The sequence below is a fragment of the Apodemus sylvaticus genome, chromosome 1 (genome assembly GCF_947179515.1).
Source record: "Apodemus sylvaticus chromosome 1, mApoSyl1.1, whole genome shotgun sequence".
In the NCBI taxonomy this organism is placed as follows: domain Eukaryota; kingdom Metazoa; phylum Chordata; class Mammalia; order Rodentia; family Muridae; genus Apodemus; species Apodemus sylvaticus.
The window spans coordinates 132,522,972-133,021,896 of record NC_067472.1 but is presented as its reverse complement, the minus strand read 5'-3'; the positions used below and the strand labels follow the sequence as shown (position 1 = coordinate 133,021,896).

General features: G+C 42.9%; 3 protein-coding genes across 12 annotated transcripts; 2 read left to right on the top strand and 1 right to left on the bottom strand.

Annotated features, from left to right (window-relative positions):
• Window positions 1-19,990: 19,990 nt before the first annotated feature.
• Window positions 19,991-303,829, top strand: Akap13 (A-kinase anchoring protein 13). 9 transcript variants are annotated; one of them, XM_052160528.1, is made up of 38 exons: window positions 19,991-20,181; window positions 97,460-97,503; window positions 127,159-127,306; window positions 136,604-136,900; window positions 146,417-146,600; window positions 163,795-163,987; window positions 169,044-172,086; window positions 175,643-175,773; window positions 217,075-217,150; window positions 220,405-220,541; window positions 229,146-229,516; window positions 231,888-231,941; window positions 235,046-235,111; window positions 236,953-237,145; window positions 239,127-239,235; window positions 247,000-247,042; window positions 248,817-248,949; window positions 255,826-256,000; window positions 268,530-268,597; window positions 270,694-270,760; window positions 273,293-273,428; window positions 274,861-274,973; window positions 275,545-275,691; window positions 276,492-276,742; window positions 278,470-278,595; window positions 278,708-278,825; window positions 279,937-280,185; window positions 285,388-285,464; window positions 285,989-286,170; window positions 286,317-286,399; window positions 288,857-289,051; window positions 292,413-292,574; window positions 293,208-293,278; window positions 293,718-293,762; window positions 295,182-295,229; window positions 296,203-296,652; window positions 298,218-298,551; window positions 299,674-303,829. In XM_052160528.1, the coding sequence occupies exons 2-38, from the start codon at window positions 97,471-97,473 to the stop codon at window positions 299,721-299,723; spliced, it is 8,358 nt and encodes a 2,785-aa protein (XP_052016488.1). In that variant the 5' UTR covers window positions 19,991-20,181; window positions 97,460-97,470; the 3' UTR covers window positions 299,724-303,829. The 9 variants fall into 9 exon arrangements, with proteins under 9 accessions (XP_052016488.1, XP_052016481.1, XP_052016471.1 ...); XM_052160521.1 differs by having other exon boundaries at window positions 275,542-275,691; XM_052160511.1 differs by having other exon boundaries at window positions 275,539-275,691.
• A 16,495-nt stretch (window positions 303,830-320,324) lies between these two features.
• On the bottom strand, window positions 320,325-328,755 carry LOC127667479 (protein transport protein SEC24-like). The gene is made up of 2 exons (XM_052160499.1): window positions 328,673-328,755; window positions 320,325-327,354 (listed from the first exon to the last, which is right to left on the bottom strand). Exon 2 carries the CDS (start codon window positions 326,975-326,977, stop codon window positions 325,511-325,513), a length of 1,467 nt encoding a protein of 488 aa, XP_052016459.1. The 5' UTR covers window positions 326,978-327,354; window positions 328,673-328,755; the 3' UTR covers window positions 320,325-325,510.
• A 55,959-nt stretch (window positions 328,756-384,714) lies between these two features.
• On the top strand, window positions 384,715-410,361 carry Klhl25 (kelch like family member 25). Of its 2 annotated transcripts, none has more exons than XM_052160476.1 (3): window positions 384,715-384,884; window positions 402,419-404,222; window positions 408,994-410,361. In XM_052160476.1, exon 2 carries the CDS (start codon window positions 402,429-402,431, stop codon window positions 404,196-404,198), a length of 1,770 nt encoding a protein of 589 aa, XP_052016436.1. In that variant the 5' UTR covers window positions 384,715-384,884; window positions 402,419-402,428; the 3' UTR covers window positions 404,199-404,222; window positions 408,994-410,361. The 2 variants fall into 2 exon arrangements, with proteins under 2 accessions (XP_052016436.1, XP_052016446.1); XM_052160486.1 differs by having other exon boundaries at window positions 384,715-384,895.
• The last annotated feature ends 88,564 nt before the right edge of the window (window positions 410,362-498,925 follow it).

Genomic DNA, 498,925 nt, shown 5'->3' with positions numbered 1-498,925 from the left:
AATAAAATGGATTTCAAGAACAGAGGCTGGAGAGATGGCTCAGTGGTTCAGAGCATTTGATAATCTTCCAGAGGACCCTGGCCTCCTATGGAACCCAGCATATACATGCACAAACACATAGAAAGATACACACATACACATGTACATTTTAAAGGTTAAAAAGGAAAAAAGGATAAATAAGAAAGTAGAGGAATTGGTAGGTTAAAGTGTATGCTGATGGCAAAAAAAGATGGGACAATGTCCCAACAATGTATCTAGGTCAGTAATTGTATTTGGTTTATTGCTTAGGATAAGAGGCATGAGTAAGTTTGATGTGGATAAGAGCTAACAACATGAAGCAGAGAGTTTGTATTATAACGTGAAATTCTGGAAAGAAGGAAATAAACGATGCAATAAGCATGAAGGTTAGATGCTGGAAGTCTTCAAGGATGCAAAGGTTATTTGCACTATAGCAGAATGACTCAATAAAACAGTCTGTTTACATACCCCCAATTAGGCACTCTTTGGGTTTAGACAGATGAGTTTAACTTTGTACACATTTACACTGGAAGTCACTTAATTCTGAGTTCTTTGTTAAGGCATTTAGTTTTATGCTATAAGCAACCATGAACTGTTGAAGTCTTTGGAACTGCAAAACAAACAGCCAGAGATGAGAGGGGCATCTCAATGGGTAAAGTCCCTACTGGGCAAACATGGGAACCCGAGTTCAGATCCTCAGCACCCCTGTAAAACGACTAGTGCCCTGGCGCTTGTCTGGAAAACTAGTACCAGGTGGGACAAAGACAGACTGACTCCTAGAGCCCATTGTTCAGGGAATCTAGCCAACCGATGACCTAAGAAACTGTAAGACAGAGAGAGAGGGCAGGACATCTGAGAGGGTGACAGAACTTGCTACCAAGCCTGAGTCCAATCCCCATAAACTACAAGGTAGAAAACTCACTCCCCACAGCTGACCTCTGATCTGCAGGCATACTCACTCCAGTTCCCCACAGGAAAATCAAAGGGACAGAGTCATCACAGGGTGTCAGCCTCTGGCCTCCACATGCACATATGTGCCCCCAGCTCACGCACATACACAAAATCATCCCTTTAACGCATGCGAATGTGCACACATACACATGCACAGACAGAAACACAAATAGGCAGACAGACAGGCATGTGCACACACACACACACACACACACAGAGAGAGAGAGAGAGAGAGAGAGAGAGAGAGAGAGAGAGAGAGAGAGAGAGAGAGAGAACAAGGAAACAAGGAAGCCTGTTTGCACATCACATTCAGGCCAAAGCTGGAGAATAACCCAAGGGAAGCAGGAAAGGTGAAGTTGGCATTCCTTTGGGGGAGAATGAGAAGGCAGGGTGCTAGCGATGTCTAGCTGAAATTGAGGAAGAAAGCAGGAAGTAGATCAGATGAAGGAGGGAAGAGCTTATTTGGAACTGTATGTGTTCAGTGGTGAAGAGTTAGGATGGAAGTAGCTAAGAATGCAGACTGACATTTCCCGAGAGTGGTCTGACTGGGCTGAAGGTAGGATTTAGGAAGCATCTACTTTCCTTTCTTTAAGGAATCAAGATCCTTTGAAAGGGATGGCACTGCATGTGCCTCAGCCAAGCTCGTGCCAGCAGAGGAGAGAAGGCATTACATTCCCTGCAGTGGTGGAATGACAGATGGTTGCGAGCCACCATTGGATGCTGGGAATCAGACTCAGGTCCTCTGTAAGAACAAGCACTCTTCACCTCTGAGCCACCTTTCTAGCCCCCTTAACATGCAAATTTTGAGTGGGCAAATGAAAAATGATGTTGCATAATCAGAAACACCCATCTTGAAAATGAGGACAGATTCAGTGTTCTCAGAATACGCCCTTAGTACAATTGACAAATTAATGGATTTCCCCAAAACAATTGATTTAAAGTTTAAAGTTTAAATGGCTTTGAGACATATAAGACTAAATCAATCTAAAATTTTGCTTTTGTGTAAAACCTCTCAAAACTCTAATTGGTGGTACTACGATGAATCATTAAGTAGCGAGGGATACAGAATAAAGCTTCTGATGCCTTCTTTAATCAACATGTTTTTATTCTTTCTCTCTCTTCCTCCCTCTCTCTCTTCCTCTTCCTCTCTCTCTCTCTCTCTCTCTCTCTCTCTCTCTCTCTCTCTCTCTCTCTCTCTCTCTCTTTCTCTCCCTCCCTCCCTCTCCCTCTCTCAGCAGCTCTCATAGGATCAGATCAGAGAACAACTTGAAGAAGTCAATTCTCTCCTTCCATGTGGGGCCTGGAGTTTGAGCTCAGAGAGTCAGGCTTGGTGGCAATGGTTTTAACCCATTAAACTCCCATAATGCATTTTCTAAGGAATAGCTCCAGGAACTAATGTTTTAAGTATTTTGAGAAAAACTGGCTTGAGGTGGGGAGATGGTTCAGTGGTTAAGCACTTACCATGCAAGTAAGAGTACTGGAGTTTGAATAGCCAGAACCCATTTAAATACCATCAGGGCTGGCTAGGTAAGGTGATCAACTTGTGACCAGTTCTGTTCGAGCCTCTCAAATCAAAGGCATCTGACTAGGGAGACTAGCCTCTCATTGATCATACCTTCAGGCTTTGGGGCTGATTGAGAGATCCTGTCTCACTGAAAAAGGTAGAAAACTGATTGAGGATGGTTCCTAACACCAACCTGACCCCATCCCCCCACACACATGTGCACTCATATACACACGTCCATCTATACGTGTCCCTATATACATGCATAACATGCATATGTACACACGCACTACACACACATTCATGGCAAATAGAAAATGAAAATAAAAATAAGAAGTTGGCTTAAGCTGTGCAGAAACTGTTAATATTTTCACAGTTGGGTATACATGACTTTTACTTTTTCTTTCAAAACTTATTGCATCAATTGTGTGTGTGCACATGCTGATGCCACAGCATGTGTGGAGGTCAGAAGGCAACTCTCTGCACTCCATTTTTTCTTTCCACCATGATGAGTCTGAGGATGAAATTCAGGCCATTTGACAGCAGGTACCTTAATCTTCCAAGCCAGCTAGCCAGACCTAACTTCTCTCCTTTATTTAATTATGTGTCTACTTATTTTCGTATTTATGTATTTAAGTTTTCTTTTAATCTTTTTTGAACAGCCTTAAGGATAGACCAGGCTGGCCCTAAACGTGTGATGATCCTTTTACAATGCCTTGAACTCCCAAGTGCTAGGGTTACAGGCGTGCATCACCATGTCCATCTCAATGTCTCTGCCTTAATTGTTCAACCTCTGTAAAGTGTCAGAAAAATAAGACAGTCAGGATGAAAGCAGATCTGAAGAAGAAAATTCCCCAAGAAAACCCAGGCTTAAGCTTCACGTGAGTTGTTGGGAGTCCATTTCCACTAAGTGATGTTTAAGGCTTAAAAAACATGGTGTTTCTCTTAACTCCAGCTTCAGAAACCTACCATTATAAATAATTGGGGATAATTATGAGAGCAGCTGAATAAACTGGAAAAGGCTGGGTATAAAGAGAAAAGCAATAGGAGGAAATGTGTAACACGGAGCCTGCCCATAAATCTCCCTGGAGTCAGAGGGACAACCCTCGTCTTCTCCACACTGGATCCTGTCTGGAGTAAATCCCAAACCAAGCCTAACACCACCACCCCCAAAAAAAGTTCTTCCCCCAAAGTGGCTTTTTGCCTTTGCAGTTACTAGAAATGTGTAGAGACTCTTTGGACCTTTTTCTACACTGACAACAAAATGCCCCTGCCTCCAGACGGAAAAATTGAGCGATAACATTGAGATCAGGGTGGTCCCTTAATCCTTCAGTGGGCCAGCAGCCTCTGATCCTCTACCACCGACAATATAATGATGGTAGAATGGTAATGGGGTCCCAGGGGCAGCTTTTAAGCAAACCTGTGTCTGGGAAGGTTGTTACAGAAAAAAGCAAGGCTTTCAAAAATTAAATAAATTGTTCTGTCAATAAGTGGTACATCTGGTGTATATTAATCAAAAGCTGGCATGCCTCTGAGAGCAGGAGTCTGGGTGGCTGTCACATCTACGGGGGAGGTTAATACAAGGTAAGAAAGACTTTTGGTTGGAGGTTGTCTATTATAATTGTGACAGAGTCCATATTCCTGGCATTGTGTGTGTGTGTGTGTTGTACATGTACAAATATGGGTGTGGAGATCAGAGGGCAACCTCTATCGTCATTTTTCCAATACCTTCCCACTTATTGTTTGAGATAAGGTATCTCATTGGCCTGCAGCTTTACCAGGCAGGCTGGGCTTGTTGACTGGGAGGTTTACGGATCTGCCTTTTCCTCTTCCCTGTCCCACCATTACTGGGATTGCAGATGTATGTAACCACACCTGCTTTTTACATGGGTTCAGGGGAGCTGAACTCAGGACCACAACATCATGAGACAATTGATTTAGTGACTAAGCCATCTCCCCAGCCCTGCATTTTTCCAATATTACTTTTCTTACAAATCAATTTGACTCCAATATATTGTCTCTTAACAGGAAAATCAAAGGAGTTGAAGTGAGCAGAGTATTTGCTCTGTGCCCGACAGCATGCGAAGGGTCATTTCCAGGCTTTTCGGTCATCATAGTAAGGCTGGCAACTTGGAGTGATGCCTCCACAGAGGAAGAATTTGAGAGTCCGAGACTCATAAGCTCTAATTGCATCTAAACCCTTTGATTTAATTGCTTCTTTCTGTTTCCTTTTATTTATTTGTTTGTTTATTTATTTATCTTTGTTTGTTTGTTTGTTTGTTTGTTTGTTTGGTTTTTTCGAGACAGGGTTTCTCTGTGTAGCCCTGGCTGTCCTGGAACTCTGTAGATCAGGCTGGCCTCAAACTCAGAAATCCGCCTGCCTCTGCCTCCTAGAGTGCTGGGATTACACGCATGCGCCACCACCACCCAGCTTCTTTCTGTTTCCTACGAGAAGAACTGAAGGCAGAGCCGTTAGACACTTGATGCCTGACAAGAAGGGATGGAAAGCACAAATCGGCACAGCCACCCTGGAGGATTACGTGCAATATATGTACACCAAAGGATTATAAACATAATACTATTGTCAAACCTGAAGATAATAACAATAATGCAATTCAGTGCACAATTACTGGTAAAACAGCACATAATCCTAGCCATTTATTTAGTTTGTATGTGTAAAATTACTGAAATGCATTATAGAAATGTATTCTGATCCTGGCTCTGTTGATTTATCAGCTTTTACAGAACATCCACTCTGCAGACAAGATCAACACTCAGAGTCTCAAGTGGAGGAACAGGGGAGGCGAAGACTGAAGAAGGGAGGGAGGAAGGGAGGGAAGAAGGGAGGGAGGGAGGAAGGGAGGAAGGGAGGAAGGAAGGGAGGAAAGCAGGCCTACACCTGAAGGAAGACTCACACCCAGGCTACTATAGATTCAGAAGCCTGATGTTACAGAGCATGCCTTTGGTTCCAGTACTTGGTAGTCACAGCCAGGCAGATCTCTGTGAGTTTGAGGCTAGCCTGGTCTTCAGAGGGAGTTCCAGGACAGCCAGGGCTACATAATAGAGACACCCTGTCTCAAAAAAAAAAAGTTTGGTAACTTTCCTCTAGTCGTCAATTCTTGGAAGGTAAACTGTGCAAACTGACTTTGGTGGGACTCAGAGCAAACCTTTCACTTCCCTAAACCTTCATCACTTATAAGATGACCCGCCTTTTTCAGGGAACTGGCACAAGGGTTATTGTGAAGAAAGGGTAGGATAAAAATGCAAGTGAAAGAGAGGCAGGGCGGGCCTTGTGGCCTTAAGCACGCGTTTAGGTTTGAAAGGAAGTCCGAGTTAGAGGAAGCCATCAGCAAGAGACTGGGGAATGCATGTCACAAGAGGCTCTGGATTTGGTCCCTCGGACCTAAACAAACAAACAAGCAACAACAAAAAAATCTATGTCTCCAGCTGGTTGGGCAATCAGTAAGTTTAATTATACAGTACTAATCTCACCAATGGGTCAATCCACTGATCAGTTAGTATGAATGAAATCGTAGGCAAAGCATGACTGGAAGAAGCAGATGACTGCTTAGTCCTTTGGAGGGATTATTTCCTCCCCAGCACCTTTCCTGTGAATTTTTTTCTACTTCTGGCTATTATCAACTACGTTGTTCTGCTATGCTGCTCTGCCTCACCGTGTGATAATGCACACAGCGAAACATGGAATGGAGCATCTGAAATGCTGAGTCAGCCCAAATCTTTTCTCCTTCAAAGCTCACTCTGTAGCCCAGGCTGGCCTTGAACTGACAATCTTCCGGCCTTGTCCTCTCAAGTTCTGGGGTTACAGGTGTAGGCCACCACATTCTGCCCTTTGTTTTTATCTGGTGTTTTGTCAGAGCAATGAACAGCTGAACAATACAGAATCAGTCTCTCCTATTTTTGCTCAATAATCTAGTAGCTTTCAGCAGTTTGAGCACTTAAAATATGACTACCGGGGGCTGGAGAGATGGCTCAGCGGTTAAGAGCACTGACTGTTCTTCTGAAGGTCCTGAGTTCAAATCCCAGCAACCACATGGTGGCTCACAACCATCCATAATAAGATCTGACGCCCTCTTCTGGTGTGTCTGAAGATAGCTACAGGGTATTTACATAAATACATCTTAAAAAAAAAAATATGACTACCGGGCAGTGGTGGTGCATGCCTTTAATCCCAGCACGTGGGAGGCAGAGGCAGGCGGATTTCTGATTTCAAGACCAACCTGGTGTACAGAGTGAGTTCCAGGACAGCCAGGGTTATACAGAGAAACCCTGTCTCGAAAAACAAACAAACAAACAAAATTATATATGTATGACTACTCTGAATTGAGATGTACTCTAACACTCAATTAATTATTTTGGAGACTTGATTTATCAAAAATGAACACGAAGTACATAATTAATGGACTTTATATGGATTCCATGTTGAAGTTACAATAATCTAGACTACATTTAGCTAAATAAAATAGGATTAATAGTAATTATATCCTGCTTCATTGGTTTTGTTTTAATGTGAATACTAGAAATAATTAAGTAATATTTGACTTATATACATTGGACCTTATTGGGCTTGACACAAAAGGAAGTTTCTTCTACTCACAAGAATAAAAAATTCAGCTCTCACAGCAAAATATCCTACCCTCCTCTTGGAGAACCTCTTGTCCCCGCACCTGTTCTCATCACCTCTCAAGTCCTGGGTCAGTACGTGTGGTAGTAAGCTGTGTCTTGTAAAGTGAGAATCTTTTCTGATCAGTGTTACCTTACTTACAGTCCTCTGAAGGTTCCTCCTGGCTTTCTAGATCAAAGGCCAGTGTCCTCTGGACATAGCATATTAGGCAATACACAGCATGGCTTCTGCTGCGCTCCTTCAAATTCACTTCCGTCTTTTATTATCCAGACATATTCGTCCTACCCTCCTGAGATATACTTCACCTGGTTAACTGTTCTACGACAATCTGTGTGTCTCATTCACTCTGATGCTGCTATAGTTTGTATCTGGGAGAGTCCCGCAAAGGCCCATGGGTTGAAGGTTACTGAAACCTCAAAACCTCTAAGCTGAAAACAACGTCTCTTTATTTTCTTGATTTTTTTGATTGGTTGGTTTTTGAAGTGGGGTAGTAGGATGTAGCCTGGGCTGGCCTTGAACTTGCAGCAGTTATCTGGTCTCTGCCTCCTGAGTGCTGGTGTGAGTCACCACACAGCAACCTTCCTCCTGGTAAGTTGAACACCTCAGGTGTTTTGTTGAAATAATGGGAAGCTGAAAAATACAAAGTCCTTCTCTAAACTTCACCCTCCAGCTTGAAGGACTATTCTCTGTGCCTCTTCCTAATCTCTGTATTTGCTTTAAAATATTTGTTTTTCCTGTGGTTGTTGGTTTTTAGCTTTATTTCATTTTATATGTATAAATTTGTTTGTTTGTTGTTTTGGCCTAGATGTGCGTATATGCAGGGTATGTGTTTGGGGGCGGGGGGCGTGTACCTGATACCTGCAGAAGTCAGAAGACATCATTGAATGCACTGGAACTAGAGTTATGGGTTGTAAGGAATCATGTGGGTATCTGAATCAAATTTAGATCCTTTGGAAGAGCCACAAACAATCTTAACCATTGAGGCATCTCTCCAGGTCTGCATTTGCTTTTGTAAAGACACTTGCACATTTTTCCTTTGTTTTACCTCCTGATTCCCCTTGCTTGGCTGTAAGTTAGTTGAGGATAAGACTCTTATTCTTTTCCTATAACCCCAAGTCAAACACAGCAGACACACAGTAAACTCTCAACAGTTAATTGTTAGCGTGGGACAAAACTGACCAGGCATCACCAGCTCATCAGGGTGATGATGTATCAATTAATCCTAGTGAGTGTGGAACAATGGAAACCTCCACACTGATTTTATAGGCGTATGCAATTAACACCCCACCATTGTTCCCACCTTGGGTTTATTGAATTTACATTTTTATTATGGTAGGGGTTCTAAGTACTCTTTCCTCATGGCTACAAAATTCTGACAAGCACATTCTCCGACAAATGTCAAAGATTTCCAAGAAAGGCCCTGCGAGTTCAAATTGTGGTGTGTGTGTGTGTGTGTGTGTGTGTGTGTGTGTGTGTGTGTGTATGTGTAAAACTTAGTTCTCTTGTCCCTGATTGGAATGTCTTGTGGTCTGTGTCCAATTCTGACTCAGTCACTGATGATAAAAAAAGGTATATCTTTTGCTGGGGATGGGTTGAATTCTAACAGCAGGGGGAATTGGGGATGTGGCACACTTAGCTTCACACTAAACAAATGACCAAAAGGAGAAGTAGAAAACGCAACATCAAGATTCTATTTCTACCACAAAAGCAAGAAAATGTTGAGCTCTGGGATGGCTTTGTTCCGGTATTATCTTTTACAAGAGTAGGCATTTCAGGAACCATGGGTCTCAAGAGCAATACATTCTTCTAACTGTGTTGACTTATTTTTTTATTCTTTGCTTTAATATTGCCAGAGACTGTAAAATAGGGCTTATTTTTGTTATGTTTTTAGGTATAATAGCCTTATAAATCAATTTGAAAGATACAAGTCAGCTGGAGAGTTACAAAGGCCCAGAGTTACCATCTGATAAGGCCCTGACATCTTTCCTGACTTAAAATTTATTCAGGGAAAGCTAGGATGATTAAACCCGAAACCACATTCTGTGAAAGTGAACACTCTCTGTAGAGCCATGAGGTGCATTCTGAAGACCAAACTTTTAGTATCGGGCACATTTAGCTTGAAGGTGCACCACAGTAGCTCTTTGTTTATAAAGTCACTCATACAACTTTTATTGAGTCCTTACTGTGTGCCAGGTACTGTTACGGGTACAGGAGCAGGGGAGCAAAGGAAGCTGTTGCCAGGTAGATAACATCACAGAGAAGGAGATGGCCAAGAGATACACTGCATAAATACCCTCAGGTTGGAATATTTGCCATGATAAAAAAAGAAAGAGTAATGTGAAGGAAAGGACTGAGTGAGGAAGAGATTCTTCTTCTATTATATATTATATATACTTTATATTCTCCTCTTTTTCTAAACATCAAAATACTGTGCTTTAAAAAAGAGACTTATATGTGTATGTGAGAGAAACTGCATATATGTGTATACACTGAGCATATGTGCCTAGTGCCCAAAAAGACCAGAAGAGGGCATTAGATCCCCTTGGAACTGTAGTTGCAGGTTGCTGTAAGCTGCTGTATTGGGTGCTAGGAACTGAGCCCAGGTCTTCTGCAAGAGTAGCAGATACTCTTAAACACTGAGCCACCATTCCTGCTCTACAACTGTCTTTTGAGTTTATATGCATATGAATGCACAATTAACAAATAATTGTACATATCTGTGGTAAAGTGTCATCATTTCTTTAAAGGTTGCAATATGTGTGTAGGGGGTGTTATATGTGTGCACATGTGCATGTGTTTCTATACACATTCGAGGACAGAGGTTGATGCTGGGTGTTTTCTTCAGTTGCTCCTCACCTTATTTCTTGAGAATCTTTGACTAATTTGGCTAGGGTGGTTGACCAGTAAGCTCCAGGAATCTGCCTATCACTACCTCCTGTGAGCTGGGATCACATATGCATGAGTAGTGTCAAGCTTTTTACATAGGTGCTGGGGATCTGAACTCAGGTCCTTATGCTTGTGTAACAATCACATTATTAACTGGGCCATCTCTCCAGCCTTTAAATGTGATCATTTCAGCTCATGTATACAATGTGTGGTGCATGTCTACAATCTGATGCATGGTAGCAACCATTTCATATCCTTACCATTTTTGTGTAACTGGTAAGGATATGAAATATTTTTATGCTTTATTCTCCCTCTTCTAATTCTTATCAAATATTAACAACTTCCTTTAGTACAGCTTCCCTCTACACCTCTTACCCAACCCATTCACTACCACTGTTATGAATCATAATGTAACTATTTGATATGTAGGATATCTGATATGTGACCCTTATGAGGGGGTCATTCCACCCCCAAAACAGTCTCAATGCACAGTTTGAGAACAACTGCTTTACCTGATGAGCCATCTTGCTGGCCTCCAACAAGGGGTCTTGTTTTTATTTATTTCATATTTGTTTGGTGTGTATATATAGATATCTATGTCAACAATGCATGTGCAATGTTAACAATGCAACATATTTTAATGAAAATTGTCTCCACCCATGCTGTTGCTTGCTTAGTGTACCAGGTTATCATGATACTGAGTAGATGCCTTTTTTAAAAAAGGAGCTATTATGGTGGTGTGGTGGCATATACCTGTAATTCCAGCTCTAGGGATGTAGGGGCAGGAGAATCAGGAATGCAAGGCCATCAAGCAAGTCTTAGGCCAGCTTGGGCTACTTAAAAACCTGTCTTCAAAAACAAACAAACAAAAACCCAAATATCCCCCAAATGAGCTGTGTTCAAGTTAGTGTATTCTGAGATCATCTTGGCAAACTTTCTAAACAGTGAATTTCTTCAGGGTGGTGCCAGACTGAAAGTTATTTACAGTCTGCTTGGGTGGATAAGCCATTTGTCTTCAGAAATTTTGTGTACTTGAAGCAACCCAAGTGAAGTCAGAGAACTGGTTATGGAAGTAATTACTAGGCTGGGGACATAGGTCAGAGGTGTACTTTCTATGCATATACAAAGCCCTGAGTTTTGATTCCAAGAAATGGCAAATAATAATAATAATAATTGGTACACTGAATTCAAATTGAATAATGATATCAGATAAAATTACCTGGGAGAACAAAGCCTGTAAACCACCCATTTCTCATGTAAATCAATATATAGTCTATTGTTCTTGGGTGAAAGACTGAGTGGCTGGGAAGTTTCTCTGAGGTAGGACATTTTTTGGTTGAATCTGAATAACAAGAGAAACCACCATTTAGGACTTCCTAAAGTGGGCCTACCTGTCTGGAGGATGTAGAGTAGACCCTTGCCTCTCGAAGTGGATTTTCTAAAACAACAACCAGAAATTTGTTCAGAAATGTAGACTCCCAGAACCTCAGATTTATTGTATTGTAATCTACATTGAACAAAGTCTTCTAGGTGATTCACAAACACAGTGCTGGGCTGTTAGTACTTAGTACCTTCTGAGGTCCCTTAAAAATCCCAGAGAGGTGGGGTTGTGGAATGGTGTTCTCTCTTATCACTGGAACGGTAACACAGGAACATCACTGCTGTCTTTATAGCAAATAAGCCAGGTTCTAAGAGAAGGTCATTCATTAGTAGATATCCAAGCACTAGGACACAAATGAGTTCTTAGTCAGGATCCTTGATTTAAGGTCCCTTAAGGAGTGACCAACTAACTGCCCATGGTGGGATACTTTGTGATAGAGTCAGGACTAAAAGCAAGGCTCTCATCCCCTCTCCTTGGGCCAGATTTTCACTTTTTATTTTCCCTCATGTAGCCAAGGCTGATTTTGACTCTGCTACATAGCTGAAGCTGCCTTTGAACTGCTGACCTTTGGGCCTTCATCTACCAAGTGCTGACATTACAGGAACGGGTCAGTTTTTAATACTGACAAAGAGACATTAGAGTGAGTGTGGGAAAGGGTGGTCAGTCACAAGAAAGAGAGGACCTGAAAGAAAATTGCCTCATAAAGATGAACTCAGAAGCTGGGCAGTGGTGGTGCATGCCTTTAATCCCAGCACTTGGGAGGCAGAGGCAGGTAGATCTCAGAGTTCGAGGCCAGCCTGGTCTATAGAGTGAGTTCTAGGACAGTCAAAGCTGCACAGAGAAACCCTGTCTTGGAAACAGCAACAACAACATCAACAAAGGATAAACTAAGAAAATATATGTGAGAACCAGGTCTACTCAAAAAGCAGCACGTTTCAGCTAATGCTAGGAGCATTTCTAATAGAAAATGCTGAATGCTTCAGCCTTCCTTTCTAAACCATTTCCATTCCTTTGTGTTAGCCACTTTCCATCTGGTACCCTCCTCCTGCCCTAGCCCTTGTCACAAGTAGCACCAGGATGGCATTCAGGATGTCTATTTATCCTTGCCACTCTTCATTATGATCTCCCCAGTCTCATCTCAGCCTTGCAGCACTCTGTTCTCAGATACCCCTTCCTCACCCAACCTCAAGATTCGCTAGAGACTCTACCTCTTCATACTGATCCAGCATCCCCTTAACCCTTTTTTACCCTGTCTCTCCAGACATATTCTTAGTACTACTACAAGGTACAGCATTTGTGAAAAATGCTGTCTTTCCTCTGGTGTGTATTATACATTCAACAAAATCTCCATTCAAAGTCTAACAATTTTTCCACTGATCTGTGAGCATAGGAGATGGTTCAATCTTCTGGTGTCCTCTTCAATTTCTTATTTCAAAGCCTTAAAGTTGTTGTTTTTTTTATTATACAGGTATTTTACTTTCATGAAGAGAGTTATTCCAAGATCTTCTCTCTATATATTTTAGTTAATTTGGCTAAGGTTTAATCAATCTTACTGATTTTCTCTAAGTTCTAAGAACCAACTCTTTGTTGCATTGATTCTTTATATTACTTTGTTTCTAGTTGAGTTATATAATCCTTGGGTTTGATTCTTTCTTTTCACCTATTCTCTTTAGGGTATTTCTTGTTCTTGTTCTTCTTGTTCCTCTTGTTCTTCTTTTTCTTCTTGTTTTTCTTGTTCTTGTTCTTCTTCTTGTTCTTCTTGTTCTTCTTCTTCTTGTTCTTCTTCTTGTTCTTCTTCTTCTTGTTCTTCTTCTTGTTCTTCTTCTTCTTCATCTCCTCCTCCTCCTGCTCCTCCTCCTCCTTCTTTTCTCATCCTTCTCCTTCTCCTCCCTCTAGATATTTCAGATGTGTTGCTAAGTTATAAATATGAGAACTCTCTAGCTTTTTTTTAAGTAGGCATTTAGTACAGTGAACTTGCATCTTAAAACTGCCTTCATTGTGTCACATATATTTGGGTATGTTGTGTTTTCATTTTCAAATGAAAAGTAATTTTCATTAATTCAAAAATTACTTGAAGTTTCCAACTAGATTTCGGTTTTAATCCATTTTTCATTCTGTAGTGAGTTCGATTTCTATGACTTCGCATAATTTCTGCTCTTTCTGTTGTTGTTGTTGTTGTTGTTGTTGTTGTTGTTGATATCCAGCTTTAATCCATGATGGTCAAATAGATGCAGAGTGTTATTTCAATTTTAAATATATTTGTTAAGGCTTACAATGTTTCCTAGCATGTTATCGATTTTTGAGAAAGTCCCATGAGCTCCAGAGAAAAAAAGTATAATCATTAGGGTTTGAGTGAAATATTCTGTAGATGTCTGCTAGGTCCATTTGATTTGTGACATTATGTAACTCCAACATTTCTCTGTTTAGTTTTTGTCTGGATGACCTGTTTATTGGCAAATGTAGAGTACTGAAGTCATCCACTATCACTGTGTGAGGTTAATATCTGGTTTCAGCTGTAGTAATGCTTGTTTTTTGAATTTGGGTATATTACTTTGCTTTATAACCCAAGAATTATATAACTCAACTAGAAACAAACAAAATAATATATCCAAATTCAAGTGTTTGGTGCATAAATGATTAGGATTGCAATATCATCTGGGTGGATCGTTCCTTAAATGAATTTATAGTTTCTTTCTATATCTCTTCGGTTTAGCTTTGCTTTGGAAACTATTTTATAAGATATTAAAAGGCTATGCCTACTTGGTTCTTAGATCCATTTTCTTTGAGTACCTTTTTCCATTCTTTTACCCAGAGATATTTATTCTTAATGGTGCGTTATGTTTCTTGGATGTAGACATAGAGCTGGATCCTTTTTTTTTTTAAATCCTGTTTGATAGTGTCTTTTTATTGGGAAATTGAAACCATCTATATTAAAGGTTATCAAACAATTTTTATTGATTCCTGGTTTTGGTTTTGTTGTTAATGGTGGTTTATTTGTTTGCTTGCTTTTTGTTTTGATTTGTTGAAGGAAGAGTTGGTTTTTTGGCTTTTGCTTTTTGTTTCCTGATTTTTGGAAACTGGTTTTCTCTGTGTAGCCCTGGCTGTTCTGGAACTCACTTTGCAAAGCAGCCTGGCCTCAAACTCAGAGATCTGCCTGCCTCTGACTCTGGAATGCTAGGATTAGCACCACCACCACTTATTATAACCACCAGCTGCTTGTTATTTTGTTTTTATGGTGCACGTTTTCATCTCTCTTTTGACTTACTGTTTTTTAGATTATGTTTTGTGTCTTCTTGGGAGTGGTTAACTTCTTCAGGCTGAAACTTTTTTCTGGTGCCTTCTGTAGTTCTGGATTGATAGATATAAAAAAACTGCTTTAATTTGGTTTTTGTCATAAAATATTTTTTTCTTCCATCTATTTTGGTTGATAGTTCTGCTGGGTATAGTTATCTGGGCAGGCATCACTGGTGTCTTAGATTTTTGTAGAACATCTGTTCAGGCCTTTCTGGCTTTCAGAGTCTCCATTGAAAAGCTGCTTATTATTCTGATGGCATTGCCTCTATAGGTGATTTTTTGGCATTACAGCTCTCATTGTTATGTAAGTTTAGTGTTTTGATTATCATGTGTCATGAGTCACTTATTTATTTTTTTTTCAGAACTGTCTATCTGGTGTTCTGTATGCTTGTACCTTGAAAACCTCATTCTTTAGATCTGGGACATTTTCTTCTATTATTTTGTTAAAAAAATATTTTGTGTGCCTTTCATTTGGGTTTCTTCTTCTTCTATCTCTATCCTTTATAGGTTTTGTCTTTTAACAGTATCCAAGATTTCCTGGATGTTTTGTGCCTAGGTTTTATTTTATTTTAAATTTTACATTTTCTTTGACTGGACTATCCATTTCTTCTACCTTGTCTTCAAGACCTGAAGTCCTCTCTTCATGCTTTTTAATCTGTTGGGTTTTTTGGGTTTGGGTTTTTTTTTTTTTTTATCTTAAGCTTTTCAATTCAGTTTGGGTTTTCCTTAGTGTTTCTGTTTCTACATTCATCTCTTGAAATGTTTTCAATATTCTATTCAACTGTGTTTTCACAAGTCTTCATTAAGGCATTTATTCATATTTGTTCAAATATGCCTAAACATAGTCACATTGGTATTTTAAAGTTCTTGTACTTCAGCTAAACTACATCTCTTAGGGTCTATTAGGATACAACTAATGGCTTCTGGAGGAGGCATATTGTCTCAGCTGTTCCTGTTTATGTTTTCGTTATCTTGACTTATGCTGGCTGAAGTATTTCTTACTGGAGATATCTGGTCTAATCTTTGTTGACTGGGTGTTCCATTCTTTGGTTGCCATTGTCTACTTGGGGTCCTAGGCAAGTGTAGTGGTTGTGGGGTTCCTTATAGAGGGCACATCTGTATCTGTGGGTCGTGACACAAAGGAATGGAGGTAGGCTAGGAGGAAAGGCTGAGAGGGTCTGTGGGAAAGAACCAGGAAGATTCTGTCTACACCAAAGGCTAGGTCTCTGGATGTTTGGTGTGTGGCGGGAGGTGAGGTTCAAATGGCAGTAGTCAAATTGAATGTCTGCATGTAGAAGAATGAATCTAGATCCTTAAATATCACTCTGAAGAAAGGTCTAGATGGATCAAGGACATCAACATAGGATCAGCTATCCCAAAACTGATAGGAGAGACAGCAGGGCAATAGTCTTGAACAATCGGCACAGAGGCGGCGTTTCTGAATGGGGCACTAGTAGCATGGGCAGTAAGACTAATTATTAATAAATGGGACCTGATGGAGCTGAAAACTTGTATATAGTCAAGGACCGTATATTTTCCATAATTTTGGCAAAGCAGCAGCCTATAGAATGGGAGAAGATCTTTGTCAAGACTATCAAATTATACATCCAGTAGAGGGTTAGTATCTAAAATATATGAAGAAAAAAATGAACATCAAGAAAACAAATAATCCAACCCAAAAGTGCAGTACAGAACTAAGCAGAGAGCTTAGATGAAATGCAAAAGATGAAATGCAATGGCTAAAAAACCCTTAAAGGCATGTTCAACATTCTTAGCCATCTGGGAAATGCAAATTAAAAGTACTTTGAGATTTCATTTTACAGGGGTCAGAATGGCCAAGATCAAGAAAAGAATATGCACATGTCGCTAAGGATGCAGGGAAAGGAGAGCACTTATTTATTGCTGGTGGGAATGCAAACTTGTCTAGCCACTATGTAAATCAGTGTTGTGTTTTCTTAGGAAGCTGGAAGTCAACCTACCTTGAGATCCACCTATATCATTTTTGGATATATACCCAAAGGGTTCTACATCTTATTACAGAGATCCTTGCTCATCCATGTTCACGGATGCTCTATTCGTAACAGCCAGAAACTGGAAACAGCCTAGATATATACCAACTGAAGAATGGATAATGAAAATATGATAGATTTATACAATGGAAAATTTTCTGCTATTACGAAAATCATGGAATTCACAGATAAATGGATAGGAAAAAACTTCCTGAGTGCAGTAGCATAGATTCCCAAAGACAAATATTTTATGTTTTGTCTTATATGTAGGGGCAATAGAATATATTGCTATGGGAAGATAACAGGGAAACTAGGAGGATTAAATTGAAATGAGAATAGGAGAGAAGGTTAAGAAAGAGATTATGGGGAGGGACAAGTACAACTAAAGGACTTTTGAAAAGCCAATGTGGAAACCTACTGTGGAAGCTTCCTAAAATGCATGAACCTACGAAAGAAATCTCAAAGGAATCACTAAATAATAGGGGAGACAACTAACCATTATATGTCACTCCGTAAAACCTCTAGTACCAGGAATGGGTGATATTTTGTTTTGTTGTTGGCCAAAGGGGCCCTAATGGAAACCTTCATGTATCGCAGGCTATTTCTACTCTCCACAACCTGATGGTAAGGCCCTATTGCTGAAGAAAACACCTACTTGTGTCATCAAACATGGAAGAGTTGAGCTGGTACCTAACTAGAAGCTTCAAGTTTACTGACTTGCTGTTATGCTGCTGGAAGCTACTCTGTAAGATAGCCAAGTAGAAAAGTAATCATTGATGCTATCCAGCAACAAAACCTGCGACTTAGAACAATGACCTGAAGACATAACATATTAGTTGAATAGCGGCACACAGGTTATGGGAGCAATCAATCACTTTGTGATTCCATGAAATGGAACCCAAACCTACACTGCTAAAATGGCTAAGAACTTGAAACTAGATAGGTGACAGGTCTTGGGGGAAACTATTATTATTATTCTGCTAAAGGAACATAGCAATACAATGACTCCTAATGTCGTATGGTTATACTCATAAATGCCTTGCTCAATCCACATCAGAGAAGTTTCTTGTAGTAGATGGGAATTAACACAGAGACCAACATGTGCACAATGTATAGAGCATGACAAACATTGGAGCATTAGTCTTAGATGGGATGTTTTAACCAAACCTCTCCCTTCAAGACTCAGGGAGGAATGAGGAAGAGGAGGCAGACAGATTGTAAGAGACAGGTGATGATTACAGGCAAACAGTGACTTCCAGACATAATAAGACTGATATGCATATAAACTCATGCAGACAGTGGTGGCGCACACAAGATTTGCAAAGGTTCAAGCCAGGAGCCTCAGCATCCAGAGGCAGAGAGTGGTCATGGACTCCGAGCCTCTAAGCAAGAAGATATATGCAATCAATATGCCTGGGTAAAGAAACAATCAGTTTTTTTCCAATGCATTTTCACTGGGTTTATCAATCACATTCCAGGACAGGCCTCACGCTCTGGAATTATTGGCCAACACGAAATGAACTCAGTGGCATCTTTGTGAACTTTTTGTTTCATTTTGCTTGGTTTTGGCTTTCTTTTTCTTTTTGGATTTGATTCTGGATTTGATTGTTTGATTTCCATTTTTTTTTTTTTTTTTTTTTTTTTTTTTTGTGTACGAAGGAAGAAGAGAAAAACCATGAAGTTGGATGAGAAGGGAGGTGGGGAGGATTTGAGAGGAATTGGAGAGTGGAAAAACACATGAACAAAACATGTTATATGAAACATCTTTTCAATTAAAGTAATTTTAAAAAGGGAAAATGACATTTAACAACAGAAATGCCTGGTACAATCATCAGGCACTCGTGATATTTTCTGTTAGATATGCTGGTGATGGTAATGACCTTGCCTGGATTAAAACTTCCCAAATGACAGTGACTTCCCAGCAACCACATGATGGCTCACAACCATTCTGTAATGGGATCTGATGTACGCTTCTGGTGTGTGTCTGAAGACAGCTATAGTGTACTCGTGTAAATAATAAATAATTAATTATAAATAAATATTATAAAAAACAACAACAAAAAAACCCTTATCCATTGTGTTCAACTTGTACTGTCTATATATACATGTGTAATCTGGAGCATGGTTGACCAGAATGGGGCCAATACTTAAAAGAAACTGACTCTCCCTTTCCTAGTGACAATCAATTGTCAATAGCTCCTTTTAAGACCTGACCCCACCACCACCTGCTCCCCCACAGTGGTGGCACACGCTTTTAATCCCAGCACTTGGGAAGCAGAGGCAGGAGGATTTCTGAGAAGGAGGCCAGCCTGATCTACAGAGTGAGTTCCAGGACAACCAGGACTACACAGAGAAACCCTGTCTCGAAAACAAGACCTGACCCCCAATGAGATATTTATCTTAGGGGTTCAGCCACATGATATTTTCATATTCATAGGTTTTTATCACCAAAATAAAACTGCAAAGCCAGTACTGCTGGGATTCTATTCTGTTCCTTCCCAGTCAATATCCTTCTCCTCCTAGGAAATCACCTTTCTTACTTCAACCACTATAAATACTGAGCTGCACAGAAAACCTCACATTTCTTGCTTAATAGTCATAATCCCTGGTTTCTTTTCAACTTTCTATTGACTGAAGAAATAATATGTCAAAATAGTTTGGCATCATAGGCATATTTTCTCTTAATAACACATTAGAATATGTAACTATCAAAAAGAAGTTTCTTCTTGTATTAATTAATGTTATCTCTCAGTCACCATTGGCACATGTCCATACTTTGTTTCTCCGAAGCCACTAGATTATTTCTGAAGTCCATGGCAATTCAAAGGCAATGATTTTGTGGTGATCAAATAGCTCAAAGAAACAGGATACTCTGCGACAGTCTGCATCCGTCAGCGTACCATTCACCATGGGTATCCAACACACTTTGAGTACATTGTGTCGCTCCACCTGGACTCTAGGAAGACTCCATTAGAGTCAACGTGTGCTAAGTGCTCCTACTTAGGTAAGCACCAGGCGCACAGAAGAAGGGTGGCTTCCGGAGATGGGGCGGATAGGAGAAGGTGGGTGGGCATTTCCCCAGCAGCTGCTGCCAGCCACCCGACTTTGATCACTTTGCCGCCTGGCAGCAGTGGTGGTCAACCTCATCGTTCCTTAGCAACCGGAGCCAACTGCCGAGACGCACTTCCTATTGGTTGTACAGAATGTGATGGGCAGTCTAACTGTCCAATAGAAACTTTTAGGCTTGTCTTGTTGCCCCACCTACCCCCGGGCCTGCAGGCGGCGCATGCGCGGGTGGGCAGGGCTGTGTGCAGGGCGGTCGCGGAGCGGGAGCTGCTGCTGCTAAGCGCTTGGGCTCGGTCGAGACTGCGGTGCTTGCTCCTTGCTCCAGCCGTCACCACCGCCGCCGAGGGAGCGGCCGCCTATTGTCCTTCTCCGCAGCCAAGGCGCGGAGCTGCTCCGGCTCGGCCCGCGGGGGAGCCCGGGGAGCCGCACGGTGAGAGCACAACTTAGTTGAGGGACTTGAGGGAAGTTTGGGCGTCTGAGGAGGGGGCGCGCGCGCAGCCGCCCCTCCCCCTCGGCTGCTCTCGGCCGCGCGCGCAAGCTGCGGGCCGCGGGGGCGCGCAGGCGCGACGCGGGTGGCGGACCCTTCTTAGTCTCCGCAGCCCTGGGTGGATAGCGCGGCCGCCGATCCCGGCCTCTTCGGACCCAGGTTCCCCTGCTGCCTGCTTCTGTAGCGCCTGCTGCGGCTCTCCTCTGAGGGACGGCTGCTCGGTGGGGCGCGCCGCTCCAACTGAGTGTGCAGCCACGGGAACGAGCAGCTCCCCGGGGCAGTCGAGCAGGGTAAACACTGCGCGCCCCGGCCACCTTTGGGGGCTTTTCCGCGCTTTCTCCTGGGGAAGGGGGGGGGGCGCGGTCGTCGCCCCTGGAACGGTGGCGCATTCGGCTCTTCTGCCACCGAGCCCTAGTGCCAGCACTTTGAGAACTAGCGAATCGCTGCTTTTCTTAAATAGGCTCCTTGACACTTAACTGGGGTGCGAGACGCACCCTCAGTTTATTTCTCGCTAAGAAAGTGTCTTTCGGCTGAAATATTGGGTCACTTTAAGTATCTAGATCCTACTGTGAACTCAGGAGTTCACAATGAAAATAAATTGGGCAATCTTTGAGTGTTTCAGTCTTTGCTTTTCCACTTCATAATGAAGTTATTTTGAGAGTTCATTGCCTTGGGCAGATTTACAAAGTGGTGTGCCTTTTTGTCTGTCTGCTTGTTTTGCTGCTACCCTCACGATTTCCAGAAGTCACTTACTCATTTTCCCCCCTTAAACCTTTGAATTGCCCGGGTCAGGAGAAGCGCTCTAGTTCTTGAAATGGCATATAGTCGAGATGTCTCTGAGATAAACCAGTGTCACTTTTGTACACTTTCGTCTCTTGGGGACTTAAAAACTGCTTTAAGCACTTGCTCTCTCAACTTTTCAGTGGAATCATTCCACTGCATCTCTTGACTAGACTTGCGCTATGAGGGTAATTCAGTTTTAGTTCCCTAGAGGAACGTGCTTAAGTATCATTCATCCTGAAACACAATGGCCCCCGTCACTTTGTGTTAATTTCAGTTGTATTTCTTTGACATCTGTTAAACTTTACAATTTTCTTTGAAGGCTACCGCAAATGGCATTTTGCTTTGTTTTCTATGTGAATAACATGGAGAAGTGGTGTTTGGGTTTTCTGTTCTGTTTTTGCCTTTTCTTTATATGAGACCCAGCTTCGTTTACCTGATGAAAAAGAGGGAAAATATTTTGAAGGCACGGGGATTTGGTACTCAGAATCTTGGTGCTTAATTTTCCTTTCCGGGGTGGGTGTGGTGAGCAAAGGAGGTGGACAGAAGTTGGAAGTTGTTGGCTAGTTACATAATGTAAACGAATACTGCCTGCAGAACCGGGTGACCAGGACACCAGTTGCTTTCCTTCTCTGGACTGTGATAACATGTTACACATACTTTTATTCTAGGGTTCCTTAGAATGTATTTGCTTCACTAGATGGGAACTATATGTAGTATAAATGGCCTTTTCTAGTCCATTTACTTCTAAAGGACTGTGATGGGCAGTATTTTGCCATGCTGTTTTTTTTCTAGAAAAGTCCACGCAGTTGGTGTTTAGCTTTTGTTTGATTTGGGTGAAGTGATTTTCACTGGCTACTGATAAGTGTACACAGGAGAGACCCATTAGTTCTGGGGCCTTGTACAAAATGGATAATTAGTTTGCACATCTGTGGTGAAATTTAGTTTAGGAGACTTTAAGTCTTCTCTCTTGAAATAGGGTCTCACTACAGAGCTCAGGCTGGTCTTAAACTTACGGAGATCTACCTGCCTGCATGCTGGAATTAAGTGCCTAGCACTCCCCCTCCCCCAACTCCCCTTGTGTGTGTGTATGTGTGTGTGTGTGGGTGCCTTGTAGTGTATGCTGGCTCAAGGCTTCCTTGCCTTGGTTTCCTTAGGGCTAGATAACATGTATGTATGTATCACTTTCCCCAGCTTTAATTTGCTGATTTGTTCTAGAAAATAACTGGGCTTTAAAGAGTACACTGTGGATTTCAAAAAAAAAAAAAAAAAGATTGCAGGTTTGAAATCCATCCCTCATACTCTCCCTTGCTGAGACTCTTAAACTGCTGAAGAGATTCATTCATTCCTGGCTCTTTTCATTCCTTCACTGTGACATTGGGAGGGAGCATAGTTGAGAAGAAATTCACTGTTTGGAGTTATGTGAATTTGAGTTCAGGTCCTCCCCTTTCTTTGGACCTTATGCGTTGCACTTAGCTCTGCTGCTTGTTTCTTTCCTCATAAGGGGTAGTGATATTCCACGTCCTTAGGAATGCATGAAGTGGTCTCAGATACTTAGTACACTGTCCAATATTATATTCTGCTTCCTGGTGGCCAAACAGATAATTTTGATACAGTTTTACATGGGTTTTAAAAAGTGTTTTTAAAGCGACATTTCTGGACAGAAGATGGTTAAGTGGGTAAAGGCACTTGCCACCAAGCCTGATGACCCAAGTTTGGGTCCCACACCCCCAAGTAGTAGAGGGAGAGAACCGGCTCCTGAAAGTTGTCCTCATTCCACATTTACACTGTGGCACTTAACTTCAACCCTAAAGGCACAAATAAATGTAAAAGATGTCATCTGAACACAAGGATGAGAGAAACTATGCCATGTCCTCACTGGTTAGCCTTCCTTTGAGCGGGATTCCATGCCTTGGTAGGAATGAAATCTGTACAGCTGTATAGTGTGAGAAATGACAAGAGAAATTGTTTTCAGTACTAGCAAGAGTTTGACTTAGTGATTGAGACACTATGAAAATGATAGCCCTTGTAAAGGAAAGCATTTAATTGGGGCTGTTTAGAGTTTCAGAGATTGAGTCCATTGTCATCGTGGGAGGGAACATGGTAGCATGTAGGCAGAAATGGTGCTAGAGAGATGGCTGAAAAGTTTTACATCTGGATCCTCAGGCAACAGAGATAGAGACAGAGACATAGAGAGCTTCTAGGTCTCGCTTGTGCTTCTGAAACCTCAGAGCCTACCCCTGACATAATTCCACCAATAAGACCATACCTTTCCACAACAAAGCCACACCCCCTGACCATCCATATAGCCCCATTGGCTAATAAGGCCACACCTCCTAACTTTTCAAAGTGTGCCATTGCCTGATGAGCAAGCGGTCAACTCTGTGAACCTATGGGGGCACTCTCATTCAGACCACCATAATGTCTAAGTTATAGTCAGTTTAACTTTTCCTTTGTTTTACTTCGGTCCTGAAAACAATATGTGTGGCTTTATGACATTGTTCAGGGTTGCTCAAGATAGAAGTGAATGGAATGTTAGCAGAATACATAGTTTAGAGACTTAAGGACACCACTCACTTGCTTTCTCAAGTGCCACTTTTACAGAAGGAAGCAGTGGTCAAAGTCACTTAGTACCAAGTGTGCCAACTTAGTACAGAATGTTTAAAGTGCCAGACAGAGTGGATAAGTTTTAGAACTGCTTACCTGATCAAACTTAGAGATGGTATAAACATCCCTGACCAAGCATGATGCTTGCTTGTCTTAAAGTTAGTCCTGAGTTAATACTAATAAGGACGAATATCCACATGGAAGTGATTGTCCTTGTGTTGTGTGGCCTGCCTAGCTTACTGTTTGTGGGAAGAGAGAAAGAAGGTAGCTGTTTGTAGGAAGAAGTTTATTTCATGCACATGTTGCAAATTTACAGTGTTCTAGTCCATCTTTGTATTGATAGGGTCATCATAACTAAATCAAACCCATTTTCATCAATCCTTGCTGAGAAGTTGGACCTGCAGATCTGGTACTGAAATACTGTGCTTGTCTGAATTCTGTGTAGAGTAACCAGGTGCTTTTTTTTTCTTTCTTTTCAGAACTGTATCTTGGTATGTTTGCATGGTGTGGATAGTGAGTGAGTGAAAGAAAGGGGGAAGGGGTGAGGTGTTTGCTCTTTATGCCATGGTGTAGGCTTCTTGTAAGAATTTTTATTTTCTCATCAGAAGCCTACTCTTGATCACAGAATTAGCCACCACCACCCAAAATAATGAATTATTCTTGAAAGGTTAATTACTTGTAGTATGCTTTTGGTCTTTTTAACTTGAGATACCAATGCAGGGAAAAACCCGTAGAGTTAAAGATTTAGTTTTGCAGAACCCAAGGGTGGTTCTTTCATGTTGATCTCTACTAAAAGCACATGGTATGTTGACAGCAGCATCCACACACTGCCACTTACCGGCAGTCTGATCTTGAGCAAGCCATTTTATCTTTCTCAGACTTAGTATCCTTGCTTATTACAGCCCCATCCCCCCAGTATTATCCTGTCAGCTAAATGCTACTGTTGTGAGAAACACAGGCCAGAAAGCACCATGTTGTGTGGTGCTACACTTTCAGTGATTGTCTCCTGGTATGGATAAAATATAAATCCCAGTCCCCAAGGGGAAACCTGCTACTAGCTTCTCTGTTATTCCCCCAGGGAAGCCAGCTAAAATATTGTAAGATGTCTACCCTCCTCCTTGACTGGGAAAGCTGACTTGTTTTCATTTTCTATCTGGCTCTTCTCACATTTTCTTTTACCAAATATTTATGAGGAAATATTAGTTAAATTAGCTTTTAGTTCAGCCTGCTTGTTGTTAGATGCAAGTTACTGTCTACTCAGCAACTGACCTGGGCCTCCAGGGTTTGATGTCAGGTGAGACCACAGTGAACCAAGACTGTCAGAATGTAGGAATCAGATCACAAAGAAGGTCAGTGTAGCTGCTGTTGTTTACCATCATTTTCATACTTAAAATTTAATATTTGTTTACTTAGTTTTCTGTTCTACATGCACTTTATTTTCCATTCATTCATTACATTTCTCAACAGCCCCCTCAGGGAAAACACGCAAACAAGAAATCTTGAGAATGAAATTATTAACCCATTCTTAGGATAAGAAAAGGTTTCTAAAGTTACTTGACAGTGACCATGTAGCTAGCCAGTAGGACTTTATGCTGTTATTATTGATCAGTTACTATGATTATTGATTACTATGGCACAGAAGTCAGACTTTTCGATATCATTGATATTGTCATATGAAACTTGAAGTCCATTTAAAAACAAATCAAGTTTGTCCAGGTTATTATAGAATGCAATAAAGCACACCATTTTAAGGACTGGGTTTAGTGAGTTTATGACAAAGTATCCTTGCCTACAACTCAGCACAGTCAAAACAGAACATTGTACTACCATTTTCAGGGTAGATATGTCTGCCACCTTTTTGGCCAGACTCTTCAGTGCTCATCTCCTGTCCCCTTTACCATAGGCAACCCCTAGGGTTCTATGTTTTTGGCACTATAGTGTCTTCTTAGCTAGCCTGCTGCCTGTTTTTGTAAATAAGGTTTTCATGAGGTGCAACCACACTCATCTTGTCTCTGGCTGCTTTGGAGCTCTGGTTGCAGCTTAGAGTGGTTAACGCAGAGACTTCCACACAGGTGGCCTTGATACTACCTAACATCCAGTTATTCACATCTAATTTAAACAATACTATATCTTTCAACATATATTTTATTTCAACTAGCATTCATTTGAAAAAAATTATTGAGAGCTGGGTAATGGCACCTTGGTAAAGTGCTTAATGTGGTAAGCTTGAGTACCAGGTGTGACATTATGTGTCTGTAATCCGAAGGCTGGGAGGTGGAGGATCCCCAAGGCTCCCTAGCCAGCTAGTCTAGCCAGTCTGAGTTCCAGGTTCACCAAGTGACTCCACCTCAAGAATAAGGCCAAGAGTGATAGGTGGAAGACTGTGCACATCCACCTGCCCTCCATATGTACTTGTGCCAGCATGAGGGTCTGTGTATAGATGTGCACACCATTCACAGATTCAAGCTAGGGAAAAGCAAGCTTCACTCCATACATTGTTACTATGCCTTTAGTCTCCCTTAGGTTTCATTCATACATTTATTCAAATTCACTGACTTTAGTGTATAATGCCTTCTAAATTTTGACAAATGTGTATTTTCATCTAACCACTGCTTGAATTAGAATAGTACTTTCGTCCTCCCAGATTCTCAAATCCTTTTGTAGGTAATTTGGTTTTCACTCCTTAATTTTCAGAATCCATTAATCTGTTTTCTGTCTTCATGAGTTTTGTTTGCTTGTTTGTTTTGTGGTTGATGATCCCTTTAAAGATCGTTTAGGACTAGGAAGATAGGTCAATTGTTGTGTGTCTAGGATGTACAAAAACCTAGGTTTGATCCCTAGTAACAAATAACTTGGAATATGGTGGTGAATGCCTATAATCCCTGTACTTGGAGTGGGATGCGGGTGGAGGCAAGAAGATCACAAATTTGAGGTCATCTCTTTCTACATAGGGAGTTCAAGGCCAGCCTGGACTATATGAGAACTGCCTCAAGCCACGGTGTGGGGTGTGTGTGTGTGTGTGTGTGTGTGTGTGTGTTGGGGGCTGTCATAAAAGTGGAGTTATATAGAATGTAACCTTTTTGTATGCTTAATAATGCTGTCTTTTCAAGTGATTTTTCTCCATTCTTCAGTGATATATCTGTTTAGAATCTGCCCATTCTAAAAATTGAGTTTTTTTGTATGTAGTAGTTTGGCCTAGAACTCTGTAGCTGAGGATAGCTTTGAGCTTCTGTTCTTCCTGCCTCTACCTCCTGAGTGCTGAGAATATAGCTCTGTGTCACTTCATTGGCTTTATGTGATGCTGAAGATTGAACCGGAGCTGTCCTGTATTCTACCACCTGAGCTATATTACTTTACATTTTTTAAATGAAAGACCAAACCTCAGACCAGAACACTTAGGGAAGCACTCTACCTACCATTGAGCTATGTGCTTCAGGATCTGCAGTTTTGTTTTTTGAAGCAATGGGATCCACCCCAGGGCCTTTTGCATGGTAGACAAGGGTTCTGCCTGGAGCTATCTATATAGCTCTACTCAGCAGCTATTATACATTTTCTGGGTTGACATTGGATTGAGTCTGTAAGTACTTAGGAGGTAACAGCAATCTTTGTAATATTGAGCCTCAAACATGACACATCTGCTTATCTAGGTCTTTGGTTTATTATTGGTGGTGTACTTTTCAGCATTCAAATCCTGTGCGTTTTGTAAGCTTTATTTATACAGCAAATGGTTTCCATATATGTGGTTTCAGGATCCATGATTACAGTTGCTCATCTCAGTAAGCAAGATGAGTATTACAGTAAGACATTTTGAGAGGGAGAAAAAAATGTGTGCTGTTTAGTTGGTTTTTTTTGTTTGTTTGTTTGTCTTTGTTTTGTTTTGTTTTTAGTTTGTCAGTTTGATACAAACTAGAAGAGGTGAAATCATCTCTGAAGTATTAGGAGGCTGTGGTCCAGAGTGGCCAAGCTTTCTCTCAAGCTTGGTAATATGTAAGAGTTTCCCAAGTAGGACTGGTTTTAGCAGCATGGAAGCTGCAGTATTTAGAAGGCCATGTACCATGGAGCAGATCAGAGTTGAGGAAGAGGCCTGGAGAGGTTGTTGGTGAAGACGCAGTCTTAGCTAGAGTGAAGACCCCCAAAGACAGTGACAGACATAGAGTGGAGCTGGTCTGAGCTTCTGAGACAAAATGTGTTTCCGATGGCAGAACCCAAGAAGTAGTAGAGCTGCCTGAGCCACTGGAGCCCAGATCAGGGTCCTGGGCGTTAGACACTGAGCTAGTTACACTGTTGGAATTTGGTGTTGTTAAGCATGAGAAATGTGTCCTGGTTCTTCCATCTTGGAGCAAGAAAGTATTTAACTTAGTTTTTACTTTACAGGAGTCCACAGTTGAGAGAATTTTGAATTGTAAGAAGACTGTGGAACTTAGGTACTTAACTGTTTTATATTGTAAAATTAATGGAAACTTGAGATGAGCTATTGGATTGTTTTAGAATCCAAAATATATCAATCTTAACTTTGGTTTTTAGAAGTATCGATTTTTGTTCTAGCTGATGGCCATGCAAAAGGTGGTGGACATTTGAGAGACTTTTGTAAATCTGACATTTTCTGTTACCTATGGATCACTTAGAAAAGCTCAGAATGACTTGGACGTTATGTGTATATGCACATCTCCTTGGCCTAGCCATTCAATCTTGTTTAAAGTAGGTGGTTTTCTGAAGTGGATTGTTGTTATGCAAAGCTTCCATGGAAGTGATTTGTTACTTCTGACAAACTGAAGAAGATTTTAAAAATTCTCCTTAACGTCCCTCAACAGAACATCTAGACTCTGAATACAGAGAAACTCCCCTCTTTGAGGGACTTAGGAAAACACTGTAGCCACAAGAGTTGAGAAATAGTGTAAACGTTTATTTGGTCACATGAGTGTAAATATTTATTTGATCACATGAAGCTTTGGACCTGGCAAAGGTACTTTCTCTTTTTGAAGATTAAAGGAATGCATAGGTCAGTGGATAGGAATGGCCAAAACTTGTCCAGGCCTTCCTTCCAAAATGGCTCTGCATATATGCATACTTAGAGCATAGGTCAATCTGGAGTGATCTTTTGAGGACATTTCCCAGTGTTTTTTAAATAGGTCAGTAAAGGGAAGAAGTTGTATGTCTCTTTATGTGTTCATTTACTTAATTTGCAATCCTCTTGATTATACTATATAAGGTAGATATCCACCCCCCTTTCAAAGATTTGGTTTTCTTCTCCTGAGTAAATAAACTATGCCTTTTATCTAGGGTTTTTGATATATTCTAGTTTTATTGTATATGTTATAAGCCGTGTTTTTTTCCTTTCTTACCCTGATATAATTATATCCAAAGTAGTCAGCTTAAAATTCCAACTTGTTCTCGTTATAAGAAATCTTTGTGGTCTGCTCTTAAAAGTTTTCCTGGAATTCTTAAAAAACATGCTAGGCTTTCATGTTTGTGCCTGGAAAGTAGCAAGAACTTGCCAGTAGTTTTTTTCTCATATGCAGTGACCGTTGTGGATGGGAGCCAATAATTAACGTTCACACGCTTGTTCACATCTTCAAAGTGTTTTACAAACATTTAATTAGTTCATGCTTAACTTATGTACTAGAAGTTGGAAAACCAGTTTTTAAGGTTCATTTTAGCAGTGAACCTTAAAAGTTTTAGAAGTTTTTAAGGTTCATTTTAGAAGTGTTGGGGTGCAAAGGAGAAAAATACAGGTGGACAAGCTTCCCTTGATACCCTAGCCTTTGGCTCAACATGACTTTGAGGGTTGTATAACTTTGGGTTAATGCAAGAGTGGACTGGGGAAAAGAACATTGGGTAGAATGTTTGGGGAGAGACATGGATAATTCACTTTCAACTCAACTTTTCCTTTATGTGGGCCTATATGTGAGGATTGTCCTAATTCATTTCTATGAGCATTCTGAAGAATAGGTTTTGACTGGAGGAGACTCTGGAAAATTAGAATACATGCTAATACATGCTAATTTGTGGAGGGATCATCTTTGCCAGTTTCCTCACTGTGCTTTTGATTTTCTTCTCCCACCCCAGTATTGAGCCAGGTTGTCCAGTGGAAGGAGACACTGGTCTCAATTATGCTGTGTTTCTTTCACATTAGCTGTGTGACTTGGCCTGGCCAGAGCAAAAGTTTCTGCTCTTTGTTACTGTTCTGTAACTTTGTTCAGTGACATTACTTATTTGATTTAGTTTAATGATTTTGAGACAAGCTTTCACTTTGTAGCTTGCCTGGATCTCATTTATATAAATCTGCCCTGGAACTCCATGTAGTCCTCTTCAGCTTTAAGAGTACTGAATTGGAATTGTTTTTTAGGTGTAAGTCACCACACCCAGTTGTGAAATTGTATTTGTCAATGACTCAGGTTTTAATAGTGAAAAAACCTTATTGTTTTCCTGTGTAAGACTGACTATATCAGATTGTATTTCCTTAGTTGGCAAGTGAGACACAGAATAACACTTCCCTGTGATTCTCTGGAGAATCTATGTCATTCACCTGTCTTTTGAAGGACTCAGCTTCTTAGAAGTTCTGTGTTCATGAGGATACTAAGGTATGCTTAGGAGTAAAGAACGTTTTGCTAAGTTCTGTAGTAAAGTGTAGTTTGTTCTTGTTCAAGGTGTTCACTTGTTTTCTTCTAATTTTATTTGTAGCACTTGACTGTATGTTTGCTCATGGCTAAGAGGTTCTGTGGAGGGCTTGATGTGTGTTCATATGGAGTACTGTTAGATGCCAGGGCTCTGCTTTGTAGTCATGATCAACTGGATAGACAAATACGGTAGACTTAGGACAAACACAAGGTAAAGCTTTATTTTGGTTAGAAATAAATACAAAAGGATAGTTCTGTCCATCTATTTTACTACTGCAGCTGCCATGGTGTATCAGGATTTTATCTTGTAATAGGAAAAAAAAAAAAAACGTTTCAAAGAGAAATTGCCTCTGAAATTTACTTCTAGGCACATGATTCTCTTTTGCAAGTGCACCATCCTACTTTTGTGACTTACTTTTTGTTTTAGTCCTAAAGAGGTGGCCAGAGGAAAATATAGAACATAGGTTCTTGGAGAAGAAATGTACAAAGAATAATTTATACTGTTGAGGATTAGTTTAAGTTTTGGTGACTTCCTACCTTGTTTGGAATAGATAACTTTAACTGTTATTATTATACTTTAAGACATTTTCTTTTTCTCATATAGTGCATAAATACTGTATCGAATTTTCTAAGGCAGAACATCCTGTTCATCATTGTTTATAGCCTCAGCTTTCATAGGAACCTGAATATTTGTATAGATAATCTTGGCAGGGAAACTTTAGTACCTGACTGCAGAAAGAAGAAAAATTCTGAGAGCTTGGCATGTATATTTAATTAAATTTTATCATGACTATGGATCTGGTCTTCATGGTACTAGATAAGGGTGGCCCCAGGGCCAAGAAGATACCTCAGCTGGTAAAAGTGCATGTTGTGCAGATTTCTTTTGAGGCCAGATTCCTGGAACATATTTTATAGCTCAGTATATAGCTCTAGGTACCTGTAATCTTAGTGATTTACTCTACAGGCAGATGGGAGAGCCTCCTCCCCACCACCTATGTGCCAGCTGATCAGGATAGGTGGTAGGTACAGTTTGAGACCTCACCTCAAACAAGTTTTCTGTCAGTTACTACTTTTTAAGTTTATGTTCTATTTTCTTTGTGTAATATGTGAGCACTCATGCGTATATGTGTGCCACAGAGTGTGTGTGTGTCAGAGGATAAATTGTTGGAGTCTTGTTTTCTCTACCATATGGGCCCCAGGGATTAAGGTTTTATGGTAAATACCCCAACATGCTGAATGACATGGCTAACCTTAATTCTTAATAATTATTTTTATTTTTTATTTAATCTTCTGTCTGTCTGTCTATCTACCAAGTCTGTTATCTAACAAGGTCAAGACAACTTGAGAGATTCAGTTTTCTTTCCTAGGTATACTGTACAAAACTCAGGTTGTCAGATTTGGTGGCAATCACTTTTACCTGCTGAACCTCCTTGCAAGCCCAAATTGTATTATTTTTTAATTTTATTTGAACATTTTAGAAGATTTTATTTTGTGTGCATGAGTGTTTTGCCTGCATGCATATATGCACTCCGTGTATGTATAAATGCCTAGTGGCCACTCAGAAGAAAGCATCAGATTCACTGGATCTGAAGTTACAGATGATTATGAGCTACCATATAGGTGCAGGGGACTGAACCCTGGGCCTCTGCAAGAGCAGTGAGTACTCTTTACCCTTGAGCCAATCTCTCCACCCCCAAAATAACAAAGTGGAGCTTTGTAACTAGGCTTGTTTGGTCCTCTGTTATGAGTCAGTGATTCACAGAATAGTCTTAACTGACCTGGAACTGACTGTGTAGCCCATGTTGGCTACAGCCAAGAGATTTGAGTGCCCCTGTCTCCTAGGTGCTGTGATTAAAGCATGCACTCCTATACTTGGCAGTTTTTAAAATTTACTTATTTGCTAATTTATTTTGAGACAGGGCCTTACTAAATAGCCCTTCCTGGCCTGGAACTCACTATATAGACCAGACTGGCTTCCCACTTAAAGAGATCCACCTGCCTCTGCCTACTCATTGCTGAGATTAAAGGCATGGGCCACTACTACCCAGCAATTTTTAATAGTGAATGTTAAATGGTATCTCATATCAATACGTAATACTGTACACCCTGAAATATCTTTAAAAACATGACATGATCTGTTTCTGGGACACTAATCAGACAGCTACTTTGTAAAGCAGATGAGAGCCAGTAGCCTGTTTTCCCTTCAACTGAACAGTGACAGACCATGAGCCTTATGAGCACCCTGGTATGAAATCAGAGGTGTCTATCAAGTCAGATGTGAAAAACTTAAGCTGTACACCTTACTGATCTGAGAAGTTTTTAGGTTCTCCCTTATGTCAGACTTTTTTCTCCCTCAGTTGGCTGTTTCTCTTAAATACTAGCACAAGAATGTTTGATTTATATAAAATTATTTTCTGTTTTATGTCAGCCTTTTTTTGTTTTTAGTTACCTCTCCACATAAGATTTAGTTATCTTTTTTCTTTTGGGGAATTATTTTTCTTCATGCAATGCATTCCCACTTTGATTTTTGTGAGGAAGATATCTTTATTTTATTCGTTTTTTTTTAAGGTAAACAAATACTTTAAGTTTGTTGCTCATAATTCATGAGTGTAAAAATGTTGATTTTTTTTTCATGCTTTTAAATTCACATCATCGTCTTAAGAGCTTTTACCTAAAGCCCCCAAAACAACTGCTAATTCATGACCTCTGTTGTATGCATAGCATCCTCCCCTGTGAATTCTGTGAAATACCGTGGTTCCCTGCCCTGACCATGATAAAGTATGATTTCGTGGCTTTGCCCAAACTGCTGAGGCAGTGTAAAGTTTAACACTTCACCTGTTAACTCCCTAGGACACATACTCTTAAATGGAGACATTTCCTTCATGAATCCAAATAAAAGTAATCACTCTTCTGTGAGATGTCTCAGAACTGGAAGAAAAATGGTATATTCTTCTCTCAGCTTGATGCCTGTTGAAATGGCCAGGGGCAAGTTCACTAAAGTAGCAGCTGCATGCTTTTGATTCTTCATTGCTATGTAGACAATTAACATAGTGATGTCCTAAGCTTAATGCACGTACTCTGCACTGTAAGAGGCAGTCTGTGGTAGGCAGTCTCTGCTTATCATATTTTATGGATAAGAAGTCTGAGGCTCAGAGAGGCTAGATAGCTTGCTCAGCATTGGGGTGTAAAATACTGAGGATCTGACTGGACTCTAGAGCCCAAACTCTTGTATATGCTATAGTCTAAGAGGAATTGAAATAGTTATGTGAAAAGGCTATGGTTTTGGCAGAGCCTTATGTAACACTGATTTTGCCAGTAGACTTTTATAGGTATTTTTCTATGTTATAGTTTCTTAAGATAGGGCCTCATGAAAGATGCTAGCTTTCTTCTATCACTCCAGGAATGTATAGTCCATCTAGAAATTCAAGATTTGGATATAATACAGAAAGTAACACTTAGAAATAAATGACATTATCTATAAATGACATTATTTAGTGTCATTTATTGTTTCTGTTTCCAAACTTGAACATTGGTAGAGGGTGCTTGCATATGTATACCTACATACCTGTATGCAAGCTATATGTGACATAATGTACTTGGAACCAACAGATTATAAAACATTTTGGGAGCGTGGGTTTATATACTATTAATTATGTGACATAACTAACTTATTGGCTACATGATATTTCATTATGTGAACTTAGATTTTTTCCTTAAGTCACTAATTATGTTATTTGAATGTTAATACTGTATCTCTCTGTCCTTCCTTTCTGCTACTTAGAGACACTGCTGTGGTGAAGCCTTACAGACATCTGCTCATTCTTGTTTAGGTCTTCTCACAGAAACAGAATTGCTAGGACAAAGAGGTTCCCATGTCAGCAGCTGTCAGTGCTGATAGTGCCAAGTTGTCTGTAGAAAGCAGCACACAGCTTTAATCCCTACACCACATTTACTGGTAGTCATGAATACCTATTTCCCATATTTTCATAACTTCTAGAAAGCGAGTTTGCATTTTTACTTTTTGCTTTCAGAGTCTTGCTGTTTATCTTAGGCTGATCTTAAACTGAATGGCCTTAGACTCCCCAGTGCTAGGTTTACAAGTGTGTGCCACCATGCCCATCTCTAAATAGAAAAATGTTAATGTTTTAAATGTCATAGAATTGCCATATTATTAGATCTTATATTTTTGTCTTTTTAAAATTTCACATTTAGTTCCTCTATGATTTTTAGATTTTATCTATTCTACATGTATTTCTAAAATTGGAAATGAAAAACATGTAAAATATATGAAGCCCAAGAATGGGGCTGGGAAGGTCCTGGGACTATATGTGTTTATGACTTGCAGAGGACCTGGTTTTGGTTCCTCAGCCCTCATATGATGGCTTACAACCATCTTTAACTCCAGTTCTAGGAAATCAGTGGCCTCCACAGGTACTAGGCATGCATATGGTATGCACACAGTTGTCCAGGCAAAACATTCATATTCACAAATGTTCAACTTTTTAAAATGGCATTTTTTATTCATCTTGAATGTGTTTGTGAGGGCATTCTGCCTGCCTCTGCCAGAATACTGGGATTAAAGTTGCGTGCCACTGTGCCTGGCTTCCTTTGCCTCCGGAAGTGTAGGGACCATGACTGAAATCACTGTGGCATCATGTACTTTTATGATTGTATGTCTTGTTGTTTTGCACCTCCTCCGTGGCCTTGGGCTGGATCCTTGTTTTTGAGCTCCAGCTTCCTTGGTGTAAAGTGGGAAAAGCGACACCCACTCTATACACAGTACTGGTTGCTGGGCACAGAGTATGTGCCTAGTAAGCATTTCATCTGCAGCTTTGGGGAAGATTTAGTGTAGATAATGGTGTAGTGGGTTGGAAGGTATGAAAGATGGCACTGTGTGGCAAGTGCAGACCACTGCAGTTCCCATTTCTATTAAACAAGTTCAGTACCCACATCTGTATTTTTATTTTGGTAGATAGGAAATATCTAATAACTTGTTTCCAACTTTGCTTCTTAATTTTGTAAATGTCATTAAACTGCATATTATTTTCTGTAAGCAGATAGATGTTTTGTAGGAAAAATAGGCTAGAATGAAGCTAATTAAGTTTTATGTAAATTTAAATGCAAGTTAGGTAACCATATTGTAGAACATGTCTGAACAGAATGAGTATGTGCCAGGACACTAGAAATGTTTTGGGTATACCAATAGTGATAGGAAGTTGTGGTTTGACGGTGATCTGGGCCTGACTTTGTGGGTCTGAATTCTGAGGCACACTGGTAATGGATGAGGGATTGTGCTGGAGTGGCAGCATGACTAGAATTTTGTTAGGCATGAGTTGGCAAGAGAAAGAAAGTTCATGAAGCTGTGCAGTGTGAACAAAGAGCAAACATCAGAAAACTTGGTGTGTTCCAAGCGAGCAGTGAGGTGTACTTGTGTTATTTAGTTTGATTAGGACACAGAATTAGGCCAACAAGTCAAGTGGAGTGAGTGTAAGCATCTTAGATATTGTGTTAGAGACTTTAGTCTGTCCTTCTGAACAAAAGAGAAGGCAGCTCTCTTGGGGAAGATTGTGGGTAGTGACAGCTGTAGAAAATGAAGCACTTGCCTCTGAGGGACATTTAGATCCCATTGTATTAGTTTAGGACAGGGATTAGGACTGCCAGAATGCAGGGACTTGGTGAAAGAGAATCAACACCCCCACCCCCCACCCCCCACCCCACCCCGGGGCATTTAGAGTGAAGCGAGGAAACCTGGTGAGGAGATGTGAAATAGCATTGTTGTCCACAGTGACTGGGAGCTTCTAACATCAGTTTCTGGCGAACTGGAGTATACTGGCTGGGATTTTACAAAAATACAGCTAAGTTGGAAGAAATTTAGTTGTGGCAAAACGCATACAGTACAAAACCTACTATTTAAACTATTTTTTCCTTTTTTAAAAAAGACCTCTAAAGTTATTTATGTGTGTGTCTGTGTGTGTAAGTGATGGGTAGGTATCTGTGGAGGCTAGAAAAGGACCTGAGTGCCGCTGGAGTCAGAGTTAAGGTGACTGAGCTTGCCTGACGTGGGTGCTGGGGACTGACCTTTGGTACCAAGGAGTACCAAGTACTCCTTAACAGCAAGTAAGTACCATCTCTCCAGCCCCCATCTTTACCATTTTTAAGTGTGGAGTTTAGTAACATTAGTTATTTTTATGTTGTTGTATAATGGTAACTACTGACTATAAGTTTTCATCCTGTAGACCCAAAACTACCTTTTAAACTGTAAATGTCTGTTATTATCCCCCAGCCACTGGCAAATAGCGGTCCTTTTTTTCTGTCTCTATGAATTTTGCTACTCTAGCTTGTAGAATTTGTCTTCTTGTAACTGGCTAAATTCCCTTGTGTGATGTCTTTAAGATTCATTTATGTTGTTTGCATATGTCAGAATTCACTGCTTTTCTAAGGCATTCTATGTGCATTGTATATATACACTAGGGTCGCTTCTACCCATTGGCCACTGTAAGTAAGCAGTATGAGCATGGGTGAGCACAATCTCTTTAAGCCTCTGCTTTCAACTCTTTGGTGAATATGCTTACAATACTTCCCTTGTCATGGGGTTCATTACAGTTATGTACTGGGGGGCGGGGTGGGGATAATGCTAGATAACACTAGTGCCTCTTTAGAAAATGTTCATTTTAAATTACATGTGTCTGTGTGTGTCTGTGTGCATGTATGAGTATGGGTACCTGTGGCATTCAGAAGAGGGCATTAGATCCTGTGGGCCTGAAATTATTTATGGGCAGTTTTGAGGGACTGGATGTGTGGATGCTGAGAACTTCAATAAAAACAGTTTGTCCGTATAACAGCTGAGCTATCTCTTTAGCCCCACTAACATCCGTGGTAAAAGAGTGGAGATTAATTTGTTAAATCTCAGCTTTAAAGCACATATTTTAGAAATGTGACCAAAAGGGAGTTGTGCTTAAGACTCTGAAAATATTTTGGTTGTGTTATGGAAAAGCTATTGTATGATTTTCTGTCTGGACGATCCTCTTTTCTGTTACCTACTCTTTAATGGAATTCCATTTTGACTTGAAAGGCAAACTGATAGACAGTTGTTATTCAGAAGGTAGTTATTTGGCATATACTTTCCCAGGCACTTTTTCTGATTTTTTACTTCGTTTTTGGTGGGATTAGAGATTAATTTCCAGGTCTCATGTATGCTAGACAGTAGAAATGGAAGAGTAGCTATCTTGGCCTTTGAAAGGAGGAGAGTAGATAAATTTTCTTTTTTAAACTTTATTATTATTCTTTTAGTCTGGCTTAATTCAACCTTTGTTCCTAGATATTTTTTTTTCTATAATTCACACTGTGACCTGAAGCCACAGTCAGAGCTGCTGTGGCCAATGCGATGCGTAATTGGTACTTGCCATTGTATTATGTAAATAAGCTTTGACTGGAGCAAATTTAAACTGTTGTAAACATTGCCTATTCATTCCTACAACTGTATTTTGTGGTAGAATTGAATTACTAATTAGGTGAAGGTGTTTTTTTTTAAATTGGGGACAAAAATGGGAGTGCTTAGGAGTAGTAAAGTTATTGAAAGGAATATGATTGCTATGTTTTACTTTTTCTTCTGTAAAGCTTGCAATAGCTTTTTCTTAACAGCAGTGCCTTCAGAATTGTCTCTGTGCACATAGAAATGAATTTAGTAAGTGGAGATGATGATGTATTAAATGACAGTGGAGAAAATCCTGTTACTATAAATGGACAGTACTGGTCCGTCTCTCCTTCCGTCCTTCCTTCCTTCCTCCTTCCTTTCCCCCTCCCCTTCCCTTTCCCCCTCCCCTTCCCTTTCCCCCTCCCCTTCCCTTCCTTCTTTTTATATAACCTAGAGTTAGGGAGTTGGCAGACTGCATATTTTATTAACTGTTATGTAGAAATTGTCTTGATGTGAATACATGTCTAAGATGAATATTTAATTTGTTCTTTGCTTTTACAAAGTCTCTTTGAACAAATGTTCAGATGATTCCCTAAGTCTGAAGAAAAAACTTATGGCATATGCCCAAGGCGTTTTTGTTCGCTTAGCCTTGCCACTATATGTGACTGAAATGGTCTACTGGAGGACAATTGGCTTTCTGTCTTCAAAAGTTGATTATGGGCCTTTTATGGAGAGTGGGGAGAGGGCTGGCGGGATGGGGTGATGGTGTTAGAGCCCCAAAGCACTTAGGCATGCACCTCTACCACTGAACCCCTACTGTACCCTCCTTTTGATTAAAGTAGGATCTTTAGTATCCCACACTGGCTATCAATTCACCCTCGAACTTTTGATCCTCCAATCTCTACCTCCTGAGTGCTAAAGTCCTGCTCCTTTGCACCTGGTTTATGTGGTTGGTCTTAGGTATTTGGAATTGAACCCAGGTCTTGTACATGCTAGCCAAGCTTAGTTACCCAGCCCTGGTCTTGAACTCATTATCCTTCTTCCTCTGTGTCTTCATTACTGCTGGCAATAGACACACCACCATGGGTTTCTTACCACAGTTTGATGCATTATAATGTGGGAGGAAGACTTCAGTGTACCCCAGAGCTGCACTTGTTTTGTGAGCTAGTTTGGGTATTTTCAAGAGTTAAAATGATTTTTTTTTTAAAAATTGAACTCAGATTTGGGCTAGTAGACTAATTCTAGAAATGATTTTTTTTTTCTCTTTAGTCTGAGGAATTATAGAGAGAAATGGTCTTTTCTCCTGTGACTATGTTGTTCATTAGCTTTTTTGGACAGGAGATTTACGACAGATCTAATGAACTCACAAGCCTGTAGTTCAGCAGGGGAAATTATTTTCTGGAACTTTATAGATCAAACAAATTTAGAATTAAATCTACTTTGTGTTGTAAATGTCACTGGGAAGACTTGAATAGTGACATGTGAATGTAGGACAGCAGCTGTAACTTCTTTGAGGGTTTGGAGAGAAGAAGAGAGGACCATTCTGGGTTTGTGTGTGTGTGTGTGTGTGTGTGTGTGTGTTTTGTTTTGTTTTGTTTTGTTTTGTTTTGTTTTAAAGACTCATGGTGTGGTAAGCCTGTAACTCACTACCTCTCAAGTGTGCACCTCCATGTTTAGCCTGAAAAGGGTCATTCTAAAAAACTTTGAGCATTAACAATAGTGTGGAGTTGTCTTACAAGCTCAAATTTCACCCTGTGTATTTGTGTAAGTGGACACTTAGTAATTAGTCTGGGACTGGAAAGATGGCTCAGTGGTTACAAGTGTTAGCTGCTCTAGCAGAGGGCCAGAGCCCACATGGTGGCTTACAACCATCTATAATTCCAGTTCTGGCATCAGAGAGCTTCTGTAGCCGCCAGGCATGCAGAGGGAACACACACACATGCAGGCAAAACATCCATACATGTGAAATAAGTAAAAAAAAAAAAAAAAATCCTAAATGTGCATACACAAAAAATTAGTCTAAACAATTCTTTTCATTGTATAATTTATAGTTGACCTCTTATTCCTCTTGCCTCTCTTCATCTCTCTTACTCCTCTTGCCCCTCTTGGGCTCCCCTCCCCCACGTGGTCATGGCCGGCCTCTACTTCTCTACTCTCTCTGCCTTTCTCTACCTTCACTGCCCCATTAACTCCCATCCTCTGCTCTAAATAAACTCTACTCTATCCAAAAAAAAAAGACACTATGTGCTAGGATTTTAAGGAAGGGGTTAAAAAATTAATATATATCTAGATATATTGATTAATGTTTTCATTCATTCTGGTTATTTACTGTTTCTTCCCTGGAGCTAAGCCACTTTGGAAGGCTCTCCCCAGCCCCCATTCATTAATGTAAAATCACACCTTATACCTTTCTCCAGTAATAGCCTCGGACTTGATTGGTAACCAAAGTAGTTTTGGAGTCTCCGGTGGTTAATGAGTGTGTAATCGGTACTTAAGTTTTTCCATGACTGACTAGGTTTTAGTGGGGAAAGGAAGTTAATTTGCTGCTAACTTTCTGAACATGTAAGGTATTGAATCACATCTGTGATGATTATAGGAAGTTTGGCGTATGAGAGCCAGGGTTTCAGGGTCATGCTCTGGAGAGTGACCGGCTGGAGAGCAGTGTGCTCATTCTGCTAGACCCTAAACTAGACTGGGGCGTGTCCTCAGATTCTGCTAGACCCTAAGCTAGGCTGGGGCGTGTCCTCAGATTCTGCTAGACCCTAAACTAGGCTGGGGCGTGTCCTCAGATTTTGCTATACCCTAAGCTAGGCTGGTCCTCAGGTTCTGCTAGACCCTAAGCTAGGCTGGAGTGTGTCCTCAGGTTCTGCTATACCCTAAGCTAGGCTGGTCCTCAGGTTCTGCTAGACCCTAAGCTAGGCTGGAGTGTGTCCTCAGATTCTGCTAGACCCTAAACTAGGCTGGGGCGTGTCCTCAGGCTTTATTCCACTTCCTCCCTTCCCACGGAACAGTCCTCTTTTTATGAAGAGTTTCAAAAGTAAGATTTCAGACTTCTTACACATACATTCTCTTTAAAATTATACTGTATCTTAAATGGTGCCTGCAGAAGCTTGGGATTAGCGTTTTAGATGGTTGTAAGCTGTGATGTGGGTGCTGGGAACAAAACCAGGTCCTCTGTAAGCACTCTGAGATGCCGAGGCATCTTTCTAGTTCCTATTCTAATTGTTAAGTGTCCACTTACACAAATACAGAGTCAAAGTGTTCTCTACATAAAAGGGTAATATACAAAGAATGTTGTGTCTTCAAAATTAGTTCTTTCCTATGGATGACAGAACAGCACAGTTCAAAGAAGCTGCATTTGAAGTGCTCAGCAACCTCATGAGTCCGGTGGCCATTTCATGGGATCTTCTGGTCCTAGTGCTGATGCAGTGGCCACAACTCCATCTGGGTTTTTTTAAAAGTGTAAGTTAGGAGCCAGTACTTGTCTAAGTGTTCATTTTTTTTTTTTGATTCTTTATGCTTATAGCATGCTGTTATCACTGCCTTAACTAGTAAAATCATTCATTTGGAACTGACAGTACTTTGTGGAAATGTATATATTTGGTTATTTTTCAGTACTTACAAATTCAACTCATCAGCAGGTTTAAACAAAATAAACCAATAGTATTTTAAAAGTAAGATAATTGTGCTTAGGCTACATATTTTTTAATTAATTAACTGTTATGCATATTGATGTTTTGCCTGTATGTATGTCTGTATGAGGATGTCAGTTTGGAGATACAGTTATAAGCTGCCATGTGGATGCTGGGAATTATACCAGGGTCCTCTGGAAGAACAGTCAGTGTTCTTGACCACTGAGCCTTCGGTCCCTAGGTTACATATTTTAAGAAATTCATAATTACCAATAGTAATGGAAAGACATGGCTAAGACTGATTTTAGACAGAGAGGTAATAATGAGACTCTGATCAGGAGTGTTAAATAACTGATTTCGTCCAACATCTCACCTTTAGTTCTTATTATGTGCCAGGCATTGTTCCTTTGTTTAAGCTAAGATGCGGACCTGGTACTAGTCAAGGTCCTCACCCATAAGAGTTAATTAGAATAAATCACATAGTAGTTTTTAAAAGTCTGAATAGAATTGAGAAGAAAATTTTGGAAATAATGAGAAGAGTCAAAGTATACACTTTTTGTTATTATGAAGACTATTTTGCTTTAGGTCTTAGTCCTGTAGTGTCATAGGATATGAGAAATTTTCAAATGTATTTGTGCATTTTAAAATGTATTTCGTAGCTGGGCTGGGAGATCATCAAGCAGTTAAGAGTACTTAACTGTTCTTCCAGAGGACCTGGATTTGGTTCCTAGCACCTAAATCCTGCAGTTCATAATGGCCTTGAACTCCAACCCCAAGGGGATTCAGTACCCTCATCTGGACTTCATGGGCACCACTCTCATGTGCACACCCGACATTAATTACATAATTAAAAAGTAAACTCTTAAAAATAGATGGCGAATTGTGTGGTGCTGACAGGCTAGAACTATGACAGCCCTAGGGCTGTCTCATAGTGTTGTCTGTGACATTGTGTGACTTGTTCTCGTGCTACCAAATGATATTCATGACAGAGACACATTGGTTACATTGATGAACTGTACTTACATTTCTGGCCAAGCCCCCTTCCCCCTCTTTCATTCTTTTTTTGAGATAGGTCTCACTATGTAGCCCTGATTGCTACAACTCTCTGTAGATGAGGCTGTCCTGGAAGGTCAGCCTCAAGGTCTGCCTACCTCTGCCTCCAAAGTGCTGAGATTAAAGGCATGGTTACTGTGTTGAGCTAGACCAAACACATCAGTCTGGGATTCATCCTATATGTGCCAGCGTTCTAACCCTTGTGCCACCCCCACCTCTATTCCCCCCAGAACAAGCTATTGTCCCTTCACTTTCATGGTAAGTCTACCTGGTGACTATGGTATGATATATGATGTGATGAATGGCTCCCTCAGCTCCAACTCTTCTTTGTATGTCTTCCTGATAAAGAGTGGATACTGAGAATGATGTTATGCATCTACTCATCTTTCAATCCATTGTAAAGACCATTGCTAAGTTACTTGGAATAATGAGTCGACTCTAACTTGAGATAGAAAAGAAAATATAAGCTGGTATTCAAAACTCTTCCCTAGTTGATGGGCTGGATGGCCTACTCATGGCCCTAGCACTAGAATGAGGAAGGCCGATGATTCTGAGGTCCCTTCTGGCCTGGCCTACATGTTCCCTGTCTCAAAAATCAAAATCAAATGAAAAAAACACCCAGACTGCTTACCTTTAGTGAGATCCCCCTTTACACCAGAAAACAGAGGTTTTCATAAAGTTATAAAATGTAGGTACTTGTAAGTATTAGAAATGCATTTTGAAGGGAATCAAGAGCTAGCTACTTTATGGGAGAAAAATTATCTAAATAACAAACTATAGAAAAAGATGCTGAAATAGGAAATGTGGAGTTTCTCTTTTGGTTGTTTTCTTGCAATGTGGGATATTAACTTTCTTATTAAAAAATTAAAGAACCATATTAAAAATTAGAATATTGCTTTGAAAGAGTTACAGCTCATTTCTAATTTTATAATTTGTGAGACCTGATTTGTGTGGAACCCTGAGAGCTGTTTCCAGAGTATAGGGTTGTATTAAGGATATAGATGGAATAATAACTTAATTCAGGCAGTTTTTTATGTTTGATGTTTCAAGTTTGAAGGATTGATGTCTGGGCACATTTTTAATCCCAGTACTTGGAAGGCGTGGTCTATATAGTGAGTTCTAGGACATCCAGGGCTATACTAAGCCCCTTTAAAAGATGTCTGCTTTAGGGAAAATGACTATTCGTGAACTATGCAAATGATAAACAGTCCAAAGGTACATTTAATTTGAATAAATTAAGGAGAATATAATTTTACATTGCATTTTAGATCTTGTAGTATACTAGTGATTTTTTGTTTGTTTATTTGAGACAAGGACTCTTATTATGTAGCTCTGGCTGTCCTGGAACTTAAAATATAGACAAGCTTGGCCTTGAACTCTCAGAGATCCACTTGCGTCTGCATTCCAAGTGCTGTGGCCAAAGGCATATATGTATGCCTCCACATCCGGCTAAACTAGTGATTCTTAGAGCTAAATCTGAAAATAGATGTGCTTGTCTGTACATGTGATGCTGTGGAACAGCTGGAGTAGGATCAGCTCTCTTAGCCGTCCTAGTTGAACAGGTTTTCCTTTTCATTATCCATATGACTGGGATGTGTTCACTTTTGAGGAGCTTATGAAAGTAGCTAAGATTATCATAGAAACTAGAATGAATGACAGAATAGTTGATGATTTCTGATGTCAAAATAGAAATAACTGAGTTGGGAAAGTGAAAGATGTTGCAAATGCTTTGATGGAGGTCTGCTAGTGTGCTCGTGCACGTCTTATGGAACTTTTTGTCCTTTGCTCTCTTCTCCCCATTGTGGTTTTAACACACATCTAGATGTCTGTAAAGCAATGAAGAGGTAAAGGCTCTTTTATGATTTTGAGTTTTAGGTCACAAAAGGATGGCAAGGAGGGCTTTTACTTCATAGGCCTATTCCCATTTTCAGTTTTTTTTTTAAGTTATCTTGTCTGTTTATCCATCCATTCATCTGTCTAAACATCCACCCACCAGTCTCTCCATCCATCCACCCACCCATCCATCCACCAGTCCACCCACCCATCCATCCACCAGTCCACCCACCCATCCATCCACCAGTCCACCCATACATCCATCCACCAGTCCACCCACACATCCATCCACCAGTCCACCCACCCATCCACCAGTCCACCCACCCATCCATCCACCAATCTACCATCCATCCATCCATCCATCCATCCATCCATCCATCCATTGGATTTATCTGTGTGTATTGTGTGTGAGTTTGTTTTGTGTGTGTCTTAGGCACATGTGGAGTCTAAAAGACAGCCTGTGAGAGCTGGCCTTCTTCCACCATGTGGGACCTGGAAATCGAGCTCAAGTGGTAGGCTTGGTGGCAAGCACCCCAACAAATCATCTGAGTAGAAGTTGATTTTCCAGTTTGTATATATTGTTAAACATTTGGTATAGCGATGTCACCTTCCTCTGTTCCATGAGGGAGGTCTCTGCCTACTTCCCATATCTCCACATCCCTAGAGCACTGAGCTAATTGGTCCTCTATCTAACATAGGACTTCTTAAGCTTTTCCCATTTGTAACCACTCGTGGTGCATGCCACAGTGAGCATGTTGAGGACAGAGTACAAGTTCATGCTCTGTCTCTCTTTCCATCCTGGTGTGTGTTCAGTGACTGAACTCAAGTCACTGTGCTTTCCAGGCAAGTGGCCTTTACCTGCTGAGGCATCTCTGGCTGTTTATGTTTCTTTATGAACAGAAAGCATTGCATGAAAACACAAAGGATCAAAACAGATAATAATCTCTAATCTGAGCTGAGGTTTCAGGCAGCCATTGGTTGATGTTACATGTGCAGTGCAGTGTAGTCATAATGAAGGCTGCAGTGAGGTATGATGCAACGTGAATAAGTGTTCCCAGAAACACCCCAGCTTGCTTCATTATGCATTTGAGTTTTTAAAGTTTTGTTGTTGCATGTTCAGAAGCTTTAGAGTCCTGCCAAATTTTTATTTTTTTTCAAAATCCTTCCTCCTCAATTTAGTATCATGACCCCGTGTGGAGTCTCAACCCACAGTTTTAAGAAGCTGGACCTGGGGACCTGGAGGTTGGCTTATCGGTTTAGAGCAGCTGGAGTTCTTGCAAAGGACTCAAGTTTATTTCCCAGCATCTGCTTGTCAGCTCATAGCCACCTGTTAACTCCAGTTCCAGTGAATCTGTTGCCACCTTCTGAGCTCCATGGATTTTGCATGCATATACACAAACATGTATACACATAAACAATTTTAAAAAGAAAGATCTTAAAGTAGGCACAACTTAATGATCCTCATTCCTTCTCTTATAAATCAAGGTAACACTTTTGAGAGAACTGGTATCAGATGGTCGAGGAGATAAGTTTTCTTGTAGGTGATATATAAAATTCTGTATATATCACAAAAGATATTTAAATTAAGTGGTTAAAACTGATCATCACGTTAAAAAATAGTGACACAAATAGAAAATGAAAAGGGACATATCTGCAAAGGAATGACTTGATCATGTTATTTGAAGGTCTTTGAAAAAGAAGTTCTGAAGCTATTTGGAAGGATGACAGCCTTAGGGGGATAAGTGTTCACTCACTTAAGAGGATCTTGGATAAGCTAAATGTTTCATTACAAAATTTCCAATCTATTTGCTTTTCCATTGCTGTGATAAAACACTGACCAAAAAGCACTCTGGGAGGAAAGATTTTATTTCACCTTACACTGTTCAGTCAGTTGTTAAGGCAGAACTGAAGCGTGGCTGTGGAGGAGTGCTGCTTACTGGCTTGCCTTCCTTGACTTGCTCAGCTACTTGCTTATACAACCCAGGACTACCACCCAAGGGTGGCTCTGCCCACAGCCAACTAGACCTTTCCAGGTCAAGCATTAATGAACTGGCCACAAAGGGCCCATAGGCCAATGTGATGGGGCAGTTTCTTAGTTGTACTCTCTTCCCAGGTGAATCTAACTTGTGTCAAGTTGACAAAAACTAACCAGCATAGCTCTTAAGTGCCTTACAACTCTGTACATCATCAACATGTCTAAAAAGATTTTGTGTCATTTTAATCACCACTAACAGGTTTTCCTTTTAATTGGTGTAAATGTGAAGTGTCACTGTAGCATGCATGAGTCAGTTGAATTATTACCCCACATGCCAGTAGGCAATGGAAGGGCAGAAATAGTGCTTGTTCTGGGGGCAGGGGGATAGCAGCGCCTTAGTCATTTCCTATAAATGTATGATTGAGCCTTTCTATCAAAGATCATGTAAAAGAAAATAGGTAAAAAAATCCAAGTGTGTGAATGCAGAATCTCTTAAATATTGAAGGTAGCATAGCTTATGGGTATTTTTTTTAAGTGGATTTTTTGGGTGTAGAGGAGTATGTTAACTTTCTTCAGAGCAAAACACCTTACAGCCTATAATGGATTGACAACGGAGTTTTGGCATATTATAAACCAAACATGCTTACATTGCAGAAAGGAAAAGGGCAGAGGAAGAGATTGAGTCTCAATCTCTTTCAGGGGCAAGCCCCTGTGGTGTAAGAACCTTAGTGTAGGCTCCACTTCCTCCCTATAGTGCCAAGCCCTTTGACATGTAGGCCTTTGGGAGACAGTGCACACACGGACTTACTGGCCCAGTTCTACCTGTTTTAGATGCATTTTCACGTGTGATCTTAGACAAAGGAAGTGGGGATATTGGAAATGCAGAAGAAACTCCTAGTAGTTCTCAGTGCCATTCAGAGAAACCTGGTGGAAGATGGTGTGTGATGGTTGTTTAGAGACACAGCTTCTCTTCACTTATTTCATTCTTTATAATCCTAAGTATAGAGAGGCTGTTTCCAACAAGTGGCCTTTAAATCATGCTGCACTGTGACCGATGTTTCAGATTGGATCATCTCCTCCATAAAAAAATCTCTGAATTTTATCCCCTTTTGAAAGCGTGAGAATATTTCTAGAGGGGTTTAAGTAAGACAGAGTTTGAGTAGGGAAGACCCAGTCTAATGGTCTGTTATCCCATCAACTTGGGTCTTGGTCTGAAGAAAAGGAGAAACACTACTGTTTTCTCCCAAGTCCTGATAGTCAACACACATGACCAGCTGCCTCCTGCTCCTGTCCCATGCTTTCCTTGAATGCTGACCTGCACCCTGCATGGCTTGAACTAATTACCCATCTCCCAACTTTTTGTTTGCTTTGAAGAAGGTCTCATTGTGTAGCCCAGCTGGCTTGCAACTGAGAGATCTGTCTTCCTTTGCCTCCAGAATGTTAGTATTAAAGATGTGGACTACCATTGGCCCTTTCCCCTCCTAGCCTGCTTGTTGACAGGAGACTTGATTGCAGCAGCGAGGAAGCTAAGAACTGCATCTGAACCCTGATTTTGGTATGTAGAAATAAGACTAGTTTCCTTTGTCCTCTGTACTCTGCTTTCATTAGCATGTGAACAATAGTTACTGGAATTGTGGTGTTTTGAGAAGCTTACTGTATTTCAGCTGGAAGTTTGGTAGAGAACCAGGGGTTGTGGTGCACATCTTTGATCCCAGTGTTCCCACAGGCAGAGGCAAGCAGATCTGAGTTGGAGGTTGTCTTATTTAGGGATTAACTGCTGTGAACAAACACCATGACCAAGGCAACTCATGTAAGGACAACATTTAAATTGGGGCTGACTTACAGGTTCTGAGGTTCAGTCATCTAGGTGGGAACATAGCAGCATCCAGACAGGCATGGTGCAGGAGGAACTGAGAGATTCTACATCGGCTGCTAACAGAATACTAGCTCCCAGGCAAATAGGATGAGGGTCTTAAAGCCCATACCCACAGTGACACACCTACTCCAACAAGGCCAAACCTACTCCAACAGGGCCAGGCATATACAAACCGTCACAGAGGCCATTCTGGTCTACCTAGAGTCCCGGGTCAGCCAGGGTTGCAAAGTGAGACCCTGTCTCAAAAGAACCCCACCCCTACCCACCCACCCCCACAAAACCTTGACAGAGTGGTTTTATAACAGAGGTCTGAGTAACATGCAAACATTATCCTTTATAGCAGGTCTGTAGCAGAGGAAGGGAGGATCTTGAGTGTGAGGCAGTCTGAGCAATGTATTGAGAACCTATTAAAAATGAAGCAACAACAAAAAATAAAACAAGCCTGGTGGAACCATTTAAGTTATCTCGTCATATCCGTTAATTTACTGATGAAGGAACCTGTGGGTCAAAGAGCTAAGACTGGTCAGAGTAAGTACAGTATAGTCAGTCCTGCTGTAACTGGATGTCCCAGGATGGGGCGGTACCCAAGGGGAGCGAGCGTCCCTTCTCTGAGGGTTTGTAGGATAGGACTGTGAAGAGAGGAGGGAGAGAGGCGGTGGTTGGGATGTAAAGTGAATAAATACATAATTAAAAAAAAAAAACCTTGGTAGAAGCAATTGTGAAGAGCTGTATTTGGACCCAGATAACCAGTTATGCAAGTATAAAGAAAGTATAGGTTTTAAGTAAGGTACTAGTTGACCATAATCTTGTTTTAATCGTGAGCGTCATGGCTGACACAATTGCTGAATTAATCTTGAATTATAGTAATAAAGTATCATGTCTAAAGAACCAGACACTTATGGTTAATAAGAAGCCCACACTAGAAGCTTTGGTGTATTTATGTTCTTAGCTCTGGATCTATTTTCAGAGGAATATTGACCTGGTTATAGCTTACTTTCTCATTTCCACTCCTAAGGATTGGTGTTTTCACTCATTGCAACTGTTGATCATGACTACCAACAATCTTAAATCTGGTGTTTTGTTTGTTTTCCTTAATGTACGAGGTTTTTTTTCCTTCTTATCAAATTAAGATGTCGATTACACCCTTTACTTTCCTACAGTACCAGTTAAGTCGTGGGAACTCTTATCTAAAGCTGGGAATGCTGAAAGGTACTTGTCACAGTATCTGAAAGTCAGGCTTCTGAACTTTATAAAAATGTTAGGGTATGCTCCATTCTGACCAAAGAGTTTAGAGAGTTTAAGCTATGGTAGGTTTCTACCCAATGGCTATTAGTCACTTTTAGGTTTGCTGTGATCTTGGATGTCAGAAGTAGTAGTTCTGGAAATGCCTAAGAGGTCATACATACCTGCTAGAAAAACAAAAGCAAACAACCCCCTCCACTCCCACCACTGCCAGTCCATGGTCTCTTGATGCAGCCAAGAGGGGTTAGAAGAAGAACCTTCCTTGCCCTCTCCATCAGCAGTTGTCTGTCGTCAGCTCCATTTGAGGAAAGGGACTGTTGTTTACTGAACGTGTATTTACCTTATGACTGTGTTCTTACTGAGTGCTAAATCACTGACCTGTGAGTGAACAGTCTCATAACTGAGGGGTGGCCGTTTAAATTTAAGAGCTTAAACCAGATGATTTTGTAGAACATTTAACTTATGACGGTAGAAGACATATTTCTTTTGCTTATATTGCACCAAACCCAAAATAACAAAGGAGAAAAGGAAAAAAGAAACCCAACTATCATTTCTGCCTAATTGTTTACCTCTCTTACGCCCCTGTTTTCCCTCTATCTATCCCAGCAGGATCTATTAATAGATCCAACTTCCTTTTTCTTCAGAGTGCAGGGATTAAAACATTTGCTACCACGCCCTACTTAGGTTTCTTTTTTTGATTTGGTTTTTTTCTTCCAAACATAAAACACCTCAAAAATCTCTTCAAAAAATATTTTGAGACTTATTTTTATTTTACATGTATAGTTATTTTACCTTGATGTATGTCTGTGTACCATGCGCATACAATGTGCTCTTGCAGGCCAGAAGAAGGTATCAAATCTCCTAGGAACTAGAGTTAGAGATGATTGCTAGCCACTATGTAAGTGTTGGGAGTGGAACCCCACGTCCTCTGGAAGACCTGCCACTGTTCTTAACTGCTCAGTCAACTTTCTCCAGCCCTAGAATTTTTTTTTGTTAATTTCCTTGAGTTTTTTTTTTCCCCCTAGTAGTTTCTCCAGATTCACAGCTTATCCAGGAACTATTTTCTGGGATAGAGAGGCCTGACTCCTTCTATGCAGCATAGTAGGCAGATAATTTTCCAAGTGATTTCTTTTTCCCAATATACAATTTTGCTTCTGTCTGAAAATGATAAAATTACATGTGTGATAAACAGTTATTGGAAATTAAAAAACAGTGATTATCATTAGTAAATATTTGATTTGCATGTCAAGTTTATATACCTGTTTGCCTGGGACCATGAACCAATGTCTCAGGTGATCTTTGAGTAAGAGTGAGGAAGGTTTAAGAAGTCATATTCTCAACCTGTGGGTTATAATCCCCACGCGGGCAACATATCAGATATTCTGCATATCTCTACGATTCATATTAGTAGCAGAATTACAGGTATGAAATAGCAATGAAATAATTTTATGGTTAGAGGGATCACAACAACATGGAGTATCCAGTGGTGACCCCCAGCCATAAAATATTTTGTTAAAAGTTAAAGCATTAGGAAGGTTGAGAGACACTGTTCTAGACCAACTCTAAATGGGTAACATTTTTGTTAGATGAATTTCCTTTATGTGTTCAACATTTGCCATAAAGATATTCTTTGCTAACATGATTTGGTGCTAGCTTCTCTCAGGAACTTGGTTTCTAGTTGGTGAGCGGAAGTATACACAAAATTGAGAGAGCGAGAAGTGCCTCAAGGCCAGAGAGCCATACAATGGACCAACCCACCATCCTGGACTAAAACAAGCTACTGTCTGTTCCCGGGATGGGAACGCAAATCTGCATAGATATTATCTGGAGGCTCTGGTTCCCATCCTGGCTTTGGGTCTTAATATCCTGGGGGAGGTTTTAACTCTGTCAGTTTAGGGTGGGACAGGAAGCTAGTTTCTAATCTGCACTGTGGTTTATAACATCAAAGAGAATCTTATATTTTCTTACTTCCAAGAAACAAGTTTGCTCTTTAGTTCTGCATATTCTGTTACATTTAGATAGCCTTTATTAAGCATTAGCATTAAGCAAAAGGTGTACATATTCATAGGGTTATATAGTGTTGCAATGCATGTATACAGTGTATACATTCAAATCAGAGTAAACATTTTTCTCACAGAGTACCTTTTGTGGTGAAGCCATTTAAATTTTTTCATCTAACTTTTTTGAAACCTAACCTTACACAGTTGTGATCTATATCCACTTGATATATAAGAGAACCCAGAGCTTCTCTTAGCTAACTGTAACTTAGTGTCCATTCATGATCCATCTCAATCTTTCTCTCCTTCCAATCTTTCCCCAGCTTCTGGTTACAGCCGGTCGTCTGCTCTTGGCTTCTGTGTGAACACCAGATTGCACATGTGGTTTAGGGAGCTCGTGTGCTCTTTGTCTCCCTGCTCCTCTTTCCCCACGCTGGGCTCTGAAATGGAGGTTATTGAATGTGTGTGTGTGTGTATGTGTGTGTGTGTGTGTGTGTTTTCTCATTCTCCTTCATACAACTGTTAAAGTAACCTGTGACTAAATTGGCAAACTTTCCAGAAGTCAGGTCAGTCTTCACTGCAGTTAATTGTAGAAGCTAGTGAAATAGGCTTCACTTATAATTGCATGATTCGGACTAAATTTTTTACATTTAATAGCAAGGCTCCATCATATTCCATAAAGTCTCATTAACTTGAAACCTGTAATGTAAATTTGTCGTTTATATTTGGAAGCATGCTGTCATACAGTTTAATGTGTAATAAAGTTGCCATTGTTTGTTTCAATGTGCTAATTATATGTTTTAATAGTTATAGCAGGACAGACTTCACTTTGGGCATTGTTTTACTGGCTCCTAGTTTTAAGTTAATACCTTCATTAAACTAGTAAATGTTTACATTGAAAAGCTTGTTACTAAATGGTTTTTCTCAAGCAGTTAGAGATTAGTTGAAGTTGTAAACTGTAATTGCTGTGGTGAAATGAGCTGATATTTTCTCTTGAATTATAGCAAGAAAATCTTTTTCATGGGAGGATTGTGAGTGAAAAGAGCCTCAGTGGCTTGGGTGGGTTTATTTCTTAAAAGGGGTTTGCTGGGTGCCTTCAAGTGTAGTTAGTCACTCTGCTCTTGTGCTTGAAGGGATCCTGTGTTGTGTGTCATTGTAGCGTATCTGCTTTTGCTCCAGCTACTACTTCACCCTCATGTCTACCTTAATTGTTATGTAGAACAGCCTGAGTTTGATCACCGACTTCCAGGCACCATGTTTCGATGGCCTTATATCTATTAGGTTAATATCTATAATACCTGCACTAGAAATACTGTTTTAGCGGTAAAGAACTGGGTGTTTTGAGGGACCACATATGTGGCTCTAGCTCATAGAGCTAGCCCAGTTAAGATTCAAATTGTGTCTGCCTTTGGAACCCATGTTCTTAACTTTGCTGTACCATGACCATGGAGAGCCTCCCCCCCAGTTTCCTCTTTATTGAGTTGATACACTCTTTCCCTTTAAGTGAGGTCTTCTGCCGCAGAGGATAGCCTGCCTGCCTGCCTTCCTTCCTTCCTTCCTTCCTTCCTTCCTTCCTTCCTTCCTTCCTTCCTTCCTTCTTTCCCTCCCTTCGTCCCTCCTTCTTTCCCTCCCTCCTTCCCTCCCTCCCTCCCTCCCTCCCTCCCTCCCTCCTTCCTTCCTTCCTTCCTTCCTTCCTTCCTTCCTTCCTTCCTTCCTTTTTTCCCCTTCCTCCCTTTCTTCTCTTCCCAACCCCCAGGCACCCTTCCTCACCCTCCTCCTTCCTACCCTCCACTACTGCTGTTATAGTTTTTGTTTTGGTTTGTTTATTTAACATTATGTATTCCTGGATAACCTGGAACTTGCTGTGACAAAGCTGCCCTTGAACTCACAGAGATTCACCTGCCTGTTTCTGCCTGTCTCCCTAGTGCTGGTATTAGAGGTACACGCTAGCATGACATCTGTTTGTTTTTTTTTTTTTTGTTTGTTGTTTTAGTTTTTAATTTAAAAATTTTTTTATATTTCTATAATATTTCAGTTTAATTGTGCATTAGTGCAGAGCTTGCAGAAGCCACTGGGTTAGAGGCTTCAGACTCTTCTGGAACTAGAGTTAAAAGTGGTTGTGAGTCACCTGACAGGTGCTGGAAACTGAACTCAGTTCCCGTAGGAGAACAGAAAATGCTTTTACCCACTGAGCCATCTTTGCAGCTCCCTTTAAAGAAATAAAAGATTTATTTTATAAAGTTCTACTCTTTTGCCGGTATGTTTGTATGTGTACCATGTGACTTGGTGCCTGCACAGGTCACAACAGGGCATCACAGCCTCTGGAACTGAGTTGCAGATATCGTGAACCACCTTGTGGGTCCTCTGCAAGAACAGCAAGCACTGTTACCTGCCGAGCCATCTGTCCAGCCATCACCCTTTAAGATATATTTTGAGACAAATCTCAGAGTAACTAAGACTGGTCTTGAATTCTTGGTAATTCTCCTGGCTCAGCCTTCTAGGTCCTGTGATTAAGGTTCAAGCCACTATTCATGGCTAGGATTGTGATTCTTGAGAGCATAATTACTATAAACATTTGCCAGGCATTCACGCTGATGGTATGGAGAGACTCATGCTTAATCCAAGGCAGTTAACATTGTTCAGGTTTATGATTTATTATAAATGAAAGAACCTTGTATACCTAGAAAAATGGTAAAAACAAAATATACCCATTTGGTCATTCGAATACAATGATTAGCAATTCAGGCTGAGAGTTGTTCTCTTCGTGTCTGCCAGTTCCATAAGTCCAAGACAAATTCTCTAATCTCCTTAAATGTTTCCTCATCTTTAAACATAGCACTAGTACTGTCTTCAAAGAAGATGAAACTAGATTTCATGAAGTACTTAGCAGAATGTTCTGCTCATAGTAAGCTTCAGATGTTGTCTTAAAGCCCTTGGTAAATCATGAATTGGAGCCTAGCCTGGACAACATGGAAGACCCTCCCCCTTTAGAACCAAATAAACAAACAAACTCAAACTAAAACCAAAAAGAAAACCTCACACAAAACAAAAATGGTCAGATATTGCCTTATTAACATGAGCTAATAGAACCACTGTGGTACTGTTAAGTTCAGAACACACAAAAGTTTTGAAGTAGGACAGTTACAGTCTTTAGGTAATTACTTCAGGATGCCAATAAAACATCTAAATTCTGAGTTACTAGATACAATTTTAAATGGGTTATGTTTTAAATACTCTGTAGTGAGAAAACTAAGTAAATTGATAAAATTGTGTTAGCTGGCCAAGTTGTATCTGGAAAGATAGAACTGTGTGTGTGTTTTGTTTGCAAGGACTCTGAGGAAGAGATGCCATTTTCTTGTGCGACAGAGAAAAATTGGCATTATAGATCTGTCATGTGTTGTATGAAAAACAATGGCTGAATTTCTTTGGACGTTTAGATTTAGGAGAGAGGTTATTTCCCACACTTGGATTTTATTTTATTTTTAATTTGTGGTTCTCACAAGCCTTGTGTGTGTTAGATAGTAAGCACTCTACTTTTAGACTGAATTCTTGAGATGGATTTAGTGTTTTGTTTGTTTTGGGTTTAGGGGTTTTTGGGGGGAGTATTGAATATTACATACCAGATTAGTTCTCCTTTCTTATTTTCATGAATGTTCACTTTAGCCCAAGTACAATAGAAAACAGCCTTCTCTTTCAGTTACCCAAACTCATGCTAAACCTCATTCTTAACAGCCTAAGTTTATGGATAATTTTGGCTACAACAACACTGCCCACTTTTTATCTTTTATAAAAACGTATTTTTCCTTCAATGGGGGGGAAAATGTAAGGTATTATAAGGTTTATTCTGGATTATATTTTCTATTATTTGCAGAACCCTTTGAGGTCTGTTCATACCTTCACCAGTCTTAAAGAAATGCTGAGTTTGAGGATAGCGTGTGTGTGTGTGTGTGTGTGTGTGTGTGTGTGTGTGTGTGTGTGTGTTGCTCTTCATTAGGAAGAGGTTGTCAGCTGGGTGGTGGTGGAGCACAGCTTTAATCCCAGCGCTTGGGAGGCAGAGGCAGGAGGATCTCTGTGAGTTGGAGGCCAACCTCGTCTAGTTGTGAGTTCTAGAACAGCCAGGGCTACACAGAGAAATCCCGTCTCTGGGCTAGGGGCATGGGTACCAAGAGGTGTGTGTATGTGTGTTTTCTGTTCTTGTCCTTAATGTATTTAATAATCACAGTAGCTGAACCAGTTTGCACCCAGAGGAACCAGTCAGGATGTCTGTGCCCTTCCTTCCATTATCAAGCAAACAGCCTCCCTGTCTCCTCGTTTTGACACTAGTAGGTTGCCAGCTGTGATGGCTAGTGTTTAATGGCCAGTCTGGCAGAACCTAGAATCATCTGGGAGAAGGGCCTTTCGTCATGCCTAATGGGGATTATCTTGATTATACTAGTTGATGAGGAAAAATCTGTTTTAAGCTTATCAGTAGGCCCTGTGATTCCCTAAACTGGACCATGGGTTCTCTAAAGGGCAAAGTGTGCTAAATATTAGCTTGCCTGCCTTCATTGTCCCCAGTTTTGTGACTAATAATATTATGTGACCAGTTACTTTTGAGTTCCTGCCGACTTGACTTCCCCACCCATAATGGAATCTTGCCACAAGGGACCTGATCTTGATTCTGAAGAGCTGATGTAAAAATCATGTCAGTCCTGACCTGTCCCCACACCCCGTAACTTCCTCCCACTTTTGAATCTTGATATTACCATACTGCCTAGGTTGGTCTCTTGAACTCAGAGGTGTAAGCTATTCTGTATTGTGTCTATCCAGGAAGATCTGTCTGTATGATTGTCTTACTACACCTGGCTCTGATGAAGAACCTCATAGTTAAAGAGCTTTCTTTTCATCAGTAGAATGTGGTCTATTTAGCTTTCACGGGCAAATCATCTTGTGAATTTGCCCCTCTCCCTATCCCTCCCCCCGCTTTTAAGACCAGGGTCTTGCTATGTAGGTCTAGCTGGCCTGGGAATTGTAATTCTGTTTTAGCACCAGAATATTAGGACTATATTTAGGGCAGTCTTTACTTGAGATCAGTCAGGGAGAGAATAGAGTCTAAACAGTTCGAAAAGCTGTCAACAGGGTAGTGCAATTATCAAGTGGTTGGAAGTTCAGGTCAGTATTTAAAGCATCCAGAGGACCTGTGGCAGGCCACAACTGTGCATAAAGTCAGTTCTAGGGGACCTGATGCTCTCTTCTGGCCTCCACAGGTACAAGTCACTCACACACATGGTGCACAGACACTTATGCAAGCTAAACACACACCCAGAAAAACAAACAAACAAACACATAAAAATTATGAGGCGATTTAAATCATGCAAATGGATTTCCCCAAAAGACCTGCTATATCAACAGTTTGATAAGAAAACCTATATTTTCACTATGAGTTACATGAGCATTCTGTTTTCCCACGTTTTTTACCTGTTTCATTATAGCCATGCTTATTGGTATGAGTTGGTAATGACTAAGGGTATTAAACATTTTTCTGTGTTCTTTTGTCATTTTTTTCCTCAAGTAAAGTGTCTTCAAATTTTGCTTACAAATTTTATTTTTGTTTGAGTTATAAAAAGTTTTTATATAGTCTGAGTGAGCCTGGGAGATAGCTCCTTGGATAAAGATGGTTTGCTGCCAAGCCTGACAACTTGAGTTCAAGACCCACCTGATGGAAACTGAGAACCAATTATCCCAAATTATCCTGTGACTTCAATACAAGGCTCATGCCATAATTATGCCTACATATACACAAAATGATTTTTAAAAATGTAATAAGTAATTCTTACTGTGTTGAGGACGTGTATTTTATATGATTTGAAATATTTCTTTTAGTTTATGGTTTGTTTTTATTTTCTTAAAAAAAGAGCCAGTTTTATGTGTATGAGTATTTTGACTATGTGTATGTACCACATGTGTGCCTGGTGCCCAAGGAGCCTAAGGACAGCATGAGAGCCTCTGGAACTGGAGTTACAGATGGTCATGAGCTGCTAGCTGAGTTCTGGGAACCAAAACCAGGTTATTTGGAAGAGGGATGATGTATTTGGTGTTTAGATCTGAATTTCTTCCATGTTTCCTCTGAAAGTAATTTTTATGCTTATGCCTGTGTTCTGTATTTGGTTTAATTTTTATCAGTTAAAGCTAAATTTAGCTGGTGTAGGCATGGGCCTCCACTCCAGACCTTGTGCATACTCAGCAAGTACACTGAGCTATATCCCAGACATTCAGTTCCTCTCTTCCTAAAAATGGGTATCTGCTTGTTCTGGTGCCATTTGTTAAAAACCTCTCTCCTTTTTAAATCTCATATATTTTGTTATTGTTGTTTTTTGCCCCCCCTTTTTTTTTGTATTTTGTATTTTGTATTTTGAGACAGGGTTTCTCTGGTTATCCTGGATTTGCTTAATAGACTAGGCTGGCCTTGAGATCAGAGATTCTCCTGCTTCTGCCTCCCTAGTGCTGGAATAAAAGATGCATGTCGCCACACCCAACTTTGATCCTGTTTTATTAATTCTCAGTTTTATATATGCTGATGGTCAGAAGGCTTCATTACCTCACTGAATTGGGGAAGGAAGATGAGAGCCGGTTTGTGATGGTCTCATTTCAGGGAGCCCTTGTCATAGTTCTCTCTGCTATGATGCCTTGCCTTTTCATAAGGGACCCACAGAGTCTTGCAAACAAGGAGTCCAAACTTGGCTTTGTAAGAAGTTGCTCTGTTTAAAAAAAAAAAGAAGTTGCTCTGTTCCCCTCTCCCCTGAAGGTGATTATGAAATCTTATTTTTACACACAAGGGTGGGTAAGCCTCAGGCAGTGGAAGCAGTCTTTCTGAACATTAATGGCTCCAGTATGAGAATGGTGAAATCCATCAAACATTTTTGTCCCGGCAGTAATTTTTAGCTATGTAAAAGTAAAACAACCTTATTGTGGAAATTCTTGGAAATTACCCAAATATAAAGAAAAGGTCCTTCTTCCCCCATTATCACTGTTTCATTCTGGCTCAGCAGTACTTTTAAAGTTTATGTCCTTGATAATACAGTCAATATACTTTTGTGAAACAGTGTGTGGGATTTTGATGGATTTGGGTCTGTTTTCTTTCATTCTTAGAGGTAGTGGTATTAACCTTTAATCCCAGCACCCAGGAGGCAGATTGTGAGTTTGAAACCAGCCTCATCTATGTAAGGTATTTAAGACCAGCCAGGACTACATAGCGAGACCCTGTCTAAACAAAACATAAAATGTGGATATTAGCTATTTGGAGACGACTATTTTCTTTCATTCTTAGAAGGGAGTGACTGGGAGCTAGTACAGCTAGGTGACAGGCACCTATTGTGGTACCCGGCCCCGTACTCAACAAAGCTCTGGGAAGTATTACAATCACATTACAAAAGTATTAAAATTATTTCCAGTTCTGTGCTTATTATCTTCTTCCTTTTACAGGTGTGAGTTAAATAATTTGCCTAGTGTCTTTAAGCCAGTGTGGGACAGTCTTTAAAACTTGAACTTTTTCAGTTTTTCTTTTCATGTTTGAAAGGCTGTAAAAGAATAAAGGGTGAAGCAGTTCTCTTTCTGTGGGTCCCAGGTCATCTTTGTATTCCCTACAAGAGCTAGAAGCCTCCTGAGTGCCCGGATTTTGACCAGATTAAAGCTTGTTTCTCTTCTTTCTGTATTGTGCTTTGGCTTGGAGACCCTTCCTTGCTGTTAGCTTTGGTGAGTACCATTAGCTGAATAGGAAGAAAAGAAGCCAGGATAGATTTTCTAGTAAGGAACATCTAAACATTTCTAATTGAAAATAAAGTTATTTTCATGTAATATATTCATGCCCCCCCCCATCTTCTCCCAGATCCTCTCCACTTCCCTAACATTCCTTCTATCCTTTATGCCTTCCTCCATGCCTTCTAGCTCTTAGAAAACAGACAGGCAAATAATAAAGACAGATGAACAGTAATAAAAGAAAATGAACAGACAGACTATAAAAATAAAGCACAAGAAGCACCAACACATGTGCGCACGCACACACATACATACACACACACACATAAAAATACAAAATCAGAAATCGTAATATATAAGCAAAAGCTCAGTAAGGTTTTAAAAGGGGGGGCGGGGCAAGAGGAATCTCTGGAAAAGAAAAACCAAGCAGTGGGATCCTTTTGTGTTGGCTATCTACTGCTGAGCACACAGTCTGCTGTCTGCCCTTAAGTGTGATTTGTGTGCCCACCAAGACTCCCTTGGAGAAACTAATCTTTCCTTTGAGAATAGTTGTTAATTGGAGACAGCTTCTTGGTTGGGGATGGGAGCCCTTGTCTACTTCCCATCTTAGTGCTGAGACGTGCATGTTGTCACAGTCTCTGTTCTTTAGGGAAGATGCTGTCTTCATTGGCTCCCTTCATTCCTTCTGGCTGTTAGAATCTTTCCTCTGTCTCCTCATTGTTCCCTGAGCCCTAGGTAAACCGGGTTAGGAATAGCAGCTGACGTTCACTTCCCCTTTCAGCACTGGGACCCCCTCTGGCTTAGAGCTGTACAGGCCCTGTGCATGATGTCACAATCCATCCGTGAATCCATCCGTGTGTGGGTCCCATTATGTCTGGAAGGCCTGTTTCCTTGCTTTTTTCCATCTCTACTGGCTCTGACAATGTTTCCACCTTCTCCTCCCTGAAATCCCTGAGCCCTAACGGAGGGACTAGATGAAGACATCCCATTTAGCACATACTCTTTACACGTTGTCCAGCAGTGGGTCTCTGTATTAGTCACCATCCACTACAGGAGAAAGCATCTCTGATGGTGGCTGAGTGGGTATAGCAGAATGTGGCTAGGAGTCATTCCTTAGCAGACAGTATTTGGCGTTCCTCTAAGTCTGTGGCCCATCTAGTCTCAGATGCTTGGTCCCTGGAGCCAAGCAGTGGTTCCATTTCATGGAGGGCGTCTTAAACCCAATCAGATTGTGGTTGGTTACTGTTAGAACTTTTGTGCCAGTGTTGCACCAGTGTTCCATGCAGGCAGGACAGCACCGTAGATCAGAGGGTTTGGTGTTTGCCTTTCTCCTGTGGTAGCATACAGAGTACTTCCCTGTACCATAAACACCAGTTAGTAGGAGAGAAGGCTTTAGTTAGGCTCCAGATTGTCTTCTCTGTGTTCACTTAGATATTTAGGTGTTCTCTTCAGCAGTAGGGCCTTACCATCAGTTTGTGGAGAGCGACCAATAGCCTTGGCAATAGCCTGAATGGTTTGGGATATTCCATGGGCCTCTTTGCCCAATGTCTCAGTTTGATGTGACCCCTTCCTGTCACTGAGGTTTCACTTGGTGTCGAGAGATACCTCTGTCTTCCTCATTAGTTGATGTCCATTTGGATTTCCTTCATATGTGTTTTTTATTTTAAGGAGCTTCTGTAAGACTGCTCACATGGCTCTAGTGTTAGCAGTTTCTCCCCTATTCCCTCCCTTATTCTCTTCCCTTCTCCTCATTTAATCCTCCTGTCCCAGTCTCCTCCCCTGTTTCATCTATCTATATGTTGTTTCCCCTTCCTGGGGAGATCCTTTCCTCCCACTAAGTTTAGGAAGGAACACTGTTTTGGGTTGGGCTGATTTCATCAGCATTCTTGATTTATTAAGCATTAACTGTAAATTTACGAGTCCTGCCTATTTAACAAAGATCCTTTCCTAGTGTTGACACACTGAGACACAGATTCACTATTGTTGATGTTGGAACCAGAAATAAAGTTTGGTGCTATGTCAGAGAACCTGCTGTGGAGACAAGTACTTAAAGAACTTCCACGCTGTCTTAGTGTCCCTGTGGCTCAGATCCCCAAACTGTTAGAAGGAGATGGGAGAGACACTCGGGATAGGTAGGTGGAGATGGCTATGATTCTGTGGCTTCATTTCCCTCCACTGATCCAGTATTTATGATGCCAGGGCCTGCTCCACAGCCAGAACTTGCCATGGACCTGTCAGCTTATCAAATAGCACAGCTTATTATATGTTTGTTTACTTTGTTGTCATAGTATCCATCTGGGAAACAGAAGGTGGTTGTGTTTGTGTAGGAATCCAGGGTTTCCCCTCAGTTGACATTTGCTGGTAGAAATCTTTCAGTGATTCAGGCTAAGGCTTGAGGCTGTGAGCACAAAGGGAGAGGGTATGTTTGGACTCTGGACAGTTATAGAGTTCTTAATATTAACCTACTCTGTTAATCACTAAACTGTTTTGTGTGGTGATTAGCTCTTTCTACTTAAGCTAGTTACTTGTTATAGGAATTGTATTTATTCCAGGCAGGTGTTCTTAGACTGAACATTAGGGTTTGCTCTCCAAAGGAGGGCTTCACTGGGACAGCAGGCCTATGCAAACAGAGACAGAACAAAGCAAAAAAACAAATGAACAAACAAAAACCTTATAACACTGGCTGTGCTACATTTAGCAAAGATAGTTTATGAAATGCAAAAATGAAAACAAAGAAACTAAAAAAGTGGGCTGGGCAGTGGTGGGGCACGCCTTTAATCCCAGCACTTGGGAGGCAGAGGCAGGCGGATTTCTGAGTTCGAGGCCAGCCTGGTCTACAGAGTGAGTTCCAGGACAGCCAGGGCTACACAGAGAAACCCTGTCTCGAAAAAACAACAACAACAACAACAAAAAACCCACAAAAAACAAAGCAAAAACTAAAAAGTGATGAATTTTTTTGGTCTTTTATTCTGTTGCTAGTGAGTCTTGACTTATTTGCAGAAAGAACCTCACAAGGGTAAATTTACTACTTTGTATTGTTTTTCTTTTTCATGGATAAAGAAAGGTAATGAAGAAAACATCTGCAGGTTTGGTGAAATGTCAGCATATAAAATACATCGTTTTCCGAATGTGTGAGGGAACCACGGTTTTAAGACAGTTGAGTTAGACTTGAGTGAGGTCAGCGCCAGGCATCCAGCTCCGTCCCGGGAGTGGTGCTGCCTTTTCCAGGGTTCCGCTTTGCTTTTTGGACGGTTTACCTCCTGGACTGAGTCTTTGCAGTCCCTTTGCCCTCAGGTACTCAACTTACGGCGGAAGTTCTCTTCTTTATCACAGCTGATGTAACTCTCCTTTACAGCTGAGGAAATTAAGAGTGGTTTCATGGGTCTTGTGTTGTCTTTCCATTAAGTACCTGTTTTCTCAGAATGTGTCCCCCTTCTTCCCCACCCCCATCCAACATGTGCTTACTCAGTCAGAAAGCCCCCACCTCTGGTCTGTGATAAGCAAGGGGAGGTTATCTGAGCAAAGCCAATTCTTTGGAATGAACCTCTTTAGGGTTGTCTAAAATCTCAAAAGATGCTGGGTTGCTCTAATGACTACTGACTTACTGCAGTTTGTGGGAGTTGTATTTGAAGCCACGTCAGTATCCAGGAAAACAGTTTGCTCCGAACGACTGGCAGTCTTCATCTCTGCACACAGTACATCTTCATCACTGTACACAGTGAACTCAAGGCTGTGGTGGCGCTCTTGAGAACCAGCACTGAGAAAACTGCCTGACATATTCTAATTTTAGAGACTTTGAAAAAGTAAACTAATATAGCTTGACATTTTTAATAATCATTGATTCCGAGGTAGTTTAACAAGGAAATTTGGTTATTTGGAATAGTCCATTTCCTGAAATTTGGCTTAATTTTATTTTTTCTTACCTGCCTGTCATATTATGGAAGTGGTTTATGTGGTATTGTGCTCTTGATGAGTGTGCATTTAACCACATTCCCCCTGGACTTGCAGTGCTGTTGCTTAGGCCTTATTATACCAGTTATTTAGAAATTGACCTGGAAGAGGAGGAGATACCAACTGGGATGGAGAGAACCAGAGGCTACTCACTTTTGTCTTACTGTGGTGAGATAGCTCCTCCTTCTTTTGCTTCACTTGGTGAATGGGCTTGTAGTGGCTGCAGTAACCTAAGATCCAGATAGTCATGTGAAGTAGACTTAGTGAGCAGAAAACACTGGGTCCTTGGAAGGTTTTGATGAGGAATTGCTGTTCATACTTAAATTGTGGATTTGAACCTTATGATAAGGCAGAGGGGTAGATGGTATTTGGAGACAGGGAGAATAGCAGGAAGCTGTGGTCCAGTGGGGCAGCCTGAAGACCTGGACGGTGTGGTTAGGTAAACAGCCTGAGCTAAGCACTCTGACAGTCCCAGCTGCTTCTTCAGCCCAAGCGTGATCAGCACACACAGATACTTTGCCAAAATATTGAATGACTGGATAGCTCTGATTGCAGCTTTTGGCACTGTCCTCATTCCTAGTGAACCAGGCTTCTACTGTCTGCATTTCTCTATGTGTTTTTATTTTCCAGGTTCTCACAAGCACAGCACCCAATGGCTTTTCCAGCCCAAAGTTCCAAGCTCTTTCACACAATAGTCCAAAGAGCCACATGGTCAGGATTGTCACAGCACTGACTCTACATCCTTGTATCAGTTTCTGTTGTGTAATTTCTGATATAGTGACCAAAATACCTGAAGAAAGCAACTTGGGGGGAAAAAGTATTACTCAGCCTATAATTCCCAGTTTCAGTCTGTTATTCAGAGGAAGTCAGTGTGATAGGAACCTGGAGTTCCAGGTTTCGTCATATCTACAGCCAAGATCAGAGAGCAAATGAATGCATACATGCCTAGTGCTCAGCTTGATTTCTCTATTCTTACACAGTCCAGGGCCCAGACCAAGGAATTGCGTACCTATGGTGGCCTGTGTCTTCCCGTATCAAGTAATAATCAAGAATGTTCCCCAGAGACATGTACAAAGGCCTGATCTAGACTGTCCTTCATTGGGGCTCTCATCCCAGGTGGATTCTAGGCTGTGTCATATGTAGACACAATCATGTGCTAACTATCACAGAGTTAAACTGGATAGAACGGCCATACTTGTAAACCAAAGACTGAGAGGTAGAACAGAGAATTGTGTAGACTGATAATATTAGGTCAGCTGGTCTTCAAAGAATACTCTTTTATAGACCAAAGGCAGTTGTCATACCTTGAAATACCAACCAGGGAAATGAGGTGCCCCTCTGCCCCCCTTTTAATAAAGGTTGTGTCAAACAAATGCATGAGCAGACTTGAACCATAAGGTTCTATGATTTCCTTGAGTTTTGATGTGCTATTTTACAAGTTCATGGTCGTTGTCATGTGTTTCCCCATCCTTGCTCAGTTTTCTTTTTATTTCATTCTTGAAATAGGATTCCTCAGTGTAGCCTTACTAGCTTTGAACTCATGGTCTTCCTTCCTTTGCCTCTCAAGTGCTCAGATTACAGCATGCACCACCAAGCCTGGCTATACAAAGGGTGATGTAATTAGAAAATAACAGAACCTCTTTATTTACTCTATTTTTTAAATTGACTTAATGGTTTATTTAATTTTCAGACAGGGTCTTACTGTGTAGCCCTGATGGTCCTGGAACAGGCTGGCCTTGAGCTCACAGAGATCCAAATGGCTCTGTCTCCCAATTGATGATGTTAAAGATGTATGTCACTACTCCTGGCTTTAAAAATTTGTTATTGTTACTAATAACAACTTATTAATATATTATTAATATTAACTATTGATATTAGAGGCAGTCTTTATACATAGCCTTGGCTGTCTTGGAATTCACTATGTAGATCAGGCATACTTGAATTCAGAGATCTGCCTGTCTCTGTCTCCTTAGTGCTGAGATTAAAAATGCTTGCACCACCATGCCCAGCTGCTTGCTTGCTTGCTTTCTTTCTTTCTTTCTTTCTTTCTTTCTTTCTTTCTTTCTTTCTTTCTTTCTTTCTTTCTTTCTTTCTTTCTTTCTTTCTTTCTTTCTTTCTTTGTTGTTTGTTTTTGATACATAGTGTCATTGTAAGGCCTCAAACTTTTGCCCTTCTACCTCGTGAGTACTGGGATTACAGTTGTATATCACTATGCCTGGCTTTTCTTGTTATTTATTTATTTATTTATTTATTTATTTATTTATTTATTTATTTATTTATTTATTTATTGAGACAGGGTTTCTCTGTGTAGCCCTGGCTGTCCTGGAACTCACTCTGTAGATCAGGCTGGCCTCAAACTCAGAAATCCGCTGGGATTAAAGGCGTGTGCCACCACTGCCTGACTTATAATATTTTCATTAGTTGGTTCTTTGTGTGTATGTGTATATGTGTGTGTGTTTGAGTGTGTGGGTGTGTGCACACTGGAGTGCCAGTGCTTGCATCTATGGAGGCTAAAGGTCAGTGTTAAATGTTGTCTATCATTTTTCACTTTAATCTATTTTTAAAAGATTTATTTTAATGTTAATCATACGTATATGTGTGGATAAGTGTAAGTGAGAATGAAGGTGCCTGTGGAGGTCAGAGATGTCAGATCTCCTGGACAGATCTCCTGGGAGCTAAAACCACCCAATGTAGGGTGGGTTCTGTAAGCAAGAACTCAGGTTCTCTGGGAGAGCTGCAAGAACTCTTAACCATTAAGCCATCTCTCCACCGCCACCTTATGGTTTGGGGGACAAGAGTCTTTTTACGGAATCTGAAGCTCACTGGTTTAGCTAGATTTTCACCAGCAAGATCCCTGGATCTGCTGCTCTCTCCCTCCCCTAGTACTGAATTACAGGTTATGCTGCCATTCTCAGGTTTTATGTTGGGGCTGGGGAATCTGGGGCCATGTCAGCTGGCTGTGAGTCCAGCTCCCTGGAGATCCAGCGCCTCTAAACACTGAGGGCATGTGCCCCAACTAATTATTAAAATTAATAGCAGCAAAGCTTTTTTAAATACAGCTTTAAGGTAGAATTCACATTCATATACTGTATTCATTAAGGTTCTCTAGAGGAACCAAACTGATAGAATGGATACCAGGGAGATTTATTAGAATGATTTACAGGCTTCTGCTAGTCTATCGATGACTGTCTACCAATAGAAGGTCTTAGGAATCCAGTAGTTGCTCAGTCCAGGAAGCTGGATGTTTCAGATACACTGGAATCCCAAAGAAGCAGGCTGTAATGCCAATGAAGGAAAGGACTTGCCAGCGAGATAGAGATAAGCAGGAAGGGAGAGCAAGCTGCCTTCTTCCGAGACCTTTATATAGGCTGCCAGCCAGCCAGTGTGGCCCAGATTAAAGGTGGGTCTTTCCCACCTCAAACAGATTCAGAGTGGGTCTTCCCACTTCAAATGATTTAATTAAGAAAACAGCCCTCGCCGGGCAGTGGTGGCGCACGCCTTTAATCCCAGCACTTGGGAGGCAGAGGCAGGCAGATTTCTGAGTTCAAGGCCAGTCTGGTCTACAGAGTGAGTTCCAGGACAGCCAGGGATATACAGAGAAACCCTGTCTTGAAAAACCAAGAAAGAAAGGAGAAGGTGAAGAAGAAGAAGAGGAGGAGGAGAAAGAAAGAAAGAAGAAGAAGGAGAAAGAAAGAAAGAAAGAAAGAAAGAAAGAAAGAAAGAAAGAAAGAAAGAAAGAAAGAAAGAAAGAAAGAAAGAAAGAAAGAAAGAAAGAAAGAAAGAAAGAAAGAAAGAAAGAAAGAAAGAAAGAAAGAAAGAAAGAAAGAAGAAAACAGCCCTCAGGTGTGCCCAAGCCATTTGGGTTTTAGTTACTTCCAGATGTAACCAAGTTGACAACCAAGAATAGCCATCACATATGCCATATGTGTAATAGCACGTACGATAGCTAATTCTTAAAGTTCACTGTTTCACAATCCCATAACTTTTTAATGTACACAGTTGAGCAGTCATCATCATGGCCAATTTTGGAATATTTTCATCATCCCCAGAAGAAGAATTGTATTGCTTAGCTATCATTCTGCTAATGCTTAATAACTTTTGCCTGAGTGACTCATTTCATCTCTCTGCTGAGTTCATTCAACTGTCAAAGGTTTTCTGTCTTTTTTGTTTGGGTTTTGTTTTGAGACAGGGTCTCATGTATCAGGTTGGCCTTGAACTTGCTATTTCCTGGAAACTTGAGCTCAGACTGACACCTCTGCTTTCCTGGGTAAGTGCTGGTGTTGTCATTGTGTATCGATACTTGTGGTTTATTTGGGAATTAAACTTAGGCCTTGTACATGCCTGGCGAGTTCTCTACCAACTGAGCTATATACTCAGCCCTTGATTCCTTCCTTTTTTTGTTTTATTTTAATATTTATGCGTATGGGTACTTTGTCTGCATGTCTGCACCACTTACATGCTCCTTGCCCATGGAGGTCAGGAGACGGTGTTGGATTCTCTTGACCTGGAATTACTTATGTTTATGAGCTGTCATGTGGGTGATAGGTATTGAACCTGGGTCCTCTGAAAAAAGCAGACAGTGCTTGTTACAGACCAAAGCTTAATTGCTAAGCCATGTTTCCAGCTCCTTGTTTCGTTTCAATTCTTAACAGCCAGCACAAAATTGAATCAGATTATCTCACTTCCTTGATTTGATAACGTGTGAAAAGGACATTGTTCATCAGCAAACTATGGCTAATGAGTGTGCTCTCTCTCTCCCTCCCTCTCTCCCTCCCTCCCTCCCTTCCCCTGCCCCCTCCCCACTTCCTGTCTCCCTCTCTTCCCCCCTCCCCAGTCTGTCTGTCTGTCTGTCTCTCTCTCCCCCCTTCATGCCCTCTCCCTCTTCCCTGTCTCTGTCTGTCTCTCTGTCTCTCTGTCTCTGTCTCTCTCTCTCTCTCTCTCTCTCTCTCTCTCTCTCTCTCTCTCTCTCTCTCTGTCTCTGGGTTTGTATTTGTATACATACTTTAAGATTTCTGTCATTTGCATGTTTTGTCAGCACAGGATCATGTTTATCCACATTGAATATCAACTTGGTATATATTGTGGCTTCTCATGTATGTCTTGGTTCACATCCATTTCATATCCATTTAGACTTTTCTGTGTTTCTGGATCTTTCAGCATTTTGTCTTTTACTTCCTTAAAAAAAAAAAAAAATCCAGGCCTTTGGGTATGATAGGCAAGGGCTCTACTACTGAATTATCTTTTGAAGATAGTAGTATTGTCGTCAGATAACTGCACGTAGTTTCCTCCTTTTGTTTTACTGACTGCCCTAGTTTCTTCTGTTCCTGTGATAAAATACAATGACTGCAGAGGCGGGTTTATTTGATTCACAGTCCATCGCGGCAGACAGGAAGCAGAGGGATGGATGCCTACTGCTGCTCAGTTTCTTTTCTCTCACAGTCCAGGGTCCTAGCCAGGGAATTGTGTCAGCCGTGGTGGGGACTCTATCTGAAGAGTGTCTCCACCCCCCCCCCCCACCACCACCACCAGGGAATTGTACATTTTGTCAAGTTGACAACACTAGTTACATTTTATTTTCTTTCGGTTGAGAGGATCCTGCTCATGAGGGCCCTCCCTGCACATGGTAAGGTAAGCAAGTGCTGCCCACAGAGCGTCATCACAGCAATGGTCATTCTGCCATTACATTTCTCAAGTCAGTGTTCAGTATGTTCCTTCTAAGAAGTGGGCAGAGGCTGGGTGGAGTGGTGCACACAGTTAATCCCAGCACTGACAGACGCAGGGGCATCTCTGTGAGAGCCAGAACAGACTGACTCTTCAGAGAGGTCTGCAGGCCACTGAACTTAGACACAGCTGTTGCTTCAGACCCTTTGCACACATCTGTTGTGTGGTAACAAACCACATGATTTGCTTTTAATTTAGCTGTTGGTGTGCTATGGCCGTTTCCTTTTATAGAACTGCATCCCTTGGTGGAGGATCAGTTGGAGTTTGACTACATTATTTAATTGTAACAAGTGCTTTGTTTAAAGTTTCTAAGCCAAAGCTCCATGAAAAGAGATAGGAGTAGGAACATTTGTCTTGTTTAGAAGTTAAGACCCTTTAAGGGGTGAGGCATGTAATTGCCTTAAGCAGTTTTAAGGAAACAAACATCTCTTTAACAAATATATCACTTGTTGATGTGTGTGTGTGTGTGTGTGTGTGTGTGTTGGCACAGGATGGTGATGGGGAGTATGGTGGAGAGTTGTGAATGAGTGAGTACTTGTGCCTGCTGAAGCCAAAAGAGGGCATCAGATCCCCTCCGTCTGGAGCTATGGCTGTGAGCTGCCTGGTGTGGGTCCTCTAGAAGAGCGGAAAGTGCTCTTAACTACTGAGCCATCTCTCCAGCCCTCATTCATCTTGATTTTTAGTAATAAATGCTTACTTGGAGCATTTATGAAGAATTATATTATGAAGAATTTAACTCACGGAAGCTTCATGATGTGAAATGGAAAAATAAAATTACCTGTAATTGTATCTTGAGTCATGGAGTGTAGTCTTTCTCTTTTCTTTTCTTCCTTACCTTGTAGCATGGAGGGTGATACATGCCTATACTAGACTTCTGATTATTTAAGTGTAATTAATATTGCCGTTTCCATACTAAAGCAACCTTAGGCATTCTCCAAGTGTAATACAGATCAGTGTCTTTTTAATATTTTGAACACCATTTTTACAATTCCTACTTTGGAATATCTTATATGTACTAACTAGAATTATATTACCTTGAATATTTTGAATAGTTGGTCACTTTCAGAACTGACAGACTTTTTTCACCAAATTGTTATATTTAAGTATTTTGTATAATCCCCACCTCCCTTCTTTCTCTTTCTTTTTCCTTTCTTTCCTTTCTCTCTTTCAGACACGGTCCCTCACTATGTATCTCTGTCTGTCCTGGAACTCACTATGTAGACCAGGCTTGTCTTTGAATTCGCAAAGATCCAATCGCCTCTGCCTCCCCAGTGCTGGGATTAAAGGTGTGCCCCACTATGCCTAGCTTTAGATTTTTTTTCTTAAAATCTTTTGCATATTATCTAACAGTTTAAATCTTATGTCATCATTGGGAACCATATTTTTGTTGTATTGCTAGAATGCTTTAATGTGTTATATTATGATCAATCTTGTTCCTCCAACCTTCCTGCCTTCTTTTTAAATAATTTTTGTCACAGGGTCTAGCGGCTCATGCCCTTAATCAAAACATTCAGGAAACTGAGTCAGGACAGGAACATGGCTTATAAACCAGAGCCATCCTGAATTGCATAGAGAGTTCTGGGCTTTTCTGGGCTATAGAGTGATATGATAGTATAAATGATATGATTACTGGTGTGTTAGTGATGTAGGAATCTGTGTTCTTAAGCACCTCCTGTGAGCTTCAGATCCGTGTGTCCATTTCTCTCTTGTTCACTTTCAAGAACTGTTACTCTTGACCATAATGAAGACACTCAAAAGTGGCAAACCTAGAATCAGCTCTGCATTCATCTCAAATTATTATTGGCTCAATGTTTTCTTCTTTTTAGTGCTGTCAGTAATTTAAACCAAGATGAGACTCTTGGTAAATGCCTCGATTTCACATTTGAAGCTGCAAGCACTAGCTCTGGTCCTTGTCAAAGCCTTTTCAGATTTATCCTCCCCTTCGTCCCAGTTTTCACTGGCCATATTTAGGCATAGTCTTTTATAGTTTACTGAGATAGTTTCAGTAATACCTCCCAGCTTCCTAGTCACAAGCTTGTCCTTTCAGTTCCATTACCATATATCACGGGCAGAAATCGTTCTCTTGGACATATGTGTCATGGCTGCTGTTGTTGATGTCTGCCTAGTGTACCTCTAGCGACGCTTAGACTCCTCCCCGGTGTACTGTCACTCTTTCACCTTTCTGGTCCTGTCTGTCCCTCATACTCACCAGTCTTGTGCTACCAAACTCCTAGCAGTGCTTCTGAGATTTTCTATGGGGCTTTATGTACATAAGCGTTGGCACATGCTGTCTTTCTGTCTGCAGAGTACAGTATCTCCCACATAGCATGCCCACCATGTTGTCGGTCATGTGCCCTGTTACCCATATGCTGGTATACTTTATTTACTTCATTGTGCATTTTATTATACTTTATATAACAGAACACCCACACTCCCTCCCTTGCCACATATCAATGTCCATGCTCTTATACTTAGAACCTTTGACTATTTTACCTAACATGGTCCAAGGGAGGGTGCAGATAAAGGTGACAGTTAAGGGCCTTGAGATGGGGAGGTTATTTTGGATTATCCAGGGGTTGGATCTGGTCCTGGGTTCGATAAGGAGAGTATAGTTGAAGAAGTTAGAGAAATTAGATTTTGCTGGCCTCGACGGTTAAAGGGGCTACAGCCAAGAAATGCAGGTGCTGTACAGAAGCTAGGAGAAGTAGGCAGACAGGAAGAGGCAAACAAATACTTTGTGATAGATCCTCCAGAAAGGAGAGAAGCCCTCTGATAGCCTGGGGTTATGATCCAGTTAGGCCACCTTCCATTTCAGATCTATAGAGCTGTAAGAGGACTTTTGTTGTTTTAAACCACTGCTTGTTGTACTTCGTCACCATGACAGCTGACAGTGAGTATTCTCCACTCCGGCTTAATTATCGTGCTGTCCTCTATATGAATTGTTCTTGCTGCTGTGTTGATGCTCGCTCCCTCTTCCTCTCTCCCCTCTCTCTTTCCTTCTCTCTCCCCCTCCCCCTTCCTCCCTTTCCTCTCCTCCTTTTCTGTCCCTCTTGGTTTTAAGTTCTTCAGGGGCAGGGACTGTATACTTTCATCTGCCTTTAATACCTAGCATAGTGCCATAGTGTATGAATTAATGGTTTATATAATATTTCTGCCTTGTAAATGTTTTTGACAGTCTTTGCTGTCTGTCAAATTGTTTAATTTTCTCTTTGAGTTACTGTTTCATTTTAAAAATCGCTCGTGGGGATGAGCAAGTGCATGTGGATGTGTGAGTGGTTATGTGTTTTCGTGTCTCCTTTCTGTTACTAACTTCCTTTTTATCTATTTGTGTTTTCCTTAAACTTTAATCATTATTTTTGATCTAATCAAATCCTGCTAATGATTTGTTGTGTCAGATATATCTTTTGCACATGACAATTTCAACTTCCTTTGGAGAATAATTTGTGAAGTAAAAAAAAAAATGCAGTCAAAAGGACGCCACGAGCTTAGATTTCTTTAGAGCTTCTTTATAGATATGCACTTTTCTTTTACTATAAAGCAATCTGAACACAGTTTAGAATTTGGTAATTTCCAATAAGTGAAGTACTTACATATTGTTATTATTGTTAAACTGAGACATTCCAATAAATTTAGTATGATTGCCAGACTTACTCACTGTGTCTCAGTTTACTGCTGCTAACATACTCTTCCTGTTCTGTTACTCACTTTTACCCCCTTTCTTTACTACTGTTCTCGTGTCACCCCTTTCTTGAAAGTTCCCTTCTTCTGTGGTCTCTTTTTTGTTTCTCCGTGTCCTCTATGAGCATTCCAAATGAAACACCAAAAGAGGCAAAGCTAACATCTACAGAGAACATGGGGCATCCATCTTTCTGGATTACCTCAGAATGGATTTTTCTAGCTTCGTCCATTTACTTGCAAATTTAATAATTTGATTTTTTAACAGCTGAATAATATTACAGTATGTAAATGCTCCACGTTTTTATTATCCATTCATCAACTGGTAAGTATCTGGGCTGATTCCTTTTCCAGGCTCTTCGGAATAGTGCATGGATAGAGCATGGATGGGCAGGTATCACTGGAGAAGATGTAGTCCTTTAGGAATATGTCCAAGGGTGGTGGAACTGGATCTTGTGGTAGATTCCTGAGGAGCCTACACTCTGAATTCCATAGTGGTTGCATGAGGTCTCTGTCCCACTAGCGATGAAGAACACATTCCCCTTCCCCACATCCATGCAGATGTGTTGCTTTTTTACAAAAAGAGCTTGGCCATTCAGACTAGGAGATGAAATCTCAGAAGTAGTCTTAGTTTCCCTTTTCCTGGTGCTTGAAGCTGATGTACAGTTTTTAAAAGTTCCTCATCCATTTGTATTTTCTTCTTTTGAGAACTCTGTTTAATTCTGTGTTCCATTTTTTTTTTATTAAATTTGCTTTTTTAATGCTTAATTTTTTGAGTTTATGTATTCTAGGTACTGTCTGGTACCTAGAATATGTACCTGGTAAATATTTTCCCCCATTTCTACTCTGCTTCTTTACTTCAGTGATTTTGTTTTTGTTTTTGTTTTTTTGTTCTTTATTTTTCTGTGCAGAAACTTTAGTTACATGTAGTCCCGTTTGTCAGTTGTTGGTCTTTCTCCTCTACTGAGGTTCTCTTTACTAAGTCATTTCCTGTGTCCACTCCCTACCCTTTCCTCTATCAGGTCTTATATCAAAGACCTTGTTATAATTGGAGTTGAGTTTTGTGCAGGTTTGCTATTATAATCTAGTTTTATTTATCTACATAGCTTTCCAGTCTAATCAGCGCTGTTTGTTGAAGAGGTTGTCTTTCCCGTTTGTATGTTTGACTCCTTGTCAAAAATCAGGAGACTGCAGATGTGTGACTTATATCTAGATTCTCATTCTTCTCCATTGGTCAGTGTGGCTGTTTCTATTTCTGTAGCTCCACAGTATAACTTAAAACCAGGAATGGTGATACCTCCAATAGTTCTTTTATTGTTCACGATGGTTTTGGCTACTCTTATTTTTTGTGTTCCCAGAAGTAATTTAAGATCCCTCCACCCCATTTCTGTGAAGAACTGTGTCGGGATTGTGATCGCAATGGCTTTAAATGTATAAATCTCTTTTGATAGGACTGCTATCCTATCACAACATTAATTCTACCAATGCTTGACTGTGGTAAGTCTTTCTATCTTTTGACATTTTCTTCATTTCTTTCTTTAGTGGTTAAAGTTGTATATAACAGAACTCTTTTACTTTCCTTAGGTTACATTTATTCCAAGAGATCCAGTTTGAGGGTTGGGGAGGCTATTCTGAATGTGATTATTTCCTGATTTCTTTTTGGTATACTTGTTTGTTTATAGGAAGGCTACCGATTTTTTGTTAATTTGTATTCTGCTACTCAACTGAATGTCTTTATTAGCTAGATTAAATTTTCTGGTGGATTCCTTAGTATCTTTTATGTATAGAATCTTATCATCTACAATTAAGGAAACGTAGACTTCGTTTTCTATATGTAATCTCTTTTTTTCTTTACTTGTTGCTTTAGCTAAGACTTAAGTCATTACATAGTGTAGGAATGGAGAGTGGACATCCCTGGGTTTTTTTTGTTTTTTTTTTTTCTTTTTAGTGGAAATGTTTTAAGTTTTTCTGCTTAGGATGATGTGGTCTTGCTATGTATTTTGGCTTTATTGTGTTGAGGTATGTGTGAGAATTCTCCAGGACTTTTGTCAGGAAGAGATGTAGGATTTTGTCAAAGTCCATTTGTTCCTCTAATGAAATGATTGAGTACTCCCTGACATTGAATCTGTTCATGAGGTAGATTACAGTTACAATTTTACGTTTGTTGAAACATTCATACTCTAGGATGAAGCTGACTTGATCATGGTGTTTAATCTTTTTGATGCATTCTTGAATTTGATTTGCAGGTATTTTATTGAGAATTTTTCCTCTGATCATTAGATCATTAGAAAGATTATCCATTAATTTCTTTCTTTTCCTCTTGGATCATTGTCTGGTTTTGGTATTTGGTAACTGGCTTCATAAAAACAATTTGCAAGTGTTCCTTACTTTTGCAGAATAATCTGAGGAATGTTTGTACTGTTTTGAAGGTCTGGTAGAATTCTGCATTGTATCCATTTGCTCCTTGGATCTTTGTTTGTTTGTTTTGTTTTATTTTTTAAGCTGGGAGAGTCTAAATTACTCTTTTATTGGTTATTATGGCCATATTTATGTTATTGACTTAATTTTCTGCTTGTTTCCTTATAAAATACTTATAACAGTTTATAAAGAAATAGACTATATATAGACAGATAGTATTTCTAGAAATTGATACATATCTAGTACAACCTTTTCAGTTCAGTGGAATTTAGATTGTTTTGTTTTTATTTGAGACAGGGTCTCATAAAATAAGCTCTGATTGACCTGAACTCTTGTGTAAATTAGGATGGCCTCAAATCTACAGAACTCTGCCTGCCTCTATCTTCTGAGTGCTGGATTAAAGGCATGTGCCACAGTGCCCCATAGAATATAGATTTTTTTTTAAAGGATGTCTATTTAATTCTCTGAATTTCCTCAGTGTTTTTGTAATGTTTCTTTTCTCTTCTCTGATTTTATTAATTTGGCTAAAGGTTGTTCATCTTGTTAATGTTTTTTAAAGAGTCAACTCTTCATTTTAATTGATATTTGTGGGTTTGTTGTTCCTGTTTTATTAATTTTAGCCCTGACTTATTATCCCTTGGCATCTATTGTTTTAAAAAACTTTATCAATTCTTTGTGAATTTCCTATCATGTACTCAAATTCTGTTCATCTCCCTGACCCTCCACACCACCCCTTTGCCCTTACCATCTCCCCTCCCCACAAAAGAAAATAAAAATAAAAATAAAAGACAACACAAAACGAAAACACATTGTGCCACAGAGTATATGCTTTTGTCCACACATCTTCACTTGCAAATGTTCACTGCAAAGTCATTGGTCTGGTTCAACACCTCTGACTTCTGCTACATTCAATACTGGATCCTCACTGGGACTCCTAGGATATCCTGTTGTTGCCCTGCGTTGTCAAGACCAGCCCCTTCATGCACTCCAACAGTTCATAGTGGGATACAAGTTGGGTGGGCCAACTCACAGCCCTGGACCTGGACCTGGACCTGGGTGGGATCTCAGTTGGTCAGCCCGCCAGCTCTCCTACACCCATACCGCCAAGGCGAGGTCTCCAGCACTGCCCTTACTAGCTCACCAGCTGCAGCTGGCAAGGGGCAAGGCTAGCTCTCCCACTCTCATGCCCACGGGGCCAGCTCACCCGCACCCACTCCACCAGGGCCAGCTCTACAGTGCTGCCCAGCCCAGGTGCAGGGCCAGCTCTCCAGAGTGCTGCAGCTGGTGAGGGGGCTGGACCTTCACCTGCCTGTCTCAGGTCAGGAGGGGAGGTGAGGGGAGGGAAGGCATGTCTTGCCCATGGTGAGGCAGGTTACTTCAGGCTGTTCTCCACTCTGGAGCCTCCAGTTCCTCCTCTCTTGGTAATACTCAACTGTTCCACTTCTCTTTCTCTCCCATCTCTCTACCACATACTTACATATTATAGTGGTTGGGCCTCTGGGTGTCTTCTCCCCGCCTGTACCATGTGTCATCTACTTTTTAAAAGTATGTCTGTTCTTGTTTTCCCAAGGTTTCAGGGGAACATTATCATGAAATTGTTCCATGTTTTTATGTAGGCCAGTGGTTTTCAACCTTCCTAATGTTGCCATCCTTTAATACAGTTCCTCAGGTTGTGGCGACCCCCATCCATAAAATTACCTTGTTGCTACTTCATAACTAATTTTGCTACTGTTATGAATTGCAAATATCTGATAGGGTGGTCCTGACCCACAGGTTGGAAACCGCCCTTTGTTATGAATGTTCCTATTAGGACCACCATCACTGAGATTGCAGTGTGTTGTATTTTATTTTCATTCAATTCTAGGAATTTTTAAATTTTCTTGATTTCTCTCCTTGACCCAGTTTCGGTCCAGTAGTGTGGCAGTTTTCATGAGTTTGTGTAGTTTCTGCTACCTCTTGTTGATATTCAGCCTTATTTATTTGTAGCCCGATAACATGCAGGATGTAATTTCAGTGAGACTTGCTTTGTATCTAGATAGTGGTCGATTTTGGAGGACGTTAAGTGGGCAGCTGAGCAGAGAATGGTGGTGGTTGTTGTTGTTTGTTTTTGTTTTTCTCTTTTAGTTTGTGTGGCATGCTCTTTAAATCGCTCTTATAACTATTTGGTTTATGTTCACTTACTTTCTCTAAAAGTAAAAAATAAACAATTTTTAAAAGGTTTACTATAATACACATAATCGGAGCCACAGGAAGAGTAGAATGAAAATGTAAATGAATAAAAGATAAGTGTTTCCTAAATTAAATTTAAGTCAGTGGAAATACGCTCACAAATGGGAAGAAACAGATGGTTCTTTTCCCAGTGAGCCCAAGAAGAATTGTTGATTGACCACCCGGTATGTCTCCAAAAGTGTGGTTCCGAGAAGGCTGCTGATTGCAGTTCCTGTTGTGATGTACCTGTCTGTGTCTTTTAAATCCAGTGTTGTCAGATAAGTAGAATAAATTGTATTCAAGACTAATTGCATTAAATCCCATAATATGGCAATCCTCCCTTCTTCCTTTCCCCCTAAACCGTTTGCAGGTGTCTAATGAACACTGTCAGTTTGGCTGAAGGCAAGCTCAGGGAGGCATTTGTCAGGCTGTCTTATTACCCTGGTGAGTTTGCTGCTGTTGGTGCTGAGTCATGTGGTAATGTTAAGGAATCTTGTTTGAAATATGGAGGCCTGATTCTAAATCTTTTTAGAAATGCATGCCTGTATAATTCATGCCCAGCTTTTGTGTACTCATGAGGCAACAGTGACTGCTAACATTTCAAAATACTGCCCCCAGCTCCTGGCCCTGCTCTTTTCCCTGTTCCCATGGACCTCTTCGGAGATTGGTTGTTCCTGTCTTCCCATGTTGCTTAATGATGCAGCAGGGGTCAGGCCTGAGCTGGAGAGAACACCCATATGTTTTGCTCATTTAATACTGATTTTTCTCTTGATAGCTATTAAAATGTCTCCTTTGCGCCTGTGAATTTCACGTATGGTCAGCAGTAACTGAGTATTAGAAGCCAAGTTACTGATTCAGGGAAATTATTTTACATTGTAAGATTCCAGTCTGCCACTTTTGAGCAGAGTGTCAATAACCAAGGACTTTGAGCATTGGTTTCCATTTTCTTATAGAATAAGAGCTGTAGCTAAGTTGTCATCGTCGTCGTCGTCGTCGTCTTCTTCTTCTTCTTCTTCTTCTTCTTCTTCTTCTTCTTCTTTTTCTTTCTTCTTTCTTCTTCTTTCTTCTTTCTCCTTTCTTTCTTCTTGTTCCTCCTCTTCCTCCTCTCCCTCCTCCTCCTCTTCCTCCTCCTCCTTTCTTCCTTCTTCTTTCTTAATATTGTGTGTGTGGGTGTTTTGCATGCATGAGAAGAGGGCGTTGAAGCCTCAGGGACTAGAGTTATAGATGATTGTGTGCCACCATGCTGATGATGGGAATCAAATCCAGGCTTTCTGGAAGAAGCAGCCTATGCTGCAAACTACTGAGCCAACTCTCCAACCCTATATGTACTTAAGGGTTTTAAAGTTTAAAAACAATCTAACATAAGCTTTCCATGCGAATATAGATTCCTCTGATTTTTTTTTTTTATGGTCAAATAGTACAGGTCACTTACACAATTATAGTGTAGTTTTTTTGTGTGTAATTTTTGGGGGGTTTAAAGATTAACTTTAAAGGAGGTCAAACTGGTTTTTTTTTTACTTGTCCTCTCAGGTACAGAGTTATAATTGGGTTGATTGAGATTGGAACGAGAGAACTGTCTTAGTTCCAAATGAGACAAGCATTTGCCAGACAAAATACAAGGACCAGAGTTTGAATCTTAAGAACCCATGTAAAAGACAGACTTGGTAACCTACATCTGTAACCATAGTGCTCCTGCTAGGAGGTGGGAGGCAGTCAGTAGGATATCTGAAAGTCATGTCATCTAACCTAGCATGCACAACGACCTTCTTTAAAAACAAGGTACAAAGTGAGAATGTCCTCTGACCTCTACCTGTCCTCCAGAATGTGGAGCATCCTCACACCTCACACAAACGTATAAGGGCATGGGTGTGCACACACAGAAATTGTACAGCAAGGGAGGCTACGCAGGTGGTAGCTAGAATGCAGGATTCCCCTCAGTGACACTCCCAACCTCTGACCCTACCTCCCAGCCCCACCTAGGAGGTCAGTTTTAAATACTTTAAAAAAGAGAACATTCCTGGATATTATTGGAGACATTTTAGAGGCTTTCTGTCTGCCTTTGTGAAGGTATTTTCCTACTCTTTTTCATAATGTCCATCTCTAGCCTTGTCTTCATGATTGAGTACTACTGCCAATACTTGTTGACTATTTTTTGGGTTTTTCTTTCGTTTTCTCTGTATAGCCCTGACTGTCCTGGAACTCACTCTGTAGATCAGGCTGGCCTCAAACTCAGAAATCCTCCTGCCTCTGCCTCCCAAGTGTCTGTAGTAGTAGAAATGGAGATTCTTGCACCTTGTCCTGATTACCTGCCACCTTGCTGCTATCACTCATTTGTCATAGGTTTGTCTCTGCCAGTTCTTGAGCTGTTTGCGCACCTTTCATTGTCTTTCTTTCCTTTCCTCTGCACTCATTAGCTAGCATTGCCATCGTGGGAACCCAGAGTCTCTTCAAGTTTCCTATCTCAGAGTCAGCATTGAAACTTTCTCTTTGTCTTATTTCAAATGTCGGATTTTTTTTCCTTTTTTAAGTTCAAAAAGTCTCTGTCTTGGTGTGCTGAGGGTTATTAAAGAGGTGGTCATTGCCTTTCAAATGCCTTTTTAGTATTTAATGAGATATGTGTACATGTGTTTTTGTTTGTCTTTTAATATTTGTAGCCAAGAATGGTGGAAAATGCCTTTAATACTGGGACTTGGGAGGCAGAAACAGGCAGCTCTCTGAATTCCAGGCCAGCTTGGTCTACAAAGCAATTTTAGACTAGCTAGGGTTGCACAGTGAGCCCTTGTCTCAAAAAAGAAGTGCCATTGTGCTGTGTATGCTGTGTTTTATAGGTACATGCATGCTGTGGTGCACATGTGGTCTGTGGACAGTGCTGAGCAGTCAGCTCTCGGCTACTCTAACGTGGGTTCTGATTGAAGGCAAGGTACTAGGCTCGTGTTGAGTTGTTTCTTGTTCTTTTCACATGGTGAATTCCATTAACTTTTTCAGTAGTTTACACTCCTAGATAAACTCCACTTGATCATTGTATATTACTCTTAAAAATAAAACTTCTTAGTGATTGGAGAGATGGCTCAGCAGTTAAGTACACATAATAAACATATACATAGGTAAATAAATATTGTTGGAGACATTTTTAAAAGGTTTCTTTTGATCTTTGTGATGAGTTTGCTTTGCCCCTTTCCATAATGTCCTTCTTTTGTCTAGTTCTGGTGTCAAGCAAACTTGGCTTTAAGAATCAAGTGGAACCTCTCTCATCCAGTGCCAATATTTTTTAGCATGTAAAGGTTCTATCATGTCTTTTCTTTTAGTGTTTGGTTTGTACTTGTCATCTGGGCCTATAGATTGTTAGAAAATTGGAATTGCATGTTTGATGCAGATAAAGGTGAATAGAGGCATTTTATAAACCCAGTGATGTTGGGCATCATTTATGTGCCTGCTAGCCATCGATGTCTTCTGGATCTGTCCGTCTGTCCATCCGTCCATCCACCCATCTTACTCTGAGAATTTTCTACATGTACACAATGCATTTTTGTCATAGCCATTCCCTGTCTCCCTCCAGCTTGCACTAGAACTCTCCCATCCCCCTTTCAATTTCATGACTTTCAACTTCCTCCTCCTCCTTTTGCTCCTTCTCCTCCTCTTCAAATTAACACAGTGATTGCATCTAGTGCTGCCCTAATATAAATAGGTGTGGGCATCCACTGGATCATGGGATAATGGCCACATGCCCAAAGGAAAAATGATTTCTCCCTCCCCAGCAGCCATTACCTGTCAATAGCTCCTCAGCTGGGGGTGGGGACTTCTCAGCCTCTCCTCTGCCCATGCTAGAACATTGACAAGCTTGCTCTTATGCAGGTGACCACAGCTGCTGGGGGGGGGGGGGGGCGGCGGTTTGTAAGTCCAGTAACCAAGTCATATGCAGAAGACAGCATTTTACAGAGCTCCTGTGACTGCTACATTCTTTCTTCCTTTTCTGTGATGTTCTCTGGGCTGTTGGCAGAGGTGGAGTGAGGGGTAGCCTGGTAGTGTGGTGCTCCATTTAAGTGCAGTCACTCAGGCAGTCGGTCTGAGCACTTAGACCAGTTGTGAATCTCCTCATTAACTTCTGCCCACTACAAAAAAAAAGGAGCTTCTCCCTCCGAGGTTGGGAACGACACTGATCCGTAAATATAAATGTAAACATTTAGAAGGCAGTTGGTCTGTTTAGCAACACAACAGTAGTAGGTTATCCTCTAGGGCCAAGGACTTCACGAACCAGACACTTTGGGCCAGTTTCATGGAATTTAGCATGGATTGCCTCTTGTGGAGCAGGACTCAGAGCCAGTCACAAAGTAGTTGATTATCCCCAAACCTTCATGTCAGCCATTGTACCGCTGGGCACATCTTGCCCTGAGCATTGGAATTGTAGTTTGTAGGGATCAGTTATTACATTTCTTCTCCCACAGTGGCCTGTAGGGAACAAATTTTCAGGTCAGTTCCAGCCTGACTCCTCTCTGTTCTGCAACCAAAGTTGGCAAATGGGTTTTACCACCTAGTTTTGGTGAACAATCAAGATTAGTGGCAATAGCTGTTGTTGATGCTTCTCCTTGACCAATAATTCATAGTGAGATACCCCATCCCTAGCCCTGGAATTTTTATTTAATAGCCTATAATTTCTGGGAGCAGTATTTGCAACCTACTCACATTTCTGTTCAAATTCATTTGTAAAACATTTGTGCTAATTGTTGTTGGTGTCCTCCTCCTCTTCCTCTTCCTTTTCCTTTTTTTTTTTTTTTTTAACCTCTTCCTCCTGCTCCTCCTCTCCTTCTCCTCCTCCTCCCTATTTTCTTCTCTCTTCTTCTTCCCCTGCACTATTTAGCCTTTGCTGGTCTGGAACTCACTGTGTAGACCCGGCTGGCCTTGAACTCACAGAGAGCCTCCTACCTCTGCTTGTCAAGTGTTAGGTAGGATTCAAGGTATATGCTATGGCACTGGGCACAGTGCTTGTATATTTAACTTAGTTAAGAAAGTAGCAGGTTTCTGTAAAGCATTTTCATATATCCTACATTTTGGAACCCACCCTCCATCCTTGATAAAATCTTTAAGCCTCAGTATCCTCCAACCCCACATCTTTCATAGCACTTGTGTTTTTTCTTCCCTTAAAGCATCTTTTCTCCTCTACTGCCCTGTGGGCTCTTCATTCTTCTTGAGCTTCCAGTACTCCAAGTTAACATACATCTTCATTACTGGCATGATTTACTCAAATAATTTGTTTTTAGTGAGATGTCTTGTTAAGTTGGAAGAGTTTCTGTTATATCCTAGATATAAGTACTTTATGCGATTTAAAATATACAGATGTGTCTGTAGCTCAATGAAAATAAAATTAGAAATCATATGCAAGCATAAGTGAACATATATTTTGGATTTTATCTAACCCAGTTACTATAGAGGGATTTGGTAAAATTTTTAAATAAATTCCACATACCTAGTACTCTGTAATGCGTGCTACACCTCGGTGGTATTTTTTTTTTTAGGGCCCATCATGTTCTTTTATCTTCCGAACGTTAGTGTTTGTTCTTTCTGGGGCATACATTTTAGTCTAATCTCTATGCCTTGGCTTTGTGCTAGAAGCCTTGGACTCTCTTCACTACCAGTTCGATTTAGTCTAGCGAGGGCTTGGAGTTTATATGTAGACTTCTAAGGCTGCAGCTTTCTGTGTGAGCTCTAGCTGCTCTACCATGCGGTCTGGGAAGTACCTGTTCCTGCAAAGTGAAAGGAAAAAAGAGGATCTCAGCGACATTCTCAGCCCTCTGCGTTTACTCCCTCGCTGCTTTCAGAAGGTTGTTTTCTATATTTTGTGCAAAATGTATAATAATCTCAGTCTTCTTACACATTTACTGACTTATTCAAAAGCTCTCTTCCAAGTCTCATTCACTACTTATCCATTCTATTGATTTTAGCATTGGAATTTTTTTTTTTTTTTTTGGAATTGTTATTTTGCTCCAGTGTTTGTAAGCCATCCTGTCCCTCTTGGAAATACATATTAGAGAATGTGCCCCAGGCCTTTGAGCTTGTCTGTTATCACCTCTGGTTCTCCTGCTGTAGAATATTTCTTAGGAATCGTGACAGTTTCACGAGTTGGAAAGGAGCAGGTTAATTTGTCTGGCAAGATTCTTTTTATTGCTTAATTAGTTCTAAGTGCCTTACATTAGAACATAAGGGTTAGTTATGTCCAGTTCGTTCTCAGCCAGAGTGGAATGTTTTGCTCTATTAAGGCTGTTAACAAATTGTAGCGTCTTGGAGAGTCCATGGGTGAGTTTTAAGTCCCTCCAAGTCTGTGGTATTTCTTTTGCCTTCTGAGAGACTGACTGGGAGGCATTCCTTGCATGGGTGGCTGCCTTCTGTTTTTGTTTCTTACTCTGGCCTGGCTTAGCAGCTCGGGTTTACAATGGCACGCCACGGTGTATGTGGCTTTGCTTTGTCCATTGTACTAGGCCAGTTGTCTGCTCAGCTTAATAGCAGATTCCAGGCCTTGTGATTGCTGCGTTGAAAAGCTGGTGTGCTCTTCAGTATGGGCTGTGCAGTGGTAGGATGCACGGTCTTTATTACTACTTAAGGTTGGTTAACTTAACAGCAGAGCTAACAGAATCATCACACATTTGTTTCTCTAGAATTTTGAACCATAGGCTCTCTTTTCATCCTTACAGCTTGAGTATTGGTTCTGACCCCTTCCCCCATATTTTGTAGAATTTGGAATAAAACATTCTTAGGAAAAAAAACTTTAAGCCTCAGTATCCTCTCACTCCACATCTTTCATAGCACTTGTGTTTTTTCTTCCGTTAAAGCATCTTTTCTAAAGTTGTCAGCAAAAGTTTCTGTTTGCCTATGGGTTGGCCTGTTGATTGCTTATTGACTGTTTTGGAAAAGCAGAAGGTGTCATATATACATTGGTTTACAAATGAAAACCAACAACAAATGCTACCGTTGTTTTCTCTTCATTTCAGTGATTTAATTAGTAAAATTTTACACCCTCTGCCAAGAATCTTCTACTTAGTGAAATTCTTCTAAGAATTTCTCTATTCATTTTTTTCTGCATTAATGTACAGTATACAAAACCATCCCCGTTCCTTATTCTTGGTCATATCCCTACGGTACTCTCAATGTTTCTGTATGTGGAAAAAGTATAAACATGACTTTAGAGTCAGCTCTGGGTTCAAATTCTAGTGACCTGTGTGAATACTAGTAGTATACTGTTACATTTTTCCCTGATCTTTTTTTTTTGTTTGTTTGTTTCAAATTTTATTTTATTTTGTGTAGATGGGTGTTTTGCCTGCATGTATGTCAGTTCACCATGTGCATGCAATAGCCACATAGGCCAGAAGAGGGCGTCAGGAGCCCATGAAACTAGAGTTAAAGGCAGCTGTTAGCCATTATGTGGGTGGTGGCTTTTGAACCCAGATTCTCGAGAACAACAGGTATATGGCAGGTCACAACCACTTCTGACTGCCAGTGGTTACAACACACTCTTAAAGCATGGTGGTGGCCTTTAATCCTGGCAGAGGCAGCTGGATTATCTGTGTTCCAGGCCGATGAAGGCTGCATAGTGGGATTCTGTCATAAAATTGCACAAAGCAAAAGCCCATGGTTGAGTTTTAGAAATAGTTTTCAGGTGCGAGGAAAGAAACTTTTACAATAACAGCAAAGGTGAGATGGGTTGGCGTATTGGATCTAATTGATCGTCCTTACTCACTTGTCTGAATATTACAGGCTTCCTAGTTGTGTGCAGAACTCAGTTTGAAAATATCTAGTGCCTTCCACAGACATTCATTGTGGAGGAGGAGGAGGAGGAGGAGGAGGTGAGGAGAGTGGAGATTGGGCTGAGGGTCCTCTGCCTTCTGCTTTGGTTCCATCCCTGCTGGGCTAGAGACTGAGGCAGTTTGTCTTAAAATGTTATTTGTAATTGGGCTATGTTAGTGTTTGGGGACTTGAGAGGAAACAGCATACCTTAAATATTCTCCACATATTAAATTTTTTTTTTTAAATTCTTTTAGTTTTTTTTTAAGATTTATTTATTTATTATATGTAAGTACAACGTAGCTGTCTTCAGACACACCAGAAGAGGGCATCAGATCTCATTATGGATGGTTGTGAGCCACCATGTGGTTGCTGGGATTTGAACTCAGGACCTTCGGGAGAGCAGTCAGTGTTCTTAACCGCTGAGCCATCTCACCAGCCCCACATATTAAATATTAAGTTTTAAATGTACAGTAATATGGCCTGTTTGTATTTATGATAAAGTACAATTTATTTTACTTTTCTAGATTTTATGCCATTTCTTTCTACACAGCTAGAAATGCTAAATGTTTTTTTTTAAGTATCCAGTTCTTTTTGTTTGTTTGCTTTTATTTTTTTGGCTGTGTGTATTTGTGTGTTTCTCTGTGTGGGTATACATGTGTTGGGAGGTGCCTGAGGAAGCCAGAAGCTTTAAATCTGGAGCAGGTTCTAGGTATTTATGAGCTGCCTCACCTGGGTGCCTTGAATGGAACTCAGGTTCTCTTGCAAGGGCACTATGTGCAGTGGTTGCATTGAGCCATCTCTCCAGCCCCCAAATCTGTCTTTTGTTTGAAACAGGGTCTCACTGTGGCTGGCATGGAACTTGCTATGTAGATGAGGCTGGTCTCCAACTCAGAGATCTCCCTGCCTCTGCTTCCTGAGTGCTGGGATTAAAGGTGTGTTTCACCATCTGTCAGGTCTGTATTTTTTATGACAAACTTTAAATGTTATTTAAGAAAGGAAATTTTCATGTATGTGTTGTGTAATGTTAACATATGCAGAGTTTCTTAATAATACTTAAAAAAAAAAGATATTTAGTAACACTTAATACTTTTCTTTTATCATGTCACCCAAGATTGCAGACTCAGTTTGGTTAGAACTGCCTGACATGTTAGAGATGAGTGAGGAATATCTTACTTCATGTGTTATGAAAGGTTTCAAAACATTTCTGTTATTTCAGAACAATGTCTGTCTGCCTGCCTGCCTGCCTGCCTGTCTGTCTGTCTGTCTGTGTGAAATTTTCTACTAACAGGTTGATGGTATTCCACCCAGGTTCTGTGTTGGATAGCTTACTTGCTATGTAGAGGACTCGGGCTCATTCCACACACCCGAATCGTGGCTCCCTACTGCTTCCGTAACTCTAGTTCCATGGAATGTAATGCCCTCTTCTGGGCTTCTCTTACTTCTGCATGCATGTGATGTAAAAACTCTTTGCAGGCATGCATGCAGGCACAACCTTTAAAAACAACAGCAAAACACTGTTTTGTGTTATGTTATAAAGCAGAGGAGTTCTCAAGGGATTCTTCAGATCAGAAATATCTTGTGGTTAAAAGTCCCCTTGGAGGGGCTGGAGAAATGGCTCTGGTTTAGAACACCAATTGCTCTTATAAAGGTCCTAAGTTCAATTCCTAGCAACCACATGGTGGCTCACAACCATCTGTAACAGAATCCGACTCCCTCTTCTGGTGTGTGTGAAGACAGCGACAGTGTACTCCCTTAAGTCTGGTGGCAGTGGCACACACCTTTAGTCCCAGGACTCAGGAGGCAGAAACAGGTGGATCTCTATGAATTTGAGGCTACCCTGGTCTACAGAGCAAGTTTCAGGACAGCGAGAGCTACATAGAGAAACCTATCTCAAAGCCAACCAACCAAATAAACAACAACAACACCCAAATAGGAAATTGATGAAAGTATTAGAATTGTTTCTGTAGCATTTTCACTTCATTAAGACACTTGCAGATATTTTAAGTCTTAGTAAACACAGGTCCTTCTAACTTTGAGATTATTTTGTAAGTTGCCATCTCTCCTGATTTTCAGTGTCATTGTTCCCCAAATATTATTGTGGAATCATAATATTATAATATTATAATATCATAATATTATGTAATATTTAGCCACAGGAGACTTTTTTTCTTGGTTTAAAAGCTAACGTTCTCTGCTTTCAGCTTGTTCACGACTTCTTTAGCCTTCTATTCTACTTGTGTAATTCAGTTGATGGTGCTTTTGTTATGTGTCCAAGCTGGTTGGCCCCGTGGCTCTGTTATGTCAGGCCCAGAAAGATAGCTACAAATAGGACCTGGGATTTGTCCTGGTCAGGGCTGTTTAGGCTGCCCAGGTCGCTGATAACTTGGCCCATTAGGCTGCTTATTTTTGAGATAGAAAGGAGGGGGTGTGGAGGAAGTATAAAGGCATGAGTTTGGCAGTCTCTGGGCCGGATATCTATTTTAACCCCTGTAGAAGTCAGTTTACATGTTTCACAGCTGAGTATGAATTTTCTAAATTTGAAGTTTGTTCTTACTACTGTAGGGATAAATGGCAGCACTTAACTGAATTTGTGGGTTTCCCTCCCTTGTCTGGATGCATAGAGTACTTAATAGGTTCCTTTCCTTTCGATGGCAGGATATAGCTGGCGCCTAAATTCTCACCTGTGGAATGACTTTTGGGAGTTTCCTTCTCCACTGAGATATTTGCAAAGCAACAAAAACCACAATTGTGGGAAATCATAGGCTTTGTAAATATCAAAAGCTAATTGAAGTGGTGATCTTGTGTATTCATCTCCCCAGAGGTTACATCTGTCATGTGGAAACCTAATACAGGGTGAGAGAACACCCAGCCTTCTCTTTAGCTCCAATAGTGTGTGCTAGAAGAGCCTTCCAGTCTCCCAGTCTATTCCTGTCATGTCTCAATGTCTCTAGAGGAGACGTGACAGGCACAGAAATTCAGATTCATTTGTTTTTGAAGTTAATGCCAGATTTTTTCTTTCTTTTTAAAAAAGACTATCTTTTACTCTTTAGCAGTTTTATCCATGTATATATCTTGATCATACTTATCCCTCCATTTCCCCCCAGAAGTCATTAAACACCTGCACTTTATACCTTCATGCTTTTTCTTTTCTTTTCTTTTCTGTTCTTTTCTTTTCTTTTCTTTTCTTACCACATAGTCTAATTAGTGCCGCCCGCTACAATATCAACTAATGTTCTTGGCTTAACCTCATGCATGTAACCATAGCAGCGATGCAGAGTTCATGAGTGCAGTGGCCATGTCATGTCTGTGACAGCTTTCAGTGGCACTCCTCTTTATCCTCTGTCTGTCACATAATGTAATAAGAAATCATTTCCGTCCCCTCTTCAAAGAAATTTCCCAAGCCCGAATGGTAGAAAGGGGTTACATGTGATCACTCAGTGGTCAGTTATTCTAAAGCCTTTGACCAGTTGTGAGCACACAAGGTTCAGCACTGGATGGGACATTGCTGTCTTCCCTCTGACGGCTGCCTGCACAGCATCATCCAGCACTATGAAAACTAGCCATGAAGGAATGAAGTCTTTAAGTCACTTTTAGATTTTTTTTCTGTCTGTTTTGCAATTAAAGTGTGTTCTGGTTTTGGCAAAAGGATTTTATCATTTTGTTTTGGAGGAAAACCAGAAACAATGGCAGTAACTTGCATTGCCCTCTCTGACCAGTAACTTGTAGAACTATATCCCATCTGGCACTGAGATTCTTGTTTAAGAACCCATTTCTTCTGGAAGGAGCATTGTCCACTCACACAGGGTATCTATATTCAAACGCCCTTAAAAAGTTTTAGAAATGAACTTACAGAATATTATGTCTCTGTGAGCACATCTCATAGCCCTTGGCTTTGGTTTCTCCTCTCCCACTCTTCCTCTCCCTGTATCTCCGCCTCCACTTTTAACCCCAGTCTTCCCATTCCTATAACTTGTGCCACTTGTACACTACCATCTCTTCACCTCTTAAGACCTCTTCCTACTCAGTTTCATGGATCTTTTGTCAAGTTTCCTTGTTTCTTATTTGTATTGTTGTTGTTTTAAAAGCTCTTATTCGTGTGCTCAGCACTGTGGGATGACATGGTACATGTGTGGTAGTGGTGAGAAGGGCACTACAGAGCAAATACCTTTGTGATGTGGTAAGTTATCAAAGTAAGGGCAGAAGTCAAGTGCAGAAACGAGAAAATATTATACAGTATTCAGCTTATCCTGCCGATGGTGGGGTTGGATTACAAGCAAGAATCCTTTAATAATAGCCAGGGTTGAGGGTACTAGCTAGAGCAAAGGCCTACACTGGGCTGAGGTATGTAAAGGGACAGGAAACCAGGAGTACCTAAGGTTGCATAGATAATGTTCAAGGAGACCTTGAACACTGCTCAGGCGTTAGATAGCAAGGACAGTGTAAATGACATCCGAAACTTCCCTAGGGACAAATAGCATTTTTAATAGAGTCCTGTTTCTATTTACTCAACAATTTCCTGAGCATTACCCTGTGCTTATGATTATAGATTAATTAGTATTAGATATTAGAATGTAGAAATTGATTATAATGTAAGATTAGCCATGAAATGGTTGTCAACATCATTTATACCAGGTATTAGGGACAAGAACTTATTATTTCCTTATTGCCTACCACAGTGTTAAAATTTTTACACACCTTTGTATTTATCTCTATTTTACAGATAGAAAGGTAAAATATGGTAGAGCCTTTCCCACATGAGATTCTCAGGCCTAAACACTGCATTCGTATATTCACTAGGCCACAACAGTTAGTAAGTTATATGTATTTTACACCAACTGTGTATAAGCTACTTCATGGGGAGAAATGCTCTAAAGTACAGTGAGTCACATGCATCCCCTAAACGAAGCATATAGTGTTATCCTTGAGTCTTGGCATGTTACTCTTAGTGTTGTGCCCTAGAAACATGTAAGAAAAGGGATTGATACCTCAGAAGTCCTTTAAAGGCTGCTTATTCCAGTGTATGAGAGAATTACAGAATGAAAATAGTGTTTTAGGAAGGTGGAGTCAGAGAGTGAGTGGAGTCTGGAGAGATTTTCTCAGGATGATAAGGCCCTGGCATTCAGTCTACAAGCAGAGACAGGCAAGTTGGCAGTGATTCCTCCCAGGGAAGGAGCCTGATCTGTTCTGCTGCTGAGACCCTTTACATTACAAAGGGTCTAGTGGGATCAGGCTAGGGGTCGGATCGCAGCAAAGAGCACAGTGCTGGTGCAGAACAACCAGGATAGGACGCCAGACTGTGCTGGCTTTGGGGAGGGCATGGCGAGAATCTGCCTTGTCTCAGTGGTTGTGATCTACAGCAGCTTCTCCACTTTGTCTGGGTGGGTTTCAGTTGGGGCCTTGTGACTGCAAACGGCTTGCATTCTACTCTTACGAGTCTTTGGGCATCTAGTTGTGAATAACAAAAATATGAGCCAACCTTTAAAAATAACACATTTCATGTGGTCATGTTTGCATGGCTATGGTTTCTTTAGAATGTAGACACAACATAGTTTGTTCATGTGTTCTCTCCTCTTTCCTGTCCTGGCTTTCTAAGGCCAGGCAATCTGGGGGGCATTCAGATGTCCATGATGTCCACGAGGTTTTCCTCCTAGCTCCTCTCCCCTCCTTTTTCTGCTTGTACTTCATGTTTGTCGTGGTCAGCAGCCCATTGTGCACTCACGGCTTCTAACTGCTGCGCTGTGTCCTTTGCGCTTTCTCCATGGCCATGTGGGGAGACTTGCCTCTTGGTTTGCCTCCTCCAGTAATGGCTGCCTGGGATCCCCTTTCTAGAGAGTTCATTGCTCCATCCTGACCATTGTAACTTTGTTACTGTTCTCATTGTACTGTAATTTAATTAACTGTGTGTGTGTGTGTGTGTGTGTGTGTGTGTGTGTGTGTGTATTCCTTAATAAATTGGTAGGATGAGACATACATATTTCTAAGGCTTAGTAATTAGGTTTGGTCATGAAATGCTGTAGGAGCTCAGAAAAGTGAAAGGATTTTCTTTGCTCTTTTTATATCATTGAGTTGTATGAATGTAATAAAAAGGGAGGGTCTGGGATGCTCTTATGAATTCTAAAATAATCTCTTAAGATGAATATAAAAAGATGTTCTAATTTTTTTTTATTTTCTCACAATACTGAAAATTGAACCCAAGGCACAACTAGGGTTCAAGCATGCTAGGCAAGTACTCTGTGACTAAGCTTCGTGTTCAGACCAAAGTTGTGATTCTTTAAATTGGTTTAGTTTCCTCATTTACAGTTTTTATTTTTATTTATTTCTGAGGTTAAAATGCTCATTATTACTTTGATTTGTGCATAAGTATATTTGCCCTAAATTTGCGGTGATTCTGCCAGCTGGACAACCCAGCATTGGCCAGAAACAAGTAGGTAAGTGAATGTGTCCGTGGGGTGTTTGCTTGTTTGTGTCCTTAATTAATGTGGATGTTTGTTTCTCTGTTGAGTCTGAGTCTGCTTCAGAGTCTTCACTGTTCTCTCCTTCCCACCTTCTGCGGCTTATGGAGGATTCTTGCTCATTTGGATGAGGCTGTTTCCCCCTTCCTTGATGATTAATAAATAAGAACTGTGTCATGTGACAGAGCAAGGCTAACTGCCAAGTTAGCAGAGAATCAGATCCGTGCTGATGAGTTTCCTCATTTCCCAAAGTGTGTTGGCCCTGATTGCAGAGCAGAGACAGCCCCAGATGTGGTTCTTGATTTTGACTCTAGATAGAGTGAAAGACTATGTTACTTAACAGAACTTTGAACCTCTGCCTTGAGATACGGCACAAGGACCACTGCAGATAGCTGGCCACTCAGTAGTTAACGCAGTTGTAAACAGAGGCAAGCACACCCCGTGTGTGTGTGTGTGTGTGTGTGTGTGTGTGTGTGTGTGTGAGAGAGAGAGAGAGAGAGAGAGAGAGAGAGAGAGAGAGAGAAGCAGGCAATCATTTGGTTTTCTTAACAGGAAAACCCCATTGATGCTGCAAACTCTTTATCTTTTTCTTTTGACTTAGAATCCTGTGTTCTAGCCTCCTCAACTTCCCAGTCAGTACACACTTAGATCAACCAGCCTGTGTTCCTAGGAATGTAAGAAAGATTCATTGGATTATGTTGTTTTCTTTGAGCAAGAACTGAACATTTTTTCTTTTACCAGAATCCTTAGCGTGTTTGCACTGTCATTTTATGTTTACTCCCACCATACATGCTTTGGGTTCTAGGACTTGATGATACTTAGTGCTTAGTAGAGTCTCTGGCCAAGAGACATTATCTGAAGCATATTCTATAATGTAGGAGCTCTGACAGTAGAAATCCTCTGTGTATACTTGTATGAGTTCTTAATCACTCTCCTTCCCTTCTAGGACTTGGGGAGATGTCAAGGATATTTATTTTTTAATTTATTTATTGATTATATGTAAGTGCACTGTAGCTGCCTTCAGACACCCCAGAATAGGGCATCAGATCTCATTACAGCTGGTTGTCGGCCACCATGTGGTTGCTAGGATTTGAACTCAGGACCTTTGGAAGAGCAATCAGTGCTCTTAACTGCTGAGCCACCTCCAGTCTGATATTTTGTTTTTAAAACCACTTTAAATAAAGTTACAGATTTTGTTAGACCTAGACAGGTAGTCTCTAGTAAGTGAATGGAGATCACCAAGTTTATAAATGAAATTACCCAATAATCGTGTCCGGCCTGCGAAATGCCTATCCCCAGTTTCCGGAATGCTTCATTGTAGGCTTAGAGTAATTTATTTATGTTAACTATATCTATAGGTACACATTCTGTAAAAACCATTAGTAAAGATTTTAGTTGTTTGTTTTGCTTTTCCTTCAGTTTCGCACATTTAGCAAACTGTCTTTTACATGTTTGCAATTCAGATATGTGTTGGAAAACTACAAAATTAATCTTCAGATTTTATTTGACTAGTTAAAGGTGAGACAACGTGGAAAGGAAAATTTCCTATAATCCCCAAGGCCATATACTCCTACTGTGCTTCACTCTGATGTCTACTTTTTGTCCAGCTTGAATCATCTGGGATGACATGTCTCTATGTGTGTCTTTGAGGATGTTTCCAGAGATGTTTAACAGAGGGAGGGAAAACTCACTGTAAGTATGGGCAGTACATCTCCCAGATTCAGGACCATGTCTGACCTTATAGAGGGGTACTGCGGGGAGCAGGAAGCCACTGGAAACCAGCATCCATCTCCCTGCTGCCTCCGGACTGCACATGCAGTCTGATCAGCCATCTCTCTGATGCAGCTTCTGCTATGCCGTCCTGCCATGGTAGACTGTACCCCCAGATTGACCCCAAACAGACCTTTCCTCCCTGCAGTTTCTTCTTGTCAGGTATTTGGTTACATGGAGAAATATAACCAGTAGACTTACCAACTCTTAGTATTTGTCACAAATTTTTTCCTTATGGTTTCTGTATTATTTTAGAATATAATTTACATACCAGTCCATTTTAAGATGTTATCAGAAGGCTATCTCTGGGTACTTGAAAGTTTTCATTTAATATTTCATGGTTTTCTGTGAGACCAAGAAACTACAAGAAGATGAAGCAATGGTTTTTGGTCTCTCTGGTAAAGTTCTTGGTTCTGTATCTGATTCTGTACCTGGTTTCTGTATTTTAATTCTTCCACCAATCCTGTAGTACATGCAATAATTATATGCCCTTTCTGTAACTAAGGAGCCTGGGATTCAGAAAAGCAGTTTGCTTTAGGAGGAGTAATATGTTGAGGACTGGAGATTTTGTTGAGAATACTGTGTCACCTCCTTTTGCCATTCCCATATTAGCACTTGTTTTTAGCTGATAGCATTTTGAGGCACATGAAACCTCAGGTGGGTACACGCTGCTACTTACGCTACAGGCGTCACACTGGCTTTTAACTAAAGGTTGTTACTGGAAATGGCTTGCTGGATGATTCTGCTGTTTCTTTCTATAAATAAAGCTCCCTTAATTGCAGATGTATTTGTTAATTTTACATACTGTATTAGAAACATGAGCCATAAAACTTCAACTCTTTGCAACCTGGTCTTTAAACTGTGTTTGTGGACACTATAGTTATTTATAATTTTCTTGTGGTCTTTAAGATTTCTCACTCAGATTTATACAACCACATTGCTTCCTGTCCTCTCTTTCCCTCAGGTCAGCCTTATAGCCATAGAATTCCATGCCTTCGTTTCTGTGATATCTTGTATAGTGATTAAATTTCTACACATCATTTTTGGCCGTACCACCCCAAACATGCCCAATCTCATGTTCTACATACCCCTTTATAGTCAATAATTAAGAAAATTCCAAAATGTTTTTTTTTTTTTTTGTAAACACTGCACACTTAACTGTAGCAGTTTAATCATAGTGTCTGCACTGTACCCTATGAAGAAAAGACTGAGAGTTGTTCAAAGTATAGGAGAATGTTAGTTTATTTGATTGTGACAGTTGGATTAAAATTTGAAATAAAGTGAATATGCCGCTTTTATACAACAGTAAAATAGGAAATTTGTGTTCCCTCCACATTATAAAATAAAGTGAGAAGGACAGAAGCACCTGGTTACTGTCAATAGCTTATTTCACACGCATCAGGTTTAGGACCCATTTTAACTCCTAGCTAGTTTTACAGAGTTGTAGATTTGTGACCATACTTCATAGCATCATATTGTTTAAATCTGAATTTTGGTATTTCTTTTTAGTTCAAATGTTAGACAGCTTTCACTGTATTTCTCTGTATTGTTGTTAGCTGAAAACAATTCATTTGAATTTGTGATTTGCTTTAGGTTACATTGTAAAGCTTTCTATCTTAAATTAATGAGATTATTGGATGTTATTAATAAGGCCAAAGACTCCTAGTTGGTGACATGGGGGGAAAAGTCTGCATGTTCAGATTTTGGCTCTTTCCTCTTTTGTCCTTAGTGTTAAGTAATTATTCTTTGAATCGATGAAAGGGGGCGGATAGTGTGCTCTGCAGAGAAGGAATGAAACATCAAATATAAAGTGCTGTGACAGTTAATTCTCTTCTTGTGTGTCAGCATTTAAGGAGCCTAAAAGTCACCCAGTTCCCCAGCCATCCCTGGAGCCTTCTGATCGTTGCTTTGATTCTTTTTGACAGATGGATTCTCTCTGGTGCCCTGTGTTGCCAGTATAACAGTGATCTGACTCTTTGAAAAGTGTGGGCTGGCAGACACTCTGTCATTCCTCTTTAATCCTTGCGTTGGAGCTCTGTGTATGGGACTGGTTTTGTTGCTCGTCTAGATGAGTTTACAATTCTCCACTATTGAGACGGCATCAGCTCGCCTTCCCTCATGTGATTCTCACTAGTACGGTCACAGTCCTTAGAGAAACCACTTGAAATCAGCATTTTATTTCTTTTTTTTTTTTTAGCAAATCATGAACATTTTATAAGATGGCTAGTGAGTCAAACTGCTTCTCACCACAGATGCTGCCAGTCCTTAGTCCTAATGGATTTCTGGAGTATTAATTTCTATGTCTGTGTAACTAATATTATTTTGCAGTGTATAATGGCAGAACCATTTCATAAATTAGTCAAGGCACATTGACTCATAAACTTATATTTTCTTCTAGTTCTGCATTCCAGGCAAGTCTGAATGGGATCTGAAAAACCAATTAAGATGTTAGCAACCTAAAATTAAGTAGATGTTTAATGCACTGAAAAAACTATTCAAGCTCATCAACACCTTTTTTTAATGATTACTTTTATTTATTTTTTTAACTTTGTGTAGATTTATGCTCACTTGAGTGTAGTTTCTCAAAGAGGCCACACGAGAGGATTGAATCCCCTGAGGCTGGAGTTACAGGCAGCTGCAGTAGCTATGAGTGCTGAGAACTGAACTCTGGCCCTTTGGAAGAGCAACAAGTGTTCTCAGCTGCTGAACCACCTCTCCAGCCCCTAGCCTTTGTTTTTAATCTGTCTGTGTTTTCTCTTTGAGTATAATGGCCTGAAATATACTTAGCTTTTCTGTTAAAAAGAGCTGATACATTTCTGATCTTGGTTTTCAGTGATTTTAGTACCTCTTAGTTCAAAGTCCTTAAATGAATACAAGCAAGGAGAAAGGAGCACTGCGGGTCTGAGAACAGACTAGAGAGGTGAGCCAGGGAGGCTGTAGAGATGCCTCATCAAACATGGGAGAGCCTGCCTGTGGCACGGCACTAGAACGGGTTGGAAATGATTTACTACTAGAATAATGGAACCCCCCACCACCAATGTATGTTAGTTGCTTTGGGGGTGAGTCTCTCTCTCTCTCTCTCTCTCTCTCTCTCTGTCACACACACACACACACACACAGCTTGATATGTGGTAGTTCTATGAGGAAGCTTATTTTGAGAAGTGTGTTTAGATTATTTATGATCATGAAAACTTGACTATTGAAAACCTCTAACTTTATGCTGTTTAGATTCCGGTTTTATTGTTGGACTTCTGAAATCTGGAGTTCACCTACTGTTTTGCACTAAGTGATGTTTCTATACTGCTGGGGTTGCCAGTTAGTATGTGCCTTAACTTATCTATTATGAATAAAATTTCAGATGAAGTTTTAATCAATTCACTTTGGTTTCCTCTTACTTAGGTGAGGTCAGATCAGTTTATATTCAAGGGCAAAGGACCCACTGTTCTGTTGTCCTAATAAAATTACCAAGCCAAACATTTAAGAGTATGCTATTCGTTTTTCTTTTTTTTGGGAGGGGGGTAATTTTCTAATTTTTAATTTTTTAATATGTTTAATTTTTTATGTTTATGTTTGATGTTATATCATTTCTCCCTTCCCCCCTTTTTTTCCAATACCTCCCATGTACCCTTCTTTCTATTTAATTATTGTTGTCTGTGTATATTTCTAAATATATCAATATAACTTGCTCAGTTCGTATAATGTTAGGTGTATGAATGTGTTTTCAGGGCTGACCATTTGGTGTTGGACAATCACTTGGTGTGCCCTTCCCTGGGAAAGATGATTTCTCCTGCTCTTGGTATTGCTTACTTACAGTTTTTTGTCTATGGTTGAGGCCTTGTGAGCTTTACCCCTTCTATCTCAGAATATTTATTGATTTGTTGTGTGTGTGTGGTGGGGGGGTAGTGAGAATTCAGTTGCAGAAATTTGACTATTGGTTTTAGCTGTTAAAGGCAAACTATAGCCTTCCTTTTCTGAGGGAAAGGCAGAAATGGAGAGCACCTTAGTGGTCTTCTGTTACTAGTTATACCACAAACTTAGTGGTCTTCTGTTACTAGTTCTACCACAAACTTCCAGTGGGGTTCTGGGGTCATGGGCTGGTAAGCAGTAGCTGATGAGCTTAGGATGTCATGTGAAAGCGCAACTGAGGATGTTTGCTGGGAAGCTGTTGACCTTGAATTTTCAATCTGGAAACTCATCCTCTTCCGAAAAGACTAGAACCTAAGCCTTCTGTAGCCTTTGAACTTCCGTCTTCTCAAATCTCTAAGGAGAGATGAGTGTACACCACTGAGACTTGGGGTTATACTCACAGAGCCACAGGTGACATCTACAACTGTTGTTAGGTGACATCTACAACTGTTGTTAGGTGATGTCTACAACTTTTATACTCAAAGAGCCACCAGTGACATCTATAACTGTTAGCTGGTATATTTTTTTATATTTTGGTTGACAAATTTTGGTTTTAGTCTCATCTATTTCTTCCTTTTTTGTTTCAGTGTCCTGGGTCATGAAACTTAGTCCACAACAAGCTCCATTATATGTAAGTAAATAATGTGGTTTATTTGGATTTTATACTTACCCATGCTTGTTTACTTACTATGACTAACCTGAACTCTCATGTAGACATTAGGAATATTTTTACATGATTACACTTTAATTGGTATAATGATACATTTATGAAATTAGTTTTGATTTAGAAGTCCTAAATGACTAATATGTGCATGGAGGTGAACTGAGAGCAATAGTATTTTACTATTTGAGTAATCTAGTCAGTGTGGTAGGATGCTCATATGAAACAGCATGCCCTGTAGGTAGGACTAAGGTGTATTTCTTTCTGTAAAAATGGAATGGAGATACTCTGCCTTACAACTTTGCGATGCCATGCTGTTGGCTAAAATACTACTTATCTCAGGACTCTGGCTAAAACTGGCATATCACTTCCCTAAAATGAGGGGCATTGTAAGGTGATGTGGCTAAATGAACAAACCCAAGTTGAATAAGGTAAATTCTAGATAGCCTTTTCCTTATTGCTGTAGAAATGAATTGATTCCATTGAAGTGGGAAAGGGTGTCTGGGGGTGAGGAGTCAGCCAGAACTGTGAGAAGCCCTTGGGCCTTGTACTGCAGTGGTTCGAGATTGGGAGAAGCTCATCTAATGAGATTTGAGTCACCTTGAAAACAAGGGCCCCATTAGTTGTTTCAGAAGTCTCTGCAGTTTGTATAGGACAAAGGACAGATGTTGGAATAGTGGGAGGCACTGAGCAGATGTTGGCTGAGTGACTGTGTACCTATGTGAAATATCTGTTCAGACCCTTTGCCATCTAAAAACTGGGTTATTCATGTCAGTGAGTTGTAAACAGATTATTTATATGTTTAGAGACAAATTCCTTGTCAGGCTTAGGATATGCAGAAGATGCTGTTCTGTTCCTTGCCATTTTGCTTTTTAAAAAGATTTTACTTCTGTGTGTCTGAATGTTTGCTTACATGTATGTATGTGTGCCACATGTGTGCCTCGAGCCTTTGGAGACTAGAAGAGGGTGTTGGATGTGAATCCCCAGGAACTGCAGTTAATGGTAGTTGTGAGTTGCTATGTCGGTGCTGGGAATGGCAGTCTCTGAGTTTAAAGCCATCGTGGTTTACACAGGGAGCTTTAGGCCAGCCGAGACTACATAGTGATACTGTGCCCCATTCAGTGTGTGTGTGTGCGTGTGTGTGTGTGTGTGTGTGTGTGTGTGTGTGTGTGTGTGTGTGTGTGTGTGTAGAATTTTCTTTGTGGTTTTCTGAATGATAATTGTAATAGAAAATAGTGGCAAAGAGATGAGGTAAAAGCCCTTCTAATCTTACTATCGTGGGCTCTACCAGATATGAATATTTATAGAGTAAATAATCACTTAGGAATGATCTGCTTTACCCATTTTTATCTTAGACATAAGAAGATGAGGTCTGAACATGTGATAAAGTGGCAAAGCCATAATTGGAGGCTGTTTTCTGGATGAGTCAGAAAGAACTATAAACATCTTAAATTTTAAAAAGCTTCATTCTGGGGGTGGGAGAGATGGCTCAATAGGTAAAGTATGGGGACCTGAGTTCAGATCCCAGACCAGATAAAAAGCCAGATGTGGCAGGAAAGTGGAGAGAGGAAGATGATAGGAAAATCTTGGGAGCTTTCAGTGCAGCTGTTCTCACCAATCAGAAAACTCCAGATGAGAGAGACTATCTCAAAGGGGAAAATGTTCATAGTGATAGGGACAAGACCAGGCTTTGATTTCTGGCCTCATATATATGTTCATGTACACACACACACACACACACACACACACACACAGAGAGAGACAGAGACAGAGACAGAGAATAGCAACAATAGTAAACAAAAAGCACAATTTTAGAGAGGCAAGAATCATCTTTAAGGATTCTTATTAAAACAAGCACACTATATCTGACTATATGTATAAAGGAATCAACAGGTTCTGCAGAAGAAATCTTAAGCTTACCTTTCAAATGTATGTCAGCAGTCATAATCAATGGCAAAGTTTTGTTGTGTCTTTTTGAAAAGAATAACAATATATTCCACTGTGTATGGACTAAATTAAGAAAAGCAGGTTCAGTGTAGCAGTGTATTAGCCAGATCTCTGTGCCTAGAAAACAAAGTAGTGAGCAAAAGATCAAAGACTATGTTGAAGTTCTCTTTTTAAATTACATATTTGAGGTCTCCTGGGGTGTAAGGAGCAGAGGAGAGAATCTCCTTCAAAAGAAGGAAGACAATCCTGAGACCTTTCATCTCTAAGTTAAGAAAAGCAGACTGAACTCCAAATAATTACTCAGTCACTGAGTAGAGTTTCATACAAAACAATTCGCAATAGTTAAAAAGTGCATGCCAGGCATAGTGCCACAGACCTGTAGTCCTAGCAGTCATGAGGTTGGAAGTAGAAGGATCACCATGTGTTGAAGCCAACCTAGTTACAGAGTGAGACCCTGCCTCAAAATAAGAGGTATGCACTAGGCAGATGCTTGTATTGTGAAATAGTTTAGGTGAGGCTGCCTTAACGCATAGTTATTTCTTGGAGGAAATGTTCTTGGTGGATGTGGAGTCGCTGGGTTGTAAATTAGGCCAGTCGTTCAGTGTAAGTATATTCTCTTCTCCTTACATGTTAGTTCTTGTGTGCGGACAGCCTTCATATTAGGTACGTGAATTAGATCTGCAGAGGATGTACTCTGCACCTCCACCAAAGTATTGATTGTTGCTAGGATGGTGTAGGTTCTGTCGAGTGGGGGGTGATTAAAATGGTGAAAATTCATGGTAATATGCTTTTCCATGTGTTGATCTTGATAGTATAGTGAGAGTAAAAATGGAAGGCAGTGGTAGATGCAGACAGTGTTATAAAAGAACAAGAGAGCCAAATGCTTTATTTAAAATGAGAAGTGAAAGTGTGAGGAATGATTGATGGGACTGAGAAGTGGCTGATGCCACTGTAAGTGATAGGGTGGGCAGAAGGAAATACACTTGTTCTTTAAATACATACGGCACATAGCTTTCCTGTGAGATGCTGAGCTTGGAACTCTAGGGTGAAGTGGAGATAGTCTGTATCATTTGACTGTGAGGATAGATGAGCTTTAGGAGAAGATAAAGGTGTTAAGAGTAGAGGACAGTCGAGGAAGAAGACAAAGGTGAATCAGAAGAATTCCAGAAAGCTTTCAGGAATATTCAGCAAGAGAGCCATTGTCCCACTGGACAGCAACAAGTAGATCCAGATGTTCCTACCTGCTGGAGAGCTGTCGAGTCCCAGCATATCAATGGTTGCCTCCCAACACAAAAATCAGGAACCTGAAAAATTTGATCGCTTGATTTCTCAGTCATGAACTGTGTAGGTGTTCAATGTTATGTAACAGTGTCAAAGTTTGGACAGACCTACAAATTAATATTTCAGCTTTTAGCATTTTATTCCTGGAATAATGTCAGTCACATATCAGCATTAGACTTGAAAATTAGGATGGAGATCAGTTCTTTAATTCAGGTGTCTTGTTTGACCCACACTTGTTCCTGATGCTGGAGTTTGATCCATGAACCAAACAGAAGCCTTCTTGGCACTTGCACTACAATAAGGAGAGGAAAATAACTGATGCAGAAGACATTTTAAAGAAGGAAAGTGTTGTATGAACTACATAAACCCAGGGGATATGATGGTGCCTGCCTAGGGGTTCTTTGGGTTTGGGTGGCAGAGAAGGCTTCAGAGGGTCTTGTTACTGAAGCAGAGTCCTGGGTGGCCTGGGGAAGTACACATCCTCACGGGAACTGCTGCAGAAGCTTCCTATGAAACTGGCAGGTGCCATGGAGAGCAGCAGACAGTGCTTGGGCATAGTGAGCATGTGGCTGGGAAGTCTGGCCTCCTGTGGATGAGGTTAGAGACTTAGGGAATAAGGGGAAGCTAGATTTTGTAGGCTATCAGAGACCCTTCGGTAATCTCCTTAGACCTGCCATCCCACACAGGGAGGTACAGTATTTGTCTTCACATGCTCTAAAAGCAAACCCTACAACAGCTCGGAGTCTCTTTGGATGCTGAGATTTATCCTAATGAGCGTGTGCTGGCCTGGGGAAGCTTGGAGTTTTAGGTAGTTTGAGCATATCTATTTTGGACTACACATTTGAGATCAGTGTATAGTTGTAAATAGATTATTTTGAACTGAGGATTGATAGTTTAGCCAAGAAGCTAACTTAGAACAGTGCTGTCGAGATTCTGCTTTTGGAAAAGTTCTTTCATATCTGAATTACTTTGTGAGGGTATGATGGTAAATCTCTCTGTCTCTATCTGTCTGTCTGTCTCTCTCAGATTAATAAAATTACATTTCTCCTGTCTTGTTCTTCTCTTTAAACCCTCCAATATACTCCTCCCTGCTCTCCCTGCATATATATTTCTAAATATAACCCTTTCAGCCATATAATGTTACTTGTATGCGTGTTTTCAGGGCTGCCCATTTGACATGGGGCTAAGCAGTTGGTCTACTCTTCCCTGGGGAGGACCACTTCTCCCACTCCAGTTTTCTTCAGTTGCCTCAAAGTTGTTACGGAGGTTAATCTTGATTGTCGATTTGACAGGATTTAGGAGACAAGCCTCGACAAGCCTGTAGATGTGGCTATTAGATGTTTAACTGAGGAGGAAGGGCCCACCATGAGTATGGACTGTATGATCCCTGTGGGTTGGTCCTAGGATCAGTAAAAAGGAAAAAGCATGACTAACATTCATTTCTCTCTGCTTCCTTAATAGAAGAAATTGCCCAGCCTCTACAGTCTTGCTATCATTCTGGATTGTATTTCCTCTTAAGCCATGAGCTGAAATAAATCTTTTAAGTTTCTTTAGTTATGCATTTTTTTATCAGAGCAACAGAAAAGTTAATAACTGAAACAAAAAGGAAAAACATTATTAGTCCATTTGTGAACCTAAGAGGTGGTTGATACAATTTTATTATAATCATTTTACTATCTTCTCTCTTTGAAGGCCATTGGTAACATATATTCATTTGTGCCACTGGTAACATTTTTAGATAACACCTTAAAAAAAAAAAAAAGCTTATTCAGGCAGTACCCAGCTGTTAAAGGCATGGCATACCTATGACATTTAGATCTCACAGCAATTGTGACGCTGGATAAACATGAGTTCAAGATGTCTCCTTAGTGAGTGGGCAGGACAGTGCATTTTCTTTGTTCTGTATACCAAGTGACAAGGAAGCCCCACAGCTGTTCCTTTAACTGTAAAAAACCTCACACCATTTGCATAAATAAAATTCTTTTGTCTTTTAACTAAAATTTAATCTGTTTCATTTTAACATTTTTAATTATTTCATTTGAAATAAGTTAGGCTTACAAATAAGTGACATACCCTCTATTTGTCACTTTTAGTGTCATCTCCCTATCATTTACATTGTGTTTGTATTTTGAAACATTTGAAAATTGAATTATCCCATTCTTATATGTTTCTGCATTTATTTCCTGATAACTAGGATAGTTTCCTTCTTAACCTAGTACAGCAAACAAAAATAGGAATTACAACATTAATGCAGTGATCTTAGATAATCTAAGTCTATATCCAATTTTTTTTTGGGGGGGGGGGGACTATCTCAAACGTTTTGTAGCCCTCTCCTCCTAGCTCAGGATTTCATATAGCATTAGAATGTGGTTATATCTCATTAGTCTCTTAAAAAGAAAAAGTACTTTTTTCATACTGAGATTTAGGAAAAACACAAGCCATTTATTTTTGTAGCCATTTGGCTTTTTGTGTCCTTTTCCTCTGATTTTGTAGGATTACTAAGCAATCAGTATCCTTCTTTTGTTAACTTTATTTCTTTCTTATTGTTGTCTTGAGGTAGGGTCTTAATGTATAGGTGTAGCTGACCTGAACTTGCTATGTAGACCAGGGTGGCCTGAGACTCAGAGATATCTGTTTGCCTTTGCCTCCCCTGTACTGGGACTAAAGGTATGTGCTGTCACTTCCAGCTGGCATCATTCATTCATTCATTCATTCATTCCTAAGTATTAGAGAATTAACTTTTTGGTTTCTTGGTTAAGCTAGTAAAAGAAGTTTCATAAGATGGTATGATAAATTTCTCATTTTTTCTAATGTTGTCTCTGGTTTGGAACCACCTTCTCTGTGCCCTTTGGTCAGTCTGGCTAAGGGTTTATCTATCTTGTTGATTTTCTCAAAGAACCAGCTCCTGGTTTTGTTGATTTTTTTTGTATGGTTCTCTTTGTTTCTACTTGATTGATTTCAGCCCTGAGTTTGATGATTTCCTGCCTTCTACTCCTCCTGGGCGAAATAGCTTCTTTTTGTTCTAGGGCTTTCAGGTGTGTCATTAAGCTGGTAATGTATGCTCTCTCCATTTTCTTTTTGGAGGCACTGAGGGCTATGAGTTTTCCTCTTAGCACTGCTTTCATTGTGTCCCATAGATTTGGGTATGTTGTGTTTTCATTTTCATTGTGTTCTAAAAAGTCTTTAATTTCTTTCTTTATTTCTTCCTTGACCAAGGTATCATTGAGTAGAGTATTGTTCAGTTTCCACGTGTATGTGGGTTTTCTGTTGTTTCTGTTGCTATTGAAGACCACTTTTACTCCATAGTGATCAGATAGGAGGCATGGGATTAGTTCTTTCTTCTTATATTTGTTGAGGTCTGTCTTGTGACCAATTATATGGTCGATTTTGGAGAAGGTACCATGAGGTGCTGAGAAAAAGGTATATTCTTTTGTTTTAGGATAGAATGTTCTATATATATCTGTTAAATCTAATTGGTCCAAAGCTTCAATTAGTTTCATTGTGTCCCTGTTTAGTTTCTGTTTTCCTGATCGGTCCATTGAGGAAAGTGCAGTGTTGAAGTCACCCACAATTATTGTGTTAGGTGCAATGTGTGCTTTTAGTTTTAATAAAGTTTCTTTTACGAAAGAGGGTGCCCTTGCATTTGGGGCATAGATGTTCAGGATTGACAGTTCTTCTTTTTGTATTTTTCCTTTGACCAGCAAGAAGTGTCCCTCAGGGTCTCTTTTGATGACTTTGGGTTGAAAGTCAATTTTATCTGATATTAAAATGGCTACTCCAGCTTGTTTCCTGAGACCATTTGCTTGTAAAATTGTCTTCCAGCCTTTTACTCTAAGGTAGTGTTTGTCTTTGACCCTGAGGTGTGTTTCCTGTAAGCAGCAAAATGTAGGGTCCTGTTTACGTATCCATTCAGTTAGTCTGTGTCTTTTTATTGGGGCATTAAGCCCATTGATGTTAAGAGATATTAAGGAATAGTGATTTTTTTATTTCCTATCATTTTTGACGTTATTTTTTAAATTTGAATGCTTAACTTCTTTTGGGTTTGATGAAAGGTTACTATCTTGCTTTTTCCAGGGTGAAGTTTCCCTCCTTGTATTGGTGTTGTCCTCCTATTATCCTTTTTAGGGCCGGGTTTGTGGATAGATATTGGGTAAACTTGGTTTTGTCACCTTTTGCATATTGTATTTTCCCGAAATGGGGCACCCTTATTCTCTGTATATCTCTAAGTATGGCTTTATTCTGGTTTTGAATGGCAAGTATCTGCCACAGGTTCCTGTGTTTGAGCGTATGATCCCAGGTGGTGGTCTGTTTTGAGAAACTCTGAAATTTTCTAGGGTGAGCTGAGCTGGAGGAAATGGGTCATTGAAGTGCAGGCCTTACGGATGGTAGTCCAGCCTCTCAAGGCTCCACGGCATGGCTGCTGAGACGGGCCATATTTCCCATGTGCCCACTACTGTGGAGTTGCTGCTGCCATGCCTTCCTGCTCACAGTGGGTTTTGTCTCCTTACATCTGGAGCTGAAGTGAATCTTTCCACTCTTTAGTTGCTTCTTCTGGGGTGTTTGGGCACAACAATAAGAAAGACAGCTAATATTAGTGTCAGTAGGGAGCTCATTATAAATAACACATTACTTGAGGTTTGAACAAAACTTCATCCTTACTAGCTTCTTTTTTTCTTAATTTTTATGCGTTTTGCCCTTATGTATGGTTGTGCAGGACTTGAGTATCTGGTGCTCATAGAGGCCAAGAAGGTGTCATATTTCTTTAAACTAGAGTCACAGATAGTTTCGAGTCACCATGTGGGTACTGGGAACCAAACCTATCCTCTGGAAGAACAGCATCTGGTCTTAACTGCTGAACTATCTAGCGTCTTGCATCTAGTTTTTAACAAATGTCCTTCCCAACTGAGCTATAACAACCATACCTAATATGGATGCAGTAGGTAGGTAATATGGATGCAGTAGGTAGGTAATATGGATGTAGTAGGTGTAGAGCAAGTGAAGAAACAGTTCAGATAAGCATATAAAATTTTTGAGAGGTGTGTGTGTGTGTGTGTGTGTGTGTTTATGTATAGTCCCAGCTGGCCTAGAACTCCCTTTCTATACCAGGCCTTGTATATATATATATATATGGCCTTTATATATATGGCCTTGAATTTAGAGATTCCCCTGACACTGTCTCCCAAATGCTGGGATTAAAGGTGTGCTGCCACCACACCCAGCGCTTGCCAATATTTTATGAGCACCTGCATGTGCACTTTGGTCTTCTTGCCATGAAGAGTAAAAGTATGGCCTTCCCAAAAGGCAGAGAGTGAGGATGTAGTCAAAGGAAGCCAAGGGCATAAAGGAAAGGCTGGTGTTTACAAAACAGCTAGGCCCTATGATCTGCTCTACCACTTAATACTGCTTGATATAACAAGTGGGCACCAGTAACAGTAAATACATCCTCCTAGATGAACAGCTCAAAATGAAGCCAGATTTTTAGATGTTAAGAGGAGGAAAACGATCTTTGTTGCCTCTTAGGCCTAAGGTAAAAAGAAACAGTAGGTATAGGGGTGGGTCAAGACTTAGGAGACTTGGAATGAATTTCTTAGTTTATATTTGAGATTATGGTGGAGAATGAATATGAATATATCTTTAGTACTTTATACCAAGTAAATTTTTTATAGTTAATGCTGTATGTGGAATGGGCTTTGTGTGAAAGTCTAGGCCTGGGGAATAATTTGGTCAGCCATAAGAATGACTATATTTTAGGAACTGTTGAGTTGTGTCTTCTAGAAGAGGAAACAAACAGAGCAAACAGAGAGAGTGAAGGAATTTCCTGTAGTTTTGTAGTGGCCAGATCTGATCAGGTCGCAAAATCTTCAGATTATTATCTTATTTATTGTGAGGGGGACAGGACTTGGGTTAATTTGATTTTAAGACAGCATGCAAAGAGAAGTTGCAGGATAAGAATTAGAATAAACGGACTAAGAGAAATGTAGCAATCGGAAGGCTGGGGGAAAGGAAGTCTTTGATTAGAACCTTGAATGTTCTTTGGAACAAACAGGTACTGGTTAGGACATCTTCATAAACTCTAGAAAGGTAGAATAGCTTGCCATCTTTATTTGAAATAGGTGGGAGAAATAGTCCTGTAGTCGAGTAGCTGTCTCGGGAAGTAATTAGCCAGGCTTCATCATGCTTAGAGCGTCTTTAAGGGTGATGAGTCTTAGCCCTGAGCTGGTGAGGTGACAGCACTGCGACATCAACGCATTTCCAGAACGCATCTTCTGCATTTCCAGGTGCTTTTTCTGTATTAGAACAATATTCTTTACTGGTTTCTGAAGTGTTCTAGTGGGCTTTGAGTCTTCTGTGGTTAACACTATTTTTAGCTGTAACTCTAGCGGAGACTACTGTGCCAAACGCTCTCCCAGATGGTTTATATTGGATGCTGGCAATTTGATAAAATGACCAGAACACATTTGAGGAGGAGGAGGAGGAAGTAGGGTGTATTTCTCATATTCCTCTCTTGCAAATTGCCTTTTTATGCTGCTAAGGCTGCCTGTTTACTTTCAGATGTGGGGCCGTAGGAAGAGAGTGTTTCTATCAAATGCATCTACTGTTTAGGGAAACACAAAGCACCCCACCCAACCCTGGCAGAGTAAATACCTTTATAAGTACCAGTCACACATGAGAAACACTTTTCCAAGACAGGTCCCAAGGCAACTCATGGGTTAATAATCATTATCTACCATATGTTTGGGATAAGGCTCCTATTTATTAGATTTTCAAGGGGAAGAGCCATTTCAGTTGAAAAACAGATTCCCAGAACCCCAACAAATATGTTTTATTATGTTACCCTCTCTCTTCTTTTTTCCCCTGGTACCAATATTTTTTGGTATGACTAGCTTCTTAGATGAGACAGAAAACATCCTGATAATTGACAAGTATCATATAAAAAGAATAACCAGCACTAGATGCCCTTTCTCATTTAAGTTGTGCAAAACAAAACTGTATCTAGTGATTTTAGCTGTTTCTATTAGACTAGTCCACAAGCTACTAGTGTCTGCTTTTTAAAAACAAAGAAGAAAGGAAGGAAGAAAGGAAGGGAGGGAGGGAGGGAGGGAGGGAGGGAGAGAGAGAGAGAGAGAGAGAGAGAGAGAGAGAAGGAAAAGAAAAGCTCTTTCAAATGACATTTTCAGTAGGGGAAGGTATTTAATGTGCATTGTCTGATGTTCTCATCACAATAAGCATATAGGATTTGGCTAATGTTTTGACTTTACATCCTGGCAAGTATGAATTCAAAAGGGTCTGCCAACCACCCCAGTGGACTTGTATTCAGATTTTAGATAAGCTCAGAAGTCATATGCAGAAGGGAAATCAAAAGACCAGGCCCATTTGATCTGTATCTGGGTGTGGAGATAGAATGACTTAGGGCTACAGCATTGGATTTTTTTCCATTTTGGATTTGTTTCTAGCCTCCTAACAATGTATACTTTCTGCATTGGATTGATGTGCTTGTTCATGATAATTAGAACAGATTTCAGTCTAAATGCTATTAGAATCTTCATCTGGTAGCACCTATGCAGGTACTGTGTTCAGAGAGAGGAACCACTCTCTGTGGTTTTGTTTTGGTTTGGTTTGGTTTTTGGTTTTTTTTTGTTTGTTTGTTTTAAAGAGGAGCCACTTAAAAAATATTCCAAAATGCAGGTTGTGTAAGACAAAATTGGGAAGAACCACAGAACTTAGGGTACCTGTACTTAAATGTTCTCAGTGGCCTCAGTAGGCAAGAGGACCAATTTGTTAGTGATTCCCCCTCCCACTCCTATTCCTGGGAAACTTGTTTCCAAACAGGAACTGAAATAATCTATGACTCACTTTATAGTTAGGTTATGTTCTGTTTCTACCCTGAACCTTATTAGCATTTTGACCTCTTCAGTGGACTCTGTTTTAACAGTATATTTCTGATAGGTCTTGCTTCAGTGTTTCACTGGCTTGTGCACTATCCAGCTAGATCTGAGAATTATATTTAAATAACAGTTCTTTGTGAGTAGGAAATCAACTGTTGCTCCCTGGTATAGTTTTATAAAGGCAAATATTGTTTCCATTCCATCTGTTGGACTAATCAGTTTCCAGTGGTTTAAGCTTTACATTTTATTTTCTTGACATTCTTAGAACTAACAAAGGTGCTTTTTGGTGACTGTTCAATGGATACATTTTCCATTTAGCATTTGAAGAGGAGTCTTGCTGGGCACTGAAAATTAAAATATAATGTTCTGTATGCCTAATTTACTTAAAATAGGTATTATGAAGTACTTGTTACATGAGGGGGAGCTTTGGTCTTAGAAGACTGAATTCTTTGATTGGGAGACAGAAGGTCAAATGCGTGACTATCAGCAGTAGATTGTTCAAGGACCAGATGCATTGCACTCATAGTGAAGTTCAGACAGATAGGCAGCAGGAGGAGATACTGCAGAACTGATGGCAACCCCCAGGAAGGATAGCCTCTAGAACACCCCATTTCAGGCATGTAGAATGCTGGGCTTGGGACCAGAAATCCAGAATCCTGTAATCATGGTCCCTACTAAAATCTAGTTATGAACCAATTGAACAATAAGGTTAGTTTTAAAAGTCCTTGATGAATGAAATCAGAGCAGTTTGGGTTGGTTAATATCTTCCAACATATCTGATAAAGCAACCCATCAAATATAAACATAAAATGGTTATGTAGATTTTTATTTCAAAAGGACAAGTGCCTAACTTCTCTTTAAGGCCAGTTTTCTGAGTAAATTGTTAATAGATTTTTGAAGTCACTGTTAAGGTACATACTATTGAATGTAGCATCGTATCACTGGTAATGGTGATTTTCAGAGAACTACTTCGTTATTGGACCTAGCGGCTCACATTTTATTTCACAATAATTGTTTTAATGTCGTTTTGAATTTTTCACAAGTTCCTGTGTGGATGTAGATAATGAAAAACACGTCTGCTTTTTTTTTTTTTTAAACTTTTCCTGTGTTTATTCTCTTTTGGCATTAGAATGGGGTGGGGGAGAGAGAAAGAGAGAGAGAGAGAGAGAGAGAGAGAGAGAGAGAGAGAGAGAGAGAGAGAGAGAGAGAGAGAGAGGAGAGAGAGAGAGACAGAGACATCTGCTTTGTAGTGGAAGCAATATGGACTATGATGCAAATAGGCCTGATTCCCATGGGTTGTTGTTTTTTTGTTTTGTTTTGTTTTTTAATTTGCCTGTAGACTGCCTATAGAAACTATAGAGCATAAATGCAAACAGTATTTGACATTAACATTTGGGAGTTTAAAGATCCCTACTATGAATGGTGCTATGTTGAGTTGGTGGAATGCTAGGTAATAAATCAGTTCCACATATACTGTTTGCTGCTTGCTTTGAAACACCATCACCTCCTCTTTCCCCCAAACACACACACTCCCACCACCAAACCATTTAACCTTCAGGATTAATTTCCTGCCATTTGTCTCTGGTGCTCAGCCTTATGCATCACCCTTTTGTGGACTCTGTCATGCCTGTCTTGTCTCAGCTGTGCTGCAGAGAACACTGTGCACACTTGAGATGCATTTTTGTGTATGTATTTACTCTGTTGGACACTTTGTGAGGGTTGAGGACAGCACTTAGAAAGTTTTTATTGCTTCCATTCTTATTTGTGCTTTATCTCAGAGCCTTGCACAAAATATGCATGTGAGTTTTAGTTAAATGTTCTCTAATGGAATTCCAAGTTATCCTCAGAAAAGAGCCTTACCCCCATATGTGAACGGTTAGACATATTTGATTATCCCAAGAAGACATTAAGATTTATGTCCTCACAGGGAAGATCAGTTAAGAGATGAAACTACACAGGAGAACTTCGTGATCTGGAACAAGTGACAGAGTGTTCCTTTGTTCTGACCCCTGGGTTGGGCCTATAGTGAGACTGAGCATAAATGTGAGTTTTAGCCAAGCTGCTGTCCTGTATCTGTTATTTACGTGTAACTTTGTGCGTGCTTTCTTAGTAATCGTGTTCCACTGCTCTGACGAAGCAGTGAATTAGGATTGTTTTCTCATTTTATGGAGGGAGAAATTGGGGTAGGATTTATATTTAAAGTTAGCAGTGCATTTGCTTGAGGATGGAAATTTTCCATTGCTTCTTTGAGATGTGCTTTGTCATTTGAAAATGAGACCAACAATTTTTTTTTTTTAATTAAGACATTTATGTGTTTTCGTGACGGTGTCAGCTGAGTGCAGGTGCCTGAAAAAGCCACAGGGGGCATCTGATCCTTTGGCCAGCATGGGTACTGAACTCAGGTTGACTGTGAGAAGAGTCCTCTGAATCATCTCTCCAGCTTCCTTGTTCACTTTCTTAAAAATTATTTATTTATGCATTCATTCATTCATTCATTCATTCATTATTTATTTAATTTGTGTGTAAGGAGGCACACAAGTGGCACAGCATGCCCATGGATGTCAGAGGCCAACTTACAGGAGTTAATTCTCTTTTTTAATGTGTGGGCCAGTGGGATCCAGCACAGGTCCTCAGGCTTGGGTGAAAACACCCTTACTTGCTAACCTATCTTCCTGGCTCTGTTTACTCCTTTTTAAACCAAGAAAGAGCCGTTGGCTCTTGTATATCCTTGGAGCCCTTCACAAAACTCTGTTTGGATTAACTGCTGACCCCATGTGATATACAGAGCATCTGGCAGCTGGGGTGGAATTCTCAGCTGTCTCTCTTTGTTTTGTCCTCAGAAGGAAATGTGAGTTTTATCTTACTGCTTGGGCAATGGCACATTCCTTTTTTGGTTCATGAGACCCACCAGTCTGGGTGTAGGCTCATTTCCAACCATTTTTGTTATCTTGCATTTGTTTAAAGATCAGGAATGGACGTAACTTACTCTTAATGAACATAGAATTGTGAGGCATCTCTGGTGTACCAAAATTCTATTTTGAGGTTTAGCTGACGTTGTCTAGTTCATCCTTGTGTTAAGGAAATCCACGGAGCAAACCCTAAGAAGCTAGGTCTGTAAAGTCTGTACAAACTGTTTTCTAGATCTCAGTGACATTCCTTATTCTTGCGGCATCTATGGGCATGATTAAACATTGTATCTTACTCAGAATTAACTGTTTTTATGTCTTGACTAGAAGAGGGAGACAGATGCTTGAAGACATACTATACTGAGACTGAAAACCATAGTTTTTCTGAATAGTATAGTTGAGAATACTGCTTTTTTTTCAGTTGTGATATATTTTGTGTGTGTGCGAATTTTCATGCACACTAGTGCATACACACATGCAGAAGGGAGTGACAAAATTATATTATAGTTGTAATTGTATATACCTTTGATTATTTGACACCTGGTAGTTCTTACACAGTATACTGTGTTAGTTTCCTTATGTAATCCTAATAGCCTCATGAAATGACTACTCCATTAAAGAGGCGGAGACAGTGTCAGAGCACCTGTGTCACTTGGTGGATCATGCAACTAGTAAGGGACAGAGTTAGAATCAAACCAAGTCTCTGTTAGCCCCTACAAAGTTAGCAATAAGTATCTATTCTGACATCATTAGGTGCCTGATCAGACTTTTGGCGAGTCTTCCATGCCTTCTAGTATGTGGAGTGGTAACTTAGAAGCTGGCTGAACTGGCTTCATTGATAACTTTGGAGAAGGAAGAGAAAGAAAGATAATCCACAACCAGGTAGACAGCTGAGAGCTGGATGCGTTCAGTACTCAGGCCAGGCTGCCCCCTTCTATCAGCAGCAGACTAGGAAGAGCACAGCTTAAGTAGCTTGTTCCCACAGAGTGGAAGAGGAGAGGAGTGGAGAGTCAAGGAAGGCTGATGTTACCTACCAGCTGTGAGCTTTGCTAAATGAACAATAATAAACATCAACAACAAAAACTTTGTTTTCTGTGCTTTAAGCAAATATTTGATCCTGTTTAAGAAGGGGGAATAGACTGTCTCTTTACATGTTGACCTAATTATTGTAGCAGTTCCACATAGTTATGAAACAGTCCTAAGAGAGGGAGATGCTGCTTTAAAAAAAAGAAAGATAGGTCTGATAAAGGTGGAGGAAGAGGTGGCCGGAGAATGGAGGTCCTCCTACGGATAGCAGACTGCTCAGGGCAGCTGGGGGTGCCTAGCAGACTCAGCAAGGAAGGGGATATGGATGGGGGAAGGTGATCTAACCTGTGTGGTTCAGGATTTACAGTCCTGATAAAGGTGTGTGGAGAGGTACCAGGAGAATGGAGGTCTGCAGGCATAACAGACTGCTCAGGGTAGCATGGGGTGCCTCAGAGATCTAAATCCAACGCAGGAACAAACTAAAGTGAGCTGTGTACAGCAGCAGAAAGAATTGGAAGATTAGAACTTTAGGAATGCTGGTCTCTTAGGGGACACTTACATACATTAAATGTTTTCAAAATGCCTTGTATTTTATTTCCATTTCATCTTAAGTCTCAAAATTCTTGTTTGGGAGAAAGAAACAGGTTTGTTGGGCGCCATCTGCTGGTTTTGTCTAATAGACCAAAGAAGTGAAGCCTGCAAATGGTTAAGAATTTGCTTCTATATTATATTGGTGATGCAGAATTATGAAGCTGGAACTTCATTATTAGTAGTACTGTGCAAGCTAAGTTCTGTTTACATTGAGGAGAGGGATACTTTTAACTAGAATATATGTGAACATGTTAAAAGAAGATTGCTAAGGATTTAATTGGCCATTGTCATTATCTGGCAAAATAGAAACATCAAAGAAACTTCATAATATTTTCTACCAGTGAAATCAATCCAAGCCTGTACTTACAATAACCTAGTTGGTAATAAAATCAGTGAATTTCTCAGTTGACTTAGGTGCTTTTAAGTAAAGCTGATGACTTTGCTTACGATTTGGGAGTGGGATTTACCCAAGGCTTTTGGAATGTGTCTGAGCATTTTCTCTCAAAAAGAGTTGGTACTAAGGACAGGACTGGTCCTATTATGTTTTCTTATCAGGAGTGTTTCCAAGTCTTAGTTCTTTTTAACTGTCATTTTATGGGCATGGGCTGAAATATTTTCATCCTCAGAGCATTATATTTTAGACCTTTTGATTTTTCAGCCAGTATCTCACCTACGATAAATTGGAGGGAGAGATTTGCAGAGTAGAGTTAGGTATTCATTTATCCAGTCAACAACATTGAGCACTTACAATAACTTGACACACTCTTAGGCACTGATACTGCATTGAGTGAATAAAACAAGTATGCCCTTAACTCAGATAAATATGCTGTCTAAAAGTTCTGTACATCAATATACTGAATATGTGCTAAACTTATGAGACATATAATAGATAGGGGTTACAGGAGACAGTAGGGCAGAGCAAGGCAGGCAAGAGGTAGAGTGGGAGAGCTCTTGCTCACCCACACAATCTTGAAGGACAGCAATCATTAGAGTCTATGATGAGCATATGGGACCTTTTCCAGCCATGTGTAGACTTGCATGGGACAGATGATGGAGCCCTTCCATGGCTGCCCTTGGCTAGTGTACAACAGGCTGGGAACTGTGGTCCAGTAGAATGCATTTCTGATCCTCAAGCCATGACATATTGCTCCATGACAGCGCCATTTTAGTTACTTTGTGGCTTTGCATACATCCTTTCAAGTCCTCCAAATGAATTTATCCTTTGCCTATTCAGTTCTTGCTTGTGCCCCCCTATTTAAAGATTCATGCTGTTTTCCTTTTTTTTAATAATCTTTCTTTTCTTTGGCTGGCTTATTTATTTCCTTTTCTTTCTACTTTGCTCAGGTTATAGCTTCTGTTTTGGTTACTTTTCTATTTGCCTGAGTGCCTCCTGCACTGTCAGGAATTAATTCTTCATGTATTTCGGATTGCCTTTAGCCACGGGCAAGGCAGTATGAATATCACTAAAATAGATGCAGACCTTTTTGGTCTATCCGTTCTGAAGAACACATAGCATGTTTCATCTAAGTGAGCCAATGCAGGAGTTTGACTGGGACAGTGGAGTTCTGACCCAGCCTGTGCTTCAGCACTGACCATAGCATGTCCCCCCACAAAAGGTTTTTAGACCAGGAGTTTACAGTCGCATACCCTGCAATCACTGCCTACTGTCTATTTTCTGAAACAAAATTTCATTGAAACAGGGTTGTATCTTTTTAATTTTATTAATTTATTTGAGGGGGATTATGAGTGTGGACGCTAGAGGACAGTGTGGGAGTAGGTTATCTTCTTCTAACCTGTGCGTTCTGTGGATCCGGTAAAGGTCTGTGTAGACTGGAAGGTTTAAGGGGCTGGGTTCCCACAAGTACTAGGTTTACCACATAAGCCATTTGCCAGCCTATCCTTGTTTCAAAAAGAGAATTAAGTAATTGTGAGAGTGCTCAGATATGTTCCACAAAGCTGAAAGGTTTTACCAACTAACTAGTCCACAGGAAACATTTTCTTACCCCTATATTAGAGATCAACCACGCATGGTAGAGACTCTGTTCTGACCTTTTTCATAGCCTTGGTCTTCTCAGAGAAAGGCTGTTCATCTTAGTACCTGGACATTAGCATTAAAACAGAAACTTGTTTTATGGTGTTGTATTATACAAAAAGAAAGGTAAGGTAAGGGGAAGGAGGTGATATTGTGACTTACAGTGCAAATTTATGTGACAGGTCCCAGCCTGCTCTGGGGAGCAGATGTCCACCCATACATACAGCAACAAGTGGCTGGTGTGGTGGCAGTGGCGCCTGCTTTCCCTGCCCTCCACCCCTGCTCCCTGTATCAGACTTCACTGCTTCTGAGGACAGTTGGCATTGGCTTTGGCACAGTCCTTTTAAGACTTGCCCAAGAAGGAAGACCAAAGTATGGATATTTTGGTCCTTAGAAGGGGGAACAAAATACCCATGGGAAGAGATACAGAGACAAAGTGTGGAGCAGAGATTGAAGGAAAGACCATCCAGAGAGTGCCCCACCTGGGGATCCATCCCATATATAGTCACCAAATCCAGGCAATATTGTAGATGTCAACAAGTGCTTGCTGACAGGAGTCTGATTTAGCTATCTTCTGAGAGGCCCTGCCAGTACCTGACCAATACAGAGGTGGATACTCTCAACCAACCATTGGACTGAGCACAAGGTTCCCAATGGAGGAGCTAGAGAAAGGACCAAAGGAGCTGAAGGGGCTTGCAGCCCCATAGGAGGAGCAACAATATCAACGAACCAACCAATCCCCCCCCTCCCCCAGAGTTCCCAGGGACCAAGAGTACACATGGAGGGACCCATGGCTTCAGCTGCATATGTAGCAGAGGGTAGCCTTGTTGGACATCAAAGGGAGGAGAGGCCCTTGGTCCTGAGAAGGCTCGATGCCTCAGTATAGGGGAATGCCAGGACAGGGAAGCGGGATTGGGTGGGTTGGTGAGCAGGGGGAGGGGAGATGAGATAGGGTGTTTTGAAGGGGAATCCAGGAGAGGGGATAACATTTGAAATGTAAATAAAGAATATACCTAATTTAAAAAAAAAAAAAAGACGCCCAAGAAGCAGTAAGTAGCAGGACAGTGGGCCACAGTTTGTTTCTAGGAGGAGAGATTGGCCCATCTGTCTGACTGGAGGCTCCTCCCTCTGTGGCTTGTTGCTTTTTCACTTAGTATTTCACGGGTGGACTGGAACAGGTTACACACAGAGCATGCCAAGTAGGAATGAGCTGGAGGAGGAGAGAACTGCCTCTCTCCTCCTCCGTACTTGGATCAGGTCCTTTTTAAAGATAGGAAGGAGGTGTGTGTGCCTGGGGGTGGGAATCCACAGCCTCCCACGTGACCTTCCTCTTTCTGTAATTTCTATCCAGTAGTATTTCCCTCACATAGGAACTGCAGTTCTTTTAAAATGTGAATCCAGAGTGGTGTTGTCTCTCATCAGTGTGTACACGTTTGTGTCTCCTGAGCGAATGTTGTTCCCTGTTGATGCTGCTTGTGCTTGCCCTCCGCTTGCCACGTTCTTTTGCATGACCTGATGCCATCAAGAATCGGTACAGATGTGACTTTTCAGAGGAGTGTTCTATTACTGTTCTTGGCACACTTTGTATGAAAATGTTTCTCACCTCTGCTTCATGCACACTTCAGCCTTCTTTTCTTAAAAAAAAAAAAAAAAATCCCCCCCAAGGGAATTTTCCCTTTAAGGTTACATTTTATGATCTGATTGCATTTGGCTGCCTTAAGCTCCTGCTACGCAAATAGTAAGCAGTTCATAGTGTAACATGAGCGGTTGGCAATCATTAAGTAAAGAGGTGATTTTGTTGGCAAAGTCAATTTCAAGTATCTGTACTTGTCTTACTCAGGAGTCAGCATTTCTTACTTGAGCATCCTGTGTAGTGGCAAATGCCCTGCTCCTGCGGAGCGCCTGGCATTTTACGACACAGCACTGTGGAGTGGAAGGCTTTGTGTGCGGGCACATATGTATTCCCTCTCTCCCATAATTTGGGTCCCATAATTAAATTTTGTGGTATTATTTTTGGGAATAACTTTCAGTATAAGGACTAGCTCATGAAGATGCAAAGTTTATTTATTTCAGGCTTCTTGTTGTTACACAGCGTGGTAAAGTTCGGTCATAGCCAGTGTTTACAATGTCTCAGATTTCACAGCTGTTTCCTGCACAACTGGATTCCGGCTGTACTTTCTTTCACCTCCTCCCTTGTCACCTTTGACAATTCATTGTTTGGGAAGAAATCTGAAGTCAAGCAACAGAATTTGTCTTTGGGCCCCTTAGTGACCTGTTTGAGATAACTATGGGAGTTATCTCAAACAACTCTCAAAAAAGTTCTATCTACTTTGCTCAGTCATGTCAAGATCGCCTTTAATTCCTGGCCCTGATCCTGCTTTTCCTGCAGTGCTTCTTATTCAGCTGTAGCTACATACAGCTTTACGGATCTTCTCTCTGAAGGAAGAGACTGTGAGCCCGCAAGGAGCAAGAATTGTCTTGTCTTTATAGCCTCAGGTGCATTCACCCACATGCTCTCCGATGTCTGTTATGAGAATGAAGGATAAGACTTGTGTACTTATGTGCAACATTTTAAGGTTCCTTTTTAAAATATGAAATATTTCGGGTTCAGCGCAACAGCCATTGAGGACTGACTTCCTATAGGCCAGCCGCGTTGAAGAGCTGTTGAGTGCAATGCAAACTAGTGCTTTCTGTTACTCAGCTGTGTTGTAATGACATCTTCTGGTTTTGTGTGTCTGCCTTAAATGATCTGCCTTGAGTCTGGGGCATCATTGGTCATAGGAATTTCTACAGAAGCTCTCCTAGTCACAGTCCTCTTCTATATAGCATGTGAGCATTCATCTCTATATGTAGAAAGTTTGTGTATGTTACTTACTGAGACACATTTCTGACACTATTCCCGGAGTGCAGGAGCCAGGTACTAAGTAACATCATGATTTTTGTATTGCTCAGTAGCAGAGTTGTGTGTGTGTGTGTGTGTTGTATGTATAATGTACAAATATATAGACTCAATCTTCAGTAATTAAGTATTGTTTATGAAGAATGAATGAGGATTGTGGTAATAGAGGGTAGGCAAAATGCCCTATTAGGTAAAGCCCCTACCACCAAGCCTGATGACCTGAGTTTGATCCCACAACCCGACATGGTAGACTGAAGGAAAGAATGTCTCCACATGCACCATAGTGAGTGTATGTTCCCTTACTCTATATAGCACAGTAAATAATTAATGTAGTAGAAAATCATTAAGATTGTAGTAATGAGAACAGAATGAAGAGGAAAGTAATGAACACGTTTGTGTCAGATTACAAAATAAACTTTTACTAGTTAACTTACTAGGTCCACCTAGACTGAGAATTTGTACTAGCAGCAAATATTTGAAATTTTTAAATTCAGATATTTAAAGTAAGATACGCCAAAAGAAATGTTTCGGGAACAGATTTTAATAAAATCGTTTAATTATTTGTTCTTGTGTGGGAGTATATATGCATATGAGTTCAGCTGTCCTGGAAGTCAGCAATGAATGGCAGATCCCCCTGGGTCTGGAATTACAGGCAGTTGCAAGCTGCTGGACAGGGATGCTGGGAACTGAACTTGAGTCCTTGGAAGAGCAGTATGTACCTCACTGAGTACTGTAATTAAAGGGGTCGGCCACAACAACTGGCAAGACTCTTAACTTTATATAAACTAGCTTTAACTAATTAGTAAGACTAACAGTTATATCTTGTCTAGATTATATTGTCTTCAAAAGACTTTCATTCTTGCCAACTACTAGTATTATTAATAACAGATTGTTAAAGAGAAACAGGAAATATTTTAAGTGAACCTCTGTTCATTTTAAACATCTCTTTTGGTGTTTTCCAAAGGTTTGCTATTTCATTTGTATTTCTTCTATTGATAATTAATACCCATTTACACACACCACTTTTCCTTCCATCTGTGTTTTTGGCCTTTACTTCAGGATTAAAATAGTGGGAAAAAAAAAAAAGGTTTGGGAATTGTGCTTGAATTTTGACCCATTCTAATTATTTTTCTCAGACAAGACATTGAAGTAAGCATTCTCTGGGCCTCAGCACTGGAGGGATGATTCAGCGGTTAAGAGTGCTTTATTGCTCTCACAGAGGACCTAGGTTTGGTTTGTAGCACCACTTGATGGCTCAGAGCTACCTGTAACTCTATTTTCAGAGGATCTGAAGACCTTTCAGACTTCTTCAGACTCCTACATACATATGGCCTACATAGATGCACTTAGACACACACACGTAAAATAAGTAAGTAAATACTTTTCTCATCACTAAACTGGGAATAAGAATACCCAGTAGTATCACATTGCACGTTGTTCAGTGCCAACGTGTAGAAAGTGACAATAGTAGGTGCTAGGTCATCTTCCACATACTCAAATAACTGTTCAAGAAACAAATTTGGTGCTGAAGATGTTGTGCTATATTATTTACTTATCTGTGTACCCAGGTGAGGGACAGTTGTGTGAAAGTAGGGACAAGCTACACGGTCCAAGCTCAGGGCCCAGCTGTAAGTGGACCTCACAGAGTTAGCCGTTAGTGATGGAGCGCTGTCTGTATACATCTACGTTAGCAGAGCATTCTGCCTCCTCCATCCTTTATTTCCTTAGAGTCTTTTGGGTATTACAGTGTGTTTAATCCTTTCATTTAGAAATAATTTTTAAAGTAATCAAATTAATACTACTATTAATAAAAACTCCCAAACCAGTGTGATAGGTTTACTTAGTATGGTACTTATTTTTAAAAATTATTTATAACTTATTTGTTTTTTGAAATAGTCCCAAATTTGTCTAGAAGGAGCCACTATGGTCTGGTGCTTAAAAAAGCAAGCTTTTCAAACATTCTGACTTCCACTCCATCTCTCTCCCTATTTTCTATCAAGAGAGTGTTCTAGGTTCATCTAGTGGACACTGTTGTGAGGAGCCTTTGATTCTTTCACTGGAGAACAGTACTTCTCATGACTGCAGTCTCCTCTGGCTTTGTTGCTCTTACAGGGTACTTCTTTATTGTGAAAGCTTTTAATGACATTGAACACTGATTGAATTGAGTTTATAAGGAAAAAGGCTTTGCATTGTTGCTTATCAGGAAGTTGTATCAGGCCATCGAGTTTTGCTTGCTTTAGGAAACGATTTGCAAAATGATAACAATTGTATTTTTAAAGCAGAGAAGCAAACATAGTTGTGTACTCAAGTTGTATAAACAAGGTGGATGTGTCTCGTCCCTTCTCTTCCATCACACAGAAAGACAAGACTTTGGAGAGGTGCTCAGGTTTACTTGGTATTACCAGCTGTCCTTACCTTGGTTTCACTTGTACTGTGGTGGGCTTAAACCTCATTTTGGGCAGTTGATTTTTAAAAATCTCATATACCTTAAATTCAAGTTCATTCTTGATATCTTGACATAATAATACTCTCACCATATACTTTTTTTTAAGTTTTATTTTAAAAGTATGTGTTTGTGTGTCTGTATGTCTGTGGGTATGGTCATGTGAGTGTAGGTGCCTGCAGAGAGCAGAGGTCTAAGATGACCCCTGCAGCTGGAGTTAGGAATCCCTGTGGGCTGCTGACATAAGTACTGGGGATGGAGCTGAAGGCCTCTGCCAGCACAGCGCAGGGTCTTCACCTCTCAGCCGTCTCTGTAGCCCGCTCACTGTATTTTTCTGAAACATTTATAGATACATTATAGTCATTATGTTCTTTTAACTTTTATGTATTCGCTAAAGGCAAGGAACAAGAATACTGTCGTATAATCACAGCATAATTAGACAAAACCAGGAATTTGAACACTGATACAGAATTAACTGTGTAAATCTTATTCAAGTTTTGCTTGTTGTCCTAATAATGTAATAACAATTACAAAACATTATTCAGTCCAGGATCATGCATTGCATGTGTATAGCTGGGAAGTCTTTTAAAAATATCTTTATTCATTCTTTGAGGATTTCATATAACATATTTTGATCATACTTACTCTCCTCCCAACTTCTCCCTGATTTATCCCCACCCACTATCCACTCAACTTGTTTTCTCTCTATTTTTGTTAATTATGTTTTTTTTTCCCCTTCTGGGCAGTGGTGGCATGTGCCTTTAATTTCAGCACTTGAGAGGCAAAGGCAGGTGGATCTCTGAGTTCAAGACCAGTGTGATCTGCAGAATGAATTCTAGGATAGTCAGGGCCACGTAAAGAAACCCTGTCTCAATATGTTTCCCATACAATATATTTTGATGGTGTTTTTCTATTCCTCAGATCCTTCCTACCCACTTCCTTACTCACTCAACTTTATGTTTTCTCTTTCAACCACCACTAAAAAAATACAAGGAAAAAAAATACAAGAAATGAAAACCCTCACAAAAATGAAAATAAAAACAAGCAAAAAAAAAATCAGTAAGACAAAAAAATGTTAAAACAGTAAACAAAAGGACCACTGAGTTCATTTTCTGTTAACGAACTACTCCTCAGGTAGAGCAACCCCGTAGTGTGGGTGATATACCCAGTGAGAACGTGTTGGAGAACAGTTGGAACGTGTTGGATTGTTCTCTTTGCCAGTGGGTGTCAGTTGCAGGCAACTTCTTGATTAGGGTTGGGACTCAAAGTCCACTTCTCCCTTTCAGTGCAGGCACCTTGTCCGGCTTGAGCCTGTGCAGACCTCACGGTGCTGCCACGGTCTTCCTGAGCTCATATGTGCATCAGTCCTGCTGTGTCTGGAGCGTGCTGTTTCCTTGGAGTCATCCACCACCTCTTAGACTCTGTCTGCCTTCTCTTCCACTTAGATCCTTGAACCCGGAGAGGAGGGGCTTGATGAAGACATCATATTGAGGACTGAGTGTCCTCACTGTCCCGTTGTGAGGCAACATTGTGGGTCTGTGGTAATTAGCATCTACCACAAGGAAACGCTTCTCAAATGTGGACTGAGCAAAGCACTGATCAGTGGGTACAGCAACATGTACTTAGAAGTCAGTTTACTGCTGTGTTCCTAAGCAGAATAATAGTAGTAGGTTTTGAAAATGTTTTTCTTAAGATTTTTGCAAGGCTTAGGGAGATGAGAGAAGAACAAAATCAAATAGTGTGTGAACATGTGGTAATGAATCCTGTTAACCTTGCATGGCAATTAAAAAAGGCGAACAGCCACAACAGACTCCATGTTGTCTTGTCGAAAAGTGGAAAGATGAGCTAGGGAGATGGCTCGATGAATAAAGTGTGCCATCTGAGTGTGAGGGTTGGAGTTTGGATCCCTAGGACACAGACGAAAGCTTGGATCGGAATGTCAGCCTGCCTGTAATCCTAGCGTTTAGAGCCAGCGACAGAGGCTTCCTGCTGCAAACGGCTAGCTAAACTAGCCAAATGGATGAGCTCTGGGTTCAGTGATAGATCCTGCCTCAGTGACTATAGTTGCTTCTGTATGCATGGACCCACACATATAAACAGGTATGTTTGGGCATGTAAGCCCATTTTTGTATGCCCCCAAATTCAAAAACAAGAAAAGCTCATTAAATTGCCTTATTACTCTCTAGGAATAACTGTTCTCAAGTTTTGGTGGCTTTTCCCAATATGTACATATTGCTAGACACTAGGTACTTTATAATTGTATTGTAGATGAAAATTATATCACTGAATAAAAGGATTTGATAGAGTTTACATTCTGCTATATAATATTGATTGTCTCACAAGTACTTCAGAAGTTTTTAGAACTTGAATTTATTTGCAAAGAAGAGATTTGATTTGTTAAACATCCCATATATAAAAGTTTGAAACCTGAAATGCTCCCACATACCAAGCTTTTTGGTCTTTTGTTGTTTGTTTGCTTGTTTGTTTTTTGAGACAGGGTTTCTCTGTGTAACTCTGGCTGTCCTAGATATTATGTCCTGTCTCAATTTATAGACCAGGCTGGCCTCAAAATCAATAGAGAGCCACCTGCCTCTCCTTCCTGAATGCTGGGATTAAAGGTGTGCACCACCACCATCTTCCAAACACTTTGAGTGACTGTATTAGCTACTTTTCCTCCATCAAGGTCAGACTTCCCAAGCTTCCTCAGACAGTACCACAAACTGGAAGCCAAGCTTTCAGTATCTGAGACTGTGGAGGACATGTCATTCACACCACCACAGTGACAGAGTGATGAACCAAAATGTTTTCTTTGTTTTGGGAGCCTTTCAGATTTCTTGACTAGGTAAGGCCCCATGTGTAATGCTGGTGCAGTTGAAAGTGACTGTGGCCAATGCAGTTGCCACAGGTGCCTTTTTATTATTTCCTTTTTAATCAGCCATTTGATTCCTTCAGTAATCTCAGAAGATAAGCAAAATCACTGTCTTCCTTTATGGCTCAGGGTATTTAAGAAACACACTTCCAAGTTAAAACAGGTAAAAGTGTTGTGCCTTAACTGGGCCTGCTGTGAAAATTATTCACCTTCCTGCCTTTTGCTAACCAGTTGGAAGCATTTTGTTGCTTCTAAAGGGGAATAAAAAGCTCTCATAATGGTTACTGTTCATTGTCAACTTGATAGAATTTAGAATCACTTGGGAGATGAGCCTCTAGTTTTACCCTTGGAGATTATCTTGATCCATGAATTAAGCTGGCAAGACCAGCCCACTGTGGGTGGCGCCATTCCCTAACTTAAAAGAAGAAAGTGAACTGAGCAGTAGGCTTAGATATTCATTTGCTTTTGTTTGATGGAATGTAACCTGCTGCTTCAAGCTCCCGCCTCTGTGACTTCTCTCCCATGATGGATTGTAACCTGGAACTGAGCTAAATAAGCCCTCCCTCCCTTGAGTTACTTTAATCAGAATATTTTATCACAGCAACAGGAAAAGACATCCTTGATTTTGTAGGATTTGACAATTTTAGTAACATAATTTCTCCCCTAAGGATTGATTTTAAACCATCCATACCTTTTTCTGTGTCTGAATTAGCAAGCAATGAATCTGGGAAAATATGCTAATAGTACGCTATTATGTAGATTTTCTTCCATATATACACCATAATACAAATCTCAAGATAATATAGTATGATATAGACTTATTAATACAGGACTTTTAGGTATTATATTTGCTTTTAGTCTATCTCAGTTATTTGTAAGATTAATTTCTAATAATGACAGTACTTAACAGTTAGCTTGTAGAATTCCCAGAACAGCTGGCTCTCATGAATTTATACAATTTGGCCCAAGCCTTCCCCCAAATTATTCCTGTGTGTTGAAGAAAGGTCCTAGGTGACTAGTATCATGTAGAATAGAGTCTCTGCCAAGGTCTTGTAGAGAGGAAATCTTTGGTCTGGAAAAAGAACACATATTCTTAGAGTTCTGATGGAGAAGTCAGAGTTAAAACAATTTTTATCTCAATCATAAGGTAATTTTTGCAGTGCTACTATATAGTAGCTATCCTATAGTATAAGTATCCTATAAATATAAAATATGGACAACTGAGACTACCCACCATTTCCAGTCCTTCATTTTTTTTAATCCTTATATTAAAAACCCTTTTTTATGGATGATTAGGCAATTACTCTGGTTAACATTTTTAATCACTTTACATTTCTTTTTGAGAGGTCATCAATGCTTATAAGATAACACTTAATATAGGCTGCTTTCTCATTGGTTACTGTGAAATTATGACCCTAAAAATGATTAAGCTCAAGGATACACTTCTCATAAATGAGGAGAGGGAAATTTTCACCTTTGTAAGGGCAGCACTGTGTTTCTTAGGCTTACGTTGCCAGAGACTGATGACAGATGCAATCTTTTCTTGTCATTTGGTCTGACTAAAATAATAGTTGAGAACATCTTGACCATTATTTTTGTTCCTCAGCTCATCTGTGTAGTTAGTAGTGTGGCAGACTTATTAGCTGTGCATCCAGACTCTAATCTGTGCATTCTCAGAGTTGGGTCTACTTTTGAACAACAGCATAATCAATCAGAGCTTCTCTCACAATAAGTAGGGATCAAGCAACCAGTCACCTGGATAAAAGTTCTTACGGAGATCTGAGACTCTTCTCCTCCTACAACCCCACTTGCTTAATCTCTCCAGTAACACTAGGTAACTCGTGAACCACCATAAACTAGTTCTTTGCACCTGTGAAATGTGGAGTGTTTGCTCTCTCTTAGAGGGAATCAACTATGTTTAGTTCCAAGTGCTTTGGAATTTAGCTTTTGAGTTACCTTGAAGCGAATAAAGCGTTGTTCTCTTCTCTTGGGTATAAGGTTATGTGACTTAGCTTTAAGAAGAAAAGTTAAAGGTATGATATGAAAGCAATTCAGAACCTAGTTATTTTGGATTAAAGCTTTGTTACAAGGATGTCAACCATCTCTTGCTCTTGTTGAAAAGACGCTCCGTATGAACAAGTATGGGCACAGACAGTAACTCAGCAAGAAGAGTCTCCTCACCAAGAAATTCTTGGTTCCGAAAAGGATTCATTCTTAGAATTCCAGTTTAGAAATCTAAGGGAACACATTTCAGTTAGAAATTTGAGTAGACTTCCTCTCATGTAAAGGTGTAGGTGGTGAGTAAAAGTGACAGAGTGTAAGCGTGAATGAGTGGGCGCAACTGTGGCGTGGGGTGACTTAACAAAACAAGCTAGAGGCAGGGGTGTGGGCTGTGGGTCTTAGTTTCCAACATGAAGGAAAGGGTGGAACTTTTTGTTTTTATTTGTGGTATACTGAGGGTCTTCAGTACCTACAGAAAATGGGCTGTTCTCACCGTGCCTCAGACATTTAAGCTGATTGCATCATACTAGGGATGGCATTTCACTGCTTTAAGCCTTTTAAAATCATTTCCAGAGAAAGGAGTGTTTATAAGACCAAACACAGTTTGGAGTAGTGATCAAAACTAATGATAATTCATTTCTGACCATGATATCTCTGTGTTAGGGTGCTTTGGAGTGCTTCAGTTATTGCCAAATAAGTTATGACTTATTTATTTGGAGTTATGGTTCATTCTGACATATGTGTAGCATGTGGTGGACTTGAACACTGGGTATAAAACAAAAGCAGCATTTACACTCCAGGAAATACTTTGAACTCAGTCTATAAAGTCAATGTGGTCTTAATATTTATTAAACTTAATCTTAGGTTTGATGACATAATTTTAAGTTTTCGCCATATAGCAAAATGCTGCCTTCTGCTTTACTGATTCTAATTTAATAATGTGGCCACAGGGTGGCATGATTCCCTTACATACCTTGTTGATTAAAATGAAAAAGACAAAGATATATAAATTAAATGATAATTCTTTCTCCAATTTTATGTTAAAATGTTCGTTTTTTTTAACTAAATGGATGTTTCTATACTTCATTATTAAGATTTGAAGAATATTAAATCTCAGTACACTAAACTTTGATGTGTTAAAGGTTTTTTTTTTCCTTATGGTTGTCATTATCTATGGTTATAACACAAATTATGTTTATAATTGAGAAGAATGGTAATTAGGGCTGTACATCACAGAGTATATAACTACAAGCTTTAGCTTTTTTAAAAAAAAATCCAACTTACAAAAACTCAAAGTATTTGAAATTGACAGACAAAGATGTTTTTCATCATAAATCGTTGCAAAGGTGTTTGTTTGCATAGTTACTGGCATGACACTTACCTCGCTTTAAAGGCTTCCTGGAAGGCGGAGTAAAGAAGAACAGGAATGTCAGATAGTCGAGAGGCACGGGCTCTTCAAAAGTGACCCTTTATGCTATATGAAACTCTGTTCATGAGTTTCATATAGCAACTCGAAAAGCAGAAGGGTTGCTTCCATTAATACAAGCCAAGGAAAGTTAAGTTTGATGGATCTAAATAAATCTGTGTAGATGGAATTTGAATGCACATTACCATTTCATGGCAGATCTGTGTACCCTCACCTTTGGTGGGAAGTGGATAGACTTAATAGTAATGAATGAGATATAGACTGTAGCAGGCTTCCAGCAGGAACCTTACTAATGCAGACTTGTGAACTCTTCTCCAGGGCGATTGTGTTGTTACAGTACTGCTTGCTGAAGAGGACAAAGTTGAAGATGATGCTATTTTTTACTTGATATTTTCTGGCTCTACCCTCTATCACTGCACAAGTACTCGGAAAGTCAGTTCTGATACATTGGAGACAATTGCTCCTGGTAAGTATCTGAATGGTGTCTTTTCTAGCCTTCATTAGTTATTTGTTATTTTGCTTTTTATTTTGAGGCAATGTTTTGAGGCAAATAGCCAAGCATAGGCGTGAAACTCTGTTTCTTGCCTCAGCCTCTTGAGTGCTGGGATTGCTGGTCTATAGTAATATGCTGGGCTTCTTTATTCTTCGTGGACTACCTCCCCCCCATACACACACATATACATTTGGTTAGTATAGAGTAATAGAAGGAGCAGGGTGCTCACCTAACTGCTGTTGTTAGATCTTTAAGTATATTGATAATGCTTTTGTTTGTTCCTCATATATCTGAACCTAACTAGAGATAAAGTGATATTATAAATGGAAGGATATCAGGATCAGCAAAACAAAGACCAACCAGACAAAACCCACTAATTAATTGGAGGTTGAAAGTTGGAGAAAATTGAAAGATACATGGGAGATATACATTCTTATGTGATTATTATCATGATGATGCTTCACATTTTATTCTGAGTTTCATAGTGACAAAACCAAAACAGAAAACCTAATTAGTAATACATGCCTCATGTCTGGGGTACACGGTGTCTTCATTAATCCTGAGATTTGAAAGAGAAAGACCAATTCTACCACTATTCTTTACAGAGAAAAAACCGAAGCTGTCAACATTATTTGGAGCATTCCTCCAAATTTTGAAGCAAGCTTTATTAAATATTAAATACTGGCTAGGTGAACTCTGACCAGGTCTACTCCCTGGAATTCCCAGCTGAGTGGCCCAAGACATTGTATGTCTTTTTATGGACATGAATAGTTTTATTCAGCCATTATATTTTCCTGTGGCGTTGTTGTTATTTTCTAAGAGCTACTGCTCCTGGCATAGAAAAGTTGCCTTCCTTGGATAGGTGGGGCTTACGGGTTCATTTGGGTCTTATATCTTTATCATAAAGGCAATGTCTTGGATTTACAAGTCACAGAGCTCTCTCAGAAAGCAGGGATACTTGCCACTGCATTTATAAATGTAGACACATAAAACATCAGTTACAAGTCATCAAGGGACTACTACTGGAAGATAAAGCCACTGGATGATATCTCTTGGCCTGTCCAACATCTGAAAATGAGCTGATTTGTATTTTGGGCTGAGTTTTTTCCTTAGTCTGTCTTCCTTTACAGTTAATAGGTGGGCCAGTTTCCCCCAGAATTCAGAAGAGCACACTTTGATGCATGATCCAAATAATATCAATAGCTTTGTTATTTCTCATTAAAGAATAAAATTGATGTGGCTCACGTGCCAGCATGCTCTAGTGGTCCCTTTGTTGGTAGAGAAGCACTTTGAGTGTTGGATCTTACTGTGGTAAATAAGTCTGCCAGTTTTTTATTCTTGTGCAGTTTCTTATAAATTGAATTAATGTACAGTGCTATGAAATTACAAAAATTATGCCATGCAGAGAACTGAGATTTTAGTAGTTTGCTATATTTTTACCTACTTTTGAGATTTATTAAGATTCTAGACAGTTATTAGAAATGTATCTCCCAAATATAAAAAAATATGGCTATGTTAGGGATGGTGAGTTCTTTTCTAAAGAATATTAGATATTCTCTTTTATAACTCAAGCCTCCAACCATCTTATTTTCTGTGAATGCATATCATATTAGAAACACTGATCTGGAACTTGGGGTCTGTTCTCTAGCAGGTACCATTCAATATTACCATTGTTAACTCATTACCTGTTGGAAAGGGAGAAGGGTTCTCTAGCTAGGAATCAGTCTCTGAGTAGACTCCCACCAGGAAGTGAAGTGAGATGAGGCGTATGGATTCATTTCTTCTTAATTAGAAAGAATTTGTGATTAAAATAACCCCCTCTCTCTTTCTCTTTCCCTCTCTTCTTCCCTCCCCCCCTCTCTCTCCCCTATCTCTCTCTCCTCCTTCCTCCTTCCCTCCTCCCTTCTCCCTTCCTTCTCTCTCTTTCTCTATCTCTCCTGCCCCCCCCCCCCGTGTGTGTGTGTGTGTGTGTGTGTGTGTGTGTGTGTGTGTTTTCCAGGAACGCCCTAGCCACACCCCTGTGGGTGTCTATTTGTGTTTCTTGACTCTGGGTACTGGTGCCCTAGAGATCTAATCCGACTAGAGTCAGCATTGCACTCTGATTCTGTTTTTGTCATTCTTGACCCATCCATTCACTTGTGGCTCAGAACACTTGATTTCTCTTCTCTTTTCTATTTATTAGCTTTTCCCTTACCCAAGTCTTCCTGTTCTCTATCATACTTACCGATTCAAGTTTTCTCTCCTCCATAACCTCATTATTCCTCCACTTACCTAATTTCATTAAGATTTCTGATAGGAGGTGCCCAGTTATGTCAGAGTTCAGAAAGGCTCTGGTGTACCCAGGGGAGGGGAGGGACACTTTAGCACGTGGATCTTTGTTGTACCCTGGATGGTATGTGAGGAACTGGTGGAGGCTCCAACTGGATCCTCTGCTTTCATCATCATGTTGAGACTCTATGTTTATGTGCCTCTTTCAGCTACTGTCATTTGGATTCGTTCAACATCTTGTAATGGAGGAGTAGGGATGGATATTAAAGGCTGTGGGTCAGGTGCAGAACCCAAACAACTTTAAACATCTTGTTCATATTGTGGGATTAACTTTTTAACCTGGGATCAAACTGGCTTCAGTCTGCTCTTGTGGCTGTCTTAGACTCTGTTTTCCCTTCCCTTAGGTACTTCCTCAGCATGCTTTTTCTAAAAACACTACAATGCGTCTGAACCCCGCCCTACTTTGTGGATCGCTCTAAGTCTATCTATTCAGTCAGCTTCTCATAGATTGTATGTTTAGCCCATTGCCCTTTTATTTCAGTTAAAGGGTTAGCTTCATGAAGGCAAGGGCTTGTTTTCACCCATGTATGCTAATTGAGCTTTTCTAGGAATCCCTGCTGCTTTGGTGAGCATTGCTGCATCTGCACAGACATTCTAGAGAGGTGCCAGCCTTACCCTCCCTCCCCTCCTTGGTGAACTACAAAAGGAGTTTGATTTCTTGAGTTGAATTCTTAGCCTGTCACCAAGTCTGTGTTCTCTTCCCGGAGGTGACTTTGAGGGTTTCAGTGTGTCAGTGATAGTGATAGCCTCCGACTTCCTGTCTGTTGAGGGACCCGTGTCGGCCAATCAGAATTCTTGATAGAAGTCTATACAGTGCTTTGGCATTGCTGTTACTGGATAAATACTGTCTTTTTTTCTTTTCTTTTCTTTTTTTTTTTTTTTTAGCAGGTGTTCCTGATAGGGATGTCTCTGTGCCCTTTCTGCTTATTCAAGTGTGAGCCCTGCCATTTCCAGTCATCTGAGTTCTAAGAAAAAAAGGCTTTGTGCCTTGTTCTCCCCTTTAATGTCATGCTTTATTCAGATAGCTGACTTTGGTTTTTCTTTGAGTTCTCTGTATGATTCATTGTCTGTGTGTTGTTACATTTAGTTTTTACTAAAACCAGATGAGTGATTGACCTTCAGAAAGCAGCTACACTTTGACGCTAGTCTGTAAACTTTTATCAAATATTTTCTGTAAATAGGTTGGGAAAATGAGACATTTCTAAATTATAGGAAAAATTCTTACATCATGTAAAACAATTATAAGCATCCTCCTCTTCTAATGCCTGTCTTTGGGGAAAGAGGTCTTTTGAGAGGATCTCACTGTCACCAGGCTGTCCCACCTTTGAGCGCCGAGATTACAAGGGGGAGCTACCAGGACTGGCTCATTTTCTCCTTTGTGTGTGTGTTTCTGATAAGAATCTTACAATGAAAAGAAATGATAAAGCAGGAGGATTAGGAGTCTAAGACCATCCTCGGCCACATAACAAGTTGGAGAATGATCCAGGCTACAGGAGATCCAGATTCAAAAGTTAAAAGGAGACCATTAAGAAGTTATAAAGGCTTTTAAAGCAATTTTTATTGCTTTCCTTTCTTCTGTTGAAGTCTAGAGACATAATATAGTTCCTCTTGAGGTAAATAGCATAGAGACCCTTTTTGTTTTTGGATATTTGAATACCTTATAAAGAGCATACTATATATGATATAACATTTGGTAAAAATATTTCAAAGACTTTGAAACAAGTCTTAAAATTAAATTCACCTTTGCAGTAATTAACATTAGAGACTGACCACAATTTATAATAAAATGCTCCATAGGCTACAGAGAGTCTGAAGGTAAAAATGCTTGCTATACAAGTCTGACTATTTGAGTTTGATCCCTGGAATCCAGGATGGAGAGAGAGACTTGACTTCCATACGCAGTCTTCTGACCTCCCTGGCTTCCCTGCTCGCTTCTCCTCTAGTAATAATAAGGAAACAAAAATTTGGAGACTTTCAGATGGTTGTTTGAAGAATATCGTTTCCGTTTTATTTTATTGAGCCATCTATCTCAAAGGTATCCATCCTTAGGATGTATAATAAAGTTTAGGGGTTCACTTTTAGTAGTCAGCTTAGACAAACAATGATTTTATTGTTCACAAATGGAATAGGGATTTAGTATGTTCTGTACACTGTGTTGTGAAAGGTTTTGGTATAAGCTATTTATAAAATGAAATCTTTTTAGTTTATTAATACACTTTTAGAATCCAAATAAAGGCTTCTGTTGGTAGTAAAATTACAAACTTTCACTGGTGTCAAATTAGACTCAACACTTACATTTTTTCTGTCGTTTCATACTTATTAAGGATAGTTGGCCATGTAAGGTAGTTTTGTTGTGAAATGAAAAAAATCTATTGTATTTACAAGTACTTTTTAGCTAATGAAAACTTAGTATGATGTTTAGCAATTTCATTTATTTTTATTTTATTTATGTGAGTATACCATAGCCATCAGACACACCAGAAGGGTACACCAGATCCCATTACAGATGGTTGTGAGTCACCAGGTGGTTGCTGGGAATTGAACTCAGGACCTCTGGAAAAGCAGTCAGTGCTCTTAACTGCTGAGCCATCTCTCCAGCCCAAAAACTTAGAGCTTAACTCTTACAAAGTGGTCCTATGTTTATAGTGCCACTATAATTTTTATTTAATTTTTATTTCTTGTGAACCAAGATACTCTTTAGGAGAAAAGGGGTTCGTTATGAAATCAAGACATATTTTAAAAAGCTACGAGCTTTTCATTTGCACAGTAAAGAATACTTATAGTTTCCCTACTTAAGAAGTTATCAGTTACTATTTCTAACTGAACACTTTATAAAAATCTATGTAAACCAAGTATAAGGTTATATTTCTTGATAGCTTTGAGTCTATTTGCTTTTTAAAAATCAGTGCAGTTGATATAAGGGTTGTACTAGAAAAGCAAACCAGGAAGTAGTTAAAGAGAGGAAAAAGTACCCACGTCTGTGGGTAGTAGTGATGATGTTATACATCATTTATATATGTTCTCGCCTTCTACACTGCAGTCCTAGGGTATTATAGCATAAATGATATAATTTGGGGATATAAATTGGATCTTGGTGTGTGTGTGTGTGTATGAGAGAGAGAGAGAGAGAGAGAGAGAGAGAGAGAGAGAGAGAGAGAGAGAGATTCTTAACATACAAAGTATATACACACATAAATCAGTGGCATATCAATGAGACTCAGGTTTTAGTAGGTAGAGGTTGACTAGGGAAAAGCTAAAATGGCTTCTAGGAATAATGATAGTAGGAAGAAGGGTTGGAAAGCACTGCCTTCATGGTTTAGACTGGAATACAGAAGTCACACTTTTAGAATTCAATAGCCTGCCCTTTTTCACAGTGCACATGATGGGGTTCTAGGTTTGCTACTGTATTTTTCTTTGTTTGTTTTTGTGTTTTCTCCCTCTCTTTTATTACCCTGCATGTAGAGACATTCTACAAATGCACCAGATTTGTTTGCCTGCCGTTAGTCTGCAGGATCTAGCAGTGTGATAGATAGTATATGTTTCTATATTTAATCCTCTTTGAGGGTGGAGGGCAGTCTGCAGACTGAGCATTTCACTTTTACTGTTCCAGAGGAAGAAAACCACACCAGGTTCTTAAACACTTCTATGATAAACTGAGTAGTAAATCTAGTGTATATCCCATTGCTGACCAATATAGTCTACTCTTTCTGTGTGGGATTGGCCTGAGCGGGTCCAGTAAGTGCTTTTAGGGTACATTTTTAGACCTGTGATAAAAACAAAGGCCTGATTGTTTTACTCTCAGAAGAGATGGCCCTGGGTGGGATGTGTTCCACTTTTAGCTTAACAGGAAATGAAGTAATTTTTGGGTCATAGTTCAGTACTTTTGTTTATTTGTAGCAGTTTTTCGTTTCCATGGGTGCAGATGCTTTAGACAGTGATGAAAAGCTTGCAGGGAAAGAAGCCCTCGGGGAGGCTCTCCCAACCTCAGGCACTTGTACTTTTGACCACAGGGTCTAGTTTACTGAGTTTGAGAAGACTGTTAATTGTAGATGACTCTTGCTTCTTACCTGGGTACTTCTTGTGTTCCTTGTGAGTTTTGTGTCTCTTCTCCTGTTACTTTTTCAGTTCTGCAGAGCTAAAGGCATCAGTTTGACTTACAGGCTTGCTGGCTTATGAAATACTTTGTCAAGATTTAGTGATCTATTTTTCTGTGTGTTCCTTAAACAGCAGTAGTATTTTGAGAATAGCTACCAGTTCTTGGTGCCTGTTTGCCATGTGCTTTGTGTGATGCCTTCTGATATTTTTAACACTTTGTAAGGTTGATGGTATCATTTTATAGTCAGAAAAAGTCTTCAAGATTGAATGTATGTTTGGATAACCACACCTATCTGCAAGAGAATTTGGCACCCAAATATACGGTTTTCTTCATTATTCCCTATAGATTACTTGGTGGGTAACAGATCCTTCATTCCTCATAACTATCTTCTGTTTCTATTGTAAACAAAATTGACCTTATAAAGGGCTAAAATGCACTTTAACTTAGGACTTTCTCCCCGCAACAGTTTCTGGGATTTTTGTTTATTTGTTTCTAAATCCTATATGATAGCTTCTTTTAAAATTGAGTAAAATTTAAGTACTTTTCCTTTAAAAAAATAGTTTTGCTTATGTTCCTTTTGTTACCAGGAAATTGAGTGGAAACAAAAACACCATGGAAACTAGTTGAAAAATGTTGCCATTGCACTTCCCCATTACAACTTCTATTTTTATTATATCAGATTTGATATAATTTCCCATCCTGCTTTTGTAGTGTAGCAGTTTAATAAGATTAATCCTTCTCCTCCTCCAGCAGGTTAACAGTAGTAAGCTCTACATGTGCATCTGCACTGATACCAGTTTTATTCCTAGATCTATATTACATAGCCCTTAGTTTAAAAAAAAATGGCAACCCCTTCATTTTTCATTTTATTTGAAAAGATACAGGGATTAAAAAATCTTGAGTTTGATACTGACATTCTACCTATGGTTTTGACAACATCATAGGCACTTAATGGTTTTTTAGATTTGTCTTTTATTTTATATATTTGCTTGTTTTGCCTGCATATGTATATGTATACCACTTACGTGTATAAGGAGGTGTCTTAGTTGCTTTTCAGTTTTGTAGCAGAGCACCAGGACCAAGACCAACTTAGATTTGGGGCTTACCATTTTATAGGCTGAGTCTGTGATTATCATGAAGGAAGGCACGGGAACAGGCAGGTAGACATGGTGCTGAAGCAGTAGCAGAGAACTCACATTTTGATCCACAAGGAGGAGGCAGAGAAAACTAACTGGGAGTGGCACACATTTTTGAAACCCCAAAGCGTGACCCCAGTGACACATATCCTCCAATAAGGCCACATTTCCTAATCCTTCACAAACAGATCCACCAACTGAGGACCACTTATTCAGTCATATGAACCTTTGGGGACCATTATCCTTCAAACCACCACATTTCACTTTCTGGCCTTAATATGATTGTAACCATATCATAAAGCAAAATGCATTTAACCCAGCATGAAAAGTCCACATAATCTTTCATAGTCTCAATATTTCAGTCTAAAGTCTCTTCTGAGACTCAAGGCAGACTCAATGTTAGTACAACACAAACCACTACCACCACCACCAGTCATTCCAAAAGTTGAGGAGTGGTGGCACAGTGAGGAAAAAGTGGACCAAAGCAAGACTGAAACCCAAAAGGGCAAACTGAAATCCTTGTAGTTTAGTCTCTGATGTCAAAGGGTAGCAGCCTTTTGACTACATTATTGTCTATAACACTTCTCTCAGGCTGGTCCTGTATGCAACTTTTCCTAGCAGGCATCTCACGGCTCTGGTACCTCCAACATCCTGGCATCTTCAATGTGATTCAAGCTTCATTTTCCCAGCTACATACGGTGGTCTCTCAGGGCCTCCCTTGCTAGATGCCTAGTCTTGGGAGCTTTCCTTAGTGGTGGAAGAAGATTCCACAACTCTTTTACTCCTGTCTTCGTGACTCTAAAGCAATGACCACATGGCCAATGCTCCCAAGTTTGTCTGCCTCCTTGGGATAGACCCTAGCTGCCTGTCAGAGTTACATTTGTTGTTGCTTTGTAGGAACAGGTAATTCCTTATGCCTTTTCTTGTTTCAGGTTGGAAGCTTAGTTGGGGTCCAGTCTTGCTTCAAGGGTACTGCTTTCTTTGTGTTGTTAAGTCTTAAAAGTTTGGCTGTCGAGGAGCACTCAGTGGCATGTAGCTGCTAGTCTCAGGTCACGTGGTGCCTACTGAACTATATAGTGGGGAGCACAGTCTGCTGCATGTGAGCCCTTTTCTGAGTTGGGCTTGTAACCACAGCATTGCATTATCTTTATTTGAACCAGGCGATTTGATTGATATGCTTATTGCCTTAGTGGTTGGGACAGGTAAAAGGTATCTGGGAGCAACTGTCCTGTAACATTTGGACCTTGGCTTGTGAGTAGCGTGAAAGGTTTTCCTTTTGACTGTTCTACATTCTTTGGTTTACTGTATGGTGGTATGAAGGATCTGTGCAGCTCCTCCCATTTCCCTGTTTTTCCTATTGTTAGTGTAGGTCTAACTCTACTCAGTAAGCCATAGAGTACCTATTGCATGCTGGACCTTAAGAGAATCCTAGAGCTTTCATTCTATAATTTGTTCAAATGTAACAGCACAAGTTGATAGCCTGTTCTTTGTTACATACTATGTTACCAGAATGGTAAAAGCTGGGGTTCATATATCAGTCATCTTTGCAAATAACAATAAGAAAACCAAAAATAGAATGTTAAGAAATCGGGAGAGGAAGGTTTTCTTTTAGAAGGAGAAATCTTGTGTGCCATGAAAAAAGCTGGAAGGCCCACTGGGGGTCTTCCGTCAGTATGTTCAACTATTCTTTGACGCCTGTGCTTTCTTTAGGCCATGACTGCTGCGAGACAGTGAAGGTGCTGCTCTGTGCTTCCAGAGAGGGCCTTCCTGTGCTTGTCGTTGCTGAAGAAGACTTCCGCTTCGTCCACGATGAGGCGTATGATGCAGCTCAGTTCCTGGCAACCAGCGCTGGAAATCAGCAGGCTCTGAACTTCACGCGGTTCCTGGATCGATCAGGACCCCCTTCTAGAGATGTCAACTCTCTGGATGAGAAGGTTGCACTGGCATTCAGACACCTGAAGCTGCCTGCCGAGTGGAACGTGTTAGGGACAGATCACACTTTGCATGGTGAGACATCACAGGCTTACAGACTGCTAGCCTTGGGATCCCTCTGCTTTCCCCTTTAAACAACCACTGTAGTTCCAGCCTCCTCAGTGGCTGAGTAAACAGGGATCCCTGCACAGAGTATGTTCTTCTTCCAGGAGCATAGCCCGAGCAGCCTGGCACAGCGCTGTGCATCTGGACTGACTGCTCGGGCAAGGCAGGAGATGGGTGCTTCCTGAGAATAGCAGAGTCATCTGCTGCTGTTTGTTCACAGAATTATAGCTATAGGTGTTTTGTATGTGAGATTCTGTAAAAGTACTGTGGAGTTGTTGGAAGCAGTAGTAGAGGCGTGTGTCAGGGAAGCATAAACATTGAGAAACTCAGCAATCCATAATCTAAAAGAATAGTTAGAGAAGCAAAGCTCAGAAGCTCTGTGCTTCAGGCTACATCTCTTTTTGTTTTTAAACACCACCACTCCCCCCATTGCCAGGTGCATGCGTGCGTGCGTGCGTGCATGCGTGCGTGCGTATATGTGTGTGTATCAGTTTTGTGAGCTTCCCAGCTCACAAATTAATGAGTGCTGGGAATTGAACTCTGGTCCTGTCACATCCAGCAAGAGCTCTCAACTGCTGAGTCATTTCTCTAGTCTGTTCCTTCCAGGTCTTTGGTCAGAGGAAACTGACAAGCTTTAATTCATTGTGTGCTTTTACTACTCCTAGACTTTCTGCAGTGTAAAATGCTACTAGAAAAGGCTAATTATAGAAAATACAGAACCACAAGGTGATACCATTACATACTTTTAACAGTGAGTTTAATGGTTTGGATATGAAATATTCCAAAGGCAATTTGGTGGGGGCGTATTGGGACCCAGTTAGTGGTGTTATTGAGAGATAGATCTTTGGATCATGGGGTCAGAGCGTCATGGTAGATTAATCCATTGGTGAGTTCCTGGTTGAACTATAGGTGGTAGGCCTGGATAAAGGAAGGCAGTCACTGAGAATGTGCTAGTAGTACATCACGTCACTGGCTTTCCCCTTCGGCTTCCTGATCACCATGAGGTAAGCAAGCTGTGTTCCACTACCCTGCTCTGCCATGATTTACTGCCGCACAGTAGGCCATAAAGAATGAAACTAGTTCACAAACTAAAATCACCAACCAAAGGAGATGTGGCTCAGTTGGTAGAGTGCTTGCCTAACATGAATGAAGACTTAAATCAATCTCCAGCACCTCATAAATCGGGTGTGGTGAAGCACACATGTAATTCCAATCCATAGCAGGCAGATATAGGAGGAACAGGAGGTCAAAGTTATCTTCTGGAACATAGCAAGTTCATGGTCAGTTTGGGATATCTGAGGGGGGAAAAAATGGGAATTTTTTTCCAATTGTTTGAATGCCCCACATTTTGTCATAGTACCCAGAGTGATTGACACAAGCAGCTAAAATTAAAACTGTGAAATTCAGACATGGATGCAGAATAATATCTTGCATACTACCTGTGGAAATGCCAACTTTGAAGAAGTTTGGTAGTTTCTTAAACCACTCAGCATCCCTCTTTTCAGCATTTACCCTAGAAAAATGAAAAATGAAAGCATATTGTCACTAAAATGTCTTTATACAAATGTGTCTAAAGCAGCTTAATCATGCACCACCAAAAAATGAAAACAGCTCACTTCCCTTCCTCTGAGGGAACACACTAACAAATTGTGATACAGACATACAATGGACATCCTCGCTCAGCTATCAAAAGGTACAAAATGTTGATATATACAACAACTTGGATGTACTTTGATTGCTTTGTACTTAATTTAGAGTGAGTTTCCAAAGATTATATAATATATGGTTCTGTTTATAGATTTGAAAAAAGTATTATTAAAATAACAAATTTTTCTAGGCAGTGATGGTTCATACCATCACTGGTTCATTAACTCCAGCATGAGGGGCAGAGGCAGGCAGATCTCTGGGAGTTCAAGGATAGCCAGGGCTATACAGAGAAACCCTATCTTGAAAAACCTAATATTGGTTGATTGATTGATTTTATTTTATTTTTTTTTATTTCATTCGATATATTTTTTATTTACATTTCAAATGATTTCCCCTTTTCTGGTCCCCCACCCCCCAAAAGTCACATCAGCCCCCTTCCCTCCCCCATTCTCCCACCCACCCCTTCCCACTTCCCTGTTCTGGTTTTGCCTTATACTGCTACACTGAGTCTTTCCAGAACCATGGGCCACTCCTTCGTTCTTCTTGTACCTCATTTGATGTGTGGATTATGTTTTGGGTATTCCAGTTTTCCAGGCTAATATCCACTTATTAGTGAGTGCATACCATGATCGATCTTTTGAGACTGGGTTACCTCACTTAGTATAATGTTCTCCAGCTCCATCCATTTGCCTAAGAATTTCATGAATTCCTTGTTTCTAATGGCTGAATAGTACTCCAGTGTGTATATATATATACCACATTTTTTGCATCCATTCTTCTGTTGAGGGATACCTGGGTTCTTTCCAGCTTCTGGCTATTATAAATAGGGCTTCTATGAACATAATGGAGCATATATCCTTATTACATGGTGGGGAATCCTCTGGGTATATGCCCAGGAGTGGTATAGCAGGATCTTCTGGAAGTGAGGTGCCCAGTTTTCTGAGGAACTGCCAGACTGATTTCCAGAGTGGTTGTACCAATTTGCAACCCCACCAGCAGTGGAGGAGTGTTCCTCTTTCTCCACATCCTCGCCAACACCTGCTGTCTCCTGAGTTTTTAATCTTAGCCATTCTGACTGGTGTAAGGTGAAATCTCAGGGTTGTTTTGATTTGCATTTCCCTGATGACTAATGAAGTTGAGCATTTTTTTAAGATGTTTCTCCACCAGATTGATTGATTTTAAAAGTCGGTAATTGCCATAAGCTGGGAGTAGGGAAAAGGTCTGACTTTATATAGTCTTATTATGAGAGAATTTTTTATGGATATTCGAATTATTCTGCAGCCTGTTTTAGTGGTAGCTTATAAGATCCTAATCCACATTGTTAAACTCAGGATTCTCCCCAAAGTGAATTTTATTGTCTAGATGCATTTTAAATAGTAACTAAAATTTAGAAGTAACTGAACCAGTTAAATGTATACTTTGCAAGGTAAAATATTTAATAATTGTGTGTGGTGTGTATGTGTGCACACATGTATACGCTTGCCGTAGCACACACGGAGTCAGGGCAGATTGCAGCAAGTTAGTTCTCTTTATTACATGAGTTTGTGGAATAAAACTTTGATTGTCAGGCTTGGTGGCAAACCATCTAACTAGTAAAACTTATAAATATACTTAATTTTAAAAAGTATGTAAGTTAATGGCTGTAGTCATGAATCTGATTTTGAGTGCTCTCAATCAGCCTGTAGTGTAGTGTGCTTAGGTCTGTGTTAGAATCTAGGAACATTAGCTGTTCCTAGATTCTAACCTTATGTTAGAATCACCTATCAGGATAGGTGAACATAAGTTAAGAGCTTATGTTTGCTATTAAAGGATGAATGCAGTGGAATAATCTGTTTAGTTGTTTTATAATCATTTTATATAGTTATGAGATGTATTTTAAAGGAAATAGGTACCATCTCTGTCTGGGATGAGACAGAGGTAGACAGGACATCTTATTGTATAAGAGAGCCGCTTGCTGTTGAATTTTGTTCCAGAGTAATATTTCTAATACTGTACAAGAGAGGTATGAAAGATTCATGTAGTCCTTCCATTAATTATTGAGGTGCAGTGCTCTTCACCCTAACTCTTACCTCAGGTCAGTGACTCCTTTGAAATTAGTTCCTATTTCTCCTTAGGGAAAAAAATGCATATAGCTGCCTACTCATGTTTTACATGTTACAAATTTCACAGTCCTCCTGAACATCAGGTATGAACATGAAGTTAAGAAGCCCTGGATTAGCTTGAGGGTTTTTTAAAACGTAAAGAAACAAGGGAACTGGATTTAACTCGTTATATCCTGGTTTCATTATGACAGTTTGTGGAAAACATTAATTGTTGCTTAATTATTTCGCCAATAAAGTAGAAATAATATAGCCTGGTAGTGTGTACTGGCTTGCAGGCTAATTGTTTAAATATATAATCACAACCAGCTCATCATCTTTTCAAGGTACAAAACATTGCTTAGCTGTTGAGGATCAGTAGCAAGTCTCTTGAAAGGATAAAACAGCGCAGTCCTAAGAGGAAGGGTCTGCAAAGAGCAATGGGATTGCTTTGCTTTGCTCTTACTTTTGCTAAAGATAATCATAACTTTTGAGCAAGGAGAAATTTGTTTTTCATCCTTTAAAGGATTGTTATTTATTTGCTTATTCATCATTTGAGGCAGCACCGCACTGTGTAGTCCTGTCTTTCCTGGTATTTACTATGGAGATCAGACTAGCTTAGACTGGAATTCATAAAGATCCACCTGCTCCTGTCTCCAGAGTGCTAGTATTAAAGGCAAGCACAGTGATACCCAGCTGTGTTTCATTTATTTTATGATATAGGTATTTTGCTTGGTTGTATATGTTTGAGTGCCTGGTGTCCACCAAGGCCAGAAAAAGGCATCAGATCTCCTGGAACTGAAGTTACAGATGCTACCCTTTGGGTGCTGGGAACTGAACCTGGATTCTCTGCAAGAATCCGCTGAGCCACCTCTGCAGCACTTGTCCATTTTATTTCTTCCACATGTTCCTTGATCTCAAGTTTATAGAAGGAAGTCTCCACACTATCAATTTTGCACCAGGCTCCCTTGAGTACAGGTAGTAAAGGTTCATCTGGGTGGAAGGAGAGTTGTACAGCACAGACATTCTTGTTTATTTTTTTCCCCTTGAATTTTCAAGCCTTATTTAGTTGCATTAGTTCTTCAGTGTCTGTGTGGTTAAGAAGAGAGGTAAGAACTTAAGAGTAGTTTCTCCTGGAAGATCATTTTATAGTAGCAATCAGTTTCATTCTCAGGTAGAATGGGCCCATTAAATATTTGCTGTACAGAAAGCAAGGAGAAACGCATCCTAGTGAATGTGTCCGTCTTGAAAATTAGTTTTAAGTGTCTTTGAGGGTGGCAGCCATACCCACAGCTTTGGTAGAGGGAATGATGACAGACTTACGAAGAATTCCCTAAGCACAGGCACTGCATTCTCACTCGTTGACTTTGGTTAGTAGATATTCAGCCTTAATCATGTGGTTGATTTAGTTCCTGCCGCCCTTTCAGGATGTTTGATAGCTTTCCATATAAAGTCCGTCCTTGTGATACTAGTCTTTGTGTATTTTTCTAGCTGTCTTCTTTGCTAAAGAAGAAAATGTAGACAGATTGCTTTGGATTTTTCCCTATATTGCAAAGGATTGATAACTGGGCTCCTATGACGGACAGTACCTACCTACCTGCAGCAAGGTTAAACTCTGAAAGGATGGCTGCCTCCAAGGCCTGTGACAGTCCCAGTTGCTCTCGTTCTTCTTCAGAGCCCCTCTCTGCCTGTTAAGGATGTCTCCATTCCTCGTGCAGTGTGAAGATGACTGCTTCTTGCGGGTCTGCAGATTTAATCATAGGCCAGAAGTGGACAGGGTGGTGACTTTGAAATCATAGAGCTACAGGTTCAAAGAGCTGTGAGGCAGGCTTGGTGGGTTCATTGATGGGATGGAACAGTCGGTACAGTCCTTGACTATTACACCATCCAGGGACTCTCACAGCTGTTTATTCAGGAAGCATCACTTGAAAAAGATTAAACTCTTCCAACAGACCCCTTGTGGTTGGATGCCTTCTGGGTACATCAGCTTTCTTGCAGCTCTGGGCAGTTCTGTGAAAGTGCACCCAGCATGAAAGCAGACAGCACGTGGGACTTACCAGCCTTTCTCTCTCCTCCTCTGTGGTTTGACCAGGCCACGATAGACCTTTGCATTTAAGGGTGGTTGTTACCATTTGAATCTAGACTGGTCTACATTTTTTGAGTGATATTTTTGAGGTTATGGAGCATCTGGGAGATTGGGCCTTGCTGATAGGAGAGATCACTAGGGGCAGGTCGTTGGAGACGATACCTACCCCTGGTTCCAGCCCGGGTCTAACTGCTGTTCTGTGTGGAGCCACGTGAATAAGCTTTCGCTACATCCTTACACTGCTGTTTCCCCTGCTATAATTGGATGAAATTTCTGATACCAAGAGCAAAATAAAGCATTCCTTTCTTAGTTGTTTCTGTCAGGTATTTTGAGCATAGCTTTGGGAGAAATAACTAATACAGTAGTCAAAAAGAAACACACTCAGAACAGGTCATATGAGATAATATTTTACCTGCGGGAGAAACAACTAGAACAAAGATGAAAAAGAAGTTGTTGGAAACACTACATGAACATTCTGATGCCCTTGATACAGTTAAAATTCCTGTTGTGATGAAGGGACTCTAGATAGTAACCCAAAAGCAAAGTTGACAGCTGAGGTGGTAGCTTGGGGTAAAACTGTCGCTGTACAAGTATGGCAGTCAGAGTTTGGATCCCAACACCCCATAAAAAGCCAAGTGTAGTGGCTTCCACTTTTAACGTGGTACTGGGTGGTGGAGACAGACCCTGGGAGCTCCCTGGTCGCCATGCCCACAGGCACCTCCAGCCTCCCCACAAAGTTTAGTAATTCTCCAAATACAGAAGAACACCAAGAACCATGGGCTGGGGAACCACAGCAAATGGAAATTGACTGTGAATTATGGAATTTGAGAGGAGGAGCGGTCTGGGAGGTAGAGGTTAATGGCAGTGCTACACGCTGTGAGAGCAAGCCAGCCTGGATAAAAACCACCTATAGTTCCATCTTTACCTTTGCCACATCTTTTTTGAACCTCATTCACATGACTTGTGTGAAAACACAGTGAAATAAGAAAAAAAAATAGGGATGGTTATTTAATCAGTCTGAGATATATGTATGAAGTAGCTCTACTAAACAATAAAATGGAACAACACGTGACAGCTGTATTGAAAATCTCAGGAAAGATGAAAGTAGTTTTATACAAAGACACTGTAGCGTTTCATTTTTCTGGACTTTTCAAATAGGCAAAAACCATGAAAAATTGAAAGGAGTGGTTGACTCTAGAAATGAAGCCCTGAGCAGTAAAGGACATAAAGGAACTTTGTCTGATGTTCATAATGTCCTACATTTTGATGGGATTTTGATAATCCAGCTATCAAATTGTCTGAAGTGGTGCATGCCTTTAATCCCAGCACTCAGGAAGCAGAAGCAGGCAGATCTCTCTGAGTTTCAAGGCTATACTGGTCTTTATAGTGAGTTTTAGGAAAGGCAGAGCTACATAGTGAGACCTTGTCTCAAAAAATTATCAAATGTTATACTTGTATTTTCCTGTATCTTAGTCATTTAATTCCAATATTGAATTCTAGTTGGTGGTACCCATCAAGTTAGTCTGATGTTCTCAGCTCCCTTTGAATGATTATCTGGAAGAATAGATAGTTGATAAAGCAAAGAAATACATTGATAGAGTATTTATTATAGGACCTTAGTTGTTGAGTATCTGGTGATTGCATAGTTCTTTCAAATTACATGTATTTTAAATGATAATAGAAAATGGGGAGTGGGGCTGAAAACAGCCTTGACTTAAGGCTTTGGGCCTTTTGGTAGCTCACCTTATGGTGACTCAGAACAAAGGAACTTGAAAGAGTAGAGGCTGGAAAGGAAGCTACTTTAAGGACCTATTACCTGATAAGGCTGGAATTAACCAGCTCTGGAAAAAAAATACCCACATATTTCCTGGTCTGTAAGTACTTAGCACTTTGGTGTTTTGATAAGGTTGTCAGGATGTTTGTGAGAGTCATAAAGCACAAGCCAGAAGTATTTGATCCTGATGAGAGTTTTTTCTGCCTTTTCTCTAGCCTTGCCACTTCCTCAGAGGCTATGTTTATTAAAATTTATGGTTGGAAACATAATTATTTCTTCAAGGACATTATTTTCTCTGGTTTCTTGTGGGAGTAGGGTTTATTCTTATAGTCCTGACTATCAAACCCAGCCCCCATGTTTGTTCAGCAAGCATTCTGTTTCTGAGCTGTCCCCCCTCCCACGCCCCAACCCTGAAGCATTTATTTCAGTCTGGTTCCCTGCTTGAACACATAGCAAATCTTGAGTTGATCCCTGTATAAATAGGATTTGGGAGAGAAAAATTATGAAAGACCATTTGCTTTTAATGAAATTTATTTTGGTCACAGGTAACACAAGTTATACTAGTGCATTTGGGACTGGACAGATATCTCAGTGGTTAAGAGCTCATTGAGGACCTGAGTTCAGTTCCCAGCACTCAAGTCAAGTGGCTCACAGCTACCTGAAACTCCAGCTCCTTCTTCTCTCAGGCACTGCACTCACATGAAAAGCCCCCCAGCCCCAAAGAAACTAAATCTCTTTTTAAAAATTGTGTATTAAAAAAACATTGCACTTCATTGTTCACTCCTGTTGTAATATTCACATACAGAAGCATCTGAAGATTTCAGATGAAAAGAAAGCATTGGGTCCATCCAAGAAGTCTAGAATGCTATGGCCCGAGGCCCTGTCTTCACACAAGGATGAGCTAGGAAAAGAGTGTTGCTAGTGAAGTTAGCATAGACTCTGAAGGCCAAGAACAGGGCCAGAGACAGGGAAAGGGAGGAGAACCCTGTAGCAGCGATAGGCTAGCATTTTACCTACCCTTCTCTGTTGCAGCAGCTCTCCCTGAGGGGGCGGTACCTTGCCCAGGGATATGGAAGTGGAGCTCTGAGGAGCAAATGAGCCATGCCTGGCCGCCCTTACTGCTAAGGCCAGGCCTGGGTCCACTGTTGCCTGAGCTGAAGCCCTTTCTCATCCTGCCCACACTCTTAGTGACCCAGGATGCCGAGAAGGATCCTTCCTTCATTCCTGGTGAACCCAACCCAAGCACTTGTTTTCGCTGCTAAAGTTATTAGTGTAGTCTTACAGTTCGTCCCATTGTACCTAAAGATTCATTTCGTTTTCTCATTAAGCAAACACTAGGCTGGTAGTGCCAGCAATTTGATATGCCCTTAGTGTGAGGGACTAAAGACCTGTGTGTACTTAACAAGTCTAACCTGTTTGTAGTGTTTAACTAGCCAATTCCTGTCTGAGCGTCCTTTAAAGGGTAATTATACCCTTCAGGATATACCCATCTGAGTCCTGAAAACTGTTCACCTTAGATCCCCGTTGTGTGGAAGGAACTGCATTAACTTCTGTTATTGTTGTCATTTTTTTAATGGAAGGAACATAGTGGACTCACCCGTATCAACCTCTCTGAAATGCACAGAAATGGCTTGGTTTTCTATGTGGATATTTGTCTTTTGTTGAAGACTTTGTGTCACAATTTTTTTTTTCTAGCTTTATTTTTGCCATTACTTGAAAGGCGATTTTTACCTGGAATAAAGTTGTTTGCTGCTTGTTACAGATGTCCTTCAAGATGCTAGATGCTTGAAGGAGCCAACAGTGTCTGCCTAGACTGGCCTTCTTCTGGTGCTGTGGGGTTTTGGTCTTTGTATGTGGTTGTTGTTAGGTGCTTTTACTTTCATGTTCTTCCCCGTTCACAGATGGCAGCCCTCGGGAAACCCTGATGCATTTTGCTGTGCGGCTTGGACTGCTGCGGTTGACATGGTTCCTGTTACAGAAGCCAGGTGGCCGTGGGGCTCTGAGCATCCACAACAAGGAAGGGGCAACGCCTGTAAGCCTGGCCCTGGAGCGCGGTTATCACAAGCTTCACCAGCTTCTGACTGAGTAAGTGCCCATTCCCGGTCCCCTCCTGTCAGTAGCCCCACCCCATATCTCAGAGTAGTACAGCCCACTGGCCCTGCGCCTCGCCTGCACTGACCTGATGCTGACGGACGGCTGTAAGCTTGCTCTGCTAATGGCTTCATTGTAAGAGACCAGCGTGAGTTATGTTATCACTTTTCTTTCTCTTGTCTGTTTTAACTGCTTCTTGCCACTTGTATTTTATTGAGAACTCAATGAAATCTTGTATAGACTATATGACCAAGTAGAGGAAGAAACAGTTTTACTGTGCTACATTTTTTTTCCTATAATGTCTTCAAGACATGAACAAGATAATTACAAATTAATGGTTAGGTTTATAATTGTATATAAAATATGGTGAAAATTGAATTTTGGTTTGAATGCAATTTCTGTGAATAAAGTTAAGAGAAGTAGTTTCTTATGAGTGCAGTTAAAAGCAATTACATTGTTGTAGAAATATGCAGTAGGAAATCCTGTTTGTCTTTGGGTTCAGTTCTGTGTTTCTTTAAAGACTCCTTTGGAGGAAGACTACTAGTCAAAACATTGAAGAATGTTTTTTCCTTCATAAATAAAGGAATACATGCTTTAGAGTACCTAGTGCTTCTTCATTGGAATATTTTCTTGCTTAAAATGTTTTACTAGTTTTATGATCATCATTTTTCTATCATATTAATGAGCTAAAACTATATTGGTTCCCTTTTCTTTACTATTGAGAGAATCCTTGTAAACTGAGGCAGCATTTCCAGATTCTCAGGTATCATCCTTTGCTTGAGTCAGACTTAATGTAGTTAGATTTCCATGTCATTATTAGTTGCATGTGAACAAGGTAATCGGGAAAGACCAGGAAGAGGGCTTAGAATTTAAGACAGCTTACAGTTATGTAAGCAGAACTCTTTTTTTGTTGCTGTGGTTTGTTTCATTTGCTAGGCTTACAGCTTTCCCAGTCTAGCCAGGCAGAAACTGGGAAAGCTGTCTTTGGTGACAGCTTTGCTGTGGTACTGAGATGCAGCAGTGGAAAGGAGGGGCACCCTTCATCTCAGAGGAGCTTTGGACACATGAGCTCTCACATTCCAGAATGGAGTCTATTCTGTTCCTCCTTGCTTACCGTCTGGCCTCTGATCAGTTTCATTCTGTTGTTTGCCTCATGGTTTCAGAGAGGGATGCATTGTTCTAAAAATTGAAACAATTAACTCAGATCAGCTATTGCTACTTTCAAATGCAGTTCCTCCAGATTTGATGTTATAGCAGAATGTTTGCTGGGAAGTGGAGTTTGTTACAGACTGCTGCTGTAGAATGGGGAAATAAGATGATTGCAACAGCTTCATTATGTGTTTGAACCTGGGTGTCACAAGACAGTTATTGTAGCATGATTTGAAATTTGGAATGTAATTATTCTTGGAGATTTTTACTTATTTAAAACTAAAGGTCACTAATGATTCATCTTACAGGGGAAGGGGAGGGGAAGTCCACTCGGGAAATGAAGTTGAGGACCTTGATGAGAGTGTGAGCACTCACTGCAGGTCCCTCTGCCTTAGGGAATTCCTTGGGTAGTCACTGGTTTAACACCAAGGAAAGTGCTGAGTCACAGCTGCCCAGTGAAAAAGTAGATGTGGCTCTCCTCATCCTTTCAGTCTTAGTTGAGTACTAGTAGGCTTTGCTAGAATTTCAGCCATAGTGGTAAGTCAGGAGAGAACATTTTTTTCCTGTCTCTGTTATAGGGACTCACTCACTCTGTCTGTCTCTCTGTATCTGTATCTGTATCTCTCTCTCTCTCTCTCTCTCTCTCTCTCTCTCTCTCTCTCTCTCTCTCTCTCTCTCTCTCTTGTACTCTTCTGGCCAAATTTGGTTACATAACTCAGTGTTATATAACTACCACTACTATCCATATCTAGGACCTTCTATTGAACACACACAGGAACCCTGTACCCATGAAGCACTAGTTCTGTATTCATTCTGTCCCCACCCCCTAGTAACCTTTGTTCTTCATTCTTTCTCCAAGAATCCCCATTCTGAGTACCTCACATATGCAGAAGGCAGAATATTTGTCCTTCTGCATCTAGTTTCTTTAATATCATACAATGTCCTTAAGATTCAGCTGTCAAGTGGGCATGGTAGCACACACAAGCACACACATTGAATCCCAGCATTTGGGAGGCAGAGGTGGCTGGATCTCTATGAGTTTGAAGCACCCTGGTCTATATAGGATGTTCTAGAATAGCCAGGGCTGTGTAGAGAGACCCTGGCTCAAAAACAAAACTCATTCAGCTGTGTTACATAGTATGTATTGGAATAATAGTATATACTTTGAGATTTTGTTAAGAGATTTAAATGTTGTCATAAAAAAGTAGTGGATAAGGTGGTGAGTATTTTAAGTATGTTAAGTGGGTTGAGTTATACTGTATACACCTGTCAATATAATTACACCATAAATATGCAGGGGGGGGTTAATGCTGTTTTTTAAAAGGCCCAAATAAAGTTAAAAGGTGGAAGAGAAGTAACCTAAATTTTGATCAACAGATGAATAAACAAAGTGTGTACATTAGAGAGGTATCAGGCAAATTAACTAGTCTATAGTAGGAAGGTAGTGAGCAGTCTCTTGACAGACTGTTGATTGCTCTTTCTGCTTGTGGGATCCTTATACCAAGGGTCTGAGGGTGGGATCTGTAGTTCTTTAAATACAGCGAATTTACGAACATTCCTAAGGAAAGGGTTTAGTGTAGAAGACTCATACAACTTTCTTTGAAAGTTAAGAATTGCCAACTGCACATCTCTCCAGTTTATACTAAAATGGTTAGACATTGGATGACTTGCCTGTCTTTCCCTTGCATTTTAATTTTCTTCCTCATAGGCCTGATCCATGCTGTCTCCTTCTCTGTCCATCATTATCTATCTTTCTCCTTCCTTTTGTGGAAGCCCAAGGCCTTAGGAATGGTCCGCTTGTGCCTTTTGCTACTGAGCTGCAGTCTTAGCTGCATACATGTAGAATAACTTACAAAGGCAGAGGCCAACACAGGGTGACTTCCTCTATTGCGCCACCTGAAAGGTTTTTGTTTTGTCCTGAAACAGGAGCTTGTTTGTTGTTTGTTTGTTTGTTTGTTTGTTTGTTTGTTTGTTTTGACTAGACTTCCTAAGCAGTCTGATTCTCTTGTCTCTACCCCAGCACTAGGGTGACAGATCTATTCTACTATGCCTGGCTTTTTATGTGGGTGCTAGAAATAGGAACTCAGATCTCTTGCTTGCACAACAAGTACTTTACTCAAACATCTCTCAGCCAAGGCTTTTAAGATTAGGACCAGACTGAGGAAGAGTTATGTACCTAAAAGAAAAAAAAAATCAAACAACTAAATAGCTATTTACCTTCTAGTCTGTGATGGTACTATAATTGTCAGCTTGATAGAATCTCCTGGCACCTGGGAGATGGGTTTCTGGGCATGTCTAGGTAAGATTATCTTGACTGAATTTATTGAGGTTGGAAGAACTGTCCACTGTAGTGGCCCCATTCCCTGGTTGGAGTCTTAAACTGTGTAAGTGGAGAAACAGTTCTGTTTCCTGATCACGAATATAGTTTGATCAGCAGGTTCATGCTTCTGCTTCCTTTACTTCCCAGCCAGGATGGACTGAGCCCTGTGAGCCAGAATAAATCCTTAAGTTGCTTTTTTCACAGCAACAGGAAAATAGATTGTAAAGGATTCTTTACAGATATATTTTGAACAAAAGGAAAGGTGTAACAGATATGACCACCAAGATAGTACCATTCCAAACACCATTCCCTTAATGATGAACAGTGGATGGTGTGGGCAACATTGTTTACAATTACATCACTCACAGAGTCTTAAGGGCATATGATGACCACATGACATCATTTTATACTTCCAAATCATTTCACATAGTTCAGTTCCCACATCCCAACTCATTCTTAACAAATAGAATTTTTGTGTTCATTCAATCGGTTTTACACCTTTAATTTTTTAAAATAATTTCTTAAAGATTTATGTGTATAAATGTTTTGCTTTTGTGTAGCTATGTGCACTAATTATATACATACATGGTACCCATGGAGTTGCAAGAGGTCATCAGATGCCCTGAAACTGGAGTTTTGAATGGTTGTGAGTCAACATGTAAATTTTGGGAACTGAACCTGGGTTCTCTGGAAGAGCAACAAGTGCTCTAAATCTCTGAGCCATCTCTTTAGACCTTGAGTGCTTCACATTTCTGGGATTATTCATTTGTAGATAAGTATGCCCAAGTTCTTCACATCATCCATTCATATACAGCCTCCCAGTCTTTACTGGCATTATGGTTTCTTTATAGTAATGGAGTAAGTCACGTCAGGACCATGAAGATGAGAGGTTCTGCATGGAGATGATCGTGTCCTTGTACATCTTTCCCTTCATCTCCTCAGGGTTCAGCTTCAGAGTGAGGCCCTGGATCTCAAATATTGTGGCTCTGTCTCACTAGCTTGTAGCCACTGCTTCATTCATTCATTCATTCATTCACCCATAGCCACTAACTTTCACTTAGGAAGGAAATGTTTATTGACTTGTTACTCTCATTTTGATCTGATTCTATTACTGTGAGTATATTTATGATCTGAAAATTCATCTTCAAAAAATGTAACCAGTCTTGCGAGAAATCTTAGCCCCAGAGGAGTTCATGTAGTCCTGCTCCAGCTTCAGGTAGGTCATAGTCATTTCTTCCAATTTGCAGTTTCTACCAGGACCTCTCACATGTTAATGATGGATTGAGTAGGGACAGAACTCTGGTTGACAGGTTCAAGGCTACTGAATGCTAAGAGGTGATGGCTGTAGGTGGCCTTAGAACAATCTGAAAAAGAAAAACTTGAACAAATTGTTATGTCACTTGACTGCAGTCTCACACATCACAAAGAACGAGTTTTAGAACCTGCATCCTTTGTGCAGTTGGCACTGAGAGCAAGGCAGCACCTAAGAGTGTGAGCCCAGTAGCGTGCAGGCTCCACAACTCTGGAGCATGCTCCTTCAGTGCACTAAACTGCTTTTCCTCTCTCAGTTTTGCTTTCTTCATCTGATAAAGGATGATAATGTCTCGTCATCCTCAAGTGATAGCTAGAGACCTAGAGTATGTAGTGCAAAAATGATGGCTTAAAGGCCAAGTTCTAGAGATTATAGAGTAGATAAAGGGGCATCAGTATAGGAGTTTGAGGAGAGATGCTGTGTTGTGTGTTGCTGACTGAGAGGTGAAGCCGTAACTTCCTCACTTGCATATGTGATTTAGAGAAAGTCTCTCATCTACTCTAAGCTACTGCTTCAGGTCTTTGATAAATAACTGTCTCACCTCTGTTGCTGCTCTTCCTCGATCACGTGGTGGTTTGAACCAGTTGAAATGTGTGCAGATGCTTTGATAAACTACACAGTGATCTCCTGGAAAGTCTCATAAAATTGTATAAAAATGTCAGTCAAGTAAGGCTATGCTGCTGCAAACTCAAATTCTGGTTGGTTGGTCTGCTGAGAATTCTTTTTTGTAATAATGGCTTTCTGAAAGTTAAAATTAGTTGAGAAATGGAAACAATTTTCGGAATATCACAGCTTGATTTAAACATGACTTACAGTGCCTCTGTCTTTAGAAGAAAAGAATTTCTTTTAACATTGTCAACTCTCATGTATTTACATAAAATGCTGAAATATTTCAATTGCTATTAAGAGCCAGTTTATGAGTATTTATCTTCATAAGCTTTATGTGATTTTTAGAATTGATTCAACAAATAGTTATGTACTGAATGCTTGTGTTGCAATAGAATCCACAGTTAACATATTTCAGATATTATTTTAACCCTACAATGACCTTTCTGAAGTAAATTTTATGTGTGATTTGTGGATGAAAAATGGTTGTTGAGACAACTAAAATAACTAGGATACATAAAAACTGGTTTGACACAAACGTCAGTGGAAATACAAGGCCAACATTTCTTCCCTGTGTAGAAATTTGACAGAGAAAGAAGAAATCAAGGGAGCCATTGCTAGAGTGCAGAATATAGTAGTACAGAGGGGTTGCCTGCTTCCCGTTAGCCCCTGCCTCTGTATGAGGAACATGAGGTCCTCACTGTAATAACTTTACAGTTTTAATACTCATGAGGATAGTTACACTGTGATTGGTCACACTTCAGCTATTGGCTTGGATTTTGAGTCTCATAAAAGCCCAATGAATGGATAGAATAAATACTATTATCTCTTTCTTATAGTTGTAGAAACTGAGGCAGAGGAAATGAAAGTCTCTTGCCCATTGTCACAGGCCCATAAAGTAACAAAGCTAAGCCTGAATTCTCCTGATGACATTTGTAAAAGTGTAGGACACAGACCCAGCCCTCTAAGTACTAGGCACTCAGTCACAGGATAGTGCAGAAGGACATGTAAGTAATTCTCACGGGGGTTATGTTTGTGAGTTTTGAATCCTGCTTTCAAGACTCTCACATGAAACCCGAGTGCACATCTCACAGTAAAACACAGGACTGTTGCACAAGATGTGCTGTCAATAAACACTGTGATTGCCTTTTTAGGGACCTCTTAAGGACTTGGTAAGTTAATCCCAATAGCTTATCTGCTACAAAACAAGTTTGGAGCCTTTGCTTTTGCTTAAGAAGTGAAAGGATAAAATATATATGCAAATTTAGCTATAAAATAATAGCCAGAGATAATGATCTGGAACACCTTGACATTATGCTGGCCTGATTCCCATTTATCCTGTCTGTTATTTCTCTGGTTCCTTCGTCAGTCTGTGATCTGGGTCTCTGTGGTTTGTAAAGATAGAATAGTAGAAGTGGATGGAAGTTAGAGATTGGGAAGACACTAGTATTTATCAAATGCAAATAGCCACCTTGTCATGTGCACGGTGCTGCTTTGGAGCTTTTCATCTCTTCTCATTTAAAACATCTCAGTAAGTACAAGGTGTAGTTGTTCCTTGAGTATCTAAGTAGCTTGCCCAAGGCTATATTCACAAGCCTGACATTTGGGGGAAAAAAGTATATTTGGTAGCAGTATCAGGCTTAAGGTATTTAAGCTAATTATCCCAGGATTGCTTTATTTGGCAATGTGCTGGAAAATTGCAAAGGACATGTCTTTTCTGAAAATGATGAACTTTATAAAACAGTAATTCCAGTTAATGTATACTAGGCATTTTCTGTCCATCCATCCATCCATCCATCCATCCATCCATCCATCCATCCTCTCATCCTCTCTGCAATCCTTTGGGGATGAGAACATTAATCTTCATTGTACACAGAAACAAATAACAGTAAAGAGGGTAGTAGAACAAGGGTTTGTACAGCTCCAAAAGCTCAGCTTCAGTATTGCTTAAGAATTCTAAACAGAGCCGGGTGGTGGTGGCGTACGACTTTAATCCCAGCACTCGGGAGGCAGAGGCAGGCTGATTTCTGAATTTGAGGACAGCCAAGGCTACACAGACAAACCCTGTCTCGAAAAACCAAGAAGGGGGACGAAGGGGGGAGGGGGAGGGAGAGAATGAATGAATGAGTGAGTGAATGAATGAATGAATGAATGAATGTGAGAATGAATTCCAAATAAGATAGGTAGGTTTAGATGTTAGCTAGACTCACAGGGCCTTTCCAAACATTTTTTATTTCTTTCCTCTCTGCTGTATGAGGTCAAGTGGCCTGAGTGAGTGTTCATTCTCTGTGGCCATGTAATGTTTAGGCTTAGCGTTTTCTCATTAGATTTGTGAAATTACAGAGCTTCATCTACACTAGCAGTGTCCATGGTAACAGCCTATGAATTGGCTTGGAGTATTGGGTTTAATAGGTACAGATCAGACTATGAAGGATCACTTAGAAAAAAAATTCACACAATTTATTTTGCTAGTTTTAAAGTTTCTTTAGAAATGTGCCAATAGAAAGAATATTTTATTTGCAGTTATTAGCAGAAGTAGAAGTGATCCTTAAGTGAAGAAAAAAGACATAGATGAGTTGATTGATCCTCTCCTGGAAAGGAAAAGAGCTCATGAGATACCAGCCAAGGATTTATACACTGTTAATGATTTACAGAGAAAGGAGAGATATTTCCTTGGTGATATAGCAAATGGAGAGTTACCTATGCTCCTGTAAACTACTTTTACACGTTTTTATAAACAACTCTAATGAAACTTACTGAGACACACACACACACACACACACACAAGCATGGAAGTAGAAGCAAAACTAGTTGGGAAGACAAAGGGAATCAGTGGGAGTTTCTGAGTCAGGACAAGAGAGATTAATGAGTGGTGAATATTATCAAACTGCATTGATATATACATGAAAATGTCATAAAACATATGATTAATATATGCTAATAAGACATTCATAAAAATAGTTGTATTGAATAACCATTTTGCAAAAAACTATCAGAAGTATGAGGTGAAGTTCTATGATTTAAGAAATGAAATATAATCCTGTGCATTTATTACAGTTTAGTAGTTAGACTTTTGACAGTTTGTCCTTGAAGTGGTAGGACTTCTCCATATTTTCATGTATTAGATCATCCTTCAGTTATGTAACCGTGAATGTGTTTTTTCATGCTACATTAATAATATCCATAATTAGTTGGATTATAAACAATCGAGATATGAAAGTTTTTAGTGACATGTTTTCTTAAAAGCATTTGTATTAACATTCTTACTTAAGCCAGTAACAAAACTCCTTTAGCTGCCTAAGTTGGCCAACATTATATAACAATCATTTTGACAAGGTTTTGTTTAAATGTTTAGTGTCCATAGACACAGAGAAGGATTTGTATTCCTTAATTAAGGTTTTATTTTGATGTTAGTTAGTGAAGTTAATGAATTAGGTGCCTAATTTTTTCACCAGACACATTCATTGCTTATGTTTTGTTTGTGGATTGGGGATGGTTTATCCTAGTTAACATTTTCTTTTCTATAAAATCTGAGATGGCAGTGTGGTTATTCTTTTCATCTTTTCTATAAAACACAATTTATAAAAGAACATTCTGTTAAAAGCCAGATGGCTTAAATAGAATGAGATAACCATAATTTTAGAATTCTTATACAGTATTTTTCATTTTAGCTTAATTTTATTTATTTAATATATTCATGTCTCCATTGGTATGTCTTGGTGTGCATGCCTATGTATACACATTTAGAGGCCTGAATTTGACTCCTAGTTAAGTTCTCCACCTTATTGTTTGAGACAGTATCTCATCGAACCAGGAAATTCTCAGTTGGTAGATAGGCTTGCCTGTGAGGTTCCAGGATCTTCCAGATCCAGACCCCGTCCCCGAGCTCTGCAGTTACTAGTTCATTCCCTGCTCTTCTTGTGGGCTGGAGAGCGGAACAAATTAGTTCATGCTTGCAAGGCAGCCACTTGACCCTCTGAGCCTTCTCCTAGTACACCTAGACCTTTGAGATGTTAATAAATTCTATTTTGAAAGTTTATCAAAGTCTAATATTCATAGTTCTTGCTTGTACCTTTAAATTTTTATAGCTATTTCGCTTAAGGAAATAAAATGTTCCTTCTAAGTTAACTGGTACCAGTAATTTTCTCCATACTAATATTGTAAAACTAGTTGTCTTGTTCTTTTGAAAATTGGTAGTAATTTTGCAATTAAAGCAACAGTTTTTATAATCATTGATTATTATAGGACTTCTTTTATATTAAATGAATATTCTAGCCAGTAGAACTTGTGTATTAAAAAGCATATAGCTGGGCAGTGGTGGCGCACGCCTTTAATCCCAGCACTTCGGAGGCAGAGGCAGGCAGATTTCTGAGTTCGAGGACAGCCAGGGCTACACAGAGAAACCCTGTCTCAAAAAACACCCCCCTCCTTATAAAAGCATATAAGGAGCTTTGTATTTTACATGATCTAGGACGAGCTTGGAGAATGCTTATTTCCTGTATCAGAAGAACGCCTTCACTGATAGGTTGGTGTAACCTCTACATTTATATGATCATTGGCCATTTAAACTCTGAGTAGACAGACAGACATTGGTGCTGATGATAGACAGCACTTGCTCAACTTACGTGTGTTCTTGGCTTTTCTTTTCCTTTATATTTTTCCTGTGCTGGTTACTTAGGGGACAGAAACAATTCTGTCTCCTGCTATGGTTTGGAGAAGGTTTGGGGCTTGTATGTTGATCCTCACTCAGTACAGTGGTTGTAGAAGGTGAGACACATTAGATGGCCCTAAAAGTCTAAGAGGACCACACTTGGAAGAGATGGAAGCAGTTCTTGCAACTAAACTATAAACTGGTTATAACAGTCTAAACCTAACCCCCAAGTTACTCTTCAGCTTTTATCTAGTAATACAAGCCGTTTCCATACATGGTTTGGAATTCAGTGCCGTCCACCATGAGATGATATGGCCAAGGAGAGTCTATGCTGTTACCTTAACTTTTAACCTCTAAACTATTCTAACAAACCTCTTTTCAGCCTAATGTATTTTCTTGCAGTCATGAACAAAGGACCAATACATCCCCTACCTCAACCCAAAAGAAAAGAGAGAGAAGAGAAAAGCCAATATAATTTCTAGTGAATATGCATATATATGAACATTTATCTGACAATACCTAGCTAAGATGACAGCTCCATTTTGAGCAAAATGACTGTCTTTCCCTTGGTCTAGTTGTTGCTCATCTGGAATTTAGACTTTCCAGCTCCGTTTCAGTGGTGGTGTGGCTGATTTTGTAAGCCCCATTGAGGTTTGGCAATGTTACAGTGATGTGGTTTCATGAAAGGTATTGCAGTAGCTGTCAAATAAGGAACCAGCTCTTGCAGTTCCTTGTCAAAAGTAGGCTCAGGGTAGAACAACCCTCTTCAGAGGGTTGGCCTGAGAGTTTTTATCTTTTCTTAAAGTGATAGTATGAGTCCAGAACCCAAATAGGATGGGCTTGAGGTATTCATGGTGTTTTGGCAGAGGAGTGTAAGTACCAGCTTTCAAACTCTGAAGTATTATTAGTTTTCCCTGCTGCTCTTCAGTATCATTTTGTTGTAATTGAACGAGAAGTAGCTTTGGACTTCTCCTAAATGCCTAGTGTTACTAAGTCTGGAAAGTTTATTTCTTTGTAGTTAATTTGTAGAAGGTTTAAATGTATGTTACCATTAAGCATGATTTTTTTTTTGAAGTTGCAAGGTAAAACAGGAGAAAGCTAAATTATTGACTGTTGTGTAGCACCTAGGTTGCTTGGTATTAGTCAAAGTAGGGACATTGACTTTTGTTGAATTGCATATGTAAACTACAAGATTTGGTGCCAGTTATTGACTCAGTTTGGATGCTATAACCAAATCTTTAGAGAACGGCTTCTAATTTATATTATTCTAGAATTGAAAAATATGTTGTGGCTCCTGCAAAATTTGTGAAAAATGTACCTAATATGCCTGATAGACTTCTGTTGCATATTATATTAAGTTTTTCTTACGTTTTGATGTTGCCATAATTTTAACCTATTACAGTGATAGTTAATGTTGGAAAGTAAAAAGAGCACAGAGTTTTAGAAATTAACCCACAGAGTTTTAGAAATGAGTCCATGTACAGTTTCTGAGCTTTTGGTTTACAATACAAAGAAGAGATAGGCTCTAGGTACAGTGCATTTATAAATACAATGCCATTTCTTTGGTATTATCTTTTCAACCAGATTTTGGGAGTTTGTCCATAGTACAGAAAGACCATATGAACATTTGGAACAAATACTTATTTATAACTTAGTACATTTTCAAATATAGAGGAATAGCAATGGCTTCTTATCTTGACCCAGCCCCTTCCTGTTTGTAAAGACATATTTGCTTTTTATAGCAAGTCAACATTTTAATAACTATCTTCTGGAGCTTTGTAAACACATTTTCTTTTAGAGTATATATGCTTTCAAAACTTAAAATTTACCATTTTAAAATATAATCTAAAGAAACATTTTGTACTTAGCTTTACAAATAATCTCATGAATTCACAAAAACTACCAAATTAAGCAAATATTTGGTGGATATAAACAAATAAATAAGTAAAAATTTGTTCACATACTGTATGTAGCTCTGTGAAACTAGAGTTTATTTACATTTCATTATATACAGAATATGGGTATTATAACTTGGAAGATTAAATCTGGTTTTTCTGTTGTTCTTAGAAACTGGGTAATCCTCTGCAACTGTATTGTGTTTATTTTGAGCTATAAGTTGCTCCCAGCACTTCACATTGGTTCAAGGGAATCATCAGTAAATTACAGAAGCCCATAGTAAAATGCCTATTAAATTTGATCTTTGGATCCCTTTAATATAATAATAAATAATAAAACTCATCAATAAGAACAATAAGAACTGGGCTTTTAAAACCTCCTGAATCCTAGTCAGTTAAATTAAGATTAACTTTGCTCAGGCTTAAGTGAATCTTTCTGCATCAGTCTCTAGCTGATCAACTGCTGTTTACAGCTTTTTTTTTTTTTTTTTTTTGTAATCAATTGGAAAGGAAAACAAGTTTTGATTCTTTATCATAAATAAAGAAATTTGCTTCCTTTCCCCTTAATCTATTTTACAGTGCTGTTATTGGGGAGAATAATGTTAAATGTTGCTGCAAAGGTAGATGAGAGGCAAGATGAAAGTCATACTAGTTTATGAAAAATTGTCTCTTTATTGTGACTTAAGTTATTGGCCAAACTGATAGATGAAGTAAATATATTTCTGTAGTAGATTCTGAAAAACTAAGTCTGTGAGGTCCCTAGAAACTTACTGGTTTGTTTAAGGGTTTTTTTGACTTGAACTTCAGTGACCTAGTATATTGCCAAGTGAACTTCCTGACTGAAAGTTGAGAATCCAGTCAAACTAATAACCAGAATTGTCTTTTTCAAATGAAGAAAGTAGTTTATAGACTATTTCCTTTATTGCAATTTAGAGTTACTGATTTCTTTAACAAATTGGTGTTTTTATTATTTTATTGGTTATTTTATTTATTTACATTTCAAATATTATCTCCCTTCCCAGTTTTCCTTCCACAAACCTCCTATCCTCTACCCCCTATCCTCTGCCTCTATGAGGGTGCTTCCCACCCACCTACCCACTCCCACCTCAGCTCCCTAACATTCTCCTACTCTGGGTCATCAAGCCTCCACAGAAATAAGGGTCTCCCTTCCCATTACTGCCAGATAAGACAATCCTCTGCTACAGATCCAGCTGGAGCCATAGGTCCCCCCATGTGTATTGTTTGATTGTTGGTTTAGTCCCTGGAAGCTCGCGGGAGGGGGCGGGCTCTGGTTGGTTGATAGTGTTGTTTTTCCTATGGGGTTGCGAACCCCTTCAACTCCTTCAGTCCTTGCCCTTACTTCTCCTTTGGGGTCCCCGCACTCAGTTTAATGTTAGGCTGCGAGCATCCACCTCTGTATTGGTCAGGCTCTGGCAGAGCCTCTCAGGGGACAGCTATACCAGGATCCTGTCAGCAAGCTCTTCTTGTCATCAGCCATAGTGTCTGGGTTTGGTGTCTGCAGATGGGATGGACCCCTAGGTGGGGCAGTCTCTGGATGGCCTTTCCTTCAGACTCTGCTCCATTCTTTGTCCCTGCATTTCCTTTTGACAGGAAGAATTCTGGATTATGGTGGGTGGATAGGTGGCCCCATCCCTCAACTCAGGGGCCATGCCTATCCACTGGATATGGTCTCTATAGGTTCTATCTCATTTTTGTTGGGTATTTCAGCTAATGTCCTCTCTGTTGGGTCCTGGAAACCTCTTGGGTCCCTGGCATCTGAGACCTTCTAGTGGCTTCCTCCAGTTTCCCCTTCCCCACTGCTACACACCTTCTTTCAAATTCCTGACCCTCTGTACTTCTCTCCCATCTCCTCCCATATCTCAACTGGCCCCCCTTTCCCCCTCTCCCTCCTCTGGTCCTCTGTCCCTTTCCACCCTTCTCCCCTCTCTCCTTCTACCTCCTGAGATTATTTTCTTTCCTCTTCTGAGTAGGACTGTAGGTAGCATCCACACTTTGATGTGGACTTCCTTCTTGTATTTCATATGGTCTGTGAATTGTAATGTAGATATTCCTAGTTTTTTGTTTTTTGTTGTTTAGGTTTTTGTTTGTTTGTTTTGGGTTTTCTTTTTTCTTTTCTTTTCTTTTTTTTTTTTTTTTTTTGCTAATATCCACTTATCAGTGAGTACATACCTGAGATTCCACCTCACACTAGTCAGAATGGCTAAGATGAAAAACTCAGGTAACATCAGATGCTGGCAAGGATGTAGAGATTTCTGATGGAATTGCAGCAAATCAGTCTGGCAGTTCCTCAGAAAATTGGACATACCACTCTATACTCAGCTATACAACTCCTGGGCATATACCCAAAAGATGCCCCAACATGTAACAAGGACACATGCTCCACTATATTCATAGCAGCCTTATTTATAATAGCCAGAAGCTAGAAACAACCCAGATGTCCCTCAACAGACGAATGGATACAGAAAATTTGGTACATTTATACAATGGAGTACTACTCAGCTATTAAAAACAGTGACTTCATGAAATTCTTAGGCAAATGGATGGATCTAGAAAATATCCTGAGTGAGGTAACCCAGTCACAAAAGAACACACATGGTATGCTATAATTTCAGCATTAGGCAAACCAAAGTAGAAAGATTATGAGTTCTGGGCCAGCCTGAGGATCATATTGTAATCTAAGAATAGGGTAAATTGCATTAAGAAAATCTTGTAATCAATTACAGTCTGTCTCCATCTTCTATTAACAACCCAATCTTTTAAGTAAATTTTTCCTATTGGGTTATTAGGGTCTTCAGGTTTCTTATTATGCTTCTGGTTTTTAAATCACAAGTACTTAACGTGTTGGGCCATTTGGAGATTTTTTTTTTTTTAGGTTATCTGTCCACCCACCCCAGAAGCAAAGTAATCCTTACTTTTTTCCCCCTTTGTAGTAGAATCTGAGTGCCTGTAGTGTGCCAAGGGAGTGTATAGTAAACAGTGGAAACTTGTTTAGAAGACACATGTCCTTTGTCCCCAGGTGAGGTTAAAGATGAGTAGCTAAACCACAGTAGTCGTGCCAAGCTCAGAAGAATGTTTTCCGGAGCCACGCTAGAAACCGCCCACAATTTGGGGCTAACAAGAATGTCTGAAAACAATATAAATCACCTTTGACAAGAACTTTGAAGGCTTTTTCAGAATCTGTCTGAATGTGACAATTTAAGGCAGTTAATACTGTCTAATGTAGTCATAAAATGTCTATACTGCATAAATGACAGTTGATAATAAAATACCTTTTGCATTCATCATAATGGATGTTTTTTCACCATGATCTAAAAAGGGAGGTGAGGAGGAAGTGGCGGAGATCTCTGTAGCGCTTTCTGTACTGTTTAAGTTCCTTTATCTGCAGGTCTCCATTTCACTTGGTTTTTTACAAAGGGTCTTTACCAAGATATCCTGATTCACCAACTAAAAGAAACAAAATTTCTCTAGTGTATTTGTAGGTATGCTTTTGTGCCCTGCCAGACTTGATTTAGTTACAATTAAATCATTGCATACATCTTGTAAAGTAAACTTTAGGTAACCAGGCACAAGTTAAGGCTAAGGGACAACTTAATCACTAATGATAGATCTAGGAAGGGCTCTACTGAAAGCCATGCGGAGTAGATCCTCTGCAGATGCAAAGTGCACTAAGCAAAGAAAGTGGCTTTAAAATGAAAAATACAGTGATTTCATATATAAAGAAAGCCCATGCTTTGAGAATGGTAGAATGTGTGGGCAGACCTTGGTAAAGGCAGGAGGGGGAGTAACAGACAGCATAAGCCGTACTTTTCCTGTGATGTTCATTTTATCTGTATCTTGAAATAGTGATTGGACTGCCTTATCCCTATGTACAGATTATAGAACTAAGTTCCAGAGAAATTAGGACATTTTATGGTATATAGGCAAGACATTCAATACCTGGATTTAAATCCAGAAATCTCAGCTCTGTGCATTGTACGTTGTATCTGACCAACAAAAAAAAGGACACAATACCTAGGATTGGAGCTTCCAAGAAGTGCATCCAAAAACATAAGAGGCTCCTCGACTTGAAATGTGTGCCAAAGTATATACAGTGAGAATACGACAGTTTTCATACTACATGCTTCATCTCTGTTCATCTCAAACCCTTCAATCTCTTCATAGAGCAGAAAACCCGAGTGTCAGATACATTGCATGGCAGACCTTGTAAGCACAGGTAAAGTTAGAAGTGCTGTGACCTGTATAGAAGAAACCCACTTGTCTTGAAACAAACCCAGTTGGATATAATAACAGAACATTGATGAAAGAACTCATTCTTCCTTTCTGTGTTCACTTGTTTTAAAATGTTTTCAATTAAGCCTGCTCATCTTACTAAACCTGAAGTTTCCTACATTTATCAGAAAAATAGTTTTATGATTTTACTCAGGCTAGGAGTTGTTCATGTCTGTGCTCATATGAGCTTTATTTGTATACCACATATGTTTATAAGTTGAGCAAAGTTGAGGTATTTACTTATTTATTTATTTGTTTGTTTGTTTTTGGTGTTTTGTTTGGTACTGGAGGTCAAACCTAGAGTCTTGCAAATAGTAGCCAAGTATTCTATCACTGAGCCACATAACCAGTTTTTGGTTTCTAAATTTAAAAAAAAAAAAAAATTTTGAAGTTCCTAGAACCACAACTTCATTTAAAACAGGAGTTGTGTTGATGAGAATAGTATATTTAGCATTGTGGTTTTCCCTTGTGTAGTTGACTTCCAGAAGTCTGGAGGCATTTCCTCTATTGTTTCAGAGGAGTATGTTACAGGAATTGAGTAGCTGACTCTTCCCTTCTAGTAGAACTGAATTGTGTTAGCATATAGTGTAACCTGGTTATAATCCAGTCTTAATAGCTCTTGCTGCTACTGAAAACCAGGGTAAAGCCATCGTTCTTATAGTTCATTATTTGATCATTACCATAATATTAACTATTTAAAGATTCAAGACTTCCCTGTCTTGATCAAAACAAAATCCTTAGGAAATTGTCTTTTAGGTTTTACTTAAGCCATTTCCATTCTCTTGCAAAGAAGGAAAAGAAGATAGAGATAGATGCCTGTCAGAGCCTTGAATCACTGGAGCTGCGTAAACCCGTTTTCTGTTCTGAATGCTCAGAGAGCGATCATAAATATTACATTGTTCTTACAAGATTAAGTCTATGCCTGCTAGTAGAATGTATATATTAACAAGATTGCTGGCCTGCAGGGAAAATGCCCGTGAGCCGGACTCCTGGAGCAGCTTGTCCTATGAAGTGCCTTATGGCGACTGTTCAGTGCGGCACCACCGAGAACTGGACATCTATGCACTGACTTCCGAATCCGAACCACAGCCTGAGCCCCATGGAGACAGCTGCGCTGCACGCATCTCTAAACTTAGGAATATCCAGCAGCAGCTAACGGTAAGGGAAAGTTTTCACTTTTAGTTAGGTGTCTGCCTGTGCCCCCTCGCCCAGCGAGTCTTGCTATAATTAGAATGTAAATTCATAAAGCATTGTTATTATGCAGTGTTGCTGTGCTGGTTAGTATTTTGTCAACTTGACACAAGCAAGAGTCATTTTGCAAAAGGGAGCCTCAGTTGAGAAACATCTGAATCAAATTGCAGAGGCTCAGCACTGGGCAGGTAGTCCAGGGTCATTACAAGAAAGCTGAGCAAGCTGTCCAGTGTAACCACTGGCTTTCTACCCATGCCTGAGTAACCATTCAGAGGCTTGTTATTTATTCAAAAACAAAAAACAAAAAAAAAAACAAGCCTGAGCCATAAACTAGGTCAGTTCCCACTAGCTTGTAACTTACATTAACCCATTTTTACTGTACTATGTCTGCCATATGGCTGGTTACCTCTCTTTAGTTTCATTCGCCCAACTTCCAGTACAGACAGGAAATCTTCCTGCCTTCACTATTTCCCAGACTGCCTCTCAGTCTCTGTCGGATATCCCACCTTGTAATCCTGCCTCATCTTATTAGCCATCAGCTATTTATTGACAGGTGATGCTTCTATGCAAGAGATTATCCCTACCGTGGGGAGCAAGTCAGTAAGGGGTGCTCCTCTGTGGTCACTCAGCTCTCCTGCAGGTTCTTGCTTGACTTTCTGACCTGACTTCCTGTAGTGATGGACCATCCCTGAGAGTTGTAAAATATAATAAACCCTTTCCTTCCCCAGTTGGCTTTGGTCATGGTGTTTATAACAATGTAGAAAACAAACTAAGACAGTTGCCACTTAAGAGACAGCTAATAATAGAATTGTAGCAGCAGAAGCCTAATGTTTAATTTTGTTTTTTACTCGGGTTGGAGAGATGGCTCAGCGGTTAAGAGCACTGACTGTTCTTCCGAAGGTCCTGAGTTCAAATCCCAGCAACCACATGGTGGCTCACAACCATCCGTAATGAAATCTGATGCCCTCTTTTGGGGTGTCTGGAGACAGCTACAATGTACTTACATATAATAATAAATAAATCTTTAAAACAATTGTTTTTACTCAGAGAAAGCTGTGTCTCTTTGGTGTCCTCCATCCCCACTGGCTCTTATACTCTTCCTACCTGCTCTTCCATGGGGCATCCTGAGCCCTGAGGGGAGGGATTGGATGGAGACATTCCATTTAGAACGAGGTGTTCCAAGGTTTCAAACTCTCTGCACTTTTTTCGGTTGTGGGTCTGTTTTCTGTTCCCATCTGCTGCACTGAAGCTTCTCTGATGATGGCTGAGCAGACGCAGATATAGAAATACAACAGCATGTTGTTAGGAGTCACTTATTGCTACATTCCTTTAGCAGAAGAGTAGCATTTGATTGTCCTCTAAGTCCATGGCCTATCTAGTCTCAAGTTCTTGGCCACTTGAGCAGTGTCTGGCATGAATGGCCTTTAAGTTCATTTAGATAGTAGTTAGTTGCTCCCACAACTTTTATGCCACTGTTGGCCCAGTGTATCTTGCATTTAGGTCACCACTGTAGATCAGAGGGTTTGAACTCGAAAATACAGTGGTGCCATGTACAGGGACTGCACAGGTCTAAGCCAGATGGGACCCCAGCACTGAAAGGGAAATTGGACATGAGCGCCCATATCTACTAACCCCGAAGCTGCCTATTGCCAATCGATAACTGCACACAAAGCAAAAATTAGTTTTCTAATAGAATCTCACTGGTTATACATAAAGGACTGGATCCATGCCCAGAAGTAAGTAGGTGGCCAACACAAAACAAACTCAATTTTTGTTTAGGTCCTTTTTTCTTTTTTTTTTCTTTTCTTTTTTTTTTTCTTTTCTTTTTTTCATTTATAGGTCCTTTCCTTTTATTTCATGATTTCCGATTTTGTATTTTTAGGGGACTTGTATGTGCGCAATTGTTTGTGTCTTGTATCTGCATGTTTCCAGTTCTTTTCATCTTGGCTCTTTTTTTTTTTAATCCTATTTTATTTTATATATTTTGTTTTAGTTGCCTGTTTAATTTCTAATGAGAGACAGAGTAAAAGCATGTGGATTTGGAAAGTTGGGGGAAGGAAAAGCATGATCAAAATATATCACATAAAAAATCTATTTTCAGTGTGTGTGTGCACGTGTGTGCATATATACTTGCACACACATGCACACATGGCCTCGTTATTGGACGTGTATATGGAAGCCAGAAAACAGGTCTTAGAAGTCAGTTCTCCCTTTGTTATAGGTTTGGGAGATCAAAATCAGGTCCTCAGTCTTGCATGACAAGCGCTTTTACCTGGAGGACTGAGATCTTTAAATTCTTAACAAATTTCTGAAGTAATGAAAGATACTCATAGGCACTGTAGATGTACAAATGTGTAGCAAGTGGAACAAAATTTTCCTGTTGTAAAAAGAAATTTATTTTTACAATGTTTTAGAACTAAAGAAGGCCAGAGTTTCTAGATCGTTGCTAAAGACTAAGAAAGGAATTCATTCCTTAGGAAAACAGTTTTTCACTGCTGTCCAGTGAATGATGCTAGAACTGCCATATTTGCCTGGATGTTAACAGTTAAAAAGACCATCTGAAAAATAAGGATTTTATAATCCACTCAAGCATTGAAGATAAAATGGCTGCCAGACATAAAATCATTACAGACTCTTAGTAGCATTTATTGTGGCTAGTATAGATGTCATATGGCTGAATCTGTAGCATTTGAGAAGCTAAAGCTTAGATCATTTTTCTACCCAGTTTATTTCAGAGCTAATTTGATTTGGAAACAGCCTGATAATAATTTTGTTTGAGGTCATCTAGGGCCAGCTCAATGCCAGAAGCATTATTTTTGAGACAAGCAAGGCAAAAGAATTCTACTCTGTGGTGATATGAAATGGTTTATTCTGTTTGGATTCCTTTTTTTGGAATATTTTTTATGTTTTTGTTGTTGTGCATCATGTGCATGCATTGTATGTGTGTGTACATGTATGTCTGTCTGTGTGTGTATCGCATGCATGCAGTGCACTCAGGTCAGAAGAAGGCATCATAACCCCTGGAACTGGAGTTACAGATGGGTGTGAGGCATCATGTGAGTCCTGGGACTAGAGCCTGTGTCCTGTGGGAGAGCAAGCAGTGTTCTTAACCACTGTGACATCTCTCCAGCTTTCTTCTGTCTTTCTGAATGATATCTATTTCCAGCCTGTGACTTTCGTATAAGTAGACTGTTCAGAAATTACCTTTTCCTCTCTTATTTAATGGGTGACCATCTAATTGAGGGGACCCAGCTTGCCCATTTCAGCGTCGTTTCCACCATTCTTTAGACGGTTCTGCCTACCTCCGTCTCTGGCCTGCAGTGTTCACTCTTGATTGGTGGCATTGATTGCTGTCCTAACTGTTAGAAGGAGTGTTACCAGCCTAATTTTGAGTACTCCTAAGGAGTATAGCACACACATGTTTAGTGAGACTCTGGGTTTAGTATACGTTAACAAAAGGACTTTAGCAAGGACCGTATATTCTTCTTTGCCAACTTTATGATAGTTTTAGTTAGCAGGAACAGTCTGATGATATGCTATGTGGTATATTTACAGATTAAACAGATAAGTGAGTCATACTAATGACTGTATTTTAAAGTATCATAATGGACAAGAAATGGAGAACAGATATTTTAAAATAATTATGTACCAAATAAATAGCACTACAGCTGAATTTTGATATTATAAATTCACAAAAGGTGCAACTCTATTTGGTTGTTTTTATTTTCCTGAGCCTTGTCTGTGTGTTATGATATTTTTATATTATTTATTTTTTAAGACTTATTTTAATTTTTTGTGTGTATGTGAATATGCATGTGCACATGCATCCCACCCCCATGCATGGAGTATGTGCAGATAAATGCAAACAGGAAGGTATCAAATTCCCTGCAGCTAGAATTAGAAGTGTTTGTAAGCTGCCTGATATAGGGTGCTGGAAATAGAAATCTCAGGCCCTCTGCAAGAAAAGTATGCATCCTTCAGGAGAGCCATTTCCTCCTTTTTCTTTTTTCTTTTCTTTTTTCTTTTTTTTTTAATTGATAACTTTTAATTAACTATAAATTTTATCTCTCTCACACACACATACATTCAGGGGCAGAAGACTAGATTAGATAGATAGGCTGTCTTCATAGTTCATATAACAGTATTGTGTTACTTTTTTATTACAATGATGAACTATGATTGTTTTAGCCATTTCTTTCTTATTTGCTGTATTTATTCATATAATTAACTTTAAAAAATCTTTTACAGTATGCATAGTAATGTGAGCCTACATTCATAATAGTCAGGGTGCAGAAACAGGATTGAGTCATTTTGAAGCTAGCCAGTCTACATAGCAAGTTCCTCTATGTAGTGAGGCCTTGTCTCAGAAAAGAAGTGAACAAAACTAAATTTTAAGATGCTAAAAACCGTTTTTTATTAGATTTTTTTAGTGCCCTCAAGCCACAACACCCTTGACAGTAGTTCAGAGTCTGGTTTGGGTGGTCATATGCTCTCTTTTCTTTAATATGTGCTGTGGACGGCACAAAATCCACTTTTTATCAACTGATACAGAGAATTCCTAATTCTAAAAGTGTAGATATATAGGGTTGAACATATTTTGGGAATATTACCCGGCTGAATATTTTGCTTGGAAGGGGTTCTACAACTGTTTACACTTTGTCTTTACATCAGTATGTGAGGCAGATAGACAGACTCCACTCCTGTAAAGAGCTGAGAGTCTCACTGGCTGTTCATTGTGCTTTCGTAAATCAACAAGGCTTTGAAGCCTGGTTTTTAATCTGTTTTTTAAATATGGCAATCAGTCACTGAGTATAATCTAAATAAAATTTAATATCCCAGTGGATGCATAGATGTGGGCAGAGGATAGTGCATCATATATTAACTGAGAAGACCCGGAAAGACAGTTCTTGTCCAGCGAGACGTGGCTTACATGTGTCAGTGACATCTTTGTCTCTTAGTTAGGTCCTCCCTCCCCTTTTCTTTTCATGGTCAATTTTTAAAAGTATCTTTGGTTTCTTCCTAGAAAACAAACTTGAAGCAGATGGACAATCTCGTGCCCTTAATGGTGACAACACAAGATTCTTCTTGTGCGCCCAGCATACCAGAGACAGATGGCCAGTTCCTTTCCTGTGTACCAGAGCCTTCTGACCACCAGCAGCCTCCTTTGGAAGAAACTAAGAGCACTTTGTGCTGCCAGGGGAGTCCTGGGGGGAAGGCTGAAAGCTCCTGTGATTTGTCAAGTGTGGTTGAGGAAGAAAATGTCGTCTGTTCTCTTAAGAAAAATAAAGATGCGGGGAGAAAAGGGGAAGAGGCGGAGCCGGCATCTGCCACAGACTCTAGGTCTGCGTCTCATCAAGACAGCTGCCTTCAGAGCATACCCGACTGTGGAGTGAAGGGCACAGAAGACCTTCCATCCTGTGGAAACAGAAACAAAGTAACTGGAACAAAATATTCTGGAGTGGCCGCATGTCAGCAGGCACTGAGCAGCAGTAGCAGTGTGCTGCAGGATGCCACAGTCGCAGAACCAGATGCATGCCAGCACTCTTCTGGAAGGGAGCTACCAGACAGCTCTTCAACCGATGGTGGTGCCCCAGAAAAGGCAGAGGAACTGGAACATAGCCTGCTTACCCCACATGCTGCCACCCAGAACAGTAAGCCTCAAGTAGGGGAAGGCACAAAGGAAAGACTAGAGGATTCAGATGTTAGCAAAATTGAAGCGACTGCTGTTCAAGTTTTAAGTGACCCCGTGGAGAGAGCTGATATTACAAACCATGTCTTTTCCACCAGTGCCATGGGTGCTAACACTCCTGCTGAGGCTTTACCTGCATTGAATCCTGAAGAAATCCCCACTGAAAAACCAGAAATGGAAACTCAGGAGAGAGGCTGTGAGGGGGGAGCCACAAGTGACCAGAGTGCCCATGTGCTTCCTGCTGCTGCTACAGAAGACAAGGACAAGGCTTTAGGTGGACTGGAACCTGATACTCCCGAGGCAGGCCTTGGTAACACAGCATCACCCACATCAGGGCCAAGTGTAGATGGGATGCCAAAACAAAACGCAGAGTCTAATGCACAGCATGCTCAGAGCCTAAATAGCCAGGCCCCGCTCTGGCCTGTAGCTGGGGCTGGCACGCCTTCTGCTGAGTCTGCATGTCAACAGAGCACAGTGACTTCTAGTGGCGGGTTGGTAGTAGAACATGGCAGTGGTAAAGCTAGCCTGCCTGAAAGCACAACAGTGCAGCCAAACACACAAGATCTTTGCACCACCCTCTGCCCAGAAGACCTACAAGCTGACACAGTCATTTCTGACACTGTGAGAAATACCCAGAAATCTGTGGGATTTTGTCATCTCTGTGCTTTAGATGCAAAGACTCAAGGAAATGATTTGAACCAAGATACACCTTTAACGAATGTGCTTGAGACTGTTCCACATCTGCCTTCAGTTATCCCTCAAACTGAGAAAAAACTAGTGCCAGAGCAGGTATCACCTCCAGGCAGCAGTTTCTCTCTGGTAAGCAGTCCAGAGAGTGAATCAGTAACCAAAGATGACGCACTTTCTCATGTCCCCTCCCAGAAAGAAAAGGGAACAGCAACTCCTCAGCTCCATAGAGCTACAGCTTGTCGAGATGGCCCAGATGGAAGAGATTTGAATGATACCGACAAGGTAGGAGACGGGCCCAGTGGCCCACCTACACCCTCTGCTGCAGAGCTTCAGACCAGCATGGGGAATACCAGCCCTGTAGGCACTGGTGGAGAACAGGAGGGTTCCTGCCCACCAGCAACACTTGAAGTGCTGAGCGACTCTTTACTACAAAGCGTGGATAAAGCTGCTTTGGTTTCTGACTCTCTTCTGCCTGAAGAAGGTGGCAGTGTAGAAGTTCCAGAAAGTTCCACAGCTCTGGGGCAAGATAGCAAAGATAAAGCAGTGAGATGTTCTTCTATTAAAGAAGATGTGCATTCTTCAGAAATGTCAAAGGAAGAGCAGAGAACACCACCTTCTGGGCAGGAGATACCAAGATTATGTGAAAAACCTGTGTCGGCCCTCTGTGCCGAGGATAAAGCACTGCAGCACAGTAACTCACCAGACAGTCCCTCTGCCTGTCTGAAAACAGAAACTAAAGACAGCAAGGAAGTGGCCCCACAGGTCTCCCCGCTGACTGAAGGTGGGGCCGTAAAGAGCCTGGTGCCACCAAGAACGAGTCCAGAGCAGAGCGGCTCATCTCTGTTGCCAAGTCAGCTGCCAGGTGCTCCTGAGGCTCTCAGTGTTGGTGTGGAGGATACTCAGCTTCAAGGGAAAACCAATGCTTGCGAGGTAAGCAGAAATGTGATGGAGGATGTTACAGTGGCTGAAGCTTTACCAGTTACAGCTGAGCCCAGAAGAAAGGATTCATCACACTACATCAAAGACATCCCAATTTCAGAGTTGTTAAACCAAGAGAAGAAAATGACTCCAAGTTTGCCAGAAGCTTTACTGGACAAAGGTGTCACTGACTTACAGGAAGTCATAACCCCAGAGATAGAACCATTTGAGTGCAAGAGAGAGAAACTAGAGGGAACAGACCTTAGCTGTACCACGAGTAACTCCAAAGAGACCCCAAACAATGAGAAAACAATGCAGCCTTTTGCTAGGGACCTCCCTACAGAAACAGGGCTCTCAGCTATCAATGACAGTGTCCCCCAAGCTGACGTAAAGCAAGTGGCACAGGCTGCCGTCCCAGCAGAGGAAAGTAATGCCCCCACTGTACTTGGAATGGTCTCAACCCAAGCTGCAGATGCACCTATTGGAGCAGACTCCATAGAGGAGGCCGCCACTAGGATAGTAGAGGCTGTCATCAAGCGAGTCAGGGCCTCCACCACACTGATGACTAAAGAAGAAACCCATAATCCGTCACTGTCCAGTTCAGAGACTAAGCTAGAGAATGCTTGTCCAGAGAGCACATGTGCTACTCTACCTGGGGAGACCCTGCAGAGGGAGAATACTCATGAAGAAGCCACCGGGCACTGTGGCGTTGACACAGAGGAACCAGACAAAATTATTCTACATGTCAACAGGCCTGAGCCAGCACCAGGTAAGCAGAGCAGTTTATAGAAATCAATAGCTTAAGAATCATGTCTCTGTTGTGTACTACAATATCAATGTTGTTGGTTTGAGGTCCTGCTTGCTCAGTCATGTAAATTGCCAAGTTAATAGTCACTGCTGTCAGGAAACATGTCATCTTGGGTTGGACAGATTTTACTTCCTGTATCACAGGCACAAAGCTTTTTTTTTTTTAGCCCACATTCTCTGTCACACTGAAGCCATTGCAGTTTCTGAATCCGGAAGATAGTACCTGGATCTCAGACAGCATTAGATAATCAAACAGCTTAGTTCTATTATTTAGAACCCCAGAATGTAGTGCTGAAATGAATGTGTTTTGTTTACAAATTGGAAACTTTTCCAAGTCATAGTCGTCTGTATTGTAAGAGAATTTAAAGTCGGGCTGTTTCATGAACCGACTTTTGAGAAGTGCTGAATTAAATGAACATCTAAAACGGTGATATTAGGTCACTGGTTAAGTTGGGGGTGTGTACTCCCTCCTTTTCCTGCCTGAGAAACAGACCTCCAGGTTTGCTGCTTCTCTTTTGGGCAGAGTCTGGGAATTCAGGGTCCTGCACAGCACAGGGCATAGGATACAGGATTTCCGCCCAAGCCCAGCCTGCTGCGCTGCTGTCACAGGGCAGACCTGGTGTCTGCTTATCTTGGTGAAGCAGCTGCACGAAGCAGATTGCTCAACACAAGCAGCCTGTTCTACCGCTGGGTAACCATGTCCAGACATGGGGAGTGGGGAGAAGCCACCATTGCTCAGTGGAATAAACTCACTGGATAGAACTTCTTACGGCCTCCAAGACTGAAGCTGAGACTGGAGTCGGAATGGCTGTCAATCTTGTCTTCTGAAGCCCCTTCTGAAGGTCAGTTGGATGCAGACTTTTATGCCACCGCCACATGCTACCAGCTATACTGTGGCTCTGATGCTTTTTTGCTAGACTTTTTTTTTTTTAACCATTGGCAATGCTTTTAAGTATAGTACATGTTAGAATTGTGGGTGCGGGGTTTGCAGAAAGATGAACGAAAATAAAGAAATTGTTTCCGGAGAGGGGGTTTAAGCACAGTAAGTACTATGCCCAGACGAAGGGCTTTTCAGCCGGTTTAAACCCCAACTTTCAGAGCAGCAGCTACATGACTTAAGGAAGCGGAGTGGGGATTTTGTGACTTCACTTTTTAGATTTAGTACTTTTTTAGGCTGACTTCTATCTCAACACTGAAATGAGGTCTCTAATTTTTTTAAAAAAGGCACAACAACAACAAGTCTATTTTGGGGGCCTTGGCAGGTTGACATTTCAGAAGCATGAGAGTGACTGTAAGCCGATGCCTGGCTGTTTTCCTTTCTTTGGGTGCTCTGTCCTTGGCCAGCCTGGATGGGATTATTTCTCCTCCTTGTTCTGTGATCACAATTTGACCTTAGTGACTGTGAACTAAGTGTGTGTCTGTAGCACTGAATCAGGAAAGGAGAGAGAGAGAGAGAGAGAGAGAGAGAGAGAGGGAGGGAGGGAGGGAGGGAGGGAGGGAGGGAGGGAGGGAGGGAGGGAGGGAGGGAGGGAGGAAGGAAGGAAGGAAGGAAGGAAGGAAAGAAGAAAGAAAGAAAGAAAGAAAGAAAGAAAGAAAGAAAGAAAGAAAGAAAGAAAGAAAGAAAGAAAGAAAGAAAGAAAGAGGGAAACTGGCAGTCATACTTCTGTTCTTAAGTATATATAACTGTGCTAAACATACAAAGAAATGGTGCAAAGTTTTTAAGGTTTGAAGAAGGAAGTTTTTAAAGTTAATATGATTTGAGGGTTGATATATTTTGTGTGAGTTACTTATTTTGTTACCAAAAGAACTTATAGCAGGTTTGATGCTCAGCCTCCAAATACAATAAAAAAAAAAAAAAAAAAAAAAGTAGCCACTGGTGAAGACATCAGTACTTTCTTCATGAAGTAGCCAGAGTTGAGGAAAGCCCCTGGTCACATTGCCTTTTTTTAAAAAAAGCACCTGAGTGTGATCTCATAGCCGGGGTAGTTTTTGTGGAGGCTGCATTCCGCTCATGGGTTGTCTTATGAGTCAGTTAGCTGTTGATTTGGGAGAAGCCTGTTAGAAGGGAATGTGAACCTTTGCCTCTTCAAAAGCATTGATTGATCACTGTGCTGAGCAAACCAAGGTTGTCAGTGCTTGACTGAACCAAGTCAGTCCTGCAGAGTCTCAGTAATCAATGTTTACTGTTGTAGCTGGTACATATTTTCCATTGATGGGGTGTAGGAAAGTTGAGGTTATGGTAAAAATCACATTCCTGAATAAAACAAGACCCATAACTATACCCCTCTTTTATAATACACAGTTAATCTCTTAGCAATGTTTTCCACAAGGGATTTTGTAAAGGGATTCCTTAATATTTTTTTAAAATAAAACTTAGTTGTATGGAAGCCAACAGATTTTAATTCTCTGGATAAGTAAACATGACTACCTATTTCAAATTGCTACTAAGGTTGTATAATTATAAAGGAAAAGACAGAAAGAATTTTGAATGTTCTTCTGTTAGGAATGTGACTTTCACAATCTAAGACCTTTTAGAGGGCCACACTTGCTGTTAGAGTGATCTTAATGTTTTATTCTTGGATGAGAGATACCTCGGTTTTTTAGACAGTAGGTGTTTTACTGCCAGAGTACTAGCTAGTGTTGCTGGATTATCAGCAACCACGTAAAAATGAGACAGCATTTCCATTTGTATATGTAATATCAGGGTAAATTATGACTATTCAAGCAACCTTTGCCCTTTAAAAAGTGTCAGAAGAGAAGACTGGATTTGCCTTGCACATCCTCATCACTTCCTGCTTTTGCTTGACAGGATGGTGTCTCAGTAGGAGAAACTATAGGGTCTGCTGAGAACATGGTCAGTATGGGGACAGACTTAAAGACTAGAAACAAAACAACACATTTAAAAAGCTTTTTTTCAGAAGGAAAGGTATTTCTGATTTTTGTTTGTTTCTTTGCTTGCTTTGGTTGTTTGTATTGTTTTTCTGTTTTTTTAAACCATTTTTTGCTTTTGGAAGAAATAATAGTTTAATTTACTGAAATTGTCTAGTCTTATTGATTAAACATATGCATAGATCAGGGTTGGTAACATATTTTTAGGAGATTATAGTCCCAGAAGCTTTACCTCATTCCCAATGGCTTTCTGTTGCCATAGTGGTGTCCAAAATGGACTGCCGTGTTTCAGATACTAGTCTGCACCCTTGTAGTCCATGAATTTACTGTCACATGTGTGTTCGTAGATTTTCATGAGAAGTCAGTGATAAAATGGACACTTGTTAGACAGCAAACTGAAACTTCTTTAGCTCTAGCCTCGTTTACAGTCTGGGAATCAGTCACAGAACCATGTGAGGAGCAGTAGCTCAGCCTGGGGTCAGAATGGCACCAGCTCAGCTCCTGACGGTTAATGGAAAAACAAACAAAACGTTTGAAACCTGGAGTTTGTTGTATAAATACTAAAGCACATAGGAACCTTCTTTTTTTAATCAAATGCCCTCATTCTGAATAACCCATGTTCACTTCAGAAATGCCAGACACCAAAACTGGAGATGAAGTAGGTCTTCTGAGTAAGATCAGCGCTGCTTCTGAGGAGGAGGAGGCTGGAAGAAATGGAGCTGCCACACCCAAGATGAAGCAAGGCCCCGGGACCCAGGCGGTGAGTGGCATCTGCAGACCTGCGTGGACAAAATATGTCCAACTTGATCTGCTTATAGTCTACAATCTTAGATTTTGGTATAGGACAGGATAGATCAGAGGTTTTTACACTTACTTTCTTGTTCTGCTTTCAAAATGAGTGGTATGTTTTTGTTAAACTTGTGTTGGTGTCATCAAAGTTTTGGAGTGGTCTCTCAAATAGTGAAAAACATTTTCTCTGTGAGCACAGGACATTGAAATTGGTCATTACTTTTATTGTGATGGAACAAGAATGTCCACTAAAGCACATCCATGCACCTGATTAAACCTGACTTGTTCATTGTGTGTCTCCATTGTGGATCTCAGTCTCAAGTATCTAAAATATGAAGAATGTCATTATTAGCAAAAAAGCAGTTAAGTAAATATTTTTGTGGCCACTTCCTACATTAGCAAAATCAGCATTCAAATAAAATATGCTTGGTCGTTCTTTATAGTTATAGAATTGTGCACCCAACACTGCCTTTATTTCATTTTTTGAGATATATATTTATGCGTATTTATTTTGCTCACATGTGTGTCTGTGTATCATATGTGTGCAGTATCCACAGAAAAGGGCACCAGAAGAGCGGCCAAAGCTTTTAACCACTGAGCCGTCCGTCCTTCTGTCCAGCCTGACTTTATGTTCTTGATGTACGTGCTGACAGTCTGCCCCACGTGTCTTCCTTCCACTCACTCACTGGCAGTCAGGAATCTAATTTCTCTTTCTACCCATTTGTCCATTCTTGAACTAAATACAAATGGAATTATAAAGCATGTGCTCGTAGCTTCAGTGACTTAGCATAGTGTTTTGATGTTTTACTCATGTTGCCGGATTATTGCCAGATAATATTATAAAGATTAGGTATGTATCTGGAAATGCTTTACATTTTGGGCTATTAGAATCATGTGACTTCTGTGACATTATACATTATGTAGACATGGTTTTGTGTACCCAGCAGTGGAACTGTTGGGCCCTGTAGTTATTCCAAATTTAATATTCATATTTTTTAAAACATTTATGATTTTAATTGCTGGAGGGCAGGTCTATCTGTGCATGAGTGTGTAGGATCCCGTGGAGCTGGAGTGTTGTGGGTGCTGGGAATGGAGCTCAGGTCTTCTGGGAGAGCAGCGCATGCTCCTAACCACCGAGCCATCTCTTCAGCTCCTTCAGTGGTTTTTTAAAAACATTTTTCTTCTGATTTAAAGTTCCTAACTAACTTTCAGATCAAGGAAACTTAGAAAGTGACCTGACAGTGTATTATTTTTGCTTTTCTAAGGCCAAAATGGCATTTCTCGTTGAAATTACTACAGTAGGTAAGTGGAACTGCACCATCCCAAAGGGCTTGCCTTTATCAGATGATAACAAGCCTTGTTTTATTGGAGTACAGTGGTTAAGCAGGTGCTAGCTGTTCCAGCCCACCCCATGTTGCAGATAATATTCATCACTAGTGCCTGGGTCTTGTATAGCAAGCATTTTTTAGACAATGTTGCTTTTGCCCCCAGGGCAGAAATGAGACTAAAAGATTTGTGGGTGGATGCGTCCTTGATCCAGAAGCCCCTAAAAAGGGGAAGGAACAAACTCATGTCCTTGCATCCAGATGCCTCTAGTTCTGTTTTGTCCTTTCCTGACAGTTGTTATTTCTTCCTGCAGTTTTAGGAGTTGAGAGAAAGAATACTCTTCCGGCTTCTCTGCATACCTCACTTGCATGAGAAGGGGTAGAGCCTAGAAGAGTCATGTAGTCATGTGCCTGGCATCAGAAACAGGTGGAATCTGGGTTCTTCTTCTGACTTTGGACTTAGGGACTCTCTTACCTTATTCTTTGTGTCCACTTCTCCCTGGTATGGAAAACATACGCCAATACAATTGTTAATTTTTAAAAAAAATTTAGGTGTAAATAATGGAAGTTTCTATATTGGCAGTGTTATTAAAATTTTGCTGAAAGTCTGACCCTTCACCTCTCCCATTGCTATTGTACGCAAACTTGCTCTCTCTGCTGTGCATTGAAAGGAAAACCCATGAACACAAACTTCAACATGTCCTGTGTCTTACTTTCGTTTTCAGTTCAGTTCTTGTCTTTTATCCATTTACTATATTTTTACTGAGTCAGAAGAAAACTCAGGTGTGTTGAAAGTTTTGGACTCTGCAGGATGTGTAGTCTTTGCCCTAACTTGTCACCTTTGCTATCACCATGGGAAAGCAACAGTAGACAGTATTTGAATGAACGACTGTTTCTGTGCTTCAGTGAACCCTTGTTCATAGACATGGAATTTTGAAGTCCATATGATGTTCACAACAATAAATATTTTTGTTCAAATTTTTCAGTCATTAAACTGCTCTCGAGCTTTCGTTCATGGTCTATACAAAGCCAGTAGTTTGCTACCAGCAAGGATCGTGGTAACTTCTGTCAACAACAACAAAAACAAAAATACTGCAAGCCAGTGCAGCAAGGCAAGCAAGCAAGCAGACTTCTTTATTTTTCCATTCCCTTCTCTCGCCTCTATTTTTCTTTTTAAAAAATGTTAAGTTGAGCATGGTGTTACACACATGTAATGGCAGTTTTTGAGAGGCTGAGGCAGGAGAATTACCATAAATTCAAGGCCAGTCTGGGCGATAGATAGATAGATAGATAGATAGATAGATAGATAGATAGATAGATACAAGGTCTTAACAAGACAACAACAAAATTGTTCTCTGGTGTAATCCCTAATTACTATACTGTAAATTGAGTAAGCGAGTTCTGCCTGTCCTGAACTAGATTTTTGCCTTAGCCTCTGTATAATTCAATTTTCTCATCTCTGTTCACTATCGTAGCCATAATGTTCTAGTGTATTTGGGAAAGGGTTGACTGAATTTGTGATTGTAGGGGGTGGAGTGGCATTTGTTTAATATTATTTAATCCAAACTTTCTGACACATACCCAGGCTTTGTTTGGGCCTTGGGAATAGGCCAGCCATTGCTTCATTGAATTATTGCTTCGTTGACTTGCTCTTTTCCAAATAGAAAACAGAGCAAACCCATTTGTATGATGACCTGCAAGTCTAAAATAATAGGGAATTTGTGGTGGTTTACTAGTAGGTGTAAATTCAGAATCTATTTGAAGAAAAGCCTATGGTTGATTTCTGGTTTCCTTGGTCCAGTGATCTGATGCTTGAATTGCAAACCAAGCTGTCCGTATGTATTTCTTACTCTTTAGACTATTTAAGTGTGTGCTAGAAGGCTGCCTTTAGACAAGTGCTTTAAAAATCATGGTACATATAGGAATTAGGCAATATTAAGATTGGTGTTTCCTTGTAGTCTCAGGAAAAACTTGTATGTTAAATTACACAGACTACTCAGAATCTCTAGGTTGAAAATTGTTCACAATCCAGGAGGCAAAGCCATTAATGTATGCATAAGGGCCACTCACATGTTGCATTTTATGATTATTTGTTAAGTATTGCCAGTGTTGTTTAGTAGTTATAATTCAGTATTCAACATTGCTTCCTCCTACATGCTTCTCTAATTTCAGAGGTCTCTAGATGCTCAGAACCATCTGGCATACACGCACAGCTTCAGCTTAGCATTACTATTATTCGATTACTTAATAATTTCAGATTCTGATATCCTGTTCATTTAAGTAAGGAGGATTCAGGCTCTGTTTCTTTCTATTTAGCTTACATAATCAAAGCTTCAGGAATAGCATCATACAATAATTTAACTTGGGAGATGTGAAACTTGGTTTATTTCTGAGACCTTGAAGAGTTGAAAGAACCTTAAAGATTACAGAGCATTTTGCTTTATAGAAGAGATTCAGAAATGAAATGTTCCGCCATTAGTTAACCTGTCATCTGGGCTGCAACCCAACCTTGTGCTGCTAAATGCTTCCGTTACGCTGTTGTTTTCTTGAGGGTTTTTCTCTTTATGACAAGTATCCCTAATGGTGCTTTAGTACATACTCAAATTCTAACCCACTATGTTAGCTCTTCATGCTTTCTCTTTCAGTAGGAGAAATTTCTCCTTCTGTTTTAGAATCAAAGTTGATTCAATTTTTAAATGTGTTCTCTTTATCTATTTAGCTGCATCTAATTATCAAGTTAGTATTTATCCTGGTATTTTTCTAGACTTGCATTTTTCCCTCCAGAAGGAATGGCATGAAAGGTATAGTGCTGATTGCCAAGTGAGACTCGAGAGATGCTATTGTGTTTGTCCTTGGAGAGACTGAAGTCTGGGGACCATTTAGCCCTGAGAGTGTGCTCCATTGGAGTCAGGGAAACATTTCACATTCAGCTTCCCCTGCCCCTTCGCTGTAAACTAAAATGTCCTTGTGTCACAGTGATCTTTTATTTGTAAGGTATGGCCCAGTTCATTCAGGAGGAGCTGGTTTACTCCAGTATCTGTTCATTCAGGATCTCTGAAATAATTTCTTTCCCAAATGCTCACTGTCTGCACTTATTAACCATGTGGAACAGTTAATCCTGAAAGCCAGTGTATCTTGTCAGGTTGCCCATGGGCCTAGCAGCCAGACACTCTAGAGCAAATACATTCAAGGACAACTATAAAAGTCACATATGTTGAAGATTAGGTTACTGGGAAAGTGTGCTCTTTGCTTAACACATTTCCCCAAATCAAGAAAGCATTTTCAGCCAGAACTTCTTTTCCTTTTTTGTAGTTACATACCTAGACATCAGATTAACTGAATTTCTGTTCTTGGTTATTTATACACTATTACATTTAGTGCTCAAAGCTGTGATCACTGCCATCTTCGTTTTGGATAGCTTCCTATTAACATCATCTAGAGTCCTCTGTCCTTTTATCACTTTTAATGGGAACACCGTGCTTTCTCTCGCATCTTGAGGGGTAAGCCTTTGTTTCCACATGTCAGGAGTTGAACTAAAAACTTCTTCATGCTCAGTTGCACGAGGACCTTACCTAGTGCCTGGACTGCTCGGTAAATTAGCCCTAAGGCTTATAACACTTTCAAGATGGCTTCCACTCCTGCTACACTTCGAAGAGTTTTCAGTTTTTAAGAAAGACTTTAAAGAGCATGTCTGCCATCATATTTACATATATGTTGGTGGTCTTTTTTGTCCCCCAGAAAAAGGCAAATTGGCCTTTTTCTGAGTCGGCAATAAATTTTCTCTACACACTTTAACATTTAAGATAACCAGTTCCCTCCCCCTTAATTATTCCTTCTGAGTACAATGCTATGGCCAGCATTAGTCACACGGAAACTGAGCCCTACCTATGTTTTAGAGCAAGTCTAAGTCCTAAAAGTGGACAATTTCCAGGAAAATTTTTCATAGCTGTTTCTATACATTTTCAGTGTAGTTGTGGAAAAGATATGTCTCCAGAAGATCTCAGACTATAAGCCCAGAATGGCACCACACTTGCCTTTGTGTGATCACCCAGAGATAACATGTATATGGGTAGGACTTACTGATCTGGTCAAACAATTTCAAATCACCTTGACTGACTTAGTTTCTTGGTCTTCATTTTCTCATGAATACTGGTCTCTGATAATTTCTAATGTTTGTTCTAGCTCTTAATTTTTGACCAGCATATGCTTCTGAAAAAAAATGAGTTCATAAGTGTTGGGGTATTTCTTGTATGTTGAGCCGAAGGACAATCATAACAGATGTATAAAGTTCAGATTTTAGTTAACTACCAAATGTTTAACTAGTCACTCTTTCCCTTAAATGTTTTCCAAGTTTTTTTTCCCCCTTTGAGGTCTTTAGTTGTATGAGAATCCAGTGTTTAGTTTTTGTACCCATGGCCAGCCTGGAACTTGGTGTCCAGGTGGGTCCAGACCTGGACCTCAGAGATCCAGTGTTCAAGGAATTGTGTTCATCCTCATGTTGCCTCCTTTTGATACAGAAGAACAGGATTGAAGTCTCACCACTCTCTGTCCGTATTACACAATCTCGGTTTCCCCTTGTTCATCCTTACTACATTATATTGACAGCAAGACTAGTAGCTAATCATAAAGGAAATAGAGCCCAGTGAACTAAGGGTTTCATCTGTTCATCTGTTTATCTGAGTGACTTTACTTATGTGTCTCCTCAGGTATATTCGTGGTTTTGATGCCTACTTGGCTATTTGTGCTACCTGGAGTCAGTGTAGTTCTAAAATATAACATAGGCTATTTATAAGCTGTAGATGATTTATTATCTCATTTTCAGTTAACTCAGGTATCACACTGTCTAGACTGTGGTAGTGGGCTTTTAAAATCCTTTTGGAAAGAAATTACTGGACTGTACCAGGCTATCGTAGTTATCAGTTGGATTTTTGTATCACTGCATGCTTGTCCTGAAGGTGCCCAGTAATTTGTTTAGTACTTGATAATTCATGTGCCTTGAGTTCTGTGTTTGGCCTCAAATACACTGACATGAAAATAGCTCCTCTTCATTATCAGGCTCATACTATAGTAGAAATAGAAAATTATGAAACCAATAATAAGAGAGGTCTGAGTACTAAAGTACAGTTCTAGGGTAAGCAACTTTTCAATAGTAAATTATCCTGTCTTAAGGACATTTAGTTTTAAAGACTGAGATTTTGTTTTTATGTGATATGAGCTGGAAATAGTCTTTAGTACAAACACCGATTTTGTCAGTAAACTTGGAAGAGCTATCATGAGATGATCTTAGGAAAACTGCTTCCAGTCCTAAGTTCCTGTTCAGCGTATTGATATAATATGTCTTAGAACTGCTTTGTTTTGCCTCTTGCATAAGAAAGAAAGTAGTAGTAGAAAGAAAGAAATCTGCAGTAGAAAAATTATGGTATTTAATATTCCGAGAAATATATACCACTCCTAAGAGCATATCTAACTACTTATGATTTGGACAGTTAGAGACATTGTATTTGCTATTATGTATTTGAAGAAGATGCCTAATGATGGCTTCTTTGTTGACTACTGAAAAGTTAAATGTTCCTGTGCAGGTGAGATTGTTTGAGGGATATTGATTTCAAATGTTTAGCATCTGAGCCTGCCTGTGGGTTGATTTCATTTATTTTTTTAGTAAACAAGCATTCTTTGTTAGTCAACATATTCTATCAAATATGCATTACATTTTAGAAAGTTAGCCTTTAGCATTCACATAATCTAGTCAAAACAAGAAAGCATGTGCAGATAATCATTGTACATGTAACATGACATGACCATGTGCGATGTGAAGCCCAAACAGGTGTATTTATCTGAAATGTAATGGTGTCTCTTGGGTAATATACACATAGCTCAAGTGATACCAGTATCTCATTGATCCGGGGCTCTTTTGATGTCCTTTGCCTGTCTAACATATTTGACCCCACAAAGATCCTAAAATGACCTAAACTGCAGAAATAAGCCAGTTTGCAAGTAACTGATCTAGTAGGAACCCCAGGCTTAAAAAAATTTGAGTAGAAATGTAGGAAAAGTAACATTTAGGATAGACATATGAACAGTAGAAGTGTTCAATAATATGTGAAGCATGTGGCAATACTCTTGTTTCTCCTTCAGTATTCCTATTCATACAGTAAAACTTAATCTTCTCTTTACTTCTTTGTCTTCATGAACTGATACAAGCATTCTTCCATGTGGGGAGCTCCTTTAGAAACAGTTTTATGGACATAGTTTCTAACTGCTTACACCAATGCATATGTAGTCTTCAAAAAATATTAACTGGGCTGGAGAGATGATTCGGGGGTTAAGAGTACTTACACACTGCTCTTCCAAAGGTCCTTAGATCAATTCCCAGCAACCACATGGTGGCTCACAACTATCTGTAATGAGATCTGATGCCGTCTCCTTGTGTATCTGAAGACAGCTACAGTGTACTCATATAAATAAAATAAATATATAATCCTTTAAAAAATAATTAACTGATGGGAGCTGGCAAGATGCCTCAGTAGATAAGGATAACTTTAGCCAAACCTGCAGTTCCATCCATGGGAGCCCATGTGCAGAAAGAAGAGAACTGATTCCCCAAAACTCTCCTGTGACACACACACACACACACACACACACACACACACACACGGAGAGAGGGAGGGAGGGAGAGAGAAAGAGAGAGAGAGAATAAAATATTTTAAAAGAAAATTTAAATTAGCAAATTCAAAAAATTCAGATTATACCTAGCTTTAAAAGATTTTTTTTTTAATTTTTTTTTTTTGCTTAAAAAGATTTTTTTTTTCTTAAAAAGATTTTTAACAAAACATATATTGTACTGGTTTTCCTTGCCTGTCCTGGCTAAGTACTATGGATTGATAACTAATAAAGTTTTGAAAGACTTTTTTCCTGTAGTTGACATATGATCTTGGAAAAAGTTTTGCTTTATATTTTACTATTGACAATATTTGAAAGAAATTTCTCCAACTATTTGACCTACTTGAAATAGGAATAACAGAATAAGTGTAGTTGCATAGTGGACACCTCTGAAAGCATGTAAATGTATAAATCTGACTTTGAGCTTCCAGAACTTTGTGTTATATGTACGTTTAATAAGCCTATATGTATCCATATGCATGGATACACACATTTCTATATAGAACCTATGATAACTTGAGTGTGGTGGCCCTGCAACTGGAAAACCTATATGCAATCAAAGAAATGGGGATTGGGGGTAAACAGTAAAAATTTAAGAATCATTTATTGTATAGGGAGACTAGTAGAAGTATGTACTTTAATTGGAGACACCCTTTCTTGGACTTCTTTTTAATAGATAATGGTACTAAATCAAAATTAAGTACTTAAAGATTTCCTCTGTGTTCTTATGGCATCTGGGCGTAAGGCATATTAGTGTTGATGAGATTATAACCTTAAAATCAGCAAGGTATTTATTTGTACCCTAGAAACCCCAAAGCACTAAGCATTGTCTGCCCACCTAACTTGTCCAACTTCTTGCTGGCCTATCATAGAAAATTCACTTTCTGACACTGAAATAATCCAGGCTTTCCCAGAAACCTCCCCAGTCAAATGTCTCTAAGAACACTATTTGTTCACTGAGGAGATCCATAGATGGGTCCATCTCTACTGCTTGGTTACCCTCCTCTACTTCACTGATTCTTTCAGCCCTACCTCCATTCCCATACATGGGGGGAAATTATTGAAAGGGTACAGCTAATCTGTACACTTAATTCTTTTTGGGCTAATGAGTCTTGCATCTACTGTACTATGCCTTTATAATATTAACTTTTAGTGAATTGCTATCGGCTACAGGTTCTTGGAGGCTTGTTGCTAGGCCATGTGCAAATCTCTCTGTTGACTAAGCTTGATAGTTTTAAAATTCCATCCAGAGTAGAGTGTGGTGGCACATGCCTTTAATCCCAGCACTCAAGAGGCAGAGGGGTTGGATTCCTATGAGTTTGAGACCTCTTGCCTGGTCTACATAGTGAGTTCCAGGGCACCCAAGATTGCCAGAGCTGGTACAGAGAGAAACCCTGTCTCAGGGGGAAATTCCATTCATATTCTTTTCCTAGAGTATAGTATCTTTCTTTTTATATATGCTTGTTGTATGTTGTCATCCTTGAACTCTTATAAGAAATAGCGATCTACCTGGAAGGCACCATCAGTTCCAAATGAGCAGCCACAGGAGTCACATAGAAGTCGGATTTGCTTACTGATGTCTTCTGACAGTAAGTAAGGAAAAGAAAGCCTGTGCTTTCCATTCCCGTCACTCAGCATATCTCCTGGTAGACCCAGACAGCGGGACCATAGGATCGTTTTTCCAATACCTGTTTTCTTATGCAGCTACGAAAATAATAGCTTCTGGGAAATGTGTTTGCAAGTTTGTATATGCATATTAAGAGTACAAATCAACTGCAGACATCCTTTCTCAGGCCCCATCTACCATGTGTTTGGTTTATTTGGTTTGGTTTTGTAGGCTGAACATTGTAATAGGAATCAGGATTCTGCCCAAATGGATAAAGTGGACTGTCAGACACTCAGAAAGGTTTGTTGGGAAACAAGTGAACAGGACACCAATATATGGGCCAGGTGAACTTGAGAGGAATTGTCTTTTGTTTAGACCATGTTCCTCCTACTTGAATTACACTGTCAGACATTTTAAGTGGAATTCTGTGGAAATATTTCAATCAAAAATTTTCCCCATTGACAACATTCTTTTTTTAAAACGGGGAGTCAGTGTCTTCATTGCAATTCTGGAAAATGATTGTGTGTGTGGGGGGGGGTGTGGGTGGGTGTAATGTGCTTCCTTTTTGTTTTTTTGTTTTACCATAGAACAGTTCCTGTCCATAATGCCCATACACATGGCACAGTAGGCTGTGTTCCTTAAAACTCATTAGATTTCCCTAATAGAATGGCGGAAATGGGTATTGGAGCTCTGGCCATCCTCTCTCATTAGTGCTGAACCTGGTGCTGTGTCTGCTTCACATCAAACCCAGTGAATTGATTTTCTTGTCTGAAACTGTTCTTTCCTCTTGGAGTCAAGAAAGGGATAAAACATATACTTGGCCCTTTTACAGTTGCTGCCACAGCTGAACCTATTAAAAGGAATGTCCTGCAGCATTAGGAATGCATGTGGTGGGGCACACACTCAGGGGCAGAGGCAGGCAAGGAGTATCTGAGTTTGAGGCCAACGTGGTTTACTTAGTGAAATCAAGATCAGCCAGGACTACAAAGACCATATCATTCATAAATAAGCAAACCTGTTAGGAATACAGACGGTTGTCAACTGCTGCTTATTGTCAGTTATCCTTGCTTGCTTACTTTTGGTCTCATACTGGGAGATACTGGTTTTTTTAGTTGACTCTAGGGCAAGTGATTAGGGCAGGTGAAATAAATAGATAAACCTATCAGTGCCTTAACATACCAAACTTTTGTTTCTGAAGGGAACCTGTATGGCCATATGCCTGTCTCTTAGCATGACTCTTTGAGAAGCTAAAGGTTAAATCAATTAATGCATATCCTTTCATGAATAAGACTTCCAAGTCAGTCTTGCTGAAGTGCATATGTGTATTTGGAGGGGATGTTGAAGACAGAGTTCTCACATAGCCTAGCCAGGGCTAGAATGAAATTTGATCTGTAGCTGAGAATGACACTAGCCTTTGGATTCTCCTGCCTTCACTAGAGTTGCAGGTCTACATTTGCCAGGCTCGGCTGAACTAGCCTTGCTGTTCTTTTAGCCTTGAACTCTTCCCTGCTGATTATTTGTTGCCACTTGCTACAGAAACTTACTGATGGGAAAAGCTTCCTCCATTCTTTGAAGTTCTCTTAGATTAGTTAGTAGGGATTAGGGAAGTAGAAAGGAAAGCAGAAATTAGTGCAGATGAGAAGGAAGAAGGTAACTGAACTTGCAACGCCCTACAGTATTGTGAGGCTGAGCACAGTACAGTGTGATCCGGGTGTTTACCTGGGGCTCAGCGACTTCTTCCATCAGCTTTACTTATGGTTTCCTAGAGTGTGTCTGTCACCCCAGCAGAGAAAGGGTATGAAGGGAGTGAGTGCTCTTATAAAAAGACTTGCTAAAGGGCTAGCAAATTGTTCCTCTTCTGAATATTTATTTACCAGCTGGTTCAGTATAATAGAGTTAACAGCAAAACTCTGAAGTTTAAAGTGGCAGTCAGAAAACACCTTGAAAGCTAGTCTATATAATATACACAGTAAATTTCAACAGCTCTTGCTAAATGGGAGAACTGTTGCACTTACAGTAGTAGGGCAGTAAATATTGACATACATTTTCACAAAATGTTCTTTTTGGCTATTCTTCTTTTAAAATAAATATTTTTGTTGATTCTCTGAGAATTTTGTACAGTGTATTTTACTCCCCTTAATTTTCCATTCTTGTCCTAAATAATAACTTTTGTCATATGTATGTAATGGATGTTTAGTTTAGCAAAATAACCATTTACTAGGGATATATATGTACTTGTTTGTTTACATATGTATTTTCCTATACGTCCTGCCCCATCCCTGTACATACTTCTGGTAACTATAGGTGGAGCTGAGTTCTGTCAGATGGAGAAGACTTTATAAAACATCTGCTGTACTTTTACCACCTGTTCTTTAACATTGAAACTCAGCTCTGTACGCTACCCTCTCCAGGATTAAATATCAAGACTATGGTATTAAATGAGGCAGTTTCTACTTTAGAAAATGTGATGAGTGCATTTTGTAAGTTTCAGATCGTTGGCAAATAGCTGTAGGCTATTTGGAAAATTTGTTATATTTCTAAATTAGCTGTTTTTTAAATGCTGAACAAAATATATTGGATTTGTGTATGTGTGCGTGTCTGTGCATCTGTGTTTGCATGCCTCCTTACATCTTTATGGATGCATTTAGAGGCCAGAGGTTGAGGTCAGATGTCTGTTTTATAGTTTTTATTATTTTTTTTACATTTATTTACTTTGTATGTGTTTTTAACAAAAAAAATAGTAATGAAATAGTGTCAATGTGCACATATTAATATCATGCATGTGGAGGTTGGAGGACAACATATGGGGAATTCCAACAGTTGTTGCTATGATGTAGGTCCTAAGAATTGAAGGGTTTTTGTTTGTTGTTTTGTTTTGAGACAAGCTCTCTTGAACCTTGAGTTCATCTACTTTGCCATAATGACTGGTCCAATCAGTCTCAAGCATCATCCTGTCCCTGTCCCTGACCCTGTCCCTGCTATCATATCCCCCATAAACACTGCCCCAGTGCTGCGGTCACAGATGTTTGCCTCTATACCTGGGTTTTACTTGGCTGTTGGGGATCCAGACTCAGGATCTCATACTTACGTAGCAGCACTTTATCAGCTGAGCCATCTCCCTCATCTTCTTGATGTCAGCATTATCAAAGCCATAATTGACTGTTAGGTGCATTGATACTACTACCAGTATAGGAACTTGCATGAAAGAATCACCTATGCCAGTTTACCATTTGATCATCTGCTGGTCTCGCATGAACTGAGAAGTTGTTGCAAATGGTTATAAGCTGCTGTGTTAGTGCTGGGAAATGAAGCAGGGTCCTCTGGAAGAGTAGTCAGTGTTCTTAACTGCTGAGCCACCTCTCTAGCCCCTTTAAACTTTTTATATATGTGTATTTTTTTTAGGAAGCTTCTACAGTAGTAAGTTTCCATATGACCATTTCAGAGTACCTTTTATGTTAGTTGTTCCTTCCCAGGTTCTTCATCTCCTCCACCCTCCTAGCTGCCTTCTGCATAAGCCCTTTATATTCAGTTATTCCCCTTAACCCACTGTATTCTTGCATTTTATCTCCCATCCCTTACAGCAAAGATATGTAGTGTTTGGAATATGGTGAGTGTCTTCTACAAAAGGAAATACAGAAAATGCTAGCAGGGCAGAGACCTAGTTAGCTAACAGATTTCTGTATTGCTTCTCAGAAATCTACATACAAAAATATATTCACTGCAGCCTCTTAAAAAAAAAAACTTATTGACTAGTTTCACAGAACAAAACTCCAGTTATATTAGTTGGGGTGCCTAGAGCTGGCTGGCTCATTGGTTTAGAGCCCTTGTTGCCCTTGTCCAATAGGTCACACTGATCCTTTGTCTTCTGGATGGGGATTGTTGCAGGAACATTTTAAATTCAGTCCAGATTAGGCACTTAGAGATTGACCAGGAAAAAAAAAAAACTATAAATATCTATCATTTCTTTTTTCTCTTGAATGAAAAAAGCATTCTTCACATCAGTGTTTTCAGTTTTGTCCTAACTTTAACACACACGCACGCACGCACTTACTTTACCAAACATGCCCTGGGACTTCTGCTCACCACTTATCTTTTCCCATTACCAGGGAACGGAAGAAAAGGTGACTTTTTTTTTTTTTTTTTTTTTTTTTTTTTTTTTGTAAGATAGAGTCTTACTAGATAGCCCTGGCAGTCCTGGAATTCACCATGAAGACCAGACCAGGGTGACCTGGAACTTACCGAGACTCACTGGCACCTGCCACTTAAGGCAGAATTAACTTTAATTCTGGAATTAAAGTTCTGCACTAATAAGCCCTGAAGAAACACCCTTGCTTCTCTCATAATAAGGTTTAAAACCTATGTAGTGAGAGGGTCGTAGTCTGATTTCAGCAACATGTTGTTTAATCCTGGCTGTGGCTGTCTGTTGATGGAAAGGCCAAAGATCTGGTAGTTGTTGAGTCCTAAGAGAGCTGCTAGCCTGCAGGCTACCTTGGAGTTCTGATGAAGTAGGTTTTAACACCAGTGAAGAAACGCCATAGCAGTGGGATAGATGAATTTGGCAGTGAGAGTGAGAGCAAGCAGGCAAAAAGCAAAAGCTTCCTTTTTCCGTGTCCTTTTATATGGGCTGCCACCAGAAGCGGGGACCCAGATTCAGGGTTGATCTTCTAACTTCAAATAATCTGGATTTCAAATGGATCTCCCACCTCAAATAATGCAACCAAGAAAAATATTTTTTGTTTAGTCTTAGCTAATTCTAGATGTAGTCAAGTAGACAACCAAGATTTATTTATCACACATGTTTTGTTCCTTCAATTCTAATTTATAGAGATTTGTCATAATTAGTTGTTTTAGCACATATGTCTCCTTGAAGGCTGGCTTAAAATATTCATTTTGATAAGATAAAAACACAACAATGCTCAGAAATAAGAATTGCAGCAACTAATATGATACGCCACAACAGTGCTACAAATAGTTGGCACACATCAATCCATGTATTTCTCTTAACTTCTTCTATAGCTGACTTTATTAGTTTATTCCCATTTTATAGATTGGAAGTCATAATTTACTCAAGGTAGTCTGACTTAAGCACTCAGCTTGTCCCATTCTAGTCTAACAGTTGCTGGGTCATCCCTATGCTTCCTCTGGTGAGGTAGGAGGACTTGAATGTATTTCAGTTTGATGGTCATTACCCACTCTTGGTTGCCTTTTTCTCTTTTTTTTTTTTTCTTTTTTAAGACAGGGTCTCATATAGCCCAAGCTGGCTTCAGATTTTTTATGCAGCTTATGCTAGCCTTAAACTTAGGATCCCTTGAGTCACTACCCACAAGTGCTGGGGGTTAGATATGTACTACCACACCTGGATTTCCAGTTTTTTCGGTATGTGTTTGTATCACAACTTCCTATGTACAGCCTTAGGATTTATTCTAAGATTAAAAGTTTTGTTGCACGTCTTAAACATTTTCCAGAACATAGAAATACCTGTTTTTATTGGATACAATTATGAAAAAAGTTACATCATGTTCCTCATCCCTTTCTTCCCTCCAGCCTCTTCCAGATCCCTCTCCTCAAATTCATGGCTGCCTACATTTTATTATCGTTGTTGGTATATAAACAAAACTTTATAAGTAAAACCTGCAGAGTCAGTTTAGGGTTGCTTGTGTGTGTGTGTGTGTGTGTGTGTGTGTGTGTGTGTGTACACACACACACATATATATGATTTCAGGACTAAGCATTTGGCATTGGATATAGTTGTTAATTGCCAGTGAATTTCCATCTAAAGTTGACACCCCATGAGATTTCTCCCATCCACCTTAGCCTGTCAGTCAGTATTTTCATTGTTGTGGTATTGTCTAGGCAACATGTTGTTGATATTTTATGGCTGCAACTCTCCTGTCACAAGACACACTCAGCGGACTTCCTAGTCCTCGGGCTCTTAACAGTCTTTCTGCTACAAAGTTCCCTGAGTCCTGGGTGTGCAGTGTTCTTGCTGATGTTTCTGTTTAAGTTGGGCATCCCTTTTAGTTAGGATTTCTATTGCTGCAATGAAACACCATGTCCAGACAGCAAATTGGGGAGAAAAAAGTTTATTTGGCTTATACTTCCATATTACTGTTCATTATTGAAGGAAGTCAGGACAGGAGCTCAAACAGGGCAGCATCTTGGACGCAGGAGCTGATGAAAAGGCCACGGAGGGGTGCTGCTAACTGGCTTGCTCAGGCTGCTTTCTTATAGAATCCACAATAGGCTGGGCCCTCCCCCACTGATCACTCACTGGGAAAAAAAAATGCCTTACAACTGCATCTCATGGAGGCATTTCTTCAACCGAGGCTCTTCCTCTCTGATGACTCTAGCTTGTGTCAAATTGACTGGCTGTAAAGCCAGCCAGTACAGCACTCCAGACCAGTTGTTCTCAGTATATTGACAATTGCAGCTTTCTGTAATGGTCTTCATCTGATGGCCAGTGAAAGCTACAATTATCTGAGGGTAGTCTGAACAAGTATTTAGAGTACAGCTGGGACTATATTGACTTAGGAAAGTGACAGTGGTAGGTTTCCTTCCAAGATCTGTGACCTCACTAGTCCTGGATAGTTGGCTAGATTTATAGTCCAGGCATTCTTTCTTACCTTCTTATTGAGCTGCCTTACGTCCAGCTAAACAGCTGGTGGCTAAGATGAAAGTGCCTTGCTGGTCATTGTGAATCATAAATGTCACAGCTGGGCAAGGCTATTGATTGCTTTCCTCCATTGGCATCTTTGATAGTATCTCCCAGTATTGTGAAGGCTAGTCTACAGGGAGTAGATGTTCAGAGCGTTTCCAGCATGAGAATCAGTTTTTGTTTGGGGGACGCATGAATGCTGACATCAACCTGACAAGAAAGTCCTACAGTGCATTTTTGTTGCCATTTCTCCCACAGAGGACGTTTCTTTTTGCTTTGTGTTTTGAACCTTGATAAAAAGAGCAAGCTGTACTTCTACACTCTGGAAAGCATGACTGTACTGTGGTGAGTTCGCTGGGAGTGATGAGGAAGGTCTTCCATGGGAAGCTGAATCATTTCTTGGCTTCTCTTATGGAATGACTGTACCAGAGTTATTCCTTCTTGCTGTGAAGAGAAAAATCAGAGGAACAAGTCATTTCCTAAAGTAATACACACTGATTTTATATTGGGATTCAATTTTTCCTAATCTTTTATTTCAGGGGAGGAGTTGTCTGTTCAGGACTTACCTTTCAAACTTAAACTTTTCATTTGTTTGTGCTAGCGCAACATATTCTCATTCATTCTCTCTCCTCCCCCCCCCTCTCTTTCTGACTGTGTGTGTGTAGCCACAAGCTTCTGCACATTCTCCTTTTTCCACTTCCCATTTCCCTATAGTGGTCCCTATAGAGATTACAGATACTTGCACACCTATGACTAGCTTTTATGTGAATTCTAGGGATCCAAACTCAGGTTGACCAGCTTGTGAGGCAAGTGCTTTTACCTACCAAGTTATTTTTCAAGCCCCAGTCCTGATTTTTTTTTCTCTTGAATGGTTTGTTAACTGAATTTGGACAGCTCTTAAGGGAGTTTGAGGATTATGATACAGTAGTGAACAAAGACATAATCCGTCACTATCTGGCCTATGTGCCTTAAAGCGCACTGAGCACTATAAAGAAAAACTAAATGCTATTGCTTTTAAAGTGTTCATCTTCTACTTAGAGGCAAATCAAGCAGGTAGTACCCATGATTATAGGGGAGCCACCATAGAGCCAGTGCCATAGTACTTCAAAGAAGAGCTGTAGGAATGACTGACTATGGATAGAGCTGAGTTTGTAAAGTGAGACTTGAGGGGTAGATTTTAGTAAAGGCATACGGAAAAGGGGGAGGATCCTAGAAGTTAAAATGAGCTGGGGAATTAAAGTAGGGCGAACTTCATCATAATCTTGTAACTTGGAGAGGCTAGCCTTTTATTTATTATCCATTACCTTGCAGAATAATGGAAAATGAGTTGCAGTGAAGAGCATGGACTACAGTATGAAGTTTGTGGTACACACACAGAGACAGAGAGAAAACCTCTGTGCCAGCACATAGAATTGATATAGGTCTCTGTTCCCCTGTAATACCTTTCCTCCCTTACATTGTTTCTGTCAGGCATTCTGGTCACTGAAGCAGAAGTAGCTGCATGTCCTATGAAACATAGACACTGCAAAGTTCATCTCATGGTCTTCCTCTTCCACAGCATTTGACACTATTTAAAGTTCTTGCTGGGAGAATTTTTTTTCTTTGAATTTTCTCACTTTCTTACCTGTGCTTTGACTTCCAGAGCTGTATACCTAATTCTTAAGCATCCTCCCAATTTCTAGACATAAACATTAGTTCTGCCACTTACCACAGCTCGTCTTGGACATCTCTGTGATCTAAACGTAAACGTACCTAATCTCTCCCTGCTGTCAATTCCTCTACTGCATCCTCCTTTTAATTCATTGTCCAGGCAGAAGTCTAGTCAAATATGACACCTGAAGTGCTCTTCCTTCTCTGGCCCTCCATGTCCAGAATCATATTATTATTAAGATTTTAGCCCTTCTCTTACTCTCCACCCACTTGACTGTAAACCACTGCTGCTTTCATCTGCTCTCTTTAGCTGCTATAGCAACTTTATACTTAGCATTCCTAGCACTAGTGTATCAGTGCATATACAAACAACGAAAGGAAAAACAGAACTGTTGTGGAATGCATTGGAAAGGACTATTAAAAGTGTGGCGAAAGCATGCTATTAATACTATTAATAAGCCAGGCAGTGGTGGCGCACACCTGTAATCCCAGCACTCTGGGACGCAGAGGCAGGCAGATTTCTGAGTTCGAGGCCAGCCTGGTCTACAGAGTAAGCTCCAGGACAGCCAGGGCTATACAGACAGAGAAACCCTGTCTCCAAAAAACCAAAATCCAAAAAACAAAACAAACAAACAAAAAATACTATTAATAAGCATTCTATTAATACCTTAGAGGGGAAACAGAATGGAAGTATATTGTTTATGCTGCTTGTTTTGTTGAAGTAAAAGTTCATAGTTACTGAAGCCAGATGTCTTCATCTGAGAAGAAACTCTTGTCACCATTACCACTGAGAAGAGTGGGGGTAAGAGGTAGAAAGAGACCGGGCAGTGGTGGCTCACGCCTGTAATCCCAGCACTCTGGGAGGCAGAGACAGGCGGATGTCTGAGTTCGAGGCCAGCCTGGTCTACAGAGTGAGTTCCAGGACAGCCAGGGCTACACAGAGAAACCCTGTCTCGGGAAAAAAAAAAAAGAGGTAGAAAGAGTAGGTTTTGCTGTGTTTTGGCAGTGCTAGAGTGCCTTGCGTGTTGCTCTCTTGGTCAGGCCTCAAAGGAACACTGCTGGGAAATTAAAAAGTAGCAATAAATACAGTTTGTAGTGATCTGATGAGACAGACTTTAGCATCTGATTTCAGATGAGGTTTATAACTAGACAAAGACATTGTTAAACAGCACAAATAGTGTCCCATTTCCCTATCTAAATAGTGGGGTTAGACTGGCTAGGATAACATCAGTAAAATTAGAAATTTTACTGACTGTCCTAACTATGACTCAGGGTTCAGTTGGCTTTTTAGCCAATAGATAGCACTCTCTCAAGAGTGCTTAATGTGATGGTTTGGCCCAGGAAAAGTGCTCACTCCTTAGCCTGATGACCTGATTTTTTTTTCCTTGAACCCCTATGATAGAAGTCCCTGAAAGTTGTTCTCTAACCTACATGAATGTACACACATGTACACAAGAAACAAAGTAATAAGCTATGTTTAAATAGAACATATGGATAGTTTGGTATTCTGTACAAGAAGTTTTTAGTAATAGCTCTGTGTTCCATTGCTATCCTTGTTCTTATAGATAAAACAGAATCCGTGAAGAACTGGTATGTGTTAGGGACTGTATCTAGGTTTAAAAAGAATTTGGCAGAGAGAGAGAGAGAGAGAGAGAGAGAGAGAGAGAGAGAGAGAGAGAGAGAGAGAGAGAGAGAGAACGAGAGAACACAGTGGTGGTGCACGCCTTTAATCCCAGTACTTGGGAGGCAGAGGTAGGCGGATTTCTGAGTTTGAGGCCAGCCTGGTCTACAGAATAAATTCCAGGACAGCCAGGGTTACACAGAGAAACCCTGACTCGAAAAGCCAAATCCAAAAAAAACCAAAAAGACAAAAAAAAAAGCAAACAGCAACAACAACAAAAAGACTTTAGCAAAGAAGGCTGTATAGGGAGTTTTACAGTAAAATCACAAAATTATGGTGCAGGAGAGACCTACTTAAGAAAAAAGTCAAAATGAAACTGAGCTAATTTTATAATCAGCCTATCGTCTAGTGTAGTGGTGCTTACACTAGAGCCAGTCACCACAGTTCCTCCCATTTCGGTGGATTCTGCTTTGAGCTTCCACGTCATAAGAAGCTTAGTATATAAATCAGGGCAAAGTACACCCATTTGTGTGAGGCACACTTACAGGAGTCATGGCCCAGAAAAGATGCTTTGAGGAACTTGGTGATCTTCAAATGTTTCAAATGCTGCTGAAAGAGACAACTGTGTGTTAGAGAGGCAGCAATGACAATACTCAGGTCCTGTGTCTACAGAACCTGTGCAAGACAGTCGTCAGCATTGATTGCTGGTGGTCTGCAGTGCTAGATGTTGTCACTGAAATGTTTGAAAGATATTTTCATAATAAGTTACTTAAACCTGAAATGTGTTAAAATGTTGATAGATCTGACATAAAATGAATCAAATCATTGCCATTTTAATTCTAAAAATAAATCTATCTTTATCATTTGACATTTATTTAGAATCAGTTATAAGAATATTATGTTGACAAATTACATTTGTATTGGGAACTCCAAACTGATTACCTGTGATACTGTACAACTGACTTAAACTTTAGATGCTATAACTCATCTGTATGGTAGGAGTTAATACTTCTCCTTACAGTGCTCTCTTCCTGCCTCTTCTTCCTTCCCTTGACTCTCCTGTCTTCCTGATTTTTCAGTTGAAGATTTTTTACTAGGTTGCCAAGCTCACCTTGAAATCCTAACCTTAAAGGTTCCTTCTGCCTCTGCCCCAGAAGAGTTGAGATCACAGATGTCTGTTACCATACCTGGCCACCCTATAGGTCTTTCTTGGGAATAAGCATACATATACATACATACATACATACATACATACATACATACATACATACACACACACATTATATATATATACATACATACACACACGTACATATGTATAGTGTATATATATGTGTGTGTGTATGTAGACACACACATACACACACATTTCTTAGTGAACAAGAGACTCAGCCAGGCATTCTACCACTATCGTCTTCAATGGGAAAAGCGGACAGTTCAGTCTGAAGAAAACATGTTCTTCAGACTGAACTGTCCGCTTTTCCCATTGAAATGCTGTCATTCTCTTTTCTTCCCTCTTCTCTCCCTCCCTCCCTCCTTTATTTATCTTTTTCTCTACTTTCTGACTTTTTTCCTCCCATTCACTCACCCCTTTCTTTCATTCTTACTTTTTTACTGTTGTTTTTATTTTGTTTAAGGCAGGCTCTCATGTGCACATGCTGCTCTTGAACTGCCCCTCCAGTCTGCAGCCCCCCCGAGTGCTGGCATTACAGACCTCTGCAACCAAGCCGAGTGGGATTTCTTCCCTCTTTATTTCAGAAAGCTATGGGGTGATTTGACATTTATAGTCTTGTTCTATAAGACTTAATCCTGGGAAAAAAATAATTATCTGTGAAGAGACTTTTCTGTGAAGCCATCCATCTTTTGGTTATTTCAACTGTTAAACAATTTGCTGCTGCGAGCTGAGCGTTGTATGTGGTGGTTCTTCCCTCCTTGTCAAGGTAGTCAAGAGTTCGAGCAAAGGTGTTTCCTGACGCTCGCCACTAATTTCCCTGATTTTACTGATTGTCCCTCCGTGGACCTTGAGTCTGTGTCCAGAGAAATGCCAAGAGGAAAGAGTGGGCTCCTCTCATTGCTTTAACACTGACATCTGACATTTAAAAGGGACTCATGGGTGGAGAGTTGGCTTTACAGCCTTTCTAAATGTTCCCTTCTTTCCCTGTGTACACTCTCACATCTCACTGGAAGGAATCTTTATTCTAATCAGACAAGTGTTCCTTAAGTAGATGCTAATCAAATTTTCCATCAACGAATGTGCAATGTTCAGGTAAACCTTTAGCCATAGTAAAACCTTTGTTTTCTGTCTCATCTGAAGACTAAAGGTGAAAAATAAAATCTGCAATAATGGTTTTTAGAAAATGTATCAATTCTCTTTTCTTTGCTATTCATTCATTCACACATAATGAACTTTTATGTAACAAGGTGTTCAACAACACATCCTAGTGTCCAAATAATAGGATGTAGTAATAGAGCAAGAAAAAACTTGGAGGGGTGGGGTCTAGCTTCAAACCACTTTTTGTGTACGTTCCAGAACTCCACATCCAGACCATAAGATTAATAATTTCCAGCTTGCTCAGGGATGCAGTGGCTCACCTAGGAGAAACGCCCCTTGGTTTTCACCTCAGGGTCCCATGTTCCATGCCTAGCTGAATCGATCCTTGTGGGTTAAGCATTGCTTCTTTATGTTCTCTTTGAGCTTTAAGAAAAAAGAAAAAAAAAAACTTGGTTTGCCTGAAAGCCACAAGGTTTTCTGGCCCTTAGTGTCAGAATTTCCAGCAGGTGGCGCCCTAAACTGTGTGCTTCTAACTGGAACCAAAGAACCACACATTAGTCCCTAAACGATTTGGATAACATATTAAATCGAGAAAAAAATTAACTCTTGAGCAGAAATGTGGTAAAGTGTGTGAAAATTCTTAGTAGGCTCATGTGCTGGAATACTTGGATTACATATCAGGCCCATAACATGCTAAATCTGGATGCTTGTTACTTCTGTTGAAGGGGTTGGTGCTCCTTGTCTTAGATAGAGGGTGGGCTGACAGTCAGAGGAGAGAGAGGATTGATACTGTAAATAGCCTCTATTTCAAATGCTTATGAAAAAGCTGTGTGTTTTCTTACAAGTTCTGAAACTGAAGAAACAAAGAAATGTTCTTAAAATCTCCTTTAAATCTGTAGGTTTCAGCTAGAGTTTAGATGTGAAATGATTGGTTGCTGTGTTTCCAAATCCTAACAGAATAACTGTTCAGTGGTTCCAGATGTTTTTGATAAAAACTTGGAAATGTAGCATCAGCAGTAAAAGCACAGACTACAGATTCTGTCTTCCATGGGGGAGTGCAGGGCAGATCCAAAGGGAAAGCAAACAGACTTCCCACCCCACCCAGAGCATTTTTGCCCCACCCAAAGCATTTGTTCTCTGAGAAGAAACAGATTAGCAAGAACAGTTTTAAATTGTCCTCTTAATATGTTTGTATGTCTAGAAAAGAGAAAGAAATCTAGATTTCTAAGACAAAAAAAAAAAACAGACAAAAAGGCTAATATACTTATTTCAAACAATCCTCTAGTGTCACTCAGAAAATTGTAATGATTTTGAAACATTTCTCTGATTATGTAAAGTTTCCAAGGACAAAGTCCATGGTTTTTATTTGTTTGCATCTTCTGCAAGGCCTAGAATGTCTATTGAATTGATGGATTATTTTCAGTTTGATAGAGTCAGTATAGAAAAGCTTACAGTGAGTAAAGCTTGTCTGATTCCCTAGAGAGATGCTTGGGAACGCACAAGCAGGAAACATTTGATTCTAATTAGAACAGAAGGGAGAGGCAGTGGGGAAGAAACCATTTGAGAACAGAGAGAGGGGAGACAGCTTTACGTTCATTGGGAAGAGGGGATTCTAAATTATAGCTTGGTGAAAGTTGACCCATAAAATATAATAGGCAGACAGATTTTTTTGGACACTTAAGCCTGCCCCTCCAGGACCTTTGGATCTATGCCCTTAAACCACATAACATCAAAGTATTTGTGTGTTCCTGGACAGATTCCCATGCTTTTGGTTAGCTTAAGAATTTTATTTACAACTTCTTAATCTCTTTAATTGTCTCGTTTCTACTGTATTTAGCATTCTCTGTACTGAAAAGCAGCACGTGTTTACTGTATGTGGTGCGATGTGGGAGAGGCTTGCTCTCTCGAGGCACCAGAAAGAGGACATTGTCCACCTCCACGCTTTTAATGTACCTGTGGTGGGATCAAGATGAGGTTTATGGTAGAAAGAGCTGAAACTGTGGTGTTTGAGGAGACAAATGAATAAGAGAAAAAACTGGCTACCTTGGCTGGGTTTGCTCTATTTCTTTCTATTAAATAGACTAGCCTCTTTAAACACCTGGCCTGAGGAAATGGTGACTCATTAGACTTTTTACAGCTTCTAAAAGAAAATATCTTCCACCAACTTTGCTTGCAGTATTGACAGAAACTGTCAATCTTGCAGTCTCTTCACTTCCTTTCTGTTGTGGCGTTTAAGATTGTACATTCCCATTCTCCAAAGCTGTGTAAGGGGCTGCAGTCCGAACCCTTTAAAGAGAGTGTAGGACAGCTTCTCCTGGAAAGCATTAGGATGTTTTTTCCCTTTTTTGCTTTTGTTTTTGACATAGTGTCTCTTTATATAGCCCTGTCTGTCATGGAACTCACTGTGTAGATCAAGCTGTCCTTGAACTCACAGAGATCTGCCTGCTCTGTCTCCCCAGTGCTGGGTTAAAGGCATATGCCCACATCTAGCCCACCTTGGGGCTTATTTTAGGGTTTTTAGCTCCTTTCCTGTTCTGTCACCTCTCTTTTCTACTTTTTGCTTCTTTGGTTCCTCTTCCTCCTTCCCCCTCCGATGTTTGTTAGAGTCCACAGTGTCTGAAAGTGACTGGCTGTGTCTACTCCTGAGGCTGGAGATTGGCACCTGGAAAAGTCTGAAGAAGCAGGAAAACAGGCAAATGAGGTCATGTGGTGCATGAATGAGAGTGTGAAGGGCAAGGTGGACTAGGCCAGGTCACTCTTGGTTCCCAGAGTCCTGAGAGATACGCATGCACCCTATGCTATCTCTTTAACTTTCTTTAGAATTTTCTCAGACCCCAGATGAAACAAAACCTTAACTCGTGATGACTTCGAAACTTTGCCAGACATTTTTATAGCTAATTCTACATCCTAGAGACATAACTCTGAAATATTTGGCTAACATTTTTCTGATATTAAATCATTGCTTTGCATTCTGCAGGGAGATGCTATATATGCCTTGGCTGGATTCAGTGTTCTGTGTCTTTCCTGAATCGCTAAGGCTGTTGTACAGACTTGTAATGTTTAGGATAACACTGCCTTTCTTTATTAGCATACTGCTGGCATCAAAGGGACTGAGGTTGTTTCTTGCAGTGTCTGACAGAGCCTTTTTCACTGAGGAGGAGGAGCAGGAGGAAGCCTGTTGGAAAAGGAAGCCTTGTTTTTTCTCTTAGTCTGTAGATGAATCATGTTCCCACCACTGCAATTAGGTTTCCAAACTTCCAAGGCTGCTGGTGCAGATCTGAAAGGGCAAGTAATGACGATCTTGAGGGAGCAGGGTGAAGGGTGTGGAGGCTGGGAGGGAGGGAGGGAAGGCTAGCTAGCGGCAACCAGCCAGCCACGAAGGGAGGGAGGGAGGGAGGACATCTGGAGGAGTGGTCTGTTTTCCTTGTATTCGGCAGGCCAGCCCAGCCTTCCTTAGATAGTCTCAACTTAAGTCAGAATCCAGCCCTGCTGCTGAAAGAGCTGGAGACTGCCTACAAAAGTGGATACTCTAGAAAGTGCCTCCGGATTTTTTTTCTTTTTCCTGCCTTTTTCCCCCCTCCATACGTTTCCTTGTCTTTGTTGTTTTAAAGAATTCTCTCATGCCATTACTTTGAAATAGCCACCTTCCTTTTTAAAAAAAAAAAAAAAAAAAATCCTCTGTCTTGGTGGCTGAGTGCACACTGGGGTTTATTACTGGCGCTGGGTTTTCTGGATACATGTGCCAACCATTATGCTTAGCCAGTTCGTCCTTAATTTTTCTACTGGAGTTCTCGGCAGTGATGGAACAGATCCGTGCTTCTCTTTCAGTCAAGATCTGCACAACAGCGATCCTACAGCAGACGGCTTGCATTATGAATTATAAACTCGTTGTCTCTGTGCTCTGAAGCTGCCAGAAAGTTCCCACTTAGTTCACAGAATTGGAGTCTGCTTTTTTTTTTCTTAACCTGAGAGTTTTCTATATAGAGGAATTTGGAAGCAGAAGTCTCCTTCCACCCACAGTGAGAAATTTGGAATTTCAGACCCGTGTGAGCACATTGGTCCCTGGATTCAGCAGATAGACGTCTGCATTTTGTTTCTTCTTTTCTGCATCTATACAAAATGTATGAGCGGCACAAAAGGCGCTATAGCCTGTGTGACATCTCCAAGGTGGACAGGACTGTCGATGTGGTGTTGCTGAAGGTAAGAAGGGGTCACACCTCACAGTCTGAAAGTCTCAGGAAGACTTTTCTCTGTAGCTTTACTGCCAGGGCTTGGTCCTTCCTAAACTAGGATGAAGTGTGAGAAAGCCTGAGCTAACAGTGCTAGAAGACCAAGAAGAGGCGGGTTTTAAAGTTCTTTAAAGTCTTGTCTGAACAGAGGTGCTGTGTGTGTGTGTGTGTGTGTGTGTGTGTGTGTGTGTGTGTGTGTGAGAGAGAGAGAGAGAGAGAGAGAGAGAGAGAGAGAGAATGAATCTGCATCAAAGCACTTACTACTAAAATACAATTTTACTTGTTCTAAGTAGAATCTAAACCATCACAGAGGAGGAATTAATTCTCAGAGCTGCACTTTTGCTAGATGCCTCTGTTTTCTGTTGCTTGTCCCATCCCCACACCTCAGTATGGCCTCCTTTCTGCCTGAATCTCTTTCTCTGTGAGCTTCCTTTTCTGTCTCTTTGTCCTTTTGTCTGTGTAGGTCTTTGGTCTTTCCTATTTATTTTCTGTTCTGTTTCTCAGTCTTAGTTCTCTAGGGGAAAGAGAAGTCAGTATTTTGTTGGAACTGTCTCTAATTTACTTACTCTTTTTCTGCCTTAGCTTCTAACCAGTGATAAGCTGCATTTACATTTGTTTGATTTCACGTCATTAGTAATGTTGGGTGTCTAAGCAGGAAGAGGGCGGAGACTCTGGACAGGCTAATTGTTCACAGAAGGCATCCTTGAATCTAAAATTAGTAAGGACTTCTACATTCGGTAAGGCCAGAGTCTGGGAATGTTGGACAACTCATGAAGTACTTTTTGGAAGTTTAGCTGTTTTCTGGCAAAGGCAGGGAAATTGGAAGTCAGCCAAGTACTTCACAGATGCCAAAGAACCTGAACATTTTGGGAGAGTGGAGCAGGTTAAGTTGAAAGCACTTTGGATAAAGTGCTAATATAATGTCTGGGTTAAATAAATAGTGGAAGTCTATTGTTGGTATATCAACTCTGTTTAGTACTTGAGATAACCTACTTTCTTTTATGGCATTTCAATTTTTCGGTGTTGTATGGCATGGCTCACCTGTTGTAGTCAGGATAGCTTAGGGAGTTTGTTCGGTCCTGCCACCTTGTAGGTCCTGGGGATCAAACTCAGGTCCTCGAGATAAGCACCTACTAAACGTGGTGAAGCAGCCTAGGCGAGCCTCACATTACCTTCTTCCCTTGCCTCTCGGGAATGGGTTACCATGCCTAGCCTCTCCCTAAGAGAAGCTGGCACATGAGCTCAGGATCCTAGACACAGAAGCCAGTGAAATCCACACAGGGTGCGGCCTTCAGAGGAGGTGTGATTTGTGGTGTGGTGGTGTCACTGCCCCTCAGTAATTACTGTCAGGTGGTTTAACTTACCAGGCCTACTTTGTAATTTGGTGTTTTGAACTTGTTCCAAAGATGATGTTGATTTTAATTTCTCTGAAAAGTCATTTCCTCTGAGAGATAACAATTATCTTCTGATATTTTGCCCTCTTATATAAGAAGTTTAGAAAGGCTACTTTCTAGGATCCTTGTCTTGTGATGTCACGGCCCTTTTGATTTAACAGGCCAGGGAAGGGCAGAGCACTCTTCTTCTGTTGTCACAGAAATCTCTTTCCTTCTCTCTTGCCCTTCTTTTCTTTCCCCCTCCCTCAGTGTGGTTTTTGGGGGCTTGAGGGAGACAGAAGAAAGCAGAAGGGTACTCTTTAGGTGGCAGAAGTGGGGGGAAGGGGCAAGTGATAGCTATAGGGCCTAATAGCAAAGTATAATGATATGCATATCAAAATGTTACAATGAAAACCATTATTTTATACTTAAAGTAATAAATAGGGGCTGAAGAGAGACTCGGTGGTTAAGGACACTTGTTGCTTTTGGAGAGGACCTGGGTTTGATTCCCAGTACATGCATGGTGATTCACAGCCATCCCTAACTCCAATTCCAGGGCATCCACTGCTCTCCTCTGGTTTTCACATACATCAATTGTGTATTTGGGGCACATATGTATATATAGGCAAAATACTCATAAAATAAACAAAAGTTTAGAAATTAAATCAAATAAAGAATGCTAAAAATATGTAGTATCATACAAGTTAGTTAGGTATGAAAGCTTTATATGAGTTAAGCTAACTCAGTTCAGGCTTCTTAATTTGTAGACACTATTTTTATATTTCCCTTTTCTCTGATTTATTTGACTTGAGAGTTATTTGTCAGGTAGTGACTATTTTACCCCATTTCCCATGAGGAAATACTGGAAATATGACTGAGAACTGAGGGTCCAAGTCTAAGAGAATCTTCCTAAGATCAACAGTAACCAGAGAAGCATGCACAGGCTGTGTGCTAGGACAGAGATGAGTAGAGTGCCTCACTCGGGCCAGTGCTCTAGAGGCGGAGATGATGTCAGTCTATATGAAGGATGGAGGGAGAGTTTTAGAAATAAGGAGCTGGCAAAGATTAGGTTCAGTAAGAGATTGTCTGGATTGTAAAATAGAGTGTGATAGAGAAAGATACCATTGCCCTTTGGCTTCCTTATCTATGTGCAAATTCCATTGGATGCATGTACCACTTAAATACTCGGGTGATCTTCTATACGTTCTCACCATACTTTTGCATAGAAGTTTACAAAGTTGGTCATTTTTCATCTTTATCAGTGTACCTGTGCATATAGAATGAGATGTAGTAATCTTACTTTAAAATATAATCGATTTTTTTTAATGGTTTTACTGTCTTAACTCTGATTGGCATTGAACTTGTTATATAGACCAAGCTGATTAGAACTCACAGAGATCCACATGCTTCTGTCTGCCCTCTTAAGTGCTGGGACTAAAGATGTGGGCCATCATGTCTGGCTTTAATAGATATTTCTTGGTTGAAATGAATCAATTTTTTAAGATTTGTAAATACAGATTCATAAGCCTTGTGCTAACATAATTTTTAATTAACTTTAATATAAAAATAACTAATTAGTTTTAAAATAGGGAAATTAAATACAACAGTAATCTCAAGGTTTAGATTGTGAACCATTTACTTTGTTATTCCATACTTAGAACTCCCGTTCCTAACCTTTGACATCCCCGTGAATTAGCATCAGCATTCCTCATTTGTGTTATATACCCATACTTTCTGTGGCTTACTCTAAATTCTTATCTACATTGTTTATCAATTCTGTGTAATTAATTAGTCTTGTCTGTCTGTCTGCCTGCCAAAGTCAAGGTCTCAGTAACCCAAACTAGTCTTGAACTCAGTACATAGCTGAGGCTGACCTTAAATTCCTGATCGTCCTGCCTCCACCTCCCAGGTGCCATGATTGCCGGCCTTACTCTATCCGTGCAGGCTTTCTGAAATGTCTTATAAATAACAGAACCTAGCTGGTTAGCCTTCTGATCCCCTGACCAAGGATACTCACCGACCTTGGTTGGCATCCCTCTTCCTTTGCATATGACATTTTCCCCTTGCCTCCTCTTTCTTGATACAGACATGGCTTCTGACTCTTTGGATAAATGATTTATAACTAGGAATCATATGTTTAAAATGGGATATGAAATAATTTTAATTGTTGGCAGGGGCCCTTTGGTACCCGCATGCCCTATTCCCCATTGTTCTTCAAGAAGCAAATGTTGACTTCATGTGTTGATTGATGAGAACCTTCCATAGCCAGACTGAGACCGGCAAATGAGAACACTCTTAGAAGACAACAAGTTTGTGGCTTACTCCCAAACTACCATTCCAAAAAAGCCCATCAGTGTGTGGCCAGACATGTAAATGTAAGATTAGTGCCTGATTTAGGATCATTTTAGGATCCATTTGTGTCTGGTAGTTTAGTAAGTTTGAGTACCTGGAAAAACACAAGCCTATTATTAATAGTAACAATCTTAATGTCACTGAAGATGTAATGAAAGCCAATTTTGTAGCAATTCAGCATGCTAGTTGAATGGCCACGATTTCTAAGTGTTTTCTTTATGACAAACGAAAATACTTAAAAATTGCAGTTCCCTCTGTGTTCATTTCTTAGACAGGCCACACAATCTCTAGCTGAGGCTGAGAAGGAATATTCAGATGGTAGATTTTTGCTTCCTTTTCTTCAGCCTTGTATCTTTGTCTGGCTTGTCTAAAAAGGTTGCAAAGGAAATAAATATTTGTGGTGGCTAGGAAGACTGGGTGTTACCATAGTCTGTATTATTAGAATGTTCAGTTACAGTGGCATGACACTGCCAGAAACAAGACAATGCAAAAACCTGCACCTCTATTTTCAAACTGGCAGAATCTCAGGATGGGTGGCTCAGGCTATCAGAGAGGTCCCGGGCTACACTGAAGGAATGGAACGACTACCAGACTGGGTCTGACGTTTCTTACAATGTACCTTTTATAATCCTGTGCTCTGTACACTGTAACTCCTAGAACCTTGGAGCACTGAGGCCGAGTGGTTTCTAGGCTGGGTTCGGTGGCAGTACCTATGGGCAAAGCAAATATGATGACTTACTTTTTTTAGCTGAAGAATCAGTAGTGTGTTCTGAGTGACTTCGCTCTTCAAATGATACAGGTGTTAAATCTATTTCTAACACTTACCTACCTGCTAAGTAAAGATCCTGAATCACCTGGAACTAGGCTCCACTCTTCCCATTCATTGAGCGATTTGCCCGCTCTGTTTTATTCATAGCTCAGTGGTTTCATGAGAGCAGAATCTCTGTGAGGAATCTCATTATCATTATACCATCTTCATTTTTTTAATTGACCATCCAAATTACTAGTGGTGTCCACAGTGATCTTAACCTCTTGCTAAACCTACTCAGAATTAGATTTAAAAAAAAAAAATAACAACAAAAGTATAGTTTTGTTACTATACAAGGAACCAGTTTATTTTTTAGTATGTAAACACCTTGACTATAGAGATAATTTTGGGGGAAAGGGACTAATAGATGACATTAACATTGCTTTATTCAGAAATAGCTGTTAACTTTGGATCTCCTACAGCATGTGTCAAAGTGTTACCACACATGTGCTCAGTGCCTGGCATTATATCTGATCGACAGCAAGCATATGAAAATACTTCTAATGGAGCCACGTAGCGTAGCTTTTAGTCGCCATGAGAATGGGGCCGTGGAGATGAAGGATAAAACGGAGAGCGGTGCAAACCTGCGTGCCACATCAGCCATTCCGAAGTAGGGCAAGGGGGGACGGGGTGGTTTTTAAGACCAATTTCTGTGTCTTGAGCAGCTTACTTCCATGGTAAGCACAATGTTATCCACACATGAATACGATATGCTTGGCGTTGCTTTCACACAGGATGTGGTTGAAAGTGCTGATGCATGTTTTAGTGTTCTTCCTTCACTCGCTGCAACATGGAGACAGCCCTCTGGCTAATGGCATTGACCATGACTGGGAGCATCTGGCTCAGATTACTGGCTATAATTTTGGCTTTGTGGGATGCCTGTCAACTTTGTTTAAGTAAGTTTGCATCTCTTAACTGCTGTACACTCACTTTTTAATCCTTGATATAACATACATAATTTACCATTTTAACTACTTTTGGGCACACTATACAGTTCCATATTATTACCAGTTATCCTTTTTTATAAGATCACTACTAGATAGACCAAAATATTTTTCCAAAGTGGAACTTCTCACCTGTGAAACAATAAACCTTCATTCCTGTTGCCTGGAAACCTCTGTTCTGCTTTCTAGCTGATTCTGACTGCGCTATGTACCTTATGTAAGTGGAGGCATGCAGTATTTGTTCATTTGTGGCTGACGGTCTTACGTCACTTAGCATAACATCTGAAGTTTATACAAATTGTAAGATGTGTCAGTTTCTTGTTTAAGGCTAAATAACATTCTTTGTACCATCATATACTTTATTTGTTCACACACCGACCACCTGAGCTGTGTTAACTGTTTAGCTGTTGTGAGTGGTGTTGCTCTGACCGTCATGTGGAAGTACCTGTTTGAATCCCTGCTTTCATTCTTTGGGTGTATGACCAGAATTGAAATTGCTGAGCCAAGACAATTATGGTTTTTAGGAATGGCTACATTGTTTACCACAGTGGCTGAAACATTTTACAGGTTCCTACCAACAGTTTCAAAAGACTTCCAGTTTCCCTGCTTTCCCAAAGAACCGAATAACGATTATGAAGTGATGGCCCATACTGGGTTTAATTTGCATTTCCCTAATGTTCACCTTTGTACTATTTGTATTCATAAGAAGCCAGTGAGTTGAACTGTCTTAAACTAATCTCACCTGCAAATAACGTCTTATCTCACAAAGTCTTGGTTCTGAACACACTTTTTTTTAAATATTTTTATTTTCTATATTCTTTGTTTACATTCCAAATGATTTCTCCTTTCCCAGAACCCCCCTCCCCATATGTCCCATAAACCTTCTTCTCTCCATCCATTCTCCAATCACCTCCCTCCTTTTTCTCTGTCCTTATATTCCCCTCTGAACATACTTTTTAACATAGCCTCACAAATATGTGAAACTAAACTAAAAACTTCCTTTCCCGCCTCCTTCTCCTTGTTGAGTCTTTTGTCAAACTTCACATCTCAGACTCACCATAATTAAAACATCATCGTCTTCTTATCTAAATTTTCTGCATCTGTTTATTGCGGATTCCTCCACGTCTCTCTTTTTGTGGATTCTGCCTTTTCCCACAGTTTATATCTTTTTTCTGTATTCTAAAGGAAGCCTCAGTGCGCTGCCGATAGACCAGAGTCGCTCAGATTCCTCTTCTCTGGTGGTGACTTTCTCAGTACAGTACTGAGCTTGTCACCCTTGCCCGTCAACCCAGAGAATAAAGCATACATTCATTTTTAGCCCTATCCCCTAGTGCAAATACTTATGGAAATCACTAGGCTTTTTTGGTTCTAAATATTGGAAGCAAAAGTCTCTAATCTGGATTATCTACATAGACTTCAGAGCCCTGGGTTGTAATGCATGTTGTGCATGTGCCCAGTACCATAGCTTCCCCTAGGTTCCTGACAGTCTTGTTACTCAAGGGGCCTTGAAGCCCCTCCCCCTTTTCCCTTTCATTGAAAATAGTGTTTTTCTTATGTAATAAATCATGATTATAGTTTTCCCTCCCTCTGCTCCTCCCCTCCTTCCCTCCTATCCATATCCACCCCTTTCTGTCCTTCAGTAGAAAACAATCTTCTAAGGGATTAAAATAAAATAAGATAAAAACTAACACATCAGAATAGGACAAAACAAGTAAACACAGGAAAAAGAGTCCAAGAAGCAAGGCACAAAAAGCAGGGACAGATGCAGAAATTCACTCATTTCACACTCCAGAATCACATAAAAATACCAGACTGGAAGCTATAATGTATAGGCAGAGGACCTGAAAGACAAGAGAGAAGAGAAAGAGAGAAGAAAATGTAAATAAAATTAAATTACAATTTAAAAATGATAAGATTTAAAATAAAATTTAAAAAAGCCCTGACAGAACATTATGTGACAAGACTCCAAATATACCATTGAGAGTTTGTGTTCTGTTGGCATTTACTGCTGAGTGTGCAGTCTGCACTCAAGAGTCTCTCCAGTGAGACTCCCCTGGAGAAAACGAAATTGTCATTTGCAAGTAGCTGTCGATTGGAGAGAGCTTCTGGGTCAGGGTTGGCTTATTTCACCTCTAGCACCCTGTCTGATACAGAGCCACCAGGCCTGCGTGCTGTGCTGCCTCTGTCCTTTTCGGGTTTTTTGGTTTTTGGTTTTGGTTTTTGCTTGTTTGTTTTGTTTTGTTGGTTTTTTTTTTTTTTTTTTTTTTTTTTTTTTTGAGACAGGGTTTCTCTGTGTAGCACTGGCTATCCTGGAACTCACTTTGTAAACCAGGCTGGCCTCAAACTCAGAAATCCGCCTGCCTCTGCCTCCCAAGTGCTGGGATTACAGGCGTGTGCCGCCACCGCCGCAGCCACCACCACCACCTCCCAGCTTAACTTTCTCCCTTTTTAAGGTGTGGTATATTCCTTGATCACAGAAGGATCACAGAAGTTTTGGGAATTGTTTATTTGTTTGTTTGTTTGTTTGTTTTAGTTTTTAAAGAAAGAATAAAGCTACCCACGAAGGGCATCTCTTTGTACCTCCTTTTTCAAAAACATAACAAAATGTAGTTTTTTATTTTAAAAGAAAAACGTGGCTTTAGGAGAGATGCAAGGCCATCTTATTATGATGGTGAGAAAAATCACAAATAAAAGCATGTGAAAAGAACATAAGTGGAAGACCAAGTGAATCCAGAGAAATGTTCTACTTTTCTTTAAAAACAGTTTTCATGTAATATATGTCAATCATGTTTTTCCCTCCCCCATCTCCTCCCAGATCCTCACCACCTCCCTTCCTACCCAACTTTATGTTTCCTTCTCTCTTTCTCAAACAAAAACAGTAATACAAATAAAAAATACTAAAACTAAAAGCCCACAAAAAGTCCAGCAATAACAGCAAAAAACATGGGGCTCATTCTGTGATGACAACTACTCCTGGGAACTGGGCCTGCCCTGATTTATATACCCAGTGACACTTAAATGAAGAAAATGGGTTTTCCCTTTGCCAGCAGGTATCTATTGCAAATAGCTGCTTTGTGCACTTACGGTCTCAGTGCTGGGACGCTGACTGACTTGAATCTTTGCAGATCTTGTGTAGTGGTACTGCTCTCTGTGAGTTCCTATGTGTCTGGGAAACACCTCTGGATCATACAGTCTTTTTAGCTCCTCTTCCTCATAGATCCCTGCATCCTGAGGGTTTGATGAAAGCATCCTATTTAGGATGGGCTAACCGCTCCAAAGTCCCTTCCTTTTGTACATTGTGCAGTTGTGGGTCTCTGTTAACTCCCATCTACTGCACGGAGACGCTTCTCTGGTGAGGATTGAGTGAGGCACGATCTATGGCTACAGCAGTATATCATTCGTCTTTTCACTGATATTTCCTTTCGCAGAGGAACAGTTGTAGGTTTCCCCTAGGCCCTTGACTCCCTACCCCTATGTTGGCCTCTAGCACTGTCAGGTTCCATCTCATAGAACAGACTTTAATTAAGTCTTAATTGTGTCACTGTGGCACCAGTGTATGGTGCAGGCAGATAGCTTTGTAAGCCTCAGGGATTGTAGCTGTGTTATCCTGATGCCTGCCTTCTCCGATAGCTTGAAGAGTACTTTCCAGTACCCTGAATGTTAGTTATGAATGTCAGGCATAAAGCTTTTATCTAGAGTTTAACTAACAACACTGTACTTCTAATGTTGGGGTTTGGTTTTTCAAGACAGGGTTTCTCTGTGTAGCCCTGGTTGTCCTGGAATCTTTGTGGACCAGATTAGCCTTGAACTCACAGAGATCGACCTGCTTCTGCCTCCTGAATGCTGGAGTTAAAAGTATACGCCACCACACCCCACTTCTAATGTTGGTTTTTTAATACTGACAAGTATTAAAGGGAGAGAGACATATACAGGAACTTCCTGTACTGTTTTTGCAAAGTGAACTCATTATAGTAACCTATGCCTCTTTCTGTCAACTGCAATGATTATTAAACAGTTATTAAGTGAAATTAGAATATAACCATAAAATAAAATTTGAGAAACTATAGAAAAGTTGAAAAGAAAATTGGTTTGTGGTCATTCGAGTGTAGTTGCTCACTTAAAAGTTCAGTCCAGCTAGGTTTGTTTTTGCTGCAAAGGGATGATCATATTGAGATATTTCAGTACCTGTATGGTTTTTTTAATTAATGATAAATATTGATTGTTTTAAAATGTGGGGTAGTTCTGAAATGTTAGCTTCCCTAAGCTAGTAAGTTAACTTGTATCTTAATAGGACTGTTTGACATGCACTCACCCTTAGAAAGAGTCTAGAGCAGAAGGATCGGTCGCCAGACCTGCAGACATGCACGGGGCTCCTGGTAGGTTTCCTAACACTAGTATTTCCTCATCACATAATATATTCTCTTAAAGAGATTTTATAGTACCCTAATTTTATTTTCATTCTCATGAATATTTGCACAGTAGTGACCACTAAATGTAACATACCAGTGCTTAAAATGAGAGAAACACAGAGTTTAGTGAATGCATATTCAAGGAGAAGGGTGTTTCCTTTACACATTGGCCATGGAATCAAGATGATAGTGAAAAGAGTTAAATTTTAAGACACACGCTAGGCTTTGCCAAAATGTTGGCTGAAAACATGGTTGGAGCACTGGAGAGGGGAAGAGCAGCTCAGTTTAGGGAGGCTCGCTCCCATGTTCTTCGCTCTGGTATTTGAGACTCCTCTTAAGTTTTTTTATTTCTGTTAACTAAGTTTACTTCAGTGTTTTGCACAACCTCTGTTATAATAATAAAAGGGGCAAAAGGATTTTTTTTACATTTCCCACTTCAAATTTACTTTTATGTTGAATTATGATAGCTTTGATTGCTAGCAGAGAAACGTCTCAGTAAAAATGAGATACACGTTAAAAAATTAGAACATTCTCTGAGCAACTACTTGGGGGGAGGGCGTTGCTTTTATTTGTTTGTTTTAGTATGGCTTTATCTATTTGGTCTTTAAAAAGAAAGTCATCTACTGAGGCTGGAGAAGTGGCTCGGCAGCTCAGCCCATTGCCCTCGCAGGCTGGGTCCCTCACGGCCCCCTGCTACAGAGGATTCAACACCCTGGTCTCCTCGGGCATTCACATGTATACACACACACTTTAAAATGTTTCTTTGAAAGATGTGGATAATGTTTTATAAAGTGACTGACTTTGGTTACTGCTAGTTGTCCAGGCCCAGGTCACCTTTCTGGAGAGACTCTTCTGTATGGCGCCAGGGAAGCTGTCTCTGTGCTAATGAAACAGCAGAGATGAGCAAAGTGTTCATTTTATATGTGTCTAAACTTGTAGTCACTCACAAGTAATTTATTTCTCCTGTTGTCAAAAATAGGATTAAAAGGTATCCTTTAGCAAAGTCTTCGTCCAACTTGGTGTGAATTAAGTAAAATCATTTTTACCAGCTGTAGTTTAGTCACTTTTCACTGGTGATCACAAATATAATGGATATATTCTGTATTCTAGAGCCCATTAAATAAAATTATGGCTTCTTCTAGCATTCTAATTATTCATTTAATTCATGATAACTTATTCATATTATTCAGAATTTCAATTTAATTTCAATGAGATTAGAAAGTTAAAGTGCTAGTAGAAACTATCTTATATTTTATACTTTTGAGGGTCTAATTTATATGCAAAATATTCATTGGTTTAGGGATATAATTCAGCGGTAGATTGCTTGCTTATTAGCCATAATGCCCTGGGTTTGATCCTTAGCTCCAGGTTACATGCACACATACCCATCCAGTTTATTTTTGCGATTTGGTGAGTTTTAATAAATATTACATAGTCACTACTCTTTCACATGGGAGTACATTGATTCAGCTCAAAAGTTCCTCTGTCTTGTCTCTGCCTCTTCTACCTGCTAATCACTAATACAGCTTTTAGCACTGAGATTTTGCCTTTTCTAAAATAACATACAGATTAAAACATATAGTACATAGGCCCCTGTGTCTAGTCTTCGCCATCTGCCTCTTAGCATAAAACTCTTCGTGTTGTTTTAATTGTAGATCATTCCTTATGAATGTTGCATTGTATGGATGTATGGCAAGTTATTTGTGTCAGTCTGAGTCTCCCATGAGTTAAGCTGCCATTAAAAAGTTTTAGTTACTGAAATATGTTTGGGGCTGGCAAGATTTTTCAGTACATCAAGGTTCTTGCTGACAAGGCTGATAACCTGAGTTTGATAACAGGGATTTACATTGTGGTATAAGGGAACCAACTGTCTCAAGTTATTTCTGACTTCCACACACCATGGTATGAGCACAAACATGGTATGCGCGCATGCGTGTGTGTGTGCACACACACACACACAGAGAGAGAGAGAGAGAGAGAGAGAGAGAGACAGACAGACAGACAGACAGACAGACAGACAAAGAGTTTTAAAAGAATTTTACTTTTATTAATAACTTTAGTCCATTGCTGGGTAGAATCTGAATGTTGTTTGACATTGCAGAAACCGCTAGCCTAGTTTCCAAAATCTAACTATCCTTTCACATGACACTAGCAGTATCTGCGCGTTTCCATTACTTTACATTCTAGCCAACACTTTGTACTATTAGTCTTTAATCTGAGTGGTTCTAGTAGACATATCTGTATGCTTATGAGGTTTATTTTAATTTTTTATGTCTGCCATGTGTATGTAGGTCCACCCACCCACCCCACCCCAGGCCCTGCCACCAGAAACCAGAATTGGGCATCAGATTCTCTGGAGCTAGAGTTGCAGGCAGTTCTGAGGTGCTTAACAGGTTTTCTCTGAAAGAGCAGCAGGCACCCAAAGCACTGGGCAGTCTTCTTTACAGTTTTCACTTCTGTTCTCCTGTTGAATGGCACAGCTAGGAATGCTTCCTCGTGTGTGTCTTGTATTCGTGCTGTTTTTTAATAAGCTACTTATTATAGTCCCCTGTTCCCTATTGAAGTAACTTGGCACCTTTGTCAAATTAAGTAACTGACTTCAGTTCTTTTCCACTGACCTTTATTCTGTTTTACACCAGTACTATACTGGTTTGATTCATGTGACTCTTAAAGTCATATGTATGGTTTTAGTGATATAACTATTAGAGTTTCTGATTTGCAAATGTGCTTTCTCTGTATGAGCCTTTAATTTCAGTATTGTTTTTAGTTCCCATGGTGTAAATATTATTCATATTTTACTTTTTTTTTCCTAAGGAAATGTCTTGGCATTACTATAAATTACTATAGCTTTTACTTTCAGTTTTTGAGTCTACGTATCTTTGCCAGTACATAAAACTAATACTGATTTTGGAAGTCTGCCTCACAACCCTCAGGCACTTATTCTAGTAGCATTTTTGTTATTTGGAGCCCTCTTTGCAGACAGTTAGGTCATCTTTGAGTTGTTTCACTCCTTCCAGTTGCGTGTGTTGTTTCTTTTCTGTTTAGTGCACTGAGTAGCCCTCCAGAGCAGTCCTGGGGACAAGTGACACGGTGGCTGTTTTCCGCTCTAATTCTGGATTTCAGAGTAATGTGCTTAAGATTCTTAGCATTGGGAATGATGTTGACTAACTATAGGGTTGTTTTGCTGTCTTTTTACGAATGTCTTATCAGGCTGAGGAATTTTTTTCTGTCAGTGTTCTGATAATTTATTTTAGTAGATATCAGTTTTTACCAAGTTTTCACCTTTTAGTTTTCCTCAGTTTGAGGGTTGGTAAACCTAAATTGAATTTTTAAATTGTTTATTTTTTGAGACTATACTGTATTTACATAATTTCCCCCTCCCCTTCCTCCCTCCATCAATTGCTGTTACATGTATATTTTTCTTTTGCAAAGCTACTGATAGATTTCTTAGAATTAACTCCCTTGTTCACGATATGCTTATCTTTCACATGTATTGTCTAAGTCAGGCTATCCAAAATTCTGCTGGTGATTCTGCACCATTCCTAAGAATGACCAATGCTTTTCTGCCTTTATCTGGTTTTGATGTTGGAGGCTCAGAAAACAAGCTGTGACCTGTTGTTTATTTGTCTGTTTCCTAAAAGTGTTTTTGTAAAATTTGTGTTATGGCTTCCTGAAGTGTTTGTGGATTCACCAGAAAGCCTCTTGGCCTGGGCTTCCCCTTGAAGGAAAGTTTGAAACCACAAATTCAGTGACCTGAATGAATACTGAAGTTATTTATGTCATTGTGAGCAAATTTGATTCTTTAGAGTTAATGAACTTTACACAAAAGTTGTTTATAGTGAATCTCTCTTATCCTTCCTAAGCGTAGACCCATTGGTTTCCCTCCTAGACTTGTGGTGCCATCATGTAGCTCGGGCAGCTTGTGATCTTCCTCCTCAGATACTGTTGACTAGCTTTTCTGACTGTTTTCAGCTGTTTTCTTGCTTTCTGAATCACTCATTTCTGTCCATTCTAGAGGTTTGGTTGGGTTGGGTTGGGTTTTTTGTTTTTGTTTTTGTTTTGGATTAATGTACTGTCTTAATTTTTCCCCTTTATTGAAAATAGATTTTTTTCTTACATAATATATTTTAATTACCGTATTTCTTCCTCCCCTCCCCTCCAGATCCACCCCCTTCCTGTCTCATATAATACAAACAGGCCAATCCTCTGGGATTTTAGTAATCCCAGCATTCTTGAGGTAGAGGCAGGTGCATCTCTGAGCTCAGGTCTTTTGATTTGGGCTTCTGGTTTAGTAGTGTTGTAGTTAAAACAGCGAACTTTTTGTGATTTTAATCCTGTCAAATATGCATTTTATTTAGAGTTGTTTTTTGTATTGCATATGAACACCTTAAGTGTACTTGTTAAGAAAGTGCCTGTCTGTTGCATGTTCTGTGTGTCAAGCAGGCTCTTCAGGTGTCTCTGAGGGTTTCTAGATCCTTGTGTCTACTTGTTCTGTCAGTTAGAACAGTATTGAATATTTGATATTAATTAAAAGCACACACTACTTAAACAATTAAACTAGGAAGTTGTAAGGATGGATTTACGTTCTGAAGTCCTACATGTTCCTTGCCAGTGCCGTTCCTGCTGTGTTTTGCCCTTCTGAGCCTGCCTTCTTTGGTTAATAAAAACTATATAAATTTCATGTAGCTATTATGATCATTTGATAAGAAAATGAGTGCTGAATTCTTTTTTTTAAAAAATTTATTTATTATATGTAAGTACACTGTAGTATTAGTATATGTAGGTACAATGTAGGTCTTCATACACACCAGAAGAGGGCACCAGATCTCATTACAGATGGTTGTGAGCCACCACGTGGTTGCTGGAATTTGAACTCAGGACCTCAGGAAGAACAGTCGGTGCTCTTAACTGCTGAGCCATCTCTCCAGCCCCAAGTGCTCAATTCTTAACATGGCACCTGATGTACAGTTATTCTTAAATAGGAATTATTTTATATTTTTAAAATTCTCAAATTTTATGTACTTTTCAGCATTGCAAGTTATGACACCAAATAAGTATTTTAGTATTTTTCTTTTCATTTGTTAATTTCTTTATTTCACTGTTGGTCTGAACCCTGGCTTGCCTCTTATGGATCTTTTCCCATTGATTTCACACACCATTTTTACTGACAGTTTTTCACAGCTTTCAGCTGATTGTAGACTGCCTTTATTTTTATTTTTATTACAGTAGAGTTTTGTTTTCTTTCCTGACATGACTTTACCTACCTTGCAATAAAATACTAACAGTCAGAGGCTATGAACAGTACATAAATTTTTCTGGAGCTATGAAGTTTCCTTATTGACTGAAACAAATTATTTGTGTCTTCCAGATCAACCGAGAAAGCTGGTGTGCCATAAAGCCCTGCCCTGCCGCAGCGTCTCTCTTGGCTTCCAAGGAGAGCTCAGGTATGCGCGCTCACAGTCTGATGAGATGCTCGCCGGTCTCGAGGGCGCTAAATAGCAAACTAGAAGAAGACGCGCGTGCGCGCTCACTCTTCTGTGTTTGTGTGTGTGCATGTGCGCGTGCATGCGTGTACGTGCGTGAGTGCGTGCGTGAGTGCGTGTGTGTGTGTGTGTGTGTGTGTGTGTGTGTGTGTGTGGTTTCGTTTTATAAGCATATGGCTTCACAATTGAGATAAAAGCACAAGAGTTTTCCTTAATTTTATTTTAGGAATTAATAGCAATTTTAGTAATTATGAGGCTATGAGTTGTTAATCACTTGTAAGGGAAACCAGTGGTATAAAATTATAAATACATGTTGCTAGGACCAAACCTATGGTTCTTTTGGGTTTTTTGGTTTTTTGGGGTTTTTTGGATTTGGTTTTTTCAAGACAGGGTTTCTCTGTATAGCCCTGGCTGTCCTAGAGCTCACTCTGTAGACCTCGAACTCAGAAATCCTCCTGCCTCTGCCTCCCGGAGTACTGGGATTACAGGCATGTGCCACCACCGTCCGGCCAAACCTATGGTTCTTAATTTTGTCTGTGTTGATGCAAAAACAAAGAGAAACTGTCGCCCTTGCCTTAAAGAGAATAAGAGGTAGTTTATTCTAGAGCCAAATTTAAGTGACCATAGCTCAGGAAAATGGATTCAGGATACCCCAAATTCCATGTTCCAGAGTAGAAAAAGTTTCATAAAGCTTTTACAGCAATAAAACACAGAAAGCCATAAATCAAGACCCCTTTTATATACACTGATGGAAACATCAGAGGGGCGGCTGCAGCAAGAAGGGTGACACTCTGCTGTGAGTCCCAGGTGCCGTCTGATGATATTTTTAGCTTTGAGATTGGTGAAAGGTAGTGGTCTGCTATGTATAAATTCCAAAAGATTTGTATCTGTTAGTCAAACGATACTGCTTTCAACATAGAAGGGGGCAAAGAATGGCTCTTCCAGGGCTAAAGCTAACCCAGGTCAGGTAATCAAGCAGAGGACCTGCAACATTACAGCTTTCCCATGTCACTGCAGTCTGTGCAGATACAGCTTTGTTCCAAGAAATCTCACTGATTGATATATATTGGATCATCTGGGCAAGAGAGCTTTGAAAATAATGCCTTGGTCTTGGCCTTAGTGGTTCAAATTTGTTGTGTTGGGATACAGCATGAGCATCCACTAGAATCTTTACGGCTCTTGTTATCCTGCATAGGCAGAATTGTCAGAAGTTTTTGTTATAGGTCCATGATATATTAGTAATAACAAATAGAGTTAAGATCTTGCCTGATAATAGCACTAGTTAGGAATCCTGACTTCACCCGTGTTCAGCCAGTCTGATAAGATACCCAGTGTCTAGGTTCCCCTGTCTTCTATCTGTAAGATGTTCCTTGGCTGCCTCATAGAGGGTGTTACACAGACATCACGGTGAGTGACTGTCTCTGAGCTCACTCCTATACTGGCTTCTGCACTGCTAAGTGAGTTCATACTTCACAGTTTTGAGTTCTCCAGTCTGCTTTACCAACAAAGTCTCTGTTTACAGTTCTCAACTCAGACTGTATTACAAAGGAAGTATTGAAAGCAAATGTTGAATGTGTTTTCTTCAGTACTTTTCACACTTCTTTAGAGTGCTATTTAAGAGTATCATGCTATGATTATATTTGGGGCCTACAAATCAAAGGTGCTGGAAGTAAAAGTATACCCATACCCGCGTTTTGGTTCCTTTAGCTGTCAGGGACTTTTCTGAAAGTGTAAGTAGACACCCCAGAATGAAAACTTCTGCCACGTAATTATTGAGTGAAATCTTGGAATTTGAGCAGTCATAATACAGAAGAACTTCTAGAAATCATGGCTCAGTTTATTCCTTTAAGGAACTGGATTTCTGTCGTAGTCTTTGTCAGGTCATAATTATGCAAATTGTTAAAACAGTTCTTAGCACTGTAACTCCCAGAATAAGTCGTTTGGTCGTATATTAAGGAATAATGAAGCCTGAACTTTACTTAGGCTTATGCATCACATGCCTATGTTGTGTGTGCTACATGCCAGATGTCCAGTTATTACATTTCTGGTGTGCTGTTAACTGTCAGTGTATCAGGGTTTTACTGATCATTCCATTTTAATGGCACAGAAGTGAAGACCTACAGCGTTAATTACCAGGAATTTTTCCGTTAAGCGAGATGAATGCAGACATTCCAAAATCAGTGTCCTTCACTCTGGTTTGCTTTATGCTTTACTGTATTGTACTTCGTTCAGAAGTGAGTGTGGGAAGACAGTAAGGATTCTATTTCTTTTGAAAATATCCCAGCATGTGTGACATGGGTGTGCATCAAGTTGTCTTTAGGGATCTCTGCACGCCGTTAAGGTCATGGTAGGGATACAATGGTTTATGGTTGCTCTTTTCCTCCACTCCTTTTCCCCCTCCATATTTGTCTTTTCTCCAAACAGCCAGTTTAATCTCACACATTAACGGTTTGTAGCCTTGTGCAAGCTTGGCTTTATTTTTGGGGTGAGGTACTTCTACCAGAGCTTCATCTATGGATACTTTATGAGACTGTATCGTGCAGGCTTCTTTTCTAGGCTGCCATTTAGGCAAAGTCTTTAGATTGCTAGCTAGCCTTCCAGCAGCTCAGCAGTATTGCTGTGACAGCCTTTTCTTTTAGCCAGCGCCCCCTCAATTACAATATGAAGATTTTTGAAGTTTTCTAAGTAGTAAAAGGCGCATGAATAGAAATATCACAAATCCTTCAACTAGTTTTTGTACACTGTAGAGAATGGGGGTGGGGATTGGCTAGAATGCCTATCATTTAAGGTCCTTTGAAGACTCCATACTATTTCCATGGAACAAACATTCTGAAATTATCCACTAAGTTCATAATTGTGACTAACAGATTTAAGATTAATTCATAGGTCCTGCCTCACTTGTTATGGTATTCCTTATATAATTCTGCAATGAAATTATCTCTTAATATGTTCATTTATACCACAAGATTGTGAATAACTCATTCTGCAAACACACTCTAAAGGTCTTCCTAGGACCTAGCCAAATGCCTAACAGAAAAAGTAACTATATCAGTTAATATACCTAAAAGCTACTAATTAGACCATGTCTTTTCTAACTTTGTAAATATCTAAAATAGAAAAAAGAAAATTAAAGAGGTAAGTGAACAATAGAAAACGACTGAATATTGGCATGAAACAGAAAGTACGTTAAAAAATAGCTATTGGTTCTTTTTCAGAATGCGGGAGCTTCATAGATGTTGGACTAGGCACAGAGTGTGCCTCAAAAGAAGGCATGCTCCAGAGAGTGTCGGGGAGTGATTCTGACCTCTTTCACTCACCCAGTGATGAAATGGACAGCATCATCTTCTCAAAGGTACTGGATAAACCTTCTGCTCGCTTGTGACCAGCAACTCTCCTAGTCTCGCTTGGCCTTACTTAAGCCCTTTTTACTGTGATTTTCTCCTTGGCCTTGATGCCCTATATGACTAACTAGTGAGTCGTGATCCAGGTAGGTCATGTATTCTGAGTAACTTTAGGGGCTTATTTTGTCTTGCCTACTTTTTTGCTTTGTTACTGCCTCCCTTCTCTTTCTAAGCTGCAACAGACAACCTAGCTAGATCACGCACAGGAGCATGCAAGTGTTCTATTTAAAGAAGGAAAGTCCGTATTGCCAAGGCTTAGAAAAGGGCATTGGCCACATTTATTAGATTTATTTTCTGAAAAACCATAGCTGGTTACATGAGTTTAAGCTTGCATTAAAGTCAAAAAGCGTGGGAGTTCCTCTAGAATGAACTAAGTCAGATGACAGGGAACACCCTTCAGTGGTTAGGAAGGGACCACAGCTCAGACTGTATGATGTCATACACATAAACTAACCATAGAGTCATTCTGATTAATGTGTGGATGCCTGAAACTTACAGCTAAGCCTGATGAAATCATCTTTCTTCCAGACTGCTTAATTGGGACTTTCTAGATCTATGGTAGAGAACTTGGCCTTTTTTTCTAGTGAAAAGTTAGGGAAGATGGAGGTTGAGAGCTTGGGTTTGTTTCTGTTTGCCGCAGATGCCTTCCACACAGCATAGTCATGCTGTACTCAGTTACATGCCACAGGTGCTTTTCCTTTTCATTCATTCATTCATTTATTTATTTAGGTTTTTTGGGTTTTTTGGTTTTTTGGGTTTGGTTTTTTCAAGACAGGGTTTCTCTGTGTAGCCCTGGCTGTCCTGGAACTCACTCTGTTTAGGCTGGCCTCGAACTTAGAAATCCGCCTGCCTCTGCCTCCCAGAGTGCTGGGACTACAGGTGTGCTCCACCACCGCCCGGCTTGCTTTTCCTAATAGTAAGGACCAAAGTAAAGGGTCAAAAGTGTTTACCAGCTGTGAAGAAGTGTCTTCCTAGTTTCGTAACTGTGACGTTGTGCGGAGAGCAGCTTTGTCAGTGGGTGACCCAGCTATCCAAAACTGAGTGTGATACCCCTGTGTTTTAACTGATATGGTATTGAAATGATATCATAAAATTAAAGAATTCTGCTGTTCTTGCTTTGTCCATCAGCGCTCATCTTCCATTTGTCTTTCTCTAATGCTCTCTACCCTGTTCCTCTGACTGTCTTCTGAAGGACTTTGGAAAGATTATGGTGCAATCTTGGGATTTTTGTCTTGTCACTTGCTGGCTAGGCATGGTGTCACATGCCTGTAATGCAGCAGTCAGGAGGCTAGGGTAGGAGGACTGAGCTTGGTGTAGTAATTCAGCCAAGTCTCACAGGAATGAAGAAGGGAAGATTTGCCTTTGAAGCTATATAGAAAGGAGAAAACTAATGGTTTTCTGTTTTACCTGCCTGCCTTCCCCTCTCTTTCTCTTCCTTCTGTTCCTGCACCCATAACAAATGTGTTTTTTAAATTACGCTTTTAGGGAAGAGGTGTAGAAGTGTAGAAGTCAGGTGCTCGTGTAGAAGTGAGGTTAAAGATTCTAGCTTTGAAGCTGGCTCATAATGCCTGGAGCTGTATAATAAATACTTTAAAAATTATCATTCAGTTATGTGTGCTTGTCTAACTTAATAGTAAAAAAAAATTTAAGATTTATTTTTCTGTTTACATATGTGTTGGGGGTGCTTATGAAGGCCAGAAGGAGGCATTAGAGCCCTTAGAGGTGGCATTACATATGGTATAAGCTACCTGGCATTAATGCTGAGAATTGAACTCAGGTTCTTTGGAAGAGCAACAAACATTCTTAACTGCTGAGCCTTCTCTCCAGCTTAACTTTTGTTTTTTAAGTCGAATAATCTTCCTTCAGGAAGTATTTGCTTGCCTACCTCTTAGGTATATAGCATATGAATAGTTTGTCTCTCTCTGTTAAGAAGATTTATAAAAAGGACCTTCGCTAGATACTGCACAGTTGTTCCCAGGGAGAATAGACAACAGTTTTTTTTTTAAGCTGAAGTATGTAACTCAGACAACCTTCCACCTACATTGTAAACTCTCAGAGTGTTTTAGAAAAAAGCCAGGCAGGGTGGGTGAACTTTGCCCTCCTCATGACTGCCTGGGAATGTCCAGATGGCCTGGGACCAGGTCAGGCTGGGGGTGGGGATGATTCCTCCGATTATTGTTCCAAAGCAATGAATGACAAAAAGTCCTTGGTCATTTTCCTAGTGTTGATAAAATTAAGGGCTAGTTAATAATATTGATAAGGCACTCACCTGAATATTTCTATATATGTTTATCTCATTTCATAAGTCCAGCAACCAGGTGTGTGTGTGTGTGTGTGTGTGTGTGTGTGTGTGTGTGTGTCCCTCTACCATAGAAGGGACAGAGGTTTTGATTGGTGTGCTGGCTAGTTTTATGTCACCTTGATCCAGGCTCGAGTCATTTGACCAGAGAGACGCTCATTTGAGGAAAATACCCCTGTGCTCCCTTCAGCAGCACATATACTAAAATTGAAACAATTCAGTGGCCCCTGCACAAGGATGACGCAAATTCGTGAGAAGGCCAGGGTCGAGGGGGGAAAGGGGAGCATAGGATGGGGGTTTACAGGGGGGAGACCTGGGGAGGGGCTAATATTTGAAATGTAAATAAAGAAAATATCCAATAAAATAAAAAAAGGAGAGAGAAAATGTCCCCTCCCAGAATGGCCTGTGGCCAAGACTATGCTGCATTTTGGTGATTGGTGATTGATGGGGGAGGCCCAGCTCCCTGTAGGTCACTGGGCTGGTGGTCCTTGGTGCTGTAGAAGGCAGGCTGAGTGAGCCCTGAGGAGCAAAGCCTGTGGGCAGTGCTCTCCGTGCCTCTGTGTGTGCTCCTGCCGCTGGGCCCCTGCCCCGGTGACTTCTGTGTTGGACTGTCATATGGATGTACAGTAAAATAAAGTCTTTTCTCCCCACTGTCAGTCATGGTGTTCTATCACAGCCATAGAAATCCTAAGATAGGTAAACAAGTTTGTCTAAAATAACTGAATGACTAAGGATTGAGACTTGACTATAAAGTCTCTTCCCTATTTTGTTGCTTTACTTTCAGTTTCTTCAGTATGACTCTAAAAACCAGTTGGTAGACAGACCCTCCATTCTGCTTTCTTAAAGTCATTCTTCTCTGGACATTCTTAGAGTGTGTGCTGTGCAATGTCAGTAACTTCGTGTCTTCCCAGGGCCTTAAGTTCCTCTCTTTCTGCCTTTTGGGGTCTGGAGGGAATCTTTAAGCAAGCCATTGCAACATGCTTTTTTGTGAACTGTGAGTGGTGCATTAGGTCACTTCCTGTAGCATTTATTTATCTTTAGCCCTTTGGAGGTCTTTTTAACAGCATGCACCTCCTGGGAAATGTGACTCTTTGGTGAGTGTTAAGAACCTTATGTTTATTCTTACAAATATTTGCCTGTTCCTAAGGTCGTTTTTAGATCAGCAACATGAATTTATACTTTGTTTTTAAACTGAGATGAAATCCTGCAATTCTGTTTGGAACTATCTGAGAAATAAAGTATGTAATCATAAAATATAGTTGGTGCAAATAACTGGTTCAGGACTTAAGATTCTTAGGTAGAATACTGTACATTAAAACATGCTAGGATTTAGGACATGTCGTGTTTAAAATGTTAGTTGTTTTTCAAGACAGTAGTATGTCTTGTGTATAATATAAATAATAAATCCTAGCTGAATAAAAAAATATTTATTGTCAGTATTAAAAATGATTCCTTTGGATATAGTAACTGTATAAAGTTTGGGGTGGTTTTGTCTTTCTTGTGTTTAGCAATATAATGTTTATCTTTCTATAGATACAGATATAGATAGAATAACTTTCTAAGAGAAGTACACAGGCATTTCCCCAAAAATACTATATTATAAAAACACAGGGTAAAAAGTACTGTTGAATTTAGAGGGAGCACCCATCCGTTTACCTTCCAGCTGCCCCATTTTTTTTTACTATTTACTTACTATGTAGGTGTGTTCTGTTTACACCAGTCTTCCTAAATTTGATGATACAGTTTTTAAAAATTACAGTTATGTCCATACACACGTGTAAATTCTTAGAATCGTTATTTTTCTAAGGTTCATGGATTTGGGGGAAATACATTTGATATATAACTCTGTGTGTGTGTGTGTGTAATTTATATATAAACCCTGAAAAGTCAGTTGTTTCTGATTTTTCAAGATAGGGCTATTTTGAATAGCCTTGGCTATCCTAGAACTTGCTCTGTAGACGATGCTGTCTTAGAACTCACAGAGATCCTCCTGCCTTGGCCTCTAGTTGCTAGAAGTGCTGGAATTAAAGGTGTACCCTACCACTGCCTGACTTTGGTTGACTGTTGGTTGGTCGGTCGATCAGTCAGTCGGTCAGTTGGTTTTTTTAAGGCAGGGTTTTTCTGGGTAGACCAGACTGTTCTGGAACTTGTTCTGTAAACCAGACTGACCTTGAAATCTGCCTTCTTCTACGTCCCAAGTGCTGGAATTAACCGCACACACCACCACCTCCTAGCTCATTTGCTTTTGATAAATGCATCCACTAACTTTGTGACCTGGAACTGCATGAACACACCAGACTTTATAAGCATAACCATGCAGTATCTTTACATTTTACAAGTATCTTTACATGGCATCCCTTCTCAGTGACCATTCAACCCTTCCGAAGGAACATTCCCCATCAAGGATGTTTTCTCTTGATTGAGATTGTCGTATACATGGCATATATAACACCACAAGTGATGTATGAGAATCCCAGTTACTCTACATCCTTAGTAACAAGCACGATTGTTTTCATCGTTACTGTTTCTGGTATCCATGCAATATTATCTCATTATGGTTTTGATTTGTATTTCCTGACAACTAGTGATATTAAACAGATTTTCACATGTCCATTGGCAACTCATGTATCTTCCTGTATAGAGCATCTGTTCATATCTTTGCCCATTAAAATAATTGGATTATTTGTTGTTACCGAGGAGTGGATGATATATATCCTGGATACTGCTCCTTTATTAGATTCATGATTTGCAAATATCTTCTCTCATTATCATTTGCCTATTCACTTATGCAAAAATGTCTTGGTTAGCTAAAATTTCTAATTTGATGAAGTATAATTTAATAGATTCTTATTCAGCTTACTGCTTTGCATGTCCTCCCGTTTGCTTTTCTGTTCCCTGTGTTTATGTTTTGCTTTAAAGATTTATAATTTGGGGCTTTTATTTTCGAGATTAAGACATATATCTCAGGCCAGAGAGATGGCTCAGCCATTAAGAGCACTGACTGCTCTTCCAGAGATCCTGAGTTCAATTCTCAGTAACCACATGGTGCCTCACAACTATCTGTAGTGGGATCTGATGCCCTCTTCTGGTGTGTCTGAAGACAGCTACAGTGTACTTACATATAATAAATAAATAAATAAATCTTTTTTAAAAAGACATATCTCAGTATTCTATTTGTAACTTTAACAACAGCTTTATTAATTTCGGAGTATTCAATCCTAGCTGTCTTTAGAATCATCTAAAGAGCTCTAAAAGGGAGGTGGGAACACGTAGCTCTGCCAGCTGACTAGCAAAATTAGTGTTGAGTTACCCTGTTTTCTCACCTCTAAAATGTTAGAGGTTATATCTAAGTGAGAGCAAAGTTATAATAAGTAAACATCAGGAAATGTCACAGCATTCTCTGTGGAAAGAGTCTGTGTTAAGGATATATTCTAGTCAGGTTTTTGCCTTTTTAAAAAAATGCATATGGGAGTCAGATGGCTCAGTGGTTAGGAACATTAACTGCTCTTCCAGAGGACCTGGGTTCAGTTCCCTGCACCCACATATTTGCTCACAACCGTCTGTAACTCCAGTCCCAGGGGATCTGTTTCCCTTTTCTGAGTCCCAAGGGCACCAGGCATGCATGTTGTATACAAATGTACATACAGGTGAGACACACATATACATAAAATAAAAAATGTTTAGAGAGATGAGGGTATGTATATGAACAGGCTACAAGTTGTTCTCATTTTGTTTTAATATTGATACCTGTGTTTGACTGATAGATAGATAGATAGATAGATAGATAGATACATACATACATACATACATACATACATACTTGTGTTAAAAGTTTGACTTTTGACTTGTTTTAAGAGTTTTAGATTTGAGGCTGGGAATATACTTCAAGGGTGGAGTGCATGGGTAGTGCCAGTCCTGGCACACACACACACACACACACTCAAGAGTAAGTTGGTGGATAGAACTATTTTATTTCTTTAAGAAGTGTCCTCTTTAGACTAGGTGCCTGTTATTATGACCAGGAGTCATTCCTATACTAGGAACTGCTGTCATGAGAAGAATGTGATCAATAGAAGTTAACTCAGAACTGTTGCTCCTCCGTAGTGTTTTAACCCAGGCTATCCTGAAGTTCCCAGTCACCCTGCTTTGCCTTCCACGGTTTAGGATTACAGGGTGTGTACCATTACGTTCCACCAATACTTTTATTTTAAAATGATACCTCTTGCACACTAGAATTTACATAATGAGGTAGTTTTATTTTGCCTCTTAAACCAGTAAAGAGACTCTTTGATGCTAACATCAAGATCTTGCTCTTACTAGGTTTTTTAAAAGGCGACTGAAATAACACAGTAGGACTGTTTGAATCAACGTAGTCTGGGTTCACGTCTGGGTTGTGCTGTTAGCTGTGACATGGCGGGCTTCCTCAAGGATCTGGGACCTCCGTTTTCTGATCTGCCACTGTTCATTATGATCATTCATATGATCCATTCTTCTCGCACTGTGTTTACAAAGCAGTCTAGGAGATTGAATTTTTCAGAGTGAAGATAAGCTGAAGCCCAAAGTGTAGGAAGGTGCCCTTTATGCTGGTAGTATGCTTTGGGCTAGAAGTGTTATATGCCCTTTAAAAAGACTCCAAGTTCAGAGCTGTTTTCCATTCCAAAGTTAAAGAACTCATTAGTTCTTGTGAATTTTGACCTTTCTTTAAGAAAAAAAAGACATATGTCTTCACCTTTTCATTACATTTTATTTATTTAATTATTGTGTGCTTGCATGAGGGCATGATGGGGTGTCCCATGGTGTATTTGTGGAGGTAAAAGAACAATTTTGGAGTTACTTCTTTGTCTTTGACTAGTCTTATTAAAGCACTGCACCAAAGTCTGGACTCAGTGCCACCTTTAATCCCAGTACTCAGGAGGTAAAGGCACTCTGATGAGTTTAAACTTTGTAAGTTTAAGGCCAGTCTGATCTATGTTGAGTTCCAGGACAACCAGGGATATATAGTGAGAGCCTGTTTTAAAGATTCTCCTTACTATCACCAAATGTCTTGATTAGGAATGTATTGTGAAAAAGGGGGAAAATCTGCATGCCTTTACCTATTTCCCTGTTCCTTGTCTAATATGAAGCCAAAATATAATATGAAATGGAGCTGATCTTTCTCTCACTCATAATATCATGCATTCAGTAAGTAGAGGATGCCAGGCTACTAAGACAAGATTTACATAATTAGGTACTAAGGTTAGCCAGGAAGGGAGCATTGTCACCTTATTAAAAATGGTATTCTCTGCATTATTTTATGTAGCTTGGCTTTAGAACACACAACCCATTCTCAGTAAACTCAGAAGCAGTAGTGTCCTTTCTTTATGTTCCTGCGACAGACTTCTGATGGCATGGAAACTGTTAGGCAGTTTTCAAACTGCAGTCATACTTGGCTTAGGAATAGTAAATTCTCTACTGTGACGCAGCTCTGTAGGCTGGCTTGTTTCAGTTCACCCTTTTGGAAGCCTGGTGTAAGAGCTTGGAGGGTCATAAAGCAGAAATCCTAGAGACTCAAGGGTTTTCTTCATTTCATTTGATGGTGGATTGGAAAAACTAAACTAAAAATTGTTATTCCCCATTAAAAACAAAAATTAGGCCGAGCAGTGGTGGCGCACGCCTTTAATCCCAGCGCTTGGGAGGCAAAACAGGTGGATTTCTGAGTTCAAGGCCAGCTTGGTCAGAGTGAGTTCCAGGACAACCAGGGCTACACAGAGAAACCCTGTCTCGAAAAAAAACCAAATCCAAACACACACACACACAAAAAAAAAAAAAAATTAATGTGCCTTCTACATAGTCTAGTGCCTTAAATGACAGAGATCTAGAACATTCCTCTGTTACAGTGGTTCTCATCCTTCCTAATGCTATGACCCTTTAATATAGTTCCTCATGTTGTGGGGCCCCCAACCATAAAATTATTTTCAGTGCTACTTCATAACTGTAATTTTGCAACTGTTAAGAATTGTAATATAAATATTTTTGGAGATAGACATTTACCAATGGGGTCATGGCCCACAGGTTAAGAACCACTGCCCTGTTGGAAGCCAGAAGACTTAGAATCTAATTATGGTCATGGATGTTTTAAAAAAAAAAAAAAATCAGCTTGAAGTGGATTCTTAATCTTGCTTGTGTCCAGGCGACTATGAAGCACTGGCTGGGTCTGATAGAACAGAGTATCTGCTCGACTTGTTGGTTTCAGCCATGCGCACTCTCTCTGTTCCAGCCTGAGGAAGAGCAGTTGCTTTGTGATACAACAGGATCCAGTTCTTCCACAGATGACACAGCTTCCCTGGATCGACATTCTTCTCATGGCAGTGATGTGTCCCTTCCTCAGACTTCAAAGTTAAAGAGGTCCAGAAATCATCAAAGTTCCAATGGCTTTTTCAGCCATGGAGTGGGACCTGAGAGTCGGGAGAGTGAGAGTGAGCCTGCTGGCTCTGGTGAAATGGAAGAGGAGGAGATGGACAGCATCACCGAAGTGCCTGCAAACAGCTCTTTTCTGAGGAGTTCCATGCGTTCTCTTTCTCCCTTCCGGAGGCATAGCTGGGGACCTGGGAAGAATGCAGCCAGCGATGCAGAAATGAACCAGCGGAGGTAAGATAGGGACCGTGCATTTCATAACTCAGTGTTTGTTCTCTTTTGGGAATATCTGATTTAGCATTGTTACTGGTTAAAAAAAAAAATTAGGAAACACTGTAGTAGAAAAAAGGTAACCCAGATGAAACCAGGCAGATGTGCATTCTGACTCCAGCTTTGGTGTAGAGGACAGACAGCTACTTGAACAGTGTAAGCTTTAATCTTCTCATCTGCAGAATACTTCTTTTCAATATATCTTTGATAGCATAAGCTATTACTGTCACATAGTGAATATTTAGTAAAGGATAAGGCTTATTCTTACCAAATTAATCAGTGAAGTTCATTAATCTAGAAGAGAGAATTCTGTTAATTTTTAATTAAGTAAATATGAAATCTTACAGTCCAAACACATCTATGTGGTTTGGTGTTCCCTGAGAATTAAAGCCACATATTCTAATACAGAAACTTAATAAAGTATTAGTTATCATTGTGTTATTCTCAAGAGGACACAAGACTCGTGACACATACTCAAATTGTTGGTGTTTTTCTGTGTGTATATTTACGTGATCCCAGTATTAAACCTTCAGTTTAGCAGCAGCCCATAAGAAGTTGGCTTGTGATCTAACTGTTTAATTTTATAGCTCAAATGTTTAATTTTATAGCTCAAATACTATAGCATATAACAAGTTACAGGTGTGCTTGCCCCAGGGCCACTTTACCTGCCTAGGAGATGCTCTCAGCCAGTAAAGGGGGTGCTGCTTGTTTTTGGAGGCATTTTCTTTGACTGATTTTTAGAATGGGGTTGGGTGTGTGCATGCCTGCGTGCGTGTAGTACAGGCTGGCTAGGAACTCAGCATACTTTGCCCTCTCATAGTCCGTGAATTGCTGACATTGTAGACAGGAGTTTTCATACTCAGTTACTAACAGTTGATTTAAAACAGTTGTTATAAATAATTTGATTATTGGGGGCTTTTTTTCCTCATTGTATTATAGCTGTATAGCCCAAGGAGGCCATAAAGAACATCATATTCTCTAGAACTGGATTTATAGACACCTATAACTAACCATATGGTGAGGCACCATTTCAGTGCTGGGAATCAAATCTAGGTCCTTTGAAAAAATAGCTAGTTCAGTTAACTACAGAGCCAGTTTCCAGCCCTTCATTTATTCATTTACTCAGCCAGCACAGATTGAGCATTTCTTTTATGTCTGGCAGTGTTGTAGGTTCTGGAGAAATAGATATAAACAAAATATTAATCCCTGCCCTCACAGAGCTCTGAATCAAATTCTATTCTTCTGGTTTGCCATTTTTTCAGACGTTTTCATAGCATATTGTCTTACACCAATTTTTAATCGTCTCTGTGAGTCAGCTATTATTTTCCCCATAGTTGTGTGATAAAAGACTGTTGCAGACACTTTACATCATCTACAATAGAAACTAAATTTCTAGTCGCAGTCAAGTCATTGTACAATCCCATATTATCCCATGGCATTAGGATGGTAGTCTAAAAATAAGCCAAAGTGTTCTTTATCTTCTTATGTTCTGTTTACATATTTTTTAAATTTGAGGTTATATAAAAAATAGTTCTTAATGGCTTTTCTTCCCATTGTATACATGCAGCTTTCTTTTCAAACATTCATATGGGCATAAGGCATGATCCTCATGGGCAGAAATTACTCCCCGAAGCCTGAGTAACTTCTTGATAAGACATCCTTGTCTTAGATGATGAAGGACTGACCAGGGAATGGAGATTTATTTTATAAATATATATTTTTCTACAAACTCACTGTAGATCTGTTTGCAATGACTGATTGCAGAGGAATATGTATTTGAATCGTGTAGCTCAGATGAAAAAATGGAAGCCAGATTTAAAGATTCGCCCAAGGTTACATGGTGATCTTATGCTTGTTACCTATTTGTATTTTAAGCCTGTATATTGTGCCTGTTGGAGCTTAGGGTAAAGGATTATCTAGTACTGTCTTAATACCTTGAGATGCAATGGAATAGTAGTTAGGTTTTTTACTACTATATTAGTTTGACTAATTTGTATATTATTACATGTGTTTTTGTTACCTAAATTTTAAAGCCTGAGGAAACCCCTTTTAATGTTTTGAATGTCGCTTTTTTCTGACCCATTTACTTTTGTAACTTATGCTAATCTCCATATTAAGATAACTGATTAACTATTTGGAGTACCAGTGTAACAAAAACAACCTTTTTGTCAGGCATTCGGGGTTCTGATATTCATATCATACCAGTCTTTCCATCTCTTCCCTGCTGTACTATTTGTCTTTGGGATTATGTTTCTTCTCAGTGTGATCTCTGTTTTACGCATTTGTGTGTCATGGTTCACCTCCATTACTGACCTCTTCCATCATTCATTTTCAGTTCAATGCAAGTTCTTGGGCATGTTGTCAGGAGACCTCCCATTCATAGGAGAAGGTACAGAGTTCACTGAATTGAACTAACCATGTCATCTCTGAGCATGTACTAACAAGCATCTCATCTGGTTACCGTGATTGGACCACATTTTTAAACATTTATTTCTAATGCAGGCAAATAAAATACAGGTGCTTGTTAACTGCTATGTCTACCAAGCAGGAAATAGTTTCTCTAAACTAAGTCTCTTTTTCTAGTCCTAAATTTATAATATACACACTGTTGCTGGCTCAGATAACTTTTTCTAGGAGAATTCGGGGGCTTTTTCTATGATATATATAGCTAATGGATATGGGGGATACTTTTCTTCTGTCTCCAGAGAGAAAAAGAAAACAAGAACAGTTAGAAATATGCATGTACTCGCTCACTCATACACACACAGGTTCTAAAGTATTTTCAGTACATTCCTGAACACTATAAAGATTTTGTTAGCTGGCTACCTGGTAGTATTTTTAGAAAACAATCTGGCATAAACTGATACCTATTTTTGAATTGCTTGATAATTATAATTACTTATCAAGTAAAAAATGAAGCTCATATTTGTAAGCTAAGAAGTCATATTTATTTAAAACATGTTCAGTTGCTTCATGTTTTAAAGACTTGTTTTGTAGAGCTATTGTTGATTTTTCATCCATTGTTTAAAAAAGGTATCTAGAAATCAGAAGTGTGATTCTTTTATTGTTATTTTCTCATATAAAGAGCCATTTGTAAATATACTTATATCTATTGTAGAATATTTGTGAGAAAGGCAAAGTAGTAATCTTCCTATTTTATCATTTTAAGATATATCCTTTAATTCCATAATTTAGGGGAAATTTTGATCTTAAATTCTGACATTTTCATGAACTTCAAATGATCGTGCATGATATTAGGTTGTTCTTCAGGGGAACAAATTATTAAATGCCTTTCTCAATAGATAGTATCTAAAACCTTTGCAAATATTTTGTGGCTCTCTGGTAAAAGCTCTTCATTATGAACTAACATGAACTGTGTAAAGTGCACACCTGATTACACAGTGAAGGATGACAAGACCCTGCCTGCAGGGTGGCCCAAGTTCCACACCTCAGACATCAGAACTTGAGCTTACAGTGGGCCCCAAGTGAAAATTATTTTTGTCAGAAGAACATGATTCATAATCAAACTTATAAAATTGAAACATTCCAACAAGTATTAACAAAGAAAGTTGTTCTCCAAAATAAACTGGTCTTACTAAATTTCGAAGTCAAAGAACCTTATGATTTTAGAGGCTCTCAGAAATACACTTTAATTTAAAAAAGTCAGGGAAGGCTTAGATCATTTGCAACTTGCTGGATCCTGTGAAACTTGTATAACTCTTTTTTTTTTCTCCCTCCTGTTCTACATCTTAAATGCTTTTCACAGCATCATCATGGTCTTAATGGAGAGAAAATATTTAAAACTACAAAGAGATCCTTCTTATTCTTAAGAATTATAATTTGACAGTGTATGTTGAGTTAATAGTTTTCTGTTTTTAATAAGAAATTAAAGCCAAGCATGTGGCGCACACTTTCGATCTAAGCATTAGGAAGGCAGAAGCAGCTGGATCTCAGAGTTCAAGGCTAGCTTACTCTACAGAGCAAGTTCTAGGACAGATAGGGCTACACAAAGAAACCCTGCCAGTGGGGCAGTGGGTAGTAAAAACAGATACTTAGGTATCCAATTGGAAGTTTGAAACTAATAACTTGAAAGAATGGACTTCTGAGCCTTAAGAATGTTTGTCATTATATTTGACTTCTGCTCATACAAGTAAGTTTGAGTTAATCTAATCCTTCTTCCCAGATGAGAGATGCCTTAAATTCTGTATTTCTTCTCTTCCTTATTTGAGCTTTACACTGTTATTTAATCGGATTTGCAATTCGTCATACTATTTGGATGCTATAGAGGAAACTGTCACAGCATCCCACCATCTCCTGTCTCCTTTCCTCTGCCCAAAATCGTGTCCACCAAGCAAAGATGTTAGAGCTTAGGGCTCAACCAGTGACTGACTCTGCCGTCTTCAGCCATGCCTTCACTCTTTGTTGTCTTTGCTGCTGCTGTTTTAAGACAGAAGCATAGCACTTAGATTCTTAAGGCCCCCAAAACAGTATTTTTTAGGCAACAATCAAAACTTGTGACCTAAGACTACACCTTGGGCATGTGTCTCAAGGAACTAAACACATAAGCAAATGAAGATCCTGGCCAGTGATAAAATTGTAGGCACAGAGGACTGGTTAATATAATTGGTTGCTTTTTTGGATGCTGTAATTTATTTAACCTTTCCACCCTGGACTTTCCTCCCCTGCTATATTGTATAGAATAATCAAGGAAGCAGGTAACCAAATGGATTTTTTTTAATCTTGAGGAAAATGAATACAAAATTAAAATTTAAAAGACCTTTCCATCTTACTGCCATAGAACTTTAGAAAAATAAATCTGCTTATCGGTGTAAAACTATAAGGAAAGTGTGGCCTTTATCATATTTGCCTTATTTTAAGCAGAAAAACCTAGTGAATAGCTTCTAGAGAAGAACTATGAGTTAACTGTTGCATAAGATTCATAAATCGCCTGGCTTGTCTGGATCTGGAATGGAAACACACACAGAAAATCCTGACTTCTCAGTGAGGCTGCTGAGCTGTTTGTGGTGTTTCCTTTCCATTCAGGTTTAGGAGTGGCTGCTGCGGGTGTGCGAGCAGGGATGGGTACAGAGGGATACTGGGCCACAGTGGTGGAATTAGGAACACCACTGTGGGAATGTCTGCAGAGGGAGCTGTGAGTGGGGTACAGCTTTTGCCAAGGGATTAGTAGAAGAAATTCTTACATTTCACTTGGAGTAGTTATCCCAGAAAGAGCTCATATGATCTTCCACAAAACAATGTCTGAATGGACATCAGCTGGACAGTAATAAATTCCTGTGGTTCTTTTTCTAGTCTTTTCCTAAATTCTCAGTGTTACATTCAGTTTTGTTTGTTTGTTTGTTTGTTTGTTTGTTTGTTTGTTTTAATGATTACATAAGTCTACCTTTATGTCCTTTCTTTTTAAACTGAATAACCCAAACCTATTTCCTCTTTTCTCCCTCCATTTCTTGTTTCTGCCTTTGATGTCATCTCCAGTATGAGCTGGTGTCCCTCTGGTGTGCAGTACTCGGCTGCCCTGAATGCTGACTTTAATATCAGAAGGTATAGTATTTCATGTCCAGCCACCAAACCAGGAACCATAAAGTAAGACCTCTGGCTTTGGGCTATAGCTGGCTTCTCTAGCTGGAATGCACACGGGCAGCCTGCGATACTTGTAAGCATAGTAGACTGCTGCGCCTTGGCTGTGGACGCCATTAACCCAATTGCAGGACTGTGGCCTAAACACAGTCCCCACTGCTGCTGCTTCGTTTCTCTCAAGTAGCAATAGGTTGCTGCGGTCTCTGCATGAACCTTGTGTCTATGCTGTAAGCCCTTGCCTTTATCTTTCAAAGTTCCCAGGTTCTTAAACAGTGAATCAAAACAGCTACTAAGCCCTGGTTTCTATTATACTCTCAAGTCCTACAGTCAGGTTCTGAGTTTAGATACTTCATCATTTCCTATTTGTCTCTTGAGTTAGACAGCCAAGACTTAATTATTAAAATGTTTTCAGGATTAAGTTTTGTGGGAAGCATAGATCAGGTTTTCTCAGGCTTTTCAGATATTTCGCAACTTAGGTAAACTTTCTTCTTATGCCTGGTGTTAAAAAATAGTTCTAGATAGCCAGGCGGTGGTGGCGCACACCTATAATCCCAGCACTTGGGAGGCAGAGGCAGGCAGATTTCTGAGTTCAAGGCCAGCCTGGTCTACAGAGTGAGTTCCAGGATAGCCAGGGCTATACAGAGAAACCCTGTCTTGAAAAAAAAAAAAAAACAAATCAAATCCAAAAAACAAAAAAAAAACAAAACAAAACAAACAAACAAACAAAAAGGTTCTACAGAAACATTTAGTTGCAGTTCATTATGACTTCTCTTGTTAAATTGAAATAAGAACAACAAATGTGTTAATAATTTGCCCACTGGAGAAAATAGAGGCATATGGCTTCATTTCTTAAGTAACTTAGGAAGAAAAAAGTAACCCTTTGGAGCTGGTATATATTAACTTAACTGTAGCAATTAACTGTACAGTTTTCCCAGAACAGAAGTAACTATATAGCTTCAGTATACATCCAAATAAAATTCTAGCTGGTTGCTAGCTGAGAACACAATCAGTTACAACTGTATTATTCTTTCAAAGAAGTTCTTTCAATGTAGTTATAGCCAATGTGTGCATTATTCTAGTAAGCAACTCCAAAGAGGTTAGACAGATAGCCGCCTTCTTCAACCTTACTTACAAAAAGTAACTACAAAATCTGTACCTCAGAACTCCCTTTTAAAATTCCAAGTCGTGTTACCTTTCTCAGCATTTATGCTCAGTGTATTACGTGTCTCTGCAGCTGATGATTCTCACCAAGCCATCATCTGGCCAGATGTGTACAGATGGTATTGCTCATTAGTGAAACCAGAGTTTTCTGGGTAGAAGTGTACCCGGAAAGTTGTTAGAGTCAACCAAAATACAGTTGAGTCTAGCTTTATCAAGGTCCACATGGTGAGCACACAGCCAAGTCACTTTCCATTCTCAAAACTCCTTATGCTTGTGCTTTTGGCAGTAGATGAGTCAGATTCTGGAAAGATTACTTTTATCACATCAATGAAAGCATACACACACATAGATGATAAGATAAATATGGTCTGTACATATGGTATAGTGAAAAAACAGCTGAGAAAACGATGGTATCTGGTTCAACATTAGATAAGTTGAATGAGGTAGGGAAATAAACGTGTATGGTGTTCATTCTCAGCATCCAATACCACTGGAGGGGAAATGAGTGATACTTATATGCTCTGTATTCTTGTAGATACTTTGAGTAGGAAACGTAGAAATAAATATACAAGTTAGAAGGATATTTGTGTCTTCCCATTCTGAGACCTACAAACAGTGGCTGAACTATTGTGCTCTGTGTTCAGTTTCAGTCTGGAAGGCTTGACAGGAGGAGGTGTTGGAAATAAGCCATCCTCATCTCTAGAAATGAGCTCTGCAAACTCCAATGAACTCAGAAACCCTTTCAGTGGTGAGGAACAGAGAAACTCTTTGATGTCACTTTCAGAAGAACATCTGGAGCCAGACCAGAGACAGCATCACAGGATGTTTGATCAGCAGGTAAGGCTAAAATAAGTATGTAATGCTGCTGGGTGTGGTATGGTAATGGAATATTACCCCCAAATATGACCTCATTTTTATGCTTTTTATTAGTACTAGTAAATACTAGTACCATGATTACTTACCTATTAAATAGTATCTTCAGTTATAGCAATAACACATTTTTAGAACTAAACATGAATATTTAAGAATATATCCGTTGGTTTGGAGAGATAGTTTAGTGGTTAAGAACAGTTACTGCTCTTGCAGAGGACTGGCATTTGGTTCTTAGCACTACATAAAGTGGCTCACAGCCATCCATGACTCCAGTTGCAAGAATCTGGTACCCTCTTCTGACTTCCAGGGGCACCAGATGTGAATATAGCACACAAATATACATTCAGATAAAACACTCTATACAAATATATATATATATGTATATATGTATATATATTTATATATATAATATTTTTTTAAAAGAATACATTAATCTCTGAAGATTTAAATATTCCATCACAGCAAATGTTTTAGGATTGGGAAAGTATTCAAGTATGTTGTAAATTGAGTTTTAACGTATACATGCCATTATTAAATTTAGAAATTTGAAAATCCATGCCCCAAGGTTATTTGCTAGAGAAAATATGGTCTTTGTCTCCATCATACTGCTCAAGAAATGCCTGTGGGATCCCTCCCTTAACTGTGAGAGCTTCACGCCCCTATAAGTGAGTTGTCTGATGCCACATAACATTTAGCTTGCACTTGGTGACGGTTGTTCTCATTATTTCTTTCCATGACTTAGAAGTAGCCAGTTTTCAATGAGAATATTTTCATTTTCTTAATACTGTTTGTGTAACCTTTTCTGAGAAATTTGACAGAGACTTTGTCTTTTAATAAATGATACTAATTATCATTGCTATCTTTCTGACTTATTCTTTCTAGGTAAAGTCAACACTTCTAGATAAATATCAGCATTTTTGTACTGTGGTGTGCTGTGCTATGCATGGTCTTCATAGAACTTTCATCTTACCTTTAGTTCCTCTTGTGCACAACCTCAGAGTGGGTGTTGTGCTGCATGTATCTTTCTGATCTAGACAAGTTGCCTGCAGTCAACTTCCCCTTAAAAGCCTGCCATTCTCTGAGGTCATTTTTCAGACCTCACAGTTGTGTTTGAAACATAGCAACTGTTTGCCTCAGATTCCATGGTTACACATGGAACAACCTCTAAATAATCAGAAATCTTTGGCCCAGATGAGCGAGTGCATGCTAGGAGTACATGCTCAGTATCTCTTTCAACTTGTGTGAGTCAGAAAGAGGCAGATTTCATCTTGCGAGAGCATTCCCATGAGCTGTTTCAAACTGAAGGAGACGTGAGTCCCTTATCACCAGAAGTAAAAAAATGGTTCCTTCAGGGGTGTTAAAAGGAGCCTCTGCTTTTGCTTGGGCTACATGGCATTTAAAATGCCAAGGATTTAAATTGCCAGTAACTGTACTGAGGAAGTTAAGCTACTAAATTGCAATCACCCTCTGTTCATGTACAGTCGATCTAAGAGGAAGTGAGAGAACTCTCGCCTCTTCCCAGACGCACTGCTGCTTTGCTAATGCTCTTGAACTGCTTTCTGCTCACATCTCAGTTCCCAAGTCCTTATAATCACAATAGCATTTCCTATTGTCAGTCTCTGAAGATGGCCTGATATTTCAAAGGAGCAGTGCTCTATGTAGTCTGTTGCTTCTGGTGACGTTACTTACCAGGTTGTGTGCCCAGAAGATACCTACTGAGTACTTACTCAATTTGAAACATTGTTAAGTGCTCTGAGGGATGGAAACCCACTGTAAATGGTGAATACTCACCAGTCCCGTGTGAAAACAGGAGGCTTAAGTGGCAGAGGCAGACCGGATTCCTCTTCTTCCTTCACTAAGTTGGGTGGGTCAGTGCAAATTCTACATATACCTAAATATATGAATATATACATGGAACTCATTCTTCATTTTTTTTATTTTGTAGACATGTTACAGGTCTAAACAACAGGGATTTAACTACTGTACGTCAGCCATTTCTTCTCCATTGACAAAATCCATCTCATTGATGACAATCAGTCATCCTGGATTGGACAGTAAGTATATTACTTTTTTTAAAAAATTAAGTATACCTTAACTATTTTTCTTATTAACTTCTAAAATGTGTCTGCTTCTCTTTGGACTGCCTTTATACGTAACCATAACTGCTAAGATATCAGTTTTCAGCTCTTCCTCTTGGTATGTAAAAATCTCTTTGATGCATACATTGCATTCATTTTATTGTAGGGTCTAAATATGACACTATTTTTAAAAGGATTTTTTAAATAATTTCAGACTTTAAAATGGGTAAAATGACTCTCACTGGAAAAATACCTAGTGAGAAAAATAGATGAAAAGAAATAGTATAAAGAATTTGTGTATTCTTCCCTCAAATCACCAAATGTTACAATATTTCATATTTTTCCAGAATACTTTTCTTTATCACTCTCCTTCAGAGAGTATTTCTGTACCCTTAAATAATTTAATATGTGTCTTAAAAACAAAGATACTTTTCTTATATTATCATCATTATCTGAATCAAGAAGTTAACCCTGATCAAATTAATCTAATATAGACACAATTTAGTTTTTCTTTTCCTGGATCCAGGATCCTATCCAAGAACAGATATTAAAATGAGTATTTATGTCACATTAGGCTCCTTAAATCTAGAAATATTTTTCAAACGATCTTGCCTCTGCTAAACTTCACAGAAGACAAGCTAGTCTGAGCGCTCAGGAATGTCAAGCTCAAGAGACAGCGCTGAAGAACATATTCACTTAGGCAAGTACAGGAGGATTAAATCTGAAAATGACTATTAAAACTGTGCAAATGCAGGTCAGTTGGCTGTCAAAGGTATATTGACACAACGCATGTATGCATAAAAAATGCTTACAAGCATTTTAATTGTGTAAATGTTTGTCACCAACTTGTTCCCTTAAGGACTCTTCTTTTTATTATTAAGATTATTTTCATGTAATATGTATGGGTGTTTTACCTGCATCTACACCTGCAGCACATGCATGCCATGCTCACAGAGTCCAGAAGAGGGCGTTGGCACCTCTGGAACTGAAGTCACAGATAGCTGTGAGTTACCATATGGGTACAGGAAATCAGACCCAGGTTACGTGGAAGAACAGCCATTGCTCTTAACTACTGAGCCATCTGTCTAGCTCAAGGAACCTGTTTTAAAATTGATTTTCAATGAGTAATTAGAGTGTGCGATCATGGTGCAAAATTAAATCTGAAAGGGAGTAATGCACATGTTCTTCACTATAGGGCCAGGTATTCTGGAAACTAAGCACAAGCTCCTGGTGTCTATAGTGTTTTTTCAGTGTCCTCTTAAAATTTAATTCAAAAGATCTGGAGACCAACGTAGCTGCCCTTCATCAATGAGTTCTGTCTCACATCTTGGCTAACAGATTTTCACAGTAGAGTGATGGCATAAAGGATGATTCTCTTGCTGTGTAATCATGAGCGCCTGCACTTGGATCCTAGTGTCTACGTAACAAGCTAGGCATGCTCTCAGGCTTTTCTGTGACCTCAGCATTCTGGGGGCGGGGGGTGGGGAAGGGGGGGCCAAGAGGACTACTTGCTGCCTTCCAGCCTGGCTAAGGAACATGAACTCCAGGTTCATGGAGACCCTGACTCTCTGTTCTGGTTTCCTGTGTGTACACACCTGAACATAAATATACACACATGCATGCTTTAAGGGCAGTCAGGCCTGCTGTTCAGTTCCTGTTGAGCATGTGTGAGGCCCCCCACCTCCCAAGTTCTGGGGTTATAGGCACACACCATCACACTCAGTTTACAGTCAGTTTTTCATAAGGTAATTTAACTGATGTTTTATATAAGCACATATAGTGATGAATGAATGAATGCTAGAGAAACCCTTTACCCTCAGTCACTTCAACTGTTAAGTCAGGATAATGTGCTGTGTGTGCTTTTAATGTGAATTAAAGTCATTAGTGTACTTCCTGTTCTATAATGACCATGGAGTTCTGAAGTTCACATTGACCCAAAATAGTACCAAAGTCTCTTTTTTCCCTGACTGTAATTTAAGTAGTTTTAGAAACAAGAACATTGTCTGTCATGTTGGAAAAGAACTCCAAATTATTGGGAAAAAAATATTCCTGGTGCCACACAGACAAGCAAAGTGAAAGTTTCAACAAAACAGCTTATTTTTACGAAAGAGAGCAGTGACCTAACCTGGACAAGCAAAGGGGTGGGGGTATCATTTCACCTCATTGGTGGAGCTCAACTTCATAATCTGATGTGGTTATTGTAGCTTTCATATTAGGTACAGGGAAAATGTATGGTTTGATTTAGGCCCTTAAGTTTCCCAAATGATAAAAGGAAAATTGATGTATCTATTTTCCAGTCTATATTTGGGTATCAGCTCTATGCTGTGTACCAGACTAGACAAGGGTAGATGAAGTGTAAACTTACTGATATTTTCTTTCTTGGCTATATTTACGATTAACAGATAAGAGAACAAGTTGAATCTAATTGAAAATAGTAAATGAAGCAACTAAAATAAACATTCAATGTTCTGGAATTATCAGACTTTGGTAATTAAAAAAATTTAGACCAAAAGAAACTAGAAGTTGGTATATGAAAATCTAAACTGAGGATGTAAGGTTTTTTCCAAAGGCAGTAACTTAAAACATTTCTGCATGTAAATTAAAACATTTCAGACCAACCATGATGGAAATGATGTTGGGAAGAAAAATCTTACAGGTCATTTGAAGGCTTTTGTGGGGTTTACACGGTAGCTGGTTCAGAGTAGTGACCTCAGGAGAGAAGTTGAAGTTTGAAAAAGCCCAAATGAGGAGAGCTGTGAGGATCCAAAGGTGCTAGTAAGCTTTGCACCCTTGAGTAACTAAGTGGTTAGATACCACTTGGATGGTAAAGGGATAAAGGGAGAACAAAATGGCAGGAAAGATGTGTTCCCATCTGTGTTGGAGGGCTTTCCCTGTCTGAGGAGTGCCCACCTACCCACCGGGAAGCGAGAGATGAATGAGTCTGATCCTGAAAGCACGGCTCTCTCTACCTTGAAGGTTCTAGAGAAAGGAGGCCCCAGTATATTGTGTGCTACGCCAGGAAGGGGTAGAGGGAGGAAGGAGATTTGGGATGAGTGAGAAGAACAGTAAACGCTGAACCTATTGAAGGTTTTCTACAAACCCTAAAGAAGGAAACTAGAGCTACCAGCTGGGATCATTAAAAAGAGTTTGCTTCTTGTTTTCAAATGTTACAAGTATGGATTTTAGGTGATTTGTTAAACTGTATTGCAATTGTTCATGCTCATAAACAAGAAAATAAATATATTGTCACTGGGTAGTGGTGGTACACACCTTTAATCCCAGTATTCAGGGAAACAGAGACAGATCTCTGTGAGATTGAGACCAGTCTGGTCTACAGAGTGAGTTCTAGGACAGAAAGGCTATACAGAGAATCCCTCCCTCGAAAAACAAAAGAAATAAGCAAATAATAAACAAATTGTTATTTTGATAACCTTTCCTAGGATCTCAAAGGCCATTGACACTCTCCTGGTTCCTCCTAGGTTGGAGGTACCTTTCTCTTTGTCCTGACATAACCTTTGCATGCTCATTTTGTTAACCTACTCATCGGCACAGTGGCACAGGAAGCCAACCAGGTGGATCTCCTTTTCTGTCAGCATTTCCCTGCTCCTTCTCTAAAGCTGTCTTTTCTTTTGGCTCTTCTTATTCCATTGATGAGGAGGAAGAGTTTCATAGTAAGCATGCTAATTTACTGTCTAGTGGCTGTTCTCCAAAGTCTAACTAGCTTTAAAACTGCTCTAGACTTGTGACTAAAAGAATTAAATTGTCTGAGGGCTTTATCTTCTTGCACGCTATATCTTCTATATCTTGTATTCTACCATCTTCTCTAAGGCACTTGACTTGCATGCCTTTGCAGATCTATTTTGGCAAGACTGATTTTTTTGACTTTCAGTGGCCTCCCAATCCCAGTACAGGAGTCTTTCCAAAGCATACCTTAGGCATGAGGGGTGCATTCTCACCCCACTTCTGCCTTTAATAATACTGAGTATTAGTTTTACAGGACTTGCCATTTGACAGCTTGCATTTTAATTTCTGTTACCCATTTTTCTGTCTTCTGGGACACGTAGATAGACTATCAGTGATGCCTAAAAGTTTCCCTTTTGATCATTCCATATAATTGAAAATCAAAAACTATGATATTAGATCCCACAGATTAGTAAATGAGCGGGTTTTTTTTTTCAGTTTTTATTCTAAAACTCTCTTACGCTGCACTCCTCTCAGTGAGTTACAGGGTCAAATTACTAAGCCCTTAGTAACAAATGGTATGAAATGTTATGAGAAATCAGTTTTAGTAAACTTGAAATTTAGTAAACTTTTATTAGAAGACATTGACTTCAAATTTAGAAGACTTCCAGGCTATTGTGGGAGTTTGATTTTTTTTATAGGAAAACTATTTCTCTCATGAATGCATTGTTATTAGAACTAATATTGTGAGTATCTAGTACTTATGTTTATATGATTGCACTTAGAGTAAACTTATTGTGGCTACCATTTCACATTGTCTTTTAAAAGACCGTCCTTGGCATAGAATTACTATTTAGTTTTAATGGTAGCCTTATTGATGTTCGGTATATTTTTCACTATTAAGACACTTGACAAACAGTGAGATATTTACTTTTCATCCCTTGTAGTAGGCAGAAAGCTGCAAAAATCTTCAGCTTTGAGTGTTCAGAAATTCTCAAATCTCTTTAATCCAAAGTATTGGTGTAATACCATAGAAAAAGAGCCAGGTTAAACTCAATAAACTCCCTTATCACTGTGAACAAACTGTAATCCCAGAACATTGCTACTCTCATTGGAGTCTTTTTTATTATTTTTATTAATCATTGTATTTGTTTACATTTCAATTGTTATCCCTCTTTCAGGTCTCCACTCCATGAACCCTCCCCCTCCCCTTTGCCTCTAAGAGAGTGCTCCCTGCCCTCTCCTGCCTCACCCCACTAGCATCCCCCTTCTCTGGGGCATCAAGCTTCCACAGGACTAAGCCCCTCCCCCCCCCCACTGATGCTGGATGAGGCAGTCCTCTGCTACATGTGCAGTGGACTCTGAGGGGTCTGGTTAATTGATACTCTTGTTCTTCCAGTGCAGTTGCAATCCCTTTCAGCCCTTCCCCTAACTCTTCCATTGGGGTCCCCAGCTCAGCTGTGAGTATCAGCATCTGTCTTACTCAGGTACAGACAGAGTGTCTTGGAGGACTTCCGTACCAGGCTCCTGTCTGTAAGCACATCTTGGCATCAGCAATAGTGTTGGGGTTTAGTGTCTGCAGATGGAATGGATCTCATGGTGGGGCAGTCTCTGGATGGCCTTTCCTTCAGCTTCTGCTCCATTTTGTCACTGGATTTCCTTTAGACAGGGATAATTCTAGGTTAAAACTTTTTAGTTGAGTGGGCTATGTCCATCTACTGAAGGTGATCTCTTCAGATTCTATCTCCCTACTGTTGGGTATTTTGGTTAATGTCATCCCTATTGGGTTCTAGGAGCCTCTTGAATCTCTGACATCCAGAATTTTCTAGTGGTTCCCCAAATTCCCCACCCCACCCCCCACTGCTACTTATTTTTATTCGTTTTCCTGGCCCTCTGGACTTCTCAACTTAGAATCTTAAAAATATAAAAGCAAAAGCGTCTTTTGAGTCCAATATCTAGCATCTCTCAAATGGTTCATGCAGTCCAAAAATGCCGGAGAGATTAATGAGGAGGAAGTAGTCAGATACATTAAGAAACTTGGTTAAGCAGTTTTAAGATACTTTGTAAGAGCCCAAAGCAGTATTTAATATGTTGTAATTCCCACATTTATTAATTAGGAAGCCATAATAATGTATAAACCACTTATGCTCCATGAGACTCTTGTTCTATAAAATACATTTTATTGTATTCTACTCAGTGGCTGCAGCTCAAAATCCCTAGGTATATAGTAGAGTAGGTCTGCATGTTATTTTGTATCTTAAAATAAAAATATGGTTTAGATGTTATTTATCTGCAATAATCGTTAATGAGTTAATGGTAGGTTTATTTTCCTCTATTTATAATTTGTCATGGAGATGGCCCATGTTATCTCATACTCTTAAAGTCTCTACACTTCAGGAATTTTAGAGGCAATAATTTTGGTGGCAGTGGTAAATTAATCTGTTTTTCTTTTTCCAGAACCACATGTAAGAAGTCATAGTAACTGAAATAAATTCTTTTTCAGCAATAAAAACATTGGGAACTCTTAGATTTGCTGCCATAGATTTTCTTGGTACCTAATCACATGTGTATTTAGTTTTCATTTATTCCACAGAAATCAACCAGTAGCTTTTTTTCTTGGCCAAGTTCATATTCTTCTGCAATACGAGTTTGACTTTTATCTTGTATAGTTTACTAGAGTGGTAACTTAGTACATTGCTTAAATGTGCAGTGCAATCCTGGCCGTTCTAAGAGAGCTGAACGCTTATATTATTGAAGACTCCAGGATTGGAAAGGCTCTAAAGCCAGCGTTTTAACCAACAACAGTCTCTTGTTTTAAAGCTAACTAAGGTTAAAATGCTTATGGTTTCACAAGTAGATTCTGCAGAATTGAGAGGCAGATACTTCTTCCCGAGCTACTGTTTCCAAACATGGTGAAAGTAATGGAAGAAGCCCAGTTATCAGGTACAGGAAAGCAGAATATTGAAGAATTCCTTTAATGCTTCATTTACTTTATTCCTACCAGTTGAATATTGAAGTTACTTAGTAACAATTATAACTTTACATTTAAAATGTATTACAGAACTGATTTGAGGTTGAAAGAGTTTAAAATGCCAATAAGGTCACTGTAACACATCTTCAGATCGTCTCAGTTTTACTCGTAATGACCCTAGGGGCTCTCAAAACAGACCTCAAAGAATAGTGTGTGTTTTTCTGTATGATAACAGTAGTTATACAGTAGTTAAATAGCTATACATGATCATATTAAAAATTAAAAGCCATTCACCTTTGTGCTTGAAGCTTTGGTTGCTTATAAATTCTTAGTAATAGTTCAAATCTTTCTTCTTTTAATAGTAATTCTTAATTCATTTATCTGTTAATTTACCCATATTAATATGTTTCATAGAGAAATAATTATATTGTTCCCTTTTCTTGCTTACTACCCTGCTAACTCACTTAGCCTTGGAATTTTAGTCACATGGTTGCCTTTCTGTTAAGGGAAAAGAATGCATCTGCCCCATTCATTTCATTGCTGTCAACCTGAAAAAGCCCTAACCATCTGGTTCCCCTGACTGCACAGCAGAGGGCTGATCTGGAGAAGTCTTTCCCACACGAGAGGCAGAGCCCGAGCTCTTCTGCCAGCGTTTTGCTCCTTCTGGTTCACTAATCTATTTCCAGGAATTCTCAGAAAGCTATCAGATGATATTAGATTATGCCGATGGAAATATTTACAAATGGGATCAGAAATGAAAAGTGTAACATTTGCTTTCTTCTTTTTTATTCTTTGATAACGTCTCAGAAAGATGGCCTGTGGGAACTGAACATTTGTTAAAAACAGAAACTAAATGTACTTGACCTGTACTTAAGCATGACAGTGTTTTCAGTTACCCAGATCCTGGATTAAATTTACTTTCTTCAAATATATTTTGTTCGTATTTCCATTCTAATTTGAAGGTTCCCAGTTTAATTCCTCCTCCTCACCTTTCTAAGGAAGAGGCACCATGAACTGACATTCAGGGACTTTGTACTTCTTACAAGATCTTTGTATGCTAACTTCACCTCTGTGGTTTTATTTTCTAGATTCACGGCCCTTCCACAATACCAGTGCCAACCTGACCGAGAGGTACGAGAGGTTTAGTTTCTTGCTCCCTTTCCCAGAGTAAAGTGAAGGCAATACAAACTGTCTTACCACATTTAATTAAGTACTCAGAGTTCTTTGAGATTATCCACATTCTGACTTCCTCAAATGGTAAAGTTGAAATCATTAGAAAGTGTTTTACAGTGTAGGTTTTATCTTTGAAAATTTGCAGCCGGGCAGTGGTGGCGCACGCCTTTAATCCCAGCACTTGGGAGGCAGAGGCAGGCAGATTTTCTGAGTTCGGGGCCAGCCTGGTCTACACAGTGAGTTCCAGGACAGCCAAGAGCTACACAGAAAAACACTGTCTCGAAAAAACCAAGAAAAAAAAAAAAGAAAAAGAAAATTTGCTCAATTACTTTATTCTCTTATTCTTTATATTGCCCATGATAAAGATGATCATTTGCTTTTTATTCATGTAAAATATATTTAACATACATTTAAATATACTTGGCTTGTAGAGATTTTCAGTTTTGAATAAATTTAATACTTTGCTTCATAGAGTTTTATATGTATATATACATACATACATACACACACACACATGTGTTGTGTGTAAAGTAAAACTTTTGCATTCTTTTTATCTTCTTAGTCATTTAACTTTTAAAACTGAGGGTTGGTGGTATAATTCAGTGTCTGTGCTTAACATGCATGAGGCTCTGGGTTCCATCCCCATTCCAAAAAGAAAAGCTGTGTGTAGTATATAGCTCTGCACATTAGAACTGGGGTTATCCTTTTCTTCCTCTCCCCCTCTTTCTTTCCCAATATTGGGAACAACCTGGGATTTAGAATTTGTGCATAACCCTGGGATACGTGTTCTGTCACTGAGCTGCCTTCCACCTTGAATACATTTTTCACTTAACAACATGCACAAAATCCCCCATTGGCTCGTCATCTATGGTTCTTTGTTTGTGTTTATGAAATTAAACATTGTGATTTAGTGTCACTGGATTTCTGATTATTTTGTTTAGATTGCCCGCTTTTTCACAAAGACTTTAGTTTTGATCGTGATCTGCAGTCTCCAATGAGTGTTTCTCTTTATGGCGCTTTCAGATCTTTATCTTTCTTTCTCAAGAGCAGTGGTGTTTATGCCATTTCTCTTACAAATGGCCATCTCTATAGCCACCACATACATAGGCAAGGCTGTTACTAGGGTCCTTTATGGTTCTGCCTATGAATGTTGCCAAAACTGCAGCCCTGTGGGATGGTGCTAAATACCAGCAAATCACTTACATGGGTTCTTTGTCCTTACATTTTTTCTTTAGATCCCAGTATACTTTAAGGAAATCCACTATTATGAATCTCCTAAAATTAAAACATGTCCAGATTAGATGGACTTAAATTTCATTCAGACTTCTTGACAAGTAGAACAGTAAACTTGAATCTCTAGAATGAATCTGTCCACATTCTGCCTGAAACGCAGATTCTTCACCCCAAAGTCGTACATAGCTTTCTGAATGGAACCACAGTTTGTCAGTAGGTCTGAAGACTGGAAAAGCTGTGTGTCCTCTGTTGTTGATGGGCTTGTCCTTGTCCTAAGATTTTGTTTTGCCAGCTTTCTCAGCACATACCCTGCCATCCCTTTGTGTGTATGGATGTCCTTTCCAGCAAAGAAGTCGGTATACCCGATACTATTTTTATATTTAATTTCAGATTTGTTTTCATAGTATATGAGACCATTCAGTAGCCACTACCTGTTTCTTACTCAGTCCACCATTTAACAATTCTAGTCCTGAAAAACATAATCTTTTTTTTTATTCAGTATAACAGAAGAAAATTGTAATTTCCTGCCTCCGAGCCCCTCAAAAAAGAATTTTGAAGAAAAGAGTGGGACTAAGGTTAGTCGCACCTTCAGCTACATCAGGAATAAAATGTCCAGCAGCAAAAAGAGCAAAGTAAGTATCTTCTGGGCATTCTGTAATAAGTGCTTGTCACCTCCCGCCTCTAGACGACAGGGAATGAATGGGCCTAACTTCAGAGATGCTCTGAAGCAGTCTAATGTCTAAGGCAAAAGAGCAGCAAGGAGGCCGCGGCCAGAGCGTTGCCCTGTGTACCTCATCCCAGAAGCTGCCCATGCATCAGCGTAGTGCATCCTTTCCACAACACTGCTGCTGGGGGCCTTCTTCTCTCTCACCTCACCCCACACACTGAACCACAATGCAGAAATTATTAAATCAGGCTTAAAATCCAAAAGAAGGACTTTATGCTAAGATCAAAAGAAATATTTAAAGTAACAGAGGGAAGAAAATTATGCTTCAGAAAAATTACAAGAACTTTTAAGACTTCCAAGGATTTGTTTTGCATCCTCTTTAGTGCTTAAGAAGTTAAATTAAGACACTTACACCTGGGGCTGAAGAGATGGCTCAGCACTCACAGTTCTTCCATAGGACCTGGATTCAATTCCCAGCACCTACATGATAGCTCACAAACACATTTCAGTTCAGTTTCACAGATCCAGTTGTACTTGTTTGTTCATTACAGGATCCTATAAAGTATAAAATTAAGAAGTAAATCTATAATAACCCCACATATATTCTCAATACTTTGATTTACATATGTTTAATACTTCTGTGGTCTATCCTAAGAGAAAGAAATTAACTTTTTTATATTGATTCCTAATCCTAAATGAGAACTATTTTCATTTCAAACAAGTGAGGGTAGCACTGTCTCCTCCCTTGCCCTGCATTTGTTTACTTACCTGTAACCCTCTGTCTCCACACACAAAGAAATAAGCACACAAAGATTTACTCAGTTAAGGACCACTTGAATCACATGTATCTCTGTACTGTGTATCTATACATGTATGCACATAAACATATCTGCATACATGTATACTGAATTCAATAGCATTCTAATAAAAAAATGTTCCGTCTTCATAGCAAACACACTTTGGGGCAATACCCAGACCCACGAGGAGTTGACTGACACAAAATGAGCTCAATGGTGGTTTAGTTTCATTTTGGTTTGGTTTGCTTGTTTTTGTTTTTTGTTTTTTGGGTTTTTTTTTTTCTTTTGGTCTTAACTGTTCTTTTGCAAAAACAAAACTTTTCTAGACTTTCATTTTTGTGTTTTTAAAGGGTTGCTTGGTGTTGGTAGTTTTTTGGGTTTGGGTTGTTTTTTTTTTTTTTTTTTTGGTTTTTTTGTTTGTTTGGTTTTTTTTTTGGTTTTTTTTTTTTTTACTAGAAGATGTAGAGAAGTAAGGAGATCTGGGAAGATTTAGGAAAGGGGAAAAAACAGATCAAAATATGTTAATTTTTTTCAATTAGAAAAAAAATGTGCCCTCTTTTCCCTTACTAAGCCTTTCAGGCACTCAGTTGTATAAGCTAATAGAAATACAGCCAATATGTTTTACTAAATGTATTAACTTTCTGTATGGTAACAAATTGCCTGCTGTAATTATCTCTTTAAGAAGGGTTCGATTTCAGAGGTTTCGGCCTATGTTCACCTAGTATTTTTTTGCTTTGGGCCTGTGGTAGTTAAGCGCCCCGTGCTATCTGCTAGAGGGATAGCAAAATCAGGGCTGGGACTTCATGACCCACTTCAAGGGCACACCCTCCAAGTTCTCTCCGTAGTTCCCACCCAGTATAAGGAGCAAGCACAAGGATATATATATATGAAGTCAGGAGGATGGGTGCATACTGTATTCCATGTACTGGCAGCGGCAAAGCCTGCATGTTTCCTTTAGCCTCCTTCCTTTGCCTGGAGTTGCTATCAACAAAAGGAAATTCCCTTGGGAAAACCAAACCATGTATTACCTAATGACTTCTCTGCTTAGTGGCCTGTAATTCTTAATTAACCTTGAAAATGTAATGGTCTGGTTTAGATGAATTCAAAATGTTTCTGGCTTGTTGTTTTTTATTTTGTTTTGTTTTGTTTTTTACTTTTAAACTGGAATCTTATCCAAACATACGCACACATAATTATTAGACCAGCAAGTCAGCAGAGACTCTCTGTTCACCTCTCCCAATGCCTGGTAGATTCAACAGTGAGACTGCTGAAGGGATAGGTAATACAGACGGAAAAAAAAAAAAAAGATTATGTGGGATCAGACTTAGAAACTAGAACTTCATCTTTAAAACAGGATCTCACCCAACTTCCATACTTTATAGACTGCAGCTCGATTAAGTGTTTCAAGTAGCAAGTCTAGAAAATGCTCAGGCAAAGCTACATGAGGTCTGGCTTCCCACACATGTTGCCTGCCATCGTGTGCTTCTTTGATCGTGTGCTTCTTTGTCAGCAAAATCCATCACTAAGTACTTTCTTTTTCCCTTTTCTTTAATATTTTTTAACCTCAAATGACTAGCATTAGGTAAGAGGCAGGTGATGAGGTGGACCCGGGAAATAGGCTATCTGTGTTAGAGTCGGGTCTGTCATCACTATTAAAGAACCAGTTGACCTCTTGCCTCCATCCCTCTCCGTCGTCAAAATGACAACACTCTTTTGCAATCGCCATGGTTCCTCTTTCAGACTTGGCTTCAAGATTTGATCTTTGGGGCCAAACTGTCTCCAGCAATAGAAACTCCAAAAATTGCAAATTCATAGCTCTGCAGATTGCGGTACGGTTCCCCTTACCGTGTGTTTGCAAGAACCCTGGTGACCAGACGTGTTAATGTGCCGTCTTTCCAGTCAGTGGTTGTTAGCTTACTGTTAAATAAGACTGCCATACAGCTGCTGCAGAACACTGTGACTTTGTCAGCATAGGCAGAGGTAATGAGAGGAATAGTCATGTGTCCACCATTGGTACAGATAAATTAGTACAAATCAATTCTTTTTCCTAACTATTGAATAATGATTCCTATATTGTTAAAAAACAAAAACAAAAGTGATACCATAAATATTAACACTATTTTTTTTATAAAAATAGTGGACTTTTATGCCTTTTACCCTATTTGGAAGTTAGTTGTTTTCTCTGTTTTCTCAGTGTTTGAGATTGCAGGGCCTTGCACATATTAGGCCGGTGATGTAGTCACTGAAGTGTCTACCAAGTACTAAGATTATTAATTTTTTAATATGTATTAATGAGACCATATAGCTGTTTAGCTACCAGCCAGTACATATGAATCTAGCCAATACATATGTATCTGAATATAGTTAGGAAAGTCTCTTTGAGTAAACATGGTGTATGTGTCTATGAGAATACAATTATAAACTTGGGTTTGTTATCCCACATGTTAAGCTGGGACTGCCAACAGTCTTTGGACACTCAGAGTAGCCAAAGATAGCTATTAGACAGCAAATGTTTCCCAATAGTGCCATGTTTTTCTGTATATAGTTTTTATTATATAAGGAATTTAGTTATCAGTCCTGCATACATAACCTTTGAGTCATCTGTAACATGCAGACATTGCAGATGTATAGACAGAATGCTTTTCAGAAGGTTAGGAGCCCTAAACAGGAAGCAGAAGAGGAAGATGGGCAGTTTCTCTCGTCGAATTGTCTTTGAGCAGTAGTACTGTTTCCTGTTGAGTAAATTGTGTGTATTATACACATATTAAAGTCCTTGGATACATGCATACTGTTTGCCTTCATAAAGGGGGTGGTCTTCACACCACTGATGGTTTTTTTCTCTTAAGCCCTCATTTTTACAAAGACAGCTTGAAGACACAAGACACATTTTAGACCAGTTCCTAGTCAGACTAAAAAGTTCTCTGATGAAAAATGACTTTCTTCCCAGCTGATACACTGGTTAACTTTATAGTAAGCCATTCAGGCCCAGTTCCTAGTCTCTCTGCCTTGTATATGAAAGAACTTTCCAAGATGCCTGATCACATTAGCTTTTCATGCTCGTGGAGTAGTCTAGCTTCTAAAAGGAAAGGTTTAGGAAAGTGAAAGCTGATGTTCTTGCATAGCACCCTAATTTCATCACAACCAATCCCATCCATTTTGTTGTTGGATTCTTACTCCACAGTACAGTTAAAGCATGTTAGAAATGGTTAAATATAGACGTATTAAATTTAAGAATAATAACTAGTTACCATTTTACCACTGGCAACTTTGCTAAAGTATTTTCTTACAAAACATTGCTTTTTTTATGCAATTAGGAATATATTTTTAGTAGATGTGCTTTTTGACTTACAGTATTAAATGTGGTCTTTATCCTAACCATATCTCCCATACTGCAATGCAAATGCTGTCCACGCATGTATTTGAGAGTTACTTCAGTTTTCTTTCATTTCCTGTGTTCTTTAGGGTAGAGTGGTTAGCTTTACCAGCAGCATTCAAATAGTTAAGACTGTCTCAAGGAAGCAGGCAGCCTCAACCCTCCCCTTATGCGCTTTCTCAACCAGTCCCGGCTTCCTCTTACCGTTTTTTTGCTAATGGTAGCTCTGAGCTGTCTGCCCTGCCGGCATGAGCATCTCCTGTGAGAGAACATTTCCTGGCATGGGGGTCAAATCATGTCGGTAAAATGGGGTCGGCTTCCCGAAGTTCCTCTCATAACAGTGAGATTCACGGGAATAAAACATGGGCAGGTAAGAGCCTGACTTCTTCAAAGCACTGAGTTACAACAGGGGGAAGCCATATGTAGTTTGTTGTTTTGTTTTTGTCCTTGAAGGAACTCCTGGATTATTGTAAAGGGTGAGAAAATAGATTATTCAGATCTGGAGAACAAGCCAGGCGGTGGTGGCGAATGCCTGTAATGCCAGCACTTGGGAGGCAAAGGCAGGCAGATTTCTGAGTTCCAGGCCAGCCAGGGCTACACAGAGAAACCCTGTCTCAAAAAAAAAAAAAAAAACCAAAAAAAAAGATCTGAAGAACATTACAGTTTGTCAGAGGCTTACCTAGCTGCCCTAGAAAGTTGTACTGTTTGATTTTTTTTTTTAACCATTGGTGTGTGCTCTTAACCTTCAAGCCAAAAGAAAGATGGTTTTAACAATTTACTCAGAGAAATCTGCAGCAAAAAATTAGTTAAAAGGATGTGCTCAAGGTGTGGTAATTCGGGTTCTATGCACTTTAGCAGTTACTAATTTTTGTTCAGAAGAGTTTCCTGTTTTGTAAAGTGGTTTTCCCCCATCCTTTCTGTTTGGGTTTTTTTTTTTTTTAATAGTTTTAAGATGCATCAGTTTGGCTTGGGGGAGTTGCTCCATATATTCTGTTAAGGGAGAATTTCACATGAATCATAGATTTTACAAATAGCCCATTTAATATATGAAATTTCTGAACTTTAGAAAATCAGACAATTTGAATTCCTATTTGGTACTGATCGTTGCTTTGTGACCCTTTGCAACTCAAGGAACATTGCCAACCCTTTACAGTAAGGGTGGTGAATGAGAGCTGAGCTTTTGTGATCCCAAACTGCATCAATTCCAGTTTAAATAATTCCTGCTCTGTGCTCCAAAATATTTTATTAGATATCTCTAAGCCTCCGTCTCTTCAAATATAAAATGGAGGTAATTAGTGCCCTGTCCTAAGAAATTACATGTAAGTTACTTATTTCAGAGCCTGGCACATAGTAACTATTCGTCATTTTAAGTGTCATGCGTTATCTTCTCTGTTGTAGAGGGGAAGCATGATGCCCACCTGACCCCCAGTCTATCTAGATGACCTCTACAGGTAGCATTGATGAGTCATGTGGTTAGTAATTATCATGGTCATCCACGCTGAGAAGCTCACTCCTTGGGTATTTTTTTAGATTATAGTCCTAGTATATAGCTGTAGGTAAAATTCACCTTATGAATTGTAGCACTTCATGGTCTAGTTAGTTTGTAAGGGCATTATTCCACTGATCTTGGGAATTCCCTGCCCTGGGCACCCAGTCTTCTCAGAAGAAATGGGTGCTGTAGTAATCAGCTTGAAGAGACAGAGAAGGCGGTCTGGGGACGGTTCCTGGCCAGGCCTCTTGTCTTTCCGTACTTCTCTTTTTCCATGCTTTGCCCCAGCGCCCTCGTTACTGCTCCTGGGTTATCGTCTCCTGCCCCAAGTTGACATTCCCTTTCCTTCACTACAAAAGGTTGTGGTTTTGTGCTGCATTCGGAGAGTTAAGATGCTGATGACACTCATTTTCAGTGAGGTTTTGTATGTCTTAAATGTTGCTTAGCATGTACTAGGCCTTGTGTGTGTTACTTCTTATTACAAACAAAAAACTATAAAGACACCTGTCCCATTTGCAGATGAAAGGGGTAGGGCTTAGAGAAATGACTTCCTCACAGTCCCACCATCAGTTAGAACTGCCTTTATTCCTAGCCTCGGTGCGGTCCTCCACCCTCCTCTCACTGAACTGTCTGTTACCATTTGAACACTGAACCAAAATTAATATCTGGTAATCTACTGAGTTCTAATTAGTGAAAAACAGTATATGTGGGGTTATTTAATAGTTCTGATTAGAGTAAGAAAGAAAATGTCACCTTTCCTCAGGAACATATAATGTAGTTTGTAAAACTTAAAAAAGAACCTCGCGGAACTCAAACTTAGTGACATTGTTTTTTTTTTTCCTTCAAGCTGATCCAGAATTGCTGCCATCCTTCCTTCTGCTCCCCTTCTAAACTGATCCTAATTGTGGACCATGCCATCTATACCTTCCTAAGAAAAGCTCCTCCTCTGTAGGCCCTGCCCTGTGTCTAATATAAACAGCCCCTGGTGGCTCAGAGCTCATTAGTGTTTCAAATGGGATCTCGAATGTTCGAAAATTGATAAAATGTTGCCCAGGCCTTGTTCCTCATTTCTGTCCACAATAGCCACCATCCTCCCTTGACCACTTGCCGTCTGTACGTATAGGGTATAGGGAAGGCCTTCCTTCCAGTGCTCAGTTAACTGTTGATTCTTTTCTTTGGCAGGAAAAGGAGAAGGAAAAGGATAAAATTAAGGAGAAAGAGAAAGAATCTAAAGAGAAGGAAAAAGATAAGAAGACTGTTAACGGGCACACCTTCAGCCCCATTCCTACTGTGGGTCCCATCAGCTGTAGCCAGTGCACGAAGCCTTTCCCCAACAAGGACGCCTACACATGTGCAGGTAAAAGAATGCTCCTCCTCCACCCGGTGAGGCTGTCTGGCCTCCCTCGCCAAAGCTGCTTTGTTGTAGTTTCCTGTGCATCCCACCCCTGACCTGTTCCTCATTTGTATGGAGAAGTAACTTGTGTGTGTCACTTGTGTTTGAATTTTAATTATGTAACATACAATCTGTAATTTTTTTTCTAACATCTCTAGTTTCATATTCTGCACTTATAAACCACCTCCTATTGCAAGAAATCTGGCAACTCAAAGCAATACAAACCCTTGAACTCAAAGCTTCTCAGATCCTTTGTCAGATCCTACACACTTAATTTTATGCTTGCCCCCACACACACATGCGCACACATATGCATGCATGCACACATGCAGTTTAGATATTCAAACTCAGGGCCTGGTATAGAAAAGCAATCTTACTTCCAAGCTGTTTCCCAGCCCTCGTGCACTTATTTTTAAATCTGGTCTTTTGGAATATGCTCCAGCCTTTGCCAGCATTAAATCATGATGGCTACCAGATGAGAGTGTCTGCATGTACCCACAGGCTCCATGTTTCTGGTCTAGGACTTAGATAACCAGCGCCTGTGTCACAGCTACATCATCTACAATTGCAACACGACAGCAGCCAGAGATACATCAACAAAAAAGGACTTCGTTCCAAGAGATTTTAATTTATAGACACTGACATTTAAACTTTTGCATGGCATGGCATATTCATCTTTTCAATTCTTCATTTTCTTTTTTTTTTTAATTTTATTTACATTCCAGTCATTTTCCCCCATCCCAGTTCCCCCTTCCCACAGTTCCTTATCCCATTCCTCTCCCCCCTTGCCTCTGAGAGGATGTCCCCCCAGCACACCTCCCCTTTCCCTGGGACCTCAAGTCTCCTGAGGATTAAGCACATATTCTCCCACAGAGGCCAGACCAGGCTATATATGTGTCGAGGCCCTTGAACCAGCCCATGTATGCTCCTGGTTGGTGGCTCAGTCCCTGGGGTCTGGGATAGTCGAGGCTGCTGGCCTTCCTATGGGGTCAGTTCTTTTTCAACCATCTAAAATCTAAAAGCCATCGATGGCTCATGGACTGCAAGGACAAGCACAGGCCAAATCAAACATACATGCTATAACTTGCAAATATACTTCTTGGTTTTTTGGGTTTTTTTAGCATGACCCCAGCCTATTCTGAGACTGAAGTGGGTTTATTTTTTTCCCAGTCTGCTTTTTTTTTTTTTTGCATGTTCTTTTATTGAAAACAGAAGTAAAAATATTTTATGATAAAATTGAAGATTTACATGGAAAATATTTCTGATAAAATAGAAGAGATATACAGAGAAACACATTAAAAATGACAATTTTCATGGAAAATTAAAGAGTAAAATGGTACACATAGAAAACATTGCTAAAGCCGGGTGTGGTGGCGCATGCCTGTGATCCCAGCACTTAGGAGGTAGAGGCAAGCAGAATTCTGAGTTTGAGGCCAGCCTGGTCTACAGTGAGTTCTAGGACAGCCAGGGCTACACAGAGAAACCCTGTCTCGAAAACAACAACAACAACAACAACAACAAATTGCTAAATTAATCGAAAAAGGAAGTAGAAACATTTTATGATAGAAGATTTACATGGCAAATATACTTCTAAGGCAGAATTTCTCAGAATTGTGTCAATGTACACATAGAAAGTAATTATATTTGTAAAACACACCAAGGTAAAACAAAAAGCTGCTTTATTTAGAGGTGAGAAAACTAAAAGTCAGCCACTCTAAGCCCAGCACAGCTAGGAGGCTGTGATGACTTGTCTCATGCTAGACGTGCAGATGAGACAGTAGCTAAGCCTCACACGATATACCATGCATAATGTCTGAGTCACTATTGAGTTTATATGTGCTAGTGTCCAGGAAACACTGTTTCCTAGAGGATTTCTACCACCTCTGGCTCTTACCTCTCTCGACCTCTTCCAGAAGCATCTCTGAGCCTTGTGAAGAGAGCTATAATGTATAAATGTCAATTTAGGGCTGAGCACGCCACAGTCACTTATTTTCTTCAGTTGAGGGTCTTTGTTAGTTAAGGCCGTAATTCTTGACTGGTAGTATCAAATTAATAGTCAAAGAATTTCATTTGTAAAGCAGACTAAACTACTTTCTACTATAAAATATTAAAATGCTGGAAAAACTATATACATACATGTACACACATTTTATTAGGGTGACTTTTTTTTTTTTGGTTGCTGTGACCAGATATCAGTGCCAAACAACTTAAGACAGGGAAGATTTATTTTAATTCATGGTTTTAGTATTTTCCATCCATTCCGTAGACTGGGCATTGTAAAGAGAATAGATCACATAGTATCTATTAAGCATAGAGAATGCCTCTACTTCCTGGCTTTCTCCTTTTCCTCCTTTTACCCAGGGCATACTCTATGGGTGGTGCTAGCCACATTCAGGGTGAATGGCCCCAGATTCCCTGTAGCTCATCCATTTTGAAAAAGCCGTTATAGTCACATTCAGAAGTATGTTTCATCTAGCCCCCAAGTTGACAATATTAACTATTTTAAATCTTGCCTTTATCAAATTGATATCCTTACATCATATTATTCCATCCCTGGTCCCTAAATGTTCTTGGCCAACTAGTAAAGATAGATAGATAGATAGATAGATAGATAGATAGATAGATAGATAGATAGATAGATAGATAGATAGATATTCCATGTAGTCTTTACAGTGTTGTTCAGAAGGTCTAAGCTTCTTCAGAGACTCAAGGCAAACCCTTATCTATGAGCTCCTATAAAATTAGAAAAGAAGTTGAGTATTGGAAATATACAATGGCACAAAGTATACATTCCCATTCAGATAAAGAGGTACAGCAGAATAACATGAAGGATTGGACAAACCAAGATCAATACCCAGCATGGCAAATGTTGAATCATGTAGCTATGAGTCCACCATCTGAAGCACAGAATGGTATAATGGGGGCCCCAGAGGTCTTGAGCAACCAGCCCTTATAGCATTGCTGTTTGCAACTCCCACGACCCTCTCTGTAGGGAAGGCTTCACTAATTCACTGCACCTTGGTGAACATCCCATATTCCTAGGGTTTTCATTGCATCCTTTGCTTCACCTCCACATTTTAATGCATTGCCCTTTGAGGGGCTTTCTTCTATTAAAATGAATGCCATTGGTCAGTTTACAGTTGTCCTTACTCCTATCAGACACCTCCCCACTGTCTTTCCATCCCCGCCCATTTGCATTCACAACAGAATCGCTGACTAAATTGTGGCTCAAGTACCTAGGACCTCTATGGGCTTTTTTAAATGCTCACAAACCAATTCTTAAAAGTTTCTACGTGGTCAGGTAAGCCACAGATCTGACCTTACTTCTTCATACCAAGTACTTTTTTATTACTTAGACTTTCATCTCTTGACAAATACCTGAGGGAAACAACTTGTAAGGCAAAAATTATTTATTCTGACTTAAAGTTCCAGTTCATCTTCTTAGGAAGGGTATGTCAAAGCAGAGAGGTCATATCATGGTACCAAGGAAACTGGAAAAGAATGCCTACGCTGGCTAGCTTTTCCCCTTTTGTTTTGTCTGAGTCCCCACCCTGTGGAATGGTGCCATTCACATTTATGGGAGGTCTCTCCTGCTTATTAACATTGTGGAAATGTCCATAGACAAGCAATGTGTCTTTTCCAGTTCAATCAAGTTGACAGTAAAGAGGCAGGGTCAGGTGGATCTCTGTAAATTCAAGGCCAGCCTGATCTACACAGCAAGTTCCAGGACAGCCAGAACTACATCATGAGACCCTATCTCAGAAAAAAAGAAAAAATTAATAAACATTAAAAAAGAAAAGCAGGCTGGCTTAGTGGTTAAGAGCACTGACTGTTCTTCTAGAGGTCTTGAGTTCAATCCCCAACAACCACATAGTAGCTCACAACCATCTATAATGGAGTCTGACGCCCTCTTCTGGTGTGTCTGAAGACAGCGACAGGACAGTGTACTCATATACATAAAATAAATCTTTAAAAAAAAAAAAAAGGAAAGCATATACAATAAAAGCTGGAAATTGAGATACCTGAGTAGATCCAAGACTTTTAAAGGCTATGGATACAGAAAAAATGCATTTTATGGCCTTCTGAAGCAGCAGCCTGTCTGTCAGTCTCCCCCAACTCTGATTGGAACCGGACTGTAGATAAGTCTGGGGTTCAGGTTCCTACCGTCCTATGGACTGTAACTCGTGAGCTTAGCAGTCATACAGGATGTTTAGTGTCACCCCATTTAGGAATAGTGAAACCACGAGAATCCCCAACTGAGGCAAAATACAGAACTACTCTGTAGCATACCCAGAGACTCCCCTGAGATGGGGAGTGGGAAGGTGGGTGTCCTGTTAAGTCAAGCAATACAACTTAAAAACAAACAACAAAACCATAGATGCCACAGATGAAAGCAAGCCAGTCTTAGGAGCAATCAGCAGATTCACAAGCAAGAGAGAAATGACTAACTGGCTAAAAGAATAGCCTCTCTGGTAGAAGAACAAGGTTAACAATAGAGCAGACATAAAATTTCATCTGAAGAATCACTGTAGAGAATTTTCAGATATGCCAAATGTCTGTATCATCAGCATATTTAGATTTATATGTGCTTACAAAAGAAAAAAGTGGTTTCTCTGTTTTCTAGGAAATTTTTATGGTTCCCAAAAGCTTTTCATATTTAACTCATTGATTATGTGCTTCCGTTTCTTTAGTGGACGAGTATTCTGGTACTGGGAATTGAACCTAAAGCCTCACATTTGCTAAGAAAGCACTTTACCACTGAAGTATTTAATCCTAAATATAGCCAGCCTCAGTATTTAATCCTATAAGTGATGGCAGTGAAGTGTGGTGGTGTGTCCCTGTTATCCCAACACACAGAGGGTGGAGGCAGATGGAATGCCATGAGTTTCAAGGTCACCCTGGGCTACAGAGCAAGATTTTGTAACAGAAGAGCTCACCAGATCATACCTGTTGACCTCTAGGTTGGAGCCTCAGAGATCCACATGATAGAAAGAGATTGTCCTCTGCCCTTCACATGCACACCATAATGTACACAGAGTAAACATAACTGTGACTTTTAAATGTTTGGAAACAGAACAAGGGCAGAGGAGTTGTCACACAGATGTGAAGACTTGAGTTGAATCTTGAGAGCCCTTATAAATCCAGGTGTAGTATCTGCACCTATCACCCAAGGAATTATGGGAAATAAATGGAAACAGGAGAATCCCCAGAAGCTTGTGGGCAATTGCAAACAACGAAGAACCCCCTGCCTCAAACAAGGTAGCTGGCTTATATTCTCTCTCCCTCTTCCCTCCCTCCCCTCTTTCCCTTCATTCCCTTCACTTCCCCTCCCTCATCTCTCCCCCCCTCTTAACACACACACACACACACACAATCTCATATGAAAATAATTCAACAAAGATCGTGTTCACAGATATTTTAAATTTATAAATATTCTCAAAATATATAATACATAACTATTTACATATAATGTCATATATGTATAAACATATAGTAATGTCTATAAATAGCATATTTATATATATAATATATAACTCAAAATGCTATGACACGTTTTTTTGGTCAAGGTTGTTTGTATTAGAAAATACTATTTTTTAAATCATTAGGTAAAACTCACACACACACACACACACACACACACACACACATGACCCACCAAACTTTTTTTTCACTTCCAGGGATTTTATTTTCATTTCATCATTTTCCATGTTTTGTTAGTAAATTTAGATGATCAGTTAACACCAATGGTTGAGACTGGAGTAGACTGGAGTCTTGTGGCTGTTCTAGACAGACTCAGTGTCTTTGCCAGTTCCAGCAGACTACTTGTCCCTGCTTTAAATCCACCCACATCACTGATCCATCTTACATGGCAGACAGCATCTAGAGGAGCATAACAGAGAGGCTCAAGGATTGTTACCCCAGTAAGCAGCCAAGGTCCAGAAATACATTTTCAATTTGCAGTCACTCCACTTCAGCAACCTAGGAAGGAGTTGAGTGGCTTAACTACAGCTGCTACTGTGCTCTAGCAGTAGTAATGGAAGAGCTAACCATTTGATGGTAGCAGTGAGGTTTGTGTAAACCCATGTGCAGCTTGCTTCTTTGGGGGAAAGTGGTAGGAGTAGAGGCTTAAAAGCAATGGAACAGTGTGTAGTCATCTTTCCAAAAGAATGAAGGTAATTGCCTGATTCTCCTGGCTTCCTGACAGACAGGGCCTGCTATACATATCTGTATTATGAAACCCCATCTATTATCTTTGCAGGAAGTGGGAAATATGAGTAATCCAGGGACTCAGAATCCTTTGTCTTTTCCCTTCACCCCCACTCATGTTCAGGATCTTCCCAGGAGTCTCAGGAAGCATAGCATCCCTGCAGTTAGTTACCTACCTCCTGGGAAACCACTGTGCTTTTAGAAGACAGCAGCTTTTCTTTTTGTTTAATAAAAACCCATTTTCCTGACCACTGGATAGATCTTCATAACCCAGACAGTTGTTCTCTCAGGCTCTGACTTGTGATTCAAAATATCAAGTATAGGACATGACAAAGATGTATTATGATGGTTTGCAGTGACTTAACTCCTGACATTTGCACATTCATATATCCATCTACTTGCAAATACTAATAATTTGGTAGGATGGACTTTTCAGTGATGTCATCATCACTGAGACCACAAGATTACCGTGAACCAGTCTGTCAGAACACAAAACAGTTGCCTGAAGAAATGATCCTTTCTTGATCAACAAGAACACTTTATGTGCAGTTTGCTGTGGAATAACAAAAGCGTTAATGATAATGGCCACAGGGGAAAAATTAGTGAGTGGTAGAGCATCTGAGTGCTCTCGGCAGTCTGCTTCTGTGTTTAACCGAAAGCCTAAGCCTCTGCTTGGGAGTGTTTCAAAGCAAATGAATTTAACAGGGTTAGTAGAGAAATGTCTTTTCAATTCTTCATTCTACACCATGTAAAGCTAGCTATCTGTGAGTAATCAACTGTTCTCTCTGGCTGCCACAAATAGTTTATTTTGTGGAAAGCTCAATGGAGTCCTTCAGATTAAAGAATTTGTTACGTTCAATGTTTTGCATCTTGCCAGTGGCTTTATTTTGTTTGCATTTAACAGATGTAAAACGACACTGAGACTATTGTTGGTTTATATTCTGTTGTGTTGGCATCTTCTGGGTACTTTTGTGGTGAGTTATTTCTGTTGACTAAGACGGTAAACAATAGACCGATTGGACCCTGAGCAGGAAACGTTAGACCTGCCTGAATGAGTTTAGGTTTTTTTTTCCTCAGAAACAGCAGTTCAGTACCTGAATGGCTTCTGATTTTGGAACCAATTCATTACTTCTATGAGATATTATTCTGTGAGATATTAAACACAAACAATGGTCTAAAGAAAAGATCCTTTTATTTAGGAAAAAAGAAGGTAAATAAAGAGTTTGAGCAATAAAGTCTATTCTCGATCAACAAGAACACTTTGTTTCCCTCTGTTTACCAGTGTTCTTATAAAAACTGCTGTTAGGAGCAGTTAGCCAAAGTGGCTTAGCTCGTTTCTGTGGCTTTCCTCTCATTCTGAACATCAGCACTGTGGTTATTAACACTGACTACTAAGAATGTCTCACATGGTTTTTGCATAGAAGTGCTATCAGTCCAGACCAGACAGCGCCTAAAAGTCCCGACTGATTTTAAACAAGATGCTGCAGAAAGAGTTCTGTAGCATGTGTTTCTGGGCTGCTGTTAGTTCCATGAGTTGGTTGGATTTTGTGTGGTTGGTTGGTTTGGCTTTGTTTCTGGGGGTGTTTCTTTTCTTGTTGTTAGAATTAGTTTTCCATTTTCCCATAGGATGAAAATGTTTCTATTTGTTCTTAAAGGCCATGTGTCCTTAAAAAGGATCTTTTTTTTTCACATAGATTTTTGCTGCTAGTAGACAAAACAATGCACTAAAGTGCCTTAATATTCCTTTCTTCAAACGCTGGCTGCATATGACAGTTTTCCTGCTGAGAAAAACAATGCGTAGTATGTAATGTTTCCCCAGAGATCTATCATGGATGATATGACAAAAAAAAAAAATCATTCCCAGGCATACAAATTTGTTCCATTTTCTTTTGTTAGATGTTCCCAAGTAAGAGAAGATAGGAAGGGAGGGTATAAATAACTGTATGGGTGGGTGCAGACTGAGCTATTGGCTTTTAATTTCATAATTATAGGTCAGCTTTAAGTATATGAACCACTGTACTTTTTGACTTTTTGAAGAATTTTGAAATACTGAAATCATAGCACTTATTGCCCTTAGGTATTGTTTTAAATATAAAGAAGGCCAAATCAGCTTTTTCTTTGTTATGAACATTTAATAAATGTTGAAGTTCATTTAAAAAGAAGAAAGAAAAAGAAAAGGTTTAGCATAGATTTAAGCACAGCCATTGAGAGAGAAAAGGACTTAGGCAAGGGCAGTCTACAGCCAAGTGTGGGTTCCAGTTTCTCAGGAGAGCCCAGATAAGTTTTTCTTTGGTCTTCCTAACAACATGGTATGGTTTGTGGCCGTGTACTAAGAAATATATTAGACTTTCCTTCATGCCTTGTGTTCTTAATTGTCTGTTTTAAAACAGATGATACAGTTTTAAAATCCCATGACTTTGGCTGGTGTCCCTGGAGCTAGCCATTTCTAATTCACTCACACCTAGCATTAAAACCATCCTATGTGTTGAGTCCAGGACCACTTGGTGACAAGTTTAGTGTTTTTCCAGTAGATACTTGAGTGTGGTAAACAGCCATGTGATCTGCTTATCACTACAGCGTGTGGCTGTAATCCTGAACATAATAAAAATTTCAGCTAGGTTGTGGGTTTGAAGATAGTTAACTGAAAACATGAATTTCTGTGAAAAGGTCTACTGGAAGCACATTCAAGATGTTATTTCTACTTTTTTGTGTTTCATGAAGTAGAATTGTTCTTACATCTTAAACAGTGGCCCAAGAACATGAGAACTGCCAAATTCTGTTTAAAAGTAACAGAGCCCCACCCCCACCCCACCCCTAAAACACAGCACTATTTAGCCTTCTGAGGGTTGGTGAATCTAGGAGGAAAGGAGCAGGAGGGGCCCAGCTTGGAAGCGGGTTTTGGTCAGCACTGTTTTGGTTTGTCACACTTATAGATCAGAATTAGTACCAAATTCTCAAACCCATATCCTCTCATATTGCTTGCCCATCGATGCCCCGGATATGACAGAGTCAGAGTAAAACAAAAGGAAGGATGCATTTTGTAACTGTGATACTGAAATTAGCATTTCAGTATAATGTATAACAAATGTGGTAAATTACTGTTTTCAAAGGATAAGGGAATCTAAGGGGCTTTGGAGGGTAATAAAGTTTGATACAGTGGTGTTTTATGTAAAAGCTATTAACACAGATATTATACATGGACAATGTAATAGCAGTAGGAACTTGTTGGACCCCAACTTTTTGGTTTTTGGTTTTTGGTTTTTGGAGACAGGGTTTCTCTGTGCAGCCCTGGCTGTCCTGGAACTCACTCTGTAGACCAGGCTGGCCTTGAATCCACCTGCCTCTGCCTCCCAAGTGCTGGAATTAAAGGCATGCGCCACCACTGCCCAGCGGACCCCCAACTTAAAATGTAGAAATACAGTTCAGTGGTAGAGTGCTTGCCTATACTGTATGAGGCTCTAGATTTGACCTCCATGACCACTGTAAAGAAAGGAAGGAAGGTAAGGTGTGTGCCATTTTGACACAGTGCTTCATCCTTCATTTTTAAAGAAATACACCTTCATGGTTGAAATTTATTTTCCCTGTGCCAGGGAAATTGATTCTTCCCTCCAAATAAGCATTTATATATCCTGTGGCTTATAGCTCCTTCATGAACAAAACGTAACAGTAATAGTTGGTTTACAGTTTGGCATCTCGCTTTGCAGTTTGCTTTATTCTCCCCAGTGCGCTATTGTAGAGACTTGAAATACTGAGCACGTAGATGTAGATTGTGGCATTTAGCTCATGTGTGGTACCTTCTTACATACTTCAAGGATATGGGGTGACTTTCAGTTTGCCTCAGATAGTGCCACAGGGCATCCTTGGGCAAGGCACTAGACTCAGGGCTAATTCATAAAGTTGGCACATACTGAACCTCATTAGTTGTTGTTAAATGACTTTCCAAAATGGTTGTATCAGTTTTAGATGATGAGTTTCTCTGTTGCCGTATCTTCATAGGACTTAAAATGAGGAATGTGGGTTTTTTTGTTTTGTAGATGTGGAAACCTAGGCTTGAGGAGGAGGAGCTTATTCTGGGCTCATGGTGATAACTAGAATTAGACATAAATTTGGTTTGCCTGCTATGTGCCCTGTTCTCTTTTACATGTTAATAAGTTGACACAGTAACTTTCAAATGTAGTCATGAAGATTGTATCGGGGCTTAGACAAATGGGCTGTGGGTCTGTACATACATAGACATTTGAATAATCGTGATCCAGGCACTGCACTAGAGAGTACAAGATCCCCAGAGCAGGAGAAAAACCTCACAAAATCCCAGTGCCATGGGACTGCTAGTGTTCAGGAAGAGACCCATGAACCAAGCAGATGTTGCAGAAACAACTACTACCAAGGAAATGGGGAAGGCCTTCAGGAGCAGGTATCTGGCAGCCTACTTTATAGCAGCAAGTTCCTCTTACCCCACAGTCCATAAGTCCGAGCCTCCGAGTCCAAGAGCATCTTGACCTGTTGACTAGAACACAGTCTGTGGTACTCCCTGAAGCAGCCGTACCTAGTGAAATGCTGTCTGGTTCCCTGAGTGAGCCTTTCCCAGGAGACATACGCCTCTTCAGCCGTCCCCAAAGACAGATCTTTTGCTTGTTTGTGCTTTGCCTCTGGCCTCTTGGCACAATGTGGTTTTATGACTTCATTGCAGCAGGAAGAGCTGATGACCTTTCTGAGGCACAGAGTGCACGGTTTTTACATCAGTGGCCCTTGTAGGCCACGGGAATGGAAAACTAAAAATACTTTGAGATAAAATGTGTCATTGGTAAATTTGAATCTGGTTTGTCTCAGAAAATCTCCCAAAGTCTCCCGAGTCAGGGTTCCTAGGGGTGCTTTGGGAGAGTTGTAGTTTCTCATGGCTTCTCACTCAGGAAGTTTGGTACAAAAGCTCAGGATATTTGAGACCTCAAGAGAGATGTAAGCTGGCCAATCTTCCGATCCTTGTCCTGAAAATTTTAACAGCTCCTTTTAGCATCTTGATAAATTTTCTTATAATTTAAGCATAATGGTTTTCATCATTTATTTTGTCTTTTGAGATTATAATTATTTCATATCCTTCTTTGCTTTCCAACCTCCTGACTCTTTCACATACTCTTCCTTTTTCAAATTCATGGCCTAAGTACTTGCATGATGCGTGCTCTTAAATACGTAAGTGCAGCCTGCTCAGTTACTTGTATGTGTGTTTTCATGGTCGACCATTTGGTATTGGTTAACCAGTCAATATTCCTTAGCGTATTCCTTAGTTGCCTATACTTCTGTGCAGGGTTGAATCCTCCATGGTCTTTCCCTGTTCATGTTAGCCTGTGTATTGTTTTTGTCCTGGTTCAGCACATGCCTAGAAAATCCTGTTGGTGAGATTGTTATGGGTATATCTTCTGACATCCTAGGAGATACAATCTCATGGCAAATTCCCTGATCTTTAGACTATTAGAATCTTTCACCCCATCTTGGGCAATGTTCCTTTGCCTTGGGTGTAGGAGTTGTTTTATAAATGTATCCATTGGATATGAGCTCCACAACTCTGTATTTTGATTGGTTATAGTTTTCTGTAATGGACTCTGTCTCTTGCAAAGAAGAGTTTCGTTGATGAGGGGTAAGGACTACACTTATCTATGAGTGTAAAGACAAATATTTAGAACATAGGGATTTTGCTGGTTTTAGTAAAGTGGTGGTTGTAGATTCTCCCCCAAGATCCGTGACTTCAGTAGCTGTAATTGACTATGTTTCCATCTTGGTGAGTGGGTCTTAAGTCCAAGTAGTGAACTGTTGGTTACAGCTACAGTCTGCATGCTACTAATGTACCCTTAGGATTATCATACGGTGCTGGTCATTGTGGTTCACAGGCCTCGTAGCTCAGCAGGATTGTTGGATGCTTTGTTCCTTTAGATGCTTGCATGGTTCCTCCTCAGAGAGGAGACTTACAGGTTAGTTCAGCTCAGGGTTTTCTGGGCCCTGTAAACATAATATCTTGATGGAAGACATTTAAGTTTTTTAATAGCCTCTCAGGCGTCCTGTCTAATAAATTCCTGACTTCTTTTGGTTAATCACAAATACATCTGCTTCTTAGTAAAGAACTATAAAATGTGATTTGGTTACTAGTACCGTGTGTGTGTGTGTGTGTGTGTGTGTGTGTGTGTGTGTGTGTGTGTAAGTGTAAGCCTGTCACCTCCTTGCAGCAGTAGTGGAATATCAGAGTCCAGGGCCTGTTAGCTTTCTTGTTGTGACCTTCCTTATGCTTCCTTTCCAGGTTGTGGTGCCTTTGTCCACAAAGGCTGCAGAGAAAATCTAGCCTCCTGTGCAAAGGTCAAAATGAAGGTAAGATATGTCTAGCTTTTAGAATATTCAAAATCCAGTGGTTTAAAAAAAATACCAAAATCAGCTGGTGTGGTGCTGCACACTTTTAATCGCATCACATGGGAGGCAGAGACAGGCAGATTTCCAGGTGCAAGGCCAGCCTGATCTACAGAGTGAGTTTCAGGACAGCCAAGGCTACCTAGAGAAACCCTGTCTCGAAAACAAAAAGCAAAGTTCCCACATGTTAGAATTTGGATTGTAGTAGGTTTTGTTTGTTTTAATCATTTGGTGACAACTTTGAAAACAAACATAGTTGTTCATTAAAATGATCAGTCACCTTCTTGATTAACACACTCAAAAATTTGAGATGTTGAATAAAGAAAATGCTGAACCAGAGACCCAATCTTATAGTCCCAGCACTTGGGAGGCTGAGGTAGGATGGTTTCCTTGATTTGATGTTGTTAGTCAATTTATCAGTGAAACCCTGTCTCAAAAGAATTTTTAAATAAAATGAATGATATTTAGAACTTTCATATGTTAAACATTTCTCTGTGTTTCTGTTTGATTGTCTTAACTAGCTCTGCAAACATCCTGTGCTTCTGGAATCCCTAGCTTCCACATCTAGAAGCATGAGGGCAACAGGTGGAAATCAGCAGTGATGGGGAGGGGATCTTTTCTTTGGTCTTTGCTTCAGGGCACATGATAGATAGCAGAAATGATATAATGCAAGAATAGGTAGTACCAGTATTGGTGCCAAATGAGCGTGAAAGCATGCCTTTTCGTTAGCCTAGGTGACTGTCACTGTTGTCAGCCATACATAACGTATTTCTTCCTCAGAGACTTTCCAGGTATGTCTGCATGGATGCCCACCAGTAATCACAATATTTAGTGCAGTGGCCTCGCTCTTAAGTGTTTATCTGCATCTCAAGATCTTACTCAAAGAAATCTACTGCTATAAGCCCTCTCCCAAAAGGATCTCCAATTCTGGGGTGGACTGAGCAGTTCACTTTTCTGAGGGGTTCCCAAATGATACTAGTCATCCTCAGATCTCAGTTTATGCAAAGACTTAAAAAGTATACCAATTCAAATTTTCTTTCCTCCCCCCAAAACTGGAAGCTGCTCCGACCCCCAGCTCCTCTAGCTCCCCTCATCCTGCTCTCTTTGCATTTTTCCATGGTGTGTAGAATCTTCTGGGACCATATTTTTTTTCTTTTTTTTTTTTAATAATTTGTACCTTACCCCCACTAGAACATAAGCAGGTCGGCAGGAATCTTTGATGGATTAGTACAGTAGACTGAGTACCTAGAATCATGTCCAGTATGTGACAGAATCTTAAAATTGGAAAGACTGGATGGCAAAGAACAGTCAGTGGGTGCTCAGTGGCTGCTGTTGAAATGGGAAATGCATCCCAGATGCCCACTCGTTCTAGCATCTCCCTACTGCTTCGGTCACTCAGCATCTGTCCAAGCACCCAGTCTGTGGGGTTCACTATCTGATAAACTGTGCATGCATGGGGTTCTGTAGAGCAGTGGCACAGAAAATGGCATCTCTTTTGTATATCATTATAATCAATATGGAAACATTCATTTTCAGTTGGAAGTGACCTGTTTCCTCTTAGTGATTTGTTTCATAATAAATGCTTCAGTTTGTAATTTGTCAAAGTATGTTTGTGCATGCTCTCACAAAATTGAACTAAAATTAGCATTCTACCTAAGAATGTAAGACTTTATAAATGCTAGTCATCAAAGAAACAAATGAACAGGACACAGATGATTCTCTTTAGTAAATGATAATACAGTGGAGATAGGGAAAGGTAATTTTTACAAGCCAGGAAAGGTTCTACGGACAGCTTTGGTATCTGTAGCAAAGAGAGAGTACTTAGATCATCTGGAAATGGAAGAATGCTTTGCCTACACAGATGACCAAAAACCATTTCTGGGATGGGGCTGGGGACACACCTAACCACTTACCTGTAGTGCTTGCTGAGCCCAAAGGATGGCAAGCGGGGCTGGCCAGGGCCCTGCACCGTGTTCTCTTTTTACTCCAGGCTTCTGGAGACTTGATGGAGGGTGAGTTTTCAGTATGATCTGCATCTCTTTACCTTCTTTTCTCTTTAGCAGCCAAAAGGGAGCCTCCAAGCACACGATACATCGTCGCTGCCCACGGTCATCATGAGAAACAAGTGTAAGTAACTCAGCACACCTCAGAAGTGTACTACTCAGATGGTTTGTTCCAGTCTGGATGCTTTTGATTGCTTGTAATTCTTAAAGATTTATTTATTTATTATATATAAGCACACTGTAGCTGTCTTCAGACACTCCAGAAGAAGGCGTCTGATCTCATTACAGATAGTTGCGAGCCACCATGTGGCTGCTGGGATTGGATTCAGGACCTTCGGAAGAGCAGTCAGTGCTCTTAACCCCTGAGCCATCTCTCCAGCCCGACTGCTTGTCATTCTGATTTGTTGAGGCTAGTCTAAGCTACCTAGCAAGATCCTGTACCTACTTTGCAGTGTATTAGGCCACTAGTTTATCCTGCCACATTCAGTGACCACCAATTTGCATTACACCATCAAGTCCTTCAAATGAGCTCTTACTGGTTAAACTTAATATAGCCCATGAAATTATAGAAATGCTTCTTTTTGTTGTTTTCTTTCCCAGGATGAATTATATTCTGTCATTCACACTTTTTAAAAAACTGTATGGGGGACTAGGAAAGTGGCTCAGGCGGTAAAGGTATCTGCTGGCATATACCTGCTGGCATATGGTACCTGACTAGCTGAGCTCAGTCCCTAAGACCAGCACTGCAGAACTGAACCAACGTCCACAAGTCATATCTCTCTCTCTCTCTCTCTCTCTCTCTCTCTCTCACACACACACACACACACACACACACACACACACACACACACACACACGTAATTTTTAATTTAAAACACTATTTTGGCTTGGATAAGAGCTGGGAAAATAAAAGCGTTTGCCTCTGGGCCTGGTAAAGTGAGAACAGTCGCGAGAACCGTATGATAGAGGAGAAAGCCAGCTCCTACAGGTTGTTCTCTGGCGTCTGCATGGACTCTGTGGCACGTGTGTGTACACATGCATACAGAATACATATTAAATCTAAAAACAAACCAAAACCTAGCTTTTACCATCTTGTATAAGATTTCCCTTTAGATTGTCAGTATTTTTTCATTCATTCCCCATTCTCTTATTTCTGTGTAATATATTTGATGCAGGGCCTGATCTGCGATATCTATAGTCATGTATAGCTTTGAAAAAATCTGTTGATTTGTACATTGATACATTAAATTATGACATTGTACATTTAATGATGACTTACACTTTTATATTATTCACTGTCATTTTCAGAGTTATTGCAAGCTGTTGTTTCATGATATATTTTATGAGCATACATTGTGTTTTAATTATTTCCAACTACTACCATAAATAATACAATGGTACTTATCTGTGAGTTGGCTTCCTGGGAACCTGTGTGATACATTAACCAAAGCAGTACTTTCAGCATATAGCTGCAGAATCAATAAATGTGCAGATTCTAAGACCTCCAGCTAAACCTGTGAGTCAGACAACTGTGGTAGAGCCCTGTGGCATGTCTTTTAATAGGTTCTCCAAATGATTTTGATGCCCCTCAAGCCTGGAAGCACTACCTTGTGCCTTCTTTCTCTTATATAGTTCCTGGCCAGTCTGTCTACCCACAGAGTGAATTCCCTTTAGCCATATTAAGTCTGGTTCTCATCCATCCTTGTATGGAGACAGCTACTAGACTGACACCCACTTCAGTCTGTCATCCAGCTTCCTTGGACAGTCTTTAAACTTTTTTCTCTGATATTACCAACTGTTTCAGAAACATGTTTTCTTTCTCATCAGATAAAATAACTTTTTCAAATATCTTTTACAAGCAAGGTCCTTTATGTGGATTGCCTCTGACCCTCACAGATAACTGTTTATAATTTGTGTTGATAATAATATGTTGTAGAGTATTGGGTTTTATGATGCGATTTCCTTATATATAGATTACTTTAAGAACAGTCCCCCATTAGTGTTTCTTATCTCCATCCTTCCTCTTGTTTTCACCTTCTCCATCTGTAGTTGTCCCCCATTTTGCCTTCATCTCCCCCCTTTTTAATTTTGTATGAGTAAAAATGTAAATATGATCTTTGTAGAATTATCTTACTAAACATAAACCTCAATCTCAGCCCTTTTCCTTCAAATAATATTTTATTATTGGTTTTGGTTAACATAAAACTCCATTATATCACGTTTTCTTTTTCCATTATCCCAAATGACATTTTAAGCTAATTCCATGACTTAACTATTATGAATAGTGCTGCGGTAAACAGTGGCATGCAGGCATCTCTGTAGCAGGCTTACTTTATTCTTTTGGATATACATGCATAAGTGTTATGGCTGGATCATATGTGAATTCTATTTTTAGTCTGTTGTGACTTCATACTCCTTTCCATGATGGCTGACCTGAGTTATAATTTATCATTTATAATTCTCGTGTGTGTGTGTGTGTGTGTGTGTGTGTGTGTGTGTGTGTGTGTGTGTGTGTGTTCAAGGACAGCCAAGGCTACACAGAGTTAATGTACTTAAAACATTGTCTGTCTTTGTGGCTTCTTTGAGATAAGTCAACACTAGGGGTCTGGGGCTTAGAAAAGTGATGCTTCAATCAATATCCTCTCTTCCCTTGCAGCGTCACAGCCCAAGGAGCGTCCTAGGTCTGCAGTCCTCTTGGCTGATGAGGCCACTTCTGCACCAATGTTTACTAACAGACGGTCCCAGCAGAGCGTCTCCCTCTCTAAAAGTGTCTCCATACAAAACATCACTGGGTAAGCAGGGTTAAAGAGTTCAATAATCACTTCATTTGACAAGAGAAGGGGGAGGGGGATCTATCCTGAGATGTCTCGCATTTGTAGTATTCAGATGAACCTGGTTGTACTACTTTTTAAATCTGCTTTCTGCCCTTACCTCTGAAGTCAGTTTATCACAGTGGTAAATTCTGGGCTCTCAGAGATTCCTTCTTGCTCATTTGCATTGGGTTTCATTTCCAGCCTCTTCAAACATTGCTGAGGCCATGACTGTCAAGTTATTAGCAAAGGGCAGATTGTGATACTGTTTGCTATTTAGGGTAAAGTGCCCCCCCATGCATCAAGGATGAGTCATCAGAAATGTAGTATTTGACAACTCTTCCCTGTCTCCTGATTCAGACTGGATGCAGTCTGCTTTTGTTTGTATTGTGACACCTCTGTGTTAGCTAATGTTTCAAACAACCTTCTTTGCCTCTATTTTTATAATCTCTAAAAGTCTCCTTTTCGAAGTTGTGATGTTATCAAAATTCATTGGCACTGAGTGACTTTAAAACAGAGTACTAAAGAAAATGTGAAGTTCAAATGTGTTTCACTTGAAGTTATGTCATAGAACATTTACTTGGTACCTACTGAGTTGAGGTGAGAAGATCGGAAGAATATCATTCACTGGAGTGCTTAGTAGCACTCCAATTTTTAAGAAAGGAATTTTTTTAAAGAGGGGGAAAAGTAATTATGCAATATTTTTTGTTTATTTATCTTTTGTTGTTGTTGGGTTTTTTTGTTTTGTTTTGTTTTGTTTTGTTTTTTGCTTTGGTTTTTTGAGACAGGGTTTCTCTGTGTAGCCCTGGCTGTCCTGGAACTCACTTTGTAGGCCAGGCTGGCCTCGAACTCAGAAATCTGCCTGCCTCTGCCTCCCAAGTGCTGGGATTAAAGGCGTGCCCCACCACTGCCTGGTGCAATATTTTTTTTTAAATAAATGTGTTTTACTTATCTGGATCTTTTGCCCATAAGCGTGTCTGTGCTCCGTGTGCATGTCTGGTGCCTGTGGAGCCTAGAAAAGGATATTGGATGCCCTGGATCGTGAGTCACCAGTGATTGTCAGCTGCCATACTGGTGCTGGGAATCAGATCGTGCTTTTGGCCCATGAGTCATCTCTCCTGTGCCTTTCATAAATTTTAAATTTTTTCTATATAATGTATGCATGATTTAAGGAAAGAAACTTAACTTGCTGTGTACCTTTTTTATAAGCCTCAAAAGTTTGGCTAAGATTGGGTTTGCAATGATTCTAAACTTTTTAATAATTCTTCATTTTGGTCTGAACCTGAGTAATTGGCCTTGAGTTATAAAACCTACAGCTAACTGTCACTTTAGAGTTTTTTAGGGATTCATGTAAGAATGTGTGCTAGAGTTTATCAGAACCTACTTGACAGTGTCTCTTTCTTTTTGTCTTTAGAGTTGGCAATGATGAGAACATGTCAAACACCTGGAAATTTCTGTCTCATTCAACAGACTCACTGAATAAAATCTGCAAGGTCAATGAGTCCACAGAATCCCTTACTGATGAGGGTAAGAGGAAACTTTGGCCCCTATTACTAAATGTCTGTAAAGTTTCCATGTATATCCTAGCATACTGTTAGCAAATCCCAGTGCCTGCCATCCCCCACCCACCAAGAGCCTCTCAGTTACCTGTAAGGCAGCACATACAGCATGTGCATTGGCAGTCAGCACCTGTCCTGCTGTTGACTGTCCATTGAAGGAACACTGATACTGATGTAGGCACACTCTAGTGCCGAAGCGTTTCTTCCTCTAGACTCTGCACACATTCAGTTCTGTGTCTGTACAAGTGTGAGCCTACTCAGATAAATGTTGCAGCTTGTAAAGATAGCGGGACTTCAAGTTTCAACCTCACAAAGGAATTGTTTGAGTCTTGTTTGATTTACATGATGTTTATCATTCCTAACTTGATAAAGACCCTGTCTAGCATCGGGTATATTCTCTTAGAGGATCTTCTACACTAATACAGAGAATTTGTCTTGTGAACTCATGTATCACTTATAGGAAAATCCAGAATTTTAGAGGTCAGAAACCCAAGATCCTGAGGTTGTTTTTTTTTTTTTTTATGTATTTTGAGGAGTAGGTACAGAAATGAATGAAGGACAGCTGTTGGGAGATTTTGAAAGCGACTCTAAGCAGCTAGAAGCAGAGTCATGGAGCCGGACAGTGGACAGCAAGTTCCTTAAACAGCAGAAGAAGGATGTGGTCAAGCGGCAGGAAGTGATTTACGGTGAGGTGCTTCATTGCTTTGCCTGTATTTGATCTACACTATCCCAGCTTGCATGCCAGTGATGGTTAGCGAGAGACAGAACAACCGTTCTCTATTGCACAGAGAGAACTTGAAAAGGAGTTACCCTGTCCAGCACGTTTGGTGATTGTTGGGCTGTGGAAAATAAAATTTAAATATGCAGCCTCATAAAGGCTTTCATTAAAAGCACTGAGGTGCTGGGCAGAGGTGGCCACGCCTTTAATCCCAGCGTGGCAGAGATTAATCTTGGGAGGCAGAGGCGGGTGGATTTCTGAGTTCTACGCCAGCCTGGTCTACAGAGTGAGTTCCAGGATAACCAGGGCTAAACCCTGTCTCAAAAAACAGAAACAACAACAAAAAAAAAAAGGCACTGAGGTGAGGAGACATGATACAGCTTGTGTCCTTGTGTTCATCTGCTCCTCTCTCAATCCAGTCAGTAGTTTATTATATGCTTGGTTGCACAGCAGTCCCCAAAAGAGCTGATTTCTAAAAACACATCTCAGTTCTTGAGCTACACTGGAAAGGTGAGTTGCAGTCGTTCCTAGGAAGCAGGAGCACAGTAAGTGAGAGCGACCGAGTCTAATGAAGACTTGCTTAGAAACCATGAAAGGCTGTCTGCACTCAGTGGCCTCTCACCAGAAGATGAGGTCAGGTTAGTTCAGCAGCAGAGCAGTGAGACGCCAGCTCAGCGGAAGAGCAGCTTCAGCCTTTCAGCCGGGCACTAGGCTAACCGTACTGGCTTAGCTGGTGATCTCTGAAAGACCCTTCATCTCTCTTTGTAGAGTTGATGCAAACAGAACTGCATCACGTCCGCACACTCAAGATCATGAGCGACGTGTACAGCCGGGGCATGATGACAGATCTGCTCTTTGAGCAGCAGATGGTGGAAAAGCTGTTCCCCTGCTTGGATGAACTGATCAGTATCCACAGCCAGTTCTTTCAGAGAATCCTGGAGCGGAAGAAGGAGTCTCTGGTGGATAAAAGTGAAAAGAACTTTCTCGTCAAGAGGATAGGGGATGTGCTTGTCAGTCAGGTGAGCAGCGGGCAGGTCTTGGTTCTTCTCCTGCTGGCATGTAGCAGACAAGCTTGGTAATTCTGGATCCCTGCTCGGACAGTTCAGCCCTCCTGCTTTTCTTTTAGACTTAGCAAATTAAGTTAATCAAACCCTCAGTCTCCTTTTCTATAAAATAAAGAAAGCAAGGTTTCTCCGCTTATACTATGTTTTAGAAAATTAAATGTATACATAATGAAGAATATTGTAAAAGGCTTTTTTTTTTCTTCAACTCCATACAATCATCAGAAACAGTACTATTTCAGAAATAAAAGGATATTTGTTAGAAGTCTTCGACTTTCCCTGTGGCTCATCTGAAAAGGACCTCCTCTGTCCTCAGACCACCTGATGTTTAAGCAGCTGATCAGCACACAATCTGAGACACTTTATAAAATGTGTTACTTTTTTCATAATATGATTTCATTGCAGTCCAACTCCAAAGAAACTCAGCAAAAAAGTATTGCTTTGTTTTTCAATGTATATCATAGGCAGCCTTTGATGTTTATTTTTAAGATGTTTTTGGAAAAGGAAATGCTGCTAGTACACATTAACAAATAAGAATATCCAAGGCTTGATCCAGCATAGTAGAAGAGTACCAGGACAGAGAAATGGGAGGGGGTGATTGGGGAATGGGTGGAGAGAAGAGGGCTTATGGGACATATGGGGAGGGGGGGAACTGGGAAAGGGGAAAGCATTTGAAATGTAAACAAAGAATATAGAAAATTAAAAAAACAAAAACAAATAAGAATATCACACACATGTGACTAAATCTTTTGCCCTCACTGAATTGCTGCTTCTATGCAGATTCAGAGGCTTAATTCCTGGAACAGCCAAACGAGAATTGAATTGGGTTGGGGGCAGTACTAGGAATTGAAACAAGGGCTTCTCATACATGGTAGGTCAGCACCCACCACTGAGCTGTACCCCCAGCCCCGTGTTTGCTTGTCTTCTGAGGCTGTCTCAACCTCCCAAAGAACTGGAATTCCAGGCTTGGCTGAGAACTAGAAATCCTGCTCTTCTCTAGTATCCTTCAGTCCATATTCCTCACTTGATAATTTTATTAGTATATTCAGTCATTCTGGAAGGATTTGCTGCCTATTAAATGTCAGGGGTAGAACTGTACAACTGAATATTACATAGGCTTCTACCTTAAGGGAGTCTGTAAAAACAGGCATGATGCAAATAAACGCCATTCCGTGTGAGATATTTGCATTTGGCAGATGCAGATTGAATAGTCCTATTCAATAAGTAAGCTAATGTGAGGCCCTACAAGTGAAGAACCATCTTCCCCAACATAGTCTGTCTCTTTCTGCCTTCAGGACTGCTTAGGTATCTCGACTTGCATTGTCTTGTGTGGTTCCTAGTATTTGTGCACACCCTTAGTAAGATTGTTGATGATAGGACCAAAACTTAAGACCTGTGGTACTCATTTGTTCTGCACAATACGATTGGACTCAACCTTTTAGGGCACTTGGCTTGTGGTCATAGTTCTACTTCTGCCTCACCACTGTGAGTAAGAAACCTACATGAGAAATCTCAGTGCTTAAAAGTACCAAACTGCCATTTAATCATTGTGACGGAGTGTGTGCATGTGGGGCGGGAGGAGAGGGGTGTAAGGAAGCACTATTGGTTTTAACAATAAGACTGGAAACTTTCTAAAGAATGATACCCAGATTTGTGGTGTAACTCCTGTTCCCTTTCTTGGGCAGTTCTCGGGTGAGAATGCAGAGCGCTTAAAGAAGACATATGGCAAGTTCTGTGGACAGCACAACCAGTCTGTCAACTACTTCAAAGACCTCTACACCAAGGATAAGCGTTTCCAAGCCTTTGTGAAGGTACTGACCTGAAAGACAAGCATCCCCATCATGGTCAAGAGTATAAGCACGCCATTTTGGCTAGACCCATCTTCCTCACTCGGTGACTAACAGTTTATTCGCTCCCTTGCAGAAGAAGATGAGCAGTTCAGTAGTAAGAAGGCTGGGAATTCCAGAGTGCATATTACTTGTAACTCAGAGGATCACCAAGTACCCAGTTTTATTCCAAAGGATACTGCAATGTACCAAAGGTGAGTCTCCTTGTAAACTAAGATCTATACAGTCCTGGAAACCACTGTAGCAGAGCTCTATCATAACTCTAGCAGACCTGCCTGAGTACCTGTATTTATGTCAGTGATTGTTTGTTTGTCTGTTTGTTTGTTTGTTTGTTTCTTTGTGGGCACAGTGATTCTCACTCTGGCCCAGGCTGACCTAAATTCACAGCAGTTCTTCCTTCAACATCCCCAAAAAGTGCTCAGATTTCAGGTGTGAGACACCATACCCAACATCTGGAGTCTATCTTGAAAGCATCTTTTCTTGCCTATTTATTTTGTTGCCATTTTTAGTTTTTTGAAACCATGCTTTCCTGTGTAGCACAGTCTACTCTCAAAGGCACTCCCCTGCTTAGCCTCCCACCTGCTGAGATTATAGGGAAACCAAACTACAAGTGTAAGGCCTGGGAAGACTTAGAGCAGATTCCAGTGCAACTTGGCCAGCCAGTGAGGCCTGGTATCAAGGAGGCAAACACAGAACCCGTGGAGGCACAGCTGAGTGCTAGAGTGCTTCCTGGACATGTAGAAGGCCCCGGGCTCTTCTGAAATACCAGCTTGTAATGGGAAATCACTACAACTGGGGTGATAGATGATACCAAGGAGGGGCCATGTATTGGTCCTCTTAAAAATTTAAGTGCCCTGAGCACTAGTTCTGATAAAGTTGGATTTGGTCAGCAGTTCCTGCCATTTCTTCCCATAAGTGCTAAAATTGTTACTCTGTCTCATCTAATCCCTATGTAGTAGTTTCTCTCAGTTAATGCTTCTCCTGGGCAGTTATATCAATAGCATTAAATGTTATAAGGCAGTAGCATTCAAGAGTAGGTAGAGATATAACTGAGGCTGGTGATTCACCCCTACTGCTCTCACTCCCTAAAGCATTGGTTTCTTTTATTTTGGAACATATAATTACATATCATCCATAGCATTGAGAACATCTAACGTCTTTGAATAGCAGGAAAGGCAGGCATGTGACTTGGCGTCTTAGCTCCAGTGTGAAAGGCTGATAAACAGCAAAGGGAATGTAATGATGCAGACTCCTCCCCTTCTGCACTGTGGATCCATTAAAGTAGAATTGGTCTTCTCTCCCAAGACAATGAAGTGGAGCAGGAAGACCTCACTCAGTCCTTGAGTCTGGTAAAGGAAGTGATTGGAGCCGTGGACAGCAAAGTGGCAAGTTACGAGAAGAAAGTGCGTCTAGGTGAGATTTATGCGAAGACGGATAGCAAGTCGATCATGAGAATGAAGAGTGGGCAGATGTTCGCCAAGGAGGACCTGAGACGGAAGAAGCTGGTGCGGGACGGGAGCGTGTTTCTGAAGAGCACAACAGGAAGGCTGAAAGGTAAGACTGTGTCCATGTCTGTGAGACTGAGGAGAACAGGAAACATCCAGACACCATGCAGGATGACAGCAGGAAGCAGTCTGTTGGGGAAGACATATTCCTCCAGAGAGGCGCTGAGTGGCCATTGTGGGATTAGGGTCAGTGCCAGAATTGTCTGAGTTAGGGACCGTGAGTCTGTGAGGCTGACAATTCATCATTTCCAAAGACCTTCTGAGACCTTAGAGAAGCTGGGTGGTGGTGGCACACGCCTTTAATCCCAGCACTTGGGAGGCAGAGGCAGGTGAATTTCTGAGTTCGAGGCCAGCCTGGTCTACAGAGTGAGTTCCAGGACAGTCAAGAGCTACACAGAGAAAAGAGAGAGAGAGAGAGAGAGACCTTAGAGAAAGGCAAATCTTACTTAAACTAGGTTCATTATTACTTTATTATATTCATTTTTCGCTAAAGCCAAATAGATCATTACAGGTTTCTCATTTGTTTCTTATGAGTTCTCGCTTTTCATTGGTCACCTACAATAATTTAAGGAAGTTAGAGGGTATTTTTTTAACTCATCAGTACATCTTACCTTTATGAAAGCCGTCAGTTTCTCAAACCTTTCCTGGATAGGTGTCGTGCCTATGTGAGCTCTAACCTCCCAGCAGCTGCAGCCTTCCTGCCACAGTCCTGGGCTCAGTGAGCTGAGGGTCCGTGCAGGCCTCAGGTGCTCTGTTGTCCAGTAGCACTTGGCTATCAGAAGGGATATTTCCTTCCCTGTCTCAGGGAAGTGATGATGCCAATAGGTGTCTGCTGTCAAGCATGCAGTTGCCCTTAGCGTAGCTTTAACATGCTAAGGACATAGTACAGAAGTCCCTGCCAGGCAGCTGGCTTCCAACCCGCGAGAAAGAGGCCCTTGTTCTCCAGTGTGGTGGGTACTGGAATGAGAGGAAGGAGGAATGGCAGCAGAGGTAAGGCTTGAAGAATGAAGGGGAAGATAATACTGGAGGTTGGAAAGCATGGAGCTGGGAGGGCCTGGGAACCCAGAGAAAGTTACCTCTTCTGGGCTCCCAGAGAGACTTCAGAGAGTGATAGGAGATAAGAAACTGCTGGGCTCCAGCTGCCAAGGTGCCCTGCACATGCTCAGGAGTTGGCACACAATGCTCTTGCTGGCAGTGGGGCACGGAGTAGGCTCACAATAAAAGGGATTCACATGAGAAAAGGGTAAATTCACTGTGACTGTTTGGTTTTTCGTTAGCTTGTTTGTTTTTTTCAACATAACTATGGGTAGCGTAGAGTACACTGGAAGTCACAAAGGCATTGGAGTTGTTGGGGGTATTTAAGAAAGCACCCACGAATGCCTGCACAGCAGTGGGGGAAAGCATGGGTAATTTTTAAAGTGTCCCTCACTACAGTCAGTGGTGTTTCAGATGCCCTGTGATGAGCCTGAATTATGCATGCCTTTCTTCCAGCCCTTCTGTTCTGTGGTGGTCTGAGGGCCTAGCCCAAAGCTCTTTCCACACCACCACTTTGAGACAGTCTTTGAAGCAGGCTGGCGGTTCAGAAAGGCCCATCCTTCTCCCTAGGACCTCAGTTTGTGCAAGCTGCTGTCTGAAGCCAACACTTTATACTCTCCCTTCCTTGGCAGTTTATTCTCAAAATAAAAACAAATAGGTTCCAGCTGTCGGAAGAAAGCTGTGGTCAGATCAATAGCAGAACAGTAAGTTTCTGCCTAGAAATGCCTGCTGGGAGAGCGGTGTGCTGCTTAGTCCTTTTCCCATCCCAGTGAACCGTGCCAAGAACAGCCAGTACGGCGATGGGTTCCCCGTTGAAGGGGTGGGATTGTTCTTCTCTGATACGTAACACTGATCAGATAAACCTCAGGATCCTACAAAGTTAAAAACTGTGCTTTTAGAACTTAGTTTTGGTGAATATCTGAATTATTCTAAAGTAAACTTAAAAAACTTGTCAAAACTAATGATAGGGCATGGAAAAATACTGTTGTCTAGTCTGAAGATTTAGACGTCTTAGCTCCTGTTTGTTGTGTGGTGTTGTGGGGGATTCTGGTGACAGAGGTTGAAGAAGGGATGATAGGCTGCATAAATCACCCCCCTGCTTCCCAGGGAACCGTCAGCTACACTTTTCCCAAGGGGAAGATGGAAAGGGTCAGCCTGGTAGTTCTCACCAGCTGGCCAGATGTGCGTTTTCCTTGGGGGATAAAAGAAAATGTCCCTCTGTATGCCTAGAGGAATAGTCTCATCATGAGGGTTTTTTGTTTTTTGAAGTTTTAAGTTCTGGGATCCAATTAGAGATGTTGAGTTGTTCTGTTCCATTCCAGGGATAGGGATGGCTGGTGACAGAACCTAGATCTACTTGAGTGTTAGACACTGCTGACACTCTGTTGGGGGCTTTGTGGCCTTTGTTTGTTTGTTTGTTTGTTTGTTTGTTTGTTTGTTTTTCAAGACAGGGTTTCCCTATGTATGTCTGTCCTGGAACTCACTCAGTCTGGCCTCAAACTTACAGAGACCCTTCTGACTCCACCCCGAGTTCTGGGATTGAAAGTATGCACCACCACCACCACCACCACTACCACCACCACCACCACCCTGATTGTGTGTATCATGTTTAACATTCTGCAATTTATACTCAACCTAGTTTGACCATGATAATTTGGACAAAACAAGGATTGTTTTTGCCTGAGTATTCTCTAATTTTCTTAGCATACGAAACAATGGGTTTCATTATGATACTTTAATACACGTACATGGTTGTTTATTCCACCACCGCCTTCTTCTGGTCCTCTGTCCCCAGATAGTCCTCCTTCAGCTTTCATATCATATATTACAAATAATTCAATTTAGATCTGCATATGAGAGAAAACCTAGTATTTTATCACTTACCTCCCCCATTACACTATTTTCTCCCACACATGGCTTTGTCTTAATGGAACGGAAGAGAGCTGACTAACTAACGGTAGACGCTGAACTTACTTCTGCCTACAAAGCTACATATGTGTCTGCTATACGGATGTCTGTGCAAGTGTTCTAATTTTCTTTCTGCTGATGTGATTAAAAACACCCTTTATGAAAAGCAAAACTAACTTCCTTAGTGGGGAAGAAAGTTTATTTAGCTTGCCTTCCAGGTCACAGTCAGGAGAGGAACTTAAACAAGAGCCATGAGAAGTGCTGGGTGCTGATTCACTCTCTGTCTTGCTCACCAGCTCCTGCTTAGCCAGCTTTCTTACATAGCCCAGATCATCCAGAGAATGGTTCTACCTACGGGCTGAGGCCTTCCTCGGAAATTAAGGAGCTCCCCCCCAGACACAACCACAGGCCTCCTTTTTTTTTTTTTTTTTTTTTTTTTTTGAGACAGGGTTTCTCTGTGTAGCCCTGGCTTTCCTGGAACTCACAATGTAAACCAGGCTGGCCTCCCGAGTGCTGGGATTAAAGGCGTGTGCCACCACCGCCTGGCTAGCCACAGGCCTTCTTGACCTAGACAAGTCCTCAGTGGAGGCTTTCCTCTCAGACAACTCTAGGCTGTGTCAGGTCAACAATTAAAGCTGCCTGGGACAAGATGAGGTGAGATGGGGTAGAATATTGGGGATAGGGGTTTTGTCTTTTGCTTTGAAATATATCTGGCCTGTTTGTGAGGGGTAGCCGGTAAGAGAATCTCAGGTATCCCAGGCTAGTCACAAACTCAGCTGAGGATCACCTCGAACTCCCCAAGTACTAGGATTACAGGTATGCACCACCACACTCATTTTATGCAGTGCTGGGGATTGAACCAGGTTTTTATGAGTGTGAGCCCAATAGTCTTGTTCTCTAAGGGGTATGAGAAAGCCTCTGCTTTATCATACTTAAGTATTGCTACACATCACTTCTGGGCAGCTTCCTGGCCGCTCTTTCCCATTAATATAATGAGAAATTGGAAAAGATTACAAATTGTGGGCTGTGAATTTAGGTCTCAGGTAGAGTGATTTCCTAGCATGCACAGAACCTAGGGTTTCATCTCTAACACTAGAGGAGAGTGGAGAAGACAGAAGAATATTCCATGGAGTATGTTGGTAAAAGGTTGGCTGCTATTTATCATTGGTTGAAGTTCATCTTTATTCTTTTTTTAAGAATTATTTATTTTATGTTTGAGTACACAATAGCTGTCTTCAGACATACTAGCAGAGGGCATCCGTTGCCATTACAGATGGTTGTGAGTCATCGTATGGTTGCTGGGAATTGAACTCAGGACCTCTGGAAGGATGGTCAGTGCTCTTAACCACTGAGCCATCACTCCAATTCCTCACCTTTATTCTTAAAAGTATTTTATACTTAAAACTTTGCAGTACAGAGTAATGACTTAGTTGAATAGTCACCTTTTGAATGACTTTCTGTGTAGGTATGAAGATCTGAATCAGATTTCTAGAACTGACATAAAAAGACAGATACAGTGATGCATACCTTTAACCTGGGTAAGAAGGGCATCAATTAGAGACAGAAAGATCCCCAAAACTCACTGACTAGCTTGTCCAGCCAAAAATGATAAGTTCTAGCCAGGTTCGGTGAAAGAAGCCTGTTTTTAAAATAAGGTAAAAAGAGTGACAGAGGAAGACACCCAAAGTCAGCTTCTGGAAGACAGACAAATAAACACACACACACACACACACACACACACACACGCAATACAAGATGTATCACTTAACCTTTTCTGAGATAAGGCTTATGAAGTGCCTGAAATGGCGCTAGGATGAAAGCCGTTACTTGCTTTGCCAGTAACTTAGTATGTTTGAATCCTCTGTTCTATGGATCAACTAATGTTTGTTAAAACATCACAGGAAGGCGAAGCTACAAGTGACACATCGATTTACAACGTGTGAATTTCTCATTTCTCCATGCACCAGTATCATAAAGGAATTTATATTATTGTCCATTTTTGATCTGAAATGTATATTCTCCCCTCTTGTTTCTAATAGAGAAAGCTGGGGTTTCACTGTATGTAATACTGTTACTATACTTACGGTTGAAAGCAACAATTCTCTAAAGATTTGTGAAATGCTAGATGGTATAGTTCATTAAAGATAACAAAATAAGTTCGAAGACTTTAAAAATAGAATAAACCACCTCTAAGTTCTAGCGAACAGCTCTAATTCCTGCACATTGCAGACCATTGGGGGAGGGTGGTTGCTGAACCTGATTTTATTATGAAAAGCTTGTCTTTCTCTTTCCCACTTCTACTTTGCAGAGGTTCAAGCAGTTCTACTCACTGACATTTTAGTTTTCCTTCAAGAAAAAGACCAGAAATACGTGTTTGCATCATTGGTGAGCTGAATTCTTACTTTCTTCTCATTGAAATGTCATGCTCAGACGAGCTAGGTTGGGTGTAACTGTAACAGCTAGCATTATTATGTCTGTCATCTGCCTGTGGCTCACCTGGCCACTGAAACCCACAGGGCTCATGATAGATGACTCCTCTGAGGGATTTCTTCCATGCCCCTGTCATGTTTTTGTTATTACTCCTTTCCACTGCAAAGTTATTTTTATGCTCCTTCAAAATCTTTTTGAATGCCCTGAACACTTGGTGATTTGGTCACGATAGAAATCCATTTGTGGAATGTGTCTCCAGATTCATCATGCAGAAAACAGCTTGTACAAAATTGAGTAGGATGATGAAATACTTATCTGGAAGCTAGGAGAGTTTTTTTGGGAAGAGGGCTAAAGTGATTTTGTTTTGTTTACTAAGTCCTATGTATTTAAAGCTGTCTGGTCTTACTTTAAGTCAGAGCTGTCCTCAAGAGAGAGTGTACTGTATGCATCTCTTATACTTGCCTCCCTGCTCTGTCCAGGATCATAAGTCAACAGTGATCTCCTTAAAGAAGCTGATTGTAAGAGAAGTGGCCCATGAGGAGAAAGGCCTGTTCCTCATCAGCATGGGGGTGAAAGATCCAGAGATGGTGGAGGTCCATGCAAGCTCCAGAGAGGAGCGGAATAGCTGGATTCAAATCATTCAGGATACAATCAACTCCCTGTACGTGAGCCTTTTCCACTCTCTTCTTACCTCCATGTGTGTCCTGAGGACACGCAGTGACCACATAACTGACATCAGAGGCATCTTGTTTGTCTGTCTGTTTTCTTGTTTGTCTGTTTCATCCTGCTTTATTTCGGTTATATCAGGAATAGAGATGAAGATGAAGGAATTCCCAGTGAGAATGAGGAAGAAAAGAAATTGTTGGATACCAAAGCCCGGGAGTTAAAAGGTAAAATGTTGGAAATGGAACAGCACTAAGAATAGTCTAGTGGCTCAGTGGCTAAGAGCACGGGTTACACTTGCAGAGGATCTGGATTCAATTCTGAGCACTCTAGCCAACTGCCCAACAAATGTTAAGGAAGACTTTATCCTTGTCATCCTAATTATAGGCTAATAGACTTGATATAATGGGGGTCTGAAGTTAACGATCTTTTCTCCTCTCCCATCCTTCAGGGTAACAGAATGGTGTTACTAAACTCTGTTCACTTAACTCCTGGTCTTATTTCTACCCAAAGAACTTTTAAAAAATTCAACTAATATATAGTAAAGACAAGAAGACTACCAGGCTGTACTGCTTAATGAGAGGGCGTGTAGTACCAGCACTCTAGAGCTGAGGATGGAGGATCCAGGAATAAGGCCAGCCAGAATTATGTATCAAGACTTGTCTCACGACAAACAGAAAACAGATAAGATTCCAGCTCGGTCATTAAGTACACACCCACTTAGCCCTGGGATGTTTGACCTTTGAGGGCTTTAACTGTGTCATCTACACAATGGGAGACAGGACAGCATGAAACACTAGTGGGTAACTGAGCACTCCTCCAACAGCAGCGCGTCCCTTGTCCCTGAGCCATCTGAGCTCATCTGTGAGTATAACAGTAGAGAAGGACAGGGAATGCAAAGAGTGGAACAGACTAACTCAAGAACTCCCAAATATCTTTTCCGTTTTAACCTTAGCCATGACTATAAAATATTGCAAGTTCTCTATGACAAGACATGAACAAAGTCACCTGTGTCCAAACCACAAACATCTATCTAGGGCTGGTGTATGTGTGTGTGTATGCGTGTGTGTATGCATATATGTATGTGTGTTTTGCCTGTATATGTCTGTACCTCATATCCATGCCTGCTGGCCAGAGATACCAGAAGAGGGCATCATATCCCCCAGAGCTGGAGTTACAGCCATTTGTGACTAGCCAGTGAGTGCTATACCTGCTATACACCTGTTTTCAAGTGTTGAACCCTTTTAGGAGAATTGCTTGAGGAAGTAGAGGTACTTCTGGAAATGGACCACTTGGGAAATCCATAGGATAAGTTAGTGAGAGATGAGTAGGTAAGCAGGCAGATGAAGAAATAAGGTTGTTAATCAAAATGCTACTTCTAACTTCAACCAGAGATGCCTGTTAGCAAAGAACCATGGTGAATGCAAAGATGTATGACTGTTGAAGATGCTGAGAATAAGTCAGTGACAGTGAGTGCTCAGCGCTGAGCACCACTCCCTTTTACACCACTCCCTCTGAGGTCTGGAGCGTGGTGGAGGAAAGGCTGCAGGAAATGTAAGAGCTTCAAGATAGGGAGAAGCGCAATGAATGCTGGTTTCTGGGATGGCACAGTGGTTACAATCAGCACTCCACAGCAGCTATGTCTGCCGTCAGTGGGCCCTAGGAGTCAATCAGGGATAGGGGCTCTACCCCTTCCGCCATAGAATTGGAAGGAAAAGTAGTTGTGGTCTTAAGTCCCATTGAGGGGCTCATCAGACTCACAGTGATGATCCTAGTTAAACTCAGTCAGAAAACAATAAAACAGCAAGTCGTGGATGTAGGAAAATGGAAAATGACTTGAGATCAGATATTAGAGGTAGGAAAGAAATTAGGATAAAAGAATATACTTTATACATGCATGAAATTGCCAAAGAACAAATTTTAAAAAAGAAAAAAAGAAAAGAAAACCCACTAGACAGCTGGATATGAGTGATGGGGCAGGATAGGCAAAGATACCGTTTTACCAAGCTGGGTAACTTGGGAGATAGAGTGCTAAGGAAGAAACTGTAAACTAGAGGTAAATCAGCTGGAAGGGTTAATTTCCGCTATCCTGATAGTACCCTCTTGGTTGAGATCCTCACGTGACACTTAACACAGTGGCCTGACGTTCAGAAAATAAAGCAGGTGTAAGGGTGCTTGCTGGGGATTATCAGCATACAGGAGGCAGCTGACATAGTACAAGCCCCCGGAGGGAAGCGTGTATGGTAGAGAGGCCTCCAGCTGTGCCACTCCATCACAGACCCATATGGGCAGGACCCATAAAATGCCCCGGAAGAAACTGATATCCTCTGGGCAACACGGTTAGAATGTTTTAGAAAGAGGGAATAAATATCTGTGCAGGAAAAGACTAAAATGAGTAACTCTTTAGGTTCTGTAATTAAGGTGGTTGCAGGAACGTGGCACCAGTGCCAGATGGTGGGGAAGAGAGCAACAGTCAGGAAGGGAGCAGAGACAAAGGGCAGAGCAGACTCAGAAGTGCTGCTGCTTCACAGAACAGAACCCAGGGCAGCAGCCCTGTGCTCAGGATGAGAGGCATCTCGTGTCGTGGCCCTTCCCTAAACCACCACAAGGTGGTGCTCATCTCTCGGTCAGCTTGTGATCCACAACTCCAGCCGAGTTAGATGGTTTCTCCATTTGTCCTGCAGAACAGCTTCAGCAGAAGGACCAGCAGATCCTCCTCTTGCTGGAAGAGAAGGAGATGATTTTCCGGGACATGACTGAATGCAGCACTCCCTTGCCTGAGGATGGCTCCCCAACACACAGCCCGAGAGTGCTCTTCCGCTCCAACACAGAGGAGGCTCTCAAAGGAGGACCGCTGATGAAAAGTGCAATAAGTGAAGGTAATTTACCCCAGCGTCCGCCCCTCCCTATGCACACACACTATGTGCACACTAATATCCCCTGCCAGTTTCTGCTGTTAATAAATAAAGCACCCGGACAAAGAACTTCCCAGGATCAGTGTAGTAAATTGTCATGTAAACTTTATCCCTTATAACAACTAAGCAGGCTAAGAAATAAAATGTGGCAGATACCTTGAAAGCCTTTGCATGTCCCCATCATACCTAACTTCCTCCTAATTTCCCTAGTGTGTATTAATAATCACTTAAATATTTTCCCTTCTTTCTGGTTGTTTGTTTAAAGATTTATTTATTTTATGTATATGAGTACACTGTAGCTGTCTTCAGACACACCCGAAGAGAGCACCAGATCTCATTACAGATGGTTGTGAGCCACCATGTGTTTGCTGGGAATTGAACTCAGGACCTTGGAAAGAGCAGTCAGTGCTCTTAACTGTGGAGCCATCTCTCCAGCCCCTTTTTGTTTTTATTTTTTAAGCTATGTTAATGTATTTTCTGTGTGTGTGTGTGGGAATACACATCCTGTGGTGTGCACATGAAGGTAAGAGGACAGCTTGGGGAGTCTGTTCTCTGCACCATGTGCGTCCCAGAGATCAAACTTAGGTCATCAGGCATGACCCCATGGTGAATGGACAGGACTGGAGGCAGGAGCTGGCCCAAGCCATGGAGGGTGCTGCTTGCTGACTTGCTGGCCTGCCCACTGCTCCATCTTGTGGAGGCATTTTCTCAATTGAGGTTCCCTTCTCCCAAATAAGTTTAGTTTGTGTCATGTTGACATAAAACTCCCCTTGCATGCCTGCTGAGCTCCCCCATGTTTGCCCTGAACTTTATCCTTGGAGTAGCTGAGCTTTTTGAACCATGGGTTGGATGTTTCCATATGGCACTTTCTGTCCTCTAGATCTTTCAGTCACAACTGGTTTCAGACGCTGAATTACTCAAACTTGATGAATTTGATAATGTGTGTTCTGTGGCGCTGATTCTTTCCCAGGGGGGCATCGGGTCCTAGGTAGTCCTTTTCTGCAGAATAGAAACCCTGGGATAGAAGGCTGAATGCTGTGGGGGAGGGTGGTTCTCCCTTGTATGCCAGTTTTCAAGATAATAAACTGGTTTGTGCAAGTCCTCTGCTAGGCCTGCACTGTGTTGTAGACATGTTATGAGGCTGCAGTTGTAGCTCAGAGATGGAGCTCTGCATGCACAAGAGGCCTTGTGATCAGTCACTAGCCCCAAAATAAACTTGCTATCGTGGGTTCTAGGTCTCTGAGCAGTTCCCAACCTCATTTAAAGGTCAATGTCCCCCACTTGCCAGTGGTACTCCTGTGTCTGCTAAGTCTGCGCATGGCCGCAGTGCAGAACTTGCTTGCTGGAGTTAAGGGAATCGTTCTTTCAAGAGTTCTGGTCTCCTTTAGTGAAAAATATTTGAAGATCACAATCAAGGTACCAAGGATAGTATAGTAGTTACTGTGAGGTTTTAGTCATTACTCTGTTATCCTTTTCAGTGCACGGAGCTAATCAAATTACAAATTACAGGTTACAAATTACAAATATCTGTCTGTTGACCACATATGGGTATTCTTTCTCAAAGATACCCATATTATAGAATTAGAATAGCCTCTATTGGGGCTGGAGAGATGGCTCAGTTTAGGTAAAGGCACTTGTTGCAAAGCCTGATGACCTGAGTTTGATTCTCAGAAGCCACATAATAAAAAAGGGACCTCCACACTATGTCCCTGACTCCTTGACACGCATGGACCACCACACACACACAGAGAGAGAGAGAGAGACAGAGAGACAGAGAAAGACAGAGAGAGAGAGATGATTTTAATTAAAAATAATGTCCCAATCATGCTTTAACACTAGTACTAGTGTAAGAATGATACTAGTATTCTTACCAATACAGTTCTTACTACATCCAAGGCAGACTGTCTCCCATACCCATCCCTTCTTAAGTAGTTACACTGTGTCTACACAGGGTCTGTAACCATGCATATGCACTCTATTCCTAGCCCGGCGTACAATATTTGTTTTTAAGCACATTTTTATAGATTCCCATGTGTAGGTCACTGTCCTCAAAGGGCCATCAAAATAATATTTCTGACTCCTTTATTGATTTGAAAGGATCTTCTAGAAATGAAATCTTTGGCTAATATTATCATACCTGAGTATATCAATTACTCTCATGTCACATCATTTTTCCCATCATGCTCAGAGGCTGGTAACAGTTTCATTTTCTCCATATAAGTCACATGTTTCTTGCTTAGATGCCCAAAGGGTATTTTGTTTGGTTTTTTTGTTTTTTGTTTGGTTTGGTTTTTTGGTTTTTCGTGACAGGGTTTCTCTCTCCTGGAACTCACTCTGTAGACCAGGCTGGTCTCGAACTCAGAAATCCACCCACCTCTGCCTCCCAGAGTTCTGGGATTACAGGTGTGCGCCACCACCGCCTGGCAAAATTGTTACTTTCTATAATGTTTTTTGCTGTGCTTGGGGACAAATTCCTTAAATTCCAGCATTCTGTAGGCAAAGGCAGGTGGATCTCTATGAGTTCAAGGTCAGCCTGGTTTGCATAGTACTCTGTCTCCCAAAAATACTAAACTTAAAAAGAGTTTCCTCACATCTATTTTTCTATTATATTTATTGTTTTTAATACCTTATTTAAAAAAAGTGATGTTTCCAGCACTTGGGAGGCAGAGGCAGGTGGATTTCTGAGTTCAAGGACAGCCTGGTCTACAGAGTGAGTTCTAGGACAGCCAGGGCTACACAGAGAAACCCTGTCTCGAAAAACCAACAAACAAACAAAAAAACCCAAACAAACAAAAATGTGATGCTTGCTAACATTTTCCTTTGTGGCTCTGATTTCCTCTGGGCCTCCTTCCTCATCCACCCCTGTTGTTCCTGTTCTGCTGTTCTCTAGCTTCAATGTCTTCTCCACGGGCCCTGCCCCAGGGACAGTCTCAAGTTAACAGTTAAGGGTTACATTGGAAGATCCCCACGTTTGGGGCATTCTGCCCCTGGAGTCTGCCTGCTCTCAAAGGAGCAAAACCAGCTAGTTTTACTCACTGTTCTCAAACCAGCTCGCTTTTCCAGGCCTTTCAACTACCTTAAAACCACTCCAGAAACCATACTCCTCCCAGTAAATTATTCTACTTTCCTGTTCCCTTACAGATGTTTCAGGCCCAAGGTAGTAAAGGTGAAATTTATCCCTCCATTTCCATCTAAAAATATATGGTGTCCCATTCTATGGGATTTTCTAATCCAGGCTGTATATAACACATGTTGCCATAATATCATTTCTTCTTAATGGAAGAAAGAAAGATACCCAGCTGAGTGTTTTGTGTGCTTTTTGCAGTGGAAATCCTTCAGGGTTTGGTGAGTGGGAGCCTTGGTGGCACACTTGGACAGTCCAGCAGCAGCCCTGTTGAGCAGGAAGTCATGGCTGCACCCATTTCGTTGCCCCGGAGAGCAGAGACCTTTGGAGGATTTGACTGTCATCAGATGAATGCTTCCAAAGGTAAACCATCCATTATTCCTTGGCATTTCACAGTGACCTGGGTTCTGGTAGCTCTGTCTCCTCTGGCCCTCCATCAACAACATGAGAGTCAAACACTCACGAAGTCCAGAATTGTGTTCATCTGGGACCATGAGCTTCTTGTTGTTCCTCAGCTAAGCTGACTCTGGCTTGAGCATCTCTAATCTGAAAATTTGAAGTCCAAACTGCTTCAGAGGTCAAAACCTGCTAACATGTCCCAGTTGGGAACTCTGCACTTGAAAAGTTTCAGTAAGGACACAGCATGCTCAAAATACTGTATACCTGAGTTCTGAGCTCTGAGCTCTGTATGTTAAAGTTTGTATGGTCAGTCAGTAACTTTGTGTCTGAACCAAAGTCCCATCTTCCACATGTTAAAGATCTTTACGTGCTCACTCTTCTGGCCCCAAAGCATCAAATAAGGGTTGCTAAGCCGTGCTTGCTGCTTGGTTGGATTTAATTTTCTTGCTTCTCCATTAGTAAAACTATGCATAATGGCCTAGTACCACTGAGTGTCTCCTAGTCTTTTTTTTTTTCAATTATTACTAGGATTCAGAACTATAACTACCCCTTACTGTACTGTTTGCTTTAAGCATATGTGTTTGGTTTTTTGTTTAGGAGGTGAGAAAGAAGAGGGTGATGATGGCCAGGATCTCAGGAGAACAGAATCAGATAGTGGCCTGAAAAAGGTATGGTTTTCTAGAGAAACTCTCAGGCCTGTGAACTTGTGGGCACCTCCGTTCAGTTCATTGCCTTTTGAAATATTTTCCTTTGATCTGCCTCAGATACTGGCTTGCTAACCATAATGAAATTCTGTTTTCTAGGGAAAACACATTCTTATAGCAAACCATACAGTTGAGAGGCCCATCTTACTGGCACTTTGGGGCTCCTGTCCTTTTTACAGACCCAATTCCACTCTGCCTTGGCAGGACCATCATTAAATGGCCTGGTCGGTGACCCCAAATGATCTAATGTTCTAGTTCAACTTCTCTTCATGCCCTCCATGGGAATGCCATGATAGAAAAAAAAGGAAAACCGGAAGTATAATGTGACTTCTCAAAGTTACATTGAGTACAGTTTTACATCACATTTTTCATTTTTAAATGCATTTTTATTGTTATTTTATAGGGTGGAAATGCTAACCTGGTGTTTATGCTTAAAAGAAACAGTGAGGTAAGGATTCTATGAGCTACTTAGAATATTTATTGGATTAAGAACATTTTTGTTTTCCTTTTACAACTATCTTGTGGCTATAAAATGTATAACTGAGAGTATAGCTGTCTATTCTCTTGGCTTAAGCCACTGTCCTAATGTTTTGTCTCTTAGTGCACCAGTGCCATTTTCCCAAGACACAGCAGAGCCGCATCTTTCTGCTGGTTAATCCCTTCTCTACTTTTTTTTTTGTACACTGTATTTGTTATACCACTCTTCGGTTCTCCTCATGATGCTGCATGAAGGGGGGTAGTGTGTACAGCCAGGCACCTCCAGCCTCCTTTCTCTGACCAACATTGATGACTGCCATCCTTAAGTTGAAATTTCCTTGGTTTAATAATTTCAGATAACATTTCTTGATTTGTGCATGTGCATATGTGCAGTGTGGATTGAAGCCAGAGCCTCAACCATTGAGCTGTACTTCTAGCCCCTGAGTACTTTGTAAGGTTTTATGTAATTGACTATTTGTATTTCTTTTATGAATTGATAATTTGTGTTTCTATCATGTTTCTGAACTAGGATATTTCTTATTTTCTCTTTTATTTTCTTCTAGCTCTTTTATGGTTTTCCTTTTTTATAATTTTGTTGTCAGGTTTTTTTAATTATTAATTTATGTATGTGAGTACACTGTAGCTATCTTAAGACACACCAGAAGAGGGCATCAGATCCCATTACAGGTGGTTGTGAGCCACCGTGTGGTTGCTGGGAATTGAATACAGGACCTTTGAAAGAGCAGTCAGTGCCCTTAACCACAGCCATCTCTCCAGCCCCTTTTTTATTATTTCACTGTATGTGTGTGGATGCTTTTGTGAACTACTTGCATGTAGTGCCTACGGAGGCCTGAAGAGGGCAGTGTATTCCTTGAAACTGGAGTTACACAGTTGTGAGCTTCCATGTGGATACCTGGAATGAACCTCTGGAAAAACAGCCAGTGCTCTTAACCCCAAAGAGCCATCTCCCCAGCCCTTGTACTTGTAATGTAAATGGAAAGTATTGTATTTTGGTTTAGTTTATGTATGAGGCAAAGTTGCTAACTTTTTTCCAGAAATGATAGTTTTCTTAGAGAAGTTAATTGAATGTTTCCTTTTGGCTTTGTTCATTCATACACTTAATATAATTTTTAAGGGAATTTCTTTTAACTTTGAGGTATATAATATTTTTATGCCAGTCATTTTATAAAGTGGAAGTTTTGTGTAGTGTCTTTAATAGGTGAATACATGCACGGACGCATGCATTTCTTTGATCTTGGCTGCTTTCACCCAGTTACTCTCTCACGTTCCTTCAGTTTCCCAAGATTTCATTAAAGTGCACTGTCTTCTGAAGACGCTGTAACCATTGGCGTGCTAGACCCTGAAATGAATATTTACTCCTTTGCTGCAGGTTGTGCGGAGCATTGCTCACCTCCACGAACTCCTCAGCATGCTGCAGGTACGTGTGCGGCCTTTGTCTAGGAGCTCGCTGGTCGTTCTGTTGACCTCAGTCTCTCGGGTTTAGAAATTACGTGTTGGCAAATAAGCCAAAGAAGACTGGCTTCCAGTTAAGGAAATGAAGACATTGCAGCATGTGAGGCCTTCCTTCCTTCCCCAGAGGCTGTCCCGCCTTAGACAGCCCTTTCTAGGGCTAAGAGGCTTTCCTTACCCCTCTGGTATTTGTTTAGAGTGGCTCTCATACTCTTCCCAGGGACTGTCCTCATTCTGTTCCCTTCCTTTCATGAAGAGTCTACCTGTCTCCTTCCTACCTCTCCCTCCTACACAACACATACACTCATCCCACCCCAAAGTAATATCAAGAATTTCAGAAGATGTGGGGCTGGTGAGATGGTTAAGCAGGTCTACATGCCTGCCTTGATGACCTCAGCTCAGTCCTCAAGACCCACAGGGTAGGAGAATTGACTCCATGGGGTGTCCTCTGACTTCTACATGCTCCCTTTGGCACATACTTGCTTCCACACACAAATAAATTGAAATACATATTTTAGCTTAAAGAGAAAGACAGGCCAGGCAGTGGCAGCACACGCCTGTAATCCCAGCACTCTAGGAGGCAGAGGCAGGTGGATTTCTGAGTTCGAGGCCAGCCTGATCTACAGAGTGAGTTCCAGGACAGCCAGGGCTACACAGATAAACCCTGTCTCGAAAAAACTAAATCCAAAAAACCAAAGGGGCGGGGGGGGGGGGGGGGGGGGAGGAGAAAGAGAGAAAGACAAAGACAGGCAAGCGGGCTTGGCAAAGTTGAATTCTCGTATCTTTGACACTATTTGAGAACAACCAAAGTTGCCCTGAAGCATATTATTACAAGACCACACCCTTAAAGCTTAAGGGGAGGGCCATTCTGTCCCAGTGTTCCCTGTAGGCGGCTTTTCTCCTGGACCTGAGTTCCCTGACTGTCCCCTATGCCATGACAGGGTGTTGTGCTACAACAAGACAGCTACATTGAGGACCAGAAGTTGGTGCTGACAGAGAGGACACTCACAAGGAGTGCGTCCCGCCCCAGCTCTCTCATTGAGCAGGAGAAGCAGCGGAGCCTGGAGAAGCAGCGCCAGGACCTGGCCAACCTGCAGAAGCAGCAGGCACAGCACCTGGAGGAAAAGCGCCGACGGGAGCGTGAGTGGGAGGCCCGTGAGCAGGAGCTTCGAGACCGAGAGGCCAAGCTGGCTGAGCGGGAAGAGACAGTCCGCCGCAGGCAGCAGGACCTGGAGAGGGACCGCGAAGAGCTCCAGCAGAAGAAGGGCATTTACCAGTGCGATCTAGAGAGGCTGCGGGCTGCCCAGAAACAGCTGGAAAGAGAGCAGGAGCAACTGAGGAGGGACACAGAGCGGCTCAGCCAGAGGCAGATGGACCAGGACCTTTGCCAGGTACCCAAGAGCCTGTGCCAGACCACCAGACAGGGAGGCAAGGCTTCCTGCTGTGAAGACCAGGGAGTGACTGGGGGGGGGGGGGATATAGGCTTCCTTCCCTAAGAGCCGCAGTGACCGGGGGTGGATATAGGCTTCCTTCCCTAAGAGCCGCAGTGACCGGGGGGTGGATATAGGCATGCTTCCCTAAGAGCCGCAGTGACCGGGGTGGATATAGGCATGCTTCCCTAAGAGCCGCAGTGACCGGGGGTGGATATAGGCTTCCTTCCCTAAGAGCCTCAGTGACCGGGGGGGGGGGTGGATATAGGCATGCTTCCCTAAGAGCCGCAGTGACCGGGGTGGATATAGGCATGCTTCCCTAAGAGCCGCAGTGACCGGGGGTAGATATAGGCATCCTTCCCTAAGAGCCGCAGTGACCGGGGGTGGATATAGGCTTCCTTCCCTAAGAGCCGCATGAAGTGAACAGAAGAGAGGTTGGTGTGGTGCAGCGCCTTTGCTTTACCCTGAACATGGGGAGGAAGTGAAGCTCTCACTTCAGGAGATTGATGGTGGGAGTATAGCTCAGAGAAGTTAATGGTCCTTCATGCTAGCAAGCACTTTTACCAGCCACCAGCCTGCGTCAGAGTAGCCTCAGCATATCTGAGAGAGTGGCCTCGCCCTATATGGCACATGTAAGTCAGGCATGTCGCTACAATAGGAAGCATAGCAAGGATAAGGGAGCCCTTAGGACCTGCCTGCCTGCGATCAGGAGTCAGCAGTGCTCAGTGACAGATGGAGGAGCCCAGAAAATGATAGAAGGTGGTCACCTCTCTTGTACTCAGATGACATCTTGGGCAAGGAACTCCACTCACCTGCATTCTGTCTAGTGCCTGATTTGGTTTGATGCTGTTGCATGCTCTTTTCTGTATAGCCTGCTTGTTCGGGAAGACTTTCTGTCTTTCAATATGCTGCCTCTGACGTTATCTCTGTAAATGAGATAATCTGATTGCCCTGAAACTCGGTCCGTAGAAGCAATAGATGGCTTGGGAGTGTGCACATCATCCTGTCTTTTAAAACTATGATCATGCTGCCCTTTAATTGACCTTGGACTATGAAAAAAAACTGAAGTGATGTCTCCCAGAGTCGGGGACAGTCTGCTTTCAGGAGAGCCTCTCAAACACTTAGCTGGGAGCAGCAAGTGGCTCTGTTGCACTTACCAGCAGAAGGGTGGATGGATCCACTCAATCCTAATAAAATCAGCAGGACTTTGACAAGGGAGGGGGTTCTCAGGCAGCAGGACACAGATGGGATGACACGCTTCTGCTGACCCTCTGGCCTGGCCAGGCTCATAGTCTCTGTGCCCTGGAACAATATCCTGTATTCCTGTGTGCATTGGTCTTTAAATGAGCAGCCATGCTGTTTCTTCATGGTGTGGGAGTTCTTTCCCCATCAAAAGTATAAATGGGGTCAGTATTGGAGGTAGTAGTTTAACATGCCCTTAGATAACAGTTCCATGAAGTCTTGACTACAGTCAGTTCCTCAGAATGTGGCTTCCGGTTTAAATGCCTTCTCTTGAACATGTGCAGGTTTCAAATAGACACTGCAGACTGATGCGGATTCCATCCTTCCTGCCCAATGTGGATGAGTTCCCCTCGCCGTCCGCACCTTCTTCTGTAACCAAATCAGGCTCACTGGACTCAGAACTCTCCGTGTCTCCTAAAAGGAACAGCATCTCTCGGACACAGAAAGATAAGGGGCCTTTCCACATACTGAGCTCAGCCAGCCAGACAAAGGGTCCAGAGGGGCAGAGCCAGGCCCCGTCCAGCACCTCCACTTCCACCCGACTCTTTGGGTTAGCTAAGCCAAAGGAAAAGAAGGAGAAAAAAAAGAAGAGCAAAGGAAGCCGTGCTCAGCCTGGTGGTGAGTTGTCAGAGTGGGTGGCGAAGGGCTAAAAACCTCACAGTTCGGGTATACAACTGTCAAACTGACCGCCGCCCACCAAGCCCACTCGCCAAGATTACGTGTTCAGGGACAGCAGAGATGACCCATGTGGTAAAGTGCTTGTGTCTCCAGAGGCGGGAGACAGAAGCAAGAGGATCCCTCAGCTCGCCCACAAACCAGTGTAGACACATTGGTGAGCTCCAGCTGCAGTGAGAGACCCTGTCTCCAAAATAACAGGAAGCCTCTGGCATCCGTGCACATAGAGACACATTTTTTTAAAAAAGTGCTTCTGCGAGGGCAGGAGATCTAGATGCCTGAGGTTAGTTAGAGTCACTGCCCTTACAGAGCTCAGGCTCAGCTCCCCACACCTGCACAGTGGCTCACAGCCATTTGTAACTCCAGTCCCAGGAGATGTGAGGCTCTCACTGACCACTACAGGCTGAATGTATGCGTGAACGTGGTATACATACATACATACATACATACATACATACATACATACATACGTACATACGTACGTACATACATAAAAACATTCATAATCTTTTCCAAAAAGGACGCTGGTCAATAAGTGACCAAGACCTTGTGTTTTGTACCTCTGCATGCATAGTGCAGGTCTCATTTCTCAAGCATTCTCCCAGCTGGGAAACTAACTCACCTACCTGAAGTCCTTCAAGCCCTCTCTGCCTTGCTAGGCTTACTCTAGCAACCAATAACAGTAGCATCATTGGGTGTTGAGCCTTCAGATGTGTAAGGCAGAGCTTATGCTCGTTTCCCAGGGAGAGGTTAGAAACGAGCTGAGGGCTTCTGTAATGGAGCTCCCATGAGCTCTGTAGACTCCCCGTTCGTACTTCACATTGTCCTGGGTCCTGTGCTGTGCCTCACAGTAAGACTGAACGCTCACTTCTGTGTGGGAGAGTTCGGTTTCTGAGGCCTAGTTACAAACATGAACACTAGTGATATGTGAAAGTTAATCACTTTGCAAATTCTAATCTATATGTGCCAAGAACCTCTAATCAGTATGTACCTGTCCCAACATAGAAACTTACAGGAAGTGACATCAGCAGGGCCCTGTTCTCACTCTTGGCTTCATGGTTGCAGATGGCCCTGCTTCAGAAGGACCAGCAGAGGGTGAAGAGATCTTCTGTTGAACCATTTCCTCTACCAGGGCAGCCGCCTTCCAACCCTGACCTGACGGTGGAGCCTCGGGGCCCTCCTGCTGCCCCTGTGCACAAGTCTCTTACACTGGACGGCCACTGCCCCCAGTGTCCAGTCCTCCTGAGCTACCCCAGGCCTGGACAAGAAGGAACAGCACCTGTGTAGGGGTGGGGATGGACACTCAGACTCCACTTCAGCTATGACCTGTAACTGCCCAGGGCTTGGGGGGCCCTGGCTTTACTCAGGGTATGACACTGAAAGTAGCGACCCTAGAAGTAGGTAATAGTTTGAGACGTGTCAGGATTCCCTAAAGGCCCAGAGGGTTTTTCCAAATGAGGTCTGAAACCCTACCTTGCATTTTGGGGGAATACAACCAGAATCAAAGAGCAGATGGTGCAGACTGTGTACAGTGGTCATCTTCATGTACACATGGACTACACCGCTGTGTACAGTTCTTCCCCAACATCAACATAGCTTAGGCCAAGAGCAAGCATCTGGCTGGCCAGGTAGCGGGTGGGTGTTCAGTATTCCACCCTGTGGTCCTCTGAGATTGGGTCCCTTGAGATGGCCCCTGTGCACACACCACCCCCTTTGTGTGTATTCCTCATTTCATTTTAGGAAGAACAACAAATGTTTGTGAAACCAGCAAGAGGCTTGATGTCTACCAAAAAGCATGGTCTGCACTGTCTGTGTCTCTGCACTCTAGGCTGAGCTCTCTCAGTTCTTATTCAAATCAGAAAGAAACATGCTTCCTGTCCTAGATGCCTGTCTACATGCTCTGGGCACAGAGGAGGTAGAGAGAGCTCTTCACCACTGTCCCCAGTATGACACTTCCTAGTTGTTACTGGTCCCTATGGGAAAGCATGCACCCTGTTAATGCTCCCAGCCACCTGCCCGGGACTAGCCTGGACCCCGAGGCTTCTCTGGGACTACTGGCAAAAGTAGGTTCCTTAAGTCTGTCTGGTGGTTTTGCCAATGCAGAGGGGAGCTGGCCCTTGCGCATGGCTGTGTGCACCCCGTCAGTCACACATCCTCCTCACACACGGTTTTCAGATGCAGTTTGCTTGGTTGGTTGCGCTCTTCCCCTTGAAGCTGTCAAGTGCTGCCTGTCTCTCTTCTCGCCCTCCATCTCCATGTGTTGATCTGTGCATGCTTCCGGCCTTCACCAGCGCGCATGTGCAGGGCAGTCCATTGGTAATGTACCCTCTAAGCTGACATACTCCCCGCGAGGGACTCGCTGAGGCCTGGGCGTCACTGTGGCCTTCATTTCCTGGTTTTGCCCTCAGAAGCACAGGGCTCTGAACATATGTGCAGAGACCAGCCTGTGACTTGGTGCTTGTCGGTGACCTGCAAGCCGGCCTTGCAGGGACAGAGATTTGTCTTTCAGTTTACTTGAAAGAGTTCTGCTTTAAAGTTTTTAGCCTAAATTTGTTTTATTTATTTTGTTTGTGTTTTGTTCTATTTTATTTTGAAAGTGAACCAGTACTGGCCCCACAGTTTCCACCATCTTTTCAGTACAGAAATGATGTGTCTATCCAAGTGCATGATGGTCCTGAGGAAAGCCAAAGTCGAGATGGGGTGGTCCCTTCTGTCCCAGGCCCATTTTTTCATAAGGAACATTTGTTATCTTTTTTTTTGGAGATTTTTAAAGTTGCCCCATTGGCCACTTTTGCCTGTTTTTGACAAGATTGGTTTGGCTCTTTAAAGTCTGGGGGTTTTGTCTTGTTGGTTGGTTTTTGTTTTTGTTTTCCTACTAAAATTATGGTGTACTTCCCTCAAGAACCTTAACAGCAGGAAGCTGGTTGCTTCCTTCTCCAAGTCCAGCTCTGACTTCCCGGCTGTCTGTCACTGCAGAGCCTGCCACACCTCAGATCCACCACAGGGTTTGACTGGCTGCCCTTGTCCCTGCCTCAGTCTCAGGGAGACTGCACCCTTCCACAGGAAGCACTTCCGCTTGGCGGAGGAGCCTGACTCCCACCTAGACTTGACAAAAAATCAGACAGAGCCCTGCCCTCTTCCCTGTGCAGAGGTGCAGAGGTGCAGAGGGAGGCCAGTAACCGCGCCTCCAGGATCACTCTGACACACGCAGTGAGACACTGTCTACCCCGGGAAGCTTGATTCTGTGCCCCTGCCTACCCCATCCCACCCCTGCCTGTGCCCTCTGACCCAGCCAGCTATGTTGTGTTTGGCTTGCTTTGGTTGTTTTTAAAAACCAATTTCACTTCTACCCACATTCCCCAAAACAATGGTCAGTGACAGTTGGGAGAAGTTAAAATCCAAAGTATCCTCTGCATGCCCCTAAGCTGCCAACTTCCTCCAGGGAGAGAACCACTTGCCAAGAACTGATCCACCTGCCACACCCCCTGCCACACCCCTCAGAAGCCTGTCAAGCTGGGGAGTTGCTGCTGTGCTCTTCTTGCCTAGGACCCTGAAGAGTGCTGTGGCTGAGGCAGCGGCCAGCCTTCTGTGGAGTCCCTTCTCTGAGAAGGGTGGTTTTCTAGGGACCAGGATTATGTCCTGTCCTGTTCCCCATACTGAGAAATCATGATTTTATATCGAACAAAAGAAATCATTGCATTGGGGGACAGGTGGAAATTGACCCCAGCCTTGTGGAATCTAGTGAACTTTCTGGAAAATTGCATCTTCTCTCAAAAATTATAATCATCTCAGTAGTTGTCATCCCATCTGGGTGACATGTGCACTTTAAATAACCTCTCTTGAGCTGGCTTCATCTTTGAGACAATCAAATCTGTTAACTGTTTTCTTAGAAGATGGAGAGGGTTAAAATAAAGCCGTGCCAGCATGCCCCACCTCCCCACTCTCACGGAAGTCGCCTGCAGGGAGGAAGCCTCACCCTGACTGATGTGTTTGTTTCAAAAGGTACGAACTGAGTCTTTGTGGGCTACACCACTAGTGCTGCCCTTCGCTCATCCCGCCCACCCCACACTGGTTGTTCCCGGCCTCCCTCATAGCAGCAGCAAGCACACGTGTTGAACCCTTCAGAGTAACATTAGTGCGCACAGGCTTAGTAAAGGACACAACCTTGACCCATAGGCCAGAGCTTGCCCAGAGTCCTCTCCATGCAAGTTTGTAATGTCTCCTCCTCCTATCCCAGATGCTCCTGTGCCCTCACCCACTGTCCTTCCAAGGCTCTTGCTTGGTATTTCATGACTAAGTTGCCTTTGACATGTACCTAGAAAACAGTCCTGGAGTGTGGGCTTCCTTGCCTGGACATCTGCGCATGGGTACTTTTAAGTGAGGCAGTGACACATACACACACACATGTACACACCCACACGTACACGTACACACACACACACACACACACACACCTGCAGACTGCAGAGACCAAGGGCGCAATGTGTTTGGGTTGAGCTCCTTGTTTTCTTTCATGTAGCATAACATTCCTAGTTTGCTAGACTTTGGAGTCTGCCACCTGCTGGCCAGGTGGAGAAATGCAAAGTATTCTAATGCTGCCATAAAGGGGGGGGAGGGGTGGCAGAGGCCTTTACCTGCACTCACAAGATTTACTATGTCAAATGATGGACAGGTCCTGAGTTATTTCTCCATCTCAACTAAGGTGTAAAGTGGGTGGCCCCCACTACTGCAAGTGTGCCCTGTGGAGAAACCAGGCAGGTGCTACTGCCGCAGACCCCAGAGGGTCTCTGCAGGAAGCACAGAACCTATGCCTTAGAACCCTCCTAGCCTCAGCTGCCCTGCTGCGGTTACCACCTGCTGGGACGGGCCTAGCCCAGTTGGCTTGTCTCAGGTTTCCTCCTGAGGCCTGGGCTCTGCAGAAGGGCAGGATACACCTATACCTCTGTCTTGTTAAGTCGTCTCCAAATGCTGTATGAACATTTCTGTACTAAGCCCTGTTAAATAAAAAGTCGGGTTAAACCCAAGCGCTGTATAGTAATTTGTAATTATGTATAAAGTGAAGCAGTTTTGAACTGTAAAGATTTTCAGTGTGTTTTCTGGAAAGTCGCCACAACATACTGGCTTTGTATTTTATTTATCATCTTTGTAGTTACTGGCTTCTGACTCTTGTAAAGTCCCCCTCAGACCTTTCAAAAATAATAAATGTCCTTTGAAATCTTGACCTGCTGTGATGTATTTGTGGTAAAGGAGTATTCACCTCCCCACCCTGGCAAACCCTCTGTTTCTGTGCTTTTGGGAGCAGGGCATGAGGAGGAGTGGCCTCCCACATCAGTCAATGCCAGGAGCTCGCCCCAAACCTGCAGGGTCACTGACCCATCTACCCTAAGTCAGAGTCCAAACCAACTTTCATGAAGTCAGTACAGTAAGGTTCAAGCTGCCTACTGTCTGCATGTCCCATCTTGGTTAACTTGACCTCGGAGCACGTCCCGTGTGCCTGGAATACAGCACGGGCGTGCCAGGTAAGACCGCTGGTCCCCATGCACAGCTTGGGCTGCTGTCCCCAGGCTTGGCATCCTACTGCTGTGAGTCTCATCCGGACAGATGAGCTAAAAGGCTCTTTGGACATTAAGGAATTATACCATCTAGTGGCACAGAAGCCATGGGCAAAGCTCCCTGGGACCCTAACTCTGCCACCTCCATCCCAGCAACCAGCCTGCCAGGGTCTCCAAGGTCCCACTCTGCCCGTAAACTCAGAGGCCCATGCATTGCTTAGCAGAAGCATTTGTACCTTAGCGATAGCCATTCCCCCTGTAAGTCCCCTTTTCAACATCTTCTGCCCTTGGGTGTCTTACTCCCCCACCAAGCGTCTGTCCCTCCCCAGTGGGTCTGATTGCAGACTCAGCTTGAAGAACAATGGTTCCTGTACAGGCATTCACCTCCACTGTAGCTGGTTCTGAGCCAGAGGCAAGGCTCGTCTGGGAGTCAAATCTGGGGTGGGGGAAGTGGAGGGAGGAACAGGAACAAAGCAAGGCTCCAAGAACCCTGGATGGCAGTTCTGTAGGATGGTACCCTCCTGCTGGTCCCAAAGGGAGACCACTGTGCATAGGGCCTCCACCACAGTACAAACCTGATCTGTGAAAGTGGCCATTGCTGTTTGAAAGTCCCCATCCCAAGGATAGCCAGTTGTATCTTTTCTTTTAGGGCCCTTCAGGGAGGCTCTGCCTGAAAAGCCACGTGACTGCTTCACCCAGCCAGCCAGAAGCCTAAACCCACAGTAGGGAAGGGACGTTAGGAAACCACAGAGACTACATACTTATCCAGAGAAGGAAGAGCTTGCAAATGAGGAAGGCAGGCTGCTGTCCCTGGTCTTAACATTTCTTTGACAGCAACAGCAAAGCTGAGCATAGCAACAAGCTGTGGACATAAGATCCCGGTGGTCCCGCACTAGGGCCTGGAATTCACCTCTCGGTCCCAACTGTTCTGCCAAGAAAAGGCAAGTACAGACCGGGAAGGGCCTGGCAGTGGTGAGTGTCCCAGCTTAGAGGAGGTGGGGTCCCTTCTGCCATCCCCATTCCCAGGATATCCAAGTTACAGCCCCACCCACCCACTTTCACATGGCAATTGCTTCACACCGCTTCTAGAAGTTTGGGCTTCTCTTTGCAACTTTTTCCTAGAAACCATTTACCCAGCAGGGATCTGGGAGCCTCCTGAAAATGCCAGTAGAGAGTTAAGCCTCATTTCTCTCCTTTGTGTAGGAGACCAAGCTGGGAAATCAGATTTTCAATAGCCTCCTCTTGGAGATTCCCCTTTTGCTGACCCCTTGTTAGAGCCTCTTTTACAAGGATGATTATGGGAACCAATTAGTCCTTATCTTAGATAAACACCTGAGGTTGTTAGAGAAGAACCAGCATTCCAGAAAGGCCATAAGATGCCTCCAGCCTCTGCCAGCCTGCAGCCTGCATCCACACCTTCTGTGCCCTAAATCACTCTCCTGCAGCCCCTCCTTATCTCTCCTTACAGTGGCTTAAAACTCGGCCTTCTTCCCGCTAATAAACAGACCTTGACATGAACTGATGCTTGGTCTCCCCCCTGTCTCTCCGGCTCATTTCTCTCTTACAGGCTTGGGTCCTCCTCAGGTCTACGAATAACTAGGTCCGCGAGCCGGGATACCTTTGTCTCCTTTGAGCCACCCTGAACTGCCCACCCTGCCCAGCCTCTGAATGAAGTGGGGCCTGACCACCTCAGAACAAATTGAGTCCCTGTTCTGACCACAATATAGAAGTGTAAACCCAATAAACCTTTCCTCTTCAACTTGCTTTGGTCATTTGTTTTTGTTTTTGTTTTTGTTTTTAAATCATAGCAATAGAAACCATTGCTAAGGGCTGGAGAGATGGCTCAGCGGTTAAGAGCACTGACTGCTCTTCCAAAGGTTCTGAGTTCAAATCCCAGCAACCACATGGTGGCTCACAACCATCCATAATGAGATCTGAATCCCTCTTCTGGAGTGTCTGAAGACAGCTACAATGTACACACATATAATAAATATGTCTTTAAAAAACAAGAAAGAAACCATTGCTAAGACAAGTGTGTGTGTGTGTGTGTGTGTGTGTGTGTGTGTGTATGATGGGGGTGGGGCACAAGTTGTGTCATGAAGTGTATGTGGATATCAGAGGACAGCCTTGTGTAGTGAGTTATCTCCTTCCACCTTTACATGGGTAGGTTCCAGAGACAAAGTCTCAGAGCTTCAGGCTTGCACAACAAGCCCCTTCACCCACTAAGTCACCCCTAATACTTGTTATTAGCTGGGCAGTGGTGGCACATGCCTTTAATCCCAGCACTTGGGAGGCAGAGGCAGGTGGGTTTCTGAGTTCAAGGCCAGCCTGGTCTACAGAGTGAGTTCCAGGAGGTATGCACCACCACTGCCCAGCCTAAATGTTCATTCTTTTTTTGTTTGTTGGGGTTTTTTGGTTTTCTTTTTTCAAGACAGGGTTTCTCTGTGTAGCCCTGGCTGTCCTGGAACTCACTCTGTAGATCAGGCTGGCCTCAAACTCGGAAATTTTCCTGCCTCTACCTCCCAAGTGTTGGGATCACAGGCGTGTGCCACCACTGTCCGGCTCTAAATGTTCATTCTTAATGAGTAACAACACACAAGAATTTTCTGCAACAGTTCTGTTCCCTAATAACATGACAGTCTCTTGTATCTTTTTATGTCAAAATGCCCTTACAGGTGTAGCAGATACAGAGCATAATGCACCTCCACTTTGGGGACAATGGGTCCCAAAAATAGCCCAAGCCTACCAGAAACTGCCACCCAGGACAACAAAGGTACCAACAGCTATGCACGGTGTACCCTATAGCACGACCACAGATGCCAACGGAGCTGCACAGTATCAGACCACACACCACTCAGGAAAACCAAATGGAAGCTCCAGGCAGTTTCAATGGAATTCAGAATGCCACCTTGTGAATGGTATACGGATGGCTGGGTGAGTGATGGTGGCGACTGCAGTGACATGAAATGAACAGAAAGGCGTACAAAGACAGCCTATGCTGCCGGGCCTTTGTCAATAGAATTCAAGGGCATGATCCTTTCCGCCACTCGAGCCTTGCTGTGGGCCTCCCCTTGGGACTACCCATTCTTAACAAGTCCCTTGCTACTGTGAAGCTTTCGTTGTCTGAGCAATGCTGTGATATTCTGGACAGGTGTCAAGTGTGTCATATACTGTTGTAAAAACAAAACAAAAACACTTGGGAGGGGGCAGCACAAGGGAAGAGCAGCCAGGGTGGTCACAGTGCTGGGAAAGGCCTGGAGAAGTGTCTCGTGGGATGTGAGTCCACAGCAGCCTCTGGGGTGGGAGCTCTGTGTGGACTCTATGCTGACAGAGTCCTGGAGCCCCAGCGCTTGCAGGAGTAACCTCCCCACCTCCCACAGGCAGCCCTACAGCCAAAGGCTGTGCTGCTGGCACCGAGGGACCCCTGTTCTTCCTCTATCCACCATTCTCAGGTCTGGCAATGAACCTCAAGGTTTTGCATGAATGTCATATTCCCTCCAGCCCAGGGCTGCTGGTGACAGCCCAAGCCTCTGGAAGCTTCATTCCACACAAGCTGCCGGCTGCAGCTTTGGAAACCTGAGCTCAGGTGACGCTGGAGAACTTCATTTCTCTGCCTAGACTTAAAAACAGCCTGAACTGCTGCCGCCTGGAGCTGGAGCTGTCGGCTTCTGGCCCAGGCAGGAAGAACCACACAGTCTGTGGGATAAAGCAGAGGGAGAAGATGAAAGCCCACAGTGCCCTCCTAGCCTGGCCAGGCATGCACCACCAGAGTAAAGTCTGAGCAAATTCTCATGAAAAGACTGTTTGTTTGAGACAAGGTCTCACTCAGCATCTTCTGTGGTGACCCCTGAAGACTGAACAGACACAAGCCACAAGTGGCTCTTCTGGAAAGCCTGAAGGCCTGAGAGTAAGAGAAAGATGAGTCCTTGTCTCAGCTCTGAGCTCACACCTTGTGCCCTGCCTGCCCCACACATCACGCACAGCCCGACAGGGCTGGGGCATCTCCAGTCACTGTAATCTTCCTTCAGCTCACCAACAGGGCCATCCAGGGCATTCGATGCAGTGTCTCCAGAGTCGGGAGAGCTCAGAGCTCACAAGGGGTCTGACAGCTACCTCTGCATGGGTCTCTGCAGTAAAGTAGTGCTATACACATGTACACACACACAACAGAGGGGGTGGGGAGGGAGATTGAGAGGGAGAGGGAGAGACTGACTCACATAGACAGAGTTGCTTCCCCTAAATCAATTGAAACTTCGTCCACAATACGGGCTGCATTCGACTTGTAGCTTCAGTCTGCTAAGATATGTGGTGCTGATTACAGGGCATGAAGAAATGCCAGACTCACCCAGACACAGCCTTTTCAGATAACTGCGGCCACGCTTCCCTGACCAGTGGCGGTTTCTTTACCAGCCACTGAGGTGTGGAGTCTGAGCCTTATCAATGAACTCTGTACTCTGCCACATTCCCAGCCTGCACCTTGAATGGATCCTCTGCCCAGCAGGGTTTGTCACCTGGTGCACGGGTCACGTGGGAACACCAGCTCCCCGCTTTGTGCGCTCAGGAGAAAGCAAGCAAGGCAGGGTGCAATGCCTCAGCTGACTGTGAGAAGTGTTCTGATCTGGGGCCCTCAAGGGAGCTTCACTCTGACAGTAGTTTGCAAAACTCCTCCACATTAACCACGCTTCCTCTGGGACCTACAGAAACTCCAGAAGGGAAGTGTTGGGGAAGATAAACGGTCATGCACACATCCAAGATGGGGCTGGAGTCAGTATTCAAGATCAGCTGAGCCTGGGGCCTCCCGCAGCCCAAGCACCATGAGCTATGAGCCCTGTGGCCACACTCAGTCTTCCTCCCCACCCCCAGCTCCTGCACCTTGGCTGCAGGAACTCATGGGTGCCCTACAAAGCCTGGCTGGTCCATTGCTCTGTCATTGTCATAAGTCTCTCTCACCACACCTTCTCCTCCCAAATGACAGGCCTCCCTCAGCAAAGGACAGGGCTGTGCTTTGGGCATCACAGCTGATGATAGTTCCTGGTCTCTTCAAATTACATATGTACGCATAGCAAATACATGACTGTCCATACACAGCCCCCCACTCACAGATGCTTGCGCATATTCAACTGTTGCCACTCAACAGAGCCCTCAGGGTCTGAGCTCAGGCACGCAACCCTTCAGCACACAGCTTGACGAAAGATTGATGCGAGAGCATGAGGTTTATTGTTCCAGGTATGTGGGGTCGCTCATCCTCGCAGGAAGAGTTCGCCCCGAACACAGAAAGCAGACATCCACGTGCCCACATTTACGTGGGGTTGCTCAGCCATGCGGGCAGAGGCAACCCCAAACAAAGAAAGCAGACATCTTCTCTACCCTATTTGCAAGGGGGGTGGATTACTATGAGAAATATATTTTTAAATTTACAGGTCAAGAGGGACTTTTGCAATAAGATTGTTGACAGTTCGTGGCCTTCCCTGGGACCCAGTAGCAGGAGGGGCAGGGGGTGATTCAGGGAACTGTTACTTTGATTTTATCTTGTCTTGGTCAGACAAGACAGACCAGTCAGAATAGCTTGGTCACTTTGTTCATTAAAACTTTGTTTATGCTCTCAAAAAACTCTGCTCTCTAGCTACCAGTGAAGGTCAGGAGTCTGTCAGCTCTTCAACCGGGCTGATCTCTGTATTTTTTTTAAGATTGATTAATTGATTGATTGATTGATGTTTTAGGTATATGAGTACTGTGAGCCATTATGTGTTGCTGGGAATTGAACTCAGGACCACTGCTTGCTCTGGCCCAAGGATTTATCTATTATTATATGTAAGTACTATAGCTGTCTTCAGACAGCACCAGAAGAGGGCATCAGATCTCATTACTGATGGTTGTGAGCCACCATGTGGTTGCTGGGATTTGAACTCAGGACCTTCAGAATTGCAGTCAGTGCTCTTAACCGCTGAGCCATCTCTTCAGTCCGATCTGTATTTCTTAAAGGGGAAGCTACAGATTAAGCTGTCAGCCATTCATCACAGAGAGGCACTGTCACTGGGAAGGAACCTTGTTCTCCACACAATCTCTCCTGCTCAAAGGCCTTCAATGAACTTGAATGTTCCCACCCTCCCCGCTCTAGTCCCCACCCCCAGCCTGCCTCACAACCACAGCTTCTTGGATGTTCAGCACACCTTACACATAGTAGAGCCTGAGAAAACCAACTCACCAAGCCCAGACACTCACCATACACTGCACCCACAGCAAGAGGGGCATCTGTCTGTCTCTTACAGGAACACACCTTTGTTCTGCTGGAGCTGTCACAGGGACCTTCTCCTGATGGCCACCATGGTCTACCTCGGACCACTGCCTACTGTGCTTAACTCCAGGTGCAGCTCCAAGGGCAGAATCCTGTGTCCTCTTTGTATGCGCTGGACACTCAGTAGTTCCTCGTCATTGCTGTCCACTGAAGTAAGCATGACATGTCCTGGGGCCTCTTACATACCACAGCGGGCTCCACTGTCGTCGTGTTTCTGAGGTATAATTGGTATGTTTCACACCTTCATTTTTTTGGGGGGTGGGGTGGGGTCAAGACAGGGTTTCTCTGTGTAGCCTTGGCTGTCCTGGAACTCACTCTGTAGACTAGGCTGGCCTCAAACTCAGAAATCTGCCTGCCTCTGCCTCCCAAGTGCTGGGATTACAGGCGTGCGCCACCACTGCCTGACTCACACCTTCATTTTTAAAAATACATCACTTTTATGTGTATGCGTGTTTGTCCCTGAATGTGTCTATGGACTACCTGCTTGCCTGGTGCCCTGAAGGCCACAAGTGGGCACCAGCTTCCCTGGAACTGGTGTTTACAGATGGTTATAGGCAGCCATGTGGGTGCTGAGAACCCAGTCCAGGTCATCTGTAGGGGCAGCACATGCCCTTAACCACTGAGCCATCCTACAGGCCCCGAGATTATTGCTCCCATTTCTCCTAACCTCAGCCTTGAACAACAGCTGTATAGATTTCATTTGTGTGTGACTACTCTTCAGTTGGCCTTTGCATGCATAATTATTCTATTATATCTGATTTTGCTATTTTCCTCTCCTGCTCTGGTGAATTCTGTGAAAATAAATGTTCCTTGATGTAAGGATTGTTAAACCATCAAAAATTGAGGCACAGGGGCACAAGGGCACCTCACAGCACAGCACCACACCGCACCACTCAGCACAGTACAGCACCGCACCGCATCACACAGCACAGCACAACACCACACTGCACAGCACCACACTGCACCGCATCGCACCGCACCGCACACCTCAGCACAGCACCGCACCGCACGGCACAGCTCAGCACAGCACAACACCACACCGCACAACACCGCTCAGCTCAACTCAGCTCAGCTCAGCTCAGCACAGCACAGCACAGCCCTAATGGCCCAGGTGCATGCTGTGTGCTCTCATCTTGGAAACAATGCAATAACTGCACAATGGTAGTTTCAGATTAATGTTTGACTTGAAAAGCAAGTTTGAAGAAATTATTAAGAAAATGAAACAAAACCAATATTGGGACCCTGAGAAAGGAAGAAGTTATTAAAGTTAAGAAATAAGTTTTGCACAACATTTGTGAGTGTTTCCTGGATAAGCAAGTATAGAATACATTAAAACTAATTCAAAACACTGGGAATCTTAGAAGAGTCATTGCGTGCAACGTACAAAAACAGAAACCTAGCTGAACTACTAAATTAAGGAATAACTTGACTCCTTCTGACCACTGCCTGGCAGTTTTGTTGTTGTTGTTTTGTTGTTGTTGTTGTTGTTGCTACTGCTGCTGTTTCATTAGAGCTTCACAGGAAAATGCATGTGGCTGTCCCCGGAGCTCTGAGCTCTGAAATATAATAAGTCAAAAGTTAAAGTTTAAATAATGGTAAGTTTGCAGCTATTATTTTGGCCACAGGCCTGGGAATAGGGGAAACTTGAAACACTGGGGAACAATTGTCATTCTTGATTTTTTTTAATGGGATGTGGTTGTTATTTTGAATTTGATTTGACAATGAGTATACAGTGTCTTTTTTTTCTACCTGCATTTGGAGTATCAGTAAAAGGCTGAGGCAAGTTAAAGGCAAAGGGCGTGTAGGGTGAGGGAGGAGAGACCGTGAGGTGTGCCTGGAGAGAGAGTGTGGTGTGTGTGTGTGTGTGTGTGTGTGTGTGTGTGTGTGTAAGAAAGGGGGGCATGAGGTGTGTGTTAGGTGTGTGTGTGAGCAAAAGAGGAACACACAGAGGTGTGTAGGAGGGTGGAAATTCAGAAAAGAAAAGCCCACAGGAGAAAAGCAGAGTGTGCAGGAGAATGCAGGGTGCGTGCAGCCTCAACCAGAGATACAGAGGGACAGAGACGGATGACAGACAGACCGATAGACAGACAGAGACAGAAAGAGTAACTTCAAGCCTGTCAGCTTGTACCCGAAATAGTTGTCAATAGGTGCTTTTTATGCGCCTTCCAGACATCCCTGCTTCCAGTTGAGAACTCCGATCCTTGGTCAAGGCTGGACCCCAGTAGTCAAGTGCTAGGCAGTGGGACACACTAATGTTTCAGCTCAGTGCTACTACCACCATTGTCTGCTTCAAAACCTTTATTTTGCAATTTCTTAGTCTACTTAAACATTTGACACAGGGTCTCACTCTGTAGCCATAGCTGCTCTTAACCTGGGATTAGTGTATGCACCACCACACTCGGCTCTAACTTACATTTCTTCTTTGGTTTTCTTTGTTTCCTTGTTTGTTTGTTTGTTCCCCCCCTCCCCCGATTTGGTTTTTTCGAGACAGGGTTTCTCTGTGTAGCCCTGGCTGTCCTGGAACTCACTCTGTAGACCAGGCTGGCCTCGAGCTCAGAAATCCACCTGCCTCTGTCTCCCAGAGTGCTGGGATTACAGGCATGATTCACCACCGCCCAGCTCAGGCGTCAGATCTTGTTACAGATGGTTGTAAGCCACCATGTGGTTGCTGGGATTTGAACTCAGGACCTTCGGAAAAGCAGTCGGTGCTCCTAACCACTGAGCCCATCTCTCTAGCCCCTAACTTGGATTTCTTTTTGTTGTTGTTGTTGTTTATTTTTTTATTTTTTGGATTTTTGTTTTTTTGGTTTTTTCGAGACAGGGTTTCTCTGTATAGCCCTGGCTGTCCTGGAACTTGAACTCAGAAATCCACCTGCCTCTGCCTCCCAGTAACTTGGATTTCTAAGACTACAAAGCTTACACTGTTTGTTTATTTGTTTGTTTAAAGAGACAGGATCTCACTTGCGCCCCAACTGTTCTATAACTTGCTGTGTACACCAGGCTGTCCTGGAACTCAGAGATCTGCCTGCCCCAGCAGCACTTTGAGCTCTGGGTTAAAGGTACATGCACCCTGGCACCTTTGTGAGACACTGCTGTGTGCTCCCCAAGCTGACCTTGAACTCCCGCCCCTCCTCCCTCTACTTCCCAGTGCTGGAGCACAAGTGTGCGCCACTAGGCCTGGTTTGATCCAGGCCTTTATGCACTACAGGCGAGCACTCAGCAATGAGCACCTCTCAGGACAGGGAACTGTCACTTTGAAGAACGGGACACAGTTGCTTACCTTTTATCCTTCATGGGATGATAAGACAGGGCTGGAGAAAGGTTTAAGAGCAAGAAAGAGGTAACACCTCCAGTCTGTGTCAGGAGGACAGAGCAAAGAGGACAGGGAACTGGCATGAGCAGCCCACTCGATGCCAGACACCATTCCAGGATGTGCTGGACAGTGCTGGGTACCACCTCATCCTCCCGAAGGCCTCAGAGTGACACAGACAGCATTCGAACCCAGGCCAACAGAGCCCGAGCTCCTTCCACTCACCCTGTGCTGAAGGGACTGAAGGGGGAGCCCTGCCAACCTCAGAGTCCCTTTCTGTCCCCTCAGTGTCTGCTCCCATGTCCTAACAAGCCCCAGAGGCACCTGGCAAGGCAGGCAGGCGTGAGCTTCAGATGCCTTCAGAACGGGTCCCAGCAGAGGGTTCTCAGGGCACAGCTGCTGCTAAGGAGGAAAAGCCCGCAGTGGCAGCCAGACAGCAGCAAGTCCTGCTGGGATGTGGGTTCTGTAAGCTGAGGATGCTTAAGTTCTGCCTCTGCCTGGCCATCCTCACAAGGCTCCCAAGTGTTTCCGGGCCTCGAAAAGGATTCACTGGCAGATCAGCAAGGTAACTCAATTATGAAATTTACCACATTAGATGACTTACTACTACATTAGCGTTCCTTTTCTTTTTTTAAATATTATTTATTTCCTTAATATGAGTACACTGTCACTGTCTTCAAACACACACCAGAAGAGTGTGCATCGGATCTCATTATAGATGGTTGTGAGCCACCGTGTGGTTGCTGGGAATTGAACTCAGGATCTCTGGAAAAGCAGTCAGTGCTCTTAATCGCTGAGCCATCTCTCCAGCCCAGCATTTCTTTTCTTTTCCAATTTTTTGTTTGTTTGTTTGTTTGTTTGTTTGGAGACAGGGTTTCTCTGTATAGCCCTGGCTGTCCTGGAACTCACTCTGTAGACCAGACTGGCCTCGAACTCAGAAATCTGCCTGCCTCTGCCTCCCAGAGTGCTGGGATTAGAGGCGTGCGCCACCATCGCTCGGCTACATTAGGATTTCAATTGGCCAATTCAATAAAGGGGTGTGTGTGTGTGTCCCCTGCCCAGGGCACACTGACACTGTCAGCTAATAAAGGACTCAGGATTCACATGGTGAGCTGGCCAGCAGGAGTCCCTCAGAAGCTGCATGGGAAGCCAGGTCCTCAAATGAACCTGGACAGCTGCCCACAGTGTCACACTGGTCAGGTCCCACCCTAGAGCTGGCTCTGGAAGTGTGGATGGATGGCTACAAGAAATGGCTGCAGCAAGGGCACGGAGGGCACGGAATGAAGGTTAGCCCCCTACCCCCCCACCCCCACTAGCTTCCCTTTTCTCTCTCTAGGAAGCCCTCACCCTTCTCCACAGCTCCAGCTCACTGGGGCTGTGCCACCTGATGCCCCCAATCGGCAAGCCAGCTCCTTCTCTCTAAAGGCAGGGTCTCAACAAGGTCTGCTCCAAGGATCTTGCACTGCATGGCGCAGGGAACCCAGTTCCAACTTGATGCCCATGGCAAAGGGTCCCTTCAGCCTCTCTACTCCCTGGACTCACCTGTTGATAAATAGGTATGGCTCCCATAGATTCATGTGTTTGAATGTTTGGCTAGAGAAAGCGGCATTATTGGGCTGGAGAAACAGCTCAGCGGTTAAGAGCACCGTCTGCTCTTCCAGAGGTCCTGAGTTCAATTCCCAGCAACCACATGGTAGCTCACTCGCATCTACAATGGGATCTGATGCCCTCTTCTGGTGTGTCTGAAGACAGCTACTTTGTACTCATATAAGTAAAATAATTTTAAAAAGGAAGGAAGGAAGGAAGGAAGGGAGGGAGGGAGGGGGAGAAAGAGAGAGAGAGAGAGAGAGAGAGAGAGAGAGAGAGAGAGAGAGAGAAAAGAAAGAAAAAAAGAAAAGAAAGAGGCATTATTACAAAGTGTGGTCCTGTTAGAGGAAATGTGTCACTGTGGGGATGGGCTTTTCGGTCTCCAATGCTCAGGCCACACCCAGTGCAGCACACAATCTCCTTCTGGCTCCTGGGGACAGACATATTGATGTCTTAGGGTTTTATTGCTCTGAAGAGAAAGCCTGACCATGATAACTCTTATAAAGGAAACCATTTAATTGAGCCTGGCTTACAGTTTCCGCAGTTAGTTCATTATTGAGGGAAGCAGGCAGACATGGTGCTGGAGAAGGACCTGAGAGCCCTATGTTTGCTCCCCAGGCAGCCTCAAGAACCCTGTCTTAGAGGGACCAAATCTTCAGTAGGGTAAGAGCACCCTGGGTCCTCCCTCCTCTGTCCCAGACACAAGCCTTCAACAACATCCATAAAAAGCCCCCCCACCCAGCATAACTGTCTCACCTATGAGCCCCAGCATTGTAGAGGGTCAGGTCCTAAGTCCCCCTCCCTCCCTGTCCTAATCGTCCAGGCAACTGGTATACCTTGTCCACAAGAGTGAGCCTTCACCAAAACTACTTGGACTCAGCAGGACTCCCAATGTACACAGGGCAACTGGCAAAGGCTCACTCAGGTCACCTGTCCCTCTAACTTCCTGTGGTTAAGTTGCTAGGAATTTTTGGGACGGCCATGGTTGCACTTGTTTATAACCCCCAGCACTCAAAAGGCTGGTAGTGTTAACCCCACTGGCAAGAATAAGACCACAATACCGAGACCAATTTGACACAAGCTTTATTTACATACTGCACAGGATGATGGGCTCAGGTCAGGTCCATCCTGGGTTTCCAAACAGGTAAGTCACATTTAGGCTTAAAAAGGCAAACCCAAACGCATATCCTGATGTATTTCCTGCCCATGCACCTCCCCACTACCCGTGTGCAAGAACATACAGTGTGGGGTGTCAAACAAGGTTGTTTAGGGAGTGAAGCGTGTGGCTTGTTACCTCTCATAGACAGCAGCCCTCAGGCTTTCAGCAACATGACCCACAGCAGAGGCATTTTGTTTAGTGGGTCTCTTAGGCACCGTAATTAAAATGTAAATAGTAACTTTATCTCACATTCTCCCCTTGAGCCTAATCCCTGACTGGGATGGGTACCTGTTTATATTGGGATCTAATAACCATCACCTCAATGGTACCCAGGCAGGAATTATTATCTAGTTAAGGCATGAATGAGCAAGCGCCAACAGTAATCAGCAGAAATACAAGGGTCAAAGACCCGGAAATGGCCGACCGAGTTACTAACTTGGAGGAGGTTGAGAACGGTGAGCCGCCATTTGTTTAACTGCAGGTCCCCTTTTTGGAATATTTATTTTTAGTACAGCCAGATTACCTCTGATGATCCCTGAGTGGTTTGTATACAAACAACAGTTTTCTCTTAAAGACACACAACACCTCCTTCTTCTGCATAAAGCAGATCCTATGCCCTATCACTTTGTAGAACTATTTCAGCTAATGAATCTACCTGTTGATAGATCTGGGTCTCAGTTTAACAGGTGTACCTTTCCTGGTATGCCAATAGGCACTATAGGTAGTCATTTTGTCCCTTATGCCAGGGAATGTCCTTTTGATCTAACATTCCAGCCTGTTGGGGACAAGGGGCGACGAACTCTCTTCTGTAACTACTTCCTGCTGAAATAAGGATGTTGCCAGGGCCCAGGAAGGCTGGAATGTCAATCAAAGGCAGGGAGGGGATTCCGGCAATGGGGCAGGCATCAGAAGCATCCAGTTAGATGACCCAGCCGAAGAGACGGGGAGCGATCACATCGGCTGGACTGGTTCACAGCAGCTTTCCATGAGTCCAGAGCTCAGAGCTGTTTGGAGCAGTTTGGAGTCCACAGGTGATTCCTGGACGGTGTTTGTCAGCTAAGTGGAAATCTGCTGAGACAGATAGACTTGGGACAGAAGTTAAAGTTTAGGACCTTAAAGGAAAGTCTTACATTTGGAACTTTCAGGCCCATAGTCCTGGAAACTGGAGGAGGGAAGGGGTCTCAAGACCAGAGGAGAGATCCCACCCAAGAATAGGCAGATAGAGAGGCTTAGGCAGTACTTGTCTGGAGTCCCTGTGACCTGTGGGCCCAAGTCTTAATTAATGACTCCTTCAATGCCCTGAAGCTTACAAGAATTTTTGGCCAATGTTTAATTCTTACATATACAGGTGTTTCCTGCATGTATGTTTGTGCACCTTACATATGCCAAAGAGACCAGAAAACATCATCGGGTCCCTGGGGACTGGAGTTACAGACAGATATGAGCCCTCAGAACTCTCGTGTCCTCGGGCCCTTCTATACCTCAGAACACGCAGGAACTTGCAGACTTTTGAGCCTTTTTTCTTTGCATCTAATCATTTATCAGAGACACGAGCAGTTGTTACTGAGAACAGCTGCAAGCGAAGCAAGTTTAAATAAAGGAAAAGTCAAACGCTACATCTGGAACCTGTTTATACTTTAATTCGACACCTGTTCGCAAGGCAACCCTGTCAGCCATTTTTTAACAAGAGACCCAGTAACTTAACTCTAGGGATAGCAAGGCTTGATTTTTACATATGAAATGGAACGATGTGGCTGAAGACTTGGGTGAAGGAGCTGGTTGCCTACTGCTTCTGAACTGGCAAACCTGTAACCTAGCCGCCGTCAATGTCATCAGAGATCTGAGGATAAACTATACCAGGAAGTATAACCCAAATCGCCTATGTATCAATTAAAATGACAGAGACTTACCCATTACCCAGCAGCCAACCCACCAGGCTCCTGCAGTGTCGATGGCTTCGTTGGGGGCACACGTCGCAGGGCTGTATCCATCTTCAGCTGCCAGGCCTGGCAAATCTGAGAGGCCTTCTTCCTGTGGAGGAGGATCCTGAGAGGAGACTGACCTCACTTTGTCTAGGCAAAGTGGGGCAATCAACTCTCCAGTGTCCTGCTTGTCCACGGCTTAGGCAGGGTCCTGGCAGCGGGCGAGGCATTGGGGCAGTTATGCCCAGTGGTTAGCATTGCCACGATACAGGCGGAGTCCTTGGTGCCCCATCCATCTTCTTAAGAGACCTTAGGGTGAGTGCCAGGAGCTGGGGTCTCTGTCATAGCAAGCTTTTTCCATTAAGCATTTGAAATGCCATTTCCGCAGATCTCTGATGAGTTTGAGGACATAATTGTTAAGTATAGTTGAGCTAGACAAACTTCACTGTTTAGTTACTTGTTTTAGGCTTAACCTTGAAAACACATATAGGAGGCTAACTAAAGCTTTTTCTTGTAATTAAATACATTAGTACTTGGCCCGAGAAATGGCACTATAGGGAGGTGTGGCCTTGCTGGAGGAAGTGTGTCACTTTCGAGACCGTCCTCCTAGCCATGTGGGAGCCAGCCTTCTCTGGTCTGCCTTTGGATCAAGAACTTTTGGCCCCTCCTGCACCATGCCTGCCTGGATGCTGCCATGCTCCCCACCTTGATGGTAAAGGACTGACCCTCTGAACCTGCAAGCCAGCCCCAATTAAACGTCCTCTGTTAGAGTCGCTTCGGTCGTGGTGTCTCTTCACAGCAATGGAAGCCAAACTAAGACAAGGGCTTATCATAAATACAAGTGCAGTTTAGAGGGCATTAAAGAATATGATCTTTTTTGAGTGTCTATTAAATTGCATATCTTAATCATCTTTAACAGTTTACAATAAGTAGCTTTATCCCTGTTAGGTTTAGCCTTTCAAAAAAAAAAAATTCTAGAATGAAGCTTTTCCTTTTTTTTTTTTTTTTTTTTTTTTTAGTTTTTTTTTTATTCGATATATTTTTTATTTACATTTCAAATGATTTCCTCTTTTCAGGCCCTCCCCACTCCCCAAAAGTCACATAAGGCCCCTTCCCTCCCCCTGTTCTCCCACCCATCCCTTCCCTGTTCTGGTTTTGCCTTATACTGCTACACTGAGTCTTTCCAGAACCAGGGGCCACTCCTCCGTTCTTCTTGTACCTCATTTGATGTGTGGATTATGTTTTGAGTATTCCAGTTTTCCTGGCTAATATCCACTTATTAGTGAGTGCATACCATGATTGATCTATTGAGACTGGGTTACCTCACTTAGTATGATGTTCTCCAGCTCCAGAATGAAGCTTTTCTATAGTATAAAACTAAAGCTTTTAATCATAAACAAGACTAGTTCACAGGCAGCCTGGCAGCTCTCCTGGCCCTTTCTCATAGCGTACCATTACAGAGTTTCAGTTTCTCATATATATGACTCAAAACAGCTAAAGCTTAACAGTTAAAAAAGAGGCTAGACATGCATTTTCTGTTGCTGTGTTTTGAGGCAGTGTTTCTCCATGTAGTCCTGGCTGTCCTGCACCTGGCTCTATAGACCAGGCTGGCCTGGAACTCAGAGATCGATCTGCCCTCCTCTACCAGGACCTGGGATTAAAGGCGTACACCACCACCCACCACCCACCACCACCACAACCACCACCACCCGGCTCAGATTCCTTTCTTTATTTTTAATTTTCACTTTACACTGATCGATGTACCCTCTCCCAATAACCCCTTTCCCATCCCTTCCCCAAGCCCCTCCCCTTCCCCTCTGAGAGTGAGAGTTCCCTCTCCCATATTCACCTCTGTTCCACTCCAACCCCCCACCCCACCCCACCCCACCCCGCACATAGCTGCTTCTGGCACATATACCTAACCCTGAATAGACCTAGGTAAGGAGAGACATTCTCTAAGTCTTCCTATTGCTGAATTCTTCAACACAGTCCCCAAGTCAAATATCATTCTTACTGCCATTCCACAGCTACTGCAGCTGTCATGCACTGCAGTGCACAGCGACCCACAGGCTGCAAGCCGCTGCTCCCATCTCTTTGGCAGACAGGCTTTGCCTGACCGCTTAGGTCACTGTCTCGCTGCTTCACAAGATAGGAATATCCTAGTTTTTAGCGTCCAGTGTTTAGCATTAACTCTCTAGCCTTTCTTTCTTTTAAGATCACATATTAATAATATAAACAGTTATAAACCTAAAATGTCCCATAGCTTCATAAATTTAACAATTTTAAAAAGCTGTTCTTAAAAAAAAAAAAAAAAGTCCAGCTTTTTAAATTTAAACTTTCTATAAAACTCCAAAATTTCCTCTTAAAGAAGTTTAAAAAAATCTCTCAACTGTGTGTTCTGGCAATATCAAAAAATAAAGTACTTTAAAAAAAAAAAATTCAAATTCAATAGGGAAAAAAAGGCACAATCAAGTGAAAAACCAAACTCCCACAGTGTAAACAAATCAATGCTCAAATTCTGGAATTCACTCACAACTCTGGGCTTTCCCAGGAGGCTTGGGTCATCTTTCTGCGCCCACCTTTGGCAACACACACAGTCTTTTAGGTCCCAGCTGGCTCCATTTTACTGTGGCTGGCATTTCCAGTGACTATCACATGGTACCAACCTCTCCAAAACCGGCGGCTAGGGTCCCCAGTGACGACCAGGCTGTCTTTAGGACACACACCGGCGAGCCTCAGGTATTCCCAATGAGTTAGTTAAAACATATCTGGCTCTTACCCTGGAGCCAGAGGGTCCCAAGTTGAAGGATTGTCTGACTGCTTTTACACTGACTCTAAAAGTCCTCTTTGGCTTATACTGTGGGAATGGCCTTTGGGGGTCCTCGAAGCAGTTTGCATCTAAAGGCGGCTTTCTTCCCAAGAGGCACAATTCCCCCAATAGGAAAAAGGAGCTTCTAATACAACTCTAAAGGAGACCAGGTTAAGCCTGCCAGCCAACCGCAGCAGAGTTCTGGAGCGCAGGCAAGGCATGGGTGGGTTGAGCAAGGGAGGCTGGCTGAGGCCCTAGCAGGCTGGTCACCGCATTCCTGGGCGCGTGCGGGTACGGGTGTGTGTGTGTGTGTGTGTCACTCCAGGAGTATGTCTCCCTTGACCAACACCTCCCCAGTCAGGAGGAATCCTGCAAAGCAGACCCTGTCTGTTTAACCCCTCCATGGGACCCCTGCTGAGGGGGGAAGGGACATCCTCAAAGGCAAGCAGCCTCCTCTTTCTCACAGCAATGTAAGTTTTGGAAGAGTGTTGGCAGACTCAACGTTCCAAGCACTCCTAGGGAGTGGGAGCAGCTCCCAGGCAAACTCCATTTGCTAAACATTTCCCTTGCTTGGTAGGGAGCTCATAGCAGAGCAGAGCCCCCAAGCTGGGCTGAGGAGTACCCCTGCAGAAGGCCTGTCAGTCCCACTGACTGACGAAAGACCACTGGCCACAAATTATTCAAAGCAAGCCTTACTTGCTTACAGGGCACAGCACAGCCAATCTGGCGGCCATCTTTCCAGAAGGTCTGAGTTCTAGAAAACAGCTCTAACCTACCTATGTTCCCACCTCTCTTTGGGGCTTGTGGGACAGTTGTAGGACAGAACTTAAAGGAGGGGAATTTTGCAAGCAGGATAAACAAGGTAGTCAAGGAAATCTTCGTGGAACATCTAGTACAAAGCATTCTTTGTTTTCCGAGAAACAGAAATTGAAACATAAGTTTTACAGTAAACAGAGCCTCAAAATGACTCTTGGCCTTGTTTTTTGGGGGGGTTGTTTTGTTTCCGAGTCAGGGTTTCTCTGTGTAGCTCTGGCTGTCCAGAACTCACTCTGTAGACTAGGCTGGCCTCGAACTCAGAAAACCGCCTGCCTCTGCCTCCCAGAGTGCTAGGATTAAAGGCGTGCACCACCACCGCCCGGCTTGGACTGGTTTCTGATTCCCCTGTCTTAGGTGCTCCTGTCATCTTTGCAAGGAAGCTACCTACCATTTCTGGCTAATGGTTACTAGTGGCAGCGGAAGGCAAGCATTTTAGCATTCTCTATTTGTCCCGAAGACTTGTAAGGCACCAGAAGGTCATAGGAAACATTAGGAGTATCAAGAGACCTGCGGCAGCAGAAGCCAGGGTGGCTAGGCAGGGTGACAGGTCAAAAAGGGACTAGCACCAACTGCTTCCTTCCTGTTTGTCTAAATATTTGGTTTTCAGATTGTTTCTGAAACAGTTTAAGTTTCTTTTATGCCTGATTGGTCAGCTTAAAAACAGCAGGTTTCCTCACAGGCCTCCTTATTTCATGAAGAGGAAGTCAAACCTTCTATTCTATAAATCTATTTCTGCCAGAGAATCCACCTAATCTTCCTATCTATGGACCAAGTCTTTCATAATAACTTTAAATCCTGTCTAACTTTAGCTTTCAGAGTTTTGAACCCTGATCTTGCAGGACCGGGGCTGATGTTCCTAGTGCTGCAGGCCCTACAATCCCTGAATTCACTAAGCATGAGACTAACAGGAGAACCACCTGCTTTGGCTGAGGGTGGTCAGGTGTCTTGGCTAGATGCAGTCAGCCTTCATCCCCATCAGAAATGTCAACCTGAGGAAGGACACAAGCGAGGATGTGTCTCGGGGACAATGCGGGAGACCATCAAGCACTTGTGATAGCTGGTATCAGGCCACCAAGCATCAGCACAGGTGAAAAGGAATAGCCGCTGACTCTGGGTACCTCTGCTAGTCAGCTGCTAAATAATGGTTGCACAAGTATACAACTATGGACAAGCTAGGGAGCCTGAAGTGTCTGACCGGAAACAGTCCTTGTCCTTGGACCTCATCTAGGGGTAGCTGGGGCCAGGACCAGGAGCAGGCCTCGGCAGAAGCTCGTGGCAATATAGGGATTGTAAGTCATTCCTACATAATAGGTGGGTTTGGGGTTGAGGCAAAACCATCAGTCCTGCGTCAGGTTAGGTATAGGATGGTGAGGGAAAGGTTGCGGTTAGCACAGTCAGGAGTAGAACTTCCATGGGGCCAGTGGATGGAGGTGGCTCAGGAGAGCCTAGAAAACAGGCAGGTTTTAGAGCAGAGGTTAGAAACAGGCGAGACGGTAGTTGGAGTCTTTGGAACATGGGCATGCGGGAGGAACCTGAGGAATCAAGGTCTCTACTGGGGACTGTGGGTTTAAGTTCTTGTCTTAACCTTGATCACTGCATGATAAATGAGGGACTGGGATCCAGCCCCTGACATATGGTCAAATTCCCCACGTTCTTCGTACACTCCAAAAGAGTCAAAAATGTTCCAGAGTTTAGGTTGGAGGTGGGGAGGGGTATACAAAATGTTACATGACCCTAACTGACAATTAAGAGTTGGTTTTAGAGGGCTTGGGAGTTATGGTAAGAATGTCCTGATCTGCCTTAGGGCAGGTGGGGTGACAGTTTTGGAGCCCCAAGAGACACAGCGATAGGCATTTAGTGCCCTGCCAGGATTTGCTGCCCTGGGCTGGACAGATGTAAACCAAGATACCTCCTAAGTTTTTCTCCAATTGTAAATGTCCACAGCCCATTCAGTTTTCAGATTCGGCTGGTCGGAAGTTATAACAGTGTCCAACAGCCGGGCAGTGGTGGCGCACACCTTTAATCCCAGCACGTGGGAAGGTAGAGGCAGGCGGATTTCTGAGTTCGAGGCCAGCCTGGTCTACAGATTGAGTTCCAGGATAGCAGGGCTACACAAAGGAACCAAAAAACAAACAGAAACAAACAAACAAAAAACCAAAATGGTGTCCAACACCTGAACTGTGTCAGTGAGACTAAGTTCCTACTTCTAAGTGGGTTGTCCATGTGAGTTATTATATACAGCTGAAGTTCCAGGGTAAGGACATAACCCAGCAGATCAAGACTAACAACATGGCTTCCATAATCTAAGAAAAGGAGTAAAAGCAGGTCAGCAAGAACACATTAAACCTTAGAGATCTTAACCTGGAAGTGATCCCATTCAATTAATTTCCATTTGTGGTGGCCCTCTTCTTCCCCGGATCCTCTGCTGTCTTCTTGAGATGTGAGTAGCAGCAACTCAATAGCACAGGGCATCCAGAGAATCCTGATAGAGGGCATCACCTTGGTTCCAGGCAGTGAGTGCTACCAGGTTGGCACAGCTGGTCAGGGAAGCAGTGCCCAGTTAATTGGGCAGCCTAGACTTGAGGAAAGATCTTATCCAGAGTTAACTGGAATCCCTTCAGGGATTCAGAGATTATGGACTCTGTTCTTAGCTCTTGATCACTGGGAGGGGCTGTCCATAAATTACTTCAAACGGAGTGAATTTTTCACAGTAGGGGGTGCATCAGACCCCTAGTGGGGGCGGGCAAAAGGCAAGAGGTCAACCCAATTACCATCAGTCTCAAGAATATATTCAGTGAGTTTCTTTTAAGGTCCTATTCATTCTTTCCACTTTCCCTGGGTTCTGAGGATGGCACAAGCTATGTAGCCTCCGATTTATACTGAGGGTTTTTGAAGTCATTTGAGACAGTTTGGTCATGAAGGCCAGGCCATTGGCAGACCCCAAAATTAAGGAGAGGCCACATCTGGGGATGATTTCCATCATTAATTTCTTAGCTACTATCTGGGCTGTTTCCATTGAGGTTGGAAAGGCCTCTACCCAGTCCAAGACAGTGTTGATAAAAACCAGGAAGTATTCATTATATCCATGTGGCCCTTGCTAGATTTCTGTATAAATTCCACTTCCCAAAATTCATCAGGTACAGTGCCCTTGGGGGCAACATAGCCTTTTTGGCATTTAGGGGAGTAGTAGTAACCTAGAGGTCCAGGTCAAGGTCAGCCCATTCAAATGCAAAGAGACATTCAGTTTTGACAAAGGAATTGAAAACATACATCCTTTAGATCCAGAACAGTATAAACCCGACACTCCCGGTGAGGGACCCCAAGGATTTTTGTAATACCAAAATGTGAAAGTTCCTCATTGGAATTTACAGATTGGCCCCCAACTAAAGAGGGTACCATAGGCTCCTGGGGGCCTAACTGTAAAGAGCTATGGCCCTACTATGCTCTTAAAGCTAAAACTGGCCCCAATGGGGGCAGACCTGCCTTCGATTGGGGCATTCGTGTTTCCAGTGCCCCAATCTCTTGCAGTAAGCACATTGGTCTCTCCGTAGTCTTTGTGGTCTCTGACGGTGATTGAAGTTACCATAGAAAAGCTGTGAATTCATCACAGCATTCACCACTGTTTTTATTATCATAACTTCTTCACTCTCTCTATTGTCAAACACACTCTGGGCTATTTTCAATAATTCAAACCTAGTCATGTCTTCAAACCCATAGACTCTTTGGATTGCATTACGTATGTCTGAGGCCGAATGGTCTACAAAGGTTTGGTTAAACTCCTTGAAGTTTACCGGGTCGTCTGGATCTATGGGCGTGTATTCTCGGAACACCTCCAGCAAGCGTTCGAGAAACTGGAGAGGTGATTCCTTTGGACCCTGTCTAGTACACATCACCTTGAGGAAGTCAGTGGGCTTCCGGGTTGCCAGCTTCATTCCCTCTAACAAAGCCTTGTGGTAATTACTGAGCGCTCTCCTACCTTCTTCCGTTCTTTTGTTCCAGTCAGGACTCCACCGAAATGGAGGTAGGAAACAGTCAGCTTCTTCTGCCCTCCACCTGCCCCTCCCTGTGTTCATTCTGACAAATGCTTTCACTGCCCCAGTCAGAATCCGGCTCCTCTCTTGCGAGGTGAAGAAGACAGCTAAGATATCCTGACAGTCATCCCAAGAAGGACAGTAGATGGAAAAGATAGACTCCATTAAGGAGATCAGGGAACTTGGGTTTGTGCTAAAGGAAGGGAACTGCATCTTCCACTTGAAGAGGTCAGCGGTGGTTAAAGGTACATAGACTAGACAGCTCCCGTCTGTGCTGAAAGGGGAGGTCTGGGTGTTCCAGCTAGAGAGATGGGTGGCGGGAGACCTGGTGAGAGAGGAGGCCTGGGGCTGCTGTCGCGAAGTATAAGGAAGTAACTCCTGATCCCGATCGGATGTGGGGAGGGGAGAGGACCGGGAGTGAGGTTGAGGTGAGGGTTTGGATCGAGGTAAGGGCTGAGTTGGGGGTTTAGATCGAGGTGGTGAGGGCCAAGATGGGGGTGTAGATCGGGGTGAGGGCTGAGATGGGGATTTAGATTGAGGTGAAGGCTGAGATGGAGGTTTGGATCGAGGTGGTGAGGGCTGAGATGGGGGTTTGGATCGAGGTGGTGAGGGCTGAGATGGGGGTGTAGATCGGGGTGAGGGCTGAGATGGGGATTTGGATCGAGGTGAAGGCTGAGATGGAGGTTTGGATCGAGGTAGTGAGGGCTGAGATGGGGGTGTAGATCGGGGTGAGGGCTGAGATGGGGATTTGGATTGAGGTGAAGGCTGAGATGGAGGTTTGGATCGAGGTGGTGAGGGCTGAGATGGGGGTTTGGATACAGGTGGGCACTGACAGGGGCAAGGCAGTGGGGAGTCCCGTATATTGGGTTTACTAGTCATATTACCCATTTTGTCTTCCAGTCACCCCAAATCCACACCTCAGAATTCTCAGAACAAAGAAACAGAAAAGGCAAACAAAACAGGACACACAAGGCCAAGAACTAAGAAGGTAGTGTGACCTCTCCCTAATGCCCTGAACAGGAGTTCATGTGTCTCCTAAGACACTGACTGTACCCAAGTGGGATCCTAACAGAACCAGGCCCAGGTGTTACAAAAGGCAAAACAATGACTTACCAATGGAGGCTCCTCATACAGGGGATTGCTGGTTTTCTTTTGGTGCAGCTGTGGACCTCCAAACGGAAATCAAGCCCGCAGCGGCCTTGGAACGTGCACACCCTGGGACGTGGTGCTCCGGCACTTGAGGCTCGAAGGGAAGGGTCCAGGTTCTGAATTTGGGTAGGGATTTGTTAAAGCCTGCGCCCTAGCTTAAAACCCCCTCTAACTTAGCTGTAAACCCTTCTGTCTCACGCTTGCCAGTCACCTCAGAGAGATGACTCAGAGAGAAATTGAGAAGACCATACATCCTGTTATGTTCTGAAGTTCTTGAAAATTCCCCAACCGCTGCCTTCACTCAGGCCAAAATCAAAACAGAAGTCAGCTTGGGCTGTTATGTCTAAACGAGTAACAACCTGGAAAGCCTGGAAAGGGCAGACGACCCTGCAGCCCTTCCTGTCCGTGCGTATGCGCTCCTTGTGGGTTGTTACCTATATAAACTGACCCTAGAAAACATTCGGGGTTGTAGCTCTCAGCTCCAGAGAGTCTGAGCTACATCTCTGATCGATCCGTCTTGGGGGAGTGGGAGGGTGGTTCAATAAACTATCCCTGCCTGAATGAAATCTCCTAGGGGCTGGAAAGATGACTCAGCAGTTAAGAGCACCGACTGCTCTTCCAGAGGTCCTGAGATGAAATCCCAGCAACCACATGGTGGCTCACAACCATCCTTAACGAGATCTGACTCCCTCTTCTGGAGTGTCTATAGACAGCTACAGTGTACTTACATATAATAAATAAATAAATCTTTAAAAAAAAAAAAGAAGCGCAACTCCTGGACCCCAACAGTTTCTTATATTACCGCAGCCTCCAAATATTAATGCCACCGAATGAGGATAAAGAACACCTTATTCTGTGCACAGCAAAGTCTGTGCATGACTGTCTACCCCTTCAGATTTGAGAAAACAGCCCCAAACCAATTTCCCATGCTTCATCTTGCAGGAGGGTTTAGGGTTTACACAGAGCACAAGGCAGAACTCTTCCTGGAGCATTAGTACGAAACATTCTGAGATTTATGGGGTCCGGTGCAGCCTAACTCCAAGAAACAGAATCTTTTTTTGTTGTTGTTGTTTTGTTTATTCGAGGCAGGGTTTCTCTGTATGGCCCTAGCTGTCCTGGAACTCGATCTGTAGACCAGGCTGGCCTCGAACTCAGAAATCCACTTGCCTCTGCCTCCCAGAGTGCTGGGATTACAGGCGTGCGCCACCAGCGCCCGGCTCAAGAAACAGAATCTTAAAACTTTTACCTAACTTTGGCAGTCTCAAAACGGCTCCTGGTCTTAAGTGGAGTCCGGCTGCTTTCTCGACCCAAACTCCCCGACCCAGTGAACCGGACCCACCGTCCCACACGCCTCCGGGCGCTCCGCCCGCAGGGAGGCCGTCTGGATAACGGGCACGGCGAGCACCGTCGGCCAGGACTCAATTCGGTACTCACCGTGCAGCCCACGCGCTGCTGCCGCCGCCGCCGCCGCCGCAGCCACCACCACCACCACCAGCAGCAGCGGAAGCCCCACTAGTCCTGGCTGCGCTCTTCCAGCCCAACCCCAGTGGTGCGGCCAAAAAGCCGATTTCTCCCCGAATTCCCGCCCCACTTGAAGAACAAAAGCCAATCGGAGGCCGGAGTTTTTGTGACGGATGGCCCTACGAACCCGTAATACAGCCACATATGGAACGAGGGGGTGGTCGCCCAGGTTGCTGGTCCAGAGAGGGACAGGTGCGGGGGCGGGGGCGGGGGCGGGGGAGAGGAAAGGTATTACCATCTGAGTCTTAAAGGGACAAGGATTGCCTTTCCAACTTGGTGGCCTGAGTTGGAGAGAGAGAGAGAGAAAGAGAGAGAGAGAGAGAGAGAGAGAGAGAGAGAGAGAGAGAGAGAGAGAGAGAGACAGAGAGAGAGAGAGAGACAGAGAGAGAGAGAGAGAGAGAGAGACAGAGAGAGAGAGAGAGACAGAGACAGAGAGACAGAGAGACAGAGAGTTACAAGCAGTCACCACATACCCTTAGCTCTCTCATAAATATAATGGAGGTTAACTATCAACTTTAACAAAAGGTCCAATTTCTCAAAAGCCAAAAATTAGCAAATAGAACTAGTCCTATAATAACTAAAGAATCATAATTACTGACATAACATTCCAAAAAATGAACTGCTTAGGTCCTGAGAGTTTCACTGGAGAATTCTTTTAGATGTCTAAAGAATCAACACCTAAAATACCTCCTGAGAAATAATGCATGCGTGAACTTGGTTGGATGCCCCTTACCCCACCTAATCTGCTGTGTTTTGTCTTTAAAAGGTATTCTGTTCTTCTGACCTTCAAGGTTTACAGCCCCGCCCATCTCCCTGATATATCAGCATTTGAATAAAGAAACTTTTGCTGAGCTTGGCAGTGGCGGCACCCACCTTAATCCCAGCACTTGGGAGGCAGAGGCAGGTGGATTTCTGAGTTCGAGGCCAGCCTGGTCTACAGAGTGAGTTCCAGGACAGCCAAGGCTACTCAGAGAAACCCTATGGGGGAGGCAGGGGGGAGGGGAAGAAGAAGAAGAACTTAATGTGAGACTGAAGAGATGGCTCAGTGGTTAGGAGCACTTTTGAAGGTCCTGAGTTCAAATCCCACCAACCACATGATGGCACACCACCATCTGTAGAGCTACAGTGTACTCATAAATAAAATAAATAAAATCTAAAATAAAAAAAAAGAAAAGAAACAAACACAAGAGAGACAGTATGTGCTCAGTGCTCTTTTGTTGTTGTTGTTTTTTGGATTTTTTTTTTTTTGAGACAGGTGAGAACACCATGGTGATGGGGACTTGTGGACAAAGAGGATCCACATTGTTGGAAGTCCTCATAACCCACAAGAAGGGGTTTCCATGATTGACTAAGCATACACATTAAATCCCAGCGCTTGGGAGGCAGAGACACGCAGATTACTGAGTTCGAGGACAGCCTGGTCTACGGAGTGAGTTAGTTCCAGAACAGCCAGGGCTATACAGAGAAAACTTGTCTCACAAAAAAAGAAAGAAAGAAAGAAAGAAAGAAAGAAAGAAAGAAAGAAAGAAAGAAAGAAAGAAAGAAAGAAAGAAAGAAAGAAAGAAAGAAAGAAGGAAGGAAGGAAGGAAGGAAGGAAGGAAGGAAGGAAGGAAGGAAGGAAAGAAAGAAAGAAAGAAAGAAAACCTGCAAAACATGTTTTTTTGAACCTACACTGAATTCAGGACCCCATGATTAATGACCGCCCATTGCCATACAATATATGTTTTCAAGAAAACTTGGCCTATGACCAGGGTCACCAAACCCATGAGGTCTGATTCCCTACCTGCCTAATATATATTCTTGATTTTACATGGTCCTTTCCTCACATTCAATTATTTTGCCCCATACATGCATGCCAGCAGGTGCTTCCTCTTAACCTTATGGTTTTGCACCATACAAGGGACTGCTCTCTCAGATTCCAAATCAGGGTAAGACAGACAGCTGGTAAGTTCAGGATGCACCCTGAATAAAGTTTGTTTCAATTACTCAATCCTGGAAGTGGCCATGTTCCCTCAATGTCCTGTCCACAGGAAATGTGGAAGAAGAGATCAAAGAAACTGACAAAAAGAATGGGGTGTCTTTCCAGTGACCTAGTGACCTAGTGACCTAGTGCCCAATCCAGGCCCCACTGTCTGAAGTCCCACCATCTTCTCAGGGGTCTGTTCTGACAGTGACTCCATGGATGGATTGGCCCACAGCCTCGCCACCAGCCACTAACCTGGCTGCAGGACTGTGTGAGCTTCCTGGGTGCTTCCCTCCACAGCGCACACCTCACTTTCCTCCTGAGTTCTTGGAAAACCAAGGTTTGTTTCTTTCTTTCTTTGTTTTTCCCTCAGCAAAGCAGGGACTGATCACGTTGCTCTCTGGAGCTAGTGATTGTAAGTACAGTCTAAGGTCCTGTGTGACTGCAGGACACATCTGACAGACTAAATTTGGTCTTGCACTGGGCATGAGTCCTTGGACTTCTAACAGCCGCAGAATGAGAAAGCTAGAAGACACTGGGTTAATAATGGTCACTACTGAATTTTTTTGCAATGGTCCTTTGACCACTGTTCGCGGAGATTACTGTCAGTCCATGGAATAATAATACTCAGACCATGGACTAGAGAAGGAGCAGCGGCTTTTCTTGCCATTGGTGCAAGAAACTGGGACTGAAATAAGGCAGGCTCACCTTCCAGGACAGGGAGGGTCCTGAGGAGAGGAGAACAGGGACCGTGAAGACTCCCCTGTCCTCGGGGCCTGTACCAGACTCCTTAGTCAGTCTCTGGTACCCACCACAGGGACACAAGAATGACATCCACGAGCATCAGCATAAAGCACCTTTCTGTGATCAGGAGGGGGTGGCAGAGAACAGCTCCCCCATGTGAGTGACTGAGGCAGATTTCCAGTAGGACTGGCTTGGTGCAGGAAAGAGCTTGGGATGTGCATGGCTCCAGAGAACGCTGACTCATTCTCTGATGGCGAAAGCAGAGAAGATAAAAGAAGAACTGAGGAGATTCTCAAAAATCATTTAAGAGAATCTAGGAGCATTCATGCTGAGTTTTGTTCTTCCAAACAAGCTTAATTCCCAGCATCTCAAGGAATCCACACCCTGTGGATCCTGGCCAATTCCTAACCTGGGGCCCACTTTGGGCACCAGCAGGTCCTTAGAAAGCTCCAGAAAGCCTTTGGCTCTTCTTCTTTGAGAACCTGCACTCCTACAAAGCACATTACGGTACAGCTCTGATATAAAATGTCCCTTAATTCTCATGAAAGCAAAGGGTGGGCTGAGCACCCTCAGACTCGTTTCCTTGTGTCTTGGTTTGTAGATTTTTAATGATATTGGTTTTTGAGTTGTCTTGTACAAAACCATTTTAGAGCAGAGATTCTCAATGAATGCTGCTTTCACAGGAATTGCCTAAGACCATCAGAAAACACAGTTATTGACATTTTGATTCATAACTGTAGCAAAATTACAGTTATGCGGTAACAATGAAAATTATTTTGTGCTGGGGTCACCACAGCATGAGGAACTGTGGTAAAGGTTGCCGCATTAGGAAGGTTGGGAAGCGCTGTTTTAGAGCCTGTGCATTCTCTGGCTTCTAACATTTACGAGGTAGACCATCAGAACTGGGCAACCTCCCAGCAGCGCTGAGAAGACCTGACGCCAGGTGCCTATTTCAGGGCTTCCCAGTCTTTCCCACCAGTGGTTCCTTTTCATCTGAGAAATGTTTACATGGCCACAGATGTCTTAGTTTCATTTCCTGTGGCTGTGGTAAAACACCCTGACAAGTCATCCTAGGGGAAAAGGGTTCCTTTCCACCCAATTGCAGGTCGCAGGCCCTCACAGTGGAGTAGACGCTCGGCAGAGCTGACCACACTTCTGCTGGCCAGAGCAGAGAGTGTGAGTTCAGGTTGGCACGCCTGCTACTGCCTCTTCATAAAACCCCGGGACCAGAACTCAGGGAGGAATGGTGTGTCCCAGCTTTAGCCGTCCCCCCCCCCCAATCTATTAAGGTTATCAGTACCCCCTCCACACACAGACATGTACACAGGGCAATCTCATCCAGGCAATTCCTTGTTGACACCCTCTTCTAGATGACTCTAGATTGTGCGAGCTTTAAACTAAAGCTCATGCTAGGTACAGAGATCTATAAAGCAAGTGGGTCAAGCAATCATCTACTGATAGTAGGTCATAATATTTTTAAACAATTCTTTGATATGCATGCAATCTTGCTGTTTATTAAAGCTGAATAAAATGTGTTTATACCGGTGAGATGGATGTGTTGTTTGTCTGACACAACCCAATCTAACCTTAGACTTCTCTGGCAGCCACACACTGTACAGTCAGGGTGCCCCAGAGCACCACGCTGATAGCTGAGAATACGGGATAAAAGAATGTATCCGGAGGGAGAGCTGGCTCCGCAGTGAAGAGCACAGCCTCCTCTTCCAGAGGACCTGGGTGTGGTTCCCAGCACCTACATGGTAACTCACCACCATCCCTAAATCTACTTCCAGACCATTTGCTACCCTCTTCTGGCCTCCATACATTGTACACCTACCAAGCCAGCTCAGTCAGTCAACAGGTTCTCCAGTGCAGGAGTGAGGATTAAAAAGAAAAAAGATAGCCAGGCAGTGGTGGCGCAAACCTGTAATCCCAGCACTCTGGGAGGCAGAGGCAGGCAGATTTCTGAGTTCGAGACCAACCTGGTCTACAGAGTGAGTTCCAGGACAGCCAGGGCTATACAGAGAAACCGTGTCTCGGAAAAAAAACAAAAACAAAAAAACCCCCAAAGAAACAAAAAGAAAAAAGATAATTAGACAACATTGTAACATAACCCCAGTCAGTTCTGAGGCTGAGGCAGGTTTATTTTTTCCTAATCATCTTTTATATCATTTTACTTACAGGCAAGTAATAAGGTCGAGTAGTACAATAAACACAAATAGTCAAGGAAGAAGTAAGGCAATAAAGTCCAGAGGTCACTCCCGCAATAGCTGTTTCTGAGGGCTTATCAGGATGACCAACATAGCTGAGCCTACTTCCCTGTCCAAGCCCAAAATCAGACACTTGCCTGAAGCCTACTTCTTTGTTCTACCATAAAATTAGATTCCTGCCTGAAGCCCTTTTCCTTGTCCTTGACTAAAGTCAGATTCCTGCCCAACAGCCCCCAAAGCTCCTCACTGTACACACACCCCGAACAGATAGACAAGCAAGGAAATACCCACACACATAAAACCAATTAAAAGTTATATGTGCCAGGCGGTGGTGGCGCATGCCTGTAATCCCAGCACTCTGGGAGGCAGAGGCAGGTGGATTTCTGAGTTTGAGGCCAGCCTGGTCTACAGCGTGAGTTCCAGGACAGCCAGGGCTACACAGAGAAACCCTGTCTCAAAAAAAAACCAAATCCAAAAACCCCCCCAAAAAAAAGTTATATGTATATTTTTTGTTTTTGGGGGGGTTTTTTGGATTTGTTTTTTTCGAGACAGGGTTTCTCTGTATAACCCTGGCTGTCCTGGAACTCAGTCTGTAGACCAGGCTGGCCTCGAACTCCTAAATCTGCCTGCCTCTGCTTCCCGTGTAAGACCCCCAAAACCGAGGGTGCCCCAGCATCTCACACCCCAAAAGGCGACACCCAAATCACTCTTGAGAAATGGTCTCGATGCAATAGCATGAGGATTTCTTTATTTCCAGAATTCTGGGTTCCACAGCCATACCCCACGCAGGGGTAGAGGACTGAGGACCCCAAGTGCAGAATTGCGACAGCTTACGACAGAGCCCGCGAATCACAAACCAATCATTTCTTAGCATGGAGAGCCCACGAAATGTGAGCCAATAGTTTTTAGGCCAATCAGTTTAAATTATCAGTGCCCGTGCTCAGTGAATCAATTAGTTTCCTATAATGTCTACAGCTGCGTGAACTCCAGCTTAGGGATAATGGCGTAAGTTTACAGAAGCAAGATAAGCTTAGCCCATTTCCAGTTACCCTATGGGGCCAGGATCACCTATTCAAGGCCTTTCTGCTAGGTCTAAACAAAGGTTGGGCTCTGGAATGTGACCTTTTACCTAGTCTCTAACAAACCTGAGATAGCATTTTAAACTCCTGATTTCTTGGGGTCATTAGAATTAGACTGTATTTTCTATCTTTTCATTGGAGTGCTGGGATTACAGGCGTGTGCCACCACTGCCCGGCTACCATTATGTTTCTTTAAGAGCACAAAACATTGGATGCACAGTAAAAACACTGGCGATTCCTAACACATAGCAGTCTCAGATCTGATCTGGGGTATTCTCGGCAGCACGCCACAGCATTAGAGAGCAGTCGTGCACTGTGAAGTGTGCATGCGTGTGCTCAGAAGCAAGGCTGTAGTGAACCTTCATAATGCAACTGTAGCGGTCCAGCTGCTTACTGTTCAACAGGGCTCACCTGACAGAGGGCTGGAAATGAACAGGGCAGGGGCAAGAGAAACATGAAGCCAAGACAAAGTTCTGATCAAGGCTTCAATTTAATATTCAGCACAGTGTTTGTGTGTGTGAGTGTATGTGTACATATATATGTACATATATGTATGTATTTGTGTGTATATATATTTATACATATATGGAAAAAAATCCACAGAATAGTAATTCAAGGTAGCAACAGCACAGCAACCAATCCGAATTAAGTTTCCATATCTTATCAGCTCAGCTTGTCGTAAATTCCAGTTTGTCAAAGCTCATAGCCGCAGCCAAGGCAGATGCCTCTTTTCAAGGCCTGTCGTAGTTGGTAAATCTTGCCTGTCATGGCAAATATTCAAGGTCTGCTTATCCACGATCTGTTCTGTCTGCCTGGTGGGATGTTCAAGGTCTGCTTGTCCAGCACAGGCTGGGGCAGGAGTGGGGTGGCATGGGGTGTCACATGCAACCTGGGTTAAGGCTGTGAATATCTCCAGTCGAGTGTAGGTTTGATTCCATACAAACTTCGTGGCTGTTACAAGTCCAGAAACTTTTACTGTTGCCAGATTTTTCACAGCCTCTGCTTTCACGAGACATTATCCACAGTTTGAGGAGCTTTCTTGAGCTGGTGAAAAAGAGGAGGATCCTTACAGAACATGATAATGAGTTTGGCACCAAAAGTTGGAACACAGACTGGGGCAAGTTTCATAGGGTTGTCACTGAAATAAGCCCGTCATCGTGAGAGGCAGCGAGCCAGGGCTTCAGGGGAACTGTGAGGAATGATCCTTAAGTAACCTCTCCCAGTGCCAGGAGAGCAGCCCCAAATCCTTCAAAGACACAGTTTGCTTCCCTTGCTGCTGAGAAATTTTTCTTCTTCTTCAGTGTATGTAATAAAGATGCAGGATGTCCTCCATCATCCACTTATCCAGGATGGGGGAAGTAAGGATGCCCAAGTCTCTGCAGAGCATGTCTGGCTCCATCTTTAGGTTTCAAGATCTCTCTTGTGCTCCAGCTGGATTCTGGTCTCTTTAACTTGGATGTCAAAGACACCCACTCACAGTATCACCTTGCCGCAGACCACTCGGGGGGAGAACGTCAGACTGCGGGAGCTCAGGGGTGAAGGTATCAGGAGAAGTCAGGATACGGCGCAGGAATGACAGACAGACACCAAGTTGCTTAGTGAACTGTTGTAATTTTACTTAGCATGACTCTTTCTTATATAGTATTACAGACAAGGAACTTGGCATCAGACAGTACACAAAGGCTAATTTTACAATTTCTAAGAATCAGCAATAAATCTGCAGAATAACTATTTCTATCTGGGTATACAATGATCTCATATCAGGACAGGGACTGTGGTTCCTGCGGTTGGTCATGAACTTCCTGTTCTCAGAATTTTGTCTCTCACATAGCAGAGATAGGTACCAATTTCCTCTTGTTATCAAGGAGCTAAATTATATTCTCTCTTAAGAAATTTCTTAATATATTTTTCTAAAGTTGGAGGTCTCCGATGAAGGTATCTATCATGTTCACACCTTAATTTATGTCAGTATATTAAAGCAGGCTTCATATTATCTAATATCTTCTGTTTCTCTTTCCTATTATAAAGACACCAAGGCTTTTTGTTTCTAGCTAATCTTTCCATAAAAGGGTGTGAATGCCATAATAGCCTTTTTCCTTTATAATTCACCCACCTATTACCGAATTCGTCATACTTTCCTGTATACGGGAGAGGCTCAAGGTACTTTCCACTACTTCGGGACCACCGGGGGGCTGTCCACCATTGCCCATTAATCAGATATAGAGACACAGAGAAATGCACAAAGAACAGACACACAGGCTCGGCATCGCAGGAGTCTTGAGATCATTCTTTGTGGTCGTAAGATCGGGTCATCTTGCCAAGGAACTGCCTGAGGCTCCGCTCTGAGAAGCTCCGACCTCAACCCTTCAGCTGCCGGGCCCCAGTAGAGCGACATCTTGCTACAGCTACACAGGCCTTACAGCGACTATGGGTGTAGCATCACCTAGCTTGCCTCAGGAGGCCCTCAGAAGCGGGCTTGTGGCACTTTTTTGTTTGCTTTTCTGTTATTTTACTTCATGTGTATTTTCCACGGACTGACCCAATCAGGGACTTCGTGGCCGTGGGGAACCAGGGCTTTGGTACTCAGGAAGGGACAGGTTCGGCGATGACAAACAGACACAACACCAGAGAGGTTTGTGAATCTGCTGCAATTTTACTTTTTAGCCAGGCATTTTTATAATACTGCAACAAAGAACTGTTTGCACACTTCCAAGAACAATCAAGCAGTCACTAAGAAAAGTATATTTCCATCTTAATTGGAACAGTAAGAGGACATGACAGTGCTCATAGGAACTCTTGCTCTATGAACCATGATCAAAATCAGATTATGATCATGAACCTCAGACATGTGGCCTTCGAGTCTAACTTGTGGTTACTCATCAAAGTTGTGTTAATAATCAATAGGAGAACCTAGGCCTTTAGGCCAATTAGTATGTTATAAGCCTTCTTCTGGCACCAAAAGTCAAAATGCTTTAAGAATGAGCCCATATTCATTACAAGAACCCTCTGTACTGCCCTGGACAGCTAACACCAAGGTGGTCTGGCTCAAGCTAATCTATCTCTAAAATTTAAAGAATACTATAGGACCTTCTGCTCTTCAATGCTATTACCCACCTGTCACCTTCTTTTATCAAAAGAAGCTATATAAGGCAATATCAGTAGTCCTACACATCACTAGTCCTATACTTTCCCATACTGTGTTCTTCCTGCTACAAACTCTTCATAACATTCCCTAATGTCTCATTTTCTTTTCACACTACTTTTGGTAAGGCTTGTAGTAAAGGACAAAATCTTCTTTCACTAAGGTTCATCATGAGTTCATTGAGTTCAAGACTGGAATCAGTAGGTGTGGGAAGCCATTAGAGACCCTCACTTTGGCTGACAGGGCAAAGGTCCTGAGTAAAACAAAGAGGAGCCTCTCCCATGGGCATTGGTTTAGCCATTGTTTCAAGATAACTGCAGAATGATCCTGCCTGCGTCAACACCGCTGACACCAGGTATCTTCATCAGATGATCTCTTCACCTCCTACGTAAATGCCAGGAATACCTCTGCCCCTCTTTGTCCTTGCCTTGAGGCACGTCCCTCCTGAAAGCCTTGAAACCTGTGTACCCCAGAACATTAAACGAGGCCTCGACAATTAAACCCCTCTCTGCCTGGCCTTGTTCTTTTTCTCCCCCCTTTGACCCTCAGGTAGCACCCCTTCGGGACCCTGAATAACTGGACCTACTGGACGGGTTACAAGTAGGCATAACCAGCACATTCTCTTTTCCTACCACCGGAACATCAAATCCTCCTTTATCAATTAACCAGCTTGTTGACTGGGACCGTGCTGTATAAAGAATTAAGAATAGTAATAAGAAAGACACAGTGCAGAACCCATAACCCAGGAAGTGCAGTATCTTTGGAGAACATCGAGGCCCTTTTCAAGGCCAGAGGTGGGCACTCAGCCAGGGGCCTCCAGGGAGCCTGGCCCCACAGGGCACGTATCTCCCAGCTGGAAGACAACAGTCATGTCACACGGATGAGACTGGAGTTGGTGTGGCATGTTTTGGTGTTTTGTCTACATACATGTCTGTGTACCACACATGTACGTGGTGTTCAAAGAGGCCAAAGGAAGTTACAGATGGTGGTGAGGCACCATGTGGGTGCTGAAATCAGATGTGTGTCTTCTGTAAGAGCAATCAGTGCTCTTAAACACTAAATCTTTGTCAGAGTGATCTGTTAATCATAGAAACCATGTTTTGGGTTGACACACTTCAGTTAACAAGAAGAACTAAGCAGCAGCAGAACTATAGGAACCAAAGAGCGAGGTCGGTACAGTAGAGACGTTCCCAGAACTGTGCACTGGGATGTGAAGTACAGCTTTGATGGATTAGCTCTTTGTTTTCATTTTGGCATGAAGTTCATGTGGTACTGTGTGCTGAGTTTCATGGCCGGAATGGTACTTCCTCCATGGAATCAATTGTGCTATGTAGGGGACTTGCTCATTCCCCACTGCTTTTAGTGAATGAGTCAAATCGTGGATTCATCCTGCCTTAAGGTGGTCTAGTTAGTCCTAAGGGCGTTAGGTTAATTTTACTAAATGGATCCACAATTGGCCATATAGTTTAAGATGCAGGGCTCCACCACCATTTCCATCAGAATGAGAGTTAAAGCCTCAGACTGTGCAGAAAGAGTTAGCCAGGGGGACCAAGAAAACTGATGGGTACCAGTAATTTGATGAACCTCTCCTCCCTGTCTCCTGAGTCCTTCCCCATAGGAAGATAAAAAAAAAAATTAGAGTACTTTTGACCAATTATCATAGAGACAACAGATTAGACATAGTCACGTAGTATCTGGGAACCATGTGAGATGGCTCTGGGTTCTGCCTGCCTGTCCAGGCGTAGGAATGCTTGGTGGCCCAACCCTGGTTGCCTTGACTGTGTCTGTGTCTTTCTATGAGTTTCTGTCAATTCTGTTTTCCTGTATTGGTCAGTGGCTTTCACTAGTGTGAGAAGCCCCTGGCTTAAGAATTGTGTCCCTTCCTGTTGGGGACCTGAATCCCTTTGTCTCTGCCAGGTTGCCCAGAAAACAACATCATCATCACCACCCCCAAAACAAATCAAAAAACCCATATCATCTTTCCTCTCCAGGAGCAAACAGTCAGAGTTGGTACAGTGGGAGGTAGAGACTGGGAGGGGCTGGCCTCTCATGGGGGCTGGGGCGGCGGGGGGGGGGGGGGGGGGGGGAGGGGGAGGCGCTGCCTTCTAAAAGGAATGCACACCACGCAAGGAGTGTCCTTCCCCCAGGCAACCATCCCCTCTCTGCCAGTTCTCTGCAACACCACAGAAATCCCCTGGACTAAGCTTGCTTAAAGCAAAAGAGAAAGTACCAGTCCTTTCTCTTTTATGATTTATGTCTCCTAAACAACTGGCCATCTGTATAATTGGAAAACTCAAAACCCACCGTTCTTTGAAAAAAGTACAAAAACCATCCCTGGGACAGGCAAGGGGAATCACTGGCAAACAATTCAGCCTGGACAGAACATATTTTCCCTTCAATTCCCTTCTAGTCAATACTGACTAAAGAAACTTTAGCGAACTTTTGCTAAGATTCTTCTTAAAGTAATCAAACATGGCTGCTAATAAGTTTTCCTTTGCCACCCAGTCAGCCCTAGATATTAGAAAAAAAGTTATAAAAAATAAGGGTATAAGTACATCCCAGTTTAATCCCAGCACTTGGCAGGTGGATTTCTGAGTTCGAGGCCAGCCTGGTCTACAGAGTGAGTTCCAGGACAGCCAGGGCTATACAGAGAAACCCTGTCTCAAAAACTACAATAAATAAAATAATAAAATAAAATAAAATAAAAAATAAAAAAAACTACATCCCAGTTGCTGGAGGTAGCTCATAAAGTGTTTAATAACAGAGAATTGATTGGGATAAGACCGTTTGCATAAACTGAAAACCACAGACACCTTTTCTAATAATGAGACACAGACTTGCAAATACCCAGCAAAATTTTGGTGTCTTACCCTCTGTCAGAAGAATTTCTTCTAGTTGAAAGTTCTGCCTCAAATCAAAAGATACAGTTGGCCTTTTATCCCAGCACTCAGGTGGCAGAGGCAGGTGGATTGCTTTGTGCTCAAAGGCATCCTAGTCTACCGAGTGAGTTCCGGGACAGGCAGGCCTTCACAGAGAAACTCTACTTCAAAACAAACAAAAGATACAAAGGGACTACCCCTCAGATTAACCACAAAAGATTCCTGGGGGTGTGGACAGAAACCAATTCCCCCAGCGCAGCCTACCACCAAGTTCCTGTAATTATTCAATTAGCCAGTTCCGGAATGCTCCTTCAGAAAGAGCAGTATCTAAAGACCCTGGAAACAAAGGGGAAATTGCAGTCCTAACTGCCTAGCCTGGGCTTCAGCCTCCAGCCTCAGGGTGGTTACCCTGTCCAGTTTCCGCCAGGACTTCTATCAGAGATGAGCCAAATACACCTTATCCTCCCAACAGCTCTTGGTCCGGGTGTTTCATCGCAGGAACAGTAAGCCTAACTAGGATAGCCACCAAAGTGGCCTCTGTTTTGTTCCCAGTGCTCTAGCCAGGCTCACACTGTTCAACTGGTCCTGACAGCCAGAAGCAGGAAGTGCAGCAAGTGTAGTTACTCGGTGGGGGCGGGGCTTGTTCCGGGCCTCTGACCCACCCTGGAGATTTAGGACTGTCAATGCAGAAGGGGACAGACTACCAGTATGTCTGTTTCTATCATGGGATGGACACACCAACCATGATGTGGCATTAGCATCCTAGCCTACATGTAAGGAGCGTGGCGTTCAAGAGGATGAGTCACTCATCCAGTGTAATAGGTTGGGTTTGCGTTTCCTCCAAAGACCCTGGCTGACTCGAAGTGAGAATACCAGCACCCCCCACGCACGCACTTCTGACACAATGTACTGCCTTGCCACAGACCTGAAGCAATTGATAGGAACTTTTGAAATCGGAAGTGAAAATAAGCTTCCCTCTTAAAATATTATTATGTTAGGTTTTTTTGTGTCTGTGAGGGAACCCTGACTTATACACCACTAGGTCACAAAGCTAAGCAGTAGGTTGGCCTCTACCTCACAGAGATCTATTTGCCTCTGTGTCCAAAGTGCTGGGATTAAGGTGTGCTCTACCCCACACCTGCTTCTGACTGGGCAAATTTTATTATCTTAATTCTTTTCTCATTTTCAGGCCTAATGAGTATTACCAGTGAATAAAATTATTTGAACCCTTAAGCTCTTGCTGAACTCAAACCATCCCGGGATCTCACGTGTCAGGTACTCAACTATCCCTGTGGCCCCAGCCAACAGATTAAGATGTAAATAATAAGGCCACTGGGTAGTTTTAAATTACAACCACTAAAATCCCATCTTATAAACAAACAGTCCCTACAATTGTCTCAGAGAGCACTCTTAGCAGGAGGAACCACAGTCACCAAGTCTCCACCCAACAGGCCAGCAAAGGTCCCATCATCTGCTCCCCAGAGTTCTCCAGTTGCCAGCTGCCTTACTCCCCTTGTGGAAGACAGGGCTGTGCTCAGAGTCATTTCCTGTCCTTAAGTCCCCCAGGGTAAAAGGACAGGGATCAGAATTGGACAGGATTTGAATAGGGAGGATGATCCAGTCCACTGGCCTCTTCAGGTGGACACAGAGATCCTAAGAGGCACTGTGTGAGTCCACAGGTTTCACCAGCTGCCCAGGTCACCTTGAGTCCCTTTGTTCACGGGGCAAAGGATCAGGAAAGATGTTACCAGCCCCGAAAGCTGCTCTAGTGTCTGAAAACCAGGGAACCCTTGGTTGGACAGCCTCAGTCTGGGATGAAATGCGAGCCCCTTCCAACTGCGACTGTTTTGATTCATAACTAAAGCAGGAAGTGAGTGCGGTGAAGAAAGACTGACACTCCTCCACCAGACAGTAGGTGCTGACTCAGAAGACAGAAACGGAAGAGTGGTTTCTGCAGGTTAATTGCACAGGCTGCTGGTCCCAGTCAGCAGCGGCAGGGTAACCCAGTCAGCAGCTGGAGGCAGGGGTGGGACAGTTCATCTGACGTCTGGAGCTCAGGTCCAGCTGGCAGCCAGAACTGCGCATGCGCTCTAGTCTTCGCAAAGCTTGCCTCTGGAGTGTTTTCCTGTCATTGCAAATCAGCTCACAGACTTGTAATACTCTACGTGCCTCATGTCTCATTTCATAGGTCTAATGTGTATTCCTGGTGAATAATCGTCCCCTATAGCTCAACAGGCAGCCAGACATAAAGAAAGTGGAGCTGGAGATGGATGGGAGGATTATTTTCAAATTTAAATAAAATACAAGTAGAACTCACTTCTCAAGAATGAGAAATAGTTTCAATGACACTTATTAGTTTGAAGAATTTTTCATTGAATGTACATCAATATTTTGCATAGATTCTTTCACTAACATTTAGTCTACTTCATACCATATGTATTCATATATTTTTCCATCCCTCAAGCCATGTTGTCTTTTTATAATGCATTTCAAAACTTTCAAATATCAGGACCCTTTCTTTCAAAGTCCTATTCATGCATAGCAGCCCTCAGTTGCGTGCGTGCGTGCGTGTGTGTGTGTGTGTGTGTGTGTGTGTGTGTATGTGTGTGTGTGTGTGTGTATACTCAACTATCCCCGTGGCCCCTGCTAACAGATTAAGATGTAAATAATAGAGCATGCTGTAATTTTAAGTTACAACCATTAAAATCCCATCTTAAACAAACAGTCCCTTAAAATGTCTCATATGTGTAGCCACAGCCCAACAGTCTCAGAGAGCACCCTTGGAAGGTTGAACCACACTCACCAAGTCCTCACCCAACAGGCCAGCAAAGGCCCCACCACCTGCTCCCCAGAGCTCTTCCATTGCTAACTACCATACTCCCCTTGTGGAAGACAGGGCTGTGCTCAGAGTCATTTCCTGATCTTAAGTCCCCCAGGTTAAAAGGACAGGGATCAGAATAGCCCAGGAGGGTTGGAGAGATGGCTCATTGGTTAAGAGCACTGACTGCTCTTCCAAAGGTCCTGAGTTCAAATCCCAGCAACCACATGGTGGCTCACAGCCATCCGTACTGAGATCTAATGCCCTCTTCTTGTGTATCTGAAGATAGTTACAGTGTACTTAACATATAATAAATAAATCTTAAAAAATAAAAAAAGAATAGGCCAGGATATGATTAGAAAGGATATGCTCCAGATTTTGATTTCTGTTTTTTTTAAGAGTTGTTTCAAATAATTTTATTCATAGGTAACTCTCATTAAGCCTGAAAAAATGAGACAAGAATTAAATTAATTAAATTTGCCCACAGACCCATTCTGAAATAAACACAACACACGGTTGAAAAATTTCATTGATGGGGTTTGTATGTTTTGGAGTGTTTGGGACTTGGGGATGTGTATGGTTCCGTTGGTTTTGTGAGGCTGGGGACAGTATTGCTTTTTGAAACGACTTCCCACTGTGTGGTCCCTGCTGGCCTCAAAGCGGTGATCCTCCTGCCTGAGCCTCCTGGCTATTGGGAGTACAGGTGGACACCTCCAGCCCCAGAGCCACTGTTCCTTACACTAACTTTCATCATTCCATAGGAATCCCAAACATCCTTCAGGGGTCAAAGGGTAGCTCTCAAGAGAATGTCGCCATGAGTCTCCAAACAATAGAGTCCCAGGCCTATGAAGCCCTGTGATGTGAAGTGAACGTGTGGGAGAACATTAGGAAGTCACAACTAGCGCCAAGAAGTCAGAAATATTCAGGGGGGTGCGGTGGAACGATCCTCCTCCGGACAAACCTCCCTTTAGTCTAAGAACAGTTTGCTTCGCTGTCAGTTTTCTGTAACTGATAGCAAGCTGCCATGGTCCAAACATCACTAAAGTCCAAGAGTCCCAAGAAATGAATAGACAACCAGTCTGTGTTCTGTACAAGTAGCTCTCAATGGATGTAAGAATTCTCCCCTGCAGTACAGAGACAAACGTATCTCCTTGGTCATACATGTTTGTTGTGAATGCGATCACCTGTCCTGTCCTATGATGTGCCGAGTAATCTGCTGTCAAACTCATGGATGTAGTTTCATTAGTGTAACCAGGTCAACTCCTCTACACAGCACACCTTAATCAGAAACTGACTGGTTCCTTCGGATAAATTTTTAGAAATGGGAGGAAGAAGATGGGTAGTGGTGGCGCATGCCTTTAATCCCAGCACTTGGAAGGCAGAGGCAGGTGGATTTCTGAGTTTGAGGCCAGCCTGGTCTACAAAGTGAGTTCCAGGACAGCCAGGGCTACACAGAGAAACCCTGTCTCTAAAAAAACAAAAACAAGGAAGGAAGGAAGGAAGGAAGGAAGGAAGGAAGGAAGGAAGGAAGGAAGGAAGAAAGGAAGAAAGGAAGGAAGGAAGAGGGGGAGGAAGACTGGGGGCGGGGAAGAACGCATATCCGATGCTACCTTTACAGAATCCTGCCTGAGTCCAGGAACCAAAGTCCGGTGTGAGGCTCAGAGACTGTCTGATCCTTTGATAAGAAACCATTCCGTGCTCTGAGAATCCATGCAATCTCACTCACTGTAAAATCCTCCACTCACAAAGCTACAGACAGCGGGGCTGTAGGGGTGTGGGATCAGTAGAGACACAAACAAGTCGTCATCGAATGTTTCTTCAGCCCCGCCCCAGTCTGGTGCTTTCTCTACCACACCACCTCCGGCTCAGTGTGGCTCTTCCTCCATGTTCCTCTTAGATGCAGAAAGGAATCCCTCTGAGCAGGAGTCTCCTGAAGCCCGGAGCTTCTAGGCCTGGCTCTTCCCCTAGGCTGAACCTCATCACTCAGCAGTTGGCCTGGTGATGTATAGTCTTTACCTGAGGTCTGCCGTTCTTCCCCCAGAGTATTTATTTCCCCAATCCCACCTTTAAACAAAGTGTAGCCGAGGCAGAACACTTCCCTAGCATGCATGAGACCCTAACTTCTATCCCCAATCTTGAAAACAGAAGCAAAATCCTTAAAGTAGGCACAGTGCTGAAAGTTTATAACTGCAGCACTTAGAAGAGTCAGGAATTCAAGTCTTGTAGGACACACAGCTTAGAGTAAGCGGTGGAGAAAACAGAGTTGTCAATCACAGGGGCCTTTTTCTTCAAGGGATGGAAATCAATGGTGCCTGGTCTCCTGTAATGCAGGTGAAAGTGGTCAAACCTATCGACCCTTTGCTGTTCTATGAGAAGCCAGCCTCCACCAGAATCTTTCCTGAATATTCTTTAGGCCCTAATCCTGGGCTATGGCTACGTCTCGAAGAATAACCTTCATCCGTATGAAAAGGCCCCACAGACTTGCATCTTACTCCAAAATAGAATCTATTCTTATGTTTGTCCCAGATCCTTCCTCTGGGCCCTCTCCTTAAACTCGGTTTATCCACCTACCAAACTGATATTTATGGTAAAGATCACATGTACTTTGCTACCTTGATGGGGTGTTTCTAGGGAGCTATGTCTAGTTGTCTCCTGATAACTGTCACATGGAAACCCCTTCCCAAGGTTTTACTACCCTAAAATGTGTTTGAAGAATACAGGTCAGACCCTGGACGTTTTTTCACCCAGAGCCTTCACCTGGAGTGCCCTTCCCCCAGCCTTGAACAGGCTAAAGAGACCTTAAGTGTTTGCCACACAGTGGTAGGGCATAAATGACCCAGGAGGAATCTTCTGCCTTGTTGCACCTGCAATTTCCTACCGGAGTAGATTGCCCACCGAACTTGCTTTGCAACATAACCAACCTGGGTCTTTTCTCAGCCCTAGCCTAGAGGCTTTCCTGGATGGGGTGGGGTGGAATGGGGGGGGGGGGTTCCAACTGACTAAGAGTCTAGCCTGGAAACTGTCTTAAAAATAAGCTTGGGCTGGAGAGATGGCTTAGCGGTTAAGAGTACTGACTGCTCTTCCGAAGGTCCTGAGTTCAAATCCCAGCAACCACATGGTGGCTCACAACCATCCATAACAAGATCTGACACCCTCTTCTGGTGTGTCTGGAGACAGCTACAGTGTGCTTACATTTAATAAGTAAATCTTAAAAAAGAAAAAAAAAGAAAATTATTTAAAAAATAAGCTAGCCTAGTATAGTTCAAGGGAGTTCAAAGCCAGATTGGACTACACGAGGCTTTTCCTCTTCCTCTCCTCTCTCTCAAGCACGGCTAGCCGTACACACCGGATGAATAAACAGACTTGCACATAGCAGGTGTGTGTGGTTTTAAGATTTAGTAGTGCAACAGGGCACGACTGCACAAGCTTTTAATTCCATCACTTGGGAGGCAGAGACAGGCAGATATCTCTAAGTTCAAGGCCAGTCTTGTCTACAAAACAAGTCCTGACAGCCAGGCTTATTCACAGAGAAACTGTCTTGGAGAAAAAAAAAATCTAGTAGCACCAGCGTTTAGACAGATGGGGAAATCTTTAGGCAGTCATGTGGTCTGTAACAATCTAGTCACTAGATTCTTGTGTATCCATTCCTATGCTAGGGTGAATATATTAGGAGGAAACTCAAAAGGTACCTTGGTGGGTTGTGGCCAAGGTATGCTGGTAATGGGAGGCGGGAGAGCAAAAGTCCGCTTCAGAGTGTGGGCAAGGGAGAGATAAAAACTCACAGCCAGAGACAGGGAAACATAGAATGAACAAGATATACAGATTTAGGGAGGCCAGGACTTTCTAAGGGGCCTGTGTGCCACACAGTGGAGCCGTGTAACTCATAGCAACCGTGGAAATGCCCTGCACCCCTCCTGGAGAAGGTGGCTGAGGAGGTAAATTCTGCTGCTGAGTAGCTGAAAGGCAGGATGGTGGAGCGCTCCTGATTTACAACAGAACAAGGCTGAGAGGGAGGAGTGTCCCTGGGGCTGAAGAAGGAGGAATGTGACCTTGGTTGGGTGTCAGGAAGATTGGAGATTAGAGGTACTTAAGCAAATATTTGCGCCCCTGCCCCTGATAACCGGCTGTGAGATTCCTAAAACGACTCCTTTGTCTTTTGGGACTTGTGTGAGACATCCTGCCGGCAAACAAGAGCCTCAGGGCACCAAGCTTCCCAGACCTAGGCCTTAGCTCAAAAGGCCTCCTTCTGTGCTTGGGGCTTTGTAGAGTGGACAAACAGGAAGCCGAATTTAAAAAAGGACATAAAGGGTGATTTCTGTCAGCAGTTACAATGGGCAGACTTGACATTTGGCTCATGTTTCCATTTGCGGAGATGGGGAACTCAGGAGTGTACGGTCCAAGCAGAGGGCTGTGACATCTTCACTGTGCAGTCAGGCAGATGAGAGCAGTGCTTTGAGGTCCCATGCATGGAATCCACAGGAGGACAAGCAGGCCCAGTGTATCCCAGACCAGAGCTCCAGGGATGAGGGACAGGCTGACTTCTATTTGCATCTGAAGAGGTACCGGAGGGACAGACAAGCCCGCAGAAGCTGCCTTTCTAGCTTTCCCAGACTCTTTCTCTGTCCTCTTTTGGAATCAAGTTGATTCTTTCTTCTACCAACTCTTCCCCTTGCCCAGGTCACAGGGAAGGAGCTTGTCATCCAAGATCTTACTCGGAAGTCCTAGACGTCGACTCTAGGAGCATTTTCAGCTGAGCAGAACCCCAGGCATGTGCTGTGGTATCTACAGGACTCCTGGATGGATTCCCTGACACGTCCAGATGACCCCACAGGAAAGGAAAAGGAGGGACGGTGAGAAAAGAAAAATATACTGCAGAGGAGAGCGAAAAGAAAAATGGTGTGGAAAGAAATGGAGCATAAAATAAATACAAAGAAGTCCAGAGTGTCTTTCTCCTTGTCTATGGAGCGGGACTCCCAAGTGCAGGGGAGGTTACTCACTTGAAGGAACCAGGAACACACCGTGCCCAGCAGCAGCCTTCCATCTCCTAACACAAACACACCTGCGCCACTCACTTGCGAAGCACGCATCACAGGTCCCTCTGTCCTGTAGGGCCAGTGCTGAGGACTTTGAATTGTGGTCAGAGTACCTTGCCTTGTCACACAGAACCCTTGGAAAACACAATCCAGGGTCATTTGCATTTCATAGAGAGCACCGGAAACTTTCCCACTTGGCCTGGCTTCCTGGCCAGTTCACCGAGGCTGGTCTGAAGCTCACAATGGCGGAGTCCCTCGGCCACTGCCAAAAAAGGAGCCAAGTGTCCATTTGGCCCTGCAGCCTCCTTTGTTTTGACTTAGACAGGAGGGAAGCCAACCACATTCTCTGGCACAAGGGCCAGATTCACCAACTCGGGGAGAGGTTGTGCTCTTCTCTTTAGGGGTGACTGCCTTATCAGCTTAATATCTCAAAGGTTGCAAGGGAGAAGATGGAGAGGGACATGGGAACAGACAGCAGGCTCTACGGCTGTCCGACTTAATATCAGGGGCATGTTTCAGAATTGTACATCTTCCTGGGCGCGCGCGCACATGCACGTGCACTCGCGCGTGCGCACCTCCCCCCCCCCCCCACTTTTCTTCATCTTTCCTCTTCTATACTCTCAGCTCAGGCACGGGTAAATAACATCCCCCTCCCCAGGATCCTCAGGGGCTCTGACAGGTCTGTGTGAAGGGGAGAGCTGTGACTTCAGCTTCTCTCTCCACAGCCCAGCACTTGAACCTCTAAAGCCTTGGCTTGTGATTTCTCTTCCAGTGATTTGCACCGTTTCTTGGGTGGGACCTATATGGTTATACCCCTGATCAAGTCTGATTCCCTCTCAGTCAGGAATTCCTCTCCGGCTCTGAGAATACATGCACAGATGACCATGGCAGGCAGCCTCTGACCCAGTTCCCAGCACCTTCTCGGACCTCTCTGCCTTGTAGACTGCCTTGGAATCCAGGAATGCTTCCTTGAACATCCCACAGAAACTTTCCTAAAATGGTCAGAAGGGGGCGCCCTTTTGCCTCAGTTCTGTGCCCCAGTGTCTTCCCTTGTCCTTCCCCAAGCTACTTCCTGCTTCAGGGGGTTGAGGGGATTGGGGACAAGAGGGTATTAGAGTCTGATAGGGTGAAGAGGGGGGTAGAAGGTGTGTGGGTGGGTGCGTGGGAGTTCAGTCTGTCCCCAAACAGCATCACAGGCTCCCTCATCTATCAGATTTAAGGGAGAAGCTTGTTTGGGCCTCCGATTTCAGAAGTTCGGTGAGCTCATGGCTTCAGGTCTGGGGCAAGGCAGAAGATTTTTACTTCAAGTCAGCCAGGAAGTGAAGAGAGACACAGAAGAGGTGGCGTCCCTTTCTGGGGAACAGCCCTTTATGGGGAACAGTCCCCTTTTACGGCTCAACTTCCTCACACTCACCCCCCCCCCCAAAGGTTCCTTTATGTAGCACCAAGTTAAAGCCTGAGCTGTTATCATTTCTTCTAGGCTCCGCCCAACAGTCCAACAGTTACTTAGCAACAGACAGGTGGGGACCTGGTTGTTAGGAAAGGACTGGCCAAACTTTAGCCTTTCTCTCTCTGGGCATCCCCACCCCACCCTCTTCTCTCCCGGTATTTATTCCCCAGCCTCTTCTCTTCTTTCTATCTCCTCTCTCTTTCCCTCTCTGTCTCCTTCTTTCCCACACTCCCTTCTCATGCCCCCAAATATAAACCCCGTATGGTTGGTACCTCAGGGAGGGACGGCTCGGCAAGGGCCTGCTGTGGCACCCCCTCCTGCAGCACCATGCCACCACATTACAAAACACACCTCATGCTTTCAGTGGGTCTTTGGAGGACACGCAGACCCAACCTTGCCACATCGACCCCAGTAGAAGCTGTGTGACAAGTTCCACAGACTGAGGCACTAGACTTCAAAAGAAGGAGGTCTTCTGGAACTGGTTGTGGAATTCTCGGAGAAAACAATTGAACCACAGTTCTCACGGTAATTTTTCTTTTTTGCTCTTTTATTCCTTCTCTTACCTACAAGTTTCTGGGAGCCCAGACAATGATCTTAAGCAAGAATAATGGGTAGGAAACCACCCCTTGGGACAGGTCACTAACATGACCTTATCTCCAGAGTGACCTTATCTCCAGAGAAACCCCTTTACTTTTCAAATAGTTTACAAAATTATGATAAAAGCTTCCCCAACAATAAAATTTTTTATGGCTACACGTGTGTCATCGGAAGTGGATTTGGGTATATGGTAAAGAAAGCCTTAATTAGAAAGAATTGAAATAGCTTAAATTTATTCTTTGAAGATTTATAAAAAAAACCAAAACCAGGTATTAGATGTTAAGCAATAATTACTCACAGGGGCTGGAAAGTCAGTTCAGCAGTTAAGAGCGCTGACCATAAAGATTTATTAACCTGTTCTTGGGAATATGCCACTAGCCTTGAATGATCGCCCTATTGACTATATTTTTTTTAAGAATTGTTATATTTTTGATGATGACATTACCTGTTCTATTTGTGATTCACTGAATACATAGTTTCAGAGTTGTAATGCTTAGATGATTTTTGTATTTTACTGTGCCAAAAGATTCTTGCTGGTATTCACGATTGTTTGCTGGATATGTGTACAGAGCCATATTGGGGAGTCATGCCACTTGGTAGGAACTTGACATTACCCAAGGACAATCCTTGGCTTCAGGTAGGAATCTGACGGTAGGACAATAGGGAAGTAGGTTACAGCAGGAATTTTTATCCTAGGGTGGAGAAGCTCAGAGTGAAGGTTAAGTTCCTTGTTCCTCCAGGTCTGCGAATTAAGCAGGTGACCCACCCAGCTGCCTGAGCCTTCAAGACTAGGACCACCAGGCAAAACTAGATGACTTCCACCAGAACTCAGCCCGGAGTCTGGGGAGAAGGGCTTGCCCAAACTGTTAAAAGGTCTGACCGCCATTTAAGTTGTGGCCTCGACTGGTAAAATATCGTAGTCCTGGCCTTCTTTCTTTTCGCCCCTTCCCCATCTATCTCTCAGCTTCTGTTCCAGCAACCCAGTTCGTAGTAGCTGCAGGCAGCTACGGAATACAACACATACAGTTTCTAAAAATTGTGCCATGTTTGGTTTAATGTATAAAATCCCCTACTTGAGAGCTGTAAAATACACTCAGATTCAAACTACCTCTGGGTTCGTTTCTGTTTGTCACCACCGAATCCTTACCTACCTGGACTTTGAGAACCCTCATCCCAGGGACACCCCCCCCCCATACCTAGCTGGGGTGGTCTGTGACACAACCAGTTACACTGGATGAGTGACTCATCCTCTTGACCTCCACACTCCTTACATGTAGGCTAGGGTGCTAATGCCACATCATGGTTGGTGTGCCCATTCCATGACAGAAACAGACATCTGTCCCCTTCTGAATTAACAGCCCTAAATCTCCAGGGTGGGTAAGAGGTCCAGAACAAGCCCCGCCCCCACCGAGTAACTACACTTGCTTGCAGTTCACGTGCCCTTATGCAGGGCCTGTTCTTTAGAAGATCTGGGGGTCGGGCACTCCTAAGAGCTGGGTCCATAGAAGCACTTCCTGCTTCCGGCTGTCAGGACCAGTTGAACATTGTGAGCCTGGCTAGAGCACTGGGAACAAAACAGAGGCCACTTTGGTGGCTATCCTAGTTAGGCTTACTGTTGCTGTGATGAATCACTGGGACCAAGAGCTGTTGGGAGGATAAGGTGTATTTGGCTCATCTCTGACAGAAGTCCTGGGGAAACTGGACAGGGTTACCTCCCTGAGGCAGGAGCTGGTGCGGAGGCCATGAATGGGTACTGCTTGCTGATAGATGATTTCTCCAGCAGTGAAACGAGCCAATTTAAGTCCAGACTAGATTATATTAAAGGCAAGTTTGCTGGAAAGTTGATCTCAGATAAGTTGGCTGACCCCCGAGGATTAGGCCAGGGGGGTTGTCATGTGGGGGTGAGATGGGGGGGGGGGAGAGGAGAGGAGGCAAAATGTCATAGTTATATACCGAGGAGGACCCTCTGTGAGAAGGGCAGCCCAGACCCTGAGCTGGAAAGTTCAGAATTTGGATGCAGGACATACCGGGCAGAGACTGGGGATGCTGGGAGAACCTGGAGGTCAGCTATGCTTTGATATGCAAAAATATGCACCTGGTCCCTTGTCCTAGGATCCCAAACCAAACCCTGACTGGCTTGCTCTCTCTGGCTTCCTCAACTAACTTTCCTTCCTACTTTCCTTCCTTCCTTCCTTCCTTCCTTCCTTCCTTCCTTCCTTCCTTCCTTCCTCCCTCCCTCCCTCCCTCCCTCCCTCCCTCCCTCCCTCCCTCCCTTCCTTCCTTCCTTCCTCCCTTCTGTTCGTTCCTTCATTTGTTCTTTCTTTGTCCTAGGTGACAGGATTCCGTGTAACCACCTTCATTGTCCTGGAACTCACTCTGTTACACCAGGCTGGCCTCAAACTCACAGAGATCACCCTGGTTCTGCCTCCTGTGTGCTGGAGGTGTGTGCCCTGACCACCCTGCTCAGCCTACTTTCTGAAAGAACCAAGGGCCACCAGGCCAGGGGTGACCTCACCCACTAGGAACCAGACACTCTCAGATCAGTCAGTAAGTAATAAATGCCCTACAGCTGGGTCTTAGGGAGGCATTTTTGCAATGGATACTCCCTCTTCTCCGATGACTTTGGCTTGTGTCATAAAACTAGACACAAAACTGGTCAGCACAGCGAGTCTTTGTGCTCAGGGCTTAAGAGTACTTGTTGGGGGGGCGGGGATTAAACCAGCTTTCCTGGCTGAGGAAGTGGTGAGGGAATCCATTGGCTTGGTCCTCTATGGTAGGACCTGATTGGCCCAGCAACTGCTGAGTCCTCCTGAGGTGGCATCTCAGAGCTTGGTCTGTGGCATCATAGCGTGTCTGTTCTGATCTTCTACATCTTTCTTTCTTTCTTTCTTTCTTTCTTTCTTTCTTTCTTTCTTTCTTTCTTTCTTTCTTTCTTTCTTTCGTTTATTTATTTACTATAGATAAGTACACTGTAGCTGTCTTCAGACACTCCAGAAGAGGGCATCAGATATTATGGATGGTTGTAAGCCACCATGTGGTTGCTGGGATTTGAACTCAGAAACTTTGGAAGAACAATCAGGCTAAGCCATCTCTCCAGCCCCCTTCTACCCGTCTCTTACAGCCGGCTTCCAGATAACCACCTCCAAGGACCAGTGATCACAAGGAAAGCTGGCCTCCCTGATTTCTGCCCTTTAGTAATGACGTCAGAGGCACCCCGGGCAAAGCTGAGCATCATACCACATCTGGGAGACTCTGCCAAAGGTTGCCTCCAGCACGTGAAAGGTTGTTTCACGGTAAACTTAAAAACTGGTGGGAAGTCGGGTGTGGTGGCACACTCTAATGTCAACCCCTTTCCAAGTCCTGGGAGGCAGAGGTGGCCAGATCTTTGTGAATCAGAGAACAGCCACCTCTACATAGAAAATTATCAGCTGGTTAGTGGTGGTGCACGCCTGTAATACCAGCACTCTAGGAGGCAGAGGCAGGCAGATTTCTGAGTTTGAGGCCAGCCTGGTCTACAGAGTGAGTTCCAGGACAGCCAAGGCTATACAGAGAAACCCTGTCTTGAAAAAACAACAACAAAAAAAATTGCTGGCAGAGCTAAGTGGTAGTGTGTAGTCATGTGCTGTGCGCCTTTAATCCCAGCTCTTGGGAGGCAGAAGCAGGCAAACACATATTTCCTACCCTTCTTTCTTCCTTTGATTGGCATCTACCATTATACACTTATGTGTCAACTGTGTTAATCTTTTTTTTTTTTTTTTGGTTTTTTTTGAGACAGGGTTTCTCTGTGTAGCCCTGGCTGTCCTGGAACTCACTCTGGAGGTCAGGCTGGCCTCGAACTCAGAAATCCACCTGCTAGCCGGGCAGTGCTGGCAGATGCCTTTAATCCCAGCACTTGGGAGGCAGAGGCCTTCCTGTTAAACTGATGACACAGGCTTCGTATATTAAGTGAAGCCTTCCTGCCTTGTTTTTCTATTTACATTGAATAAAAATGTTAGCTTTCCTCCAGCTACCTTGACGGGTCTCTTTCACGGGTTGATAAATAGGGTACCAAGTTACAGTTGATAGGATTGTCACAACAGAGTTCTGTATTATATGTTTTAAAATTTCTTTTGGGGGGCTGGAGAGATGGCTCAGCCGGTTAAGAGCCCGACTGCTCTTCCAGAGGTCCTGAGTTCAAGTCCCAGCAACCACATGGTGGCTCACAACCATCTGTAATGGGATCTGATGCCCTCTTCTGGTGTGCCTGAAGACAGCTACAGTGTATTCATATAAATAAGATAAATAAATCTTTAAAAAAAGAAAAGAAAAGAAAATTCTGTGCTGGAGAGATGGCTCAGCGGTTAAGAGCACTGACTGCTCTTCCTAAAGGTTCTGAGTTCAAATCCCAGCAACCACATGGTGGCTTATGAGCATAAGTAAAGAGACTCCCTCTTTTGTTCTGTTTTGTTTTTTCGAGACAGGGTTTCTCTGTGTAGCCCTGAAACTCACTCTGTAGGCCAGGCTGGCCTCGAACTGAGAAATCTGCCTGCCTCTGCCTCCCAAGTGCTGGGATTAAAGGTGTGCGCCACCACTGCCCGGTTGCCTGTGACAATGATTTTGTCCAAACCAAACTTATAAATGAAAATTGCAAGTAGGTAGCCCAGCTGGCTCATGGCACCTCAAGCTTAGAGTGTGGTTGGGTTTTGAGAGCACCTGTTGCAGCTCAGATGGGCGTCTACTGGAGCTCCAAGTCTAAGCTCTCCTGCCGGGGCCCCCCACCCCCACCCCCACCCCAGAGAATGGCTCCTTCTCCTGCCGGGCCCCCCACCCCCCACCCCAGAGAATGGCTCCTTTTCTCTCCTGCTGGGGGGATCTCTTTCTTCTCCCGACCTCCCGACACAGCAGGACACAGACCTCCCAACGGACACAGCAGGACACCGACAAACCTGGGAATTCCAGATGTATGCAAACTAAGTTTCACTTTCTGTCTGTCTTGTATTCCAGCTGCTGCTCGGAGAGCTCTCTTACTTTCCATCCTCCAGGAGCTTGTTTCTGCGACAGCCTAGTAGTACCTTTGTCTTCCAAAGCCAGACACACTCAGCCTACACTGCGCCCCCCCCCTCTCCGCCCCGGGGTGTTTGCCCACACTGGACCTGTAAGGACCATGACTCTGGGCCAGGATGGAACACACAGCCTCAACGACTCCACCACAGGCCCATGCCAGGTGTGGTTATGTTCACCATCTGGGGTGACCGCCTGGGATACAATCTGAGCTGCGACAGGTGCTCTCAAAACCCAACCACACTCTAAGCTTGAGGTGCCATGAGCCAGCTGGGCCACCTACTTGCAATTTTCATTTATAAGCTCTTAACCGCTGAGCCATCTCTCCAGCACAGAATTTTCTTTTCTTTTCTTTTTTTAAGAGAGTGAGAAGAGCTTGTGAAGAGTGAGTGAAGAGAGAATGAGGTGTGTGTGAAGAGTGTGTGTGTGTGTGTGTGTGTGTGAGTGAGGAGAGTGTGTGTGAGGTATGTGTGAAGAGTGTGTGTGTGAGGAGAGTGCATGTGGTGTGTGTGTGAGGTGTGTGAGGAGAGTGCATGTGGTGTGTGTGTGAGGAGAGTGCATGTGGTATGTGTGTGAGGTGTGTGTGTGTGTGAGGAGAGTGCATGTGGTATGTGTGTGAGGTGTGTGTGTGTGTGAGGAGAGTGCATGTGGTATGTGTGTGAGGTGTGTGTGAAGAGGTGTGTGTGAGGAGAGTGCATGTGGTGTGTGTGTGAGGTGTGTGTGAAGAGTGTGTGTGAGTGAGGAGAGTGCATGTGGTCTGTGTGAGGTGTGTGTGAAGTGTGTATGTGTATGTGTGTGTGAGTGAGAGGAGAGTGCATGTGGTGTGTGTGTGAGGTGTGAGTGAGGAGAGTGCATGTGGTGTGTGTGTGAGGTGTGTGTGAAGAGTGTGTGTGAGGAGAGTGCATGTGGTGTGTGTGTGAGGTGTGTGTGAAGAGTGTGTGAGTGAGGAGAGTGCATGTGGTGTGTGTGTGCGTGTGAGTGAGAGGAGAGTGCATGTGGTGTGTGTGAGATGTGTGTGAAGAGTGTGTGTGTGTGTGTGTGTGTGTGTGTGTGTAACACACAGAGGTGTATGAGAGTGCAAGAATAGAAAAGCACACAGGGGAAAAGCAGAGTGCACAGGAGAATGCAGAGTGTGTGCAGCCTCGAGCTGCGAGCGAATGAGCGAGAGAGAAAGAGAGCAGAGAGTGAGAGAGAAGAGAAACTTTAAGCCTTGAAAGATTGCCTGTCAGCTTGTACCCAAAAAGTAGTCTGTGTTTATTTATTGTGCACCTTCCAGATATCCCTGCTTCCAGTTGAGAACTCTGCTCCTGTGTGGAGGCCGGACCCCTGCAGTGGCTCACAACTATCTGCAATGAGATTGGTGCCCTCTTCTGGTGCGTCTGAAGACAGCTACAGTGTACTCATAATAAACAAATCTTTAAACATGTATTGGAGCTAGAAAAGACTCTAGGGCCACTGGGGGCCAATTCTTATCATTCTGGCCTTCTATGAGCCCTTAGCTCTTATACCCCACTGGCCCATTGATTTCCATATTTCTTGTAACAATGAGTGTTCCCCATAGCAGATGCTTCGGATGGAATTTCCCCAGACCTCCTGTCACCTGAACCCTCGCTTTGGAGCAGCATTCAGACTACTTCACAGTGGCTTGTGCTTTTCCACCCTCAGATAGCCCCACAGAACCTGGCCAGTGAGTGAGAAGCCAGATGTTTCTGGCTATTGCCTGATCTTCCCAGCTTCTTGACCAATATTCCAGCCTTCCTGAGCCCTGACAACGCCCCCCAGTTCAGCAGGAAGTGTTTATAGAAGACACTGTATCACTCCTGCCCCTTTATCATCAACAGAAATTTGGGATGTCTGATTTCCCAAGAAAGTCTCTTTCCCAAGGTCGGGCATTTAGACAAATGTCCCTATTCCCTCGGGGGACTTTAGCAAGTTCCTGCTTGCTAAAAAGAGAGTCATTCTTCTTTTATCTGGCAAGAGAAGCTTGTGCCTTCCAATTAACACATGGCTGTGGTGGCTATTAATGTGTCTTAAGGTCAGTGCTAGCCTCTAGACTTCCTCCCCTGCTCCCAATCTTCCCCTGTTCCCCTGTACAATTTAGGTCTGAAAATCTTTCCCCTGTAGCTTCTCCTTGCTTTCCAGGAGACAGCCTTGGCAGTTTGGCTGTTTCAATTCTTTACTGAGTCTAACTTCTTTCTTTCTTTTATATATATATGTGTGTGTGTGTCTGTCTGTCCTCATCTTGGAAACAATGCAATAACAGCACAATGGTAGTTCCAGATTAATGCTTGACTTGCAAAGAAAGTTTGATGAATATATATATATATATATATATATATATATATATATATATATATAGCATTACAGATGCTTAGCCAGAAGGGAATACAGGGATATATTCGAAGTTGATTTTGGACGAGACTGTTAAGAAATATTCTGGTGGTCAGGCTGCGTTAATGGTCCCTAAATAAATCCCCACCCTAAGTAGAACTTGGTAATGTGAAACCTTGACTATCTTGTGTACACCATCTGTGCTCTTGTTTTGGAGGAGGAGTGGGGGAGGGGCAGCTCCGTGAGGATGCGCCAGGCAGCCTGTTACTTGGAGGCCTTCTAGTCTCTTGGCTTCAGAACTAAAGAGCAATGAATGCCATTGCTCTTAAACTTGTCAGGATTATTTCCCCCAAGAAGTTGCTTCTGGATCCAGCGTTCACACCTAAGACCCTCTTTGGCTACTCGGAGTCCCTTAGCCCAGCTGTGCAGGAACAGCACCGCAGCCTGCCAGCTTCCCAACAGACAACTGCAATCCACCCCGCAGAGGAGTCTCCAGTCCGGACTGGCCTCTGCAACCATCTCAAAGTTCCCTCTCTGCTACTAAAAGTGAAGAAACTGAGGCCCCGAATTAGAGTAGCTAGAGATGGGGCTGGAACCCAGGCTTTTCTGAGGCCAAATGCCTGCACATTCTGACAGCAACACGTTGCCTCACAAAAATAAAAAGTGCTCGTGAGTTTCTGCCATCTCTGCTCAGGGATCACAATGCCAAGTTTTTCTTGCATTGCTTCAGTTTTAATGTATGCAGCATCAAAGCAAGAACATATGAATGTCTATTCTTGACGAGGTAATCTAATCCTTGACTCATCTGGACGTTTCACTATAAGCAAGCCGGTCCACCTCTGCTACAGCATTGCTACCAGGCTGTAAATTCCCTGTCAAGGATGGGCCAGCCTGCTTGTATTCCGAGACAGTGTCTGACAGAAATAAAAGATGGATAGATGGTACGCAGATCACTGGTAATGGAAGATGTGCTCTCTGGGAGAATTTATTTAATATCTCAGTCTTATAGGATTTGAAACACCAGAGAATACACAGGGGCATGCTCATGGTTAGCAGAGAAAACAGTTCTTTTTTTTTTTTTTTTTTTAATATTTGGTTTTTCTCGAGACAGGGTTTCTCTGTGTAGCCCTGGCTGTCCTGGAACTCACTCTGTAGACCAGGCTGGCCTCGAACTCAGAAATCTGCCTGCCTCTGCCTCCCAGAGTGCTGGGATTACAGGTGTGCGCCACCACCGCCCGGCCAAGAAGACAGTTCTATACATACTGTGTTTGTCATTCTGGTTTTGACTTTTTGGCTTTTCTTACCTTTGGGCTTTTGCTGTTTTGCATATGTCTGGTTGTTGGATTTGATAAAGTCAAAAGCTTCAAACATATGTCAGCCCAGCATGCAGAAGGTGGAAGCAGGAAGATCAGATATATCACATTTAGGTTTGCAGGGGTCCAGCAGCCATTGTGTGTTTCACTGTGTGTACAGAGCCTTATTGGGGCAGTCTTGCACTTGGTCAGAGTTTGACTTTGGTCAAGGTTAACTTCTCCCAGATAGCCAGGATCCTGCTCCACCTAGGGTGGAGTGCTCGAAGTAAAGGTTAAGTTCATTGTTCCTCCAGGTCTAGGAATTCCTGAATTAAACAGGTGACCCACCCAGCTGCCGGAGCAGTCAAGACGAGGACCTCCAAGAGAAGCTAGACAACTTCCACCGGAACTCAGCCTGGAGTCTGGGGGGAAGGGTTTGCCCAAACTGTTAAAAGGTCTGGCGCCATTAAAGTTTCCGGCTTTGATCAGTGAACATTGTCTTAGCCACACTTCTTTTCGCCCCTCTTCCCTATAACCCCAAAATTCTCTCAACAGGTAACCCGGTTTACATGTGGCTGCTGGCAGCTACAACTGTGAAACTCAAACTCATCTTCAGCCACATGACAGGTTAGACACCAGCCTGTGCTACAAGAGACCAGGGATTTAAAAACAAATAAACACATGACAACAAATAAAGCCGGATGCTGATGGGGCACTTTAATCCCAGCACTTTGGAGGCAGGGGCAGGGGCAGGGGCAGGGACAGGGGCAGGGGCAGAGGCAGAGGCAGAGGCAGTTAGATCTCCAAGGACTATGGAGTAAGTTCCAAGACAGCCAGGAAGGGCTGCACAGAGAAACCCTGTCTCAAAAACAAAAACAAAAACAAACCAAAACCTAAACAACCCCAACCCAAATTAGAAAACAGTTGGCTAAATTGTTATGTCCAGTTCGTTTTGTTTTTGTTTGTTTTTTCGAGACAGGGTTTCTCTGTGTAGCCCTGGCTGTCCTGGAACTCACTCTGTAGACCAGGCTGGCCTCGAACTCAGAAATCTGCCTGCCTCTGCCTCCCAAGTGCTGGGATTACAGGCATGTGCCACCACCGCCTGGCTGTTATGCCCAGTTCGAGGGAACCCCAGAAGACTTCCAGGAAGTCCAGGAATCCAATGCAAGAACAAAGACAGGAGTCTGATGTGGATGGCGAGCCTTTCCTGGTTAGGACTGTGATGCTCAAATCCAGGGGCTTGATATACATACACATGCACATACACACACATATATGCATATGCTGGGAACCTCAAGCTTTAGTGCTACATGATTGGGGAGGGGTGAAGGAATGCCATCTTTTTTTTTGTTTTTTGTTTTTTGGATTTGGTTTTTTTCAAGACAGGATTTCTCTGTATAGCCCTGGCTGTCCTGGATCTCACTCTATAGACCAGGCTGGCCTCGAACTCAGAAATCCACTTGCCTCTGCCTCCCAGAGTGCTGGGATTACAGGTGTGCGCCACCTCCGCCCAGCAAATGCCATCTTTCAAACCTGATAGCATTTGTTCAGACAGTGGGGCAGAAGTACACAGCTGGAAAGGGGCGGGGCCTTCCTGACCTGGGAAGAAGTAACTGAGTTATCAGAAGCTAGTATATTTTTACAAACTGGTCACAGCTGTCTGGGAACACTTAATTGCCTCTTTCCCATAGTCCTAGAGTGGGCTTTTATCACTTCAAGGATATTGGCTCCTGCTTCCTTCAAGGGCAGGAGCTGTCTGCCTTCTGCAGGGAGAAGTGCTGGTTGTTACTCAGGGGAGGGAAGGGAGTGTGTCACCAAAGAGGGATTGTAATATTCAGGACCAGGCGATGATGCTCCCTTTTGTCTGCCCTCTCTCTCCAAGAGCCAGGCATCTATCCTGGGAAAAAGAGGGGGAAGGGAGCAATAACTGCTCTGACTCCATGCTAGGGGGGGAGGAGAGTGCAGGATTTGATGTGCAGAGATGGGGGGCAGACAGGTTTCCCGGTCTCTTCAAAATCAAATAACATGTACCAATTTGCAATCATAAATTCTGATCTATTTTTAAAATTAAAATAAATTGGTCATTAATCCTCTTACGAATCAAGAACCTAGGGTGGTCCAGTAAATAAAATATTAACAAGAACAAGAAGGGCCAAGCAAAAGATGACTCAGACTGTTCAGGCACTTGCCACCAAGCTGGACAAGCTGAGGTTCAAGGCCAGGAGTTCCCATGGTAGAACCAGTTCCCTCAAGTTGTCCTTTACCACATCATCATCATCATCATCATCATCATCATCATCATCATCATCTTCTTCTTCTTGCTGTCTTTTTTTTTTTAAAGATTTATTTATTTATTTGTATATGATCTCTCCAGGCATGTCCTCTACCTTCTAAATATGCTCCTGACGCATGCACAATAATATGTAGTAACATTTAAAAAAAAAAATAGGGGCTGGAGAGATGGCTCAGTGGTTAAGAGCACTGGCTGCTCTTCCAGAGGTCCTGAGTTCAATTTCAAGCAACCACATGATGGCTCACAACCATCTGTTATGAGATCTGACGCCCTTTTCTGGTGTGTCTGAAGACAGCTTCTGTGTATTCACATAAATAAAGAAAATACAAAACAAAACAAAACCACTTGTCTTAGGGCCAAAAGCAACTTCTAAATGACTGAGATCCTCTGCACATGCTTTTCAAAATTCAAAAAGAGAGGCCATGCACACACAGGCCGGGCAGCCTGCAGGAGAAAATGCTATTCATTGTTCTGCAGTATCTCAGCAACTCCTTCATGGACGTTGTGCCCTCCAGAATCAAAATGGTAAAAGACTGCCACAGGTTTGTCTCCTCCCCACCTTCCACTCAGAGAGCAGTGAGGGAAGGGAAGCCATGGAGCCCTTAGTAAAGAGAGTACCTGGTAGAGTGGCTCAATGAGGAAAGGTGCTCACCGCACAAGCTTAAAGAACTGGCTTCCGTCCCCGGAAATCACATAAAGGGAGAAGGAAGGAAAGAACTCCAGAGTTTCCTCCAAACTCAGCATGCACACCATGGTATGAGTGCCCGCATGTAAGGGAATCATGCACACACAGAGAATAATGATTGGTTAATTAATACTTTCTTTGTAAGATTTAACATATAGATATAGATATATAATATAAACACTGTCTTCAGATACAACAGAAGAGGGCATCAGATCTCATTACGGATGGTTGTGAGCCACCATGTGGTTGCTGGGATTTGAATTCAGGACCTCTCTGGAAGAGCAGTCAGTGCTCTTAACCGCTGAGCCATCTCTCCAGCCCTAATTAATACTTTAAATTAGTCTCCTCACTAAAATTAAGACTCAGATTTTGGCAGCGTTCTGCAAGGTTTGGAGCCTGGGAGAGAGACAGCTGTGAAGAAGGAGAGTCCGAGCAAAGAGCACAGTGTTCACCAGGACATCATAGAAAAATGTCAGTCACGGCTCAGACATGCTTGGTACAAAATGGAAAGTGATTCGGAGTAGAAACTGGGTTTTTTTTTTTTAAAGGTTTATTTATTTATTTTATGTATATTAATACATTGTAGCTGTTGTGATGGTTGTGAGTCATCATGTGGTTATTGGGAATTTTAATTCAGGATCTCTACTCTGGTTGGCCCTGCCCGCTTCGACCTAAAAATTTATTTATTATTATATCTAAGTACCTGTCTTCAGACACACCAGAAAAGGGTGTCAGATCTCTTTAAGGATGGTTGTGAGCCACCATATGGTTGTTGGAATTTGAACTCAGGACCTTTGGAAGACCAGTGAATGTTCTTAACCGCTGTGCCATCTCTCCAGCCCCCTCCCTTTTAAGATCTATTTATTATTATATAGATAAGTACACTGTAGCTATCTTCAGACAGCAGGTCTCCTTATGGATAGTTGTCAGCCACCATGTGGTTGCTGGGATTTGAACTCAGGACCTCTGGAAAAGCAGTTGGTACTTTTAACCACTGAGCTATCTCTCCAGCCCAGAAACTGTTGAAAATAAAATATTTTCAACAAATAGAAAGAGAGCAAGTAGAAAGAATACCTCCATCCTGTGGCCACTCTGCCTTACCACACACAGACCTGCGGAGGCGACTTTCCTCTGAGCAAGCAAGTGAGTAACATGGCTTCTAGCTGGGCAGTGGTGGCTCAAATCTTTAATCCCAGCACTTGGGAGGCAGAGGCTGGTAGCTCTGAGTTCAAGGCCAGCCTGGTCTACAGCGTGAGTTCCAGGACAGCCAAGGCACACAGAGCCCAGTCTTCAAAAACAAAAACAAACAAATGTTAGAGAATTGTTGGTGTGATAAAGGAAAACAGAAAACAAGAACCATCTGTGTGTTCTTCACAAGAAACATACCTTATAAGTAAAGACAAGTGGAAATAAGTGGGTGGGAGGGGTTGAAGGAATAGCTCAGGGGTAGAGTGCTTTCCTAGCAAGAGCAATGCTGGGCTTAATTCCCAGTGTTTCTGGGAGGGAAGAATGGAATGGGAAAGGAGAGGAAGGGAGGGAGAGCCAATGATCAAATGGATAGGACAGGTAGGTTTTGCGGCATTTGCCTACAGTTCCCAACTTCCAGGGAGGCTGAGGTAGGAAGATCACTTGAGCCCATCGAGTTAAAGACCAAACTAGGAGAGATGGTGAAATCCCACATCAGAAAAGGAGAAAGCCCCAGTGTTGTGGCCATGGAGGCCCACACCTTTCATCACAGCACTTGGGAGACAGAGGTAAGTGGATCTATGAAGATGAGCCTGGCTTGCCGAGTGAGTTCCAGGACAGTCAAGGCTACACAGAAACCCTGTCTAAAAAAAACCTAGAACTAGGACTGGAGAGATGGCTCAGTGGTTAAGAGCACTGACTGCTCTTCCTGAGTTCAAATCCCAGCATCCACATGGTGGCTCACAGCCATCCGTAATGAGATCTGATGCCCTCTTCTGGGGTGTCTGAAGACAGCTACAGTGAGCAGGCCAGAGTGAGAGCTGGAGTGTTGGCTCAGTGTTAAGAGCACTGACTGCTCTTCCTGAGGTCCTGAGTTCAAATCCCAGCAACCATAAGGTGGCTCACAGCCATCTATAATGAGATCGGATGCCCTCTTCTGGTGTGTCTGAAAACGGCTACAGTGTACTTACATATAATAAATAAATAAATCTTTAAAAAAGCAAACTTAGAACTAGAGGGGTGGGATCAATTTATCAAGAACTCAGGGCAATTTTAACTATGAATGTGTCTAATGGTATAGTTTCTGGATACGCCAAACAAGGATCAACAGCTCATGACTTCAGAACACTAGTTTGTCACTGTTAATGTGCACTTGGGGATGCCAGCAGCTGGCGTGAATCCACTGGCTTGGCTTGTCAAGGCTTCCCACAATTTGGAACAACTGTGTCTACCATCCTCGTGCTTATCACTGGAGTGCCAGCATCTGAGTACCACATCTATCACAGAAAATGTGCCTGGCTTCCCACGTGCCGCTTATCTAAATGAAACACACGCCAAAGAGCAGTATCACAGCCGCACACATACTTCTTATTATGAATGAGATCCTTAAACTTTCAACTTGTAAATAATGTCCAAAATATGTTTTTAAACTTCATATTCGTGGTCAGCAGGCCAGTCTAGTCTACAGAATAAATTTCAGGGTAGACAGGACTACACAGAGAACCTCCTGTCTTGAAAACCGGAGCCAGAGGCAGGAGTGGGGTGGGAGGGTGTTGCTAGGGCTCAACAAAGAGTCAATTGGTCTGGGATTCCCAGACAGCCAGGCCCCAAACAATCCCAAAGCCCTCTAGGGACTCACAGCAGTGGAGGAATGCAGGGAGGAGAGCCCTGTGAGGCACTGGCAGGTGCGACCTGCCTGGACTATGAGCTTCTAGCTCAGAAGTAGAGAAGAGGGAGGGAAAAAAGGAAAAGGAAAGAAAAGAAAAAGAAAAGAAAACTTACATAACTTGAACTTGAACATGGGTAAGATAGCTTCAGGAACATAAACCAACCATAATACCTTAGAGTGTTCTAAATACTACATCTCCTCCAATGCAAAAGGAGATAAGATTATATCTTGCATAGTGGCCTGGGTAAACACTGAGTATTTAAAAATCAAAAACACACAATAAAACTACAGACATTAAAGAATACAATAGCTCTGGGTCCTATTTTCTTTTCTTTTCTTTCTTTCTTTCTTTCTTTCTTTCTTTTGTTTTGTTTTTGTTTGTTTGTTTGTTTTTGAGACAGGGTTTCTCTGTGTAGCCCTGGCTGACCTGGAACTCACTCTGTAGACCAGGCTGGCCTCAAACTCAGAAATCCACCTGCCTCTTCCTCCCAAGTGCTGGGATTAAAGGCGTGTGCCACCACTGCCTGGTGCTCTGGGTCCTAAATGTAATTTAAATTCCCTTTAAGTCTAAACCATTTAAATAAACTAGTATTATCCCCTGAAATGCAGCGATTAGAAGAATAATCAGAACTGCTGTGAAGATTAAAATAAAAGTAACTAAAGAAATACTGATGGTCTGGAGAGATGGTTCAGTGGTTAAAAGCACTGGTCATTCTTACAGAGGACCCACATTCATTTGCGGTACACATAAGGTGTCTCACAACCATTTGTAACTTCTTTTAGCCTCTTTGTACACCAGGTACATGTGTGGTACACAGACATACATGAAGACAAAACACCCATACTCACGTAGTAAAATAATAAAAAGCAAACAAAAAAGTGCCACAAGCCCGCTTCTGAGGGCCTCCTGAGGCAAGCTAGGTGATACTGTGAGTGGGTGTCCTTGACATCCACGTTAAAGAGACCAGAATCCAGCTGGAGCACAAGAGAGATCTTGAAACCTAACGGTGGAGCCAGACATGCGCCACGGAGACTTGGGCATCCTTACTTCCCCCATCCTGGATAAGTGGATGATGGAGGACACCCTGCATCTTTATTACATACACTGAAGAAGAAGAAAATTTCTCAGCAGCAAGGGAAGCAAACTGTGTCTTTGAAGGATTTGGGGCTGCTCTCCTGGCACTGGGAGAGGTTACTTAAGGATCATTCCTCACAGTTCCCCTGAAGCCCTGGCTTGCTGCCTCTCACGATGACGGGCTTATTTCAGTGACAACCCTATGAAACTTGCCCCAGTCTGTGTTCCAACCTTTGGTGCCAAACTCATTATCATGTTCTGTAAGGATCCTCCTCTTTTTCACCGGCTCAAGAAAGCTCCTCAATTGAGCTTCAGGGCTCCGGGTATAATTCAGGGGCAGAGTGCTAGTCTAGTGCAAGACTATTTCCAGAACTATGGATGTGTGTGTGGATGTGTCTGTGTGCTATTAAAAAGAAAGAAAGAAAGAAAGAAAGAAAGAAAGAAAGAAAGAAAGAAAGAAAGAAAGAAAGAAAGAAAGGAAGAAAGCTCTTCAGACTGTGGGTAATGTCACGTGAAAGCAGAGGCTGTGAAAATTCTGGCAACAGTAAAAGTTTCTGGACTTGTAATAGCCACGAAGTTTGTAAGGAACCAGATGCTCACGGCGTTGACCCATGTTGCATTACGAACGTTCCCTACAGCCTTTCTTCTGAGCACACGCATGCGCACTTCTCAGTGCACGGACCGATCTGCTCTGTAATGCTGTGGCGTGCTGCGGAGAACACCTCAGACCAGATCTGAGACTGTTACGTGTTAGGAATCGCCGTGTTTTTACTGCACATCCAATGTTTTCTGCTCTTATGGAAACATAATGGTTCAGTCACAGACAACAAAGCCTTGTAATATCTTCTTACATCGTTCCTCTGAGTTGGGTGATGGTGGGTTTAGCATCAATTTGCCACAAATGAGAATCACCTGAGCAGGAATCTTCCCTTGAAACACTGTCCTGACTGTCCTGCTGAGGCAGGCCTGGAGAGGGGTGGTGTGCTCGGTTAGCATCCCACATGAAACAGAACAGAGGGAAGACTGTTCCCCATCCTGGCTTCTGTACAGCACCCATTCTGCTGCTGCTAACACTGCCTCCTTCGTTGCTATCAGAACCAGCGATTCCAGACTCCCAGTGTTGAGTGAGCACCAGTGAGTTTCCAGGAACCTTCCATGCGTCTGGTCTAGGATAGGAACTGTTGTCCATCTTTGTGGACTGAGCAACTGCCAGGTGTTGGTTTCTCCAGTGACACACAGTTGGGGGTGGGGGTGAGGAGGAGGAGGACACGCTCCTCCCACTGATGAGGCTCCCTGCCCCAAGCCCGAGAGTCCACCAAATTCTCTTCCTCTCAGGTCTGAGACACTGTTGTTAAAGTTTAAAAGTTTAAAGTAAGTTTAAAATAAAATAAAGTAAGTTTAAAATAAAATAAAATAAGTTTAAAAGTTTAAAGTTTAAAGTAAGCTGGGCTGGTAAGGTGACTCATCGGTTAAGAGCACGGGCTGCTGTTCCGAATGTACTGAGTTCAAATCCCAGTAACCACATGGTGACTCACAACCATCTGTAATGAGATCTGATGTCCTCTTCTGGTGTGTCTGAAGACAGCTACAGTGTACTAACATATAACAATAAAATAAACAAATCTTTGGGCCGGAGCGAGCAGAGGTTCTGAGTTCAATTCCCAGCTGTAGTGTACTCATATACGTAAAATAAATAAACGAATCTTTAAAAAATATTTAATGTAAGCTGATTTAATAAATTCTTTTTAAAAATGTAACGTTCATTTGTATTTTGTGTATATGGGTGTTTTGCTTGCTTGTATATCTGTGCTGTATGTGTACAGTAGATGTGGAGGCCAGAAGAGGGTGGCAGATGGTCTGGAAGTAGAGTTAGGGATGGTGGTGAGTTACCATGTAGGTGCTGGGAACCACACCCAGGTCCTCTGGAAGAGGAGGCTGTGCTCTTCAGTGCGGAGCCAGCTCTCCCTCCGGATACATTCTTTTATCCCGTATTCTCAGCTATCAGCGTGGTGCTCTGGAGCACCCGACTGTACAGCGTGTGGCTGCCAGAGAAGTCTAAGGTTAGATTGGGTTGTGTCAGACAAACAACACATCCATCTCACCGGTATAAACATTTGTATTCAGCTTTAATAAACAGCAAGATTGCATGCATATCAAAGAATTGTTTAAAACCATTATGACCTACTATCAGTAGATGATTGCTTGACCCACTTGCTTTATAGATCTCTGTACCTAGCAAGAGCTTTAGTTTAAAGCTCGCACAATCTAGAGTCATCTAGAAGAGGGTGTCAACAAGGAATTGCCTGGATGAGATTGCCCTGTGTACATGTCTGTGTGTGGAGGGGTACTGATAACCTTAATAGATGGGGGGGGGGGGACGGCTAAAGCTGGGACACACCATTTCTGGTCCCGGGGTTTTATGAAGAGACAGTAGCAGGCATGCCAACCTGAACTCACACTCTCTGCTCTGGCCTGCAGAAGTGTGGTCAGCTCTGCTAAGCGTCTACTCCACTGTGAGGGCCTGCGACCTGCAATTGGGTGTAAAGGAACCCTTTTCCCCTAGGATGACTTGTCAGGGTGTTTTACCACAGCCACAGGAAATGAAACTAAGACATCTGTGGCCATGTAAACATTTCTCAGATGAAAAGGAACCACTGGTGGAAAAGACTGGGAAGCCCTGCAATAGGCACCTGGTGTCAGGTCTTCTTAGCGCTGCTGGGAGGTTGCCCAGTTCTGATGGTCTACCTCGTAAATGTTAGAAGCCAGAGAATGCACAGGCTCTAAAACAGCGCTTCCCAACCTTCCTAATGCGGCAACCTTTACCACGGTTCCTCATGCTGTGGTGACCCCAGCACAAAATAATTTTCATTGTTACCACATAACTGTAATTTTGCTACGGTTATGAATCATAACATCAATATCTGTGTTTTCTGACGGTCTTAGGCAATTCCTGTGAAAGCAGTATTCATTAAAAATCTACAAACCGAGACACAAGGAAACGAGTCTGAGGGTGCTCAGCCCACCCTTTGCTTTCATGAGAATTAAGGGACATTTTATATCAGAGCTCTACCCTAATGTGCTTTGTAGGAGTGCAGGTTCTCAAAGAAGAAGAGCCAAAGGCTTTCTGGAGCTTTCTAAGGACCTGCTGGTTCCCAAAGTGGGCCCCAGGTTAGGAATTGGCCAGGATCCACAGGGTGTGGATTCCTTGAGATGCTGGGAATTAAGCTTGTTTGGAAGAACAAAACTCAGCATGAATGCTCCTAGATTCTCTTAAATGATTTTTGAGAATCTCCTCAGTTCTTCTTTTATCTTCTCTGCTTTCGCCATCAGAGAATGAGTCAGCGTTCTCTGGAGCCATGCACATCCCAAGCTCTTTCCTGCACCAAGCCAGTCCTACTGGAAATCTGCCTCAGTCACTCATATGGGGGAGCTGTTCTCTGCCACCCTCTCCAGATCACAGAAAGGTGCTTTATGCTGATGCTCGTGGATGTCATTCTTGTGTCCCTGTGGTGGGTACCAGAGACTGACTAAGGAGTCTGGTACAGGCCCTGAGGACAGGGGAGTCTTCACGGTCCCTGTTCTCCTCTCCTCAGGACCCTCCCTGTCCTGGAAGGTGAGCCTGCCTTATTTCAGTCCCAGTTTCTTGCAACATGGTGCCTTCTCTGTTCCATGGTCTTTGACCTCCACCTCTGTGTGTCTCTTTCTGTCTCTGTCTCTGTTTCTCTCTCAAGCTTGAAGTCATCCTGACTTTATTATTTATTAGTGCATTGGCTGACAATAATCTTCTTCATGAAAAGTTGTCAAAGGTCCATTGCAAAACATTCAGTAATGACCATTATTAATCTAGTGTCTTCCAGCTTTCTCAATCTTTGGCTCTTAGAGACTGTTAGAAAACCAAGGACTCATGCCCAGTGCAAGACCAAATTTGGTCTGTCAGATGTGTCCTGCAGCCACACAGGACCTTAGACTGTACTTACAATCACTAGCTCCAGAGAGCAATGTGATCAGTCCCTGCTTTGCTGAGCGGAAAAACAAACAAAGAAAGAAACAAACCTTGGTTTTCTAAGAACTCAGGAGGAAAGTGAGGTGTGCGCTGTGGAGGGAAGCACCCAGGAAGCTCACACAGTGTTGCAGCCAGGTTAGTGGCTGGTGGCGAGGCTGTGGGCCAATCCATCCATGGAGTCACTGTCAGAACAGACCCCTGGGAGATGGTGGGACTTCAGACAGTGGGGCCTGGATTGGGCACTAGGTCACTAGGTCACTAGGTTACTAGGTCACTAGAAAGAAAACCCCGTTCTTGTCTCTCTCTTTGCTCCTGGTAGGCATGAGTTGAACATTTCTTTTGTCTACTGTCCTCATCACCTTGGTGTTCTTACCTCAGGCCTAAACAAAGGCAGCCAGAGAACCACTTTGGGGGCCTCTCTAGGCTCCAAAAGAAGCCCTTCCCCTTTCGTCCCTCTGGTCTTCGTCGGAGCGATGGGATTCTGTCAGACGTGGGGGTCTTTGGGAAGGGTCTCTGTCCTCACAGCTCACATACCTTCTCTGGACTCCTGGAAGAGTAAATCTTGCTCCTCCCCTTCTGCAATTCTGATGATGACACGGCGTATTCAGTCAACCTCTGAACCTTAGGATCAATTAGTTACAAAAATGCAGGTCCACAGCTTTTCAGGGATGGTGAGGATCTGAACTCAGGTCTCCATGGTTCTGCTACAGGCACTATAGCAAAGGAAACATCTCTACAGTCCCTTGCCTTGTGTAGTGACTAATCCTGGTTGTCAACTTGACTATATCTATAATGAACTCTGATCTGGACCTTGGCTTGGAGATCTTGAGGCATAGTAGCCATGAATCCCAGAAGATTAAGACAGGGAGAACTCTGAGTTTAAGATCATCTGGGACAAAGCAAGTCCCAGATCCAGGTGTGGTGGCACACACCTTTAATGTGGGCCACACCTTCTGCTGGAGACCTACATAAGGACATTGGAAGAAGGCAGATTCACTCTCTTCTTCACCCGCTTGCCTTGTGGGACTGAGCAACTGCTAGATCCTTGGATTTCCATCCCCAGCTGCTGCTGACCATTGTAGGGAGGTGCACTATAGACATCAGCAAATTCCCTTACTATATAGAAACTACCCATGAGTTCTGTGACTCTTGAGAACCCTGACTAATAGACCTTGCTTTTCTGGATGTTTATAGTTTTGTATTTAAATTTATGCTGCTCTGTGGATAAGTTTTCTGTAAGATGTGAGGCTTAGGTTAAAGTTTATTTTGTTGTGTGTGACTGATTTAGTTCCTTCAACAGTGTTTTTTGTTTTGTTTTTAAGTTATAATCCTTCTGTGAGAAATAATTTCAGGGTTGCAAAGAAAGAGACCCCCATTCCAAGACAAACATGTCTTTTGGTCCAAAGGGTGTGCTCAGAAGAACAAACCCACAGACAGTACATACATCTGGTTTGTCTAACTCAGATGGTAATTGGTCTTTTCCCAACTGGCTGGGGTAAGACATTACTGTATTATTTAATTGGTGAGTTTGAAAAGAATTGGTGAACAGGAAATAAAAGAAAAAAAGGGAAGGATCACTGCCATCTGCCATCAGTTTATGCAATGTAGTAGGAGGCCTTGTGCAAACCGAGGTTTCCTGGATGGGAGGATTCAAACACTTGTATCAAAATCTTACAAGGTGAGGGAGACAAAAATATCTGAATTCCTTGGGGTTTTTTGTTTGTTTGTTTTTGTTTGCCTGTTTGTTCTTTCGAGACAGGGTTTCTCTGTGTAGCCCTGGCTATCCTGGAACTCACTCTGTAGACCAGGCTGGCCTTAAACTCATAAATCTACCTGCCTCCGTCTCCCAAGTGCTGGGACTAAAAGGGTGTGCCACCTCTGCCTAGCTAAATCCCTCATTCTAAACAGGCATTTATAGTGTTTGACATAAGAGAGTGGTATTTGATATTTCTGCACTTCTTCCTTTGAATCAGTTCCCTATCTTTGTCTCACATGTGGTGAGCATGTTTCTGTGGCCGAATTCCTGATCCCTTTTGGATCTCACTGAACCATGTCTCCTTAAAGTCAATAGCCAGACACTCACCATCCTAAGTGCTGAGTGCTCAGAGCAGGGAGACTGATTTCTCCCACTCATTCTTTCTCCCAAATCTGAGAGGAAACCTGCTGTGAGCTTGTCCTGGGCGCTCTCTATGCAATAGCTTTCAGGTAAGTTGCTGCGAGCTTTGATCACAAAGAGTGCTGGATCCTGTCAGGAGCTTCTGAGCGTTCCTTATGTGGCAGAGTATGTTGATTGGTTTTGGATTATAACCAAGCCTTGTCTACCTTGAATTAACCCAACCTGGTCATGGATAGTATCACTGAACTCTGTTTGCTAGGGTTTTACAGTGGGCTTTTCTGATTAGGTTCAAGATGATATCACAGATACTTTCTCTCTGCCCTTTCTTCCACTGGTTTTAGCTGGTTTTGGAGAGAAGGCAGTACTGGGCACACAAAGGAAGTTGGGGTGTTACTTCCTGTACTGATTATTCTTGGTTGTCTGCTGGACTGGCTTGAGAGATGCCAGGGAGGGTGTTTCTGGAGTGTTCGGTGCTTGAGTAGTGACTGAGTTGGGTGAAGACCCCCCCACCCCCCACTGGCTCTGTCCAGTAGGCCCCAAGTGTTGATGAAGCTGAGGTGGAGGGAGGAGGAGGCAGCTCAGCACCCACTTCTCCTGAGCAGACAACTCTGTGGGTGCTGCTTTGGCTTGAGAACCCCAGTCACCAGGTCCCTGTCCTTTCCTGCAGACTCCCCTCAAGGGCTCTGGAGGAAACCTCCTGGCCCTCAGCCTTTGAATGAGGCCGACTCACTGTTCCCTGTTGTCCTGAAGGTACTGGACTCCTGGCCAGAGCAGCTCACTGAGTTCTTTGGCCCTTCAAACTGCTGTGGTGTCAGCCAATCTAATAAATCTTTCAAAATTATAGGTGAAGTTGCCACAGCCTGGTGGCACACACCTGTAATGTTCGGATTCAGAGGCTGACAGATGTTTCTGAATTCAAGGCCAGTCTACACAGAGTTCCGGGACATTTAGGGTTATAGACAGACCCTGTCTCTCTCAAACAAACAGACAAACAAACAAACAAACAAACAAACAAACAAAGCAAGCCAAAAAAGCACACCAAACCAAAGGAAACAAACAAACAAACAAACAAACCTACTTTTTTTATTGTTTTTTTTGGGGGGATTTTTTTTTTTTCGAGACAGGGTTTCTCTGTGTAGCCCTGGCTGTCCTGGAACTCACTCTGTAGACCAGGCTGGCCTCAAACTCAGAAATCCGCCTGCCTTTGCCTCCCAGAGTGCTGGGATTACTTTTTAAATGATACAAAGATATGCATGCATATATGCAGACAAGACAGACAGTTATATAGAGTATGTTTTGCCATAGAAAATGACTAATAAACTCTGTCTGGGTTCTAGGTATGGTTTTCTTTTTCGGGGGTGGGGAGAGGGTTTGAGACAGGGTTTCTCTGTATAGCCCTGGCTGTCCTGGAACTCATTCTGTAGACCAGTCTGGCCTTGAACTCAGAAATCCACCTGCCTCTGCCTCCCAAGTGCTGAGATTTAAGGCATGTGCCACCATTGCCCGGCTTTGCCATGCATTTAAAAAAAAAATCTCACAGAATTCTCCTGTAAAATTATCTGGGCCTGGATAAATCATTTTTGAACTGTTATGCTAGTAAATGTGATTCTTATTAAAGACTAGTTAGAGTCCTTTGCTGTGTTTTGGTTTTAGAGAAATTGGGTGGGCCTTTTTTTAAAGCTGATAGGTCCCTTCCACTGTCATTCTGAGAGAGCCAAGGGTTCGTGGTGGCTGCTTCTTTATTGTTTTCCCCCTTTCCTGGAGACAGGGTTTCTCTGTCTAACTTCTCTAGCTCTCCTGGAAATCATTTTATAGACCAGTCTGTCCTTGAACTCTGAAATTTGCTTCCCTTGTAGCTCGAGTGCTCAGATTAAAGGAGTGGGCCCTCCTTCCCAGGCTATGGTTGGTATGAACTGGGATCCATGTCTCCTAATTGCTTCCCTAGTCTTACTAAATGTTTATCAATTTTAATAATATTTTCATCAGCTATAATATTTGGCTTATTGATTTTTTATTATTTTTTATTTTTGGTTTTTTGGATTTGGTTTTTTCGAGACAGGGTTTCTCTGTGTAGCCCTGGCTGTTCTGGAACTCACTCTGTAGACCAGGCTGGTCTTGAACTCAGAAATCTGCCTGCCTCTGCCTCCCAGAGTGCTGGAATTACAGGCATGCGCCACCACTGCCCAGTTTATTGATATTTTTTCTATCATTCTCATGTTTTCTATCTCTCTGTTATCCTAGGGTTTCTATTGTTTTGTTGAGACGCCAAAGCAACGCTTATAAAGGAAAACATTTAATTTGGATTGGCTTACGTTCCAGAAGTTTTTCATTCATTATCGTCATCGCTGGAAGTGTGTTGGCCATGTCTCCAGACATGGTGCTGGAGATGGAGCTGAAAGTTGCTTCCTCCAACAAAGCTATACACCCACTCCAACAGGCCATACCTCCTAATAGGACCAGTGCCTTTGAGCCAATGGGGGCCTTTTTTTCCCAGAAGACCCTAACTGGCTTCTGTTCTTTATTGTTTCCTTCAGTTCTCTTGCATTTGATGCATGCTGCTTTGTTTTTTCCCCCACATAGAAATATCACTATTTAGTCATAGTATTTTACTTTTCTTTTGTACTGATGAACAAAATGAGGAAGTCGCTTCTCTGGGGAATCAAACACTCAGGTCATCAGGCTTGGCGACAAGTACCTTTACTACTGAGCCATCTCCTCAGCCCCCAGTGAAATTTTGCTTTCCGGAAGTCCATTCACAGAGTTCTGCTATGTAATATTTGTTGTGATAATCCACTTTAACATGTGATTTATTTATGTGCTCTTTTTGCCTGATAGAGATTTCACAATCTGTTCGCTTTTATATCAGATTGGATATTTAAAACATGCTCCTTAAGAATAATTTATTTTTTAATTTCACCCACGTATCCAGTACAGTCTGGTGGCACCCTCCCTCTACCCTTGTATCCTTCTCCTACCTTTCTTTCTTTCTTTTTCTTTCCTTTTTTTTTTTTTTTTTTTTTTGATTTGGTTTTTTCGAGACAGGGTTTCTCTGTATAGCCCTGGCTGTCCTGGAACTCACTATGTAGACCAGGCTGGCCTCGAACTCAGAAATCCACCTACCTCTGCCTCCCAGAGTGCTGGGATTACAGGCGTGCGCCACCACCGCCCGGCTAAGAAGTCAGGTCTTCTTTTTTTTTTTTTAAGATTTGTATTACATATAAGCACACTGTAACTATCTTGCTGGGATTTGAACTCAGGACCTTCAGAAGAATAGTCAGTGTTCCTAACTGCTGAGCCATCTCTCTAACCCCTTCTCCTACCTTTCAACCCCCTTGCCCCCTTGCTCTTTTCTTCATAGTCTTTTTTGTTTTGTTTTGTTTTTTGAGACAGGGTTTCTCTGCATAGCCCTTGCTGTCCTGGAACTCACTCTGTAGACCAGGCTGGCCTCGAACTCAGAAATCTACCTGCCTCTGCCTTCCAAATGTTGGGATTAAAGGCATGTGCCACCCCTGCCCAGCTTTTTCTCATAGCCTTGAAATAGGAACTTCATTTATTACTTCCCTGATATTCTGAATGCTGTCAATCCCCCCATGTCTCCTTCTGCCTACAACTCACATGTTTTGATATTTTGCATTTTTTCATTTAATAGTCCAAAGTGTATATTATGCATTGTCTGTGATATTATCTCATTCAAATGATAACACAAAGAATTTCAGCTCAAATTCTCAACCCTTTCATGTGTAAAGAGAAAAGAAGAAAACACAATACTCCTCCAAACCACAGGTGTGCACTTGAAACAATTCAGAGCTATCCTGGGAATCCTGGATGACCAGTGATACTTTGGATGGGCTGGGGATGCAGCTAAGTAGCTTCTACGGGACATAGGTTCAAACCAAAACAAAATAAAAGAAACTGAAACCCAAAGGAATAAAGAGGCGTAGTCATCGTGCTTGGTGTGTGTGTGTGTGTGTGTGCGCGCGCGTGTCTCGGCTTCATGGCAGATTTGGTCTTCTCACCAGAGAGACCATCCAAGGCATGTGCCAACTGGTACCCCAAATCAATCTTCTTTTTGGTGATAAGGAAGCGCTATCTCAAGAAGAGGATGCCTGTTTCGCCAGTTGATTTTACAGGGAACTGGACTTCTGTGACTCTTTTTTTTTTCCCCCAAGACAGGGTTTCTCTGTGTAGCCCTGGCTGTCCTTGAACTCACTCTGTAGACCAGGCTGGCCTCAAACTGAGAAATCTGCTTGCCTCTGCCTCCCAAGTCTTGGGATTAAAGGTGTGAGCCACCTCTGCCAGGCATTCTGTGATTTTTTATGAAGCTATACACAACAATAAGCTCATTGGCTACACTGTGGGAGTTTCCATACATGTATATGACGCTAGATGGCCAACTCAGGGTAAGAGCACGCCCAACACAGCAGCCAAACACTTGTCATTTGTGTTGGGAACATTCAAAGGCCTCTGTTTCTAAACATCTTGAAGAACGTAGTAAACTTAAAAAAACATTATTGATTCTTTGTGAATTTCACATCATGTACCCGAATCCCACTCATCTCCTTGTGCTTTCCTATCTACCCTCTGCCCTTGGACCCTTCCTCTCAAAGTAAAAATCAATAAACAAAATAAAACAACCAAAAATCTCCTTGTGCAAGCTGTAGTGTGTGACAGTGTGTCCCACAGTATATATATATATATATAACCTTTGTCCACACATTTTTTTTTTCTGATGCAAAAACCAAGAGGAATTTTATTTAATACAGCATGCTGGGGCTGCCCTGCATGTGGGGAGAGAATGACCATGCGCAGCTTAGCAGGGCTTTATACAGTCCTCAGGGCAGCCGCCATTAGGCACAATGTGGTTGGCAGAACAGTGTTACCTTTAAACTGATTGGTTGTTAGGGAATGAGGTAGGTGGCTGATGGTCTCAGAATAACTCTGGGCCTCCACAAGCTGCAGGAAACTCCCTGTGGTCTGAGGAATGTGATTTAGAATCTCCCTTCTGGGAGGGGCAAGTGTTCCATGACCTTTCCAACGTTCATGAGCTGACCCTTTCATTCCCCCCTTTTCTTTGTGCATGCTTCAATCCTGAAGCAATTGCTGATATTCTGATAGCTCATACTCCTGGTCTTCTGTATCTAGTTCTTTGTATCTCTGCTTTAAGATAATTAGCTGTGCTGTACCTAATTTCTTAATGATAGCGACCAAGTGGTTCTATATATGAGCACTCATATATAGAATAGTCTATGTAAGAGCAACACTCCTCAGCTAAGGCAGCACATAGCCCTCCTATGCTGCAGTACTACTTCTGATAATAAAGTCAGTGATTCTTGAAGGTGACTGATGGACATTTCTATTCTCGCTACATCTAAATCAATGGTTGCCCTCAGACTGCCATAATTTTACCTTTGTAAGACCAGAGCAGAGGTCTTGATGGCTGTCCCGGCCATCCCCAACCCCAACAGAAAGGAGATAATGAGTGCTATAACAGGTTTGGCAGACAGACACATAGGATGGGGGAAGGAACCAGAATCCAAAGGTACCACCAGGCAGTCATGATCAAGGTTGAGTGATCTTGAGCTTGAACAGATTGTCCATCTTCTGTACTGTCCAGTGGGGGTCTCTGGGGGGCAGGGTGCCTGCAGGTTTCACATGGGAAGCGTGCACCCAGGCCACAATACTGTCCCCCTTGAGGATCGTGGGAGTGGCTAGCAGAGCCAGGAAGAGTCCATTCTATCAGGGTTCCAGCAACTTTCCCTGATGTCTTCTTCATAGATCCAGTCACCAGTCTGGAAGCAGTGAGGAGTCTCTGGCATCCCTGGAGCATTTAAGGCAGACAGTTTGGGTTAAATCTCATGTTGTGGGATACCTCCTGGGAGGGCCCAGTGTTGTCCACATATCTTCACTTGCAAATGTTCACTGCATTGAGTCATTGGTCTGGTTCAAGGCCTTTGGCTTCTGCTACACCACCAATACTGGATCCTCACTGGGACTCCTCTCGGATAGCCTGTTTTTTCCCTATGTAATGGAGATACTGCAGCTTTGGATCTGCAGGACTGGCCACTTCATGCATTCCAGGGGTTCATAGAGGGGTAGATGTTGGGGTGGGCCAACTTACAGTCCTGGATCTGGACCTGGATGACGGCTGAGTTGGCCCACAAGCCAGTTAGCTCTCCCATTTCCACACCACAGGGTGAGCTCCCCAGCACTGCCTGGGCTAGCTGACCCACTGTTTTAGTCAGCAAGGAGCCAGGCCAGCTCTCCTGCCTGATGCAGGTATGGAGGGTTAGAGTCATCTGTGGGAACATTCAAAATCCTCCTGTTCTAAATACCTTGAAGAGCATAGTAAAATTTTAACTGTATCTACCTCTCCCTGCTGTAGCATATTAAACTTTATTCCCCACAACCTAACTGATCTCACTGTAATCACACACATAATGTGCCCTTAGGTGACATTTAATATTACATTGGCTTAAATGACATCTTGCTGTGTGCATACCTGTGTGTATGTGTGCATGTGTGTGCACATGTGTGTGTGTATGTGTACACATGTGTGTATTTGTGTGTGTGTGTGTGTGCATACTCATGAGCATCTGTGTTCTGAATCAAAGTCTCATGTTTCCCAGGCTGGTCTCAAATTTGTTATGTTGCAGACATTGGAATTGAGCTCCTGTTCTTCCTGCTTCTGTGTCCTATTGTTGGAATTGCAGGCATGTACCAGTTTGTATTATTCTTTTAAGATTTCTTTACACCAGCTAATATGAGGCCTCCAACACATATACAGCAGAGAACTGCTGGGTCTGGGTTCAGTCACAGACGATGCACCTAACTCTTAAGAGACTGGAGGCCCCAGGGAGTTTAGAGGTCTGGTGTGGTGGGGGAGTGAGGGGTGGGGACATCCTCATAGAGACAGTCGGGCAGGGAGGAGGTATGGGATGGGATGTGGAACAGTCAGAGGGTGGCCTAGGAGGGGAATAGAATCTGGAGTGTCAACAAACAAACAAACAAACAAACAAGCAAACAAATAGAAAAAAAAGAAAATTCTTACAGCACTAAAAAAAGATTACTTTTTTCTCTTTCCCCCCTTTTCTCTTTTTCTTTCCTTCATTTTTCTCTCTTATTCTCTCTTATTCTCTCTCTCTCTCTCTCTCTCTCTCTCTCTCTCTCTCTCTCTCTCTCTCTCTCTCTTCTCTTGCATACAGGGTTTTTCCATGTAACAGAGCCTTTGGCTGTTCTGCACTCAATTTGTAGATCAGGCTGGCCTCAAACTCACAGAAATCTACCTGCTTTTGGCCCCTGAAGTGCTGGGATTAAAGGTATGTGCCACCAACCCTGGTTGATTCATTTTCTTTTTCTTTATGACAATTAAAGAGTAAGTCATTTATAGTCTGGATGTGGTGCTGTGCACCTTTAATCCCAGCACTCTGCAGAGAGAACCAGGAAGATCATAAGGCTCACGTCTGGGGATTGCAACCCTCCTTTGAGTCATGGTCTGCTCTTAGCCTGACCCTCGTCATTTTGGCCAAGCTGACTTCTCAGCAACCATTGCAGTCCTTCTGTCTCCTGGGGCCACAGAAGCTCCATTCCACCAAGCCCATCCGTTAAGCATAGTTCTTGGGGATCAACATGTTTGCAAGACTAGCAATCTGCTGATTATCACCCCATTCCCATTTCAGAATTTTTTAATTAGCATGTTTTTTTTAAAGATTTATTTATTTATTATATGTAAGTATACTGTAGCTGTCTTCAGACACACTAGAAGAGGCCATCAGATCCCATTACAGATGGTTGTGAGCCACCGTGTGTGTGGTTGTTGACAATTGAACTCAGGACCTTCAGAAGAGCAGTCAGTGCTCTTAACCACTGAGCCATCTCTCCAGCCCCCCATTTCAGAATTTTTAAGACTTTAAATTAGCTGGGCGTGGTGGCATACAGATTTAATACCAGCACTTGGGTGGCAAAGGTAGGTGGGTCTCTGTGAATTTGAGGTCAGCCTGCTCTACATAGTGAGTGAGTTCCAGGACAGTCAGGGCTAGATAGAGAGAACTTGAAAGTCTTAAAAATGTGGATTACCTAGCCGGGCGGTGGTGGCGCACGCTTTTAATCCCAGCACTCTGGGAGGCAGAGGCAAGTGGATTTCTGAGTTCTAGGCCAGCCTGGTCTACAGAGTGAGTTCCAGGACAGCCAGAATTATACAGAGAAACCCTGTCTTGAAAAAACCAAATCCAAAAAACCCAAACAAACAAACAAAAATGTGGGTTACCAAAAACACTAGGTAGACAGCAATCTATCATAGCAGGGATGGGATAGGGTAAGACTATTGATTGATATCAAACAACTGTCCTTTCCTCTTGTATGTTAACAGAGCCATGACTTTGCTTGAAGAGGGGAAATATTTAGGCAAAAGTTATTATTTCCCAGCTGCCCTTGCAGAAACAAACTGATATTTTATTTGTGTCATACTTAACTTCACCCTTTCTGTTATATACTGTATAAGAGAATTCTGAGGAAACGGAGCAGGCGAGGATCTGAGGAGAGCAGAGGTGGGAAGGAGCTGTGGGGAGCGGAGAAGAGGGGCTATGTGGTGGAGGTGCATTGTATGAAAGAAGAACCTATTTCCAATTGAAAAAAAAAGTTCATCATGACACAGATTTACTTTTTTATTGGTTATTTTATTTATTTACATTTCAAATGTTATCCCCCTTCCTGGTTTCCCCTCTGCAAACCCCCTATCCTATTCTCTCCCCCCTGCTTCTATGAGGGAGCTCCCCCACCCACCTACCCACCCACTCCCACCTCACCGCTTCAGCATCCCCCTATGCTGGGGCATTGAGGCTCTACTGGACCAAGGGCCTCCCCTTCCATTGATGCCTGACAAACCTATCCTCTGCTATATGTGTAGCTAGAACCATGGGTACTTACTTCTATGTGTACTCCTTGGTTGGTGGTTTAGTTTCTGGGAACTTAGGGGGTACTGGTTGGTTGATAATGTTATTTCTGTGGGATTGCAAACACCTTTAGCTCCTTCAGTCCTATTTCTTTTCTTTTTTTGTTCTTTTTTTTGTTTATGTTTTTGTTTTTGTTTTTTGGATTTGGTTTTTTCGAAACAGGGTTTCTCTGTATAGCCCTGGCTGTCCTGGAACTCACTCTGTAGACCAGGCTGGCCTCGAACTCAGAAATCTGCCTGCCTCTGCCTTCCAGAGTGCTGGGATTACAGGCGTGCGCCACCACCGCCCGGCTTCCAGTCCTATTTCTAACCCCTCCATTGGGGACACTGTGTTCAGTCTGATGGCTGGCTGTGAGCATCCACATCTGTATTTTTCAGGCTCTGGCAGAGCCTCTCAGGGGACAGCAAGCACTTCTTGGCATCAGCAATAGATGACACAAGGTTTATTGGTAGTACTTCAAAACTGTAAAGCCTACTGTGGCAGTTTGAATAGAAATGGTCCCCACAGGCTCCTGTGTTTGAATGCTTGGCCTATAGGGAGTGGCACTATTAGGAGGTGTGGTCTTTGTGGAAGAGGCACGAGCTTGTTGCAGAAAGTGTGAAACTGTGGGGGCCAACTTTGAGGTCTCCTCTGCTCAAGATGAAGCAGCAAGCCTGCCCCAATTAAATGTTTCCCTTTACAAGAGTTGCCATGGTCATGGTGTCTCTTCACAGCAATAAAACTCTAAGACATCAAGAATGTGTAACACAGAGATTTCTGAGGCAACTGTGGTGGGCCCTGCACCCCAGAACTCCATGTGTGTTGGGCTGGCTTGGTGGATAGAGTTTGGCATTTAGATGCTACGGGGTCCATACTAGGGCTGAAGCAGATGGCAAAACAGGCTCATTTCTTTCTTCCCCTGCTTCCTTTCAGCTCTTATCTAAATTCAATAGCTCAATACGTGTTCTTGGCTCTGATTTCTTTTTATTGGCTATATTTGCTTTTAATGTATGCCACTACCTAATTTAGGCCCCAGAGTTGAGCAGGGAAACAGGAATAATGCGAGCCAGATTTCCGACGGTTGGCATGTGTAAGTTCACAGAGAGCCTTTAAAAAAACCATAAGCAACGCTTATGAACTTGCTAAGAATCAATTTTGCATGGGAAGCTTCATCCAAGCAACAATTATATAAATGCCGATGCTTTAGGAAATTGGCAGGGCACCTATAACTATAAATGCAGACTGTCATTCATTTAATCAAACAGCTATTAAGTTCCTTAACAGCACGTTAGACCGCTGATCAGCTCTGGTCAAGGCTCTTCTTAAATATGGGAACCCTTCCATCTTAAATGTCTCTAGATCTGGGCCAATGGAGACACCCGACTGAGCACTTCCTGGCTGCCAAGTCCTCCATCTTTACAATAATCCTGTAGGAAAGGTTTGCTGATACTTCTGCCTGCAAGAACCACTCCTCAGAGACATGGTGGGGGCTGGAGGGGTGGAGGGGTGGGAAGAAAGGAGCCGATGGAACTTCAAGACCAGATTACAAGGACTCAGAATTACAGCACACAGACAGGCAGACAGACAGACAGACAGACAGAAAAACAGACAGACAGACAGACATATACACATACACAGACTCTGTCATAGAAATCTAGAAAATATCCTCCTTCCTTTTTTTCTTTTCTCCTTTGAGATAGGCTTTCTCTTGTGTAGCCCTGGCTGTCCTGGGATCAACTTTATAGATCAGGCTGGCCTGGAAATCAGATTGGCAGCCTTCCCTTGCCTTGAGTGCTGGGGTTAAAGGAGTGTGCCCCCACTACCCAGGTCTAGTATTTTTTTTTGTTGTTCTTTTTTATTTTGTTTTTTTTTTTTTTTTGAGGCAGGGTTTCTCTGTGTAGCCCTGGCTGTCCTGGAACTCACTCTGTAGACCAGGCTGGCCTCAAAATCTGCTTGCCTCTGCCTCCCAAGTGCTGGGATAAAGGCGTGCGCCACCTCTACTGGGCTAGTCATTCTTTTTTTTTTTTTTTTATAAATTTTTTTTAATATTTATTTATTTATTATATGTAAGTACACTGTAGCTGTCCTCAGACACTCCAGAAAAGGGTGTCAGATCTCTTTACGGATGGTTGTGAGCTACCATGTGGATGCTGGGATTTGAACTCATGACCTTTGGAAGAACAGTCGGTGCTCTTACCCGCTGAGCCATCTCTCCAGCCCGGAAAGTCATTCTTAAATGAACTAATGGATGCATTGGGTAAGTGTGATGTCTATTCTTGGTCCTCACTTTGATCGCATCTGGAGTATCTAAAATCCAAGCAGCTGGGCACACCTGTGAGGTGTTTTTTCTTGGTTGGATCATTTGAGGTAGGAAGACTCACCCTAAATCTGGGCTGTACTTTTTAGTGGCAGCCTGGAAGAAGGAAGCTTTTGCTCTTTTCCTGCCCTTAAGTCTCACAGGTAGGTTTATTCTTTCATTGTATTATAGCCAACATCTGGATTCGAAGGTGTATTGAAGACCAGCTAAAGCATCCAGCCTCATGGACTGACAGTTGGACTCTTGGACATTATATCCGGAGACAGCCACTGCTGGACTACCTTAGCCACAGCCTGAAAGTCATTCTAATAAATTCCATATGTGTTGTATGTATGTATGTATGTATATGTAGATATAGATTTACTCTGTTAGTTTTGTACCACGAATAATTCTAATAGTGAAGAATATTTCAATTTTTTTTTTCCGAGACAGGGTCTCTCTGTGTAGCTCTGGCTGTCCTGGAACTCACTCTGTAGACCAGGCTGGCCTCAAAATCTGCTTGTCTCTGCCTCCCAAGTGCTGGGATTAAAGACTTGCGCCACCATTGCCCGGCTTTGAAGGGTTTTTTAAAAAAAGTTTAAGAGGAAATCTCCACTTGCTTGACAGAACAGCTGAAGCTTAAAGTCCTCTCCTCTGAAATATAAGGATTTCCAGTATACACCGGGATTCGTGTCTGTAGAAATTCCCTCACATCGAAACTAGCCGGGAGTAAAAGAGGATTTCCCTTAACATAGCAGCGATTAGATTGTAGGTCTGTAAAAAGGTCAGCAATGGCTATGATTCGGTAACAGAAAGAAGTGTATGTGTGTGTGTGTGTGTGTGTGTGAGAGAGAGAGAGAGAGAGAGAGAGAGAGAGAGAGAGATTTACAAAGATCTACAAAGCTAAAGAACAGGTCATGTTGCTTTCTCCCAACTCTGGCGACCAAAGCAGAAAGGCAATGGCCTGTCGCTTTAAGAATCTGGTGGCAGTCGCTTTCCTCTCCCCGCCCCGCCTCCCGCGGCACCGGTGGCCTGGACGACCGTCCCTTTCTTCTCACGCGGCTGTTTTACGGGTCAGTCGGCCCATCCGTCACAGAGATGCGGCCTATGATTGGTTGCTGCGTTTCGGGCCGCGAGGCGGGGCGGGAAGGCCGGAGAAACTAGTTTGTTGGTGGTGCCTGTGCGGTTCGGCTACGGGATCGAGGCCCGGACTAGTGAGCCGGCCGGGGGCGGCGGCAGCGGCAGAGGCAGCGCAGCGGTAGCGGTAGCGGCGGGGACTACGGAGCTTGTGGGGCCGCACGGTGAGGACCAGGTCGGGACCGAGTCGACAGGGGGCGCCGTCGTCGGGACTTGTCACCGGGACAGCGAGCGACCCTGTTCGAGGATCGCTAGGCAGGGCGTAGGACCGCAGGCCCGGTTCTCTGGGTCGGGGAAGTGGGTGCTGACCCGGGAGCGCCCCTCGGTCGAGCTTGGGGACTCCGTACTGTTATGTTCAGAGCTCCCGCCAAGGGAATGAATTGTTTTCCAAACGGATGTTACTCGGAGGAGCGGCTACCCTCCCCAGGGAGTGTTTGATTCATTGAGTCCGCTGATTCTCTTTTCAAAAAAAAAAAAAAAAAATTACTATTGATCCTAGAAAGAGGAAGCTGCTTGTCTTCGAGGATGGGAACCGAGGAGCTTTGCTCGCACACCTAGCCAAGGTCCCCGCTCCCTGCTTGTGTCTAGGGATTAAACCAGGGAAGAGTAGACAGCACGGCCTGGCCGAGTGGCCAGCAGCATAGGGTCCTTCCTGTCTGGGGAGTTGTCTGTCAAGGTGTCTAGGGAGAGTGGTGACACTCCCGGAGCCATACGTCCCTACCTACCCAGGTGGTGGCCCCTACCTACCCAGGAGGTGGCGGATCTGGCTGGGTTGTAGCAAGTCGTCCATCCCTCCCCCCCTCCCCCTCCCCCGGCCACCTCCTACCCTCCTCCCAAGCGTTGCCCTGGCGTGAGAATTCCGCTGTAGTCTGTAAATCCCCACTTGACTTGTCTCCTTCATAGCTGTATTAGAAGCTTTTTCCTATTCGGGAACTGTGCCTACTGGGGCACCAGACACATGGGTGCAAGTGCCTTATGGACCTCAGTGGATTCTCACAGTCATTAAAAAGATTCCCCCCCCCCCCCCTTTTCCGTTTTTAGTCTTGCTATGTAGTCAAGCCGGCCTTGAGCATGAAATCTCTGGCCCCAGTCTCCTGAGAGCAGGGTTAATAAGCAAGTGCCACTATACCAATCCCGGAGAATTTCTAGAGACCAGAGCACAGGAAGTTGGGGGGGAGGGGCAGACGATCGGGGCTTTGTAGTTCATCTGTACTTTGGGGAGACCAGAGGCCAAGTTGCTTTGGCCAAGGCTCACTGGGCGCTAGTTCTCCCACCTTGCCAACAAAGCATGCCAGTTGTCTGGGCTATTCACCCTATCCTGGAGTAGGATAGGGAGGGAGGGGCACTTGGCACCTGACCCTCTAGTTTGCTGAGCCACTTTCATAAGCGATACAGTTATGCTAGGAGGACTTTTTATGGGTGTTGCTGAAGGCTTGTGTCTGGCGACAGAGGAAGGAGGACCCACACGGTGCTCTTTTCTTTGAGTAGATTTGGTCCCTCTAAGACAGGGTTCTTGAGATCACAGGCTTTGCCTGTGGAGACCAACAAAGACACTTTTGTCCCAGGCCCTGTAATTTTTGATATTTCAGTTGATTCATTTATCAGCAAGTGAGTTCTGGGTGATTGTTTAAAGGAATTGTGGAGGATGGTCAGACAGAACCTTTGTCATGGGATCAAGCTGCAGCTGGCTTCCTGGCATCATGAAGCACAAGATCTGTGTGCAGGTTCCAGTTCCACAGTGTCTCGGTTCCTGCTGAGGGCATCTTAAGCCTGTGGCACCAGTGTGTGGAAAGAAAAGTAGCAAGCAAAAAGGAATGTCACCGTGTGTGGTGTGCAATGATTGCATCCTTCCTGTCATGTAGAGGGAGGAGGGCGGCCTGGAGCAGAAGCATGCTCTTCAGAGACGGTTCTAGTCAGCTTGATCCTTGGAGCAGACCTTATTGAGACCCTGCCTATAGAGAGAAGGAGGAGCTGACTCACGGATTGGGGGCATCAGGTGGCACAGCCCCAGTGAGCAGGTAACAGGGAGCTGGAGAGAAGGGTGAAGGCTTCCTGGAGAGAGAAAAGGAAAGCTAGCCCGTCGGGGGAGGGGGTGGTGGCGGAAGGGGAACTAGCAAACCTTCATTCTGAGCCCTGGTTGCAGCCATTTCTTCTAGCCATCCATCCACACTCTTCCAGCTCTAGGGTGGGACCTGACCAGTGTGACACTGCGGGCAGCTGTCCAGGTTCATTTGAGGACCTGGCTTCCCATGCAGCTTCTGAGGGGCTCCTGCTGGCCAGTTCACTGTGTGAATCCTGAGTCCTTTATTAGCTGACAGTGTCAGTGTGCCCTGGGCAGGGGACACACACACACACACACAAACACACACACACACACACACACACACACACACACACCCATATAGAGTTGGCATAAGCCAACAGTGGTGGGCCACAAATGAATTGGCCGATTGAAATGCTAATGTAGTAAGTCATCTAATGTGGTAAATTTCATAATTGAGTTACCTTGCTGATCTGCCAGTGAATCCTTTTCGAGGCCCGGAAACACTTGGGAGCCTTGTGAGGATGGCCAGGCAGAGGCAGAACTTAAGCATCCTCAGCTTACAGAACCCACATCCCAGCAGGACTTGCTGCTGTCTGGCTGCCACTGCGGGCTTTTCCTCCTTAGCAGCAGCTGTGCCCTGAGAACCCTCTGCTGGGACCCGTTCTGAAGGCATCTGAAGCTCATGCCTGCCTGCCTTGCCAGGTGCCTCTGGGGCTTGTTAGGACATGGGAGCAGACACTGAGGGGACAGAAAGGGACTCTGAGGTTGGCAGGGCTCTCCCTTCAGTCCCTTCAGCACAGGGTGAGTGGAAGGAGCTCGGGCTCTGTTGGCCTGGGTTCGAATGCTGCCTGTGTCACTGTGAGGCCTTCGGGAGGATGAGGTGGTACCCAGCACTGTCCAGCACATCCTAGAATGGTGTCTGGCATCGAGTGGGCTGCTCATGCCAGTTCCCTGTCCTCTTTGCTCTGTCCTCCTGACACAGACTGGAGGTGTTACCTCTTTCTTGCTCTTAAACCTTTCTCCAGCCCTGTCTTATCATCCCATGAAGGATAAAAGGTAAGCAACTGTGTCCCGTTCTTCAAAGTAACAGTTCCCTGTCCTGAGAGGTGCTCATTGCTGAGTGCTCGCCTGTAGTGCATAAAGGCCTGGATCAAACCAGGCCTAGTGGCGCACACTTGTGCTCCAGCACTGGGAAGTAGAGGGAGGAGGGGCGGGAGTTCAAGGTCAGCTTGGGGAGCACACAGCAGTGTCTCACAAAGGTGCCAGGGTGCATGTACCTTTAACCCAGAGCTCAAAGTGCTGCTGGGGCAGGCAGATCTCTGAGTTCCAGGACAGCTTGGTGTACACAGCAAGTTATAGAACAGTTGGGGCGCAAGTGAGATCCTGTCTCTTTAAACAAACAAACAAACAAACAAACAAACAAACAAACAGTGTTAGTTTTGTGGTTTTAGAGATCCAGTATAGAGCTAGGTATGGTGGTGTACATCTTTAGAATCCTAGGCAGAGGTCAGCTGGGGCTACACTGTGAGAGCCTGTGTTGAATAAGTTAATTGAGAAACTGCACTGTACTTCCCAGGAATTCATAAACTCCCCAGTCATTCATTCTCCATGCACACCGATCTGCCCCCACGGTCTGTATAGACTCTGTGGGATCGCTCTGTTTCACTCAACCAAGGCCAGAGGCCACCTCTACCTGCAGCCTTGATGGGAACACTCGGACCTGGATGCTGTTGCAGGAAGGACACTGAGTTCTGCCTGTGTGACTGTCTGTGGGTCCTCTTGTCACCGTGACACTGAGTTTTGCCCGTGTGACTGTCTGTGGGTCCTCTTGTCACCGTGACACTGAGTTCTGCCCGTGTGACTGTCTGTGGGTCCTCTTGCCACCGTGACACTGAGTTCTGCCCGTGTGACTGTCTGTGGGTCCTCTTGCCACCGTGACACTGAGTTCTGCCCGTGTGACTGTCTGTGGGTCCTCTTGCCACTGTGGGTTCAGGTGACTGTTCTAGAAAGCCGGTAGACGCTTTCCAGAGTGCTCCTGTTAACTATTTCATTGTCATGACCCAGGTTCTTGCAAGCTCTAATGTTAAGCGTTTGTGAGGCTTTCGAGTGAGCCTTGTGCAGGAAGATTGTGAGAGTCACCCTGTGATAGGCAGTGTCAGAGACAATGTAGAAATGGAGATCTGGGCGGGTGCTGGTGTCAGGTTCTTCCTGACTGGACTGGATGCTCCTTTTTCCACCTTGCAGAATAAGGTCTGCTAGCACAAGCTTTCAGCTTTCTTGTCTCTGAGTGGAGACTGAGATCTCCAAAGGGACAGGGCTCTCCCTCCTCCCCTCCAGCCTCCCCTAGTCCCATAATTGCTCCTCCGCTGGGGCTGCACTATGCCTATGAAACTGGGTCAGGGAAGCACCAGTCTGGGCCCAGGGGGAGTAGGCATGGGCTCAAAGGAAGGTGGCATGTAGATGACTCATTCCCAAGGTTCCCCTTGGCTTGTGGTCCTGGGCAGAGAACTGGACATCAAGTATGGGAGGATCTGAGTGATCCCCTGCTCCCTAGTTTATGGGATGTCTCCTGGGCACAGAGCCAAGGGGAGAGATGGACAAAGAGCTCAGAGAAGCAGAAGGGATTATAGGGAGCCCAGGGGGGCAGGGGAGGCCGAGTGCCAGGCGCTGGCAAGGATATGCCTGCAAGACCAGTTGGATGGCTCCTCCTGCAGAGCAGGGCCGTGGGAGAGCTGTGGCTGCTGCAGCCCGCCTGAGCCTGAGGAGGACCCATCTCTCTGCCTGTCACTCCACCCGCCCCTGCCAGGTGGTTACTTGCCTTGTCAGCTTTGTGGGGAGGAGTAGACTGCAGGGATCGGGGGGTGGGGTAGTGGTGGGGAACAATGTCTAGCTCTTTCTCCCTGTTTTTTGTTGGGCTCCCCAGAAGGGTCAGAACAAAGATCAATCTAGGCCAAGTGGAATTAATGTCCTAATTAAGATAAAGAGATTCTTTTCTTGTTCAAACCTCAAGATGAACTGCTTGCCAGATGTCCACAGCCAGGCCTTTTTTGTTTGGGTAGGGATGAGGGTCAGGAGGGAAGGAGCTCTTTTCTAGACAGTCAAGGTAGCAGCACCCAGAGTCCAGAGAGTAAGCTCCTTCTGGGGCCCGAGAGACTGGGTAGTAAGCCCTTTTATCTATTCATGCCTCTGTTTTGGAAATCTGAAGGAGAAAGGTGTGGTGTTCTGTTCTGAATGGCTTGTCTTGTAGGTGACACTGTGGAGGAGGGTTGGAGTTTACAGTTAGCTTGCAGGGTACAGGGTTGGTAGTCAGTGGTCAGAGCTCAGCGAGGGTACAGATTAGAATGTTGAAAGAGTGCCGTCGCCACGCAGGAGAGGAGAACAAGTGGACATTGCTAGTCTCATTTTCCAGATGCATCCAGTGAGCTTGTATCTATCATCTGTTTTCTGCCAGGTTCTGGAATTCAGCAGAGAACGAACGGGGTGGTTCCCATTCTCCAGAAGCTCCCATTCATGTCAGGAGGCTGACAGAAGGCAGCGCCAATAAGTGCAGCTACCTCAAAAAGGGCTGCAGGGAAAGCAGCCTGGGAGGGTTGAGGAAGGGGAAAAATTAGTTCTCCTCTCCACGCAGGAGAGGAGAACAAGTGGACATTGCTAGTCTCATTTTCCAGATGCATCCAGTGAGCTTGTATCTATCATCTGTTTTCTGCCAGGTTCTGGAATTCAGCAGAGAACGAACGGGGTGGTTCCCATTCTCCAGAAGCTCCCATTCATGTCAGGAGGCTGACAGAAGGCAGCGCCAATAAGTGCAGCTACCTCAAAAAGGGCTGCAGGGAAAGCAGCCTGGGAGGGTTGAGGAAGGGGAACAGGACGAGGAGCATCTGTGGAGACAAAGTGGTTGGGGGAGGCCTCTCGGGCGACCTTTGAACCAGAGAGCTGTTTGCTAGGTGGTCAGTGTAAAGTTTAAAGGCTGGGATGTGTGGGCACAAGGCTTAGGGCCAGGCTTCTGAAGAGACCAAGGAAAATGTTGCGCTTTTAAATTATCTGTATATTTTAAAATTTGAATATATTGACAGACCGCTTGTATGCATAAACAATATAGAAAAACAATGTGGTACAAAAGTCTGCCTCCTCAGTGTGTTCCACAGGTAGAGAGAGAGTGTGTGTGGAGTTTGCTGCCTCTATACTTTGACCTTCTGCAGTACTCTGCAGCTTCTATCACTGTATAGAGGGCTACGTATCAGTCCAACCACATTCTCGCCACCAGCATTCGTATCACCTTCTAATGAGAAACTTTGGGGTGGTCATTTCCCCCATACGTTCAATGAAGTCCTGGAAACCTGTGATCATGCATCTTTACAAGCATGGATGACAGGTTTAACTCTTATTGAAGCCATATGCCTTTCACAATTACTAATTTTTCCACCAAGTGCCTTTCTCTACATTTTTCTTCCATGCTGGATATTATGCACATTTTAAAGCCTAGCTGGAAATGCCAATCTCATTCCTTTAAAAAAAAAAAAAAAACAACCCCATATAGTCCCCTAGCTAGTGTATTCAGGCTTTTTCTTTTGACCTGGCTTTTCCAGAAGATCAGGGTTCTGCCTGCTATTGGTCTCCTGTTCTCAGCTGGGGTTGAATGAAGCTCTGGGCTGTGTGTGTTCATCTGTGAAATGAGGCCCTTTAATCCCTGCCTGGCCCTGCCCCCTGCCTGGCCCTGCCCCCTGCCTGCTGCCTGGAGCTCTGTTTGGGAAAGAAAGCATTCCTGAAAGGTCTTTTTGCAGCTCAGCTCTGGACCAGTTGGGAGGTGTGTCTGAGTGGGAACACTTTTAAGCAGTATCTTTGTGACAGTCAGGTGGCTTTGCCTAGGTGAAGTGCAGGTGGCTTATCATGTGTGTTACATGGTACCAGGAGGTTCTTTGTTTTCCTGTGGCAAAGAAGCCAAAAAGATGTGCCAAATGGGTGCTTTTACTTGACTGGGAGACAGAGAACGTGGAAATTGGAGACTTGAGGAGGAGAGGTAGATCTGAGACTGCTGAAAGCCAGGCTCTGCACATGGTCCCCTGACAGACCTTGTGACTGAGGAGTCGGGATGGCAGGGCTGTATGAACAGCTTGGGTGACCTGATGGAGTGCTTCCTTGCTGGGACTCAGCCAGTGCCGGGACATTTGGCCAGGCTCTCCAGTCCTTCCCTGGTGTCTGTGTTCCCTTCTTTCAGAAGCAGCACCCAAAGCATCCAGTCAGGCTGTGACTGCTGCCCTAGAACCTTATAACTGCCCCAGAGTGGGTACCCATTAGGTCCACCAACCTGACCTATAGGAACAGACATTAGACAGAGAGGATGGGCAGGTGCCAACAGAGGGGACAGTGGGGCCCCCAGCGTGCTCTAGTGGGGGGCGTCCTGAAGTGTCTTTGTTACAATTCCCAAGGGGAGGGGACTGAAGGATGATTCTGCTGAACCCCCTCAGCAGTCTGGGTGTTCAGAAAGGGGCACGGGATTGTGGCACTCTCCCAGCAGCTGTTGAGTGGCCCCAGCCTGCTGTCATCCCAGGCTTTGTGGACAGGCTTGGCCACAAGGAGTAGGCTGGGTGGGTCGTCAGGCTTCCTCTCAGGCAGAAAGAAGCACCCAACCGGGGTATCTTATCTGTGTTGCAGGAAGTTGTAGTTGCTATTTTTATCAGCCCAACTAGGACTTTATTTTGAAAGATATAATTACAAGCAAAATGTCAGGGTTTGTCTGGCAGTGAGACCGAGGCAGGAGACACCGCACCCCAGTCACTTGATGTCTAAAGCAGGGCACATTTGTTCACAGACATACAGGGGGCTTGCTCAGTGACTTCTTGTGTCTACAGTTTCTCTTCCTCCTGTTAGACTGGGTCTTCTGCAGCCCAGGCTGGTCTCATACTATCCTGCTTTGTGGTCAAGGATGCCCTTAAATATCCCATCATCCTGCCCTTATCCCCTAAATCATGGGATTGCAGGTGTGTGACCCCACTTCCTGCGTATGCAGCTCGGGGCATCAAACCCAGAGTTTTGTGCATGTTAAACAAATACTACCAACTGAGCTGCACGCCAGCCCGGCAGTTTTCTTTGAAGCATAAAAGAGGCCTTTGCTTTATTCCTCTAGAAATTGCACGTGAAGCCAATGTGGGTGGTCGTGCAGCTATGGAGGGAGCCTAGGGGACAGGAGTTGGCGCTTTATTAAAATTACTGAGACCCCACTTAATGCTACTCCCTACTCTGCTAAGTGCGAGGCACAGAGATGAGTAAGGACTGTTACAGCCAGCGGGTTGTCCCTTACTCTTTGGACAAATACTTGATCTGCTTTTACTAGATGTGGGTTCAGTCTCGAGACCCCTAGGGCTTACAGGGCAGCCCCCCCCCCCCCAACCCCAGCTTCAGCTTCCCTTTCTGTAGCCTCACTTATCCTAGGTCAACAGGTTTGAAAATACCAAATGGAAAATTCCAAAAGTAAGTGGTGGGTAAGTTTTACTGGGTGTGGCGGCCCAGGCTGGCTTCAAACTAGCAATCTTCCTGCCCCAGCTCCCCGGGCTGTGGAATTACAGGAGGAGACCACCACTGCCACTCTGGTCTCTCACCAGGCCTAATTTATAAGATTCGTAGGATCAAACTCAAGGCCTTAAGCTTGCTCAGTGAGCACTTTACTGATGGAGCCTTCTGTCTTCTCAGCCTAGGAAACTCATTGCTAGGCTCTTTGAGGTCACGTCCACCCGGTTTCTTTCCTCAGGGCAGATGTGTGGACATGAGGCGTGTGGGTTCCTGTGAGGTGAGAGGTTGACTTTGGGTGTCAAACAGGCACCGTCTGCCTTGGTGTTTTTTGAAATATGGTCTTACAGTGGTCAGGGATTTAACAAATAAGTTAGGCTAAGCGGCCATTGAGCCCCAAGTTCTACCTGTCTCTTCCTCACTAGTGCTGAGAATGCGCCCTCCCACACCTGACTTCTTAACGTGGGACTTGGGATGTAGCTCAGGCCCCCATGCTTGCACTGAACACTTTATCAGTTGAGTCATCTCCTCATTCCAGGACAATCAGCCAATGGACCTATAACCTCCTTGTCACGTAGGGCAACCTCTCCACAGAATAAGACCACCAATGGGGACCAGGGGCTCTGTCTTAGAATTCTGCCTGCCCAGGGCTAGTGCTGCCGGTGAATGGCTGAGGCTGACAGCAGTGATGGCAGGGCACTGAACCATCACTGTGCCCCGCTGTCTGGCTCTTGACATGTTCCTGTTTAATTACAGGATAGAAGCTCAAAGATGGGGCGTGTCTTTAACTACTGTTTTCCAGAGGAGAAAACCAGGCATCTTGGGCAGCCTGGGCTTTGCAGCTAGGCACACTCCTCACACAGCTCTTCTGTCAGGATGCGTGAGGTTGTCATCCCGGCTGGACTTGAGTGCTTTATGGACCACCATGCAGAGTAGTATGGGAGGTGGTTCTCCCTTGTCCTCAAACTTAATATATGGCCCAGGCTAGACCAGAACTAAGTGACTGATTCTCTGCCTTTCAAGTATTGGGATTGTATGTGTGAGCCACCTGGCTTAGATGAATGAACAGAGATGGCTCAGTGGTTAAGGGCATGTGCTGCCCTGCAGATGACCTGGACTGGGTTCTCAGCACCCACATGGCTGCCCACAACCATCCGTAAACACCAGTTCCAGGGAAGCTGGTGCCCACATGTAGCCTTCAGGGCACCAGGCAAGCAGGTAGTCCATAGACACATTCAGGGACAAACAATAAAAGTGATGTATTTTTAAAAATGAAGGTGTGAAGCATACCAGTTATACCTCAGAAACATGGCCAACAGTGGAGCCCGCTGTGGTATGTAAGAGGCCCCAGGACATGTCATGCTTACTCCAGTGGACGGCAATGACAGGGAACTACTGAGTGTCCAGCGCATACAAAGAGGACACAGGATTCTGCCCTTGGAGCTGCACCTGGAGTTAAGCACAGTAGGCAGTGGTCCGAGGTAGACCATGGTGGCCATCAGGAGAAGGTCCCTGTGACAGCTCCAGCAGAACAAAGGTGTGTTCCTGTAAGAGACAGACAGATGCCCCTCTTGCTGTGGGTGCAGTGTATGGTGAGTGTCTGGGCTTGGTGAGTTGGTTTTCTCAGTCTCTACTATGTGTAAGGTGTGCTGAACATCCAAGAAGCTGTGGTTGTGAGGCAGGCTGGGGGTGGGGAGGAAGACTGAGTGTGGCCACAGGGCTCACAGCTCATGGTGCTTGGGCTGCGGGAGGCCCCAGGCTCAGCTGATCTTGAATACTGACTCCAGCCCCATCTTGGATGTGTGCATGACCGTTTATCTTCCCCAACACTTCCCTTCTGGAGTTTCTGTAGGTCCCAGAGGAAGCGTGGTTAATGTGGAGGAGTTTTGCAAACTACTGTCAGAGTGAAGCTCCCTTGAGGGCCCCAGATCAGAACACTTCTCACAGTCAGCTGAGGCATTGCACCTGCCTTGCTTGCTTCTGAGCGCACAACGCAGGGAGCTGGTGTTCCCACGTGACCCGTGCACCAGGTGACAAACCCTGCTGGGCAGAGATCCATTCAAGGTGCAGGCTGGGAATGTGGCAGAGTACAGAGTTCATTGATAAGGCTCAGACTCCACACCTCAGTGGCTGGTAAAGAAACCGCCACTGGTCAGGGAAGCGTGGCCGCGGTTATTTCAAAAGGCTGTGTCTGGGTGAGTCTGGCATTTCTTCATGCCCTGTAATCAGCACCACATATCTTAGCAGACTGAAGCTACGACAAGTCAAATGCAGCCCGTGTTGTGGACGAAGTTTCAATTGATTTAGGGGAAGCAACTCTGTCTATGTGAGTCAGTCTCTCTCCCTTTCCCTCTCTCTCCCCAACCCCTCTGTCATGTGTGTGTGTGTGTGTGTGTCTGTGTGTGTGCGTGTACATGTGTGTAGCACTACTTTACTGCAGAGACCCATGCAGAGGTAGCTATCAGACCCCTCGTGAGCTCTGAGCTCTCCTGGCTCTCTGGAGACACTACATCCAATGCCCTGGATGCTCCTGTTGGTGAGCTGAAGGAAGATTTCAGTGACTGGAGATGATGGTCGGGGCAAAGGGCACCTGATTGTTCTCCCAAGAGATGGCGCTGGATGCCTTCTCCTTTGTGTTCCTAGAAGAGTTGAGGGCCAGCGAGGCGGGTAACGGTGCCAGCCATCAAGCCTGAAGACCACAGTTCAATCCTTGGGACCCACATAGTGGAAGGAAAGACCAGTGCCTGTTAGTTGTTCTCTGGTTTCCACAGTCAAATAGTGGCACATATGTTCCTAACCCCAAAGATATGAATACATATAAATTTTTAATTAAGAGAGGATGAGTATGCAAGCGGAGTCTTGGAGAGTGTATGGACTTTGGGATTGGCAACATGATCTTCTTCATGGAAGCCAGGGCTCTGGAGATGGAAGGCAGTTGTCTCCTGGGACATGGCCAGTTATTTTAAGCTCATTTATTTTTTTCTGCTCTCCTGTGTATTCCTTACTCCAGGAGACTCATAGAATTTAATATCCAGGCCAGTGTGTTCTTAATGATTCCATCTGTGGGGCCAGTTTGCAGGAGAGGCTGCCGCTCTCTGAGTGTCTACGTACCTGTGAGTCCTACAACCCTATAGAGCGTCTGCGGTTCTGTGCAGTGTTCTGTCTCTGGCTCACTGGCTAAGTGAGTGGAAGGAAATGATTTCGTCAGATGGGAGAACCTGAGCGCTCAGGTCGCTTTTCTCTGGCTCTCCGGAGTAATGGTGCTCTCCTCTGGCCTTGCTCACATCTGGAGCTATAGCTGGGTGTGCAGATCTGGGCCCAAGACAGTGGGTGGGGGGGGAACAGGTGGTGGCTTGTGCAAGCTGAGTACCACCTGCTGCCTGCCCCTGGCGGCCGTGAGTCTGTGCTGGCTCTCAGCTGGAAGAAGCCTCTTTGCTCGAGGGACAGCAGCAGAAGCAGGGCCGAAGCATGGCCTGGCAAACGGAACTTGCAAGACAGTGGGCACATCGGTCATTCTTCTCCCGAGGGTTTATCTCAGGAGAAAGCAGCAATTCAGCCAAAGCAATGAGATTTGGGTTTGGTGTAAAAATGAAAATACAAACCCTTCAAACACTCGAGAATGGATTAGGAAATGTCTTGTGTGAGGTGGAGGTTGAAAATGGCATGACGGAGTGTGGGTGATGGCTGTGGTTTGAGTCTTAGTGTTTTACACAGGGTTAGGTAGTTTAGCTGTGTTATGTGCCCAGCCCCATTCTAACCATTAGAAATGTTTATCTGTGGTTAACAGTAGTTGTTCTTGCTGCCTCTTCCTAAACCCCTCACTTTCTTCCAGAATTTGCCTGTGCCACTTAGTTTTAACATTCATGTGTTTTATGTGTGTGTATATATGTGTGTGTATGTGTACATGTATGTGGAGATCAGACAGTTAACAAGAGTTGGTTCCTTCTTCCACCATGTGGGTTCTGGAGATCAAATTTAGGTCATTAGGCTTGGCAGCCAGCATCTTAACCCACCGGGCCATCTTTCTGACATAAACTTGATAGTTTAGTTGTAGTCCAAGGTGGCCTTCAACTTCTGATCCTGCTGCCCCTAAATTCTCTTCTGAGAATGTGGCTGCATTGGTATCACATCCCAGTTTATGAAGTGCTGACATCAAACCCAGGACCATTTGTATGCAAGTCCTCGGCGAACTGAGCTATAGCCACAGCCTGTTATTACTTAGAATTATTCGTTTGGGTGGTTTGTAGGAGTGTCTCTGCACCATTTGCATGCCAGGAGTCTGAGGAGGCCAGAAGAAGGCACTGGAGCCACTGGAGGTGGTGTTCTGATGGTTCTGAGCTGCCCTGTGGGCATTGAACTGAACACAGGTCCTCTGGAACAGAAGTCAGTGCCCTCCCCCATTACATTCTTTTTTTTTTTCCCCATTACATTTTAATACCCTGGGACCATTGGTCTCTGCTTTATGTGAGGAAAGAAAAGGCTGTCATTGTGTTTTGTGTGTCTAAGAATAGATTTCTTTGCCCCTGAGTTGGGGTAGCACCCGGCCAGCACTCACCTACATGGAAATGCCGGGGTCAGGGAGATTGTTCTAGACACCGTCACCTTCAGTCTCACTCATTACCGCCACTTTGTCCTTTGTGGCAGAGCTCCTGAGTGTGTGTCTTGGTCTGGGCTGGAGACAGGCAGAGGTGGTACTAAGCATCTTGAATGAGCAGGTGGCTGGGCATGTGGGACCAACAGCTTTTATGCAATGCATTGGAGAGAAGGTGGCCAATTCCACACATCCTCTTGGGTTAGTGGACAACCAGGCTGCTGGCCCATCCTGTCCCTAAGGCCGCATTTTTGGATACAGAAAGCAGTGATCTGAGGCAGCTCCCTATTACCACCCAGCTCAGGATAGAAGTGAATTCATTACTGCTTTGGATGTCTCGGGGTACAGGACAGAATTCAGTGTTCCTTGTCTTAAGTAGATAGAGCCTGAGGGAGAAGGGTCTTGTTGCTTTGTGGGTAGAGAGCAGTCTTGATTCCAGAATCTAGTGGCGTACCAGGCTAAGGTCTTCCTCTCCAGCTTTATTCAGGGGGAAGTATGTCAAATCTAGAGCCCAGGGCCATGTCTTCCCTGGCCTTGTTGTGTTGGGCTCACATAGAGGTTGGTGGGACCTAAGCCAGAGACCTGGTTCTGCCCCAGTCCCTGTGGGCCTTTGGGTAAATGTGCTAACGTCTCTGCCTGGTTTCCCAACCTGTGCAAATAGGGTTGCACTTGAGGCCGAGGCCTGGGGTCAGATGAGTTAGCACACAGGCCGTCTACCAGCAGTTATGTCTGAGCTGCAGTTTCTCATCTGAGGTGCTCATGCTGCAGTTTCTCACACTGGGGCATAAGGCAGGATTACTCCTGCCTCTCTCTGGCCAGGGAAGCTGTGGGGCTGGTTTTGGCCCTTGAGTTAGGAATGAGATGTGCGTCCTTCCAGGGCAGAGTCTTAATCAGCACTGCCATGGGTTTTCCCTCTGACCCAGTGACTGGTGGCATGGTGACAGTTCTTTGGGTCTCTGGAGTGACCCAAAAGTGGTGTCAATATGATGACACTTACCATAAGCATGTGTTTCTGTCAAGACACTGCCATCTGAAGGGTGTTGGCTGCCACAGTGTATCCTCACTAGTCCTGACTAAAACAGGTTGTACTTGGGTCTCGGGATTAAAACTTGTATGTGAAATGCCCAGGAATGGTGTGCACTGGGGTTGGGGAGTGGAGAGAAAGACAGTGTAACACTTTCCTTCCACAGATTTACTTTTACCTATGTGTGTGTGCCAGAACCTGAAGGGCTTTATTTTGGGAGGAGAGAGTGGACTAGCAGGAGGGCGTGGGGGTGGGGTGGGGGGGGAGGGCGACACGAGCAAAGGACAAGGGCGTGTGTGGATAGTTAGCAATGGAAACTGCTATGTTTTTCAATTTTTTTCAAAGATTTATTTATTTTCTGCATTGATTGCTCTATCTTCATGTACACCTCCATGCCAGAAGAGGGCATCCCATCCTAGTATATGTAGATGGTTGTGATCCTCCATGTGGTTTCTGGGAATTGAACTCAGGACCTCTGGAAGCAAGACATTGCTCTTAAGTACGGAGCCATCTCTCCAGGCCCCCTTCATTTCTTTTTTGTCTTTTTTTTTTTTTTTTTTTTGAGGCAGAGTTCTTCTGTATATCAGAGCCCTGACTTTCTTGGACTCACTTTGTAGACCAGGATGGCCTCCAACTCACAGAGATCCCCCTGCCTCAGTATCCTGAGTGCTGGAATTAAAGGTGTGCACCACCATGCCTGACCTTCCTCTACATATTTATTTATAAATTTCATAAGGGTAACATGGCTTGGTCACCTGGCACTCACTACAGCATTCCCTGCTGGGCCTTTGAGGTGCTGCTTTATCCTTGCTTGGACTTCAGAAGCCTTGACCTTTTCCCTCCTGCCTTCTTCTGCCCCTGAGAGGGCAGAGCGGCTGCCCTGGGAAAGGCCCGGCAGGTCCATGTTCTGAACTGTTTCCAAGGACCAGTCTTGATGGCGTCCATCCGTGTGTGAGAGTGTCCAGTTCCCACTACAGTCAGCCTGGAACTTGGTTATCTATTATGGAGGCTAATGTGGCCACCCTTCCTCTGTATGCGTACAAAGGATTGTCAGTTGCTAATTGAATAGGGTTTGGGGTAGAGCTGGGTGTGGTTTCACATGCCTGTTTTCTCAACAGCTACAGGTGGAGGATTGCATGTTTAAGGCTAGCCTGGGCTACACAGTGAAGCCCTGACTAAAAGCCCTGTGATCTTTTGCCCATTCCAAGGCATTTCTTACCTCTCTTCCCTTCCTAAGTTTGGGTGCAAACAAGTTGGGCAGTGAACCAGTGTGAAGGCCTTACTTTTGACCTCACTGACCCATATGGGGTATGACGTCATGGGTGTGCCCAGGAGAGGGCACCACAGCTCACCTGGTCTGGACCTCAGTAGTAGGTGGAAGTTAGGCTGTCCACCTGTTTGTGTTACAGGTCCTGGAAGTGGGTGTGCCCTGCCCTGGGAGCTGAGGGATGAGTGTTAGCTTACCTTCCTACCCTTTGTGGGAAACTCAGGCAGGAACGTTTGCTGCCCTGAAGAGGAAATCTATGCATTACTAAGCCCCGCTCCTCTGTCCATTCTAGACCACAGCCATGCCGGGCTGTGTGTGATGTATGGGGCAGGCAGGGCATGAGGTATGAGCTCAGAGTTGAGACAGAGGCTCATCTTTCTCTCACTCTCAGGACTTCGGGAATTTCCAGAAGAGCCACTTGTGGCTTGTGCTTGTGGCTCAGGGGCCACCACAGAAGATGCTGAGTGAGACCCTGTTTCAAGCAACAAAATCTTTTCATACAATTTTCCTTAGAGTATAATGGAATATAACCTTAACCCCACAGCTCAGGATGCAGACGCAAGCTGACCTCTGAGTTCAAGACCAATCTGGTCTCAGGAAAACACAAACTGTTAAAAAAAAATCCAAAATAATGTTTATACAGAAACTATATAACAGCTGTGATTAACTGTATTTTAATTGATTTTGAGACAGTGTCTTTTTTGGTACAGGGTCTCTCTTTATCCCTGGTTGTTCCAGAACTCTGTGTAGATCAGGCTTGCCTTCCTCAGAGAGATCCAGTTCTGCCTGTGTCTGCCGTCCCAGTGCTAATTCTTTGCAGGCACCACTCTGCTGACAAGGAAGCTCTCTCTAATGTTGATGAGTGTGTTTCCGTAAGGGTATGTGTGCATGGGGTAGGTTCCCAAGCCGGGCTCCCTGAGACCCACATTCCGGTCCTGGGGGAGCAGCACACGGCTATTACCTGCTGAGCTGTTTCTCCAGCCCTCTTTCATACTGTGTGCGCGCTTTTCCTACATGCATTGTGTGTGTTTCAGGTTCATGCTCATAGGGTCTGCAAGAGGGCATCAGAGGGTTGTGAGCTACCACATGGCTACTGGAAAACAAACTCAAGTCCCCTGGAAGGACTGCTGAGCCATCTCTCCCGCCTTCCTTTCTGAAATGGAAAGCAGGCTACATGCCTTAATCTGCAGGGAAAGGGGGTGCCTTGTTTTTGCGGCATGGGGGTCTGGGAGCTAGGGTCTTGTGGGTTAGGCAAGCACCAGCACACTGAGGCCCAGCCTACATGAGCGAATAGAAGTGTATGTAAAAAAGTGTACATAAAGAGCTGGCGGTGGGAGGAACTGTGGAGTGCTCTGTCGCACTGACAGTGGGAGGATGGTGTGGGGGGTGGAGGCCTGGCGTCTGGAGTGATCTGTGGCATGGGTGCAGTCATGGGCTTGCATTTTCTACCCAGTAGATTGATCTGTTTAATGACGGTTCTCACAAACTGTGTATGCCACACACTGACCTCTGCCTCTGGAGAACTCCTGTAAGACTGGGAAGATGTCCCAGCCCAGCATCATGGCCTGGGTGTTGCCCCTACTACCTCAGCCTTGAAGTCCTTCCCTGCAGTTCTCGGAGGGGCCCGCATCCAGCACACTCGACCTAGAAACCTCAACATGATTTCAATATAAAGATAGTATAATCATTAAAAACTCTTAGGGTGTGACTTTAGAGGGTATGATAGCGCACACCTTTAGTACTAGTCCTGGAGAGGCAGAGGCTGCAGGCTTATTTGTCTGCGGCTACGCTGCTCTACCAGGGCTACATAGAGCTTGTCTCAAACCACTGAAAACAAACAAATTTACCAACAAAAACCAAAAGTAGAATATAGCAATGGGCTAAGAGCAGAATCCCTGTCTTTCCTCATTCTGGCCTGGAGTGGCGGGCGGCAGCAGCAGTGAGGCACTGAGGCGGAAAGGGGAAGGCTCGCTGGCTGCTGTTGTGAATGGAGTGTTCGCCTCCTGTAACTATGAAACACTGTAAAATACAACCGCTTTTATTCGTACTTTATTGTTGAGGAAAAATTGGTGCAACTAGAGATGTGTGTCCAGGCAGAGCAAGGCTAGTCCCTGCAGGACTGAGTGAAGCCGCAAGGTGTGCTTGCCTGGAGCTGGACACAGAAAAGGAAGAGGGTGGGGCACTGGAGTGGAGTGTGAAAAGTCACTCGCAGTCCAGAGGGCCTGTGGGCGGGAGGTTTTGTACTGATCAGTGTCACTCCCCCTTCAGGTCATACACGATGTCAGTCAGCGTTCACGAGACCCGCAAGTCGCGGAGCAGCACGGGCTCCATGAACATCTCGGTCTTCCACAAGGCGTCACACCCCGACTGCGTGCTGGCCCACCTCAACACTCTGCGCAAGCACTGCATGTTCACTGATGTCACCCTCTGGGCTGGTGACCGGGCCTTCCCTTGCCATCGTGCAGTGCTGGCCGCCTCCAGCCGGTACTTTGAGGCCATGTTCAGCCACGGCCTGCGGGAGAGCCGGGACGATACGGTCAACTTCCAGGACAACCTGCACCCCGAGGTGCTGGAGCTGCTGCTGGACTTCGCCTACTCCTCTCGCATCGTCATCAATGAGGAGAACGCAGAGTCGCTGCTGGAGGCCGGTGACATGCTGCAGTTTCACGATGTCCGGGATGCAGCTGCCGAGTTCCTGGAGAAGAATCTTTCCCCATCCAACTGCCTCGGCATGATGGTGCTGTCTGATGCCCACCAGTGCCGACGGCTCTACGAATTCTCATGCCGAATGTCCCTGGTGCACTTTGAGACGGTGCGGCAGAGCGAGGACTTCAACAGTCTCTCTAGGGACACGCTGTTGGACCTCATCTCCAGAGACGAGCTGGAGACTGAAGATGAGCGCGTGGTCTTTGAGGCCATCCTGCAGTGGGTGAAGCATGACCTAGAGCAGAGGAAGGCCCACCTGCCTCTGCTCCTGCGCAATGTGCGACTGGCCCTGCTGCCCTCAGACTGTCTGAAGAAGGCCGTATCTGGAGAGGCCCTCCTCATGGCGGATGAGTGCACCAAGCTCATCATAGATGAGGCCTTCCGCTGCAAGACCAAGATCTTACTGAATGATGGTGTGGTCACCAGTCCCTTTGCCCGGCCCCGCAAGGCAGGTCACACACTGCTCATCTTGGGAGGCCAGACCTTCATGTGTGACAAGATCTACCAAGTGGACCACAAAGCCAAGGAGATCATCCCCAAGGCTGATCTGCCGAGCCCCCGGAAGGAGTTCAGTGCCTCTGCGATTGGATGCAAGGTCTACGTGACCGGAGGCAGGGGCTCTGAGAACGGGGTCTCTAAGGATGTCTGGGTGTATGACACTGTCCATGAGGAATGGTCTAAGGCAGCCCCCATGCTGATTGCCCGCTTCGGCCATGGTTCAGCTGAGCTGGAGAACTGTCTCTATGTGGTGGGAGGGCACACGTCCCTAGCAGGTATTTTCCCTGCCTCCCCTTCTGTCTCCCTGAAGCAGGTAGAGAAATACGACCCTGGGGATAACAAGTGGACTATGGTGGCCCCGATGAGAGATGGTGTCAGCAACGCTGCCGTGGTCAGCGCCAAGCTGAAGCTCTTTGTGTTTGGGGGGACCAGCATCCACCGCGACATGGTGTCCAAAGTCCAGTGTTTCGACCCCGCGGAGAACCGGTGGACAATCAAGGCAGAGTGTCCCCAGCCCTGGCGCTACACGGCTGCCGCTGTCCTGGGCAGCCAGATCTTCATCATGGGAGGTGATACCGAGTACACAGCAGCTTCAGCCTATCGCTTCGACTGTGAGACCAACCAGTGGACGCGGATTGGGGACATGACAGCCAAACGCATGTCTTGTCATGCCGTGGCTTCCGGCAACAAGCTGTATGTGGTGGGAGGCTACTTTGGGACCCAGAGGTGTAAGACCCTGGACTGCTATGACCCTACTTCAGACACATGGAACTGCATCACCACTGTGCCCTACTCTCTCATTCCCACGGCCTTCGTTAGCACCTGGAAGCATCTGCCTGCATGAGAGGCACCGTCCGAGCCCAGCCAGGTGAGCCTCAGAAGGCTGGAGACCCCTCCGGCTTCTCTCTGCTCTTGGCAATGATTGCCCCATCTCCTAGGGAGGGTCCCATGAGCATCAGGGTAATGGGATTTAGGGACAGACGCCTGTTCATCTTACCTCTTCTGGCACCGCTTTGGGCTCGTCAGAGGGAGAGGTAGTGTCTGTCTTCTGTGTGAGGTATAGGGATGAAGGCCTGTGTGAAGCAGCAGCCATTCTGACGAAGTGAGGTGGCTGTTCTGATCCTCAGAGGGGGCCTTCCACAGAACAGGTGTCTGTGAATAAAGTCATAAGCAAACATGAATCTGGATGAAAGAGGAGCAAGTGACTCCTCAGGTGTTCTTTGGGGAGTAGAGGCATGGGTCAGACTTAAGAGACTGGTCTATAGTGGCAGAGAGCTTGGGGACAGGCAGGGACAGTAAAGTGAGGTCTGCACTGGTGCTGCTTTGACCCTGGACTGCTATGACCCTACTTCACAGAGGCCAGCCTGCTAGTGCGTACTTGGGAGGGGCTGGCATGGTTGACTTGTAGGAGCCTGAGGTTTTATGGCCAGGTTCTAGAGAAGTCAGCTCAATACTAGCCCTTGTCTCCTGCCCCAGTTCTAAGTCTTTCTGGGGATGAAGCATGGGGGATGATGGACTCCTGCAGGCTAAGGGAGAATGGGGGTACAGGCCTGCTGAAAGCGAGGAGGCCTTGTAAGAGGGACCTCGGTTCCTCCTCCCCGCTGGCCTCCTGCCTTGTGCTCCTATGGCGTAAGGGGCTGGGGAGCACCTGCAGCCTCAGCCCGTGGGTCAGACTGTACTGTGCTCCTGCACTGAGCCTACTCGTGGTCTGAGCTGAGTTCTGGCTGAGTCAGGTCCTGCTGAGCCTCTCCAGCTCACTTCAGGTCTGAGCATGAGTACCTGGCCCCTGAGCGGTCAGAACAGGACCTGATGCTCAAGACCTTTGGGCTTTTTCCTCCCAGAGTAAGGTAGCAGTGTCTAGGTTACTAGGGAGCAGGATTCAAAGGGATAATGGCTTTCTACTAATTGTCTGTTCCTGTTGCTGGTGACCTGAATGTAATGTCACGTATGGGGTGGAGTCACGTGTGGGGTGGAGTCACTCGTGGGGCTGAGGGGTTCCGTCCTCAACCCCATTCGCCTCTGGAGCCTGAACCTACTTCTGTCTCAGAAAGTGGGCAGATGCCTTTCCCTGTCCAGCAGAGGCTCTACCCCGTCACTGCCCTGTGAGGGGGCTAGGCTGACCTGGTCCTGCACGTGTCATTTGGAGCTGCTGTGCTTTAGGTGAGGCTCAGGACCTCTTGCCACTGATATCCTGTTGGCTTGATCCTGGGCAGGCTTAACTCCCAGAGTCTCAGTGTTCTCATCTGGGAAAAGGAAACGGAAACTGTTAGACACAGTTCTCAGATGCTGTGAAGTCTTTTTATGTCCCTGGCCTGTCCCTACAGTTGTCACTCCCATGTGACTAGGACAGCTACTGTCCTGAGTCCTGGACAAGCTTTTTTTTGTTGTTGTTTTTTGGATTTTTTTTCCAAGACAAGGATTTCTCTATATAGCCCTGGCTATCCTGGAACTCACTCTGTAGACCAGGCTGGCCTCAAACTCAGAAATCCACCTGCCTCTGCCTCCCAAGTGCTGGGATTACAGGCATGCGCCACCACCGCCCGGCTCTGGACAAACTTTAATCACTAGCCTGTTGTTACACAGACCCAGTCTACCTCAAATTCAGGTAGGAAGCCATACTCAGTCCCCAGTACATGTCCTCAAGGCGGGTCCAGAAGTGTTCGTCTCGTCAGCTTTTTCCCACAGCTCAAAGGCAGACCCTCAGCAGAGCAGCAGGAGAAAACCTGACATGTGGCTCATACCCGGCACTTCCTGGGAGCCCTCTCCACCCCTCAGCCTCCATGGCATGTGGACACAACTCAGCCACAGATCATGGCTTGGGATAGGAGGTGGGACGGCCTAGTGTAGGACAGGGTCAGGAACCTTAATAGAGCCAAGGCCAGAAGGGGCCTGCTCCCTCTGTGTGCATTCCTGCGATGGGACAGTAAGGTTGTCACTGGTAATGCCACAGCACTAACTCATCAACTGGGGTTGCCCAGCCTGGTGTCCTCTTCCAACAGGCCCAGGTAACCTAACTCTTCTGCCAGGCAACCATTAAGAAGAGCCTGGCAAGAAGTGCCACCGTCCCTATCTCTGGGCGCTCCCTGTGTCTGGTTTCTTTAGATCTGTGTCCATCCTTATGGGCTCTAGAGTAGTTCCAGGGACCATGAACTACTGAAGTAATCCCTGAAGCCCCTGCTCAGTGGCCCGAGGACTCCCTCTTGTCCCCATTCCTGCTTTCTCCATTCTAGGCACCCATTTCAAGTCTTGATGGGATTACTCCCCTACACACACACACACACACACACACACACACACACACACACGACAGAGGCCTCCTCAAAGCTACTTAAGTGAGGCCCAGTCTCCCACGTTCTTCCTTGCTTCCCAACCGACCACCCTCTCACTGGCGGACAGCTGGCTCACTGTATTCTGTCTTAATATGACTATGAAGAAACACCCAGAGCAGGACGAAGGGCCTCCTCCAGTTGTGGATAGACCTGGTTGGCAGGAGAGTGTCTTGGCGGTATCCTGCATGCAGTGGCCACTTGTGCCTGAGTGATACCTGAGAATACTGCATAGGTACAGGCTCTATCAAATCACGTGCAGGATGGGGTTTTGCCATGGCCCGCCATGCTCAGGAGTGCAGACAAAACACGGAGCTTGAGTCGACTGTTCAGCCGAAGGATTGTGTTTCACAGATGAGAAAACCAGGTTACAGAGAGGAAACTGACAGAATTAGGGGCAGAGACTAAGACCTGAGGACAGAGGACAGTCACTTACCTGGAGCCATCACAGGAACCAGGTCTCACAGGAACGGCACGGCTTCCACCAACCATTGCATGTGTAAGCACATAGAATGCTGGGGTGGGCCCTGGCGTGCACATGGTCCTCTGTGGCACTCCTCTGCCAGCTAGGCCTGTCCTGCAAAGCTGGTGGGAACCCCCCAGTCCTTGCTCTGGTTATTTCTTTGTAGTAACATTGAGGTAGGATCAAGTGGGCCAGCAGTCTGTGCCACTGGGAGTTCAGAGTATTTTAGGATTGTTAGGGGCCTCAGGACCCTGCTGGAGAGGCAGCAGCCTCCTCACCCTGCCAGTGTCTAGGACATTCAGGATCCCTGTGGATTGGTACCAGCCTGCCTCTAGGAACTATAGCAGTGCTGGGGGCATGGCTCAGAGACGAAAAAATTCCACAGAGCCTCAGCACTAGCATATGTTTTTGCTTCATGTTTTTTGTAAACATAACTAAAGAAGTTCCTTGTATTGGGGGTTTCACAACAGCATGTCAGCGGACAGGTTACAAAGGTTTTGCTTCCTGCAGTGCCTGCACGAGAACATAGCTCAGGACGGAGACTGTGAGCCAATGAGCGCCTCTAGCCAGTCAGATGGGGGAAGCTTTTATTTTTCCGTCACAGGCATTCCTTTCTGCCTTAGAGCCATCTTGTAGTGGAGGTGCACTAGCCCTGCACTCCTGTCTCTCCCTGACAGCCCTGCAGGCTGTCTGAACTTGATCAGCTCAGGAGATGTTAGCCTCCTCGCCACCAACACTTTCTGGACTCAAATGCTAAGTCACAGCCTCCTTAGGGGCAACCTAGGACTGACTAGACTGGGATTTTCCTGGGGGGCCCCTGGGGTTCAGCTGTGCTAGTGACCACCGGTGCTTCCTTCTTGCTTCCTGAAGGCCTCAGTAAAGGGGGGGCTGGTTTCTGAATCCTCTGGGCAGGTAGAAATCTACCATCATTTCCAAGGCAACCACTGATGCTTCAAGTGACTGGGGATGAAGCAGGGGATGTGAGTTCATGGCCGAAAGGACAGTCCCTCCTCATTCCCCACTGCATCCCAATACCATGTTCCATGGCCTGGCACCTAGAGGCTGTGGCAGATTTTTGTCCAATCAAAAGAGCATGCCTCTTGTTGTCCACAGCCTGTCACCTGCCTGTCATCACACCTGTCTTCCTCCCAGACTGCCTGTGTCCTGAGCCTGTCTGTCTCACTGGTCCTTGCTTGTTTACATTCTTAAAGCATCACATTTCCTCACAGGGCCATTATGTTCCTTTTGATCTCCCCTTCCAGCCAATGCCTGTCTCCTCATCAGTTCTTCCCATACCAACACCTAAGGAAAAATAAAGGCTCTGGCTCCTATCTCAATGTTAGAAGTCTCCTATCTTCAGCATTTCCTGGTGCAACCATCATGTGATTGTGTAAATCTGCAGTTTCTCTCTCTCTCTCTCTCTCTCTCTCTCTTTCTCATTTGGTTTTTCAAGATAGGGTTTCTCTGTGTCATCCTGGTTGTCCTGGAACTCAGTCTGTAGAACAGGTTGGCCTTGAACTCAGAAATCTGCCTGCCTCTGCCTCCCAAGTGCTGGGATTTAAGGCATGCGCCACCACTGCCCAGCTGAATCAGCAGTTTCTCAAGGGCAGATGAAGCCCAGCGACTTTAGCTGCATTTGCGCCTGGGTCTCCTGTATAAGAGGCTCCTTAGAGCCACAGACAGGGAGCACAATCTGCTGGGTGACAAATGGTAGCTCTTGTTCCTGAACCATGGAGGGCTGCACGGGTAGCTATGTCACAGCCTGAGTCCCAGACCTGGGGGCTGTTGAGTCTGTCTAGGCTAGGAGAGCACTGTGGGCTTTCATCTTCTCCCTCTGCTTTATCCCACAGACTATGTGATTCTTCCTGCCTGGGCCAGAAGCCGACAGCTCCAACTCCGGGCGGCAGCAGCTCAAGCTGTTCTTAACTCTAGGCAGAGAAATGAAGTTCTCCAGCGTCACCTGTGCTTGGGTTTCCAAAGCTGCAGCCGGCGGCTTGTGTGGAGAGAAAAGTCCAGGGGCAGGGCTGTCACCAGCAGCCCTGGGCCGGGGGAGTATGCCATTCACGCGAAGCCTTGAGGTCACTTGCCACCCAGGCCTGGCAACGGGGAAAAGCAGGGGTCCCTCGGTGCCAGCAGCACAGCCTTTGATTGTAGGGCTGCCTGTGGAGGAGGGGAGGCTGGTGTCTCAGACATTAGCGAGCATGGTCCAAATGAAGACATAAGGGACAGAACCCCCAGGGCCACCCAGCCTCAGGTGGTGCCCACAGACTTCATCAACAGATGGTTCCAGACCCCTTAGGTCAAGGGGAGATCACCTGTGTGCCCTCTGCCAAGCATTGGCTGATCTTTCTAAGAGATGACTTCTGAGAAGCTTCCATGGATGTAGGACAGATGACTGTGACCAGTTAGACACTGCTAAGGGTCCCCCAGCAGGACTCTAGGCTCCCGAGAGCTGGTAGGAGCCTGATGCTCGCCCTCCTCAGAGGCACAGAGCAGCAGGAGATAGTTGCCAACAGTGCTGAGCTTTTCCGGAGACCCACCTGCGCTAGTCCTATGTCCTGCCTGCTCCATAAGAGGGCAGACATGAGTGGAATGGCAGAGGGACCCCACGGTCACAGCAGTTCGCACGGAGGTTGTATTTCTGTCACTGTGGACCTAGGCTCACGGCTCCCATCACGCCTGCTGCCCTCCTTGGCACTAGCTGGCAGCCTGACTCCTAGCTGGTTTTTCCTTGAGCTCAGAAAGAAGGATCCGAAGAAACTTCCCAAATGTGTTTCTCAAGGATTCCTCCCCAGCATCCCCTGCATTAGGTTTTCAGAGCCACTTTCTTCTCATGCCGGTGTGGACTCCGGGCTCACCCCTTGTTTGTCTAGTGCTCTTGGTCCCCAGCACAGGATGGGGAGTGCTCCCTAGTCGGTGGCTTCCCATGGCCGCATCAGGATGGTTCTCATCCAAAGTGGAGCCACGGTCCCCACAGCTCAGCCTACTCCTGCCGGTGCGGGTGACTTAGTTACTCACTAGCCTTCATCCGAGGCCCCGCTGGCTTTCCAGTCCACCTCAGGGCCAGTCCTGCTGGAAACTTGCAGGCTCTTGGCCGGTGGACTACACCATTGGGACCTGTGGGTCTGCACAGCACAGAGGACCTGGCCCCGGTGCTGCCTGAGCATGGGTGCTGCTTTTATTGGTTCCTAACTTAATAAAACTGAGGAAGTTCTTGACTCCCTTGGGTTCTGCTCCTGCCTTGGCTGTGTGAGTTCTTGGTGCAGAGTCTCCTGTCTGCGTGCTGCCCGTGCCCTGCAGGAGCCCCAGACCCCATGGCCCCGTGTTAAAACAGTTGCAGTCAGCAGGCCAGGCTTGCATCATGGACCCCAGGGGTCAGTGCAAGCCGTGTCAGTGATGTGAAGCTGATCTCGATTCACCCAGCCAGTGGCTGTTGGGCCACAGTGCCACAAAGGGCAGCTGGTCCTCAGGGGTCACGTCAATAGGGGCCACTCTGTCCTTCCACCACTCTGAGCTGTAAACTCAGGAGTATGTGTGTGCAGGTTAGATGGTGGCCTAGAGCAGAGCTGCCCTCCTACTCCAGCCCGAGTCTCCCACACTGAGTCATCCCTCAGATGGGCTGTCCGCCTTCCTCATTGTTCCCTCACCAGTGTGGCGCACCTTGCCAGGGTTTTTGGTTCCCTTTCTGCCATGCTATGTGGATATGACCTTGTAGTATATGTACATTGGAGACAGAGGGCCCCTGACAAAAGAGTTCAGGTCTCTGAACCTCAGAGGCCCTGATGAGCTGCTTGTCCCCAGAAAAAGCAGTGTTGCCCTCTGAACCTCAGTGGGTACACCTGTGAATGTTTCAGTGGCTTCGATGAGGAGAGAGTAAGTCAAGGCAGACCCGGAGAAGGGTGTGGTGGCCCAGGCCTGCAACCCAGCACTTAGGAAGCTGAGGCAGGAAGATCGACAGGTTGAGGGCAGCCTGGGCTACAGTGTGATAGCACTGTCTAACAGATGAAGAAGCCCACAGCCGGATTTTAGAACATTCAAAGCTTCACCTGTTTTCTTGGGAAGTGCTAGACAAGTGTGAGCCGTTCTTACCACCCTCGACGTTCTGGCCAAGTACAGGGCCCCTGCCTGGCTCAGCCTCCTGGTGTGCATGCACAGCACAGACTCCTGGGTTTTGGCACTGGGTTGTGGTTTAAGTGGCACAGCCGCGGACCTCTTTGCCCCACTTTGCACTTTGTGGCAGTGCTTTGGTCTCTTTGAGACCCAGGTGTGAGCTTGGGGTCAAAGTTCACTCTAGTGTAACAAGATAGGCTGAGGTGTGAGAGGGCAAGGTCTTTGCACATGAGGCTAGCCCACCTGCCCACTGTTTGGCATGAGGCTTTCTGTCCGTCAACCCTCTTGTTACTGAATCTAGAGCATCACTGAGGCAGCGTGGGTCTCTGGCTGGGGCCATGGCTTTGTGGGTAACATGAGGGTGTGAGTTCAGACCCCAGCAGCCATGTAGAAGCCAGGCACAGTGGCCTGCCTATAGCCCAGAGGTAGGATCAGCTGATGCTGGTTTTAATTCCAGTTTTTGTTTTTGTTTTTGTTTTGTACTGTCAAGGCCAACTGAGGATCTAGTCTTCAGAGGCCAGCAAGTAACTCAATTTTTTTTAAAAAAAAAGATTTATTGTGTTCAGTGTTCTGCCCGTATATATGCCTGAACGCCAGAAGAGGGCACCATAACTCATCATAGATGGTTGTGAGCAATCCCATGTGGTTGCTGGGATTTGAACTCAGGACCTCTGGAAGAACAGTCAGTGCTCTTAACCTCTGAGCCACCTCTCCAGCCCAACAGTGTTATTTAAAAACAGCTCACCCCCTCAAGCATGTCCCCCAATGATCACAATGGTCAGGAAGGAAAGCCATCAGCTTAACATTTATTAATATTTAATAAGGAAATACTTATGAAAATGTGAACATTGACTGAATAATACAGAATTATATAAAGGAGTAGGTTCCTGGCCCCAAATGATTTTCAGAAGCCTTGAGGCGCGTTTTCAGAGTTCAGATCCCGGGGCTGATCCTTAGTCTATCAGAATCTCCTCTTTTTAAGAACAACTCCATTAATATCCCTAATGAGCCCCAGTTGATTTGCTTGGAGTGTATCTGGGCGTCACCTGGGCTTAGCCTGGGCTGGCAGCATCAGGACCACACCTGGAAAAGGCCTCTCGGCTTTGAGGACACGGTTCATGAGCTGAGCCTCTGGAAAGAGGCAGCCAACAGAGAGAAGCCCGTGGCTCACAGCCAAGGACGAGCCTTCCTCCAAGGAGGAGTTGGAACCCCTGACATCCTCTTCCTGCAGCAGAAGCCTGCTCCACAGTCCCGCTCCACACAACGTTGAGTGGCTGCTCCTGACACCTGAGTGATTCTGCAGTCCCGAGCAGGTGGAGGAGTAATACAGGATTTCATTTGTCATGGTTGGGGCTCAGCTGAAATCATGTGGGATCCAGAAAATACCATGTACCCTAAGACACTGCCTCTCTCTGGTGTGTGTGTGTGTGTGTGTGTGTATGTGTGTGTGTATGTGCGCGCGTGCGTCCTCGTGAACACTCGGGCCTTCTGTGCCGGGGAGTTGAGTCTAAAGGGAGCACTGTTCTTCAGTAAAGCAGGCTTCTTTCTCTCTGCATGAGAGCCACGCACAGACCTCCCTTAGTGTATCTAGCTTAGCTAAGCCCTGGGCACCAGGACCTAAGCCGAGGGCATCATCAGAAGGATTTAGAGTTGAAGGTGGCGTTGTGCATGGGACAGAGACTGTAGACACAGGGCTCTTGGGGCTGTGGGATCCCTGGGGTTTGTGCCTTCCTCTTGGAACTGACCTTTTGCCCCATGATCTTGAGTCCTTTGTAAAGTTCAACAAGCAGAAAGTCTGCCTGTGATCTCAGAGGACATGAAAGCCCCTTCATCTGTGTGTGTGTACATACTTTGATAGATAGCAGCTTCCCCCAATGGGGTCATGTCTAACCACACAGATCTCATGACAGAATAGCGATATTTCTACATAGAGAGTCCAATAAACTAGAGCTAAATAAAATAGAGAGCGTAACAAACCTGGGTTGCAGCTGGAGGCCTGCATCTCATACTCTGCAGGTGTGGGTTGCTGGGCCACGGTTTTACTGAATGCAGCTTGGGTGTCATGAGGTGATGTTGTGGCCAGCCCCTTCTCTTAGAGACAAGGTCATAGCGACAGGGTAGGCCCCCAAGGTCTCTGCCTTCCTGCTCCTCAGAAAGACAATATTTGTGGCTATGTAGTAAAACACAGAAGAGCACAGGAAGTGGTTCCCTTCAGCCTCATCCTCAGTCCTCCTTGAAGGAGCTCGGTGGTTCTGGCAGGATGCCTGAGCTGCTACCACACACTGCAGCATCTAATAGAACAAGAGATGTGAGGATGCTGAAACCATGATGGGAGGCAGGAGTGCAAGGTTGAGGAACCACGGTGATGCTCAGAGTCAGAAGAGCCACAGGCACCCTCAGGACCTCACACACCAGCATCAGTGACACAGAAAACACCCATCCTGCCCAGCTTCAGAGCTGTACTGCGTTCATACTGTGACCCTCAGCAACCTGGTTATCCCCAGGGCTTGAGGTTTCCTAAAGGGATAGCAACAGAGTTAACAGGGGTCCACTCTTAACTGCCGGTGGCTCTGTGTCTAGTCACTCTTTTGTTTGTGAGATGGACCTACATATGCTGCACAGGCAGCCCTTACAGCCCTGGGCTCAAGGGCTCCTCCCACCTCCGCCTTCCAAGTAGTGGAAGCCCTGACATCTGCCAGGGCTTCTCCATTTGATTCTCCTCTGAGTCCTTCAGGTCTGAAAGGCTCCAGGGACAGGATGGGCTGTTCAGGCCTCCTGGTCAGTGAGAGCCAGGAGACACGTGCTAACTCCCATGATCTCTAAGACAAATGGAAACCAAAGTTGGGAAGTGGGTCTTCAGAGAATATCTGTGCTGCTGAGGGTCGAGGACCGGCTGGGTATGTGGAGGGACTCCTAGGTATGGAGACCCAGCCCCTGGTTCCACATTCCTAGCCCTTGACCTGTCCCGCATCATCAGCAAAAACACCGATGCCCTCCTCCCTGTCTGCACCAAGCTACCTGCTGTCTGAGGGGAGGATGCTGTCTAGCAGAGACGATGGTGGGTCAGAGGAATATAAAACGCATTTGCTCCCCTTCACAAGCTTAAAATTGCATGAAGAGATCACTTGAATTCAATGAATATCAGGGAACAGAAAGTATGGAGCAAGATTCTCAGACAGGCCCCGAGCTCCGTAAGGAGGTGATCCCTGGCTGAGGCAGAAAGGCGTGTCTGATCCGAGGTGGCAGAGTCGGAGAAGATTAACCACAGCGGTGGAAGCAGCTGGGAATACAGCTGCCATCCCCAGGAAAGGGCAGTTTGTTGAAAGCTGCTCCAGCTGTCTGCAGAGCCGAGTGGAGCCACGCCCAAGGAAGGCCGGGAGTGAGGAGCGAGGCGATGCTGCCCCCTACTGGTCAGCCTAGAATTGTCACAGTCTTGGAGGCCGGCCTCTGGGCATCAGTCCCTGTGCTCATGGCCAGAGGGCAGTCTTATGTGTCATTCCTCAGGAGCTGTCCTCCTCGCTGTTTAAGACGGATCTCTTACCGGCCTGGATCTCTCTAATTCAGCTAATCTTGTCTGGCCGGCGAACCCCAGGGATACAAAGGGATTATTGGCATCACCACCAAGCCCACTTTTTGTACAGGTTCTGAGGCATGAACTTTTATGCTTGCAAGACAAGCATTTGCCAACAGAGCAGTCTCCCCTGCACAGTTTCCTGTCTCTGATAATTATGTATTTATGAGAGAAATATCTTGTTCTTAGTAAAGTGTGATTAAAATAGTTAAATACAAAGAGATGTTGTATACTAAAAAGGCTTACTTAAACAATTACATAACTTTGAAGGTGGCCCACACTTACACTCCCACGACTTAAGAAGGAAAAGAAAGACGGTTACCATGACAAAAAGCAGGGGACACATCACAAAACACTGCCTCATAATAGAAAAGAAATAAATAAAAGAAAAATGACCTGTTTCATCCTTGAAGAGGCAAACGTGTAGCCCTCAACCTGCAGAAACAGCCTGTGGTCTGCGTCAGCACCTGCTGTCTGGCTCTGGGGAGGAGTGTCAGCCCTCCTTCACCATGCACACTTCCTGCTTTAGTTATGAATCAGTCTGAAAACAGCCACAGTTGGAAGGGACTTGCATTCCATCCCAGACCGAGGCTGCCCAACCAAGGGTTCCCTGGTTTTCAGACACTAGAGCAGCTTTAAGGGCTGGAACCATTGTTCTTGATTCTTTGTCCCTGAGCAAAGTGACTCCAGGGGATCTGGGCAGATGGTGGAACCCAATGGTTGTGTCCGGTGTCTCCCCGCAGCACCCTGAGTATCCAGTTCACTGGCTTCTTCAGATGGAGATAGAGAAAACTTTAAAATGATGACCATTACAGTCCCATCTTACAAGCGAGCAGTCCTGTAAAATGTCCTGTTTGTGTAGCCACACCCTGACAGTCTCACAGAAGGCTTGACCCACAGGAGCCATGAGATTGACATCGTGTCTTAGCCACATTCCATTACTTTAGGGACAGTCTGCGTTCGTTCCAGGTATATTGGTCTGTAGTTTTCTTTCCCTTTACTTGGTTTGGGTAGAAGATGCTTGGGAGAGCTTCTGTTTCGAAATTTCTTCTTCTTCCTCTTCTCTTCTTCTCCCCCTCCCCCTCCTCTTCTCCTAAGTTTTTTTTTTTTTTTTTTTTTTTTTTTTTTTTTTTTTTTTTTTTTTTTTTTGAATAAGGACTGGCTGTAGCTTTTAAAAAATAACTGGCAGAATTCTGTCATGACTCCCTCTGAGCCTGGCATGTCTGTTTGTGTGTTTTAAGCTGGAAGGATTTTTATTACTATAAGAATCTCTTCATTTGTTATGGGTTCGTTTAGGTTGTTGACTTCTTGGGTTAATTTTGGTGGTTTGACTGAATCTAGAAATTCATCCATTTCTTTTAGGGTTTTCAGCTTAATGGAGTACAGTTTTTTAAAAAATATTTTTCTTTATTTTCATTTCAAATGTTATCCCCTTTCCTGGTCTACCCCCACCCCTGCCTCTATGAGGGTGCTCCCCCCACACCCACTCACTCCCGCCTTCCCACCTTGGCATTTCCCTATACTGGGGCACCGAGAGCCCTCTTCCCACTGATGTCCAGCAAGGCCATCCTCTGCCAGATATGCAGCTGGAGCCATGGGTCCCTCCATGTGTATTCTTTGGTTGGTGGTCCAGTCTCCGGGAGCCCTGGGGGGTCTGGTCTGTTGACACTGTTGCTCCCCCATGGGGCTGCAACCCCCCTCAGCTCCTTCAGTCTCTTCTCCAACTCCTCCATTGGAGACCCTGCACGAGGACAGGTTTTAAAATAAGTCCCTGTCATATTCTGAATTTCTTTGGTGTCTGTTGTAATGTTTCCTCTTAATTTTGTCCTTTCTTTTGGTTAGTTGGGCCATGGGTCTGTCAGTCTTCTCTGTCTTCTCAGAGAACAGGTCTTAGATTCATTGATTTTTTTTTTTTTTGTTTCTACTTCATTAATTCCTTCTCTGGTTTTTGTTATTTTTTGTTTGTTTGTTTGCATTTAGTTCCATGGAATTTTTCAGTTTTTTCTTTATTTCTTCTTTTACCCATCATTCAGCAATGAACTGTCCATTCCCATGAGTTCTTGTATTTATTAGACATTGGTTCACTTGTTGTCGAGTTTATTGTGTGTCAACACATTTTATTGCCTTGTGGTAGGGTAAACTACAAGGAGTCATTTCAACCTTTTTGAATCTGTAAAGATTAGTTTTGGGTTCCAGGATGTAATCTATTTTGGAAATGCTTGAGTGTACTCCTGGGTAGACTGTGTATTGTTTGGTGTTTGGGTGGAGTATTCTGTAGGTATCTGTGAAGTCCAGTTGTTGGGGTCAATTAATTCTGATGTTTTTCTTCCTGTTTTTGTCTAGATGACCTGTCGACTGGAGAAGGTGGGGTATTAAAATCACCTACTATTAAAGGCTTGAAGTTAATCTGTGTCTTTAAATCTGGTAGTACATTTTTTAAAAAATGAAATTGTGTGCCCCTGACTTTAGATAGTAATATCTTCTTGAATAACTGTTCTCTTAATTAGAATGAAGTGTCCCTCTTTGTTTCTTCTGATTAATGTTAGTTTGAAATCTATTTTTATCAGATATTGGAGTATAGATGCCTGCTTTTGTCCTAGTCCCATTTGATTGGAGTACTTGTGTTCATCTTTTTATTCCAAGGCAGTGCCTATCATTAAAGTTAAGATATATTTCTTGTACACAGAAGATAGTTAGATTGTGGTTTTTGATCCATTAAGTCAGCCTGCGTCTTTTGACTGGAGAATTGAGACATTTGATATGTAAAGGTTATTATTATTATTTAATTAATTGTTAATTATTATTATTAATTATTATTATTATTTAATTAATGCTTATTTTATGTGTGTTGGTGTTTTGCCTGCATATATGTATGTGTGAGGGTGTCAGAAGCCCTGGAACCAGAGTTACAGGCAGGTGTGAGCTGTCATGTAGGTGCTGGGAATTGAACCTGGGTTTTCTGAAAGAACTACCAGTGTTCTTAACCATTGAGCCATCTCTCCAGTCCCTAAAGTCATTATTGAAACATGTATGTAAAGTTTGGTAGTTGTGTTCACTTTTGGTGCAGTGTTTGTGTTGTCAGTGGCACTTTGTGTTTTAATAATCATGACTTCAGGGGCTGGAGAGGTGGCTCAGCGGTTGAGAGCACTGACTGCTCTTCCTGAGGTCCTGAGTTCAAATCCCAGCAACCACATGGTGGCTCACAACCATTTGTAATAAGGTCTGCTGCCCTCTTCTGGTGTGTCTGAAGACAGCTACAATGTACTCATGTAAATTTGATAAATTAATAAAAAGATTAAAGAAATCATGACTTCGTATTTCTTTTAACAATGTCCCCGCTATGCTCATTCCGCTCTTCGGCCAGAAATAGATATAAATAAAACCCTGTTGTAGCAGAGCCTCTCTATGAAGTTGAGCATCATACCTGAATGGGAAACAAATAAAGAAATAAAAAGGAGACCATGACTGTTTCTAGGTATCAGGGAGGTGATGTTTCATTGTAGATAAAAGGGAGTCCATAGCCAGAGGGAGACACAACTGGGCCAGCCCAGAATGCACATGACCCTGAGCAAGGTGTGTGAAGAGAGGGAGGAGAGCCAGAAGACCAGGAGACCAAAAAGCCAGGAGACCAGGAGACCAGGAGGCCAGGAGACCAGGAGACCAGATGACCAGGAGACCAGGAGACCAGATGACCAAAAGGCCAGGAGACCAGGAGACCAGGAGGCCAGGAGACCAGATGACCAGGAGACCAGGAGACCAGATGACCAAAAGGCCAGGAGACCAGGAGACCAGGAGGCCAGGAGACCAGATGACCAGGAGACCAGGAGACCAGATGACCAAAAGGCCAGGAGACCAGGAGACCAGATGTCCAAAAGGCCAGGAGACCAGGAGACCAGGAGGCCAGGAGACCAGGAGACCAGGAGACCAGGAGACCAGATGACCAGGAGACCAGATGACCAGGAGACCAGGAGACCAGATAATCAAAAGGCCAGGAGACCAGGAGACCAGATGACCAAAAGGCTAGGAGGGTAAAAGCTAAAAAAGGCTAAAATGGGACTGGCATAACCCAAATGGCTGGACTATATAGGGAAGGGCAGCCCGGGCCCTGCACTGTAAAGTTTAGGATAGGGGGCAGGGTATGCCAGCCAGAGGGGCCTGGAATAGGTAGGGATTGATGGTGACCAGGTCTGCTTTGATATGTTCAATAGGCACCTCAGGTAGCATAGCCATTTGTCTCCAGTTTGAGACCTAATCATACCCACACTTCTGATATGACTAACCTATACATTTACTCCTGAAAATATTTTCTTCCGTTAACCTTGGAATCCTGTATATGAGATAGTTTAGTTCCAACTAGTTTAGCAGTTATTCTCTCATACCTATAGAAATATGTCGGATAAAAAGTTACTTTGATGGAGTAAATTATAGAGGTTTAAGCCCTTTTATTTCTAGAATGACAGGAATTGAACCTTTACTTAAGAATTCAAATATCTCCATGGTACCTTTCCTCTTCATCCTATGCCAGTAAGGTCATTGGGTTTTACCTGAACATATTGGTTTAAATCTCTTCTGTACCAACTAATCCATTATCTGTTTATTACTCTATTTTCAGTTTCCAAGGTTAGAATATTTAGCTCCAATCTCAGTATGAATCAGATTAGAGATAAATACACTAGCTATCATTCCTTTACTTATTCACAAATGAAACCCACAATCCACAAAAGTAGCAACCAATGATTTCTTTTTCTTTCTTGTCTTCTGTTTTGCTCATTTGTTTATTTTTCTTCATATATTACAGAAATATGTCGGATAAAAAGTTTTGCTCATTTGTTTATTTTTCTTCATAAATTACAGAAATATGTCGGATAAAAAGTTACTTTGATGGAGTAAATTATAGAGGTTTAAGCCCTTTTATTTCTAGAATGACAGGAATTGAACCTTTACTTAAGAATTCAAATATCTCCATGGTACCTTTCCTCTTCATCCTATGCCAGTAAGGTCAGAGATCTGCCTGCCACTGACTCCGGAGTGCTGGGATTAAAAGTGTGTACTACCACGCCTGGAATTAACTATGTGTTAACTCAAGCAACAGCCTCAGCCCTCACAACCCTCGAGACGAGGTCTCTCTGTGTAACCCTGGCTGTGTTGATGAACTTGCTTTTTGGACCAGGCTGGCCTTGAATTCTTAGAGATCCGCCAGTCTCTGCCTCCAAGTGAAAGGCTTGTGCCACCACTGCCTGGTATCTTTATCTCCCTGGCAATGAAGCGTGTATTAAGACCACCTTGCCTAGCCGGGCAGTGGTGGCGCACGCCTGTAATCCCAGCACTCTGGGAGGCATAGGCAGGTGGATTTCTGAGTTCGAGGCCAGCCTGGTCTACAGAGTGAGTTCCAGGACAGCCAGGGCTACACAGAGAAACCCTGTCTCGAAAAAATCAAATCCAACAAAACAAAACAAAACAAAACAAAACAAAACAAAACAAAACAAAACAAAACAAGACAAAAAGACCATCTTGCCTCTTAACACTTGCAGTAACTCACAGGGTTCCCCTTCAAGATGGCCTTATTCTCCTCAGCTGACGAAATGGTCTCTCACCTCTTATTATATCCCAAATTTCTCAGTATATACTAATATTAAACTAATTCTTGCTTCTGAAACTATAAAAATCCTAAGTGGGGTCTGAGGGCAGGAGGCTCAATCAAACCCAACTGTGAGAAATCATGGCTTAATCACCAATTGATCACATGGGGTGAATAATCACTATTCTTCCACATTGCCCAGCTATGACAGCAGTTAAATTTAGTCATTTACGCTTTGTTTACAGCCTCGGTATTTATTTTTCTTTCTATCAGTTACTTTATGCCTTGTCTCAGGGATACTACCGCAGTGGTGAGACACCACAGCCAAGGCAAACTGGGAGGAAAGAGTTTATTTGGCTTACACTTCCACAGCACTGTTCATCACTGAAGGACGCCAGGACAGGAACTTTAAGCAGGGCAGGAACCTGGAGGCAGGAGCTGAAGCAGAGGGCATGGAGGGGGGCTGCCTACTGGCTTGCTCCTATGAGGAGCTTGATTTATTAGAACTCAGGACTGCTAGGTCAGGGATGGCACCACCCATGATGGGCTGGGTCTTCCCACATCAATCGCTAGCTAAGAAAATGCCCTACAGGCTTGCCTACAATCCAATTTTAGGGAGGCATTTTCTCAATTGAGGCTTCCACCTCTGATGACTCCAGCCTGTATCAAGTTGACATACAATTAGCCAGTATGTATCTGTTTCATCCCTTTTATAAGATGAAATAAAATTCCCATCATATTGACACTTTGTTGTTGTTTCCAAAAAGACTAATTATTACTGAACTACTGAAAACAATGGCAGTATCAAAGCTACCTCTATAGCTATATTAGTCTTACTTAGCCTATTCTTCTAAATACACTTAATTTACACTATCTTACTGTGGTGGTTTGTATATGCTTGGTCCATGAGAAGTAGCACTATTAGGAGGTGTGGCCTTATTGAAGAAGGTGTGTTCTTGTTAGAGGGAATGTGCCATTGGAAGGACAGGGCTTTGAGGTAATATATTTGCTCCAGCTTTATCCAGTGTGACAGTCTCTCTTGGTTGCAGTCGCATCAAGATGTAGAACACTCAGCTCCTTCTCCAGTGCCGTGTCTGTTTGAATGCTGCCCTGCTTTCTGCCATGCTGATAACAGACTGAACCTCTGAACACTAAGCCAGCCCCAGTTAAATGTTGTCCCTTGTAAGAGTTGTCCTGGTCATGATGTTTCTTCACAGCAATGGAAACCCAAACTAAGAAACTAATAGCATCAAAATCGTTAACTACCAAGAAAGTGTAAAAAAGAACTGAACACTCACCCTATAATTATTCATACCCTCTTAACCCCCACACTATGCCCTATAATTAGTTCCCTTAGCCAGAAGTTTAAGATGTAATTCGTCCTAGAGCCTGTAAAGTCTAAGCAAACTTCTGAGTTTAACTTCTGCTATCCAAGGAATTTTAAGATTTTTATCTTACATTGATTGAATGCAAATCAAGTGCTTGTATTAAGCCAAATCTCCCTTCTATACTGATGGGATCTGACCCTATGAAACTTTGGTTAACTAAATATCCCAAATGCCCTACAATTGGCTTTAATCTACTTCTCCTGCCAGAGAGAAAGGGGACAGGAGAAACCTTGGTAAAGTTTTTTTTTTTAATTTCTACTCTTTTGAATTCAAAGTTCGTTATGATTTTCATCCCAATGCTTGGTAAGAAGAGGACTTACATCTTTGTATTTAGGTGCACAGTCTGATGCTTACTCGGCCATTTTTACCCATGTTCACGAACCAACAAGCTGCCTAGGTGTTGGGATGCTAAACTTCCTATTTGCTGCCTGAGCTGGAATGGCAGAAGCAGCATCACACCTTTTTAAAATTAATTAGTTAGTTAATTGATTAATTAATTAATGTTACATTCAGATTATAGATTCCATTCTTTCCTCCCAGTCCCACCTTCACATGCTCCCTCCAGTGCCCCTTCCTCTTCTCCTCAGAGAAGGGGAGCCCCCCATGGGTACCAACCCGCCTTGGCACATCAAGTTGAAAGAGCACTAAGCACATCCTCTTCCACTGAAGCCAGACAAGGCAGCCCAGGTAGGAGAAGGGGATCCAAAGGCAGACATCAGAGTCAGAGACAGCCCCTTCTTTTTTAAATACATTTTTAAAAGATTTATTTATTATTATATGTAAGTACACTGTAGCTGTCTTTGGGCACACCAGAAAGGGCATCAGATCTCGTTATGGATGGTTGTGAGCCACTATGTGGTCGCTGGGATTTGAACACAGGACCTTCGGAAGAGCAGTCAGTGCTCTTAACCACTGAGCCATCTCTCCAGTCCCGGGACAGCCCCTCCTACAATAGTTAGGGGGACCCACATGAAGATCAAACTGCACATCTGCTACATATGTGTAGGGCGCCTATGTCCAGCCCATGCATGTTCTTCAGTTGGTAGTTTAGTCTCTGGGAGCTCCCATAGGCCCAGGTTAGTTTATTATGTAGATCTTTTTGTAGTGTCCTTGACCTCTCTGGCTCCCTTAACCCTTTCTCCACCCCCCACCAGTAATAACACAACATCAAATCCCTTTATTTGTATTTCTGTATTTTCCTCATGTTTGGTTTGTTGGATATGTTTTTTTTTCTCAAAATTTTACCCCCTTTTATTAAACATTCTTTTCCCACGCAATGTAACATGAAGACAGTTTCCCCTCCCTCTGCTCCGCCCAGTTCCTCCCATCTCCTCTTCCATCCATAGTTGCTCCCTTTCTGTCTCTCATCAGAAAGGAACAGGCTTTGTTGTTGGCCCCCATCGACTCACATGTTTGTAGGCTTGGCTCATAGGGAGTGTCCCCATTAGGAGGTGTGGCCTTGTTGGAGGAAGCATGTCCCTGTGAGGATGGGCTTTTAGTCTGTATATCCTCAAGTTACACCTTGTGTGGGACCCAGTCTCCTGTCCTCCGATCAAGATGCAGAGCTCTCAGCTCCTTCTCCAGCACTCTGTCTGCCTGCACACTGCCACACTTCTCACCACGGTGATGATGATAGACTAAACTTCTGAAACTGTGAGCCAGCTCCAATTAAATTTTCCTTTATAAGAGTTTCTGTGGGGCTGGAGAGATGGCTCTGCAGTGAAGAGCACTGGCTGCTCTTCCAGAGGTCCTGAGTTCAATTCCCAGCAACCACATGGTAGCCTACAACCATCTATAATATGATCTGATGTCATCTTCTGGCAGGCACGGAAAGCACTGTATACAATATATAATATAGTATATAATAATAATAATAATGATAATAAGATAACCAAGACAAATGGCTCAACAGTTAAGAGCATTAGCTACTTTTCCAGAGGACCCAGGTTCACTTCCCAGCACCCACCTAAAGGAGCACAACTGTCTCTAACTCTAGTTCCAGCAGATCCAATGCCTTTATACAGACATACATGCGGGCAAAATACCAAAACAAAAATAAACAAATGAGAGTTTCCATGGTCATGTCTCTTCACAGTAATAAAACCCTAATGAAGACAGGCTTTCAGGCGATAGCAACAAAACATAACAAACTAAAACACAATAAGATAAAACAAAAACAATCATACTGAAGTTGGGTAAGAAAAGCCAGCAGACAAATAAAAAAACCCCAAGAGAAGGCACAAAAAATCAGAGGCCCTGGCCTGGCCATGGTGACACATGCCTTTAATTCCAGTAATTGGCAGGCAGAGGCAGGTGGATCTCAGAGTTTGAGAGCATCCTGGTCTACAGAGAGAGATAGCCAGGGCTGCATAGATAAACCCTGTCTCAAAACAAAACTAAAACCAAAAGCATGCAAGCCAGCCAGCCAGTCAGCAATCAAGCAAACAGAGTCAGACCTACTTGTTTACGCATTCAGAGGTCCTATAAGAGCCACAGAGCGTATGGAGAGGACCTGGTGCACACCCATGCAGGCCTTGTGCTCACTGCTTTAGTCTTTGTGAACTCATGTGAGCTTTGCTCAGTTATTTTAGAGGACCCTGTTCTGGTGTCTTCTGTCGCCTCTGTTTCCCACACTCCTCTGCCTCCTCCTATGCAGGGTTCCCTGAACTCTGAGGGGAGGGATTTAATGGAGACATCTCATTTAGAGTTGTGTGTTCCAAGGTCTCTCTGTCTGCATGATGTCTTGCCGTGTATAGTTTGAATATGCTTGGTCCAGGGAATGGGCCCACTATTAGGAGGTGCGGCCTTATTGGAGAAAGTGTTGTCACTTTGGGGGTGACTTTGAGACCTTCCTCCTAGCTGTTTGGGGAACAGTCTGCTCCTGGCTTCCTTTGAATGAAGATGAAGAACTCTCAGGTCCTCCTGCACCATGACTGCTGGGAAGCTGCCATGCTCCCACCATGATGATAATGGGTATAAACTCTGAACAAGCCAGCCCCAATTAAATGTTGCCCTTTGTAAGAGTTGCCTTGGCCATGGTGTCCGTTCACAGCAATGGACACCCTAACTAAGACAGCGTGTCTCTGTATTTGTCCTCATTGGCTGCAGAAGAAAGCCTCTCTGATGGTGACTGAATAAGACACTGGTCTATGAGCATAGCAAAGCATCATTAGGAGTCATTTTGTTGTTACTTTTGTTTTTTTTTCAGAACAGTAATATTTGATTTTACCCTAGAACCCTGGGCATCTAGATTCTGGTTCTTGGTGACCCAAGCAGTGTTAGGTATGGGTTCTGTCTCCTGGAGTGGGCCTTAAGTGAAATCAGATGTTGGTTGGCTACTCTTGAAAGTTCTGTACCACCATTGCCTTAACATGTTTTGCAGGGAGGGCAGATTGTAGAACAAAGGTTTTTGTGGTTGAGTTGGTGTTTGGATTCCTCTTTTGGTAGGCTGTAGAGTACCTTTCCATGTCACAGACACTAGAGCAGGGGATGAAGGTTCTATGTAGGCACTAGTTTGATCTCTCCATGAGTTATGTCTTCAGCAATGGGACCCTGCTATCAGTTTGGGGGAGAGCAGCCTATTGTTTTGGTAACAGCCTGGGTGGCTTGGTTATTTCTGGGCGACTTTTTTGGCCAACAATTCAAATTAGATAAAACCTAGACCTGGCACTGGAAGCTTTGTTGGTGACGAGAGATGGCCAGTAGGGGTTCTATCTCCCCATTATTTGGAGATTTATATTTTATAGGAAGTTTCCACTGCACTTGGTTTTCATACCGCCCCTCAAATGCTCTTCAATGCTAGCTCTCTCTCTCTCTCTCTCTCTCTCTCTCATTCCCTCCCTCCATCCCATCTTCCCTCTTTCTTCTTACCCGATCCTCCCATTCTTTTCCTTGCCCACCCATAAAAATCTATTCTACTTCCCCATCACAGGGAGATTCATGTGTTTCCCCTAATTTCTTCCTCTCTGGGTCTATGGATTGTATCTTGGTTATTTAATGTCTAATATCAAGATATAAGTGAACAATACTATCTTTCTCTTTCTAGATCTAGGTTATCTCACGTAGGCTGATTTTTTTTCTAGTTTCATCCATTTGCCTGAAGAATTCATGATTTCATTTGTGAAAAAACAGCTGAATAATCTTCCATTGTGTGTAGATATGCCATATTTTCTTTATCTATTCCTCTGTTGAGGGACATCTAGGTTGTTTTCAGTTCCTGGCTATTGCAAATAGAGCAGCTCTGAACATGACTGAGTGCATGTCCCTGTGGTAGGATGAAGCATCTTTTGGGTCTGTGCCTAAGAGTGGTAGAGCTGGGTCTTGAGGTAGATCAATTTCCTTCACAGTGTGTAGTTGTTGAGCCAGCAAATAATTTTTCCTGCACCACAAGGCTGAGAATGGTTTGCTGTTTGTTCTCTACCAACCTAGTTACGTCCTCAGTCCCTCATTTTGGAAATATTTCTAATTTTTATGATATTTTCAAGGATGGCAGGAGTCCCGAGGCTGCTTTTGTGAGAGTGAGCAATGGTTGCCCCTCTGTGGGAGGGAGCTTGGGCCTAATTCACCTTTCCTGTGGATGCTGTGGGAAGGGTGCATCTGGACTACACTGTGAGGTGGAGCAGGGAGCCCTGTGGGGGCAGGTATGGATTCTTGTTTGCTGTCAAGGATGCTGATGATCCCAGGGAAGGAATGACACAGGACTTCTCCAGTGCCAGACTATCTGGCTGCAGGCAGAGTTGAGAATCAAATCTATATCTTTTAAAGCAAGACCGGCTTTTAGAATAATGTATTATTTTAATTATTCATGAAAGGTTTTTTAGTTCGAGCAGAATAAAAACTTAAAAACATTGAATGTAGAGCTATGATGGTGGAGTTTTTCTTTAGGAAAAGCTTATCAAATAATTTTAGGGTGGCTTAAAACAAACCAAGAGGATTATTGAGATGGAATTTATGGACCATACAGATCCGCACATTTTAACTGCTGTTTCAAATCCTGTGGGATGGCTCAGCAGGTAGATGTGCAGGCTCGACCACCTGAGTTCGATTTCTGTATACCACAAGGTGTAAGGAGAGAGCTGAATCCACTGCCCCCCAATAAAGTAATCAAATATACTTTCAAATAAAGGGCTCATTCCAGGGGCTTCTACTCTGTAGATCTGTACAACCGCCATTGCAGCTGATGTAAAACAAGTTCCATCATCTTCCAGAGAAACTGTACTTCTCAGCTCCAGCCTCTCCTCTTTTCCTTATTTTATGCTCTCCGCTGGTGCCCAGCATCTTCCCCTATCTGCTGCTATAGATTTGCCTGTTCTTTTTTTTTTTTAAGGTTTATTTATTTTATGTATATGAATACACTGTCGCTATCTTCAGACACACCAGAAGAGGGCATCAGATCCCATTACAGATGGTTGTGAGCCACCATGTGGTTGCTGGGAATTGAACTCAGGACCTCTGGAAGAGCACACAGTGAGCTGAGCCATCTCTCCAGCCCTTCCCTGTTGTTATCATTTCTTACAAGTATGACTGTGGTTCTCAGCAACTGACTTCCCCTTCCACACTACAGGGTTCATACAGGGTGTGGTGTGACGGTCCATTGTTCCTTTACATTGCTGGCTAATGTTACACTGCATAGACATGACCCACTGTGTACTGTCCTTCACTGGTGGATGAGAAATCAGAAACCAAGGGGTGGACATTGTCTCCCCGTATTGATGCTGTGTTGCCAGTGAAGATGCAGGTGTGAGGTTTTGTGTGTCTGTTATCACTTTCGTGAGCACATACTTAGGCATGAAAGTGCTGGAACTCTCACTGACTCATCATTTGAGCTTTTTTATGTTTCTTAGAGCAGCAGTTCCATTGTGATTTCCCACCAGGGTGTAGGGCTTGCAACGTCTTTACCAATACTCACTCTTAGCTGATTTAAGAAAAATTATTACATTTTTTGTTTGCTTGTTTTTTTTTTTAATGAATGTGATGGTTAATTTTTTTATTCGATATATTTTTTATTTACATTTCAAATGATTTCCCCTTTTCTAGCCCCCCACTCCCCCAAAGTCCCGTAAGCCCCCTTCTTTCCCCCTGTCCTCCCACCCACCCTGTTTGCTTGTTTTGAGACAGAATTTCTCTGTGTAGCCTTGATTGTCCTGGAACTCACTAGGGAGACCAGGCTGACTCAACCTCATAGAGACCTGCCTGTCCCTGTCTCTTGAATTCTGCGATTATAGGTGTTTACCACCACACCCAGCCTTATTATTACTTTTGAAACAAGATTTCACCATGTAGCCTTGAATGACCTGGACCTTACTATGTAGACAAGGCTGATGATGGTGATGAACTTGTAATGATCCTCCTGTCTCAGCTTCCTGAATGCTAGGGTTACAGGCTACGAACAGTCTGATTTTTTATTTATTTATTTTTTTTTTGAGGGTTGCAGTTTAGTGGAAGGGAAGCCACACCTCCTCATGGTTTTGCCTCAGGTAGTAACAACACTTAGCAGTTTAACACTTAGCAACAGTGTTGACTTTGATGTCCCTACTGGCCATTTGTACACCATTTTTGAAAATATGACCTCTTGGGGCCTTCTGTCCACTCAAAATTTAGGCTATTTGCCTTTTTGTTGTTACTTTATTGTGAGTTTATTTATTTATTTGTTTGTTTGTTTTTCAAGACAGGTCTCTCAGCATAGCTCTGGCTGTACTAGACTTTGCTCCAGAGCCTAGGCTGACCTCGAGCTCACAGAGTTCCATCTGCTTCTGGCTCCCAAGTGCGAGAATTAAAGACATGTGTCATCGTTGCTTGGCTGTGGGTTTTACTTTTAAAGATTTATCTTATTATTTCCATTTACATTTTTAGCTGTTTTAAATTTTGGTTGTATGTGTGTGTGTGTGTGTGTGTGTGTGTGTGTAGGTGAATTTAGGTACCCTCAGAGGTCAAAGGTGTCAGACACCTTGAGTTCCAGGAGATCAGGAGCTGCCCCATGTGAGTGCTGGGAACCAAATTTTGGTCCTCTGGGGAAGCAGTACATGTTCTTAAAGCCAAGCCATCTCTCCAGAGCTCCTGTGGGTTTTAATAAAGGGAAGTGACCTGGCCTGATTAATTCACTACGGTCTGAAGATGGGTGGGTTGTTAACACAGTTTTCCACATACAATCTTAAAGGGATTATAACTTAAATAATTCAGATAAATTGGGGTGGGACAGTCTAAGCCTTATTAGGCTTTTTGAGGAATGCTCTTTTGCTGTGTGACCTCGAATAAATTGCTCAACTTTTCTGAGCCCCGGATTTGGGTCAGTTTTACAGATGAATGCTTCTCTTCCTTATCTCTATTCCATTGTGGTGGCTGCAGCCAGCTCTTGCTGTGTTCTAGAAGCCTGCATCAGGGTCATCAGGTGTCACAGCCCTTCTTATCCCACGTCTAGAAAGTCAGCTTCAGTTCCTAGGAATCATGGATGCAGATACCATGACCAAAGCCCACCAAAGAGGCCTCAGATTCACAGCCCAGCTCTGATTTGGCCCCTGGGTGGACTGCAGGTTCCTAGACACTCAGTAGAACCCTCTGTGGGTGGAAACTTGGGAGGCAGAGTTTTCCATGCCAGTGTTTTTTTGTCTCTCCAGATGAGATGGTGTGGATACAATGATAAGCCCTGGTATATCTCTCCTCTCCTGCATTTGGCCTCCTGAAAGGAAGGAGCAGAAGAGGAAGTGACATGCATGTGGAGAGTGTGTGAACCCAGGCTTTGATGGCCTTAAAATGGACCAACTTCCTGTGTGCTTTCTACTTCCTGATGACAGATGTGACCAACTGCCTCAGGCTCCTGTGGTCATACCTTCCCTGCCACAATGGACAGCATCTTCCAGAACTGTGAACCCAGATGAAACAGTTCCTCTGGTACTTTTTTTTTTTGGTTTTTCCAGACAGGGTTTTTCTGTGTAGCCCTGGCTGTCCTGGAACTCACTCTGTAGACCAGGTTGGCCTCGAACTCAGAAATCCACCAGCCTCTGCCTCCTAAGTGCTGGGATTACAGGCATGTGCCACCACTGCCCAGCTCTTCTCTGGTATTTTTCTCTGGTATTTTTGTCACAGAAACAGGAGAGGGAGGGGGAAGGTGTCCCGCCCGCCGGACCTAGTAAGTCGAGGAGCCGAGGAGGACCCAAGCCTGAAAGAGGAGATGGGAGGGAAAGAAAAGCGAGGCCAAGCAAACGGGGTGTTCTTTGTCAAAGCCTCTTTAATGAAAGGCAAAACACTTGGTTTTGAACTCACCTTAAGAGGAAGTAGGGAGGGGCTGAGGGAAAAGCTAAAGGCAAAGAAAGAGGAAGGGTCATCTGGGGTGGATGCTGGCTGTGGCTTCCAGCAGCGTTTCTGGAATGCTGGTTCTGCCTAGACAACCCCAGGTGTTCGGCCAGGATGAGAACCAGTTGATCAGTTTTGTGTGAAGAAGGGGGTGGTTCAGCTGTAAACCTAAAGGTCAGTGGAATCTCAAGGTGAGAGCTGTTGAGGGTCTGGTTTCCCAGAGTTTGGTCTCCAACAGGAAGGGAAGGCATGCTACCAAGCCTGAGCTAGTCAGTGGATCCAAGGGTCCCCATGGGACATTCCTGTTTTTCTGGGTGGACTGTGAGGTTGAGTAGGTATCTCCTCTTCTCTCTTCAGGGAAACTCAGCTAGAACTCGACAGGTGGCTCATTTCTTTCTTCCTTCTATCATTTATGCATTAACATGAGTCGTGTGCTCCCTCCACACCAGATATTATTCACATGGAGTCAAACCCCAGTCCAGCCACACTGTGCTCAAGGTCAAGGAAGGGAGGTGATATTGTCAGGGAAGAAAATTGTAACTTCACCTTCTCAGGTAACTTAAGTCAATAAGGATTTAAATCTCGATAAGACAGATCAACAGAGAGAAGCATCTATACTATACATATACATTTGATATAACACATACATTTGATATAATTTGATTTCCCTCACAGAGAAATGAAGACTCCCTCCCACAAAGTAGCAAAGCATAAATTCTTTTCTCTTGGCTGAACAGTGAAAGGAATTATGGGAATGTAAGTAGTTTGTATAAGAGGTTAAAGAAAGATAGGAATTACTTCAACAAGGTCAGTCTGCTTGTACAGAACCATTTCAGCCTCAGCTTCTAGTCCTTGATGCTGAGAACATGGCTGTGCTTCTGATAAAGGAAGGTAGGAATGTATACCTCCATATATTTAGCGTTATCTCTTAGTTTAGGAAGAAGAGGAGGTCAGAGCACCCTTGTTGCATGAACTGACATTTTTTTAAAAAAAACATTTTTGCTCCAAATTTTATTTAATAAGTATCATTGTTTAAGATACATTAAATGATTTATGTTAAATCAAGTATTTGCTTCTGTATGTATTAGGGAAGAAACATATTGGCAAAACTTCGAGGCATGATTCATAAATATCTGAGGTTAGAAGACCACAGCATCCTGCGATGCTGAGAGAGCATTGTCCTGCGAAGTCTCTGGCATCTAGCTGTACACGGCTCCAGCAGATGTTGTAACGCTATGATAACTCTGGAGCCAGGCATCCCTTAATCTGGCTTCAACACCAGACACAGAAGAACGGGATGCTTCATTTACCTTCCCTCAGGATCCCTCAGCCTTCCTATCGAATCTGTCCTTGGCCTTCACCCTGCCATCCTGTCACCCCGGCATTTCTGTGCTCATCAGCTGGCTCTTCAGAGCCTCATCAATTTCCTTGTTGTGTAAGCTATAAATAAAGGGGTTGAGGAAGCAGCTAATCACAGAGTAGGCTACTGCCAAGGCTCGGTCATAGTCGAGGGGGTAACTTCTTCAGCCTCACATACATGAAAAGGATGCTCCCATAGAAGATGTGACCCACAGTGAGATGGGAGGCACATGTGGAGAAGGCCTTCTTCCCTACAGCCAAAGGAGTCCTGATCACTGTGCGGATTATCTGCAGGGAGAGGTGAGGATCAGCAGGATGGTTGCCAGGATCCTGTCATACGCCATTGCTGTCAGGAAGTAGCACTCAGTGGATCCAAGAGATTGAAAGAAGTACATCTTTTACCCTGTGACTCTTTCTTTGCCCCTTCTGCACTCGTCCACACCCTGTTCATGGGCTTCATTCAGCTGACAAACTGGCATTTTAAAAAAGCATTGACTCAAACTAAATCCTTATGCTCAAATAGCGTGTTCTGGGGCAGCACCCATCATCATTTACAGAAACAGACATTTGGTGTTGGCACACTAGGTAAAACTGCAATTTGAAAGCTGAGACCACATTTCCGAAATCCAGGCAATAGTGGAAATCTACCCTGAGGACTGGAGAGATGGCTCAGCTGTTAAGAGCTCTTGGAGGGGGTCCAAGGTCAGTTCCCAGCATCCATAGTTGATAGCTTATGACTGCCTTTAACTCCAATTCCAGGGAGTCTGATGTCCTCTTCTGGTCTTTTTGGTCAATTGCACTGATATGCATATACCACTTCACACACACACACACACACACATGCACATACAAATCTACCTAGAGATGAATTTGTTTGCTCAGCAAAGGGCCACAGACACGATACCTATCAATATACAAGAAGAAAGACAGTAGATTCTTTTGTCTTGATAACAGTGAAAGGTTTTGTTTGACTCTTACAGGCAGCCTCTCTCCACCAAGTTTAGGGCCACAAGGGGACTGAAGCTGGGAGCAATTGAAGGAACTGAGAAATGTATCTATTTGCATCAGACACCTGGGGCCCTCTGAAAGGAAGGGGACTACATTTAGCCTCCCAGGAAACTCAACAAGAGGGAGAACTGTAGGAATGGACAACGGAGGTGCCTGACCAGGGGAGGAAAGGACAGTGACATGGGGACTGGTTTCAGCCAGAACCTTGGGGCTGTGACTATTAGGCTCAGGGCTGGGCCTGAATGTGGCATGTCCCACTGCGACTGTGGGTTAGGTGGGCACACATTGATGTTCAAGTGTAGAGCATTGTGAATAGATCTGAGTCAGGAGTGGATCTCAGCTGGATTAAGACAAACGAGACTTGGCTAACACGGGCAGGGTGTTCAACAGGGACACTAGTGTAGCACAGAGTCTCTATGCCAGTGACCATGTTGGACTCTCTAGATGCTTTCTTTGTCCTGCCTCTCTGCTTTTCTCATTACTATGACAAAAATACCTGACAAAAGCAACTTAAGGAAGAAAGTTTTTTTTAAAAAATATATTTGGGTCTTTTAAAGTTTAAGAATCATCACATTTTTCATTTTTATTAATATTTGTTAATTTAAAAAATAATGGGATTATATGATATTTCTTACATGTATGTAATATATTTTGATCATGGAAGGGTTTATTCAGTTTGAGGCAATATGGCAGATGTGAGGCAACTAGCCATATTGTTCCGATCATCCAAGAATAGAGAAGCAACAGGAACTGGGTCTCTGGGTTTTGGCTATAAAACCTTCAGGTTCAAGTCTACTTTCTCCAGCAAGGCTCAGCATCCTTCCCAAGCTGTGGCACTGGCTGGTACAGCTGTTCTGACACATGAACCTATTGGGATATTTCCCTCTAAACCACAGCATCTTCCCTTCCCCCCTTTTCTTTTTCTTCCTTTCCATTCCCATCCTTACCCACGCCTTACTATCCCTCTCCTCCCTCTTGTCTTCCTCTTTATCTTTCCCTCTATCTTCCTTTCTAATGGTATAGTTTCCAAATGCAGGAAGTAAATGCAAAATTAAAGAGAAAGATAGTTAAGCCTATACCTGGATTTGAGTATTTTTTTTTTTAACCATCCCATTTTCTTTGTAATTGGTATATCAGCTAGCTGGGAATATCAAGAAAGCTACAGAAATCATGAATACTATCAATTGCCTGTATTTCACATAAATTTATAGGACATCAAATACAGACTGGGGTATGTATCCTTTTCAAATGCACCTGGTGCTTTGCAAGTTAGATGTAAGCAGGGTTTCAATGTACGCTGAGTGCAATGGGTTTGAAAGAAGCCATTCATGCTGTCCAGCCTGCCTGTCACAGTCCCAGAGAATATGTCTTATAATTTATTTATGACTGACTTTGGAACAAAGGGCGGCAGGGATAGGATGGGGGAGGGCAAATTGGTCTGATCCTCTAATTCCGCAGCTCAAGACTTTTCTGCTTCTTTGACATCTGACAAGAATGTTAGCAATTCATAAAGGGATCTATCACGTTGAGACATAATATTAGATGTTAGAATTCATGAAAGGAACAAGCTGAATTAGCCAATGTCCAGCAGAACTGACAAACTATTAAGTACAGCTAGGTAAAGCCCATGAAGGTTACAGTTGATATTGATGACAGGGTCTATTTCTCCTAGAGCTGTGCTTGTCTGCCCCACGCCCTAGCCACCTTCTTATTTTTCTGTGCTTTAAGAATATTGTCATTATGTCAGATCTTCATCAGCTGACTATGAGCGATGCCTTGGCTGTTTCAATAATGAAACTGGTCAACTTGATTGATGTTGTGGAATTGGATCATTGAATCTACTGCAAATGCGCACACCAGTTCCTTGCATCCAAACATCGTAGTTGGCCTTATTTTTCCTCTAAATTTCTCTTTCTCCAGCTACTCTCCCATCACGCCCTGCAAATGCTGCATTTACTGTGGTAATGTGCGAAGGTGTTATCATGGAAGAACATAGAAAGATTATCTCCTGTCCAGTACACATAGAGTTTAAAATGGTACGACCCTTGGTAGGTGGACCACACCCCAGGGCAGGTCCTACTTTCAAGAGTAGTTGGCCAACATAAAACTAACTCTGTGGGTTTAGAAAAAGAGAGAAGAAACCTTGAAGTTAGGTGAGCATGGAGTGAGGGTGGAGAGGGAGGATCTGGGGGCCATGGAGAGGAGACAGAGGATCTAGCAGGAGATGGAGGCAGTGGAGATTATGATCAGAATGTATCTTATAGCATACTGCTTCCCAATACCATCCGTTTTCATTTTATTTTAGTTTTACACCTGAGAAAATCCTGTTGTGTATAACAATACATGTATGAAACTTTCAAATAATTGATTAAAATGGTATTTAAAAAAATAAAATGGTGGAGAAAATAAAAAATATATATTTGAGATAGCGAGAAAGATGATTTATTGTACGTGAGTTACACTTGGCCACCAATGAGAGAATAGTCCAGAATGCCACAGGTCCAGGGCAGAGGGTTAATGGGGTCTGTTTAGGTTGTACAGATGGTCTTGATGAGGGAATGGTGAAGTCCCAGGTCCACTGAGATTTATTACTGACCCCAGCATACTATCCAACAGCTTGGACCAGCACCTCGGCCTTCAGCACCCCTTACTTCTGCTTTCTTGGATGCACAGCTAATTTCCTTTCACGTCTGCCTCATCTTTCTTCTCTTGCCTTTCATCTCCCACGTTACTCTCATAGAGCAGGAATTTCAGGCCAAGAGCTATATATAGGTTTGTTTGTTTATTTGTTTGTTTGTTTGTTTATTTATTTGCAGAAAGCTTTGGAGTTTTCCCATGGTGGGTGTTAGGGGATCCCCAAGAGAGTCAGCCCAGCTGCTCAGCTCTCAACGTCCTCTGTTACAGACACATTATCTCCCATTTGCCTCGTATTTGATTCTTTGTCACTCCAGGGCATTGGTGTCTAAGCAGCACTTGTCTCCCAGCGCCATTTCTAAGCTATACTTGAAGTCATTTGCGATAGCTGTGGTGTATGACCCCAGGTCCAGGGGATACTTAAAAATACGCACACAATTGTTACCACAGTGGCTAACGTCTTGAAGGGGGTGTTTGCATTTCTTTTCCATCCAGACACTTTGGTATTGTATAGGCCCGTGAAGGTCATATCAAACCAAACCTTCAATAAAGCAGCTTTTATAGAGCTCCTTCCTGGAACTCAGGGCCGAATGCTTTGTTCAGCTTGATAAGTTGGATTCGTCTCCTTTTGTTCCAGAGCAAACAAGGACCCAGTTGAATGTCAACGATCATCCAAATAGAAAGTCACGGAGAACCTTTTGTACCGCATTGTCACGCTGTCTCAAGTGATAGAAAAATGAGAGTTTGCAAGTCTGTGGATTACACGACTCAGTTGCTTGACCTTTCACTAGTTACAAACCGTCAGTTCCCCTCTGGCACCTCTAGCAGCAGAGTTCCCGAGACGTGAGATAAGAATGCGAGGTCCCTCACACTATTTGATCCTTTGGCCAATGGGAATGTGACCAGTTCCTTCCGTCCCTTTGTTAGGGACACAGGGTGCCTTATTCAGCTCTTGAGCTCACACTGTTCCATTGTTCTTCTGCCTCCTGGCTCCTAAGCGCACAGAGCAAAGCCCTGGAAGCGCACAGCACCAACATGGAGCAGGGGAACCAGGTGAAAATTCAGAGTGGCGACCTTTCCTGACTTCAACCTTTAATTTTTTTTACTTTATTTTTATTTTATCTTTAATTAAAAAAAAAAAAACAATATACTGTGATGACTTCCACTCTTACCGGTGATTTCAAAACCTCACTGTCTGTCTTCCACTTTAATCTCTAAATTTATTTTTCTTCCTAAAGAAAACACAAGTCAACAGAAGGGACACTTGCTCTTTCTTGCCTCCCTCAAATGTCACCTTTCCTCCACCCACTCTCGCCCCATCTCTGTAGTCAAAGGGAAAGAAGTTTCCATCCATCTCACATAGGTCTAGACAGGAAATATAACTCATTCAGGAAGTACAAGAATTCATTCGATGACTTGAAAGAGAACACTTTTTTAAAAAAAAATTTGAAATAGAATTTTTTTATATAATATATCCTGATTACAGTTTCCCCTCCCTCTACTCTGCCCAGTTCCTCCCCACCTCCCTTCCCATCCATACCCACACCCATCTGTCTCTCCACTGAAAACAAACAGACATCTAAGGAATAAATAAAACAAAGTAGAATACAATAAAATAAATAAAAATAACAAATTGGAATAACAAAACTACCAAAGGAAAAAAAAAAGAAAACAAAGAAAAAGCATAAGAGATGCCTATAGACACACAAGCTACACAAACAAGAATCTATAAAAACTCCAAACCAGAAGCCATAATATATATACAAAGTACCTGTAAAGTAGGAGGGAAAAAGCCCTGATGACATTATGAGATAAAGAACCTCCTAAAATGTTTTGTGTTGGCCATTTACTGCTGGGCATGGGGCCTACCCTTAAGATTGGTTTCCCTAGGGAGAGTTTTCATTTGCAAGCACTTATCAACTGAAGATGGCTTCTGGCTTAGGCATGGTGGCTTGTGTCCCTCTCAGCTCTAGGACCCAAGCAGCACTGGGTATGGATTCCATCTTATGGATATGGATATACTTTTACAAGCTTTGTGACATTATTACATGAACATACCTTGCAGGAAGGTCATCATAGTAGAGTGAAGGGCGTTTACCTTTCTCTTTTGGTAGCATGTAGAGGACCCACATTCCCCCCACCTTCCCTCTCCTCCATAGTCACCCCTCCCTTTAGAAAAGAGTAGCTCCCCTAGGGATATCAACCAAACATGGTCTGACGAGTTACAATAAAACTAGTCACATATCCACATATCAAGGCTGGACAAGATAAGCTAGTAGGAGGAAAGGGTCCCAAAAGCAGGCAGAAGAGTCAGAGACAGCCCTCACTTTCTCTGTTCCACAAGAACATCAGCTGACACAACCATACCATATTTGAGGAGCTAGGTCAGACCTAACCAGGCTCCCGGATTTTTAATTCAGTCTCTGTGCCCCTATGAATCCTGGTTACTTGACACTGTGGGCTGTCTTCTTGTGGTATTCTTGACTCCTCTGGCTCTTACAATTCTTCGTTCCCCATCTTCTGCAGGATCCTTCTAATATTTGGCCATTGGTCTGGGCATCTGCTGAAGGAGAAGATTTTTAATAACGGGTCTAACAACAGAGGCATGGACAAGACTTCAAGGAACAAACCAAAAATATGGAAACATCCAGAGCTGGCAGTATGGTCATTGACATTATCCTAGGACTGAAAAGACCAAAGAGAGACTCTTGTCATGGGCTGCAGTCTGGGCAGGGTGCAGAAGGCTAGAGCCTAGACCAAGGTGGAAGACTAATAGGAAGTAACCAGTCTATTGCATAAAGTGAATTGAATGCCACAGGAAACTAAGGAAGTGGTTTATTTTCTTCGGTCACATTCTGAAGATCTTGGACAGAGCCCATCTCCCTTCCACAGCCTCTTTGGAGCCCAGTTAGCCTCATTTCCATGTATTAAAAGGCTCAACTCAATCTGAACCAGGGCATCTGTTTCTTAGGCAGCTCAGATAGTCTCTTCAGTACTCATTTGGTACTCCGCCCCTTCCCAGCCTCTTGTTCAGCATCGCACCGTCTGAACCACAACTGGCTTGGCAGGGCAGCACTCTGCTGAGTGGGCTTTGTTCCTCTCTCTGTATGCTAATGACTGTCATCTTTGAGCTGTGTGCCCAAAGGCTGCCTCCCTGAAGGACATACTTTTAGGTCTCAGACACTGAGGAGAACTCTTCCTCTGCACCATTCATGGCTTTTCCCCAACTGTTGCCCCTGCTGGTTTTGCAGCCTCCTCTCTGCAAGTCTCTCCACCATATTCATGGCCTGGGGACCCCTGCTTTCTAGACAGAAACAGATCATCTCTCTCTACCATACTCATGGCCCGGGGAAACCCTTGCTTTCCAGATAGATCGGAAGAGATCCTTCTGCTGTCTTCCTTTCTAACCTTTCTCTTACCTGCTTCTACAAACAAGCGAGCAGAAGGTCCTGCCCATTCTCCTCCACAACCCCGGGCAGCACAGACTTGCTTTTCTACCTTGTCAGAGATTATCGTGGAACAATCCTCTCCTGCCCTGAATTCCCTTTGGATTTCTGGCTTCCTTCCACAGGCTGATGAAGGTCACACCAATTGCTATGCACATGGCATCTTTAGAGCATCAAGGCCAAGTCAGGAAGCCATAAAATATGAGGCTCTGGCTTTGGGAGGCCCCAGAAGTGAAGAAAAAGAACATTTTAGTGCAATACCATGGGGCTTTAAAACACTGGAGTTTTAAAGACAGGATCAAAATGTTGCAACTTCACACTTACACCCAGTTCTAACGCAGCTCAGTGTGGTCCTGCCTTTATTTACAGTTTAGGTACTTTGCATGTCTTTTGTGCATCTTTTTTGGTCTTCATTTTAATTTTCAAATATCTCAAACAATATTTTCGTAGATGACTGAGGCTTTGAGCACTGCCTTAAATTTTACCTCTGAACTCTTCTGTCATTTGAGTCTTGGAGAAAGAGCTAGAGGCTTTCTTCCGATTTCTTAGAAAATGGCAGTCTAGTCTCCATTGCCAGGTTCCCAAGGCCATCTCTGTGTTAGAAGTGGCTGCAGCATCTCTCTGCAGACTTCTCTCTTGCATCCTAGGTCTGCCTGGATGTCCAGAGAGGGCAGTATGACAGCTTTCATCATCCCAGGACTGAAGACACTAGAGAGAGACTCTTGCTGCTACAGCCCTGAGCTATAGAGCCATGGCTGGTCCATGGATGCACAGGGTGGCTCACAGACTTATTCTGCACTCTGTGCCTATCTATGTGCCTTTGTCCCCGATGTTCCCTAGGGACTTCCTCAACTGTCTCAACTGATGATATTCCCCAACTACTGAGAAGGGCACACTTACCTTACTGTAGACTTTCCAAATCCCCCATTAATATTTATACACTACAGCAAGGCTGATATCAAGGTAAAGTGTGCTGTGTGATTGGGAATAAGCATTACTTTACCATGATAGTGTTCTTGGTTAGCTTTTTGTCAACTTGGTACAAGCTAGAGTCATTTTGGAAGAGGTGCGTCAACTGTGAAGATGCTCCTAACAGATTTATCTGTAGGCAAGTCTCTAGTGCATTTTCTTGACTAATGATTGATGGGAGTGGGCCCAGTTCACTGGGGGAGGGAGCGGTGCCATCCCTGGGGGGTGGGGTGGTCTTGTGTGGAATAAGGAAACATGGCTTCCTGAATAAGCCACGGGGAGCAAGCCAGTGAGCAGCATGCCTCTACGGTCTCTGTACCAGTTCCTGCATCCAGCTTCCCGCCTTGAATTCCTGCCTTAACTTCCTTGGATGACTGACTATGTGGGAGGGTAAGCCAAATCAGGCTTTTCCTCTCCAGCTTGCTTTTGGTTATGGTGTTTTATCACAGCAAAAGAAACCCTAACTAAGACAGCCATTGTAAGAGCACGACACAAATTTAGGGAGCTTAAGACAGTCCAATTTGTCCTTATAATTTGAAGGTCAGAGTATAAAATCCAGGTGTTAAGCAGGGCTATGTTCTTCTGAAGGCTTTGTGAGGAGTCAAATCATTCTCCTTTCTTCCCTGGAGGCCACCCGCATTCCAGTTGCATGGTGCTTCCAGTAGCCCTCTAGCTTCTGCCTCCACGGGAGCTGTCTGCTTCTACCCACTGATTCTCTTGCCTCCTTCTGTAAGGATTCTTGTGGTGGTATGGGGCCCCTGGAGACAGTCAGGGTAATCATCCACTCCATCTTAAGTACCTTTATTTTTTAAAAATTCATATCTGTAAAAATCTCTTTTCCACACAAGATTCAGATTTGGGAAATTAAGATGTGGGTAGCTTAGGGGGATACTATTCTGCCTCCCAAAGTTATCTTCCTTTCCCTGATGGCCTGATTAGTATTTTACACACTGTTCCATTCTCCCTACAGAGTACAGGCTAAGCCCAGGCTGAGCATGGAGGTTTTTGGGATGGAAGGGAAGTCACATAGCCTAATCTTTTCCTAAACTCTGTGTTACTGGCTCCAGGTAGGGGCTCTTCATAGGTCAGAACGAGTTCCTCTGGTGGGTTTATGGGATTGAGCAGAAGACACCACAAAATGTCCCACAGAATCTCAGGACAAATGTCAGGGTTGTTGCAGAAAACCTCCTTTGTGTTTTCTGCTCCTTTATGCAGAACTAATCATTCTCATTAAAACCCACTGCACGTTTCCAGGGTATTAAAAATATATTTGATTTTATGCTGTGCATGTCTTCCAACACTGAGAAGAAACCCACATTGAACAACTGTGAACCAATAATATGATTTTGCATCACACAGTTTTCAGGAAATGAGAGTTCTGTGGAGTTGAGGCTGACTTATCTGGCCCTGGAGAATATACACATTCCAGAAATAGCCCCATGTGGCTAGCCCTCCTCCTGGCTATCCAAATTGCCTCAGAGTCTATTTACAACTCAGGGGGTGGCTTGCCTGCTGGTTTCCTCTCAGGAGTGGGGGTGGGGTAGGTGGAGGTGGGGGGTGGGGTAGGGGGTAGGGGTAGGCTAGAGAGGATGCTTTCTGCTGGGGTGGGAAGTGGGTGGGCCTCTCCTAGGCCTCTTCCTTTGCCCAGATAGCCCTGTCTGGGATTTATATACTGGATTTGGGGTTTGGCCATCCTCAATAAGCATGGAAGAAATGCTACATGGAAGCTGCATCTAGCAAATGAGGGTGTGATTGACATCATTCAGGGAAATGTTTGCATTCAACGACAAGTTAATGTTTTAAGAACGATGCACGGACTAGCTAAATATTTTGACAGAGAATTGAAAGTAACCGCGAAGACCACTCCATCTGGAGCCCCTCATTTATTGCCTGCATGTTTACACAACTCCTTAGAAATGTCATGATCTGAGAGTTAATGGACAGGAAAAGAGCTCATCATTGTGGCCGGGGTCCGGGGTGACATGTGAGTTGGAAATGAGAAGATAAAGCACATCTCTCCGAGAGTTTCCTTTCCCGTCTTCGCATACGCAGTACTAATAACACCCCCTCAGCGAGCAAACATCGATGTTCTCTTTCAAAATTTCGAACAGGCTTTACTCCCATACCATGCCAAGGCATTTCCTTTGCTTAAAATGCACACGGGACATGTGATTCTTTAACGAGACCAGTAATTTATGTCTTGGTTCCACTCCTCAGTGGCTTCATGGCTGGGATTGTATAGGTAAGGGAGTGTCTAGACCAGTGGTTCTCAATCTGTGGATCATGACCATTGGAAAACATATTTCTCATGGTCTTAGGACCCGAGACACTGCTCAGTAGCAAAATTACAGTTATAAAGTAGCAATGAAATAAAGACTATTGGAAATAGGTATTTTCTGATGGTTGTGACCCACAACGTTGAGAACTACCGATCTAGGGCCTCCAGCTTTGGCCTTTCTGGAGCATCTCTGGCTAGTACAGTCCTGGACTGACTGCTCCCCACCCCCACCCCAGCCCCAGACACATGTGGGTGGATTTGGAATGGAGAACCACCCCTCCTTCACCTCCCATCTCCAGATGATCTTGGGGGATGAAGATTGCAGCTCTGGTCCACTGTTAAGTCTTGGGGGTCTGGAGGCAGAACACAAGGTTCCCTATGGGGTCTTCACTTAGGGCATGTAGAACACCAGAGATTCCTTTTATTAGACCAAGGGTGGCACAGACCACAGGAGGGCTCACTCCACCCCTCTGGTTTGCAAGCTGCTCCTATAATGTCACCTCATGTAGTGGCAGAGACGGCGTGAGGGTTCTAGAAGCTGGTTACTGCTGCTGCCTGCTTTGGCTGGGGAAAATGAAGAGTGTGGGGGCAGAAGTACCAGACATTTCCACATCCCTTAAGATGAGAAGGGTGGGCCAGTACAGAAGGACTGTCTACCTCTGAATGCAGCACAAAACCCACCCTGGGAGCACCAGGCTGAGGTCATCTTCAGTGTTACTTTCTGGGTGGGACAGCAGCTGACCTGGACAGCTACCCAATCCCTGAGTGCTCTCTCTTCTTTAGGTCCCCAGTTGCCTTGTCAGATGTAGGAAGGTCATTCAGAATACCTGAAGAAGCAGGAGTGTCTTAGTCAGGGTTTCTATTTCTGCACAAACATCAGGACCAAGAAGCAAGTTGGGGAGGAAAGGGTTTATTGAGCTTACACTTCCACACTGCTGTTCATCACTAAAGGAAGTCAGGACTGGAACTCAAGCAGGTCAGGAAGCAGGAGCTCATGCAGAGGCCATGGAGGGATGTTTCTTACTGGCTTGCTTCCCCTGGTTTGCTCAGCCTGCTCTCTTATAGAACCCAAGAGCACCAGTCCAAAGGTAGTACCACCCACAAGGGGTCCTCCCCACTTGATCACTAATTGAGAAAATGCCCCACAGCTGGATCTCATGGAGGCACTTCTCCAACTGAAGTTCCTTTCTCTGTGCTAACTCTAGCTTGTGTCAAGTTGACACAAAACCAGCCAGTGCAAGGAGTGAGGTGTTCTCGCTCTGTGTCTGCATGGTGAGAGTCTAAGCAAGGCTTTACTGGCTATGTGTCTTTAATGTCTTTCAGTGGGCCACCCATCGCAGTCTCATAGAGGGGAGGTCTGTTTTACAACTCTGTTCACTGCAGATGGCTCCACCTCCATCTCTGTAAGACCTGGACACAGAAGCTTACTGAATGGAAGCCGTTTCAATAGCTCGCAGCTCAAGGCATGAAGTCAGGGCAGGGGACTGTATGCAAGCTTAGTGGACAGTACACACATTCCGTTTCTGCTGACTCTGGGCTTACACCACCCAACACAGACCCCCAGGAAGGAAAATATTTATGTATAACACTTTTGTCTTAGGGATTTTACTTTGCAGGGGGGCAGTCTTAGTGTTTGCGAGCACATTATGTTGTCAAGTACTACAGATAGGGAGACAGACGGTTTCTCGAGGGCAGGGCCCTGGGACAAAGGCCAGTCATCTTGCCCTACACAAGTAAGAGCAGGGTGACAGTCCGCTTGGAGGTCCCGGGAGAGCGGCAGGGCTGGGTCAGTGTGGGGTGGTGACCAGCCATACATGGCGCTTCTGCCTGAAAGCAGGGTTCTCTGTGTAGACCCAGATGCTCACTTCTGAAGGGTGCCTCCCCGTAGGAAAATGTGTTTGAACATTTCATCCCTAGCTGGTGACACTGTTTTGGAAAAGTTTGGAATAGAATCTTTATTGTTCATGTCAAAACTCATTTGGTGGGAAATTCTCACCAGCACTAATACGGGCCCCACTTGTCTCTACTCTCCTCCACTCTTGTTTTGCTGCAGAAAGATGGGTGTGACCAACAATGGATTGTAACCTCGGCCCATCTGCACATCCAACGCATTCAAGAATCATACAACTTATCTTTTCTAAGTGCTTTGATGAAGGGATAGCTGATTCACACCACGCATATTACTGCCTGTGGTGGTTCTGCCCACTGTTGACACGTCTGTGTTTCTGGAGCTTGAAGCCTACGTTTTCAACTTAGAAATCACATGCCTCAAATAGGAGAGGCCCTTTAGAGTGATAGACCTTGGTTGACAGGTTCTCCTTTGGAGATGTTCGCTAAAGGTTTCCCTCCATGGCTTGTGTCACAAGCTGCCACTGCTTGGGGGAAGTGGAACAGGCAGAACAGTAGCGGCCTGGACTTGAAAGTGGATATCCGCTTGTTGGATAGGTGGGCAAAGCATTGTCTGTGTGGGTTTCAGCTGCATGCATAAGTGGATTTGGAGCACACAGGGGCTGCTAAAGACCCGAGTACAGCTTGTCCCCAGGCCCATCCCACCCAGATAGCACCACAGGACTCCTCTGGAATCTGGGTATGCAGAGGCCAAGAGATTTTGAATTTACAGAATTAGCTCCCTGCTACATGAAGAAATGAACACGTTCCTTATAGAAACAGCGCGCTGATACATTATTATGAAAATATCTCTTCCATTCCAAGAGATTAGACCTTTTGTTGAGACTCACAATGGAGTTAATAGTACAGCCGAGGTCGCTTAGTACTCAAGGCTGACATCCTGTGGTGGAACCAACCTTTGAGAGACAGAGACCAGTATCACAACCACCCTTACTCACCTTGAATTTCCCACGTAATCAACATTTAGCACCTAAACCAATGTCCAGCTCTGATCTTAAGTTATGTTTCATGCCCAGACCCAGAGAGCCGAGCATGTGGGTTTGTATGTGTGCTGTGATAATTACTTGCAGAAAACTGTGAATAGGTTAAAAAAAATGACCTTTTAACAAGCATCTGCCATAAATGCTAGAAGCAGCACACAGATACTGCTCGATATCTGGGTAAATTGGATATTAATTCCTTGTTATAAATTAATTCCTTGTAAATAAATTAATTCCTTGTAAAACTCTGTTAAAAATTTCCATAAAGCATCCCACAGTCTTTATATATATATATATATATATAAAGAATATAAAAAATATATTTCAATCAGACTTTCTTTTTCTTTTTTTAAAAAGTTTTATTTATTTATTTATTTATTTATTTATTTATTTTTTTATTTATTACTATCTGTAAGTACACTGCAGCTGTCTTCAGACACTCCAGAAGAGGGTGTCAGATCTCATTAAGGATGGTTGTGAGCCACTGTGTGCTTGCTGGGATTTGAACTCAGGATCTTCAGAAGAGCATTTGGCACTCTTAACTGCTGAGTCATCTCTCCAGCCCATACCCTACAGTGTTGCCTCACATGATGCTTCCTGTGCTGTGGAAATAAAGAGCAAAGCCCTTTGTTAGGGACAGCCAGGCCAGCCAGTGCACATGTAGGCACCTATCAGACACATTTGACATGACTACAGATAGTGTAGAAGTGACAGCCTAGAGAGAGATGGAAGAAAGAGGAGTGGACATTTTAAATCGGGACTCTGTCTTTGTCAGACTTTCTTTCTTTCTTTCTTTTTTTCTTTCTTTCTTTCTTTCTTTCTTTCTTTCTTTCTTTCTTTCTTTCTTTCTTTCTTTTAATTGAATTTATTCTTCATTTACATTTCAAAAGTTATACCCCTTCCGGTGTCTCCCCTCCCTGAAAACCCCCAACCCATCCTTCCACATCCTGTCTCCAAGAATATGCTCTTCCACTTAACCCACTCCCACGACCCCCACTCAACTTCCCCACACTGGGGCCTCTATTGAGCCTTCATAGGACCAAGGACCTCTCCTCCCACTGATGCCCGATTCGTCAGACTTTCTTTATGTGACACAGACACATATCGGTGACTCTGAGTTTATCACGAGGGCATTTGGCTGACACGAAAGAGATTATTGGCTGAATAAATGGACCAGCGACACAGGGCGCCTCACTTATTTCTGATCCTCCGAGTGTTGCTTGCTCTTATCACTGTAGGCGTGACTGCAGTGATTCCTGACTTACTGCGAGCCAAACGGAATAGCCAAGCCGAGCACCCACACAATGAGGTGGGCTGCTGTTTGACGTTGTTCTGTGGGAAGAAAAAGGCTTTGAAGAGCTTGAGGTGGGTGGGCAGCTCTCTCGAGTGTTAAAGGAGGTTGTAGGTAGCTAGCGAAGCCAAGCCAAGCCAAACCAAGCCAAACCAAACCAAGAGCAAACTCAAACCTGTTCTTTCCCATTTAAGATCTTAAGGTTTAAGGGCGGCATAATCGTTACTATGCCACTAGATGGCACTGCTAACCCACATTTGCATGACTGAACGGGTTTCTATGGTAACAAGCTTACAAATTTATGGGAGTGAATTGGCCTTGTCCTCTGGCCCGTGTGTGTGTGTGTGTGTGTGTGTGTGTGTGTGTGTGTGCGTGTGTGTAGGGGCTTGAGTGTTCAGAAGCACAGGGACTGTTGACGTAGAGCTGTCAAAGAGACAAGAGAATCAAATAAACATTATCACACTGTGTAAGGAAGGGAGCAGAGAAGGCGCTGCTCCTAATGCAGGAACCCACTGCCTTCACCTGGTGGCTCTCAGACTGCGATAGGAAGTGGCTCTGAAGCAGGCTGGGAGCGGGGTGGGCTGCGGTCTGCATTTGCTCTTGAGTGAAAGTCATTGCAGCAGCTCAGGTTTGGGTGGGTGGGTGGGTGGGTGGGAGCTGCTACAACGACAGTGTACTGTGGAGGTAATGCTGGGAGTCATTCCATCTGCCCACACACCCAGTCTCTCCATTGCTGTACGCGTAGACGTTTATGGTGTCCCTCTCTTGGAAGTGGGCATCTCTCGCTGCTCTCTGTATAAGATGTGTTTCTGGATGATGGGCGCTGTTAGCATGTCATTCTCTCTTGCTTAATCAAATGGCCAGCCCTCTGATGATTCAACACACACTTTTCTCCGCAGGCTCTGGATGCTTCCTATCCTGAAGCTGCTGCTTGGGTTTCTAGAGCAAGGAAGGAAGCACTTCTCACATGCAGAAGAATTCTGGGGTGGGCCACTGGAGTCAAAGCACCCATCGGGAATCCAGTTTCTCAGTGGCAAGGGAGTTGGGGACGGGCCTTCTGTGTGGGTCCTAATGGAGCCCCGGGTCCCAGGATGGAAGCAGATGGATGTGCTCATGTGATAGGCTTGGGAGCAGAGGTTGGGCGAGGCTCATCTAGATTTGGAATTTGTTTTTTTTTTTTTGTTTTTTTTTTTTTTTTTTTTTTATAATTCTTGTCTAGGCTCATCTAGATTTGGAATTTGTGTTGTATGCTTTTTTTTTTTGATAATTCTTGTCTAGGTACTTATCTGAGACATTATTTAATTTTAGCCCTCTTAGAGGAAAGAGAGGAAGAAGATGAAATCAACACAAGAATTCTACAGTGATAACCCCATCATTGAAGTTTCGTCTGGATAACTGTTAGGGATATTTTCTAGAACAGTTTAAAAATGGAAATATTTTGAAATAACTTGAGAATTACAGGAGAATTAGAATTACAGGAGAGTTAGAAGACTACGGAATTTGCTATGTATTTTTGTCCTGTCCTGCTAAAAGTTCGCCTGTTCTTGCATGATACAGGTGATTTTTCTGATATTTAAGTTTTCTTTTTTGAGACAGCGCCTTGCTATATATCCCCTGCTCCTTGTCATGGGCACCTTTCTGCCTTGGCTTTGTAAGTCCTGGGGTTACGGAGTGGGACACTGAACATGGCTCAGAGGTGTGTAGCTGTTTAAGTGGCTTTTTTTTTTTAAAGTATGATATGACATCTCCTTGTGTTTAATTATTTTAATTACACTTAACCAAGAACAAGAAAATTCTCTCACGAAACGACATGACAGTTATCAAAGTCAGGAAACTGGGAGGAGTTTGCTCTGTTAGCAAAGTGCTTGGCTTGTGAGGGTGAGCACCCGAGTTTATGCCTCAGAACCAGTAAGAAGTTGGGTGTGGTGGTGACGCCAATAATCCCTGTCTTAGGATTTTACTGCTGTGAACAGACAACCATGACCAAGGCAACTCTTAGAAGGACAACATTTAATTGGCTTACAGGTTCTGAGGTTCAGTCCATTATCGTCAAGGGGGGAGCATGGCAGCATCCAGGCAGGCATGGCACAGCAGGAGCTGAGAGATCTACATCTTCATCTGAAGGCTGCAAGCAGAATACTGACTTCCAGGCAGCTAGGCTGAGGGTCTTAAGCCCATGCCCATAGTGACACACCTACTCCAACAAGGCCACACGTCTAATAGTGCCACTCCAAGGGCCAAGCATATACAAACCATCACAACCCCTTTGCTGTACAGTGGATCCCTGGGGTTCACTGGTCAGCCATGATTGGCTGAATTAGTGAGCTCCAGACTGGTGAGAGATCCCGTCTAAGAGCAAAGAGGACAGCTCCTGAGGAATGACACTTAAGACCGACCTCTGAGCTCTACACATAGAAGCCTGCCTCATGTGCACCTGCACACACACAGGCACATCTACGCATACATACACAGATGCCGAAAAGCAGGAAATTGACACCCATACTTTTGCCTAATCAATGGGAATTACTCAAATTGTTATCCGTGGCTCCTGGACTTTCACAGCACAGAGAAAACATTATCATGGTCACAGAGCCAACTCTGAATCACACTGTGTTTACCTGCCATCACCCCTGTGTCCCCTAGGTCCCAGGGCCTTTCACACAGTAAGCACAACTGCATCTGAATTTTGCCCCAGCTCCATGGCTTTCTCTCTTAAGTGACCACCAGAGCTGCTCATGGAAAATGTATAAATCCACATCCGCATGAAGGCAAACTCAACAGTCCCCACTGTGTGGCCAGAGAAAGACTCCGTGACCTGTTGACCTCCTCTAGTACCATCTTTCTCCAGAGTATTGATCACAGTCTGTATCTCTGAACGTCAGCATTAGCGTCAGCACGCTAACACATGGTGAGACCTCCATCACAGGGCCTGGTCAGTGAAGCTGGGCAGGGCATTGACCCACGTACAAAGGAGCTTCTTATACGTGTTCCCATTTTCTTAGCTTTGAACTACCGTGGCTTAAATAAACGTTTAAAGATGATTCATGATCTCACCTCTCGAAACCACTACAAATTTCTAAAATATTCTATAATTTTCTTTCTTTTTTTTGGGGGGGGGTGCTTTTTTTCAAGATAGGGTTTTTCTGTGTAGCCCTGGCTGTCCTGGAACTCACTCTGTAGACCAGGCTGGCCTTGAACTCAGAAATCTGCCTGCCTCTGCCTTCCAAGTGCTGGGATTAAAGGCATGTGCCTCCACTGCCTGGCTTTTATTTCTTTATTTTTTTAAAGCCTTGGCTTTTAAAAATTATTTTAAAAAATTATTTATTTATTTACTTATTTATTTATTATGTATACAGTATTCTGTCTGCAGGCCGGAAGAGGCCATTGGATCTCATTACAGATGGTTGTGAGCTACCATGTGGTTGTTGGGATTGAACTCAGGACCTCTGGAAGAGCAGTCAGTGCTCTTTTTTTTTTTTAAATTCGATATATTCTTTATTTACATTTCAAATGATTTCCCCTTTCCTGGATCCCTCCTCCCTGAAAGTCCCATAAGCCCTCTTTCCTTTCCTTATTCCCTCATCCACCCCTTCCCACTTTCCTGTTCTGGTATCCCCCTATACTACTGCACTGAGCCTTTCAAGAACCAGGGGTCAGTCAGTGCTCTTAATCACTGAGCCATCTCTCCAACTCCTATAACTTTCTTAAAATGTTTAACTCTTTATTTTAGGGAACCTATGTGTTCACATGCTGTTGTACTGCATAAAAATGAGAGAGCATATATATTTTTTCTTTACTCATACTTCCCCAGTGATAGCATCTTGCAAAAAGAATTAGCACAGTGTCACAGTGTCATTGATATTGCAGGATACAGGGGAAATTCCCTTCCCATAACAAAGCCCTCTTAGCCCCTGGTCCTCCACGCTTAAAGTTTAGTCATTTCATATGTTTCTATGTAGCTTTGAACATATAGTGACCTTTTGGAGTTGTTTTTTTCTTTGTTCTTTCTTCTCTGGAGTTTTACACTGTAAATGTGCTCTCTTTAGAAAACATCACTTCAAGGGTAGGAGGTGGTTATGAGGGACAGCAGGGAGCTAGCGGGAACAGGAAATGACAAGGTGGAGGTTCTGTGATGAAACTCATTACTTTGTATGCTGACTCACAATTGTAAAGAGCATATTGTTACTGAGTAGCGTTATACAGCACGGGCAGTTTACAGCCTTCATTCTAGAGCTCAGTTTACTTGGCTGTGCATCAGAACGCACAAGCATCAGCTTAGACAACAGTCAGGGGGCTGGAGAGACCACACAGTGCTTAAGAGCGCTTGTTGCTCATCTAGAGGACCTGGGTTTGAGTCCCAACACCCACATGGTGGTTCACAGTCATCTGTAACTCCTAGCCTCTCACTTGGTACATATTCTCACACACAAATTACATATAAAATAATAATGAAAAAGAGAGTAGTCAGGAACACATGTTTCCACCCAAAGTGCAATACTCAAGAAGAAAAAATGTTTTGAAAAGCTTTCGTGGTAGAGATGCATACATACTAGATTTTCTTATTTCTTAAATAATGAGGTACATTGAACACAAAACCGGAAGAAGACAACAGAGATGAGAATTTCCCAGCTGTCGCCGGGACACCACTCTGAGGTGCCACCATTAACAGTGCCTCTTGCTGATGTATATTTTTCCAAAATTTCTGATTATATTAAATTAAGAAAGAGACAGTAACAGAGACTAATTTAGTAAAATCCACAGATCCAGCTTGGGTTTCACACATTTTATATAGTTTAGTCTTTGATTTTCTTTTAGTTAGTTAGAATGCTGGAATTATGAGGGCTGCTATAAACCCCAAACGTAAGTGGCTGTAAGGGAAGTTCTGGAGGATGCTTAATAATCCTGTAAGAAACACGAGCTGTGCGGTTCCAGGACGTTCAGCACTCCAGTGAATAAATAAAATATTGATAACATTTGCAGTCTTCTTTCCAAATCCCTGTATACTTTGGTTATTTGAATTGATCCTCATGCTTTATATTTTAAAAATTAAACTCATATCAGAAACAAATGGGAGGTCACATTCTTCTGGCTTTCAGGGAAGGCATCTTCCCTTCTGTGATATAGAGTAAGAATTTAGCTACTTCTGTCAGGGCCATTTAACAGTGGACTCAGAGTAATGGGAGCGAACATGAAATCATGCTGGTGAATTTGGAGGCATTTTGCTTTGGAAGTGTTTGGGACACCTCAGGCTTAAAGTTTTAAGGCACAATAGGTAATTTCACTGTAGGTTGTTACACACTCAAAACCCTCACATACTTCAACCATATTTTTTTTTTTAGTCACTAGAATCTTAATTGCTCTAACCTATTTTCACTGTTAGAATGCAATGTGGGTGTTGGTTCTGAGACCTCCTGTTCCATCCCGGGAGGAACTAGAGCCACCGCCTGGCGTTGCCATTCATTAAATTAGAGACCCAGGGAACTGAAAATCTTTCCAGTCATCGATGTTTGTTTTTTATTTATGAGCAATATGGTAGCCACGACATTTCAGGATAAGTGACTTAATGCACACGTAGCAAGTGTGACCTGTAATCCTTCGCCCGTCTGCAAGCTTATTTGAAGAGCCCCACCATAGGCTGTATTTAGCCCGACTTCCTGCTAGGCATGCGCAAGACAGGTAGCTCGATCTTGTGAAGGCATCCATAGTGGCCTGGGAATAGAGATAAAAGGGTGGGTAGTCAGACATCCAGTACCCTGGGTTATTCTTCTTTGGCCCCAAGGTTACACTCTGCCTAACTGGGATTCTCTGTACTCGTCCAAATCAGGGACGAGCTAGATTCCACAGCGCCCTAGACCACAAGCCCAGCCAGACAAGGGAGTGACACTCCAAGACTGTGACAGTTCTACGCTGACCGGTAGGGGGCAGCATCACTTCGCTCCTCACTCGGGCCTTCCTTGGGTGTGGCTCCACTTTGCGCCCGCCCCGCCTCTGCAGACAGCTGGAGCAGCTTTCAACAAACTGCCCTTTCCTGGGGGTGGCAGCTGTACTCCCAGCTGCTTCCACCGCTGGGGTTAATCTTCTCCGACCCTGCCACCTCGGATCAGACACGCCTTTCTGCCTCAGCCAGGGATCACCTCCTAACGGAGCTCGGGGCCTGTCTGAGAATCTTGCTCCATACTTTCTGTTCCCTGATATTCATTGAATTCAAGTGATCTGTTCATGCAATTTTAAGCTTGTGAAGGGGAGCAAATGCGTTTTATATTCCTCTGACCCACCATCATCTCTGCTAGACAGCATCCTCCCCTCAGACAGCAGGTAGCTTGGTGCAGACAGGGAGGAGGGCATTGGTGTTTTTGCTGATGATGCGAGACAGGACAAGGGCTAGGAATGTGGAACCAGGGCCTGGGGCTCCATACCTAGGAGTCCCTCCACATACCCAGCCGGTCCTCGACCCTCAGCAGCACAGATATTCTCTGAAGACCCACTTCCCAACTTTGGTTTCCATTTGTCTTAGAGATCATGGGAGTTAGCACGTGTCTCCTGGCTCTCACTGACCAGGAGGCCTGAACAGCCCATACTGTCCCTGGAGCCTTTCAGACCTGAAGGACTCAGAGGAGAATCAAATGGAGAAGCCCTGGCAGATGTCAGGGCTTCCACTACTTGGAAGGCGGAGGTGGGAGGAGCCCTTGAGCCCAGGCTGTAAGGGCTGCCTATGCAGCATATGTAGGTCCATCTCACAAACAAAAGAGTGACTAGACACAGAGCCACCGGCAGTTAAGAGTGGACCCCTGTTAACTCTGTTGCTATCCCTTTAGGAAACCTCAGGCTGTGGGGATAACCAGGTTGCTGAGGGTCACAGTATGAACGCAGTACAGCTCTGAAGCTGGGCAGGATGGGTGTTTTCTGTGTCACTGATGCTGGTGTGTGAGGTCCTGAGGGTGCCTGTGGCTCTTCTGACTCTGAGCATCACCGTGGTTCCTCAACCTTGCACTCCTGCCTCCCGTCATGGTTTCAGCATCCTCACATCTCTTGTTCTATTAGATGCTGCACAGTGTGTGGTAGCAGCTCAGGCACCCTGCCAGAGCCACCGAGCTCCTTCAAGGAGGACTGAGGATGAGGCTGAAGGGAACCACTTCCTGTGCTCTTCTGTGTTTTACTACATAGCCACAAATATTGTCTTTCTGAGGAGCAGGAAGGCAGAGACCTTGGCTACCATCGGAGCCCTACTCTGTCGCTATGACCTTGTCTCTAAGAGAAGGGGCTGGCCACAACATCACCTCATGACACCCAAGCTGCATTCAGTAAAACCGTGGCCCAGCAACCCACACCTGCAGAGTGTGAGATGCAGGCCTCCAGCTGCAACCCAGGTTTGTTCCACTCTCTATTTTATTTAGCTCTAGTTTATTGGACTCTCTATGTAGAAATATCGCTATTCTGTCATGAGATCTGTGTGGTTAGACATGACCCCATTGGGGGAAGCTGCTATCTATCAAAGTATGTACACACAAACAGATGAAGGGGCTTTCATGTCCTCTGAGATCACAGGCAGACTTTCTGCTTGTTGAACTTTACAAAGGACTCAAGATCATGGGGCAAAAGGTCAGTTCCAAGAGGAAGGCACAAACCCCCCAGGGGTCCCACAGCCCCAAGAGCCCTGTGTCTACAGTCTCTGTCCCATGCACAACACCACCTTCAACTCTAAATCCTTCTGATGATGCCCTCTGCTTGGGTCCTGGTGCCCAGGGCTTAGCTAAGCTAGATACACTAAGGGAGGTCTGTGCGTGCCCCTCATGCAGAGAGAAAGAAGCCTGCTTTACTGAAGAACAGTGTCCCCTTTAGACTCAACTCCCTGGCACAGAAGGCCCAAGTGTTCATGAGAAAACACACACACACACACACACACACACACACACACACACACACACACACCAGAGAGAGGCAGTGTCTTAGGGTACATGGTATTTTCTGGATCCCACATGATTTCAGCTGAGCCCCAACCAGGGCAAATGAAATCCTGTATTACTCCTCCACCTGCTCGGGACTGCAGAATCACTCAGGTGTCAGGAGCAGCCACTGAACGTTGTGTGGAGCGGGACTGTGGAGCAGGCTTCTGCTGCAGGAAGAGGATGTCAGGGGTTCCAACTCCTCCTTGGAGGAAGGCTCGTCCTTGGCTGTGAGCCACGGGCTTCTCTCTGTTGGCTGCCTCTTTCCAGAGGCTCAGCTCGTGAACCGTGTCCTCAAAGCCGAGAGGCCTTTTCCAGGTGTGGTCCTGATGCTGCCAGCCCGGGTGAAGACCAGATGCATTCCCAGCAAAAATATTGGGGCTCACTAGTTGATTAGGTAAATTAAGCACTCTGTGATGAGTGAGGAGATTTGGATGTGATAGATTAAAATTCAGATCTGAACTTTGGAAACCTGCCTCGGAGGCTTCTGGAAATCATTTGAGGCTGGGAATTACTCCTTTACGTGATGTTTGTATTATTCAGTGTTAGCCAATGTTCACATATTTGGAATGGTTTCTTTATTAATTAAATTAATTAAATATTAATTAAATTAACAAATGTTAAGCTGATGGTTTTTCCTTCCTGGACATTGTGATCATTGTGGGAGATGTGGGGGGAGCTCTTTTTAAGTAACACTTTTGGGCTGGAGAGATGGCTCAGAGTTTCAAAGTGCTGGCTGCTCTTCCAGAGGTCCTGAGTTCAATTTCCAGGAACCACGTGGTGACTCATAACTATCTATAATGAAATATATGGTGCACTTCTTTTTGTGTGCAGGCATATATGAAGGCAGAACACTGTATAATAAATGAATAAACAGGACATGGAAACTTAAGTGTTCTTTGGAAAGCTGGTCGGATGGTGTTTTGCCGGGGCAGACACAGGAAGGAACGTTTCACTAAATCGGACACAGGTATGAAAGGCTAAGGCAGACTCGTGTAGGGATGTTTCACTGAAGCCGCCACAGGAGAGAGGATGTTCTGCTAAAGCAAGCACATGAAAGGACACGTGATGAAGGATTCTTGGCTAACGGCGTGTATGTATTTTTCCGCCTTATATTGATTGCAGAGTTGAGCTGCATTTGTCAGGACATCAGAGAGAGAAACGCACCAAAAAAACTGCTGGTGGTGTGCTGCAGTTTCTTGCTGCTTCCACGAACTTGGGCTGATTGGATACATATGCTTAGGCAGGACCCGTGCTGAGGTGAGGCATGTGGACACGGACATGTGATGTTTGGAGGGTATAAATAGGACGAGAGAGAGAGAGAGAGAGAGAGAGAGAGAGAGAGAGAGAGAGAGAGAGAGCGAGCGAGCTTGGCTTGCTGGTACAGCGAGCTGTGCAACACTTGTGGGTCTCTTGTCTTCACTGATCTTCGTGTCCCTGAGAGAGGCACAGTGAGAACTACTCTTACTGTCCCTCCAGGTCCCTCCTGCTGACTGGAGCCGAGGCCTGGCTGTCTCTGCTAGGTTGTCACTGCTGCTGCTAACCTGACTCTACCGAACTGGACTGCTGGCATATCCGTGAAGTGTCTGTGAGTGGATTGAGCTGTGAACTGAATTGCTGATTCCCAGACAACACAGACAGGAGCTGCTCCAAAGAACTTTTCTAAACAGGTCCATTCCCCCCCCCCCCCCGCCCCCATATCCTTTCTTTTCCACTACCTCTGGTGGTTAGTGGGCCAGAAGGAAGGTTAAGGCATTTAAGAACATTCATTAAAAATAGGATTTGAGAGGCAGAGGCAGGTGAATTTCTGAGTTTGAGGCCAGCCTGGTATACAGAGAGAGAGTTCCAGGACAGCCAGGGCTACACAGAGAAACCCTGTCTCAAAAAACCAAAAATCAAAACAACAACAACAAAAAATAGGATTTGAAAAAATTAAAGATACATAAACAAATCCTAAAAAAAAATAAACATTGTTACTTGCTGATGATCCCTGAAGACTAGTATAAAAACAAAGTTAATTTTGGCTACCTATGTGGTCTTAAATCTAGCAGGAAAGTACAACCAAAATAAAAAGGATCAGTGTGTTTCTCTAACAATTCAAGGATGGGCCTGCAGTCCTCAGATGTGATACTTAACCACTTGAAATGGTTTCTGGATGACTATTTCTCACTAATGATTCTCTTCCTCCTATCTATCTATCTATCTATCTATCTATCTATCTATCTGTCTGTCTGTCTGTCTGTCTGTCTGTCTGTCTGTCTGTCTATCTATCTATCATCTATCTATCTGGAAGGTATCTATATCTATATGTCTATGTCTATATCATCTATATCTATATATCATCTATATCTCCTAAAGTCTGCACTTAACTATGTCTCCTTCTGGAAGAGCACGTCTCACAGACATAATGAGCCTTCCTGTACCCTAAGCACCCATGTTCCCATATCAAAGGAGGCAACCAAATACCGGGTCATCAAACTCATAGGTTTGGGAAATTATTTAGAACATACAAGTGGTGTTTGTAGAACCTCTCAGCACTTCTCACAGAGGAAGGACATCCAGGGCTTCTCAGAGAAGCCCCATCTTGAAAAAAACCAAAGACTAAATAGGATTCCATTTCTCTTTCAAATTGTCAGTTAGCAGCTGACTTTAACTGGAAGCTCTAACGAAGCTTCCAGGTGATTGCTCCTTATGAGGGAGTCTAATGTAACACGCAGCTCATTACACCTTATCTTTCTACGGGACTCCGGTCCATGGTCCAGGGCTCCTAGGTTGGCTCTGCCCCTCATCACTATGGACCCACACGCCTCTCAAGCTAGTTGTTTACACAATGACTGACCCTTCCCAGGCCCTTTACCCACAGAAGTCCCAAGATGCCTCTGCTTTTCCCAGTCTCTTACCATCGCCTCCTGTATGTTGCTCCTCTTATATCTGTCCCGAGTGTCTGGGACAAAGGGTTGATGATCTAAAAGGCTCAGGTGGACTGAGACACTCTGGGCTGTCAGGGACCAGGATGCTCCCCCCTGTTACCCCCCCCCCCCCCAGGTACCTACCACAGTGAGGCTGCAGGGGAACTGACCAAAGATGAGATCTCCATCCCTTTCCTGCCCTATAAAACCCCAAGTTCTCAGCACCATGTATACAGCCTCCACCCCCTCAGAGAGACTATGGCCCTTCAGTTTTCCTGATTAAAGAACAATTCTGGTTCCAGGGTAGGGGAGCCTGTTACCTGGGCCCCATCCCAGACCCATTAAAGAGGAGGTGCTGAGGCAGGGGCCTTCAGCTTTAATCCTCTTAAAATCTCCTCCATTGACTCTAAAGTGCAAACAGAGACCCTCTATGTTAAACTCTGAAAGGACAAATAGATTTGAATTCTGAGCTATATCTGGAGGCTGCACTTGGTGACTGTGTTTTGTTGATTTTCCGTAGTTATCAGGAGTGTGGATCATCCGGTGTGGTTCTGATGGTGTAAATCACAGCAGGTCTGTGTCATTCTTTGACTGGAACACTAGTTTCATAAGTGGCTGAAGACTGTCCTAGTGTTCTAGTTTTAACCTTTGTGAGAGTGACACCAATCTGCCGGATCATGAGACTCATGAAGAGCAGAGCTTTTAGGTTCTTTCTACATGTACGCATGTTGATGAGTCTCTGATAGTGAGTGTATTTTCTGATGATCATTTTGCTTATTTTGGCTAAGCAGAGCAGGGTTCTGGGGTCTGGAGAAGTAGTGAGTGATAATTCAGAGCAGATGAATAGCAAAAGTACCCGTTCCACTGGGTTAAGTGGCAGATACTTCACCAACAGTGCCAACCACATCTGAGCCCCATACCAAGGTTCCTGCACCTCTGTGTAAGGTGTGAATTGCCCAAGTGCTGGGGACAGGCATAAGGAGTGATATCCAAAGGAGCCGCATGATAAAGAAGGTAGAGGGTAGTTCTCTAAAGGGAAATTGATCTACTGTTATTCAACATTGGAAATGGATGTTTTGTGAGCAAGAGTAGCATGGCCATTAATTCTTTTTTTTTTTTTTTTTGAAAGTGTTTGATTTCCTGTTTATTATTTTTTTTTATTTGATATAATTTATTTACATTTCAAATGATTTCCCCTTTTCTAGCCCCCCCCACTCCCCGAAAGTCCCGTAAGCCCCCTTCTCTTCCCCTGTCCTCCCTCCCACCCCTTCCCAGTTCCCCATTCTGGTTTTGCCAAATACTGTTTCACTGAGTCTTTCCAGAACCAGGGACCACTCCTGCTTTCTTCTTGTATCTCATTTGATGTGTGGATTATGTTTTGGGTATTCCAGTTTTCTAGGTTAATAACCAGTTATTAGTGAGTGCATACCATGATTCACCTTTTGAGTCTGGGTTACCTCACTTAGTATGATGTTCTCTAGCTCCATCCATTTGCCTAAGAATTTCATGAATTCATTGTTTCTAATGGCTGAATAGTACTCCATTGTGTAGATATACCACATTTTTTGTATCCACTCTTCTGTTGAGGGATACCTGGGTTCTTTCCAGCATCTGGCAATTATAAATAGGGCTGCTATGAACATAGTAGAGCATGTATCCTTATTACATGGTGGGGAATCCTCTGGGTATATGCCCAGGAGTGGTATAGCAGGATCTTCTGGAAGTGAGGTGCCCAGTTTTCGGAGGAACCACCAGACTGCTTTCCAGAGTGGTTGTACCAATTTGCAACCCCACCAGCAGTGGAGGAGTGTTCCTCTTTCTCCGCACCCTCTCCAACACCTGCTGTCTCCTGAATTTTTAATCTTAGCCATTCTGACTGGTGTAAGATGAAATCTTAGGGTTGTTTTGATTTGCATTTCCCTAATGACTAATGAAGTGGAGCATTTTTTAAGATGCTTCTCCGCCATCCGAAGTTCTTCAGGTGAGAATTCTTTGTTTAACTCTGTACCCCATTTTTTAATAGGGTTGTTCGGTTTTCTGGAGTCTAACTTCTTGAGTTCTTTATATATATTGGATATTAGCCCTCTATCTGATGTAGGATTGGTGAAGATCTTTTCCCAATTTGTTGGTTGCCGATCTGTCCTCTTGATGGTGTCCTTTGCCTTACAGAAACTCTGTAACCTTATGAGGTCCCATTTGTCAATTCTTGCTCTTAGAGCATACGCTATTGGTGTTCTGTTCAGAAACTTTCTCCCTGTACCGATGTCCTCAAGGGTCTTCCCCAGTTTCTTTTCTATTAGCTTCAGAGTGTCTGGCTTTATGTGGAGGTCCTTGATCCATTTGGATTTGAGCTTAGTACAAGGAGACAAGGATGGATCAATTCGCATTCTTCTGCATGCTGACCTCCAGTTGAACCAGCACCATTTGTTGAAAAGGCTATCTTTTTTCCATTGGATGTTTTCAGCCTCTTTGTCGAGGATCAAGTGGCCATAGGTGTGTGGGTTCATTTCTGGATCTTCAATCCTGTTCCATTGATCCTCCTGCCTGTCACTGTACCAATACCATGCAGTTTTTAACACTATTGCTCTGTAGTATTGCTTGAGGTCAGGGATACTGATTCCCCCAGATTTTCTTTTGTTGCTGAGAATAGTTTTAGCTATCCTGGGTTTTTTGTTGTTCCAGATGAATTTGATAATTGCTCTTTCTAACTCTGTGAAGAATTGAGTTGGGATTTTGATGGGTATTGCATTGAATCTGTATAGTGCTTTAGGCAAAATGGCCATTTTAACTATATTGATTCTACCGATCCATGAGCATGGGAGGTTTTCCCATTTTTTGAGGTCTTCTTCCATTTCCTTCTTCAGAGTCTTGAAGTTCTTGCCATACAGATCTTTCGCATGTTTGGTAAGAGTCACCCCAAGATACTTTATACTGTTTGTGGCTATTGTGAAGGGGGTCATTTCCCTAATTTCTTTCTCAGCCTGCTTATCCTTTGAGTATAGGAAGGCCACTGATTTGCTTGAGTTGATTTTGTAACCTGCCACTTTGCTGAAGTTGTTTATCAGCTGTAGGAGCTCTCTAGTGGAGTTCTTTGGGTCACTTAGGTAGACGATCATGTCGTCTGCAAATAATGATAGTTTGACTTCCTCCTTTCCAATTTGTATCCCTTTGACCTCCTTATGTTGTCGAATTGCCCGAGCTAGTACCTCAAGTACAATATTGAAAAGATAAGGAGAAAGGGGGCAGCCTTGTCTGGTCCCTGATTTCAGTGGGATTGCTTCAAGTTTCTCTCCGTTTAGTTTGATGCTGGCTACCGGTTTGCTGTATATTGCTTTTACTATGTTTAGGTATGGGCCTTGAATTCCTGTTCTCTCCAAGACTTTAAGCATGAAAGGATGCTGAATTTTGTCAAATGCTTTTTCAGCATCCAATGAAATGACCATGTGGTTTTGTTCTTTGAGTTTGTTTATGTAGTGGATTGTATTGATGGATTTCCGTATATTGAACCAACCCTGCATTCCCGGGATAAAGCCTACTTGATCATGGTGGATGATCGTTTTGATGTGTTCTTGGATTCGGTTGGCAAGAATTTTGTTGAGTATTTTTGCATCGATGTTCATAAGGGAAATTGGTCTGAAGTTCTCTTTCTTTGTTGGATCTTTGTGTGGCTTTGGTATCAGCGTAATTGTGGCTTCGTAGAAGGAATTGGGTAGTGTTCCTTCTGTTTCTATTTTGTGGAATAGTTTGAAGAGTATTGGTGTTAACTCTTCTTTGAAGGTCTGGTAGAATTCTGCACTGAAACCATCTGGTCCTGTGCTTTTTTTGGTTGGAAGACTTTCTATGACTCCTTCTATTTCTTTAGGCTTTATGGGACTGTTTAGATGGTCTAGTTGGTCCTGATTTAATTTTGGTATTTGGTATCTGTCAAGGAAATTGTCCATTTCCTCCAGATTCTCCAGTTGTGTTGAGTACAGGCTCTTGTAGTAGGATCTGATGATTTTTTGGATTTCCTCAGTTTCCGTTGTTATGTCTCCCTTTTCATTTCTAAGTTTGTTAATTTGGATACTTTCTCTGTGCCCTTTGGTCAGTCTGGCTAAGGGTTTATCTATCTTGTTGATTTTCTCAAAGAACCAGCTCCTAGTTTTGTTGATTTTTTGTATGGTTCTCTTTGTTTCTACTTGATTGATTTCGGCCCTGAGTTTGATGATTTCCTGCCTTCTACTCCTCCTGGGTGAAATAGCTTCTTTTTGTTCTAGGGCTTTCAGGTGTGTCATTAAGTTGGTAATGTATGCTCTCTCCATTTTCTTTTTGGAGGCACTCAGGGCTATGAGTTTTCCTCTTAGCACTGCTTTCATTGTGTCCCATAGATTTGGGTATGTTGTGTTTTCATTTTCATTGTGTTCTAAAAAGTCTTTAATTTCTTTCTTTATTTCTTCCTTGACCAAGGTGTCATTGAGTAGAGTATTGTTCAATTTCCACGTGTATGTGGGTTTTCTGTTGTTTCTGTTGCTATTGAAGACCACTTTTATTCCATAGTGATCAGATAGGAGGCATGGGATTAGTTCTATCTTTTTATATTTGTTGAGGTCTGTCTTGTGACCAATTATATGGTCGATTTTGGAGAAGGTACCATGAGGTGCTGAAAAAAAGGTATATTCTTTTGTTTTAGGATAGAATGTTCTATATATATCAGTTAAGTCTAATTGGTCCAAAGCTTCAATTAGTTTCATTGTGTCCTTGTTTAGTTTCTGTTTTCCTGATCGGTCCATTGAGGAAAGTGCAGTGTTGAAGTCACCCACAATTATTGTGTTAGGTGTAATGTGTGCTTTGAGTTTTAATAAAGTTTCTTTTATGAAAGAGGGTGCCCTTGCATTTGGAGCATAGATGTTCAGGATTGAGAGTTCTTCTTGTTGTATTTTTCCTTTGACCAGCAAGAAGTGTCCCTCAGAGTCTCTTTTGATGACTTTGGGTTGAAAGTCAGTTTTATCTGATATTAAAATGGCTACTCCAGCTTGTTTCCTGAGACCATTTGCTTGTAAAATTGTCTTCCAGCCTTTTACTCTAAGGTAGTGTTTGTCTTTGACCCTGAGGTGTGTTTCCTGTAAGCAGCAAAATGTAGGGTCCTGTTTACGTATCCAGTCAGTTAGTCTGTGTCTTTTTATTGGGGCATTGAGTCCATTGATGTTAAGAGATATTAAGGAATAGTGATTGTTACTTCCTATCATTTTTGACGTTATTTTTTAAATTTGATTGCTTAACTTCTTTTGGGTTTGATGAAAGGTTACTATCTTGCTTTTTTCAGGGTGGAGTTTCCCTCCTTGTATTGGTGTTGTCCTCCTATTATCCTTTTTAGGGCCGGGTTTGTGGATAGATATTGGGTGAACTTGGTTTTGTCGTGAAATATCTTAGTTTCTCCATCTATGGTGATTGAGAGTTTTGCTGGATATAGTAGTTTTGGTTGGCATTTGTATTCTCTTAGAGTCTGCATGAGATCTGCCCAGGACCTTCTAGCCTTCATAGTCTCAGGTGAAAAGTCTGCTGTGATTCTGATAGGTCTTCCTTTATATGTTACTTGGCCTTTTTCTCTTACTGCCTTTAGTATTCTTTCTTTGTTTAGAACATTTGGTGTTTTGATTATTATGTGACGGGAAGTATTTCTGTTCTGGTCCAGTCTGTTTGGAGTTCTGTAGGCTTCTTGTATATTCATGGGCATCTCTCTCTTTAGGTTAGGGAAGTTTTCTTCCATAATTTTATTGAAGATATTTGCTGGCCCTTTAAGTTGTAAATCTTCACTCTCATCTATGCCTATAATCCTTAGGTTTGGTCTTCTCATTGTGTCCTGGATTTCCTGGATATTTTGGGTTACAAGCTTTTTGCACTTTGCATTTTCTTTAACTGTTGAGTCCATGGTTTCTATGGAATCTTCAGCATCTGAGATTCTTTCTTCTATCTCTTGTATTCTGTTGTTGATATTTGCATCTCTGTCCCCTGATTTCTTCCCAAGGCTTTCTATCTCCAAAGTTGTCTCCCTTTGAGTTTTCTTAGTTGTTTCTACTTCTGATTTTAGATCCTGGATGGTTTTGCTTAGCTCCTTCCCTTGCATGTTTGTGTTTTCCTGTAATTCTTTAAGAGATTTTTGTGTTTCCTCTTTCATGAGCTCAGCCTGTTGACCAAAGTTCTCCTGTATTTCTTTAAGAGATTTTTGTGTTTCGTCTTTCATGACCTCAGCCTGTTGAGCAAAGTTCTCCTGTATTTCTTTAAGTGTTTTTTGCATTTCCTCCTTGTTGGCTTTTGTATTCTCCTGGATTTCTTTCAATGATTTTTGTGTTTCCCTTGCAAGGGCTTCTAACTTTTGATCCATTTTCTCCTCAATGTCCTTCATGTGTTCCTGTACCAGCATCATGACCAGTGATTTTAAATCCAAATCTTGTTTTACTGGTGTGATGGGGTATCCAGGACTTGCTGGTAGAGGAGAATTTGGTTCAGATGTTGCCATATTGCCTTGATTTCTGTTAGTGACGTTTCTGCGTTTGCCTTTTGCCATCTAGCTCTCACTGGTGTTACTTGGTCTTGTCAGTGCTGGACTCACCAGTGCAAGCTGCCCCTTCCCCGTTGGCCTCTGGTGCACAGCTTACACTCTGCACTGCCTATAGACAGGGTGCTGTTGTCCAGGCTGTTCAGATCCCGAAGCAGGCACCTGAAGGCTCCCGCTGGGGCCCGCAGGATTTATTGGAGCACACCGACTTCTCCCAGCTGGCCGCCCGGAAGCCCCCACTAGCCTCTTGAGGGACCTGGAGATGTGGCGGCCACCCAGGCTGATCTGAAGCGGAGAGAGTTGAGCTGGGGGCTTCTGCCTGAGGCCTTGCCCCAGATTGTGTCTGTGGACCAGGTGGAACCCGTGTGCACCCCCAGGGAGCTCCGAAGGTGAATGTTGCTGTGACCTCCCCTGTGCTCCGCTCACTCCGCTGGGCAGCCGATTTCCCCAACCGGGCTGGCGCACACTAGGTTAGCCTTGTCGCCTGGGCCCTGAGTCCAGGCAAACGCCTGGGAGGCCAAGGTCCGAGCAAAGTTCCCCTAGGGCTATGTCTGTTATTTGGGTCCGCCAGGTGACCCGGATGGCGGGCGTGCGCGTCCGCGCTCCGCGAAAGCACCGGGAGAGTCTGTTGTGCTAATAACCTCCTGGGCTGGTTGACACACAGATGGCCCACCAAGCCGCCCAGTTCTTGGGGTCAGTCCTGTGCCTTTTGGGGCCTAGACCCCCGTTTTGTTAGCCTCAGGCTACGCTTGTTAGCAGTCTCTGCCCTCCCGAGCACTCTGGCTCCTGTAGGCAAAATGGCGGCGCGTGCACCGGCCGGGGCAAAAAAAAAAAAAAAAAAAAAAACTCCTGGCTGGATTGGCGCCCCGATGGCAACTCGAACAGCCCAGGGCCTGGGTGCAGGCCAACGCCCGTCTGGCTCAGACCCCTGCGGTGTTGGGCCTAGGATTATGTTTGTGTACCTCAGTCTGACTGATCTCTGGAGCCCGGGATCAAGATGGCGGTGAGTCTCTCCTGACTGGCGGGCAGCCGAGTTCTGAAGTGGCTTCCGTGCAGCGAAAGGCTCCGCAGAACCGCAGTTGCTTGCCGCCCGGCTGGTCAGCGAAGGTCAGTGGTCGTGGGCGCAGGGCCTAACTGGACCCTGTGTCGCCTTGGTTCCACCGCTGATGGCCCTTCAGCTGGAGCAGCCACTGCTACCGCCGCCGCCGCCGCCGCCGCCACTTCCCGGATCCCTCCTAAGGTGCGGGGGAAGCCCTCGCTCCCTCTCGCCCGCAGCCGCCTCGAAAACTAGGGGGCCAAGTTGAGGAGTCCCATTAATTCTTGTGAGAGACAAGAATTAGGTTTTTAACTGGACCTCTAGCCAAAGGGTAGGATCAATAATTAACTCTTACTAAGTCTGTGTGGCAACATTCTGCCTCCGAAATTCCAGGCCCTACGTCTCCTTCAGGACCCCCAGTGGTTTCTTCATTAGACCTGAGGCTTTTTAAAAAAATGTATTCTTCTCTCATACATTACACCTTGATTGCGGTTTTCACTCCCTCCTCTCTTCCCAGTCCCCTTCACCATCCCTTTCTCCCAGATCTGCTTCTCCTCTTTCCCTTCAGAAAATGGCTGGCCTCCCAGAGATATGAACCAAACATGTTGTATCATGTTGCAGTAAGACAAGACACCTTCTCTCATATCAAGGCTGGATGAGGCAACCCAGTAAAAGGAAAAGGGTCTCAAGAGCAAGGCCTGAGCCTTAAGGGACAGGGTTTCTCTTAGCTTTGGCTGTCCTGGAATTTACTCTGTAGACCAGGCTGGCCCTGAACTCATAAGTCTGCCTGCCTCTGCCTCCCAAGTGCTCCATCACTGCCCAGCTTTTTTTTTTTTTTTTTTTTTAATTTGTTTTTTTCAAGACAGGGTTTCTCTGTATAGCCCTGGCTGTCCTGGAACTCACTCTGTAGACCAGGCTGGCCTCAAACTCAGAAATCTGCCCGCCTCTGCCTCCCAGAGTGCTGGGATTACAGGTGTGCACCACCACTGCCCGGCCACTGCCCAGCTCCTTAAAACTTATAGCAAGTTGTAAGGCATTTGACACTGACTTATGGAAATTCGCACGTGTAATCTTACCTCTGATTGATGACTGCTGATGGATGGAGGAGGTACAGCTTAGGTGGGTGGGTGGGGAACCCACATGCACCTGTGCCTGGGGAGATGTGACTGACTGGTGACCTCAGGTAGAAGATGAAGATGGAGGTCGGACAAGTGGTATGGGTAGTCCGTCTGCACCCGAGGCTCCTTGGGCTGTAAGGTGAAGCTTGCATGTCAAGAACAGGAAAGGGCTGATGCCCGGAGGACTGACATGCAGGGCTGGGAGCCAGCTCTCTAAGCAGCCACACTTCAGACACTAAAGAACATTCTAAGAAGTCTGAGTGTTAGAATGCTACATATGCCTCTCTAGGCCAGGGTAGAGGTTGCTTATCAAGGTAAGAGGATATGATTTAAGGATGTATTGGTTTGATATCTAGAAACCTAAAGTTTAGAAAGAATAGTTTTACTTTATGTGAGTGTTTTGCCTGTGTCCATGTATGTGTACCACACACATGCCTGGTACCTGTGGAGGCCAGAAAGAGGATGCCAGATGCCCGGAACTGGCATTACAGACATTTGTGTGCTGCCATGTGGGTGCTGGGAACCCGGGGCCACTGTAAGAGTAGCCAATGCTCTTAACCGCTGAACTGCCATCCTCCAGCCCTTGGTTTCATTTTTTTTTTAAATTGGATATTTTCTTTATTTACATTTCAAATGTTATCCCCTTTCCCAGTTTCCTCTCTCCTGGAAATCCCTTATCCCATCCCCTCCTGCTTCTTTGAGGGTGTTCTTCCACCCACTCCACCCCCACATCCCCACCCTCAATTCCCCTAAACTAGGACATCTATCGAGCCTTCACAGGACCAAGAACCTCTCCTCCCATTGATGCCTGACAAGGCAATCATCCGCTACATATGCAACTGGAGCCATGTGCACTCCTTGGTTGATGCCTTAGTTGGTTGATATTGTTGTTCTTCCTATGGGGTTGCAAACCCCTTCAGCTCCTTCAGTCCTTTCTCTAGCTCCTTTATTGGGGATCTGGTGGTCAGTCCAGTGGTTGGCTGTGCGCATTTGCCTCTGTATTTGCAAGGCTCTGGCAGCAGCCCCTGGTTTCTAACTTTTAAGTATGCAGTGGGAATGGTAGGTATTCTGTTGGAATTCTCATTCCAGGTACCATATGCTAGGGATGGGTTTAGGTAAAATCAATACACATGTGTTTTCTAGTTTGGGCTGCTATACTAGATACATACTAAGTGGCTCCGACACCAGCCATACTAGGTACAGACTGAGTGGCTCCGACACCAGCCACACTGGATACAGACTGAGTGGCTTCAATATCAGCCATTTATTTCTCACAGTCTTCAAGTCTGGAAGACCAAGGTGTCAGCAGATCTGGAGTCTGTTGAGGGCCTTCTTCCTGATCTCCAGACGGCATCTTGTGACCTCGTCCTCACTTGAGAAGAGAGAGAAGAAGCAAGGTCTCCCACATCTCTCCTTACAAACATACTGATCCTATTTATGAGAGCAGGGCCACCACTACCTCTGGTTCCACTGGGGACCAGGATATCAGCACTCATATGGTGGGGACAGACACACAGAAAGAAACCCAGAAAGAGGCCAACAGCAGGACACCATGAACTGGAGGTTGCCATAAAGGTCAAAATGGAGATGAAGAGTTGTGTGGGTGGTAGTGACTTCTTGGATGCTCCGGGGAGAAAAATCTGGAAGGAACCTTGGCTACAGGTCTCTGGGATTCCTGCTGATTGACCAGGCTTTAAAAAAATGATGGTGTTAGCTAAATGTTTCTTTGTAGCATCAACCCTCCAAACTCACTCTCTTGGAGAATGATAATGTCCACAAGATCATTATTTTTTGAGAATGCCACTCAATGCATTTTGATTGTACTTATCTGTATCACTCCTCTTAACTCCCAGATCCACCCTCACCTCTCCAGCGTCTCTGTCTCAACCTCTTGTGTCTGCTTTTAACTCACTGAGTTCAGTTTGTGTTGTTGATACACTCACTGGTGTGGGGCCATCCCAGAGAATGTGGTGGACCTATCAGGGGCAACACCTGTGAAGAAAATTGACTCTCCCTCCTCTAGAGGCCATCACTTATCAATAACTTATCAGCGAGGTGTGTGGGCTTATGAGTCTCTCCCCTCTTTAGGCTGGAATGTTGATTTGCTTGATCTTGTGCCAATCTGGTGGGGGCAACCACAGCTGCTGTGAGTTCATGCTTTGTCCAAATGACACTGTTTTGTTCTGGTCCTCCTTGATCTCTGGCTTTTAAAATCTTTTCACTCCCTCTTCTGCAATGGTGTGTGTGTGTGTGTGTGTGTGTGTGTGTGTGTGTGTGTACTATAGATGTCCTAGATGTCCTATCTGTAGCTGAGCACTCCACTGACCATCTCTGTACTTTGGTCAGTTGGCATTCATAAAATTTAAGTCATAGCCTTCAGTTTGGTTGGCAGCTCTCAGCTTTCCTTTGTTAGGAAGTATAGATAGGTGCTGTGTAGTGGGGGTAGAGAGAATGAATGGTATCTCAACAGGAACCACACTTTTAATGAAACAATTTCCCTAGGTTCATTTCTAGTAGAGAACAAATCCAGAATCACCTTCCAGTTAATTCTAACAGGGACTCCACAATACAGCAAATCAGAACAGAGTAGAGTTCAGAAGGGTCGGTTTATTTTGGCTTGAAGATATCTTTGCTCTGGGGAGGTAGATCTGCTAAGGCTCTCATAAGTAAGACAAGCATTGGAAGAAAGCTGCCTGGGTAGGTTTGGAAAGAAAACTCACCTCCCAGTGCGCTAAAATGCAATGACTCTGTGGACTTGCAATGAAACCTGTGAAATGACAGCCAGGCAGAACTCCAGGGACAAATAAAAAAAGGAAAGGTACACAGTATGTTGGTAATGGATGGTTATTGCCGTTAGGCACAACCCTCCTTGCAAGTTCAAAGCTTTATAGAAGTTCGAATAGTTCAGACACTTGATGCCGTCACCACAGTTACTGCTGAGATTGGACAAATCCTACTCCCTTCATGGAGCTATGTGAATAAAGCCAGAGATCCCCAGTCAGCCCACACTGGCAGTATCCGGAAACAGTCCCTCCACACACGTGTTCTCTTGGTGACTGTCTTGCTTCAGGTTGACAGGAGGACTCTAGTGTCTCTTGATTTTCTGATAATGGGAAGAATCATGTTACCCATTTCCCCACCCTCCCAAGAGCAACGCACCATCTGCCGTGGGTTGTGGCAGACCCTGGGTGGCGGAGGAAATCATACGAGTTAAAGGCATTGAGAAAATAATGCGGACAGAGAATGTGGCCCACGTTGCTCACTCCAGAGTCCAATCAGATACTGTGAAAGTTTCTTCTGCATAGCTGTGTTCTAGATATGCTCTAGGGCTGTTATAAGTAGCTACAAATTAGTGACATGAAAGAACAAAAATGCATTCTCTCACAAATATGGAGGCTGTAAGTCAGACTGAGTTCCTGCAAGGCCATGTTCCTTCTTGAGATGTCTCTTCCAATTTCCAGGGACCCCATGGCTCTGTTGTTCCATTGTGTGTGGCTCTGATTCTGTTTGCCTTTCCATTGATTTCCTTCTTATCTCTCTGTGTTCTTTTCTTTTGTAAGGATGCTGTTACTCGGTTTGGGGCCAGAATTAGCGCATCTCTATCCTTTGCTGAATGATGGTGACTAAGACTCTCTTTCTAAGTGATGTTACATTCTGAGATCCTAGGTGAATGTGAAGTTTTAAGTGGCATGTCCACCCGTTAACAGGCTGTGATGTACCTCTGGAAGGAACTCTGTTGTGTGTTCTGTGAGATGCCTGCAGACTCAGAAATGCAGGGTTGGTGCAGGGGGATGGAGAGGGCAGACATGTATTGACTGCTGAATACCTGCCAGGTAGTTATTACATATCAATGCTTCAAAACGTTGTTTTTGAAAAGGAGAGTAATCAGATCTGACCTGCTGCATCAGCACCACCTAGAGACCTGTCAGAATGTGCACTCACTGGCTACCTGAGCCCAGCAATCTATTTTTTTTTTTTTTTTGGAGACAGGGCCTCTCTTCACAGCCTTGGATGTCTTGGATTGTGGATATAAATCAGGTTGGACTCAAACTCACAAAGATCCACTGACCTCTGGCTCATGAGTGTAAAGGCAAGTATCCCCATGCCTGCTAGCAATCCCCCACCTCTCTACCCCCCAGAACAGGGCTTTTCTGTGTAGCCTTTGCTGTTCTGGAACTTACTCTGTAGACCAGGCTGGCCTTGAACTTACAGAAATCTGCCTTCCTCTGCCTCATAAATGTTGCAATAAAAGTTGCCCCTGGCTGCAATCTGTCTTTTAAATACTATTTTATTTTATTATACATAGTTAACTAAGACCATTTTCATGCAAGTATATAATGTTTGATGAATGTATTCTCCTGTGTTCCACATCTCCCTCCCCCATCTTCACCTGACCTGTCTCCTTTATTCTAGATAGTTCTGCTTTTTTCTTTTATGTCATCTTGTGTGTGTATATATATATATATATATATATATGATTTTGCATACCTATAAAGTTTAAGTCCCACAAATGAGAAAAATGTGATAAAATGTGATATTTGTCTTTATGGTACTTTCTGAAGTACCTATTTTCCTGAAAACTGGCATAACTTCATTCTCTGGGGCTGAAAAAGATTCCACTGTGTGTGTAAATCACATTTCTCTATCTGTCCCTCTGTCAATGGACACCTAGCTTGGTTCCATAGCTCAGCTGTTGTGAACGGAGCTACGACGAACACTGATGTGTCAGTGTCTCCGTGATGAACTGACCTGGAGTCCTTTAGATGAACACCCAGGCGTGTCCTAGCCCTGGTTCATATGCTAGGCCCGTGTTTAGTGGGTTTTGAGAAGCCTCTGCACTGACATCATAGCACCTGGACTAACTTACATTTCTATCAGCAGCGCATCAGAGGCCCTTCCTGCTTGGATCGTTGCCAGCATTTGTTGCCATTTTTATTCTTGGTGATGGGCCTCAATGTAGTTTTATTGCATTTCTTCCATGCCAACAACCTGTTTAACCTAGATCATTCTTGTTCAGTGTGGAGAACCTCTCAGTCTTTCTTTTTTCTTTTTTTGTAAAAAAGATTTATTTATTTTATGCATATGAGTACACTGCAGCTATCTTCAGACATATTAGCAGAGGGCATTATATCTCATCACAGATGGTTGTGGTTGTGGTCACCATGTGGCTGCTGGGAATTGAACTTAGGGCCTCTGGAAGAGCAGCCAGTGCTCTTAAATGCTGAGCCATCTCTCCAGCCCTAAGAACCACTTTCTTAAAGCATTGATAAGGCTCTAAGTCAGTGTTTCTCAACCTTTGGGTCACAATGCCTTTGAGGGGGCCTTTCACAGGGGTAGCATATCAGATATCCTGCATATCAGATATTTACATTATGATTCATAGTAGTAGCAGAATTATAGTTATGAAGTAGCAATGAAATAACTTTATAGTTGGGGGTCACCACAACATGAGGAACTGTCTAAGCCATATTAGTATTAATTAGTATTGTTTTATTATCTCCAATCTCAAGAAGAGCCATTGGGAGAGAAATGGTCAAGCTGGCTCGCACAGAAAGCAGTGCCTTGGACCTGAAGTGTGGATGGATCTCTGTCTAGCCACGATGACCACATCCATCGTGCATGGAGAACAAGAGATCAGGATTTTATGCGTAGCTTCTCTTCACAAGCTCTTCCTTCTGATGAAGAGGTTTTTTCTTCACCAACCCCTTTTTTTCCCTCACTATCTCTCGATCAAGGATGACCCCACTGGATCTGCTCTCTATACTTGGTGGGCAAACTAGAAGTTTGACAAGCTGGCATCAAAAGGCCCAGTCCTACTTTTATGGACCTCTGTGAATAAGAAAACAACACTAACAAGTCAATATTATGTGCAAATGGCAGTAAAAATCCCACTAAATGGATTCCTGGCTCTAATTTTGTCAAGTAAAATCGATGAGAGTCCTGTTAGGCTTGGTAATTTTAAAGGTAAAGGACTGTGAGCATCCAGACAGCCTGTTGAAAGATGGAAGCCATTACTCTCAAGGAAGTCCGCACAAGTACTTAAGTCTCTAACCTCCAGCGCGTTAGCCACGTGACTGTGCTGGGCACCTGACCCAGTGTCTGGCTTCTACTGTCACTGAGACACTGCATCCACAAGATGGCAGTAGCCACCAAAATATCACACATCACAGAAGCTGCGTTTTCATTTAGGCCGTCCACATTACAGAAACATCTTTGTGTGGTCAGGAAGCGACCATGAAGGATCGCCCTGATCCTTCTCTAGCCTGCCCTCTCCACCTCGGAATCAATGTGAACAGACTGCTTATCAGGCCTCCAGGAAGCAGTTCGCCAAATTCCAGGAGCTGAATTCATTGGACTAATTCATTTATTTACTTAATATCTATCCTTACTTCTCTTTATTCTGAAAAATTTGAAACCTGGAGCAAGACTGTTTCCTTTTCATTGGACTCCATAGATGTAACATTTAGCCACATTTATTTCCACCCTCCGACACTCTCTCTTTCTCTTGTTTAAAGATAACTTTGCGCTGGGCAGTGGTGGAGCAGTGGTGGCACACGCCTTAATCCTGGCACTTGGGAGGCGGATTTCTGAGTTCGAGGCCAGTCTGGTCTACAGAGTGAGTTCCAGGACAGCCAGGGCTACACAGAGAAACGCTGTCTAAAAGAAAAAAAAAGATAGCTTTAGACATCATGATACTTCCCCTCCTCATTATTCAACACACATAGCTCTGGTTGTTCTGGAACTCACAGTATGGACGAGACTCACAGAGACCCACTTGCCTCTGCCTCCTGAGTGTTGGGATTAAAGGTGTGTACCATAACGCCACGTCCATAATGCCAGGTTCATACAATATATTTTCCCACTCCCCAATTTCCTTTCAGATTATCCTCACCTTCTTACTCACAAAACTTTATGTTATTTAACCCTTCTCCCTCTCTTAAAAAATGAAAACGGTAAATATCTTATTAGTTGAGGGTGGCATCTTGTGTCTTCTTTCCCCTTCCAGTGCTGGGACTGTGGCTTGAGCCTGTGCGAATCTATGCACGCTGCCATAGTTTCTGTGAGTTTCTGTGAGTATCAGGCCTGCTGTATCTAGAAGACACTATATCCTTGGAATCATCCATCACCTCCAGTTTTTGCTCTTGCAAAATTTCTGCCTCCTTTTCCTAATTAGACCCCTGAGCCTTGAGGGAAGGGGTTTGACAGATACATTCCATTTAGGATTGAGTGCTCCAAGGTCTCTCACAATCTACATATTGTCCACTTGTAAATCTCTGCATTAATTCCCATCTCCTAGATTCTGTGATGTGGGCTGAGCAAGGCGCTAATCTTTGGGTATGGCAGTATGTTATTATGAGTCATTTCTATGTTCCCTTAGCACAAACATAGTATTAGATTTTCCCCCAGGCTGCTAGTCTTCGTTTCTTGGCCACTTTATCAGTGTCAGGTAAAGGTTCTATATCATGGAGTAGATCTTAAGTACAATCAAAAGGTGGTTGGAGTTAATGAAAAAGGATTGGATGAAGGAAAGAAGAAGGAGAAGTATAATTATATTAATCTCAACAATAAAAGTAGTTGGTTACTTTTGCAACTGCCAGGCCACTATTGCATGAGTATATCAGGTTGTGGAGAGCAGCCTGTGATGTTTGGCGATCTTTAGTAGGGTTTCTTAGGTGAATAATCTTAGCGAGACGTAACCCATTCCTGGTACTGGAGCCTTCACTGAGCTGCATATGATGTCTCCCCATTTTCTGCTGACTACATTTAGGTGCCTTTCATATAATCCTTGGTAAGCTCCTGCAGTAGTAGCTTTCCTTGTTTTCAAGTGACCCTTCATGGCCCTTTTTTCCTCATCCCCTTCCACACTTAATTCTCCTGGTCTTGCTTTCCCTTTGTCTCTCTCTAATGGCATAGTCTTTTTCTCTTTCCTTGGGACCCTCTCCTCCCTGATGGCCACTTACTAATTACCTAAGCTTTTTTGTTATTCAAATTGTAGTACATTTAAAGTTTAAATATAAGAGAAAACATACAATATTTGTCTTTGGGGTCTTTTTTTTTTTTTTTTTGATTTGGTTTTTTCAAGACAGGGTTTCTCTGTAAAGCCTTGGTTGTCCTGGAACTCACTCTGTAGACCAGGCTGGCCTCGAACTCAGAAATCCACCTGCCTTTGCCTCCCGAGTGCTGGGATTACAGGTGTGCACCACTACCCCCTGGCCCATTACTCTGCATCTTTGTCAGCCTGTGCGGTCCTTTATTTTATTTTATTTTTTAAATTGATGTTGGTCAGTCTGACTGGAATAAGATGAAATCTCAAAGTCGGCTTAATTTGTACTTCTCTGATGACTAAGGGTGTTGAACGTTTCCTTAAGTGCTTCTCAGCAATTTGTGTTTTATCTTTCCAGAACTTTCTGCTTAGTTCTGTATACTATTTTTTAATTGGTTTATTTGTTTCCTTGATGTTCATGTTTTTAAAAAACGTATTTTAGATCCTAATTCTCTTCTGGATGTATGATTGGTGAAGCTATTTTCCTATCCTGTAGGCTGCTGTTTTGACTGAACGGCAGTGTCCTTTGCTCTACAGGATCTCTTCAGCTTCCTGACATCCTAGTCATTAATTGTTGGTCTTAGTGCCTGTGCTTTTGGGGCCCTGTTCAGAAAGTCTTTTTCCTGTGTCAATGAACTCAAAACTATTCTTTAGTTCTCTTTTATTAGATTCAGTGTGTCTATTCTTATGCTGAGGTCTTTGATCATTTTTGAGTTGTGTTTTGTATAGGGCAATAGATATGAATCTATTTCCATTCTTCTACATATAATCATCCAGTTTGATTAGCACTATTTGTTGAAGATGCTGTCTTTTTTAAAAAGTATATATTCTTCACTTTTTAATAAATCAGGTGTCCATAGTCGTGTGGATTTATGTCTAGGTTTTCAATTCAATTCCATTAATCAATATGTCTGCTTTTATGCCGACATTGCCCTGTTTCTATTACTATAGCTCTGTACTACAACTTGAAATCTGGGACGGTGATGTTGACTCTAGAAGCTTTTTAAGATTTCCAGATTATTTTAGCTATCTTGGTTTTTTGCAGTACATATATCTTTTGTAATCCAGAATAGAGTCTTTGATACAATACATCCTGACTACAGTTCCCCACTCTCACACACTCCTCCTCTTTCCCCTTCCCTTTCTCCAAGATCCACTCCCCTTCTATTTCACTTTAGAAAGAAGCAAGTCTCTAAGAGAGGACAACTAAACATGACAAAACAAGATACAATAAGACAAAACAAAGGCTCTCATATCAAGGCTGGACAAGGCAACCCAATAGGAAGAAAGTGTCCCAAGAGCCGTCCAGAAAGTTAGAGACACATGCACTCTCACTGTTAAGAGTCCCACAATAACAGCCATAACATATACCAAGGCCCTGGTGCAGACCCATGCAGGTGATGTGCCTGCTGCTTCAGTATCTATGAACCCATTTGAAGCTTGCTTCATTGATTCTGTGGACTGTGTTCTCCTGGTGTCCTCATCCCCTTCTTACAATCTTTCTCCTTCTCTTCCTCAAGTTCCCAAGCTCAGAGGGGAGGGGCCCAATGGAGACCTCCAATTTAGATTCTCTCTTTGCATAATGTTGGGCTGTGGGTCTCTGCACCCACTCCCATTTGATGCTGGAGGAAGCCTCTCTGATGATGATTGGAAAAGGTACTGATCCTTTGTCTCTGGGCTATGTAGTTACCAGTTTTGTGTACTAAGCAGTGTCAGGCATGGGGTCCTTCTTCTGGCATGGAACTCAAGTTAAACCAGCCATTGGTTGGCCATTCCCACAAGTTCTGTGCCACCATTGTCCCAGCGCATCTTGCAGGAAGGACAGATTGGAGGTCAAATGTGTGGCTGGGTTGGTCTCTAGGTTTCTCTTTTGGCAGCCTGCAGAGTATCTTCTTGAACCAAAGAGACTAGAACATAGGAGTGAAGGCTCTATGCAAGCATCAGCTTTGACCCCTCTACTTTCAAAGAGTTCAGTGGATATTGCCTTAGGCAATGCCCCCTACCATCCATCCTAGCATCAGTCTGGGTTGGTTGGGAGTCTCTACAGGACCCCTTTGGCCAATAACTTAACTGTATGCAACACTGTTACTCCCTTGGAAACCTTGCTGTCAAAAAAGATGGCTAGCTCAGGCTTCGTTTCCTCTATTTCTAGGAGTCCTTGCTAGGGTCACCCTCATAGATTCTATAAAATTTCCACTGTACTAGGTTTCCACACCACCCCCAAATGCTAGCCAGTTCCAGCTGTCTCTCCCCGAATTCTCTTCCTTCATTCTTCAACCTGATTCCCCCCACTCCTGTCCCCACCCATCCCTAGTAAATGCTCAAAATCTATTCTGTGTTCCCTTCCCAGGGAGATCCATGTGATCCCATTCCCCTTGAGGCCTCCTTGTTATTTAGCCTTTCTGGGTCTATGATTGTAGCATGGTTATCCTTTACTTAACAGCTAATATCCATTTGCAAAGTCACTACTCACTATTTTTGTCTTTCTGGTTCCAGGATACCTCACTCAAGATGATGTTTTCCCCATTACTTGCAAATTTCATGATGTTATTGTTTTAACAGTTGAATAATACTTCATTATGTAAATATACAACATTTTCTTTTGTCTGTTGTTTCCAGTTTCTGGTTATTACAAATAAAGCTTTCTGTGAACATAGTTGAGACAGTGTCCTTGTGGCAGGATGGAATATCTTTCAGAATATGCCCAGGAGTGATATTACTGCATCTTGGGGTAGATTAATTCCCAATTTTCTGAATAACCGCCATGTTGATTTTCAAAGTGGCTGTACAGTTTTGTACTCCCACCAGCGATGAAGGAGTGTTCTCCTCGCTCCACATTCTCACTAGTATGAGCTGTCACTTAGCTCACGTGTTCATGTACCTTAGCTGATATTACTATACATAACCAAACCATTTTTACAATCAGGAAGTGTGATTTTTCTTGGATGCGTGTGATTGCATGTGAACTCCCCACAGGGGCATCATTAACACTTGAGTGCCATGGTACTCCTGAGAAGCTACCTGGCTTGTCTGATGATCCTCCTGCCTCAGCCTTCCATCTCACTGTGGGAGTGTCGTTCTCCAGATGAGTGGCAGCACATCTAGCTTTTTGTGTGGATTCTGAGACTTGAGCGCAGGTCATCAGGCTTCTATAGCAACTGCTTCTACCTGTGGGGGCCCTTTCCTCAGCCCCCCAGTTACATATTTTGACAAGGGTGATATTACATATGTTACATATTTGTCTGGGTGATATGGTGGCCTCTGCCACCTCCCTTCATTAAGTTCCATTACTGGCAATACTAATTTGGACACTTGGCTAATTGCTGTGCCATAAGCAGTTTGCTCTAGTCCTGTGACAGCGGCCATCACAAATGGTCTTCTTATTGCTACTTCCAACCATGCAGCACTGTCTTCTGCACACAGTGGTCAAGGGAGAGAGTTCCAAATGTCATCTGATGCCTTTGCTTAAAATTCTAAGTGTATTGTTTTTGACCATACAGGAAAGTACCCTTATGTCATCTGCAGGAGAATGGATAGAACTGGAGATAATCATATTAGGGGAATTAAGTCAGTCTCACAAAGACAAACATCACATGTTTCATCCATTTGTGACCCCTAGACTTTATAGTCACATAAAAGCATGCATTCCTTTGTAGAATGAAAGTAGAAGAGAAGTTGTTCTGGGGAGCAAAGAAAAAAGGAGAGGCAATGAAAGAGACAGAGGGAGAGTTTGAGAGAGTATATGCTCACTGTATATTATCTACCTGTATGGAAGCTAAAAAATAAAATAAACGAGCAAAACAAGGTGTTGATGTAAAAAAAGAAATCAACAAAACTCTCTGCTATCCCCACATTATGCTCAGAAGGTCTTTTGGCTCCCGTGGCACGATCTTCCCAGTCCTGAGGGACATGGATGGTCCTGCCTACTTCTAACTGGTGCACCAGCCACTGATACGACATTAATTTGCTTAGAGCTGGTTGCTTGCCCTGCCAGGGCTCAAAAGACCCTGGGTGACTTTGCTTTTGGATGCCTGGCAAGGACTGGTAAGGATGCCTGGTAAGGACTCAGACAATGTTCACACATGAACAAAGATAGCTAAACGCTGTGTTGAGCATTGCTTTAGAGTCTGATACAGAAAATCAAAGAAGCTATGGTGTCTGCTCAGGGAGGAGGGAAGGCTGGGTGCTGCCCTCCTGAGAAAGAGAAATTTTTGCCTATGGTGAATCTATACTATAGATAGAGCCATCTCAAATGCATGACACAGATCCCTACTTAAAAATTTATTGTGGCAGTGGACACCAAGACTTACCATATGACTTCAGACCAGACACCTACGTTTCTAGGCCTGACTTGTCTGCTTTGTTAAATAAAGAGTACAGGCTTTTGATTCCGACATTATCTGAGATCAAGGTTTACCTGTGTGTGTTGTGTGTGTGTGTGTGTGTGTGTGTGTGTGTGTGACATAGGGAGACAGAGAGAGACAAAGAGAAAGAGAAAGACATATAGAAAGATACAGAGGAAAGGAGGTGTGAGAAGGAGGAAGAGGGAGAGAGAGGGGAAGCAAGAGGAGAGAGGAAGAGGCAGGGAAGTGGGGAGGGAGGGAGGGGGAGGGAGGGAGAGGGAGAGAGAGAGAGAGAGAGAGAGAGAGAGAGAGAGAGAGAGAGAGAGAGAGAGAGAGAGAGAGAGAGAGGCGTGTCTGTACACAAATGTGGAGACCAGAGGATTTAATGTGTTCTGTCTTCTCTATATTGTTAACTTGACACAGGATCTTACTGAAACTTGAGCTAGGCTGCTGGCCAGAAAGCTCCACAGAATCCTCCCATCTACCCTCATCCCATAGCTCTAGGACTACAGAGGTCATTCTTGGTTGTTTACATGGGTTAGGATCTGGACTCAAGTCTTCTTGCTGTGCAGCTCTCTTAGCTATGAAAACGTCTCTCCATTTCCCCTAGGTCGACTCCTGGCGGGTACCCGACACATCTATTAATCTTGTGAGTCTTCCTAAATTCATATGCAAGCTGGAGCTTATAACATCCAGCTCATGCAGTCACTATGAGAAGCAATGGTGATTACGTCCAAATAGCCAGTTGTACAACTTCCTTTCTCAACCTAAGAGGTTCTCTGTGTGCAGGGGAAGGTCTTCCCAAACAAAGAAACTGAAAATGCTTGTGTTTCTAGAACTTTCTGGAGTTGGCCCAGCAAAGAAAAACCTGACAGTTTTATCTAGACTGCCTTCCCAAAAGTCTTGATGTTTTGAGCTGAAGAGTCATAAAAATCCAGATGGCAGAAGACCTGGTGTTCAGTTCGAGGCCCCAGGGCTTGGCAGTGCTCTGCAGCAATGAGGATGGATAATGCCATTTGCAACGGGTGCCTCTGGTACTCTCCACATCTGCAGGCCTACCTGACCCTGGCAAAGCTGTCTGCTGGAGTTGAGTCAAGGCTGGGCCTGTCACTCCTTACTCTGACAAGCACACTGCATATGCTCTCCAGCTGGGGAGTAAAGGCATGTCAGGGGACTAGAGAAGGGGCTTGAGGAAGACACAGCAGGAAACTTGGTGGGGGCAGGTATGGGGGCGCTGGATAGGGCACGGAGTGGAAAGCACTTATTTACACACAGATACACGTGTGTGTGTGTGTGTGTGAATGTGCATGTATATGCAGGTGTATGTACATGTATACATGCATATGTGGAGGATCCATGACAACCCGGAGCATCTTTTCTCTCCTTGGCCTGGAACACATCACACAGTAGGCTGGCTAGCCAGCAAACCGCAGTGTCTCTGTCTCCCACACCCCTGCCATACTGGGATTATACATGTACCACTAGGTCTAGGTTAACTTTTTACATTTACTTATTAGTTATTTATTTGTGCATGTGTGTATAGTGTGGGGGCATGCATATGTTCATAGGGTATATGTGGAGGTCAGAGGACAACTCAAAGGAGTTGATTTTGTCCTTTCACCATATAGGTTCCAGGGGTCCAACTTAAGTCATTAGGCCTGGCAGCAAGTCACTTTACCTGCTAAGCATCTCCCAGGCCCCATGCCTACCTTTTTATATGGGTTCTAGGGGTTGAGCTTAGGTCCTCCTACTGGCAAGACAAGTGCTTTGCAAACTGAGCTATCTCGCCAGCCTCTTTAACTGTGGGCCTCATTTCACTCCATGGTAGCATAGTTTGCAAGGGTTCCTTTGCATTTGGCATCTGTTACTGTGAGCTATCATTGGCAGTCCTGGTAATGACGATTGCTGCGGGATTGGGACTTTGGTTTTAAAGTCAGGGTGGGTCTGGTGAGATAGTTCTGTGGGTAAAGGTGCTTGCTATGCAAACCTGGTGACTGAGTCTGATCTCTTGAATGCCTGTAAGGGTGAGGAGAGAACCCAGGGAACTGATTCCTCTGACCTCCACATGCAAGCTGTGGTATGCACACCCAAAAATCTCTCTCTCTCCCTCCCCACCCTCTCTCTCTGACACACACACACACACACACACACACACACACACACACACACTCCATACTAATTAAAAAATGAAGGTAGGATATTTCCCTGCAAACTAAGATGATTAAACACTTGATATTCTCACCTAGCCTTTGCTCTGGAACTTAGGCTAAGCTTATACTCCTTAGCTCAGAAGGGAAAGGAGTCTATCCTTGGTACTACTGTGGTGTATATGTATGAAGGGTGGTCCATCGTTGTAGCAGGTTTCAGGGTTTGCATGTATTTTCTCAGTACTGGAATTAGCTTTTCTCAGGCAACACTGGTAATAGGGGCAAGAGGCCTATGGGCTCATGGTTTCCTAAGGTAGGGATCCTGTGGCATTGATGTGTATGACCTAGTGGACATGAGAAGTGAAATTTGTGATAAGAAGCAAAGAGAACAATCAACACATTTGGGGGTCAGGGGAAGAGAAATGAACAGCAGGGGGTCAAGCTATGTCTAGAGTAGAGAGGGCAGAGATGGATGGAGGGTGAGAAGGCATCCTGGAAAGGGCTGACTCCATCCCCGAATTAGGAAACCATGCCTGAGCTCTGGAACTCTTCTTGTGTGCCTCTCGGTAGACCTCATGGGCCTGGTCTGTAGTCTCATTATGTTGTTCATCAATTTTGTAACTCTTGATTTATTCCTAGTGATAATTCTGGGTTCAGTTTTGTTTCTGGTGCCTGAGATCTTCTAGTAACTCTTTTCCCAGCGAGGAACAGAGTGGGCCGAGGCTTGCTCCTTGAGCAAACAGGATTCATTGTCGCACTGATAGTGCAGCATACACACGTTACAGTGGTAGCCACACCCTTGGATGTGTACTATGCATTCCTGCACACCCAACCTCAGCTCGGATCCCACCTCTAGGCTATGTTCTCATCCATGCTTAGTCCTGAACATGGGAGATCCCAGAGAAGGAGGCTGGTTAGACTGGTCTTGTCCCTCTCCTTCACCAGATGGCAATCTCAAGCACTCTTATTCACTAGCCAGTGATATGCTCTTTATCAATGAAAAATAGCTTACTTGGGTCAATTGTAAGTCAGCAAATTAGAGAACCCATTCAGATCTTTCAGCGAGACAGGCTTTCCCACTATGGAAAGTGATACTGAATAGGGTCGGATGCTAGATTTGAGTTCTTTCCTCAGTGGGAGAGGGTGATTTCTGCATCACGAAAAACAAATGCTAATTTCTCATCAATCTGATCAGTTCTAGAGATGTAAGGGGAGAGACTCTTAGTTGTCAGGATTAGGGATTTGATGACTTTTGTGTAGCTGGGTCTTTCTAAGGTTGTTTTCACCATAGATGGCTGGAAAAGTCACCGTAGCTGGTGACTCAGGACAGGGACTCTCAGAGGAGGCAGGCTGCCTTCAAAGTGGTACCGACTGGTGGGGGAGGCAGCAGGTCTAGATGAGTGGGTGGGCGGGTGAGTTTGGGAGAGCTGGGCAGAGCATTGATTATTATTTACCATTATGCACCAGGAGCTATGTCCATTATTTTAGATGTCAGTTCTCCTGGAAAGCCTTGTAGGCATATTTACAGTCAAGGAAACAGAGATTCAAACAGTTAAATATCTTGCCTAAAAAGATAGACCTGATATTCGGACATATTTCAAGCTTGGGAATTCTATAGCTGGAATCCTTTGGATCTCTAAAACAGGTTTACATCTCCTTGTTATAGATTGTTGCATGGCTAGAGACTGTCCAACAGGGAAGAATAAAATTGGTCTTGATGTGGAAAGAACACAGACATGAAGACCTGTTGAGGGTGTAGAGTCAACCTCCCTGGTGGGAGCAGGAAGAGCCACAGGGGGAAGGTCTGGCCCAGGGCATTTATTCTTTGGAGTCCCAGCTTATAACCACTAGTGACAAGCAAGCTACTTTAGTGGACAAAGGCTGGATTTGGTGCTGGAGGACTAGCACGGAAGGCTCAGGGCTGAGTTTTCTTTCTGGTGGAGGATTGGAAACGGAGGCAAGAGCCTATGTGGATACACACCACAGAGAAAACCTTATTAAGGGTGGAATTCATGGCTCCATGAGAGGCCCGGTCTTGGCTCCCCAGATATTAGATTTGTGATTGCAGGAGTTATTCCAGATAATATCTGGTTGTCCTGATAATGCAAAATGGCTGAATATTGAAGTGAAGGCCTGTTTACTTTCTGTTCACAATGCTGACGTTTTGTGAGCTCTACAGAGCCCACCTCTGATCTTCTGTCATGACAATTCTTCCTTTCTTCTTTGTGAGGCCCACAGTCACATGAAATCATCAACTTGGATGCAAATAAGTGATTAGAGACTACATCAATTAGTTTTCTTGTTGTTATGGTCAAATATCTGAGAAGCAAATTAAGGACCCGGGTTGTGGTGGTGCACGCCTTTACCTCCAGCATTTGGGAAGGAGAGGCAGATGGATTTCTGAGTTCGAGGCCAACCCGGGTTTATAGACTGAGTTCCAGGACAGTCAGTGCTACAACAGAGAAAACCTGTCTAGAAAACACAACCAAACCAAGCCAAAACCCCAACCTACTAAACAAAAAGAAACAAGTTAAGGGAGAAAGAATTTAATTTGTTTTGTGGTTTGAATGTATGGTTGACTCTGGCAGGGAAGGCAGGGCTGTGAGCTTCTGTGGATGCGACAGCAGGGGCTTGCTTACACCTCTGCAGGAAGCAGAGACAGGATGGAATCCAAGGCCAGCATGTAAGGCTTAAGGCTTGTCCCAGTAACTTACTTCCTCCAACAAGGCTCTACAAACTCCATCAGCAATGCCACTAGCTGGGGACCGAGTGTTCAGTGTTCAAACGTGAGTCTCTAGGGGACATTTCTTTCTTTCTTTCTTTCTTTCTTTCTTTCTTTCTTTCTTTCTTTCTTTCTTTCTTTCTTTCTTTCTTTCTTTCTTTCTTTCTTTCTTTCTTTCTTTTTTTCTTTTTTTGGATTTGGTTTTTTCAAGACAGGGTTTCTCCGTGTAGCCCTGGCTTTCCTGGAACTCACTCTGTAGACCAGGCTGGCCTCGAACTCAGAAATTTGTCTGCCTCTACCTCCCAGAGTGCTGGGATTACAGGCATGTGCCACCACTGCCCGACTTCTTTTTCTTATTCTTTTTCTTGGATATTTTATGTATTTACATTTCAAATGTTATCCCCTTTCCTGGTTTCCCCTCTGGAATCCCCCTATCCCATACCCCTTACCCTTGCTTCTAGGATTGTGCTCCCCCTCCCACCCACCCACTCCTGCCTCCCCACGCTGGCATTCCCCTACACTGGGGCATCAAGTCTTCACAGGACCAAGGGCCTCTCCTCCCACTGATGTCTGAAAAGGCCATCCTCTGCTACATATGTGGCTGGAGCCATGGGTCCCTCCATGTGTGCTCTTTGGTTGGTGGTTTAGTCCCGGGAGCTCTGGGGGATCTGATTGGTTGATATCGTTGTTCCTCCTATGGGGTTGCAAACCCCTTCAGCTCCTTCAGTCCTTTCTATATCTCCTCCATTGGGGACCCCATGCTCAGTCCCATAGTTGGTTGTGAGCATCCACCTCTGTATTTGTCAGGCTCTGGCAGAGCCTCTCAGGAGACAGCTGTATCAGGCTTCTGTCAGCAAGCACTTCTTGGTATCTGAGGCAGTGTCTGGGTTTGGTGTCTGTATATGGGATGGACTCCCAGATGGGGCAGTCTCTGGTTGGCCTTTCCTTCAGTCTCTGTTCTACACTTTGTTCCTGTATTTTCTTTAGATAGGAGATATTCTGGGTTAAAACTTTGGAGCTGAGTGGGTGGCTCCATCCCCCAGGGGCCTTGCCTAACCTCTGGATATGGTCTCTGCAGGTTCTCCCTCTCCTTTGTTGGGCATTTTAGCTAATCGCATCCCTATTGGGTCCTGGGAGCCTCTTGCTTTCCCTGGCATCTGAGACTTGCTGGTGGTTACCTCCAGGTCCCTATCCCCCATTGCTACATACCTGTGCTCAAATTCCTGACCTCTATATATCATCCCTGTCTCCTCCCATACCTGATCTTGCCCCCCTTTGTTCCCCTCCCCCTTCTCTCTTCCATCCAAGTCCCTCCCACCCCATTTTGTTCTATAGGGGGTACTTCACATTCAACGTCTAACAGAGACTGAGCTGACTGTGCCACATACCAATTGTGTATATGAATGTTTTGCCTGCAATGTATATCTGGTGCCTGCAGAGATCAGAAGAGGATGTCATATATTCTGGAACAGAAGTTACAGATGACTATAAGCCACCACGTGTATGCTGAGAACCAAATATGTGTCCTATGCAAGAGCAAAAAATACTGCTATTCACTGAGCCACCTCTCCAGTCTCAATCTTTCATCTTAAAAATAATATATAGGCTTATTATGTCGGCTGATTTTATTATGTATATGGAATTAAAGCAAAGGAAACAAAGTAATTGAAAACAATATTGGGAAAAGAAAAACACAAAGACATTCTTAAGAGGCCCTCAATTTGATTTTTGGACTTACTATAGAGACATCAAGAGCAATCAAGTTAGCATGGTGTTGAAGAAATGATAGATCAATGGAATAGAATAGAATGACGAAATAGAGCTACACATAAATGATTGATAGGATTAAACAGAGGTGTGAAGGCAGTTCAATGGAGCAAGGGTAGTCTTTTCAACAAATGATGGAGGAACAGCTGGGTATCTATATACAAGAAAGCAAACCTCCAGTCACATTTAGCACCCTAAACAAGAACTTGGACATTACATAAGACACCTAGAAGAAAACATAGCAGAAAAATCGGTGTGGGTTTGAGTTGGGCAAGGATTGCTTAAATAGGTCACAATAGCATTATTCATGAAAGAATAATGAGGAAAATTTGGACTTCATTAGAATAAAACTTCTTTGCTCTTCAAAAGACATTTTAATGTAAGTGAAAAGACAAGTGTTTGAGAGAACACATTGGCCAAACACATATCTAATAATGGAGTCCTATCCTGTCATTAACTGTGTGAATAGAGATCAGGAATAAAGGACGCTCATGGCTCAGTAATAAGAGGGAAATAACTCAATTTTAGAAAATGGACAAAAGACTTGAGCAGACATTTCACCAAAGAAAATATTAGGATAGAAACTAGCACATGAAAGAATGCTCATCACCTGTAGCTATTAGGGACATGCTGATTAAAACTAGCCAGATGCACTCTGAGCTATTAGAAAGGTTGACGACCCCCTCCTCCATTCTGACTGTATCATCACCAGCTATAGCATAGAGCTGCCCAGACATTGCTATAGGGAATGTAAAAGCAACACTGGTACTGTTGAAAACAGTTTGGTGGTTTGTTATAGAGATGAAAACAATTTTTTTGCAACCCACTAATCCTACACATAGGTATTTACCCAAGAGAAATGAAAATATACACCTACACAAAGACCTGTAGGGAAATGCTTACAGCGGCTTTATTAATAATCAAGTCAAACTGGAAACACCCCAGATGTCTCTCCACTGGTGAAAGCACAAAAATATTGTGTGAATGTATACATTGGAAACCTGTTCTGCTATGAGCAGGAAGAATGCTCTTATTCACTAGCCTGGGTGAAGGTAAGTGTGATGCTTATGGAAGGGCAGAATCAGAGGTTGCACGATGCATTCTTTCACTTAAAGGCCTCTAGAGAAGGCAAATCTATAGGAACAGAAAACAGATTCAAGGCTGCAAGGTGTCCATTGTCTTGTATCTATAGATCCCTGAGAGGACTGCCCTGTCTTTTGTAATACCCCACTTCCCCAACCCACACGACAGTGTTCTGTATCTTGATCATGGTGTGGCTATATGTCTGGGTGCTTTTGCCAAAGTCTGTAGAGAGGTCAAAGGTCTTGGAGGTCAAAAGCAATCAGCATCTGGTATTTTGTGTGGTCTAACCTGTGTCTGTCACACCAGACTGATGGAAGTGGCAAGGCTCAAGTGCCCTAAGGCTGAGGAAAGTGCTGTGCAGTCTGTAGAGAAGGAGGGCAGCACATGGGTGGAGGCATGGCTGAAAGGGGAGTCTGTTCTGCACAGTGAGAGGGGAGTACTACTTGGGGCTCCAAATTCCCTGAATGGAGCTGGCTCTTGCAGACACACCTTCCAGTCCTGTCTTCTAACTTAGGGCCCTCACTTGGCAGCGACTGTCCACAGGAGTGTGTTCTGAGTGGCAGCATTCCCCCTGGATGCCAGGCTTGACATCTCAGTGCCCTTTTGTCTGCTTGCCACCTCGCCTGCCAGTGACATCCCATAGACATTTACTCTGAGCCGACGAGTAAAATGCCAATAATTCTCTGTCAGCCTGGAGCTGCTCTCACAGCAAACCACTGAATGGTCATTTCAAAGGGGGCAAAGAATAGAGGCCATTCACCAGCTCCTCTTGACAAGAGAGATTTAAGAACAGAGAAGGGTATTATTGGCTGGACCGTTACTGGGAGAACACTCAACGGCAGGCATCACATGCTGTTGATAACACCCTGATGTCTTCATGCTTTCCCAGCTAGTGGGTTTGATTTTTCCCTTGCAGAGAGAGAGCCTGTGTCAAGAACTCTCTCCTTCTGGGTAGAAGGGTAGGTGGCTATGTAGGGTACACTTTTGTCTTCAGAAAATACAGCTACTTTAAAGCCACTTGCTTCAACACTCATACCAAAAAAGGGAGAAAAGGAAAGAAAGAAAAATCTTTATCTTTACCTTTTTACCTGAAGGACCTTTGCTTTGAGTTTAGGCTAGCTTGTGCCATGTTCTCTAACTCCACCAAACTAGGCTGGTTCCCAGAGAGTTTCTGGCAGAGACTTTATCTAAAGCAAAGAACAGACATACCAGAAAAAAAAGTTCCTATGTTTGAGAAGTCTCCTTTTAGACTCAAGAAATCATGGGAAAAATAAGACCCAGGGAAACAAGAAAAAAAAGGGGGGGATGGTTTGAGAGAATATCTATTTTACTCAGCTTTGGGGAAATGGAGAAAGAGGTCTTTGAATGCTTTCTCTCTTTTCCGTGGTTTTCATTAGTTTTCTACAAGTGACCTAGGGTGTGAGCGTATGTTCTACAGAGCTCATTCTACAAACTTGGAACCTTCTTGTGGTTTGCTATATTTTCAACATGTGGCACAAACACGGTACATAGCAGTGAGTAGGGGGAGAGAAGGAGCCATGCGGCCGGAGGGGAGATCGGATAAGCTTAGGTTCATTTCATAAGTGCTAGTGTATTGGCCAGTCACTGCAGGAATAATGCAGCAGGACACAGAACATTAAAAAGCCTCCGTTGCTTATTACTATAGTCCACAGCATCTGGAGTTTGTCTGATCTCAGTTGCTGAGCTGGGCATGGTTAGGTGATTTTTTTCCTCATTGGACATCTGTGAGTTAACCCAGTATCTCTGTTAGGAGTTGATAGTTGAGGTGACTTTACACCAACAATCTCCTGCTGTTAGCTGGAGGAGACTCCAACCTGGGTTTGTTCTTCTTTTGGCTATGGCAGAGAAACATCCTTGGTCTTAAGAAGCCTGTGCTAGGGGCTGGTCCACTGTCATGTTCACATTATTCCATTAGTTAAGGCAACCTACAAGGCCATACCCCAACTCCAAGGGTGGGGAAATGTGGTGGTATTGGCGTTGAGTACACGGCACTACATGATGAAGAGGTGAAGGTGAAGACTGTTGGTGAACATGTTTAACCTTGCCAATGCCCCTGTGTGATAGAGAGGATCTTCTTCCTCATTTCACTACTCCAAGGTCAAAGGTCAGAATCGGGACTTGAAGCCTGTTCTGTTTCTAGCATACAATGCTCTCCACCATATGTGGTTTCTCCTGATGGCCAACGAGTACGTGTAGTGTGAACATTAGCGACTGCAAAGCCACACATCTAGTTGAAATTTAAAAGAGAAAGTCAACTAAAGCTTTATAATTGACAAGGCTTAGGCAAGTTGGTTTGTCCAAGGTATGTCTTAGGTAGGTAGATACTCTTTGGCTCTGTATCATGCCCACCTCACTCTTGGCTGTGCTAGATCCTCCTTTACACCCAACTTCTACTAACGCATGCATACCACCCCTTCCCCATGCTGGAGGTCACCAACCTTTCTTACCCCACACAATCCTCTTATTACTGAAGACCGTGGTATTGCAACTTAAAGGCTACTTTGAATGGATCATTTTCATACATATTGTCTGTGTTAACATGAAGAAGGGTATCCTTGTAGAATCACTAGCAACTTTGCAAATTATTTTATTGATCCAGGATGGTCATGTAAATGGTCAGAGTGTGTTGGGCTCAGTCAGTGTGTAGACAGATGGCGAGGTGTGAACTAGAAGGCTGGGGTGTTTCCTGGCACTCTCTGGGATTGCTCACCATGTTGGATCTGAGCCGGAGACTTTAGAAAGAAGCTGAAATCTGGGGATTCAGGAAGTGACATTCTCCTTGAATTAGTAAATAGCGTTGTGAGGTGGCCTGCAGTAGTCTGCTGTGCTAGACGTAGACATCGAGTTCCTTCTGTCAGCACAGTTGTTTCACTGCCTACACAGAGTCACAAAAGGCTCTGCTCAGTGTGGGATCCCACAGAGAAGCGGACTAAGACACACAGTCCACACGGCAGTGATGTGAGTTCAAATTTCAGACCAAAGCATTGTGGTGGTTTGAATATGTATTGTTCCGTAGACTCATGTGTTTGAATGCTTGGCCCACAGGGAGTGGCCCTGCTAGGAGGTATGGTCTTGTTGGAGTAGGCGTGGTGTTGTTGGAGGAAATGCATCACTGTAGGGGTGGGCTTTGAGGTCTCCTAGAGCTCAATCTCTGTCTAGTGTGAAATTTCAGAGCTTCCTTCTGGCTGCCTGGGAAGACAGTCTCCTTCTGGCTGCCTTTGGATTAAGATGTAGCACTCTCAACTCTTTCTAGAGCACCGTGTCCACCTGGATGCTGCCATGCTTCATGCCATGATGATAAAGGACTGAATCTCTGAAACTGTAAGCTAGCCCCAATTAAATGTTGTCCCTTATAAGAGTTACCTTGGTCACGGTATTTCTTCACAGCAGTGAAACCCTAACTAAGACAAGCATCTTGATGCTGGGGACACACAGAGACTTTACATGGGTCCCCATTTGTCTGGGGACTTCTAGAGTATGCCACTTCAGCCATTGCCACAATCTGAAAAAGTAACCATGACATCATAGTTACATATATCACTGGCAGACTAGCATGTCTCATGATCCATTCATCCTGTCCCCTGTGGATCCCCACTACACTAGTTTCCCATGGTGTTTCTGGAACTGCTCAGTGTTGTGAGGTATCCATCAGACAAGACTACATGGACATGGTTCAAACTAGTGGAAAGTCTTTATTAGCCAGCCAGTGAGTAGACTGGGTTTTTAGGACCTGAGTACAGTCCCAAACCTTTCTCAGGGTGAGTTTTTAAGCACAAAAACCTACATCTTGGGTTGACACACAGTTAACCTCAGTTAGCAAGTCAGAAGTGGAACTACAGAAGCCAAAAAGCAAGGTTGGTCCATTTAGGGACTTTCCCAGAACTGTATGATTTGATGGGTTAAGTCTTTGTTCTCATTTTGGCAGATGGTGCTACCTATGTGGGTTCTAAGGCCTGAACGGTCCATCATGGCTTACTCCCAGCCCCTATATACCTCATATGAGAAATCTGTCTCTATCTATTCTCTTGTTCCAGTCTCCTCTCCAACCCCCAAAAGTACCCAGATATCTGATTCCCGAGTCAACTGTTTGTGAGTGACAGAGTGACTTCTGTGGTTGCTAGCTCATTTTCCTTGGGTCACCATTGAGACCAGCTCAGCATGATTCACTGAGTCAGCCAATCTGAGCTCTGCTTCCTCTTCCATCCACTGTCTGCAGAGACAACGGTTCTCATTTCTTCTTCCACAGTTTCTCTACTTTTTAGCCTCAGGATGAGATGTGTTGGGGCAAGGCTCATGCTATTGTGCAAATAGCTAGGAGCCATTGAAGGCTTTCAAGGGTGGGGGTGACTATCCCAATAGGGAAAAGGAGAGAAAGTGATAGGGATAGGTTGTGGCAGGGGCTGAATTGGGGAAATTATTTAAGAGTCTATTTGAAGTGTCCAGGAAACAGGAAGGGAATGGAAAGGAGAGAGTTGAGTTGCAGAGTTTCTCTCTTCTGAGTTTCCCAAGTTCCCAGATGTGAGAAGGGAAGCCAGGTAGCCACATAAAGGTTGTCTTCTGATTCTAGCTCTTCTAGAATGCTAACAGAAATTTTGATAATCAACCATAGATGAGAGGTATATGATTTCAGGCTGTGACATGGGGAAATGGCTAGTCTTGTATAAAATCACACACAAGTTCCAGGAAGAAGAACTGGTCCCAGTCAAAGGAAAAAGAGTTACCAATGAAAGACAGTATCCCAGTGTTAGATTAGGAATGTGGGACAATGAAGAGCCGTGAAGATGCTTCAAAGGAGTAAGCAGGGAGGAGGAGGGGCTGTGTGCAGGGAGGAGGAGGGGCTGTGTGCAGGGAGGAGGAGGGGCTGTGTGCAGAGAGGAGGAGGGGCTGTGTGCTTCCACATTCAAGGAATACATCTAGTCTTTGTCTATTTTAGTTAAGAAGGAAATTACCACATAGGAAGGAAAATGTCCTGTGTGATAGAGAAGGTATGAAGTTGAGGGCTTTTGTGAGCATCAAGTCACATTCCTCTCTAGTATAAAAGGGCAGAAATTTGCTGATGGTTAATGGGAGGAGGGAAGGCAGAGAGAAAGTGAGAAAGAGGGAGAATGGTCAGCATGAGGGGTGATTTTATTTATTTTTTATTTACTTTACATCTTTATAGCAGTCTCCCTCTTGGTCCCCTCTACCACTATCCTTCTCTCCATCTCCCCCTTCTCCTCTGAGAGGGTGATGCTCCCCTCCATGCCCTGTGTCCTACCACTCTGGTACACCAAGTCTTTGCAGGGCTGGGTGCATCCTCTCCCACTGAGGTCAGACAAGGCAGCCCAGCTAGAAGAACATATCCCACAGATGCGCAATTGTTTTTGGGATAGCTCCTACTCTAGCTGTTCAGGACCCATGCGAAGGCCGAGCTGTACATCTGCTACATATGTGCAGGGAGGACTAGGTCCACCTCGTGTATGTTCTTTGATTGATGGTTCAGACTCTGAGAGCCCCCAAAAGTCTAAGTGAGTTGACTGTGTAGGTCTTCCTGTGGAGTTCCTATTTCCTTTGGGGCCCTCAGTCCTTCTCCCAACTCTTCCATAAGAGCGCCCAGGCTCCATCCACTGTTTGGTTGTGGGTCTCTGCATCTATCTGATTTAGCCGCTGAGTGGAGCATCACAGAGGACAGCCATGCTAGGCTCTGTAAGCATAACAGAGTATCATTAATAAGTGTCAGGGATTGGTGCTTGCCTGTGGGGTGGGTCTCAAGTTGTGCTGCTTATTGCTTGACTATTCCCTCAGTCTATGCTCCATCCCCATCTGAGGGTGATTTTAAACACACACAGCTAGCTTTAATCCCAGCACTCCAGAGGCAGAGGCAGAGGCAGAGGCAGAGGCAGAGGCAGAGGCAGAGGCAGAGGCAGAGGCAGAGGCAGAGGCAGAGGCAGAGGCAGAGGCAGAGGCAGAGGCAGAGGCAGAGGCAGAGGCAGAGGCAGAGGCAGAGGCAGAGGCAGAGGCAGAGGCAGAGGCAGAGGTAGGTGGATCTCCTACCTTACCCTTGTCTACAGAGAGAGTTCCAAGACAGCCAGGGATTCACAGAGAAAGTTTATCTGGGGGAGGAGGAGAGGAAGGAGGAGGGAAGGGGGAAGAGGGAAGGAAAGAGGAAGGGAAGCAGGGAGGGAGAGAGAGAGAGAGGGAGGGAGGGAGGGAGGGAGGGAGGGAGGGAGGGAGGGAGGGAGGGAGAGAGACCCAGAATATATTTTTCAAACTTTTATATGTACTGGAGTTGTTGGATAGCTTGTTAAAAATGCAAGTGGAGACCCATCCTCAGAGGTCAGGACCTAAAAACGTGCATCTTAACTGCCTTGCAGGAGCTGTTGCTGCTGTTGCTGCTGCTGCTACTGCTGCAATGCTGCTAATGCCTAGGTTTGGGAGTCACACTTCAAGGACCATGCTTCTAGATTGGGATTCTGCAATGTGCCTGGGAATCACCGGGAGATTTTGTTCAAGTGTAGCTTCTGAGTGAGAAGGTCTGAGATGGTGCCCAGAAGGCTGTATTTGGCTGGCTCCCAGGATGTTGTTTCTATGAGGATCATCTCACCCTCAGAGTGGCATTACCCCAAATGTGCTGCCTTCAATCTCTGATTGGCAGACAGTCAACTGTTTTTACCCCTTAGGATTCAATACTTCCATCCCAGCTGCTATTCTTGATGGCTTTGCAAAGGCTTGCTTATCTCTGAGTATCGACAATTCTCTCTTCAGTGCAACCCACCCCAGATCCCCACTGGAAGCCGAGTGCCCAATCAGCTGTGGGAACACCTGTTCATCCCCACAGCGGTGCTGTGGGGACAGTTAAGCCTCATCAGGCTTAGGCTCTTTCTGGCTACTGGACATTCCACTCCCTTGCTCCCAGGGGCCTGCTCTGCCCACTCCATGCTGGCAGAGGCTGCCTGAATGCCAGCTGTCCCTTGCCCTTGAAACCAGCCCGGGTCAGCCACTCTGCTGGCTTTCCTGCTGTCCCCAGCCACTCCAGAATGACTGACTCCATACGGCAAAAATGAGCCCATGATAACCTGTGCTTGCAGCTGCTCTGGAGAAGGGCAGAGGGAACTTAGACACGCCTCTAAATAAGAAGGAGCTGGAATGATTGGGATATGGGGAGACAGAAGAAGAAAGAGGGATCAATTTATTCTTATGAGAGGTCTATTAATTGCAGGGATTATATAAAAAGGAGGCAATCAACCCAATATTCAGCATAAGGGACCAAGGGGCTATTTTGTGCAGGGTGGGGAGAAAGCGGAAGGGCTTCTGGAGGCACATACGTGGATATACCTTTTCTTTTTTCTTTTTTTTAAAAGATATTTTCTTTATTTACATTTCAAATGTTATCCCCTTTCCTGGTTTCCTCTCTGAAAACACCCCATCCCATCCCCCCCTGCTCACCAGCCCACCAACTCCCACGTCCCTGTCCTGGCATTCCCCTATACTTGGGCATCAGGTCTGCTCAGGACCAAGGGCCTCTCCTCCCTTTGATGTCCAACAAGGCCATCCTCTGCTACATATGCAATTGGAGCCATGGGTCTCTCCATGTGTACTCTTAGGTTGGTGGTTTAGTCCCTGGGAGCTCTGGGGGTACTAGTTGGTTCATATTGTTATTCCTCCTATGGGGCTGCAGGCTCCTTCAGCTCCTTGGGTCCTTTTTCAATCACAAAAGAACACACATGGTATGCATTCACTGGTAATACCCAAGATATAATTCACTGACCAATTGAAGCCCAAGAAGAAGGAAGACCAAAGTATGGGTACTTTGGTCCTTAGAAGGGGGAACAAAATACCCATAGGAGGAGATACAGAGACAAAGTGTGGAGCAGAGACTGAAGGAAAGGCCATCCAGAGACTGCCCCATCTGGGGATTCATCCCATATACAGTCACCAAACTCAGACAGTATTGTGGATGCCAATAAACACTTACTGACAGGAGCCTGATATAGCTGTCTCCTAAGAGGATCTGCCAGTACCTGACAAATACAGAGGTGCTGCTCTTAGCCAACCATTGGACTGAGCACAATGTCCCTAATGGAGGAGCTATAGAAAGGACCCAAGGTGCTGAAGGAACTTGTATATACCTTTTCAACATATACACCGAAGTATTCTCCCACTCCTAAGAGAGGGTGCATGGCTCCATGTTTGAGTCCATTGGAAGGATTATTGGAGGAGGCTGGCCAACCTCCACAGAGTTCCCCGGGGTTGTGGAATGAGCCCTGGATTCATCTCTCTGCTGCTTTTGTCCAAAGGTCAAAGGTATCAGACAAATCACCACACCACATAGCTACCTCACTAAGGAGAGCTAAATGAAATAAAATAAAACAATCTTAAACAACGGCTGGAGAGCATAGTGGTCACACGGGAAGCAGAAGCCTATATTGCCACAAGTCATTAAAAATGTTGAACACCTGCTCCTTTTTTCGGAACTTAGCTCTGCTTAGCTGAATTAGACACAAATGATAAAAACATACTATTTTATTTCCTTACAAGCTATTACTTTAATTCTGTGCTGCCCATATTTGCCTTTTAGGTAATCTTTGTTTGCTCAACTTGGTCTCTGAAAAACAAAACTGTGTCTCAAAATCTTGTAATAAGAAAGCAACAACAATCAAAGCAGCAGGTCCCCACAGTTGGCATTTTTTTTTTAGTGAATTGCTTAATACTAAATAGCTAGAAAACCAAAACATCACAGACTTAATGGTTCGTGCGAGCCCTCTGAATGGAAGGGATGTCTAAGAACAGTGTAGGCATGATGGGATGAGCAGACTTTAACTGCTCTAAAAAAGTATTGTCATGAGTGGATGTACATAGTGGGTGGTCATTAAATAGTTCTTGATGGAAAGAAGAATGTTCTGGAAACTTATATATCCTCTCCTGGAGGGACAGCACACATCCTGTCTACGACAGGCACATTTATCTAAAGCTTGGTGATGTTTCAGCTATTTAGTTGATGTTTGGAGTGGCTTGGAAGCAGGGCATTAGGTTGCAAGCAACAGAAATGGGATGCAGCAAAACTCACAGTGGAATTCCACGGGAGGACTTTCATGGGAGTACTTTCATGGGAGTACTTTCATGGGAGGACTTTATGATCTGTGCTTGCTCCCAAGAAGGATGAAGAGTTAGAATTAGCAGAGAAGAGATTTAAGGCTTGAACGGAGCCCTTCCCCTTTCATGGATAGGTCAGTTGTGACCAATCAGAGAGGATACCTTTCTTTGCCTTATTACCTAACCCTGGAATCTTCATCACCATCCCCTCAGGCCCAGCTCTCAAATGCTGTACGAGACCAGCAGCTCACTTAATTGTCATGTTAGGGGATGTGCTCATGCCTTATGCCCATGCCAAACCATTACTCTAACCTGGTTAGAGACTGGTTTATAAGGGCAGTCAAATGACTCCCCCATTCAGCACTCACCCCAGAGGATAGCATGGAACACCTGCAGTCTCACGGTCCTTGTTCTAGTATGCAGTCATTTTGTGCCTGCTGTGGCTTGGATTAAGTGTGCCCTAAATGTCTGTGTGCTAAAGCCTTGGTGCCTGAGATAGCACTGTTACTGGGGTTGCAGACATTCTGCAGGCAAGGCTAGAGGACCTTAGGGTCATGCCTTTGGAGGGGACTGTGGGATTCCAGTCTCTTCCTCTTTGCACCTGTGGTAAAAGGTTTATTCTCTTGTGAGCTCTTAACATGATGAGCTAACTTGTAAGACACCCAAGTCAGTGAGGACACTTGAGACCACATCTGGATCCTTTAGAATAAGCCTCCTTCTCAGTTATTTGGTTACAGTGATGGAAAGCTAATACAGACCATAATACATTTACAATTAAAAAACAAACGCTTAGCACCCTGTGTACTGATACTACACAGAACACAGCCAGCAGATGGCATTGGCCCAAAAGCTCTGTCATAACGTATTATTTTCATGTTCTACTATTCTTATTTAAGAATATAACTAGAAGACTATAGCTCTGTCAACCCCGAGCTTTATTTTTGAGTTGTATTATGAAATGGCCATAAGAACACCTACATGGAAGTTTGTCATATTAAACTAATGAATGCAGGTGTGGCATGGCATAGTAGCACATGAATTTAATCCTAACACTTGAGAAGTAGAGGCAGGTAGATCTCTGTGTGTTGAAGGATAGCCTGGTCTACATAGTGAGCTCCAGGCTAGTCAGAGCTACATAGGAATCCCTATCTAAAATCAATCAAGCAAGCAATCAATCAATAGGTGGTCACAGATGTACACATCTGACATCTTAGTATTTGGAAGCAGAGGTAGGGGCATTGACACAGTTTAAGGATAGCTTGGACTACACAGTGAGTGCTAAGCCAGCCTGGGCTACATAGTAGGATCCTGTCTCAAAAAACATGGTTAAAATATATTGAATGAAAACAATTTTCTAATTTTAAAATGAAAACATGTATTAAGAACAGTAAATAGATGTACTATACTCTTAAAATAAACAGATTAAAACCTTCAAATCTGGATACTACATATAATAGGCCTGTAGCCTGGAAGAACATAAAAGGCAAGAATAAATTATAACTCATTATTTTTCTATTAATATTCAATGACTAAGACTTGGTTGTGTATCAGAAGCTTTTTTCCTTATTGGTGCTGGAGATTGAATCTAAGGCCTACAAATGCTAGAAAGTTCTTTACCACTGAGCCCTAACTGTTTCCTGCCCCTATATCACATGTTTTTTTGTTTGTTTGTTTGCTATTTTTGTTTTTTTCTCGAGATAGGGTTTCTCTGTATAGCCCTGGCTGTCCTGGAACTCACTCTGTAGACCAGGCTGGCCTCGAACTCAGAAATCCACCTGCCTCTGCCGCCCAAAGTGCTGGGATTACAGGCGTGCACCACTACCGCCAGGCTCCTATATCACATGTTAAGGCAGAAAGTGATGGTCATACTTCCTGGCTCTTCTGTCCCTCCATGGTAATGCATTTAGTCACTACATTCATTCTTACATCCTAGGGACCCCTTCCCCAGTTTTGGTTGTCTATAGCACCTTTGCCAATTCTGCTTTTAACTCAGGGGTGACATGGACTTCCATTTTTTATGGGAGTGCATTAATTTGTATGAAAATATTAAAGCAAATGGCTTCACTCAGCTCTGACGATTTCTTCCTTGTAGCACACCACTGAAAACAAAGTTAAAAAGGAAGAGAGAAAGTAAGGGCTAGAGATGGTGTTTAGTTGGGTCTCTTTGGCTCTGGTGGCTTGTCTAGCATCACAGTGGGATAAGGGATGCCCAGAAAATTAGGGCACATTGATTTTCATGATAGGAAACCCAGTCACTGTTGCCAGAACACAAAAAGTGGATGCAGAAAACGTGACTTTTGAGACAGGCTCTTACTATGTAACCCAGGTTGGTCTCATACTCTGGGTGCTCTTGCTTCTGCCTATAGGATTACAGGCCTGGGCCCCATGTTCAACTAATAATGATGAGCTCTTTAATAATGATGGGCTTCTTCTTCTAGGAGCAGAAGGAAACAGTGAACATATCTGCACTGCATGCATGTACACATGCCACATACACATGTTCAGGTAAACACAGGATTAGGTTCCCAATAGAGTAATTCATCCAGACGGAATTTATTCAAATTACCCATGAGTAACGGAGGTAGTAAGTCATCTGCACAGTTTATTTCATACTCTCCATCTCCCTCCTACTCTGGAGTCATGCAGCCTGACTGCCTTCTAATCTTCTATATAACAGTCCAGAGATAAATCTAGTCGTTTTTGTCCCCAGGGAGTCCCAGACTGAGGAAGAAAGACAGACAGGTAAATGGATAAATTCCACCTGGCTGCCACAATTTGCACTTGCCTGTGCTGGGACACCACGGGCTGCTGGCTTCAGGGTTTGTGCCCATAGTGCTTGCTGCAGGGGCTCTAGGATTTTCCCCATCACCAGCACTCCATTTCTTTCCTTTGTAATCTCCTGTCTTACTCGAACAGCCGTGGTGCCAACTGGCTGAGTTCAGTTTAGTGCCATGAAATTGCTGTGCTTGGCACACAAAGTCTGTTCAGCCCCTCAGAAGCCTGTCAGATGCCAGCTCCCTCTCAGGAAGGGCCAGTCTGCCAGGGGCAAGGCGATGTGCCTCATGCCCTCTATCTACCTGCAAGTGTTCTTTGTAAGAGGACTCCAGAAGGCTGGCTTCACGACCCCAGCTTCTCCGGAAAGCTCTCTCTTCCCCACAGGGCTGGGCATTTTCTCTGGTCTTTAAGTGCTCCTTGGTGCCTTTCAGCTGATCCGAGACCCACCTAGGAAGCCCTGCGGGGCAGCTTGGTCACCATGCAGTATGAAAGGGCAAGCTTTACTATGCCCACCTCCTCCCATCTGCCCTGCTTGGAGAAAGGCCAGCCCAGGGAAATGGAGAAGCAACTTTTAATTTAACTTTATTTTTTTTTTATTCCTTTTCAAACCTCCGAAGCAATAGAATAGGCCTGAAGGGGGTGAGGGCCATCTTACCATCTCTGACCAAACAGGGCAAGCATGGAAATTTTTGCTTTGCTCCTGTTTTTTCCCACCTAAAGGTCTCTGCTCCCCCCTCCTTCTCCCCCCCCTAGAGGGAGGGTAGGAGGCCTCCCTCTCCTTCAGCCCTCACTTTAGGAATGCACACATCATCAATGGCTATTCCTAAGGTTCAGTAACCAAAGCAGTTCTCCCTGGATTCCTTTGCCTTGGTCAGTAATGATACAGACAACTCCAGTTTTGGGGACTTGGGCAGCACTTTGCAAGAGAGAGCTCTTCATCCTTAAAAAATGTGTTTTTATCTTTAGGTTGTTCCCAGGCTCTGCCCTGTTCATCTTGTTTTGAAGCGGACACAAGCTGTTTCCAATCAGGAGGAAGCCCAGCCTTGTCTCCTCCTGTACTCTGACTGGGTCTCGTGTCCACCTAAATCGTTACACTCATGGCCCTAGGCTGCAAGTCAGAATCAAGTTAAAGAGTGCCTGAGAAATCTACTTAGACATAAAAATCAATGAGACAGTAGGTAAAAGGCAAGACTGATTTCAAACTACAAATTACATAACTCAGGCTGAGAGTACACATGGCTTCCTCCTTTAAAGATTGCGAAGGTGGAAATTTGCAGTGTTAATTCAATAGTTGAGAGAAATGACAATACTGATTATATGGGGGGATTTCTACCTGTGTAATGGCTGGGAGAACACACTCAGACAAGTACAGTAATCATGTTTTATGCCATCTTTGTCTTTTTCCACTTCTCAGCCCTTTCTTTTACTTACCCTTCCCCATCTCTGACTGCTATCCTT

Excerpts from the sequence above, each read along its gene's own strand:
- LOC127667479 (XM_052160499.1), bottom strand. The coding sequence starts at position 326,977 with ATGGGTAATATGACTAGTAAACCCAATATACGGGACTCCCCACTGCCT.
- Klhl25 (XM_052160476.1), top strand. The coding sequence starts at position 402,429 with ATGTCAGTCAGCGTTCACGAGACCCGCAAGTCGCGGAGCAGCACGGGC.
- Akap13 (XM_052160511.1), top strand. The coding sequence starts at position 97,471 with ATGAAACTTAGTCCACAACAAGCTCCATTATAT. Across the intron at positions 127,307-136,603 it reads ATTGGAGACAATTGCTCCTG|GCCATGACTGCTGCGAGACA; the intron begins GTAAGTATCTGA and ends TGCTTTCTTTAG. Across the intron at positions 293,279-293,717 it reads CAGATAGTGGCCTGAAAAAG|GGTGGAAATGCTAACCTGGT; the intron begins GTATGGTTTTCT and ends GTTATTTTATAG.